The 523,450-nt window shown below is 46.9% G+C and overlaps 2 protein-coding genes, 4 long non-coding RNA genes and 1 pseudogene across 10 annotated transcripts; 5 read left to right on the top strand and 2 right to left on the bottom strand.

The window, feature by feature from the left end:
• Nucleotides 1-93,508: 93,508 nt before the first annotated feature.
• Nucleotides 93,509-96,289, top strand: LOC139051755 (uncharacterized). Its single transcript, XR_011509531.1, has 3 exons — nucleotides 93,509-93,759; nucleotides 94,969-95,022; nucleotides 96,084-96,289. It is a non-coding gene; the product is annotated as an uncharacterized lncRNA (long non-coding RNA).
• A 15,575-nt stretch (nucleotides 96,290-111,864) lies between these two features.
• Nucleotides 111,865-113,339, top strand: LOC139051791 (acetylcholinesterase-like; annotated as a pseudogene).
• A 900-nt stretch (nucleotides 113,340-114,239) lies between these two features.
• Nucleotides 114,240-117,623, top strand: LOC139051790 (uncharacterized). Its single transcript, XM_070528781.1, has 6 exons — nucleotides 114,240-114,520; nucleotides 114,589-114,697; nucleotides 114,898-114,976; nucleotides 115,123-115,272; nucleotides 116,488-116,606; nucleotides 117,420-117,623. Exons 1-6 carry the CDS (start codon nucleotides 114,240-114,242, stop codon nucleotides 117,621-117,623), a joined length of 942 nt encoding a protein of 313 aa, XP_070384882.1.
• Nucleotides 117,624-160,646: 43,023 nt separating this feature from the next.
• On the bottom strand, nucleotides 160,647-206,522 carry LOC139051746 (uncharacterized). Of its 2 annotated transcripts, none has more exons than XR_011509521.1 (4): nucleotides 206,377-206,522; nucleotides 196,167-196,210; nucleotides 179,408-179,560; nucleotides 160,647-160,791 (listed from the first exon to the last, which is right to left on the bottom strand). It is a non-coding gene; the product is annotated as an uncharacterized lncRNA (long non-coding RNA). The 2 variants fall into 2 exon arrangements; XR_011509520.1 differs by lacking the exon at nucleotides 206,377-206,522 and adding an exon at nucleotides 206,055-206,162.
• A 2,175-nt stretch (nucleotides 206,523-208,697) lies between these two features.
• LOC139051747 (uncharacterized) lies at nucleotides 208,698-402,014 on the bottom strand. The gene is made up of 3 exons (XR_011509522.1): nucleotides 401,840-402,014; nucleotides 262,783-262,953; nucleotides 208,698-208,995 (listed from the first exon to the last, which is right to left on the bottom strand). It is a non-coding gene; the product is annotated as an uncharacterized lncRNA (long non-coding RNA).
• On the top strand, nucleotides 212,644-398,555 carry LOC139051745 (uncharacterized). 4 transcript variants are annotated; one of them, XM_070528741.1, is made up of 6 exons: nucleotides 212,644-212,978; nucleotides 241,846-241,982; nucleotides 288,590-288,697; nucleotides 326,757-326,863; nucleotides 392,151-392,258; nucleotides 398,355-398,555. In XM_070528741.1, the coding sequence occupies exons 1-6, from the start codon at nucleotides 212,911-212,913 to the stop codon at nucleotides 398,502-398,504; spliced, it is 678 nt and encodes a 225-aa protein (XP_070384842.1). In that variant the 5' UTR covers nucleotides 212,644-212,910; the 3' UTR covers nucleotides 398,505-398,555. The 4 variants fall into 4 exon arrangements, with proteins under 4 accessions (XP_070384842.1, XP_070384845.1, XP_070384843.1 ...); XM_070528742.1 differs by having other exon boundaries at nucleotides 212,649-212,978; nucleotides 326,757-326,858; XM_070528744.1 differs by lacking the exon at nucleotides 288,590-288,697 and having other exon boundaries at nucleotides 326,757-326,858.
• Nucleotides 402,015-472,567: 70,553 nt separating the features above from the next.
• Nucleotides 472,568-473,112, top strand: LOC139051706 (uncharacterized). Its single transcript, XR_011509505.1, has 3 exons — nucleotides 472,568-472,744; nucleotides 472,827-472,912; nucleotides 473,029-473,112. It is a non-coding gene; the product is annotated as an uncharacterized lncRNA (long non-coding RNA).
• Nucleotides 473,113-523,450: the final 50,338 nt, after the last annotated feature.

Raw genomic sequence — 523,450 nt, 5'->3', positions numbered from 1 at the left:
GTACCTGAGCTGATGAGAAATTTCTGTAAAGGTACTCCAATAATCACAGATGAGCCAGCTGTAAGCTCTGCATTTTTGTTGAAGTATTGAGAAATCTATGTACTTCTGTACGATGAGTTAGATATATTGCCCTAAGCAAATAGCGCCTTATTTATTCAGCCAGAAATATTGCTAACAATAGCCTAGGCCTTATTCCAATTCATTTACAATCAGCTAGAACTGCCTACCATTTCCAGCTGGAACTGGTAGACATCCCGGCTGGAAATGAAAGATTCCAACTGGAAAGCTTTCCATTTCCAGCTGGAAATAATAGATTCTAACTGGAAAATTTCCAGCTGGAAATTAAAGATTCAACTGGAAACTTTCCCATTTCCAGCTGGAAATAAATGATTCCAACTGGAAAATTTTCCATTTCCAGCTGGAACTGGTAGACAGCCCAGCTGGAAATAAAAGATTCCAACTGGAAAGCTTTCCATTTCCGGCTGGAAATAAAATATTCTAACTGGAAAATTTTCCATTTCCAGCTGGAAATAAGAAATTCCGCCTGGAAAATTTCCCATTTCCAGCCGGAAATTAAAGATTCCAGCTGGAAACTTTCCCATTTCCAGCCGGAAATTAAAGATTCCAGCTGGAAACTTTCCCATTTCCAGCTGGAAATAAATGATTCCAACTGGAAAATTTTTCATTTCCGGCTGGAATTTGACTGGGAATGTAGCCTTTCTAGCTGGATATTTTCCAGCTGGGAGGAATTTCCGGTTTAATAATCCATCTGGGAATGGGAACATTTTCACCTGGGAAGTGTTGCCACTATGGGTGAAATGGCAGCAATCAAAGCGAAAATGACAGCCACTGTTGGCAGCTTGCATGCAAACACACATTCATGTGGTTGTATTGTTGGTTTTGGTTACCTGGCCCAGGCAAGCAATGCAAATAAGAGAACAATTATCAAACATCATTAGCTTAGTGAGGCCCAAAATACTCATTCGGGTAACTATTAATAGCACTAGTTGGGGGCACGCTTGAAAGGCACCATTAGCAGTCAGCACGTCAAAGTGCAATCAAAGTGTTGCCACTATGGGTGAAATGGCAGCAATCAACGTGAAATTGACAGCCACTGTTGGCAGCTTGCATGCAAACACACATTCATATGGTGGCATTGTTTATTTTGGCTACCTGGCCCAGGCAAGTAATGCGAATAAGAGAACAATTATCAAGCATCATTAGCTTAGTGAGGCCCAAAATACTCATTCGGGTAACTATTAATAGCACTAGTTGGGGGCACGCTGAAAAGGCACCATTAGCAATCAGCACGTCAAAGTGCAATCAAAGTGTTGCCACTATGGGTGAAATGGCGGCAATCAACGCGAAATTGACCGCCACTGTTGGCAGCTTGCATGCAACCACACATTCATATGGTTGTATTGTTGGTTTTGGTTACCTGGCCCAGACAAGTAATGCGAATAACAGAACAATTATCAAACATCATTAGCTTAGTGAGGCCCAAAATACTCATTCGGGTAACTATTAATAGCACTAGTTGGGGGCACGCTTGAAAGGCACCATTAGCAGTCAGCACGTCAAAGTGCAATCAAAGTGTTGCCACTATGGGTGAAATGGCAGCAATCAACGCGAAATTGACCGCCACTGTTGGCAGCTTGCATGCAAACACACATTCATGTGGTTGCATTGTTTATTTTGGTTACCTGGCCCACGCAAGTAATGCGAATAAGAGAACAATTATCAAACATCATTAGCTTAGTGAGGCCCAAAATACTCATTCGGGTAACTATTAATAGCACTAGTTGGGGGCACGCTTGAAAGGCACCATTAGCAGTCAGCACGTCAAAGTGCAATCAAAGTGTTGCCACTATGGGTGAAATGGTAGCAATCAACGCGAAAATGACAGCCACTGTTGGCAGCTTGCATGCAAACACACATTCATGTGGTTGCATTGTTTATTTTGGTTACCTGGCCCAGGCAAGCAATGCAAATAAGAGAACAATTATCAAACATCATTAGCTTAGTGAGGCCCAAGATACTCATTCGGGTAACTATTAATAGCAGCAGTTGAGGGCATACTTGAAAGGCACCATTAGCAGTCTGCACATCAAAGTGCAGTCAAAGCGTTGCCACTATTGGTGAAATGGCATCAATCAACGCGAAAATGAGAGCCACTGTTGGCAGCTTGCATGCAAACACACATTCATGTGGTGGCATTGTTTATTTTGGTTACCTGGCCCAGGCAAGCAATGCAAATAAGAGAACAATTATCAAACATCATTAGCTTAGTGAGGACCAAAATACTCATTCGGGTACCTATTAATAACAGTAGTTGGGGGCACGCTTGAAAGGCACCATTAGCAGTCTGCACATCACAGTGCAGTCAAAGCGTTGCCACTATTGGTGAAATGGCAGCAATCAACGCGAAAATGACAGCCACTGTTGGCAGCTTGCATGCAAACACACATTCATGTGGTGGCATTGTTTATTTTGGTTACCTGGCCCAGGCAAGCAATGCAAATAAGAGAACAATTATCAAACATCATTAGCTTAGTGAGGACCAAAATACTCATTCGGCTAACCATTAATAACAGTAGTTGACGGCACGCTTGAAAGGCACCGTTTGCAGTCAACACATCAAATCACAGTCATGCCGCAGCCATTGTTGTATTTGTTTATCTGACCGGGCAAGTAACACCAATGTAAGCACAATTATTCACCTTGAATAGCTCTGCTAGCATTGTTTGTACTAAAAAATGCTTAGTGAAGTTGAATGTGTTCTATTGAGGCAATTATTTAATTCACAAGCCATTGGCATAGCAGTCGACGGCCAGGTTCAGACAATGACATTGGTGAAATAATAAATGGTGAAAGTTGCAAAAGCTCTCAGTGCACTGCTTTGCTGGGCTCCATTCACTGAAAGATGCCTTTGGAACGACGAAAGCGTCAGACAGGAAATGACTCCCCACTGCACAATGTTATTCGTGTTAAAAACTTTTACCATCAAATGTGATGGGCAGCGAAACCGTCTGTTTACTAAGACTGAATGCATGAAAAATGCAACAGCATAGAAAGATGTTGCTTCGCAATATGCAGCCTTTCATGCGCACTTCTGGCGAGCTGCTACATGTACTGCTGCATAAACATGAATAAAGGTAAGAAGCAAAGTTGCTGTGCAACCCACATGACGCTCTTAAGAAAATGTATCTGTCAACATTTCTGTTTTCATAGGCGATCAAAATTTGTCTTGAGCAAGTTGGTTAATCACATTGCAGCAACAACACAAGAAACAAGAACAGAAAACACAGAAACTAGACAGATAGAGAAGACGATGTAGACCTGTGAGAAAGGCTTTAATGAGATGGAAGAGGCCAGCCCTGCAGTTTACAGGAGTTGGTGTTTTGCATGAGATGGGTGAATGAAGATGTGTAAAAAGTCTTTGCTGAAAGAAAACTAGCAGAAAACAAATGCCTATATAAAATAAAAGGACAGAAATAAGGGTAAGCGCAAACACGCATGGAAGCAGGCACACAAACGCGAAAACTAAGAAAAACTCAGATATAAAGAAATGTGGGAAATAAAAAAAAATTGACGAACGCAAGAAAACATACACACGTTTACAAACAGACCTGGGTAGTGGTATTATAGGAGCGGGTTCACAAGCTGCTGTGCCTAACTTCTCGCATGTTTTCTTTTTCTTTTTCATTTTTTTAACCGTTCTTTTAACACTGCATTAGGAATTTTTACTTGCAACATATCACGAGAATCGAAAAGCTGCGCGAAGCTGTGTTGTGGGAAACCCTATCGAGCGCTCGCAGCACAACTTATGCGTGACTGTGCCACAGCACGCATTCTGCAGCTTGCGCGTGCGGTGAGCACTCGTGAACTGCAATCAATCGACGGTGCTGCACAGCGCTCGAACACCGCCGTTAGACGCTCGGCCATCTCACTGCTGAAAACGATCGTTCACGCTAAGTTGACGGCGACAAACCTTTGCGTTGCAGGCTTCTTTTGCAAATATTTCATGTTGAGACGCTCGTAGGTTTGTTTCATGCGCGCAAGCTTTTTCTCATTTCTCCTGAGAATGGTTTTGTTCCATCACTTCACCCCGTCCAACGAGAAACGCAGCGACACAGTACACGAGCACACCCGCCGCTGACAGTAGGCACCAGACTTTCCTCGTCGTAACTTCACTCGGGAGCGAAATAAAACAGACTTGGAACAAACAGGCAGGATGAGTGTTTGCAACGCCGTGGGATCCTGTTTTCAGGCAAAGCGTAGCGCAGCGTCAGCGATGCTCGCTGCAATGTTTCTTCGCCGGATCACGGCTTAGAATAAACGCACGTGGCACAAATGCCGCATCGTAAGCTCGCAGTAATATTTCCGGCATGATAGACAATCACAAACAGTTTGTGAGTTCACTGTGACGAGGCGTTGACTTCGCCCAGTTCGAAGCGCGGGCGGACATCTCCGACGGCGGGGTCACCGGCCGTCTGGCGCATGACGTCGGTCCAGAGTGTGCGCCAATTGGTGGATGTTCGTGTGCATCCGCCTTGGAGGAGCAAACGCCCCCTTTTTTTCTAAATTTGTATCTGACTATAGAAAGCTGTCCGATACGGAAAACATATGGTGGTTCTCATTAAAAACAAATACACAATGTAGCACCAGGCCGGAAATTACCGCAAGAAAGGTCGTGCAACCATACACAAACAACGATTGTGGGAGTCAAATAAAATAAAATTTAAACATGGGTTTGCAACATGGTTGTTAGCCGAGCAAGTTGGTATGACGACGTAATACGGCAAACAGCGCAAAAAGTTACCGGACCGCAGGGGCGCTGGCTAGCTTCCAACTAAATGTTTCCAACAAAGTGTTACGAGGTGCTGCGGACCAGGGGTGCGATCGGAGATGGTTGTTCGGCGCGTTCGTTCGCTTACCGGCGCGCGCGATTGGCCTACTCCGCGCCGACGTCGCCAGCCGCGGGGCGCCACCCCGTTTTTGGTGACGTCAAAATGACGGCACGTTCCTGTCAATCATCCGCCCACCGAGCATTTCGTCCGAACGCGACGGGAGTTGAGAAGTTTGGAGCGATCATATGGCTTCGCAAGGCGCGTCTGGTGGATTGGATTGGATCCAACAGGCGGCCTTTTGGGCTGCAGAATGGCACGTTTGCGAAACGCGTTTGAAGAAATGACAGAAAGTGAATTCCGGCGTCATTTTTCTTTCTCGAAACAAATAATTCGTTGGTTGCACAGAGAAATCGACAACATCATCGGTGCCAGCGAGCCACTGGGATGTTGTCGCTGCCTCTTGAAAAGTGCGCCACTCTTCCCGTCATTTTTTTTTCTTTTTCCTTCTCGCTGTGCGCGACACCACCTAGGGACGACGCAAAGAACCTTATAGTTATAAATTGCAGTAGTCACACGTACTGCTATTTGAAAATGTGTTTGGGCTTGAGAAGAAAAAATACATTTTTTAGTCAAAGATTTCATTCAATTGGAAGACGAGAAACATTTGGCTTTGTAGTATACTGTTTGCAAGCAGACGACAAACGACGCAGGTAAACTTCCGGGGAGGTGACCGCTTCCTGATTGGCTGCTCTCTCCGCCCCGCTGTCACAAATTTTGCATACTGCAACTTTGTGACGTTGCAGCAACTGAACAGAACGCGTATCGAACAAAATATCTCCGATCGCGCCCCAAAACGACAGTCTGATGTGATTAATGTGCACAAATATCTGGGCACGCGAGCGTTTTTCCTCCCATCGTGGCATTCACTTTATTCATCATTTGCGGAGGCCGACCACTGGGAAGATACGGCCTTCCGGCAGAACGTACATTCCAGTGCCGTCAGCTGGAAGCAACTTCGTCAGTTTCACCGAGGAGGCTTTGGCCAGAGCGCTGTGAGGTGCTTACAAGTTCAGCCACGAATGACCTCCGAAAGTCACCTCTGGCCAGCAAAGGAGCGTGGTCAGCTCGGCTTCAATGCCCAGGGAAGTGGTGTCCGCCTGGGGCACTTGCGTTGCCGTCACCGGGACGGCCGCAGCTCCAGGCTCGGTGAGTGCGCCGTTATTGCTGGTGGAGGCTGTCTGCTGGCGACGGCTGCAGAAACGAAAGCCGGGTGATTCAGTATACGCACTGCTCCAAACTACTAGTCCGACGAACATCCACAGATGGTGAAGAGAGGCAGGACAGGCTGCAACTCCCGAAATTTGTTCGTAATGATGTTAACTGCGCATTTACATCATCATCATCATTAGCCTGGTTACACCCACTGCAGGGCAAAGGCCTCTCCCATACTTCTCCAACAACACCGGTCATATACTAATTGTGGCCATGTCGTCCCTGCAAACTTCTTAATCTATCTATTAAACTATCTAGAGAGAGAGAGAGAGGGCTCTTTATTAGAAAAACAGAGAATTTTGCCGGCGCGTATATAACCGCTGGCATGCTACTCTGTATAGGGATGGGGAATGGGATTAAGAGATTCCAGAAAAGAGTGGGAGAAAAAAAAGGATAAAAATAAATATGAAATGTCCGAGTGGACCTGATACTAATTTTTACACGTGACATGGCGGGTAAATTTAGGCTTTTGTATAGCAAGAATGTAATTTCTAAAGTTTTCCTATTTGACCAATTTCTGTTAGGTATTTGAACAATAAATCCAAAACCCGTCGCTGTTTTGAAGGGCCGGGCATTGGACCTAAGATGATCGGTAACGTTAACGGTTCGTGGCGAATCATGTCCATTTGGTGCTCAAAAAATTGTCTCTCGTCGCGGTACGCGGGGCATTCTAGTAATATGTGCTCAATTGTCTCTAAGTTGCGACAGTTATCACAGTATGGGTTAGTGGTAAGTCCTATGCGGTACAGATAATTGTTCGTATATGCCACGTTCAGTCGAAGACGATGGTACAATGTCTCTAAGTGTCGAGGAAGTGGTCGTGGAATTTTCGGTCTCATTTCTGGGTCAATGTAACGTAGGAAGTTATCTTGGTGAAGCGGCAGATTCAAGATGCGGTCTTTTTCTTGATAGGCATATTTTTTTGCCATGGTTGAAGCGTCGGCTTTTGTAAAATATGTTCTTCTGAACTTGCGGTATTGGAGTCCATTTCTGGCAGCTTCGTCCGCTCTTTCATTTCCCGAAATGCCGGCATGGCCAGGTATCCACTGGAACTTTATGCAATGCCCAGCAATCTTAGCCCTGTGGTGAAGATAAACAATGTAAAATGCTGCTGGTTGATTATTGCAACGCTTGTGCCTGTTCCACATACTTTGTAGGGCTGCTTTTGAGTCTGTGAATATCACCCATGTCTTTGGCGGCTGCTGTCTAAGTATATACACAAGGGCCTCCTTAATGCCATATAGCTCCGCTGAAGTCGATGATGTCGCTCGCTCAAGACGAAACGAGAATCGTTGTCCTGTAGAGGGAACAAAAAGTCCGCATGATGAACGATGTGGAGTTGTAGAGCCATCTGTGAAAATGTGCGTTGCGGCTGCGTATTCTTTGTGCATATATTGTAAGGCTATCTGATAAGTCGCTGCTTGAGGCATTTTCTTTTTCGCACTGATTCCAGGTATGTATGGCACGATTTCCAGTGGGGACAGTGTCCATGGTGAAATGTTTCGCGGCATAATTTGTGACGCCTGCGCAGGAATCGAAATAGATATGCTTCCGACGACCTGCCCAAAGCTAGATGTAGCACGGGTTCTGGAAATATCCTTTAAAAAGTGAGTCTTCGTATGAACGACGTGGCGGAGGTGTATCCGAAGTGTCTCCTGCGAACATAGCACTTCCAGAGGCAGGCATCCAGCTTCTGCTACAGTCCCTGAGCGGGACGACCCCTTCGGAAGGCCAAGACATGCGCGAAGGCAGTTGTTTCGTGCTGCCTCGAGTTTTCTCTTGCTTGTGGGAGATATTTTGTGCAGGATCGGGAGGTAGTATCGTAGCGTTCCATCGACGTAGGCCTTATGGAGGAGCACCATTGATCGACAGGTGCTGCCCCACTGTGATCCGACTAGAAATCGGAATACGTGCGACGCCGAGGAAATCATCCGACTCAGTTTTTTCACTTGGGGCGACCATGTGAGGTTCCTGTCACTCCAAGAAACCTTTGGGTCTTGACGTATGGAAGGGCGCGACCACCCAACACTAGTGGGTATTTTTCCATACACCTCCGCGTGAAAGCCATGGCAACGCTTTTTGCGGGGGACAATTTCAGACCCCTTGGATTTAGGTAGGCCGATATATTTGCTAGCGCTCTCTGGAGGCGTTGTTGGGTGGTACTGCGGGAACGCGCCGCACTCCAAATGCAGATGTCGTCGGCATACAGTGGGATTTTGACGCCAGGGGGCAGGTTTCTTTTCAGATGTATGAGGACTAAATTAAATAATACCGGGCTTAACACAGCTCCTTGTGGCAATCCCTTCTCGACTGCATAAAGCGCCGTGGGGCCATCCGGGCTACACATGAAAAGTTGGCGTCCTTGAAGATAGTCTGCAATCCATGCGTAGAGCCGTCCTCCAAGACCAAGGTTTCCAAAGCGCCAAGTATTGCTGTATGATAGACCGAATCATATGCTGCCTTAATGTCTAAAAATAATGCAGTAGGTATGTTCATCATCATCATCATCGGCCTGGTTACGCCCACTGCAGGGCAAAGGCCTCTCCCATATTTCGCCAACAGCCCCGGTCATGTACTAATTGTCGCCATGCCGTTCCTGCAAACTTCTTAATCTCATCCGCCCACCTAACTTTCTGCCGTCCCCTGCTACGCTTCCCTTCCCTTGGAATCCAGTCCGTAACCCTTAATGACCATCGGTTATCTTCCTCCTCATTACATGTCCTGCCCATGCCCATTTCTTTTTCTTGATTTCAACTAAGATGTCATTAACTCGCGTTTGTTCCCTGACCCAATCTGCTCTTTTCTTATCCCTTAACGTTACACCTATCATTCTTCTTTCCATAGCTCGTTGCGTCGTCCTCAATTTGAGTAGAACCCTTTTCGTAAGCCTCCAGGTTTCTGCCCCGTAGGTGAGTACTGGTAAGACACAGCTATTATACACTTTTCTCTTGAGGGATAATGGCAACCTGCTGTTCATGATCTGAGAATGCCTGCCAAACGCACCCCAGCCCATTCTTATTCTTCTGACTATTTCGGTGTCATGATCCGGATCCGCAGTCACTACCTGCCCTAAGTAGATGTATTCCCTTACGACTTCCAGTGCCTCGCTGCCTATTGTAAACTGCTGTTCTCTTCCGAGACTGTTAAACATTACTTTAGTTTTCTGCAGATTAATTTTTAGACCCACTCTTCTGCTTTGCCTCTCCAGGTCAGTGAGCATGCATTGCAGTTGGTCCCCTGAGTTACTAAGCAAGGCAATATCATCAGCGAATCGCAAGTTACTAAGATATTCTCCATTAACTTTTATCCCCTATTCGTCCCAATCCAGGTCTCTGAATACCTCCTGTAAACACGCTTTGAATAGCATTGGAGAGATCGTATCTCCCTGCCTGACGTCCTTCTTTATTGGGATTTTGTTGCTTTCTTTATGGAGGACTACGGTGGCTGTGGGGCCGCTATGGATACCTTTCAGTATTTTTATATACGGCTCGTCTACACCCTGTTTCCGTAATGCCTCCATGACTGCTGAGGTTTCAACAGATTACATATTTACATATACATTACACTTACTTATAATTATACAATGACAAAGATATCCTGCATTACTAGAGGACACATATACTAATGTGCTTCTGTAGATGAGTTTTCGCTGCCCCCTGCCTGTTTCTCCAGAGAGGAGGTGTCTTTCTTTTCTCCCCCCCCTTTTTTTTTCGACGAGTTCTTACTAACTGTCCGCAGCATGTTCAACTATGTACCCACCACTGGCTCATGGCTCTATTTATTGAACGTTTTCCTTCCTACATGCCTGCGGGCGGTCTCTATCCACACAACCGGTCCAGAACATCAAGGTGAGAACCAGAGGCTGCAGTGTACTACCATCATCTTTATAAAAGGGAACGCGCGAGCGCGTTCGCGCCGACGCGGCGAGATTCGAAGACAAAAGGAAAATGGAGGACACCGTTCTGAGGTTTGGTTGCACAGCGGTACCGAATGCATATCTGTCATCGTAATTATCGTTGTGCCACGTCGGAGAACAAAACGGTCTCGTTTGGATGTAGTATGGACGCGCTGCATATCCATCGCAGCTTCGGAAGCCATCGCATCAATGCCGCCCCTCGGTTAACCCCTTTTCTTCTAGTTCATTACATAACGAGGGTCTCGAATTCGGCAACATTTATACCGCCGGGTAGCACGTGTGGGTTCATTGACCAGTTGTCTTCACCCAGAAAGATCACGTACTCGTGACGCCTGCGGCAGAAAGTATGTTTCACATCCGCTGCCAAGGTTTGTGAGTGGTGGCGCTGGCTAACACTCCCAGGGTTAGTTCTAGTAGTAACACATAAATACTCCACAAAATGGATGGGAAGACGGCGCCGTGGTAGCTCAATTGGTAGAGCATCGCACGCGAAATGCGAAGGTTGTGGGTTCGGTTCCCACCTGCGGCAAGTTGTTTTTTCATCCACTTTAATTTCCATTACTTTATCGTTTCTTTATTTCATTTATTAAGCACAAGTAATTTCCCCGATGTTGTCCTTGGTGTAAGTGTTTGTTGGCTTCTTATGATATGACTAATAAAAATCGGGCCCCTCGGTTAACCCCCTTTCTCCTCGTTCATGTATAATTAGAACGTACATATATACGTTAATCTGTTTATTGGTGGGCACATTTCAAACTAACCTTTACTTGTGGATCAAGCGCTGTATCTCCGTTTTCTTCTCGTGTGCACTCACTTTCGCGCGCTTGCTGCAGTATGCGTTGTCGATAAAGCATGGGAAAGGGACACACAAGCGACTTTTCGCGTTGAGGCGAACTGTTCTGGAACATGGGTTGTAGCAATGCGTCCCCAACGCAATCTGGGACACCGCAGTTCAATACAAGAGTGAATAAAAGACGTTGACATCTCTTGAGGAGCGCATTTATTTGTGCTTGGCGTAGCGGTTGTTTAACCTAAAGAAACGTATATGCCCACGGGAAACCCTTGCCGAGGAGTAAAAGTTGCAAGACCGGTGAGTGGTGCATGGTCCTTACGGCTCATCGTGCCCTTTTTTAACACAGAAATCCAAAATGTGACAGTGACACACCTACTATGGACGTGCCCAGGACTTCATCTAAGCCGTCTGCGCCACTTCCGAGCAACAGGCCTTCGGCCTGGCCGCCCACCCGACCTTGAACGTTGGATTCATGGACCACATCATTGTTCACTCCTAGATTTCTTGCACGAGTCGAATGTGTTCGTGTATTTTTAACATCTTTTGCATTATGCCTAAGGGCATGCTTTCGAATTAAAAAAAAAAAGACCGGTGAGCACATATAGCATGAAAACCAAGGTCAGTATTCTTTCAGCACGGTGGCGGGCTGCAGCAGTTCGCAAGAGCCATCTATAGCGTTAACTTATCGAGGTTGAGAGCATATTAAGGAATGCGACCGGTAATTAAAAAAAGAAAACATCTTTCACGAACTAAAATCTTAGCGAGCCGAAATCCACGTTTCAAGACGACTTTCAGATTTCTCTGAAAGAGGCACATTTGGAAAGATGCGGCGTCTTATACTGCGTATACGAGGCGTCCAGCAGGCGACTGTTCCGAAAGTTGCAACCTATTTTAACCTCGTTGGTTCCAGCTGTTAGCGCAAATTGGTGCATCGAATCTCGCAGAGAGAATCGCGTCATGTGCTTTCTCCTTAAACAGACCGTGGTATGGAATGGAATGGAAAACTTTATTCACTCTTTAAAGGTTTTAGCGGGTCGAGGCCGAAGTCTTCATTCTTGAAGCTTGAGTCCTCTTCAGCCATGGATGGGCCCCTAGTCCAGGGCTCCACTGAGCCGGGCCGCCTCGCACGCGTGCGCTATTAGAGCACTTTGAGTCTCTAGCTCGCGGCTGGTGAGCCAGCTCTCCCATTGCTCCGCACTTGGTGTTTTGTGTTTGTGGAATGCCTGGTTTCTTGTACACTCCCATGTAATGTGGTATAATGTTGGCTTAGCTCCACACCACGGACAGGTTGCGCTATACTGCGTGGGGAACATCCTACTTAGTATGTGCAAGTTTGGAAAGGTGCCTGTCTGCAGTCTCCGCCATCCCGTGGCCTCCTCCTTTGTTAATGCTTTATGTGGTGGCGGATATTGATATCTTAGACCCTTATAGAGGTTTAATAGCTCTGAATAGCTGTTCCCGCAGTTTATCTGTGGCCCCTCTGGGGCGGTTGACGTTCCTGCTCGGCTGGTCATCCCTCGAGCTAGGCAGTCCGCCCCTTCGTTGCCCCTGATCCTTGCGTGGCTTGGTATCCAGATAATGTTATGTGTGGGTTGTCCCTCAGCGATTGGAACTCTGCTGAGGATCTTGAGCGCCGTGTTACTTATTCTGCCTCTTATATAGCTCCGGCATGCCTCTTGTGAATCTGTTAGAATATTGAGGGATATTCCTGTTCTATAACCTTCTTCCGCTGCCAGTGCGACAGCAATTTGCTCTGCCTCGGTTATGTTAGCAACCTCGGCCGTGAGTCCTGTGATTAATTCTCCTTGATTATTTACTACTACCGCTGCCGCGTTGTTTTTGTGTGCGTGTGAGTATAGGGACGCATCGGTATAGACTGTATTGTCCCGATGTCCCATCGTCTTTTCGTAAAACTCTGCCCTATCCTGTCTCCTACTCGCATGGAGGTTTGGGTCCATGTTGCGAGGGATAGGTTGTATGCGTAGTTTCTTTCTTAGTGGGTCTGGTATTGTGGCCCTGCTACTTTGTGGTTTTTCTACTTCCCGACCTAGCTTTGTCAGGAGCGCCCTTCCCGTCGTTGTATTGCTGAGTCTTCATACTTGTGCGTTGAGCTGGCATTCCCTTAGTTCTTCAAAAGTGTTGCTGATTCCAAGTTGCATGAGTTTGTCGTTGGATGTGTTCCTTGGGAGGTGGAGAGCTGTTTTATACGCTTTCCGGAGGATGGTTTCCACTTGCTCTTGTTCGGTTTTGGTGATTGCATGGTACGGCAGTGAGTATGTGACCCGGCTGACTATCAGGCTGTTGATCAACCTGAGTGTGTCCTCCTCTTTCATGCCATATCGCTTGTGTGCCACTCTGCTAATCATTCGGCCCACCTGTCCTGCTGCTTTGTTTAGCAGGCAGATTGTGTGGCTGCATTTCCGGCTTCCTTGCAACCACATGCCGAGGATTCTAATCATCTTTTGTTCCGGGATGTTCTGTCCTTCTAGCCTTACTTCGAGTGGGGCATCAGTGGGGTGTCTACCCACCCTGAGGAGTTCAGATTTCTCCGTGGAGCATCTGAGGCCTCTTTGCTTTGTGTATTCTTCGATGCAGGTGGCAGCTTCTTGTAGTGCCTCTTGTTTATCCCCTAGTGAGCCTTGAGTAGTCCAGATCGTTATGTCGTCCGCGTACATTGCGTGACTGATTCCTTGGATCTTGCTAAGTTTCTTGGTAAGGTTGACCAACGCTATGTTGAAGAGTACTGGCGAGATTACTGAGCCCTGCGGAGTGCCCTTGCATGGCGTTTGAAAGGCGTCACTCCGTAGGTCCCCTAGGCCTACTGTCGCTGTTCTGTCGGTTAGGAAGCTTCTGATATAGCAATGGACTTTCTTCCCGCAATTGCGCCCCTCCATAATGGCGGCGTGGGAGACGTTGTCAAAGGCTCCCTTAATGTCGATGGCCATGACCACGTTTTCCCCGTGTTTCGGCATTGTCTCGAGTACGTCTTCCTTTAGCTGTAGCAAGATATCTTGGGTAGACAAGTTTGCCCTGAAGCCGAACATGGTGTTGGGGTACCATCCTCCGTCTTCAAGATGCGTTTGGATTCTTCGGGTCACTATTCTTTCGTACAGCTTGCCTAGGCATGATGTAAGCGAAATTGGTCTGAGATTTTCAATTTGGAGTTTTTTGCCAGGTTTGGGAATCATCACCACGACGGCGTGTTTCCACTCCGCTGGTACTTAGCCATCCTCCCATAGTTTGTTGAGGTAGAGGGTGAGCTGATCAATTGCTTCGTCGCTGAGGTTTCGAATTAGCGAGTTTCGGATTTTGTCCGCCCCTGCTGCTGTGTTCTTTGTTGTAGCCCTTACAGCCTCGACGACCTCTTCTCTTGTGATGGGTCGGTCCGTAGTTGAGTTTTCGTCACCCTGGTAGTCACCTCGGTAGCCTTCTACCGAGATCTTTCCATTGCATTTTTCCCGTACTGCTTGGAGCAGTTGTTCTTCTGTTCCTTCATACTGGTGGATTAACCTCTGAATGGATTTGCTGCTTTCCGCCTTGCTCTTGCTCGGATCCATGAGTGTTCTGAGGATATGCCATGTTCTGGCTGTGCTTAGGGTGCCATTCAGTGAGGTACTAAACTGCTGCCACCCCTGCCTTGCCAGCTGCGTTGCATACTCCTCTGCTTGCTGAGTTATTTCGGCAATTTTCTTCTTAAGCTTTCTATTTAGCTTCTGCCGCTTCCGCCGCTTGGTTAGGCCTCGTCGTGCCTCCCATAACCTGAGGAGTCGTTTGTCCACTTCTGGTGCTTGTTCTGTTCGTTCCACTTCTTTTGTGTAGAGATCTCTTATTTGTCTGAGTTGATGGCTCCAATCCTCTGCCGAGGTTATGTCCCCTTTTAGCTGTTTACAGTGGACTCTAAAGGCATCCCAGTCTGTTAGACTTGCCTTGCCAATCTTCCTCCTGATGATTTCTGCCTCTGTGCTGACCCTGATGATGTAGTGGTCGCTGCCGAGGTTTTCTTGCAAGTTCTCCCATTCGACTTGCTTAGCGCCCCTGACAAAGGTTAGGTCGGGACACGTGTCCACGCTTACGCTATTGCCCTGTCTGGTGGGTTGGCTTTCATCTGTGAGTAGCTCGCAGCCTATGTTTTCCGCAGCTGTGCAGATACTGCGCCCTTTCTTGTCTTCGATTCTACTGCCCCACTGCGGACTCTTCGCATTGAAGTCTCCTGCTATTATTAGGGTGTTTTGCCCTGCAAGCTTCTTCGCTTCCGCAAAAAGCTTAATGAAGTTTCCTCTGTTTTTAGGTGGGCTATATAGATTGATTACGAAAGTGCTCTTCGCTTTCTTTTTCCGTTTTGGAATCACTTCGGTCACTATATGTTCTAGATGTGTGTCTTCTAGTTCCTTATGTGTTATGGTTGTTATTTTGTTGCTTATTAAAGTCGCTGTTCGTCCATTTTCCTGACACGTATATCCTTTTAGGGTTGGGATGCAATTTGTTTCGTGCAGTAGTATTAAATCTGGTGGATTTCCTCTAGTGTTAATGAACTGTTGCAGGAGCCCTTGCTTGCGCTTGTAGCTCCTGCAGTTCCACTGCCAAATCTCTAGTTGGTCTGGTCCTGCCATGTTGATGTATTGGTGTTGTTATTTGTTCCCTGGGATTCTGATCCAAACCTGCGTTCGTTGTAGAGGCGGTCTCTGGCGTCGTTTACTGTTCTCTGTGTAGTTTGATTCTTTACGTAGTTGCGGAAGCTCTGGTCTTGCAGGGCTATCTTTTGATTTAGCTGCTGCATTTGCTGCTGCATTTGCTGCATGAAAGCTTTGAAGTCTTCAATTGAGGTGTTCCCCTCGCTAGTTTGCGTGCTCTCTATATGTTGCTGCGGCGGTGGTGGCGCCCTAACTGGTGAGAAACCTGCCTTTCTCATCTCTTGCATTTCCTGAATTAGGTCGTCTATTCTTTTCCTGAGCTGCCGGGTTTCTTCGCGGCAGAGCTCAAGTTCGTTTTTAAGATTACTGTTTTAGTAATCTTAGTAGTTAATTTTAGTAGTTACCGCTGCTCCGTGGGCGAGGGTCTCCCCGGCGGCGTCGCTGAAATCTTCATCCATAATTTCGTGTGTTTCCGCCATGAAACTTGTCGAAACTTGGGGTGGTAGGTGTGCTAGGTTGGGGTTGATGACTCGGGAAATCGCTCCAGGCTCCTCTGCCGCTGGCCGAGGCTGGGAGGGCCGCGGAGCCCCGCTTCCGTGTTAGGCCTAATGGGCCTAGCTTCTGCCGGCCACGTAGGGAATCTTCAAGCTCGTGTAATTCCAAAAATAGTGGACCCACCGGCTCGAAAATGGTGCCCTCGTGGTCCGTTCCGCTTCCGGCGTCGGTTCCGACCAAAATTTGGACGGTCCGATTGGGTTAGACGGGTCAAAAATCTCGAAAACTATGGAGCGCATGTGAAGAAGCAGCCAGGGTCCCTCGATCTTCTTCTTCTTCCCGACCGTGGTATACTTTTTTTGACCATGCGGAGTATGCATATTTACACATTAGAAAATTCAGTCATGAATGTCTGAACAGAATAATACTCCTGCGCTCAAACAGGAAACAAAAAGGCGGCCGGTAAATAAAAAAAGAAAACATCTTTCACGAACTAAAATCTTAGCGAGCCGAAATCCACGTTTCAAGACGACTTTCAGATTTCTCCGAAAGAGGCACATTTGGAAAGATGCGGCGTCTTATACAGCGTATACGAGGCGTCCAGCAGGCGACTGTTCCGAAAGTTGCAACCTATTTTAACCTCGTTGGTTCCAGCTGTTAGCGCAAATAATTGGTGCATCGAATCTCGCAGAGGGAATCGCGTCATCTGCTTTCTTCTTAAACAGACCATGGTATACTTTTTTGACCATGCGGAGTATGCATATTTACACATTAGACAATTCAGTCATGAATGTCTGTACAGAATAATACTCCTGCGCTCAAACAGGAAACAAAAAGGCGGCCGGTAATTAAAAAAGAAAACATCTTTCAGGAACTAAAATCTTAGCGAGCCGAAATCCACGTTTGAAGACGACTTTCAGATTTCTCCGAAAGAGGCACATTTGGAAAGATGCGGCGTCTTATACAGCGTATACGAGGCGTCCAGCAGGCGACTGTTCCGAAAGTTGCAACCTATTTTAACCTCGTTGGTTCCAGCTGTTAGCGCAAATAATTGGTGCATCGAATCTCGCAGAGAGAATCACGTCATGTGCTTTCTTCTTAAACAGACCGTGGTATACTTTTTTGACCATGCGGAGTATGCATATTTACACATTAGACAATTCAGTCATGAATGTTTGAACAGAATAATACTCCTTCGCTCAAACAGGAAATGTTCAGGTCCGTTCAAAGGACCACCTACCCTTCCTTCAATGTTCCTCATACCCACCGCTGTTTTTCTTACACATTGCTTAATACGATTGACATTGGCCGTCACGACGAACTGGTGCTTCTAGCGGAAGCAAAAAATAAAAGAGAGCCAGCGAAATCGCATGATGATGATCATCTTTAATGACATCGCATTTGAAGCGGGATGGCGACATTGAGTCGCCTAACCTGCTTGAGCTAATCAGCAATAGAGTGTAAAACTGGGCGAGTTGTGTGACCTTCGTGGTAAAAGCAGCGCAAAAATAACGGCAGCACAAGACAGAGAAATACATGGGATACGCGCGAAACTAACGACTGAGTTCAGACTCGTAGCTCAGCGCCTGTCCCCCCGTGCTTTTCTCTGTCTCGTATTGCCGGTACTTCTGCGCTGCCGTTACCTTGGAGCTAATCTGGTTTTACTACATCTACTGCAGTCTGCATTCTGCCTCATCTCTACTTCATGGTCGCTCTCTTCATTCAAATTTTTATCTGTATATTGCACAGTTCTTAATGGCTTTAACGACGCAGACTCTCTCTCTTTCTTCCCTGTTCCCCCCCCCTTTCTTTGCAATACTCTATAATACCACTTAACACTCTCATAAGCTTTGAAACACAGAGCTCCTGGAAGGTGGTCGTTCCTCACTGTACTAACTCACTGATTATATTGGCATTCCATTAGAATGTGCTCAGTCGTCTCCAAACTTTTTTTGCCCGACAGAAGGGCGGCTACGTATCTTGTAGATAGAGAACGATACCACTAGGCCCGCCGACACTATGGCCTCAAAGATCCGGATACGTGACAGATGATAACATAGCACGATACCGAGGTCATGGCGGCATGCACCCAGGCTCTGTGTAATGTTCCTCTCTGTGCTCCCTGTAGGGGAACGTGTAAAGCTCTGCTGCGAGGAAGCTACAAAGAAAAGCTACCGATGGCTATGCAGAGCCATATAGTTCACCGTGGCGAAGTTTATACTCATTGTACAGGGACGTTACAAGCACATGCTCAACGCAGGGACCTTTTGTCGGTGTGATAATGGGCGAACCATGGCGGATATCGTTCGCGTGGGCACAGTGGCACATTAAGCGCAGTTAAGTGCGACTAAAAGGTGCGGAATGTTGCGAGGACGGGCCAGTATCTGATTGCCGATAACCAAGTTCAAACACAGAGCATACGAAACCTTGCGCTACAATCGTCCAGCCTCCATGGGAAACATGGGTATAGTGTATACAGATGTCTTTCTAGGATTTATATTGGATATGCAATAACACATATGCGCAGATACAGTTCATCATTGCTGCCCACGAACTCTAGGAATAACTTTGGAGTTTGCTCAAATTGGGCCACTCACGGTGTGTTTTAGGCGTCTGCTACCGGCCAGCATACATCCCTCCCGAGTTTACTGACTCATTTACCGAAGCAGTCGAGCTGATTAGTAACAGGTTTCCTAGTTGCTTCTAAATAATAGGCGGTGATTTCAACTACCCTGCCATAGGATGGTCAACGCCATCCGGTAATACACGAATTAACCGGGCATAAACCCTTTATGTTTGTGGATTCTCTACATTATCATGACCTCACTCAACTAGTGCACGACGCCGGGCGCGGCAATCACATTTTATATCTTTTATTCTCAAACACCTGATATTGCCGAAACACAGCTTCTAGAAGCCATCAGTGACCACAAGGTAGTGCAGCACTCCTCGCTTCCATGTGTTGACGAAACAAAAATCAAAGAATGCATTCTGAATTATGCACGAGCCGACACTAAAAACATGGACGGAATGCTGAAGACCTTTTCAAACGAATTTCAAGAGTGCTGAAACAGAATAATCACAACTGGCGCATATTTCGCGATAATTGAAAGGAGCTAGAGGCTCCCTGCGTGCCGAAATTTACGATAAAATCACGTGCTGACTCTCTATGGTCCACACGAGAAGTGAACAGGTGCTTTAATAGGATCGTACAAAAAGGCATCACGAACTTACATCTCTTCTGACTGGCAGAACTACATAAGCATGGCGAGATTGGCAGAAAAAATATATATGTTCTTGAAGCCAGAAATCAGTACTTTGAGTTTGCACTTCCTAACATGCTAAGAACGGATCCCAAAAAATCCTGGAAAGTAAAAAAAAATTGGAGGACGCTTAAGCTTCGCCTTCCAGAGTGGACCGCGATAGCGTTCCCGTCGACCCGCCAATGGGTGTAAGACAATGGGCTACAGGGCAGCCATCACTTACGAGGCGCCCCGCATCAGACGCGCTGAGCGTCGAACCATATGGTCGAGCAACGCGGCGTTCGGCGCAGCAACGAAACGTGCGCCTGAGCAAGCGGAGCGAACCAAAGAACTCGGTATCCCGGAGGGGGAAATGATGCACGCCAGCCAAACGCCGTGATCGGCACGGGCAGAGAGATAGAGAGATAGTGATCTAAAGAAAGGAAGGACGCTTGATTCTACAGAGGGAGCAAGGCGAAGCGTTGTCAGGGGAGAGAGTCCGAGCCGCGACAGCTCCAATGCGCGCGTGGCGCGCCATCTGTCGGGGCAGCGCCGTACATGGAGAGGAGGGGGTCTTCTGTGTTTGCCGCAAGATGGCTCACCGTGTGCGGAAAGCGCAGAAGAAATGCAGCGAAACGCACTTCGCTACTCGTGTAATTGCGACTTCTGTAAGTTACATGTTCATAATTACCGATATACACCACAGTATAACTTTCCACGGCTCGTTTCGAAGGCAACACCGCATTCACTAAAGGCGCGTTTGTACCTTTTGGAAGCATCGAAATCGTGGCTGAGTGGTAGCGTCTCCGTCTCACACTCCGGAGACCCTGGTTCGATTCCCACCCAGCCCATCTTGGAAGTTGCTTTTTATTTATGGAGTGCCTGCCGTGATTTATCGCTCACGGTCAACGCCGCAAAACGCCGACACCGACGCCGACGACACCGGCTTTTCTGCCACACGAGCTCCTTAACGCTATCGCGTTAAAAGATAAGCTCTCCGTAACAACACTGCACGGGTATGACGACAGTGCTTTGCCAGTAGGCGACTACACCGAAGAATTCAGCAATAATTTTGCCACGGTTTTTACAGATGAACTGCATCTTCATAGTTCACTTCATCTCTAACAATCTCGTATTACGTTTCCTTTTACACCCATCGTGGTTACAATACACGACATACAACGTGCAATAGATCGCCTCCCGCTTAAAACAAGTACAGGTCCCGACGACATGAGCGCTAAACCTCTAAAGCTAAGCAGTGAGTATTCAGCTCCCGGACTTTCATCAATATTTAAGCGATCCATCGAAACACGATTCGTGCCGGAAGATTGAAAGTCGGCGTTAATATATATATATATAAATATATATATATATATATATATATATATATATATATATATATATATATATATATATATATATATATATATATATATATACACATATCCGGTAACAGTTCCCTTCCAAGCCACTACAGGCCCATCTCATTAACCTCAGGTAGCTGTGAGTTACTGGAACGTATAATACACAAGCATATTAGACCATATCTAAACGAAAACGGCCTACTCCTTATCAACCAGCACGGCTTTCGAAAAAATCTTTCCTGCCATACTCAACCCTTTCAATTAATAACTGGTCTTCATCGTTCACTGCACTCATCACTGTACGTCGACGCAGGCTTTGTCGATTTTTCAAAGGCATTTCATCGCGTTCACCATAACCGTTTGATCATAACAATCCGTAATCTTACCACAAAACAAGCGATGGATCGAACAGTTTTAACAAACTGTCATCGGTCCGTCAAACCATAAAATCATATCACGAGCCGTGCACGCATCATATCAGGGGAACCACAGGAGTCCGTGTTGGGCCCACATCTGTATTTATTTATTATAATGATATATTAACTAACCTAAACGCGAAAGTTCAATTATTCGCAGACGACTGCATAATATATGAATATATAACAAGCCCTACCGACATTACTAATCTGCAGTCTGCCCTCATTAAACTAACAGAATCGTGTTTAGTATGGCAGGGGAAAATCAAAATAGACAAAACAAAACATCCCGACATCGAAAACACAGGTCAATGCATACGCAATTATAAATGTGCCAGTTGATGCAATCTCGAGATTTTAATACCTAGGGAAACAATCTAATTCTACTTTAACATGAAACGACGATATAGAACACAACTTCAAAAGCATTAAAGAAACTCGGCCTCCTCAAGCGGCCCCCTCACCTCGCCAACCGTGACACCTGACTATTAGCACATAACTCGATCAGTCGACCTTCGTTAGAATGCGCATCTATCATTTGGCATCCCTTCATATCACCTAGACTAACCACCTCGAGGCGGTCTCATTCGCGATTTCAAGGCGTCACCAAACTGAGAGACACCTTCACAATGCCATGACTCACCATGCGCACTGCATTTGTCCGCTTATATTTTTGTCACACGCTTCACCATAGTAACACGTCATTTTCCAGCTCACATGTTCTCAAGGCCATCACATCACGACTAGGTTAGATCATAGAGTTACATACAATAATTACTAGTGTCTACGGTAGCTGCAATGGTAGCGGCGGAGCCAGCACGGAATTGTGGGAAGTGCATAGATTTGCCTAAACTTTGTCCTTCTGGCTTCAAACGGCTTTGTAAGGTCGTAACTCTCAACATTGTGCTGCGTAATAAACAATTAATTGAACATCGTGTCCGAGGGCAGGATTCGAACCCAGGATCCCTGGTACAGACGGCCGATAATGAAACCATTACGCCACGGACGCATGCATCGACGAACAATATGGAACGCCCTTTCGAATTTATAGCGGGCAAGCCAGTGCCTTGAGAGGCTTGGCGCGTTTTGATTTGGCCGCATCGACAAGCTCAATCGTTGCAAATAGTGGCGATTGTGCGTGTTCGCAGCGTCTTCTGCACTTCGAAGAGTATACAGTTCTCTGAAATTTACGACAATGAAGGCACACAAAGCGTAATAAACGAATCCACAACATCGTCTCAATCCACGAGCACGAAGATCAGACAAATCCATGTACTACCCGTCATTCCCATGGTGGTACAATGACTGCAGCACCAGAGTTCCCTCTAGTAATTATTGTAGGAAACTCAATGGGTTAGACACGCGTGCAAATTGAAACCACTTTTTGCTCGCGCTGAAAAATACCGGAATTCACATCTCGTACTAGCAATATAGATCAACGGAATTGTTTGCTATCTAGCACTGCGACTAACAATGATGCTCAATCTTTTCAGTCATGCAGGCTTCACTCCTTTTTCGAACGGCAAGGCATTACAAAATTACAAAATTACGAACGAAGCAAAGTGCAAAAGTTATCCACCTGATGCTCTCATTGTTTTATGAAGTGTTGCTAGATTGCACTTAGAAAAAAGAAATTATATTGAACTGTCCCTGTTAGTACTGTACTTCTTGCTTTTAGTTTTTTTCTCCATGCTATACTTGCCGTTGCATTCGCATGTTTATTGAATTGTCGTGTTCGCCTGCACTGTGACTATTTTTTTATTCCCTATTCAATCCCCCCCTTCTATCTAATGCCGTTCCACGCCTTTAGCGTATCCAAAAAAATAAAGAAATAAATGAAAATGTTTCTTCTTTGTGGCTCAGTTCTGTTGCATGCTAGCTAGAATTATTTTTATAGTAATTCAGTAATTATGAGTTTACAATTAGTTTCATTACGAAATTTTCAATTCATGAGTGCCACAATTTATGAAACGTCACACGGCGCGCATACAACTAAATCTAGATAGCGTTTGTTGCATGCGTAGCGATAATAATTAACGGACCGGAGGGACTCGATTATTTGTAATTCACAACCACATGAAGTGAAAAACAATGAAGCCACCAAAAGTACAGATGAACTGTTACGTTAAATTGAAATGTAGAAATTATTAGCTAAAGGCAAATGAAAGTGGACGAATAGTTAACTTGCCGCAAGTGAAAGCATAATCCACATGTTCCGCATTATCCATGTGGGGCTCTTACAAATTCAGCTACCGCGGCGGCCATACCCCTGCCCACTTGCTTCGATTTTTTTTTTTTTGCTCATGCATGCCTATACAAGATGAGCCTGCGGTGTTAGCCCGCGCCGCTGGCTAACACTGCCAGATTTGGCTATGCGAAATCATTTTTATATCGTTAATGATTACATTGGTTGGCAGTATTTTGAAAAAAAAAACATAAAATGCTAGAAACTGGAAGCTAAAATCAGACTAATTATTGCTTTACAGTGAATTCGTACCGAAAAATTAGCTAAGTAGATTAAGAGCCTACAAGGTCTTTCGAAGTCGCAAAGTTATTGCGAATCAGCGTGTTGCTCGTCATGCAAGTTGAGCAGCAAAACTGGCGGCGCATGCGCACAGCGCCTTATCTTCATACCGCGAGTGTGAAACTCTATAGATGAGTGGCCTTTTACTATCAGACACCCTTCTCGCACAGTGCAGTCCAAGGGCCGTATTTTGGAGCAATTCTTTTCTTTGCGACTCTGTTCTTTTTACTGTTCCCGACGTGTGGCCGCTTCCGGTGATGGCGGGACCCTGCTTCGTACCAACTGACGAGGAAGGGCGAAAGTAATTTTTACAAATCCTGTCGTCTGGCCCTAGGGTGCCTTTAAGTAGCTTCTAGCTTCTATGGTGCCAGGTATTGTCCGGTTCTTTACCTAGGACGTCCGCGCTTCTTAGCGGGCGTGGGCCACAGGCTGCGTGCGTAGAGATTCCCACTCTTCAGGGTCGAAGCACTCTTGCAGCCAGCTGTGCTCCGCGAACGGGGCGCACTGAGCGGCGTGGCTGCGCAAGCAGCTCTCTATAGCAGCTTGGACAAAATACATGCGCGCTGTAAATGCGCATCACTTACACAGGTCAACGGCCAGTACATAAATGCAAAAGGAAAACTTTTTTCGCGGTGGAGGGACACTTTCACAAATACGCACATTACAGATATTTAGGATATTATGAGAAGATAAGCACATATCACTTAGAAGGCAAACTAAGCAACGAACGCATGACAGCCGCTAAGACAGCGCATCAAAGGCCGAGTTGAATGGCTCTGGCCAAAGAGCATGAGAGATATCAGTCTGGGAGCACGCAGATGGCGCCACAAGTTTCTACGGGGCAGTCTCGTAGGCTACGTTGGTGACTTGATTCAAAGCGCGATACGAACCGTTATAGCGTGCTAGTATAGCTTCGCTGCGAGCCTCTTCAAAATGGGGACCGAATGAGCACTAGGGAACCAGGAGATAGAGTAACAGGCATGCTTCTAACGTCGATGGTAACTGAACTTCTGTGACGCATGCGGCATCGTCAGCCGGCCACGGGCAATATGACGTGCAGCGCTTACCCGTGCGACTGCGTCTTGCGCGTACTCCGATGATTTAGGCTGAAGGCCTGAACAGACATAAAAGGGTGACAGCCGGCAGTGTCACGGTGTGATCAAATATATGGGAATATGAATATGCGAAAAGGCACAGAAGCGTCTCAGTCGCGTAGGTCGGCGGAAACGTGCTATCGCGCTCACTGTGAGCCACAGCTCGGAAGCGCGTGACAAAGCGGTGGCACGTTGCAGCTAATGCTGAGCGCGATAGCACATAGAGAATGAGCTGAACTAATTTCTAAAAGGTAAAGACAAGCAAGCAATATAAATCATTTGAGGCCGAAATGACTGACAGGCTCAGCACAAGATCCCTTGGTTCGCCGTCTGTTCGGTTATGGTGAAAAGAAGTTCCGCTCCTTCGGGCCAACTATAGATAGTTTTTAAAGTCGTGTCTCCCTGGCACGCGCATTTCCCGTGAAATCATGCACGTATATTTACTGTCCTCCTTCAAAAAACATTTGCTGAAAGCGCTTGTTTGTCTCCTCTGCTCTGCCTTTGTTTGTTTCTCTTTTTTTGCACTATTGCTCTTTCCTTATATTGTACCAACAAGCACATTTTCTTCTCAAGTTAGTATAAAGAATGTTGACATAGGGCATGTTCGTTGTAGCGCACTTGAGTGAGCCAGTTTGAGATTACAGTGAGCTTGTGTCTAGTAGAAAGCTTGAACCGAGCAGGTCGGAGAGCAGCTGACAAAGGGGACCATGATGCGTAAATTAATCGTGGAGAGGGAAGTAAGCAATAACGGTCACCTTTTGAGTTGGAACAGTTTGCAGCTGCCAGTACACTTCTGGAAGAGAAAAAAAAAGCCCAGGACAGTAGAAACGACGCCCCTCGCTATACTTATAAGTGCGCGTCACACTAGAAGTCCCTGCTGCGTGTTCAGCGTGAAGTCGTTTGAGGACCGTGGAGCGCTGCTAGACAGGTAAAACGAGCGAGTGCTTACGTACGCGGGGGAATACGCTGTGGCGTCATCAAGTTCCCCTGTGCACCATAAATGCCCGGAGGAATACGTCAGAGGCCCCGAAGCTGAAACGGTCCATTATGGGACGTAAGCCATGATTATGCCGCTCTTCGTCACTAAAATTAAGAAAGTCGTAGATAGAATAACTTTCATCCATCGGTGTAGGGGTCGCTCAAGTCGGGTTTGCCGATTCTATATGTAGACAGAGAGTCCTGGTACTGAAGCAATTGGCAATGAAATAGTCTGCTTTACAGGGAAACACGAAACGGGTAAAGCTATTTTGCAGACGGGCTGTAATAACATGAGAACTTGCTGCGATAAACGGCTCACAGATTTAAATCCTATCAAATGCCCGGCAACGCGAAAGCTTTTCAACGTATAAACTAGGTGACATGGAACTTGAGCGTGTTTCATCTATACCGATACTTGGCTGTAGCTGTTACCTTCAGTATAACATGAAAAGTCATGTTGACGCGATCAGCAACAGTGCTAACCGTACGTTAGGATACCTGCGACGTAATTTCAATAAAGCGCTACCTTTACTCAAACTGCTTCTCTATAAAACTCTTGCGAGCTCAGAATTAAAATAGCCGCTCAACTACCACGGTGGTCGCCCTAGCTAACACCGAAGGTCGTGGGTTCGACTCCCGTCAATTTTGGTGCCATAACGCTGGACGGGCAATTTTTCGATAACGCCGGTCATGGGATTTTTCGAGCCATCAGTCACTTAAGGCTTCCGCCTTAATAAATAAATGAATAAATTTTTCGGATTTGTGCGTAATAGAAAAATGAGCATTCATGCAAGCACAAAACCCATCGTCCAAGGCATTCTATAAAGTTACAGTGGGACACCGTCGAAATAATCAAATTGCCCAGGAACCTCGAGCGTTAAATCACAATGTTCAAACTTTTCGAAAATGTTTTCAAACGGATATTTTGAAATATGAAGCAAATCGTAATCGATAATTGCGTTTTCTCGCAGTTACCGCCGAGCGCACGTCCACCGAGCGAGTGTACTACGCGTCTCGCGCACCTCATGTCCCTCACTGATGGGCGTCGACTTCGATATTGCCTCGAATCGCAACCAAGGCTTTCACCCAAGCGGATACCACGGAGGGACCCATTTCAAAGAAGTTCTCTTGTTTCACTGGCGTCTGCCGCTGGCCATCGCTGCAGAGATTTAGTCATTAGGCTGGACTGCCATCACGAGTGGACAGCGCTCGAGCTCCAGTCAAAGAAGAAAGCTCTTACAATATACACGTTCTGCAATCTTCCAATCATGAAGGCTGGTTGAGCCTAAATCAGCAACGCAGACAATCCCACTCGTGCGCAGATTCAAGTATGTAGACAGCTACGCATACACGAGGCTCGTGTATTTACTACTCTGCGAGGCTTTCTCATAATACGAATTGTGTATGAAAGACTGCCTGCAAGTCGAGCTTTATACATTCGCACCTGACATAACTTATAACGCAGCAATGTGCGGACGCGTCACAAATGCCGTTGGCGGGCATTAATTACACTGACCCGTACCGCCGTTCCAAATGGAGCGAGGAGCGCCTAATCTGGTAGCACATTGTGGCCTACGTGAACACATTGCTTTCGCGAACTTTGTCCTGATCAGCCGCTTCGAGATAATGACAGCCTAGCTTTCCTCCTGCTCCTTAGCGGGGCTCCTCACCCAATGCCTTCTGTAGAGAGATGTAGTTTCAGCGAAACAAAAGTGAACCGGCATCTTCCACAGTATCGATCATCTGCTGGAAGCAGCCCTTGGATAAGAATGGCAACGTGCGCGAGATGGTGCAAGTTGATGGCGTGACTTTTACAACGCGAAGCACAGAACTGCGGATAAAAAAAATCTCAGTGTCCTTCCACTCTGTGCAAAAGGATGACCAGCGAAGCTGTGGATGTGGGCCCCTTAATGGCGAACTGCACCTCCACCGCGGGTCGGCCCGGCATTGCACTATCTTCGGGATTGGCCCACGTATGGAGTTCCTTAACACCTGCTTCAACTCCGTCACGGGTCGGGCCGGTATTGTACAATCTTCGGCATCGGCCCATGTATGGGGAGTTTTCGCTTACAACGACATGAAAATTTCCTTGGACGGTACAGGTATACAGCTTCGCTGCAAAAAGAACGAAGGGGTAGCGAAAGACGGGTGACATCGAGCGGTGTGATTGTCCTTCTTTCCGTTACCCTTCGTTCTTCCTTTTCATTACGCACTTCAGTGCTTCCCGCAGCAAAAATCGCGCCATAGAAAAGAACGGCACCGCGAGCGGCGCTGCTGCGCCGGCGTTGAGAGCGCCGCATGCGGGGAAAATTCAACTAGCGGATGGCATGCCTCTCCATGAGCACATCATAAATGGATTTCTCCGCTCTTTCTGCGCATGCGCGAGGAGCAGTGGTTGCGAGAGAGAAATATGGGGACTTTTGTTCCTTAAGATTTCTCTTCGGCTATAGGTACTACGGGGAAGGAAGTTGTTAGCTCCGTTCATCCCTAGCCGAGCTGGCAACACAATCGACAGAATGCGTGGCCGGCACGGCGAAGAAGCCGTGTCCAAGGTGAGTTTTTTGCTATTGTGTTGCGACGGTAGCATAATGAATTTTTATAGTCGCAGGGGGGTACGTCCGGAAGTGAGGTGTCTTCTCGGATGACTTTAGTGGCAAAGCATTACATCGTGCCGATGCATTGTTGATTGGTGTCGTTTAGCAAGATCGGCATACCGCACACTTCAGGAGATTCGCGGGAACGGAAACAGTTGATGAATTCGACTGCCGTGCCGATGCGAATTCGTTGCCATTTTTGTTTTTTGGCGGCGGTTTCATATTAAATTCTGATAGTCGCAGGGGCATACGTTTGGACGTGAGGCGTTTTCTCGGATGACTTTAATGGCAAAACATTACGTCATTGTTCATTAGTGTGTTCAAACATTGTTCAGTAGTGTCGTTGAGCATACCACACACTTCAGGGGAATCGCGGTAACGGAAACAATTTGTGCATTCAACTGCCGTGCCGATGAATTAGTTCTTAATGTAACTGAGCATACAACACACTTGGAAATTCGTGGGAATGGAACATTTTGTACTCTGTATGTGAAAGTACTAAAACTTGCGTCGCCATGCAATGTGAGCCGTAAATCGTTGTGAAAGCTGTACAGGCACATTAGCAAAACACGACGTCCTGCGGATGAATACGGCGCAAATGTATGCTAAAGAAAAATGGTCGTCAAGCAATTTCATAGCAGTATACCCTTGTGAAACCTGTACAGTAACACTGATATTGGCTATGTGGTGCAGATTCGTAGCGATTCTGAGGTGCTTGTGCGCAAGGGTAATTAATGAAGGAGCGCGTATTACAAATCCCGGCTGTTACGATGTCTAGCTCATATACGGGGAGCTCTATGTGGGCGAAACAAGGGCTCAGATCACTACAACCGCGTGCGAAATAGCTCTGAAGGCATGTAAGTACACTTATTCGGCGTCCCCGTGCTTGTACTGCGACAAGAGACGTGACGGCAGGTGCGCACGTATATCACACTATATCCTCTGACAGTGGCCGCTTTCACTCTTGCTATACTTCGCCGCAATACACTGCGCATGCTTGATTGTGCGACACTGGTATTCTACGGCGAAGCTGACTTTAGGCAAACAGCATTGTGCAACGCTCGAGCCATCTTGTCCGTCACTGCGAATAGAAAACGCATACACGTTCAAGCTATTTAAGCTGCATCATTTTGTTGATGTTTACCCCTCTTTACTAAATGAAGAGGATAACGTACGCCTGTGTGGGTGAAATAAAAGATTAATAAAAAGCCTGTTAACCTATGTGCAATCAGTCAAAAAACACTATTTATGCAGGTGTCCACGCTCCTGTAAAGAAAAAAATTAATTCAGTGATGACCCTCTGGAGGTGGATCCGTACCTATGTAAGCGCAGCCGGCTCATCAGTCGCAAAGTAGGAGCTGAAGAGAACTTTTTAATGCTCATTATACGACATTGATAGCGATTCATTTGTGGTCAGCCAGTGACAAACGCATTGCACTAAACAGTGAGGCTTCGCCTTAATCCGCAATGCTTATGTGGTGAACAGGAGAGCAAAAGGTTAAAACAATGTTTTCATACAAGGCGAGTCATCCATGCAGTGGAATTGCGTTTATCGTTGGTGTAATGTTGACGCACTTACTTTCTGATGTCCAACTTTTACTGCAACTTAGTTTCCGTTGGTGCAGATGCTTCTACTGAAAACATCCAAACTATGATTTATCAAATCAGGATGCCGTCTTGTAGTTTTAGAAATTTTCTTCCACTCTTAAGTCTTTTCTGAATCTGGAAGAGCTGGCTGATTGCACAAACGTACCAAGTGGTCAATATCAGTGTTACTACATGTAGAGCTTTCACAAGGATCCACTGCTATGAAATTGCATGACGACCATTTTTCTTTAGCATACATTTGTTCCGTATTCATCTGCAGGGCACAGTGCTTTTATTGCCAGTGTGGCTGTACAGCTCTCACAACGATCTACTGCTCAGATTGCATGGCGACGCAACTTTTAGTACTTTCACATACAGAGTACAAAATGTTCCATTGCCACGAATCTCCCAGTGTGTCGTATGCTCAGTTACAGTAAGAACAAATGCATCGGCACGGCAGTTAAATTCATAAACTGTTTCCGTTCCCACGATTCCCCTGAAGTGTGTGGTATATGCTAAACGACACTAATGAACAAGGTATTGGCGCGACGTAATGCTTTGCCATTATAGTCATCCGAGATAACGCCTCACGTCCAAACGTATCCCCTTGCGACTATCAGAATTTAATATGAAACCGCCGCAAAAAACAAACAAAAAAGCAACAAAATCGCATCGGCACGGCAGTCGAATTCATAAACCTTTTCCGTTCCCGCGAATCTCCTTAAGTGTGCGTTATGCTGACCTTGCTCAACGACACTAATAAACAATGCGTCGGCACGATGTAATGCTTTGCCATTAAAGTCATCCGAGAAGACGCCTCACTTCCAGATGTATCCCCCTGCGACTATAAAAATTTAATATGCTACCGTCCCAACAAAATAGCAACAAACTCACCTTGTACACGCCACGCATTCTGTCGATTGCGTTGCCAGCTCGGCTAGGGACGAACGCAGCTAACAACTTTGTTCTCCGTAGTACCTAGTCGAAAAGAAATCTCAAGGACCGAAAGTCACGACATTTCTCTCTCGCGACCACTGCTTCTGGCGCATGCGCAGAAAGAGCGGAGAAATCCAATTATGATGTGCTCGTGCCAATAGCAGCCGTCTGTAAGGGAATGGCGGAATTGTGCGTCCGATTACGAAATAGTGCGTCTACAAAAGCGCGGACAGGCCGTTCTGTTGAAAAAAGAGCGTTTGAGAGAAAGGCGACTTTGCAATCCACTTGCGAGCACCCCGCACCGGGTTCAATAGCAAAACTTGGCCGAGATGTTCACAGCAGCGTGTACGCTACCCGCGGGCTGTGTGTCATTTCACTAAGCCCGATGGGTGGTTCAGAGCCTCTTTAACATCGCATATCTCCAAAGTGGTGCTAGCCTTTATATTTGTGCTAAGCGCGCATGACTTTTAGGTCAGGTTAGGTTAGTTAATTTACACGATTAGGGCCTAAAGGGTGCAAGTCCGTCTTTACCACACCCGTAAAGGCGTTAGGGTGTAACTCAGGCAGAAAACACAGAAAACACCCTTAAAAGGGTAAATCGGTTTACACTACCTACTCCTGCCGATGGGCTTCCACTTCTCAATTACGACATGTGTCCTTAAGTTAGTATAAAAAGTATTAGCACATTTTAGCTAATTACCGTTTAAACTTGCTGCAGATTTCGGCCTAGCCACATAACCTATCAGTGGAAACTGCGATGACTGGGATCAGGGAAACTGCGAACAGTGGAAACGGCGGTGTTCTGCATAAAAAGGCACACCTGCAAGCATTGCGCGTTATGCAGGCAATGGGATATGATTTTTGCAGGGAAACGTACAGTACGCCTTCGACAACATGAAGACGTGGAGGACAGTGCATTTTGTGTACCTTCTAAACCTGGAAATCGGATTCGGAGCGTGTCGGAGCCCCCGGGAACTTTGTGCGTGACGACTTCAGGAGTGCGAGCCGTTCGCAGCCGTTCGGAAGCTGCACCGGTGTCCAGCTATCGTACATCAACACCTTCCTTAATCGCGGCGCAAATCCGGCGCGACGTTCGACGGGAAAGGACGCGGAGCATTCTTCTTCGATTCTATTCAGGACTTTCCTGAGGCACAGGATGGAAGATCGGGCGACCTGTCTATCAACGCCTTTGCAAAATAAATGTGGGGGACATTCCGATAAAATTCTCTCTGTGGACTGAATAGCCTAAAAATGGTATCTTTCAATCGAGTGAGAGACGGAAAGCTTGAAGCGCGGCTTTGCACTTATGTTGCATGCATTTCGAAAGCTCAGCTTTTGGAAACGCCGGTAGCAGTATTCACAATCTCGGGGCCTGGAAATATCTTTCCAGTAAACGCCGACCTATATCTCTCGGTCGCTGTGCGTATATCTTCTTTTTTATCGTCCCTGCCCATTGTAGCTAATCGGATTTGCGTCCGGTTGACCTATACACCAGATTTTCCATTGTCCTTGTCCTCCTCCTGCCCTAATTCTCATTCTTTCCAATGTACGCAGGCTGAAACAAAGAATCAAGAATTCTTAACAGGCAATATTTTGCTTTTTGATGACTATTCTCCGTATGTCGCTGTTAAGGAATACAATAAAGTGTACATACTACTATCCGACGTTACTTCGTGCTAGTAAACCGCTTCGGCAAAAACTGCCCAGTTTGACGGCCCTCCGTCGATACTGAACCGACATAGACGTTACCCTGCGGAGGACAGTACAAGCAAAATCATAATTAAGGGCATCTCTGGGAATTTTTTATGGACATCGGATGCTTTACGATTACGTATGCGATTCCCTTCGCGCCAGCGAACCGGCATGCTGCGGCGGTAACAGTATTTACAATTTTCATTATTTGTATACATTTAGGTATCTACAAGCCAAAAGTGTATGCTTAACTTTCTTTATTCGCAACCTTTGTGTCTGTTTATGCGTTTGCGCAAAGTAATGCGCATTTTTGTGCTATGCGAATGTGGATGCTTATGTGCGCGCTTTCGCCGTTCAAGCTGCCACGTGCAAACGGCACACGTAGAAAGCTGCACATACTCGACGGATTGTCTTGCGAAACATTGCGAAGTGGAAGGCGAAGTACGCTTCGCTTTAAAGAGAGAGAGAAAACATCTATTTGTAATTAGATTGGGTGGAGCCCTTAGTTCAGGGCCCCATTGGCTCGCACCACGCCGCATGCCCGCCGGATCGGTCGTCGCTGCACTTGCGGGTCAGAGCTGGTCAGCGCAGCCTCCCAGGAGGTAGGTGAAGTAATAGGGGAGTAACCCGGAGGGTGTGGGCTCTCCCAGGTGCAACGACATACTGTGGGCTTTGCTCCACAATAGGGAGAGTATTAGGGATATTGTGTAAGGTGGAAGAGGTGAAGATAAAAGAGGCAGGGAAATGAGTTAGTTTGTAGCTGTCGCCATGCGATGGCATCGTCTTGGTTAAGGGAATTATGCCGTGGGGGGAAGCGTGTCCTGGTATCTCTGTAATATTGTAGAGTTTCAGTGTAGTTCAGTGGTTCGGTCGCTGCGTCTTCTGGGTTGGACAGCTCTTGCAATGGTGTCGGTTTAGCGAGCTCTCGGGCTACGCATTAGCGCGCTCATTACCATAGAGAGAGGCGTGTACAGGTATCCAGACGATACGCACCCTTTGTAACGCTGTGGGGTGTAATGATGTAAGGATGCGGTGTGTGTAGGGTGTCACCCTCCCTTGTGCCAAAGTCCTGCAGGCGGTCTGTGATTCAGTAACCACTGTGACGTGCCCATCCGGTGCCGGCGTGATTGAAGCGTGTACGATGGCTACGGCGATAGCAGCCTCTTGCGCCGTGCCACTTTCCACAGTGTTGAGCGTGGCCGAAGCCCTCAGATTATCTGTAATATCTAGTGTGACTATATAATACAAATATAATTTAGCCGCTAATATCACCGCTCACATTTCCGCGCTATCTAAAACATTGAAAAGCAAGACACGCGTTTCCAAAATGCACTACTATGGTACCGCTCTATCCAAGTTCATGAAAACGTCACCAGCAAAATTTTGGCGTTACGTAACTGGTAAACATAGCGATAGCAAGGCTTCTCCTTCAATAGGAACAAAAGATAAGGCGAATCAATTCAATTGCTACTTCCAGTCAATTTTTACAATCGATAATGGACTAGTGCAACATTCCGAGATTATCCCATCTACCAAAAATAAATTACTAGAAGCCCCAGAAATAACCGACAATGGTATACTGTGTCTGCTATTAAACCTTGATTACAAAAAGAGCTGTGGCCCAGACGGGATACCGAACGCTTTTCTCAAACGGTATGCAGAACCAGTTAGTAAGTATCTACGCTTAATATTCACAAGATCTATCCAGGATTCACAGATTCCTTCTGAGTGGAAAGTCGCAAAAATAATCCCAGTGCATAAATCAGGCGACAAGACGATCCTATCAAATTACAGGCCCATTTCCTTGACGTGTACCAGCTGTAAAATACTCGAGCATATTATCCTCAAATTCATCACAAAGTTTGTCGAAGACATTGATCTGCTACACCCAAACCAGCACGGATTCCGGCGAGACCTATCGACCGTTACTCAACTCGTCGAGATTATACACGACTTGGCCCAAGGCATTAACGAACATTCCCAAATTGACATAATATTTATGGATTTCTCAAAGGCGTTTGATCGGGTTTCCCATGAAAAGCTAGTTATCCAGCTGGTCCGCAAACTTGGGGATAGGCCAATAACTCGATGGATGTCAAACTATTTGTCTGGCCGTCAACAATTTGTGCAATGCAATGAGCACGTTTCTGACACATTAAATGTCACATCCGGTGTGCCCCAGGGATCTGTCTTGGCACCAATTTTATTTTTGTTGTTTATAAATGACCTGGCAATCAACATTAACGCCAATATTAGGCTATTCGCTGACGACTGCGTACTGTATAAAGAGGTCAAAAGCTACAGTGACCAAAATGAGCTGGACATTGCCCTGAATGAAGTAGTAAGTTGGTGCTCTAACTGGCAAATGGTGATTAATACAGACAAAACAGTTGCAATGACAATAACAAAAAGAAAACAAGCCTAGCATTGTCTTATGGTTTTAATAATGACGCACTGCGAAATGTAACCCAGTACAAATATCTTGGTGTAATAATAACTTCTGATCCCAGCTGGGCCGCTCACACGGAAGCTATAACCGCGATAGCAATGAAAAAATTGTTTTAGAGCGCAGCTCTTTGGCGTCCGTTCCTGGGTTTCGCGTCGTCGTCGGCGTCGTCGGCGTCGTCGTCGTCGTCGGCGTCGGCGTTGTCGGCGTTCTCGTCGGCCTCGTAACCAGCTCGCCTCCGCCGCCGCGCATGCGCCGCTGCTCCGCCGCCGCGCATGCGCGCTGTCGGCTCTCCGGGCGAGGGAGGATGATGGAAGGGAGGAGGAGAGACTGTGGAGGAGGGCTGGCTACACAAATGGCTCTTTGGCGTCCGTTCCTGGGTTTCGCGTTGTCGTCGGCTTCGTAACCAGCTCCGCCCCCCTTTCATCCCCCCAGCGCTAGCAGCGACCGACTGATACCGCTTTCGTGAGTCCGCTACCGCACTCACGAAAGACGTCGTGCACTTCCTGCAACACGCATTAACCGTCCATCGATCCACACCGATGTTAGTAGTGGGGGACTTTAATGTTGACATAAAGACAAACAGCAATTTCCTAACACTTATGCGGGAGAACATCCCGTTCCTCTCGCTCGTAACGCGTCCCACGGCTGTGACAACCTCGCGAGGCACTTGTATAGATCTCGTCTTTGAGAATCAAGCATTGGTGTACCAAGTCGAACATATATCAGTCTATTTCTCCGACCACAAAGCTTCCTTCATGACTGTCAAGAACTGTTAATGGAGTCTTTGTTAAAGGAATACGTGTGAAAAATAAAAAAAAAATTCTGTGATAGCGCATACATGTGTTGCTCGATTTCTTTGCCTCAATCTATCGAAAAGGTGAAACAGCTTATTTGCTGCGCTCAAATTTCGCATTAGGAAGTAACGTAATCGTCGGTAATTTTTTCCTTAAGCGGACGCTGCGGCACGCTGATCGTGACACTAAGCTTTTAGCGTTCACCACACTTGTCCGACCGATTCCAGAATAGGCCAATATAATCTGGTTCTCTTTCACAAGTAGCGGTATCGGCATGTTTGAAGATGTGCGGCGAAAAGCGATTAGATTTATTTTTAACCGCTATCGATGCCTTGATTCTCCGACAGAATTGCTACGCAGCGCAGGTTTGCCCTCACTCCAAAGTCGTGCTAAAATCCACCGCCTGAAGTTCTTATATATGCTACTGCACAACTATTTTAAGATAAACCACACAAGATACGTTGAAACTAAACAATATTGGAATCTCAGCGCTGACGGCCGTTGTTGCATCTGGGTCGCAAGCCCCAAGGGTAGCGTTGGCCTGGCGGCCTGGGGCACAACTGGAAGCATCCGAAGGTCCTGGCAAAGCATGAGTCGACTGCTAACAGAACAACTTGTTTATTCTAGCATCGCAAAAGAGCGGCCGGTCAGGTCGACGGAAGTGGAGAGACGGGAGAGCACGCTTCTCGACGGAAGAATTCGGAGCCTCTCTCCTGGCGTCCGGGGGCAGCTGCTTTTATACTCTGGGAGTTGAGGGCAAGAGGGAACGTCACGGGACGAGGCCGCGTGACAGCAGGGCACGGACAAGCTGAGAGACATGTTGAGACGAGTGTAGTGACGCATCAGCCGGGCCGGCGCCGGTCAGACCTCCTCGCTTCACACTTGGGGAGCTCCTCTCCCCGGCTGCCGCGCTTTGACAAGCGTGGGCACACACACACACACGCACACACGAAGACACGTGGCACTGAAACATGCCTGGACGCGCCTGGCGGGGATGCGTTGAGGCAGCTCCGAACGGGCCAAAATGTCCGCCGCTTTGAACGAAGCCCTGGCGTCCGTTGCATCCGCGCCGGCTATACCGCGCGTCGTAGGCGAAACGTAACAGACCACACCGCCGGGGGAAGGAGATCCCGATGGTCAGGGGACTGCATCCGCTGTTCGGAGGGATGTCGCTCTATGATGCTCATAACCAAAGTCGGTCGTCCCTCGGCGTTTCTTGAGCGCAGCGCACCGAGAAGGCCTCGTTCTCACGTTCAGGTTCACACAGGACACTGGAAAGTGACTTCGGGAGAGTTGCCATTTTTCTCTCGTTCCCAGCGAGCGTTAGAACTACGCCGAAACTCAGCCGCTCAGTCAGCAAGCATGAAACAACCCTCACTAAGCCATGCCAGGCTCTTTCCCCTTTTATACTACTGCCTAGTTCCTTACAGTAGTCTAGCAGCACTCAGAACGCGTCCACAAATTGGAAAATTGCACTAGAAAGCACGTCATCACTTTGAAACACTAAACAAAAGCAATATGTTAAAAATCCTGCCTCAGGAAGAAAAACATCAGTAACAAACAACTCTGAGGCTGATTCCTACGTTAGGGGCTTCGACTTAAGCCATCGGCGTTACCGTTGAGACTCCCCTTTTTGTAACGCACCTCAAAGGAATATTGTTGCAATGCGAGGCTCCAGCGCAGGAGGCGGCCATTTGTGGAAGAGATGGTCTGCAGCCATTGGAGAGGGCAGTGATCCGTCTCGAAGCATGCGAAGCGGAGATCGCAGCGAGCGACCGTACACCAGCTCAGCTGGCGAAAACCCCGTAGCCGCATGCGGCGCGCTCCTCAATGCAAACATCACCCCAGCCAGACACAGCTACCAGTCAGTTTGTTGTTCAAACCACAATGCTCTCAACACGCGCTTCGTGACGGAGTGGAGCTTCTCAAGGGAATTCGAGTGTGGGTGGTACACTGAGCTGTGTAACAGCTTTATCCCGCACCTTTCGAGAAAAGTTGTCGTCAAAGCGCTAGTAAACACTGTGCCCTGATCTGATTGGATTTCCGCAGGAAAACAAACTCGCGCAAATATGGACAGTAGTGCATTGACTATCTCAACTGAGCTGAGTTCTTTAAGCGGCACTGCTTCAGGGAACTTTGTCGCTGGGCAGATCACAGTCAAAATGTGTCTGTACCCCGTGGCTGTTACCGGCAGAGGTCCCTCTGTATCAATAACGAGCCGTCTAAAAGGCTCCGTAATGATAGGTACCAACTTCAACGGCGCCTTTGATTTGTCCCCTGGTTTCCCTACCCGCTGACAGGTGCCACATGTCCTCACAAAGTGGTCTGCGTCCCGAAAACCTCGATGCCTTGATGCCTTGATTCTCCGACAGAATTGCTACGCAGCGCAGGTTTGCCCTCACTCCAAAGTCGTGCTAAAATCCACCGCCTGAAGTTCTTATATATGCTACTGCACAACTATTTTAAGATAAACCACACAAGATACGTTGAAACTAAACAATATTGGAATCTCAGCGCTGACGGCCGTTGTTGCATCTGGGTCGCAAGCCCCAAGGGTAGCGTTGGCCTGGCGGCCTGGGGCACAACTGGAAGCATCCGAAGGTCCTGGCAAAGCATGAGTCGACTGCTAACAGAACAACTTGTTTATTCTAGCATCGCAAAAGAGCACCTCAAAGGAATATTGTTGCAATGCGAGGCTCCAGCGCAGGAGGCGGCCATTTGTGGAAGAGATGGTCTGCAGCCATTGGAGAGGACACACGCTATGAGTTTCCACGGCTTGCTTGATCCATGCGCACTAGCCCGTGAACATATCGGGTTCTACGTAAGAGGGGTGAACTACATCCATCGTAGCTGCGGAATCGCGAAGCGCTCGGCACTCTTTCCCTTTCACGAGGAGGTCTCGCATGTAAGGCTCGAGAAGCTTCATGTTCTCGTCAGTGCTGCATAATGACAAAAACACGACTTTTGTTTCTGTTTCCGGACACTGTGCCGAAAAGTGACCCGGCTTTTGGCACGTATAACACACGCGCACTTGCCGCGTCTCGAACCGCTTTCTGCGTTCGGCTTCGGCTGCCGACGTCTCCTTACGTTCGGTTACCCTGGCCAATAGTACTCTTGCAAGAGACGATCCTTATTTTTCTTAACTCCTAGGTGACCGGACCACGAACCCCCATGCGACAAGCGCAACAGATCCTGACGGTAGCACTGAGGCACGATCAGCTGATCGAACTCCACTCCCCTGCGGTCTATAAACTTCCGGTACAGGACCCCACCTCTTTCCACAAAGCGAGCATTTTTCTTGGCGATACCTTCCTTGACAATGCAGCGTATGTTTTCTAGGCTGCCATCCTTCTTTTGCTCGGCTATCGAAGCCGCCCGGTTGACTTTTAGCAACCTATTAAGTCCGTCTGACGTAGGCGCGATGAGCAAATCTGCAGATCGCTCTTCTAACTTTCCCGCATCGGGCATTTCCTCTCCAGTATCTGGTGCCTTCAATGCTACAGGCTCAATTTTATTCAGTTTGGACGTGCTCTGAATATCAGCTTGCTGCGCCTCTGACCCTTTCTCATTGTTCGACAACGTCGGCCCCGCAACTACCGCCTTTGCAGCGAGCTCCCGAACCTTCGATCTGGTTGAGGCCTGAACGCTAGCCTCACCAAACAAAAGTCCCTTCTCGCGCAGGAGGTGATCGGACCTGTTCGAAAATAGGTACGGGTACTGGGGGGGCAGCATAGATGACACTGCGGCCTCCGTCTCAAGCGCTCCGAAAGGTCCTTCAATAAGCACTTTTGCTACGGGCAGACACACGCTATGAGCTTCCACGGCTTGCTTGATCCATGCGCACTAGCCCGTGAACATATCGGGTTCTACGTAAGAGGGGTGAACTACATCCATCGCAGCTGCGGAATCGCGAAGCGCTCGGCACTCTTTCCCGTTCACGAGGAGGTCTCGCATGTAAGGCTCGAGAAGCTTCATGTTCTCGTCAGTGCTGCATAATGACAAAAAAACGACTTTTGTTTCTGCTTCCGGACACTGTGCCGAAAAGTGACCCGGCTTTTGGCACGTATAACACACGCGCACTTGCCTCGTCTCGAACCGCTTTCTGCGTTCGGCTTCGGCTGCCGCCGTCTCCTTACGTTCGGTCGGACTGCTTTCACTCGCATCCGCACTACGTGTGTCCCCCTTTGCTCTCATGGGCGTGAACTTCGGCCTCTCAAACTTGGAGCCAAATTCACCCTTTTGACCATCCTCAGCTCCGCGAGCCCGACGCATCACAAACTCTTCGGCTAGCTCAGCGGCTCTAGCCACCGTACTAACGGCTGGCCTATCCAAGACCCAGTACCGCACGTTCTCAGGTAACCGACTATAAAACTGTACCAGCCCGAAACACTGCAGAACTTTCTCGTGGTCACCAAACGCTTTCTCTTCTTTGAGCCACTCCTGCATGTTTGACATTAGCCTGTAGGCAAACTCTGTATATGACTCTCTTTTGCCTTTCTCATTTTCTCGAAACTTCCGACGGAATGCCTCCGCTGACAGCCTGTACTTTTTTAGCAGACTCGATTTCTCTTGGTCGAAATCCTCTGCCTCCTCTCTATTCAAGCGAGCGACTACGTAGGCCGCCTCGCCGGGTAACAAAGTGAGCAAGCGCTGTGGCCACGTTTCCCGAGAGAACCCCTGCTTCTCGCACGTTCGCTCAAAGTTAACCAGGAACAAACCAATGTCCTCTCCAAGCTTAAACGGCCGCATCAGGTCAGTCATTTTGAACAATACTCGCTCTCCTGCACCGTGTGCCTGACTTCCATTACGAGCGCATTCCATCTCTACCTCGAGACGCTTCATTTCCAAAGCGTGGTCGCGCTGTTCTTTTTCTTTCTGCTCTTTTCGTTCACGCTCATATCTCTCTTTTTGTTCTTTTTGTTCACGCTCATCTTTCTTTTTTTGTTCTTTTCGTTCACGCTCATCTTTCTGTTTTTGTTCTTTTCGTTCACGCTCATCTTTCTCTTTCTGTTCTTTAAGTTCGCGCTCCTGTCTTTTTGCCGTCTCCCTTTCCTCAATGGTCTCAAGGCATTCCGACAGCTCGTCATCCTGAGCTTCTAACTCAAGAATAGCCCTTAGCAGTTCTGGTTTTCTGAGTTTGTCTGAGACATCCAGACCCAACTCTCCTTAAGCTCCAGTAATTTGGTTTGCGCAACGACTTCAAATCCATGGCTGCTCTGAATGCTGCTTTCTCTACTGCCTACTATTGTCTTGCCGCAAGCTAACCCGGCAGCAATGACAACCACAATTACCAGCTCTGTTTCTGACACTAACAAAAGCCTAGCAAAACTCAGAAGAAGAAAGTCCCGCACTCAACAAACCTCGCAGCCAAGAATTCAGCGCAGTCGTTCTGCTGCAGGCAACCAGTCATCACACAGGGCTCGTTGCACTGCTCCCGGATGGTCGTTGTGCTGCTCAGCATACAGTCAACCGCATATCTTCGCTGCTGGCCTCCGTTGTCGCGATCTCACCACTGGCAACCAGCTATTGCAATCTCAGCGCTGACGCCCGTTGTTGCATCTGGGTCGCAAGCCCCAAGGGTAGCGTTGGCCTGGCGGCCTGGGGCACAACTGGAAGCATCCGAAGGTCCTGGCAAAGCATGAGTCGACTGCTAACAGAACAACTTGTTTATTCTAGCATCGCAATAGAGCGGCCGGTCAGGTCGACGGAAGTGGAGAGACGGGAGAGCAGGCTTCTCGACGGAAGAATTCGGAGCCTCTCTCCTGGCATCCAGGGGCAGCTGCTTTTATACTCTCGGAGTTGAGGGCAGGAGGGGACGTCACGGGACGAGGCCGCGTGACAGCAGGGCACGGACAGGCTGAGAGACATGTTGAGACGAGTGTATTGACGCATCAGCCGGGCCGGCGCCGGTCAGACCTCCTCGCTTCACACTTGGGGAGCTCTTCTCCCCGGCTGCCGCGCTTTGACAAACGTGGGCACACACACACACACGCACACACGAAAACACGTGGCACTGAAACATGCCTGGACGCGCTTGGCGGGGATGCGTTGCGGCAGCTCCGAACGGGCCAAAATGTCCGCCGCTTTGAACGAAGCCCTGGCGTCCGTTGCATCCGCGCCGGCTATACCGCGCGTCGTAGGCGAAACGTATCAACAAACAAGGCAACTACGTCACACACATGATCTCACACTACAAAAATATGCGTGCAACAACAATACATTCTATTACTCCTTTCTCCCTAGATCCATTCGGTAATGGAATACCAATGACCTGCTTATAGTCGAACAGCAAAGAATTGATGATTTCCTCGAGATGTTACATAACTCGCCTTATACGTACTCATGAACCTGATGTCATTTATTTGTACTCTCTATATGATTAGCTGTTTTTTTTCTGTTAGCATGCTTGTCAATACTCGTATTCATACTTACTGTTGTATGTATATTTTTCATTCTTATTTGTGCTTGTTTAGCATACCTACCCTGACAATTACTATTATTACGGTTTCTTTCTGTACCCCACTCCTGTAATAACCCTGTCAAAGCGTTGACAGTATGTTGAAATAAATAAATAAATAAATATAATACGGCTATTAATAGTAGTACGACTATTTATTATACAAAACGGCGCGTTACTGTGGGTAGCGGGCCACGTCGGTGTATAGGACCGGTGTGTTCGACGTGTCATCGCCAAAGAGTCGAGCCAGGGCTTGTGCTCTTGCTTTCTTTCGGCCCTTATGAAGGTGAGGGTGCATATTCTGGGGAATTGGGACCACGTGAATTTTGTTGCGAATGCTAAGTGAAACAAGTGTGCGGTTCTCCTGGTGTGGTTTTCTTCGTGGTAGGTATCCTCGCCAGGATAGATTGTGGCACCCTTGTATTGTTCGTTGCAGACGTTGCAATTAGCTGTTAAGATGACCTTCAACTAGTTCGCGGATGGTGTTGTGCAGCCGCAGTTGTAGTAGGAGCTGCGTACACGCATGTAGGGGTGGTTCCAGCGCTGCTTTTAATGCCGTACGGAGTAGGGCGTCCATCAGGAGCTTCTCAGTCGGAGTCAGATTATGATAGGGTAGGTGGTTGGTTAATCGGCGTATTATGAGGGCTTGCACAGTTCGGATTACGCCTTTATCTTGGAGTCCTTGTGGGCGGTTTGTAGTCTGCGCTATCAAGTGCGTTACCTTGGTAAGTTGTTGGCGCTGCATTTGTAGGGTATGTGTGGCCTTCCCGTTGTGTTATATGTGAAGGTCTAGTACACGTAGTCTGTCTACCTTAGGTATAACGTTGCCATTGAGAGATGCAATGAAATAGGTGGTGGAATATCGGCGTAATTCGTTTTTTGAATATAAGCAGGAGCTCCGACTTCTCAGCTGCGCAGGTGAGTCCTCCGGCTGTTGCATACTCTTGTACTATATTTACTGCTTCTTGTAGTGCGTATTGAATGGCCCCGTCTCACCCTGTGGTCACCCACATTTTTACATCATCGGCGTACAGGGCGTGCTGCACGTTCGGAAGTTTGTCGCGGAAGGGTGGTAGCTTTGCCGTCGCCACCTTGAACAGTATGGGTGAAAGAAAAGAGCTGCCGTATTAAAAAGTTGGTTAGGCGGTTCGTACCGACTGGTACGTTTGGCGTCTTTACGTGCAAGAGCGCTGTTGGGCATTGTTGAAAAGTTCCCTACGTGCAGCTTTGCTAAGGGAATGCCTAAAGCTCCACGTGGCAGGTTTAAACTAAGTGAGTAAGTTGAGCTTGCCGGGCTGTTGATGCATGCTTCAAGTTGTGGCTAGGCTATGGCTACGCTGACGCTAGTAGAGCACTGCACCGACCGAATTTTACGGCCCGGGCCAAACGCAACCACTCGCACTGCGACGACCGCCAAATAACTAAAGACTATGTGCTTTTTTCTCCACTCTGCTGTCGCCCAAGACGACCCGCAAATCTGGTTGTGACGGTAGAGAGAACTACACAAGTTATCCACGGTGGTGAAGTGGATCCAAGCTGTCTTTTCTAAAGTGCATGGTGACATCGGTAAATAAGCGTTCAGAGTTTGCCGGCGAATACAACATAATATCGCGATGTCGAGGAGTTTCCGGCCACGCAACGAGAGGTGCTTGGTCACTACAGGAAGGAACTAACCAAATATCCACAACCCCATGGGCGACTGGACAGGTTCCAGGCTGTCGACCTGAGTCGGTTGCAAACGGGCACATTGAGCAACCCCTACCACCTGCACGGCCTGTGGCTCGCGCTGCACCCCGTCGTCCGGCTGTCCGTGGTGCGCGCACGAATGGGCCGATATGGCACATGTGCTTTGGGAATGCCAACGCCATGGGGAAGAAGGACCAAGAGAAAGGGGGAAGACAACAGCAGGGCCCAGCAGGACAACAGCGGGGCGCCTCGGTGAGAGATGACAAGACACCCTCCTCAGCCAGGCACCCGAAGACGAGGAGTGGGCCATCCAGTGGGCCAGGGCCATTGCCGAGGATCTCGGAAGATTTTCCTCAAGCGATGAACCTTTGGCAGCCTAGTCCCGGATACCAACTACAATAACCGTTGGACACGCTTATTCCTATCCTATCCTTAAAGAGCCGCTAACAGCTGGACACGTAAGAAGACTGACAAGGACGTGTGCAAGAAGGTTCGTGGTTGTGTGTAGTTATTTTTTGAGAGCGTCTAACCTCCTGGATTTACCACCAGGTAAGTCAAAAAGCGCCTTAAAATAGCAACATGCGTGTTCGATATAAAAATGGCCTGCATCCACCGTCATCTAGAAAAATGACAGTGTATTCTCCGAAGAATCTCTCTGGTTCCTAATGCTCCCTTTACAAAGCACGCTTTATGGAAAGCACAAAGGGAGCATGTTTTCTGTAATGACAGTACAAAGGTGCTCGTCTTGTGTGTCATTCTCTGTGGGTGTACCTGTACAATAAAAAAAAAATCTCCGCCCAAGCATTCCGTACAGATCAGGCATGTACCTAGCCCCGGCCCCCCTCCCGAAATTAAGCGGCATACCCCCCTCCCTCCTCCCTGAACACACCACCACTTTTTACACACAATCCTGATGCGCCGACAAATCAATCTATCCGGAGGTCAACATTTTGCTGCTTTTTACAGCGAAGGCTGTATTGGACTAACCTCCCGTAGCTTTTTTGGCGTCCGTCATCAGAAAAAGTCATCATGTGGGCCGATCCTAGCGACAGTGCAGAAAGGGTCCAAGCTCAATAGCACATACCTCTGTCGACCTGTAACCCGGGTTGCCAGATCGCTCCAACCAAAGGTAGCCAAATTGGCCTCCAAAGTAGCCCAAATGTAGCCAAAAGCGAAACCTTTGGGTAGCCCAAAAGTAGCTACAAAGCTTTGTCTTTTTGTGAATTCATTTCTTAAGCATAATATGAAATAATTTTCGGCAAGAATGATAGTTTTTCTATGCATGACCACGCATGACCTCCGCGCGCAACGTCACTGAGGCCATGAGGCACGGGAAACAGACGAGGCGTTCCTTTGAGGAATCGCCAGTTGTTTGTGCGAAGGCACGAGTAAGAGTGGGCGCGAGAGAGAAAATCTGGGAGCTTTTGCTTCTTGAATATAGTATGACTCTGCCTAGGCACTTAAGGGGGAGGTTTCTTAGCACGTATTGTACGCGTTTGTCCCCTAGACATGCCGGCATTGTGGAGTGCGGTGGAGTTTGTTTACGCTCCGCCGCTGGCTGCCCGCGCGGCAATGTTTTGACTGGTGCTGTATAAATCGCGGGTCACTTTTTTCGGGGCGGCGATAGTTTGGACGTTTGCAAGCACTGCCCCAGGAGGGCACATGTAAGTGGCAAACGGATGCCTCAGAAGAGCACCTGAGGGTATACTAAAGCAGGCAGCGCAGCATCTCCAAGGCACTCAAGGGGTAGCGGGGGATCGAAGCTGGAAGTAGGGCGGCCCATGGGTTGAGGCCGCGGTGGCCGAAGCGTTCCAGTGGGTGTTCGCATAAAAAACTGCCTGTTCGCGATAGCGTGCCGCCGATACACCGCTGGTAAGCGCAGGCGTCGGTGGCGTCCTGGAGGCGCCGTTTGGTGTCCCGGAGGCGCCGCCAATAACGCGAAGTAATGGCACGTTGTTACAATTAGTAGAAAAACACGACTGAATAAATATAAATACGTACAGCCGCCACCTTGTGATGCTAAGTTCAGCACCACCGCGCCCGTGAATTCTGCAACACCAGTCAGAACTTTATTTTTGCCCCTGAAGATACGTCGGACAGACTTTATCGCGCCTGCGACGCTAGTGCTGGGCCAGTCATCGTCAGCGGCGGCCGTTCAGCCACTTGCCTCCAACCGCGGTTGCTAAGGCGCTCTGTTCTGCCTTCTAGATTTTCAGTATATGCAATCCAAGCTCTACAACAGTCGCTACTGCTCCCACAGAAATATCTGTGAGGTTACTTACAAGGTGCATTGCCGTAAGGCGCGAGAAAGCTATGATCCGCCATGACTGACTTAGCACCGTAGCTGCGAGTCAGTCTAACCGACACAGCGGTCGCCTCATCGGGCGTCAGTGACCGCTTCTTCACGTATACTTTACCGCGCCGGCAGCCAGCGTCCGAGCGTAAACAAACTCGACTCCACTCCGCAATGCTGGGACGCCTGGGAACAAACGCATACAACACGCGTTAAGAAACGTCCTCCGTTGTGCCTAGACAGACTCACATATTGAAGGAGCAAAGGCCCCCAGATTTTCTCTCTTGCGCCCTCTCTTACTCGTGCCTGCGCACAAACGACTGGCGATCCCTCAAATGATCTTCTCGTGGAAAACGGATGCTGCACATGCGCAAGAAGTGCAGAAACGCAGACATGCAGGCAAATTCATGATAAGCCAAATGCGGTCTTCATTGCAAATGCACTGTTTTATTTTTCCCAGAGCACCGAAATATCACGAAAAGAATAACACAAGAGTAGCACCGCGCAATAAACACGCTAAGCAATAGCATGCGTTCAGGCGTTCAGTATTATTACTTACAGCTCATGATAATTTCGATTAACACCACACAACGCACTAAACGGAAAACTACAAAAAATTTCAGGACAAAGTCTAAAACAATAGATGGCGGTTGGTACAAAATCTAGTACGATATATAGACATAAAAAGTATGCTATTATTAAGCATCACGAGCTTATTGAGAATTGGAACTGATTGGTCCGTACAAAATGTCAGAGCTGAAACGGGACAAAAATTCTTGGCCCGGCAAATTTCGAGGGGCCGCGGTGGACCCGGCACTGCAACGATGCTGACCAGGCACCTGCTTTTCGTTGTGCAGGTTTTGCTGGGAGCCGCCACCGTATCAACCACTAGCCACGCGCACCCCGTGGATCACCGCATCAGCATCGATATGAGCGAGTGCGTGCAAAGCAACGAACATTTTGCACCATCAACTCTTGATGGCCCTGAGCTTCTAGCGACTCATTTTGGTCAGCGCAGCGTGACGTCATCGACAGCTGCTTATATAAAAGAACCGCTCTGCTGCTTGAACTTCAGTGGGCGCGGCGGACCCGGTACTGCAACGACGCTGACCAGGCACCTGCTCTTCGTTGGGCAGGTTGGTCCCTCTGTGACATTTAGAAGAAATAGCAGTACCTATCGTTGCATTGTGGTCCTACCGTGCCCACAACTATGTATTAGCCTTGCTTGTGAGTATTTACAGGTGTGCAAGTTACTTCTTTGTGGTGATGTAGAAACAAATCCTGGACCGGGACACAAAAGGAACTGTTTGACCCAACTGCTCGAAGGCCAAAAAGCTATCCTCATAGATGTAACTGAAATGAAAGTGCAGTTATGCAACATAAACAGTGTACTTGCCAGCTTATAATGTACTCTGGAGGATGTGCAAACTAAACTCCCTGATTCTTCTGCAACCGCAGTTCAGACCGGTCAAGTAGAAACCTCGCTGAAATGTTTAGAGAAAGTGATGACTTTTCAGACAAAAAAATTGACTACTTTGGAGGTCCATAGCAGGCATTCCTATGTGATTATTTACGGGATAAAGGAGTTAGCCGATGAAGCCGAGTCTATGATGAAGGAAAAGATTGCGAAGGAAGTATTCCAAGGCAAGCTGGGTGTGGAATGTGAGTCTATTGTTGGAATGCATAGGCTAGGAAAAGACAAAGGAAACCGACCGGTCATAAATTACCTTCAGGATTACAATGAATAGAAGGCAATTTTCCCAAACTGCAAGAAACTCAATGGGTCTGACATCTGCATTCAGAACGATTATTCCACTTCCACATTGAAAAAAAAAGAAAACTCCTCTGGGACAGCTATAAACAAGACCGGCTGCTTAAAGAAAGAGCTTCATTGATCCATGATAAGCTTAAGATTGCCAGGGATACTTTTTATTGGGATGAATGCCTAAAGAGACGCGTACAAATTCCCCAAAGCTCCCTTCGGAATACCACAACAAACGAACTAAACCATTCCTCAAACTCGCCAGATTGACGTGCTGCCCAAGGGCCACGTAAGCTACTCAGACTGAGTAATGTCAATGCCCGCAGTATTAAAAATAAAACTGATGCGTTGGAAATTTTATTACTGAACCATGATCCTCATATTACTGTCTTAACTGAGACTTGGCTACATGATGAAATCAGTGACGATATATTTCCTCCTTCCTATACAGTGTTCCGAAAAGACAGGTGCACCAGGGGTGGGGGTGTTGCCATCCTGATCAAAAATGGCATTTCTGCCCATCTATTGGAAGATATCCCTGATATTGAATGTTGGCGCATCAAGATAAGCTCCTGGGGTCACAGCTTTATTGTTTACGCCATATACGGACCACCGGATGCTACCCCCAAGTATTTGCAAAAATTAGATGATGCAATGAACAGGCACAGAAAGAATAAGATTATATTGGCAGGTGACCTTAATTTACCGAACATCGACTGGGAGCGCCTTAATACTGGAAACGCGTTCAGCAAGCACACCAACACTGTCTTCAACATTTATGCTACGTTATAACCTGAAGCAGGTGGTACGTGAGCCGACACGCGTACAGGGCATTTGCAGTTCCATTCTCGACTTGGTATTTCTTAGCCAGGTTGTTTCGGAATATTTTGTTTGTATTAAAGATGGACTTTCCGACCACCGCCTAGTGAGTATTACCTTACGAGTTCTACAGATGGTGCAAAACTATTCCTCAGTGCTTAGCTACAACGATTATTCTTCTGCCGATGATGTGTCCATCATAGAGCACATGGAAAACTGTCGGGTTGATTTGGTCAGCACTGATTCCTGTTCTCCGAGGAATCATTCAAAATTATCTGCCACTACTGCATGAACAAATTCATCGCTAGTAAAAATAACAAAGTTCGCAAACATAAACCTTGGATGAAACGCGATGTTATTTATATTAAACGCAAGGTAAAAAGGTTAAAAAGAAAGCAGGGTAATCTTGCTAAAAGAAAAGAGGCGCCAAATTCTCTGGAATACAAGGTGACTGCTGCAAAGAGTTACTATTATAACAACTCTCTGCCTAACTTTCATAAAAATGATCCTATAAATTTTGGAACCATATGAAGCAAAGAAAGAAACCGATTCCACAGATAATAATTAAGGGTACATCAATAACTAATGACGAAGACATAGCACAGCATTTTAATGAGTACTTTCAAAGTGTCTTTGCAGTGTCAGATGATTGTATTACTATGCTTCCAGTGAAACAGGTCTTTGATATGGATTCTATTTCTCATGCTGGAATCGTCAACATGTTGTTAAACCTGAAAACCAAAGCTTCTTGTGGCCCTAACGAAATCCCAAACATCTTTCTAAAACGTTATCCTGAACTTATTGCCAGCTTTCTTGTATGAATATTTTCTGCTTCTGTGCTGTAGGCATAACTGCCCAATGAATGGAGTTCCAATATTTAAAAAGGGAGATCGATTACGATTACAACATTATCGACCCATTTCTCTGACATCACAATGCTACAAGCTCTTGGAGCACATCGTGGCAAACTATATAAAAGAACTCTTGGCTGAAAACAATGTGCTCACGGAGTTTCACCATGGCTTCAAGAAGGGCTATTCGACTGTAACGCAATTGGTATCAGAGATTCATTCATTTGCTTTATCTGTAGACAACAATGACCAAATAGATGCAATATTTTTTTATTTCAGAAAAGCCTTCGATAAGGTTCCGCACGACAAATTAATCTTCAAACAGAATTATTGGCATACCTGACATTTTCATAAACTGGATTATTGCTTACCTGAGCAAACGCACTCAGTACGTCAAGATAGGTGAACATAGCTCGGCCACTCTCCCAATCACATCAGGGGTGCCCCAAGATAGTGTCTTGGGGCCTTTACTGTTTTTAATGTATATAAATGACATTGTTAAAACCATAACTCCTTGTGTGCAAACTAGACTGTTTGCCGATGACTGTATTTTGTGCAGTGATATAACTTGTCAGAATGATCAGACTGTCCTCGAAAAGAATTTTAATAACATTTTGATGTGGTGTAATGAATGGGGTATTACTAACGCTGATAAATCCGTATTTATTCGTATTACTCGTAAAAAAACCACTAACGTTTTCTTATATGCTACGTTCTTCAGCTCTGCGTGAAACTAACAATTACATATACTTAGGTGTTACTTTGACTTCCACATTGTCATGGAGCATGCACAGTAATGATATATGTTCTTCTCCTTTCCGCAAACTCTGTTTCCTAAGACACAAACTGAAAAATGGCCCTCCTAATGTGAAATTACTGTGTTATTTTACATTTATTAGAAAAAAGTTAGAGTATACATGTCTATCATAGGATCCTTACACTAAATCAAATATCGTGCGTCTTGAAATAATACAAAGAAAGGCAGTTTGGTTTATATGTAATAAATTCGGAAGACTGGACTCTCCCTCTAAAATTATGACAGAAAATTGCCTACCTACTCTTGAATCACCCCGAAAGGTGCTAAGGCTTGAATTCCTTTTCCTTCTCAACAACAGGCTTGAAATTAAACCATCGACTTATATAACACCTGCAATGATACGGCACACAAGACAGCATCATCCGGACTCACTAAAACCCTATTATGCTTGAACGGACACGTTTAAATTTTCTTTTTTTCCCAGAACAGTATCAGACTGGGACGACAGTTTACAGACATGGTGTGACTAAAATTGAATAAATTTGTATTTGCTTATTCCTAATTTGTTCTCTTTTGTTTGTATGCATTCTATTGCCCCTCTTCTTGCACCGAAAGGTCTGCATTATGTAATAAATAAAATAAATAAATAAATAAAATCCTTGCAGCAGCCTCCATTCCTGGCTAGGGAAAAGTTCACGTCGAGGAGCGCTACCAATGTCTCGTTCGACACTCTATTTCGAAGGTTGGTTTTAATGAGCGAGAGCTGGCTGAACACTCGTTCGACGGCGGCACTTGATAAAGGTAGCGATAGCAAAGACAGGAGGGGGCTCGGAGTTTTCTTGTTAACGGATAGCTGTGGGGCAGCGGAAGACGACGTGTTCAACGTTGGTGCTGGAGCAGGGGCAATTTGGGAAAGAAGTGTGCGAGCGAATTGCCACGTAAGCGCCATGCAGCATGTAGCAAATTCGGCAAATTTTGGTTAGGTTCAGCCTGGTGTTCTCCCTCCGTTCTGGCGCCGTCAACGGTAGCTAAAACACCTCATGCTTAAAACGTAGAACGCCGAAACCTAACATGTGGAGACAGCACTAGTATGTTCGCAGGCGCGCGCAGGTAGCGTTAGTTTGCGGATGGAGACGTGTTTCCTGAGGCCAGCTTTCTTAATTAAAATTATCAAAAGGCCGCGATCCTTGACCTTTTGACATGCATATGTGTCCTCTAACATATAATTTGCAAATTTTGATCTTGCAGTAGACGCGCTCAATTTGTTTAACCGGCTATCGTCTGCATTTTGATTCCAGCAAGCTTTTCATTTGTGGTTCCCTATATTACTTTTTTTTTCACACGGGAAAAAAAAAATGTAGCCCAAAAGGTAGCCATATAGCCAAAAGGAAAATTCTGACGCCAACTCAGACAAAAAGTAGCCCAATTTGGCTATTATAGCCCAATCTGGCAACCCTGCCTGCAACGCGCCCTTCGGGATTTTCGGGATGGACCCACGTATGGGGAGCACTTCACACCTGCTTCCTCTCCGCCGCGGCTCGGCCCGGCATTGCACTACCTTCGGGATGGACCCACTTATGGTGATTAGCGCTTAATGCCTGCTTCACCTCCGCCGTGGGTGGTTCCGGTGTTGCACTATCATCGGGATCGGCCCACGTATGGGCAGTGTTAACGCCTGCTTCACCTTTGCCGCGGGTCGGCCAGGCATTGCTTCGGGATCTGCCCACAGGATCCGCCAACATATCGGGGTTGCTAAACACTTGTTTCACGTCCGCCGCTGGTCTGCCCGATATTGCACTAACTTCGGGGCGACCCAAGGCGGAAGCACTTTGCTTTTCGCTTCGCAGCTTTGACTGTCGTCAGCTTTCGCTGCCTTTCCATCTTCACAGAATGCAGTGGTTGTCAATTTTTTTGCTCCTTTTGGATGGCGGTAATCGTCGGCATCTCCTGAAGTGTGAAGGAGAGTTTTCTCGTGCATTAGCTGGCCGCGCGATTAACTCGATATGAGTTCAGTTGTCATCATCTATTCAACTATCAATCGCATCGCTGTTGCTTCGTTAGTCCAACCTTCTTTGTTTAGACTGAGCCAGGGACCAGAGGCCCTGTAACATAAAACTGTTCCAATATGTTTTTATTCCAGTCTCCTGACGTTATATTTACGTAACCGCCGACGCGAACATCGAGCCGTAATCCGAAGCGTTGTTCAATAAGCCCAATGAAGCGCCCCCCTCGTTTATAGCAGGCAACTTTTTTTTTGCTTTCAAGGCGAATTGTGTTGCCTACATTGAGCAGATTTTCTTATCGAATTGGTTGACATGAGGCGCGGAGGACGCTCAGGCGAAGTGGGGTTCGATGGGGCCGAGCCAGAACAGTCAAAGTAGATAACCAGCAGAAGAGGGTATATGCCGGCGTCTGTGATTAACCCGCTTCCTCTTACTTATCTTGCGGTGGATGGTCGGAAATCACGGCGGCGTGCAATGTAACGTTAAAAATGCCGCCAGAACGGATCCCCGTCAAAGAAGAGTTGGCAATGTAACGTCGCATGCGTGCCGAAAGGGCTCCATAAGGTTATAGTGCCACGGAAAAATGTTTATTATAGGCAAATAAATCCATGCTCCATGGCCACTCCCAGTATAACTATGTATAGTAGTGCCGGAGCAATGGCTGTGCAGTCATCTTCTATTCCTTTGGGAAGGGGGCAGCCTCCGTTTGTTCAGAAAAAAAATGTCAGTTTCGTTGGGCATATTATTGCTTTCTTTACGCGTGCACGTCACTTTGCGCTATGTGTTTTCGCGGTTTATCCCTTACAAAAATGGTTGTTGAATTTCCATTGTTGATCTGTTGAACTATCATAGATTCAATAGAAACTCCACAAAATTACAACGTTCTTGAGCCAGTGCAATGATAGTTCACAAATTTTTTTATTGATAACTACACAATAATTTTTATTGATGAAATAATGTTGATTTTTCGTTGTGCGATGCCAGCAATTGGACCAAGTTAAACAGGTGACATACGATTTACACGAAAAAAAAACTGTAAATTTCCTAAGTTTAGGCTACAACCTGAAATGGCATTTAAGCTGGCCAGAGATTGAACCAATTATTTAAAAAAAATGTTGCACAGGCAGTTGTACGTTCAAGTGCAGAATAAAAGTCATTGCGAAATAATGCACTCTTTCAGTATTGACCCGCTGCAGCCACAAATGCAGAATCTCCAGAGTGATTCACCTTATGTTAATTTTTGTGAATATTGCAATGCGCGCTATAACTGCAATGGAAGACCTGAAAAGTCTGAGTGCAGGTGTTGCAGTGTAAAGTTTGAACATTGTACTACCAAGGAGAGAAGAGGTTCATCCCACTGTGCAAAGTACAGGGTGTTTTTTTTTTTTAGCCGCACCAAATTTTCAAATTCCGAATAGAAATCACGGTATACAAGTGTGCAGATTGGCGGCCTCTAGGTTCAGAGCAATTGCTGCACTTACGTGCGTAAATAGCAAAGTTACGGTAATTAACTTTCTAATTATCAACAATAGGTGGCTACAGCAAATGAGTACATTGGTATCCGTGCTCGATACTACCTATCCCAACAATCAAATTTTGAATATCGGATTTCATGTGGGAGCTTCGCGAACAATTAGTTCCCCTTGAGGCTTCGGCTGGTTGGTGAAACATAGTTACACTGGAGGCTTAGCGCGCAAAAGACCATCCACAAGGACTAGACAAGACAAGCGCTAAAAAACCTCAACCAAAACCTTGAAACCGAAACTGGCGGGAAAAAGAGTGGCTGTGTCATCGACGTAGCTTCACGTAGCCTTCCTCAATGCTGCAGAAGCATCCAAAATACTGACAGGTAACTGGTTTTTGAACTTTCATTTTTAGCCTATGGGAACGTCGATGTACGGATCCTACTGGTGCTTACCAAAACGGCTATTACGTGGCAACGGAAACTACCACACCGATACACAGCCTGCGGAATAGCGACCTCGCGTAAATTTACACTATTGCATTACGGAAAGATATGCAACAAAATGCAGTGTAAGCGCATTCACACCGCCAATCGGCAGAGGTCATGCGACCAACTACAATGATGATGACTATGAAAGTTATCGCCACCAAAAAACTTTGAAACAGGGCGAAGACAAATAGGCACCTTGTTTGCGTGATTTATTCAGGTTTTACATCTATACATCGCAACCGAGACGCGACTCATGCAGACTGATCGCATCAGCAAGGGCGACCTGCCCGTTGCCACAACAAAACAATTGTCGATTGATGCCGTTCACCTCCGCTATCGCACTCGTTGCCGCGTAAAATAACATTCACCACATTGCTTAAAGGGAAGCTGAAGAGTCTGTCGAATTCAATAAGACGCTCATATACGGATGCGGGAACCTTATAAACCATGTAGGTAAAATTTGGGGGGTTTTTTGCCATTAGGAGCGACGTAATCATCGGTTGAAATTGCGCTGTAGCTCCGTCCCCCGCCGAATGCCGCGCGCTGCTGCTGACACTGACGATGCGAGCGGAGACCGGAAACCGCGGTGTTGTGACGTCAACTCCAGTGTTTCGTTCCTTCGCAGCGTCCGCGACCGTGCCTGACCGCGCTTGTTTCTGCGTGCGTGCCATCGTAATCTGCTTCGATCGACCCTGCATTCCTTTGTTGGTGCGTCTGCGTGCATGTAGAGTGGTAGTCAACGTGCGTAGTAGTCAACGTGAGTGGTAATCAACGTGAGTGGTAGTCAACGTGGTATCAACAGATGAAGGTCACTACACGTACTGCAAGAACCGGGAAGCTTTTCACGTGTTTAAACCGCCTTTGTAGATTGCGGACAGCTTTGGACAGCGCAGAAATGCCGACGATCGCATCCCCGCTTACGCTCCACGAGGGTGCATGCAGGAACACAACACTACAGTTGTTTGACCGGAAACAAGCTCACTAGATCGGCGAAAGATCGGCGAGATCACTAGATCGCTTTGCAAAAAACATACTCGCCAAAGAGCATTTCCAACACGAGGAGATCCCAAGACTTTGCTTTCGTTCGCGTCGAAAGCACTGCTCGCACCAGCATCGTTTGCTTCTTCGAGAGGCCGGCTCTTCGCAATCGGCTCGTACATGCAGGGAGTAACGCCGAACTCCTCAGAAAAACGCAGCCTCTCTAAATTTTCCATTACCGTCTCAGAAAAACAGCACCAAACTACCTGGCACCGCGGTTCATGTGTAGCGGCAGCGGTCGGTTACTACAGTTGACCTCACGAGGCGCCCGACCAATCACAGGCGGAAACGAGACGCGCGAGCTGGGCGTGTCCGCTGCTGCATTTTTCGTCGAAATAAAATATATTTGCGCTTTCTTTCGCTCAATTTCGATACGATATTCGAATTCGGAGGGTTGAAAACCATTATGTGCAGATGTTCACTCATTTTTTCTGGGAAACCTTTCAGCTTCCCTTTAAGCAGCTTAGCTTTGCCATTACATTCGCGCAACTGAAACATCGAGCAACTTAGTGAATGAGCGAAACCAGTGGTGAATCGCGACCATTTGCGACCACTAGCTCGGTGACCAACTTGATGGAATTGTGGTTTTGGAGATCAGAACAATGTGACGTCACTGAGACGATCTAGAAGGCTATACCTCTACGTTGCTGTCGATATTAAAGCATTGTGTCAACGCAGACAATTGCCATTTGCGCAACAACGTACTTTATTCTATTACTCTTTGTGTATAGCTGACAGCTTTGCAAAAAAAATTACAGAAGTTTTTTCTGAACGATATATTTTTGAAAGTTTTTCACCATACCTAGCGAAATCTTAAAAAGTTAACAAGCAACACTGGTATTTTTTTTTTTGCTCGTTTGGCGTTTGCACGGAGGAAGGAAACTCAGGAGAGGCCCTGACGTCACTTTTTGTGAAGCTAAAGTGAAGCCGGAAGTTGGCGTTGCTCGTTGTGTTGCTCCGCCTATCGGGCCAACTCTCATCTCTTGTTTACATTTCTCGCGAAACGACGCCGCACTGCGCGCAACTGGGGTGCTCGAACGCGCGCGCTCCGCAGCAATACTAAACAGTCGCGATGTCTCATTGCATTACAGTTGCCGAAATCGTATTGAAAGAAGTTCATAAAGAACTTCGCAACTTTGGCCGCGAGGTCGAATCGGCTGCTTGAACCGGCTTTTATTAAAATAAACATGCCTATAAGGCTTGCCAACTGAACTGTTCTCATCAACCGCAGGTACTGGCCGCTAGTGTTTTTAAAAGAAGGTCACCTTTATCGCTTCCTTCTACTTGCTTTTCTCAGCTTAGGCTTCCTGGGGCTCTCAGGCGGACTTGCCAGCCAGACGTGTGGCGATACGCGGAATATGTACGCGTTCTCACTGCACTGCAAGAAGGCGCTGGAGGCACGTACGACACACCTACCCATTTCCGATCCACTTGGCGTTTATGAGCACAAACACATTCTCGCTTGAGGAATCGTCGTGCTTTATTGAACAAAATTCGGGTGGCCGCGGATCACTACGACAGCATGCCGGCGAGGAGGCAGAATGTCATTTCTTACTCCGCGTTTAGATTCATTGACTTCGGCCTCAGGTGCCTTCTTACCACGGTAAGTGAAGCATCACGGAACCAAAGTTTTGCGATAGCCGACGCACGGTGCAGAACAGTACGCGTGTAGAACCGGCTTATGTGCGACTATGGAACAGCCGCTTGATGTGTTCGCCGGCGTACGTTCTGTGGAGCCTTGCTCACTTTTGCAGCGCATCCGCTAACCTTCACTTCCCTGGGCTTCTCGCGCGCACATATAAGATATGCCTGCGGTAGGGAGGATTCGTTCCTTAAGTCAAAGCAGCCGCTTCTTTCCCATCTTCCACGATGAAGCGTCGGCTGGCAGGTGCACGGTGCCAAGGGCAGCCAATTCATATTCTGCGTAACGCTCTGTCAGCACATGTATTGAGGTCATATTCTGTAACGTTACATATATATATATATATATATATATATATATATATATATATATATATATATATATATATATATATATATAATAACTAGCCACAGCATCGCAGAGGGAACCGCACGGGTTGCGAATGGTGAGTTCGGCTAACTCGCTATTCTATCAGAAGCTCTCGGTTCTCCTTTCATTTTTCTTTCTTACTCCATTGGTAGCTGCTTACTCTCGGTGAATGTGGACTACTTCGAAAGCATTGCGGTCCTGAGTCGACCGAAATTAAGTGGAAATTGGGCGACCTCGTGCAACATATCTTTTGAGGGATGCAGCGCAAACAGAGACGCTGACTACAAAGAAGCGACGGGAGAAGCGCCGGACGTACAGATGAACAGGACAGTCATATGTACAGAGGACAGTCATATTCTGCGTAACGCTCTATCAGCACATGTACTGAGGTACACCTGTGCAGGTGTGCATGGACCTCGCATGCGCTCTTCTTAAAAGACTTCGTGCTGTCGCGAGTACTGCGAAGAACAAGCAACAGTCAAGCAAGGTGTTTTTTAATAAGCATAAAAGCAAGTTGTTACTGAACACAAACTATCAATTCATAACGCACGTTCTACGTGCTGCACATACACCGTATGCGCTGTCAAAAGCATAAATCACTGACCTGCAAGGCGTTTATTGTGCAGATCCTGAAACGCATCGGTTTCAGCCGGCGATGGCACGTTACGATGAATCCGCCAAAGAGGGCAAAGTTTCCCGCGGATATTCCTTCGTCCGTTGCAATTGCCTTGGCGAGGTACATTGCGTACAGCGTAGCATGGTTCATTTCACGAACTTTAGTTCGTCCTGTTCCACTTGGCCACAGCGACATCCGGGAGAGGACCGTCCAGATAACACACCGCAACAAAAATCGGAGACCCACGGAAACCTGCCCGCAAGGCGCCTCTGCCACGGTACGAAACCTACGGAACAACACGTGTGAGCGCCCATAACCACAACAAAGCCGCCATTGTTGACCGAAAGGTGTGGCCGCTCCAGAAAATAAATAAAAAAACAACAAAAAAAGAGAACCCACTACGTCATTTCCTCCACACTTTTCTCCTAGCGCGCGGAGGGGGTAGAGCCTCTCAGTTTCCTTCCCCCATGGGCGTTTGTTTTTGTCGCCATTTTGCTTTCTTTCGTAATCCTAGTGTGCGCGTTGTGTGTGTCGTGAGCTGTAAGCATGTGTGTGCGTTGTCATGTGTTGTTAATTGCGCGCCAAGAGACATTTTTGCCAAGAGCGTAGGAGACGAAAAGCAGAATGTGCTCGTCCGTCCATTGGCTGACGCGGAGGTATGCCAGCCTCCGACTGGGCTGCGTGGAAGCGTGCATGAAGAATGGAGCGCCGGCTGACCCGACGGTAAGCACGTTTCTTGTATTGTGTGTATAACTGACCGGCAACGTTCTGACTGGTGTTGTAGAAATCGTGGGGCGCTTTTTTCCTTGCTGGGTGTACGTCGGGCAGACTTGCGCCTGCGGCGCTCGCACGAGCTGAGTCAGTCACAACCACTCCGAGCTGAATGTCTGATTCATGCGTGGTGCACAGCCACGGTGTCAAAACATTTTGTGCCCGGCCGGTCCGAGGTGCATGTGTAGCGTGTTGCATGGGCATTCGGCCGATCGCTCGCCAAGTTGGGGTCATGTCGTCTGTGTATTTAGCATCCTGGCCTATTCATGTCTACTGCACGGTAGGCAAGATTTTCGCGGTCGAACGACTTAAGAACTGAAATGCATGAACCACTTAAAACAAGGGAACCTGTTCCTGTGTTCTCATGTTCTTCCCCACCCGTTGCGGTAGCTTAGTGTTGCGTTACTGTCCTTGAGGCCGCGGGTGCAACTCCGGTCGCGGCAGCCGGATTTCGATGGGGCGAAATGCAACAAAAGATCGTGCTTGGACATGGGTGCTTGTTAAACATCGGATGCGTGGTCAACTTTATTTCAATCATGCAATGCGGCGTGCCTTGTAATGAGATCGTGGCTTTGGCTAGTAAAATCACAGAATTTGAATGTTTAACTTGATGCTTTACCCTGTTTGAAGTGTTACCGTTGGGGCAGGGTCCATGCCACAGCCATTTATATGAACATCGAATTTGCGGATCGTCTTTTTCTTTTAGCGTCATAAAATAGTCATGCAAAAAGGTCGTGGCCGATATGGTGCCCTGTCTAATAAACGCTGATCGTCTTATAAAACAGTCTGATTGATCGTTCGCGAAACGAATGCCACCGTATTGTAAAAGAAGCTTAAAAAAATTACCAAAGCGCATGTGATCGACGCCACCAGTTTCTCTCCCAGCACTACATATCTTTTTCCTGTGGCAATTACTTCTACAAAATTATTTGTGTACTATGGATATTTTAAAGAACAAGATTTTACTCGGAAAGCTGTGGCGTATCACAGAAACAGACATGTTAATCTGGTGTTAATATAGGTATGTGCCTTCGCGCAAAAAAGAAAGAGAGAGAAAAGATGCGATCTTTTCACCAAACCTCGGTTATTTTTCCGTTCGGAGGACTGACCCAAATTCCTACTTTTATGCTCTCCACACAGAAAAGTGCCTTGTCATAGAGATGTCGTAATATCAGGCACTTTTTTTTGAAGTTTTCTCTTAAATGTTCTGTGAAATAGTGTTTGTAAAAGAATTTGGTTCTTGCTATTTCAATATACCTAAAACGTATGCAGGGAAGAGTAAAAATACTCAACTCATGCATTCAGTCACTCAGAAACATTGCTAATAGAGTAGCCGCTAGCAATAAACACTTGCTTACATAAGCATCAAGCGCTTATATACGTTTTTTATTCTTGATGGCATTTCATTGTGTAGCTGATATGTAATACTGCATTTATAAAATACTTTGAATAGTGGCATCCACAGCATCTGCAGAAGACGGCAGGGCACATTGTGCCTCATGCTGGTAAAACTTACATGACACATCAACAGGCAACATTCTTAGACAATCTGGTTAATGCTTTCTGTGAATATAAAAAAAGGATGTTTGAAGCCCTTCCCTGCATGTGCGAATCTACTTTGGCACACTGAATAAACAGTGGTAACATAACAAGAACTAGTTGAACATGCTCTTCCACATAAAAAGCTTCTGTGTACGTGCCCTGCAATATTCATGGGTGTGTAGGGGTCGAGGCCCTCTAGCCGGCTTATGTAAGGAACTGCATGACTCGGGACAAAAACGCACAATGCAGAAGTGCTTGGGCCTGTTAGTTTTCAATCCGTACTAGAATTTATGCGGAATATTGAATACTGTAGCATCGTTAAAAAAAAGCGAAAATGTATTGATCGTACCGATTTTTCTCTCCCTTTTGCTGCTTTTTACCCGTTATTTTTTTTAATTTTGTGACTAATCATGTCTATTCATAAATTCAAAACTATCTGTGCAGCATGTGTGAAGACCTGCAAAACTTCAACGGAAGGCTTCTCGGCTTCACTCGACTATCACGAAGTGTCATGCACCCGACTCATGTTAAATGCCAGGCTCACCAAATCACGCATCAATGAATGATGCACAAAAAGAACCTAAGGGTCGCAAAATTCATTATTATGTGGGAGATATTTCACTACATAAAGAATTAGCATTTGGCGCTTTTTCGCTGAACTGGTTAATTTACTCATAGACTTTTATTCAGTGGCTGTATTGCTTTCTCATTATGCAGAAGCTGGTAAGAGGGCGAAGAGGCTACGAAAAATCCTCAACAACGTTGAGAGCAAGACAGAAGAACCAGTAATTTCTTGCACAGAGGTATGCTTATTGTGTGCTGCCAGTTATTCTCCTTCTTTTTTTTCTTCTTTTTTGGCAATATAGTCCATTTGAAAGGATTCCGTGAGCAAAGCAAAGTTGTATCAGTGTTTTCCAAATTCCTGGCCCTTGGAATTGCTTGAGATACTGAAAGGGTTCTGTGTGAATCACTTTATGATTTACAGTTTATCTTCTGATGTGTGACTATGACTAAAGTTGATATTTGACCGGCATGGTGGCAGGTAGCAAGCCGTCGCAGGAAAGTTGCTAGTACTTTGTGCTATTTAGCAGTCATTAACAATGATCGTGTACGACATCACCCTCACTGACAACAGCTTCTGTATCGGTAGGCAATGACGAAGTCCACCTCTGAACAACTTATATTTGTTCACACACGTGCACATGCGCTGCAGTGTCAGTAACGGCAAGTAAATGTCAAAGAAATGCCTCTGCAATGCAAACCATGCAACGATGCTGCTAGACACTTATGTTTCTTCTCCTGTCATTTATGGCTATTCCATTTGATGATAAATTGTTCACCTTTATGCTCTGTGTAATCAAAAGTGAGCTAAAGTGTCACTTATTTTCTGTGTACAGGTTGACATTGGCAGCGTGACGCTGATTCATAAAAGCCTCCTTGATCAGCTGAGCCAGGCCTGTGAAAGTAGAAGTGGTAATGAAAAATTTGCCAGGGCACTTTTGCACCACGTCTTTACTGATGCTGAGTTCCACGGCAAGTCGCTGGGGCAATAGCTGTCTTCGGGGCGAGACAGTTCAAAAGGAAGCCCTCAACACCGTACGTGTGGAGACTGATAGGTGTGTAAACTATTGTATTACAGTAATTTAGTCTTAAATAATGAAATCAGAACGTGCATATAAGTTGAAGAAAGGCTGTTTATACTAACTGCATTTTAGCAACTAGTTTAAGTATAGTAAGTGTTGCTAATAGTTAGTGTAAAAAACAAATAGTTCACTTCTTTTATTATTTACATTATGGCTACAATATTATGCACAAATTGTAGAGGCCTGATAAAACAAGTGATTGGTTGAACTATGGATTGATCACAGTTGCTTAAATGATGCTGATGGGCTAGTTTGTGAGCCATGATACTTATGTAACACACTTACATCTGACATCTACAGCGTACACATAGAGAGGACATCCACAGGCGCTGGACTGCGTCTACTGCTTTATTGCTCAAAGACTTTTGTAGTGCCCCTTGAGAAGCGCACGTGCTGTAATGACAGTGAGGTGTGACGAGAGCCACAGTAAAACACTAACAAAAAACACAAATATAGATGACATGTCAGGATTCCCACTCTGTGAATAATCAAAGTCCAAGATAGCGGCGCTTTTTTTCAGAGCATGATAGCGAGGGTCAACTGATACACCTACCTTTTCATTTGTCAATTTACGTTGCTTCGAGAATTTGCCATTTTTGTTTTTCATGTTCCCTGTGCGAAACTTCCGCATCTTTCGGGACGGGTTTGCAGCCACAATCCTTGCAATGAAAGGCTAAATGACTTGTATCTTTAGCCGTCCAGTGATAATTGTGCTCAATCAGCCTCATATATTCAAGCACCTGCTTCTCTGCCCAGTGTATACCTTGTTACAGGACAGAATGATCTTATAGGCCGCTCTCTCTGCACAAATGACGTTGGGCTTTCGATCATTGATTTCACAGGGACTCGTTCCTTTTTTTTACGCCATTCACCTTTTTGCACAGGCTCTACAACCGCACAGGTGTGGAAAACACTACATCAATGCCGGCCCTTTGACCTATCTTTCGCAGATTGTGGGAAATTGTGTGTACATAAAGTATAACTGCGTTGTCTTGACAGTCCTTGTGAATGCGAGTGGATCTGCTCACTTTTTTTGTCTTTAGTAACATTCCGAAACATATCAAGAGCTTCGATGAATATCCGGAGCTCCTGAGGTGAGTTACCTGGTTTGGGAAGCTGGTTTCACATTCTGATCGCATGATTTTTGCAGTGCATTAAGAAAGCAAGAGCGGACAATCGTCCTCTTCACAAGCTTGGAATGGGTCGATTGGTAGGGAAGGACAGATTTGTTGCTACATTGTTCATAAAACCAGCAGATATTAACAGAGGATACATACAAACCAAGGCAACATTCTCTAAAGGCCTCGCGCCGTTCTTACTAACACATAAGCTACCTATCAGCGGTTTTATTGGTTTTTAGACCTTGGTGTGTATGTATCCTCTGATCATATATGTTTATCTTATGAGTCAAGGAGCAACAAAGCTGTCCTTTCTTACCACTCGGTCCGTTCAATGCTTGAAAGAGGGCAATTGTACCATCTTGCTTTCTTAACGCTCTGCAATAATCATGCCACCACAAATGTGAAACAAGCTTCAGAAACCAGGTAAGCTGCCTCAGGAGTCCCGGGTATCCATCAGAGCTCTTGATATCAGTTGCAGAATGCTTACAAAGGAAGACAAAAAGGCAAGTGGATCCACTCACAGTCACAGGGAATGTCAAGACAAGGTGATCGTGCCTTATGTACACACAATTTCCCACAATCTGCCAAAGATAGGTGAAAGGGCCGGCGTTGATGTGGTGTTTTCCGCACCTGTGTGATTGTCGACCCTGTGCAAAAAGAAGAACGACGCAACAAAAGGTACAAGTCCTTGTGCAATCAACCACCGAAAGCCCTACGTCAGTTGTACAGAGAGAGTGCTTTATAAGATCCCTCTGTCCTGTAACAAAGTATGCATTGGGCAGACGGGCAGGTTTTTGAATACGAGGTTTACTAAGCACAATTATAACTACATGGCTAAAAGTTCAGATCATTTAGCGTTTCTTAATTTTAGCGTTTCATTGCAAGCATTGTGGCTGCAAACCCATCCTGAAAGATACGGAAGTTGGGTGCAGATAATACAAAAAACAAACAAGGAACATTTTTGAAGCAATAGGAATTGACAAATATAAAGATAGGCGTATCAGTTCCCCTCGGTATCATTCTCTGAAAAAGCACGCCGGTATCTTAGACTTTGATTATTCATAGACTGGAAATCCAAACATGTCATCTTTATATGTGCTTTATTTGTGAGTGCTTTACCATAGCTTTTATCACGCTTAACTGCCATCAGAGGATGTGCGCTTCTCAAGAGACGCTACAAAAGATGGGTCTTTGAGCAATAAAGCAGTAGTGGCCCTACGGCGCCTGTGTATGTCTTTTCTATGTGTACGTGCCAGATCTAAGTGTGCTTCTTCCATGATCATAGCTTGCCAGATAGCAAACATATTTTCCGTGGTCCACTTCCGCACCAGCTGTTTCTTATGGCACACTTTAAAACATGCTCAGCGAATTGCTATGTGCTAGCTATTTTATAGTTTTCTTTTTTCCTAAGAGAAGCCTGCAATATTTTTCAAGACTTCTTGGATTAACTTAGCGCTTATTGCGATTACAAAGTGTCATATACGTATATGTTGCATAAAATACCTACTCTAGCATGACCTTAGTGAATGCACAGAGAGGAAGAGCCCCATCACATTTGTGTACCAGTCACGTTGAGCATGGGGCTGATTTAGTTCATTTGCCGCACGTCTGACCAGCACTGCTGTGATGTGTAAGCAGCAGGCTGCATCTACTTTAAAAATGCTGAATGTTTTCTCCTAAACCAATTAAAGAGTGACAGAAAGTAGTGCGTTGCAGATACAATGATCTCATATGCAATTTTTAAGCATTGCATTGTGACCATCAGATAATTAAAAAAGTAATGCTCTTTGTATTAATCATTTATTCAAAGATAACACAAATTATTACAGAATTTTTCAGGTGGATAATTCGAGCATGAAGCGAGTTTAATCTACATAGAAGCTCATTTAGTTCTATACTTTCTGTCTAGCAGCTGCTACAAAGCTTTTGCCACATTTACCATGACTCATTATAGTGTCGGTACGCTCCTTATACAGAACATCAGTAGTACCTGATTAAACATGAAAGCTTCTAGTAGATATTTATTGTGGCTTAAATAAGCATTATTGCCTGCTAATTTTTTTGCTAAAGCTGCACATTGTTTGATTTACTCACGTTTTTCAGGATACACCTGCTCAGTCTCCGGGAGTCAGTGTTCTGTACATCAACAGCCTATCCTTGCTTCTTTCGTGATAAATAAGATGAAGTTAGACCATGCCCTTTCATATGCCTTCTTGTTTGTTACTGTTGGCTGCATTGTGCCTCAGTAAGCAATATCTGACATGAAGTCATTGCATTGAGGACTAAATGCAATGCCAATTTTATGAAGGTGCAATACAATAAGTGCAATACAATAACAACCCAGTGCAAGAACAGTACAATGAAAATCCTACGAAGATCTCATGAAAAAACAACGCAATGAAAATACAGCAAAGACTCCTTGGAAAAACAACACAATTATACTCCAATGGATATACAATGGATTCACGGTAGGCACTTTTTCATGACTTCTCAACAAATCCTCCATAAAATACCAATGGAGGAGGAGGAGGAGGAAATAACTTTATTGGGTCCTGAGGAACCCCTCCCCACCCATTTAGTTTAGTGGTCGGCAGGGGTCGCGGGCCGTACCCACGTTGGGACGGGACGGGAAATTCCATTCTCTGCAATGAAATTTCCACAATTTTTCTGTTGATGGTACAATGAAATAGCGATAGAAAACCAATGGATTTCCAGCAACTCTTTTTGTAAGGTTTGTGACGTCGTGTGACAGACAGGCGAAGTGGACGCAGCCAGAAAACGTTTGACCAATAGAAGAGTTATGGCGAAAACGGCATCGAATGAGAAATAATTATATTTATTTCATTCGGACTGACCAGGCATAATCAGTCTGCACGCATCATATCAGACATCATGTGAGAGACAGGCGAAATGGGGCTGGCCCGAAAATTTTTTGGCCAATCACGGAGGGCTGATTGCAGAATTGGAATAGAAAAGTTTGGAATAGCTTTAAGTTATAGCGCCCCAGGAGCGGGATTCGGTTCGTAGGCAGCTGGTCTGCATGCTCGTGCGACGAGTCGCGGCTGGAGAAAACGCCAGTTGCGTACAACGTTTCCTTTTGCTTCAATATTTCCTCGAGTGACGGCTCGCCGCGATGTTGGCTGATTTTCGTAACCATGTGTCCGCCGTACAGGTTAGATAAGGTGGAAAATAAAATCATGCGAAACAGCGTCCATCATCATACCCTGCAATAGGCTTTAAACAATTAAGCGATATGACTGTCAGCCGTTACCACGTCTGGCTTTTCCCTAATTGTACAGCCCTTTTCATGCAAAATTGGCAACTGGAATCAAGAGTCGCAAGGAATTGAGAAATTAAGTGATCTACTAATGGAGAGAGCCAAGGCAACAGCCAAACAGAAAGAAAAAGCGAAAATAAAAAATTTAACCGTTGTTTGCGAAAATATTTATGGATGAACATCTTTTTATGTAAAAAGGAACTACAGAGAACGCCCCCGGAAGTGTAGAATTTTTCTGTGTGTTTTGAATGACGAATCTAAAATTATCAGTCCAGCGGCCTGACGCAGCGACTTCTCTGCTGTGCCAATGTGGTTGTTTTTCTGAAACGGAAGAAAGCTGAGCTGGTTGGTAAGGATTCATTATCCAAAAAAGGTGAGGCGCAGTACGTGTAGTTTTTTTTTCTAACCTTCAGCGGTGGGCGCGGTACGTGTAGAAGCGCAGCGTCTTGCACTCTACGCTGTTGTTAGGGACTGGTGAACGCGCATCGTTACACAACTTCCCAAATAACAGCACGAGTCGCTTTTGGCACTTGGTAGAGCAGTAAACGAGGGATCCAAAAGAACGTGTGATTGTTAGGCAAATATATATTTCTTTATAATTCTTCCAGAGCTAATTCAAGAAACGCCATTAGAAATCTTTATTTTACACTTTCGTTTGTTTACTTGTTTTTGGCAGTGTTTTCCCTGCGCTCCGTGTTTGCCAAGTAAAGAAGTGTATCTCACAGGCGTACCTGTAAAATACACGTTATTTCAGTTCTCTATTGAGGGTTTACGCGTCTTTATGGCGAATGGTGGGCATTATTCGCGTTTGTACTAGTAAAGGTACCTCCTTTTCTGATTTGCGTAGAAACGTTACCTTGGGATGGGCCCCCCTGAAAAAAAAAAACGGGTACGTGCCTAGTACAGCTGCTTAACCAAAGCTGAAACGTGTGGCCTGGTGTGCATTCATGCGCACAAGATTTAATCTCGACGGTTCATTAAAAGACAGCTTGGTAGGCTAGAAGATCCTCGACGCACAGTTGCCGCTTGCGCTCGGCTGCAGGAGCGTTTTAGTATAGCGTATGCTATAAAATACCGAGTGGTCACTGCGCATGCGCAGAACGGTAAATGAACCATAACGTATAGCCTGTGTTAGAGACTTTTAGCGTGTCCGGTATTCGGGCAAGCGCGGGCGGTTTTCCGGTTTAGCGAGGGCGTCATCGTGAGCAGCCAGATTGGTGGCGCAAAGCTCAACCACACAAAAACAGCTAATTACTATATTCTGCTTAGCTGCTGGCGTAAATTTTCGACAGTGGCGTAATCGTGTTCACAATTACGCCGCTGCCAAAAATTTGCACGAGTGGCGAAGCAGGATATGGTGAGTTACTGCAGTTTTAGCTATGCGTTTGTCTGGCTGAGCTCTACAACACCAGGCGGCTTCACCGCTCCGGCCGCTCAAGTTTACGCCCCGACCATCCGGTAATCCGCCCAAACCACTCCCGTTTACCGGAATATCGTACAAGCTAAATGTCTCTATTTTTCGGATTTAGCGTTAGCGTCTTTGCATGGTTTGCGGAGTTTGCGTGAAACATGGCGGTGGTCCCGGCTGCCCGCTTCGAATTGAATCTGGCGTTGCGTTTGTAATATAAACTTCGTTCGTAGCAAATGATTGTGTAAATGGCTTTCGTTTAGTCTCAGGCCGCTTTGGCGATAGGATATTATGGATAACCTTGCGGTGTTTTCGAGATTGCTTCCTGTTTCGAATGAGTCGAAGCCTAACGAAAGAAATGGGTGGATGGATTTTAAGAGCGTCCCCTTTGGAACGCGACGGTGGTTTGCGCCACCAACCTCTTGCTACTATGTTGCTTAAGCTCCTAACTTGGTTAAAAATGAAAAAAAAAGAAACCTTATGAACTCCCACAACCAAATTTTCTGAACGTTCGAGATGTCAGCGCCTCCTATCGCTACAGTCGGGAAATAGCCGCAACGACGGCATATGGCCTCCGAGATCCGAAGATCTCGCTGGCCAACTAAAACTAAAAAATGTGCGCTGCTTAGCGTACGTTACACTATAGCGTTTAGCGTACGCTCAACTGTATCCGCAGTGTCCGCGCTGCAGAATTGCCACGGCGTAGACTGGCTCGTTCCTGGTTTCATTCGCGGCGTTGCTGATCGAAAGCTTCCTGCTCCTCAGGAGTACGTATGATTCGTTGCCAACCCATTTCGGAGCCGGAGAGTTATCATAGGAATTATGCCGGAGAGAAACAGCTGCGCGCTCACTCATCTGCAACGGAGAGCACCGATGTCACTACTGGCATAGCCAATCGCGCCTCTCTCTCTCTCTCTCTCCCACATGCGCATGGGGTTGCGCCGGAGTTTTTGACGTACAGCGATAGGCGGACGGAGGAATCGGGGAATTGGCTAGCCGTGCACAACTTTGCTGTTAAAGATAGTCCATATTCGTTTCACTGCACTGACAATAAAACACTGCGAAAAAATTGCGGTGTGGCAGTCTGCTCTCCGTTTGGTGACGATGTAGTCACCGGCGTTCTCGAGTGACGGCTTCGGGTAAAGTTTTTAAAGCTATAAAGCGGAAACATGGAATTGAGGTTAGTGACAATAGCATGCGCGGAGTGGCACCAGTGATGAGAGAGGGCATGTGCAGGCGAGCGAGTACAGGCTAGCGCGGAAGCAATTCAGGGAAGTGACCGTGAAATCCAAGCAACACGTGCGTGACCCAATGAAGGAAAAGCGCCCAGTGTCGATAATAGCATGAGTTAATTTCCTTTCCCTTTGTCCTCTCGTAGCTTCAACGGTAGTCAAGGAGGGGAGGTGTTGAAAGTCCGAAGTCGGCGCCCCTCGATGATTCGAGTGCACGGTGGCAGGGCGAAGGAAGAGCCGTTGTCCGACGAAGTGACGTTTTATTCAAACGCCGAAGCGCCTGTCGGAGTCCAAGCCCGAAGCTCCGCTCTCCTTGCACACAACCAAACATGACTTTTTAAGCCTTCAGTTATACAAAGGATTCGCAAACCAGCCAATCACACATGCGAGTTCATATCATTGTAACCAATAGCACAACCACCTTCGTGCCGCACACAGCATTGGTGGAAACAGTGGCGCTCTTTAGAACACGCCAGGGGATAGGATTTCTCAAACACACGTGCCACCTCCCTCTCCCCTACGTGGGGCTGCGAGTATCGTCCCCTAACCTCTTCCCTCTTTTCACCTGCAAACGGCCGCCATGCAAGCTGCCGAGAATGTTCCGTGAAATCGCGGATTAATAACTGCATATCCGCCAAACAGTGGGCTACCCTGCCAGTACTGAGAAATCTGTCTCCCGTGCAGCTGTGTGCCGGTTCGCTTGAAATACAAACACCATAATTGGGGCCCGATGGCAATCGCATACAAAAGCATTCCTCGGCCGTAGCCGGCTAAGTGGTAAAGCTACCGCCATTTTCACAGGAATCCTTAGCATCAAACATCAAACCGGCTGGGCAGCGTCGCGCCGCCCAATTTCCGTGATCGAGACGGTCGACGGGACATTTAGGGAGCGCATGGGCATTAGTGGTGGCGGTGACCTCAAGCACCCCCCTTCCAAAAGGACTTCTTCTTGGGCAAGTTGGTAGTATACCTAGGAAACACTCCCCTTCTTTCATCTTCACGCTCGTCTCCCCGAACTCTCCCCTTCAGGTCGGGCCTTCTACCCTTTTGTTCAGAGCGGGGGTGCAGTTTTAGTGCCTTTTCTACGGTGCAGCCGCTAATCCGCTTTCTCTTCACGCGTGAGTGTTGCCCGCATCCCCTGTTCGTGGAACCCATATGCGTGCCTCATTTCCGGTTATTGGCCGATACAGCAGGTGTGGGCTCGTCCTACGCTTTGATGTAGTCACCTCAACTGGGCCATAAAATAACAGCGACGTCAAGTCCCTAATCTCAAACTGACTGCATGGATCGACGTGCTCTAGCGAGGGGGGCGCAGGGATGGCGAAGCAAATACTTAGAGGGGTTAGCGAACTCAGAACGTTGCCAAGGAAGTGCAGATTCCCAGTGTGCACGGTGGGTATTGTTTGAAAGACAGGGGCGTGAAATTGAAAGGGCAGTGTTCGCCGTGAGTGTGGATATTCGGACGCCTAGCTAAAGCTATGAATATTGCATTCATTAGCACCAATCAGGAAGTGCACCGAGCTGGCCGACGGAGTACACTTTAACAAGCACGTAGCTACACGTCAGCTGGACGTCGATTCGCGGCATGGGAGGAGGAGGAGGAATGAACTTTTATTGTAGAACCAGCACTTTATGATGGCCGGGCCTAAGCCTCCCACGAAGGGACGTCGAGGGCTTGCCTCACCGCCGCCTCGCGGGCGTGCTGGGTCGCCCAGGTTTGGTCGTCGAGGGCGGAGCTCAGCAGAGCATCATGCAACCTCGACGAGAGAGTCGTGGTGTTAGTCTGGGTATACTGTGCTGGGCACTCCCATAGCATATGCTGTAGCGTAGCCGGGTGAATTCCACAGCACCGGCAGTTGGGGGTAGTGTAGACGTCCGGAAATATAAGGTGGAGGCGGGCGGGTGAAGGGTACGTGTTTGTAGTAGACGCAGGGTGGTAGCCTGCGCCCGGCTGCACTTTGGGTGAGGCGGGGGGAAGATTCGGCGACTAAGGTAAAATGCCTTAACGAGATCGTTATAAGTTGTCAGACTGTCCCTGGTGTCCAACTCATCTCCAGTGACTCCGGCGCGGTTGACTAGGCCTCGCACAATGGAGTAGGTGACCTCGTTGAGATTGGGGAGGTGTGGGTGGAAAGGGCCCGCATGGGCCGCGATCCATGTTAGGGAGGTTATGCTGTCTTTAGAGTGTGGTGCCTGGCAGAGGATGCGAAGAGCTTGCGGAGAAATGCGGCCTTTGATGAAGTTAGTACCGGCTGAGCGAGAGTCACACACTATGGTGTGACAGGTGGGATCTAAAGTGGCCAGGGCGATGGTCACTTCTTCAGCCGTCTCGGCAGTGGGGGTAGTGACGCTGCAGGCATGGTGTAGGGCTCCATCGCTTGTGGCGATGGCCACAAATCGTGTGCCATGGGAGCATTGGGCTGCATCAACAAATGTGACGCCAGGTACGTTGGCAAGGGCTTTTATGATAGCTCCGGCCCGAGCTTGGCGCCGGGCCTTGTTATATTCAGGGTGCATATTTCTAGGAATAGGGTCTATGTAGATCCAGCTACGGATGTCGGCCGGGATCGGTTGTTTGGGGCCCTGTTGGTGATGGTAGGTGAAGCCAAGCGTGGACAGAATAAAGAGCCCCGTTTCAGTAAGGGTGAGCCGTTCAAGCTGAGAGCGTTGTTGGGCTTCAATGAGTTCGGAAAGGTTGTTGTGAACTCCCAGTTGGTTGAAGAGTTCAGTGCTGGTGCAATGCGGGAGCCCAAGTGCTTGCTTGTAGAGCCCTCGTATGAGGGTGTCGAGCTTGTTTTGCTCAGCCCGGTACCAGTTGAGGTACGCAGCAACGTAGGTAACGTGGCATATAACAAAGGATCGGACGAGTCGGAGAAGGCTTTCTTCTTTGAGTTCTTTGAGATTGGGCACAGATCTTGTTGAGAGCCAAGGCGTTGGAGCCGTTGGTAGAGATGGTGAGACCGAGAACCCGGATACTAGGGACGTGTGGGATAGGACTGCCATCTTGAAGGCATAGGGTGATGGCGTCACAGGGTCGGTGATCAGATTGGTGTTTGGGAGGGCGACCCCGCTGAATGAGCTTGTATAGCAGAAGCTCCGATTTAGCCGGCGAACAGCGCAGTCCGGTCCCTTGGAGATAGGCTTCAACCGTGTCAATCGCCGTTTGGAGGGCTGATTCCACTTGACCATCACTGCCTCGGTACGACCAGATGGTGATGTCGTCGGCGTAGATGGTATGGTTGATATGGTCAACTTGCTGTAGTTGCTTGGCAAGGCCAATCATGACTAAGTTAAAGAGCATGGGAGAGATAACTGAACCTTGCGGGGTGCCTTTGCTGCCAAGGTGTCTGGTGAAGGTGAAGGTGAAGCTGGTCTGATCGTAAATCCCCGGCCGAGAGGGTAGCCGTGCGATTGGAGAGAAAGTCACGGATGTAATTGTAGGCTCGCTCTCCCAGGTTGAGGTTGGAGACCTGGTCAAGGATAGCTGCATTGCAAATGCTATCAAAGGCTTGAGTGAGGTCTAGTCCGAGGATGGCTTTCATGTTACGGGAACGATCGTTTAGCACTTGATGTTTGAGCTGCAACATAGCGTCTTAAGTAGAAAGGTGAGGGCAAAATCCAATGATGGTGTTGGGATAGAGAGAGCTGTCCTCGAGGTGACTGTTGATGCGTGCTAAGAAGGCGTGTTCCATCACCTTGCCTACGCATGAAGTGAGGGAGATGGGCCTTAAGTTATTGAGGCAGGATGGTTTGCCAGGCGTTGGGATTAGGATAACGTTGGCAGTCTTCCAGGTGGCTGGAAGGACACCACTGCGCCAGCAATCGTTGATGTAGTCAGTCAGATGGGACACGGACTCGTCATCGAGATTGCGAAGGCTTTTGTTAGTGACCCCGTCTGGCCCTGGAGCAGAACGACCGTTAAGCTTGCGTAGAGCGGCATGTATTTCAGATACGCTGATATTCGGCGTCTAGTGTAGGGTTGGGGCAACCAATGTAATTGCTGTGTGGACTGACTTGTCCCCTGGAGATATATCTGGTGCAGAGGTAGTCAAGCACCTGTAGGGGACCTTGCTTAAGGGTCTCCGTATAAAGAAGCTTCTGCAGCCGATCCTGTTGGGTGATGCGGGTGGTGGTATTATCAAGCAGATATTTGAGGAGTTTCCACGAGGAAGGGCGATGAAGTTGTCCATCCACCGTGTTACACAGCTCAGTCCATTGTTGCCGGCTGAGGGTTTGACAATGCTCCTCGATGGCTGCGTTCAGTTTGGAGATTTTACTTCTGAGGCGACGGTTTAGGCACTGCCCCTTCCATCGAGCTAGGATGGAGGCTTTAGCCTCAAGAAGATGGGCGAGGCGGCTATCCATGCGTTCAACTGAGGCATCTGTAGTTACCACCCGAGTGGCCGTTTGAACATCAGTGCGTAGCGCTTGCATCCAGGTGTTAATGTCGGTAATGCCTTCTGCTGAGGTAGAACCTATGCGTATTTTTCGAAAAACATCCCAGTCGGTAATGGTGAATTCTTTAGTGGGGGCAGGGGCGGCAGCGAGTTGGGGTAAAGAGAGAGCAACCATTTAATAGTCGCTGCCCAGGTCTTCCTGGGTATTGGTCCAGTGTGCATTGTTGATATGTTTGATGAAGGTGAGGTCGGGGGTAGAGTCCCGGGTAGTGGAAGTACGGAGGCGTGTAGGAAAGGAGGGATCCGTGATGAGCGTAAGACCTAAGTCGTGGTAATCTTGCCACAGGTTGCGAGCTGCAGCTTCCGTGCGAACGTAGCCCCAGCCTGTATGGGCGAGGTTGAAATCACCGCCGATGAGTAGGGGGTGCGTTCCAGCTACGTGAAGAGCCTTCTTAAAGAAGGTGAGGAAGCGACACCATGCTTTATCCTTGGGGCGATTGTAAATGTTCAGAAGGAAGATGCATTCTTTCCGTTTACGATTGGGAATTAATTCGAGGAATAGATGTTCGATGTGAGGACTATTGAGATCATGTTCAATAACAGGAATACGACGCCGTACTAGGGTGGAGACCTGGCGAAGAGGGTGGGTGGTATGGAAGGTTTGATAACCGCGGAGCGTGGTCGGGGCGTTGTTCGTTTCTTGAAGTAGGGTAGCATCCGGGCGGCGGGTATGTTGGCGTAGGTATTGATTGAGTACTGGTTGTTTATGGTGAAAGGCTCGGCAGTTCCACTCCCAAATGAGGGCGTCTTGATTAGTGTGAGCCATGATGGGAGATGGTGGATGTCGCCATCGGTGTCCCGGAAGGGTCGCAGACGGGGCCGGCGGCATGGCTAGGAGGCGCGAGAATATGAGTTTCCAGGTTGGTCACGCGTTGGACGATACCAATGAAGGCTTGCTGGATGGAGTCCAGTGCATGTTGGAAAGTGCTAATAGTTGTTTGAAGTGAGATGAGCATGTCTTTAACATCAGAGCGGACTTGGCCCGTGGCTCCATCTTGCAGGGCTCTCTTATTGGGGGCGGGAGTCGGGGGGGCCTTCTGACTAGGGGCAGGGACGTTCTGTGCGATAGGTGTAGGGGCTGGTGTTTGGGACTGTTTGAGGTCTCTAACCTCCTGCGAGAGTTTAATTAGGAGATCGCGTAGGATGGCGTTCTCGCGCTTAAGCTGAGCTATTTCTGAGTTTTCTGGTGAAAGAGGAGGGTAGGTGACTTGTGTGTTGGCGATCTTACGACCCTCTCGCGAGGTGCCCATGAGAGCGTCTGCGAAGCTCATCTTGCTTTTGTTGGTAGATGTGATGCGTGAAGCCGATGCAGACCGAGATCTTGAGCGTTGTTGCCTGGATCGAGATGGAGTTCTGGTGCGGGAACGGCTCCCCCTTGACGGTGTGCGGGAGCGTGGCCTAGTTCTGGTGCTGAGGGTGGAGGGGCCGGCTTGTTTATAGATGGCTTGGCTGGTTGTTCGTCGTTCTCCGATACGCTTGCGTATGACGTACGGGGTTTTATATCGAGCGGCACAGCTTTAGTCCGCGGTGAGATGGGGACCACCACAGAACGAGCACTTAGGGTTACAGTTATGGTCGGCGGGGGGGTTGTGGACACCGCAGCTCCGGCATATCTTGTTATTTGGGTAGGGACAAACGTCCATACGGTGTCCGAGGCGACCACACTGGTAACAAATGTCAATTTGCTTCCGATATAGCGAACATGGGAGTAACGTGGAACCGTAGCGGACCTGATAAAGCACATCAAGTCCGTCAAAAGCGATGATCATTGTTGTAGTAGAAGCGATGCGCTTGGCTGCCAAGGCTGTCGGGTTTCGGGCAGTGACAATTTTGTTGTGGATCTGCTAGGGAGTCTCCGTGATTGGGTTTCAAAGTGTTGTTTACACTGGCTTTACTCAACAACAAAGTATAACAAAAACATAGACGTTTCGCCACCTATGCGGGTGGCATCGTCAGTACACAATGGCAACAAATGAGAAATACATCCTATTTATCTATGAAAGTGCCGTAATCATCTGGCAGGGGGCCACGGTTAGAGTTACATGAAGATTGATTACGACGGATGAACCATGATTCTACGAACTTTCTTGGGCCCCATCGGTGTTCCCGTGCTAGTGTGGTTACATTGTTAAAATCAAACATGTGTCCCTTTGATAAACAATGATCAACCAATTCTGTCTTGGCACGTGTAGCATGGGTGGCTTTCGTAGCATCTCTTAGATGTTCCTTGATACGGGTGCGACGTCGCCGCCCTGTCTCGCCAATGTAGCTGGCATCACAGTCCGAGCAGTTGACCTTGTAGACGACACCACTTTGTTCGTCCGGAGGTGTGCGGTCCTTTGGCTTAGGGAACACGTTTGCCAACGTGTACGAGGGTTTAAACACAGTTCGAACACCTAAAGGCCGTAAAGCCCTGCGCACTGCTTCTGATACACCGCGGACATGCGGAATGCACACAAAGGAAGCTGGCCTTTCGGCCTTGCTCTCACGAGGTTTGCTCTCATAGGATGTATTTCTCATTTGTTGCCATTGTGTACTGACGATGCCACCCGCATAGGTGGCGAAACGTCTATGTTTTTGTTATACTTTGTTGTTGAGTAAAGCCAGTGTAAACAACACTTTGAAGCATGAGTTCCCCTGGCTTTTGGAACATTTTCTCACGTATCCGTGATTGGGATCCCACGGATGACCCCCTTCGTCGTGTGCTCAGCTGCGGTTTCGTATGCATTGACCTCGTGGGTAGTAGCTTTTTTTTAGGCAGGCCGCAGGTGCTCGGTAACGTATATAAGAGTACTGAACGTAGCGACACACCAGAATGACACAAATGGCACAAATGAGAAGTATCGAGACAAAATTTGTTACATAACGATGCAGGGTGATCGCAAGCAGGATGATTGGCTGGAAATTAAAACTGAGCTATTTGAAGAAACTCTTAGCGTGTACGCCTCGACCGAAACGCATATGTGAAATTTCGAGAAGCCGCTTGCTATTGAAGCGAAAGCATTATGCGTCCGATGAGGCAGAAAAACCAGCGTTGTAGGCAATGAGTGGTACCAAAAGTCAACATCATCAGTGACATCATCAGCGTGTTGTATGACATCAGTATTAATACAGAACATATTAATGGTGTTACAACAGCAATAAGACTTAATTACGCGTAACTCAAGTGAAATAAGTTGAATTGCAATGAAAGAAATGTAATTAATGTTACAACAAGTGTGAGCAAGGTCACAAGGTCGAGTAAAGTGAATTCAGGTGAAGTAAAGATAATCAAGGTGAATTCAAGTGAATTAAGGGCGTTACAAATAATAGCAATGTGAAAGAAGGTTTTTTAACGTGGGATAAGGTGGACTAAGGTTGGTACAAATCAGATCAAGGTGGATCTAAGTGATTTGAGGTGGATTCACTTTGGCAGAATTCCGCAGCGATGGCGTAGAGGTACAGCATCTGCCTCGCGTGCAAGGGGACCGTGGTTAGCGATGATGAGCGACTGATGGGTGATACTGATGGGCGACTTCAATGCCAAGGTATGCAAGAAGCAGGCTGAAGAGAAGTCACTGCGGGAATATGGCATACGCTCTAGGAATAGCAGGGGAAACTTATTACTAGAATTTGCAGAACCGAATAACTTGCGGATAATGAATACCTTCTTCCGCAAGTGGGATAACCGAAAGCGGACGTGGAGGAGCCCGAAAGGCGAGACTAGAAATGAAATAGACTTCATACTCTGCGCTATAACCTTGGCATCATAGAAGATGTAGACGTGCTCATCAAGGTGCGTTGCAGTGACCATCGGATGGTAAGAACTCGAATTAGCCTAGACTTGAGGAGGGAACGGAAGAAAATGGTACATAAGAAGCCAATCAATGAGTTATCGGTAAGAGGGAAACTAGAGGAATTCCGGATCAAGCTACAGAACAGATATTCGGCATTAACTCAGGAAGAGGACCTTAGTGTTGAAGCAATGAACGACAGTCTTATGGGCATCATTAAGGAGGGTGCAATGGAAGTCGGTGGAAACTCCGTTAGACAGGATACCGTTTCTCTATCGCAGGAGACGAAAGATCTAATCAAGAAACGCCAATGTATGAAAGCCTCTAACCCTGCAGCTAGAATATGACTGGCAGAACTTTCTAAGTTAGTCAACAAGCGTAAGACAGCTGACATAAGGAACTATAATATGGATAGAATTGAACGTGCTCTCAGGAACGGAGGAAGCCGAAAAGCAGTGCAGAAGAAACTAGGAATAGGCAAGAATCATATGTATGCGTTAATAAAAAGAGCCGCTAATATCATTACTAATATGGACGAGATAGTTCAAGTGGCTGAGGAGTTCTATAGAGATTTGTACAGTACCAGTAGCACACACGAAGATAATGTGAGAGAGAATAGTCTAGAGGAATTTGAAATTCCACAAGTAACGCCGGAAGAAGTAAAGAAGCTTTGGGAGCTATGCAAACGGGGAAGGCAGCTGGGGATGATCTGGTAACAGCAGATTTGTTGGAAGATGGTGTTCAGATTGTTCTAGAAAAACTGGCCACCCTGTAAACACCATGCCCCATGACCTCGAGCGTACCACAATCTTGGAAGAACGCTAACATTACCCTAATCCATAAGAAAGGGGACACCAAAGGCTTGAAAAATTATAGACCGATCAGCTTACTGTCCGGCCACGGCGGCCGCATTTCGGTGGGGGCGAAATGCGAAAACACCCGTGTACTTAGATTTAGGTGCACGTGAAAGAACCCCAGGTGGTCAAAATTTCCGGAGTCCCCCACTACGGCGTGCCTCATAATCAGAAAGTGGTTTTGGCACGTAAAACCCCATATATTATTATTAGCTTACTGTCCGTTGCCTACAAAGTATTTGCTAACGTAATCGCAAATAGAATCAGGAACACCTTAGACTTCTGTCAACCAAAGGACCAGGCAGGATTCCGTATAAAGGCTATACTCTACAATAGACCATATTCACGCTATCAATCAGGTGATAGAGAAATGTGCGGAATGTAACCAACCCTTATATATAGCTTTCATTGATTACGAAAATCGTTTGATTCGGTCGAAACCTCAGCAGTCATGAAAGCATTACGGAATCAGGGTGTAGACGAGCCATACGTAAAAATACTGAAAGATATCTATAGTGGCTCCACAGCCACCGTAGTTCTCCATAAAGAAACCAACAAAATCCCAATAAAGAAAGGCGTCAGGCAGGGAGATACGATTCTCCAATGCTATTCGCAGCGTGTTTACAGGAGGTATTGAGACCTGGAGTAGGAAGAATTGGGGATAAGTATTATTGGACAATACCTTAGCAACTTGAGATTCGCTCATGAAATTGCCTTGCCTAATAACTCCGGGGGCCAATTGGAATGCATGCTCACTGACCTGGCGAGGCAAAGCAGAAGGGTGGGTCTAAAAATTAATCTGCAGAAAACTAAAGTAATGTTTAACAGTCTCGGAAGAGAACAGCTGTTTACGATAGGTAGCAAGGCACTGCAAGTGGTAAGGGAATAGATCTACTTAGGACAGGTAGTGACTGCGGATCCGGACCATGAGACTAAAATAATCAAAAGAATAAGAATGGGCTAGGGTGCGTTTGGCAGGCGTTCTCAAATCATGAACAGCAGGTTGCCTCTATCCCTCAAGAGAAAAGTGTATAACATCTGTGTCTTACCACTACTAATTTATGTGGCAGAAATCTGGATGCTTACGAAAAGGGTTCTGCTTAAGTTGGGGATGACGCAATGAGCTATGGAAAGAAGGATGGGTGTAACGTTAAGGGATAAGAAGAGAGCAGATTGGGTGAGGGAACAAACGCGAGTTAGTGACATCTTAGTAGATATCAAGAAAAAGAAATGGGCATCAGCAGCGCTTGTAATGAGGAGGGAAGATAACCGATGGTCATTAGGGCTTTCGCCCTGGATTCCAAGAGAAGGGAAGCGTAGCAGGGGGCGGCAGAAAGTTAGGTGGGTGGATGACATTCAGAAGTTTGCAGGGACAACATGGCCACAATTAGTACATGACAGGGGTAGTTGGAGGAGTATGGGAGAGGCCTTTGCCATGCAGTGGGCGTAACCAGGCTGATGATGATTATGAAGTGCATTTAGACTAAGGGAGAACTACACGTGACAATGTATGATGTCACGGGATAATTAGAAGTGAAATTGATTCAGAAATGCTCATGCATGACTTAACGTGGCATGTCATCTCATTAAACGTGATACGCCATAATGCTTTCATATTCAGATCACTTAAGGATACTTATGCGACTGTCATTTTTTTTACAATCTTGTATAGGAGGGATCCAACGTACAGAATGACTTGGTCAAGGATAGGTGTGAATATGCTAATTAGTCTAGGTATGAAGGGGCAAATGGTAAAATATATATGGAAGGAGCATTTATGCATTAGCTGCACATAGGAAGGAAATGCAGTGGGCTGGGAGTAGCTTGCCTATGGACAAATAGTGATAGCAGAGACCAAAATATAGAAATCATTGAGTGTATTGGAAACTATGTTAGAGCGTACAAATAACCAGGATAGGTGATAATAGCAGGACATTTGAAAATACAAGTTAAGTTCTTTCTTTTCTCCTTGAAGTCGACCAAAGTCGCTTCAAGGGGATTATCGGCGTTGATGAAGCAGGAGGCAAGTTGGAGGTAACAAAACTGGACGATATATTGCAACGAAAATATTTACACAGTCAAATACAGAGTTAGCAAAAGACCACTGATGCACAACAGACAAGTAAACAGCACCTTACTCTTCTACTTTTTCTGATGCTAGAACCTAGCACAACTTTCACTACATACGAGCAACCGAGTCTCACTCTTCTACCATTAAATGGTTACGGCCCAGACTAGCATTGCATCATACGGAGTCTTACTGTTCTATCAGGTTTTGTGATTACAGCCTAGACTGAGGAACAAGCACCTCTTATCGATTGTTATAGGTGAATGAGACAAAGAAAAAGGGCGGTAGGGCCGTTAGCCCATCCCACGGAAGCAGTTGCCAATGAGAGTTGAAAGTCTGCTTAAGCCACAACCCAAAGGGATAGCCTTACTCTCAAAAGTAAATGCATTGGAAAACAACCCTGTTTTCCTTCTTCCCACAGCTTCGTTTCCCTCTATTATTTCCACGTGGTCAATGACGGCCTCGGCAAACACGCCAGGCACGCACGATTTATTGAGGCCATCTCGCACCTCAGCGGCATTTCTAGCCAGCAGCGGGCTCGGGCGCTGGTGTCCCTACACCGCGTACCGCAGTCCCCCTCAAGGTTTTTCTTCGTGGAAAAATAATAACCACTGGCGGCATCCGGATTCGGTGTTCTTGAAACGACGTTCTCCGAACGCGGCCTCGGCATCCGCACCGCGCCTCTCTCTACGGCGCGCACGGCAAGTTGTAACTCGACACCAAGCGGGCTCTCCTCAGCGCTCAAAACAAGATGCACGTGGTTGCCACCCGGATACGTAGGGGCGTGGACCCCCACTCCGTACGCGCAACACGTGGTCAACATTGCTAGGTGCCCCTAAATCTCAGCTGCGTCTCTAACCAGCAGGGTACTCAGGAGCCGGCGCCACAACGTCGCGTATACCGTCGTCCCACTCGAGGTTTGTCCGCGTGGACCTATTATGACCATCGGTGAAGCCAACACAGCGCGCGTAAGAGCACGTTCTCCGAATCCGTTTTCCGCATCCGCACCGCCCCCTCCCCCCCCCCCCCCCTAGAGTCACTGGAAAAAATTTCAGAGTACCGCAAAGGTCGGGATTTGACTGGCAACACTGAGCGGCCACCGCCATATACCTTCCAAGCCGACTGCGTCCCGCGAAGGCCGCCGTGTTGGAAGAGCTTGATATTCGGTGATACATCTGGTTGAGTGTTTACTGAAGTACAAATACTTTGTGCCCGGAGATAATGGTTGCTAAGAACGAAAATAAAATGTTATGTTGTGCGAAGTAATGCAGCCGGTGGTTGTTTTGCACGCCGATCGTGTTTACTGCTGGAACTGTGCTACGATTGTGGGCAGCAGCTTAGCGCTGCTATTGGGAGCTTATGCACGCGTTTTTTTCCCTTCCGCGGAGCGAGCTACGAAGGAAACATTTCGTCACTTCGAGCCGGAAGGAGGCAAGCTTGTGCTTTTGGGCATGAACATCGTGGACCGCCGTCGGCTTCTATTGAATGTTTCCAAGCAGGACGAAACTAACCTCTGACAGTGTCACAGGCACATACGTTCATTGTATAATTTCACAAGCTAAATGGGATACATCTAATTTAGTTTGTGAACGGATACCGCTGGTTCTCGATTCTGCAGGGCGACTTTGCCCGCCGTATACGCACGACACACTGCGACTGCCGTGTGTGCACCGGTGTTTGGCCGTGATCGTAAGACGATCTGTGCACAGCAGGTGTAAAAACCAACTTTGATGACCATTTTGCGTACTAAATCTTTTGGAAGGCCAATATGAGCCGTTTGCGTGATTACAGCAACGTATATGTACTTCTGTACACTGAAAATGAGCGAGAGTTTGCTACATTGCGATTTATGAACGCGGCTGTCTAGTGCGTTCATGAGCGGCTACTCTTCTCAACTTATTTGTGACTGTTTTCTTAGACTGCCAAGATTTGCTGCCTGTGTAAAAAAAAGCACGAACGCCCGCTGGTGACGCAGCACTTTTTTTTCTAAGTTACATATGCGATGTATAAAATTCTTGTGCTTTTAGAGCGGCTTATGTAACATGCATAGTGACAGAGTGAAACCGAAGCTACTGGGTATTCTGTTGTTTTGTATTTCCTGTTATGCCTCAAGCACAACATTATTTGGTTATGCACCGTAGCATTTCAACATAAAACATAATATGTATGCTGACTTCAGTTCATTGCATGTGCTCGGCTTACAAGCTTAAAATTTGAAGCATATGTGTTGTGAATATCACCTGGCCATTGGTTTCAAGCTCGAAATGCGTATGTATAAATGAGCAAAGGATAAGTGGAAAAAAGGAAGTATCATGGGCCTCGTATTGAACATGTTTTTATTGACTGCAATCGTCACGATCTGCGAAAAACAAGTGCCATATATGGGTCGAGTGATTCGAGGCGAGAGCGCGCTCACGTGCGCGGAGAAATCATGCGAGTACCTGGTGCGCGTGAGGGCGCGGAATTCTCGCGCGACAAGTGTGCCTTCGCGTGCCACGAGCACGGAATAACCACGTGTGTTGAGCAACGAACGCGTGCACTTGTACCCGCGTCAAGCGTGCAAGACGCGAGCGATCCCTGCAATGAACTCCTATTTTCGTAGCACCGCTAACTTCGCTTAAATATCTTCTAAAACAGTGCCGAAAAGCACAAGCAAGGTGTGGGTGTTTTTTGTAGGCTTGAAGTTCTCCCGGCCGATTCTGTGTAACCACGCCGAACGACGCTCTCGGTCATTTTTCCCGGTCATAGTCTAGAAAAAAGTATTTCCAGACTCAGTTCGGTTGCTGCATCCGTAGGCGCAGTAGCTAGGCATGATTTCCTTGCAGTCAAATGCGAGCGTGAAAAAATACGTAGGGAACCTGCGCTGCCTGCACTCTAATGCCATCTTCGACTGGTCGTTCCTGAGCGCTCTGCAGCGCTCTCGCGAGCGGCGTTGTCTTCGGCTGGTTGAAAGAGGGTGCCCGCTCTGCGTTCGGCTGGTTCTTCTCGATTGCTCTCCTCCATCTTCGAACGCTCTGAGGCGCTCCGAGCCCTGTCGTCGGAGCAGTCGTCGAAATTGAAACGTCATCGCAGAGCCGCGTCGCTGCTGTTGGCGACGGCCCACCGTAACCTAGGTCACTGCGACGAACGCTCGTCCCGCCGGCGCGTCCGCCGGTTTTCGCGGCAGCGCCGGGAGCTTTCGATAAGCGAAACATCGGACGTCGGTAGTAGTCGCGTGGTTTAGCATCTGCCATTGCCTCCTGCGAGAGCGAGTCGCACGTTCGGCTTGCGCTCTCGTCCTCTACCTCTGAGCTCGGGGGAACGCCGGATCTGCCCGACTCTGCTTTGGGGGATGGAAGCGACCAGTCGAAGATACCATCACTCAGCCGGCCCGCCCGGCACTTGGAAGGTGTATGGCACCTCAGAGGTCACGTGGTACGGTTGGGCCAATGAACGCGTCGGCGGCGCGGGGAGAACGAATGCGGTACTCTGAAATTTTTTCCAGTGACTCTACCCCCCCCCCCCCCCCCCCCCGGCGCGCACCGCGGCTCGTCACCCGACGCCATGCGGGCCGTCCGACCCCTCAGAAACAGAAACGGTTGCTGCCCCACGTGCTGGGGGGTGGACGCCTCCCTATTCACAAAACCCATGGGCAAATCGCGGCACTGCAAAAGTATATAAAAAACAATCATGCAGACCTACACCATCCATTCTGTATGCTCGAGAGATGAGCGGCCTAACAGTGCACATGGACGATCTAGACGCATATACTCATTACAATGGTCCATTATTCTGAATATGTTCGAGAAACAGAACTTTGTATAGTAGTTAGCAGGGAAAATAAATGTAATGGATAGGTAACGTGGCAACACAGAAATAAGCTATCATGTATCGACTACGCATTAGCCTCAGAAGCGAATTGCAAACGACTAGACCAAATGACGATATATTAACAAGGAGCTGATAGCATGGGTGTGGCGCTCATAAGCTTATAACGTCACATTTTAGTAGAGATACCGACGGAAGCCAGGGAGCAACAGCAACGGAAACGGCAGCGCCGATGGGGTCGCCAGACTTCGTCGGCGCATGGGACCTTTGTTTCTACGTGTACCGGGTGTTTCTACGAAATCGCAGTTTCACCCGAAAGGCAAAGATCGATTGAAATAAGTATAGCAGGCTCTATGAAGCTTAAAAATATCTAATCAGTGCGGGCGATCTTGAAAAGAATGACAAAGAGCGCTGATCGCAATGGACACGCGTTTAAAAGTTAAACCCCGTGAGAGCGATTTTGTGCGCGACGGCAACGAGCGAAAGTTTCGAGCGACGAAACGCCGAAAAAAATGTTTGGGCTGCACGTCATCTTGGGTAGCATTGGGCTTATGGACGTAGTTAATTTCTGATCGCTTGGCTTTAACCAAATTACACTGTTGCGTGGTCTCCAATTGTTTAATTATTTTTCAGCTCCCTAAGAACAAAAGAAAAGTCTGCGAAATAAAAAGAACAACACAATTTATTGGCAATTAACTTGTGAATATAATTAAGCTACGCTAGTAAGTGAATACTTTTTCAAAGTTTCACTTCAATGTAGGAAGCAAGCTGTCTTCCTCCCTTAGGGTGCTGTTCAGGCACCTTGAAGCACACACACAGTTGAAGCACAAACACAATTGTAATTACATGCGATAAGTAAAACTTTCTTTCAGCAGGACCCTCTCTTCGTTAGCAAGATGGAAGATGGAAAACTGGAACTTGTATTTCTTCCCTGAAACGAGAATAAAGAAATACATGGATATTATGTGCTACCGAGAAATATGTCAAGCGAACAAAAAGCGAACAGTATGCAGTGCTGACTGAAGTCACAAAACCAACTTAGAGAGTGCCGTTTCTTTTTAACTTCTTTGAGCTTTTTGCTAGGCAGCTGGTGCTGACATCTAACAAAAACTCTTATTTCACAGTGTGTCATACCCTAACACATCGGTGACATGGATGACAATAAATGAAATAAGGAAACGATAAATGATTGGAAATGAAAGTGGATGAAAAAAGTACTTGCCGCAGGTGGGGAACGATCCCACAACCCTCGCATTTCGCGTGCGATGCTCCACCAATTTAGCTACCGCGGCGCCGTTTCCGCGTTTCTCTATTTCATTTATGAAGCACAAGTAATTCCCCTTGGGTTGTCCTTGGTCTCAGTGTTTGTTAGCTTCTTATGATATGACTAATAAAAAAATCGTGCCACTGCGTTAACCCCCTTTCTTCTCGTTTATTACATAACAAGGGTCTCGAATCCCGCCACATTGATGCCTTCAGGTAGCATGTGTAGGTTTCTTGACCGGTTGCCTTAACCCAAAAAGATCACGTTCTCGCAACGCCTGCGGCCGAAAGGATGTTCTACATCCGCCGCCAAGGTCTGTGAGTGGTGGCGCTGGCTAACACTTCCGGGGTTCTACTAGGAAACATAAAAACCCAGGAAAGTGAACGGGGAAACGGCGCGCGGTAGCTCATTTGGTAAGGCGTAGCACGCGAAACGCGAAGGTTGTGGGTTCGGTTCTCACCTCCGGGAAGTTGTTTTTTCCTCCACTTTCATTTCTATTAATTTATCGTTTCTAAATTTCATTTATTAAGCAAAAGCAATTTCCCCTATGTTGTCCTTGGTGTCAGTGTTTCTTGGCTGCTTTTGAAACATAGCAGTCGTAGAGACGGATTTCAGTATAAAGGTTTTTCTACGGGCGGCCATAGGTACGATTGTAATATTTATTCGTATTATTAATATTACCGTTTTCCTCACTATTGAAGAAGTGGTTATTTTTAATACCTTCAGTAAGGACTTCTAATTGAATATACCTTGAAGGTTACAATACAATGCTATATATCAATAAATGTACTTTCCAAAAATTGGTTTTAGAAAGTCGTGTTAGGGCGTTATATGTAACATAGTTTGCAAAAAACATTTTTTATGGAATTCCAGAGGAAAGATTGAAAATATTTATCTTGAGAGCAGGAAGAAGCATAAAAGAAATATGTTCTGAAAATTTCAAATATATTTATCTCCGTTTAGTACAGGCCATGACGATTTTTAATGTTATAGCAAGAACCGACGAAGGAAAGAAAGGTTTTCTGCCTAGGAGAAACTCTTCCTTTCGGGCAGGTGTCATAAATATTGGACAAGCGTCCTATACTCTAATGGTCTGTGGGCAGCAAAACACTCTGCGCTCTACAGACCCTGTAAATACCAGATATTCTTAACGTTCCTAGGACATCTCGAGTGGCCTAAGAAATCAGTCAACCGTCAAAAGGCTTAATGCCAAATTTGTTGCCGAACAGTTGCTGACTGTCTGTGCTCGTTTTGCGGCTCTCCTTCATCTGAAATGAAATCCCATGATCTTATGCCATCTTCAGAGACATCGATATTATAATGTAGTTTCCGAAGCATCATTTCCAGCTGCAACAGAATCGCGATACCAATGCTGTTCACGTGAAAGTACACTGCAGAAGTACCCGCCATCTCTACGATTACAAGGTGCGCACCTTCACGCCATCATTAAAGATTACTGCCTCAGGGCAAAAAAGATTAACTATTTAGAAAAAAAAGAAGTTTGTTCCTTTTAACTACGTACTAGATTGCGCAGCAACTCCCCGAGGACGCCAGAAGCCAACAAATCGGGCATGGAACTTGTATCTTGTGACCATGATAAATGTTGTCGTTTAAGAAAGTCACACTTCCGCCTGAAAGATGATGCATCGACTGTGATAACAAATTAGTTGAAAGCTATCGCAAAGTAATAATGACAACAGATGGCTAAAAAGTACTTTAATTAAATTTTAAAATCCAGAAATGAAGCGTGACTCCCTTCTCCAGGCTCATGGGGACAGCCACTACGAAAGCATAATTCTTGCGAGCAAAATAGTTTTATGTTAAAGGCGCTGACGGCGACAGTATTTTCACGAGTACTCAGGCGTTTGTCGAAACCGGAGCCTGAGACGCAAGCGCGGCTCCGACCTAGCTGGGCTGTCGACAAACTGAGCGCAGGTGTGAAATCGAACAGACGGCCGATGAATTTGTGTCGTCAACACATTGGTGGTTCGCGTCAACTCCGTGGCTTCAGAGTTTCGTGATTTACGTCCCTCTATACGTATCCACCGCTTCTGGTGGGAATCTTGAAAACTAAAATTAAATTATGCGGTTTTACGTGCAAGAACCACGATCTGATTATGAGGCACGCCATGGCACTACGGAATAATTTGTACTCCTAGGGTTTCCTTAACGGGCCAATACGCACACGGTTGTTTCGCATTTCGCCCCTATTGAAATGCGGCCTCCGTGGCCCTAATTTGATCCCGTGACCTCGTGCTTAGCAGCCCAACACCGCAGCCACTCAGCAACCACCCACGGCTGGTGATATTGAAAACAGGAACTGTGTGGCGGGAATCATGTGATACTTATTCACTACGGACAAAATCGTGCACAAACAGGCCGCTAGTATCCCAGGTAGCACAAAAGAGATACGTAACGTTTTCGTAGCGTTTATTCAAGACGATAAAAACGGGTTAAAGAAGACACGAATGAGAGAACTTCGGCGGGAAAACGTCGTATATCTCTGCTAATGTCCGGCTTAATTACTTTCTTGAGACGGTCTAGAACAGGTCTGCAAGACGTATTCGAAAAGCTGGTCTAGAAATAGTATTGGGAAAGACACAAGTAATCCCTTTGGGAAAACTATTCGTAACCAATTTCTAAACGTTTTTAGGACGTTATCAAAAAGGTGGTCTAGAAGCGGTCTTGAAAGGTTTACGATCATCTGAAGCTAATTTTCGCGGGTGACGGGCGCGATCAGACATCGTTGTTCAAAACACGCGTTTAGTTTCGCCTCACGCGACTGGCCTATGCCGCGCAGACGTCGTCAGCCGCACCCGTCGGCATGGCCTAGGCCAATCGCGTGAGGTGAAACTGATCGGGCGTTTCGAACAACGATTTCCAATCGCGCCCCAGATGAGTAGAAGCGTCGGTGCTGACTGTAAGAGCCATGGCGCAGTGCCAAGCGCTGTTCCCCGCATGGATGGCGCATCCTCTACCAAGTCACACGAAAATGAGCCTGTTAGGAATAATAAATCCTTAATACCGCCTTTAGTAAGCTACGATGCTTACAACCACAATGGGAATGACATCCTGCAAAGAACAAATGGCCACGTCTTGGCAGGTGGCCAGACCAAGCCCTTCATGCCAAGAGTGCATGAAATGAAAACATTGTGACAATGCAAAAACACTTTTTTGAAATGTAATGCTTATGCAAGGTTCGAACAAACTGTGTGAGAAATGAAAATAGAAGTAAAGGTACATCAACAATGACAAAAGTCGCAGAAAGGATTCGTAATGAACTCGAAAGTGAACATTCACTAGCACATAAACAAAATTCCAAGTACACATACAAAAATGAACAGAAAAACCTGGAGTGTACTAAAGTGTCTAATTTATCATAGTAAAGTACACGTGCTATTAGATGGACTAGAGTTATGCAGAAGTGACATCGGAGCCAAAGGAAGAAGTAGACTGAAAAATGCAAGAGTATGAATCGGATGGTAACTACCTCCAAGCAATGTTACTAATCAGCTAGAAGCTTGAAAAGAGCACAAAAAGAAATACCACCGCATACCATCATAAAACAATCCTGTGACAGAAATAAAAAAAAATAGGAACAATGCAAAATTGGAAATATTGCCTTTAGGATATATCAAAGAAGGTAATGGCGAGAAAAAAATAACCATACAAGAAAAAAGCAATAAAGTGAACTTAGTACAGAATACTTAAACGGGGGATTCAGTGTAACAAGTGAACACTACTGTAGTACAGCGAACGATGAGACAGTAATGCTGCATCTTGCCACTCCAGAACGTGAGAAATGAATATGCAAGCCTCATATTAGAAAGTTACATAAACTTGGAAATAAACTGGAATGCTCTGGAAGCTGCACTTGTGTAACAAAGGAAGCAATGGTCATAATAAATAGTAAGTGTTTTATCTAAAAAGCCCTTTACAAGAGGCAAAGTTGTACCTCTCTGGCAAAAACAAAGTTGCAACGAATTATTTAGAAACCAGCAGATACATTAATTAGCACACTGACATGTCACACTTTGCGCACGTATCCAGTCTCCTAAAGTAAAAAAAAAGCACTCTGAATGAGAAAAACGTTTAACACATGTAGCCCAGAGCAAATTCTTTGCCAGTTCACTCACACTTTCACATCCGAAAACATTTGCCACAAAGCCCAGGCACAGTTCCACTCATGTTTACCAATTCACCCCCACTTTCACGTCCAAAAATATTTGGCACACAGTCCAGGCAGAGCTTCATAGATAAACAGCTTGAGAGCACCCTACTGATTGTTGTGCAGTCCCGCTGCTGGAAATAGAACTGCCGCACATGCTGGTAGTGGTTTCAATGTAGACACACTTGCTGTCCTGGACAGGTACGCTCAGATATCTGCACTGGTGCTCCATTTTGTCGAAGTAAACACATTGATGCACTACGCTGGTAATTGGAATGTTTTGAACGCACAAGTATTGGCTTCACCAGAAAGACTTGCCCACATACCACCACTGGCATATATATGCACTTGCTCTTCACTCAGTAGCACTGAACTTAAAGTGTTCCCTATGTGGGAGCCATGTGTAAAACCGGTGTCACACGACCACTCTCGATCGCGATCACGCCCGATCCGGATCGAAATTATCGATGCGACTGGCTCACTCTCGTAGCTTGCGCAGAAGAGCCAATCACGACCGAGAAATTCGATTTGTAACGGACTGGATAGTGGCTAAAGGAGCCCCGTGTGAAACCGGTATCAAATAATGCACAGACGTACACTAGGAAAATGTGTTGCACAAGGACAGAGAACTGCGGCATGCCCTGTTGTGCGAAGTGCGCGAACAGAACACATGTATATACATATATATATATATATATATATATATATATATATATATATATATATATATATATATATATATATATATATATATATATATATATATATATTTATATATATATATAACTTTTGTTTTAAAAATCAAAGGCGATTTCGATTGTGACACAAAAAACGTAATATATATGCTTGAATGTACGCTCTGCAAAAAACGGTACATCGGACAAACAGAAGGGCCTTTCAGATTCCGCTTTAACAATCATAAATCCCACGCTAACACGTTGCCCAACCTGCCCATCTCAAAGCACGTACATCTTCCTGACCACTCATTTGATAAACTGAAAGTCACGTTGCTTGAATCTGGATTTCGCTCAAATTATGATAGAGAAGCCCGCGAATCCTTCCTTATCTATAAGTTTGATACTGTCGCGTGTGGTATGAATGAATGTGTAGGAAAATTGAGTTGCCTGTCTTTGTAGCCCGTCACTTGTCCCTTCTTCTACTAGTACGTCGCTATTCCCCTTTTTCTGTGTCTGTGTTTGCTTGATAACATAGCACATATTGAGCGCATATCGACGTTTTGTTGTCACGTGACGATTGGTTCTTACAATTCATTTCGGTACGTTTGTATACTTTGTATCTTAGATTATATGTTTGCAATCGCCATCGGTCTATACACGTGTCAGCTATCCTTTGAACGATTCGGATGTATTTTGTTCGCCCATTTTATTCGTTTTTCATGTTAACGTATCTTCATTTGGTTGATAAGCGCATGTATATTAACTGTACTGACACCATGCAATGCATTCTGATGAAGGCCGGACCCCGGCCGAAACGTCAATAAACCGCTTCATACGCGCGTCTACTTCACTGGGAATATTTACCCGGACCCAGAACTGCTTTTTTTCTGGTATATATATATATATATATATATATATATATATATATATATATATATATATATATATATATATATATATATATAAATATATATATATAAAACTGCGAGAGCGCTTCGCGAACTCCATGCGCACACATGGCACCCGCACGAACTCGGTAGGCCGCCGTAAAGCGCGAAGGGCGCACAGCGTACATTCCGACACATGTCCCAAACTGCAAACAATCGTACTACCTAAAGCATACAAGTTATTTTATACCAAGGGCATACCCGACTCACGTATGCAGTATCCACCAGCGAGTTACGCAGCGTACATGCTGTATGAATTCGCCAAATAGTAAAATTGATAACAAGCACAAAGCTACAAGGGACTCAATACATTACTACCATTTGAGGCGTCAAATAAAATCGAATTTGGCAGTTTCATATATTGAACACAATATATGGACACATGTGGTACCCGGTAATACCATGAAATACCCATCACGTGGGTAAAGGGGGCGAAAACACAATCGAGAACCTGAAGCGCAAACGATAAAAGCACGGTGTGGTGCACGCAAAATTCTGTCAGTGCGCTGTACACTCTAAGAAAAAAGAGAGTAAAAAGTGAGTCACGGCAACTTGACTCTCTTTTTTCTTCCGAAGACCCACTTTTGCGCGAGTAGAGTCAAAAAGAAGAGTCAACATTCCCGCATGGGTCGTTTGACTCTCAATAGCACGCTAAGAGTCGTGGAAGATCGCCATTCCTCTGATATTCGAGATGAGTCTGGCGAGAGAAAGATTTTAATGCAGGAGAAGAAATACCAGATAAATTCTTCTGTTTTAGGCAGGCCCTCGGGTTCCTGTCCTGGTTGTAATGCCGTGTATCATTCTTTCATCCTTGTCATGTTCTGCAATTACTTCGAACTCTATATATTGATTTTCCTTGACCATGTTTGTTGATACCTCACACGCTTAAGCGATAGCTGGATTCCCATGATAAGGAAAACTTGGATTTGTCGCACTGGATTCTGACCATAAGTAAATCTAAAAAAAAGTATTGGCTACTAAAGAGAGCACAGCAAAGAGATAAGTTCAGTAGGTGCAGTCAACAGTGTCGATTGTAAATGTAATTCCGCGACTTAAACTAAATTTTGAAGATTTAAGTTCCAAAATGAATATCTTCTTATGAGGCGCACGGTAATGGAAAGCTGCAGATTTATTTAACGTGTACGGAATGCACGGTTACGCGCGTTTTCGCATTCTGCCCCCGTTGGAATGTGACTGCCGCGGTTGTGGTTGGACCCGTCGCATCGAGCTCAGGAGCGCAACACCAAAGCCACTGGGCTACCGCAGTGCGTTGCGTTCCGCGGCCAGAAACAAATCTTAGCGTACGCAACACTGCTTTGGAACCCCCTAGAAATATAAAAACAAAAATACGGCAGTTTCGCCCCAATGCTGCATGAACCACTGCACGAACTATTGCTCGAACCAATGTTCGTTGTTTCATCGGCTGAATAAACTGCAGTAAACATTCGCTTACTCCTTAAATTAGGAAGCACTGGGTCACGCGCGTACGTGCATACAACAACAGATCTGACTCAATGACGGCGAACACTCGCTGTCACAGCGTTGGCGTGACGAAGGGCGCGAACAGAGCGGACCGAACGCTTCTGCTGCCTCTTCCGTCAAAGCGTCTCCGCAAAATTGCGTTATCTGAGCGCCCCCCCCCCTCCCCCCAGCTGTGCGTCCATCGGAAATTATCACCAAAACAGAGCGAGGGTGGCGCAAGACCGGGCTAGAGAAACGGCTAGAGGAGGAGAAGCGCGCTAAACTAGCGCATCCCTCTCCCGGCTTGCGCGCGTTTTATCACGTGACCTCCTATAGATACTTGGGGCGCCCATCGAGCCCGGCTCAGCCTCAAAAACTTCCTTTAACGCGCACAACCAACGGCGCGGGATAGGATCTTATCGCACTTGACTTTATACGAAAGCTCACGGTAACACCGACAGATATATTTCGACGGTTGTGTTCATATAATTGCTATCGCAAAATTCGCAATAAATAGAAATTTTCACTAAGGACCAACCACGCTGCTTCTCCATGCCGTGAGAGAGCGGTGAACGATAGTTCTAGAAAATGTGTTGCTAAATCTCCGCCAAATGACTACGCTCGCATTTGGTGACAACGGCACACAGTCGCAAGAACTTGTGGAGGAAATACCGGAGTTCTTGCAGCTTCAGGTGCACTAGATCATTCAGTAACATGGGCGGCTTCGTAGTTCTACCTCACATCAGAGCAAACTGCACTCGACAGAAATAAAGGGCAGCCGCACCGTTATAGCTAAGCAAATTAAGGACAATTACGCCGCGTCTTCACACTTCGAGCATGCTCCGACAGCCCCCCGATAGATATTTCAAACGTAACCACGCTTGGACGGGCAAATTTTGCTTCTGCCAAGGGAACGTAGCGGGCATTTCAACACGCGTGTTAAATTCAAGGCTGTTTCATTCGTGAACATTACTTAAGTGACGTAAAATTATCAGTGAGCAAAACAGTTTTTATTTCAACGCGAGGAAACAAAACCGAAACTAGCGCAACTGTTTTGCTCAGTTGTGCAGATACAAAATGATCCAAAGCCGAAGCCGTCAATAGCATGACGCCATTTTAAAGTTGCGCTGTATCACGCGCAAGTGCGTTGTCGTTGAGTGGTTCTGAAATCGCTGCGCTAGGGGCGACTGCAACCAAGCGTTGCGGCAAGTTACGGTGGGAGCTTCTGTCCGTGCTGTGTGATTGCGACGAGGGGACCGCCGCCAGCAGCAGCGTATCGCCGATTTCGTCTTTCGGTTTGCACTGCATCTTTCATTGTGATATGGGAGATCGCAACGGACAGAGACGACCAGATGCATACGAACCACTACCAGCGGGGACCTGTGACCTGTGCCATATTTCTCTTAACGTCTCAGGTAAGCATATCAGCTTTTGTTCCGAGTTTACAAACGGCGCGGACTCGGCCCTTCCGGTATGGCTACATTTTGCGCCACGTTTCTCTTGACAGTTCACAGACGTTTCTTGGGCATGCTTGCGCGTATGTATGCGAAAATACTACTGGCAGACGGAAGCCTCAGGAGAGCATCTGAAATTATTGCAAAGCTGTACTGCCAGGAGAAACACCGTTCTTAACGACTCCGGTGACGAGTGGCCTGTCGCATCGAAAAATCCGTATAATATCAAGTACTGCGTAACTTGAAGTGTAGATACAATACTAGCACCAGTGTGACTTTCGCTGGCGAAGACAGGTAGTCGAAAAGACAGCTTGTGTATTCTGAAGATTTACTAGCGCTTTAGGTATATTACCGCGAATAATAAAAGCGCTACAACGCTGTATGGCAGTGTCAGGCGATGTGGTAGCACAGATATCTTAAGAGCGGTAAAGCGGCTGCATGCACAAGCGAACAGACACAGCGCTTTAAAAGCGCTGAAATAGAAAAAAATTTATGTGCATTTGGCTGTAAGTAGAAAACACAAAACACGTTAGCTGACAATCTAAGCCGATGTATAATGTTATTATTTTTTATGTAATCTTTATTTTCATGGTGGTAAATATTTAAAAGCATGAATTTGCTGCAACCTTTATATAGTAAAACCTACAAGGCGTACAAAACCTGGCTGTGTTATGCACAGAAGTTGTGGTATTCCTACTGGATTTTTTATTTTGAGTCCGGTGTTTTATGAAAAAGAGGGTCTTTTTATTTGTAGTCTTATGTTAGTGCAGATATTTGGCAAGCAGAAATGAATTGATTGCAAAGTGGTACCTCCTGGTGATCTGCATATAAACCCAAGTTTATCCTGTCTTGGCTATTGTAATGTGCATATAACAATTTTAAGTATATACTGCTGTAGTTGGCTTAGTCACTGTCGCATATTTTGTAAAAGTAGAAGGCTATGATTATTTTACTGTTTTCATGCAGAAATACCTTTCTTTCTTGTACCAAGAAACGCTCACAGCATTGAATGAAATGAAGTGTGGTGTATTATTCTGCTAATTTAATAAAGGAAATTTCGTCTGCACTGCATCAGAGATTAGTTTACTTTCTTTTACTAAACAATGCGTTATCTCCTCTGCTACTGCTGTTCTGTGTATTTTTGTAATTTTGAAATGTACTTTATTTTAGGTATTCAAGAAATGCCAACATCCAGAAGACGCCATCTTATCCAGCACGTTATGGGTGAGACAGATCGTAGCAGGCACTTTCGCATATCTCATTAGCATATGATGCTATTTGTTGTAATTTTTGTGTCCACTTCCCTGGCCTTTATTCATTTCAGCATTATTGTGCAAAGGGTAATACTTTTACATCGAGATAGAGTATTCGTCCAAAGGAGAAACATGGCTGGAGGTGATGGCACACATAAGCCTGCTTTGTTCGTATCTCTATGTTGCGCAGTTACTCTGTCATTGTCTACCAACAAGCCCAAGTTCTTCATCAGCTTTATTTACTAATTCTCCGTTATTACAATTTCATTGATACAACATTGAAAGTACAGAGGTGCACAGGAAGACAGAGACTTGAAATGATGAAGAGGCGTAGAACAAGTAGCATCGCTGGAGCCAATGTTTCGACAAAGAGAAGGAGATAAGTTTTCTTGTCAAAACATTAGCTCCAGTAAAATTTCTTGTTCTATCACTATTTATGATTAAAAGACAGCATTATTGCTCTTGCTGAAGTATTATGCATTATGGAATAACAATTAGCAGGGTTAAATGTCAGGAATGTGAAATTTCTTGTGTATTTTAATGCTACGGCGAAAGCCAGAAAAACAAGATGTAGAGAACCACATTGTTATTTGTCACTACCCAGTTTGGCCAGCTTCATCAGAGCATGCACTTTGTTGCATTATCGACCACTGGAATTCATTAATTGAATTGCTTCGTGATTACTTATATTTAGAGATGCTGAACTTGTTTTAATGCAGCTTAACATAGTGCGTGTAAAAAATATACAATGACATTTTAAGAGGCTTGCAGTTGACTAGCAGATCATTTGATGGTATGAGCTCGGGTTTCCACTGAGCTTCCATGCACAAATCGGATGCACATTCTTTTTTTTCATTGCTTGGATTTTCATAAGCATAAGTACCATTTCTTCTTTGTCGATGTTCTAGTTGTGTTGTAGGACCTAACTGTTTACATTTATTTGTATTGGTATCCATGTTACACAGACAGCTGAATTTTTCTTGTAAATTGTGACATGTTAGGACTAAGAGCATTTGTGCAAATTTGCTGCAGGTACACTCTGGTGGCTCCCGCCCTTGCATCCTACCACCACTGTGTCCTGACTACGTCCACTAGAGAGTTCGAAGCCTTTGGCGGCTCCTGCCACTGCGTCCTGCCACCACCGTGTCCTGACTACGTCCACTAGAGAGTTCGAAGCCTGTGGCGGCTCCTGCCACTGCGTCCTGCCACCACCGTGTCTTGACTACGTCCACTAGGGAGTTGGCAGCCTTCGTGACGATGCCAAGCAGGCTGGAAGCCGACAGAAAGATTAAGGTAAATACATGTGATTAAGTGGCAACTTTTTGAGTGAAGTGGCTTGTAGCCACTCAGCAATGAAAGAGTTAACTTCAAAGCAGTTTAGACTCCCTGCTATCTGTGCAGGGATGCTCAAGTCCACGCAGTTTGCCTTAGCCGCCAAAAGGCTATGTGGATTACACGAAATGCGCTGCAAATTTTGAAACCAGTAGGAGACCACTTGTACAATTTTTTTTCTTGCTTAACAAAAAACTGCTCTGATAAAGCTTTAGCAATCTAAAAACAATACAGTGTACACTCATACATGGTAGTGGGCATAAATTTACTAGGACTGCCTCAATAGTAAGTATGCCGATAAACACGCCAAAACTGACTTTTTTTGCTAGTTCATCCTCATCTCTGTGCACTGCTGCATAATTTATGTTCCTGAAACCAGTTTTTGCATGCAGCACAACTCCTAAATATGTGGAATACATAAATTTGCAGCTTTTGCTGTAAGCCAGATTCATGAAAATAAAGTTAATAGGCCATTTTGTCCATTTTTAATGACCCATAATAAACTGAGCAGTGGCTAATAAGCAGTTCAATTTTTGGTGTAAGGCCTCTCTTTATTATCCTGAAAAATTTGGCCCCCTTAATGAAGGAACCAATTTTTCTGCTATGCCTTTTATGATGCATAGATTGGTGCATTACACAAAATCTCACTTAGTGCTTGCGCCAGTAAAAAAACTTTTTAAGTTAAGTGTTTCTTGAAATTAACATTTGCGCTATATTGTAGGGCCTCCAGTTTTTCAAAAAAAAATTTCAAGTGGTCGTGTGCCAGGTTGGTACAGCTCGCATGGAATAGCCTACTTACACAAATAGGGAGGGCCATGCCCTCCGTGGTTGCTCAGTGGCTATGTTGGGCTGCTGAGCACGAGGTCGTGTGATCGAACCCCGGCCACGGCGGCCGCATTTCGATATGGTTGAAATGTGAAAACACCCGTGTACTTAGATTTAGGTGCACATTAAAGAACCCCAGGCGGTCGAACTTTCCGGATTCCTCCACTACGGCGTGCCTCATGATCAGAAAGTGGTTTTAGCAAGTAAAACCCCATAATTTTAAGTTTTTTTAGGGAGGGCAAAGTAAACTTGACTTTATGTTAAGATACTATTATTGATCTACAAAAGACAAAATGAAACATTCCATCCTATAAGCAGCTCTTCACACTCATTTACACTTTTGCACATTTTTATACCTGAAGTCTGGTGGCTTGTGTCTGTTTTCATTATCTGCTATGTGCCGATGGTAAACTTCAGGTTTGCCCTATGGTGAAGAATATTGTGGTGCTTATAGATATCGATCTATGTTTTTCAGGTTGCCTCGAAATTTTACCAAAGCCGTACCACACACTCGGGCAAGGCCTTTTTTGCAAATGGCGTATAACCAGGCTCAACGCATGAGTGTCGAGTGAGTCTGGAGATCAAGGCAACCTACTGTGCAACCAGCATGCAACCTTTGGTGGCCCCTCTACATGTTCCACCTATTTCACAGCTGCACCTCAGCTGCAACTTATCCAAACAGCATCACCAACTGTGGTCACTCATCGAACCATGGATGAATGTTGGGGTGGAGTGATTTGAAGAGACATTCTATTTGTCTCTTCAAATTCTTAGCAAATACTTGTGTTATTATAATTAATATGTGTCTTTAGTGCCGAGTTTTTAATGGTTCCTTTCTATTAGAATTCTCACCATCGATTCCTGGTATTATAATGTATGTCTTTATGCCCAGTTTTTCGTAGTTGTTTCGTACTTGTGTATGTAATTGATAGGTTCATACTTGTTATACAGAAGGCTAAAATGCAAACTTACAGCATTTTTTTTCTTTCTTTTGATAATCTACAGCACTGCAAAGGGTTCAAGAAATCTAACCTAACGTGGGCTCTTGTGCAGGAAAAATTTAAGAGCAATATAGAGTACTTATTTCAAACACCCATTATTCTGGGAAAAGTCAAGAATATAGGAGCACAAAAAAGAAAATATTAAACTAGAGAAACATGAGTTCCCCTCATAAGTCTGATAATAATGCGACTTCCTTTCACTGCAAAGATACCAGTAATGTACTCGCATACAAGGTTTCAAACAAGAAAGCTATGATGCCCTTGGCATTTCTCAGTGCCTATTTGCCACACTGACGAATGTCAAAGGCATCGTAGGTTTCATGCACACATTGGTTGTGTTACACTTTTGAGTATTGCATTTCTCAAACACAAAGGTTTACAGCAGTGCTTTAAATAGCAAGTGCATTTCCTAATTTATTAGTACAAGAGTAACAGTACAGATCATGTAAAAATTATTTTACAGACTATATGTCCATGGATGCACGCTTCTGATGACATAGCAGTGACGTGTTCGTGGGATGAATGTCTTTATTTCAGATTTAAATATTGGCTTCCAGGTCTGGGTTAGTCTCCTACACTGAGTAGTCTAGGTCAGAGCCCATTTACTAGAGAAAGTGAATTAAACTAGGAATTATAAACATGAAAAGATCTTGTTTAGGACACCAATAAGACAATCAGCAAGGTTCTTTGGTTACTCATTTCCAAATTTGTGAGGATACATTTTATGACTGGTTTCAATATTGTGAAAACAAATATTTGTTTATTGTCACACTAGAGTTGGCTGCCCCCATTCGTATACAACCCCTTTACAGGCTAAAAATTCAGTGTGTTACCCTATTTACTCGCGTAATGATCGCACTTTTTTGTAAAAAAAATTGACTCAAATTCAGGGGTGCGATCATTATGCTGGTTAAATTTCCCGCAAAAAGAAAAAAATATATTATCTGGCATTTACTACGGGATGACAACAGGTCAACAAATAGGCGGCTGCTGCTGTATGTAGTGCAGGACACGAAAAAAAATGGTGGCCGGCAGAGAAGCCGATTGCGTTTTTCTTCTCGTGAGTACATTACAGTGCATTCAAACAGTTTCTTCCATATTAGTAATGAATAACATCGGCGAGTTTGCGGCAATAGCATAGCCATGCCCACTTTGAGGGGACAGAGATGGGCGCGCTTAACTCTGCCAGTGACATAGGAACACATGGTGGGCATGCTGCGGAAACTGCGGCATTTGTCTTCACCACTATCCTAATGTGGCACGTTTCCGCTAAGGGTGGGCGAATATCTTAGCTGCGTTACAAACGTCGGCGAATGAATATCGTACACTTCTAACGTATCAGTGTAAACGTGGCTGCTATCATTGCCGCTCGCGATTTGTTGCGTGCCCACAAGTGCAGATGAGAAGAATCGAAAGACGCCTTTTTTGTTGTTTTTGTTGACCACAACCATTATAAAGCCTACACATAATAAAGGAAAGTTTGGTTGTAGCTTTTTTTTGTCGTAGAAGTGCAGAAAGTGATGAAAGGAATGAAATGGGGCATCTGCTTAAGAAAGTTTTTTGCATGTAGTCTGCTTGGTTTGTCTTGAAGAGTCGTTCGCATAGCAGTCGACAGATGGTAAGCGCGATCATTATTAGCTAGATTTGGCACATGACACATCGCTGCGGCAAGTTCGGGGTGAAATCGTTACATGGGAAATTAAAAAAATCGAATTTTGACGGCAAAATTTAGGAGTGCGATCATTACGCGAGTGCAATCATTATGCGAGTAAATACGGTAATAGGCTGTTTATGGTTTCGTGCACTCTATGTTAAGGGATGCAAATGGTGACATACAATAGAATGCAAAAATGTCTAATGAATTCAAGCAGGGCATGGGGCTTTTTAGGCAGATGCGTGCGTGTGCTATTTATAAAGCTCCCCATGGTATGCCTGAAGGCATTTTCTAACACTTTGGTAGAATACACTGACACCCCCTTATTAACTCTTCGAAACAACTCTTTTATATATTTGTACTAGAGATTTGAATATACTGTCATTCATAAAGTGTTTTATTAGATTTGAATTGTCATTTATTTTTGTGTAGCTGCTGTTTTTCAGTTATGTCCTACACAGTGGCAAAATATTTTTGTGGGCACTTTCCTGTGTATAAAATTTTCAGAAATAGCTTCATGCTGTATCTTATTTAGCTACTCGTATACTGCAAAGTGGTGATACCTATCCAAATGGCTTGTACAATTACTGGAACTATGCAAAAATATATTAGGCCACATTAAATAATTTTACAGATTGCAATTTCAAGTAGATATCAGCATTCTGCATATCTTGAAGAGTACGTATGCCAAATTTCGAAGTATAGGACAACTATAAGTGCATAAGGTTATTCTCATGCTATTGTGAGAAAATGTTTTTGAAGTATATTCAATAGTTTTTTTTCACAATAGCATGAGAAGTATGCAATATTAGTAGGCAGGCCTCTCTGCCTGCCTACTAATTTTGCATACTTCTAGTAACTTTACATGCTCTTTGAATAGATATCGACACTTTGCAGTCTACAAAGAGCTGAGGTAGCTATAGCACACTGCTGTTTGTGAAAATTTACACAAGAAAGTGCCCGCAAAGATCAGTGTATTTTCCCATTGTGTAGGACATAACTCAAGAAGCAGCTAAAGAAATACTGACATATATGACATCTGCATGAAGAACTCTACAATTTGCTCTCTTTTCAAGCCTCTAGCACGAATAATAAGACTGTTTCGAGTAATATTCAATCAGCAAAACATGCCCCTTGCTATAGTGACCTACAACCTAGAAACGCAAATTGAACTCAAGTCTTTTTGTTGAAGCGACTCTGGGCTGTCTTCCCAAGGGCTTCTGTTAAACAGTGAAATTTCCTGCATTTACCAGAAGTGCAATACTCAAATGTTTGTGTATGTGCAATTGGTATTGGCAAACTAACAGAAAAAAAGACAGTTCTGTGAAATGAAGAATTGACTATAACTTTGTTCGACATTTACATTTTGACTCCATATCTTTGTTTTGTGCTTTGTACTGAGTGTTTCAGCAGTGACTGCCGCTAAAAATCGAACATAACTGCTTCATGACAATGCGACAATTTTCGCTAACAGAAATTTAAAGCACTGGCAGGCATTTTAATTACCGTACTCAATAACGTCTAGTTTGTAAGAACTAAGACTAGCACCAGTTCCGAGATACACAACCCAAAAAGACATGATCAGAAAGGTTTATCTTCCACACAGAATTGTCCCATAAAGCTTACAAAATGTTTTGTGGCTAAGTAATATCTGCAACAGCAAAGCATGTTCCACCAAGTATGGCGATAAATATTTCAGAGCTGTCAGTCTGAGGACTCATACAAACTAACAATACCTTCAGCACTGAATAGCCTCAATAATAGGAGGTCAGCCATTTTGCTGAAATTAATAAAACTTCAATTATTGTGATCTTGTTTACGAAAACATTTGCAATTGTAATTCAGTTCTAGTATCTGTCACTTTTGTAAATATTTTCCAATTAGTTTTTCAGACTACAATTTTTGGTAATAGAGGTATTCATTGCAGAAAGATCTAGTACATGGCACCTAATAATAAAGGTACTGGTCATCGTAGACTTTCTGTTGCACAGCTGCTTTTTGAAATCTGAAAGGATGTACCCGCCTCCTTATGTTAGCTAGAAACGGAAATCTGTCAGTATGTTTTGTTTAAAATACAGCTGATCAACCCGATAGTTAGGCTGCTTGCCAAATATAAATTATAACGATAATAGTGAAGGACCATAATAACAGAGTGATGCTGACTCATAACTATGCCCAGCTACATCCACGCAGCTGTGCCATACAATGTGCATGTGTTCGGAAGAGCCAAATGCCCCAGAGAGAAAGCAACAGTAACTCATTGTTTGTCATCTTGTTCAAGCAGATTATGTGCTAGCTGTAATTTATGCTCAGTAAATACATAAATCAGTCATGTCAGGTGTCTTACTTTAGGTTGCAAGTTCGAAGTTCTTGTAATCTTGCTTGTTTTTATTTTGTTTTCTTTGTGAGAATGAGTCACTTGGTTGCCTTCGCACATATTCTCAAAACTGTTTCATCACTGGGAATCAGGAAATTTAATTTGCATATGAAATTCCCAGTTACTAATTTGGTAGGCTTTGAGCTTAATTCTCTTATCTTTTATATGTTTATCTATCAAGTAGTCTTATCGTTCATTGAAACATATCCATGTAATGCAGAGAGGGCACCCAAATTATAAATATCTCTTCTTGCTTTCTACCCTGCTCTGGTGTTTTCAAAACCTAGCATTGGTGCAATGGCCTGTCTGCAGAAAAGTAGTAAAGTGGCTAAATTTAAAGGTCAACAACATAATTAAGATACAAAGCAAAAATATAAGTTCGCAATTGTCCCCCATAACGAGAGTTCTGCTTAGAATTAAAAAAAAATTGACATCCTGCTGTGGTGGGAGAATTGCTTTGGGTTCCAAGGGGACTACGTAGCACCTGTACTAGTGTATACAAAGCAAAAAAAAAGATCACTCCAGATGGGAGCGGCAGTGGGAAGTCAAGCACAGATGCTTTATTTCACAAACCACATTAATGTGGTTTATCATCTGCTCCTGTTGTATGGGAATGCATACAGTGGGAAGACAATCCTTTGCGCCATTGTTACCTTAGCGGGACACCAGAGAAAGGTAGAAATCGAGAACAGGTATTCACACTTGGTTGCCCACAGTGTGTTATTTGGATGTGTTTCACTCTACAAAAGACTACTGTGGTAGGTAATCATAATGACAAAGACAAAAGAATTAAAAGAGGTATGTGTCTGTCATCCGTCCGTGACCTCCAGTGTTTATAGAAACACTTCTTTGTGTGTATGTGCCAAGCCGTAGGGAGGCTTTACGTAACTCAGTCATGCTTGCTAAGCTAAAGATTGGAATAAGGAAAATCACAAGAACATTGTATGAGTGATTTATAAATGTGGCACCTAAAGTAACTTATTCATGTATGTCCTGAGGATAGATTACAGCCAGTGCATAATGTGCTCTTACAGGATGACTTGTGATGAGTAAAAGTAGCCTTCCTCACATCTTCCTCTTTGTTTCTTTTGGATCTTTGTGCACTATGTGTATTGTTACAGCGGCGTGCATGCAGCTGGGTATAGTTTGTTTATGTGTTCTGCTTCCCCTCTTGTACTCGTCATTCATGCGCTATCTTTGCCGTAACGAAATACAGCTGCCTGTGCTACTTATTTTGTCAACGTGTTTGGATTATGGAAAGTTTTGTATTAGCGGTTATTTCCACCTGTGAAATTGTCTGTGTCAGCTATTTTACTTAGCCTTGCAAAAGTATGCTTCTCAACATAAATAAATGATCAGTGTAAGTGTTGCTGTATTTATTTTTGTAATTTTGTCAGTTATGAGGTTTTTATACACTGTTGCATGTTGTATGACAGAATAAAATTGATGCACAACTTTTTAATGTGGTGTTTTTCAGATCAATTTTCATCACGCTAACATGCACAAATTGTGTGGGAAAAAGTGCCAACAAGAGTACCATAAGGTAAGACAGCTGTTTTTACTATTAGACTGGATTATCAATTGCCAACCAGTTGTTTTCAGCAAGCATAGCATAATGCATAGATAATGTAATCTAAGTTGGAATATTGTTTTTATTGCACTTCATTATATGGGTCTCCTTTGTACATAAGTGCAGCCTCTCTTATTTGTTATGTGTAGCTTACTTGCTTAGAATGTTAAGTCGTAAGTTAAGTCTTTTAGAACAGGGAAATAGGTTGAACTTATGAATATTTTGACATATTATAAGAGACTTGTGCGGTGGAGAATTAACCTTCTACATGAGTTACATAATATTTTGGGGTCTCATTATGGTTCTGAGTGGCATTGCAGTGTCATGCATATGCAGCTGCAGGCTACATATTGGATATTTATTTAAGACTGTTTTGCTTAGTTGGCTATTGATTCCAGTTTAATGGTAAAGAGAACTGTTTTGCTTTCATAGTGATTCTATGCTGACTTATACATTTGAATTTTCCAGAAGCCAGTAACAAAGATTGATGAACTATTAACTTTTTCTTGCTAACCTGCCATGTGCTTTTTGTCAAGTTTACTGTGGATTCTTTGTTATCCTATGTTGTCTTTTCATAGTAGTCTTCTTGAGAACTAGCCGTAGTCGTGTGTACTTACAGCAAGGGTTGTTGACACATTTTGAAAAGCGGCTAGACACTGCCATCCAAGAGTGAAACGACTTGCAAGAGGCAGCATTTGCCGCTAGCATTTGCAAGAGGCCGGCACCACGCACTAAGGGTAACTTGACACACATGGTGGAGTCATCGGACTCGTCTAGAATAGTTACCTGAATCATTCTTGCAGTGTTCACGAGACACTTTATCTTGAGTCGTTCGACTCATTTAGAATTGTTAACGGACTCCCTCAGCACTAGTCTTGTAACCCTTTTGAGAGGGTATAGGCGACTATTACAACAGAGTATGCATGACTATTGTGTGCAGAGTCACGCGAACACCTTGTATTGAGCACAGATAGTCTCGGGACTCTCTGCCAAAAGAGAGTTCGGGTGTCTCCCACAAAGTGAGTCGTATACGTGACGAGTCCAGACTCTTCGAAAAGAGTAAGGGATACTCTTTTTTTTTCTTAGTGTGTAGCGCGAGCGAAGAAAATAGGGCGAGCACTTGACCTCAACTTTTGGGATACCGCACTATAGTCGGATACAACTTTAGAAAAAAGCGGAGGCCCCGCCCAGATGACCGAAGCGGCGAAGTCACCGGCCGTCCGGCGCATGACGTCGGTCCAGAGTGCACGCCCATTGGTGGATGTCGTGTGCATCCGCCTAGGAGGAGTAAACGCCCCCTTTTTTCTAAAGTTGTATCCGACTATAGTACTGAATCATTAAAAAAAAAGCCTGTTTGAACCAGTTCCGTTGTTTGCAACACTCTTGCTAAACGGGAGACTAAAATACCACGATGACGGCTCTATTGCGGAGGTTGGCAAGGTGCGCACAGAGAGAAATTTTGCCGCCTTTCTTCACATTCTGCAAAATGCTTTCTTGTTAGGTTCACGCATAGCGGCCGATCCCGACGCTAGGGACACACAGGCACGATTTCGTCCCTCTAACTTTCGTCCTTATACTGCCTTTAACGCCTTAATTACAGCGTTAGTGAAAAGGCGCCTCACATAACATGACAATGAACTTGAAGAGCTGATTAGTGCCCTCCACTCCGCGCCCTCCTATTGAAAACACTACTGATTTCCAAATTAAACTACACAAACAGATCGCACAACCCATACTAATCACAGAACGCCGTTTTCTTGACGGCAAAACCCTGCAACACTTACATGACAAAGGGCAGCGGAGCACATTCAGAACAGCCGCTTTCATACCACAGCGCAATGCAAGTGCGATAACGCTATTATGGCCGGCTCAAACAGATCGCACAACCCAAACTAATCCCAGAGTGTCGTTTTTTTGACAGCAAAGCACTGCAACACTTACATGACAAAGGGCAGCGGCAACACATTCAGAACAGTCGCAAACAGACCATAGTGCCATGCGAGTGCGATAACGCAACTATGCCCGGCTTCACGAATAACATGGCCGCCTTGGTCACATAACAGTTGAAAACACTACTGATTTCCAAATTAAAACCACACAAACACATCGCACAACCCAAACTGATCACAGAATATCGTTTTCGTGACAGCAAAACATTGCAACACTTACACAGCAAAGGGCAGCGGTAGCACATTCAGAACAGCCGCAAACACACCACAGCGCAATGCGAGTGCGGTGACGCGACGACGCCATGACGACGCGACTATGCCCGGCTCGCCCGGCTGCCCAGCATCACGAATCACGTGGCCACCTTGGTCACATGATTTGGTGACGGTATCGCAGCCTTTCGCAAGGTTGGATCGCGCTGATGGGTTGTTGAATATTGTAGAAGCCGCTAAAGAGGTTGACGCGCCGTGGCGTGGCGGTGGCGCCTTGAGTCGTTTTCAAAACGTATTCACCCCTCGTTTTTAAGCTGCCTGGCTTTCAACGTTATCAAAACGTATTCACCCCTCGTTTTTAAGCTATCTTGTTTGGAACGTCTTTGATGCGTCGATTTTGGTCAAAAATCCGTTTCAGACGTTGAATCCCTTAATACGACGTTTTCAAGACTTTGTGTGCTACCTGGGATGGTCCTCTAGGTGCTGTGCATTGCCCCAGAGAAAAAAATTATCACCCTAGAATTTTGTGCCTCCTCGCCGAATTATTTTCACCACCTGGAGTTCTCAAACCTGCACAGAATGTGTGCATGGTGTACGGGTATAATGACCCACACCTCCCGTGTCCATATCGGAACCTGAGAGCAGCTTGAAATATAATGCAATGCGAACCGACATGACTACGCAGTGCTGGCCCATCAAGAGTATACAAGGAAGAAACACTAGAAGAACGTCTTCTAGCTTTTACCGGCACAATACCATTATGCTGGAAAGACTAGAAGAAACAAAACGTACAGGTAAAATGATATATTTCACCATACTGTACCGAATAAAAGCGTATCTGATATTGCGTATGCATCTTATAGGCTAAACAATCAGGTTTACTGCTAGCAAACAATTGATCTTTTTGCTGATGTGACGTATGTAGAAAGACGGAGAGACGAAATCGCACCAGGGAGCTCCCACCCAAAAGGCCTCAAAAATCTTCTATTCTGGAAAGCAGCGTCACTCTCCTCCACTCGCGCTTTCATCCTTTATTCTCCCCGATTTCGCCCTCCCACAGGCCGGTGCGCTGCGCAAGGCACACTTTTCCTGCCTGCGGCCGCCGGACGGCGCGGAAGAATCAATGCGCGCGCTTGTTGTTTCATCCGTTTGAAACGTTATTTTGGAATACAACGCCTAGTAGCACTGGTGCGACTACGGCAACTTCCTGTAGGCCACGGTGACAAATATTTTCGAAACCACTGCGAGGTAAACTATCGGAAGCACTCTAATGAATGGCTATCGAGCAGCAGTTCACAGCGGCTTGCTCTCCGTGGCCGTTCCACTTTGGCCATCCGTGGCGCGGTGAGGTAAGGCATGAATTTAATTTAAGCAGTGCAGACAATTTATGTGTTCATTCAAGATGCGTGGTTTAAAAAAACATAGGATAAGAAAAAATACACGTGATGTTTTTTTACCGTAAATCCACCTTCAACAAGTGCACTAAAGGCCATTGGGCCAATGTCACTACGCGAGACGCATTCTGGGCTTGCGTGAACATGAATAAAGGAAGCAATGCACGCGCTTGAACGTCGCTTACGTCGCTTCACATTAAGCTAACAGGGTGGAACATCTGCATTTTACTAGAATTAAGGTGCCAAATGCGATGCGCATAGCTTGTATTCTGTGACATTCCGCGAATAAATCCGGCCGTAATCATCACAATAATTATTATCCGCAGCAGCCTATTTTATGTCCACTGCAGGATTAAGGCCACGCCCTGCAATCTCCAATCACTCCTGTCCTGCTCCAACGGATTCCAACTGGCGCCCGCAAATTTCGTAATTTCATCACCCCATGCACCTACTTTTCTGCCGTCCTTGACAGCGCTTCCCTTCTCGTGGCACACATTCTGTAACACTAATGGTCCACCGGTTACCTAGTCTGCGCATTACATGACCTGCCCAGCTTCGTTTCTTTCTCTTAATGGCAAGTAGAATATCGGCAATACCCATTTGATCTCTCATCCAAACCACTCTCTTTCTGTCTCTTATGGTAATGCCTAGCATTCTTCCTTCCATATCCCTTTGCGCGGTACTAAACTTGTTCTCAAGCTTCCTTGTCAGTTTCCAAGTTCCTGCCCCATATGTCAGCACTGGCGGAATGCTCTGATTGTACACCTTTCTATTCAATGATAATGGTAAGCTTCCAGTGGGGAGTTGACAATGTCTGTTGTATGCGCTTGAACGCATTTTTATTCATATGTGAATTGCGTTCTCATGATTAGGGTTCTTTGCGGGTAATTGACCTAGGTGAAGGTACTCGTTCATAAACTCTGGAGGCTGACTCGCAATCCTAAACTCTTGTTCCCTTGCCTGGCTATTGATCATTATCTTTATCTTCTGCATATTAATCTTAAACCCCACTCTTACACTCTCTTTGGAAAGGCCCTCAATGATTTGTTGTAACTCTTCCCCAGTGTTGCTGAACAGGACAATGTCATTTTAAAACCGAGAGTTGCTGAGATATTCGCCGTCGATCCTCACTCCTACGCCTTCCAAGTTTAATAGCTTAAATACTACTTCCAAGCACGCAGTGAATAGGATTGGAGAGATCGTGTCTCGTTATCTAGCCCCTTTCTTTATAGGCATCTTTCTACTTTTTTGTGTAGAATTATGGTATCTGTGGAATATCTGTAGATATTTTGCAAGATATTTACCTAAGTAGCCTGTACTCCTTCATTAGGTAATGCATACATGACTGCTGGTATCTCTACTGAATAAAATTACTTTTCGTAATCTATGAAAGCCAAATAGAGAGGCCTATTGTATTCTGCGGATTTTACGATTACCTGATTAATGACGTGGATGTGATCCATTGCAGAGTATCCCTTCCTGAAGCCAGCCTTTTCATTTGTTTGACTAAAGTCGAGTATTGCCGTCATTCTGTTGCAGGTTATCTTGGTGAATATGTTATATAATACTGTGAGCAAGCTAATCGGACTATAATTTTTCAATTCTTTAACGTCTCCATTTTTGTGTAATAATATGTTTGCATCTTCCAGTTTTCTGGGGCCCTTGACGTCGATAGACATATAGTATAGAGAGAAAAAAAAAGCCTGTCAGTTACACGATTTTCTTTCGTGTTGTTGGCTGATTACTGCTAGATGGAGGCCGATATAACTAAGTAGCTTTTTAGTGCACTATCGTTTTTCATTCGGAAAGTCACAGACTGAAGGGTGGACGCCTACAGCATGCGTTTGAAAAATCAGGCCACATTGTCAAGTTAGTTAATAAGAACTTAGCATTATTTGGTTTGACAAAAAACCATTTCCTGGGCGCAATCTTCTTTAAAGCCGTTCGCCACACGTGTCCCACTATTCCTGACAGTTAATTCCACAGAACTGCTGAACTTCTAGGGAGGCGAGTCTAATTAATGAAACAAAAGGTAGTTCAGAGTTTTGTAGGCGCGATTAAGCGTTCGCGACTGGCAATCGATTCGCGAAAAAAAATTATATTGGACATTAGCCTCGGAGTACTCATCGAGACCTGAATGTTCTTGTTCTGTTCTTATTGGCCAACATAATTTTTTAATATATATGCAGCCTCCAAGCGCACGTCAGTACGATTGTTGTGAAGAGGAAATTTAACCCGCACTAAATATTTCCGCGCAGAAACACATGTAAACATACAAAAAGGAAGAAGTATCAAGCTTCCATGGCTTCCCACACATAACTGTATAGGTGAGCGCCTTGTCGCAGGCACAACATTGTACGGCATATATGGCTTAAAGGGGCCCTGAACCACCCCTCGGACTTGGTTAAATAACGTAGTCCACACGTAGGATACGCCACTGTGAATATCTCGGCAAAGTTTCACTGTCATACGCAGTGCGTGGAGCTCGCAAGCGTATCTCGAAGTCACTTTTGTCTCAAAGCTGTCTTTTAAACAGAAGACTCGGTTCTTACTCTCTTCTAGATGCTTTATTTGGTCGTCGGATGCTTTATTTCATCATTCCCTTAGACGGCCGCTATTGGCCAGTAGCTTTCATCAAGTTGCGGTCGGCTACATGACGTAGATTCCGCGGCCTCCGCGGGGTGCCGCGCACGACTCCACTGGCTAAACGCACCGGGGCTCGCTGAGGAGAACGGCGTTTGGCTTATGTTTAGGGCGTCGTAGGCACCAAAGCCGGAAGTCGTGGCGTCCACGTTAACATCCAAATGAAATTTTAACTGCGCGCAACGGTAACATTTAGAAGAAGGAGCGTTGTGAGCATGTTGCACTGAGCCGTAGCCTTCGCAAAACAAGAAATTGAAGTAGGAACGGAAGCACAGTGGAGGCCGTGTTTGATTGTCAATAACATCGCTTCGGCTGAACGTGTTGAAGTATTTTGTTGTGGCAAAGCATTTCTGAAATAGCCTATATTTAGTGCAAATGCAACTTCGATAAGAAGTCTACAGGGCCCCTTTCAAAATAAGGGGAATACGAAAAGAAATTAACACATTGTATCATAACGCAAAGTATTAGAAAAAAATGTTTGCGACATGTTTTACATGTGCTCTTTTACAGGTGAACTATCTTCGTGCACGTTTGCCTCAAATATTAAGAGAAGGGTACTTCTCTCGCAAAAAACGGCGTGTATCGAAGGGGCGAAGTCTTTTTGTTGCGATGTTGCGCAGTCATTGTTTTCTCCCACGACGTCCCGTTTTCCTCGTTGGATCCTATATAAACAACGCTGCTGCTTTTCTCCAGCCTGATGCTCCATTGAAAAGCGCAGCGCCCAGGCATTATTCCGGCAAACGAATATCATTTTACTTCTAAAACTCACGTGATCAACACGTGGCAGGCGAATCACGGGCGGAAAAATAGTAAAAAAATTGCTAAAACGAGTTTCATGACGCCTCCTTGACGTGAGGGTTAGCTCATAGGGTGATTGCGCGCGTCGCATCCCATCATCGCGTAGGAAGCGCCGGTGCGCCGACAGTGAGGAGGAAAGAGAGGAGGGCAGCGGCGCAGGTGAGGGTACGACGCCACAAAGATCTAAGAGTGTCGCTACTTATAGAGAGGCTTCAAAGGCCTGGGTCGTTGATGAAGCACACGATGAGCCTTAGTTGCCCTGCGCGCTTTCTTGTCCAGGTCGAGATCGTCCCCCCGAGTCGACGCTGTACAGCAAAGCTTCCCAGCGTTGAGCGTTCGGGTGCTGATTACGCGGTATTGATTTTGTTAACTGGCATGCCCATGTGACGTGGTAAAGCTTCGTTGGTGCTTTGCAATCGGGACCATTGTATGGATATTGTGTCGAATACATCGCGTGATATATAGTGTGCGATGTGGGAAGGTGTTTGTAATTTCCCGCTCGACCCCGCGTCGTCGCGCGTGAGTGAGGTGTGGGGCGGGGGCATTCCCGTCTTCGAAGTCTGAAGTGTTGGTAGGATGATATGAAGCTGTTTGGGGAAGGGGTTTTAGTCTATCCCCTTCATGATCATCTCACTGAGTACCTCGGTGGACGTGCGCTCGAGCCGAGGCATAGGCATTCAGATTCCGACCGAGAGATTCGTGACCTGGGTCATGAGGATCGCGGCTGTTTTCAACAGGATCAGCTTTCACAGGATAGAAAGCACTACTTGCTAGATTGTACCTGTAGCGTACTTTCTGCAAGGTGCTTGATGGTTGGTAAGCAGAAGGAACTTATCTCTGCCACAGTTTTTGTCAGTGGCCAACGCAATCGCCGCTACTTCAGCGCCGCACTATAGTGTTTCTGACTTATGGAGTTTATGGAGTGTTTATGACTTATGACTTACTAGGGTTGTGACTTATGGAGGACAGCAGCACTTTGAGTTTCAGAAGTACAACCAAGAAGGTTATCTATGGCTGCGGCTCACTTGAGGTTCCTGCGTTTATCAGCTCTTTGGCAGCCATGAATGTTGAGCTTATTCCTTTGGCAACATATGACACGGTAACTTCAGGTGATGTAATTCGACTGGTGACTTGTTAATAATTCTGGTATTTATTCCAATAAATACTGCTAAATATTATGTGCTGCACTTCCTTGGAGGAGACGCAATTTCGAAATTTCGTTGATTGCTTCTTACGACAAAGAAGGTGCAGTAAATATGCTTGAACACTTCATTTTACAACCGGTCAAACATTGGTGGGCAAACAATCAGGAAAGTAGCAACCACCAATGTCGACCAGATGGGAAGGTTTTTGCATAACATCAAGATTATGTCATAAGTATTAGCGCTATGGAGCTTATTCTTGCCACAGAATTCAAATCGCCACTTGATGAAATACCAAGATGAAGTTTATACCATATCTAACACCCAGCGGAGCGGGATGCGGTTCACACCCGTACAACCACGCCCATTTATTTTTGGTATTCAAGCGAAAAGTGTTCGAATTATTTTGCTTAAACGATTTTTTTCTCATACATAGGCAGCACAGCTATGGTAGCTTTTAACTTACGCACATTCAAGCTGGCGCGAAAAAAGCATCTCCTGGGTCAGTTCATTTTTTTTTCTTGCTTTTCTATTCTTTTTACCGGAACGGTTCCAAAGGCCAGGTACACAAATACGCCAGTGTATTCTGCTTCTCCTTTGGTGCACGAGCGCGCATGGTGGCGGTGTAGGACGAGCGACATCTCTCGGCACCGTATCGGCAAGGAAGTTGAGCTTGCTGAACACCATTGTCGATGAGTACATCGGAATTCCTTATGCGGAGCCTCCATTAGGGGACCAGCGTCTTCGCCCTCCGCTTCCTTCGAGGCAATGGACGGACACATTCGACACCACCACGAAACGGACAGCTTGTCCGCAGGGACCCCTTCCTGGCTTCATGGCGGGCGACGTTGCTTACACCGAGGAATGCCTCCACCTCAATGTCTGGGCGTCACTTCCGCAGCGATGCCTTGACACAGGCCTGTCACCCGTCCTAGTGTGGATCTACGTAGGCGACTTCTCGTACGGCAGTGCCACTTACTATAATTACACGGGTTCAATCTTGGCCGCAAAATCGGGCCTCGTGGTGATCTCTATGGACTACCGCCTGGGAGCGCTGGCTTCCTTCACGCGAACTCACCAGAATCTCCAGGTAACGGGGGGCTCATGGACCAGAACCTGGTTCTTCGCTGGATCAGGGACAATGCTGCATTTTTCGGATTCCTCTAGAGTCACAATTTTCGGTTAGAACGCAGGAGCGCTGAGCGTTCACGGTCACATTCTGTCTCCCGTGAGCAACGGTCTCTTCATGAGAACCTTCATGCTCAGTGGCGCATTGTATACCATCGACTCTTATAACTCTCCGTCGTACAGCCTACGCACGGGACAGCGACTCGCCATGATGACAGGTTGCGCGGATGACGAAACCTTACTTCGCACTCAAACACAGTTGTGAAGTATCTCAGAGAAATTGCAGTCGATAAGCTCGTCTTGGCCACTCAAGAAGCTGGCGCGTCGAACGCTTTTACGTTCCTCCCAAATTATCACAACGATTTCCTGCCTAAGGTACCCAGAAAAGCCGTCGACGCTAGTTTTGCCAACCAAGTTGACCTCATCATCGGGACCACGGCAGATAAGTCGTCATCTGTCCTCCTTTATCCCCCTGTCAAAGAATTCCTACAAGAGAGACTGAATGGCATCCAGCGCGACGAAATTAAGGGGTTTTTGAAGCTGCCATCGGCGCCTGCTTGAAGTACCAGATGCCGGGAGATGAGAAACATTACGTTGCCAAGACTAAAGGTGCGAACAATGTTGTACTGACGAGGACATACATACAGTACATATCAGGCAGGATGCTTAACTGTCCTATCCCATATGTGGCGTGTAAGCACGACGCTGTGGGCAACAATGTGTTCTCTTACCTGGGGCCGAATCTTATAACGGTTCGGAATACGAACCGTTCGCTTCGCCGCTTACGTCACTAAATTGGCGACGCCCAAGGCGGAGGTGGAAGAAGGGGAGGACGCGACCAATAGACGGGAAGGTGCCGCCTCTGAAGTGTGCGTCATCACATGACGAACTAATCGAGGAACTGCAGAATGTTTCTGCTTGCTCAATAAATGTGAGCTATTATTTAAATATCTTGTTAAAAGTTTTCAGGAATCATCGCGCGTTTACATATTTTTTATTGCACATTTGGAAATATAATATTACTGTTTGTTTAAATGTTCGTCGCCAGGTGGCAACCCACACGCTAAAAATCGTAACGACTCGATTAAAAAAATGTAGCCACACCATCATCACTATCAGTCGCGCTAATTTTGAATATTTGTTGGTACGGCCATTAAGTTCGAAGATGTCTTCGCACCGAGACGTCGTCCTCGGGCCACACGTCTCTCACCGACAAAGGGAGCTGCTCGTCTCCTTCATGGAGGAGCACCCCTACTTGGCGAAGGCGTCATGCGTGCTGGGGCCAATGCTTACCGTGGCGCGGAGAAGCGAGCTCTGGAACGAGCTGGCCGCCTTGCTCAACATGGAAGGCCCGGCTGTGAAGACAGCGGCCCAGTGGCGGCAGTACTGGAAGAAAGAGACCTACAGTTCCCGTCACGACGCCGCTGTCTTATCAGCCGAGCAACAGTAAGTACTGGAGTTCCGCTCATTGAGATGAAACACTGATATGCACTTCATGTACGCGCTCATTGCAGGGGAACTGGTGGAGGGCGCCTGCAAGGGCTTCGCGGCCGCATTCTTACATTGGTGGGCCGCAGCAGCGCGACCGGCGTCTGTGCGCCATTTTTCGTTCCACCAGAGCAGGTGAGAATCAAAATCACAGCCTACGTATTGCCATCGAGCACGCAGGTTCGTGTTAAGCTAGGCGTCCATTGTTTTCGCGCGATTTGTAGCTATAACTTCCGCCTGCACCTATTCAACAAAATGAGCCACCGCGCCCGTTCGTGCGACACAACAGTCGCTATTTTGGGGACAGCATGTATTTTGAAACGTCTTCTACGCAGGCGCCGCATTCTACTATAGGTGTGCCCCGCGTAGTGCGCATGGCCGTCGGCACGAGACCTGGAACGAGTGGTGTCGCACGTAAGCAACATTTGCTGATTCTGGCAGCCCCCTTTGTTCATTCGCATTGCGCACTATACATATGTTATCCCTTCCCTGTAGGATGTACCTTTGCTAAATGAAGCTGCGCTGTACATGTAGTAATCGTTTCTACAAACACATCTCAGGTGGTGAGCCGCAACAGCAGCAGCAGCAACAGCATCGGGAGCCGCAGCAGCGCCAGGAGCCGCAGCAGCTTCAGCCGCATGAGGGACCAGCACCACCTGCAGCCAGCCTGCTGGACCATGAATATTGTGCGGAGCCACCGACTAGGCCAGGTAACACTGAAGAGGGTTTTGTCGAGTATACTTACTGAATTGGAGCACTGTGTGACTTTCAGTGGTGAAATGGAGTACTGTGTTATTATCACAGTTATTACTAGTCATTGCTCACGAAATGTAATTGTTATTTTGCTCATGAATTTTGCACCTTTGCACGTAAAGGTGAACTGCACAGTGTGATGTTGCATAGTGGCACATCTGTGGAATGCACCTTGTGTGATCCTTAGTATCGTGCCACTTTTTTCTTAGCTTGTAGGTACAGCCACTATCACCCTGCCACTATGCAGAAAATGTGGGTGTGAAATAAAACGACAGGAAAACCTTTTTGCCTGTTGGGTTATCCATTTATTAGTACTAAAAATGCGGTTAATAACTTTTCCTTCAACAGATATAACTGTTAAAATACAAGGCAGTCGTACAACGTTCCGTGAAGCACACACTGCTATGCAAAGTAAGGATGGAAAAATCATACTTGAAGAAAATATTGCAGACAAACCTTGAATGTGTGCTATTACTATGTATCAGTAGCTGTTTATTGTTGCTTAACAGTTGCTATTTTGTTCTAATGTGTGCTCATGCATTTATAAAGGAGTCCTGGATGCATGTCATACATGGAGTTACCATCCATGCTGTTTTGACCAAAAAGCTTGTTTTACAAAAATGTGCACTAAAGCAGTGTCCCTTCTCCCTTCTTTTAGTGCCTTCTGTCTACATTGCTCACACCAAAGATATCTTACATGTTGATGTAAAGCCTTACATGGAGTGTTCATCAGTAGAACAGTGAAGCATCATGAATGGCAGCATAAGTCACTGTGCCACAATAAATTGGTTGAGGTTGCTCCATTTTTATCTGGCATTTGCAAGCTCATAAGAAATCTGTTCAGCTTAAGCCAGACTAGTCACAGGTGTGTAAGTGAGGTATGTGTTCAGGAGCAGGAATTACGACAAATCAAAAAGGACAAAATGGTGGTAGTTGTCTGCTTCTACACTGCATTGTTACCTGCATTGCTAAATACATAAAATGTTCCTCGTTTACGATGATTTGTGAGACGTTTTCTGAATAGCACATTGTTTGGTTTACAGTAGTGCAATGAATATCCATCCACAATTTCCTATGCTGCCAGGTTTTTCCTAATTGTGCTTGCTGTAAGTCAGTGTATTTGCTTAAAGGTTTGTGCAGTGTTCTAGAAAGTACCATTTCCATGTTCACAGCACCTACACGCCAGGCACGTCGTCCAAATCGCGGACCTCGTGTAATTGTCGAGGAGGTGATGGGCGAGGTCGCGGCGAACTACCTGCAGTCGGTGAGGCTGCATGAGGAGAATAACCAGGTATGTCTATTGTGCACTGTCACATAGATATCTGCAAGTAATGAAATGTTGGAATCGATGTACAGTTCTAAAATTTTGTGCGCACTATGCCATCTTACTTTGTGTGCTGCTAAACAATCCATGGAAATTAAAAGTGCACAACTTCTCGTGGTTGATTACCACCACATGTGTCAAGTATCACTGCAGTTATTGTGTTAACTGTTTGCTACAATACAAAATTGTGCATTTCTATGTCAACGCTGTTCCTGTCGCAGTTATAGCTGTAGGAACAATCAAGAAATTTTGGAAAGGCTGGCAAGAAGCTGGTATCAACGGCAAGCTGTCTCTGGCAATGTCAGATGCAAGAGTGTAAAATACTGTCAATGTAGTATAATATGTTTTCAAGTTACATTTCGTGAATTTTGTTTCACAAAAATGGATTCTAGGAGCAAGAACACATTTTATTTTTCAGCTTGTCGCCATCAAGTGCAGCTATGCCTTAGTGCCTTTTAAGTACTCTTAATATAGGAGGGGAAGCAATTCTCTCTAGCCCATGGAATTGCGACACTACTTTGGCAGTGCGTTCACTGGCTTTATGAAATGAGTGTAATATTTTCGTCAAAGTCAAGGCAATGAAAACCTTGTTGGTGGCAAGATTCAGGAAATAGCATTACTCATAGGAATGTTTGTGCCTCATTTCTGTGCAGCGCTTACCATGTGTAGGTCTCACATTAGTTTTATAAATGTTGCAATCGATTCATCACAAGTGGACACCTAAATTTGGCAACACGGCATAGCAAATTGTGCTCTGGCACGTTACGTATGTATCTGCAGATGTTACGTCAGCTAGGCCCAACAGTGCAGCAGATGGCCGCTGCTGTGGAAAGAAACGCTGCGGCTGCCGAGCGGACTGCTGCAGCTGCCGAGCGGAGTGCTGCAGCTGCCGAGCGGAGTGCTGCAGCTGCCGAGCGGGCTGCTGCTGCTGCTGAACGGACTGCTGCCGCTGCCGAGCAGCAAGGACGAGAAAATTCAGTTTAATTTATTTCCCATTTATGCTTCAGTTTGCCATCAAGTGTAGTGCAGCTTTTTTTTTTCTTTTTTCTGTTTCTGTTTTATGTTTGTGGTCGGCGTCCATTTTGCCCTTGACTGTTGTGCAAAGTCCCTTTCGCAAAGAACTGCTAAAGCATGGAGTTTTTTTTTATATTTTGTAAAGTCGAGCAACTCTACGATAAAGTGACCTTTGTAACGAAAGAATTAATCTGTCCCACTCCTATTGTGAGCTGTGTGACTTTTACAACGAAGTGATCTGTATAATCAATTGTTTTGGAGGCCCCAAACATTTTATTATAAACATGTTCGAGTGTAGTTAGTTCACCTAACAAAACTGCTTTGTCTGAATATATGGAAAACTAGATGCACCTGGAGTATCCACATACTTGCTATCGCAGTAAAATGAACAGGCCATCGATGTTTTGCCAAAGTTTTTTTTCTAGAGGGCGTCTACTCGTACGCATGCTGCCAATACAATCCAGAGGAGATGTTCAGTGGTTCTACAACAGAAAAGCTGTCCTGATGGATGAACATGACGCAAAATGTTGCAATGCACATTTTTATTTCATGCCATGGAAAGCCATAACAATACCTCTCACTACTATGACAGCTCAATTATTTTGTATAATTTGTTGCCATGTGACCACCTGGCGGTCATTACTAGTCAGATGATGAAAAATTTCATATTTTTAGAGTCCCAGAGTGTGTTCATTTTGATAGATGAATTTACCTTGAAATGCTGCATCAAATAGTCATATTTCATGTGATATGAATTGTTATGTGATATGTTGAATTATGAATGTGGCATGATATGTTATTTTATGAACAGTGCATTATTTCTGTTATGGGTACTTCGAATGTTTACTTATTCTTTGTAATTTGGTTTGATCTTAGCACCTGTTGGTTGCTCTAGTCATGTGATGAAAGTTTATTTTGAAAGTTTGTTTTTAACTTCTTGTGTGAGCCTGATATTTGTAGCTTAATGTAACGTATATTGTCACACGCACCAATGTTATACAAATTCGTAAGAGGCATCATGATGTGTGGTTCTTTTATGAATGCGTATGTTCACGTTATGGCAGCTCTAAAAGTTCTTTCATTTTTTTTTGTTATCTGAGCATGTAGTGGTAGCTCCTAGTCGGTTGAGAAGTACATTTTTTCTTTACATTTCTTCCTCGTTTATGCGTTCACGAGGGTATAATAGGTGAGGACATTTTCTTTGTCAACCACGACCAGTGTGCCTATGCAATTACCATGACCACTCATTTACAAGACACTGCCATGTCTTATAGTGGTGTAATGTGATCACTTGAGCCTCTAATGTATCACTGAAAATGAGTGCTATAGTTTGTTTTTGGGTACCTAGCTAGCAACAGCTAATAAGCCACCACTTCATTCTGCACACTGAAAATGTAGTTTCATAAGAGCTTTTACATCTTCAGAACCATGAAAATCATACTGCTTTTTAAAGAACTTCCAACATTTCAGGGAGTTTTCTCAAGTTTACACAGCACCCCACACAGGAACTGCCTGCTGGAAAGACATGCGCTAGAGCATCAACTGCATCATGTCTTCAATGTTTGCAAAGCGACCATCCATTCACATGGAATGTTTGTACCTAGGGCAAACACTGCTACCTACTGTCAATATGCTCTGCTACAACGCTGTGCTGCGCAACTGTTTTCATTGCTCAGCAACACGTCTGCACTTTTCGCAGCTCTTCCCCCTTGCCTGTATTATCTGCCTTGCACTGTTTTGTATGTACTATTCCGGCTGTCTGCATCTTATTTGTTCGCTGTATAATGATTACCACATTTCATTGCTTTCTCCAGTTTTATTTTGTTTCTGACCCACTCCTGTATGAGCCTGTAGAGGCTTACAGTATTGCTAAAAAAATCGCATTACTAAAGCAAATGGCACATTTTATTCAAACCTGCAGCACACGTATAATCACAATTGTTTCAAAGCGTTTGTGGTGTTCTAAATACAGTTATAGCCTTTGGTATTGTCTTGGCATGCGCAAATGAGCACACAGTGTCACAAGAGATGTGAATTACATACTACTGACGCAATTTCAAGCTGAAAGATATACAGCCCGATATACAAAAAAGATATACAGTTCGATATACAAAAAAAGAAACGACAAGGTGTTGCGACATACTCATAAATGCTAACACATTCCTTGAAAGTTGCAATATGACACTGCAGATTGCTTCACTTAAACCATTAATGTCACATACATTTACGCAGTAGTACTTCGGTACGATACCTACTCAAGCCAGCCACTGCCAAGTTATTTATGCAAATGTCCACATATACATTTAAAAAATTAAATTATGGGGTTTTACGTGCAAAAACCCAGTGGAGTGGAGGGCTCCGGAAATTTCGGCCACCTGGGGTTCTTAAACGTGCACCTAAATGTAAGTACAAAGATGCTTTTGCATTTCGCCCCCATCGAAATGCGGCCGCTATGGCAGGGATTCGATCCCTCGACCTCTACCCCCCCATGCTCAGCAGCCCAACACCATAACCACTGAGCAACCGTGGCGGGTATATATACATTGTAAGAGTGCTCTATGTGACAGCTCTTTACATGTACATTTTGTTGTTCACAGAAAGCCGCACATAAAAGCTCAAAAGAAAGAAGTTTTGAAATGCTATGTAACACGAAATTACTTTGCAATCAAAACAAAACACACATTAAAATGAATGTACATATGTAATTATATATATCTTTACGCCACCTGTACAGCCATCTTACATGTGTTTGTTGTACCACATTGTTGCCACATTCGTACGACAGAGGACAATATCTGGTGGGCACCTGCACACATCTCGCAATCTCATGTACACTCCTATTTACAGGATGCATTTGTCAGTTCTGTACGATATGAATATTATTGCGAACATGTGAAGAATATAGTCATGAAGGACAAACGACATTTTTCAACATTGAACATGCGAATGCAGCTGGAAGGTACGTGAATCAGGTATTGGGTGTGGAGCATGTAAACTGTTTACAATGCAGATACAAAGCCCTTTTCCGTGGGGCACAGACTTGTGGTATCTGTCACTGTATGCGCCTTGGTGAGTCAGCACAAACGTCATACCTCTTTTTGGCCTTTGTCATTGCTGTAGTGTATGTTCGGTTGCAAAGTTTTCGCTGTATTGTGGCTTTATGCAAGGCAATGCATTTACCCCAGCCAAATGTTCAACATCAAGTGCTTGCTTGGAGCACAGTATTACACAGCAAAGCAAATGCAACTACAATAGTTGCTTTCTTCTGCACGTACAGTACTACATCCATCCCTAGCATTTACTATCTTAGCATGCAAAATGCTTCATTGGACAAGACAGGCTAACGTTATTTCTATAGATGCCAGTGCATTGCTATATCACTGACATATGAAATGTCTGACATGACTTTTGAAAAGAAGCACACTATTTTTGCCTGTATTCACTGCAAAAACAAACATGAACTTCTGTATACGTCATAAAGCACACATCTGTGAAGACTTTAAGCATTTCTATTCACATTGTGCAATTTCCTTTTACCGCACCATGATTGACTGACAACAAAAAATTTGTGGAAGAGCACAATTGGAGCCTTTGCAAATTAAGCACATACGCAAAAGGGATGAATATTCACAAGAGGTATTTGCAGGCGAAATACATAGAACAACACAAGACTGCAACAAGGATGATATCAGTCCAAGTAATGTGTTTGCATCCTGGCACAAAGCACTGTTGAATAATACAAATGTTTCTGCGCGAATTACATATCATCCACACATTACCGGTAAGGCCTCAGTGCTTCACAATTGCTCGCTACTTGCAAGCACAAAAACATATAAAATAGGCAACTGTGCACGCGCCTTACGCAGCACTGCACGTGAAGTTTGATTGCAACTATGTACAGGTGTCACACATCCACAGAGTGCTAGGCCGGGCCGTTGAGGTGCTGTGAGAGCTCTGCAGCACGAGTGCACTTGCTGGCTTCGCTTGTGCAGGAAGGAATAACTGCATGATGGCAAAGGAAGCACCAGCTGTCACTAAGTGCACCTTTGCAATGCGCCATGTTTCATTTTTCTATCGACTCATTTCAATACCTTCTGTTTGGGAAAGAAAGACCACTTGCTGCTTTACATATTGTTAAAACATGAGCCTCATTGGCTTTGCTTTTGTCATACTTTACTAGTGAGGTTGCCTCAGCTAGCTTGTTGTTGCCACTAAGTTGTTGTGATGCAACAGCAAGCATACGTAGCACTTCACTACACAGCAGTTGCTAAGAGGCAAACTGAAATGCTGTAAATGACATAGAGGTAGAGTGCATAACAATTCCAACGGATACACAACACTCCAATTGCACTCCACTATCACATAAAGGTTGATTTCCTGTTTCAGCTTCCAAAGCTGTGTAGATAGGATGTAACTTTGCCACAAGCTATTCATCGCTGCGCTGCAAACTTATTTGAAACAAGCACTTAGCATTCATCATGCCCTTCTCTGTTTTTCCTTCAATGCTAGCGTTTAAAACTGTAGTGATTTTCTGCATTGCACATTGTCCGCTTTATAAGTGACAGTATATTTGCTAAACGTTATGCAGTTGGGGCCATTATGATTTTAACAGTATCAGTAAAATTATTACTTAAATCACTTTTGGCTGCATTGGTCCTGCCAAATTTGCTGTTCATTGTCTGCTTGCTGTGCAAGAATGCTGAATGTTATAAAGGCCGCCAAAATATCAGTACACTTTTTCAGGGTATAAATGATTCTGTAGTGCAAATCAGCCGTTATGACCACATGAAATCTACTAATGGACATGTTAACCGCAATGTGGGCCTTATGCATTTTTAGTGCAGTCTTGTCACCAATCAGGCAAAACTTTAGGGAGGGGCTGTTTTCACACTTGTTACAATGAATAAATTGAGCAAGACAGTTCGCCTGGCAAGCACATGGGATGTGTGCCTCATGGAAGAGTGTCTCCAGCTCCTAGTGGTGACCACTGGATTGGCGCAGGCGACGCCGCACCATTAGCAGGTAGGCAGTGTGTGGTGCGTGTCGTCCTCTGAAAAGGTTGACCACAAGGTTCCGTTGCAGTCTTCCTCTCAAGAGCAAGTCGCGTGGTGGTGGTGGGCGCCTTGATTCTGGTGGCAACTCTCCACTCGTGCTCTGGTGGGGCTGCAGTACGACTTGTACGGCAACGTCGTCGTCGTCGTCGTCGTCGTCGTCGTCGTCATCATCAACACATGGCTCGCCTGCCTCCAACGCAATGTTGTGCAGAGCTGCACAGGCTGCCACTATCACCGCTGCTTTCTCAGGGCTGTAGAGTAGGGTCCGGTACCGTTGAAGGCATCGAAACCTGCTCTTGAGGAGCCCAATACACCTTTCCACAACATTCCGCATGGAGGCATGCGCCCTGTTGTACCGCCCCTCTGGTGTGTCTGTAGCTGGGTGTCCTGGGACAGGTGTTAGAATCCAGGGCTCCAGGGGATAGCCCGAGTCTCCTGCAAGATGAAAATGTGACAGGTGCTAATGTCATTTAGTACCAGAGACTAATACCTTATAAGCATACTGTGTGTGGCACAAATAGAATCGTTGGGCACAAATGTTTGGATATCATGCCATGGTCACACCAAGAATATTTCATGTAGACTTTGTAGTGCTGACACATCACTGGTCCTCCAAGAGAGTTCATTTTCCAGTTTCTTTTTGAGAGAAGTAACTGTCCCAGTATGTTTAAATTATATTGTGAACCTATCATGAGCACAGCTATGTACAGCATGCATTGTATACATACTGACACAACCTGCCTCAAAACTTCAACTTACTTCAATGTGTCACTTGTGCCTGGCAGAGGGCATAGGGAAAGGAGAAACACACTGCACTTCCACGCGTACACTAAGTGTGAACACAATCTATATGATCTATGTGAGACATTGCATCTACCATGCAGTGTCTACTGGGAACATAATATTCATTTTTGGAAACTGCAAAAGGCACCGATACGTGCATATGAGGAATGCATCCAACATGTGCCCTTAATGTCCTCACACACATATGTCCGTTTTGTTTCCTACCTGACCCCATGTACATAGACTTTCCAAGACAAAATCAGCACTGCAAGCCATACATTCTCTCTCAAGACACCAGTATTAAATTTACATGCTAGCATTAGACATCCTACAAATATTTCATCTTGTTCAAAGGAAACGTCACTCAATTACCTTCAAATAAGTACCTTGTCACTGTGGCTTGGCCGGCAATAAGCTATATGATGTGCAAGCAAGAACTCTAAAGCTGTCGACATAAAGATTTCATACTGTCAAAGCAATGCAAGTCATCGTTGGCTGTGCTCCATAAGATTGTACAGCACATCAATGCTTGTAAATGGGTCCAAATAAAAATGCAATTAAATGAAATGAAATAGGCTCGACCACATTATTGGCCGGTACAGGCACTTGCGGGAAATAGACTCTGGCAGGACTTTTCGTTTGGGCGTCGCCTTCACTCAGTGCTGCGCACAGTTGATCGGCGGTGTGGAAAGCCCAACTGTGAATGCAGCCAAGCGTCTCAGACGACATCTGTCTTGCGACTATGTGCTCTATGCATCACAGCTGATGACACTGGCAGGCAAACATTGTCTGAAAGTACTAACTTGTCCGCAATGTGAGATCATACCGAAGCATCAACAGCTGCAAGGGCTGCGCTGGACTGATTGAAGATCACTGGATTATACGCAAGGCATTAAGAAAGCCACTGTGTTAGTGCATGTATGCACTCCTTCTTCCTGCACTCATCATCTTTCATCACTGTTTTCTGTCCGCTTTCCTTTTCCCACTGTGTACAGCAGCAGGCTAGAGCATGCTAGCTCAGGCCGACCTCAATGCCTTCCTAATAAATTACATCTCTCTCATACACATGCAAGACAAGCCTGCAGGATCGACTACAGTTGCATGTTGCGTTGTTGTTGTCAAAATATCTGAGTCTCTGGATTGGCAGTACTCACCAAGCACGATTTCCCCAGGTCTCAGGATAGTTTCGAGGCGGCTGCGCAGCGGGGTGTGCCGCCAGACAAAGGAGTCATGGCATGACCCCGGGAAGCGGGGGTCGATGTCCAAGATCTTCATTTGGCCATCACACACCTTCAGTGCCATATGTGAAGCAAAGTGGTGAAAAAGAAAGAACTCTGAGTAAGTATAGCAAATCACACAATGAATCTACCTGCGCCGCGATACTAACTGAAAAACCTAAGTGAAATAAATTGTTGCGGCAGTTCGTTACAATATAACTTGCCCATCTAGAGTATGCAATCAGCAGCCTCAATCAAAGCTACTCACACCGGAAGGCAAACTTGAACTTAGCCTTACCAAAAAACAAACAGAAAACATGCATTTTGAAACGTAGCGCTCATCACGTGACGCGTTCAATAAAAATTGCACTGAGAACACAAATGGACACTGGCAAAAAACAGCACATTTCGCTAGGCTACACACTGCATGTTCGTAGCTGTCTGCATACATTAATAGCCGTGCTAGATGCCAAGGCTGGCCGGTTTGAGAAATTAAACGAGTAAGAAATGGTAAACACAATGAGTACTTACGACCATGGTGTTGAGCGCATAGTACCCTTTCCGGGTCATGAAGCTCTGGGTCTCCCCTGGGTTGAGCCCTCTCGGTTGTTGGATGGCGATCAGCGTGCCATCCACGCAGGCGACAACACCCGGAATTCGCCCTCTGCTAGCGAACGTCGCCTTGGCGCTGGCTTTGGCAGCCGAGGTCGTAGGAAAGCTGACCCATCCTTTCTGCTGGCCAACGACAGTGATAGCACGAGCAACTTCGTGAATCGTGTCGCTTACAGAGGACTGGGCCATCCCGATGAACACTTCGGCACCCACACACTTCTGGAAGCTGCCGGTGGCAAGAAAACGGAGCGCACAAAGGACTTTCCTCTCTGTAGAGAAGCCGCTAGATCGGTGGCACCCTACAGTCTCATCCAGTTCGTCGCACAGCCATCGGACGGTCCGCTTCGAAAGACGATAGTGACGCCGAAACTCCTCCTCTGTGAGCTCTGAAAACGCGTCTCGCACCTCCAGTCGTTGGCGGGAGCGGGAGAGCAACCCGAGGCAAAGGACGAGAGGCGCCGCCATGTTTGACGTACGTTAGAGATCAACGCGCGCGCGCGCACCGCCCGCGCGTCCCCGAGGAGGCATGGCCGGCGCGCGCGGCCAGAGTCGCAAGCCAACAGCCAAGCCACACAAAGCGGACCCCAAAGCGGACTACCTCTTCGCCGGTTCCTACGACCGGTTCGCTTTGAAAATGATTGACAGATGCTTGAGGTTGTCCTAAATTGCGGCACCGCCCCGCTGCCTCTGACGACCTGTGACGTAATCAAAATTTTGGCCAATCAGGTGAGGCCAAAGGAACGGTTCCCCAAGCGAACCGTTATAAGATTCGGCCCCTGTACAACTGCAGTTACGTTTCATCTGACTTGCCCTCCTGGATCGGCGAGCCCCATGGTGCCGAACAGCCCTTCTTTTTCGGCTTCCCTCTTATAGACATTCACGGCGTCACCGACAAACAGAGTGCTATGAGCGAAGTACCTATCAAGATTCTTGCATTTATTGCCGTATCTGGGTGAGCAAAATTGTCTGCTGACTATTTTTTCGAAGGTGGCCTGCGGGAGTCACGGAGAAATATTCTCTAGAATAAAATCTTGAGTTCTCGAAACGTGCATACAACAATAAAAAAAGAAGATATGCACATCCTACGCGCTGGGGAACCGATGTTATGCGAAGCATATGGCAGGGAGGCTATCCAAAATCGTGTGGGTTTCCCAAAGCATTATCTGATGTCATTCATTTCATTAATGCACGTCGCTCTTGTGACTGCATGTATGCCGGCATGTCATGTGACACACATGTGACATTGACGTCATGCGTATAATTTTATGTCATTATTAATGTGAAGGCAAATATAATGTCATGCATTTTATATATATGTATATACATTTAAATAAGCGGCCATGGTGGCCTCATGACCATGAGCATGTCATGTCTTGCATATACTGACATATATCCAGTTAAACAGCTGAGCCCGGCGACATCACGATCCCAAGCATATACCTATAGCGGCCCAAATATCATGGCATGTCATGCATATGGTGACACCATCACTTGACTACAGGGTGAAGTCCACTCCCAGCGATCTACAATTACCCTTGTCTTGAACTAGCTCATTCCAGCTTCCGTCTGGAATTTTCCTAATTTCATCACCCCATCTAATTTTCTACCGTTCTCAACGGCGCTTGCCTTCCCTTCACACCAATTCTATGACTCTAATAACCACCGACATATATCCAGTTAAAGAAATAGCCACGAGCATATCAGGACCACGAAGGCATACGTAGTGGGGCAAGCTACTTTGGATGCTAGATCCACTGGATCAGCATAAGAGACTGCATAGGTACATTTAAAGTGTCACACAATAAAAGGCGATATGCCTTCTCCACATTATAGGAGCTGAGCCAATGCGTTTAAATTTCCTTCAAATTAGGCGCACCAAAGAGATGCGTAAGTGTTTTTTTTATGTTCTTTCTGGTTGAAACGTTATCCAAGCTTCGGAATGGCTGTTCGTAACCATACGGAAAGGAAATCATTCGCTGGTACGCACTAGGAAGAGGAAATAACTTTATTGGGTCCTGAGGAACCCCTTCCCACCCACTCTTGGTTTAGTGGTCGGCAGGGTTCGCGGGCCGCACCCACGTTGGGACGGGAAGCCCGTGAGCCTCCGCCCTTTCGTGAGCCCTCTGGACGGCCCGGATCTGGGTCTGGTGGTCGTCGCTTTGCAGGGCGTCCACCCAGTCTTCTTCTGCTGAACACTGTGCCGCTTAACGCGGAGCATTGCCAGAGCATGTGCGCTATCGAGCAGTACGATTCGCCACAATCTGGACATTGCGGCTCTACTTCTGGTGAATAAAGGCTCAGCCTGCCTCTCGAGGGGAACGACCTTGTTTGAAGCATTCTGAATATAGATGACGGTGGTCTAGTGAGTTTAGCGTGGGGGAGCGGGAAGGTCCTCCTTGACAGCTGATAGTGCGTTGTTGTTTCATTGAAGGTGAGCAGCGGGTCTCGGTGCTCCCCTCCCTCCCCGCCACTTCGCTCTCCATGATCGCCGCGGTGCGTAAGTCTTCGCGTGCGTCCATGCGCCAGCTCGTTGGCGTTGGGAAAGTCGGAGTGCACGTCGGCCCCCATGTGGGCTGGAAACCATTTCGCGATGTGATGACCCGCGGCTCCCTCGCTGCCGAGGACGGCTGCCGCTTGCCGCAGTATTGAGCCCGAGGTGAATGCTCTGGCCGCCGATCGCGAATCTGTGTATACATAAGGACGTTCGGGGTCCCTCATTGCCATGGCTATCGCCACCTGTTCGGCCACCTCGGACGTTACCCCCTTGACCGATGCTGCGTTAATGATCGTACCATCCCAGCGTATCGAGACGGCCGCGTACCTGTCGCTGCGCGCGTACTGTGTCGCGTCTACAAATGCCGCCTGTCCCGGGAGGTTGGCGGTCGATTTCAGCAGTGCTCGGGCTCTCGCCTTTCGGCGCCCCTCGTTGAATTACCAGTGGACGTTTCTCGGAAGTGGTTCTACCTTGAAAGTGCCCCTGACCACCGCGCTGAGCGCGACCTTGCCTGCGTTGCACTCTGCCTCTGCATTTATACCTGCTTCTTCTAGGATGCATGCGTCTGCCGGCCCTGGTGGTCGACAGCCGCACGACCTGTGCCTTGGTCTGTGCTTCGATGATTTCTGCTAGTGAATTGTGGACCCCTAACCGATCGAGCCGCTTCGTGCTTGTTGTGATCGGAAGACCTAGCACCCTCTTCATGCTCTTGCACATCAGTGTCTCTATCATGGCCGCGTCTCTCTTCGTCCATTTTAGCGCCGAGGCTACGTAATTTACGTGACCCATGAGGAAGGCGTGGTAAAGTCTGATGAGATTGCTCTCGCTGAGCCCTCCCCTGCGGTTCGTCACCCCGAGGATCAGCCGGAGCATGTTGTCTGTTTTTGACGTGAGTCTCATGACTGTTTGTGTGTTACCGCCTTTAGCCTCAATTAGCACCCCCAGGATTCTTATAGTTTCCACTCTGGGGATCGGCTGGCCGGCACTCGCGTGTAATTTCATTGGCATTTGATCGATCGGCGTCAAATTCCTCATGCCTTGTTTCGAGGGCCTGTACAGCAACAGTTCCGATTTGCTGGGTGACAGACGGAGTCCCGTTTCCTTCAGGTACTCTTCCGTTGTGTCTAACGCCTCTTGAAGAGCCCGCTCGACTTCTGCGATGGACCCTCCTGGGCCCCACACCGTAATGTCGTCTGCGTACAGCGTGTAATTGATGTTGGTCACTCTCGTCAGCCGGTCCGAGAGCCCTTTCATTGCTAGATTGAATAATAATGGGGAGAGCACCGCCCCATGTGGGGTGCCCCTCGCGCTCAGCGTGTACCAATCGGACGTGGCCTGTCCTATTTTGATCGTGGCTTTCCTGTCTCTGAGGAAGGAGCCTATGTAACAGTGGAATTTCCGGCCGAGCCCCATCGCCGAGATCGTTTCCATTAGAAATCTGTGTCTGACCGTGTCGAACGCTTTCGTTAGGTCCAGGGCGAGTATGCCCCTGGTGTCTGTGGTCATGCCGTCGATTATATGCTTTTTGAGTTGTAACATTACGTCCTGTGTGGAGAGGCCCAGTCTGAAGCCCACTATGTTATGTGGGAAGAGGCCCTCTCACTCTATGTACCGCGATACTCGGTTATGTATGGCATGTTCCGCTGTCTTGCCTACGCACGAGGTTAGCGATATTGGCCACATGTTCTCCGCTGCAAGTGGTTTACCGGGTTTCGGCATTAGTATGACCGAGGCCTCTTTCCAGACCTCTGGCACTCGTCCCGTTTCCCACGCTCTGTTGATTTCTTCGGTGAGCTTCTCGACCGACTTTCCTTTTAGGTTTCTCAACAGTTCGAGACCCCGTCAGGGCCCGTCGCGGAGCGTCCGTTGAGGCCTTGTAAGGCATCCCAAATTTCCGATTCCGTGAAGGGCGCGTCGAGTTCTTCGACCTCTGTGCCGGCGTATTTTGAGTAGTCGCCATCGCCTGACGGGCCCAGTGGCAGATACGTATCCGCCAGCTCCTCTAGGAACTCGCTCTCCGTTTTGCCCTGCTCCTTTTGCTTGTGTAAAATCCTATCGATTGCGAATCTCTGATTGCCTTTGGATTGCCTGTCGTCTAACAGTTTCTTTAGGAGGTTCCATTTGCGCCCTGTTCTCATTTGTCCGTCTACCGACGCGCACACCTCGTTCCACTGTTGCTTAGAAAGCTCGATCGAGTGCGCTTCCATTTCCCGGTTTAGTGCCACTACTTTCTTTCGCAATCTGCGATTTAGTCTTTGCGTTTTCCACCTGGCCGTGATCGAATTCTTTGCCTATAATAGGTGTGCCAATCTCGCGTCCATCCTTTCCACGTTCAGTTCAGTTTTGACCACCCTCGTCGCAGTGCTAACGTCCTCTTTCCGACTTCTAAAAAGGCTGTCTAGGTCGGCATCTTCGCTTGTGTCTTCCTTCCTTATTTTGCGGAACGCGTCCCAGTCAGTGACCTTAAATTCTCTCGCTGGTGCCGCCTTGAAGGGGATCGTCACCGCCAGTATGCAGTGGTCGCTGCCGAGGTTCTCGTGCAGGTTGCGCCACTCGGCCCCTCGCAGTTCTTGACGAAGGTCAGGTCGGGCGTCGTGTCCCGCGCCACCGACGTACCTAGTCGAGTCGGATAGCGGGGGTCCATCACAAGCTCTAGCAAGCACATAGTGACTGCCTCCGATAGCCGCTCTCACTTAGGCATTGGCCTTGCGTAACCCCAGGCTCCGTGGGGTGCGTTAAAATCTCCTGCCACGATTAGCGGGCCCCCCCTGGCCATTGAGGCCGCCTTCGTTATTATCGACGTGAACGACTGTTTGTGGTCAGATGGCGGGTTGTACACGTTCACTACGAATACGCTGTTTTTCAGTCAACTGTGCGGTATAATTTCGATCGCGGTTACCTCCGCTTTCGCGTTGCCTAATTTCAAATCTCGTTCCTGGAAAGAGCATTTGTTCGCGACGAGCGTCGCCACTCCGCGCTTACTTTGTTCGAATTTCGACGAGGCGACTCGGTAGCCGGGCAGGGTCGCCTCGCTACCCAAAGTTTCTTGTAAGATTATGACGTGCGGTCTGACCGCCTGTGAGGCAACGAACTGTAGCAGCGGAGCCTTGCGCTTTTTGAAGCTAGCGCAATTCCACTGCCACACTACCAGTTCTCTAGTTGAGTTGTTCGCCATGATTGATGCCTTGGATTTGTTTAGCACCTGCAGGCGCCATGTGTGCTTCCATGTGCGTCACTCTTGCCGCGAGCGCTACCATGCTTTCCGCTAGTTGCTGGACCATTAGCTGCAAAGAGCTAATCGACTGCTTAATTCCCAGTAGGATGCTACTGGACTCGTGTTCCGCCAGGTTTCCGTCCTCCATCAGGGGCGGGGCCCTGCGTTTGACCGAGCGAACCGACTGCTTCCCTTGCGGGGTTGGTGTACTTTGCGGCACCTGCTGCTGTTCGACTAGCTGAGGAGTGGAACCTTGCTTCCGAAACGATTCGAAATCCGCCCTCATTTGCTGAATCTCCGCTTTGAGGCGCGCGCTTGCTTCCGCAAGCTGAGCTATTCTAGGGTCTCCATTGTTATGCTATATAATGTTATGGTACGCACTATATTTCAGGTTCTTGAATGTGGTAATCTGGCTGTGTTTACCACATTTACAGCGTAAGCCGGGCGCCGCACGCTCCCTGCTCGTCCGTGGCCGTGGCTGCACACCGCACCTTGCGCTCCGAGTTTATAACTCGATTGCTACTTCGCGAGCGCTCTACGCGCTCCCGCTCACCAACGCCAGTGCAGCCAACTGGAGGGCCGTTGACGTCGAACACCACACTGCAGTTCGCCAGATGTACGCGCTTCCCCGCTTCTCGCAAGTGGGGACAACTCTCGCCGAAGCGGGAAGCTGGCCGCCCTCACTTCGTGCGAGGAAGCAGGCGCTTCACCACATCGAGCGCCTGCAACGGTCGCCACAGTGCCAGTCTCTCGTGTGCCGCCTCCACACCCTCGAGGGCTCGGGCATGGGTCAGCATGCCACCGACTTCAGCACCCGCATCGCGTCTCTGCCACACCTCCTTCCCTTGCCGCCATCGCCGCACGCTTCCCCACTGCGTGACGTTAACATCAACGTCCCGGGCGTCACGAGCAATCGCCGAACAGCACTGTGTGCCATGCAGCAGGAGACGGCTGCACTGCTTCACGAGCACCTACGCGACCGCCTCCTTGTCTACACTGACGGCTCTGTCTCCAGTGATGGTTCCGCTGCTGCTGTGTGCACGGCACCAGACATTTCTGCGTCCCGGCAGTGCCGTCTCCGTTTCCCTGCATCATCGACAGTCGCCGAACTCGCGGCCATCGACCTCGCGGCTGACCCTCTTCACCAGGGCGGTGTTTCGTCTGCTGCGATCCTGAGTGATTCGCGCGCGGCTCTCTGCATGCTGCGGAAAGACTATGCCGGTTTCCCACTTGTGCAGCGCGTGGGATCGAAACTGCGCCACGTCGTAAATCAGGGCTGCGACTTGGTTTTGCAGTGGGTCCCCGCGCACATTGGCCTGCCTGGAAACGAAGCAGCCGACGCTTGCGTTAAGTTAACCTTGCGAAGGAAGCTCTCGCGGCTCGCATCCCCCTCGCCGCCTCTGTCACTCGCTTCGACGTGGCCAAGACGACCATACTGCGCACCCTCCGCGCGCATCATACTGACTCACGTGTTGCTGCGGGGATGCCACCTCGCCTCCTCCCCCGCGCCGGCCTCTCCCGCTGGGACCGCTCTTTCCTCCTGCGGCTGCGCGTCGGCTGCTACAGCACGGCCGCCCGATTGCACAGACTGCACGGAACTGGCAGCCCCGCATGTGCGGAATGTGGCAAAGAAGAGACTCTCGAGCACCTCCTGCTGCGCTGCCCATCCTTCCATGTTCAGCGCACTGCGCTTTGTGCGTCGTATCGTCGCGTGGGACTGCCTTGCGACTCGGAGGGAGCTCTTCTCTTTCCCGCAGCGCATGCCTCTATCGTCAAAAGAGTGTTTGCTGCCCTCCTTGACTTTTGCTGCGAAACACAGCTGAGAGCGCGGCTGTAAGCCCCGCATTGCTTCTTCTTTAAACTTCTAGTTTTTTTTTTTACCGCTCTCTTTCATTCTCTCTCTAATCTTTTTCTCCCCACTCTCTTACCCTGTGCAGTGCTGTTGAGGTGCCCTCCCTTGAGAGACAGTTACGGCACTGCACTTTTCTCTTCATTTCATCTTCAAAATCACTACACACAGCGTAAGCTGATACGGGCTCATTCGAATAGCCATTGCCGTTGGCGATGTTCTCCGCCGCCGTCGCCGCTGTCACCTTTTTTCGTCGCAGCTATCGCCGGGAATGAGGCAAAAAAGTAATCTCAATTCTCGCCGGGATCGAACACGCGCCCGCTGCGCGTGAGTCCACCACTCTACTACTGAGCCATGCCAGCGGCTCGCGAGGTTTTAGTGAAACATACCCTTTAAACGTGTCCTAGCGCGCGAGAAGACATGCGGTGTGACATGCGCGCCGCGTAGCCTCGATACGCGCAGATTTGACATTGCAGTTGCATTTTATTGCAGCAGGTGGCACACCATTGAGCAGTCGCATGCCCCGCCAAGTTAAGCAGAAAATAAAGGCGAAGCGCAGTGCAGCAATAAAGAAAGTTAGAACACTTTGGGGCCACAATAAATGGGACGTGGTGCTTGCAATCTGAAAAGCAGTAATAGTGCAAGCGCTAATGTTGATGTATCGTTGAGGTTGGATGTTGGATGTGTATCGTTAGGGTTGGAAATCGGATGTATTGTTGGGGTTGGAAGTTAACCAAAGGTCAGTGTGATGATTGGCTTTGGGAGCCCACGGCAAAACCATAGATGAGGTAGGGCCGGGTCATATGGGTTGGCCTCGTTTGAAGTCAGAGAAGGGCAGAACAAAATTAGATTTTAAAAGAAACTCAAGAACACGGATGAAAATAAATAGGTGGCTTAAGTGCACTAGTATCTCTACCAATAAAGCCTGTAGACTGAATGCAGGAAGAAGTCAAGAAAGTTGGCAATAAAGTACAGTGTAATTGAAAATGCAAATAGACGACCAGGAATCATCAAAAAGGAATTCAACGGAAACAGCGAATTGGATGTGAAGAATGGAAACAAAAAAGGTCATGGAGATTAATTTACAAGAAATTTACAAGGACGGGAAGAAATAAATTAGAACGGAAAATGTGTACGATAACACAAAGGGCCGTGCCTTGCTATTTGAGGCTCCAGCTGGTTGCCTAAGGATTAAACCGGACCGGAGCTAAAAGCTAAAATTTGCAACTAGACGAGGCATGTGTAGGCTGTAACAAAAATCCGGAGGCCACTCACCGCATCCTTATGGAATGCGAAGGGATTCCCCCGGCGAGACTCTTAGGTAACGTGCACCTTTCAGAAGAGCTTCGATTTACAGTGGATGGAAGCATCAAGCGGTCAGCAGTCTAGATGAGCAACAGACGTTTAGAGTACTGGTGAAAAAAAAAGCAGGGAAGAGATTGATACGACCGGATCCGTTACAGGAATGGGTAGCCGGCCGCACTAGGTACATAGGGAAGTTTTGAGGAAATGAAACAACTATAAAGAGCTGTATACAAGAAACTATAGTAACTCGAGCAGGCTAGGTGATTATTTGTTACCGCCCCGTTTCAAAGGGGATGCCAATAAGTCATCATCATCAGCAGCAGCATAGGTAGCGGTACAAGGCATAGAGAAGGCTCGAGGAAGAAAAAGATTATGGTCATGTGTAAAAATTGCCAAAATAAAAAAATATATGGCATATCTGAATAAATCAAGCAGGCTCGGCGATTGCTTGCCACGGCCCAATTTCAAAGGGGTGCTAATTAATCATCGTCTTTCTGATCATCATCATTAGTATCTTCATTAGGATCGCATTGTGCCACTTGTCAGATGCGCGCCGTGTAGTGTCGATACGTGCACACTTTGTATTGCTGTTGCATATTATTACGCCAGGTGGAACACCATGTAGCAGTCGCATTGGTAGTGGTACAAGGTAGATAACGAAGGTTTGAGGAAGGAAAAAAAATTAAGGAGATGTATACAAAAATGTTAGAATGAAAAAAAAATCACCGCCCAAGCACTCCGTACAGATGGTTAATCAGCGAAGCTGAAACGTGCGGCCCTGGTGTTTATCACTCGGTTAATCTCGACGTTTCATTAAACGAGGGCTTGATGGGCTGCCGGCTCCTTGGAACGCAGTTGCTGCTTTCGCTCGGCTGCAGGAGCCTGTTCATGGACCCGTGCTTCAGCATCGGCACGGCGTAGACGAGCTTGTTCCCGGTTCTGCTCGCAACGTTGCTGATCGAAAGCTACATTCTCTTCAGAAGTACGTATGACGCATGGCCTGACCATTTCGGAGCCGCAGAGATAGAGCTACGTGCGCGCTCGGCTGTGACGGTGAACGCCGTCACTACTGGTACAGCCAATCTCGTGCCTTTCTTAGTTTTCTTTTTTGGCGCATGCGCATAGGGTTGAGCCGGAGGAGTTTTCGCCGTACAGGCTCCAGGCGGGCGGACAAATCGGCTAGCTATGTATAGCTTCACCGTAAAACATGTATAGCATACCGGATTAAAAAAAAAAAAAAACGCTAGGTGACTGTTAGCCACCGTCTTTGTTGAAAGGGAATTCAAATAAATCATAATCATCATCATTACTATCGTATCATGCCATTTGTCACGCGAAGTGGCAGGCATGCTGCGTAGCGTCGATACATGCAAACTTTGTATTGCAGTTGCGTCGTTTTCCCCCAGGTGTCCCGACATGCGACAGTTGCATGTAGCAGATGCATGCAGCATATAGCCAGACCTGGTTAACTGAAGCAGGCTAGGTGACTATTTGTCACCGCCGCGTTTCAAATGGGATGCTAATAAATCACCATCATGATCATCAATAACATGGTATCGTGCCACGGGTCAAGGGACATGACATCTGCGCCGCGTAGTCTGGATACCTGCGTTAGAATAAATTACTCTTAATTAATAATTAACTTCCCAAATAATAAAGCTACAAGTGCCATCAAAATTTTCCCGCTCTGTGGTGACATTGTCGTGCCGCCCCTGACACAGGGTGGCATTTACAAAGACTTATTCATTCCACTTTGGAACGGAGATACGCCCATGTACGACTCTTGTAAGTAAATTTGGAGGGTGGACCACCCAAATTTTTGGTGTGGGCAGAGTGAATTTCGGGGACGGACGCCGGATTTTTCGCTTCACGGGGCATATAATGCTTGTGCATTCAAATAAAGAAATGCACATCTTACGCGCATGTTGAAATCAAGAAGAATCGAAACTTCAAATAGGTGGTTCATGTTTATGTACTGCCCCGTTGAAACGCTATACAGTAATGCAAACCCCTAAATCAGACGGACGTTCAGTATGCGACGTCTACGCAGTGATTCCAAAGTTACAAAGACTATGAATGACGCTTGTCGAGGGAACAATGGTGATGTCAGGTGCTTGCACAGTTAAGGGACCCTATAACGTAGATTCCAATATGTTTTTATTCCAATCTCCTGACGTCAAATTTCCGTAACGGTCGACGCAAGCATCGGGCGGTCACCCGCAGGGTTGTCTGAACAGACCAATCAAACCGTCTCCTCATTAATTGGAGGTCACTTTTGTTTGCTTGAAAAAACGAATAACATTGCCTACACTGAACGGCTTGTTTTATCTAATTGACTGACAAGAGGCGAGAAGCACGCTCAAGTGGAGAGGGATTCGATGGGGCCGAGCCACTGCACTGAATATAGATAACCGGATGAAGAGGGTGGTGCCGGCGTCTGCGATTGGTCCGCTTTCCTTTACTTAGCTAGCGGTGGCTGGTCAGAATTCGCGGCGGAATGCAACGGAAGTTTAAGAATGCACTAAAATGTATCCTTACCATAAAAGAGTTGGCAGAACGCGGTCGTAAACATTTCGAAAGTGCTCGAAGACGTTACACTGCCTTGCAAAAAGTTTTCTTATAGCCAGATATACCTATGCTCTCCGACAGGTGCGAGTAGCCAGCGCATCAGCGATCGGCGGCAGCCATCTTTTATTGCTTTCAGAACGAGGCAGCCTGCGGCTATTCAGAAGAAAATTCAGTTTTGTTCGGCATATTAATGCACCTTTAACGCGCACACGTCACTTTGACGCGGTGAGATTTTGCGGTTTTGTGACGTCGTGTGACAGGCAGGTGAAGTGGTTGCAGCCCGAAAACTTTTGACCAATTGCCGAGGGCTCATGACGAAAAGGCGTCGAATCAGAAATATCAGAAATGGCATTTTTTATTTATTCGGTCAAATCATGCATAATCATTGTGTACACGTCATATCAGATGGTGATCTATTGTGGTTTTCGTGACGTCGCATGACAGACATTTGAAGTGGGGCTGGCCCAAAAGAGTTTTTACCAATCGCGGAGGGCTGATTTCAGAATTGAAACAGAAATGTTTGGAATAATTTTTCATTATACCGCCCAAGTTCTTCACATATCTTGCTGCATTTAGGTATTGTATACCTCGTCTGCATAGTGGCATACACTAATTCTGGAAAACTGGCTTGGAATGGTGGTAGGTACCACGAAGATGTTTGTTTAGATAAGAAAGAGACGATAAGAGTATTAGTGGATGAAAAGCGGTTGAGAGGTTGATAAGACCAGAGTTATTTCAATTGTAGGTAATGATACAGCACAGTTATAGAGGGTTCAAATAAGACTAAAGTTAAGGTCGTGATCGGAGAGGCGAAACGCATGATAGCGATACATATTGTAAAAGCTGATGAATTCAAGCAGGGGAAAATTTGTTCTCGCCCGTTTCAAACTGGATGTTAGTGAACACATTCGACATAATCATCGCCATCATCATCATCATTGCGCCAACTGAAGGGCTAAATAAAAAATATTCGATAAAAGAATTCATCGAATATAATGCGCTATAAAAAGTCGGTGTGTTTTAAAGATACCTACCAGCCGACAATACATGGAGGTTTGAAGAGGGAATTTGTTTCCGTAGCAGAATAGAGGTGCGCTTACTGGTTCTATGTTGTTGATCTCGGTGCACGCGTTGTATAAGCCCGTTTGCTGGTACTAGTACTCAGCGCTGATATAAACTTCGCATCATTATCAGCAGCAGCCTGGCTACGCCCACTGCAGGGCAAAAGCATCTCCCATAGTTTTACAACTACCCCGGTCATGTGCTAGTTGTGGCCATATTGTCCCTGCAAACTTCTTAATTTCATCCGCCCACCCAACTTTCTGCGCCCCTCACCCTGCTACGCTTTCCTTCTCTTGGCATCCAGCCCGTAACTCTTAATGACCATCGGTTATCTTCCCTCCTCATTTCATGCCCTGCCCATGCCCATTTCTTTTTCTTGATTTCATCTCAGATGTCACTAACTCGCGTTTATTCCCTCACCCAATCTGATGTCTTTTTATCCCCCCGCCTTAACGTAAGACCCATCATTCTTCTTTCCATAGCTCGTTGTGTCGTCCTCAATTTAATTAGAACCCTTTTCGTAAGCCTCCAGGTTTCTGCCCCGTAGGTGAGCACTGGTAAGACACAGCTGTTATATACTTTTCTCTTGAGGGATAATGGCAACCCAGCTGCTGTACATTATCTGAGAACGCCGGCCAAACGCACCCCAGCCCATTCTTATTCCTCTGATTATTTCAGCCTCATGATCTGGATCCGTGGTCACTACCTGTCCTAAGCATATGTATTCCCCTACCACTTCTCGTGCCTCCCTACCTATCGAAAACTGCTGTTCTCTTCTGAGACTGTTAAACATTAGTTTTCTGTAGATTAATTTTTATACCCACCCTTCTGCTTACCCTGTCCAGGTCAGTGAGCATGCATTGCAATTGGTCCCCTGAGTTACTAAGCAAGGCAATATCATCAGCGAACCGCATGTCGCTAAGGTATTCTCCATTAATTCTTATCCCCAATTCTTCCCACTCCAGGTCTCAATACCTCCTGTAAACTCGCTGTGAATAACACCGGAGAGATCGTATCTCCCTGCCTGACGCCCTTCTTTATTGGGATTTTTTTGCTTTCTTTATGGAGGACTACGGTGGCTGTGGAGCCGCTATAGATATTGCTACACGCGTGTGGTATTTGATTCTTCGAACGAGGAGCGTACGCGCCATCACTATAGAAAAGAGGAGGAAGAACGAACTGGGCTCGCGCTGTAACTCTAACCGGTGAGCGCTGCAACCGCTGTTTTAAATATAACCTCTAAATAGTTGCTCGTGTTACTGACTTGTCCTTCGCGTAACATTGTGGTGGAGGTGGAACGTTCCCCGTCCTCTCCACGGAGCTCCGAAGCAGCCGCACCGTCGTCTTTTCAGCCATAGCTTCCGATGGAACCACCCCATCGCCACTTACACCTGTGGCGCCATCCACAACGTACGTTGCGGTTCCTAGTCTCCATGATCCTGGGACATTCTCCGCCAAAAATGATGTTGACGTCGACGACTGGCTCAGCATGTATGAGCGTGTTAGCCACAGCCACCACTGGGACCCTACCATCATGCTTGCCAATGTGCCTTTTATTTGGACTGGACACCGCGTGTCTGGTTTGGCACCCATGAGATCGAGCTCTCCAGCCGGGACATTTTCGAAGAGCGGCTTCGCGACCTATTTGGCAACCCGTCAGGACGCCAACAGGCCGAGATAAAAGAGCTTGCCACCCGTGTTCAGTCGTCGGCCGAATCGTATGTCTTCTACATACGGGAAGTGCTCACATTTTGCCGGAAAGTCGACGAGCACATGACCGAGGTTGACAAGGTGAGCCATATCCTAAAAGGCATCGCGGATGCCTCCTTCAATTTGCTCGTCTATAACGACATTTCTACTGTCGACGCCATCGCCAAAGAATGCCGCCGCTTCGAAGTCGCCAAAAGCTGCCGCGTCGTCACACAGTTTTCCCGGCTCCCAAACACCCCTGCCACATCCTCTTGCTCCACTCTTACCCTCACACGAGCATTACAACAGAACGTCACACGTATCGTTCGCCGTGAGATTGAAGCGGAGAGTCCGGCCCCCTTGATCCACGACCCCCTGGCGGTAGCTTTGACCAAACAGCCGCCAGTATTTCCGTTATTCAAGCAGTTGTGTGGCAAGAAATTAAAAACCTTGGCATTCCTACCGCCTGCTCTGTCTCCCGACCTGATTCGGCACCCGTTCCCATGTCCACAGCCGGTAATGACCAGTATTTCGCTCCCAGACCACGCAATCCTGCTGAATGGCGAACCACAGATGACAAACCGATCTGCTTCCGCAGCCACCGCGTTAGTCATGTATCCCGCCCCTGACGCACCGCCTGGATACCGCCGTACTCGAGCTCATTCCCTGCTCCTTACCCATACGCCGACGCTCGCCGTTATTCACCTCGCCGTCTGTGCCCTACTTCTGATTCCCCTGACAGCCGCTAATCTGTGGGATCGCCGTCGCCTCATCAGCGTCACTCCCCGTCACCCCAGCCTCGCGGCTCTTCCCCGCAAACCCAACGGACGGAAAACTAGGCCATGCAGCTCTTGGAGGTACTGCTGCAGCACGTTCGTACTGTCCAAACCAACCGTTGACGCTCCTCATAAACACAAACCTAATTGAAATAGATATAGATGGTGTTCCGTTGACGGACTTAATTGATACTAGAGCCCAAGTGTCCATAATAAGCGCTAACCTATGTCATCGCCTTAAAAAAGTTCTTACGACTGCCATCACTCGAGCCGTACGCGTCGCCAATGGCGCTACTGTTGCTGTCAGGGGTATGTGCACTGCTCGCACAGGAATTGCTGGCTGCCAAGTTCCAGTCCTGTTCACCGTCCTGACCAGTTGCCCTCATGACCTAATCTTCGGTCTGGACTTTTTGACGAAGCATTCTGCCCTCATCGACTGTGCCACCGGTACGCTGAGCCTCGAGCTTCCTCTTCTTTCAGACGTTCGCCCCGAACAACCGAACACCCTCTGCACTACCGCGTTTGTTAGCTTACCTCGAAAAGTCATAACCTTCGTCGAATTGGCATCAACGGCAACGGTGCCTGATGGCGACTATATCCTCCTGGATCGCGACATGTTCTATGTCCTCCTGGTGCGCGACATCTCTGTGCCACACTCCGTCGTAACCCTTGCCGCTAATCAGATGTGTCATCCCGTTAACAATTTTGGCATGGCGAAGCAACTGGTACCTCAAGCCATAGCGGTGGCCACGCTCCGGTCAGTGTCAGACGACCACGTCACTGCTTTTGCAGCCGATGCGTCTCCAGATCATCATAATTTCCCGCAGGATGCCTTGAACCTCGACGGCCCATTACGTCCCAAGGTCGCTCCGGACTTCGCACCTGACCAAGCAGCCACCCTATATCGCCTTTTGCTTTCCTACCGCGACATATTTGACACTGACAATCGACCACTTGGTCCGACGTCCGTTCTTATGCGTCGGATAAACACTGGCGAGGCTGCTTCCATTCACCGCCGAACGTATCGTGTGTCCACGGCAGGGCGGCAAGTTATTCAGCAGGAAGGAAACAAGATGCTCGCCAGATGCATTGTTGAGCCATCGTCGAGTCCTTGGGCGTAGCCGGTCATGCTCGTCGAAAGAGAGATGGCACGTGCCGCTTCTGCGTTGATTATCGCCACCTAAACCGAATTACTAAAAAGGACGTTTACCCTTTACCACGAATCGACGACGCTCTTGAATGTCTTCACGGTGCCAAATGCTTTTCGTCCCTCGACCCTAGATCTCTGTATTCGCAGATTTGCATCGATGCGCAAGCCCAAGAAAAGACAGCTTTCATCACTCCAGATGGCCTCTAGCAGTTCAAGGTTATGCCGTTCGGTTTATGCAATGCTCCCCACGTTCGAACGAATGATCGACTATCTTCTTCAAGGTTTCAAATGGTCAACTTGCCTGTGTTACTTCGACGACGTCCTCATGTTCTCTCCTACATTTGAGACGCATCTTGAGCGCGTCGCAGCTATCATTGACGTCTTCCGCAAGGCTCGGCTCCAATTAAACTCATCGAAGTGTCACTTCGGGTGCCGACAGATTACAGTGCTAGGCCATCTCGTCGATGCTTCCGGAGTACAACCCGACCCGGAGAAGGTTCGGGCAGTAACGACTTTTCCTGTACGTCAGTCTTTCAAAGATGTGCGAAGTTTTGCGGGGCTCTGTTCTCATTTCCGACGGTTCATGAAAGATTTCGCAGCAATCGCTTGATCACTCACTCAACTTCTGAAGAAAGCGTGCCTTTTACGTGGAGTTCCCCTCAGGCTGCCTCATTTTCACGCCTTATCACGATTCTCACCAATCCACCGGTCTTGGCCCACTTTGACCCGTCCGCACCTACAGAGGTACGAAGCAATGCCAGTGGTTATGGGATCGGCGCCGTCTTATCGCAAAGTCTACATAGACACGACCGCGTTATAGCCTACGCTAACCGGCTCCTGACAACTGCAGAGCGCAACTATTCCATTACCGAGCACGAATGTCTTGCTCTCGTCTGGGCTGTTTCAAAGTTCCGCCCATATTTATATGGCAAGCCCATTTCAGTCATCACAGACCACCATGCGCTCTGTTGGCTTTCGTCGCTCAAGGATTCTATTTGCCGGCTCGATTGTTCGGCCCTCCGACTACAAGAATATCCCTACACAGTGACTTACAAGTCGGGACGCCAACACCAGGACGCAGATTGCCTCTCTCGCTACCCAGTCCAAGACACGACCGCTACGTCTGATACTGACACCAGCGCCTGTGTTCTCTCTGTTTTTCCACTGCTCCATGTCGCCGACAAGCAGCGCAGTGACCCGTTCTTGCGTGTTATCATTGACCGTCTGGAATGGGCACTTGCCGACAGTTCCCTTCGCTGATTCACATTTCAAGATGGTGTACTCTACCACCACAACATTCACCCCGCCGGCCCTGTATTACTCCCGGTTATCCTTAAACACCTTCGCTCGACTATTCTCCACAAACTTCATGACCTCCCCACTGCCGGTCACCTGGGTGTGTCAGGTAACTACGACCGGATCCGCCGACGCTTCTTTTGGCCAGGGCTTGCTCGCTCCGTTCGAAGATACGTAGCTGCGTGTGAGAAAGGCCAGCGACGCAAGACACCATCGATGGTCCCTGCTGTGTACCTCCAGCCACTCGACATTCCCCCGGAATCATTCTTTCGGGTTGGTTTGTACTTACTTGGCCCTTTTCCTTTTTCTACCTCAGGGAACAGGTGGATTGCTGTCGCCACAGATTACACGACGTGCTACACCATCACCCGAGCGCTTGCTACAAGCTGCGCCACAGATATCGACAATTTTTTTCTGCGCGACGTGATTTTATTACAAGGAGCTCCGCGACAACTTCTCACAGACCGTCGCAGGAAATTCTTGTCAAAAGTTATCGCAGACATCCTGCAGTCCTATGCGACTGGCGTTTGTGCGACTGGCAACACTGAGACAAGCACTTCCCTCCTGGTTACTTGGTGCTTCTATGGTCTCCGTCGCGTCAGGTTGGCCTGTCAGAAATACTACTGTCTCTTTACACAGGCCCATACCGAGTGCTTCGCTGCCTTGACTCCCGTCACTTACTAGATCGCCCCTGATGCCCCATCTGCTTCCCAGCTCAGTGATATCTTGCACGTTACATGACTGAAGCGGTATCACCCTCGAAGTGATGACATTTAGACGCTCCGGGACGTCGCTTCTGCCACCGGGGGATTATGCTACACGCGTCTAGTATTTGGTTGGTCGAACGAGGCGCGTGGGCGCAATCACTCGAGAAAAGATGAAGAAGAACAAACTGGGCTCGCGCTGTGAATTTAACCGGTCAGCGCTGCAACCGCTGTTGTACATATAACCTGTAAATAGTCGCTCGCCTTACTGACTCGTCCTTCGTGCAACAATATATTTCAGTATTTTACATACGGCACGTCTACAACCTGATTCCGTAATGCCCGCATGAGTGCTGCGATTTCGACTGAATCAAACGCTTTGCCGTAATCAGTGAAAGCTATATATAAGCTTGATTATATTGGTTACATTTCTCTATCACCTGAGTGATAGTACGAATATGGTCTATTGTTGAGTAGCCTTTACGAAATCGTGCCTGGTCCTTTGGTTGACAGAAGACTAAGGTGTTCCTGGTTCTATTTGCGATAACCTCAGTAAATACTTTGTAGGCAACGGACAGTAAGCTGATCGGTCCATAATTTTTCAACTCTTTGCCATGCCATTTCTTATGGATTAAGATTATGTTGGCGTTCTTCCAAGATTCCGGTACGCTTTCGGTCATAAGGCATTGCGTATACAGGGCCATTTCTTTAGAACAATCTGCCCACCATCCTTCAACAAATCGCCTGTTACCGGATCCTCCCCAGCTGCCTTCCCCTTTGCATAGCTCCCCAGTCTGTCTTTACTTTTTCTGGCGTTACTTGTGGGATGCCAAATTCCTCTAGGCTATTCCCTCTTCCGTTATCGTTGCGGTTGTCACTAGTACTGTATAAATCTCGACAGAACTCCTGAGCCACTTGAACTATCTTATCCATATTAGTAAAGCTATTACTGGTTTTGTCTCTTAACGCATACATCTGATTCTTTGCTTAATCCTGGTTTGTAACGTTTGTTCGCCGGAGTGCAAAAAAAAACAGCAACAAAAATAAAAGGAAATACCAGCCATCATGGCATCCCCGACATAACCCCGTCGCCTATCTTCTGTCGTGGAGAGCGAACTCACGTGGCACCCAAACACATAATCGTACATTAACATTGGTCCACCTGGTAACGCATTGCAGAACCCTAAGGGGTGCTGCATAGCTTCCCATAACATTTATTCCCCCTGTGCGGGAGAGCTGCATAGCTTTATTCATTTATTTGCTTATTGACTCATTTATTTGTTTATTTTTACTTTCTGATCCTCACCACTGGCTCTCGCCCCTGCTCAAAGTGCGTTCTCTCTCTTCTTACCGCTGACTTCGTTTAAATTATTTCACCTAGACGCTGCCTTATGAAGAAGCTGTACAGCGCGGCATCAAGCAATAATTTTAGCGAGCACTCAAGAGGCTAGGAGCAGTGTTCTCCAGTGCGTATCAGTACTTTTCTTTGCTTCAGCGTTGGCGAAATGAATGGGTCATGTCTGGGCAGGTGAACTGGAAATCTGGGTCCCGAGTCTGGCTTCTCTCGAGGCACTGAGAATTTATTTCGTTATGAATTTCTCGGAAAGCATATTGGGATTACTGCATGGTACGTGGAAGGACATCCAAACGAGAGTATATTGTTGTCCCATTTATCGAATGTCTAATTGTCCCATTTGTAAGAAAAGGTATTTCATTTATACATGTTTCATAAGTTATACTCTTATCATTTCTTACCCACGGAACTCTTTACTGTGCCTACATACCTTTCACCTCGAGTTGACCACTATAAAAAAAGATTGGTGTGGGTCCTCTCGGACAAATGCTTTTTTGCATTCTTTCATTCAGCACACACCATGAGGGTGGAAACACCCGCCAACTAACATTGCTTTTATCAAGGGTTGCCGCTTCTTCAGACAATCAATCTTTGTTTCCATTTCGACGTTGTAATGCCCGTTTTTATGTCTGTTTGAATTTCTTCCTTATTCCATTTCACCTTTCGATAGGTTCTTATGAATTGGCTTGCTCTCACTTATGTTTCTATTGCATAAATTGCGATATTTTTACCTTTGTTGTTCAATAACCTGTGACACACTTCCCTCTATAATGCGTTTCCCTTTATAGGTATTCGGAACAAACAATCAAATAGACTAGATAAGTGAGCCCACAACAGTTATCGGTGTAAAACGGTTCTTAAAGGGCCCCCTGAAACGGTTCGGACAAATTTTGTAGGCGCGTAGGGTACAGCTTAAGTAGAACATTCGCACCACAATTTAAGTGAAGCGTTACGTATTAATGGAGCTGCAAGCGATTAGAAGTTACCCTCCTCCCTAGCTATGCTTTTCCTCCTCAACTCGCTCGCCGAGCGAGCGGCGCTAAGCTCCGCCTTCACTGGTTCAGCGTCACGATGCGACGTCACATCGCTCACTTCCGGTTGTTTAGGAGCACGCCCCCTCCCGCTCGAGACCTCTCCGCTAGCCGCTTGGCCGTCGACCGAGAGCTATCGAAGCAGCGTACGTTGCGACCATTCTGTCGTAGCGCCGAACGTGTCCGGTACTCCGCTAAAAACAGGCAAGCTGGTCATTTCGGCAAATGACTGGAGGCATAAACTCAAGCTGATGAAGGAACTTTAGCGTAGACGTAAGTGAGCAGCCTGATCGGTCTGCACGGTCCAGACACTTGCTGGCGCAGCGCTTAACCAGTCAAACAAAGCGCTAATATTGCTCTAACCAAGTGTAAAGCATTTTAAACATTTATAAATCAACGTGTTGATGATTACACTCCTGCGAAAAATACACACCAGCAGCAAAGAATACACTTCGTTGCTGCTACTGTGTATGGTTGAGCTCTGTGCCACCAGGTGGCTGCACCGTGCAGACCGTTCACATTTGCCCTTCTGCTCATCTCGTGGCTCATCCCGGCACAGTCAAGCGGCCAGACCCTGTCCCCTTGCGCTTGCGTTTGCCCTAATACTGGACTCGCGGTTTGCAGGTCGCTAGGTTTGCAGTCCACAAGGCAACAAAGTCGAATCATAGTGCTCGCGAAAAGACTCAGACCGACTCTGACCGCGGAGCTCTCGTCAAAATGGAGTACGTTGTAACACAAGCAGACGACACTTGCTGTGTACCGGAAGTGCTGAAGTGTACTAAAAAACTATTCTTGTGTATTCTCTTTAAGTTATTTTCTTTTTATAAAAACAAAGTAACTCACATTCCAACTATTACGAGCATCATTTGTTCACCATAAAGTTGGAAAAATTATCGACCACGCGCCCTGGTCAGCCAATGAGATAGCTCGCCCATGTGACGTAATATGGGTTATTTGCATCATATGGGTAGGGGCGGCTTAAAATTCCGCCGAGCAGTGCGCTGCGATCGGCAGCGATGTGTATTTTTAAAACCTTATAATAAATTACAGGCTTTACGCAGAGCACTTAGATGCATCAATTAATGATCAGAAGAACCTACTCTAACGACTCAGTACGTTTGTAGAAAATCGCCAAAATCGTTTCAGGGTCCCTTTAAGAAGAAGCTTTGAGATTTCGGCCCTCGAAGAGCAAACGAAAATCTCTTCATTATTTATCGCAATGTAGCGTTTAAATAATTGATTGTCAGCAGTTTTTGCAGAATAATTTTTCAAACCAAATTTTGCCATAATCTAATTGTGCTGTTGAATTAACTTTAACGATGAAAACTTTAAAGCGCTATTTATATGAAGCGTTCACTTTGTTTCGGACATTTATTTCGACGTTACGCCACTCTTTGTGGCTCATTATAAAACTGTAATTCGATTGTTGGCCAAGATTAATTTTCTCGTCACCTAATAATGACGCTATTGGATCGGAGCACTGGTACTGACCAATCACGAGCTGTTGTTACTCGCCTTGTCAAAATGGCCGCCGTGATTGGCGAAGCTTTCACAATACATGGCTCACATGCGACACGAGGAAATTCACAAAGTGACTTTTGTGAGCGAGTTGCGGTAGGCGAGGGCGTGGTCCTCATGTAAATCGTGGTGTCCTTTACTCAATCGTCGCTCGTGTTCCGGGGTTGTTTGTCGAGCAAGACTACTAAATATGTTCGCTGTATGGAGACTACCTGACAAACTACTGAAGGGCGCAAGAACAGCTGTTCACTATATTGCTGTCTCGGCTTCCTACTGGCGGTATTTTCCCGAGAAACATCAACCTGTCCTCCCGCCCTTGCGCGGCTTGGTTAAAACAACGAATCAAAAGGGTACGCATTCCTAGCATAGTGCCTTCCAGGTCGAGTTGTGGGAAGCCGCATTTCCGCCTCACAAAAGGATTAGGCGATCCAAAGGTATCAAAAGCGACTTCGCTGTTGTCTTTTCTCTCTCTCTTTGTCTTTCTCAAGCAGGATCTGTGGTGCAGCAACATGCTCCTTGCCCGGCCAGGTTATTTACCACCTACCAGACAACACTTAATTGAATTCTGACGTTCTACTTGCCAAAACCACGATTTGATTATGAGGCACGCCGTCGTGGGGAACTCCGGAGTAATTTTGACTACCGGGGGATCTTTAACGCGCCCCCAATGCACGGGACCCGGGTCTTTTTGTATTTCGCCCCCATCCAAATGCGGCCGGAATTTGCTCCCGTGACCTCGTCCTTAGCAACGCAACACCATAGCCGCTAAGCCACCGCGGCGGGTAGCTACCAAATAAGGCTGAAACCACTTAAAGTACAGAACACAGCGCTGCGTGCTATTATTTTCACTCAAAAAACCGACCCAGTTTCATGTGCTTATGGATTACTAAACATACAACCCATAACCGTTTGTATCAGTTATTGTGTTTTACTACTTGCTTACAAACTTTTACATAATGCTGTTAACGTTAACATATCAAAAACCCACGTATTCACTACGTTCTACCTCAACTATACCATTATGCATACCCTACATAACGACTAACTATGGATTACATTTATTTTGTTTTATTGCCGGGAAACTGTGGCTTACCGTATAGCATCACATTATCCACACCACTTTTGATACACCTGTATAAGTAACTTGTTCGCGTTCATCTACTCAACTTACAACTTAAAAGTTACTCTGGTTGCAATAGTAACCACCCTAACGGGAAAAAAGAACGTTTTCTGCGCATTCGTAATAAAGCTACTGCAACATATCTATTTTTTGCCTTGTTATTCACTGGAAATCACTCATGTTACAAATCTGACCCCTGCCACAACCCTAAAAGGGTTCAGGGGTTCTACCTATATAAAAATAACTTGTCATTATATGTATAAGAAACAATAAAAAATTATTGATTGATTAACTGATTAATTGACTGCTTTATATCATGTGCACAAAGTTGTCCATGAGGCGTAACGTTGTACACATCTCTGCGACGGTATCCAGGTCATGTTTAGGTGCGAGTAGCAGGTTATACCTAAATCCAGAAATATTTTGTTTGAGTTTATTTTTCACACAATTCGAACATGAGATGCACCAGGTATGATACGATATAGACGGAGTAAACATTCGGAGTTTCGCCCAAAAGGCGGAGCATTCATTGCGATAGCAAATTAGCACACAGCTCTACGAAGTAAGCGTAGCACCTTTAGCAGCTTGTAAACATTCGCTTACTAACTAAATTAACAAGCAAATTGGCACCCGCGCACATGCAAACATGAACACATCTCCATCGATCACCGCGGAAATTCGCTGTGAAAAGACTGGAGTGAGGAAGCGAGGCAGCAGCAGTGAACGAATTGACCTCCGTGCTGCGTCTCGCTTCAACGCGGAGACGTTCCCGGACAGCCGAAGCAAGCGGTCGCATCGCCCCTCGCTCCGACGACTACGGCTCACCCGCCACTTCTCGCGCGCGCACGTCTCCGCATTCGACCGCGCTTACGAGCGCAGCCCTTTTCAGGGCTCGCACGACAGACGGAGGCCCCATCTGATGGGTGACCCTCCGAAGGAACCGCAGAGGAAGAGGCCGACGAAGCAAACTCCTGACTGCACCGATGGCCCGGCGTCCAGACGAGCCCTACAGCTGCCCCCACGTGGCCGGCAGTCACGCTCCCGCAGATCGCCTCCTGCCTTACGTTGGAAGCGCGGGCTGAAAGCTCGTACGCTACGCGCCCTCTCGGCATGCCACAGAAGGCTGCCCCACAGAGAAGCCCCGCTGCATTAATTGCGGCGGCCGTCACCCATCGACCGAACCGAGCTGTCCCGAGTGGCAGCGCGAGGGAAAGGCGGCCGTGTTGCTGTCATCGTCTCAGCGGCCCCTTTCGCGCAAAAAAGCGCTTGTGCTAGCCGGCGCCGCACCAACCGAGCCGCGTACAGCCGCCCCTCCACGTGTGCTCGCTCCCCGTAGGGCCGATCTTTACAGTGACGCCCTGCGCGGCTGCAGCACCCTGACAGCCGCAGCTGAGCCGTCACGCGGCCCTCCAACCGCTGCGAAGAGCGACTCCAGAGACGCGCTAATTGGCCTCGATCTCCACCACTGGAAAAGCTGGCGCCACCGTCGGCGTGACGTGTAGGAGGGATCACGTGGACATAGCGGCCGCGTCGGCTGCTTCGGGCGCGCCGAAGCGAGCTGAAAACGAGTTTAAATTCCCTCGTACGCTGCGGTCCTCATTTAGTGGCAAAATTTGCCTGCTTCGAGTGTCTCCTTTACAACGCTTGAAAGCACTACAATAGGTAATGGCTGCCTTTGAAGGCGCGCAACATGGTAGGCTACTGCTCGGTGCCGCAGGGCCGGACGCACGTAACGAAAGCCGGTGTCAGGCTTATTCACACGTGGCCGCAGGACAAGAACCTGCGTGAAGCTTAGCTCGCGAAACATAAAACCGGCAAACAGCCATCGGCTACAACTCGGGTATGCAGCAAGCACAGGCGCGAGGAAGATTTCTGCTACGGCGCCCGGTCTGCGATGTTCTGAAAACGCGCACTGAGACGCTCGCCCGAGTCCACTGCACGACTAATGTCATGACGGTTTGGTCTATGAACTTGTCGATGCTATAGATACTGGCAAGTTCAGTGGAGTGAAAAGGCAGCGGTAAGAAGCACATTAAAAAAAAAGCATGGCATATGGTCATGTTTGTGTTATGAATTAATGCACTGGATTACAAAAAAGGAGCAGCGGGAAATGGCACGCTAACACTGATGACCATACAGTGCGACGCAACTCGAGAAATAGTATTGAAAGGTCGAATAATTTAGAAGAAAAAAAAAGATTGAATCGTCGCGACGGCACATCACAGTCCTCGTAGGCGTCGAAGTCTCTACAATGAAATTATTTTTGAACAGCTCTGATAGCGCCCACGCAACAATGGTTGCTTGTATACTGTCAAATGCTCATATTCTGCGGCCTAAAGCTCAAGGCACGGTGCGAAAACGCGCGCGCGGAGAAAGCGACACAGTGCGCGGACTAGCATGCAGACGCGCAGTCGGTCGCTGCGAATCTGCGCGATCGCTGCGTTAAGGCTTCGTTCTATTACACTCCATTTAGTTATACAAACAGTATAAGAACATAATTCACATAGTTTGCTCCCAGCGTTTACCTACCTTTCACGCAAGAAGCCGGTTCGGGAGACTCCATCGCGGCGACCGCGCGCAGTGGCGTTCGCTGTACGTATTCGGTAAAGAGATAGCGTCTGTAAACGATTGTGTGCTTTCAGTTTGCCCAAGATTATTGTTTAGACAGTAAGAAACTTCTCTTGTTTCGAAAGTACTTACAGAAATGTCCGGGAGAGCTGGCGCGTGGTGTTTTCAGTGAGCGCTGACAGCAAAACCTATGAGGAGCGTGCCACGTGATCCCTCATACTACGCCAGCGAGGTGCTTCCGATAGATGGCGACTCCGGAACTCCTCGCCGCCAATAGCCGCTCTCGCTTCTGCACTCCGTGCCCTGCTCGTCCAGTTCTCAGCCATCGACGGCAACGTTCGTCAAATGTGTGACGCGGCTCTCGCCGCGCAAGAAGCACTGCTTCATCACGACTAGGCGCAATGCCGCGCCACATAAACGAAGGCCACCAACTTGCCCGCGCTCGCCGTTTTGGCCGCCGCCGCCGCGTCTTTTATGCGTTGCATATTGCAATCACTCAGTTCAGCCCTTGGGCGCGGCCGGGCAGCCACCAACCACGTGACGTGACGTCACGACAGCCGGAGGAAAAGCTGGGCCAAAACTAGCGCGGTCGCGCGCGGCCCCAGCCACCACCTAACTCCCGCTCCTCCCGCTAGGGGTGCTGCGCCGGCGCGTGACGCGAAAATCGAGTGCCGCCAAGCAATACATCGCCCTCAAAAAAAAAAAAAAGACCGCGCAATATGCAACGCATTCTTGGCTTAACCAAGCTAAGCCTGGCCATTTTTTTCACCATTCTTTCAATTCCCTCTCCCTCTTGTGCAGCGCGGTTGAGGTGTCCTCATCTGAGAGACAGTTACTGCGCTGCACTTTACCCCATTTTTCATTCCCAAACCAAGAATCTCTATCTCTCGCTTCAACGCGAACTGAGCGTCGAAAGTCCGGCGCGTATGAAGTTACCAGCACTAGGTGTACTTTGTACATATCGCAGATCGCTTTCTAGTATGGGCGCCCACGTAGCATACGCAGCAGCCGCCGGCAGTGGCAAGCTGTCGCAGTTTGACGGTGGCTGAAACTGAAGGTCAGTCTGACGGAACGGGGCGTTTTCCGGGTTTGTACCTGGAGCAGTACAGCTATTACTTTAAAAGCTCGTGCGCACGCACACAAAAAAACGACAACAACAAGAAGGAAAAAGGAAGGCCTAGACGCTCTAGAAAGCAACCAAAATAAAATCTGCTGGAATGCAAGTGCAACAAAAAAATGCTGCTTTAAATGTATCATCCAAGCTGGTTATTGTAGTAAACAGACTATATGCGCAAGCGGGCAACGAAATAAAAAAAGCGCGCAAGCGAAAAGTCATGATATTGCAGTTAGTCAACGTTGAAGTCCTAGCGCAGAAGCGAAAATGGTAGAAAAAAAAAACTTTCACTGTTCAACAACAATTGGGGCCGTATAACGTAAAACTATTGTAATATGTTTTTATTCCAACCTCCTCACATCAAATTTGCGTAACCGCCGATGCAAGCATCGGGCGGTCACCCGCAGGGTTGTCTGAACAGACCAATCAAACGCTCCCCTCGTTCGTAGGTGGTCACTTTTGTTTGCTTGAAAACCGAATAACATTGCCTACACTGAGCGGCTTGTCTTATCTAATTGGCTCACAAAAGGCGAGGAGCACGCTCAAGTGGAGAGGGATTCCATGGTGTCGAACCACTGCACTGAAATTCGATAACCAGATGAAGAGGGTGGTGCCAGCGTCTGCGATTGGTCCGCTTTCTCTTACTTAGCTTGCGGTGGCTCGTCGACAATCGCAGGGGCATGCAACGGAATCTTCAAAAAATAATGGGGTTTTACGTGCCAAAACAACTTTCTAATTATGAGGCACGCCGTAGTGGAGGACTCCGGAAATTTCGACCACCTGGGGTTCTTTAACGTGCATCTAAATCTAAGTACACGGGTGTTTTCACCCCCACCGAAATGCGGCCGCCGTGGCCGGGATTCGATCCCGTGACCTCGTGCTCAGCAGTCCAACAACATAGCCACTGAGCAACCACGGCGGGTAACGGAATCTTAAGAATGACGCCTAAACGGATCCTCAGCGAAGAAGAGTTGGCAAAACGAGGTCGTAAACGTGCCGAAAAGGCTCAAAAACCTTACACGGCCGCGCAAAAAGATTTGTTACACGCAAATTAACACATGCTCTCCGACAGGTGTGAGTAGCCAGTGCGTGAGCGATCGGCAGCAGCCATATTTTATTCCTCTCGAAACGGGGCAGCCTGCGGCTATTCAGAAGAAAATGAAGTTTTTTTTTCGGCATATTAATGGCTCTTTAACGCGTACACATCACTCTCACGCGGTGAGTTCTTGCGGTTTTGTCACGTCGCGTGAGAGGCAGGTGAAGTGGGTGCAGCCCGAAAACTTTGGACCAATAGCCAAAGGCTAATGGCAAGAAGGCGTTGAATCAGAAATAACCATTTTGCTTTTTTCGGTCAATTTCACACATAATCAGTGTGCACACGTCATATTATATGGGGAGCTATCGTGGGTTTCGTGACGTCGCATGACAGACAGGTGAAGTGGGAGTGGTCCAAAAAAGTTTTTGACTAATCACGGAGGGCTGATTGCAGAATTGGAATAGAAAAGTTGGGAATAGTTTTACGTTATAGCGCCCTTGAAAGCAAAAACTACGGTTTGTTTTACTGCATCAAGAGTTCTCGCAATCTATTTTTTGGTGGGGCATGTAATCCTTCTGTCAACTTCTGCTGACAAAGGAAGGATTGGAGCGGAGAGTAGGAACATACATTCTTCGTAAAGGATAGAGTAAATTACGGCTCTTACCTCGGAGCCTGCAAGGGCATGTAATGTTAGCCTATGTTCGCGAAATTATGATGCCAGTGTTACGAGAGGTTGGTATTGGTAAAGAGAAAAAAGTGAGAATTATGAGCACTGTACGACAGGTTTGCGATCATTGAAGTAACGCTGACGGTGTCACGAACGAATACTTGCATAAAAATAATACGCGCATGTGGTGAATTATTGGACGAGTTATGAAGGCAAATAAATCACAACTCTTAGGATAGTCAATGTAAATAATGCAGAACTCCGTTGTTGATTGGTACTGCGATCTGGACTAGTGTAATAACAAATTCAATCAATCTAAGGGATCGCCTCGCTATCATAGTACTAAAACTTTCTGTAAAAAGAAATCAAAACGGTCACATGGGTGCGATGGTAAAACGGGAAACACTTATCTTCATTCCTCCAACCAGTCGCACCTTTCCTTCCCTTCTTCCAAACGTCGATGAACTTCAAACACTGTCTTCCAAGCTGTCTTAATAGTTTCTTGAGTGAACCTTGGCAAAAAACCTTCGAGGGCTTCTTTGAGATAATTACCGTCAACAAATCGCTGTCATAGAGTGTGTTTCCTCAAATTCCAAAACGCACAGGTCTCACATAGGGCGTCTAGCGGAGAATAGGCCTATTGTTGGCGTTTCTAACCGCATTCTTGTAGAGCCAGGATGTTGTGTGGCGTAGCCACGAGTACAGCGGCATTTTTTTTCTCTTGCCATATATTATTAGGCGCTAATAGACATTGAAGGAGGACTTGGGGATGAGCAGGACTTGTCATTGTAGTTTCGGGGGGGAGGGGGGGTAGTAGACAAATGAAACTAACACCATATCAGAAATTATGACTATGATCTTTACCGCACAGGCCGCGCGCACATTAAAGGGCGGAGGAAAATTTGAGTGTTGCAAGTAGGGATGCGAAACTATGAATATTACTATAGATGCCATCGATAGACGAATCACTATCGAAATATCTATGGCGAACAAATAATTTCAATGGTACCATGCCTAGTATAAAACAACGCAACGTACTGCACGTAGTGTCCGCAGAATAAACTTGCCGACGCTTTACGGCATATCGCGTGGCACGTGCCAGGCAGACTGCGGTGATGGTCATAGCGCTCTCTGTTGTGGCAATGCACGCGTGAAAAAGTGCTGCAGGAGGACACCTCTCTCTACCAAGACACATGGCATAGCTCTCCATGCTCACAGCATAAGGTCACGCGATCTGGTTCACCAATAAAGGAAATTGCAACCGCAGGCGGGGAATAGTAACTGCTTTGAATTCTGAAGGCCAAGACAAAGTTAAAAAAACCCTCTCTGCAGTGGCTATAAAATATGCTTTGGCGTTTCATGCAACGTCAGTACCAGCAGAACGCATATTCTCAGCAGCTGAATATGCGTAAATTCAAACGTCGGCAGCGCTCTCAATGAAGAGCACTAAATCCCACATTATCGATAGTTTCTTTTTGAAACTATCGTGACACTAACGATAATATTATCGATTGTTAAGAAGCTATTGACAGTATCGCTAGCTAATTTGTCGATAGTTTTGCACCGCTAGTTGCTAGGGAAGAACGTACTGTTACGGGCGAGTTCGCTAGATATACGGCTATTTTCCAGCACAAATATGGAAGCCGCAAGGCTGCTTGCTCTCTGTATGGTCTAGTATGTTCGGTTGTACTATATTTGTGGTAAATAGCACCATGCTGTGAGGTCACACTCACACGCTTGTAGTTGGGTTCCCAGAAATAGAGCCACGTTTCATCGACAGTCACCAGATGCCAGTAAAAGCTCCTCTTCTCTGAACTCATTATGGCTAACAATTCACGACAACGTTTCAAAAAACTATCTTTTCTCGTTTCAGGCTTCAAACACTTCAGGCTCCCATCAGGAGTAAATTTTTTTTAAATACATACATGTTTCTGGAGGATATATATAGTTTCTACGCACCCAGTGCTGACGTCTCGCTCTGTAGTAACCTGAAGAACGTCTCACACTAATTATTAGTAGCTAAATTTGTTGCTTGCCAGCCCATTTCTTCAGTGATTAGTTCAAATTGGTGACAGGTTGACGTGTCGTTTTCCAAGGGCTCTCTGACATGCCTGAATGAAGCTTCCTATCTATTTGAGGTCTCATGTGACCGAGCAAAGACTCCGTAGACATTATTCATGTGCTCATGAGTATTTGTAGGTGCTGCTCGCGTTTTTGCAAAAAATTCGACCCTAGCCCTATGCTTCGTGCTGTTGTTTACGTAGCCAGAGCCAATTAGCGATCACTAACAGAGCCTCAAGTAAACATTTCTCCCTGTGTCCTGTGTACTATGCAGAGAAATAGCAGCGGTGCAAACAAGGTAACGTTTAACATCAACACACCACTCTCGTATTGGACTAAACGCTGAAGAAATTAGTACACATTCGCCCGTCAATATCACCGCTAATTATCATCAACCAAAGCAAACAGCATAGAAAGCTTCGCTGACATAGATTCCCACAGTGCGTGGGATCCGCATATTTTTTCGCTAAGCATTTTACTACCTGAATTTCGGCCATCTACTTAGCTATCTAGGTGATGATTGTTAGCGACAGCGGAGTGCTTGTGGAAGAGCACCCTTTCAATATTACACGTCTGGCAGAGCGCAGTTGTGGCAATATGCGAAGGTTTTAATATATAAGCCAAATTACGTTCTCCGAGTTAATACCTTGATGTGATTCGATTTCAGTGTAGCAGGCAAAAATGCTAAAGAGGGAGAAGCAATTTTATTTGCTCTTGATTGTGCTAGCAAATCAACCAAGCTGTTACACATGAAATGGCTTCTTTTGTTGTGTTCTGCAGCACTATAGCCCTAAATATCTTTATAGTTAAGTGCTATCGCTATAATTTCTCTGTAAGACATGTAGAAAGGTTCAGCTTTGTAGGAGGCTGGCATCGACAGAGATCTATCTTATGCCAAGTTAAAGTGTAAAGATGAGATGTTCCTATTAGGGCGACTGTATAAACTTATGCTTTAGTTCCAGTTTTGTATGAGGCGAAACATCGATTGCGATAGCAAATAAGTGGACAGCTATACGAAGTAAGGACACTAGTTTTATTGGCTGTAGAAATGTGTAAACATGTAGGCATACTGACGTAATAGTTGTGCGGAATCCCGTAAGGTGGACAGAAGTAATATATAAAGGGATATTGACACATCCACCCAAACGTCGCTTAGTGCTACAAAGGAAACCCGTACGGGTTCCTCGAAGGAAAAGCTTCGAGTAGAAGAAAAATTCGTCCTGATCCTTAGCTATGTTTGGGTAAATATATCATTATCCCTTTAATAATTATTTCTTTCCACCTTGCGGGATTCCGCAGAACTAATACGTCAAACTCTTGCCTATCCTTCTGAGTTGTTGATAAATTTGACTTCACCTGCCATCTGCTAGCCGCTTAGTTAGCTCAGATGGTAGAGTGGCTGCCCCGGAAAGGTGGTGGCTCAGGTTGCAGTTCCAGACCAGGACGAATTTTTATTAAACTGCGAAGCTTTTCTTTGGAGGAACCCGTATGGGTTTTCTTTGTAGCCTTTAACTACGTTTGGGTGGATGTCTCATTTTTCATTTATTAATATAGGCATACTAACTAAATTAACAAGCATGGTGTCACGCACGCACAAGCAAATATGAGCATATCTTAATCGATGATAGCGGAAATTCGCTGTCAAAACGTTGCAGTGAGGAAGTCCGGCAGCAGCAGTGAGCGACTTGACCTTCGTGACGCGAACTAAGCCGCGGAAACCCACTGCGCGGCGGACTCTGTACGCGTCAAAGATGGTTGTCAAGGTGCAGCGGCCCGGTCTGGTGCGCGGCCGCCCGGGCCACTTGTAGTATAACAAGCCCCCCTACTTCCCTACACTTACCCCAGAGCTTCGCGCGTGACGCAAAATGTCGCGCTTCCGCTTCCCTCGCTTGAGTGCACGAGATTAAGCTGCAATAGGTGGCTGACCCTCGCACGCTTTCGCTTGCATATATAGCATACATTGTGCGGCGGTGATTTTATCACCCTTATGCCGCGTTCACACTGAGACATTCGGCGTCCGGAGCGGCGCCCAGTTCGGCGGCGGCGAGATCCGCCGGAATAGCCCCTTCCGCGCCGATCGCTCCCGTACCGATTTTTGCGGCAGCTGCCGCCGTATTGCCTCGCCGCCGCGCGGCGCTGACTAATCGGGGAGCGCCAAACAGAACTTCCAAAGATGGCGGCCGAGTCTCGCGTCATGTCGCAGTCGTCGCAGTCATCAAAGTCCGCCGCGACATCCACATCCGAAATGCTGATCGAACTGGTGCGCAACCACCCAGTCCTCTACGATAAGCGCCACTTGAAACACAAAGACAACGTGCAGAAGGACGACTTGTGGCACAACATCGGTCGCGAGATTGGTGGGTGAACCCACCAACGCCGCTGCCGCCGTCTCATCGGCGAATGCTTCTGCGCGTCATGCATCGCCAGAAAGGTGCTTGCCAACAGGCCGAGCAGTACTGTCTCTTCTTGCTCGGGGTTCATCACTGTCTTTCCAAGCAATGGTGGAGACGCGCAACATAAACACACGAACTCGACGCGAGCGGAGACAACTGCTGCGCAATTTCGAGCCGCGCGAACATCCGGGACATACCGCACTTGATTGGAGGTTAGCATTTTATGGGGCAGATGGCGCTGTATGTCTTTCCGGCGGCGCGGTCCGCAAGCAGTGTGAACTACGCGATTTTCGGCGGCAGGAGAATTCCATTCGCTGTAGACGCCGGATTCCTCAGTGTGAACGTGCCATTAGACTCCATACGGAACCTCAAGCCGACGGCAGAAGTGCACCTAGAGTGTCCATATAATCGGTATCAGAATAAAAAAAGTGCCTCTATAGGTTGGTCCGAAAATGCGGACGTGAAGAGCTCGTGTATTTTCGAGGAATAAGCTTAACTAAGGCACAGTTTCCTGTGAACAAACATTTATTTTTTCGCAAAACAATTAATCGAAACAAATTACTGAAAATCAGACGAGGAAGAACTTATATATTACGCGTCTAGATGGGCACTTTACACATTCAGCAGGACTACTTTCTGGGGCCTAATTTCATAGGATGCTGACACACGCAACGTTGAAACTAGGCGAAATACTTGGAAGATCTTCAAGGTTCTTAGATTTACACCATAGACGAGCTTACTGAAGCGCAGCGTATTAGCTACGGGCAGGTACATTCTAGGCACCCTAGGCATAACCTACACCACCAAATTTGGGCCAACAGTACCCGTCCCACCAAACATTCGCGCTCAGCTAGTTCTCCCGCCCATACCTCGCAACATGCACCCTGAACACAATCCGGAGCGACGTGCAGAAAGAGCTAAACGACTACAAAAGCGCTATGGCCAAGCCGCTGACGTAGCTTACGTGGACCCAGCGAAATACCCCAACCAAAACACCATGGCAGAGGTCGCAGTCGCGGGTTCACAGTACCGCCTCGCCGCGGCCGCATCAATACTCACCACGCAACCCGAAGAAGGAGAAGAAACGGCCATCGCTTTGGCCTACGGGGCTACCAATACACACTGCATCGTCATCTATTCAAAAACGGCCATTCGTAACTACACAAAAGGACTGATAGCGCCTCAAGCGTAGAAGATACTCTCTGGCACTCTTCCCTCAAGGCAACACCACGTCCAGATCATCTGGGCCCTTGGTCACTCGGGTCTGGCTGAAAACGAAGCCGCCCATGATGCCGCCTGAGCTCTCGCACACCGGGTGCATCATCATTCTCCTGATTCTTCCGATTCTGACCAGTCCTCTGTTCTGCATCGCGGTCACGCGCGGGACCGAATGATCACGTTCACAGAAATCCTCCTCCACTACCGCAGAGAGCGGTTACGCTACCGTCGAGCACACAAAACACTGAATAAATCTCAATTCACCACTTGGTGACTACTTCAGATGCGAACTTTCCGGAACCCCATGCTATACAATCGCATTTGCCCCGATGCATACTCCCCATTCTGCAAAGCGTGCTAGGCCCGCGCTGACCTCGATCACATTATCTGGCAATGCCTCAAAGCATCATCCACCAACACCTACCACATGAACATTAGACGCATCATAACTAGCAGTGGGAGATTTTGCTGCTCAGCTTGGACCCACAGGAGCTCTGAGCAGTCCGGATGGCCGAAGACGCCACCAGGAATCAAGGACTGGCCACCCTCTTAGGAAATGGGGGGAGGGGGGAGTGGGAGTTAGTCTCCCAACCCCTGCCACCCCCGGACCACATCAAGGACATAATAAAGTTTTATCTCTTTTGGATCTACATCCTTGCACGCAAACCCGTTTTGCAGAAATAGCCACGAAACAATAAATGTGGTAGTGGTGGTCGTATATCTCGAAATTCTAGGAAATTGGTTATATATGATCTCACTGTTAATCTTTAAAATTCATAGAAATTCATTCAAAGTAGCTTTTTTCGCAAACAAGAAAAAAGCCAGAAAATAGATCCCTGAAGTGTAACTCTGCTCTGAGAACTGCCCCTCGAAATGGTTTCCCAGCTCTAGGCTATCGCAGCAATGTGTGATATGATGAGCGGAAGCTCCTTGATTCGGCCGTGGCACAGTTGTTGGTTTTCACCTACTCGGTGATAAGTTTACCCCCAGTTTATCCATAATAATGAGTTGCTGCGGGAGTTTCGAATTTAGGTCTTAGCCGATATGTCGAAGGACGCGGTATTTTGTATCCATGACACGGCGAGCAACGTGCGCAAAGCGGCGAAAAATCGCCATTGTAGTGATGATTCAATGAAGCACTTGCGAGTGGCTCGTTTTTATTTCATGTAATCGCCTTCACAGACGCACTTCAACCATAAGATTCCTCCACAGTGCCCTCTGAGGGGCTTTGTCTTGTTTTTGTTGTAGCACTCCACGATGCATAGGTCTGTCTCGAAAGGGCAACCTGACAGAAGACAAAGAAGAAAAAAAGAGGAGGACAGGAGAGAGGCCCCTCCTGTGCTCGGTAAATGGATCACTTAATACTTTTGTGAACACTGCAAATACACGCGCATAGTCGCTTTACAAATGTTGCATGAACGCCTGACACGACTATCATTCCTGTACGTGCAGCGATTCCTAACCTAATTAGTGCTAACAAAAAAAAACATGTGCTTTTACACTTTATGAAGATGGACGAGCCACGAATCTGTGGCGTATTTTACCTCAATCGACGCCTCTCTCTATATTATTATTATTATTATTATTATTATTATTATTGAGGAAATTATTGATGAAATGTTGAAATTTAGTCCTGATCTTTACTTAAGTTGTTTATGTGCTTCTTTTTATTTACTCTCTCATTGTCTGTTAGTGGGTAATACTACCAAACATTCTTCTCAAAGTTAAAAAAGAAACGTGTTATTATGTAAATGTCTACCTTTTCACTTTTTATGTAAATATGTAACCACATCGCTGTACCGACTCTGCCGAGCCTAGTCGCACAAGTCCTCGTGGACTTAGACAGACCCGTTTCTTTGTTTTGCTTTTGGATGTGTGTCAATAATAATAATAATAATAATAATAATAATAATAATAATAATAATAATAATAATAATAATAATAATAATAATATTATTATTATTATTATTATTATTATTATTATTATTATTATTATTATTATTATTATTATTATTATTATTATTATTATTATTATTATTATTGAAGGACACAGACAACCAATACATCTTTTGGTTTTGGAGCAGTGGCGTAGCCAGAAATTTCGTTCCAGGGAGCTCACTTTGCATCTCGGCCTGCTCCTTATAGAAATCGTCGAGGGATGAAATACATTAAACATTGATAATACCTGCGTTGCCATTGCGAAAGATGCTGCAAACGAATTTTAAACGCTGCGCACTCTCAAGACAAGTGAAATATGTATTTTTTAATAAAAGAGTATGCTCGCATGTCTCAAAAATTGTGCCCGAAAAAACTAATATCAATAATTCCATGTTCTCCGTATATTTGACAATAAAGCAAATATTACACGAACTTATGAACTATAGCAGTTTGAAACAAGCAAAGCAGTGCATGCCGCTGCTACGAAAAATGTAAAGGCCATAAAATGAACAAGTTGAGGACAAATATTTTAATAAACTTGGTTAGCCTCCCTGCCTTTCTCTCATTTGCAGCTCTCTCTCTCTCTGTCATTCAAGAACCTTGTTTACATTTTTCTACGTATGCAACAACCAGGGAAATACCTCAATGACGCTGTCCTTAGTTGGAATGTATTGCGCAGGGGCAGCTGTGACCGGTCGTGTATTGTGATCACTCCGAAATTATAGTCGCAACAGAGAGCACATATAAAAAGCAGGAGTCCTGCAAAATATACGAGGGCGAATGAAATGAAATTGAGCCAATGCGAATATATGACAAATGGGGCACTTTATTTGAAAGTAGTCTCCATGAGCATTTAGACATTTGTCACACCGAAAAAACGAATCGCGTGATTCCCGTCTCATAGAACTCCTTGGGTTACTGCTTCAAAAAGTCTGTAACTGACTCTTTGACGTCACGGTCCGACACGAATCTGGTTTCCTTAAGCTGTTTATTGAAGTGCTTCAAAATGTGGAAGTCACAAGGCGACAGGTATGGGCTGTATGGCAGATGTTGCTGCGTTTCCCTCTTGAACTTTTCCAGTTTTGTATCAACGACATCAGCGACGTGGGGACGGGCATTTTCGTGGAGCAAGACGACCCCATTCCTCAATTTTCCACCTCGTTTGTTCTTGATTGCGACACGCAGCCAATACGACGTTTCACAATATCGTAAATGATTGATAGTCTCCCCAGGTTCAACAAATTCGATCAATAGTGGCCCCTGATGATCGAAAAGTCAACATCTTTCCAGCAGAAATGGCGGCCTTTGCTTTTCTTGAGGGTGGTCAATTCAAATGTTTCCACTGTAAGCTTTGACGTCGTGTTTCAGGTTCGCAGTAGTGGTACAGTAATTCGTCCCCGGTCCCAATTGCAGACAAAAATATCTCACCCTCATCGTGGTACCGGATCAGATGAGTTAAGGCAGCGCTGAACTTCTCCGTCGTCTCACGGTCATTGCGCACACAAGAGCCAATAAACGAGATGTTTTATTTATACGTCTTTATTTCTGCGTTTAATAGGTCAAGCCTTGCGGTAAAAAAGGGGTGCTCTATGGGGGAGGGGGAGGGGGACCAGTGCTCTCTTCTTCCTCGAGGTGGAGTGGTCCCGAGGTCGGCTCTGCAAAGAGGCGGCGAGGCACTTCCTTGTCCCTGAAAAAGTCCAAAAAAGCACTCCAAAGCTGAACTGAGTCCTTGAGACCGAGATTATCATGAATTATGGCGTGAACCGAACCGCTACTGACGTTCACACGCCCTGCCAATTCATCGATGCTTATCCTCCGTTCATGTCTAACCAGCTTTTGCAGTTGTGTTGGGGTGATTGCGCGATAGCTTTGGCCCGGTCTTGGATCGTCTTTGTAACTTTCACGTCCTTCTTTGAACCATTTGCTCTAACATTACACAGTGGTCAATGAAATACAATGTTCAACGTACACGGCAGCCATATGGTGACTGATTTCTTTTTTGGGAAACATCTTCATCTGTCAAAAACCTCTCGACACCACGCTGTTCTACTTTTGGAGTGTCCACTATGTCACACGACCATGTTCAACCCAGTGTATAAGAGCATTAAAGAGCCTTGATCCTCGCACCTGCGTGCCACTTTTGTATATAAGCGATGCCTCTGTGCCACGTGCATACCTCGCAGATAACGAACCGAACTATTATTGCATGGGGTGGGTTGGCTCACTTTCATTTGACTTGCTCTCGTACATTAGAAATGCGAAGGTACAATGGAATATACAAATGCGAAGGCAGAGCTTGATAAAGGGCACAGTGTCACTGGAAAGAAAGTTAACTGCACATATACACAAAACCTCGCAACAAGATATTTAAGTATACGTGTAAGTAATATATCTACGCATTTCATAAAAAGTCACGATATATGATGCGCCAAACAAGGCAATAAACATGTTGCGCAACCCTCCCCCTCCCCTCCATCACCCCCCCCCCCCTCCACTCCCCCTGATAATCGCGCGCCACGGAAGGCGGCGCGCTTCCACCCCGGTTTTCTCCCTTGCGCACACAAGACTCAGCCACCATCGTCGACTCAGCCATACCCCCTCCCCCCCTCACGCTTTCACTCGCAAATACAGCAAGCGGTACGCAGTCACGATGTTACCGCCCCTGGACTTTACACGCAACATGAGGGCGATGTCGACAGTAAGAATGCGCCTGGAGTGTACATATAACTGCTATCGCAATAATATTATAAGAGTATCCGGCTTCTGAAGCTTCCCATGACCCATTACTTTCCGCAATAGAAGGAATAAAATCGAACTTTCACCATGCGACAATTCGCTGTGCCACGAGAGCCTTTTTTTTCCCTTGTGGGGCGGGGGGCGCCGAAATGAAATAACGTAAAGGAAAGCATGTTGGCTAAAATCAAATGCCTACTTTGGGCACCTAGGGCGCTATAACGTAAAACTATTCTAAACTTTTCTATTCCAATTCTGCTATCAGCCCTCCACGATTGGTCAAAAACTTTTTTTGACCACCCCTGTCTGTCACGCGGCGTCACGAAAACCGCGATACTTCCCCATCTGATACGATGTGTACACACTGATTATGCTTGATTTGACAGAAAAAAGAAAAACAGTTACTTCTGATTCGACCCCTTTTCGCCATTAGCCCTCGGCTATTGGTAAAACGTTTTCGGGCTGCACCCACTTCACCTGCCTGTCACGCAAAGTCACAAAACCGCAAGAACTCACCGCGTCAACGTGACGTGTACGCGATGAAGATGCATTAATATGCCGAACAAAACTGAATTTTCTTCGGAATAGCCGCAGGCTGCCCCGTTCCAAAAGGAATAGAAGATGGCTGCCGCCGATCCCTCAGACGCTGGCTACTCGCACCTGTCGAAGAGCATGGGTGTATTTGCGTATAATAAAGCTTCCTGCGTGGCCGTGTAACGTTTTCGAGCACTTTCGGCACGTTTACCTCCTAATTCTGCGAACTCTTCTTTGCTGAGGGTCCGTTTTAGCGTGATTATTGAGCTTCCGTTGCATGCCGCCGCGATTTTCGACCAGCCACCGCAAGCTAAGTAAGGGAAAGCCGGCCAACCGTAGACGCCGGCACCACCCTCTTCATCCGGTTGTCGACTTTCAGTGCAGTGGCTCGGCCCCATCGAATCCCTCTCCACTTGAGCGTTCTCCTCGCCTCTTGTCAGCCAATTAGATACGACAAGCCGCTCAGTGTAGGCAATGTTATTCGTTTTTCAAGCAAACAAAAGTGACCTCCTATGAACGAGGAGAGCGTTTGATTGGTCTGTTCAGACAACCCTGCGGGTGACCGCCTGGTACTTGAGTTGGTGGTTACGCAAATTTGACGTCAGGAGATTGGAATAGAAATATATTGGAATAGTTTTACGATAGGGCCCCTAGTGTGGCTACCAAAGGAACATAGAAGAAAACGTGAGATGCATTGTCCACAGAGAAAATTACGCATACTGCTCGGTATCCTACACCGGTGAGACAAAATTTCCTGGAGAGGTTGCGCTCAAGTGATCGTGTTGCAATCCGCCGAGTCCCCACAGTGATGGCGGCGAGCGACCATGCACTGTTTCTTTTTCTCGTCTGCTAGCCAGAAAGCGTCCAAAACTCTGCCAGGCGAAAATCCACTCAGCCAGAGAAAAACGAAAGCGCATGGAAGTGCGCCGCGCGGTGATCGATGCAGCACGAGAAAAGCGCATGCACTCTGGCTGGTTGGGCAGCCCGCGGGTAGCGAGAACAAAAAATAAAAAGAGAAGAGGCTCAATGAGTCCTCCCGAATAGAGGTCGAAGTAGAAAAATAAATAAGGACGTAGTTACCTTTGCTAGCTTTAGTGTCTTGACATGGATGCTTTGGTGCGGGTGAAAAAAGTTGATATTCTTTTGTGTGACATGACGGCACAAATGAACTACCGCAACGCTTCATTTCGTCGGACCTTGCTGCGTGCTTTGTCAACTTGTCTGATGGTGTGTTGATTTGGCTTTTCTCGTTGTATGGTTCCATTTGCGACTTTGGAAAAGTCAGTAGACCTTTGTCGTCAAATGCTTATAACAACCTTAGACCCATGTAGTTACGGCATTGAAAATCTAAAGCACGATTTTAAAAATGTCAATGCACTTTTAGCATTAAAAGTTTATGAGATATTTATACCCATAAAGTTTCAGAATTGAAATCCAAGCGGTCCTTAGTTTCCGCGGCCTCCGCGAGATGCTGCGACGAGCCCGCTCGCCATCCAAAGGCCTTTGAAACTTCGTGCTCGGATGGAGGTTCTTGCGTTACAATATGTGACTCCAGGTGCATGGGCGTTGCCGCTAAATCCAGCCCGATGTCGCAATGTTCACGCTAAAATGTCTTTTCGAGCGTGAAAAAGACATTCTAGACAAAATGGAGCATGATTTCCGGCGCCGGGGTTGTTTGCGTCGGCGGTCCATGACTGCACGAAAAAATTTCGGGGGGGGGGGGTATTAAACCTCATAAGCCACCCCCCCCTTCCCTGGCTGCGCCCCTGCTGTGGAGTGATTTATTCTTATTCTTTTATGTAGTGACGTGTGCTAGTACCGCTGCATGCAGACAGGAATTCCACAATATTTACTACTTCATTGTGAGCTACGCATTATGATACGTAGGTAAAACTTGGCGTAAAGTTGGAGCCATCTTAGCGGATAATTCTCATATATTTTCTTTCAGAATAGTTTAGATAAAACAAGAGTTACAGCCTTTTTGTATAAACATACTCCTTCCGTAGAGGGCCATGTATTGACAACAGACGGGAATTCTGTAAAGTTTACAACTTCACTGTGAACTAACTAATTGCGATGAGTAAATGAAACTCGGCATAGTGATATAGTCGTCATATCGGTGAATCCCTGTTTAATTGGTTTCGAAATAATTTTTATAAAAAAAGAGTTAGAGCCGTTTTCTGTAACCATACTCCCTCCGTAAACGACCATGTATTGAGAGCAGACGGGAACTCTGTAGCGTTTACAACCTCACTGTGAACTAATTATGGCAAATAAATGAAACTAGACTTAATGATAAAGTCGTCCTAGCAGTCTATTTCAGTATGATTTTTTTTCCGAGATACCTACATCAGATTGAGAACTGCAGAGCGTTCGCGAGAAACTGGAGACGAAAATTGCTTCGTGTCGACGTGACGCATATACGGACGGACATCGACTACCCCCGGAGGGAAGCCATACACAGCTACGCTGTAAAAAAATACGAACCATTTGCTTCGACCTGAATGCATAAAATCGCTCTCACTTTTCGTGCTTATTTCGGAGCACCAATAAACACGGTAGTTATATCGCTCAGATTTTGTTAGGCCGCTCGGTTAAGCTGTGTTGCAGTTCCGGCAGGAGTCAAATAACAGCAAAATTTTCGACCAGGTTGCATGATTAATAAAGCCGTGTTGTGCGGTGACATAGAACAACGCGGTCTCGATAACGTTGCCTTTGAGATATTGACGCATGAGAACTCATCGAGGCGACGAGGCCGATATTGAAGCACACGACGCAAGGATCCCTACACAAGGTTGATTAAGACTGTGGTCTTTGATGAAAGGATGAACCCGTACGGTACTTCCCTGTCGTTTTAATTCGGGGTTAAGCGTAAGGTGCTGAATATAACGGCATTACTGTTAACACGTTAATTTTTAAGCGCGCCTGTTAAGGGTAGTTTCAGAGCGTTTTCGTACGGTGAAGGCCCGATTGCGGCGGCGTGCTCCGTATCATAACCTCATATCTTGTATTCGATCAAATAAGATATATTGCTATAATATAATTCAGTCAAATCAAAGAGCGTTCATTATTTACAAGGGTTGTACATATTGCATTGAATATACACACGGGTCCCATAGCACAAGGCTGCAAGGTGACCTCCTGTTTATAGATGCATAAAGACAAGTGAGTAAGCAACAGTGGTTATACATTAGCAACGACTAGTAAGCACAAGTATTAAACATAATTTGCCTACAGAAAACAGTACTAGTAAGCAGAAACACCGTGAACTCAACATTCTATTAGAAACATGATCAGTTTGTTACTAAATGTAACAAACGATACACATTGTTTTAAATCATTAGGCAGGTTATTCGAATATGCTACAGCTGCAAATTGGGCTGTGTGTTTTCAACAGTTACTGCGTACTTTTGGTAGCAGAAAGTTGGTATTCAAAGCAAACTTGATGTTATTGTAAATGTTAAGCCATACTTTGTCAAATACATTATTTGGAATGACATTGTTTACTGTCTTGAATAGTGTTATGATTAGGGGATATTTCCCCATAAGTGCTAACGGACAGATATTATATTCCCGAAGGAGTACAATGGCATTGACGTGGAAAGGACTGAAGGTGATTACGCGGACGGCTTGGTTCTGTAAGTGGTGTAAGGGGAGCAAATGTGTAGGATACGTATTACCCCAGGATGATACACAGTATGCAATATGGCTGTAAATGACGTTGTATAACGACAGTAAAGTAGGACAGCTAAAGTATTGTCCGCAATTAGAATTTTTATCCCACATGCCATATTTTGTTTTAGGGGGAATATATGTTCAGAATATTTTGAGTCTAAAATGACGAATAGGAAGGAGCATTGCTTAACACCATATAATTTAAGTGATTGAAATGTAATAGCTGGAGAGTACATTGAAGCTTTAGAGGTAAAGTTGAAGAATATAAACGTAATTTTAGATGGAGTATTCTGGAGAAAGTTGAGTTCGCACCCTTCTGTGGAGTTCTTGAGGTCATTACGAAGCTTTGTAATTAGGGGAATAATTTATGAATCTATTGCTATTATTGTCGTGTCATCTGCATGAAGCAAAGGTGTGGAGTAATAAAGATAGTTTGCGATATCGGTAATATAGATCACAAATAGAAGCGGTACAATTATAAAGCCTTGAGGTACACCTTTTTTCGTAACTTTGCGGTTAGACAGTACTCCAGAAATGTAAACAGTTTGTCGTCTGTCCGATAAGTAGCTTATTATGAGGGCTAGTTCTGGTCCAACAATTCCTAAAGTGGTTAGTTTAGTCGCAAGAATTTTATGACTGATGGAATCAAAAACTTCAGTGAGGTCAATGAACAGTGCGCCGGCATATATGCCTAAGTCGATAGCCAATTTATTGTGATACCGATTTAATCTGAGTTAATATTACATTAACCGGCGACGCAACATGCGTCAGAGTTCCGAATTTCTTTTTGTGAGAAGGCATTATCAATGACAATCAAATAAGTTTCCTTGCATACATATTACACGATGGCGATGGCACCTTTTCCTAGGTCCTTTTTTTTTTTGCGCAAAACTTCTTGCCTTTCAGTCAGCAGTATCGTTCGATCAGGGAACCCCTTGCTAAAATCACATGAATGAAAGCAAGCCATCATATAGGCGCTTATACAATTACAAATGCAGTAGCCACCTGCCGCGTACTTTCTTATCGTTGTTTAGAGGAAAGAAGCCATTACTCCATGATGCATGGGTCGCATGCAGAGATGGCGTCGCGGGCACGCGTGACGCAGTTGGAGTGAGATTTGGCTACATTTCGCCTGCAATTTATGTAGACGGCGAGACGAGCTCGTCAGCGTCCACCAGGAGCATGCAGAGTGCACCCAACAGCCCGAGTGTGGGACCAATGCCAGAGCGGAATGCACATGCACCCCAATACCGCAGGCACTGGAAGTTCGCTACAGGGCAAATCCTTGTTCATCAACAAAAAGTAGTGTACTTGGTTACGTCATTTTGTACACCAGTGCACTCATGTAGCCTCTGCATCATGCGCAAGACATTTCACGTACCCCACTGCGGCTGCGTCCCCGCGATACAGCCTACCCGATTTTAATGCGCAGCATTATATGGGTGGCTCTTCGAAAAACTTCATGTGAAGCCAGAAAACCCCTTTTTCAATACACGGCGAGAATTCCCAGGCTAAGCCCATTGCTTGTGCGGTCGATAGATTGTCATCCGGAGTACAGTGACAAACAACCTATTGTTCGCGATAGCAATAGGCGCGCCGGTGCCAAACATTCTACGAGCCCATCCACACTCGCCGTTCCCAGTACGCGAGACGGAGAAAGAAGGTGTTGAACCTAGGCCATAAATGCCTAAGCATACACTAAAAGTGCGATAGCAAACAGTTTGGAAGGCCCTGTAAACTCTCGTCAGTGACGATGGAAGGAGACTAAAGGGAACCCAGAACGAGAGGATGCGCCACTTTTGCATTAATTACACATGCACGCGCAGCCGTCCTTCTCCGCTGCTTACGAAGCCTTTGACGCGTTGGTTATGTCACGTCGGGCATCGCACAAACAAAAAAAATTCGGGCTGACCCATTCATATGGTGGCGGAATTGACAGCGAAGCTTTCGATCGCAGACCGAGCCATTATGGCCAAAGTCCGCGTCCAGAATCACGGCCTTGGATTTAGAATTCGCCCCGGTGATACTCGGACGCGGCCACTCATGCTTTCACCGCTTGGAGGCAGACTCGAATGACATTCGCGCACACTCGAAGAACAATGCACAAACCGCGGTGCACGTCCCTGTGTTTTACCGCCACAACTTCCGCGCTGTTGCATTCAGGGCAGACAACAGCAGACTAAGCCGGCAGCAACAGTGGCCAACGCGGGTGCTTTTCCCCACTGCGGAGGTGCGGCGCGCGATGAAATCACGTGTCCTTTATGTATTCAGCACGGTACTATCCTTCGTTACTATTTTTTGTTCACTTTATGCACGTTAGCCAGCCCAGATACCCCCATCTCCTCGCGAGACTATGCATACGGCTCATTCATATAGGTCCGTCAGGTATACAGCTTAGCTGCAAAAAAATCATATTAGGCATTGCACTCGGTGAAGGTCGATGACCAGCGAAGCTGTGTAGCACACGACAAAGAGGTGACACAGAATTTGGAACAAAGGCACGAATACATTTATTGTCTTGACCGGTGGTCATCGTGGCGAAAGGTACGCTCACACATTTATTTTTGAAGATCTGCGTTCATTCGTGTTATACATTCGTTATATGTACATTGGTACTTTCATTTCGCGATATGTTGAGGCAAGGAATTTGCGACCGAATCACCGCAGCGCGTGGCAGTGGATCAGGGCCGTCAGCGCCTTCGCAGAGGGAAGAGCAGAATGGGAACGCTTACATGGTGAGCGGCAACGGAGGCTGCTGTGGAAGAAGACGACGACGATGAACGCGCGAGCAGAGGCACGAGCCATTGATCATGACGCTGGCTTTTGCTGTCACAGATTTGTTGACGGACACGAAAGATGCACAGAATCCTAGCCATACACCGCTTCTCTGTAATTAAGCGGAACATCCCTGAATGGGAACTGTCGAAGATAGGCGCGGCATTATATAGTGGTTGGCATGGTGCAGAATGTATCTGTACGACAATGGAAATATGTGCATCTCTCTGCTGGTACTCCTCACGCATCTATAAATTAACGCAAACTGCCTTCAGCATAACCCCCACATACATCATTCCCACACATATTACATTCCCCAACACGCCGACCACCATATAATGCTGTACATATCTTGGACACTTCCTGTTCAGGGAGGTTCGGCTTCATTTCTATCACACTAATTCGTAATTACTAGCTCCACGTTAAGGCTCAGCTAAGAGTTTGCACGGCTGCCGTGCTACAGAGCAGCCAACGAGGCAGTCTGCCCTGGAGGTCTGAAGCGGCCGTATGACCGCGGTGTCGAACCGAACCCGAACTATCTGAACCGAAACCTGGATCGTAACTGTTACTTTTGGTTGAAGTATAGTATTTAGCTATTTTACGCCATCTTGGAAATGAACACGAATCGGAATTGATTGAAGGAACCATTGCAAACGCGGTTCGAGATGCTGTTCGGAGGGCCCTGTGGACACTCTGCTAAGGCAGGTCAGAGGAGAAACGTTGGATAATGGCTCAAAGGATCCCGTTGAGGGCTAACGGTCCTAACGGCACAGGCAGACTCAAGCAACTTCAACTTAGTTTCGACATCCATTATGTTAATGTTCAGTGCAACCAAGGCTGTCCTAACGGGATGAAAAATGGTGGTGTTTTATTCGTGCTTGCACCTATTTCTATAGAGCAGAGGAAGCGGAACAATTCTGTTCAACTTCGTGCTCAATTCTGTTCAACTTCACCCTCTGTTGCAACATACTGCTGTACGCTGTCGTCTCAGCTGCAACGGCAAGTCAACTACCCATGAGGCATATTTAGCGTTGAAGCTCCTGACGTTCTTCATGGTCCTACTTCGTGTAGCGTGTGGCGTGAAAATACTTCATTTGACAATGACGGAAAAGAGAGAGGTCGTAGCGTACGTGTGGTCTGGGCTTAGGTTTCACGTAGTTTCAGGCTAGTTCATTGCTCAAAACTAACCGAAATCTGCGGCACCGTACGGCTGCGACACGCCGATAAGCAGTGTGGCCAAAGTTTCATTCCTACGTGGGAGGGCGCAACCGAGCGCTAGCAGACGATAGTCGGCTTCTTCCTGAAGTGCGTAATTCTTACCGCAATTCGAAGCGTAGATTTGCGCTTGCTTTCGCATATTTAGTAAACGACGTCAATAAATATACACAGTAAATGTGTATCAGAAGTGAACTGATCCAACCACCCTTCTTGATTGAAGTCAGCTATAGGCCAATAGCAGCCGTCTATGAGCAGCTCGCATATGACGAAATGTGCAAGTCTCCGACTGCTTCAAAACAGGTGAGGAGAACGCCTCTTTTTGGAAAGAGAGATTGTTTGAGAAAAAGGTGACTTTGCTCTCCGACTGCGAGCTCCACGCGCCTCACGCGACTGCAAAATTTGACTTAGATATTCACAGCAGCGTAGGCTATTCGCGAACTCTGTTTTTTTCACCAAGCTCAAGGAGTGGTCTAGGAGCAATTTTTGCGATCATAGAAAGTAAAGTAAAACACACCATCATTGCATTTTTTTACGGGTAATGCAGCGCGGAGGTAGTATATGACAGCCGTGCTTGTATTTATTGGAACTTAACTAATATGAAATGAGAAACGAAGAACAATATTTAGCGTTGCTTAGATAAACACTCCTTGGGTTGTTTAGCTGTGGTTGCTAGGTCATGCTAGGTCATGCGGAGCTCCTTAGCGCAGTCTCTGACTTGAGATTGCTCAGGTTGGAAATCTAAATGAGGAATGGGCCGCACAGCCGGCGATTAATGGCAGTTGGGCAAGTAAGGGTTTAAAAAAGAGTGATCGAAAAATACTAAGCGGTGCCAATAATGGCACAACAGGTTAATTTAATAAGACTAATATTTGTGACGATAGCGTATAGTTTACACGAGAAAAGGAAATTTGAAGATATAAATGATTTTGACTGCAGTGAGTAATTTCGGAATCACCAAGTTTCATGCGTTCCACGCAATTATTAATCTGCCTTTCTGACCTGGAAGTCATGTAATCTTGAGCCAGGAATGACTGGACGTGAGAAGACGACAAGGCGCATTGTCCACAGTTTAAGCTGCTGTTGGGCACTTTTAAGGTATGATGAAAATCAATAAAGAAGGAGCCTCAATTGAGAACGTATTTGGTATCGAATGCATTAAATTCGGTTGCAATATGACGATTCAAGACATCTGCGGTTTGGCCAAACAAGCACACGTATCTAAAATTGAACCATCCGTTTGTACAGCACTGGTTTAGAAGGAGCAGTTCTGTGCCCGAGTCAAGGAAGACTAGAGTATCAATAGGGGCTTTAGGTTTTAAGCAAGCTGTCGTATTTATAACCCTTATCGCTGAAAAGAACAGCAATCAATCAACCGCAGGGCTCTGTGCTGGGACCCCTGCTATTCCTAATATATATCAATGATCTGATAGCAGACCCATCGATACAAGTCAAATTATTTGCAGATGATTGCGCTATTTTCACTGAAGTAACCTCTGCACATGACCAACTTAAACTTAATTCTTACTTAGATCAAATACATGAATGGTGTAGAAAATGGCAAATGTCACTGAATTTGGATAAAACTGTATGCATGACAATATCGCACAAACACGCCCCTTTACAGTTCAACTACTCCCTATCGGGTACCCCACTAACTCGAGTGACAGAATACAAGTACTTGGGTGTAACTTTGACTGCAAATATGAGTTGGACTACCCACATTGACAACATAGTAGGCAAGGCAAATCAAAGTTTAGGATTTATTCGACGGACTTTCAAACAAGCATCCGCAGAATCCAAGCTTATTGTATACAAAATGTTAGTGCGTCCTATAATGGAATATGCATGTGAAGTCGTGGATCCTTACGACCAAAAGAACACACTGAAATTAGAAGGTGTGCAGCGGCGTGCCTTGCGCTTCATTTTTTCCAAATATCGAAGACGAGACTCGGTGTCACCGCTTTATGAAAAGGCAAACCTTCCTTTGCTTAAAATGCGAAGGAAACACAAAAGGCTGAGCCTTTTTTACAGCATTATGAATCAGATGGTGCTGGTAAACAAGAAACGCTACATAACCGAGACAACGTCACGGGTAGTAAGGAATAAACATTCAAAGCACGTGAAAGAAGGTAGATTTTCTAAGAATTGGTTTAAATATTCTTTCTTTTTGCAAACTGCGAGAGAATGGAATAAACTGCCGGAGAGAATGATAAGCGCGAGAGACTGCGAGCAGTTTCGGTCCCAACTTCAAGAATACTCTTCCTAGTTTGCTGGTGATTTCAGTTTTTGTTACCCTATAGTGCTGTACTAAGTACCACAAGCTGCTGCACTAAGGGTCACGAATTGTTCTTAATATTGTTTGTGTGTAGCTGATCATATGCACTGCTGTGTGTTTAGTGTTTGTTGTTGTACAGTATGTAATACGTTATTGTACTCATTCCTATCTTGGCCCTGTAAAGGGCTGATAGTATGTTCAAATAAAAAAAGAAATCTTGCACCGTGTATTTTTTTAATTATGGGGTTTTACGTGCCAAAACCACTTTCTGATTATGAGGCACGCCGTAGTGGAGGGCTCCGGAAATTTCGGCCACCTGGGGTTCCTTAACGTGCACCTAAATCTAAGTACACGGGTGTTTTCGCCCCCATCGAAATGCGGCCGCCGTGGCCGGGATTCGATCCCGCGACCTCGTGCTCAGCAGCCCAACACCTTAGCCACTGAGCAACCACGGCGGGTTACACCGCGTATTGCAAGGCCGCGTGTGCTTCCAAAAAAAGTTCAATGTGCTCCATTTTGAAACACATTAAGCACAATTTTACCAGCTTGAGAGGCGAGAGCACACTTATGTATAAGTTACAGCAATCGGTCATGTACTTTCTCTAAGAACGTTCTTCAGTTTAAAAACTACTCAGGGGACGCCTTAACAATATGTCTCATCTCACATCATTTGCATGTCAGCGTTATAACGGTGTGCTGTCAGAGGTGAAATTTGACAAAGAGTAAGGCTTTGGAAAATAATATAAATTATACGTTTTACCTCGCAAAGCTAAGTCAGAAATACAAGAGACACCGTAATGTGGAGTTACACATCAATTTTCACCCCTTGGAGCTCTTCAACATTTCTGAATATATAAGCATGCGGTGTTCTTTCTTAGTTTTCTTTCCCGCCCCATAGAAAAATGGCTCCCACAACTAAGAGTCGAAAAGCATACGTTTTGCGCAAAACAGAAGCGAACTCGCCACGCTGCCATGCAGTGGCTGTGTCAGTGCGGCGAGCTTGCTTTTGCGCACGTGCCACGCACTAAAGGTGAAAATCCACGTTAGTTTGCTGCCCGGCTCTACTTCCTAATTTCGAAAGTTAACAGACCCAGAGGGGCGCAGAATACCGCAGCATCGAAATGTACAGATGTGCATACAATGCGCATAGTTCTATAAGGTCCGTGCGTGCATGTTTGTGCGTTGATGTGTGCGGCGAGCCTTTGTAAAGAACACCAGCAATAGCCATTTAAATGAGTTAAATCTGGGCTTAATTGTTTACAAATACATTGCATGAGCGCTATTCTTCCTTCAGCGTATATGTACATTTCCAATTAACCATTACTTCAGTGTTGTCCTTAATAAGTGTTATTACATGCCGGATGACCCGCCGTGGTTGCTCAGTGGCTTAGTGTTTGGCTGCTGAGCACGAGGTCGTGGGTTCGAATCCCGGCCACGGCGGCCACAATCCGATGGGGGCGAAATGCGAAAACACCCGTGTGCTTAGATATAGGTGCACGTTAAAGAACCCCAGGTAGTCGAAATTTCCGTGGTCCTCCACTACGGCGTGCCTCATAATCAGAAAGTGGTTTTGGCACGTTAAACCCCATAATTTAATTTAATTCCGGATTATCGCAGCCGACATTTTCATTATCTATCTCTAAATGTTTTTACTTTATATGTGCCTATTTATACCTCATGTGCATCTGGCTGCTACAGAAGCAAAGCCGAAATGATTCTAAGCTTACTCAAGTGTATGCGCAGTGAGCACCTTAAATAACGCAAATATTTCTAGAAAAAGTAGTCAGCAACTGTCTGTTTTCTTATTCCGCATTTTCCCTAAATGGACCTATAGTGTCGGCCACGGCTGCACAAATAAGTGTATAAAATATATAACGTTTATGCATATAGGTAATGTGCCAGGGTCATCTAGAGTTCATGACGAACTTGTCTTACGTGTAATCAGACCTGTGTGCAACGAGTTACATGTAGTAACTTGTAATCCACCACATATTTTGGTAATTTTGTAATTTAAGATTAACTTTGTTTACTCGATAGCACTCACTGTAATTCAAAAACTGTTTTAGATTACATGTTATCAGTTAAATCATTGACGAGATAAGCTGTAACAGGAGACACAGCTCTGAGAAGAAGAATTTGGTGAGAAGTGTAGTAAAATGCCCGAGACCCTGCCATGCAGCAGCCTAGCGAATGCGCATTTTCAGACAGGAAATCCTGGGGGCTAAGCAGTTATTTTCTCATTGAGCCGGTGCTGGCATGTCTGGATAGTGAAGGCCACTAAGAATGTTAATGGTAGGAAGTCGCATATTTAAGAGTTTTTCAACTTTTCAACCGAGATTGTCAATGAAACGCTGCGCTTCATAGAGGATCCAGGTGCTGAGTAACCACAATATTGTGCGTAAAATCCATATAAGTTATACAACACGACGCTATCCTCGAGCGAAGCGGCAAACCTGCCTGCCCTTTCGCTCTAGTTATGCTGTTCTGTCAAGTTTTCAGTGTTGCTGCTGATGTCTTCACAACAGAAACGAAGAATGATGACGAACAATTTTTAAAGCAATTATTAGTGCAGATAATAAATGTATAAAGTGCCTGTCAAGTCTTTCTCTTTACTGTATGTATGCGATGCATAAAAAAGTTATAATAGAAGGAAGCTATAAAGTAGAAGCTATCCGTTGTAAATTTTTTAGCGCACAAAAAGGACACTGAACTGAAAGGAACGAGGCAGGACTGAAAGGAACGACGGACTGTGCCCGCGTCATTCCTTTCAGCCCTGTGCACTTTCTATGCGCTAAAAAAGTTTGCCAAGGTTTACCAGGATGCCGAAGCATACGTGCTTAGAAGTAATAGATTACGTATGAGTAATTTCTCATTTATATTTCTGGGACAGTAAATGGTGATTTTAATCAATTACGTTTCTGAGTGAATTCCAATTATAATCGGTTACTTTTCTTTCTGTAACGTGTACAAGTCTGCGTGTAATAGAAGGTGGTAACGTACAGTATACGCAGGGTGTCTACCAAGTTGACATTTCCAAATTCCCTGAGTTTTCCAGGTTTTCCCTGAGTGCCATTGCAAATGTCCCTGAGTGATGCAGAACTATGTTTTATATCAACACGGGCTGAAACCATATCGCCTGATGCTGTCACTCTCTAGTAAGCACATGAAAAAAAGCAACTTAATCCCATTTGAATACTAAGGAGCAGTGTTGATGTTATTCAAAAAGAGAATAGAAGGCAGGGGTTAGTAAAATGCACAGCAAATAAGGTGTCTTCGAAAACAATTGCAAATAGGGTCCGACATTATCAAATACGAACAAAAAGGAGATGCATACAAAGGCAAATATTTTCTAATATGAGCTATTTCTATCAACTGATAGCAACCTCAGTGGGATGAGGCCTGAACTCTGTCACAATTGAGATTCTCTCTCAAGAGCTCGTAAGTCAACCTCAACAGTCCTGACATACTCTCAGCCCGCGCACGACGCCCGAGTGTTGTGTTGCACTGCTTCAAAGAGTGTATTTTGGTTTGGATGAGGGACACCTGCATCTCGGCATCAGCCAAAACTTTATTTTTTGAGCTCAAGCTCTTTCAAAACGGCGGCAACAAGCTTCCTTTCTCGTTTATTCCTCAATGCGTAGGTCACTTCTCTTCTTGTCCGCCTTCCACCACTCGTTCGCCCCAAGGACCATTTGAAGCATCTTGATCAGTTGCACAGTCCACGACCGATTTTTCGAGCTCCCTAGGGGCCGCAAAAACGTCCGAAAAATCGGCCAGTGGGAAAAAAATAAATGCGTGTCATTTACTGCCCTTAGGGGCTCAAACCGCCACAGGCACGTTCGAAAACGCTCTGAAGGCCTGTCGGTACACGTATTAGGCATACCTGTGCTCGTACTGTGACAGGAAATGCCGGGTGCCCGCGTGCATAATTAAGATATACATACTGTGTTCCGTGGCAATAGCCCCTTCCCACGCTTGTTATGCTTCACTGCAATACTTTTCCGTAAGCTTTACCGAGTAACATTTCTGTACAGAGGCGAAGCTGACTTTCACGAACCGGCATTATGCAACGCATCGTGTTTTCCAGGTTTCTAAGCCAATCGCGAGGACCACAAGGGTGGAGTCCGTGCCATTGCTGACAGCAGCGAATTCTTTCAATAAAAAGTTCGGCACCCACTGGCAAGAAGCTTCATAGCGAACGTCGAAGCAGCTAGGCCTAGCGTCGCCGCAGTGGTGGCAACGGGTGCCAGCGGATCTGCGTGCGAGAGTGCCGGTTCGAGGCGGCGAAGTAATCAAGACGGCAGCGGTGGTGCCTTTGATTATTGCCGTTTCGGACCTGCGGTCGCGGCAAAAGGTCCGGAAAATCGGACGGCAAAGAGTTCTTGCGTCAGAAATTTCACACGTTCTGATACGTTGACACTATGGGGTACGAGGTGGCGCCGCGAATATTATTGGGAATCCGGAAAGTCGCTCGTTGACTGTACACTGGCAACTCCTCCTGCCAACGACAGGGCGTCAAAGACGATTCATTACGATTCCTGTCTGCTACTCGAGCCAGCATTACCGCGACTTTCGACCCTTTCAATAAAATTGCCGCTAATTTTCCCTGATAGAGGCCCAAATTCCCTGAGTTTTCCCTGACTTTTTCCAGACTACGCGAAATCCCTGAGAATTCCTGGTTTTCCCGGTTTTCCCGGTTGGTAGACACCCTGATACGTGCTGGCTAGCACTCCCAGCTAAGCGCTGTACTCACGTGAGAAATTGACGGCGAGAGGACTGTTGGCGTCGATGTAGACGTCAACGTCGATTTTGGGCAGCGGCAGCACCTTTCTTCCTATTTCCATCTCCCTCAATCTGTCTAAGGTTTTTTTGATGTCCTCGATGATTGTCCCGGTGGCCAGACATCCTGGGCAGCAGCATTGCGCCGGTCGCGGTACATGAGAAACTGCTTCGCTCAAGAGACCTTGCACACGCAGCAAAACGTAACATGAGCAAAATTTCTGCAAATATAATTTCTATCTAAATAGCGCCTTTAATAAAACGATCAGCTGCCCAACGGCCTGGCAACAGAGAACGGGTGCTCAAAAACGATCTGCAGAATGCGGGACACCTGTACACAATGGTTAATTCCCTAAGCGCTGTAACAACCAGGTGTGTAGAATACCGTCCCAAAAAATTTGTTTCCTTTTACTTCGTGAACGCGGGTAACGCGCAAGCGTATGGGTGCCATTCCTATATAATTGCGTTACCAATTATATGGACACTCCAGGCGCATTTCTGCCATCGTTTCGATGTTCCGTATGAAGTCCAAGGGCGATGAAATCGTCGGCGCGCGCCTTATGCTGTATGCGCGAGTTAAAGCGTGCGACGGTGAGCCGACGATCGCGGCTCAATCTCGCGTGCGCAAGAACAAATCAGCTATGAAAGCAGCTTTTTCGTGCTCACTAGGGTTTCGAAGGGAATTTCGGGCGCGGATTCCATTCCCAAGTGTGTCACCCCTGAAGAATGCCGAACGCCAGGCCGGAGCACACTTTCACAAGAGGAGTCAGCGCGCTGTCTTCCGTTGCGCGCATGGTCACGGGGAGAGTAGAGAGAACGGGGTGAAGGGGGGGGGGGGGGCGTTCGACTACGCCAGCAACTGCGCATTCCGCGGCCACGCGCGCATTATCTTGAAAGCGATCTGCAGTCTAGGTGAACCGACGGCGCCGATGGCTCAGCTGCATGGGCGCTGTGTTCTCGCCGCTGAGTTTGCGTTGAATCCTGAGACAGCACGAAGGTCACTTCGCTCGCTGTTGCGGCCACGCTTCCGTATGGCAGTATCAGTTTCCACGGGCACGTTCCTCACCGTCCTCCCAATGCCACGTTGGTCGCCATTGTAGAGAAACCACCGAATTTTCATAACGGTATCCGGGGGGGGTATCAGCCGCTCCGCAACCGAGTCGATCTTGGGCAAGTGAGATGGCTTGGGTGGTGGAGAAACACGACACCTGGCCTTCGCGGAGCGAGCCTTGTCAGGTGTTGCAAACGTTGAAGGTTGTTACGACAGCCTCAGGAAACTCTTGTTCCAGCACGAGGACCCACGCCTTTTGGATGAAACGATGTCTCGCAGATGCCAGAGACGATCACACAGGGTGCATACGTAGCCAAACACGTTATCTCTGAAATTACTGTGAAACACATTGGCGGCGTTCGCGTGAAGCCTGGCGTTGTGCTCGTTGTTGCGCTTCCGGGCTTCGCGCAAGACACTGCGCTGGGCTTCAAAACGGGTTTCACGCAGTTGAGGAGTTTCTGAGCTACGGCGTCTTGCCTGATACTCCGGCATTAATTGTTGTAAACCGCCTAGCACGTTCTTCGGGAGTATCCTGGGCCCAACAAACCTGCGCCTTGTGCCGGATTAGTTCAGCTTGTGTCCAGCACTGGGCGACGACTTTGGGGGCAGTCGACTCGCGGTCGGCCTGCCGCCGCTTGCGTTGCTGCTCTGTCCTTCTCACTCTGAGCTGGGCCACTCGATCACTAGACGAACCCGAAACCTCCATAGCGCCCATACAACCCATAGCACAGTATTGCCAGGTCGGACAACGTGGAGTAGCCCAAAGCTAGAGAAACTGTAGCCCAAATGTAGCCAAACACAAAAAAGAGCAAAACAAATTTGTAGCCAAATATAGCCATTGTTATTTTCAGTTTTATCTGTACATACATTTTCGCATTCGACTACGGTAATCGCTTTTTGTACAACCCATCGTAAAAAAATGTCCGTGATGCCGTGACGGTCGACCCTTGACATCTACAACAGCTAAACATCTTGAAGGGGCAGCGCAATATGATGAAGACAGAAGGCAGGAACACACAGGACAGCGCTGATCTCACAACTAACTTCATTCGAAGGCATACACAAACTTATGTACACAACCCATAGCCACGTGCTCTCCCATCAATGGCGTCATTAACAGTGCACAGGGAAAAAACGTAAAACCCTGTAATCTAATGTTGCACTATGAGGCGGCTTAAAAATTCAAATTCACTGTCATGCAAAGTTAACGATGGCTTGCTTACGCAACGCGACCCTTTTTTCCTGATATAGTAGACCTCCATAATCTCCCTCGAGGTCTCCCTCGATGCTGAATGGAAGCACGAACAAAAAACTTGGAGGACGCTTGGAGGACAACTGGTCAGAAAGTGTTGTGGGACGTTGATGGAAATTAAGTGATCATGATTTATGGCGATAGAAACAGGCACGCTGTTCGGGATTGAAGTAGGGATTATAATTTAAAATTGGCAAAGTATATCTTAAAGACCAGTGAGTGGCGAGGCCTGGCAATGAAATGTTGGTACTTCGAATGTAGTCTATGCGATTACTGTAAGTAAGTCGGCTGTTATTTAATACAACATAATTATTGCTTAAAATTGCAATTGCTATAGTATTAGGGACTTGCGCTTTATTCTATGCTTTTTTTCGGAAATCAAAAGCGGACGCATGGCTACGGCAACACGCTGAACTGCGTATCACGCGTAAAATAGTCGTTTTGTTTTCAATCCGATTGGTTTCGCTTTGACTGTTTGAATGCCAAAGCAGTTGAGCAGGAAGCAATGAAAACACGTAGCTATTACCGCAAAAGTACTTAAGACTTCGGAAAACATGAATCGCAGGAACGTCGAATTGTTAGGCAAAGTACTTTGTCGCACTTACGGCCGCACTTGTCGTCTGCCTCCCCTTAATGCCGGCGTATAATCACTATCGCGCTCACCTACCACCGCTGCCAACTAGCTGCCAGTGAAAGACTACATCCTCACTGCAGACAAAAAAATTGTGATAAAAAAAATGTTCCACGGCGTTTTCCGCGTTACCACTTCATGATTACACACTCTGACTAGCAAACTTTTCATTGCATTAAAAAATAGGTACCATGAAAATTGGCTCTCAGCTCTTTAATATTCACATTTAAGAGTGGAATGTGATAGCATTCAAAGGTCCCTGACTGCTTCTCACCCTTCCCAGCAACTTCAGCGTATGCAACCATAATGTTTACCTGCAAACGCTGGAGGCGAGCAATATGCATGAAGGCGAGCTTTCTGGTTCTTTTTTTTTTCATTCCACTCGCATGGCAGGCGCCGCTGATGCTGCGGAGGCGAGTGCCATCTGTATGGTGTCGCATGGAACCGAGCGGGGCGCGCCGGTCCTACTTGGCAGTAACCGCTTGTCTTCGTTTTTTTTTCCTGTGTCCCACGTCATGATTCGCGCTGCACCACTCAGTCTCATGGAAAACCAACTAGCCCAAACCATCGCCCCCCTACTAAGATGTCGAACAGCAGCTAGAAAAGGGGTTTGTGTTCGAGGTTCCGCGTAACAAACATAGTTTTCTCGTATAATCAAATTACAATTCAACGCTACCATGTCTATAGAGTGAGTGTAAGTCGTATTTCACGAATTTTCTGCCGCGTTTTACTTTGAGAAAGTCAGTTACTTTAGTAATGCATATGCGCCAGCCAAAGGGCCTACGTGGTTCGGGATAATTTTTTCACACAGCAACGGCGTCGACGCCGGATCTTCTGCGACACGGGGCCCTTAACGCCTGTTGCATTAAAGTTCATTTCACACGCAAAGGAAAATGGCAGTAAAAAGCTTACCGTGTTAAACGCGGACTAGGTCAGAAACTGAGCCTAGCGCCATACTTCAACCAGACACCTTCGCCTTGGACACACTGGAGCTTATCATTTACCCAGGCTTCCCTTCTTTCCTGTCGGCGCCACGATGGCACAACCATAGTGCTCTCTGTTTCTCAGCATAGCCATGTTAGTACAGTGCACTGTGAAACACCCTCCACTCCCAGGCTCATCCCGATGCCCGGTGATTGGGTGTCGGCATAAGGCGAAGATGAGACAACATTGCTGGAGTAAATGCTAGCACGGTGAAGCGCGGTGTAAATTTAAGTTCGCTAAGGATAAAATCATCGGCTCAAAGAATGATGCACTGAGTGAGAGGGGGCTTTTCGCGCACACACGCACAGCCACGCTGCTGGCTCAGCCAGCTAAAACATAGCCTTCAAGTTTTGTTTCTACTCTATGAGAGTTACCTCTGGAGCGTGGATTAAGGATCCACTCACAGCCTAAACAAAGCCAAGTCGCAGATTTTCAGTAGCCCAAATATAGCCACGTAGCCAAGTCACCGAAGTCGACGCCAAAATTTCTTTTTCTGTAGCCCAATTTGGCTCTATATAGCCAAACCTGGCAACACTGCCATAGCAACTGCCAGAGAAGGTCGGCCCAGCGCGCCTCCGCCTACCTTCCTCCTCGGCGACTCTTCGCCTCGTTTCTCCATCCCCCTTCGCTCAACGTTAGCTACTTTTACCTCTAGGTGGCGTTACTTCGCCGCGCGCCCTTCGCTCAGCGCGCTCCTGGGTACTTATCCCAGCACGCGATTCTCTTCACCTCCAGGCGCCTTCCTCTTTCGCTTCCTTCACGGCTTCCAACATACAATTGCCGATTTCACTAGCTGGCCAGTTACGCTTGCACGTAAAAAAAATTTATACAATGTGCAGAAAGAGCGTGTTTTTATGATGCACATGCATATGTAACAACTATCATGCAGCGATGGTTTGAAAAACAGGCATCATCTTATGCGAGGAAAATCAAGTAGTACGTATTGTTTAGAGTTGAGCAGTCGCGAGTAGGCTATTGCGGAAGCAATTACATGGACTCTCCAAGCGAATTTCCGCCGCAGTCATCGGCGTCGCCGTAATGTTTCGTATAAGGTGCAAGTGCGATAACATCGCGGCTGCGCGCCAGTAGTAGGGGCGAGATAAAGCTTGCGAGCGTGAGCCAAGAAGTATGGTGGCTTGATGTGGCGATGTCTTCTCGCGCTCCCAAGGGAGGAAGACGAAGAGGGAGTGCGCCGTTGAGATGTCGCGCGCTGGGAGGGGGTGGGGAGCGGGCAGGTTAGTGCGCATTTATTCTAATCCAGCTGCGGCGACTGAGCGCTGCCGCGTGCGTGCTATTTTGGAGGCAACCTGCACTGAATTCGAAGGTTAGCAGACGTGAGATAGCTGATGCCTTCGTGTGCGCCGTTATCGCGCCCCTATTGGCGCTAAAGCGAGAAGCAGCAGGAAGGGGAATTCGCTCGCAGCTTCTGCCGCTCTTCATCATGCTAGCGTTCGACAGCGAGTGTCCGCGCACATCGAGTGAGATGTGTTCGTATTTGCCAGTGCGCGCCTGACAACGCGCTTCTTAATTTAGTTACCTGCATAATGTTTACAGCAGTTTATTCAGCTGATAAACCGACTAATCTTACTTCGTAAAGCTCTCTAATAATTTACTAACGCAATCAATGCTTCGCCTGTCACGCGAAAATGTCACTATTTTATTATTCAATCAGGCAAATAATATAAATTGTCGAATTCCCTGAGTAATGTTCCGCTGTCAAGGTGTCGATTAAGGAGTTGCAGATAATCAAACAACCGGATTGCTTTCAGCAGAATATTATTTGCGTATCTTTTTTTTTTGCTTTAACAAGGGAGCCTGGAAGACCCGAAAATTGCCACGTGACTGTGCTCCTGCCCGCATTAGTGGGCCTTGACGCGCGCGCTATCGGCGCGCATCGCAAGTCGCTTTAATTTCGCAAGAACGAGCAGCAGTGGTTGCCAGGGGTGCCGCTGAGTGGATAACATGTCTTCATTTGCAACAACAGTCGTCCGTCATCCAAGGCATTATCCAGGCGCGTATTTAAAATGTGGTGGCGAGCGCCCTGTGCTGTGTCCTGCGTAATCCAGAACGTGACACGTTTTGTCGTTCAAGTAGTATTGCTATTGCCCAGAGCTTGTCGCTGCACATTTCGCGCTCCAGTCAGTGAACCGTGAATATTGTAGAAGTTGGAAAATCGTGGTGGAAGTCAAGAATGGTGCAATTAAGAACATCCCTAGGCCAATTTCACTTCGGAAATGCCGAGTGCAGCGAATAGCTTTTATTGGCTCTTTCGGCCGCTTTCATGGTAGGTCGATCGTACTGCAGCGGTTGGATTTGAGCCAGGGAAGGCGATTAAACGCGCCCAGAGAAAGGGCACGTGCTCTCGGGCAACAGAGTTGAGAAGAGGGAAAGGGGCAAAAGTGGAAGGGTGAGGAGGAGCGTCGCGCGTAAGCTCTAGCGCGCACGAGAGGCTCTCCGACTGTAAAACCACCGCCCCGACTGCTGAAATGGCCCCCGGAGATTCGCCCAATGGTCCGGGCCCTTCCAACAGCCACCAAAGTACACCATCCATAGTAAACCTCCATGACGAAGACTCCGATATGGACTCTCGTGATTACTTTACGCAAGACCCCGGCCTCCTGACATCGTCGTCCGATTCAGCTGCGAGCTTCCCTACCCACGGTCCCGCATGGGAGTACGCTCTCAGCAAGCATCGGGCGAAGAAGCTCCGCAGGGCCGTCCGGGCAACACAGACCTCCTCATCATCGGAATCAGCCATATCCGTGAGTGGCACTCCGTCCAATTGCAACCTCCTGTCCCCAGGCATAACCCGAAAGCCCGGTTCTCGTCGCTCCAGACTGCCACCCCTACCAAAGGGAGATCTGAAGGTAGTCATCCGGCCGACGAGAGGCCTAGCCCTCAAGAAATACCCCAACCACGCTATCGTGGCAGCAATTGTCAAGTTCTGCCAGAACCCCACCCGTGCGGAGGGGAAATACGTCGTGCGCCCCCACATGGGCTCAAACATCCTGATAGTCAGCACCTCGCACGAGGAGGCCGCTGACGAGATCTGCCAACTCACCCACCTTAAGCAGGACAACCAAGCCCACCCGGTGAGAGCATACGTCCCGTTCTCACCGCAGACCATCAGAGGGATCATTCACGGACTCGACCCCAACAACACAAGGGAAACCCACATGGAAGGACTGTGGGTGCGGGACACCCGCATCAAGATCCTGGACGCCCACATCTTGGGTGCATCTACAACGGCACTGCTCACCATAGAAGGATCCCACCTACCCAAGCTGGTCTACCACGGAGGGTGTGAATACCCATGCTACCAGTATAGGCCGGCCCGGCAGTTCTGCCGGATGTGTATGCAGCCGGGACATCGCCCGGATGTGTGTCCAAACCCCAATACGCCGGTTTGCCGCCGGTGCGTCATGCCGAACCCATCCCCACCCACGTTTGTGAGCCTAAATGCGGACTCTGCGGTGGTCAGCACGAAACCGGCACCAAAGAATGCCTCAAGAGATTGAAGCCAACAAGGGCGCTTCAGCAGCTGCCACCCGCCCGCAACAACGAAGAGAAGAGGTAGTCTCGACGGGTCAGCCTCCCCAAGATCTACAATAACCACTGGTTCCACTCCGAGGACTGGGACTCAGCCGACCGCAGCCGCAGCCAATCCAGGAGCCGATCCAGGTCCGGAACCCGAAGCCCGCAGCAGCCACACCCACAAGAAATGTGGACACCGCCCACACCGATGCCGAGAAAGAAGCAGCAACCCGTCCAAGACACAACCAAGCAAGTGAGCTGGGAAGGCAGGGGCAAGGACTCCTCTGCTCTTCCAACAAACACCCGAATCCCCAAACTACAAGCTATTATAACAGCGAAAAATGCTAAGATAGCAGAAGAAGACGCCAAGATCGCAGCGCTTATGGCCAAACTAGACAAAGTAATCAAACAAAACACTGCGCCACCACCCACCACAACCCCACAGCGACCCGATGAAGTAGTGACACACGAAACGCTACAGCAAACACTACAGGACATGGAGAAGAGAGTAGTCAGCTCCCTACCGAAAATGTCACCCAACTATTCAGCGTCCTTCAAGCCAAAATTGAAACCATAGCGGCCAACTTCGCGCAGGTAACTGCTGCACAAAACTCACACTCAATACCAATTCAGTCGCTCCAGACTCAAAGCCGCAAATGCGCCTCGTCACGCGATCAAGGTCCCTCCCACAATCGCAGCTGTGCCAGTTCTATTGGGAGCGATGCCGGCTCGCCAGCCCACCTAGCCGCCCGATATGGCCCCAAACCATAAGCCAAACAACACCGAACACATAGCAATATGGTAGTGGAACTGCAGAGGTTTGAGACGAAAACAAGGACTCCTTAAGCAATACCTCTGCACCACACCCATAAGACCTTACATTATCTGGCTGCAAGAGAGAGGAACCGAAAGAACCCCAACGCTAGACGGCTACTACACAATCCACCAGCGCCACATGGCGATGGTTGCAATCCTCATCGCAAAAGACATCACTTTCATCGAGCACTCTTTATCGGAACCGGACATTGAATACTTAGCCATAGAGATAGTGCCCAATAAATGGGGCCGAAAGAGCACGTTCGTGGTTAACACGTACAAGCCACCAAAACCAGCAAAGGCCGATTTCACCAACCGATAGAAACCCTCGGACTGGAACTCTTCACCGACACTTTATATCCGACCAGGGAAGGCAACAGTGTGACCCGTGATTCCTGCCCCGACCTCACCCTGACGAAGAACGTCGCCGACGCCACGTGGAAAAACCTAGGTGAAATGCTGGGCAGCAACCACTGCATACTCAGCACGTCCATATCATCATCCAAAATTAGACGGGGTCTTGGTACCGCCCATATCATAGACTCGCCGAAATTCCGCAATGCACCCTTCCCGTCAGGACCCATTCAATCTATTCACGTCTGGAGCGGAGACATCAGACAAGCATACAGGACACCAACAGAAACAATACACCGCACACCGGAAGCCCCAGAAGGTGACCACCACCCACTCAAGCTATGGGAGAAACGCGGCCGACTCGTGGGAAGATAGAAAAGGAAACTCCTAAACAGACCCCTCCGCCTGCGGATTGCACAGCTGACGGAGGAAGCTCACACATACGCCACCAACCTAGCACAGCAAAATTGGCAACAGTTCTGCTAGTCACTGCGGGGAACGCTGGGGTCCTCCCGTACCTGGGCAATTCTGCGGAACCTCATCGACCCCTTTAAATCAAAGTCACAATCTACACGCCCCCTGAAGCGCATTGCTCACCTCTTCCCGGGAGACGACGCAGCTTTGCTTCAGGCTCTAAGGGACAAATACATCGGTACTAGTACCTCCCCACCGTGCTCTGCGACCTACCAGGGCAAAGAAAATCTTGCACTCGACGCTCCCATCTCTGAGGCCGAGGTGCATGCCGCCGTCCGATCGTGCACCTGGAAGAAGGCGACGCGAGTAGACAGAATTAACAACACCATGATCCACAACCTCAGCAAGGCACAAATCAGAGACCTCACCATGTACCTCAATGGCTCGCTCTGGGAGACTAATGAAATTCCCTCCGAGTGGAAACACTCGGAGATCATAGTAATTCCGAAACCGGGCAAGAAGCCGGTGATCGAAGCACTACGACCTATATCTCTCACATCGTGCCTGGGCAAGCTCTACGAGCGAGTCGTCAAGACGCACCTCCAACACTACATAGAAGACAACAATATTTTTCATCCCTCCATGATTGGCTTCCGGTCGGGCTTGTCGACGCAAGACATCTTCCTACTGCTGAAGGAAGAGGTTCTCTCCAACATCCCGAGCGGTGGCAAAGAAATCATTATGGTGCTGGATCTCAAAAGTGCGTTTGATAACGTGTCTCACGAGGCCATTCTTTCGGAGCTCAGCAATCTCAACTGCGGCGAGCACACCTTCCAATATATCAAGACCTTTCTGTCCAGCCGAACGGCAACAATAGGGATCGGTTACACGAGATCGGGCCCTCAAGACATGCCCATCAAGGGCACGCCACAAGGATCGATCATCTCCCCGCTCCTATTCAACATCACCATGATCGGAGTCGCAAGGGCTCTGTAACAGGTTCCGAACATTGGATACACCCTGTATGCAGACGACATTACGATCTGGACAAACACTGGCTCCCTAGCCGAGAAGGAAGACTCACTCAAAGCGGCAGCAAACTGCGTCTAAACTGAGGCCATTCTATGCGGGCTCTGCTGCTCACCCGACAAATCCGAAGTTATCCGCATACAGGGACACAACTACAAATCTCCAGGCGACCTGAGCATCCCCCTACACGGGGCTCCAATCCGGCAAGTGCCAGTCATCCGGATCCTGGGTCTCTGGTTGCAGAGCGACGGAAAGACCAACCACACAATCCAACTGCTCAAAACAACAACACAGCAGATCTCTAAGATGATCCGCCGGGTGGCCAAAAACAGAAAAGGCATGCAGGAGGAGGACACGATCCGTCTGGTGCAGGCGCTGGTCATCAGCCGCCTCTCCTACGGGCTCCCCTACCTGACACTGCTCCGAGCAGACCTAAACAAAATCAATGCGTTGATACGCGTAGCCTACAAGAATGCCCTTGGTCTCCCATCGTATACACCCAATGTGAGCTTGGAAGCTTTGGGACTACACAACACGTTCGAGGAAATTCAAGAGGCGGTCCTCCTGTCCCAGAGAGAACGCCTCCTTTCCACAGCGACAGGCCGACACTTCCTCAAGCGCATCGGCTACCCGGCGGACATTGACACCATCCTGTCGACCACGAACATTCCTACACCGTACCGGGCCAGAGTACATGTGGCCCCGCTCCCAAAAAACATGTCTCAAACTCACAATGAAGGCAGAAGAAGTGCCCGAGTAGACTACCTCAAACGCACAGTGGGACGGAGCCCGAAGACGGTCTACGTCGACGCTTACCTATATCAGGGTGCATCGAACGCAGCAGCAGTCGTGGTGGTGGACTCTTCTTACACAGAAGTCTCCAGCATCTCTATTCCGCACTGTACGGTCACGGAAGCGGAAACGGCGGCGATCGTGCTGGCTGTTCAATACGGGGACGCCACCAACCGAGAACTGCAAGTAGTAACCGACCCCGAAGCGGCATGTCGGCTCCTTCTAGCAGACAGAATACCTCAAAAATTAGCTAGATTCACGGCTAATCCAATGGCTACGAATTCAGCACTCAAACACCAGATTACGTGGGCCCCGGGGCACACGGGGGTGGAGGGTAACGAGGTCGCGGACAGGCTAGCTCGAGGTCACACAAACCGAGCGGCCACAATTCTCGATTCCACAACCACCCTCCCCATCCCCGCGGCTTACGGCGCGAGACTTCAATACCTGCGCAAACAACGACAGCTTTAACCCCCCCCCCCCCACACACACACACAAGGGGCTAAACGCACAGGAAGCGCGGGACTGGAGACAGCTTCAGACCAAGACTTTCCCCAACTTACACAAATGCAGCATCTTCTCAGAACACTACAAAGATGCCTGCCCCTGGTGTAACGAACAGCCCACTACCTACCACGTCACGTGGGGGTGTACGGGCCCCAAACCGCCAGAAATACTAACACAACAGCCGTAGGAGCAGTGGGAGACCACCCTGTCCAGCTCAGACCTAGAAACCCAGCGCGGACTGGTAATCCAGGCGAGAGCAGCAGCCAAGACCACTGGAGTTTTGAAATGAAAACTCCACTCACTGTACCTTTTTTTCCCCCGTATTTCTTTCCTCTTTTGCGAATAAATCTTTTCTACTACTAGCGCACACGAGCGCTGGGAAGGGGCTGGAAGGAGGGGGGGGGGGCTCTTTAACTGTCACTCGTTCGTCGCGGCAAGGCGAGGGGTAAGGAGCGTGCTCGAGGGCAAGAGAGTGGCGGGGAGCAAGCGGATAGAGGAGGAGGGGAGGCTGCCGCTCTCTCGTTCGTCGTGCGCCTGGCTGACCGCCCGGCGGTGGCTAGCCCATCGTGGACGATGCGGCTGACGAGAATCCATAGCAGATTCTCGCCCACGAAGTAAACAACGCAGACGCAGGCGAGAGTTCTATTGAACGGTGACGGCGTAAACGCCTGCACGCCATTTAGAGCATGAAGTGGACGCGTTCGTTTTCCATAGCTGCCGCGAAGGAACTCCAGGAAAGCAAGGGAAGGCGACGAGGAAAAATGTGCGCGCTCTCAGGCGACCTAGTAGCGGTAATGGGTAACATAGAGTCAATGGGGGGGGGGGGGCGCACTACTGCTCGCTCGCTCGTTGGTTCGTCCGGTCCGTTCGCTTACGTTGACAATCACTGTCGATGGTTTCTGCATAATTTTTTATTTATCCTCAAATCAGCCCTGTTTCATTTATCACAGTATGGCGCTTCAAGACGGGACACAAAGGAGGAACAACACACACACTGCGCTAACAACTACGTGTTTATTATCACGATGAGTCTTTTATACAGAGCAATAAAGGTAATGCCAACAAGACCATGAAAACAAAGCACACCTTGGTCAAACGGGAGAGAAGAAAAAAGGAGACACACCTCCCACCCAGCGCATAGGCACCCTGATGAATGCACCAGGGAAATCATGCTTTTGAATTTAACCGCCTAAATGTTGATTCCGTCAGCATCCCGTCTCTTAAGGTGTCTAAGAACGAAACGATTTTCTTAAGGCTGCATTCTAACTAGAATGCGCTCGGCGCAAGGTCTTTCTCTTTTTTCCTTCTTTCTCTTTTGACCAAGGTGCGCTTTGTTTTCATGGTCTTATTCGCACTACCTTTATTGCTCTGTATAAAAGGCTTAGCAAGATAATAAACCCGCAGTTGTTAGCCAGCGCAATGTGTGTGTGGTTCCTCCTTTCTGTCCCGTTTGAAAAGCTATTGTTTCTGTGATAATGAACCAACAAGCCTGTCAGTGAATCCTAATTTATTTAGCCTCAACCCTGACGATAACTCCACATTCACCATCCCAAGAAATTTCGGCCAGCAGCACTCATTTTGAAGATGTCTCTGGGTGGGTCCAGTCAGCGTCAACCACCTTGCGCGCTCGAAAGCTGCAGTGATGAAGCAGCAGGGGCCAGTCAACGGTCAGTAGCTGCCACGGGCGACTGTGTCGCGGTTCCTTTCAGTGTAAAAGTGCGTGCTTTGAATACAAGGTTTTCTTTGGCGACTTCAAACGACTTCGGTGTACGTAGGATCTTAGTATCTATCTTGCTCCTTGGTCAAAAAACGGCCTTTTCACGCCTCCAGAGCGTGGCAGCGAGTCACTATAGATATCAACATGTTGGTATCAACAAGACAAGAAGCGGGAATAAGTCGCAGAGTCGGTAAGGTAACTGTACGGGCATACTTAGCGCCAATGTAGTCGAAAATTAACCGCATTGCCCTATAGACATCATTATTTCCGGGATCGGCACACCTGGCTTCTTGACTAAAAAAAAAATACAATTCAAAAAGCAAAACAAAGGCGTGGCAACCAAAGTCGAGGCGAAAGAAGGCAACGAGGATGTACATACTCAAAAGGAAAGCGAATGAAAAAAACTGGGCATGACTAAAAGAAATAGAGAGGTCGGAAAAAAGGTGTGAGGTCTGACAATGGAACGCCGAACATAGTGCAAATAATGCAGATGTATCGTGCAATTACGCAACATTAAATGATCTTTATTGGTCCCCAATTTCAGTACATATATAATACGCCCTACGAGTATACGTATGTCGACCTTGGTTGATGCGCCTTTTTCTTCATTCGGTTTTTTTTTCTTGCTTTATTTTCCTACTTCCTTTTATCATTGCTAAGTTGTAACGTTTACGTCTGCCCGCTGCAAAGGGAAAGCATCACGCCATCATATCTGTGAGCAGAGCTGCGAACGATGGTTGCACTCTCCACTACGGCATTCGCCGTAGTGGAGAGTGCCTAAACTATTTTGACATTGCAAGCAAAACCAAAGTGATGCGGCACCTTGGGTGGAGCGCAACAGGTTAGGTAGTAGCTCTTTTCATATTTTGTGCGCTAGCTTTTATGTTTACCCGGAACAGCTTACCAGGAAAATTGCGTGCCGCTGAAAATATCCTCATTTAGTGTTTCTTCTAAATATGTAAAGTCACTAATTAACACCTTGACAATCAGAACAAGTAACGAGGTATAAAGCCTTTTTGATTAAATGTGTGTCATCAATAGAAAAATACTGCCGTCTGCTCAACTTGAGTGTGCTGGATTTGCCGGTGCGCGCGCTTTTGCTTTTTTCTGTTTCTTTTTTAAGTCTCCTTGTGTTTGCACCCCCCCCCCCTCGCCCGCGCTAGCTTCCGCGCTTAAAACAAAATCCTGCAGGATGAACATTGACCAACTTGCTCCAAGTTGTCACGATATTCAATATATATATGTCACGATGTCCTAGATGTCACGTGGTAGTGACTGTGAAGAAAGCAGCTAAACTGAGAAAGACGAAACAAGCGTTTTAATGGGCGATCTTGTGCCCTAAATACAGGCTACACTCAAAGAACGGTGACAGCGGCGAACACAGTCGGCGACCGTCGAAAATCTCATCAACGGGTCAAGCGCGTCGGCTTTTATACGTCAATCGTCGAATGTTCCAGACTAATCGCTGGGACCCGCGTGTCTTCCACAAAGTTCTACATTATACGCGTCGCCCACATATGCAATCAGATTACACAAGTTTCAGTCACAGACAGTGGATGGAACCATCGATAACATTCCAGAAACTTCCCTGCACTGTGCGATAACATTTGTTAGGCGGTGAAACGTGTCGCCCGATGAAGACAAGTACACGTGTCAATATGTGACAGTTACTTATTGATTTATTTCATTTTACCTTTATGGCCTGTTGACATTAGAGAGGGGAAGTTAAAAACAAATCGAACATACGTGTGGCACGACAGGTTTCAAATATTGGCTAACTAAACATGCAACTTCTGAAGCGCAGCAAAAAGACAGTGAAAGACCGCAAGGTCATATGGATAATACTTAATACATGGACCCACTTTTTTTTAGTGATTTACGTTATTTTGTACTTTTCGTTTATAGGTTTTCTACCATGCACCGAAAGAACGGCCTACTACAAGCGTTTTCACATTCTGCTTCCATCGGAATACGGCCGGGAATCGATCGACCAGCGGCCTCGTTCTTAGCAACAGAACACCGTAGCGACTGGTTCATCGTGGCAAATGGTGCTTTGTCTAGTATACGTTTAGTCGGAAGTTGATGAAATCACAAGAACCATTCCACCTCGAAGTAAAACTCCTTGCAATATTTCACTCTGAAGGTTGCCGCTGCCATTACAAGATGACATGACGCACAGCTACCGCAATATATGAGTCCCTGTGGAGATGTTGAGCAAAACGAGAACAAGGTGAAAGCCGGAGCCAACGTTTCGACAAGTGGTCTTGTCTTCTTCAAGGCGGCATATGCTTTCCTCACCACAGCATATATAGGTTGGGCTCTTTTAAAGGGGAGAGGCTGTAGGGTGGCTGGGTGCGGCAACGAGCGAAGGCGTGTCTGCGTGTCGAATTGAGAATAAAGGAGCGCTGTGCACAAACAAGGCCAGTGACCCGGCCGTCAATCAAGCACGTGTCAACGCCCGCGTGTTAGCCGGCGTGTCAACGGCGTCTGACACGCCGGTTCGAAAAAAAAGGAAGAAAAAAAAGATAATAATAATAATAATAATAATAATAATAATAATAATAATAATAATAATAATAATAATAATAATAAAACTAAGAAACCAAACTAAGTGTTGCTGTGTATAGCTTGAAATTTAGCATACCGAATAGATTCTAAAGCTCCCTTTGAAACCTTTATGCCTATTGGTTGCAGTGTCTTGAACTTATGGATAAGGTATGATCCTCTGTACTTTGTTTCTCATTCAGAGAAGAAATTTGACATTAAGATGTAGAGTTTAAGTTCATTAAAGTTATGACCAGCATGGTTAGTTCAAATGCTCGGCGACGGCTTTCGGAAGGTTTTTAGCTGGGTCCGCGCGATGTCCGTTTAATTAGACGCTCATTGATTGTCCCACTTCACCGATATATTATTTCTTAGAGAAGGAACACTCAAGCATGTAAATCAGATCTGAACTTGTACAAGTAAAGCTTAATTTGACTTCGTGCGTATAACTATTTGCGGTGCTCTTAATTTTAATGTCACTTTGAAGGTGCCTGCAGGTTTTGCACGTGGGGCGACAACATGCTTTTATTACGTGGGGAACGCTGTTGGCAACTTTAGCGTGCACTAACATGTCTTTAAAGTTCCTGTTGCGGCGATAGGTAACCCTAGGTACATCCGGGAACGCTTTTCTCTGATGCTGGTTACTTGATAATATTGGGTGGTATTTTCGTAGAGTGTTGTTTATTTTAGGGAGTGTATTAGAATATTTTGTTATAAAGACCGGTGGCCTGTCACATTCTGGTGTGGGCTCTTTCTTCACCAATTCCGACTGTCTCTCCAATCTTCACGCGGCATCATAAGCTCTATCGAGAGGAACTTAGGAATAGTTCCTTCCTGCTAGCGTTGTTTGAAGGTCATTTAGGTGGTGTATGTAATAGTGGTCTTCGTTGCAGATTCTTCTTATTCGTTTCGCTTGTCCGACAAAACTTCCTTGCTTGCAGTGTCGCGAGTGATGACTTTTGTAGTCTAAATATTGCTGGGTATCCGTAGGCTTCCGGTAAAGTGTCGTCCTCAGTGTCACGTGTATTGTTTAAGCATAATAAAATACAATCTAATACTGGCAGGGTGAAGAAAAATCGAATGCACGAAAGCATGCTCATATACATACCAAGGACGAGCATCACAGCTATACTGGAGTTTCTCATAGTTAATCTGAAAAGATATAATACAAGCGATATAGTTTTTGCTGTTGTTTAAGGCCCGTAAGACGAAGCCAATTAAGCTAACTTCTTTTTTTATTGATTAACTTTTTTCCGATGTTCCTATTGTTGACGGGCTCCCTGCGTGCGACGGAACTTTAAGTTGTGCATTGTGTGGGTTCAAGCCTCAAGAACACTCTCTTTAAGAGACCCTATGATTATTGAAGCTCGTTAATTCTTGGTCGTGTTTGCCGCGCTTTCAAGGGAACCCAATAAAACCAATAAGCTTGATATTTGAAGTATCTGCAGTTACACGGAAGTCACATGATGGTTCGAGGGAGCAATAGCTGAAGACATAAGGCCTCGTGATATTGAAAAAACTATCGTCACGGTAGTTGATGCCCCAAAGCGGCGATAACAGTCACTCTTAGCCTCGAGTTAAAAAGGGAAAACAAACTCACAAGAGCTGAAAAATTATAAACATTGATGTTAAAAGTCCAAGTCCGAGCAGTAATTGTGGTGATGTACAAAAAAGATATAAAAAGAGAGAAAAAGAGAAAAAGAAAAGAATTGCTGGTAGTGTCTTAGAGGCTATTGATAAACATACAACCTATAGGTACATCACGACCATCTTGTGTCGTTTGTTTAAGAGCCTTCGGGCGCATGATTGGCTATCGGATATTGCAAATGTATAGAGCTGTACATGCAATGTGTGTGTTATTACTTGCCAGGTAATAAGCTATACTAGCAATATAAAAAGATGCAAAACGCCAACACCTCTTGGACAACCACTCAGAATTGCGTGCAGAATTTTGACGTCCCTTCCGACTGACCGATAACCTGATCAATAGAAGCCGTACATTGCTTCGAGTTTGTCATGCTTGCGATGTGTGTAACTTCAAAATAACGTTTGTCTCTTTTCTAGCGCGTTATTGATGCATGGTTAATACAAGTTTCGGGATGATAGACCGAATAGCTGCTGCTTTTCAGGTATGGTATGAAGAACTTTATTGGGTCCTGAAGGTCAACCCTAGGTTGACGCGGGCCGCTCCCACGTCGGGACTGTCAGGCCGAGCCCTTCAGACACATCGCTGGCCTTCCGGACTGCCCGTAATTGGTCAGAGAATGATTCACTGTGTAGCATTAGCCGCCACCATTCTTATTCTTTGTCACAGTCTGTGAAGACCGCGGGGCACTGCCAAACCATGTGGTCAAGAGTAATGATGCCATTGCACTTATTACACTTCACCCGGGGAACATAGGGATCGATTATTAACATATAACGAAATCACGAAGAATCATTATTTAGGCAGAAGGGAATATCCATTGCCACACGGTAAGCTTTGCAGAGCCCACGCGGTCACATGACGATTGCTACAGACAAGAACATACCCAAGTCTCGATTTTATTAACAGGATCTATCCGGAGAGGTAAACTCAAACCAACTGCTTTTCAGGGATCTCCTAGAAAATACTTGACAACGAAGAATATACAGGTGTTTCAATTTCTGAAAAGCTGCAAAGCTTGGACTATCGGTGCTTGTTGAAATCTCCAAAATTTAAGTATAAAAAGAACTATTCGCGAAGAGACCACTGCTTGAAGTGGAGTTTGGAAGTAGCCACATTTTCAATGTCTAAAGGACTGGGCGTCATTTCCTTCAAGCAGTTCGTCTCCAACGAGCACAGTATCTTTTTCCGCTGCCCCAGTTTTGAAAAAAAATTCATAATACGTGAAACGCAAAGTAAGCTTTTATAATCAGAACTGCTTGAGGGGTAAAGGAGTCACTAAACAGTTCAGCAGCTAGCGTCAGGCGTAAGCTGACTGTCAAGTGACTCGGAGCAGGCACAGCTGGAAGCCCGAGAAGCCCACACTCACGCCAAACACTGGCGATCCGGCTGGCTCAGAGGCTGCACTGTAGGCATAGAATAGACGATTTGGCTGGCCTTGTCTGTGCGCTCTTCTTAATTAAAATTAACCCCACTACAAAAATGTAGCTCATTCTGGTGACCTACGACGTGGCGACGAGCGGGTCCTATTGTTTCAGGAAGTGAACGTGGACAACATCCCCACCACGACGGCGCAAGTCGGATGGCGGTGTAAGTGGCTCTATGACATAGTTTACCGGAGAGGTGCTGTCGACGATGCCGTATGGTCCGTCATAGATTGAGAAAAGTTTTGTCGGAAGTCCAGGCGTCGTACAAGGCACGAACAACCAGACAAGTGTGCCGGGAGCGATGTTTGGGTTGGTATTGCCGCCATCGCGACTGCATTTTTGTCGTTGGTGGTCCTCGGAGATAAAATATCGGGCTATCTTACGACATTCCTCGACATATGCGGCGATGGCCGAGACGGGAGCCCATTCTGACGGGTCTGGTTGATAAGGTAAAACGGTATCAGTGGTTGCCACTGTAGATGAAAAATCATCGGGAAAATCCTATAACACTTTGTGTAACCGTATTATGTGCGTACGTGAGAAACTGGAGAATGATATCCAAATTTGTATTATCCATTGAAACGCACATGGCAAGCATGTCCCTAAGGTTTCGACTGAAGCACTCCGTAAGCCCATTAGTTTGAGTATGGTTTGCCTTGGTGGTTGGGTGAACAACTCGGCATTAAGCGAGCAGGGCTTCAACCACCTGCGACAAAAACACAAGGCCTCTGCAGTTCAGCAGTTGCCGATATAGATCATGACGAAGAGTGAGACGACGGAACAGAAAGGATGCAACGTGACTGGCGGTGGCTGCAGGTGAAACGGCGGGTTCAGCATACCCTATAAGGTGATCAACTGCGAGAATGATCCATCGTTTTCCACTGGGCGTTAGCGGTAGCGGCGCGTAGAGGTAAATGCTGACATGGTTGGAGGCAAGAGCAGGGTACAGAGGCGGCTCTAATAAACCGTGGACCGGATGAGGCGGATATTTGAGGCGTTCGAATTGCGGGCACGAGCGAACAATTTTTTTGACAAATCTAAACGTTCCTCAACAGTAGAAACGCTGCCGCAGGCGCTCATACGCCCTGAAGACGCCTGCGTGTGCACATTGTGGGTCGGTGTTGAAAAATGCGCACGTATCGGAATGCAAAGTCCTAAGGATAACAGAGAGCCACTTGCCACCATCGGGCTTGTAGTTTCCTCGATACAAGAGGCTATCCCGGGTGGCGAGATGAGCAGCTTGGCTACGCAGGGAACGGGGGATGGGAGATGCAGGCGAGCCGGAAAGGAGATCTAAAAGAGAGGCGCCCCAGGGATCCCTTCGCTGTTCTGACGCGAAGGTGTACGTGTCGATGTCGACCAACGAGCCCACCTCGAAGGTGGAAAGGGAGGCAGTGTCGCCTGGCAGCGGTGAGCGGGGCAGAGCATCTGCGTCAGCGGGCTTACAACCGGAGCGGTAGACTATGTGTATGTAGTAGTCTTGAATGCGAATAACCAAGAGGTCACGACGTCCAAATGGGTGTTCTAAAGAAGATAACCAACAGATGGCGCAATGGTCAGTTACCACATTGAAAGACCGTCTGTATAAATAAGGCCGAAACTTTCCGAGTGCCCAAATGATGGAGAAGCATTCTTTTTCTGTAACGCTATAGTTGAGCTCTGCTTTCGTCAGTGCACGAACGGCATAAGCAACGACGTACTCGGAGTAGCCAGGTTTGCGCTGCACGAGGACAGTGCCAAGGGCAATACCACTGGCATTGGCATACACTTCAGTTGGGGCGGTGGTATCGCAGGGTGGCATTGCAGGCGGAGACGTGAGAAGACGGCGTAAGGTCAGAAATGCTGTATCGCATGCAGGAGACCAGTAGGATAGGTCGTTGGCGGCATTTAGGAGAGGTGTCAGAGGTGATATAACCGAGGCAAAATAGTGAACAAAGCGACTGAAGTAAGAACAGCAGACGCTGAAGGCGCTGAGTTCTTTGTGTGTCGTAGGTTTTGGAAACTCTGTGACAGCGCGAAGTTTTGATAGGTCGTGAAGGATTCCATCTTGGGGAATACGACATGACCTAGAATCATAACTTTGCGTGCGGCGATTGACACCTCTTTAGGTTCATTTGCAGGCCTTCGTTCCTCAAGCACGTCAACATTTGGTTAAGACGAAGAAAATGGTTGTTGAAATTGAGGGCGAACACAGCGATGTAGTCGGGATAGCATAAACACGTGCTTCATTGTAGGCCGAGCAAGATATTATCCATGATTCGTTTAAACGTTGCATGCACATTGCATAGTCCAAAGGGCATCACGTTATATTCGTATAAACCTTTTGTAGTAAAGAATGCAGTTTTAGGGCGTTCAGCTGCTGAAATCGGAACCTGCCAGTAGCCCACGCGCAAATTCAGCGAGGAGAAGGAATGCGGCGCTTTGAATGCTGTCCAGAGCGTCGTCAATGCGCGCTAGAGGGTACACGTCTTTTATGTTAGCTTATTAAGACGGCGATAATCAACGTAGAACCGAATAGAATGATTTTTTTTTTGTAACAACGACTACCCGTAATGCCAGGGACTATTGGAAGGTTGAATGACGCCGCGCTAAACATGTCGTCGACGTGCACACTGATTACGCTCTTTGGCTGAAGCATGGTGCGGGCGCTGCCGCAGTGGTGCGTTGGAGCCAGTATTGTTGGGGTGGCTATTCGATGTGCGGCCCAGAGTAAGCTGAGCGATGTCAAAAGAAAAACGAAACTGGACAAGCAGGTGAAGAAGCTGTTAGCATTGCTCGGAATTAATGTCATCCGCAATGAACGGCGTGAATGCGTCAGATGATGACGGAGCAGAAGCTGAAAGCGCGCTAAAGTCAGTGAGCTCTGAGTGGGACGAAGCATATGAAGCAAGTGGCACGTCAATAACAACCATGTCTTCAAGGGGCTGAACACGGCCAAGTCCTTCGCCGCAGAGAGCCTTCGACGCTGTAGGACGCAGATCGCAGACATCTATGGAACTGAAGCTGGATGAAATGTCTAGCGTAGCCAAAGAGGGGAGAATATCTTTGCGGGTTATAAATACCGTCTTCGCGTGTTGTAAGGTACCAGCTTAGCAGGAAGAAAAATGGCGCCAGCGAGAGGCACATCACACAGAGACGATAGATCGACTTCAGCACAGGCACAGTTGATGAAGGCGTTATTTGGCGTGAGAGCGTGCCAGCCAAGTATAACGTAGTTAGAGCACGCAGGACGACGGAACCACAAACTTGACAATGTAGAGAACGTCCAGTTGAACAACTGTTGCCGTGCATGCTGCTGAAGGCTGAACTGGCTGGAAGCTTGCTGCGTGGAGAGAAAATCGAGAAAGTGGCGCCGTAACTTTTCGCAGAGCGTGGGAGAGGCGTTCGTTCAGTACAGACACAGCTGATCCAGTATGAATTAGCGCAGCGGTAGGGACGCCGTCAGCAGCAAGATCGACAACGTTCGAAGGCCAGAATGGATATGACTTGTACAGATGGATGGCGACGCAGTTCCTTCATCTTGAACTGCGGCGCATAGCTTTCCTCTTGTGTTGAATGGCACCGACGCATGGGTTACAATATATATGCGTCGTGGAAAGGTTGCATGTCGGCGTAGCATGGTGTATGCTCAAAGCCATTAGAGTGCAGCTTGCGGCGGTGGCAGGATCGTGTAAATGTCCGTGTATACACAGGCAAAACATGTGGGCCTGTTGTCTTGCGCGCGCCAAGTATTTACAAATGCGGGAGCTGGTCCATTAACGGAATGATGTACGGGCGGCAGCTGCCATGGATGTTCCGCAACGAGTGGTTGGCGAGCAGACTGCGCGACATTGGCTGCGTGAGTGGGGCCCCGACAGGGTAATGCAGATGCGGCATTGGTAGGGCCTCAGCGTCTTGCTCTTCAATAATTCACCGGAGCGTCGGGGCGAGCTGTGTAGGAGACGGTTGCTGTAGCAGCTGCTGTTGGGGAAACCCAGATAAGGGTAGTAGGGAAAGTTGACGTGCAACTTCCTGCTGCGCGAATGCTTGGATTTGTGTGAGCAGGGGGTAGTGATAAGAGAAGACGGTCATGGCAGAGAAGGCCACGTCAGCCGCTCACTGGCGCCTAGTCAAATTTCGCTACCTCTTCAACTCGTTGAAGCTTTGGTACAAGCTTATCAGCTCTGATAAGGTACATTGTCTCTCGGTGATCACAACCTAAAAAATGGGATTGGCAATGTCTTGAATATGTGTTCCACCTTGTCATTTCCATGCATAGAAGCATCCACACGTTTGCGGAGGTCTATAACGCCTTCAATATAAGTGGTGATTGTTTCACCTGGTTGTTGCGCTCGCTTCTCAATACCTGCTAGACTTCGTGATTTTAATACCACATGTGAGCCACGCCCGCACTGCAGAAGATTATGTTCTTTAACTGGGAGGTATCGTCCATCGAGGAGAGAGAGAAGTTTGTATTGGGAAAGGGGACAGGTTGACGCTATCTTCTGCAGCACTTGCAGGAGCACGGCTCAGCCATAAGTCCATGAAAGAAAGAAAATACTAGGGGGAGCGTCACGTGATTCCGCTAGCCTGGCAAGCCAACCTTCCTTGACGTCACCCCTCCCGATCTCTGGGCCTTGTGCGCGGTGCAAAGTTGGGTAAGTATAGCCCACATGATTGCCGAACCATTCGAGATTGTGTGGTACGTGGTAACATTTAGTGGCGCCTGCGGTCACAGGCATGAACGCAGGTAGGAAATGGTGGTTTTCTGCTATCGCGCACGTCGTTGTTTACTTCCAATGCGTCGCCTTGAAACGTCGAGAAAGACTGGGGTACCTGACCCATGACGGCAGAATTTTCAGAGGCACTTTCGCCTACCAGCGTGGTTGGTGGGGTTGCCAGCGCACTCGCGTGGAAAACCGTCCAGAATGTCCGAGCATGGTGTATAATTATTTGGTCAAATCAGTGGTTGTGCACCTTAAACTGCGGTACCTATTTATTTGGAAATTTGGTGCCCTTCTCTTGCATCTCGGAAGAGGCGGGATGTTTCGCAGGATGTTTTTTGTGGCATTTTTGCTTAGTAAGAGGTTCTGCTGTGCGTTCTTCGTTGTGAGATAAATAAATAGCACTAGCCTGCTGTCTGAACGCCGCCATCATTGCCTTTTCTTCCGATTTACATGCACTATTTTGAAAGCTATTGTGGTGCGGTGTCGTTGAGTTGTTGAGAGGCGCCTGTTGAGTTCTCGCTAGTCTGCTGAGAGGCCGAATACTTTGAGTCGAACGGCAGCATCGACTGATACAACCTGCCTTAGAAATGGGCCAATACGACCTCGAATATGTTCGGAGTCCTCGGCTCGCCAGTGCGTCCATGGGCACAAGGAAGGACGAAATTTTTTCTCACGAGCGAACAGTCGCTGCAGACCCTGAACGCTCGCTTGATCTGCTGCACATGTTTGCGGAGGCGAACTTTGTCATTGTTTCCCACAAGACGTGCCCAGACGCAACGAATCGCCGTCGGAAGGGTGTCTTGGTTAATTGCACAGGTTTGCAGGGCGAAAGATTGCCTCGTGTCCATGAAACCCCCCAGAAACATGAAAAGTCGTCCTTGAGGTGGTCCTTGTGGGTCGTTGGGCACAATGCCGGTTATCCGAAGCCTTCGTTCGCTACAGTCTTGGCGCCTGTATGCGGCAAGCCGCGTCAAGGTAAAGTGTGGCGGTTCGGTACTTTAGCTGTCTAATATCACACAGACTCGACTGCTTCACACGCTTAAATTCCTTCACTAACTTCGGTGTGCCTTTGCCATGCCTACTATGTGCGCATATTCCTAAACCCCCGCAGCAGACGCAACCAAAGGAACCCAACTAAATCTACCGTTTGGCCATAAGGTAAGGGCCGATTTCCCATCATCCCACTCCTCTAAATTTTTTATGGCTCGGAGACTGCCACGTGAAGCTCTCTCCTGGTCTTTTCCTTCCTCCGTGGTATCGTCCCATCGATTGCGCAAGCTCAGCCGTTCGTATGAAGACAGCCAGTCGTTGATATCATGCTCATCTGTACCGCTATACACAACAGGATCTATGCGGCGAAGAGCGCCAGAGCACGCCATGTACGATGTTGGCGACATCTGCTGTCAGGCATGGCTGAAGGCCGAGTCCGAGACCGGAGTTGCAGGGTGGAAATGTTCTTGAAGTATCGTGCACCCCCGCCAGTTGTAAACGGGTATATTCAACAGTTCAGCACGTAGTGTCAAGCGTAAGCTGGCATTAAAGAGACGCAGAGCAGAAACAGCCCGAGCGGCCCACACTCGCGCAAAGCACTGACGATCCGGCTGGCTCAGTCACTGCACTGTAGGCATCGAATAGTTTATGGGACAGGCCTTGTGTGTGCACTCTTCATGTTTATTACAGAAGCCACAAAATCGTTATTTCACAGTTTATTTTTTTAATTTTTCCTATAAAAACTCTACAACATCCTCAAAAGATACAGGTGTGTTTTCCGATAAGATGAAAGAGGGATAAAATGGTGTTAGCGATTTGAATAGCTCGGGAAGACATTTGCGCAACCCATCATGGTTGCTAAGTGACCAGGGCGCTTTGCTGCTAAGCACCACGTCATGGGGTCAAATTCGCGGCCCCGGTGGCCGCATTTCCGTGGAGGTGAAATACAATAATGCCCGTGCATTCCCAATGGAACACGCTACAGAGCCCCAGGTGGCCCAAATTTTACTGGACTTCCCCCACTGCGGCATGCCTCATAATCAGATCGTGGTTTTGACACGTGAAACTCCAGAATATAAATTTTAAGTGTTCTTTTCCTGCAATGCCAGGCACGTCATTAAAATATGGTACAGGCTAAGAATATCCACACTTATGTGAACTTAGTGATTTGATTCGTTTAGCCGTTATTTTTTCTTTATCCTAGTTACTGCTACCATATTGTATAGCGCGCGGCAATTTTCGAAGAAACAATGCTTTGCTTCTCTTCTTCTGCATTTTACTTATCTCTATACATTCATGCACCAGGGCATTTGTTTCTTCTCAGGGCGGTTTCTTTTCCCTATAATAGAGTGTTTTAGCTTGTACGGCGTTCCGGTGAACGCCAGAGGACTGGGCGTATTACCGTATGGGCAGGAAGCGTAAACGTGAGCGGTTCACAGGTGCTGCCACCTCGCGAGGCAGAGCTGAACCACACAAGCACAGAGATAATATTGCGCCAACAAAGTATATTCTACTTCACTGCTAATGTAATTTTTCGGCAAGGGCGAATCGTGACACAATTATGCCTTCGCGAAAATTTAGACCAGTAACGAAAAAGATTACACTTAGTTATTGAAATATTAGCTCCGTACTTGTATAGTTGAGTTCTGCGTCACAAGGTGGCTGCACCGCTCCGGCAGCTCACGTTTAAGGCTACGCACCGCCGGTAAAACACCTAGTCCACCTGCGTTAACCGGAGTATACCGGGCAAGCTAAAACTCTTTAACGTCTCGTGCATTTTCTTTTCTCGGGGTGCTTAATCTAATACTCTCTTGCTTTGAAGGCTTTGCGCTCATTTGGCCATGCTAAATTGTCACGGTGGAACGCGCGCATGCATGTGTTGTGGAGGCTCAATAATAAGCGAAGACCTCGCGAACTACAGAAATTTCTTTGCAGGCTGTTAAAGATCTATGCGGATATGTATTTAAGAACCACTGCACTGCATTATTTCGAGGATGTCAATGAATTTATAGCGGTGGCTCATCTAATGCGTTACAAGCTGCCGTGGCCATGGCACGCGGCTCAGTTTTAGCGCACGCTGAGGGTCCGCCGCCGACTCGCTTCGTATGCAGTGAATGATGTGTGACAATCTGAGCGGCACACTAACCACATGTTTTCTTTTATTTATACGATTGCGCTTCATAAAACACGATTGCGGACATCAACCCGTGGAGCAGCAATTTTCTTACCGTTCTGGTGCCAATTCTTTCGCAATCTCTTCGAAACAGTTACGGCGCTTCAAGCAGCCCAGAATCAAATAGTCAAGAGAATTATCCAGCTGGCATTGTGCGCACACGGCGGACCATTTTTATGGACGATTGCTTTGTATGAAGTGTTCCGAGAACAAAACGTGCTTGCAGAAGGGAAGGGCCACGACGACTCACGCTTGATCTGCGTAATTATGTGCAGTGCTGCGGAATCTGGAAGAACCTGGAAGCATCTGATGGCGCCAGACCGCCACCATCACGTGAATCGTAACACTGGAATATTAGCACATAAACGTTCACCTACCTCTCCCACGAACTCAGTGATTTTTTGTTGCCACACATTTGTCACCAAACATACAGCTGGAGATCGTTTGTTCCGATATGGTGATACGAATGGAGTGAGGCTTTGTGGCACCGCATCGAAGAGAGAGTGCATCATACAGTGGTTTCTTGCCCTCATATCGCTGCACTGATTAATTATGGCAATGAGCGTAAGCTGAGAAACTCGTTTTGTTGCAGGCCCAGTGCTTATTCGTCGAGCGCATCTGCAAGCTACAATGGATGTGTTAAGCAGTTTACTAGAGCGAACTATTCGCGCTGTTGTTTTGGTGATGAAAGGAGTCATCGCTATCACAATTTTCGTATGGTACTAAAAAATAACATTCGTGATGATGCCAGCATGGCAGAAGAACAATGCCGGCGATGTCGACAGCTGGTTAGAATGACACAATCCATGTGCTATGTATTCAATATATCTAAAACTGGGTTATAATTTCAATGCATAGTGTAGCGCTTTCGTGATGCATCGGCAACTTTTTACGCTGTCCGCCTCGTATATATGGAATGGTCATTTTTATGTTTTATAGACTTTTCAAATATTGCCTGTTGCGGATCACATAATTCTAGTTCTTTAACTGGGTTATTCGTAGAGGCGGACATTACTTACATAAGAAATCGAAATGCATTGTCAGATAATTAGCAAAATTTACTAAGTAACTTTTTAATCATTTGCTTTACTGTTCATGTTGCAATATACGAATAGCAGTGTGTTTTCAAGGCGTACTCACTTAGAATTAATTTAGAGAACAACACCAGTTTGGAGATATGCGTCATCAAACTCACTATGAAAATGCACTGTTGTTCCACCTACTCTTTAACAAAACGGATCTTTTATGCCTTGGAGCACAAAAGTAACTGGAACACCCATGTATTTCGTCCCACGCTTTGAAAAATAATATATTGAAACTGGCGTAACCCTAGAAATTCATTTAAAGCGCATATGTCTTGCACACTCTCTGGCTCCAATTCGTAAATTGGATATCTACTTAAAGCAATTAAGAAGCTAAACAAGAAATTTTCGTAATTAATTTAATATATGTTTTGATTTCTTGCACTATAGTAATGTCTGCCTCTTCTAACAATCCAGCTCAATCCACAGGTGATCTTTTTTTTAATTCCGTGTAACTCAAAACTGATCGCCCTGTATAAGGACATACCATGAGTTTCTCTAACAGCATGCAACAATGGGGAGCTAGAGCTCAAGGTCAAAATTTTGGTTGGTGACATTGTTGTGCAGTCTTTCTCACCCGCGCTCCAACATGCATGTCCACCCTGGAATCCTGATTGTACCATTGAACACTGTACAAACAAGACTCGCATTAATTCACAGCCGACGAGCTCGATCCTACCTATATGTATATCTACAGCATGTGTTGCGTGATAGCATCGTCTTAAAAGATAAACTCGTTTCCATGCGCCGCGTAACGTGCGCATTTACTTTGCGTAACAATGACGTTTTAATTACGTCAGAACTGGCCTCGTGTCACGATTACGCCAGATGATTTACTTTGCGTCCACTAACCTCATTCTACAACAAACTCACTCGTTTCGTACATTCTTCGTTCCTCGAATACCAATCACTGGTTCAAAATACGGCTGCAACTCTGTGTTTCCGTTGTGAAAAAACTAGCCATGGTCGCTCAGTGGTTATGGTGTTGTGCTGCTGAACACCAGGTCGCGGACTCGACTCCGGGTCGCAACAGTAGCATGGCGATCGGGCAAAGCTGAAATGGCAGAAAGCTCCTGTACCGTACTTTCGGGTGCAAGCTAAAGAGCCCGAGGCTGTCAAAATAAAATCAAAGCACACCACTACTGTGTCCCTTATAACATACTGCGCAGTTTCGAGGCGTTAAATCCCATAATTTATGCATTTAATACCTTGGGGTATTTGCCCGATATCCGCTAAAAAAAACTGTCGCTCATGCACCCCGTACAACCAGCGAAGTTGATATTTGTGGCCCCGGTGTATATCGTGGGTTAATATCAAACTCTTTTTCAATTATTTGTTACATCTTTGCGTTTCTTAATGAGCTTACGCACACGTTTGGGCTGGGTTTATCACAGCGCTTACTTAAAATGCTGCACATTGGGCTTCGCATAATAACCACCGTGGAGGGGTGCAATGACAGGTTCATTGTGGTAATCCGGCGGCTTCATCAAAGTCTTTCTGAATTATGTTGCGCATTTGTGTTTGGTAATGCGTTAATCATAGTGTTTGCGCTGTAGTTACCAAGTTACACAATGGGACCGCACATTTCTTTTAATGAAAGACAGGGACGCATTTTTGAATCCTGGATCCTTGGCCCGACGTCGCCGGTGGTGATCTAGCTCGGCCGCAGTGTCGGCGGCGTAACGTTGTCGCTTTAGCGCCGCTTCGCGATTTAGCTCGGTCGCACGAGCCGCCGGATCGGCCCGACATTGCCACTTGCACTATAGGCATCGCGGGCCCGATCTTCTGCAGAGGCGTTGGCGCGCCGCCTAGGAGATCTCTCTCGCTCCTGCTCTCAGCCTGGTTGCTCGTAGGCCAGCTGCTCCTCGGGAGAACGAACGATGCGTCGAGAGAGACTTCTGCGAGCGCGCTCTGCTGTAAGAGAGAACCGACGTCACTATCGGGATCAATGGCGCGCCACACCTTCCACCGGAAGGTATGTATGGGCGGACCACAAGCGTTGTGCGTAGGCATATACAGCTTGGCTGCAAAAGTATTTCTTTAATTACGTCATCATGATATTGTCTTAACCCTATTTCCCTGTGTGTTCCTTCCCTGCAATAATGCGTAGATAAATGTGTATGTTCTAAAGGCAAAAGCATTTCTATGCCTACCCAAAGAGAAATTTGTCCGTTCTTCACGTAAGACGAATGCAGTGGCTCATGACCTCCTAAACAATGGCCCATATCCCCGCAGGGGGATTAGTGTGGTCGGACCACGAGCCTGTCGCCTAGGCATATACAGCTTCGCTGTAAAAAGTGAACCCACCGCCCGTTCTACTACTGGCAGTTCCGACGCGCGAACCGTCAACAAAGTTACAGGCTGACTTATCTAGAGTCTCACTTCTTACTGAACTGCTTCCGCAGGTCCTGACATAGTTCCAATAAACTCAGAGCTAAATAACTTAATTAGCTATTAGTGTTTCTACTAGTTGGATATAGTCTCATTAGTTCCATTGCTATGCTTCTTCATGGTGTCACAGACCACTGGCTCGCGTGAAGAAAAAAATTAGGAAGTCGAAATATGTCTAATTCGAAGGTGCTTCTTGAAAGGTTTTATAACAATCGTATGCTTGGCGCAACGGCATTTCCATGTGTTGCCAGCGTCAACTGTGTCCCGTGCAATTACATGCCGATCCAAGAGTACCTTGTTTAACATGAATGCTAACTTCACCTTTAACATCTTCAGTGATGTACTTACAACTGCTCACATGGTCTTGTTGCGTTATGTTACGATATTCTGCCTCTTCCAGTTTTCTTCCTCTAACACTGTCTCGCTATGCGACCCAAAGTCTCGCCAAACATACTTGCTACTCTCAATATACAGACACATTAAATAATGAAATTAGTAGCCTTTATGAAAGAAATTAATAGTGCTGATGTCGTTAAAGCAAAAATTTAGTGTAGCTTGTTGTTCAAGATGGGCAAGAACAGCTCCGAAAGAAGGGATATAAGGAAAGCATGGCCTGTATTTACAAAATGTTGTTATGCTAGTGAAGTTGATAAAAACAAAACTATGCATTAGTGACAGCACACATGTAATCAAAAAGAAAGAAGTTCCATAGTTACGCAAGAAAATATTTTTTTGAAAATTCGGGAGGACCAATCTCGCGAGGACTGTCGACAGTAACGCGCTAGCATAGAATAAATATAGCCACACAACGTATTGCCACCATCGAAACGAGTTTTCTACGAGGCGTGTTCTGCAGTGGGACTCCTCCTTCACGCCTCCCTAAGGACACTCGGTGTCATCAATAGTCGGATACAACTTTAGAAAAAAGGGGGCGTTTACTCCTCCGAGGCGGATGCACACGACATCCACCAATGGGCGTGCACTCTGGACCGACGTCATGCGCCGGACGGCCGGTGACTTCGCCGCTTCGGTCATCTGGGCGGGGCCTCCCCTTTTTTCTAAAGTTGTATCCGACTATAGCGCCGCCGCCGCGTATCCTGGGATGGCATGCGAAATGCATGGCGAACCGGTGCGTGCGAACACTGAGGGCGCATTTACACCGAAGGCGGGGCGGGCAAAGCGGGCAGGCGGAAAGCGGTAAGCGGCGAAAACCTCCTCGCCGAGCGGGCAATGCTGGCGTAAAGCGAGGCGGGCAGCCAGATCGCTATCGGACCGATTTTTTCCGCCCCGCCGGAGCTTCGCGCTTTCCCGCAGCCAATCAGGGCTCGAGGAGACAAGCCGGCTCAAAATGGCATCCATCGAAACAGCTGGATTTTGCGCTGCACTTTTGATTGACACAATCATATGTTACCCGATGCTATATGACAAGAGACACGACAGACTCAAGGACACTGAATACAGGAATCAAAGCAATGGCATGACCCATTCTCTCTCGTTCTTGCAAGGCGGGGCGAACCCACCATTGCCATTGGCGGGCTGTCTTCCTTCGAGCTTTCTGCTGCTCGTCTTGAAAAGCTGCTAAAGAAGCGGCGAGTAGAATGCCAACTATTTCGTCTTCTTTGCCCGAGCTGATCATTCTTCACAAGTGGTTAGCAAGCAAAAGCACCGAAAGCGCGCGAACGGCTGGTTTGTCGAAAGTGCTGCATACGGCGCAAGCTCTCGGGCCGTTCAGGAAGCGCGAGGCTCCGTGAGTGGCGGCGCGGGGCCCGGACAGCTAGGCCAGGCGGGTGGTCTGAACAACTCCGCTTGCTTTCTGCCCTTCCCCGCTTTCCCGCTTGGCTGGTGTGAATGCGCCCTGAGAAAGGTGTCATGCGACAACCAGGCTCCTCCTCTCCCGCGCTTTTTCCTGGGCAGGCTGCTCCATCTAGCGGCGCCACCAAGAAGTCCGAGAAGCGTGGCGCGCCGGTGTCCCTGAACGCACGCTCAGTGGCCGTTCATTGAAGAGCGGCACATGCCCAGTGCACTCGTGGCGCAGAAGTATTGGCGCGAAAGGCGCTCATTGAAAAACTGCACATACCCAATGCACGCATGGCGTAGTCTGCAAATGTGTCGGGTTGCTGTCCCCGAGGAACCTTTGCCACGTGGTTTCAGTTCCTCTCAGCATGGGTCAAATTTAAGAGATCTTTTTCGTCATTGTAGGATGGCACATTCCCCGTGACAAGTCCCTGGTTACCCAAGCTGTCGTCAGATACGTTCACTGAGGAGAGGCACATGCCATCTGGAAGTTGCCCATTGTTATCCAAGTTTTCATCAGAGGTAGGTTCATTGAAGACCAGCACAGACCGAGTGGCACATACTGAGTACTCCATGTCGTCGTCAGACTTTCTTCTGACAGCGGTACCTCCCCAGTCCCGCACCTACAGTGACCCCTGTCGGCGTGAAAGAGGTTCGTGGAAGATCGTAATGTATGTACAAATTACCGCATGCTCGGTGACCCTAGTTATTCCAGTGGATGGCTTCGAACACTATTACCTCAGCACAGCAGCCCGATCGCTAAGTATACCCAGTGACCCAGGTTGGCGGAAAAATGATTAGGTAGATATATGGCGCTGTACTTCACTGGTGCAACGCTGTGCACGATGAAAGGTTAAGCTTTTGTATGAAACGCAACTTTGTATATGCTTTCTGGGATGGATTGTAAGGTTCTGTTTCAAAAGTGCGATGGCTAGGACTACAAGAGACGCACATTCCTTTTGCCAAAAAGTCATTTGACATGATCGGTGCAGGCGTCACATCGCATAGAAACAAATTATAATGGCGAAAATATGACACATGGCCTGCAAACAACCTGAAACGCTGCATGTTACGAAATTACCGCTCCTGTTGCATTTTCATCGCGCTTGTCTCTTCGATTATTTCGGCAACATTACACATGTGAATTTGTTATCTGTTCTAAGAGGTGTGAGGAGGATCAGAAAAGAAAAAAAAATGCTGAGTTAGGGCAGTATGCGTCTTCATAAACGCAGTAAATTGGGGCAGCTGGTTATGATCGCACCTCCCGACCATCTGCGTTTACAGAATGTCTGTGTGAACATAGCACGAAAGACATCAGTTGAAACTAGCCAACCACCAGCTGGCCAGCCTTTCTATCTTCTGTTTTCCTTTTTCTTGCTTTTTCCTAGTCGCAAAACTAAGTACGTTCTATCGTTGAGTGCATATTATACGCGATTTCCCGAGAAGGCAATTGTAGCTTCTTCTAGACTCCCTTTATTCGGTAAACACTGAAGGCCGCACGTTTTTATTTGCACGCTGTTCCAAAAACAAACGATCCTGACTACGGGACGTGCCACAAGGAGAAAGCTGTATCTCTCGCACTTTCTATTTAGCGATCGATCGCTGGCATGACTGACTTTTCTTAAGTCAGAGAGCCTTCGGAAAATGATTTACCCAGTGGTGATACTCGCCGTTCTCCTAGCGTTACCGTGTTCACAGACAGACCAGCTAAGGTGAGCAATATCTTTCATTAGTTCTTGGTAAGGTAGTACTTTTAATTTTGTTTATAGCACGCTTGTACAATCAGGACCAATTCTGTTCCTTTGCTGGTGCGATGAGTCGTTGTCCAACGCTAAATATTGAAAACGATGAATAGGCATCTGACAAGAAGGTGGCCGAGGGCAAGAAAGGTTTGGGCACTGCCACGTGGAAGAACTAAGTTAATAAAATATCGATTGCGCAGCATCTCAGAACTTGGAACCCATGCACTTGCGCTTGTGCCACCAAAGTGAACATATGCGGTGCTAAACAAACTTAGCGCTGCGCGTTTCACACATATCTACCTTCTCTTTCTTTTCGAAGCATAATTGGTACGAAATCGGTTTGGGACGCGCCTACTCCTAGAGATAAAGATAAGCTGGAGCGGGTGCAGAACATTGCCGCTCGTTTCGTATCTGGCATACGCCGGGCTCGGTACAGTGCATCGCGTACGAAGAAAGCACTCATCTGGGAATCGTTTGACATGCGCCGTAAGAAGTTGAGTCTGAAGTTTTTCCATGCTATTTATTATTCAGCTGTTCGGGTTGATCGCGAAAAGTTTGTGCAAGAGCCTTTTTGTAGATCCAACCGTGTTGACCACGATATTAAGGTCCGTGAATTTGCGTCAAAAAACTGAATTGTTTAAAATGTCTTTCTTTCCGAAAACCATTAGGAAATGGCATAGACTACAGAGTGATGTTGTGAGGGTTGAATCAAATGATACTGTCTTTTTGATGGTGTAGACTGTAGATGTGCGTTGCTAAGGGCTTTCCCTTTATTTTTTTTTTCGTTTTGCCTCTTTTGTTATCAATTTTAACACTGTCAGGAGCAGAGGCATCGTATGTATTTCTTTTTGTACCCCTCCCCCCCCCCCACTGTAATGCCTGGGCGCTGCGGGTTCCTTAATAAATAAATAAAATAAATAAATAAACAAATAAATGAAGAGTGGAACGGCAGCACTCTGTATCGAGCCGCAGAAAAGTTGCATGTATCAAATGTGAAAAATAAATTCAGCTAGAATTACGATACTCCTTATTGCGCAGTTTGAGCGCAATTGTATATGTGTTTTCATTTCACAATTTATTGGGTGGCGCGGACAACCTATCTCGTGCGGTACGTTGCAAATGGAGCGAAGTGTTGCGTGATTCCCTCGCTTAGCGGGAGATCGCGAGAGGCAGCGTATTGGTGACGCATGGATGCGGTTCACAGTAGCCACCGCACACAGACCTTTGCTCATGCATTGCTTTGTTTCCATAATTATCATCGGTGGCGTCATCGGTGAACAGACGACGCGCACTGCTTTGGCGCTATCTTGAAGGCATCGTCGCCGCAAAGCCCTTCTTGCGCGGCACTACGCTTCACACATTTTCATACACTGCTTCTCCGCTTTCCGCCTCATGGTTCCATGGCACTCTCCTCCTCCGCTTTCCTCCTCGCGATCTCGTCGCTATCGCCGTCTTTTATCGGCGCTCCGCTTTCGGTCTTTCACCGTTCGCTGTGCTCGTTCGCTGGGTTACGAGACGCCGACGCTGGCCGCATGAACGGGTGCCTGAAGCTGCGCTCTAAAAAAAAAAAAAGAAGTCGGCTTGGCTGTCCTGTGAATGACAAAAATGAAAAAGAAATGTATGCTATGCGCTGCAAGATAGCGGCAATCACGAATCGCATTCACATTGGCGCTAGACGTTATGACGTTTATGATACACTCTTATGCTATCTTCGGCTGGTCGTTTCAGAGCGCTCTGTAGCGCTCTCGCGAGCGGCGGTGTGTTCGGCTGGTTGAAAGAGGGTGCGCGCCCTGCGTTCGGCTGGTTCTTCTCGATTGCTCTGCTCCATCTTGGAGCGCTCTGAGGCGCTCCGAGCCCTGCCGTCAGAACAGTTATCGAAATTGAAGCGTCATCGCAGCGACGCGTCGCTGCTGTTGGCGACGGCCCACTGTAACCTTGGCAACCTAGGCCACTGCATGCTGGCGTTTCGACGAACGTTCGTCCCGCCGGCACGTACGCCGGTTTTTCCGGCAGCGCCGGGAGCTTTGGATAGGCGAAACATCGGACGTTGGCAGTAGTCACGTGGTATCGCATCGGCAATTTCCTCCTCCGAGAGCGAGTCACACTTTCGGCTTGCGCGCTTGTCCTCTACCCTTGAGCTCGGTAAACGCCCGATCTACCCGACTCTGCTTCGGGGCATACAGGCGACCAGTCGAAGATACCATTAAAAAGCTTGCTTGTGGCACAACAATAATCGCCATCTGCCTTGCTTGCGTTTCCTTTCTTGAAAAACTTTGCGCTCACGATTTTCATGTGAGAATCTTATGGCACGCTGATAACGAGCATGCCGTTCCTGATCTGGAAATACCGGGCTCGGAGCATTAAAGAATAGAAAAGCGCGCACGACAGATGACGACTGTTGCTGCGTGACAACATAAACCCCAAAGGATGCAAACTTTTTTTAAGAGTATAGACATAGCCAAGAATGGCATCAAAAGTCCCATTCCGTGAACAAAAATAGCATTTGACTTATTTTTGAGTAATGGCAGCTAGTTCCGTGTCATGAATCCGTAGGTTTTTCTCATGAGGCGTATTACATACTGCTGTCCGTAGCAATATTGTGAGTAATACAGCAACGTTTTGTCAATAGCTTTGCGCTTCAGACAGAGGTGACATCCTGGTTGCAGCTACTAGCGACCAATTCCTAGCGCAGGATCGTATCATCATCATCATCATCATCATCATCAGCAGCAGCAGCAGCAGCAGCAGCCTGGCTACGCCCACCGCAGGGCAAAGGCCTCTCCCATATTTCTCCAAAAACCCCGGTCATGTACTAAATATGGCCATGCCGTCCCTGCAAACTTCTTAATCTCATCCGCCCACCTAACTTTCTGCCGCCCCCTGCTACGCTTCCCTTCCCTTAAAATCCAGTCCCTAACCCTTAATGACCATCGGTTATCTTCCCTCTTCATTACATGTCCTGCCCATGCCCATTTGGTTTTCTTGAATAAAACTAAGATGTCATTAACTCGCGTTTGTTCCCTCACCCAATCTGCCCTTTTCTTATCTCTTAACGTTACACCTATCCTTCTTCTTTCCATAGCTCGTTGCGTCGTCCTCAATTTGAGTAGAACCCTTTTCGTAAGCCTCCAGGTTTCTGCCCCGTAGGTGAGTACTGGTAAGACACAGCTATTATACACTTTTCTCTTGAGGGATAATGGCAACCTGCTGTTCATGATCTGAGAATACCGGCCAAACGCACCCCAGCCCATTCTTATTCTTCTGATTATTTCCGTCTCATGATCCGGATCCGCAGTGACTACCTGCCCTAAGTAGATGTATTCCCTTACGACTTCCAGTGCCTCGCTGCCTATTGTAAATTGCTGTTCTCTTCCGAGACTGTTAAACCTTACTTTAGTTTTCTGTAGATTAATTTTTAGACCCACTCTTCTGCTTTGCCTCTCCAGGTCACTGAGCATGCATTGCAGTTGGTCCCCTGAGTTACTAAGCAAGGCAATATCATCAGCGAATCGCAAGTTACTAAGGTATTCTCCATTAACTTTTATCCCCATTTCTTCCCAATTCAGGTCTCTGAATACCTCCTGTAAACACGCTGTGAATAGCATTGGAGAGATCGTATCTCCCTGCCTGACGCCTTTCTTTATTGGGATTTTGTTGCTTTCTTTAAGGAGGACTACGGTGGCTGTGGAGCCGCTATAGGTATCTTTCAGTATATTTACATACGGCTCGTCTACACCCTGATTCCGTAATGCCTCCATGACTGCTGAGGTTTCGACAGAGTCAAATGCTTTCTCGTAATCAATGAAAGCTATATATAAGGGTTGGTTATGTTCCGCACATTTCTCTATCACCTGATTGATAATGTGAATATGATCTATTGTTAAGTAGCCTTTACGGAATCCTGCCTGGTCCTTTGCTTGACAGAAGTCTAAGGTGTTCCTGATTCTATTTGCGATTACCTTAGTAAATAGTTTGTAGGCAACGGACAGTAAGCTGATCGGTCTATAATTTTTCAAGTCTTTGGCATCCCCTTTCTTATGGATTAGGATTATGTCAGCGTTTTTCCAAGATTCCGGTACGCTCGACGTTATGAGGCATTGCGTATACAGGGTGGCCAGTTTCTCTAGACAAATTTGCCCACCATCCTTCAACAAATCTGCTGTTACCTGATCCTCCCCAGCTGCCTTCCCCCTTTGCATATCTCCCAAGGCTTTCTTTACTTCTTAAGGCGTTACCTGTGGGATTTCGAATTCCTCTAGACTATTTTCTCTTCCATTGTCGTCGTGGGTGCCACTGGTACTGTATAAATCTCTATAGAACTCCTCAGCCACTTGAACTCTCTCATCCATATTAGTAATGATATTACCGGCTTTGTCTCTTAACGCATACATCTGATTCTTGCCAATTCCTAGTTTCTTCACTGGTTTTAGGCTTCCTCCGTTCCTGAGAGCATGTTCAATTCTATCCGTATTATACTTCCTTATGTCAGCTGTCTTACGCTTGTTGATTAACTTCGAAAGTTTTGCCAGTTCTATTCTAGCTGTAGGGTTAGAGGCTTTCATACATTGGTGTTTCTTGATCAGATATTTTGTCTCCTGCGATAATTTACTGGTATCTTCCCTAACGGAGTTACCACCGACTTCCATTGCACACTCCTTAATGATCCCCACAAGATTGTCGTTCATTGCTTCAACACTAAGGTCCTCTTCCTGAGTTAAAGCCGAATAGCTGTTCTGTAGCTTGATCTGGAATTCCTCTATTTTCCCTCTTACCGCTAACTCATTGATCGGCTTCTTATGTACCAGTTTGTTCCGTTCCCTTCTCAGGTCTAGGCTAATTCGAGTTCTTACCATCCTGTGGTCACTGCAGCGCACCTTGCCGAGCACGTCCACATCTTGTATGATGCCAGGGTTAGCGCACAGTATGAAGTCTATTTCATTTCTAGTCTCGCCGTTCGGGCTCCTCCACGTCCACTTTCGGCTATCCTACTTGCGGAAGAAGGTATTCATTATCCTCATATTATTCTGTTCCGCAAACTCTGCTAATAACTCTCCCCTGATATTCCTATTGCCTATGCCATATTCTCCCACTGCCTTGTCTCCAGCCTGCTTCTTGCCAACCTTGGCATTAAAGTCGCCCATTAGTATAGTGTATTTAGTTTTCACTCTACCCATCGCCGATTCCACGTCTTCATAGAAGCTTTCGACTTCCTGGTCATCATGACTGGATGTAGGGGCGTACACCTGTACAATCTTCATTTTGTACCTCTTATTAAGATTCACAACAAGACCTGCCACCCTCTCGTTAATGCTGTAGAATTCCTGTATGTTACCAGCTATATTCTTATTAATCAGGAATCCGACGCCTAGTTCTCTTCTCTCCGCTAAGCCCCGGTAGCACAGGAGGTGCCCGCTTTTTAGCACTGTATATGCTTCTTTTGGCCTCCTAACTTAACTGAGCCCTATTATATCCCATTTACTGCCCTCTAATTCCTCCAATAGCACTGCTAGACTCGCCTCACTAGATAACGTTCTAGCGTTAAACGTTGCCAGGCTCATATTCCTATGGTGGCCTGTCCGATGGCGGCCATCGTCTACAACTGAAGAAATAAACAATGCATCACCGTATTAGACAATATATGCTTCGTTTACATATGGTCTTGGCGCATTTAGACATTTCTCGGAACTTACTTTGTGGACGTTCATCGTAATAATGTCACTTCTTTCAGTGTTCAAATGTTTATGCCAGGTGCCAGTCATTTGAAAGATTCGTTAACATCTGTGCTTGAATCTTACGTCTTCGTTGCAGCTTTTTGCGATGCACGCAATATTCGCGGCCATTCTGCGCTGCACGCAAAATTGCCGCGTGTCTGACCCCTCGAGGCACTTTTGGTGTATTCGCGGTTTTCTTTCACGCTCGGAAAAACGCTTTTATGTAGCCCGCATTGAGCGACAGAAAGCTGTATCGGGAGCTTTTCATGTTGCTCTACAATTTTCTCATTGGCACTTTTCATCTAACTATAATGTTTGAGAACTTGAATAATTATTTAGGACTAATTATCGAATTAGGAGGAACGCAATAAATAATCGGAGTATCTCTAAACGACGGCGCCCTTTCGCTCTCTAAACTTATCACTAAGACTTGATTCCAGGCACTATAAAACTTGTCGCTGGACCTGATCTTCTCACGATGTAGTCATGATGAATAATAGAAAACACTAGCAGAAATTGCAAACAATCAAGCAAGTGCTTTATTGGGTGAACTTGTACACAGTAAGCAAAAGAACGCTTAAGTGACTATAATGGCGGAATATTCGGCGGCCGTTGAAACTGATCTGGCGGTTCAGGTCAATCCATTATTTACACATGTGTCACTAATACATTTCGCATGAAGCACGTGCTTCTTGTTCTGAGCGGTAACATTACAACAGAGACGATTCTGTCAAAAGCATCATCGTCATCATCATCATCATCATCATCATCACAATCATTATCATCCTGGTTACGCCCACTGGAGGGCAAAGGCCTCTCCCATATTTCTCCAACTACCCCACTCATGTAAAAATTGTGGCCATGTCGTCCCTGCAAACTTCTCAATCTCATCCGCCCACTTAACTTTCTGCCGCCCCCTGCTACGCTTCCCTTCCCTTAGAATCCTGTAAGTAACACTTAATGACCAACAGTTCATCATTACATGTCCTGCCCATGCCAATTTCTTTTTCTTAAATACAACTAAGATGTTATTAACTCGCGTTTGTTCCCTTACCCAATCTGCTCTTTTCTTATCCCTTAACATTACACCCATCGCTCTTCTTTCCTTAGCTTGTTGCGCCGCCCTCAATTTAAGTAGAACCCTTTTCGAAAGCCTCCAGGTTTCTGCCCGTACGTCAGTACTGGTAAGACACAGCTCTTACAAACTTTTCTCTTGAGGGATAATGGCAACCTGCTGTTCATGATCTCAGAATGTTTGCCAAACGCACCCCAGCCCATTCTTATTCTTCTGATTATTTCAGTCTCATGATGCGGATCCGCAGTCACTATCTGTCCCAAGTAGATGTATTCCCTTACCACTTCCAGTGCCTAAATAGCTATTGAAAACTGCTGCTCTCTTCCGAGACTGTTAAACATTACTTTAGTTTTCAGCAGATTAATTTTTAGACCCACCCTTCGGGTTGCCTCTCCAGGTCAGTGAGCATGCATTGCAGTTGGTCCCCTGAGTTACTAAGCAAGGCAATATCATCCGAGAATCGCATGTTACTAAGGTATTCTCCATTAACTCGTATCCCCAATTCTTCCCAATCCAGGTCTCTGAATACCTCCTGTAAACACGCTGTGAATAGCATTGGAGAGATGGTATCTCCCTGCCTGACGCCTTTCTTTCTTGGCATTTTGTTGCTTTCCTTATGGAGGACTACGGTGGCTGTGGAGCCGCTATAGATATCTTTCAGTATTTTTACATACGGCTCGTCTACACCATGATTCCTCAATGCCTCCAGGACTGCTAAGGTTTCGACTGAATCAAACGCTTTCTCGTAATCAACGAAAGCTATATATAAAGGTTGGTTGTATTCCGCAGATTTCTCTATCATCTGATTGATAATGTGAATATGATCTATTGTTGAGTAGCCTTTACGGAATCCTGCCTGGTCCTTTGGTTGACGGAAGTCTAAGGTGTTCCTGATTCTATTTGCAATTACCTTAGTAAATACTTTGCAGGCAACGGACAGTAAGCTGATTGGTCTATAGCTTTTCAAGTCTTTGGCGTCCCCTTTCTTATGGATTAGGATTATCTTAGCGTTTTTCCAGGATTCCGGTGCGCTCGAAGTCATGAGGCATTGCGTATACAGCGTGGCCAGTTTCTCTAGAGCAATCTGCCCACCATCCTTCAACAAATCTGCTGTTACCTGATCCTCCCCAGCTGCCTTACCCCTTTGCATAGCTCCCAAGGCTTTCTTTACTTCTACCGGCGTTACCTGTGGAATTTCGAATTCCCCAAGACTATTCTATCTTCCATTATCGTCGTGGGTTCCACTGGTACTGTATAAATTTCTATAAAACTCCACAGCCACTTGAACTATCTCATCCATATTAGTAATGATATTGCCGGCTTTGTCTCGTAACGCATACATCTGATTCTTGCCAATTCCTAGTTTCTTCTTGACTGCTTTTAGGCTTCCTCCGTTCCTGAGAGCATGTTCAATTCTATCCATATTATACTTCCTTATGTCAGCTGTCTCACGCTTGTTGATTAACTTCGAAAGTTCTGCCAGTTCTATTCTAGCTGTAGGGTTAGAGGCTTTCATACATTGGCGTTTTTTTATCAGGTCTTTCGTCCCCTGCGATAGCTTACTGGTATTCTGTCTTACGCAGTTACCACCAACTTCTATTGCCCACTCCTGAATGATGCCTACAATATTCTCATTCATTGCTTCAACACTAAGGTCCTCTTCCTGAGTTAAAGCCGAATACCTGTTCTGTAGCTTGATCTGGAATTCCTCTATTTTCCCTCTTACCACTAACTCACTTATCGTCATCTTATGTACCAGTTTCTTCCGTTTCCTCCTCAAGTCTAGGCTAATTCGAGTTCTTACCATCCTATGGTCACTGCAGCGCACCTTGCTGAGCATGTCCACATCTTGTATGATGCCAGGGTTAGCGCAGAGTATGAAGTCTATATCATTTCTAGTCTCGCCTTTCGGGCTCCTCCGCGCCCACTTTCGGCTATCGCGCTTGCGGAAGAAGGTATTCATTATCCGCATATTATTCTGTTCCGCAAACTCTACTAATAACTCTCCCCTGCTATTCCTAGTGCCTATGCCATATTCCCTCACTGCCTTGTCTCCAGCCTGCTTCTTGCCTACCTTGTCATTGAAGTCGCCCATCTGCACAGTGTATTTTGTTTTGGCTTTACCCATCCCCGATTTCACGTCTTCATAGAAGCTTTCGACTTCCTGGTCACCATGACTGGATGTAGGGGCATAGACCTGTACAACCTTCATTTTGTACCTCTTATTAAGTTTCACAATAACACCTGCCACCCTCTCGTTAATAATATCGAGTTCCTGTATGTTACCATCTATATTCTCATTAATCAGGAATCTGACTTGTAGTTCTCGTCTCTCCGCTAAGCCCCGGTGGCACAGGACGTGCCCGCTTTTTGGCACTGTATATGCTTCTTTTGGCCTCCTAACGTTACTGAGCCCTATTATATCCCATTAACTGCCCTCTAATTCCTCCAATAGCAATGCTGAACTCGCCTCACTAGATAACATTCTAGCGTTAAACGTTGCCAGTTTCATATTCCAATGGCGGCCTGTCCGGAGCCAGGAGTGTGCAGGAGTGTCCGGAGTGTGCAGTGGTGGCGTATAGGTAGAACACCCGCCTCGCGTGCAAGACGTCCGTGGTTCGAATCTCGGTGCCGCGCAATTTTCCACCCGATTAAAAAAAAACGCGTGTTGATAAAATTGCGTAAACAGGCCTGGAGTTTGGCCTGATCCCTGTGACCAGAACCGGTAACGCACTCCCTCACCAGAGCAGGATTGGCCACCCTGGTGCAGTACTAGGCCACAACCTCCTATATGAACCTCCCGTAAAAAGCGGCAGTGGACAAAGATTAAAACAACCCATGCATGGCAATATTTTAAGATGACCCTTCCTTTTTTCTTTTTTCAGTCACAACCTTTTCCTTCCATAAGTACTCGCTACCAAGTTCATCGTTACGTTGGCTGACGAATCAAAATACTCATACTGCAAAATTAAGTATTTCTTGATCATGATCACTGTCAATTATTTATGACAGCTGTGGATGCTTATAATTGTTATTTACAGACACAGAAGTGGTTTAATTGATATTGTGCTCTGCTGCTGAGCACGAGGTCATGGTTTCAATTCCTGGTCGTCTCAGTGGAGGTGGAAAACGAGGAACATCGACTGAGCTCTGGCGGTGCGTCAAGAAACCGACATCGTCAAAATTATTTGTGTAGCCTCCAACTACAGTGTCAGTCACAGTGTTGGAGTTCCCTCTGCAGCGCTCGCCCCGAGCTTATGCGCTACTAGAGTTCCGCTGAACCACGAGAGCCCCGTGTCATCGAAGGATGGACTTTGGTCCGAGAGATGCCCTATTAGGGCATCTCTCGCGCTACACATGCAACAGCATCCCTTACTTCACGTCTTCTTGGAGTGGGTGCCGGGTCAACAGGGGCTACGTGGAAATGTGCCTGCTCACTCCCTCGCTCGCCAGCTTTAAATACCGTACGCTGCTATTCCATGGCTCGACACCTAATGCGCCAGAAAGAACCGCGTTGAAAACCGCAAGCAAGGTCACGCTAGGCGCCGCGAACTACGCTCACCTGCGTGTAACCCTCCGGCCACTTATAGCTCCTTCAGCCGTCAGGACGCCTTCTTCATTCGTCAGGCTGAAACTCTAACACTGGCGAATGACGTCATACAGCATATTATTGAACATCACTCCGGCCACACGGCATGCCCGGTATGCGGCCGCTATCTCAACGCTCTCCACACCCACTGGGCTTGGCCCCGTGCTCTACTCGAAATACTCTCCCTCCCCCTCATTCCTGAAACTGTCTATTGCCTTCTGTTGGGAGAGCTGCACCACTCCGCCTGAACCCCTCTGAGCCGCTTTTTGGCAGCTCTTAGTGTACCACATAAGGCACGCCAACTGCACCAGCACCCCTCCCCCGCTCGCTCCGGGATATGTGACATAATCACATGGCCCCGAAGCGGCTGACGGCCCGGAGAAAGAGTCGATTCAAATAAAGTCATTCATTCATTCATTCATTCATTCATAGAGTTGCTTGAGGACGTTAAGGCTTATCGATCAATCACTATATGACCAATTTTTTGGGTTTTATTTCTTTCGCCTATTTTCTGTTTTTCCTTGTTTCAATAGACAGGGTGTTTCATGTAACTTTATCCAAATATTTCGAAAAAGTCGCAGTTTCGCCCGAAAGGCGAAGCATCGAAAGGCGAAGCATCGATTGCGATGGCAAATTAGTGGACAGCTATACGAAGTAAGGATATCAGTCTTATCGGTCATATTAGGTTGAAAACATAATCATTCTAACTAAATTAACAAGCCTGGTGTCACGTGCGCACATGCAAGTATGAACACCTCTTACTCGATGACCGCGGAAACCCGCTGTAAGAAGGTTGGAGTGAGGAAGTGCGGCAGCAGCAGCGAGCGAACTGACATTCGCGCTGCTTCTCACATCAACACGAACTAAGCCACGAAAACACAGCGCCTGGCGGACTCTGTCCCCGTCGCAGATGGTTTTCAAGGTACAGCGACCCGGGAAGGCACTGGTAGAACGCCGCCCTTCTCCCCCCTCCCTACCCATGGCGGAGCTTGTCCCCATCGCAGATTGCCTTGAAGGTGCAGTGTACTGAACTCACGGCCACTCACGGCCAGTCACGCGCCGCTTGACTCAACACAAAAGACGCTTGTCCGCGTGCCGAAAATGTCGGACTATAAGCGCCTTAACGTGCGGCAGCATGGCGTCGAAAATCATCGTCAGGTGCCCTCCCTAAACCAGATTCAACGGGGTGATCTGCGTTGTTTCTTACATTGCCAGTTTGTGAGCGACCGTTACATAAGGAAGGACTGCATCCCAGGTTTTGTTCGACGTCGACAAGCTATCCACGTACGTACGTAGATAGCTTGTCAGCGAGGGTCTTATTGCAGCGCTCTGTAAGGTCATTTGTCGGCGGGTGGTAGGCGGTTGTCCTGCGGTGTCTTGACTGGCTGTATTGCAGAATTGCTTGAGTATGCTCCGGCGTAAAGCAATTCCTCTATCCGTGATCAGAACTTTTGGGACACCATGTCGTAACACGATGTTCTCGATGTTCTCCCACTTCATACGCGGTGTCTTTGTTATAGGGCTTCCGTTTCGTCGTAGCGGGTAACGTAGTCTGCAGCCACGACGGTCCACTTATTCCGGGATGTTGACGTAGGAAATGGCCCTGATCTGCAGGGATGTTCTGCAAAGTGACTCGACTTGCCGCAGCAATCCCGCTGGCCTTGTTTGCGGTGTTTTCCGTCGCTGGCAGTCTTGGCGTATCCTGACGTAGTGGGCAACCTCGGCGGTCAGGCGGGGCCACTAATAATTCTCCTGTATCATCGATAGCGTAGGGTAGAATCCGAGATGCCCAGTGGTCGGATCATCATGTAGGATGTGCAGAACCTCTGAGCGCAGTGCTGAGGGCATAGCTAGAGGGTAGTTTAAGGGGGCTGTCGAGAAGTTATTTACCAGGGGTGCTATGCAGGATGCGCCGAGTTTTGGCGAAACTCGGGATCTTCGCGAGCTCTGGCGACACTCCAAGATGAAAGCACAAATGGTACCGAGACACAGTTTATCTTTCGACAAGCCTCCAGTTTCATTGGTTTATCTAGATTCACTCTGGGTGGCTATCATTGCTTGGGCATTGCCTTCTGGGCGGTCGACAAACTGGGGCTCACGTGATCCTACCGTCGGTGCATAGTCGTGCCTTCTTTCACTTGTTTGTCGTTCCACCAAGTGCATTACACGCAAAAGCGAGTTATAAAACAAATGCATTTAGTACAATATTATTAGTTACTTTAACGTTGTTTAAGAGCATTTTAACGCTTACAAGATGTACACTGAATGTGCATTCGACTAATTTGTAATTTAGCACGCTTCGCATTATACCACGAGGGAACGCTGTGGTGGCGTCATCACATACATTCATCGGGCGAGCATGGCGGCTAAACATCGAAGAGGCCCAGTGTAAACAAACTCGTACAGTGCGCGAAGTAGTGATCAGGCTCGACGATGACCACTATTTCTTGGATAGTTCTGTTCCTGCAATCTTTCCGTGCACCCCGAAAGACTGCCAATAGCTTCGGCGATTTTACAGATCGCAACGCGCACCTACTGTTCACGGCACAATCCTGAAGAAAACCCGTATCCGGTGCTGCTTCTGTCAGTGCGCTGAGTTCCTCCACTCTGCGTGACATGCGAGCGTTACGAATATTGCATAGTGTGTGCAAAAGGAAGACAGCCGATATAGCTACGATGCGACAAGGAGGTGCTGCCGACGATGGATCTTGCAACCAACACAGTGAAGGAGACATCGACGAGCTGAAGATAAGTATACTTCTACTGTTTCATATTTAGCATAATAATAGTGCACGGATTAAGTCACTTTCATAGCAACGAACTAAATGTCCAGCAGTTTAAAAAAGGCATTGAGAACCAATGAGTGTTCATGCTTTTACATGTACGTGGGCCCGCGAGAATATGGTAAAGATAAAGGTAACTTCACCAACTTGGTGAGATAACAGAAATTCATCAGTGACATTCAGCCCGTAGAATCTATGGAAGAGTATCTTTATAAAGGTGAAATATCAATAGCAGGTACTGATATAAAGCAGGAAACTTATACAAAAATTTCATGGGTTGAACAGCACATGGGAGGCATTCCCAAATCGTGATCGCCACATTACCAATATCCTTGGAAAATGTTTAGAAACATTGCATTCTACCGGTTATGCAATATGGGACATAAGCCTGTAGGTTAACAAAGAAACTTGATAAGTCGAGGACTGTGCAGAAAGCGAAGTAACAAAAATTGTTGGAGATAGCATTAAAGCAAAAAGACAGTGGCGTAGTAAACCGTGGCAACTGATATGCTAGTTGAGATTAAGAAAAAAAAAATGGATTCGGCGGGCAGGCCATGCACGTCTTCAATCACTTGTTGCCAATTTATAACAAGTGATTACATAAGCGTGACAGAATGGATGTCAAGGAGAGAGAACTGCAGCTGAGGATGGTAGAAAATTGCGTAATGGGACAAAAATATGATGTTTGTAGGCATAGGATGCAATCAGCTCGAATAAGATGGGAATGTAGGGAGTGGCATTGGTTTTGCAGTGAACAAAAATAGGTTTGTGTTACTGACAGTAGAGACTCGTGAAGGTGCGAGGACACCTCAGCTGTTGGCACACTAATAAACATAACAATTGGCTCTGAAAAAGAAAACCCCAGTTATGAAAAATAAAGCAGCGTTGTCCCGACAAATTGTTTTGTTATGCTTACACTAAAGGCTTCCACAGTTAAGGGCATTCAGTACCAATAGTGCAACGAGCATTTTTATTTGTAAATAATGGTTTATATGCGGTTGATTCATTCCAACAATCCACTTTTTTTGCAGCAAAACATTCTGCTGCTGGAGGCACTCAACCGCCTCGTGGCAGTAGGTGAGCGCCAGGCACGAGCTCTTGAGAGTGTGGCAAGGCCCAGAGGGCTGCTCTGCAGCAGTGGTATCAGTGCCCTCACTGCTCTCCAGTCGAGCCCCGAGAACACACCTTATATAGGAGCTTTCAGTGTATTATTTTGTTTATTATTGAAAAGCATGAAGAAAATTATTGCAGTAAACATTGTGCTGTGCATATTGGGACACTTCTAACATGCAGTTGATGTCTCTTCAAAATGGGCAAAAACGTAATACAACCTGTGCCACTCTTGGACCATGTAAATGAAAAAGACACTAATGCAGCATATACGTCATTGTGCTGTTTGTTCTTTCTATGTGCAAGAATACAGTGGGTGTTGATTAGCCACAAGATGAATGATGTGTGTATTTCACAACGAAAAGACAGGAAACGGTATGAGCTTAATAATGCTATCACCTATAGACTGTGCATATGAATGCAACACACTCCGATTTAAACATGCTATTACATGCATGTTCGATACCACATATTCTTTAACAATGTCATATATTTGCATGTACTAATTTTTACACTACTTAAGCCCATATATAGCTCACTTGTGATGTATCCATTTCATAGGCCAAGTAATTGTACACTTTTTCCTTTTGTGTTGTATGAAAAGCGGCATCCTCTAGTCGGATACAACTTCACAAGACAGGAGAGGCCCCGCCCAGATGACCAAAGTGCAGCAGCCGATTGCCTCCACGTCTAAATAGTCCCTCTCGAATGAGCGGGTATTAGTGCGTCCAGCGGCATGACGTCAGTGTAGACTGTGTGCCCATTGGTGCAGGCTTGTGTTCACCTGCCGTTGAAGTGCAGATTCTGCGGCCTCCTAAAGATGTATCCGACTATAGAATCACGTAATGCCTTGCACTGGTTGTATAGACTTTATCAACTTGATAGCACACAATGATCAGGAACAGAAACCTATAAAGGCACCCAAGCAAAGCTGGCTGGCCACACTTCCATTATGAGGGGCTGTAAAAAGGTCTCGCCCAAACATTCCCATGACATCCTTGAAAAAGAGGTGGTGTTTGGCACTTCTTTAGAATCAAAAACAGATTACAGTGAATGTTGTGTACCACGTATAAACAAACTGAGCTTGGTTATCTGCACAGCATGTAATGGAAGCTTGTGCTTCACATAGGAAACAAAGTGCTCTGTCCAGTACAATTGTCGAGTCCGGTGTGGCACCTATTATGTCATTAGTGTCAACATAAAAATTTTCAAAGGCCATTCATTTCACCATTATTTTTGCATGATGGCTCCTTCAATCAGTGCTTGTATTACATGAGCAGGTGGATTTGAAAGCAAAGCTTTGTTTGCAAACATTCACACTTCCATAATTGTGTGGCAAGGCACTGGCATGGTGTCGAATAGCTCACAATGCTCCTCAGTCCTGCACCAAAGAAGCCCAATGCTCTATTTGAAGTTGGATCGCGCAACAATTCGACGGCACACAAAGAAGAGTAACACACACAGCAGAGCGTTCCGTTGTGTGTATTTCTCTTCTTTGTGTCCCGTCGAATTGTTGTGCAATTCAACTTCAAGCTTCTATACCAATAAAACCGTTCTTCAACCTCACCAATGCTCTAGGTATTAAGCCACAATGGCGCACATCTTTGAAATGTCCCAACACGAATTAGCTCTCCAACAAATCACCACAAGCGTAAAAGTTTGCTGCACAGGTGTATGCACGTGCCATATTCTGTGCCACTAAACTCGCAGGAATCAAAGGGGCAAGCATTAACCAGCCTTACTGCTGCCGTTACCATCATCATCATGACACCAATAAAAAGACAGTGCTGCGTTTCAGGAAAGGGAGTGCCGGAGGGAAAGGAGTGACAGCGAGGCTTACAAGAAAAATAGCAGTTACAAGACATATTCAATGCCAAAATATGCTGCATATCGCTCATCCTACTTTGGCATTGTGGCAAGCTTTTACACGTTTGAGCATGTCACAGTTTGTGTAATTATTGCTCTAAAGCTGTACAAAAGGTCTATTCGCTCTGCAATCTTTATTTTTATCATGGCGGGTTAAAGACCCACTTTTCAATGGCATCTCCACCACATTTCTCCCGATATGTAATTTTGCCTTGGTTGTTCACGACATCTTCACGCACACCGAGTTCTGCAGAGCATTGGATCTGCATTGTTCTACTGCTGAAGAACTGGAGTCCCATTATGAGACGAAAATATGCTATTTGTCCATACAGAATAACGCTGCCCCCCCTCCCCCCCCAAAAAAAAATATACACTGAACCACTGGCACATGCACCAACTGTGAACACAGCAAACACTCTGAAGTATTATTTCTTCATGCAAGCCAGCACACTAACATTCTCAATGCATTTTCATTTCGCCATAAATGCATAGGCACAACCGGCTTGGCGCGACATCCGCATCTCGCACTGCAATGAATTGTGCAATGCCTTGCTGTTTGATAGTGCGGCCAATAGATGACGCATGACCAAAATTCAGCATTATGCATACTAAGTAACTTGCACGAAGTAATCTCATAAAAAACGCAAAGTTCTTTGTGAGATTAGCATTCACAGGGTACTTCACACAATTTGTGACATCTATTTATTATTTATACTTCGTTAACCTCTTTCCCCAAAAAGTGAGCCACTTGGAAGGCACTCTGATAGACAAGTAGAATAATCGGTAAAAAGTCAGCAACCAGCGAGAACGTCTCTACATAGGCTGCCGCATGTGTGATGACGGTAACACAAAATTTAAGTCGGCTACACAGAAGTGACAAATTTGGCAATATGGTGCGTCTAGACATTGCTTCAATGCCAATCACAGTAACGCTGACATTGAAGGCACCTTAATTCCTACGTACGTTCCGTCGACACACCCGACTACGTTCGTAATGTTTCCGCGAAGTAAGAAGCGTTCTTTTATAAATGCCCGCTCAGCCGCAGTCTTCGGGAGCGATCGCCACAATCTCTATTACCACAGCTAAGCTCTCTCACCGGACATCCGCCACTACAAACACAACTGCTCCCCTCCCCCCAAACAACACAGCCAAAGCAGCCTCAGGCGCACTCACCGTCTGAGAGCAACCTGGTAACCCAGGACCAATTGCAACAATCACAACAAGAAATAATACAACAAATACAGCAACAATTTCAACAGTTCTTTAAGGAATTCCAAGAATTAAAGAAATACGTTAACGAATCCCTAACCAAGGAACCCAAGCGTAAACGAAAAAGTAGTAAAATACCCTTTCAGACAGATGACGGTAGCATGGTAACTTCCGACACAGACATCACAATACCCTCTAAGTCCCATCATGGCCCGTAAACCTCAAATGGAAACCGAAAGCATCACGATCTGGTCTTGGAACTGTAGGTACATTAAAAGAAAGCACGCATCCCTCTCGCTATACGTACAGGCGGCGCTGGTACCCCCGGATATTATCTGCTTGCAAGAGGCGGGAGAGCAACCGAAGCCAATTATGGGGTATAAAATACAGTACGACCCCGGCTACCGTAGGGTAGCCACGCTCGTCCGCAAAGATTTGGCAACAACCCTCACAGTGCTCCCCGGTGAGGAAATCCCACATCTCATCACCACGATATGGCCTGTCAAGAAGAGAAGACCTAAACAAGTCGTATGCAACGTATACAGTCCCCCCCCGCGACAGAAAGGCTGACTTCGCGTCATCGTTCCGGCACCTACAGGGAATGCTGGAGCACCGCGATCGCCTAATTATAACCGGAGATTTCAATGCAAAGAACAACACGTGGGGCTACTCGAAAGCAGACACCAAGGGCGCCAAGCTCATAGAAGCCATAGAGCGCCACGAATACACACTAATTACAGTACCAGGTACGCCTACTCGAATAGGAAACAGTGTCAGCAGGGACACGACTCCTGATCTCACCATCACCAACGATACCGTGGGAACAAGCTGGAGGGTCCTAGACGACTCACTGGGTAGTGATCACTACATTATCGAAATCACCAGCGCCTCGGCCAAGCTACGCCGACCCCTATAGAGAAGGCCAAAATTACAAATTGGCCTAAGTTTAGGGAAAGGCAACAGCTCGATTTAGATACAAGTCTGCCCTTCCCGGAACATCAAGGCCGCTTAACCACGATCAAGGAGTGGGCCCAACGCATCCAAGTACTATATGACGCCAACACTAAAGTGTACCAAACCGATACCGACACGCCGGCAATCGACAACCATCTAATACACTTATGGGAAGCATGCAGAGGCCTAACAAGAAGATGGCGCAAACAGAAGCTAAATCGCAAACTTAGACTTAGGATTTCAAACGGCACTAAACAGGCCAACGATTATGCCCTGAAGGTTCACAGGGACAATTGGCGCACGTTCTGCGATTTGCTTAAAGGCACGCTAAGCTCCAAAAAGACATGTAACATACTCCGCAGCATCATCGATCCTTCAAATACCAAAACAGATACAAACACAACCCTACAAAAACTTGTTGGCGAATATCCGGGAACCGAGGATGAACTCATACAGGAACTCCAGCAAACGTAGACGGGAATCCGGACCGGGCATCCGAAACCATACCCTCAATATCCGTAAGCTCCGAACGATATACTTGATGCACCCATCACGTATGCGGAGATATACGTGGCAGCACAGAGCTTCAAGAAAAACACGGCACCGGGTCCCGACGGGATCACCAATGCCATCTTGAGAAACCTAAGCGATGAAACCCTGCGAGCCTTTACAAAGCAGCTGAACGAAGAAATTCGTTCAGCTGCTTCCGCCGGGCGGAACATTACCCGAGGAATGGACTACAGCTCACATAGTCCTTATGCCCAAACCAGGAAAACCGCGCAGGCTCGATCAATTACGACCGATCTCGCTTACGTCTTGCCTAGGCAAGCTTCTTGAACGAATTGTACTCACTCGAATGGAACAACACATGGCAGAACATGGACTACACCCCAATTGCATGTACGAATTTCGGAAAGGCATGTCAGCACAGGATGTCTTCCTCCTCCTCAAGGAAGAGGTCCTCAACCCACAACTGGGCAGCAACAACAACATACTCCTAGCCCTCGACGTAGAAAAAGCATTTGATAATATAGCACACGAAACCATCCTAGATGGCCTCGCCGCCATAGGATGCGGAGAGCGAGTATACCATTATGTCGTGGCTTTTCTCAGCCACCGCAAAGCTCGCATCGGCATAGCAGGCGTATAATCGGACATATATGATCTACCGCAGAAGGATACTCCGCAAGGGTCAATATTATCTCCTTTCCTCTTCAACATCGGACTTAGAAAACTTGCTTTACAACTGGAAAACATCCCAAAACTCGGATGTGCCTTATATGCCGGCGATATCACTCTATGGACAACCAAGGGTTCATACGGCGACAGAGAAAACACGTTACTCACAGCTATCGGATACATCGAGTCATACCTAACCACAGCAGGAATGAGGTGTGCCCCACACAAGTCGGAGTACCTTCAAGTCCGGCCTAAGCAAACTAAGGAACATCGAGCCCCGCCAATACATATCGAGATTGCCGGGCAACCTATAGCCGCGTTTACATGAATGCGACAGTGTCGCATCGCATCGCATTTCTAGCGCATCACATTCATGTAAACAGCAGTAATGCGCTAGAAAGGCGTATCGCATTAATGCGCCAGGCGAGGGTAGATTTACGGGCGCGAGTCGACTCTCGCGGAGCATGTAAACGCAGGATCGTCGCATTAGGAATGATGGGAAGGAATTGCCAAACAACATGGTGGCGGTCCCGGCTGCCCGCTTCGAAATGAATTTGGCGTTGCTTTTGTAAAATGCACTTCGTTCGCAGCAAATGAATGTGTAAACGGCTTTCGCTTAGTCTCAGGCCGCTTCGACGACAGGGTATTATGGATAACCTTGTGGTGTTTTCGAGATCGCTTCTCGTTTCGAACGAGGCGAAGCCTAATGAAAGAAACATTCTAGATGTCAGCGCTACCTATCGCTATAGTCGGAAAGTAGCCGCAACGACGACTAATGGCCTCCGAGATCCGAAGATCTCGCTGGCCGGCTAAAGCTGCAAAAAACGTGCGCTGCTTCGCGTCCGCTACACTATAGCGTGTAGCGTACGCTATAAGTTGCGTACGCTAAACTAAAACTGTCTATTTCTCGGCACTCAACCACCAACGTGCACTCGGCCCACAACCGGAAACCAGTTGCACCGGAAGTCGGTTGCACTTCACTTATACGACACCATGTGCGCTACGTTTTTGCGAGAGTTAAGGCGCTACATGTAAGCGGCGTCGCATCACCTTTCCCAAATGCGCTTGGAAATGCGATGCGCCACTGTCGCATTCATGTAAACGGGGCTTATAAAGCGCGTCCCGACCGCACGCATACTAGGTATGCACATCCAGGAGAACAACGGCATAAAGCTAGCCTCAGAGAAATTAAATCACGTTATAAGAAGCACCGCATCACTCATCGCCAGAGTAGCGCGCAGCAAAGATGGTTTCACAGAGGACGAAACCTTAAGACTGGTACAAGCCCTCGTCATCAGCCGTGTCACGTACGCGCTACCGTATCAAGTCAAGCGCAAAAGCGAGACAGAACGCATGGACACTCTTATAACAACGGCGTACAAAATGGCCTTACAGCTACCGTCAAGCACAAGCACAAAGAAATTACTAGCGCTAGGCGTATACAACACCTTTGAGGAGCTAACAAGTGCCACGCTCATAGCGCCGAGGGAGCGCCTCAACAAGACTCCACAGGGAAGACACCTTCTTCAACGGCTAGGGTACCCGCTCACACCTCAGCACTGCAAAGAAGAAACACAACTCTTGCCTTAGCACATTAGAGAGAACATTGTAGTAGACCCCATCCCCAAGAACATGCAACCCACTCACAATCAGGAGAGAAGAGCAGTGCGTGCCCGCATGCTGCACAAACGTTGTTTAAGAGACCCGGATACGTACTACACGGACGCTAGCCCGTACCCCTCGTCGCCAAGTTGCGGGCTCAAATACACACTCACCGTTGTCAATCAGGGGAACCTGGTAGCCTCAGCCTCCATCCGCGCCACATGCAGCGCAGCAGCAGAAGCAGCAGCAATCGCTCTCGCACTTCGCGACGCTGAGAGTAAGGGAAGGTCCGCCCGTGTCCTTACTGACTCACAAGCGGCTTGTCGTTTATAGCTGAATGGAACACTCCCTATACAAGCCATTCGAATCCTGGGTCGCACACTACAATGGACCCACGGTATCGTCTGGTGTCCCGGGCACGAAGGCCTGCGGGGCAACGAAGAGGCGGACTGCCAAGCTCGAGGTCTCACTAGCCGAGTGGCAGACCACACCGTTCTTCAGCCCCCGACGGACCGACGAGCGATCCACGAGTTATTAACGACAGGTCAACAAATACTACAGGACCAATGGCTCGGAAGAACGCAATACGCTCCCCCACACAAAGCTCTCAATAAACTCTAGGCAAGGGACTGGCGCCACCTGCAAACTAACACATACCCACACTTGTCTCGTCTAAACGCAATGTACCCAGACAGTTATACGTCCCGAACATGTCCCTGGTGTAGCAACCACACAGCGACACTCGCGCACATAACACACGAATGCACCGACCATCCGGGCAACGCAATTTCACCCCGAGTCACAACACACACACTCACTACGTGGTCTTGGGAGGCGAGACTCTCCGAACTGGACCTGGGAAGCCAACTGGAGACCCTCGACAAGGCCCGGCGAGCCGCGATCGCCACTGGAGCCCTGTCAGAGGGAACCACCCAGGAATAAACCGCTCAACGGTTTCTCCAATAATAAAGTTCTTCCTCCTCCTCCTCCTCGGGAAAGCCAGCCACCGCTTCCGTACTGCCGCATCAATAAGCGCATCAGACATCTCTGACACAGAGGCTCACAGTAGTTTGATGACGTCCAATGTAACGCTTGGCGCCGACGCTTCCCTGAAAACTACCAGTCCCGTAGAAACAGAGGGCGCAGAGGACTTGCTCTTCAATGGTAAATGAAGCCCGCCACGCTGTCTCCACAGACGAGAGTCGTCGCCTAGCTCGTCACACAGCCAGCGCAATGATGTCTTGGACAGGCGAAAACGACGCTGAAACTCCACGCGTTCACGTCCAGACCGTCATACCGACGCTTGCTGCTGCTGGATGCAATAACACAGGCTGCTGGTGCCGCCGCCATGTTCCCGAGTTGAACTCGGAGAGGGTTTCGCGATGTACGAGTTAAGCACGAGTTCGCCTGTCAATCAGAGCCAGAGGTCACGCCCCGCGCGAGACATGTAACTCTTGTGCGTGCGCCCACCACGGTTGGGCCACGCCCAACTTATCTTTCGGCAACAGCGACGCGGTGCCGAGCTGAGAGGCATCAACAATATTCACCACCGACATAAAACACGCACAACGCACTGTCATCGGTGATGTACAGTACTGCGCACTACTATAAAAAACAAAGCGTTGACTGTCGCAGGCCTATGTTTATACCTTCTCGGGCTGAGATGGCCATACAGCATGGTTTCATTTCCTGCATTGTGGCGACGTAGCGCACAGTAAATAATTATCGGCACGTCACTGTAGCTGCTTGCAAGGCGTCGATGCGCCGAGGGTGACGACGATGCTGAGGAGTGCGTATCGCAGCAGTCATTTGAGTTGGCTGCTCTGCATCGGTGATGTATCGGAGCCACAACGTCGTAAACACGATCAGCGTCCAAGAATCGCTCGCTCTTCTAGACCCATGCAATGGCATTTCTTCATCACAAGCACTGAGCACTCAACAGTTCTAATACCTTCCTCAGTTCGAAGTCTTATTTTATAACCGCACACAAGAGCACGCACCTGCCAAAATGCGATTGCTGCGGTGTCGTTACGATATACTTCTGCGATCACTGCTGGCTCCAGCATTAGTAATCCGCAAACACCTTGGTGCGCACAAAACACTCAAATACTGCGTAGATACGCTCAGAGGCACTTCCACTGGGCAAGCGATGACAAGCGATGAATTGTGTCGGTGGGAAGCACGCACTTCTTCGCAGTGCATCGCCGAGGCTTCGCGCACAAGGCTTAACTGGTACATTTTCACTGAACTGCGTCAGTAAGGGCGCTACGGATCGCCATTTTGCAGCGACAGCCGTTGCTCCCGTATTTATGACTAGTATATCGTTTTTAGTTGCTAGAGCGGGGGGCCTCAAAGCGCCTGCGATGAACAGCCGTACCGCGGGGCTGCGTTTCTATTCTCCAAATAGAGAAAGAGTGGCAATCACTGACATTATTGAGAATAGCACTGTAGCGCCCCTAGGCGACTTCTCACTGTATGAACTGCCTCGTGCGTGCAACTTGCTTCAATGTATCCGTTTCTAAGCTTTCGCCTCACTGTCGCCACTCGTGGCAAGAAGTGCAAAATTTAATAATTTGCTCGATCTCCGTTTGTCATCAGAAATTTCTAGCATTCGAAACAAAAAACAGATACTTAAAGAAATAAAAATGTTTGTTATTTTATTTGTTGTATTTTAACGTATTCGTTTGAGCGAAAGCGTAGGTGCAAGAATGCGCCGCATGCACCCTGTTCGCATTCGGTGGAGGATAGGAAGATAGGGCCCGAAAGAGGAGGCACGCCCTTGACGCGCCCGGGAAAGGCGTGGCAAGCGGCTCACGGCAAGTGTGCAGACAGACAGCAGGACAGTCACGGTATTGCTAAGTTGCGATAATTCGTTGAAAACAATACGCGGCGCTGGCGCGTTTCGTTGTGCAGCCGTCTGCGCTTGAAACGTGGAAGCAGCGTGCCGCGCAAGGCGCGCTCATGTTGTCATACGTGGCTTTTTGTCTACATATTTTTTTGCCTGCAGCCTTCGCGCGTTTCACGCTATCTCCGTTCACTGACTGCCGTCGAGCGAACTCGGGTAAAACTCGGGTGAACGAGAAACTCGGCGCATCCTTCATAGCACCTCAGGACGTATAGTTTCGCCGGGAAAATGAAGACAATCCTCGCCTAATTTCCCCAGGGACAACGTGATGGCTAGCCCGAGATAGGCCCATCTTAAAAAAAATTGACAGTCACTTCGGCATACACGAAAGCAGGTGAAGTCAAAAACCTGCGCGCTCAAGAAACAGTCATTAAATTACTTCATATTCTCATTCGAATGCGTTACTTCTTATTACTTCTTTCCTCCCCCCAAAGGTCGTGGGCTCGAGTGGCTTACTTGACACTACCTTCATTAACTGTACTTTAAATACCTTCTGCCCTATTCAACACCGAAGGTCGTGGGTTCAATTATTTTTATTATCTCGATAATAATTAGCAGTGCCTTAATTAACTGCGCCTTAACACCAAAGGTCGCGGTTTATGCTTCCACATTAGCACGAGGGTTCGACTCCCACCGTAGGTCGTGGTTTGAGTGCTTAAACTAACACTGTCTTAATTATCTTTCCTTTGTTTTTTGACATTATGAGCGGCATCGGAGCCAGCTTGGAAAGACGACCAACTCGCGAGCTGTGGCACGAGCGAGTTTCGGCGGGAGGGGAGATCGCATGACTTTCTCTACCGTACGCTGCGTTTTCTAGCGCGCATTTTGAGCCACTTAAGGCTTTCGCCTAGTAGATTTTAGCGGAACCCACCTCATGATGGCGGTCGACGTTAGTGCGATTAGCATTGAATCAGTGTAGCGACATATCGTGTTGCCGCCGCAGAGACGCGTCTGTGCCATTTAGTTGCATCGCTGCGAAGTCCGTGCGTGGCACGTCTTTAAAAATATATTAAGAGAAGATTGTCAGAATATATATGACGCGGGTTTGATTCCGCTCAGCACCGGAGAGATTCTGAATTATTATTTTTTTTCAATTGAAGAGTTGCGCATGACCAGTGGCACATATCAGTGATCCAAGTTGGCGTCAAAGAGGTTCGTTAAAGAGCCGCACATGCCACGTGGGACACACCCAGCAACCCAAGTTGGCGTGTAAGGGCCCAGTCACGTAGGTGCCTCAGCTTCAACCCACAACGGCGCGCGGCCGTGATTTTACCAAACTTTCACTTAATACGGAACATAGTGGTGATGGCGACGCTGTCACATACGACGATGGTGGGGAAATGTGCCTGGAGTGTCCAAAAATTCATATCGCAATAACATATGATCGACACGTTCGACTCCACATAGGGTAAAATCGCCCACAATCGAAAACCCCTAGTACTACACACGCAGGCGATAAATGCTTCTTCTTCCCCATTTTGTCCAGTTCGTCTTGACGTTGAGCATGGCGTTTTCCAGTTCGCCCATTTTAAGCTCGATCTACTTCATGTCTTTGCTCTGGGCGCCCGCCTTTTTTGAGGCCCAAGAAGTCCAGCGCTGTAAAATCTTCCGTTTTCATGCCCAAATGAAGAAATGCGCAGTTCAACGAGCGCGAGTGCTCCTTGACTGGGTCGTCGCTCGGCTCCCAGTAGCCCATCTCCTTGAAGCTCACGTAGCAGCGAGCAAAGTCTGGCTCGTTCTCCGAAGCGCAGTGGTAGAAACCAGCCTCAGCCATCCGCGTTGACGTGCACATGTAGTTGCCGGTTGGTAGCTAGTCCTTGAAACTAGCCAGGCGGTTTTGGACCAGGCAGATGTCTCTGTCCATTCGCGCCAGCAGCACCAAATTCAGGGACAGCTCAGCAGATGGCTTTTAGTCACGGCCACATTAGTGTTGTTATTTGATATTGTATTGTTATTTGTTAAGGTTGCATTTCGGGTGGGTACAGTTAAGCTTTCATTATTCCCTGATAAGTTTCCTATGCTTGCTGCATAATAATACAGCTATTGCCTTGAGCATGCCCTTGCGGCTGTATAACGTAAAACTATTCCAATATGTTTTATTCTAATCTCCTGACGTCAAATTTGCGTAACCGCCGACGCAAGCATCGGGCGGTCACCCGCAGGGTTGTCTGAACACACCAATCAAATGCTCCCCACGTTCATAGGAGGTCACTTTTGTTTGCCTGAAAAAATGAATAACATTGCCTGCACTGAGCGGCTTGTCTCCTCTAACTAGCTCACAAGAGGCGAGGAGCATGCTCAAGTGGCGGGTAGCCAGTGCCGGAGTGATCGGCGGCAGCCATCTTTTATTCCTTTCGGAATGAGGCAGCCTGTGGCTATTCAGAAGAAAATTCAGTTTTGTTCGGCATGTTAATGCATCTTCATCGCGTACACGTCACTTTTACGCGGTAAGTTTTTGCGTAGAACGACAGAAGGCTGAGCTAGTTGGTAAGGATTCATTATGCGAAATAAAATGTGCGATAGTGAATGCGCGATATTGTACAGGCATAAGAATGAAGATACGCGTCTTATGGTAGAGGCATGGCATATCTATCATGGTGGAAGTGCGTGCGTGAGTCAGCCTTCGATTACTTTACATAAGGAAGAGATTAAGTGCCCTAACAGTTATCTCTCACGTAGACCAGCACGTGTACCCGATCGACACGTGGTGTTACCATTCCTGAGCGTGCGCAGATGAGTTTTGTGTCTTCTTTCATTTTTCGCCTCAGTGCTCCCTTCAGTTGATAGTCGGCGTTCGTGTTGTCCACTTTTTTACTCTTCTGTCCTGTCTGCACGCCTCACTTCTATTTTGAAAATGAAGTTTTTGTGGTTTTATGACGTCGCGTGAGAGACAGGTGAAGTGGGTGCAGCCCGAAAACTTTTGACCATTAGCCGAGGGCTAATGGCGCAAATGCATCGAATGAGAAATAAATATTTCTTTTTCTTCGGTCAAATTGTGCATAATCAGTGCGCACACGTGATATCAGATGGGGAGCTAACGCGGTTTTCGTGACGTCGCGTGAGAGACAAGTGAAGTGGGGTTGGTCCAGAAAAGTATTTGACTAATCGTGTAGGGCTGATTGCAGAATTGTAATATAAATGTTTGCAGTAGTTTTACGTTATAGCGCCCTTGGTCTGCCTGAAGACGTGTACCATGTCGTAGTCGTACTTGTCTGGGGCGTTGGTTCGAAGGATATGGGCCTTTGTTCATTGATGTGCCAGGCATAAAAGAGAGGAGCGCGCCGGCTGGGAAGAAATTGGGGGGGGGGGCTGAAGCCTGGTGAGCCCCCCCCCCAGGCTACGCCAGTGATACCTAGTCATACCATATTGTCTGAACATATACTGACACGTGCGCGGGAGTCGCGGCGGCACCGCTAGTAGGCGCGGCGTGTCTAGAGAGAAGCTCGGGAATGGAACCAGGCTGCATGCACGCTTCATACATGACGCGTCTCTGTGGAGGCGATATGCTGTGTCGCTGCAGTGCTTCAATGCCACTTGTATTAACGTCGACCTTTATCGTGCGATGGTTCCTGTTGGATTTTTTAAAGAGTGTGGCCCATACCCATTCGGCGGGATTGACCAATAATGGGCACAACCCAATGGCACATACCCAATTGCACATACCCGGTGCTCCAAGTTTTTGTCTATTCGTCCACAGACTGAGTGGCGCTTACCAGTAGCCCATGTGGTATATTCGGGCACAGACCCAGTGGTGAATAACCTATGGCCCAAGATGTGGCGCGAAAAAAGGTTAGATACACTCATAGTGCAAAGCAAGTTCCCAAAGAATGCTAATCGCATTAATAAGACCGGACGCATGTTGCGATCATTGCAGCATACCACGCCCGCTGGATCAAAGTACGCTTTGGTCTCGAGGCTGTGATAGCACATCCTTGTACCGGAGCCATCACCATCAACTGCTCTGTAATGTACATTGACATTTCTATAAATAGCCGACAGAGAAAGCGAGTAGAGTGATTCCATTCGACAACCGCTTACTCTGCTGCTATCGTGCTCCTGCCAATTAACTGCGTATTTTGTTTGTTTCAGTACAAGGTCGCCCAATAAAAGCTTAATTCTCAAAGTCATTTCTTGCGCTAGTGTTTTCGCACCCCCCACTGAACCATGATAATTCGAACTATATGGTCAGGGCCTTTCCTTGTCGGTTGTATAACATGACGTCCTCCTGTATATCTAAGCACCTTGAGTGCTACGCGAATGAATGAATGTTTCTTTGGGCTCGTCCTGTTGAAAAATGTATCGAACCAATTCTTCATCTGCGAATTATTGTTTTCTTCCGTACGTTTTCCGTTTACAGCTTATTGCTAGTAGTAGTGTACTTGGGAAGATGTAGCGCTTCAAGGATATCCGTTACAACCTCTCCTTCTAGCCGCCAACAAGGCACTACAGTGTTTGGAAGCGAGACGTAAAACGTGCCATAAGCACAATTATATGCTGACACCGTATTTCGCCAGAACTAATCCATCTAACTATTCATGTTTCCCACGAACACTTGAGAACTGAGCGTTGAGGATTTTCCAAAAAGCACTGCAGGACTTGTTATGCTGTTAATAAATGTTGCTGTATGAATTAGTAATACGAAAGTATTTGTACAGCCTTTCCACCTTTCATCTTTCTATCCTTGTAATCATTGCATTTAAAGTTACCTTTGGTTTGCCTTCCTGCTTGGAATTTGTAAAGCCTGGAGTATTCTGCAAATAAAAAAAAAGTTTGCTGCAGGTGGTCGTTATTTTGGTTTTTGTTAGAAAGCACGTTACTGTACTCTTACCATGCTTCTTTCGCCTTTTAAACAGACCACCGGAGCCGTGTGTGGATGAGGCCTGCGTGGAGTACTGCATGATAGGGCTAGGAGGGCCCGAATTCAATGTCACTGGCAAATGCGTGAAGAACGAGACGGGTGCGCAGTTCTGCAGCTGCAGGCGCCGCACATGTGAGTGCTACGCTTTGTCCTTGTTGCGTTCGATATTATGCCTTTCTAGATCCCGTATGGCATGCTTCTGAGCGTATCGTACACGCAAAATTGTATACTCGACGAATTATAAGGAATGCTCAGTCTAGTGCGTGTATACTGGATGTGAGAATACGGCAACAATAAAAGACAAAAAAGAAAGGTCAACATATCGCTGCTTTTCCCAGTTGTTTATCCCCTGACAGCGTCAACAAATATAGAGCATGTACGCATATACATGGAGATGACGCAGTTGCTTCTTTTTTCTTTAGGCGTATATAACCATGGCATGGCGCAGCCGCTTGTTGTTGTTGTTGTTGTGGTTGTCGTTTAATTTCTGTCTGGTGTGTAGCAACGAAGGGCTTCTTGTGAATTCGCCTTCAAGGCTGTTGCTTATTCAAACGGCCACCGTTCAACCAATGAGCCGTATTCATTTTTTTTTGCTGTTTCCCTCCAAAATTCGTTATTTCGCAAGAAACGTACGAAGGCACGGGATGACACGTTCTCGAAAATAAGCTGAACTTGAGCGATGGTTTGGTGCCGTACGGTCGTCGTTCGCTGTTTCCCGTGAATGATGCTACCGCTATGGATGATGCGGAGGAACTGGAGGAAGCTGCGTCCGAAGCCGCGTCCGAAGCCAATTTACTCATTCTGTGACTGCTACAACGGCTACTTATTTTAGTTTTTGCTTATGATCGCTCTATATAATTTTATCGCTATCGTTATCGCTATCTGCGATAACGCGCTTCTTTTATCCGAATCTCGGTGAAAGTTGTCGCAAGCAGAGGTGGGCAAATGCCCTCATTTTCGGTTTTATTCCCTTGCCATCAAATTTGCCTGCCCTCCATCGCCCTCATCCTCACGTTGAAAAGGCTACCACCTTTCTCTTACCTTCGGTTTGGCACAATTTCAAATCAACTACTTCCTCGTCCAGTGAACTCAGTTTTAAAATATGATTTCCTCCCATGCAATTTCAATTCAGGAAGCGTTCCGGTTTGCTTTAATTATAGGGGCAATTGGCAAAGCTAGTGATTTAGCCGTCAGCAACGCTCACGAAGCAGCCGCCGCATTGCCGCATTTTTCTTCTTTCATGGCTAGCATAAAGTGCACTTTTTAATGCAGAAGCGAAACAGTAAAACAAGAAAAGCCATAAACGTTGTTATCATCAACACGCGCTAAAAATTTGAATCGAGCACTCGTCCAGTCCTAAGTGTGCTTGTTAAAAACATGAAGCTTCACAATACATTTTGCATGATGTATCCAAAAAAATTGCTGGAGCGTAAATGTATTCTATGCGGAGTTGCCCACATATTCCTAATTAATCGTTAGTGACCGACAGACAGACAACGAACTTTATTTAATCCCGAGGAGCTACTGTCAGGACCTCCTAATGGGAGGCCATTGTAGCCGCTGGCCGCGCCCACGTAAAGGACAGAACGCCGTGACGCTCCGCTCTTTCCTGGGCCCTCTGGATAGCCTGGGCTTGCTTACGGAGTACCGTGCTTCTGATGGCCTCCTCCCATTCGGCTTCGCTGGAGAGGAAGTCGTTAGGCAACGCGGGACATCGCCAGAGCATGTGAGCCATTGAGCAAAAGGTTTCAGTGCAGTTGGGACAACTAGGGTCCACATCCGAGTACACCCTACTGAGGAATCCCCGCGACGGGAAAGATACCGTCTGCAGCATTCGAAGTGTAGCTGACTGACCTCTACTGAGCTTCGGGTGACGCAGAGTATAAATTCTCCGACCAAGTTGGTAATGTTTAGTAATTTCATTAAATGTGAGGAGTGGATCGTTCAGCTGAGTCCCTTCCTGCCCCTCCGGAGCCTCCAGACCGTCGCGGCGTGTGAGTTCTCGCGCACGGTCGTGGGCAAGCTCGTTGAGGTTTGGGAAGCCCTCGAGAACGTTCGTCCCCATGTCTGCGTGGAACCACGGGATATAATGAAAACCGGGGCAAGCCCTTTTCTCTAACATAGAGGCCGCTTCTCGTGCGAGGTTACCCGACTCGAAAGCTCTGATTGCGTCTCTCGAGTCGGAGTAAATGTAGGAACGCTCTGGGTCACACAAGGCCAGCGCAACCGCCATTTGCTCTGCTATACTCGCGGTGGCCGCTCTGACCGAGGCCGAGGAAATCGTTAGTGACGTGTTCTTTTATACGAAACGTTTCCTCCTAATTACTGCGATTTAAAAAAGGAGAGCTATTCGACTTCTTAATTAACTACTAAATCAACTATCCCTTAATAAAATCAGCTGCACTGTTGTGCGTATTCGAGAGAATCCCAAAACAGCACGACGTTTTAGAGGCTAAGATGAAACACTTAAGTGTCATGTTTACTGCAATTAAAGTCTCTCGACCACCTTTTCTATGCACCAGCCGATGCAGGCTGTATAGGCTCGTGTAAGGGCCGCATTTTTTTCCCACAATTTTGACAAAATGCGACCCTTCCACGGGACCGAACCTATTGGTCAAAATGTTGTCGGTGCAGCAGCTGATTCCTGCACACCCTGGATCTTATGCATGCCCAGGCTCTAGCCATTGTTACGCCTCAATGCGGCGATGACAATTGCTTGTACGTTTTTCACGAGACAGTTCTTTCATCAGCGAGCCCTCAGATGATGCAGGGGCCCGACATAGGCTGTGACGCGCAAACAAAAAAGCTCACTTCGAGATGACAACTACAGCGAAGATACCGCCAGGTGACAACTACCTGAAGCTGACCATGACAAGCTGAACTAATTGATGAAAGGGGTCAACATCGAAGGCTACCTAGGGAACAGCATCGACCACAGATTCTCAATTACCACGAAGTTGCGCCATATACGGGCGCGAAGGTGTGACATAGGAGGCGGAGCCGGCGGAGGGTGAAACGTCCTGGGACGTCCTGGTGCAGTGCTACTTTGCTACTTTGCATCGGGTCCTAATATAAAGAAGTGTGTTGTCTATGGCATTGACCCAGAAGACACCCGTGGGATAATATGTCGTGAATTGACCTCCACGACACACAGGGTGCTCGCAGCTAGATTCATGGGCAAAAGTCGGACATGCTTAGTGACGGTACAGGGCCCTCAATGTATCCCAGAACGGTTTTATTACTATGGTTGCATATTGCGACCTAAACCCTACCTCCCTCGAGCAATATTCTGCTACCGCTGCTTTCAACGTGGACACATGCAGGCATTTTGCCCACAGCGTACTATTGATCCAGAAAAGCTCACACCAGAAGGCCAACCACGATATCGATGTGGCTTATGTAAATCTGATGAGCATGATATGACAAGCACAAATTGTCCGACTAAACAGAAGGCCAGAATACGGATACGAAAGGCTATACCAAAAACGACCATAGTAACAATACACAATCGTTATGAGGTTCTTGCAGAAGAGCCAGAGATGCTCTTGGCAGAAGAAAAAGCCCCAGAAACACAACTGTATTCTTTTGTTCTTAAACGTGGCAAGCAGTCGCAGACAAAGAAACAGAAATTACCGGAACCTCTGCATCAGTCAGATGATGACCATGATGACATTGACGCTCGTATAGACGCACTGGCCAGAGAGATTGAGCGACTACGCAAACACAAAGAATTGGTGATTCTGCGTCGTCAGAAAATAGGACCGACACGTGACGCACCAACCACTGCGAATGCCACCGTTACGCCTGGATCCCGTCCGGCACCACAGGTCAACCAAGCTGTTTGGACAGCAGTTTTAGATCAACTTGCTCAACTAACGTTGCTCATTCAGAATTGCCTGCATCATGGCTAATTCTCTGCAGCAGCTGTCACAGGATGGAATTCTACAGTGGAATTGTCGGGGCCTAAGCTCCAAGTTAGGAGAAATTAAAACCAAGCTTCAATACAATAAGCTACATGTATGGGCACTGCTTATTCAAGAGCATAATAAGCTATGCTCCCTATCCAATTTTAATGGGTATCACAACCCATCTATTAGAGATAGACGTGCTACTACAATGGCTTCAGCTCCGGGAAAAGGTGCAGTTTATATATCATCGCATATTGCTCACACAGTGATTGACCTGGAGCCATGGTGCAGTGGTAATCAAGAAGTTGTCGGGGTCCTGACACGACCAGTGAAGACTACTGTCATTCTAGTGTCATTCTATGCCAGACCGCAGCGCACACGTTTGAACTTAGGGTGGATAGCCCATCTCCGGTCTACGTACCCGGGAATTCCTATTCTCGTGGGTGGAGACTTCATTGCCCCACATACAGAATGGGGGTACAAGTACAACACCCGAAGAGGATACCAAGTTAAAAACATCATGAGCGATGCCACTTTTACACTGCTGAACCATCACGCTGTCGCTACCTGTGCTGTACTCGCAGTATCTAGAACAAACGCTCCAGACCTCACGTGGTGGTTGGGTCCTGGAATGCCGCAGTGGCGGGTGGAACCAGATACATGGGGCAGTGATCATATGCCAATAATGATTGGTTTGCACAGAACGTGCATAAAGAAAATTCGACGACGAGTAACAGTAACGCATTGGGATAAGTTTCCGGAATCATCGATTGATAAAGTGCCCTCAGAGCCCTCAGAAATTCTTCCCGCTTTGCAAGAACTGCTACGGAGGAACACCAGTGTAACCACAGTTGACGAGGAGCAACCCACCCCAACCGGACCTCACCCTTTTGCAACTTTGGGCAAATCGACGTCAGGCAGAATTGTATGCGTCGAGGAATCCCGATGCACCAGGTAGCCGTGCACGTGCTAACCATATAGCGGCGAAGGCGCGTCAGCACGAAAAGCAACTTTCTCGACGACGATGGTATGAGTGGTGCGAGAATCTTGGATCGGGAATTGGAAACAGAGCACTTTGGCGTACGTTCCGGTCAATGGAACGCGGTCATAAGCAACCTGACCCTGCAGCGAGCGTTAGGTTAGCGATGCAGAGTTCGCCACATCAATTTGCAGAACACGCTGCTAGAGCGTTTTTACCGAAATACGATCAAGCGTCACCTATAAGCTGCCCCGAAATTGATCAGTCTGACACAACCTCCAAATCCGAAATATCCAGCCCTTTCAGCATGGCCGAACTAATAGCGGCGATTGAAACTTCGAAGCAACGAACAACACTTGGACCCAATGGTATTCCTTTTGAGGTTTTCAAGAACATGGAAGGAACAGCTCCCGACGCACTTCTTCAGGCTATTAATAAAGTATGGGAGACTGGAAACGTTCCACCTGATTGGAAGCATTCAATTGTTGTCGCGATTCCGAAACCAGGAAAGTCTCCAAATAGCCTGCAGTCTTTACGCCCAATTTCACTAACCTCAACTGTCTGCAAACTCGCTGAAAAGATGCTGGCCACACGAGTTTCCTGGTGGCTTGAACGGCACGATAAATATCATCCTGCTCAAATTGGATTCCGTTCTTACATGGGAACTGAAGACGGACTTCCTATGTTATCAAACGATGTTTTACAGGTTTCTCCACACAGTCACGCTGTGCGCACGGTAGTAGCAACAGACATAACGAAAGCTTATGACAATATAGACCATGAAATCATTATATCCAACCTCCTCGACATGGGACTTCCACCGCGGGTGATAAGATTCATCTACTCATTCCTTGAGAATCGCACATTTGCGATTAGAGTAGATGGAAGGCAAGAAAGATACTTCACATCGAACAGAGGAGTCCCACAAGGTTCGGTTCTGGCTCCTCTTCTCTTCAACGTTGCTCTAATACCTCTAGCCTGGCAACTACATCGGATTCCAGATGTGAGGTTCTTAATCTATGCGGATGACGTCACTTTGTGGTCTGTGCATAAAGATATATCTAGACAAACTCAACAGCTTCAAGAAGCCCTTGATGTGCTGAACAACTGCGCTCGGAAAGCAGGATTGGACATTTCCGCCCAAAAATCAAGCCATGTTGTGGTGGCCAACAAGAAAGGACGCACAAGAATCACGCAGCACCCCTTTACATTTAGACTCGGCGCAGTTGCAATCCCTGAGGCTTCTGAGGTCCGCATGCTGGGTCTCGATATTCACCGATCCGGCAGTGGTGCACACTGGCTCCGTAAAACCAGACAGAGTTCGACAAAAACACTTCATCTTATTCGTCGCATTGCAGCAAAAGCAGCTGGAGCTCGTACTGACGTAGCTCGACGGTTGCTGTGTGCAGTCTTGCAGCCACAAATTTTATATCAAGCACAATTTCAACGGCTGACTCTGGAACAGCTGGCACAGTTGGAGACTATTAATCGCGATGCTATGCGCACAATCACAGCACTGCCCCGCATCACTCCGATACCAACCTTACAGGAACATGCCCAGCTCAACAGAATGGCAGAGCTAATTTTGCAATGTGAGAAAGCACGTGAAATAAAAAAGCAACTTATTCCGGCTGTCGCTGCGTTGCATGCTCATTTTCACCGCGGCTCTCGGATTGACAATCAGCCCTATCCAATGCCTCCCTGGGAATTCACCAGCATCACAACTAATAAGCCAACGAAGTTACGGCGCAGCGATACAACAGGTATTATTGACGAACACAACATCGTCGATGCATCATGCGTTAGCACCTGCAAAGTGTATACGGATGCTGCCATTCTCCCAGACGGCGGAAGGACATCATTCCTGAGTACTACGCATAATTTCATCCGCGGCCACCAGCGCTATTTATCTACGGAAGCCAGCGCTCTAGTAATGGAACTTCAAGCCATCCACGACGCTGTGCAAGATGCGACATCTAAGCTGCCTACCATCAAGCAACTAGATATCTTCACTGATTCTTTTGCGGCTATTCAGCAACTCAAGAAGGTTGATAAGGCGATGCAAATCTGCGAGAGAATACACACTATGAATAGTAAGACAGCTACTTGCGTCAAGGTACACTGGATTCAAGGCCATTCAGCGAACCCTCACAACATTGCTGCTGACCAGCAGGCACACTGCCCTCCTAATCCTGATCCTCCACCCATTCCCCTCCCACCCCAACCCCGTAACTCGTTGCGAGCCCGTAAAAATGTTCTCCGGTAGGACACACGCGCTCTTATCCCACCGTGTGTCTGCTCCCTCCCCCTTCACCTTACTAGGGCGGAGGAAGTTGTGCTTAGGAGGCTTCGGGCCGGGGTGGCCCTTACACCGGCTGTTGTCTCAAGGTGGAACTGGTCGCATTTACCACTGGGTGCTACGTGTCCATACTGCTCCGTTCCTGTGGTGGAATCAGATGCATACCACCTAATATGGACATGTACGGGTTTACAATCGGAACGCTCGCGTCTCCTACTGCAAGCCGGCCTCCGCTACAGTGTGACAACCAGCTATGACCGCTGGATACATGACAACAGATTCCACAAAACACTGCTTCAATTCATACACAACACAGGCCTCACAGCACACATATAATACACATACACGCTCCAAGAATTATGCCTTAAGGGCAAGCCTTTATCGCAATAAAAAAATTTAAAAAAACGTCCTGGGAGGGATATATATTGCGAGCGGTTCAACGATTATAGTTGGTCGAGATGGTCTTCAGGTTTCATAGCCTAGTCTCCTAGGGAATACGACTGATTTAAAAGCGGAGATCTTTGGTGCAGTGTAAGGTACGCTGACGTGTCCTGATGTGAGCTCAGACGATTAATATGCTGTAATATGGAGTGGGCTTCCGAATCTGGACCCAGTGGAATATGCGAAAATTCACCGCCCAAGCAACTCCGTACAGATGGTTAACTAGCGAAGCTCAGACTTGCGGCCCCGGTGTTTATCACTGGGTTAATCACGACGGTTCAATAAACGATGGCTTGGTAGGCTGCCGGATCCTCGGTACGCAGTTACTGTTGCGCTCAGCAGCACGACCCTGCTCCTATGCCCTGGCTGCAGCGTAGCCACGGCGTAGATAAGCTCGTTCCCTGCTCTGCTCGCAGCGTTGCTAATGCAAAGCTGCCTGTTCCTCAGGAGTACGTATAATGCGTGGCCTACCCATTTCGGAGCCGGAGAGAAACAGCTGTGCGCGCATGGCTGCGACGTCGAGCAACGACGTCACTGCAGGCGCAGCAAATGACGCAGGAAATCGCACCGGAGGAGTCTCCAGCGTGCAGGCGATAGATGGACGGACGGACGGAGGAATCGGCCAGCCATATGCAGCTTCGCTGTAATAAACACTTGTTTTCCTTCATTCCTACCACCGGTTGTACTCGTCAATGTCCATGAGGTATTCCTGGCCTAAACGCTATCCCGAGTCGCGAAAAACTGGTTGGAAGTGGTGAGGTCAAGAAGGCAGCCCTCACCATCTAAGATCGGCGGACCTGACAACGTGGCTCCGGGAGACACGACCTTCGCAAGCTCGAGGTAAACTGCGGACGGAAGAGCGACATCTGTGGATCCGAGATAGCAGAGCTCCTCTTCGTGGCTCAGAGAGGCATAACCGTCGCAGTAACAGTGTGAAGGCTTGGATGAGTAGATGAAACTTGAAGGAAAAGCAGCAGAAGGCAGTCGTCGCGATCTGGGATAGGTGGACCGTTGAACGCGGTTCCGGGAGATATGACCTGCGCAACCTCGAGCTTGGATGAGTGCTACAGTGACTACGTTTTGCCGGATGATAAGGGCAGGGTTTTATCGGGCAATTAGCACTGATTGGTCGCCGCCGCGTGTGCGGTTAATAGAGTGGAAGTTGTAGTCAGGTCTCGGAAAAGCATGTATATCAGTGTTGAAAAAGAGGAGCTTCTGTTGTTGACAGCAGAGCTCGGTATGTATACATTAAGGATAAGTTGAGGAAAAGCACAACTCGTACTAGCATTGACGAAGTCGGTTTCGAGGACGACGAGCTCACGGATGCTTGGGAAAAGATATGTCACGAGAGGAAAGAAAGGGAGGAAGAGAAGGAGCGCGAGAGAAAGGAGTGCGAGAAGGAGTGGTAGGAAGATATGGAACAAATTCAGGGAGAAATGAGCTCGCGAAAAAAAAAAACGAGATTAGGGCGTGGTGCGCATGCGGCCCAGCCACAAAGAGAAAGTGGGAAAATGACAAGTTAGCTTTAGCCGTACAAAACAGGCGATGACATCGGTCTCTACCCAATCAATTTTGAACGGATTGGTGAGAAGCAATCATTTCACCAAGACACATAGCCGGAGCGGTTACTTGCGTTGTTGCCGGGACACGACTTGCAAATCAGGGTCCGATTGAGTGTAGCCGAGGTAGCGCGTACAGTTCAATGAAGTCGAGTTTGCTCGCAAAATACAACCTTTCCACAGAGGAATTTCGGAGGAGATTTCGGCAGGAAAGCAAGAAGTCTAATGAAAGCTTTGTTGAGTTTGTGTGTAGCCTGAAGGATGATTTTTCTGAGTTGGTGAATGGAGCAGGGGCGGATAACGTCAGTAAGCTGTCCGATTTAATCTGCTTAGAGCAGTTTTACGCGACCATGATGAATTAATGAGCGCCTTTGGGTTAAAGACAGGAAGGAAGGTGTCTATGTAAGAGTGCAGCACAGCTAGCCGGTGAGTATGTGGCAAGCCACAGAGCAGTAGCGTACATTACTATCAAAAGCCTTCGTCACGACCAAGATCTTACCCTCAAGTGCAGCAAGCCACCCACACACGCACACACACAAAAAAACGAGACGACACTAGTCGTAGATCGGCGTGCACCGAAAGCATACTTTCCCCCAAACTGCACAAATAAGATGCCACTATTCCATTGCATAAGCAATCATCCGAATAACATCGATCTGCTAAAGTAATACATGACGGACTTAATGGTAAATGACAAAGAGTGTAGGGAACTCAGGAACTCTGTGGCCACCACGGACGTCGTCCATCTGAAATATGTGAAAAGTGATTACTACGTGTCCGAATGCGCGCTGATAAGGCAGGCCGTCAGCGAAGGCTCGGTGTGCCTACCTGTGGCAAAGGTACAGATTGAGGTACCTTCCGGAGATATCGAGACATTAGCAGTAGTCTCCAATGGGCGACCGGAAGGCTACCCTTACCTTTTCTATACAGCTAAATCACTGTTGAATAAAAATGAGAGAACATTTGCTGACGCCCATGTCATGGCTTTGACGCCGCCAAAGCACGCGAACTCGATGAGCACCTGAAGCACCGATGAGCACCTGAAACAGCTAGCTCTGGAGATATAGTTAGGCTAGAGGAGGAAAATTCAGGAAGAGAGTGAGCCTGAGGAGCCGCCAACGGGAAGAAAAAAAGGCACTCAGAAACGAGTACAAGAAAGCGTGCTCAGAAGGCCTCGCAGAGTCAGGAATGCGGCAGAGATGGCAACGCAGCCGAATAAAGCGAAAGGTGCTGAACCCTATAGGGAGTGCCGCGAAACAGTTAGAAAAGCACATTTCTTGTTTGGAATGTTTCCAGTGAGAGGGCGTCTGAGTCGCCAAACAAGGAAGACAAGACGCTGGATTATTGCTAATAAGCTTCCTAGTTCTTTACCTCCACTGTGAATCAGTTTTTCCTGTACAAATATCTTACCATTCTCCCATCCTATTTACTTTCTTCTGTATTCCTCAGTCTTTCTTCATAATCAATTTCACTCCAGAGTTTCCCTCAATTCAAAATTTCACCAAGCCCTAATACCCTGCACAACTTCATTTGTAGTCTTCTCGTCAACTCCCAATGCGTGGCGTCCCACTGAGTTTTCGTTGCTATCGAGTCGTGATTGAACCCCTGACTTCAAGCAAACCACCACACTTCCAAACGTAAGACCTAGAACGATTACACAGTTCCACATAGCCCGGAGCACCTCATTCATATTGTATCCCCATAGTGCTCTGTGTTTCATTATGGCCTCATTTCTCTTCCCCATTGCTGTTATTGTTTTTTCCTGTGTTTCCATATACGTATCTACTGCCTTCGTTTATCCGTATACAAAGGTATTTATGCTCTTTTACGCGAGGTATTTCCTGGACCTGTATTGTCAGTCTGCTCACAGTTTTCATTGAATACGATAATACCAGATTTTTAACGCTAAATTTCATGCCTAAATTGTCGCCTTCCTGTCCACAGATATTAGCCAGACGTTGCATATCACTACGGTTGTTAGCTAGCAACACAATGTCGTCCGCATAAAACAAACCTGGAAGCTGCTGCTAAACTATTGTTCCCACTCGTTTGTATGAAAGTGTAAACCCGTTATTGCTTCCCTGTGGTGCCCTCTCCATCCTCACCATGTATATCATAAACAGCAGCGGAGATAGAAGGCACACCTGTCTCAGTCACTTTTTAATATCAACTTGCTCTCCGCTCCTCATCCTTTCGCATTCAACGCAAACTCATTTTCTAGGTAAAAATCTCCCAAAAGCTGTATAAAGTCGTTGCAGATGCCTTCCCTTCCAGACTGGGTAACTATGCAGCACACATCATCTGCTTCAGAAATTCTGTTTGACCTAATGTTATCATTTAACCTTCACCAAATAATCCTAGAACCGACGCGTAAGCAAGGTTCAGCAAACAATATCCTTGACCTTATACTAATCAGTGATAATTTTTCTGGGCACCAAGCACCGACAGAAATTATTGAAGGCATTTCAGATCACAACATACCGCTATGCTTGTTGCCTCTGGACTGCTCTATAAGAACGCGTTGTAGTACGTCTATAGTAACCAACTTCGAGAAGGCGGATGACGCCAGCATACTAACCCACGTTGCGCACGAATTTCAAGCGTTCACTGAAATAACCTTCGACCCGTCAGTCGGTGTGAACACAGCCTGGCTTCATTTTAAGAATATGGTTTGCTACTGTGTAACTATGTTCCGTTAAAAAACAAGCGACCACAAAGAACAAGCCCATGGATAACTCGGGAAGTTATCCACGCGAAATGTCATGTAAAAAGGATACGTAACTCTATTAAAAATCATGGATCATGCCCATCCAAAACTAGCAAACTAGCCCGCGCAGTAGCACATTTTCGACAGACAGCCAAAGAAGCTAAGGAACATTATTTTCATGTAACGCTGCCTAACATTCTGACAAACAGCCCTCAGCGATTCTGGAACCACTTCCGCCCTACTAAAGACACGTTATCGGACTTGTCTCCTGAGGAAAAAACTTACAACGCTAATGCGTACAATAACTATTTTCACTCGAACTTCACAAAAGATGACAGTAACCTGTCAGACTTGAGTAGCAGTTCAACATCGCGCATCGATCCTTTAATCATATCTGACGCGGGTATCCTTAACATGTTGCTCACCCTTGACCCTAAAAAATCATGCGGACCAGATGACATTCCAAACCATTTTCTAAAGAGATACGCAGAGTGGTGCAGCCGATACTTGGGCCTCATATTTCGAAAATCCCTATCACAGTCATCCTTACCCGACGATTGGAAAAATGCGAAAATCATCCCAATACGAAAAACAGAAGACACCTCATTGCCCTCTAATTATCGACCAATATATCTTACTAGCACCGCTTGCAAGATGCTCGAGCATATCATCCTTAAACACCTAACAAACTTTCTTCACACTCACAACTTATTAACGCCACACCAGCACGGATTCCGCCATGGATTGTCAACCGTCACGCAGCTTACGGAAGTTGTGCATGACCTCGCATTTAACATCAATAACTGTAGCCAGACTGATATAATATTATTAGACCTTTCCAAAGCATTTGATCGCGTATGTCACAGTACATTATTAACAAAATTGCGAGGTTTTATTGGGGATGGGGAAATTTTAGACTGGTTAACAGATTTCTTAACAAACCGGACACAATTCCTACTATTTCAGCATGTGGAATCTGCGACAGTGCCTGTCACATCAGGCGTCCCCCAAGGAGCCGTGTTGGGGCCACTGTTATTTTTAATTCTCATTAATGACATAACCAGAAATATTGACTGTAACATCAAACTGTTTGCTGATGACTGAATCCTCTACCAAACAATTAACCCCTACGAAGATCATGTTTCGCTTAGCAACTCACTAGACCAGCTAAATGAATGGTGCAAAAAATGGCAAATGACGATAAACACAACTAAATCAGTTTGCATGACGGTAACAAAAAAAAACAACCTTACGACTTTCCATACTTTATTAACGGCACAATGCTAATGAAAGTTCACCAGCATAAATACTTAGGCATCACACTAACTTCTGACCTGAGATGGGACGCGCACACTGCCAACGTGACCTCGAAGGCATTACGCAAGCTATTTTATCTTCGAAGATGTCTCCGCCTCGCACCAACGTCGACTAAGCTTCTCGCGTATACTACTTTCGTTAGACCGGTTTTGGAGTACGTTAACACAGTTCGGTTTCCCCACTCAGTAACTAACATAACAAAACTGGAAAAAGTACAGCGAAAAGCGCTGTGGTTTATTCACAACAAGTACAAACGTACAGATTCACCCACTAACCTTGCGGCTATATCGGGTTTAGGGACGCTCTCATCAAGGGCGAAGCAAGCACGGCTAAAATTTTTATTTAACTTGATTCACAATTATTATAAGATTGACCTAACAAAATACATATGCTTTTCGCAGTCACGATCATCGAGACATAAACATGCACACGCTTTAACAGAATATTCATGCCATAATGACACATTCATGTACTCTTATTTCCCCCTCGTGATAAGGGAATGGAATCGCCTCGATCCGTCAGTCATTTCTGCAGACTCATTATCTCAGTTCACATCACGGCTGGAATCCATATCTAGTAATCAGTAACGCAGTCTCATTCACATAATATGCTTTGCAATTCTTGTAAGCCATGCTTATTATCTTGAGGGTGTTTACTGTTATTTTTGTTCCCGTTTGCTGTTTTTTTCATGATGTGTTATCGGTATTGCTGCGCATGTCTCCTAGAAATGTGTTATCTATATTTGTTTCTTTTATGTATTCTTACCTTGTTCCTTTACGTTCCTTGTTTGGCTTATTGACACGCAATTTGTATGTGCACGTTTATTACCATGTCTTTCATTTCTGTATGTCCACCTGCTATGGCCCCTGATGGGACTGGCAGTATTGAAAATAAATAAATAAATGAATAAATCCCGCAATATGTTGGTGTTTACGTTATCATGCGCTCCAGTATTGTATAAAAATGCCCCATATGGTGGTCTCCTTTCTTTTCCGGGTCTTTAAATACACTAAGTAAGGACAAATAAGTTATCATCCAGACGCTTACCGATGCTGAAGCCATTCTTAAGTTCTCCCAATATGTAATTATTCTCTGCCCATGTTTGCAGCTTCAATTTAATTACCTGCATTGTTAACCTGTATGTATAACGGTCTATATGAATGAATTCTACCCTTTTCCTTCTTACCGTTATAAATAAATGTATTCTACTTTGTCACCCAGTGTCTAGTATTCGTTTATCTTTTAAGGTCTTTTCTACTGCTTTCAACAGAGCTTCCTTACTTTTTTGGTCCTAGTTCATTTATCAGCGTAATGGTGACCTTGTCTGCGCTGTAGCTGTGCGCTTAGGAATTTTCTCTGCGGCTTTCTTCCAGTTGAAATTTGTCAGCACCGGCTCTTTTCCCCCCGCTAGTTCTCTCTCAGGCTCGTTTTTTTTCCTCAAATAGAACCTCGTCCCTGCCTTGGAAAGATTCCGCTGTCATTTTTCGCATGTAATTTAATGCCGCATCCCCTTCCACATTGTTTACATCTTCGTCTAGGATATGTTGTTGCATTGTTCCAGACTTCCTTCCTAATAATTTTATGTGGTTCTTGAATATTCTTTGTTTGGCCTTCTTTTTTGCACGTATTTCTGACAACCAATATTCACTTCCACCGTTTATCTTTGCTTGAATCAGTATTTGAACCATACATATATTTCTCCCGGTATATTTCCTATTTCCTGGATAATTCTTCCCGTGGCAACTGCGTCTTCTTTGCCTGCCTGCGCTCTCATGATGCTTTCTCTAGTTCGGCGATGACTTGTACGCTCTAAGAAAAAAACGGGTCAAAAGGGAGTCAAAGCAACCTAACCCTTCTTTTTTTTTTGATAAGACTCCTTTTTGCGTGAGGAGAGTCCCAGAATAATGACTAACCCTCCTGCATGAGTCAGTTGACTCCAATGGCTTGTGAAGGGTCCTCCTGAAAGATCGTGACTCAGTAACTCGAGATTAGTGTGGACGAGAGAAAGATTATAATGCAGAAGAATTACCAGATAATTTCTTTTGGCTTTATGCTTTCTTCTGGCTTTAGGCCGCCCCTTAGGGTTTGTGCCCTGATTTTAATGCAGTGTCTCACTCTTTCGTTCTTGTCATGTTCTGCAATGTCTTCTAACTCTAAATGTTGATTTTCCTTGACCATGTCAGTTGAAATCGCATAATTGGGTGTTTGTGGTAAGGAAGACCTGAACTCGCCACACTGGATTCTGACCAAAAGTAAATCTAAGAAAAAGTATTGGCTACTAAACTGAGCCCAGCATCGAGATAAATTAAGTTCAGCAGATGCACTCAACAGCGTCGATTGTAAATGTAGATTCGCGACGTAAAATTATATTTTCAACATTTAAATTCCAAAACCAATATATTATTCTAAAGCACGCGGCAATGGGGAAATGCAGATTCATTTTCAGCAGTTCGGAATATTTAACGTGCACGGAATGCACGGTATACGAACGTTCTTGCATTCTGCACCCATTGGAATGCGGCCGTCGCGGTTGTGATTGGACCCGTGACCTCGAACTCAGCAGCGCAACGCCAAAGCCACTACGCTACCGCTGTGCCTTGCGTTCTACGACCAGGGAGAAACATTAGCGCACACAACACTCCTTTTAAGCCCCTTTGGAAATTAAAAAACAATAATGATGTAGTTTCGCTCGAAAGGCGAAGCCTTGATAGCCATAGCAATGTATTAGACAACTACGAGAAGCAAGGTTCGTAGTTTCATCGGATGCATCAATTGCAGTAAACATTCGATTTCTAATTAATTTAGCAAACACGGGGTCACGCGCGCACTTGTAAACATGAACAGATCTCACTCAAAGACCGCGAACACTCGCAGTCACAGTGTTGGCGTGAACGGCGCGAACTTGGGGGACCACACGCTTCTGCTGCCTCTTTCTTCAACGCGTCTCCAAAACTTGAAATTGCGCAACCTCGGCGCCCCCCACTTTTGCATCCATCGGAGATTTACCCTTCCCCGTCAACGACATTTTCTCTCACCTTATCATATATTCCTTCTGTCATCCGACAGTAATCAATGACCGATTGCCAGTTTCCCACTTCGCACGTGGTCTGCCCATCACACGTAGGCCCTGTATTCACGATGACGAGATTGTGTTGCTCACAACGATCTACTCGTTGTTGTCGGAATAACCACCTAGATCCTGTACGTGGGCGTTCATGTAATCTAATAGAATAAATTCCGCAACTCCTAATATGAGCCCTTAGGCATTCGACTAAATCTTAATTCTTCTCTCTGCAATTATTCCCGGTCCACAAATACGTTACGCGCAGCAAAGTTTTCTTTTCACTCACTGTGCCTGATAACCAAAGATACTCTAGACACTCTGAATTTACTCTTTCTCATTTGGCTCCTTGATCTACGAGCATTCCTATGCCTTACTTTCGTCCAGATTTAGTTCTGTTGTGCCCTTTCCAAACATAATTCTTAATCATTTGTGGCTCTTCTAAGTAGTTAAAGTGCGTTTATGTAACCGCATACACACCTATCTGTTCTTTGTTTAACTGCTCCTCAATCTCTAACCACATTTTCTTTCTTCTGCTGCCCAGCATGTTTATGTAGCATATTGCATGGCAAGCTCTCTTTCTTGTTTTCCTCCTGTTGCTGTTATTTACGGCGATACTATTCTGATTTTCCGGACCTTCATTACTACCTTCCCTGACCTCCTGAGTGCCTGTGGGCCTCCCCAAAAAGCAACTGCGCTACCAACTAGTCGCCAGCCCACATCTCGTGCAAGCCTGTGATTGAAGTAGATCCCATCTCAATGAAAACCACCATACCTTCTCACTACCCTATTTTCTTCTACAACCTCGAAACGTTTCTCTCTGCTCGGTCACCATATAGCCTCATTTGCAGACACAACAGCTCTTTGTACGTTGCTGTAACGTAAAGGCACGTCCAGCACAGCGCACACCACAGTCTGCACCTGAGCGGACACCTCGTGCAAGTCGTCTACCCCCTTCGCCAGGCGCTGTGCTAGTCCTGCCCCTTTTCTCTTTAACACGGCATTTAGCGCACCTGCTGCTACTATAAAGTTGCGCCCGCGGGCATTTTCCGCGAGCTTTTCTTTTGCTCGCTCCATGACAGCGTCTAATGTCCGCCTGGAAATGACCATACTGCCACTCTTTTGACGCCTTTCACCCTCTCCACAATGGCCTAAGAGCACCTAGCCAAGTTTGATTCACCGGCAATAATCCCCGTTTCACTCTATATTACTGCCGAGGCTTCGTTCTCCTTCCGTTTGCCATCCTTTTCTGCGGAATTCACACTAGACAAGTCACATTGACCCCTTTGTTTCTGCTTTTCCTTTGCGGCTGTTCCAAGGTAGACGAAGCTCTTGCCAGCAGCCCCAACCCACGTTGCACGCATTCCACGTGCTCTGTTGATACTCCCTGTCCAGTCACGTCGGGAGATGACGTTCTATCATCACGACCACTCTCGTTCATGATGGCGGCCCTGTTCAGGCTTTCCTCGGCTACTCGAAATCTTTTTTTTCCATCGCCTTCCGTGCATCACGATCTATATTTAGCTTATTTTTAAGCTCTTCGACCTGTTTCACAAGCTCATCCTGGAAATCCTCGATTTTCTTTAGTCTAGCATCGACATCACAGTGTCTGCGGATTGACTCGATTTCCTATCCATTCTCATCCTTCCCCTCGTCTACCTTGAGGGACCCCCCACACACTGCACACTTTATCGCCTTTCTTTCCACGTGTTGCACGAGGCTGTTTCTAATACAAACGCCGAAGCTTTCTAGCACGTGCCTACTAGCAAAGGATCATACGCTTAGAAGCTAAATCCTTAAAATGCCACAAAGTAATTATCACCAATCTTTTAAAAGCAATGAATGCTGTACACACTTAAGGCATGACACGCGTTCGCACGTATTCAAACATGCGGCCACGCTCTCACTGTCCTAGCAAAGCAATATTCCTGATACCAATGCACGCATACTAAAACAACAGCTAATAGTCATGCCACTTCCAAACCACTATTTCAAGACTTAGCGACCCACACCATTGCACGTGTTGAAACACGTTGAACGAACGGACGCTTTGACTATGCTACAAAACCAAATTTCCACGAAACACACGCACGCACACGAAAAAAGAACGCAAAGAAAGATAACTAGCAAATTACTTTTTAAGGGCTCAGAACATCTGCAAATAAAAAAGAAAAACAGAAGCAAGCTCAATGCATGCACAAAAAAACTTACCCCGAGCCGCAACATCATCTCATCGTGGCACGGCGAAGTACGCAGTGCGCGAAAATTCGACGATGCGCGTGCACTGCATCAGAGCACCGAACGCGATTGCTTAATTCTCCGTTAGGAATTTTCCGTCCCAAATCTAGAACTGCCTATTTGTGGGCGCGGCCCTTACACGGGTGCGGCCCTTACAGGATTCTATACGGCAAAACAAATCTGTTTTGACTGCACTAGCTTTAGCTTTAGCTATACCAACGTAATGTTTTTCTTTCTTCCTTTTGATGTTGGCTTAACTAGGTCAACAAACGCTATGAACGCCTGAAAAGCCTCAAACATCAGGTTTTTGTTTCTCTATAATCAGAGAAAGAAATGGGGAATTCCGCAATGTTTATTTCTGGTAAAGTAGTGTGCTTAGGTGAGGTAATCATGGAAAAAACAAGAAACGTTGGAGTTACACCAAAAAGTCACAGTCGCTGTTCCCATTTTTGTCGCATGCTACAGCTCCCAGTCACTAAATTTAACTACAGCTGATACCAACAGCCATTTATGACAGAGGTCAGTTATAAGTGGGCTTCGACGTACATCTGAGCACTAGAGGCTTTCTGCCAGTGCGCTTCAAAACTTCACATCGCAAATGCATCACGCGTACGATCTAATACCTGTGTCACACGGGCACATTTGGAAGGCCTTCCAGTCAACGGCCTTTGAAACACCACAACTCTATCGACTCAAAGGAGTTATCACGCTGCTACACGGTACTTTTGAAAGGCCGTTGAGTGGTTCAGGCGTTTCTCGAAAAATTGTGTGGCGCTGCGGATCTTTAGTTTCGTTTTCATGTCACGAAAAGTTCAACATTAAAACCATTTACAAGCACTATAATTTCTTTTATATTTGTTTACACATTTAAAAAATTTGTTTATACATTGCCATACATATATGTTTAGTTTTTAAGTTGTTGAGTAGCGAAACTGCGGCAACGTTTGCGCCGCTCGATGAGGCTGCCGTTCTGGTGTGTGTTGGCACATGTTAAGTGGCAAAACAGTTTATTGAATAATGAATAACACTCATATATAAAATTTTAAGAGCATTTGGTTTGATTTGTTCTTTCTAACCGTGAGTACGAGCACAATATGAACGGGAAGGCATGTTCGCGCTGTTTCCGCTTCCGTTGCTCAAAGGCCATCGAGATTTCGATAGAGTTGTAAGGTGCTCCGTTGACTCGAGATTGACTCGGCGGCCTTCGAAACGGCCCGTGTGGCAGCTCGAACTTGACCTTTGAGTCAACTGACTATCGGTTGGAAGGCCTTCCAAACGCCCGTGTGACACGGGTATAAGGGACTTCTCTGCACTTCAGCAATATGAATCGCATCTCCCTCATTTAGCCTCGCATCGTCACTGTCAACCTCCCTCACCTTCATAGCTTGAGGATGTAGGGCCGATAAGGGTGAGGACGCCTTCAGTGAGGGTGCCCATGTGTGGTCGCGAGCGTGTGGGAGTGTACTATCGTGAGCAATATGAGCAGACAATATGAGCAATTTGTACACAGGAGCGCGTGTCAGATAGCCTCGAACCCTTCTATGGGCGATACCTGGCGGCCGCCGTCGGACACAAAGTGGAAAGGAGGGCGCTGTTGTAATAACTGCTGGCACACCTGCTATGCGTCTCTTTATAAAGTATAAAGTGCGAAACTTCACATCGCCAGCGCACATTCATAAAGCTGTTTGATACTGCAGTCTTAGCGGCTATGGGCGGCCAGTGAAAACCGTGAGCTGCCGTTTTCGACAAACGCAGGCGCGGTGGGAGTGCCAAGAGTTAGCGGAAGAGCGTCCGCCTTACGCCTGTGTTTTTGACAGCGTCATCGGCGTATCGCTCTAACTCTGCATCGAGGCTATTTGCCACGCGTTCGCGTCTACCCGCCCATATTGCTCATGATAGTGCGTACTACTTGCCGCAGAAGTTACATAATTTCCTTTTTCCGGCGTTCCGCAATTTCTGTCACACTGCCACGAGAATGTCCGTGACACAAGCTGCCATTATTTTCAATTTCATCGAATAAACACACAAAAAAACTGACATTATAGTGTTGTCATGCTCTCGCCATAAGTAGCGCTAAGGTATTCGCACCTGTTACCCGCTTCGGGGGGCGCAGTGGCTATGGCGTTCTGCTGAAGAAGACAAAATAGGTTCAATTCCTGAGCGACTGTTGCATTCCTTTGGAAGAGTAGGAACACAAACATGGCAGCTAGTGTACTCAGAAGTGGGTGCCCGTTAAAGATCAGGAGGAGGGCAAGCTTAATCGCGAGTCATCTACCAGGATCTCCTTTACAGGTCATTACTACGCAATTTCTGACATGAACCGCCCCAGCTTTTGCTATAACATGTCAGCTAGGAGTGGCTTTTTTATAGTGCAATACACACACACAAACTTGGAAACGCCAATCTATAGCAATGCGACTTACCATTGGGCAAATTCGCCATACCAAATTACGCTGCATGTCCATGTTGTCTGACCGTGCCCGTTTCAGAATATGTAGCGCCATGATCCGTTTCTCAAGAACATCCGTCCGGTAGAGAGGGATATGATCAGACAGAGACAGGAAGGGCAACCAGGCTGGGCACGGTTGGCGATCCTGCACTAGGAAATTTGTGAAAGGAGACAAGAAAAATGAGAGCACGGGCACAACAGAAGTTGAACTTTAAAGCAAAACTTTTTAAGCTCTCAAGTCTTGAAGCAAGGATTCGAAAAGATCCTTAAGAACATCACACCGACAAGAATCCTGCCGAAGTCCCAATAGAACTTTTTTTAGATAAAGGTTGATTGGTAAACTTTAACAAATGTTGTACAAATTATTGTTGTTGCACAGCATATAGCGAGCAATTGCACAAGACGTGTTGAATTGTCTAAGTTATCTCGCACTCCTCGGAGTCCAGTCTGTCTTCACGTCAGTCTGGTTCAGTCTGGCTTGTGGTTGCTTCAATGCTAAGCGCATCACCATCGACAAACGCCGTGAGATGGGTTCTACCAAATGTTTTCCAATATAGGTCGCGTAACTCCGGCCCTCTGATGTGACCAGCTTAGAGTAAGCGACGGAGGTACTCTTTCTGTAAGGAAAAAATAAATACATAACTAAACAGAGATAAGGAGCAAGTACATTTGCTGCGCAAGAATTACAATTTAACAATCCCTGAGAGTTCCCCTTCCGTACGACAGCCACAGGCGTTATTCGTGCTATTCCGAGCTTTGAACGAAAACACCTGCACAATTTTTTCGAAACAGGACGCACATACCGGGCTTCACAAGTGGTACGGTCAAAGACTTCTAGCGCTTTACGTGTAATCGTCAACAAATGAAAATTCATCAGAATAGCATAATCAGGACGCCAAGATTGCAAGATCGCGCTTGACGCCAATGATCGAATAAAGGGCTCACTGTTATTTCTAAGCCAAGATCAGCCAAACAATTATTGAAAATTTATCAACGAGCCCACTGCACTTTGTTGTTCTGTTTGAACTGTCCACTTTGCGTGTCATACAGTGCGTTGTAAATGCGCAGAAGACGCCATGTTCCTCGTTGCAGCGCGCCATTGGTCCTGCAGGTTGAAGGTATAAGCAAAAATGATTCACAGTCGCTTAAGTCACAGTCGCTTAAGTATCCTTACTTGATTTTATTGCGAAAGTATTATGACTTCTCTTATTTATTGGTTACATACATGATACGTGACGTTGTACATTGTCACGTCTCCTTCCCAACTCTACCTCTTCACCTTAATCCATCTTCCTCTAATTTGTACCAACCTTAGTTCACCTTAATACACTTTAAGCCAGCCTAATTCACTTTACTCCACCTTAAGTGTACTGGTGAGCTAGCCACAGCACACCATCTGCTGTGGACATGTCCTGGCCTTTCCTCACTGTGAAGAATCTGCCTTGCTGGGCTGCAGAGCTCAGTGTTTACGCTAAACGACTGGATTCTTCCAAGAGAGACCCCTGAATACCGCAAAGCTATCTACGACAGCTCGTTGCTCTATCTGGTAACGAGTGAAACAATTCGCCTAATTTAGACACCTCGCCAGAAAAACCACTTGGGCTGCCTTTTAACATATGCGCTTTTTTTTTCAATTACTAAACGTCTCTCTCTCTCTCCAGCTTACGTCACCTTACTAAAACTTGTTCTTGTTTTAATTCCGTATTACTGCTGGCGTCATAAAAGGCGCTCATAACGTCACTGATGATGATGTTTATTAGCACTCGTTGCGTACAAAAACGCCGGTTTTCCTGCCTGATTGGGCAAATAATGCTTTTGCTATAATATTATAGACGCAAGCAAGTGCCGGTTAATGAAGTGCGAACAAATGCAGGCACGCTGCATTGACGAAAACCTTGACTTTCGCACTTTTGTGTATGACTACGCATGACTGTGCCATCACAGCGCATCTTTAAGCGCAGGCTTCCTGCCGCGGTGTGCCTGACCGTGACCGGCAGCAGAAGTGATGACTCGCATCTGCTGCCGCTGATATTGCTATCGGCTAACACAACAATGCTATATGTGATCGCAAATCTACGCGGGCGCTGTCGGTCTTCTTGTGCCGCGAGAGAAAAGAAAAAAAATTACTCACAAACCGTTGGCTGGTCGTTACCGACACTTTACACGTCAGTTTGCTGGTTACAAACAGAGATCCGGCCGGGGAAGCTTGTACGATATTTCTCACAGCGGGTAAGAAAAACAAAAGTGAGCCGTGGTAGCGCGGCGGAACAGAATCAGATGTTTTCCGTCTGCCACAAATGGCAAATTTACAAATATATTGTAGCGTATATATTACTCAAAAATTTAAGAATATTTGCTTGAGGCATAAAACGCATTTGTTCAATTGGAAGAACATGAGACGAGGAGTCTCGTACATTGTGCCAACATTAAAACACGTTTTTATTTGCAGATATTTGTCTGCTGATAGGAGGCGAAAAGATATGCGAATGGCCCGGCGAGAAATGAACGGCAGAGGTGGTTTTTTGGGGGGAATCTTTTAGGAAGCTGAAAACTTGCCCTAAAAGAATAACAATGTAAAATTTAAACGAAATCTTGAGTAGAAGAGGGAACAAGATAGAAAAACAAAGCGCAAGGAGTCCCTAAGGAAAAGTAGTGATACTGACACAGGATAGGGAGTGCGCTAGTTCTCTTTTTTTTTTCTTTTACATGTTTGTGTTTGTAAACATATACAGCGTGCTGGCACAAAATTTTGTTTTGGTGTTACACTGACGGTGGCAAATCCGCCTAATTTTCTGCTTTTGATCAAGAGATAAAGTGTAGTAAAAGTCTGTCCGTAACTTTTATCTGTATAGCGTAGTACATAATCGCTCTGCTACAAATACTTGCAGTGGGTAGTGCGCAAGCTAGTTTACTTCCCACTTGTCCTTCAAAAAAATATAAAGCCGGGCTGGGCTTTCCACAAAATTTATCCCGGCGCCTATGCCACTAGTTCTTGCAGGCACTGCAATGACATCGCTAGCCTAGACCATATGCTCTGGCGTTGCCCCTCGTTACGAGGCACAGAAGAAATCAATGAGGACAAATGGCTCTCCGCTATCAAGAGCCCCGATGCCGGGGCGCAACTATGGGCTGTCCAGAGGGCCCACGATGCGGCGGTCTGGCATGGCCTGACTGTCCCAACGTGGGAGCGGCCCTCAGCGCGCTGAGTCGCGTACTTCAGGACCTTATTAAAGTTTTGCATCCATCCATCCATTCAAAAAAATATAAAAAATTTAGGGCGTGCAAAACTACCGCACACTTTGCGTCTCTAGACCGGAACTTTCTTGCGCTCGCAGGTTCACTGCTGGCAAGGCACGGGACCAAATTAGTTTGTACGGTAGCAAACGGTGCGATTCTGATGGAAACACGAGCTCCGCGCGCATCGCCAGCAAAATATGCGTCCGTCTGCTATTCACTTCGCGCGAAAAATTACAGTCAGGGAGCCTGTTTTACCCTTCTCCGTTTGACATTCCGCCTCAGCATGCAGAGTCGCTGCTGAGTGTGCGCGCACTCGGTACCCTGCCAGAATGTGTGGCAAAACACGGCAGGTCAAAACGTTGCAGCAGATGCAGTGAGCATGCAGACCTCTAATGACCTCACTTAGGTCGACCTTTCGCTTAGAAGAAACCAGCTTTTCATCGCGAAAAAATGGAAAAAGCTGAAGTATCGCCAGTCACTCACAACGACCTGCTCAACCCCACCAGCTCGGTTTATATTTATTTATTTGTTTATTTATTTATTTATTTGTACATACTGCAGCCCGAGCGGGCTATTGCAGGAGTGGGTGTGAAAGGCAGAGAAAATGAAAATAGTAAACAATACAGGCCCAATACGAACAATACAAACAAACACAAACCAAAACTATTCAATGGGCGCCAAGAATAAGTTTAAAGGTAGAGAACGAGTAGCACCAGGCAAGGAATTCCAGTACTCGATTGCACGGGGAAATAAACTGTATTTAAATGTGTCCGTACGGGCGAAATAAGGTGAGATGTTTAGGTGATGGTGACTTCTAGTATTAGATGGTTTCGCAGGAGTTAGGTAGTTATGCGAAGATATACGGCAAGAAGAGTTAATAACGCAATACAAAAACTTTAGTGATTCCGTGCGTCGGCGATCTGAGAGCTGTTCTAAGCCTAGGGATGAAAGCGCGGTATACGGCGAAAAATCCCTATCGTACCTACGACATATGAAGCGGATCGCTTTCTTTTGGATGGCCTCAATTTGATCAATGTGGCACTGTTTGTGTGGATTCCAGACGGGAGAAGCATAATCGAGTATAGGCCGGATTAGTGATTTATACATGAGTAGTTTAGTATCTCTTGGGGCTGTGGTCAATGTGCGGCGCAGATAGCCTAACTTTTTCAGGGCTTTTGAGGTTATTAAATCTATGTGCTTCGACCAAGACATACTGGGTGTGAAAACAACACCAAGGTATTTGTATTCACTAACGCTCTGAATTGGAGTATTATTAACTTTGTAAGTAAAAGCGGAAGGGGTCGTTTTATTAGTGAAAGTCATAACAACGGTTTTACGGACGTTAATTGTCATTTGCCAGGTATCGCACCAAGAGCTAAAATTAGAAAATGATTTTTGAAGCTGTAAATGGTCATCAAAGGAGGAAATTTTATGATACAATACACAGTCATCAGCATACAAACGTATATTTGAGGTTATGTGATGAGGCAAATCGTTTATGAAGATCAAAAAAAGCAACGGACCCAGCACGGAACCTTGTGGTACTCCTGAAGGCACCTCTGTCACCCTGGAATTAGCTCTGTTAAAGGACACAAATTGAGATCGATCGGAAAGAAAACTAGAAATCCAGCTGAGAATGTGGGGATTATTAAGGATGGCGTCAAGTTTATACATTAATTTCGTATGAATCACTGTATCAAATGCCTTTGAAAAGTCAATGAAGATTGCGTCAATTTGGTTGCCGGTGTCGAGGTTAATACAAATGTCATGTGTAAATTCACTTAGCTGTGTTAATGTGCTGAACCCACGTCTGAAGCCGTGCTGGAAATTAGTTAGTAATTTATGTGACTCAAGGTATTCCATAATGTGTTTGTAAATAATATGCTCTAACATTTTACAAGAATGAGAGGTTATAGAAATTGGTCGATAATTAGATAAGACGTGTTTGTCACCGGCCTTGAATAAAGGAAGAACTTGAGCCATTTTCCAGGATGAGGGTGCTGTAGAGGATGCCAGCGACTTGCGAAATATGACGGTGAGGTAGCGACAGGTCCATAATGAGTACCGCACCAAAAACAAGTTCGGAATGCCATCTGGCCCAGCAGACTTCTTAATATCGAGTTTCAATATTAAGTTCAACACACCTTCTTCGGTAATGTTAATGTCATTGATGGGTACGTCACTACGAGCAATGATGTCTGGTTGGATGACGTTGTTGTCGCGAGTGAAAACGGACTTGAAATATTCATTAAATGCGTTTGAAATATGAAATGGATCATTGGTAGAATCATTGTTAATCACCATAGAAGTAGCCGTCGAGTCGCGTGGCAAAACAGATGACCAAAATTTACGCGGGTTGGTTTTTAGTAGGCCCTGCAGCTGCACACCGAAGAAGAAATCTTTAGCGCAATTAATTTTCAGCCTAAGCTCCTCTTTTGCTTTAATGAAAGCCGTCATGGCTGTCTGATTGGTAAAGCGCCTCTTACACCTTAGTCTATTTACACGACGTGTCAGATGTAGTATATCTCGCGTCATCCAGGGAATTTTCACGTTTTTCTTCTTTGTTTTGAAAGGAATAAAACGCTCAATACTTTTTTTAACCAAGCACTCGAAATAAGTTACCAATGCATTAACAACACAAGTAGTACTTAGTGCAGCAAATTCTTCAAAACTATCAGACAGAGCGTCTATTATTGAAACATCATCAGCGCGATTAAAATCAGGAAATGTAGAGAAAACAAAATTTTGCTTAGTGACCAAGAAATTTAGAGAGACAAGAACGGCCTGGTGATCAGAAATTCCCTCGATGACATCACTTCTGTAACCCTTTGCAACTATGTTAGAACTAACGAAAACCAAGTCGAGCAGAGCACCGCATCGTGTAGGTTTATTGGTAATCTGAACAAGGTCGAATAAAAGAGAAAAAGCAACTAGTTCTCTATTTATGGCAGTCTCTTTCACAAGTGTTGAAGTAGGCCAATGAATGCCGGGGGCATTAAAATCACCCATGCAAATGAGGTTACCCGTATTTAGTTGCTGCTCGTTAATATAGCGACTAAGAGTTAGAATGTGGTCGACAGAGGAACTTGGTGGACGGTAAACGACACCTATCACGACATGTGCTTTGTCTAGATAAAGTTTACACCAGACGGATTCTATGTCACCTGGTGGTAACAATCGTGAAAATTTGAGATCCGACCGAAAAAGCAGCGCAACGCCGCCACCTTTAGAGTGTCGCCGATCTGTGCGAACCGCAACGTAGCCAGGAGGAGTGAACTCGGAGTCTAGTATGTCATCATGCAGCCAAGTTTCTGTGATACCAACCACATGAGGCGAGTGTGCAAAAGTTAAAGACAAAAAGTCTGCGAACTTGGTAGTTATGCTACTAGCATTGAGGTTTAAAATTGAAAGGTTACAATTGGAATTACGAGGCAGTCAGTCAGAAGTGGAACGTAGCGACTCGGAAGGTTTAACCGCAGCCGACGAATCGGGCGGTGTGGAACGAGATGTTCTGTTAATGAAGGATTTCGGGTCTCTGATAAGGGCATTAGACACGCCATCCCAACTGTACCGCACTTTGTCGATAAAAACGTAGTCATAACGTAGCTTGACAACAGATCCCTGTCTTCGAAAAGGTTCTGAGGCATCCCAAATTTTTTTGCGGACTGCACGAACGCCGGATGAAAAATCCTCAGTGATGTAATATTGCGATCCTTTAAGCTTCGAGACGTTTTTCATCACCGCAGACGTTTCCCGAAAATCCAGCAGCTTAAGAATAACTGGGCGTGGACGCTCTCTGCGCTTTCCGCCAATCCTGTGGCAACGCTCAATGTGTGGGGGCGTAACTTGTAGTATATCAGAAAATATCTGTGCAACCCCATCTAGCAACGTATTCTCATTTTCATCCGGTTTTTCGTCCAAGCCATGTATAATAATGTTGTTGCGACGGGATCGGTTATCAAGGTCGTCATTTTTGGCAACCAACTGAGCCACAGTTCCAGTTAGTGCTTTAACCTATGAATGAAAGGAACCGTATGAACCATATGAATGAAAGGAACCGCGCCACTGTATATTCGTAGCATTTATGCAGATTAAACGTGCGTAGAGCACATGAGCAGGCTTGGGAACCGTGATAGTTTGATCACCGCCATATATCCTAAAGGTATATTCATACACCAGAATGAATATAAATGGTATCTAAATCCACGCTCCTTCGACGACTCTCTCTAAGTAGCAGAAGATTGTTTTCGCCAGCTGCATGCCCCGTAAGCGATTGCAAAATTCCAGCAACACGTCACGACCGCCATGTTTTGAGCATCACCTATTGTGCGGGCGAGCATGGCACCGCTTAAGGCCCAACGACAAGGAAGAAAACTTCGACAGATTTCCGGCGTCGGCGCCAACCGGCACCAACTTGCTCGAAGGGAAGAGAAGCGGGGACGCAATGCCTAAGCTTTAGCTGCATCGGAAACAGTCTTTTTTTGTCGTTCTTGTAATTTTTACTGCAGTTATCAAGTACCCATGGAGATAGTACAGTTATCGAAGGCAGTAAGCTGGTGTACCCTTCCAGGCCTCGTCAGTGCGGGCAATCACCGACAGGAACGGACGGATGGCAGGAAATGTGTGTAGTGTTTATGAGAGCGTCGGAAGAAACATTTTATGCCGTAGACTTCGTAATTTTCTATGCCATGCTTCGCGTATGCTTTGTAAACGAGAAGTCCATCACATACGCGAGCATCCTGAACTCGGCACATCTTCAGGGCGTGGCGCAATGAAAAGTGTCTGAACCGCGCACTCAGCGTACGCGACTTGTATGTGTTCCGGGTTCTGCTGGTTTGTTGCCGCGGAGTAGTGAAATCTAGTGATTTACAACTTTCAGAAGTGATGACGCGATTAGTAGCGATAAACTTTAATTTGCCGGCTGCGATGCGCCGTGGTGAACGCGACGTTCGAGCTTTGTGTTTTCTGTTCCGAAGTGCGTTCGCAAGATACAAATCATGATATATATATACATATATATATATATATATATATATATATATATATATATATATATATATATATATATATATATATATATATATACAGTGTGACTTTCTCTCTTCGGCGTCTGCTTCCATCTCGTGTCATCAACGCCTCGTTAACTTGACAAAAACCGCCAATTCTGACTGCGTGTATGAACCGCGCCTTCGTTTACGAACTGCTGACAACGGTATAGTGCCACCTGGCCGCGAACAACTCCTTGTAGTTAACATTGACATCACCGATGGTGATGTTTTAGTTGTACCGTCAGCCCGCTGCCTACCCAAAGGGATTCCTCTGGCACAGCCTTGTTCGCTTCACCAATGGCACGGCCACTTTGGCTGTACTCAACACAACCACTGAGCCAGTACTGCTTCCTAAAGGCGCTGTTGTCATCTGCGTCTTGGGCACTCAGCCTGTTTCTGTGCTTAGCTCGACAACTGCTGTTTCACAACTAAACACATATGTAGATCCAGCATCTGCTTCTGTTCTCGCTAGTGCCATCAGTCCCGATGTAGCGCCACAGCAGACGGGGGAGTTACTGGCGTTGTTATCCAAGCATAAATACTCCTTCGACGTCCACTCTCCTCTTCCGGGACAGATGTCTGCGACGGCTCATCGCATACACACAGATGGCACTTCCATCGTGTGCTGGCAGCCTCATCGCGTTTCTTCCGCCGAACGCCACATCATCGATACCCACGTTGACGACATGCTGAAACGTAGTAAAATCCGCCCTTCCTCAAGCCCTTGGTCGCCACCTGTCGTTGTGGTGCATAAGGAAGACCGCTCAATGCAATTTTGCGTAGACTACCGTGTCTTGAACAAAATATCCCGGAAAGATGTATATCCACTGCCCCGAATGGTTGGTGCTTTAGATTCATTACAAGGCGCTAAGTATTTCTCCAGCCTTGATCTACGCTCCGGATACTGGCAGATACCCATGCACGAAGCAGACAAGGAAATAACTGCCTTTGCCACATCCGATGGACTTTACGAATTTAACGCAATGCCTTTCGGCCTGTGTAATGCTCCCGCCACATTTCAGCGGAATATTGACACCGTACTATGGGGCCTAAAGTAGAAGACTTGCTTATGCTACCTTGACGACATCATCATATCTTTGTCGACCTTCCATCAGCACTTGCAGCGCCTCGACGAAGTCCTGACATGCCTCTCAGCTGCTGGCCTTCAGCTAAATACAAAAAAGTGGCACTTCGCCAGCAAAACCATTAAAGTACTCTGACATCTTGTCAGCTAAGATGACCTTCAACCCAACCCCCATAAGATTACCGCTGTCCTTCGCTTCCCCAGACCTCAACGCGCCAAAGACTTGTGTAGGTTCCTTGGCCTAGCTTGGTATTTCCTGCGCTTCATACGTAACTTTGCCACCATTGCGGCGCCACTCCATCAATTCCTTCCTTCTGGATCTCCCTACGTATGGTCGGAAGAATGCCAAACTGCTTTTGACGCCCTCAAGCGCGCCCTGACGTCCGAACCTGTACTTTGTCGTTTTGACAACACCGCACCCACTGTTCGCCATACTGACGCCAGCGGCCACGGTATCGACGCTGTTCTTCTGCAAAGTCAGAAAATTCTGAAGAACGTGTGGTTGCGTACGCAAGTCGCACGCATCCGGCTGCAGAGAAAAAATTATACGATTACCAAACAAGAGTGTCTCGCCGTTGTTTGGTCCGTCCAAAAATCTCGGCCTTATCTGCACGGCCGCCACATTACGGTCGTTACTGATCACCACGCCTTGTGCTGGCTGGCGACGCCAAAGAATTTAACGGGACGTCTCGGCCGTTGGATACTTCGTTTACAAGGATATGACTTCGAGGTTACCTACAAGTCTGAAAAGAAACACCAGGATGCCGATGTACTCTCTCGTTGTCCCCCACCACCATCTTCAAACGCTGCTTGCTTACAACCTTCCGTGAGTACACCGCAGGACGCGTCGTCTGCATCCCCTTCACTCGCAGTTCTCGACCGGCTGCCATTCAGCCATTCTCATACGTTTGCATCTTGCCAACGTAATGACTCCTACTACCACTCCGTTATGGAACGTATTCGCGGATCATCTCGCTCACCTATACTCGGCTCCATCCACAGTTGAAGAACTGCAAGATCAAAAATTCTATGTTATGCCGATACGTGTTTCATCCCGAAGGAGACCGTTGGGTTCCTGTCGTTCCCCGACCAATTCGGGCCCAGATAATGAACACCTTTAAAAACGTACCCACTACCGGTCACTTTGGTTTCCATAAAAGCTATGAGCGAATTCGCAGCCGCTTCTCTTGGCCTGGACTGGCAACCAGCGTAGTGAAATAAGTGGCTTCCTGTTCGCTCTGTGAACACCGCAAACGACTGACCTCACCTCTGGCTGGAGTGCTCCAACCTGTCCGGGGTCCGGAAGCGGCTTTCGCAGTCACTGGCATCGACCTCTGTCCAATGGTGGTAAACTATGGATCGTCACAGCTGTCGACCACTTGACACGGTACGCTGAAACAGTTACACTATCTTCGGGATCCGCAGTGGAGGTTGCAGACTTTTTCTTGGGAGCCATATTTTTACGGCACGGAGCCCCACGTGTCCTTTTTAGTGACTGCGAGTGGATCTTGCTGTCTAAACTTCTCGGCAATGTTCTCCGTGCGTCGAATACCATCCATAAAGTGACTTCCAGCTACCCACCTCAAATAGATGGTCTCACAGAGCACTTTCATCGCATGCTGTACGACATGATATCAATGTACATCAACCCTGACCACACCAATTGGGAAGTCATTCTACCATTCGTCACTTTCCCATACAACACGGCCCTTTTTCCGTGTGTAAGCTCGCCAACCGATCACTATCCTAGACATTTATTTCTTCGGTGTCCCCGTGCCCTCGTCCACATCAATGTGTGAGCAGTTCGATTCACGCATTACCCTGTGTCGCCATCGTGCCTGCCTCTATACCGACGCCAGTCAAGAAGACCGCGAAACTCGCTATGATGCATCCCACCGTGTCGTTTCCTTCTACCCTGGAGACAAAGTGTTGCTGTGGACCCCAGTTCGCGCTCCTGCCTTATGCGAGAAATTTCATTCCCGTTTTATCGGACCCTATACTGTTCCGGAACAGACTTCACCAGTTAACTATCGTGTCACTTGAGTTGTTACGCCTTCGGACGGCCGCTGCCATGCCACAGATATTGTGCATGTTTCGCGTTTAAAGCCTTTAATACGGCGTTTGCCGCCATAACCAGCGGCCAGGTTGGCCGCTTCCAAGCGCGGGGGAAATTGTGTAAGCATTATATTAGTCCTTAATCTTCGTTACCTGTATATATTCATCACAACACCGGGGGCACAACACCGTTTCGGACATGGAGTGCTCACCCGTGCTCACGTTCCAGGTGTCCCTTCTTCTGGCGTTGCCGGCTGCCCTGTGCGCAACTTGCCCGTTTATCTGGAAACAGCCACCGGACCACTTCAAGAATCGCACGCAACTGCCAGCCTTGGATGGAACTCAGTTCATCTGCTGGCAACCGGGATCTTCAAAGCCAACTGCTTCGACAGACAGCATAGGCTGCACCGTATTTAAACGACCATCCGCATCCGCCGAGCTGGGGCACAACACCGTTTCGGACATGGAGTGCTCACCCGTGCTCACGTTTCAGGTTGGTTACTTGAACCGCTGTTCTTGTCTGAAAAGTAGCAACCGGTGTCTTTTTGCGGTGTCGCGCCCCAGTGAGCTAATGTCGTTACTGAAGCGTGGCAAAAACTTGTTTTCTTTATGCATATGTCGGTTGCGCCTACTTCTATCCGGTGATATAGAATCGAACCCCGGGCCGGATGTGCTGGATAACGTGCTCGCAACATTGCAACGCATTGAATCCGGCCAGGACGAGATTCGTAATGACCTGCGAGCACTAAAGAATTTGCAGGCGTCAGTTGATGTCGAGCTGAAGCAGTTATCGACTAGGCTCCGGGCTGTAGAAGTCTATATTGTTTAAATGAAAAGTTCGGTAAACGATACATCGCCCGAATCACTGAATATAGCTAAAGGCATTTCCACACAGCTAAAAACAGTACAATCGCGCTGTGAAGACACAGAAAATAGACTTCGCCGCTGCAACTTGCTATTTTTTGGAATCGCAGATGACAAAAGAGAATCATGGTCATCATCAGAATCAAAAATCATTGACATATGTAACCAACACCTTGATATCACTATCGATCCAGCTCACATAGACCGCGCGCATCGCCTCGGTCAATACAACGATGAGAAGAATAGACCGGTCATAGTCAAGTTCGCCTTTTTTAAGGATAAGCAGCGCGTAATAGAAAAAGGCCACAAGTTCAAAAACACTAATTATGCTTGCTGTTCGGGAGGATTTTTCTTTGCAAACCCGTATCGCTCACCGCAAACTGATTGACTTCACAAAAACCAAAAACGCGCAATTTAAGCTAACCCTCGATAAACTAAGAATCGATAACAATGTGTACACATACGAAGCAGCGTCCGCCGCTGTAATCCCCCTACCGAGATAGCAAAGACCTAGGCTGGGAACACGTGCTTTTAAAAAAAAACCGAATTCACTACACGAGCCTATCATGCCCTTGCATTTATCTATAACATTAACTAACATTCGTAGCATTTTTCCTAAACGCAATGAATTTTTGTCATACTTAGACGACTGCGAATGTGATGTATTAGCACTTACGGAAACTTGGCTCAGCTCTGAAATTACGGATGGCGAAGTTCTACCCGATTCTAATGTTTACACTATCTTTCGCAGAGATAGGGACGACAGAAGAGGTGGTGGGGTATTGCTCGCCATAAAAAAAACGTATCCCGTCATTTCTTGTGCCGATGTCATCCAGTCTCGAAATTCTGTGGGTCAGCGTAACATCTCCCCAATCGAATACAATTTATGGTGTATGCTACAGACCACCCGATAGCTCCTACAATTTCCTTTCCGAATTACACGATAACATTATGTCTATTCGATCCAAATATAACAAAGCTGCTATTTTTCTTCTTGCTGACTTTAACTTTCCAGACATTGACTGGCAAAACTTGCGAGGCCAATCACGTGCATCTTGTGAGTTCGTTGAACTAACACTTGATTTTTCACTTGTGCAATTAATAAACCAGCCTACTCGTATCAATAATATTTTAGATCTTGTTCTATCATCCGCGCCCGAGAGGGTTAACGCTATCACTTTTACGGATGGGTTCAGTGACCACCGGTTGTTACAATTCACAGTTCATACACCTTCACGCTCACGTCACCTGAAAACTAAACAAGTATTTGATTACAAAAGAGCGAACGTCAGCGCTATAAACATTGGTATGGAAAGCTTCACGTCCTCATTCTTAGCAACTTTTTCTGAGCGGACAGTGAACGAGAATTGGTGCCTGTACAAAGAAAAGTTAATGGAATTAGCACATGCGCGTATACCAAAGGTTTCATGTCGCGTTAACTCATTGAAACCATGGTTCACTAATGTTCTTCTTACTCTAAAGAATAAAAAGAAGCGTCTTTACAGGACGGCCAAACGTGTCGACACACCTGCGTCTTGGAGCAAACACAAGTCTTGTGATGCAGCCTACTGTAATGCCCTGCGTCAAGCCAAGCAAAAGTATTTCTCTTGCGATCTGCAATCACTGCTTCAAAACAACCCCAACAAATTTTGGAAAACGATCTCTCCCGTTAAAGATTCCGACATTTCACAACTACTTGATGGCTATGGCTTGCCGATTGCACTAGAGCTTTCAGCATCAATCTTTAACAATTACTTCACGTCCGTATTTACAAAGGAAGACCATTCAAATATACCCACACCCATCGAACTCGATTGTACATACTTGGCCCCCATCAATATAACAACCACTAGTGTTGCTGAGCTGATCGACAACCTCAAGATGTCAACTTCTTCCGGCATGGACGGTATAAACTCAAAAACCTTAAAATATACTGTAGTTTCCTCTAGCACAGTCCTTTCCTGCTTGTTTCAACAGTCCCTCTCAACAGGGGAAGTTCCGTATGACTGGAAGGTCGGTAAAGTTATACCTTTCTTTAAATCTGGCGATAAAAGCGCTGTTAACAATTACCGCCCAATATCACCAACAAGCGTTCCCGGTAAGTTACTAGAACACATAATCTTTTCAAACGTAGCAAATCACTTGGAAACTAACAAGTTCTTCTTTAAACATCAGCATGGTTTTAGAAAAGGACTATCATGTGAAACGCAACTATTCGAATTGACTACGGATATCTTCCTAAACATGGATAAGGGCATACAAACAGATTCCATTTTCATAGACTTCGCTAAGGCTTTCGATCGCGTTGCTCATTGCCGTCTCATAGTTAAATTCTCATGCTTAAATATCGATTCCCTAACAATAGCTTGGATAAGAAATTTCTTGTCATTCCTTAAGCAATTCGCCGTTGTCGATAACTTTATTTCCAGTATGAGCGATGTAACATCTGGTGTCCCACAAGGAAGCGTACTCGGACCATTACTTTTTCTGATCTATATTAACGACCTGCCATCCGAAATAACGTCATCCATTCGCTTGTTCGCAGACGATTGTGTGATCTATCGTGAAATCTGCTCACCTTCCGATCACGTCGCTCTCCAACGAGATCTTGACCGTATTATTAACTGGTGCTCTTCTTGGCAAATGACTCTAAACACTGATGAATGCAAACTGATAACATTCACCCGCAAAAAGACATTTTCCGCTTTCGATTACTCACTTGATAACAACCCCGTCACACACACCAACTCATACAAGTACCTCGGCATTCTCCTCACACCTAACCTGTCATGGTCTGCGCACATCGAAAAAATAACTGCTAAAGCTTCACGTACGCTCGGCTATCTTAAACGCAACCTTCGTGATGCTCCTGTCCTCACCAGACAAATCGCGCATCAGACATTTGTAAGGCCACAACTGGAATTCGCAGCCCCTATCTGGTCACTTCGCCAAGCTTACTTAATCGCATCTCTCGAATCGGTCTAAAACAGCGGCGCCCGCTTAATTGTCAGAGATTGCTAGCGTGACTAGCATTAAGTCATCTTTATCTCTCTCATCTTTTGAATCACTAAGAACCATAGGATTGCTTTGTCTATTTCACAAGATAATCAATAGCACGCGCCCGTCCACTATGCCACTCACTCGTCCATCTCGTACATCTCGGCGTTTACATAATCATCTCAGTTTCCAGCGTATCTTTGGCCGAACAAATGCTTTCATGTTTCAAATCTTTCAACAAATGTTTCAATTCTTCCGCGTTACCACTTGCCATTCAACATTGGAATAACCTACCAAACGACATAGTTGACATTCTTGACCCAGTATCCTTCAAAGCACGCTTATGCATACTATTTCCATAATTCGTCACAACTAAACCATACTGCGCACCTAAGGAAATACTTGTAGCGAAGTTGTATAGGTTTTTCTTTTTGTTTTGTTTGAATGTTTGTTTTGAATTGCTTTAACACTATTACAGACTTGTCCTTTCACCTTCACCTGCTACCATTTGTATAATTTCTTGGTACTTCTTTTTGTTACCTCACACAGTCGTTTGTTTCATTTCTCCCGTGATTTATATTGTTAGATATGTGTTCTTTCATGTTTACTCGCTAACCATGTATAATTTCTTTTTACTCCTTTTTTCGGTAATTCCCTGTAGTCTCCCCTCACGCAATACTCCTTCGGGAGCCTGTGAGGTAAATGAATAAGAATAAATAGATCATGGCCAGGGTCATCGGCTTCAGCGCCGGACCCACGAAATAAACCGTCGCGGTTTAACAGCTGACTCGTAATATATATATATATATATATATATATATATATATATATATATATATATATACACTGTGTGTCAAAGCGGTACTAGGCGTAAGAAGTGCTCGTTTTATGCGACTGCGTGTGCTCAGAAGTGAACTGCGCAGCGCGTAAGTGTTGGCGATCGCGCTAAAGGACAGCTTGCCGTTACTTTGAAGATCCGTCCTATTTCATTCTGTAGTGATCGTGTCATCAATTTTGGCATGAGCCTTCAGTTTGATGCGAACACAATTTTTTACTAGTACCAGCATAATCTGCCTCGGAATATTTTAGGTTCTATCCTCTTGCTGATTCTGTCGATAGCCAGTGCCGAATAATGCGCCTTAAACTGACATGCACCTGTAAAGTATGGCCATTAAGTGTTTTTCCAGTACTTTTTCATCTAGCTGTAAGCGTATGCTACGGATAATTTGTGGGTGCAGGATAATGAGCACTTCAAGTGGCCATGTCGCTGATCTTTATTTTGCACAGGTTGCGGTTCTGCTCATTAAACGAAACGTTTTCAGCTGCACTGCGAGATTATGGAAGTGGGCGCCTCACCTTTTGTCAGTCTTTAGCATGTTCGTGGCTGCGGTGCATTACGCCTGAGAATTTAGCCTATATTACATACAAAAGGTGCCTATTGGCTGTCATAAGAATATCCTGAACACAAATTCCAACAAATATGTCAGTATTAGTTATCTGATTGAAGCCAGCCATTGAGAACGAAGTGCTGACAAAATTTTCAGTTGACACTGCCGACAGATATCCGCTCCCAGTATTATATTAGCCACGCGCTTTTAGTCTTTGTGCTACACTTCTCTCTTGACATAAATATATTACTTTGTCAGATAAGATATCAGACAAGCAATTCTAAAACCATACATATGGACACTTGCTTGTTGTATCCTATTCTGCAAATGATACCCAAGCCCAGCTTAGATTAACGTCATCTTCACTTATCAATGCATGAGAAAAAAAATCATTTCGCAAACAATAAGAATTAGTCTTGTAGAACACCTAACACACACTTATGTCTTGATTGTATAAGTTGTGCTGTTCATATCAACGACACAGTAGCATGTAAATACAAAATGTATGCAGACCTTGCGTTCTCGTGCATATTTGTGTAAATAAAACAGCGCAACTTCTCCTATCAAGACATGTCGCACCAGCTAGACCACATCAAAGATGTTCTATAGAGCATTCAGCTGGTCTTATAATAAATTTATCACGTGTTGTAGTTACTTCATTTCATACTTGTTTGCAAAGCAATTTATGGACTTCATCCGCCGCATTTGAGAATGCATATTTTATACCAAGAACAGTACCTGAGGCAACAGCTAGTCATTTCGCCTTTGCCATCGCTTACTAGAGTAGTCTTGGTGATTCTGCCACCTAAGCAACTCAAAGTTTTTTGTTTAGTACGCCAGCATTGAAATACTGAACACAGCTACACTATTTTGCATACTAGTGCTGTCATGTGTTCTTCAGTCATACATGGTCACAGCATTTGGAGTCATGAGTTCTAGGCCCACTTTGACTTGGGCCTTTTGATCAAGTGAAATCTCCCTCTTCAACAGTCAATTTAATAGACTACCACACAAATGGTAGTTCCAAGACCAATTCCTGTATGCTGTTGGCCAATCAGGTTATGTGTTGGAACTGCATATGATAAATTACTTTACCTACTCCAATAATCACACAGCTCAACCTGCTACATGTCCTTAAGCCGATGACAAAAGCAGAGGAGGATGTCGCCCTTATGGAACCGTCACTCATCACTTGAAATGTGAATGTGAATTTGCTACTCAAACCTTCGTGAGCATATTGGTCACAACCATGAGGCAGTACAAGGGGGAACTAAGCTTTAGAATAGTGTCACCATCTCAGCTGGCTTGTGATGATGTTCTTGCCTGTAGGTTTGGTGTTTACATTTAATGGGCTTTTTATTTTAAGAAGTCACAGCTTTCGGAACACTTACTGCACTAATGAAGGCACAGCACACATACCACTACCGAAAAAGGTATCTGCATATGTGGAGCAGAGATAACTTATGGGTAAGTTAAGAAATATACAGGTTAAAATAAGTAGTTCAATGTATTTTTGCATTAGAAGATATACCACTGGCAATACATGCACATTCGGAACATGCAATAAGTACCATGGGTGAAAAATGGAGGCGTGTGATGCCGAAAACCTGCTTGCTTTTTCAATATTGATGTGCGAAATGCGAAAATGCCCGTGTACTTAGATTTAGGTGCACGTTAAAGAACCCCAGGTGGTCTAAATTTCCAGAGTCCTCCACTGCGGCGTGCCCCATAATCAGAAAGTGGTTTTGGCACGTAAAACCCCATAATTTATTAAATATTGATGTAAAGAAATTTCTCAGTCTAGGCTTTTGTTTTCCGCATCGGAAGTTAGAATAACAAAGGCCAGCTGAAAAATGGATGTACTGTGTAGCCGTCCATTATGAATGTGCTACTCAAGTTACACCAAACATAGCTATTAGTGTGCAAACATTGCACCAGCAACAATTGGGCCAGTATCCCTGTATGTATGTGTGACACAGAAATATTTTGCACTGGTCAATTTGAGCTCTAGTTGGTAAATTCCCGCTGTTCTATGTATATATATATATATATTTCACCCCTGCAGCACAAAGAGCCGACGTAAAAAAAATGTGTACACCTGAGTGTTATGTTGCTTTTCATGGTGTCTCAGAGCAGCCTTGAATGTACAGGTTTCTTCATATTTTCCTAGCTAAATACCACAAGGAAACCAAAGAAAACTACCTGGATTGTGACTGGGAGGTCACAACACAAGTATTCGTGTTGTGTCCTACCTATACATTAAATATGATCTTGCACTATAAATGTAAAATGTCACATCGGCAAAGCTGACCATCAACCCCCTACATTTAAAAGGTTCATCTGAAAGCTAGGCAGGTGTGCTTATAAGCATATTGTGACAGAAAATGTGTACAACCTTCCTTTCAGAATGGTCAAAAGAAATGTTCGTGTGTGTGTGTGAAAACTTTTATTGTACAGAGGTCCGGAGGCTCGACTTCTCAAGCCAAGGCTGGCCGCTCCCACGTTGGCACTGTCAGGCCAAGCCTTTCAGCGACATCATGGGCCCTCTGGACTGCCCTTAGTTGGTCCTGAAAGAATGGGCTTTGAATCCTTTTCTCCCACTGTGTCCATTCTTCAACGAGGTTGGGGAGAGTCGCGGGACACCCCGCCAGCATATGTCTGATTCCAATGATGCCATTACAATCATTGCATTCCATCTTAATCTCCCTCTCTGGATATATTTTATTAATGGTGTACGGTGTGGGATATGTACCCGTTTGCAATAAGCGCAGTGAGACTGCCTGAGCCCTGTTCAGTTTTGAATGTGGCAATGGGAATTGTCGGCGTCCTAAATAGTAATGTTTGGTAACATCATTGTATGTTAGTAAATGATCTCTGGATTCCGTCGCTTGATGGTGAACGGCTCGGTTGTGACTGTCACGGTTAGCAAGTCCTCGTGCCAAGTCATGAGCAACCTCATTGAGGTTTACCCGAGTCTCGTCCACTTTCCCCATATGCGCAGGAAACCATCGGATTTCAGTTGTCATAATCACAATGTTTTCAAAAAGTTTAGCTGCAACTCCAGCTACGTAGCCTTTGTCAAAACACTTTACAGCGGTTTTCGAATCACTGTAAATGAAGGCCCACTTATTACTCCTGATGGCTAGAGCAATTGCCGCTTGTTCCGCCACCGTGGGGTCCTTGGTAAAAATTGTGAGAGCGTCTTGCACCTTCCCTTGATAATTTGATACAATGGCCGTATAGGCTTCTTTACCGTTCACCCAGGCGGCATCAACTATAGCTGCCAGTTGGTTCTGCTGCTCTATTTCCTTCAAGAGTGCTTTAGCTCTTGCCTTTCTCCTTTCGACGCATAGCCGAGCTTTTATAGCGTGCCTACAGAAAACCAAACGGGCCTAGTGGCACCGTTTAGTTCAAGCGTAACAGTGAACAAGTAATAACGAAAGCAGCTGATTCTCAGGTGGCCCATATTATACGTGGATTATATTATCTAAGGTGCATACAAAGTTGTTTTCAATATTCTGAATTACCACAGCTTTGATTCGTCAGCTTGTTTTGTTGTGTGTGTGTGTGTGTGTGTTGTGTACCCACACATACAGCGCTGCAAGTCCACAATGGTGAGCAATACGGGAAGAAATGAAATTTTATTTGTGATGTGCAGATTTCAATGGTACATGTGTATGCATTCCCAATTTGCCACAATACATATTTTCTTGTGAGGCAATTTGACGTTTGGCACAGAGGCTGAACCACTGTGGCTTCTTGACTGCAGATTTTTGTGCTTTCACATGGTCCTGGGGGCAACATTTATTTGGCTACTCGAGTAGTGGCTAGGTAATAGAGCACATCACTCTTGCCACTTTACGCACGACACATTGTGCATTAGTCACCAGCAAGTGTCAGTTCGTCTCCTTCACACATAAACGCAAATAATACCTGTTTGATTATACGTTAAATACTGTATAGTTATCACGAGTGAGTGTGTCTTAATATCTTGATGTTTATTTTTCATCCAACTTGGACTAAGCAAATTTCATATGTAACGGTGAGAACTTGCAAAATTCTGAATTTTGTCAAACCTGATTGCAAGGACAGCGGTTCCCAAAGTTAGAGGAGTACTTTAATAATGTAGGATCCAGGTTAGAGTATGCCTGTTTGGTCTGAGACCTGGAAACTAAAATCCTTTATAGTGTGCTTGAACTTTCAGAAAGCGGCGCTGCTCGATTTGTTTCTTGCAATTAAATCTTTACTTCTAGTGTTAGTACAATAAAGGATAGGCTGGGATGGAAATTATTAAGCTGGCGCTCCAAAAAAAGCTAGCGATAAGATCTGCTTTTCAAAAGTTATTGTAGCGTGGTTAAATTAGACAGGGAAACATACATTTTCCCTCCTCGTTTTACATCTAAAAGATGTGATCATCAATGGAAAATAGGAAAAATTAATTGTGGAACAAATCCCTTTCGTGGCACATTTTTTTCTGTACACCGTGAATCAATGGAATCAGCTGCCACAACAAATTACTGAATGCCGAACTGAAGTGTCGTTTTGATCTTTTTTGTTGGATGTATAATGGCGTGCGCGGTAGTTTGTTGTTTGCTCCACGTTGGCCTCAAACATTGTGTTCTCACCCCTGCAATAGTGCCTTCGGGCGCTGTAGGTACTTCAAAAAAAGCCACTCCCAAAAAAGTATCCGTCGGTTTGTTATGGAAAAGAAGGCAAAAAATTGTTTCCTCAACTTTTTGGCGGCCCTGTCTTGTGCTATCTAAGCCGTCATTTTATTGTCATGTGCATGTTAGTGCAGCTACTAATGAAGACAGGCCTAAAAAACCACTTACATCAACCTTTTCACACAACGTGAGATCACTGAACTGGCTTTGAAGCTTAGTCACTTGATAATTTTAGTTTCGTTTTGGGTACTGGTGTACGCATTTTCTTCACTTTAAAATGTGTCTGTGCATTGGCTAGCTGGGTTGTTAATACATAACACGCAGCCCATGCGCAACTCGCTAAAATAACCTGAGTAGAGCGCACAATAGTTCACTCAGTATGTGCATCCTGTGAAAGCTTATATTATAATAGGGAAAAAGAATAAAATATAACAAGCATGTATGATGCTGACAGCCTCATACGGTGTCAAGTCGATGGCCCTTGTTTGCTGTCATGGCTGAAAGGGGGAGCTGGCCTGTCATGGTACTGATTAATCTTTTGTGGACTTCGGTAATGTGTTGTGCATTGTTCAAGTGCTGAATAAGGTATATCTAATTAGTAAAGGTGCAAAAGATTGGCCACCCAGCCCATCTAGAAAGAATGTAATTATTTGGTTTCAATCTAAATAAGGTGTCTTACCAGCAATATAAACTATTATTTGATTTCATATAAATATTCTCATCTAAAAATCTGGTGAGTATATATCTGCATAAAGTGAACAATATACATACATATTGCTTTTAATAAATTGTGTGCTCACTCCTTAACCTTCACTTCCCTTCGGCTTTTACACACGGTAAGAACTTCACTCATGGCTGAGCATATCTTTCATTTTTCTTCTTCAGTTAAGGCTTTATTTTGTTTGGAAAGTTTACAAGCAGCAAGCATTTAATTTATAAAAGGCGTGCTGCATGCAGTTTTCGTCTGTGATTTTATATATGTAAAAAGAGGAAAAGACATTTCATGCATCAAAGTGTTTTCAGCACATTCTTGAAATTTGCAGAGTAAAAAAAAAGCATGAACAAGCAAACGCAAAGACATCTGAAGGATGCACTTGAGGTCCCACACACGTGCTCAGTGGTTAAGAGGAGTGACTTGTCGGCGTACGTAGCTGTATTCTGCGACCATTGTGAGTGTGATGCGTGTTCTCGCAAGCTGTCACTAGCACAACTAGAAATGGCGCCATTGCGTCGAACACAACCGAGTGTGGATAGCGATATATGGGTATTCTCGGACGAATCACTTTTGCGTGACGTAGAACACGGCGCGTTGAATGATTGCGCAAACAGCCAGTGCAGCACGCTCTGAAAGCGATCGTCCGAGAATACGGCCCATGTTTCGACCTGATACGAATGCAATATGTTTTTAAAAGGTGGCTCAGACTTTTGCGACATGGTCCAACCTGAGGGTGTCCACCCCGGCATATAGGCACACAGGCTAACGCGGTCGAAACGGAGGAGCGGATTGAGCATGCCTCGGCCATAAGAGGCGATTGGAGGTTTGGTGGCAGAAAAGTAGGGAGACCACAAACGACGGAGAGGTACAAAGACAAAGTTCCCAGTAGAGGTTCAGAAAGTTTGATGCTGGAATTATTTGCGCTTTTATTCTCCTCTTTTTCTCTATCCAACAAGAAATCTCCGTCGTAACTGCAGTGTAGGAAAAAAAAACGTTCCATGCCAAAATTCGCAGACAGGGAGATGCCACAGAGTGCACACAAGCGAGCGCGGCTGCTGCTGGTGATGCTATGTCACTGCTGCTAAGCGTATCAGTGCAGACAACAAGCAAAGTACTGTACATATTTTTGTTAAAGCTAAAGACAATTCTTATGAAGTTTTAAAATTACACGAAGTCTTTATGAAGTGAAAGCAAGTGTTCTGTTGGCGCAACATTTTGCAAAACTAGCTGGCTAAATTCGGGCATTTTAATAAAGGAGCACCTGGCCACATTGCGCCACGCTTGAAATACGTCGAAGCCGAGAGTATGTTGTGGTTGAGAGCCGTCAATAAACCTCGTTGAGCGTTGACGCCACGTGCCGTCGAACGGCGTCGACGCCGAAAATCCGTTGAAAATCGGTTCCTTGTGGTTGGGCCTTTAGTTGCGCGCGGTGTGATTGGGCTGCACGGAGCTATGTTATGCTATGTTCACCGAAATTCTGTACGTCGTGCAGCGTCAATCACACGTTTCTGGGAGACAATAGCCGCTTGTGATTTTTGAAGTTTCGTATAGCGCAAAAAATAAGCGTGGGTTTGGGGTGGTTGGTAACTCATGGTGAGAAATAAACCGCCTGCCTACAAGGCGATGGACGAAAGAAACACTGCAACGTCTGTACTGTCGATTTCATGTCTATCGTATTCTGCTCCCGCTGGTAATTAATTTGCTGCACTATATCGCTTTCCATTACTGGGCCGACCGCCACTTTGCCTGGCTTCGCTTATCTTAGCCAATTCGCGCCGGTTGTGCACCTGGAAGAGGTTTCGTAAGAGCTATAGCACGTGCGAACTGTGGCACATGCATGGCTTAGGCTCTGAGGTTACACCGGAAATAATCAGGGCCCGTATTCACGATAACGCTCTCACGCTAAAAAATTGATTGTAAGGCCAAATTCCACCCAATCCCGATGCTGCGCATATCATTAGTGAAGGCGGCCAGCCAATGGCAAAGTGCACTCAGGAAGGAAAAGCTTTGTGAATTCAGTGCCAGATATATACCTAAAAGATCATATTTTCGCTTAAAAAACACTGATCACGGAACTTGTTGAATCACTCAAACATTATTCTATAGGCACGAGTATAGTTACAGTGAACCTATGGAATGATATGATGGTGCGATGACCTCTCCACTTATGCGTAAATAGGTTCATTATTCAATAAAAAAAACACCGAATAAAAATGTAATAATTGGAAAATGGAAAGTGAGCGAGGCTTCTATGTGGAAGTCGAAACGTTCTAAGCCGAATTCACAAATCTTTTCATTTGTTAGTGCTGTTATAACATTGGCAGGCCGCCTTTGCCAGTAATATGTCCAGCACCACTGCGCTATTGGCTGATACCTGCTCTTACCACTAGATTCAACATAGGAAATTTGTTCCTAAATAGTGCCCCCCCCCCACTATATTCATTGAAGCACACCATTTAGGTCGTCCCTATGTTTATTTCATCACATAATACTTAACTGCGCTATAGCGAGCAGTTTTGCCGTTATCAAAACGTTTGGTTGCAAGCAGGTTTGGCCTGTACACATACCTAAACAAAGTTATCTAGGGCCGTATGCACACAAAGCTTGTACTCTTCTGCTTTTCGTAGAAGCAAATTCCAGCCAATCCTGATGTTGGACGTATTATTATCGAAGGCAGCCGGGAAATGGCAAACAACCCTTACAAACGCAAAATTTTGTGAACGCCGCACCTGATGTGATGCTACCATCGACTGCCGTGCAAATGGAAGGAATCGCACAGATGCTGATTGCGTGTAATATTGTTCCGGTATAGGGCTCCTGCAGGTACAGCCTTCTTTGACAGCAGCCAAACAATCTCTCTCTCTCTCTCTCTCTCTCTCTCTCTCTCTCTCTCTCTCTCTCTATATATATATATATATATATATATATATATATATATATATATATATATATATATATATATATATATATGTAGCACTATAGAGACACATTGCGCTCGGAAAATTGGTACATTCGACCGCGATTTCACCCTAACATTTCTGTAGTTTTATTACGCATACTCACGGCAATGTTCACGTAATTTCAGAGTAAAATTGACCTGTTATTAGCCTGGAATGATCAGGATACTCCAGTTTTCTCGGTTACTGCGTATGTGCGTGACTGCATCAGTGTCACTCCCAAGGGATGACGAGTACTTAGTTTTCCGAGACCCCAGAAGGCTTTCTGTTTTACTCAATAGCGACTGCAAAAACGCTTCCAAATGGGGCCGATAGGGGCAGAAATAGCCGTGCCTCCATGGCGGCGGCGCGCTATTGATGTTTACCACTGTCGTGGTCGACATGAGCAATGTGGGCTATAGTTCGCACTACATGACTTTCGCGCTTTGCATTGGTTCGAAATGGCTGATACTGTGCTGTTATAGTTAGGGTGACATGAACGACGTGGCTGTAACTAGCGAAAAATCGAGCTCTCCGTTCCCTTAGTCTTGTCGTCCATAATTTCTGGTGCCGCAGGTTGTCATAACCGTTTCGCTGGAATTAAGCGCTTTCACTATTTAGAATTCCTCTCTGTGCTTCCTTGCGGTGGCAGGTGAGACCAAATTAGCTGCTGCAGTTCTTGAAGCTTAGCTTCGTCTTTTAAATATATATTGTGTTGTGTGGTGTCTTCGCTTGTGTCTTGACTATGAGTATTCTGGGCAGCTTTCGACAGACCGACGACGCTTGTGCGCAGATTGCACTGTGGAAGCATGCTCAAGGTCCTGCTACTCGTACCACGTCGGCAAGCCTAACCTGCGGTCAGAGTGCGAGAAGTACTTGTGCCGATGCATCTGGGATGATCGTGAGCAAACCACTTCTCCATTTTACTAGTTCTTTGCTTTCATGCCAGAAAGCAACATGCAAAGTACTGGCTGTGCTTCTCGAAAGCCACGTCCAATGACCCGCTTATTCCCTACATATTTCCCGCATTTGAACCCTTCGCAATCTTTCGTCTATTCTGCTGCGTCAGGATGCCTTCTCTTGTCAATCGCTGGTTCCCACTTTCAAAAGGAATGTCTCACCATCTACGGGGAAGCGATATGCATTCATGCTAACAATATTAGAAGTTAATCTGGAGCAAACATCTGCCAGCGCTGATATACTACACCTCTTCGTACAGTGTAAGAACGATTGATATTGCACGGATTTTATTTAACCTTTCCCTTGTGGATTCGACTAACATTTGTGCTCCCTTGGTTTTCACTTATTCGGGCATTGCAAAGTCATTGCGTGGTAGAGTTGAGCTTCATTTGCCCTCTAACTTCTACTATCCTATTGCTATAAGCAGACAGCAAGTACAAATGGGCCAGCCACTCGCCGGGTAAATACCAGTGAAGTTGCGGTAATGCGGTGCAGCAAAGTCAGAGGCTCCACCAAGGCGCGTAGTGTCTGCGCCTTGCCAGCGCAAATTCGTCAACATGCACCTACAGGTGCAATCGGTGAGCAAGGAGAGCTCGTGTATGGCACCACTTGCAAGTAGGACCTGAATTTGGTCCCACGAGTCCTTTCAGCTGTAGTATTGCTTGACGTTTTGACATTTTTCTTTGTATAATGCATGGATATACACTGTACAAGAAAACAATGAAAAAAGCTAAAAGCAGCTTCAAGAGGCCGTCGGGCCGAATTCACGAAGATTTTCTCCGTAAGACCTATTTGCGACCGGCCGGCCGTCTTCGCTAGTAATATGTCTAGTGATAAAATTTCTGAAAATTTTGAAGCCGTGAAAAAATAAAACGTAAAAAATGCATTTTTTGACAAAAATTTTGGAAACACTGGAAAAATATCCTAACCGTTATATCATGTGGAAGTAAAAATGACAGCAGACGGGGATGCATGCAAACATATGTTTATAAATGCTTTGGCAAGATATTGACACGTGTACTTATCTCTATCGGGCAACCACGTTTCGCCGCCTAACAAATGTAATCGCACAGCGTGGGACGCGCCTGCATGTATCCGAAGTTTCTGGAAAGTTATCGATGCTTCTATCCGACGTCTGTTGTCGCCGAACCTTACGTTATCTGATTTCGTCACCTGGCGCGAATGGTGTAGAACTTTGTGGAAGGCACGCGGGTGCGAACGATTAGTCTGGAACATTCGACGACTGCTCTATAAAAGCCGACGCGCTTGACCCGCAGATCAGATTTTCACGATCGCCGAGCGTGTTCGCCGCTATCGTTGTGCTATAAGTGTAGCCTGTTTTGTGGGCACAGGTTCGCCCAATAAAAGTTAGTTTTGTCGTTCACAGTATTGCTACTGTGTTCCTTGACGTCACAACCACGTGACAATATGGATATACTATTTGACAAATCACCCACTGTTTTATTGCTTCAGATATTCTTGGCAGCTTTCGGAATTTTCGTCTACCGACCATGAAAGCATCGCACTTTTATTTTATTAGGGAAGCGAGGGTGCTCTACTGTCTGCACACTTCAGGAACGTTAGTTTCTGAAATTTCCAGATTGCGGACGGTGTTTGTTTGCCATGCGGAGAGTTACATAACTGGAAATGGTGAAAACTATGTGAAACGTATGGGTACGTTTAGACGCCCGGAAGGCGCTCGAATATGCTGCACATATTGCAAACCTCTCAGCTCACGTGCACTTTACGCCAGCTTAAAGAGTGCTGGAGCCCTATAACGTAAAATGATTCCAATCTGTTTTAGTCCAGCTTCCTGACGTCACATTTACGTAACCACCGACGCAAGCATCGGGCGGTAACCCGTAGTGTTGTTTGAAAGACCCAATCAAACGCTCTCCTCGTTTGTAGGCAGTCACCATTATTTGCTTTAAAAATCAATAACATTGCCTACAATGAGCGGCTTGTTCTATCTAATTGGCTGACAAAAGGGGAGGAGCACGCTCAAGTGGACAGGGTTTCGATGGGGCTGAGCCAGCACACTGAAAATACATAACCGGTGAGGAGGGTGGCGCCGGCGTCTGCGATTGGTACGCTTTCCCTTACTTAGCTTGCGGCGACCGGTGTAAAATCGCGGCAGCGTGCACGGAAGGTTAACAAGGCCGCTAAAACTGATTCGCAGGAAAGAAGAGTTCGCAGAGCGATTTTAAGGCGGAAGCCTTTAATGGCTCATTGTCAAGGTCACAGCTTTCCGGCCTCCCGATTAGTCTCCTCTGTGTCATGACGTCACTGTCGCTAGGCGCAGGTGTGCGCCTACTGATTTGCTCGCGTGCGTGACGTCAATTTCTTCAAGCGCGGGTGTCGGGGTGGTTCGGCACCGCGCGGGATGATTCATCACATCGGCACGCGTGGCGGCGTGTGTTCGATGGTGCGCCCTGGCGTCACTGTCGTCAGGCGCTTGAGGTCGCCTCCCGATTGGGCGCTGTGTGGCCTGGCGTCACTGTCGCGAGGCGGGCGTGGCGACCGTCTGCTTTGGTGTGGTAGGGCGGCGGCGGTGGCGGCAGCTTACTCTGCCGTATCGTGTGGGAAGGATGCCTCGTCTCGCCAAACCAGTGTCTCCCAACATGCGACGTGCGGTAGCTGCTGAACGCAAGCGGCGCTCAAGAGAGGCTGAGTTTATACGTCGCATGCATCAGGGCGGCGAGGCGCATCCGACACCACAGAGTCCAGGGGCGCGACGGGCCAACGCAAGAGAGGCAATGGGTTTGAAGCGACTCGCTGCATGTCCCGTTACCAAGGCAAATGAAGCTCGAAAGCGCTGTGACCGCCATCTTGCCACGGCAAGCCGAGCAAGTACAAATCAATCGAGCGAAGTGGATGATGAGGATGGCCAACTACACCCCGACACCGCCAAGGAAGACGCGTCTCATCCTGATCCACAAACGGCGCTGCAACAGTTCCAGGCGGCCACAAACTACTTTAACAGACTTTTCGTCCAGAACGACGTTGCAGGCATTTAATAAACAAACAAACATTCACTTAACAGTGTGCGAATTGAGTGCCTCCGTGGTGTTTCCGACGCAACAAACGCCATTGGCAATGCTGTCAGGCTTCCGCCGTTTCACACGTTAGTCTCGACAAAGTGTCTTCCGTTTTTGTGCATACGTGCCGAAAGAGCTCGATAACGTTATACTGCCACGCAAACACGTTTATTGCCCGCAAATAAATCCATTCTCTCAGGCAGCTTAATTTGCTTCAATGTACTGTATTTTATGGGGCAAAATTGGACCTTTTTTCGCTTTTTATGACCTAATAAAAAAGAAAAGAAAGTAGTTTCTCCCAAAAATTATTTTTTTCCAAGCTCTCACATCTCTAAAAGTTCAACTTCCACGATTGACCGACACCTGCCCTTACGAACAGTTCTAGAGTAAGAACATTTTTTGTATGAATGCCAATCCTGCTCTAGATTTGAAGCAAATGACGATAAGTGGCAATTGTGACAAGAAATAAAAAAACACATATTACACGTACGATACAGCTTACCGCACTACGTAAGAAAACTTCTAATATAATGAAAAACGGTAAGTAACGCGGCAGAATACAGAACTGTAGAGAAAGCAATGTGAATATAGATGGGCTGTTAAATTTACAGAAAAGCCGGGCCAAGAAAAGTATCGGCGGATCCCACGCGTATGTGTGAATTGGTGACAAGCAAAGCTTAGATGATGATGAGGATTATTATGATGATGATGATGTGATGAAGAAGAAGCTGTCGAAGAAGATGAAGAAGGAGAAGAAGAAGCCGCAGAGAATGGCATAAACCCACTATGGGGGATAGGCCACGAATCGGGTGGTAATATGATTGAAAAATAAAATTAATTAACAAAGAAATAATAGAAAAAAATGAAAATAAATGAATAATCCAAGATGAGAAATAAACTGTTAATATATGCGATAAAGCACTGTTGAATACGATAGTCAGCCTTGCCGTGATAGGAGTAGTAACAAAAACTAATTACTGAAATACATGAAGTAAAGAATATACTTAAACATGAGCAAGTTAAATTTTGAGTAATATTATTAATAAAATTCTAACTGTGAATTTGTGTTTCTACTTTTTAAATTTTCTGAAATGATGTAGAAGCAAATCAATTATGGAAACTACAAAATATTAATAACGCACACTTTTTATTGTCACAAAAAAAATCATAAATGGCTGGGCAAACGTTTTTATTGCTGTATCCTAATACCATTGCTCCAAGGTAGAGTTAACAGTACTGCTTAAAGGCAGTACTAGATATCGAAGCGTAATTTCTAGACATTGTTTTCGATGAGCAGAAAACCAAGTAAAGCTTTCCTTGTTGCACACTGTAATGCCCGCGCTTCTCCTTCGTCACTACTATATAGCTCAACGCATCGGTCCCTCAATGCATGCTTTGGTCACATTTTGTTCCCAGCACTTCTTTCGCCACACTCGGTCTGCTGCTGCTTCATCACTTGCCGACTTCACTCATTCTTTCTTCATGTTCTGCTTGTCTATTCGGACACACTGTCCAGTGGCACATACCCATTGTGTGTCACACGCCCTCTTGCACATAACCAGTGTTGGTTGCACGACAGCGGCCAGCCGCCATAAACCCAGCACCCGAAAAGTGAGAGGAAGAAGCAAACTGCATGAAAAGGTAAAAGAACTGGCAACAATGCACAATGACTGTAAGGACTTTTTCCAGCATAACTTCCGATGTAAACGGCAATTTATTTCTACATTCCGTTTTTTTTTTGCACCGTGCATTCATTATTGTGCACCAAATATGACCGGTATTGCACCCTAATCAACAATTCAATACGCTATGCGTATTCGGGACACCGAAGACGCAATATATTTGCCGCAACTGCAAGTGGCTCTGGGGCTGTGAAAGCAGCGGCGCGCAATGCACTCAGCATGGCATTAGAAATTAGCCATGCTCAATCTTGGTGTGTATACGCAGCCCATAGCTGACGGAAAGCTCTGCTGGTGCTGTGAAGGGCCCATCACATGCTGCGGCTGTAAAACGTTAGGACGGAAACATGGGCACGTTGCTTTTGCATCTTCAGCAAGTGAAACTGCACTCCGAACTTTGGCCCACGCTTCGTTGTTGCAAGCACTCGCGATAAGTGAAGGAGATTTATAATTGAAGCAAATGTTGAAGCAGGTGACCGTTGCGTCTTATCCTATAGCATTCACCTCATTATCATCCAATGAAATGCAGTATCTGGAATACACACTGATGCGCTTTAACATCACTTTTTGTTTAAATAATGCCCCGATTTCCGCTCAATAAATTTGTTGCAAATGTTGCTTTGTTTGTGTTAGCCTATATGTTTATCTCTTTTGTCGTCGTCGTTATCGCGCCTTTTGCCTGAAACAGCTCTAATATTCGCCACTGATAAACATTTGATCATTTAATTCTATCGTCATATCGGCAAGCAAGGCAGGAACTTCGGAGATTGTGCGAGCTTATAGAGGTTTTAAGTCGCACAAAGCACACAGACAGGAGGAATCACTGCACAATTATTTCATAATAATTGGCCTAGATAAAAAAATTAAAAAACACTGAGTACATGTCGCCGGAACGATTGATGCGGTGTGATAAAAAAAAATTATCCCGGTAGAAACGCTGTGCGCCCACTCCGTAAAGGGCCTGTCTGGCGCAGACGTTCAATGAAGAGCGAATGTACTCGCGTTACAGGTGCTGCATTAGGTCAATAGGGTAGCCATCAGAACTCCTAACTGCAAGTTTTAGTGGCCACGTAATCTTTCTACTACGTGCCTATTATTTAAAGGACAAGGTCATAATAACATAACCGATGTGAGTGCACACAGACTTATTACGCTAGCGCAGTTATAATTACACCATTTGTAGACACGCGCCAAAGCCTCGGAAGGCCGGCCAGCACCGCTAGCGCGGGGTTTTCTAGTCCTTAATTGTTGACAATCGGCGCAGTCGCTAAGGTGTTTACGGTGTTTGGTGGAGAACATGTCACTGAATACTACACGGGGTGATCGTTTTAACTTTTACGGAATTTCTCAACATTTTATGTTGAGATGACACGATTCTAGTCCTTGAGCTGGATTATTCTGAGAGTCGGACATTTCGTGCAACAGAAATTAAAACACACGGTCAGTTATTTAACAAAAATCTACTAATTATCTTCTGAATCGATTACATTACTGCACATATTGCAATTTACGAACTGTAGCCGTTGAGTTCGCAAGGCGTTTCCACTTGGAATGAATTTCCAGAATGACTTCAGTTTACAGATATGCGGCATCAAACTTGCCCTAATAATGCACTGTTCGTCCACTTGATTTCCTTTCTTTCTATTAAGAAAACGCTCGTTTATGCATTGAAGCACAAAAGTAACGGGAACGCCCATGTATTTCTTCTTAAATTTAGGAAATTATATCTCGAAACTGATGTGCTCACGCAAAATCATTTCGAATGGATAGGTATCTGCAAACAGACCGGCTACGGTTCCTAAATTTCAATATATGCCGCAAAGCAATTAATGTAGAAGAAGCGAATTTCTGGTAATTACTTAAATTAGCTTTTCAGTTTCTCGTGCTGGTTATGTCTGCCTCTTCTAATAATCCAGCTCAAGGACAAGAATTATGCAACCTGCCCCAGGCATCTTTTTTTTCAATTCTGTAAAACTTAAGAATAGCCACCCCGTATAGACGCCGTCTCAGCAGGGGCAAGGGCCATAGCTGCAGGTGGCTGGCAGCCAGTGTGCGGTTTTAGCAAATTCACAAAAGAACTGGCTGGTTTTCGCTCCCCGCCTGACTTCCTTTCTTATTCCCATTCGTAGACAGCCTGTCATCCTGCGGTTTTCTTTGCAGATTATCGTCTGGAAGTATTTGTAATCCCTGTTGACGTACTGGGGTAGCGAAATTTCCACAGATGATTGATTGATTACATTTTAAGTCTGCAAATTTCAGGGAGGGGGAGAAAGTCCGAGATAATTTTGAAAGTTCGGTCTTTTAATGCGGTTAGCATTCTTTGGGATCTTCACCTACTTTCCCATTTGTCCACTTGTACCTATAACCTCTTTTACCCAGTGACGTTGTCTACTAGCTTGACGACTAGGTGTGTGCTGGCTGCTGCCTCGCCGAGCACACAACATTGGCCACTGGGTATGCGACTATGTCGGGAAAGTGGTCGTTTTAGATTTCTACGAGACTCCAGTCACGCGTGAAGTATCTTAGCCTATAAAGGAACACAAAATAAAAATTATTTCAAGTAAGCGGAGAAGCTCTGCGCCGAAACTGGATCGGGAAGCCAAAAGACCGGCTTCTCGCGGCATCAAAGGTGACGTCAGAGAGCGTCGTCTTCAGAGCGCCAACTGGAGATATTTTGTTCAACCATACTACGGGCCAAACAATGAAATGTTCCTTACCTCAGTAAGGAAGCCTTCACTGCGGTGAGGCTACCTTATGTCACTCTGAAAGCTTCCTTACTGAGGGACCCTCGGTGAAGGCTTCCAAGATGCTTCCTCAGCGTAAGGAAGCGGCGAAGCTACCTTCATGCGTCCTCACGCCGTTCCTGGCCCTGAACGAGCGCTTCACCTCGCTGCTTAGCTACGTGATGCTTACTTGCGCATGTGCGCTGTCGCCCACCTGCGGAGAAGCGCGAGCACGGTACGTCTTGCCAGGCATCTTCATTTCAGTTACGCATGTGGCATGGGGTGCTATTCTGGACACGCATGGCGGCTACACGGCCGCCATTATCCGCCACGTTTACTCTCTGATTGGCTGTCGAGAGGTCACGTGCTTTAAAATTTGTACCGGGAAGCGGTAGTATTGCAAAATGCAAATTTGCGTTTTCATCAAGATGACGAAACGTGACGCGGAGCTGCAAATTTTATGGACTAATACATTTTTTTGGTCCTTGGCAGCTATATTGCGATGTTAGCGCTTCAAAAAGAATGTGAGCGGTAGCATGCACAACCAGTGCAATGCATGTGCAATTGCGCAAATATGTGGTGGTGATTCAAGATATGCGCCATGCCAGCTTGCTGATTGGCTGAAGGAATATGTCGCGATGTGCGTCACAGGGAGGGCTGTTTCGTAAGCATCATTTTGACGATGCGTGACGTTGCGCTAAGCCGCCATTGCTGAGATTTTCCGCCATCATTTGTGCTACGACGAGCCGCGCGAATTATGCTAATGAGCAGTCATATGCAATGGAAGCCGAGAGGAATGCGTATCGCCACAGTTTCCCCGTTGTTTGGTGCCACGAAAATATTTTGTTCATAACGCGTGCTCATATTATTTGCATCGCTCTCGGGTGGTGTTGGTATTTGTGTTTGGGGCCATCATATTTTTAAAGAACGCGTTTATACGAAATAACATTGGCTGAACATAGCAAACTTTCGTCAATGTTGTCCACTTTTCACTGCTGCATTTGTATTGTAATCAAGATTAATGCCTTTTTGCACAATCAAAAGTTATGACAACGGGCTCTTTCTAATTTATAAAAAGAAACGTACGCTGTTAGATATGGAGCTGTTTCCTGCGATTACTTCGAGTTCCCCAGACCACATCGGATTGCAGCACAGCTAATTGAGGAATGCCGAAGCAGGAAAGCACATTCCAGAGGAGCGGCCGAGCAAACAAGTTTAAGGCAACAAGTTCACGTGCCAACAAGTTCGTGCGCCGCCGGGATTAGCAGGTGGGCCTCCGACAATGGAGCATGAGCAGCCCTCCCCTTCTCCTCGTTAGAAGTGCATTGCCAGTCTGCGAGGCAAGACCGCAGAGAGCCGCCAGGTGTGACACCGCGACACGGGCGCCTACCATTGGCTGAAAGTGGCGTCATCGGAGCGGACTCTCCCATTGGTCAAACATGACGTGACTTACAGTGCTCGAAGGGTTTATAAGAAGCCTTCCAGAGAGACCTGAGCATTCTGGGACATTCCCTGATTCCCTGATTCACCTCTCTCGAACTTCTTGCCGCGGGCCGCAGCGTCCGAGTTGCTGCCGGCCTGTAATGACTGTACGACTGGTACTTGTCGCTCACCTCCTTGTACATAATGTAGAATAAATACTCCCAAGTTTTGGGTTTTCATCCCGAAGTCCGTCCCCCAACCCCTACATCTGGTTGGCAGTGGTAGGATCGCCTCCGAATGCATTAGCTGGTGGCAGCGCTACGGATAAACCTTCGTCGAGAGAGATCCTAAGGAACCGGGAAGAGCGAAGAAGAGAGAGCCTTCGTCGAAAGAGGTCCGAAGAAACTGGGAGTAGCGAAGAAGGAGCGAGCCTTCGACCCAGGGAGTCCGGAGGAACCGGGAACAGCGGACGAATGAGCCGGATGGCAGGGTGCTGCAACCGTAAGTGAGCGCGTGGTTTTTTTCCTTATGATTCGCCAGACTCAAAGGTTGTGTGTTCAATTTTGATAGTTCTGGGAATCGGGAGTTTGATGCATTGTGTGTTTGCACAAATTAATTAAGGAAAACAGTTTTAACCACATGTCGGGGCAGCTGCCGTGGATCTTAGAAGGTTGACGAGGTTAGACTTGTTGTTGGTGTGCGACGATTTGGGAGTTGCGGCGGACGAACGGATGGAAACGCCAGCTATCATAAAGGCGATTAACGATAGTGGCAATGATGAGAAAAGCATTGAGCTTGCGTGGGAGGTGATACAGGAGCCACGGGAGCGCGAGCGTCGTCTACGTGTGCGAGAGCGTCGTCAACTTAAGAGTGTGAGTAAGCGTGAAGAACGCGAGAATGAATGGAAGCATGAGCTTCAAGAACTAACTCTTAGGTGTGAGCTTCACGACCGTGAGAATCAACGTAAGCTTGAGCGTGAGCAAAAGTATGAGAGAGAGAAGGCAGCACTGATCAAAGAGATACAGTATTGTGATCAGTTATTGGCACAGAGACAACGGCTGTCTGAGAATTCTGCAGGTAGTACAGAGCGAAAGAATGAGGAAGCATCGAGCGGACTTTCGCCAGAAGCCGACGAGAAGAGTAGTGCCTGTGAGATTGGCTGCAAATTCATAAGTGAAGGGAAAAGGCTAGCTGCTAACGATGCCTTAGTGGCAAGAGAGGCCGTTAAAGGCCGCAAGGAGAGCGACGAGGTGCTGTGCCAACAGATGACTGTAGAGACAGCTAGGCCAGCTGCGAACAAATTGGCACAGTTACCGCGTGTGTGCGTCGCTGGTAAGGTTAGCGAGGTTGCTAGCGAGGAAAAGGGTACTGTTGACGCGACAGACGCGAGCACCCATGTAGAGCCAGATCTGCGTGCAGAAGTGAAGTGCGAGCTGGACGATGTAGTTGAGAATAGCTCTCGGGGTGGCGAGCTCCGTAGCTCACGAGAGAACAACTGCATTGTTCAGGGATCGGTGCGGCTCTCCGCCAGTCTAGATGGCCTAGATAGGGATGATTCAGTTAATAATCATTCGGACTGTGCGCGTGAGACAGCGATCGATACCGACGGGCTGTGTGCCGATGCACAGCGTGAGCTGGGCAATGTAGTAGAGGGCAGTTCGCAAGAGTGCGAGTTGTCTAACTCGAGTAAAGCCTGCTGCATTGTGCCAGAGTCGGTTGGGCTGTCCGCCAGTCGAGGCAAAGTGAGAGTAGATTTAAATGTAAATCACTCAGACTGTGCGGGTAAGAGACCGATCCGGGCCGACGAAATGTGTACCGGCCAGCACGAGGCACGAGAAGGCGACAGGAAAGCGAGTGCGAAGAGAAAGCGCCGTAAAAAGAAGCGCAGTAAAGACCGAAAGACGGTAATTAATGTAGCGCCGCCAAAAATGGCGAGAAACCCAAATGGGCAGGGCGCGAGGAAAAAGATGCGGTCGTCTCGGACGATGTTGACGCATCGAAAACGTTCAAGCCACCGGTCAAAGGGGGACCGCGAAGAATGTTCTGCACGGACGCGGACAAAGGGCACGAGGCAGTTAAACTCCTCGTCGTTCCGTAGTTCTTTTCATAGCTCAGCGTGCAGTTCGAAGAAACGCAAGGTGGCAGGACGAGACCAGGTGGGGAGTAGCGACGCGGTCAATCGAGTTTGTGTTGAAAGCGGGGCGCGAGGACGCAAATTGGCAGGAGACCGTAACGTCTTGGGGGAGCTGATAGTTAGTCAGCCCTTTTGTTGTCTCTCGGCAGCCAGAGTAGCTTTCAAGCCGCGACCACCGCGAGGACGGCTCAGAGTATGAGTCAGACATAAGCGTTTGGAAAGGGAGGCGAAGAGCCCTTCCGTAGAAATGAAGTGTGTTGTTTTTTATTTTGAGCATCGGAAAGGTTTCGCGATTTGAGACTGAGATTTCTTTCAATATGTAAAGGTATGAGCTTTGTTTATGTTTTGGTTTGAGAAAGCTCCGAGATTTGAAAGACGCGTTTGTGTAAACATGTAGTCTCGCGAGATGCTCATTAATAAGTAGATAGGCTTTTTTGTGTGTGTGTGTGTGTGTGAGTAACCTGAGGGTCAAGGTTATTGTTGAGAGGCCTATCGTAACGCGCGTGTGTTTTATTTAACCTTGTTTCTTTTTAAGCGTTTTTGAATTTTGTAAGGTTAAGCGCGTACATTTTCAGTGAGTGCATGATTTGCACTGAGAAGCGTTTTCAGTTCCTTTAGCGCGTGTCCTGTGTGGACGGAAGGAAGCAGATTTATGACTGGGTTGCTAGTGTGTGTTGAGGGCAGCCGTATTCTGACTTCTTTAGTGAGCGTGCCTGGAACGAGTTATTAAAAGACGCATTATTTTAAGGGTTCTGCGGAGTGTTTAAGTCCCGCAAGTGTAAATGTTCATTTACGTCACGTGTCCTGTAGGACTTTCAGAGAAGAAACGTGAGTAATCGTAAATGAAAAGTTTGCCTACAACGCAAGTACGCGTTTTGTTTAGTGACCACAAGGCTAGTGCGCTTGTGATTTCGTACTTGTGAGGTTGACCAGATTGTTCAGTGGCACCAATACGGGCGATAAGTACGCCACTGCGATAGATTGGAAACAGGTTGTTCGTGTAGTTAGGCCACTTAAGTAATGTTCGGCTGTTTTCATTTGTTGTTTGCATCGCCAACGACCCTTTTGTTTTGCAACAACAATAGTACTCTGGTCTTGTCGGCATTCGAGGAGAAATGGATGGCTGTTTGGAGGGGTGGTTACAACTGTTTTGTCAAAATTGGGGAACTAAAAGATCAGGGTTGATTTTGACTCAGTAATAGCCTGGCGAGTCAGGGGTGAAGAGCCTGCGCTTACGCGTGGTGCAGCGCTGTGTTGTTTGGTTTGTTTGACGTATGTTCTCCAAGGCCCAGGATCCCGAGGGTTGTCAAACGAGGCTTGACCCCAGTACCCTGCAGCTTCTTTCAGCGTTCCTCATGGCCAGCGAATTGAGTTCACCGGCCATTCAGAACAACCGGGGCGAGGATGAGCTGTTAGATATGGAGCTGTTTCCTGCGATTACTTCGAGTTCCCCAGACCACATCGGATTGCAGCACAGCTAATTGAGGAATGCCGAAGCAGGAAAGCACATTCCAGAGGAGCGGCCGAGCAAACAAGTTTAAGGCAACAAGTTCACGTGCCAACAAGTTCGTGCGCCGCCGGGATTAGCAGGTGGGCCTCCGACAATGGAGCATGAGCAGCCCTCCCCTTCTCCTCGTTAGAAGTGCATTGCCAGTCTGCGAGGCAAGACCGCAGAGAGCCGCCAGGTGTGACACCGCGACACGGGCGCCTACCATTGGCTGAAAGTGGCGTCATCGGAGCGGACTCTCCCATTGGTCAAACATGACGTGACTTACAGTGCTCGAAGGGTTTATAAGAAGCCTTCCAGAGAGACCTGAGCATTCTGGGACATTCCCTGATTCCCTGATTCACCTCTCTCGAACTTCTTGCCGCGGGCCGCAGCGTCCGAGTTGCTGCCGGCCCGTAATGACTGTACGACTGGTACTTGTCGCTCACCTCCTTGTACATAATGTAGAATAAATACTCCCAAGTTTGGTTTTTCATCCCGAAGTCCGTCCCTCCAACCCCTACAACGCAAGGCAGCGCCTTGAAGTTTCCTCCCGCAGTGCGAGTAACCAACGAAGTGAACAAGAGATGGCAGCGCCGGCGCTTGCGTCGCGCTAGTGGATATCTCTGGCGCGCGCAACGCTATCAGTGAAATTCGGCCGTTTCTGAGCCAGCCGAGTCGGGCTGAGTCACTAGCGTTTCACAAGACAGCGATAACGTGGCCTAGAATGTGCGCGCATCACCACTGGAAGGTCGCGTATGTTGTCTCAAGCAAGAAAACAAGCGAGTTGGCGCCAACATGCGATGACTCATCCCATTTTCCGGGGACACGCATCCTAGCTATTGAAGCAGACGACGTCTTGTACGCAGCAGACGACGGAAGCGAGAAGCGTTTTCGACCGAATAATCATATGCGTTGAGATAGCTGCTTTATTTTTACTGCGGAGGAAAACTGTTTTGCTTTACTGATAACGCTACATTCAGTGCCTTCATTTCAGTTTCTTAGGCGAAACGTCAAGTTAGCGTCACGTTACATAAGCAAAACTGGGCCACCAGTGCCATTTTGTTTGCGTCGCGCCTACGTCACGCACCGAAGAAAACGGCGGAATGTCCAGAATAGCGCCCATGCTACACTCTAAGAACAGTTTACACCCTTTGGCTTGCCCCTTCTGCCACACAAAAATAATCGTCATCTGCCTTGATGCGTTTCCTTTCTTTATCGCTGCGAGCCCGGAACTTTCCAGTAACGAACGGCACGCGCGTTATCAGCATAGAACAGTTTACACCCTTTGGAGTGCCTCTTCTGATAACGCGCGTGCCGTTCGTCACTGGAAAGTTCCGGGCTTGCGGCGATAAAGAAAGGAAACGCATCAAGGCAGATGACGATTACTTTTGTGTGGCAGAAGGGGCAACCAAAGGGTGTAAACTGTTCTTAGAGTGTAGCGCTGCTAGGCGTTGCTAGGCGTTGCACAACGCCGGCGTGCCAGCGTTGCTGGAGCACATCAAGTTTTGCACTGTGATTTGGTACTTTTTTGCGTTTAGTGAACAAAACTAGAACAGTGCGTCCACGCATCTCTATATTAGCTCTTCAATTTAAACATTTTGTGACGATGCAACATTTCTTTATTAGATAATGGTGTTAGGTAAAGCTTTTAAGTGAAAATCTCGAACCCAGGCATGCGGAAACCACTGCTTACGTGAGGACGGGCGAAGGAAGCTTTCAGAGTACGCTTGCTTCCTCAATCGGTCCTTCGCTGTAAGGAGGCCTCACGTAAGGTTAGGAAGCGCTCGAAGGAAAAGAACGTTTCATTGTTTGGGCCTACGACAGAAAAATATGAAACAAAAATCAGCAGACATCAGAAATTCCTCCTGCTCTTGAACTCAATTACGGTGACAGCAGCCCATTCCCACAGCAGACAGCGCCACCCTGTCAAACGCAACATCCTCTTCGCAATTAGTCCAATATCGCCTCTGTCCCCTTGCCTGTTGCGGTCTCCAAGATACGCGCACAGACGCCAGCACTCACAGGGTCTGCGTGGCACCTAAATCTTCGCACAAAGCATACCAAGTGCTGCGCAATACCTCAGCCGTTACTGCATGTAACTCCCAACCATGCAGTTCCGAGTGGCCTTGGTATTCGCAGTGACTGGCAGGAGAATTGTCATTCTTCGATGTCATAAGGTGCGAGTGAATTTCAGTAGGTGGCTTGGTGACGACGGCCAAAAGGAAAGGGTGAACGGACACCCCATTTGGAAGCTGTCTGAACTGCTATCGCGGAAAAAGGTTGCGCTGTGAACGGCTACGTTCTTGCCGAAGGATTCGCTCCAACAAATGAGTTGAAGGCAGTTGCTCATGGTTAATAAGGAGCCCTGCCAACGTTCTTTAGAGACCAATTCTTTTGGAGTCGGAGAAAATAATTAATTGTCGTATTAAAAACTGAGTGCGAAAATCTTGCTAATAAATAAAAGAAATTGTGCGTTGTGAATTTGGGACACTGGCCATTTGGTACTTCGACCAAAGCTGAAGTTTTCTGCAGATTTGGCCCGTAATTACGAAATGCTGTTGTCTTTCTTTCAGACGCTCTTTTTTGTTTAAAAGACAACTCATGAATTCGATGAATTCATTAACTTTAGCTCAACTGCTGATGGAAATTGATGAAGTAGTTCTCTTTATTGAGGCAAAGGTACACGTTGCACTTGGAGCGCGTGTGTTTTTTAGTTAGGCTGCCTGCATCTTTCCCGTTTGTTCTTTACAAGTGGCCAGTGCCCCGCGCTGTCATTACTGACGCCGGTATGGCTGGATGCGGCCTGATGGGCCCCACGTTCTTTCCGACTTGGAGGATTTCCATGGATGATGACTGCCCGCCGTTCCAAAATTAAACCGTGCCCTTTCCTTGTTTGAACATGCTACCTTATCAAAAAGAAAGAAAGAAAACTGGAAATGACAAAGACAACCAAAAGGTAACTGCCGAAGTTAAGCGATAGCTTCATTGAAGAAACCTGCTCAGATGTCCAATTGGATGTGATGCGAGCGTGTGTGTGATGCTATTGCTACCGCGCAGGGGCGTATGCGTCAGCAGGCGTTTGGCGTGTTGCGACACCACGTACCCGAGCACACGAGGGTTGGATCCTACTAGCCATGCGCGGCTTAGCCGTGCCTGGGGAAAAGGGGAACCTGGGGGTTGAGCTGATGCTGGGTGTTTGGACCTCAACGGTACCCCGGCGGAGGCAACGGACCTCTTCGGCCTCTGCTTGACATAGACGGGACCTCCATACTCACCCACCTGGAGGAAATCGGCAGTCGCCTTTTCTTGTCCTCCTTCCAATATTCGTCCTTCTCTCGCCTTTTCATCTTTCCCGTCTTCTCTTGGCTTCTTATTACTTTCGAATTTCCTGGCGCCAAGAGTTAACAATGTGTAATATATCTAGGGCCAAACAATGAAATCTTCCTTACCTCAGTAAGGAAGCCTTCATTGCGGTGAGGCTACCTTACGTCACTCTGAAAGCTTCCTTACTGAGGGGCCCTCGGTGAAAGCTTCCTTGGTGCTTCCACAGCATAAGGTAGCTCCAAAGCTACCTTCATGCGTCCTTACGCCGCTCCTGGCCCTGAACGAGCGCTTCACCTCACTGCTTAACCACGTGACATTTGCTTGCACATGCGCGCTATCTTCCACCTGCGGACAAGCGCGAGCACGGTACGTCTTGCCAGGCATGTTCGTTTCAGTCACGCGTGAGGCACGAAAGCGTTGCTAGGCGTTGCTAGGTGTTGCACGACGCCGGCAGACGCCGGCGTGCCAGCGTTGCTGGAGCACATCAAGTTTTGCGCTGTAACGCGCTACATTGTTTAAGTTTAGTAAACAAAACTAGAAGAAAGCGTCCACGTGTCTCTATATTAGCTCTTCAATTGAAAGATTGTGCGACGATAGACCATTTTTTTATTGAATAATGGTGTTCGCGTAAAGCTTTTAAGAGATAATCTCGAACCCAGGCATGCGGCAACCGCTCCTTACGTGAGGACGGGTGAAGAGAGCTTTAAGAGTACGCTTGCTTCCTCCATCGATCCTTCGCTGTAAGGAGGCCTCACGTAAGGTTAGGAAGCGCTCGAAGGAAAGAAACGTTGCATTGTTTGGGCCCTAGTCTTGGGTACATCTATATTAGGTTATAGCGGCGATGCATTGCTGGCGTGTGCAGGTATTATGCCTAAACTAGCAGCGTCCCCTTGTTGGGCTCGATGATGGGTGGCTACCATCACCGCCGAATGTTCCAGGGTTTACGTGGTAAACGCTTTCCCCTCCCTCCAAGATCGCCCTCAAAAATGAGGGCGCACCAAAGCAACATTCCAGTTCCTGTTGAAATCTAATCAAGACACCTTTCCAAAGTACTATGTCCTTCACAGTGAAGGCAACACAACCGTCAGAAAGCGATCATCCTTCCTAGTGTCAATATGCCTATCAAACACGATCGGACCAGGCTACAAAGCATTGAAGATGGGAAGTGGAGACCTCCTGGTCAAACTGACAAAAAAAGAAAACAAGTCGAAAAGATAGCTGAACTAACAAGTATCGGTTAAGTCAATGTCAGTACCCCTCCTGTCGCTCACTCAACACAAAGAGAGGAGTAATATCGGAAGAGGATTTCTTGAACCTCGGTGATGAAGAGCTCTTTGAGAGATTCTAGGAGCTAAACGTAATCAAGGTACAAAGAATAGCACTTCGACGAAACGACCGACAGATACCCACAAAACATGTAAAATTGACATTTGGAACCAGAACTGTACCCTGTTCACTTTATGCAAGTTACTTGAAAATCAGCGTCATACCGTACGTACCGAACCTGACGCGCTGCTTCAAATGCCAGAGGTTCTTGCTTGCATCACAATCATACAGAGGCAATGAAACGTGCGCGAAATGTAGTGCCAACGACCATCCATCTGACAACTGCAATGCTTCTGCACAATGTGTCAATTGCAAGGGCGATCATCCAGCTTACTCATGGAGCTGCCCTTGCTGGAAAAGAGAAAAATAAATCATTGCCATCAGTGTAAAGGAAAAGACCTGATCTTGTGAAGTGACGAAAAGGCTAGGGCACTTACCTCAAGTAAGCTATGCCCGTGTGACGCGGCAGGGGCCAGCGCCACACCGGTTTCAGGAGTCTACAGGCTCCACGCCCGGCATGCTCCTGTAGAAACTACATCTGCCCTCTTGGTGGCTGCAGCCAGTGCCGCTCCATTATCATCGAAGACGGGCCGGCAGACCACAGTGCCGCAGGGCCCTAAGTTCAACCGAACACTACTACCTGGACGCACGTCTCGGCACGTGGCTCTCGATCATCCAGAGCCTCGAAGAAAGCGATGGAAGTCGACCCCAAAACCCCGCCGTCATTGACGCCAAAAGATCAGCGCTCCTTGGAGGGCGCCAAGAAGTAGAAACTTCTAGTAACTGAGCCGAAAAAAGGGCAGGTAACCTGAATGGTTACCAGCCTTATTAAAAGTAATCAGCTTTGCAATACATCTAACCTACAACTTCTAAGCGCACACACGCAAGTAAATATTTTCCAATTGCATTAAAATGGCTTTCATCATTCATTGGAATTGCAGAGGCCTCATTCACGATATAGCTGACATCAAAGGCATTATAAGTAAGTTATTACCAGTAGCATTCTGCCTTCAAGAAACAAACTTAGGCCCCCAAAATACACATTTTCTGATAGGTTTTACTGTCGTAAGAAAGGACCGCGAGCACTCCAGCTGTCTATCCGGAGGTGTCGCTATTGTAGTCGCAGTCGACATCCCGACACGGAACGTTCTATTAAATACTCCGTACGAAGCTGTAGCTGCCACCGTTTTATCATCAAGACTGTCGCCATCTGTTCATTATACATTCCTCCCCATACCCATATCACTACTCGAGACCTGGAAAAATTAATTGACCAGTTGCCAGAGCCTTGTGTTTCAGTTAGAGATTTTAATGCTCACTGCACTTTTTGGGGCAGCGATAAAACTCACCAAAAAGGGCGACTTATCAAAGATTTCATTTTATCCAATAACATTTGATTCTAAACTCAGGTGCCAACCTATTTCTCGCCTACATCACGGCATTTTAGTTGTCTAGATTTAGCCTTAAGCTCACCATGTGTTTATACTTATTTTAAATGGGAAATCCTGAACACCTTATATGGCAGCGATCATCTGCCTACAGCAATTAACCTCACATCAACGCTGCCCCTTATATCCCATAAACCGTGCCGTTGGCAATTACAAAAGGCAGAGTGGTGTGTTTTCACGTCAAGTGCCAGGCTGGAGGAGCTCAATTTGAGAGATCTCAGCATTGATGACATTAATGAAAAATTTACTACTTGTATAATTTACCCAGCTGAAAAGGCCATTCTTCAATCTTCTGACATAGTTCGGAAAAAGCTGAATCCTTGATGAACAAATGAATGCACCGAAGCAAAAAAGCAGCAAAATAAGGCCTGGAGAATCTTACGCAGATACCCAACACATAACATCCTGAAATTTAAACAAGCCAAAGTGAAAGCTCAATATATTCGGAGACAGGCGGAAAAATTATCTTGGCGGAAATACACATCTACAATTATTAGCACCACACATCCAAAAGGAAGTGGGAACAGGTCAGGAAGTTTAGGGGGACTGCTCATCATACACAATGCGCTTATTTGCATCTTCAGGCATAGGCGGAGTGTTATCATGTTTCTGGAAGGGGGGGGGGGAGACCAGCTTTCCGCACCCCAAACACACACACACACATATATATGTGTATTGAAAGGCCACGGTCGAGACGACGCTTCATTCGACAAGAAGGAAAAATGGCCCTGGTGGAAAAACGAACACGAGCCGATGATTGATGATGACTTTGTAGAGATGACGATGAAGTCGGCATTAATGCTTGCACTAATTTCCCCGTGGACGGAAGCGACCGACCTGGCCGCACATTAGACAGTGGAACGGAGATGAAGGGCTTCAGGCGGGAAATGTACACGATCTCAGTTCCGCAGCAGCGTCGGTCAGTTGGGGCATCAACAGGTGCAACGCGATAGTTGACCAGCGAGGTCTGTTCTATGACTTTGTAGGGGCCAGTATATGGAGAGCCAAGCTTCTCAGATAAGCCGGCCGTTCGTGCCGGTGTGCATAGGAGCACCTGGTCACCAAGGCGGTAGGAAACGACGCGGTGAGAGGCATCGCACCGATGTTTGCGATAGTCTTGGCTTGCTTCTGTGTTAATACGGGCGCGACCACTACATTGGGCAAGACGAGACACAAACTGGTAGCAAATGAATGTGAAGCGTTGACGGGGCGAGAGAAGAAAGAAACGTCGAGTGATGATGTGGGGGGGGGGGGGCGGCCGCATACTAAGAAAAATGGAGAGTATCCGGTGGTGCGTTGAACAGAAGTATTGTATGCAGAGGTTACAAATGGGAGACCCGCATCCCAGTCACAATTGTCAGGTTGAATGTACATGGATAGCGTGTCGCAAAGCGTGGAATGAAATCGCTCTGTTAGGCCATTGGTTTGAGGGTGGTAGCTAGACGTTGTCTTGTGCACGGTGTTGGACGCTTGCAGAGCTTGATTAAGAGTGCTTGAAAGAAATGCCTTGCCTCGGTCGCTCAAAAGAACGTGAGGCGCCCCGTGACGTAAGTAGATAGCCTGCAAGAAGAAGGCCGCTACTTCTGAGGCAGCTCCTAAACATTCTGAGGCTGTTTCAGTGTACCGGGTCAAATGGTCAACAGCAATGACGATCCATCTGTTGCCGTCTGGAGTAGTTGGAAGTGATCCGAAAAGGTCAATGCCAATGACAGAGAAGGGTTCTGTTGGACGAGGAAGTGGTTGTAGAATCCCGGCCGGAGCTGTAGTAGGTCGCTAACGGTGTTGGCAGAGCGTGCATGAGGCAACATATCTAGCTATGCTCGTGGAAAGACCTGGCCAAAAAATCGGCTGCGTATGCGCTCGTGTGTATTGTGGTAACCTATGTGGCCTGATGTAGGGTCATTAGGTGTGGCCTGCAGAACTGCAGCGCGAAGAGAGTGCGGTAGAACATGAACCCATTGATGGTCTTCCAGGTGAAAAATGTTACGGTAGAGCACGTCGTCTTCGAACTTAAACAGTTGGAGCTGTTTCCGTAGCCTCGCATTGGGCGGAGATGAAACACCGCTAAGGCAATTGGTGATACGATGGCAATAAGAATCGGCGCGCTGGGGAGTGGCAAGCACTGAAGGACGGTCTGATGGAGTCAAGGAGGAAATCGATGTAATATACGATGCGTCTTCCGTGCGGCCAATTTGACAAGGTGATGCGATGTGATCCGATGACGGTGGTAATGGGCATCGTGAAAGAGCATGGGCATCTTGGTGCTTCCTTCCGGGCTTGCATACGGCATCGAAATTATATGCTTGCAATCGGAGTACCCAGCGGCCAAGGCGTCCAAGCAAGTTTTTGATTCTCGAGAACCAACATAGGGCATGGTGGTCGGTCACAACTGTAAGATGTCGACCGTGCAGGTGCGGACGAAATTTCTGAATGAACCATACAACAGCCAAACACTCTCATTCCGTTATCGAGTACTTCTCTTCCGCGGAAGTCAGAACACGGCTTGCATATGCAACAACCTTTTCGCAAAATTCGTCGTCGCGCTGCAGCAGTACGGCATCAATTCCTTGACCACTAGCGTCAGTATGCAGTAATGTGGGCGCCTTGTCATCAAAATGACAAAGAACATGTTCTCACTGATCGTTCCAATTGAAGGAACTAGAACTATCAAGGAGCTCGTGGAGGGGCGAGGTAATGCTGGCGAAGTTCTGGCTAAAACGTCGAAAGTATGAGTCGAGTCCAAGGAAGCTGCGCAGTTCTTTTGCATGGAGTCGGCGTGGAATGTTGAGCACCGTGGAAATATTGTCCGGATCGGGCTGGATGCAGTCCTTGCTAACGATATGACCCATGGCTTTAATCGTTGTGCTAGCGAAACGGCACTTCTTGGTGTTTAGTTGAAGTCCGGCATTAGAAATGCATGCGAGCACTTTACCTAAGCGTTGCAGATGTCAGTGAAAGTAGAGGAAAACACGATGATGGGGTCGAGCTAACATAGACAAGTTTTCCACTTGAGGCAGTGAAGAACAGCGCCGATCATTCTTTCAAATGTGGCGGGAGCATTGCATAGGCCGAAAGGCATTGCGTTAAACTTGTAAAGCCCGTCCGGAGCAGAAAAGGCGGTCTTTTCTTTGTCCGCTTCGTGCATAGCAATTTGCCAATATCCGGAGCAAAGATCAAGGCTGGCAAAGTATTGCGCGCCTTGCGAATAATCAAGGACGTCATCGATACGGGGCATCGGATAGACATACTTGAGGGTGATCTTGTTTAGCGCGCGATAGTCAACACAAAATCATGCCGATCCATCCTTCTGCACTAAAACGACGGATGATGACAAACAACTGGTGGAGGGACGTATGACGTTTCTTTTCAGCATATCGGCGACGTTCTCCTCGATGATTTTACATTCGGCCAAAGAGACTCGGTAGGGACGTCGGCGTACAATAGTCTGGCCATGGACGTCAATAAGATGGGAGGAAACAGAAGTTTGTCCGAGTGATGAAGCATTCATATCAAAGGAGGCCAGATGCATCGTGAGCAATTGTAGCAACGCTTCACTCTGAGAAGCAGTAAGGTAAGGACTTATCATGGAAGCAAGGGCAGATGAAGCAGATTTACCCTGTTGTGTAAGAGCTTGCGAGGCGGCAAGAGGGAGCAAGGAGGCTAGTTGGGTGTCCGCATAACAGGTTGCTGCAGAGCCTTGATGTAAGAGGATTAGCTCAGTGGTCGTTTTTAAAGCGATGATTAATGCATAGCTTTCTTTGAACTGCACCAGGCTGGAAGTGAAGACAATCCCACGGGCAAGACAGCGGCCGTAAGGAGGGATGAACACGTCGCCATTGGTGGTGTCCGTAGAAGAGAGAGTTATGATTTGCTCGTGGCAGGGAGGCAGTACAGAATCGGCAGCAGCGCGAAAACGCAGTCGAGGTTCATCGGCGTTCCCGCTCGGTCTCGGTCATATGGACTACACGTTGACGGCAAGAGATCAAAGCGGACGCTGACGAGAGGAAGTCCCAACCTAAAATTAGTTCATGAGCGCAGGGGAATGAAATCGCGAACTTAATGCGATGACGGACACCATCAATGAAGACATGTCCTGTACATTGGGCTGATGGCCGAATGATTGCTCCATTAGCCCCAATCAAGGATGATCCAATATAAAGCGTCTTCACTTTCCGCAGACGAGAGCCCAGTTCGCACGCGTAACAGATAGTGTAACTCACGTGTCAATCAGAGCTAACAAACGCACAGCCGCCACAGACACCAATAACATGTTCGAATGACGTTCAGAATGATTTGTAGCACTTCGCGGCGATGCAGTATTCCCTTCAAAAACAGCACTATTTAGTTTTCCGGTCGCTGGACGTGGAGTTGGGAGACAGGCCGAAGTGGTGAAACAGAACGTCGGAGCGGCGATGGGGAGCGGCGTCTCGAGACACATGTGTTGTGGGCGGTGTTGGAGAAGTCGACCGGAAATGCAAATCGGCGAACGGGAGGATTATCGTCATAAGTGCGGTAGACGCGAGGAGGTGGCTTATCACGTTCAAAAGCAGCGTTACCACGACGTTCGTCTTGCTGGCGGCGTCGGCAAAACCGGGAGATATGTCCTCGAAAGCCGCAGTATTAGCAGATAGGCCTCGACAAACGCCAGGCAGAATAGTAAGGCGGGTTTGGAGCTCGGGCGACTGAAGGTGCCAGGTGATCGTGAACAGACGCAGACGGTGTGATTGTATACGGCGCGGCTGGCATTGCAGCAACCTGGGCGTAAGAAGCCGGTTGTGGGCAAGGATAGCTGGCAAGGTGAGGTTCTGCAGGGAGGCCAATTCCTCATTATTAATGGCGCGCAGGTCAGGAGAAGGAGGTTGGACGTGAGCGCTGCTGCAAGTGGGTGAGCCATGCGCTTGCAATTCGTCACGAATTATGGCTCGAATGATAGACAGGAGATCAATACTCTTTCCGAAAAGGTTGTGGGAAAGGTCCTGTTGCAAGCGGATTGATTGCAGGGCGTCGAGGCGCTGACAGACGAAGACGACGTCCGACACCGTCGAAGGGTTTTGAGCCGCGAGTGCGGCTCAAAATCCTATAATAGCTAGATAGCTCAATAGATCCTATAACCTTAAGAAGGTGTCGCACGCGGTCAGTTTCTGGCATGGCACTGTCGACACGGCGGCAAAGCGTGAGGATGTCCTCAATGTACTACGTATACAATTCGCCATAAAGCTGGCCGCGCTCAGACAGCGTCTTTTTCGCTACTTCGGAACTGTATGTGGGTGTACGAAAAATCCGCCGTAGCTGCTCCTTGAAAGACAGCCAATCACGGAATTCTCTCTTGTGATTCAGGAACCATGTCTGGAACCAGGGACGTAAAATGGTACGCTTTTTACCTTCGATGTCTTGTTCCGGTTGTTGTACTCGCTGACACGTTCGTAGTTGTCGAGACAGTCTTCAACGTCCTCACCAGCCAAGCCAGAGAAAATTTCAGGATTGCGATACCGGTTGTTGGCAGGGCTGGGAGTGGGGGTGGCTGGCACTTGAACTGAGCTGATGGACGCTGTGGGCTGGTCTTGCAACATGGTGGCCTCTTGGCGTAAGCGGCGTCCCGAACGTAGCTCCAGGAGAGATCATGAAGGGGAGTCAGGTCGAAGGGATCTTAAAGCGCCCCCACTACTTGCAAGACCACGGTCGAGACGACGACGCTTTATTCCAAGGAAAAATGGCGCCGACACAAAAACGAACACGAGCCGATGAGTAATCCTGACTTTGTACAGGTGCAGACCGCATAAATGCATAAAATATATATATATATATATGATAAGAAACCAACAAACACTGACACCAAGGACAACATAGGGGAAATTACTGGTGCTTAAGAAATGAAATAAAGAAACCGCCCCACCGGCGACAAGTTGTTTTTCCATCCACTTTCTTTTCCATTAATTTATCGTTTAGTTATTTTATTTCTTAAGCACAAGTAATTTCCCCTATGTTGTCCTTCGTGTCAGTGTTTGTTGGCTTCTTACGATATGACTAATAAGAAAAATCGGGCCCCTCGGTTAATCCCCTCCCTTCGCGTTTATATATATATATATATATATAATTTCTTGCACTTCAAGGAACTTCATGTGACCTCGACACCTCGAAGAACTGATCGCTGAAGTGATGGCGTTATCAGAGTACATGTATACACAAGACCTCATAGTAGGAGTCAGTTCAATTTCACAGCCTGAGTGTGCTCTCGGTGGTGTAATATTCCTTCTTGTAATTATCGCATACTTTAATATCACTAATACTGCTTCGCCTTTCCAGGTGAATTGCAGCCTCTATCTTGCTCTCTCTCTTCTGTGAGTCCGAGTATGAGCGCTGCTCCGCATAAGTGCTGTTATTTTGATTTTGATTGAATTCCGCTTGGCCTCATTGCGGTTACTGAGTGAATTACACAGTGCTCCCCAACTATCATTAACCAGGACTTAAAGAAAGAACAGTTGCGTCACTCGAAGAAAACCTAGTGCACATTGTTTCCCATACGGTGGACTAGCCGCCAGTAATCTTTTCGTTACTGAGATTTAATTCAGTAATTGAAATTATTTATTTAACTCGAGAAGTACTGTCCTAATCTTTAAAGTGTCAATGGGGCATCTGTAGGCAACCGAAAATGACATATCTAACGGTGGTGTTTTTAGCGATGTACTAATTGCGTTAAATTTTTTCCGACTGGCAAGGAAACTTCACGAAGTATGAACAATACTACGTGAGTGCGCTCCCACCCGCATCACAAAGCAGCGTCCTAAAATAAGCTGATTCATAGCAACTGCAGTGCCTGTCGTAAGCCCAAAGGGACAGCGCATCACCTTGATAATGGTATGGAAGGAGCGCCAACAGCAGGTTTCGCGGCTTCGCAGCTATTCCTTCCTCTCATTTCTACGTCACACTTATGCATCTCTCAAGGCCGACTGATCGCGTTGATAACAAAAGCCTCTTGATAACGCGGCCTAAGTGCCTCTCTGACCACGCACAAATTCGCAAAAGCAATGTAATAGTTACAGAATGTTTCAAAATCCCAGCTTTGCTTGCGCCGCATAGAAAGAGCGCGCGCGAAGCTGTATTTCGCGCCAGGAACTTGCTTCGGACCAAAGCCAAATTAAGGTGACCGTTTTATTTTTTATGAAAGTGTATACATACTGCAAATTACAACAGGTTCATGTCAAAAAACGAAAGTGAAACAAACAGATCGGAAGGGACCAACGTGTAGAGAAAAGACAAAACCGACGTGTTCAAGAAAATAAATACAGGTATACCACTTCTAAATGAGCCGAACCAATTAGGATGTCTGCACAAAAACAGAAAAGCCCGTCAGATCAACCCCAAAGAAATAAATCGAGTGGCGAGAAGTCATGCGACCTAGCCGTTCAATTTACTGGCCCGTGCTTTCCAATCTAGTGCGCATGATATGTCACATCCAGCCAGTTTCTTGCTCGGCTGCTGTGGTGTGCGGGTGCCCCATCTTGCTGATACCATCGAAGTGGAACACATGACAGCGAGACTTCGCTGAGAAACTCATCCACCACTGCTTCCAAGATTTCGTTCCTGTAATACTGGCCAGACAGTGTGTGATCGAAGTAGATGGTGCAGATTATAGCACCGGCGTAAATTCCGAACCACACATTGAGGGACCACTGGTACTGGTGCCGATTGCGCTTTATCCAGTGTTGATTGTAGTGCCTCCAATAGTGTGCAATATGCAAATTTACCTAGGCGTTTCTGGAAAAATTGGCCTCTTCTGTGCACATGATGTTGCTCAAAATGTCGGGTGACTCACCGGTTTTTGTGAGCACACATTTCAAGGAATCCTGACGATTCTACTGGCCCATGTCTTTTAACAATGGTGCTGGTTAAGGTGGCACGGGTGAAACGCCGTCATTTAGAATCCTTCAAACTGGTGTCTCGGAAATTGGTACCTGGGCGGCCATATCCCGCATGCTAGCATGATGGTTTGAGGTCGTAATTGCTAGAACATCCGTGCATAGGCTAGGACTCAAAGATGGAGTCCTCCGCCGCTGTTTCTTGAAGCTGCCTGTTTGCCTCAGGTTTTCGTTTCTGATGATAATCGATGTGTTTGGTCTGCCGCCACACTTCAATGACTGATATATATATTTGCGGCCTTCCTCTTATTGCCATTTGCATATCTCAAGGCAAGAATCATGTTTACCTCCTGAGCATTAGAGAAAGACATGGTGAATGGGACGAAACAAAACGCACCTTTACACCTTTCCACTGACATTGTCGATTTGATTTTTTGTTGATAGGTTTTGTGGCAAAAAAAAAAGCATCCGTGCACTTTATCTACGCTAGGACAACAGCTGTCACAGCTTATTTCCAACTAACACCAAACGCGACGTGTCACTTCGGCCGGGGCGCGGCAGATAAGGCCTATGCGTTCCTAGGCTCGATCGTGCTGTTTTTTCGTTATTTCCTCTATTTCGTTCTGGATAACTCGGAGGGAGCGTGTTTTGAGGGTGCTGCTTTATGATCCAGGTGGGAGCGCAGTCACGTGGTATTGTCCATATTACGCGGGGTTTATCAGTCGGAAGAAATTGCACGCAATTAGGACGAATACCGCAGTTAGATGTTTCTTGGCTGCGCCTTCAAATGCCTTATTCACACTTTGATAATTAGAATAGTATGTGTTGAGTTAGACAATTAATTACAATTACAAAATCAAATCTCAGTAACAAAAAAGTTACTGGCAGCTACTAACTACACTGTACTGGAAACCATATGCACTAAGTTTTCTTCGAGTAACGCATTGCTCTTTTTTTTAAATCTTGGTGCATGATAAATAAGTGGGACACCCTGCATATATTTAGAACCTTCATATGCTACTGACGATGTTTCCGTCCCTAATAAATGTTGGAAATTATTAGAAATATTTTTTTCCATGAGTCGTTATCATTGCTTACTGGAAAGAGAAGCAATACTGAGACACCCAACATTCACGTGCATTTCACATGCCATCGATAAAAGACTCTGCTGAAGGGGTCACTGAAGTCTATAGGTTTTTTTATGGTCAAAAAGCACGCAAATCAATTTGAAGCATTAGGAACATACAGCAACATGTTCATTCTCTAGACATAGGCTATCGATACCTTTAGAAGTAATCCTTTATTTGGCTACCTCTATCTCTTTGAAAAAAGTAATAAGCATTGTCCCGTGTGTCTATTTAAAAATATTGGCTATGTGCGTCATGTTTAAAGTGGAAATTCGAAACAATGTTGAAGTGAGAAAATACGGATAACGCAGCTGCCGCTAGAGCTTCTAAGGCATGTGTCCTCCCATTGTCAGGAGTTGCAGAAATAAAGTGAGCGTATTAAAATCCGTGCACGTCCGCGCCAACAATGATGCAGTAAGCTATTAGCCCCATTAAAATTTTGAGTGAAAAAGTCGAGGAAAGTCAAAAGAAGCCTCAAATCATGTGGGTGACAAAGCTCTTTTAATGGCACCTTAGGAGTGTGTGTGGGGGGAGGGGCTTCGGCCACGCCTGGGGAGGGGGGGGAGGCTCAGCCCCCCTCCATGGAAAACTGGAGGGAGCTCGGACCCCAAAGCCCCCCCCCCCCCCCCCCCCAGTGGTCGGCGCCTATGCCTTCAGGCACTCAGACAACATTACAAGAACAAGCGAATGTACTTGGGGAGCATTGCTATAACGCCTCTAGCTCGGCTAATTATACAAACTGTCAGCAGAAAACGAGAAATTACCAACTGCTTGTACGTCAAAGGAAGAATACAACGCTTCATTCACTTTAGAGGAATTTAACAGGGTATTCTGTGTTGGCAAAAGAACTGAAGTAGGCCCTGACCGGATCCCTTATTCCATGTTTGCAAAGCTGTTCCAACCATCCGTAGATGCTCTCCTTAAGTTTTTCAACAAAGTATTTGAACCTGGAATCATGCCAAAAGATTGGAAAAAACACAGTGGTCGTGCTTTTTAAAAAACAGGTAAATCCCCCCATCCCCAAGCAGCTTTCGACTCATTGACCTGACAAGCAGTTTGGCTGAATCGTACGAAAATGTCTTAAATGCGAGATTAACATTCACTCTTGCCATACGGAACCTAATTGATTTTCATCGGTGCGGCTATAAAAAGGGCGTTCAACGACTGACCACCTCGTCCGACTTGAACACGCAATACGTGAAGCATTCTTACACAAGCAGCACTGCCTGACAATGCTCTTCGATCTAGAAAAAGCGTATGGCACCACTAGGAGATTTGGAATCTTACGTGACCTCGCTGCTTTAGGAATCCGTGGAAAAATGCGAAACTGTCTCGCTGATTTCATGTCCAACAGAACCTTCGAAATCCATCTAGGCACTGTGCTCTCGCGCAAATGTATCCAGGAAAACGTCGTGCCACAAGGATGCATACTTAGCACTTGAATTAGTAAACGCAAGGCGCAGAAGACCAGGGCTCAAGAACACAAACGACAGGACCGGCTCCTCCTGGCACCAGTCCTGTCGTTTGCGTTCTTCTTGAGTCCGGGTCTTCTGCGCCTTGCCTTTACTATTTCAAGCATGAACCAACTAGCCCAAGCAAGAGTTTTACTTGAGCATACTTAGCTCAACACTCTTATTAGTAAAAGTGAATTCAATTAACAAAGTCATTCCCGCCTCTGTTATCGACTCTATATACATCGATGATCTGCAAACAGCGTGCCGCGCCTCAAACTTACCAACATCTGAAATGCAGGCAGCTCCAGATAACAATAAATAAACTAATAGAATGGGCTGAGAAAAATGGCTTCCGCTTGTCCACTAAAAAGCTGTTACAGTGCTATCCTCGCAAAAACAATGATTGTACTTACACTCCGTTTTAAAATTGAATGATTTCGCGCTGCCAGTAAAACAAGAACATAAATTCTTGGGAATAATATTTGACAAGAAATTAAACTCCACAGCCCACATTAAAACACTAAAGATTAAAGTATATAAAGCGCTGAATATCCTAAAAGGTTTATCTCATAAATACTGGGATTCCGACAGAATGGGCGCTATTCTGGACATTCCGCCATTTTCTTCGATGCGTGACGTAGGTGCGACGCAAACAAAATGGCGCTGGTGGCCCGGTTTTGCTTACGTAACGTGAAGCCAACTTGACGTTTTGCCTAAGAAACTGAAATGAAGGCACTGAATGTAGCGTTATCGGTAAAGTAGAACAGTTTTCCTCCGCAGTAAAAATAAAGCAGCTATCTCAACGCATATGATTATTCGGTCGAAAACGCTTCTCGCTTCCGTCGTCTGCTGCGTACAAGACGTCGTCTGCTTCAATAGCTAGGATGCGTGTCCCCGGAAAATGGAATGAGTCATCGCATGTTGGCGCCAACTCGCTTGTTTTCTTGCTTGAGACAACATACGCGACCTTCCAGTGGTGATGCGCGCACATTCTAGGCCACGTTATCGCTATCTTGTGAAACGCTAGTGACTCAGCCCGACTCGGCTGGCTGAGAAACGGCCGAATATCACCGATAGCGTTGCGCGCGCCAGAGATATCCACTAGAGCGACGCAAGCGCCGGCGCTGCCATCTCTTGTTCATTTCGCTGGTTTCTCGCACCGTGGGAGGAAACTTCAAGGCGCCGCCTTGCGTACATTTCTTTTTATAAATTAGAAAGAGGCCGTTGTCATAACGTCTGATTGTGCGAAAAGGCATTAATCTCGATTGCAATACAGATGCAGCAGTGAAAAGTGGACAACATTGCTGAAAGTTTGCTATATTCAACCAATATTATTTCGTATAAACGCGTTCTTTTAAAAAACGATGGCCCCAAACACAAATGCCAACACCACCCGAGAGCGATGCAAATACTATGAGCACGCGTTATGAACAAAAGATTTTCGTGGCGCCAAACGACGGGGAAAATGTGGCGATACGCATTCCTCTCGGCTGCCATTGCATATGGCTGCCCATTAGCATAATTCGCGCGGCTCGTCGCAGTAAAAATTATGGCGGAAAATCTCAGCAATGGCGGCCCAGCGCAAGGTCACGCATCGTCAAAATGACGATTACGAAACAGCCCTTCCTGTGACGCTACTCACGAGATATTCCTTCAGCCAATCAGCAAGCTGGCATGGCGCATATCTTGGATCGCCACCACATATTCGCGCAATTGTAGATGCATTGCACTGGCTTCTGCACGCTACCGCTCACATTCTTTTTGAAGCGCTAACATCACAATATATCTGCCAAGGACCACAAAAATGTATTATTCCATAACATTTGCAGCTCCACGTCACGTTTCGTCATCTTGATGAAAACGCAAAATTGCATTTTGCAATACTTCCGCTTCCCGGCACAAATTTCAAAACACGTGACCTCTCGACAGCCAATCAGAGAGTAAACATGGCGGATAATGGCGGCCGTGCAGCCGCCATGCGTGTCCAGAATAGAGCCCAATGTGTCTTTTACGTATTTACCGGTCTCCTGTGCGTAGCCTTTTAGACTACGGCTGTGGTCTATGGCTTCATCATAAACTACGGACGAATTGATCCACTACATAACTTTGGACTGTGATTGGCAAGTGGTGCCTACAGAACATCACCTTTTCCATGTTTATACGTTGAACGTAATGAGCCCTCCTTACAGCAGTGCAGAACGTTACCGACTTTTTCCTACGTACTTAGAATTCTGTCATCACCGCAACACATATGCTACTACATCCTCACACAATGCAACTCACGCTTACACTATAGAAATAAACCGAACATGATTAAGCCACTTGTCCTGCGATATGAGGAATATTGTCGGGATTATGACATTCCTCATGAAGTCCAGCAGATTGCCGAAAAACCACAACGGTTGCCCCCCGTGGTATGATTTCACAAAGTTATGTGACTGGACATTAACACATCTAAAGAAAAGAGACTCCCTGCAAGAACGCATTATACAAGAATTCCTTGCTCTTCAGGACAAATATCCAAATACCATGTAATTTACATTGATGGCGAAAAAACAAAAGTAGACCTGGGTGTCGGGGCGGAACTGAAATTTGAGAGACAAGTATTCAATTATCCACAGCGTGCCTCTGTTTTCACCACTGAAGTTTACGCTATATGAGTTGTTAAAAACTTCATAACTGACATACACCCCCCTCCAAAAATGAAGTCATATACACTGATCCGTCAAGCACACTAAAGGCTCTACATCTGAAATCTGAGTGCGAACCCACGAAAACGGATATTTTAAACATGGTGGCGCTTAACAAATATGGGAGGTCAATTCGTTTCTGCTGAGTCCCAAGACATGTTGGGGTACCAGGTAACAAAGCAGCTGATAGATGTGCATCGATGGCAGCATTCAAAGACATAACAAACATAACGCTTCCATATAAAGATAGTATCCGTACGATTAGGAAAGCTCTAACGTCAAAATGGCAAAATGAATGGGACCGTTGTGCAGAGAAGCCACATCTTACTAAACCCATACTTGGTGAGTGGAAATCATGGTATCACCAGGAGCGGTTTTTCAAAGTAGTTTTATACCGACTACGCATTGGGCACACACACCTCACACACAATAATTTACTTATAAAAGAAGACACACCAACATGTGAGAAATGCCAAGAATCACTAACAGTTGTGAATGTATTACCGACATGTACACATATTGAAATACACAGACGGAACCTCTTGCACAACTTATACCAACTACACATACCTTTACACCCAGCTTTAATTTTAGGAGATGATCCGCTAGTCCTATTACCTGAGGTGCGTAAATTTCTAGACGACACTGGCTTTTTACATAAAATATAGATTGTTAAGACAGCCTTTTGCTTCCTAAATTGGATTTTAAAACAGCTCGTGTTTTGCGCAGCATAGCTTTAGCCGCTTTTGCGCCACTAAACCACATTTAACAAACTCACTATTGCTAAACGACGTTGCTTCTTGCTTCTTGGATTCTCTCATTCGTTCACGCCTCTTTTCCTACGCAGCTTCGGTTTTGGTGGCGTCATCCTCATTCCACCTGCGAGTCTAGCACATACGACGAGAGAGCTCCATTCGTTATTTGACGTCATTCTTCTTGGTCTCGATATCAAAATTTATATTCCTTATTGACTCGTGTTTTTTTTTTAATTTTGTTGCACGCTGGTATTATGTTACCGTTGTTGCTCGAGAGTAGTCAGGTGCAGACAAGCACCTGTAGTCTCATGGTTTCCCTTTATTTCTTTTGCCATTGTCCTATGTTTGTGTGGGTTCCAAATGCGCACGAAACAAATATTTGTGACGAAAAGGGAAGATGAAACTGAAATAAACTGAAAGTGATATCAACAAGCTCGGGCAGCGCCTACCATGGCAACCGGGGAGTAGGCAAAGAAAACTATAAAACTTTTAAAAATTTATGAAACACTAATTTTGAGTCTCCACGCTCCCAATCTAGGGTAACATACCCTGCCACTGCGGTATCTCACATTGTTCAATGTGGGATGTCTTCGCTGCTAAACCCACATCTTGATATGTTTATGATGAACAATATAATGTTGCAGTGCAAAAGAAACTAATTTTGTTTCGTAAAGGCGGGAAGTTGCACGTGGTTGGCTCAAGTGTCGTTAGCCAGATGTGCATTCGTTTCTTATTGAGCTTAATGCACTGAGGTGGGCTAGAAGACATTCATCAAAGAAAAAATAAATGAAAGTGGGAGAATGAGGGCATGGGTTCACGGCAGCTCCCCTGCAGGCGTCACAAATGGCAGGTACAGGGTGGTTAGTAGAACTCAGCTGTTCGAGAGCGCGGATCGGGTGTATGCGCGTCAATTTTTAATATTGTATCATACGTATTCCTATATCATTTACATTGTAAATATTACACTTACCCTTGACCTTTTCCATCCCCCCTATTTAATGCCCTAACGGGCCCTTAGGGTACTCAAATAAAAAAGTCGCAGTTTCGCCCGTAAGGCGAAGCAACGATTGTGATAGAAAATTAGTAGCCAGCTATACGAAGTAAGGATAGTAGTCTTATATGCCGTAAATACTTGTAAACATTCACTTAATTACTAAATAACAAGCATGGTGTAACACGCGCACAAGCAAGTGTGAACACATCTCATTTAATGACTGCGGAAACTCGTTGTCAAAGCGCTGGAGTGAGGAAGCGTGGCCGCAGCAGCGAGCGAATTGACCTTCGTGCTGCCTCTCCCTTCAACGTGAACGAAGCGGCCAGAACATAGCGCCCACGATGCTGCGAGCCAGCGGCGCACCTAGACTCTACTCATCGCAGATCGCTTTCAAGATAAGGCCCGCGCCGCCGGGCCTTACGCAGCGTCCGCCGAAGTAGAACGCCCCCTCCGTCTCCCTGACGCCTAGCTCGTGACGGAAGAGTGAGAGAAGACGGCGTGCTTCCTCCCCGCCTTCCTCCTTTGCGCGTGCGAGATTGAGCCGCCATCGTCGGTTCACTCTCGCACGCTTTCACTCGCAAATACAGCAAATGGCGCGCGGTGATGATCTTATCGCCCTTGCACTTTATACGGAACACCATGGTGACGGCGACGGCAGAAGTGGCCTGCGGCGTTCATGTATTTGATATCGCATTAATAAATATTACTTTGCAGAGAAAGTAACATAATTCTCATTCACGCCTTTGGTGCGCGAGCCCACTAGGTCCAGCAGAGTTTTCAATACTAATTTGGCCGTGATGCGTACAGGACAAAAAATCGCCAGAGTTGCTATTTAACGTGTATTTTAATGAAACTACCCAGGCGTTTTTGGACTGCGTATTCATGATCATCCGCGGATCGGGATCGAATCCGCGGCTTCGTTTTCCGCAGTTCAATGCAACTTAGCCACTAATAATCATTCAACCGTCGTCATGCCATGATCTTGCATTGTCGTTGTCCCCATCCTGATGCGGTCATCGGTGTCTCCATATAGGTGTCATTGTCGCTATGTCCTCGAATTCATGTCGTTGCTGTCAGTACTCTGTCATCTTTCTCACGCGATCACCATCATGTCATAATCCCGAATTATTCCGTCGCGTTGGTCACGCCCTCCTAGGTCGTCATGTTATTGCCGTCATGCCATCACTGTAATGCCGTCATGTCATCGTGTTGCCCCCGTCAAGGTTCGTAGCCGTCGTCCGTTGTTGCTGTATCACCGACTTTGTCATGCTGTCGTAGAGGTCTTGTTATCGTCCTCCCGCCGTTGACATCACCATCACGTCAGCTTCGTCATGGCACCGCAGTCACTGTCGTCGTCATAACGCTTCATCGTCACTGACATTGTCTTTGCTGTCGTTCCGTCTTTATCGTCAACATGCCACCGTCACTGTTCGGTCATCTGGCCTATGGTGTGGCCCACACATAATTTGCCTCCTTGAAAAGTTGTGTCAGTAGCACTTTGCGCAACTCCAAACGAGGCTAGATACCAAGGTAAATTCACGCAATAAGGGAGGCGGAAGCCAAACAGAAAGTACCTCCAGTTATTAACACTAAAGGAGCCACATTCAAACAAACTTCACACTCGGAGAGGGCTCCTCACATCGTGCGAGACAACGCTCGTTGGAAGTCTGAATTAGAGCACTGCACGGGCCCACTTTATGAAGCCTCAGCACAGCGCGGGCCCGTGATACCAAGTCCAGGCCTGGCCTGGCCCCGTGGTTCCAAGCCCGGGCCCGGCCCAGGCCAGAGGGTCAATACTAAGCTTAGCCAGGGCTCGCATGTGCTTGAAAAGGCAGGGCCTGTAAGTAAAAAAAAATAATTTTTTACCCTCAGATTGTACCTCGCGCGTCAGCCTCACCTTCTTGGGGTCTAATCAGGTGCATTGTATAAGCATTAAAACACCGAAACCTTTCTTTCTCCCACGGCAACGTGAGCGATATGGCCCATTGCCTGTGGTGTTATTTTTCTGCTGGCGTGCATGCATTTGCTCCTATGAAGACCTGCAGCATGCGAATATATATATATATATATATATATATATATATATATATATATATATATATATATATATATATATATATATATATATATATATATATATATATATATAATGTATTCAGGAGCATACAGTGCAACATCAACCCAGAAGTAGAAAGAGACACCCCTTGCCGCAGGTGGGGAACGATCCCACAAGGTTCTGGGATCGTTCCCCACGGACGGGAAGTTGTTTTTTCATCCACTTTCATTTGCATTAATTTATCATTTCTTTATTTTCCTTTATAATGTACAAGTAATTTCACGTATGTTGTTCTTGGTGTCAGCCTTTGTTGGCTTCTTATGAGATAACTCTTTGCAAGTGTCACTTCAGTTTGCCACAGAATGCCTTGGATCATGAATTGCAAAATGTTCACGTGCGGTCGAAGGCACGACTTCGGCTCTTTAATGAGCGGGCCCGAGTCTGGCCCGGATCCGCGGCCTCATGCCCGAGCCCGTCCTGGGCCCTCTGAAGAACACTTCGGACTGCCCGTCCCAGCCCGCGGGCCAGGGTTTCTGGTGGCCCCGGCACTGTGCATTGCTCAACTCTGAATGTTTATTTTCATAGTACATTCATTATCTAATACGCGCGTCTTTATCTCGGAAACCCGCGAGGACTTATGCCGGGTACAGCTTTTTAAATGGTTATAGTTCACAAAATCACCTATGAACGGTAAAGGTTTTTACGTCAACTGCAAAACCACGACGATCGCGCCTTGCCCCTTGCATTTCCACTACAGAAGGTCTTCTGATTTGCATGCCAAGGACGGAGTCTCGTCCACAAAGTGACGCTGTTCGCTAAAGCGCTGGTCTTCTTTAGTTAATAGACAAGTAATGACATTGTATCAATTCAACAGCAATTCATACCAATAGTATAGCTGGGCGTATACATAAAAGGAAAAATGTGCTCAAACATCCATCATGATAATCTGAGGTTGAAGCGGAAGTGGAAAGCAGCTATAATGATACACAGAGCACTTTAGGACTACAATAAATATAAAGAGGGGCGAGAAATTCGGTAAAGAGTAATGGTGCCAGTGCTGATGTTCGCAAATACCATTCTGTCTCTAAAATCAGTGAGATTCTCAGGCTTGGAAGTTAACCATAGGTCGATTGGCCCAATGGCATTGGGGCGGACGGTGAGATCACAAATATGGTAGCGCAGGATGGCACGGCTTGGGTCTCATTTGAAGTCACAAAAGCGCAGAGCAACATTAATTTTTAAGAAAGACTCAGAAACACGGATCAAGAAAATGAACGGCTGAAATGCACAAAAATCTGTGCCTCAAAAGTGTGGGCAGGGAATCGTGGAAAAGGTCAAAAAGTTGGCAAACAAGTACAATGTGTTTGGAAGGTCAAATGGACAGCATGGAGTCATCATAAAAAAGTGAGAGAAACAGAGACATAAACTGAATGCACAGGAAGAAAACAAAAAAGAACATGGACATTTACAAATACGGCAAGAAAGAAATCATAAAGGTAATTTGTCCGATAACACAAAGGACAGTGCTTTGTTACTTGAGGCTCGAGGTGGTTGCCTAAGGACAAAAACATGCCGGAGCAAATATTCGCAACAAGATGAGGCATATGTCGACGACAGCAAAAGTCGGGAAACAACAAAGCGCATCGTAATGGAATGCCAAGACATTTACCCAGCAATTAAGACCCGTAAGAAACGTCCGCCGTCCAGAAGCGCAGAGATTAAAAGCATATGGAAGCATTAATTACTGGCAGCAGTCGAGATAAGCAAGGAACGTTTAGCCTATTTGTGGAAAAAGTGCGAAGGGATCAATAAAGGCGTGGTCGTTGCAGGCATAAGTAACTGAACAATATAAATTATGGAGGTTTTAATCAACACAGAAACGATCAAAGAGAGATATACGAAATGCTAGACTGCAATAGATGTAGTAAAACCTGATTAATTGAAGCACGCTAAGTGAATATTTTTCGCCACCGCGTTTCGAAGTGGATGAGTTTAAAAATAATCATTCTTAGCCTAATCATCATCGTCTCATCATCTTGCAGGCGTCGTGGTGTCACAAAACGGGCGTTTGGTCTCTATAGTTTGCTCGTTAGTTTTGCCTAAAGAAAATAATATAATCAACGTTTATATTATAGGTTATTTATGAGCAGTTTTCTTATCAGCTGTTTTTGCTTCAAATTCCGTGTGCCGGTTACGTGCACTCATTAACGTTGCAAAGCTCTGTGGTTTCAGAACAATTCCTGGCAATACTTAGTTACATAAATCATGGACGGTAGGCTTAGGAAAAATCTGGGCCCTTAAATGCCGCATGTAAAAATAATTCACATCCTTCAGGCGAGGGCAGTTTTTTAGCACAGTTCAAGACCCTCTTACATTACCACTGAACGACGGAGTATATTTTGGCCTGAATTAAAATTTATCGGCTTCCTATGTGTTCATTGCATGCTTCGCACCGTGTACAGAAAATAAATTCTGCTCCTTTCAGATACCACCGGATCGAAACGTAGACGCCTGCTCCGGCACTCAGTTCAAGCTAGGAGTATGAGAAAGAAAAGACAAGCTGAGCCTGTGAAAAAGAAGAGACCCAGTACGGTTGTGTGGCCCTGCTTAACTTCGGTCCAGATCTTTCCTTCTTCCTGATCACTCAGCTGTTTTCTTTTCGGGCGCTGCTCCGTTGCGCAGCGTCGCCCGTTATTCGATATCAAATGGGCGAACACCAGCACATTCAAGAACTCGGAAGTTCGTCAAGCGAAAGCTCATGCCAGCCTAGGAGAAATATATACAAGTTAAATGAAAAAAAAATTTAAAAAGAAGCTGGAGAGCTGAACCAAAACAATCTCCCGTTTCCTGCTGAACAATTCAGTATCGGAGAGGCAGCCGGAATACGTGGGATTCTACCAGAGATCACTTTTTTTTTCTTTTTGGCACTTGAAAGTGTTCCTGTTCGCTGAAAGGAACTCATTATCTGACGCTCAATGTGACCCCACAGCCTTGCACTGATAGCTTTGAGGGTAACTGAGATACAAGGAGGAATCAGGAATAGACGGAAAGGCAGAGAGACTAGGCAGGTCATAACTAAGATAGAGCGACACACGAATCGAAGTTGTGATCGCTATCATCATTATCATCATAATCCTCATCCCGAATTCACGCCTGAAAGAAGATACTGAATGACGCCACGACGGCGTACGACTTTCATAGTATCGGCAGTTACGGCATTACCTCTGGCCGAATCGACTTACCGGCATGATCCGACGTCAGCATGTCTTAAATTGTTATTAACTAGTCGAGCATTCTTACAATACTAAACGGACTAAAAACTTCATCTTGATCGGATCTCAATAGATTGAATGACAAGCTACTCAAGATTGCGTAATGGGATCTCTCTCAAATACTGTCCGCAATATTCACACTATCACTTTTAACTGATTCCATCTCTCGAGACTGGTGAGTAGCTAAAGTCATCCCATTTTTTTAAATCCGGCGAACTTTCCTCACAACTTAACTACAGACCATTATCATGACCCAGCGCAATTTGAAAACTTGTAGAACTCATTACTCATTCGCAAGTCATCAACTATCTCGAATAGTTTAATATTTAAATACCAGTGCGGCTTTAGAAAAAGCTACTCTGGTGGCACACAGCTTGCCGGATTTCTTCGCGACTTGTATTCACGCAGGATTCGCTCTAGTCCAAGACTTCTCCAAAGCTATCGATCGTGTGCTTATTGCAGACTCTTTCCAAGTTTTCAAAACTTGATATTCATCCCCATATTCCGGAGTGGACAACTGTTTTCTTAGCATTTAGATTAGAGTAGTCCTCTTCTAAGAACTGCTACGCAGCCTTTAGTCCCGTCACGTCCGGAGTGCCTCAGGTTAGTGTGCTTGGGCCGTTGTTGTTCCTTGTGTATATTAATGACTTGCCTAACTGTGTTTCGTGCCACGTCAGACTTTCTGCTGATAATTGTGCCCTTTATCGCAAGATTTCTTGTGATAGCTACAATGTAACTCCCCAAAATGATTTAGACACATTCAACACATGATGTAAGTTCTGTTTAATGACCCTAAATCTTAATAAAACTAAATTGTGGCTATTACCAACCGAGCCACCAAGTACCCACTTTGGCTCATTTAGAAGGTAGCGGCGTGGGACTCGTCTCAACCTATAATTATCTTGGGGTTAATTTACGAGAAGAAAGGGGTTAAACGAGGGACTCGCTTTTCATTACTCTTATCATGAGAAGTCAGCAAACACTGACATCAAGGACAACATAGGGGAAATTGTGCTTAATAAATGAAATAAACAAACGAAAATTTATTGGAAATGAAAGTGGATGAAAAAAAAACCATGTCGCAGGTGGGTAACGATACCACAACCTTCGCATTACGCGTGCGATGCTCTACCAATCGAGCTACCGCGGCGCCGTTTCCCCTTCCACTTTCTTTTTCCGAGTAGAGCCGTGGAAGTATTAGCCAGTGTCACCATTCACAAACCTTGGCGGCGGAGATAATAGACTCTTGGCGTTAATTTGCATTACGACTTAACGTAGAACTACTCCACCCTTGCAGCTACTAATCACTACCTTGGCATCATCAAACGCAACTTAAAGTATGTTCCTGTTAACGTACGTAAACTTGCTAACGCTACACAAGTCCATCCAAAGTTCGAATACGCATCTGCAATATGAGATACGGGTTACACATAGATCGCCAACGACATTGAATTTGTGCGAAAATGGGTGGCTTCCTTTATCTTTTCCGATTATTTATTTGATATTATTGTTGCAGCATTAAAAGCACGTGCTGATTTGCAAGAGCTACCCCTTCACCGTATATCACCGCGTATTTGCCTGCTTTACAAACTGTATCACCATACATCTCTTCAAGATTTCTTTCCGTCACCGTCTGTCGTCTTTCCACGCAGTGATCAGCATATCAAAATTGAGGGCATACCGTGCCATATGTTAACATATTCACAATCTTCATACCCTTGACCATCACTGAATGGAACAGTTTGCCTTCTGACATTGCCAGCGACCTTGTAAAATTTTACGACCTGTTACACACCGTTAATTAGTTGTCTCTTTATTAGTTTCTTGTTATGAGTTGCTACAACATACATTAAAAAGTGAGATTGCATATTTTCATTATATGATTGTGCGCTGCGCATTACCCACTTTTTCTTTAACTTCATCATATTATCTTTTGCACTCGTTTCCTTATAGATGAATTGTGTTAGCAGACCTTTATGTTTTACTTCGACCGATTGTTGATTACGACTACTACTTTGCCATAGTTTTTACGCTTGTACAGCCCCACCCTCCCCCATACAATACCCTTAAGTGGGGCCCCCATTAAGGAGACTGTGAATAAATAAAAAATAAACATACAAAACGCAGGGGAGGGGGCATACTCATTAATTCTAAGAATATTTTACGAAATCCGGCGCTTGTGCTGCCGTGCACCTGCAGTATGGCGGTTCACTCATCGTGGGTGCGGTGGACCAGGAACTACATGACACTGACAGGAGCCTTGTTCTTCATTGTGCAGGGCTTCCTTGGATTCACCGTGGTATCAACCTCTGTTGATGAACGTGTCGGCGAACATCGTTTCTGCGATGTACGCATACGCACCATCGGCGGTGATATGGCGCCTCAAATCTCATCGTCATCTCCAGACGCAACCCTGCTCCTAGTGACCCTTTTTAAGCGCAGCGCTTTGACCTCATCCGTGATCGCCCGTATAAGAGAAGGGCCACAAGAATTTCCCTGCTTTGGGCGCGGCGGACCAGGAACTGCCATGACACTGACAGGAGCCTTATTCTTCATTCTGCAGGGCTTTCTTGGATTCACCGTGGTATCAACCTCTGTTCATGAACATCTCGGCGAACATCGTTTCTGCGATGTACGCATATGCACCATCGGCGGTGATATGGCGCTTCAAATCTTATCGTCATCTCCGGACGCAACCCTGCTCCTAGTGTCCCTTTTAAGCGCAGCGCTGTGACCTCATGGGTGATCGCCCGTATAGAAAGAAGGGCCACAGGAATTTCCCTACTGTGGAGGCGGCGGAGCAGGAACTGCCATGACACTGACAGGAGCCTTATTCTTCATTGTGCAGGCTGGTTTTGATACAAGCTACTTCCGTAGCGATTATCATGGCGTTATGGTCCTGACGGTGCCCACGGCGATGCCTTACTATGGCTTATGAGTGTCTTGTGTGCAATTTGGTACTTTGCGGGGATGTTGAAGTAAATCCCAGCCCTACACAGACCGAGATGCTGAAACAGTTATTAGAGGGGCAGGATACTCTTCGTAACAATATACAAGAACTGCGAACGCATTTCATGAAAACCGAGAAGCTGGTTTTGGAACCTTACTGCACGTTTAACAAAAGGCAGACACAAATCACGCAAACAATGGATATCGAACAATATTGAACAACAATATTGAACATTTGATCAGCTTCCAGGCTAAAAAGGAAACCGAAGATCTAATTTCATCATTCATGGGATACCTGAAATTCTAAATGAGATAGAACATGCACCCAAAGATAAAGCTGTTAAGGATGTATTTCATGAAAAATTGAATGTACAGTTTGATTCTGTCGGTCGGATTCACAGATTAGGAAAGCAAGGTGACAAGCGACCAGTAATTCTGAATCTTCAGAATTTTAATGAAAAGAAAGAAATACTGCGAAATGCAAAAAAAAAAACTGAAGGTAACTAGTATTTTCATGCAGAGCGACCACTCGCAATCTACCTTAAAGAAGCGCAAACTTGTCTTTGAAAGTGAAAGAAACAATAAACTTCAAGGAAAGAAGGTGTCACTCATACACGACAAGCTCAAAGTAGACAGGCATGTTTTCTTTTGGGACGAATCTCAAATCAAACGGGTACAGGTTGCAGATAGTCGCTCTGGGCAAACACAGTCGTGAAACAATGAACCTTCAAAGAATAAGCAACTGCGATTATTAAATAATAATGCTAGAAGTATTGTAAATAAAGAAGATTCCTTAGAAGTACTGTTGGTTAAACACGACCCTCACATTACTGTTATTACCGAAACTTGGCTTCGCGAGAATATTAACGACCAAGACATCTTTCCTCCCACCTGTAGTGTTGATCGCGTGGATAGGTCTTGTAGGGGAGGAGGTGTGGCGGTCATAATTAAAGAACCGATAGAGGCTGCCGTTCTCGACATAATATCTACGTTGGAATGTTTATGCATTAACTTATCTCTTTGGGATTACACTCTCGTTGTATTCGCAATCAATGGACCTCCTGACTCCCCTCCTGAAGTTTTGCATCAATTACGGTCTTCTATGAATAAGTATTTACACAGTAAGATTATTCTACTAAGTGATTTTAATTTGCTCGGTGTAGACTGGATGCGCCTTCAGCCTGGGCCACATCACAGTCAGGATATTGATGTACTCTTTGATATCATGTTAACACATGATCTCAGACAAGTTGTTCTTGAGCCGACACGTGTGCAAGGGTCTTGATCTTCAGTTTTGGACCTTGTTTTCCTAGCTCAGAAATTCGCTGCATTCACGGTGGGGATGGAGTAGGGGCCATCTGACCACTATTTTGTTTGTGTTTGCTTGCAGCTTGTTTCCTGTGCTAAAACTGAAAAATCATCGGTCCATTTTCTCAAAGATTATTCTCGTGCGAGCTACGCATGCGTGATTGATTACTTGGAAAATTGTCTAACTGATTTTGAAGAAAATAATGTTAATTACTTTGGACACGCTTTAAGGAAATGTCATTTTTACCGTGATAAATTTGTACCAAATAAAAAAAAAGAAGTTCACGAGCAAACACCATGGATAAATCGCATCATCATTCATATGAAACGTAAAATTAAGCGATTAAAAAAGGCCCGTAGGCAGCCAAACTTAATATCTGAAGTACAAGACAAGCTTGCACTTACCACGCGTAGGTGAAAGGATTAATATTTTAACTCATCTCTGGCTAATTTTATTACAAACGATCCAAGTAAATTTTGGAATTACATTGCCGAGAATAAGAAGCCAATATCCCAAATGACAATAAATGGACAGATGGTTACGGAGAAGGCTGAACTTGCTCATAACTTCAATATGTTGTTTCAGTGTCTTCTCGAATCCCAGTGATACTTCACGTAAATGCCCAGTGTACCAGTCGTATGATGTGAATTTTATATCGTATGCTATTGTACTCTCTATGGTGTTGAAACTAAAATAGAAATGCTCAAGTGGGCCTGATTATATCCCTAATTTGTTTCTCCGTATATATGCTGTACCGTTATCAAAGTTTCGTGTTATAACATTCCATGCTTCAATATTGTCTGAATTACCGAGTGATTGGAGAACAGGGCGAATAGCCCCATTTTATAAAAAGGAGACCATCTACTTGTAGAAAATTACAATCCTATTTCGTTAACGTCATCATGCTGCAAACTGATTGAACATATCATAGCAAAAAGCATAACCACAATCTAGAAAAGCATTCAATTTTAACTAAATTTCAGCACTGGTTCAGAAGAGGCTATTCGACTGTCACATAGCTGGTCACTGTAGTTAATCCCTATGCATCAACCCTTGACAAGAATGAACAAATAGACATAATTTTCCTTGACTTCCGTAAGGCATTCGATACGGTCCCTCATGATAAATTACTTCTAAAACTTGAAAATGCAGGAATACCTCAAATGTTTATCTCTTTGGTTTCTGCTTATTTGTTTAATCGGAAACAATTTGTTGAGATAAATGGAGAGAAATTGGGCTGCCTTCCGGTCACATCAGGTGTTCCCCAGGGCAGTGTGCTCGGTCCTCTTCTTTTTGTTCTATATATTAATGATGTTCTTAACACGGTAGTAGATTGTGTACACATTCGTGTATTTGCAGATGATTGTGCGCTCTTTAAAGATATTGTTTCACTCCATGATAAAACTAGTTTATGTTTTAGCTTACATAATATTATTGCATGTTGCAGATGCTGGGGAATGACACAAACGCAGGTAAAGCGTACTACTGTGGATGACACATAAGAAATCACCCTTGCTTTATACATATATGTTATGTCCGTCACCTCTTCATGAAGTCACTAGCTGCAAATACCTAGGAGTAACCCTTAACAATACACTGTCATGGAATGATCACAAAACTAACACTTGCGCTTCAGCCTTCAGAAAACTGTGTGTGTTGAGACACAAACTTAAAGCCCCATCTAACGTTAAAATGCTATGCCACATTTCCCTAATTAGACCTAAGCTCGAATATGCTGCATAGTTTGGGATCCATACACAAGAACTAATATCAGTAGCCTTGAGAGAATTCAGGGAAAAGCGGTCAGATTTATATTTACCAAATTTTCCAGGTGTGATTCCCCAACCGAACTTATAGAAATTACCAACATTGAACCACTCGAAGTTAGAAGAACGAATTACAGACTTGAATTCCTTGAACTACTTCACACCAACAATTTGTCCCTTGACCCATCGGAACATTCATCGCAGTTATCGACCAGAACTACAGGCCACCGCAGGCATGATGCATTAACCCCTTCATTGCAAGAACAAACACATATAAGTTTTCTTTTTTTCCTCAAACTGTAACCGAATGGATTCGTATAATTGATTCCACTTCGTAATTTTGAAATTTTATAGTTCTGTTTGTTTTGTGACTCTGATTTTCATTGCATGTTCCACATGTCGCCCTCCCTGCTTGGACCACGTGTCCGCAGTATTTAATAAATAAATAAATAAAAATAATGTGAACGATCGGGAGTACATGAATTTATATAAAGCTCCTTGTGATTCCGACCGACCTCCGTGGAGCTTACTCTTCATCACAAATTTACATCGTCGCAAGTGTTAGCCTTCTTTAGCTTCCAATTCCTGCCATTTTAGAATGTCTTCAGGATATTGTCACGTGGTCGTGACGTCAAAGAACACAGTAGCAATACTGTGAAAAGGCCCGTTTGTAGTCCGACGTTATCGGCGCGCGGGCGAGCGTCGTTCGCGGTCAGTCACGCTACGTCGGTTGCGCTGCGCCAGCCAAGATGCCATCCCCTTTATACTTCAACGCGCGCGCCGTAGGCTGCTATCTTCGGAGCATGCGCAGAAGGTTCGCCAAGTCGCGCGCCGTCCGCAAAAGCCGTCTGCGGAGTTTTGTTGGCGCCTTTTTCTTCGCGCGCAATGCATTGTGGTGCGAGAGTTCCGCCGACTTCGACGCGCGAATGGCTCCGGAGCCAAATCGGCGCCGGGCCCGTCGGGGCGCGTTGGAAGCCGCCGGTTAAGGCCCGTTTATAGTCCGACGTTATCGGCGCGCGGGCGAGCGTCGTTCGCGGTCAGTCACGCTACGTCGGTTGCGCTGCGCCAGCCGAGATGCCATCCCCTCTATACTTCAACGCGCGCGCCGTAGGCTGCTATCTTCGGAGCATGCGCAGAAGGTTCGCCAAGTCGCGCGCCGTCCGCAAAAGCCGTCTGCGGAGTTGTGTTGGCGCCTTTTTCTTCGCGCGCAATGCATTGTGGTACGAGAGTTCCGCCGACTTCGACGCGGGAATGGCTCCGGAGCCATATCGGCGCCGGGCCCGTCGGGGCGCGTTGGAAGCCGCCGGTTACGTTAGCTGCGCCGGTGCGCCCGACTATAGAGGGGTCGTTTTCGCCGACGTCACGTAGCGTGCGCGCGCGCGCGCGGCCGTTACGTCGGACTATAAACGGCCCCTTACGTTAGCTGCGCCGGCGCGCCCGACTATAGAGGTGTCGTTTTCGCCGACGTGACGTAGCGTGCGCGCGCGTGCGTTACGTCGGACTATAAACAGCCCTAAAGACAAAACTAGCTGTTATTGGGCGAACCTGTGCCCACAAAGACAGGCTACACTTAAGAGGAAGCTTTAGCTCGGGTGCTCCTATCTAAATACATGTAAAAGGAGAATTCGTTTTTCTCGGCAACCATTGTACCAAATTTGACGGGGTTTGACGCATTTAAAAGACAAACTTAAAATGTAGTGACTGTTGGTTTCGAATTTTCGATTTAGGTTGTCAATTTTTTTATTAAAAATTGGCAAAAATCGCAAATTTTTAGAAAACGAAACTATCAAGTTTACAACTCCGTAACTCAGCAAGAAAAAACGATATCGCAATTATGTGAATTGTATCTGATAGCACATCTAAAGCGGACAAATTCGACATCTTACGCATGAATCTCAAAAAATTTATTATTATATAATTACAACTTTTGCAGAACCCTCGTAAACAACGTAACAAATTCACGTAAGATGCAAAATGACATATCAAATTTGTCCGCTTTGAATGATCTAACGGATGCGGTTTACAGAACCGCGATATCTGTTTTTGATGCAGAGCTATGAATTTGTAAACTTTGTGCTTCTATTTTTTTCAAACTTCTGAATTTTTGAAAATCTTTTGAACAAAATTCAAGCCCTAAATCAATATTCTGCTTCCAACAGTCACTAGAATTTAACTTTCTCTCTCAATTGCAACAAATTTCATTGAAATTGGTCCAGGGGTTATCTCAGAAAAACGTTTTTGCTTTTTTACATGTATTTGAATAGGCCGCGTCGGAGTTGGGCCCGAGCTAAAGCTTCCTCTTAAAGCACAACGATAGCGGCGAACACAGTCGGCCATCGTCGAAAATCTGATCAGCGGGTCAAGCGCGTCGGCTTTTATAGATCAGTCGTGGAATGTTCCAGATTAACCGATGGGACCCGCGTGCCTTCCACAAAGTTCTGCACTATTCGCGTCGCGCATACATGCAATCAGATTACACAAGTTGCGGTGAAAGACAGTGGAGGGAACCATCGATAACATTCCAGAAACTTCTTTTAAATGCAGGCGCGTCCTGCGCTGCACGATAACATTTGTTAAGCGGCCAAACGTGGTCGCCCGATAAAGATAAGTACACGTGTCTTTACCCCCCTCTTAAAAAGCATCGACCCGATGCTGCAAACAAACGAAAGTAATAAATAAGCACTCGTAGCGAAGAAAACAACAAAATAAGGGAAGCTCGTTAGCGTCCGTAAAATGGTTTAAGACGCACCACGTGGACCACTTCAGGTCGTGCGCGGCACCGCTGTGAATGCGAAATGCCGTCTGGCCCGACCTCATAGTCCAGTGTGCCAATACGTCGGATGACCTTGTAGGGTCCGAAATAGCGTCGCAGTAGTTTCTCACTCAGTCCTCGTCGGCGTATCGGGGTCCATACCCAAACACGGTCGCCGGGCTGGTACTCGACGAAACGTCGTCGGAGGTCGTAGTGGCGGCTGTCGGTACGCTGCTGGTTTTTGATCCGTAGGCGGGCGAGTTGTCGGGCTTCTTCGGCGCACTGGAGATAGGTAGCGACGTCAAGATTCTCTTCGTCAGTGACGTTCGGCAGCATGGTGTCGAGCGTCGTCATCGAGTTCCTGCCGTAAACCAACTTGAACGGAGTGATCTGTGTTGTTTCTTGCACCGCCGTGTTGTAAGCGAATGTTACGTACGGCAGGACGGCATCCCACGTCTTGTGTTCGACGTCGACGTACATCGCTAGCATGTCGGCGAGGGTCTTATTCAGCCGCTCCGTAAGACCATTCGTCTGCGGGTGGTAGGCCGTTGTCCTCCTGTGCCTTGTCTTACTGTAGTTCAGAATGGCTTGAGTGAGCTCCGCTGTAAAGGCCGTTCCTCTGTCGGTGATGAGGACTTCTGGGGCGCCTTGTCGCAGCAGGATGTTTTCGACAAAGAATTTCGCCACTTCGGCTGCGCTACCTTTCGGCAGTGCTTTAGTTTCAGCGAAGCGGGTGAGGTAGTCCGTCGCCACGACGATCCACTTATTTCCGGTTGTTGACGTCGGAAAGGGTCCCAGCATGTCCATCCCGATCTGCTGGAATGGTCGGCAAGGAGGCTCGATTGGCTGTAGTAATCCGGCTGGCCTTGTCGGCGGTGTCTTGCGTCGCTGACAGTATCGCATGTTCTGACATAATGGGCGACGTCGGCGGTCAGGTGCGGCCAATAATACCTTTCTTGTATCCTCGATAGTGTCCGGGAAAATCGTAGGTGTCCAGTGGTCGGATCGTCATGTAGGGCGTGCAATACTTCTGGACGAAGTCCTGACGGGACAACAAGAAGGTAGTTGGCGCGGACTGGTGAAAAGTTCTTCTTCACGAGTAGATTGTTTTGAAGCGTTAAGGAAGATAATCCGCGCTTAAATGCCCTGGGGACAACGTCGGTGTGCCCTTCCAAATATTCGACGAGGCCTTTTAGCTCCGCGTCTGCCCGTTGCTGTGCAGCGAAGTCTTCCGCGCTTATCATTCCAAGGAAGGCGTCGTCATTCTCGTCATCTTGCGGCGGCGGGTCAATGGGAGCGCGTGATAAGCAATCGGCATCGGAATGTTTTCGTCCGGACTTGTAGGTGACAGTGATGTCGTATTCTTGTAGTCTGAGGCTCCACCGCGCTAGTCGTCCTGAAGGATCCTTTATATTCGCTAGCCAACACAACGCGTGATGGTCACTGAGGACTTTGAATGGCCTGCCATAAAGATAAGGGCGAAATTTAGCTGTAGCCCAAACGATGAGGAGGCATTCCTTTTCGGTCGTAGAATAGTTGCCTTCCGCTTTTGACAGCGACCGGCTAGCGTAAGCTATCGCCTGTTCGACTCCGTTTCTCCTCTGGACTAGAATGGCACCGAGGCCTAGGCTACTGGCGTCAGTATGGATTTCGGTATCGGGGTACTCGTCGAAGTGCGCAAATACCGGCGGCGACTGCATGCGTCGTTTGAGTTCTTCAAATGCGTCGGACTGCGGCGTTTCCCACTTGAACTCAACACCACATTTAGTTAGACGTGTCAACGGCTCAGCGATGCATGAAAAGTCCTTGACAAAGCGCCTGTAGTAGGCACACATGCCAAGGTATCTACGCACTGCCTTCTTGTCGATGGGTTGCGGGAACTGTGCGCTGGCAGCTGTCTTTTCCGGGTCTGGACGGACACCCGATTTGCTGATTACGTGGCCTAGGAACCGAAGCTCGTCGTAAGCAAAGCGGCACTTTTCCGGCTTCAGAGTGAGCCCTGATGACTTGATGGCTTCTAGCACTGTCGCAAGCCGCTTGAGGTAATCGTCGAAATTTCCGGCGAAGACGACGACGTCATCCAAGCAAACGAGACAGGTCTGCCACTTCAATCCTGCTAATACCGTGTCCATGACGTGCTGGAACGTTGCAGGCGCCGAGCACAGTCCAAATGGCATAACCTTGAACTCGTAGAGGCCGTCTGGCGTGATTAGGGCGGTCTTTTCGCGATCCCTTTCGTAGACTTCTATTTGCCAGTAGCCAGACTTGAGGTCCATGGATGAGAAGTATTTAGCATTGCAGAGCCGATCCAATGCGTCGTCTATCCGTGGGAGGGGGTATACGTCTTTCTTCGCGATTTTGTTCAATCGACGATAATCGACGCAGAAACGTAGGGTTGCGTCCTTTTTCGTAACCAAAACTACTGGAGAGGCCCACGGGCTTTTCGACGGCTGGATGATGTCGTCGCGCAGCATTTCGTCGACTTGGTGTCTTATAGCTTCGCGTTCTCGCGTCGAAACTCTGTAAGGGCTCTGGCGGAGTGGTCGAGTGCACTCTTCGGTTATTATGCGATGCTTTGCGACTGGGGTTTGTCGAATCCTCGATGACGTCGAAAAGCAGTCTTTGTATCATCGAAGCAGACTTCTGAGCTGTTGCTTCTTAATCACGGGGAGACTTGGATTTATGTCGAAGTCTGGCTCGGGAACTACGGTCGTCGGGGTAGATGCGACAAGATCCGAGAGGACAAACGTATCACTGGTTTCCTGAATTTCCTCGATGTATGCGATCGTCGTGCCCTTGTTGATGTGCTTGAACTCCTGGCTAAGTTTGTCAGCAACACCTTCGTGTTTCCTCCGTGCAGTCGAGCGATCCCTCTTTCGAGGCAAATTTCATGGTCGAGCAGTAGACGTTGGTCGCCTTCGATGACGCCTTCTACCTCAGCGGGTGTTTCGGTGCCGACCGAAATGACAATGCTGGAGCGAGGCGGGTTGCTTACTTGATCTTCGAGCACCCTCAAGGCGTGGTGACTACGAGGGCTCTCCGGCGGTATCGCTTGATCTTCCGACAGCGTTATTGACTTCGACTGCAGGTCGATGATTGCGCCGTGTTGGTTCAGGAAATCCATGCCGAGAATGACGTCTCGTGAACACTGTTGGAGGATAACGAAGGTGGCAGTGTAAGTCCGGTCATGAACGGTAATTCTTGCCGTGCAGACTCCAGTCGGCGTAATGAGGTGTCCTCCAGCGGTTCGAATTTGAGGGCCTTCCCATGCATTCTTAACCTTCTTCAACTGGGCGGCGATGTGTCCGCTCATGACGGAGTAATCAGCCCCTGTGTCGACTAAGGCGGCGACTGCGTGGCTGTCGAGAAGCACGTCGAGGTCGGTGGTTCTTTGTCTTGCATTGCAGTTCGGTCTTGGCTTCGGATCACGACTGCGTCGCGTTGACCTGTGGCTGGTATGTGACGTCGTCAGGTCGTCTTTCGTCGTCGCATTCTTTCCTTCCAGACTTCGTCGGGACGGCGGCGTGTCGTTATGTCGTCGAGGTAGTTTCTTCGGCGTCTTCGTCGGCGGCGGAGGATCTTCGTCAGTTCGACGGACAGCAACCGCACCTCCATCGGTTGCTGCTTTTAGTTTTCCGGATATGGGCTCGCTGACCGGCCTCGGGCTGGGCCAGTGTATGGTCGGCGCTGTGGCGACAGGTAGCGGCCGGGTGATGGCGAGCGCGACGGTCGTCGAGAGCTCCACTGAGTAGCTGCGAGGTAGTCAGCGATATCGCAAGGGCGTTCACCTTGCTGTGGGCGCGGAGCGTTGACGGCGAAACCTCGCAGTCCCATTTCCCGATATGGACATCGTCGGTAGACGTGACCCGCTTCCCCGCAGAGGTAGCAGAGCGGGCGGTGGTCAGGAGCACGCCAAACGTCGGTCTTCCTCGGGTAGGTGCGCTGGGCGCCGGGAAGCGTGTTGGCGGCAGCGGCGGCGGCGGACGACGGAATTGCGTCGTTGCAGGGCCCTGGCGTGGTCGCGGAGGGGGACCTTGATGGCGTACGACAGCGGCGTAGGTCATCGCTTCGGGCTGGGGTTGCGGTAATTGGGGCTGCACCTCCGGGACTCCAAGCGACCGCTGAACCTCATCTTTGACGATGTCAGCGATCGAACGGGAAGATCTTCTGAAGCTCCTCTCGTACGACTGCCCTGATAGCCTCGCGTAGGTCGTTGGAGGCTAGTGATTGAAGTCTGGCATAGTTTGTAGCGTTGGTGCGGCGGTCGAATTGCCGGTTTCGCATCTCGAGTGTCTTCTCGATGCTAGTGGCCTCGCGAAGAAACTCGTCGACGCCCTTCGGTGGGTTTCGTACCATACCGGCGAAAAGTTCTTCCTTTACACAACGCATTAGTAGCCGGACTTTCTCTTCCTCCGACATTTCCGGGTCGGCGTGGTGGAATAGGCGGCTCATTTCTTCTGTAAAAATCGCGGTGGTGTCTTTAGGCAGCTGCACTCGGGTTTCTAGTAGCGCTTGGGCTCGTTCTCGGCGTACGACGCTTGTGAATGTGTGCAGGAAGCCGCTTCGGAAAACGTCCCAGGTCGTTAAGGTGGCTTCTCTGTTCTCGAACCACGTCCTGGCAGCGTCTTCCAATGCGAAGAAGACATGTCGCAGTTTGTCGTCGCTGTTCCAGCTGTTAAATGCAGCGACCCTCTCGTACGTCTCGAGCCAGGTTTCCGGGTCCTCGAATGTTGAACCGCGGAACGTGGGGGGCTCCCTGGGCTGCTGCAGCACGACGGGGGATGCTGGGGCTGCCATTGGGGTGGACTTGGCGGCAATCTTCCTGCTCGTCTCAGGTAGCAGTCCGTGCTCTGGGGGCAGTCCTTGCAGTCGGTGGCTAGCACGCTGGTCTTGGGCGATGTTGGTTTTGTCCTCGGGCTTTGGGCTTGGATCGCGGCTTTGCGGGGGCGTTCGGTACATGAACGCACAAGCACCTCCACCAGATGTCACGTGGTCGTGACGTCAAAGAGCACAGTAGCAATACTGTGAAAGACAAAACTAGCTTTTATTGGGCGAACCTGTGCCCAGAAAGACAGGCTACACTTAAAGCACAACGATAGCGGCGAACACAGTCGGCGATCGTCGAAAATCTGATCAGCGGGACAAGCGCGCCGGCTTTTATAGATCAGTCGTGGAACGTTCCAGATTAACCGATGGGACCCGCGTGCCTTCCACAAAGTTCTGCACTATTCGCGTCGCGCATACATGCAATCAGTTTACACAAGTTGCGGTGAAAGACAGTGGAGGGAACCATCGATAACATTCCAGAAACTTGTTTTACATGCAGGCACGTCTTGCGCTGCACGATAACATTTGTCAGGCGGCCAAACGTGGTCGCCCGATAAAGATAAGTACACGTGTCAATATAAACGAATCGAACTCTTCAGAATATCGAAAATAATGAGTGACGGGGAATGTAGCTGCTCAGATCATTTTTATAGAGATAGCGGCGCACGTACTTGTAAACATTGAACGTGGTCTACATATCACACCCCAATCCTTCTTGCTGTCAGTGACGGCTCCATCAGAGCAATGAACACCAATGTGGCTTGGCACCGAGAGGAGGGAAAATAACTGTAATAACGACTTAGCACTGGTGGCATGGCTTGCTCGCAGTAGGTAAACCTCCCAGAAAGTGGAATACGAGCATTTTATTTTTGCAAAGTGCTGTCGAACTTCGAATACCATCAGATGAGCAAAGTCTTGCATCTGCACCAGTTTCAGATAACCTCTGAAATTGTGTCATTCCGTTGCTGCAACTGCACGATTGCTGGTAATGTCGAAGGTTTTACATTTAGCGCGCTGCAATGCCGCCGCTTTTGCTTCCACAACGGGAGCCTGAATGCATGGAAAATGCCTTCTTTTTTTACCCAGTTGAGTTCCGAGTGTCAAGTGCGTGCCAAGTCAACTGCGATCTCCAAGGCAGCCGTTGGCATCGCTTAGCAGGGCAGTGGATACCGTACACCGGAAGAGTCAAGAAGCCACCATATCTTGAACGCCTCGTATCCATGCTCTTAAGATTACATGATGAAATGCCTTAATTGTGAACTGTATAGGTCTAACTGCTCTAAACACTGTGATGCCAGAACGCAACATATGCGAACCCAAACACCATTTAAAAAGAAACGTTCCAACGTGCTCTTTTAATGAATCCATGTCATATCGCAGCGAAATCCATGTTGCATACACACGATTCCTACGGTTCACATTGTTTTGTTACTGAGGTCCCTAATTTTTCAGTTTGCTCTCGGTCTGATATCCTTTAAAACTTTTCATGTGTTCTGTACTTGCCATGGGATGACCGCCCACCCAAGAAAGCACATCAAGCGACCCTCTAGGCGCTGTGCGCCGTAATCGCCACGACATGGAATACCACCGCCAGATGCACTCCGCGCTGCATTGATGGCAGCGGTGGCAACTACTAGTCCTGCAGCCCCTGCAGTACCAGCTACAGATCAGGGTCCTGCGAAGGGTACGTGAAGACGATCCTTCAGGCGAAAATGCAGAGGAGAGACCAGGCATCCTTCACGGTCATACCTTACAAGAAAAACGGTGTTTGTGTTCCTGTTATCTTCAGGCCGACACAAAAATGTGGAAACCTGTGAAAGGTTAACCCTAATATCATGGCATCGGCGGTTGTAACGTCGGCTCAAGAGAAAGTTCTCAGCCATCGCCTTAACCAGGACGGCAGCCTGATGGTCACAGTGTCAACGCTACCCACCGCCAACTATTTGCTCACGGTAACTGAGCTAGCTGACATGGCTGTAGAAGCCCGTGTTCCATATTCATACACGGCCAGCTACGGCAAAATACACAATGTACCACTCAGCTACTCAAATGACGACTTACAATACTATCTACACGATTAAGGTGTCCAAACAGCAAGGAGGCTCACCACATAGACACTGAATATGGCGGCAAGAATATGTCGTCGATCTGTTATATTGGAATATGTCAAGTATTCACCTTTACCTCAACGAGTTACGCTTGGTTTCTGCACTTACTCTGTGAGCGAATACGTCGGGGCAGCAACGCAGTGTTACAAGTGCCAGAGGCATTGCCATATATTGAGACATTGTACCGTCCCAGTGCACTGCAAAGCACTGCGCTGGCCCCCATCCGAACCAGGAATGCAGCTAGAGTGCGAAACCTAAATGCGACAACTGTGGTGGCCCGTACCCCTGCTTGATATGGAGGGTGCATTAAAAAGAAGGCTGCTACACTTGATCTCCCGGTTGGACAAGTAGAAGGGAACCACCCAAGGGTCATGAACCAGCGCCTAACCCTGACGTGGCTTTCACGAATACGACAAACCACTCCCAGGAACAATCACCACAAAGGCAAAGGACACCTGGCAACACATACGCTGATACGGTCAGAAAGGAACATGCGAAGCCCGCGGCCTAATCGCCTCCTTCGAAGCTACCACAACGTGTCGTCACACAAGACCAACCAAAAGACCACTGCCACCGTCAGCCTCAGGCGCCACATGACAGGGTGAACTGGGAAAGGCAGCAACACGGGAGCACTGAGCAAGACATTACACACTTACTGATTCCGATGTTGTTTACAACCCTCAAAGCTCTTGTCCGCGCCAACCCCTCGTTAAGATGTCTCCCACAGGTAAAAGCCATCCTACCAATGGAGCCGTTGGAGTCGGCATCTTATGCTCCGCAGGTGCGTACTACCTCACAATAATAATCATGGCTTCTGCAACGATAGCCTCACCTGAGCTGACCATCCACAATATTTTTCGTACATGCACCATATTTCAGTGGAACGCTCGCAGTCTTCGCTCGAAACTTTCAGATTTCCGGCAGCTGGTGCAGGCGTACCACTTCCCTTTCGTAGCCATCTGTGAATCGCGCGTCGAGGAACTTCTCAGAATGCAAGGGTACTATTTACAGCGACTGGATGACATCAGCAGATTGCTCACAGGCTTTCGCAAGGATATTCCCACCTTCGTGGTTGATATTCCACCCCACAGTGATAATGAATATGTTGTGCCATAACATTATTGGAGCAGCGGTGGCGCAGAGGTAGAACACCCGCCTCGCGTGCAAGAGGTCCGTGGTTCGAATCCCGGTGCCACGCAATTTTCCACCGGATTCCACAAATAGGCCTGGAGTGTGACCTGATCCCGGTGACCAGAACGGCTGACGCACAGCCTCACCAGAGCAGGATTGGCCACCCTGGTGTAGTACTTGGCCACAACCTCCTATATGAACAGAATGTTGTGAAACTTAATAAGAGGTACAAAATGAAGGTTGTACCTTCATTTGTACGCGCCTTCATCCACTCATGATGAACAGGAAGTCGGAAGCCTCTATGAAGACGTGGCGTGGAATCGGCGATGGGTAGAGTGAAAACAAAATACACTATACTGATGGGCGACTTCAATGCCAAGGTAGGCAAGAAGCAGGCTGGAGACAAGGCAGTGGGGGAATATGGTATAGGCACTAAGAATAGCAGGGGAGAGTTATTAGTAGAGTTTGCGGAACAGAATAATATGCGGATAATTAATACCTTCTTCCTCAAGCGGGATAGCCGAAAGTGGACGTGGAGGAGCCCGAACGGCGAGACTAGAAATGAAATAGACCTCATACTCTGCGCTTACCCGGGTATCATACAAGGTGTGGACGTGCTCAGCAAGGTGCGCTGCAGTGACCATAGGATGGTAAGAACTCAAATTAGCCTAGACTTGAGGAAGAAACGGAACAAGCTGGTACAAATGAAGCCGATAAATGAGTTAGTGCTCAGAGGGAAAATAGAGGAATTCCACATCAATCTACAGAACAGGTATTCGGCTTTAACTCAGGAAGAGGACCTTGGTGTTGAAGCAATGAAAGACAATTTCGTGGGCATCATTAAGGAGTGCGCAGTAAAAGTCGGTGGTAACTCCGTTAGACAGGATACCAGTAAGCTATCGCAGGAGACGAAAGATCTGACCAAGAAACGCCACTGTATGAAATCCTCTAGCCCTACAGCTAGAATAGAACTGGCGCAACTATCGAAGTTAGTCAACAAGCGTCAGACAGCTGACATAAGGAAGTACAATATGGATAGAATTGAACATGCTCTCGGGAACGGAGGAAGCCTAAAAGCCGTGAAGAAGAAACTAGGCATTGGCAAGAATCAGATGTAAGCGTTAAGAGACAAAGCCGGCAATATCATTACTAACATGGATGAGATAGTTCAAGTGGCTGAGGAATTCTATAGAGATTTATACAGTGTCAGTGGCACTCACGACGATAGTCGAAGAGAGAATAGTCTAGAGAAATTCGAAATCCCACAGGTAATGCCGGAAGAAGTAAAGAAAGCCTTGGGAGCTATGCAAAGGCGGAAGGCAGCGGGGCAGGATCAGGTAACAGCAGATTTGTTGAAGGATGGTGGGCAGATTGTTCTAGAGAAACTGGCCACCCTGTATACGCAATGCCTCATGACTTCGAGCGTACCGAAATCCTGGAAAAATGATAACATAATCCTAATCCATAAGAAAGGGGACGCCAAAGACTTGAAAAGTTATAGACCGATGAGCTTGCTGTCCGTTGCCTGCAAAGTATTCACTAAGGTAATCGCAAATAAAACAGGAACACCTTGGACTTCTGTCAAGCAAAGGACGAGGCAGGATTCTGTAAAGGCTACTCAACAATAGACCATATTCACACTATCAATCAGGTGTAACGAAATGTGCGGAATATAACCAACCTTTATATATAGCTTTCATTGATTACGAGAAAGCGTTTGATTCTGTCGAAACCTCAGCAGTCATGGAGGCGTAACGGAATCAGGGTGTAGACGAGCCGTATGTAAAAATACTGAAAGATATCTGTAGTGGCTCCACAGCCACTGTAGTCCTCCATAAAGAAAGCAACACAATCCCAATAAAGAAAGGCGTCAGGCAGGGAGATAGGATCTCTCCAATGCTATTCACAGCGTGTTTACAGGAGGTATTCAGAGACCTGGATTGGGAAGAATTGGGTATAAAAGTTAATTTAGAATACCTTAGTAGCATGCGATTCGCTGATGATGTTGCCTTGCTTAGTAACTCAGGGGAGCAATTGCAATGCATGCTCACTGACCTGGAGAGGCAAAGCAGAAGAGTGGGTCTAAAAATTAATCTGCAGAAAAGTAAAGTAATGTTTAAGAGTCTCGGAAGAGAACAGCAATTTACAATAGGTAGCGAGGCACTGGAAGTGGTAAGAGAATATATCTAATTAGGGCAGGTAGTGATGGCGGATCCATATCATGAGACGGAAATATTCAGAATAAGAATCGGCTGGGGTGCGTTTGGAAGGCATTCTCACATCATGAACAGCAGGTTGCCATTATCCCTCAAGAGAAAAGTGTATAATAGCTGTGTCTTACGAGTACTCACCTACGGGGCAGAAACCTGGAGGCTTACGAAAAGGGTCCTACTTAAATTGAGGACGACGCAGCGAGCTATGGAAAGAAGAATGATGGGTGTAACATTAAGGGATAAGAAAAGAGCAGATTGGGTGAGGGAACAAACTTGAGGTAATGACATCTTAGTTGAAATCAAGAAAAAGAAATGGGCATGGGCAGGACACGTAATGAGGAGGGAAGATAACCGATGGTCAGTAAGAGTTACGGACTGGATTCCAAGGGAAGGGAAGCGTAGCAGGGGGCGGCAGAAAGTTAGGTGGGCGGATGAGATTAAGAAGTTTGCAGGGACGACATTAACACAATTAGTACATGACTGGGGTTGTTGGAGAAGTATGGGAGAGGCCTTTGCCCTGCAGCGGGCGTAACCAGGCTGATGATGATGATAATGTTAACATTAATAGGCCAGCAAGAATACACTCTGATTGGAGTATACCTGGAGCCAGGCAGGCCAGTCGACGCTTTCAGACTTGAAAACTTGATTGCAACGACACCTTCTCCACATATTATTTGTGGAGACTTTATTGCTCACAATAAAATTTGGGGCAGCTCAAACACATGTGCACGAGGTGCCAAGCTCGCAGAGCTTCTTTAAAACTATTCAATTGAACCTTTAAATGACGGTGGTATAACCTACCTCCGAGGCTCGATGACTACCAGCAGCATTGACGTGACCTTCGTAATAAGTTCATTTATCCGAACCTTTGCCTGGTGTACCGACTTGGAAACACGCGGAAGTGAACATTACACAATTCTTATATCAGCGGTCTATATGCAGATGTCACCAATAAAATTCCTTACACAATCTACAGATTAGGATGCATACAACGATTAGGATGCATACATCTGATGGAAGTGATTTGCGTTCATGTACCGGACAACCCCGCAATGCCGTGACCCAAGCCCGAACGCGGAAGGCATAACGCGCGTTAACAAGAACCTGCGTGGTAGCCGCAGGCTGCCAGGACTGCCCCCGGAGCACGGACTTGTGCCTGAGACGAGCTGGAAGATTGTGCCCATGTCTACCCCAATGCCGGCCCAGCGTCCCCCATCATGCTGCAGCAGCCCAGGGAGCATCCGACGTTCCTTGGTTGAGAGTTCGAGGACCCGAAAAGCTGGTTTGAGACGTATGAGAGAGTCGCTACGTTTAACGGCTGTAGCAGCGACAACAAACTGCGACATGTCTTCTTCGCGCTGGAAGACGCTGCGAGAACGTGGTTCGAGAACCGAGAAGACAGCTTAACGACCTGGGACCTGTTCCGAAGCGGCTTTTTGCAGACATTCGGAAGCGTCCTATGCCGAGAACAAGCCGAAGCGCTATTAGAAACCCGGGTGCAGCTACCTAATAAGACAACCGCGATCTTCACGGAGGAAATAAGCTGTCTATACCGTCACGTCGGCCCTGGAATGCTCGAGGAGAAGAAAGTCCACCTACTCATAAGTGTTGTGGAGGAGGAATATTTTGCCGGAATGCTACGAAGCCCACCGAAGACCATCAACAAGTTTCTTCGCAAAGCCACCAGCATGGAGAAGACACTCGAGATGCGAAACCGGCAATTCGACCACCGCACGAACTCTACAAACTACGCCGGACTTCAATCACTGGCCACGGATGATTTGCGCGAGACTATCAGACCGGTCGTACGGGAGGAGCTGCAGAAGTTCTAACCAAGGTCGCAGTCCCAAGTGGATTCAATCACGGAAATTGTCAAAGAAGTTGGTTCAGCGATTGTTTGGATTCCCTGAGGTGCAACCACGATCACCGCAACCTCAGCCGGAAGCGATGACCTGCGCCGCCGTCGCCCGCCATCAAGGTCACCCTCCGCGACAACGCTAGGGCCCTGTAACGCCGCAATTCCGTCGTCCACCGCCACCGCCGCCAGCACACCCACCCATCGTCCAGCGCAGCTACGCCAGGAAGATGGACATTTGGCGAGCCCCCGACCACCGGCCGCTTTGCTACCACTGTGGCGAAGCCGGCCATGTGTACCGCCGATGCCCATACCGTGACCTGGGATTGCGAGGGTTTGGCGTCAACGCACCGCGCCCTCGGGAAGGTGAACACCCTCGTGACACCGCCGACTACCTCGCCGAAACTGAGTGGAGCCCTCAACGACCATCCCGTTCACCGTCACCAGGCCGCTACCTGTCGCCGCACCGGCGTCCATACACAGGCCACGCCTGGGGCCTTTCCGTGAGCCCATATCCGAAAAACTAAAAGCAACAACCGATGGAGGTGTGGTTGCTGTTCGTCGAACTGACGAAGATCCTCCGCCGCCGACAAATACACTGAAAATCCTGTCTAGACATGTCAACCAGACGCCGCCATCTCGACGTAGTCTAGAAACAAAGAATACGCCGACGAAAGACGACCTGACGATGGCACGTAGCAACCACAGTTCAACGCGACGCAGCCGCGATCCGACGCCATGGCCTAACTGTAACGCAAGACAAAGAACCACCGACCTGGACGTGCTTCTCGACGGCCACGCAGTCACTGCCCTAGTAGACACAGGAGCCGGTTACTCCGTCATCAGTGGACCCATCGCCGCCCAATTGAAGAAAGTTAAGAGTGCATGGGAAGGCCCCCAAATTCGGACCGATGGAGGACACCTCATAAGACCGACTGGAATGTGCGCAGCAAGAATTACCATTCATGACCGGACTTATCCTGCCACTTTCGTTATCCTCCAACAGTGTTCACGAGACGTCATTCTCGGTATGGACTTCCTGAACCAACACTGCGCAATCATTAACCTGAAGTCGAAGTCAATAATGCTGTCGGAAGATCGAGTGATACTGCCTGAGCGCCCTCGCAGTCACCATGCCTTAAGTGTGCTCGAAGATCAAGTGAGCATCCCACCTTGCTCCAGCATTGTTATTTAGGTCGGCACCGAAACACCCGCTGACGTAGAAGGCGTCATCGCAGGTGACCAACGTATACTGCTCGACCGCGAAATTTGCGTCGCAAGTGGGATCGCTCGACTCCACGGAGGAGACACGAAAGTGTTGCTGACAAACTTCAGCCAGGAGTTCAAGCACATCAACAAAGGCACGACGATCGCATACATCGAGGAAATTATGGAAAACAGCAATGCCTTTGTCCTCTCGGATTCTGCCGCATCTACCCCGACGTCCGTAGTCCTTGAACCAGACTTCGACATTAATCCAAGTCTCCCCACGATTAAGCAACAACACCTCAGAAGCCTTTTTCGAAGATACAAAGAGGGCTTTTCGGCGTCATCAAGGATTCGACAAACAGCAGTCCCAAAGCATCGCATCATAACCGATGAGTGCGCTCGAGCACTCCTCCAGAGCTCTTGTCGACTTTCTACGCGAGAGCGTGAAGCTATAAGGCACCAAGTCGTCGAAATGCTGCCCGACGACATCATCCAGCCGTCAAAAAGCCCGTGGGCATCTCCTGTAGTCTTGGTGAAGAAAAAGGACAGAACCCTACGTTTCTGCGTCGATTATTTTTTAAATTTTTTTATTTACAAATACTGCAGGCCCTATTCGGGCCCAACAAGGAGTGGTTACATCAATAGTAATAAACAAGGCTGGAAATAAAAAAATTGTATACAGAACAATAATAGAAATAAATAAAATATGATATACAGGAACATCAGCCTTTGAAATTTATACTTACCAACAATAAATACGATATAGGAACAACAGTTGTAGTTTGCAACTCAACAACAAAGTACTGACAAACCATGTATACACAACAGATCACTCAATTCAGCATTTTCACCTAATTTTATTACAAAACACAGACGATGATTAATTATTTTTTTCCCCATGTGCATGCTATAAATCAAAAGAAAAACCATTCACAAGATGAACGAACGATTGTGTGGTATTAGCGCTAACTATTTCTTGTGGTAATTTATTCCACAATGGAATAGCATGAGGAAACAGGGAATATTGATGCATGCTAAGGTGACTGAATGGTTGCCTAACTGTTTTGTTGTGTTGTGTACGGGCAAAGCGTATTGACGGCTCGGTTATGGGATGTTCACGCTGTATGTTAAAGTGACCATGGTAAAGCTGATAGATAAATTTTAATCTGGATACCATTCTGCGATGATCGAGTTTTTTCACCTTCGCTTTATTGCGAAGAACTGATACGCTCGAGAAGCGCGAATAGGTAGAATAGATGAACCTCAAGGCCATGCTCTGCACCCTTTCTATTTCTTTAATTAAATATTGCTGATACAGGCTCCAGATTACGTCCGCATATTCTAATTTTGGCCTAATGAGAGCTTTGTATGCTGTTAACTTTACAGCAGGTGACGCAAGACGTAGTTTTCGCTTTAAAAATGCAAGCTTTTTCAGTGCGTTACTGCTAACATTATCTATATGAGGTTCCCAACTCCAATTACTTGTGAGTGTAACACCGAAATACTTCACCTGGCTAGTTTTTTTAATATAAGCATTTTTAATGGTGTAAGCAAATTGTAAAGGTTCTTTTTTGTTACTAAATGTTATGCTTGCCGTCTAGAAGAATAGAAGAATACGACATCACAGTACCCTACAAATCCTGACGCAAACACTCAGATTCCGATTGCCTATCACGCGCCCCCATTGACCCGCCGCCGCAAGGTGACGAGGGTGACGACGCCTTCCTTGGAATAATAAGCGCGGAAGACTTCGCTGAACAGCAACGAGCAGACCCGGAGCTAAAAGGTCTCGTCGAGTATTTGGAAGGGCACACCAATGTTGTCCCTAGGGCTTTAAACATGGATTGTCTTCGTTCCCGCTTCAAAACAACCTACTCGTGAACAAGAACTTCTCACCAGTCCGCGCCAACTACGTTCTTGTTCCGTCGGCGGTGCGTCCAGAAGTACGGCACGCCCTACATGATGATCCGACCACTGGGCACCTCGGATTCTCCCGGACGCTATCGAGGATACGAGAAAGGTATTACTGGCCTCACCTAACCGCCGATGTCGCCCGTTACGTCAAGACATGCCGAGACTGTCAGCGACGCAAGACACAACCGACAAGGCGAGTGGGATTATTACAACCGGTCAAGTCGTTTTGCCGACCTTTTCCGCAGATCGGGATGGACTTGTTGGGACCGTTTCCGACATCAACTTCCAGAAATAAGTGAATCGTCATGGCGACGGACTATCTCACCCGCTTCGCTGAAAGTACAGCTCTACCGAAAGGCAGCGCAGCTGAAGTGGTGAAACTTTTCTTCGAGAACATCCTGCTGCGACATGATGCTCCAGAAGTCATCACCCACAGAAGAACGAATTTTGCAGCAGAGCTCACCTAAGCCATTCTGCAATACAGGAAGACAAACCGTAGAAGGACAACTGCCTATCACCCGCAGACGAATGGTCTCACGGAGCGCCTGAACAAGACCCTCGCCGACATGCTAACAATCTAGGTCGACGTTGAGCACAAGACGTGGGATGCTATCCTGCCATACGTAACCTACGCTTACAACACGGTGGTGCAAGAAACAACACAGATCATGCCGTTCAAGCTGGTTTACGGCAGGAACCCGACGACGACTCTCGACGCCATGCTGCTGCACGTGACCGACGAAGAGAATCTTGACATCGCTACCTATTTCCAGCGCGCCGAAGAAGCCCGACAGCTCACCCGCCTATGGATCAAGAACCAGCGGCGTAATGACAGCCGACACTACAACCACCGACGACGCTACGTCCAGTACCAGCCTGGTGACCGTATTTGGGTTTGGACCCCAATACGTTGAAGAGGACTCAGTGAGAAATTTGAGACGCTATTTCGGACCCTACAAGGTCATCCCACGAGTTCGCGAACTGGACCATGAGGTCGTGCCAGACGGCATTTCACATTCACTACGGCGCCGCTCACGACATGAAGTAGTTCATGTTGTGTGTTCCTAAACGTTTCACAAGTGCTAATTAACTTTGGGGATGACGGAACTTTCGATTTTATTCGACTGTGTCACCTTGGACTGTGTTTCACTGTTGTTAGTTTCTTTAACAAGTGTCCTTTTGTGTTTTACTCACCTGTTATGTTTGGAGCATCGGGACGATGCCTTTTGAGAGCTGGTAATTGACACGTGAACCCGTTTATCTTTTACGGGTGAGCGCATTTACCGTCCACGAAATCTTGTCGTTTAGCGCAGGACGCGTCTACATGTACCGGAAGTTTCTAGAATGTCATCGATGCTTCTATCCGCTGTCTGTTGTCGCCGAACCTTGTGTAATCTGATTGCACGTATGGGCGACGCGAATGGCGTAGAACTTTGTGTAAGGTATGCGTATCCCAGCGATTACTCTGGAACATTCGACGACCGATCTATAAAAGCCGACGCGCTTGACCCGCTGGTCAGATTTTCGACGATCACCGACTGTGTTCGCCACTGTCGCCGTTCTTTGAGTGTATCCTGTTTTTGAGTGCACAAGTTCACCCAATAAAACGCTAGTTTTGTCTTTCCCAGTTTGGCTGCCTTCTTCACCGTCACTACCACGTGACATCTGGTGGAGGTGCAGGCAGGGGAATTACTGCTGCAACGCAGGCCGAGGAATTACGACAATGGCTCATTGTCTGAAAATATGCACAATAATTTCAACTAAAAAAGTCATCTGACTGCAAAATGCCGAGGAATTTGAAAGACTATGTGTCATTCGCAGGAGAGCTGAAAGGAAGTTTTTACGCACGAAATGCCTTGAAGACATTCGTGTCTGGCGACGGACACAGCGTGCTAACCGGTGATATCTGGATAAACGTCGTCGGCAAAGATGGCACGACTTCTGTTCTACGTTGGATGTGCGTCAACCTGTAGCCAAAGTTTGGCCGATCATTAGAGGTACGCGAATGCCACCCCAACAGACAGACAGACAGACAGACAGACAGACAGACAGACAGACAGACAGACAGACAGACAGACAGACAGACAGACAGACAGACAGACAGACAGACAGACAGACAGACAGACAGACAGAAAGACAGACAGACAGACAGACAGACAGACAGACAGACAGACAGACAGACAGACAGACAGACAGACAGACAGACAGGCAGACAGGCAGGCAGGCAGGCAGGCAGGCAGACAGGCAGGCAGGCAGGCAGGCAGGCAGGCAGGCATGCAGACAGACAGACAGACAGACAGACAGACAGACAGACAGACAGACAGACAGACAGACAGACAGACAGACAGACAGACAGACAGACAGACAGACAGACAGACAGACAGGCAGGCAGGCAGGCAGGCAGACAGACAGACAGACAGACAGACAGACAGACAGACAGACAGACAGACAGACAGACAGAGAACTTTGCTAATGGTGCTGACGAACCGCGTTAGGGTACCTCCCTTTTCAGGGAGTCCCCGTAGCCGTCGCGTGCAGCACCCACGTCCGGGTGGGAAGATCGTGGTACTCTGCCTTGTCGCAGGCCCCCTGGACAGCCCGTAGTTGCTCTGAAAGGTCGCCGCTCTTAGGGGCTGCCTCCCACTCGGTTGGAGTGGTTAGCGATGAGCTGCGTAACTCAGGGCAACGCCAGAGCATATGGGATAAGGACCAGTATGCCTCCCCACAGTCTGGACAGTGGGGCTCTACATTAGGCGCGAAGTGACTGAATAGGCCCCTGGAGGGGAATGACCCCGTTTGGAGCATGCGAAAGGCCGACGATTGTGGTCTATTAAGTTTAGGATGTGGTAGCGGAAAGGCCTGCCGAGCAAGTTGATAATGTGCCGAGATTTCATGGAAGGCGATGAGCGAATACCTGTACAGTCCTAAGTCGCCGCCCGTAAGTGCACTTGAATCGCCGCGGTGTGTAAGACCTCCCGCACAGTCATGGGCGAGCTCATTGACGTTAACAACGTCGAGTGCACAATGATTCCCATATGGGCCGGGAACGTGATGATATAAAAACCAGCAGCCCCCTCACTGCCGATGATGGCCGCCGCCTCCTTTGAGTTCGAGCCGGAAGCGAACGCTCGGGCTGCAGACCTGGAGCCTCTAAAGATATTGGGACGCAGAGGGTCTTTCAGTGCTATAGCTGTAGCAAGCTGCTCGGCTACTGTTGAAGAAACCTTCCGCACGGATGCTGAGTTAATGAGAGTGCCATTGGAGTCAACCGAAACTACGGCATAGTGATCAGAGCGCTTGTACTGGGCGGCGTCAATGCAACATGCCAGATTCGAAGTGGCCGCATCCACTTTTAAAAGGGAACGAGCCCTGGCAACCCGGTGTCCTACATTGTATTGAGGGTGGGCATTACCTGGCATGGGATCTACCTTGAACGTATCTCGGACCATTGGCGATAGGGTCACGTTGCGCTCTGTGATTTCCTGGTGACCCCATCCAACGGACTCGAGGATGCGTCTCTCCGCTTGCGATGATGAGAGTCGTATTATTTGGGCCACTCGTTGGGCCTCGATCACCTCTGACAGGGTGTTGTGCATGTCTAGTAGCATAAGACGCGCGGTGGTTGTAGTGAGTGGTAAACCCAGCACGCACTTGATGCTCTTGTGTATGAGGGCGTCGATTTTGGCCACATCTCGTTTAGACCAGCGCAGTGCGGAGGCTACATGGTTAATGTGGCTCATCAGAAACACGTGGTAGAGTCTGAGGAGATCGCTGTCGCTTAACCCCCCCCCCCCCCTGCGGTTCGAGACCCTAAGGATAAGCCGAAGCATATTCTGCGTCTTGGAGGTAATGCGAGCTATAGTCTGAGTTGCCCCCGCGAGATTCCAGCAAGAGTCCGACGACCCTGATGGTATCAACTCTGTTGATTTGTTGTCCATCCCTCGTATAGAGGGCTATGGGAACTTGATCTAAGGGTGTGGAACACCTAACCCCTGGTCGGGTGGGCCTATACAATATAAGTTCGGACTTGGTTGGTGATAGACTCAGGCGCGTGTCTAGTAGGAAGTGTTCTGTGATTTCTAGCGCCTCCTGGAGCGCGCTCACAAGTGAAACGTCAGACCCTCCCATGCACCACTCGGTAATATCATCCGCGAAGAGGGCATGACCCGTTCCTCTTACGGCGGCCAGTCTGTCCGAGAGGCCCTCCATGACGATGTTAAATAGTAGGGAAGAGATGACTGCCCCTTGCGGGGTGCATCTTGCTCCCATTGTATATTCCTTGGATTTTATTTGCGCTAGTTTGACAGTGGCCTTGCGATCCCTGAGGAAGGAGCTAACGTACGCATGGAATCGCGGCCCCTGGCCCAGGTCCGAGATTGCGTCTAGCACGACCCGGTACGAGATGTTATCAAAAGCCTTGGACAAGTCTAGAGCAAGGATGTCCCGAGTGTCTTTAGTGACGTCATCAATCATTTGCCTTTTTATAAGTAGCAAGACGTCCTGCGTGGAGAGTGCCAGTCGAAAGCCGACCATGTTGTGAGGGAATAACTCATTATTTTCTATGTGCCTAGATATACTGTTGTGAATGGCATGTTCGGCCACCTTGCCCACGCAGGACGTGAGCGAGATGGGCCACATGTCTCCGGCGCAAGAGGTTTTCCTGGTTTCGGGATGAGAACCGCTGAAGCTGTCTTCCAGGAGTCGGGGACGAGGCCCATTTCCCAGATTTTATTGACATCCTCGGTGAGCAGCGCAACTGATTGTTCGTCCAAGTTGCGGAGGAGCTTATTGGAGATGCCATCCGGGCCCGGTGCAGAGCGACCGTTGAGCGTTTGTAGCACCTCCCAGATTTCGGATTTTGTCAATGGGGCGTCGAGCTCCCCCACGGCTCCCCCCCGGAAACGAGGATAACCCCGTCACCGGAGGGGCCCAGCGGGAGATACTTTTCGGCCAACTCTTGCAGGAGGACGTGTTCAAACACACCCGCCGCCTTTTGATTATGAACTATGCAGTCGATGGCTAGTCTCTGATTGCTTTTTGCGAATCATCGAGTAAGTGTTTGAGCTCGTTCCATTTGCCCCCCGTTCTCATCCGCTCATCAACCAAGGAACACACTTCATTCATTGTTGTTTTGCACAGTTCCATGGAATGAGTTTCTATTGTACGATTGAGCTCCGCAATTTTCTTGCGAAGTCGGCGGTGGAGTCTGTGCGTTCTCCAGTGGCTCCGGATGGAGTTTCTGGCTTCTAGGAGGTGCGCAAGGCGCGCGTCCATACCATCTACCTTTAGGTCGGTCTTAACCACCTTGGTCGCAGCTTGTACGTCCTTTTGTAGTCTTGTGAACAGACTATTGAGATTATCGTAGTCGTTCTGGTCCGCCTTCCACATTTTCAGGAAGGCATCCCTGTCCATCACTTTGAATTCCCTAGTAGGGGCTGTGCTAATTGTTAGGGTAATCTCTACAATGAAGTGGTCGCTACCCAGGTTCTCTTTCAAATTTTGCCAGCCTGCTCCGGGGGTGTTCTTGACGAATGCCAGGTTCGGAGTGGTGTCTCGGACTACCGACGTGCTGGCTCGCGTCGGGTATCGAGGATCGGTAATCAATTCCAGTGAGCAGTCAGCAACTGCCTGGACAAGGATATTGCCCTTGGTGGATTGGTGGGTGTATCCCCAGGCGTCGTGGGGTGCATTGAAGTCACCCGCTATCACTATGGGGGCCCCCTCGCTCAAGACCACAGCCTTTGTTATGATCGTGGCGAGTGCCTGCCGTTGATCCGACGGTGAGCTGTATATGTTCAAAAGGAAGACATTGCTCTTAAGCCCCTTGTTAGTGATAATTTCGACCACAATGATTTCCGCCCTAGTTTTGCCAAGTGGTAATTTGTGTACTTGAAAGGAGCACTTCAGTGCGACCAAGGTTGCTAAACTCCGCTTTCCTTCCTCCCGTATCCATACAACCCGTTATCCCGGGAAGGTGGGTGTGTCATCAAGAGTTTCTTGTAACAGAATTACGTGCGGTTTGACCGCCTGTGCCGAAACGAATTGCTGCAGCGGAGCTTTGCGCCGTTGGAAACTGGCACAGTTCCACTGCCACACAACCAACTTATTGGGATTGACCGCCATTGTGATTGCCTTGGATTGGCCGTTCCACCGTCTTCTTGACGGGGACGGCACTTGCGGTTAAAGGTGCCAGACGGGGCTCCCTCGAAGGCTGTCTAGCCGTAGCTAACGCGGCATGTGCACTTTCCAGGGGCGCCATCCTTTTAAGGAGGGCAGTCACGCTTTCAGCGAGCTGCTGAATTGCCCGCTGCATGCTTTCTAAATCTTTGTTATTGGACTCGATCTCTATAGAGTTAGCGTCCCCCTCTGGGGGCGCTGTCCTACGTTTATTCGAGTGCGCCTGTGGCTCCCCTGAGGGGGGCATCTGTTTCTTCTCGACTTGCGAGGTGTAAGATTTACGGAGCGACTGAAAATCGGGCCTCATCTGCTGCGTTTCTGCTTTGAGACGAGCATTCTTTTGCATTATTTGAGCGACTCTGGGATCAACTTTATGCTCTGGCAATGCTGTAGCTGCGTCACCTTTGAAGCCGGTGTCGTCTGCTTCGGCTTGACATGATCAGCCCAGGTTGGGTTTCCTGGATCCGAACCCGGGAGGTAGTGCGCCCTCGGGAACGAGAGTGCCCTCTGGAGAGGCTCCGTTGTCGACCAGCTGGCGTGACCGAGCGCTCCCTCCTGGGGGCTCCCGCCGCGCTGGAGTCACGCGGCCGGATCTCCTTGGCCAGCTGCTGCTGCTGGTGCTTGTTCTTGGCGCGCTTACGACACCGTCGATGTCTGCGTGCAATGTATGGGACTTGATAGTGCTGCTTACGCGTTTTGTCCGCTGTAAGATGCGCGCCTCCGCAAAGGGCGCACTTCGGCGAACACTGCTGGTCATCGGGTGGGGAGGTTAGTCCGCAGTCCTGGCAATCCTCATTGGTGAAGCTGGGGCAGAGCGTACACACGATGTCTCAAGTCGCCACACGCGTAGCGCACCTCGGTTTGGCGTTTGTAGAGCGTGCAGAGACCACTGTAGTGGTGTTCATAATTCGTTTGACTTCCAGAGCCTTCGGGTTACCCTGGTTGACGATCATGCGCTGGAGTTGGGACTCGCTGATGTCTGCGCCGACCCCTTGTATGACCCCTTTGCAGGTGCTTTCTGGGGCCGCGATGTATGCGGCCACTTTGTATAGTCCTTCGCTTATGCGGATTTGCTGGATCCCTGCATAAGCGGAGGCGTTCTTCGTCTCCAGGGTGGAGACGACGAGAACGTTATGAGTAAATTAGGGCAGATTATGTCGCCCTCAGTTTCAAGGGGGGTAGTGCAGCCGCCATGGCCAAGGCTTGAGCCAGCTTGATTTGGCTTATCTTCTTGACGTCCAGCCCGCCCCTTGGGCGGATAATAATTCGTATGTGCTCCCTTAGTAAACTGGGGAGCCTCGACGAAGCTACGAGACGTTTCAGCACGCCTTGCGGGGCAGCCGTGCGGCAGCCACCCTTCAAGCACACGTGGGATTTCTTGCTCGTTGAAACTAGTGTTTCTTGCCGAGCTTTCTTGTTCTGGCTCAACACTGTCGTCCAGCCTGGGTTGTTGGCTTCTTCGGAGGAGATTTCCTCTCCTACCACCATTTCTACTTCAGGCATAATCGCCCTCTTCGTCGGGTTAGGCCTTAGCCTACCCGCGCCTGGCGTCGCCGCGGCGTGGTCGGCACAAAAAGCTCCACAATTTCCGCACAAGGGCCACTCACCGAAGGAAGTCCTCCGAAGAAACCGTGTCGAATGGCGTGCATTTCAGCAATAGCTGAGTCAAAAAGAAGACCGAAAATATTTACGAAAGCGGAAGCCGATCTTTCCACGTCAGCACTAGTCGGCGCCTTCCCCACACCAACACCTTCACCCCTTTGCTGCACTCCCTTTGCGTGAACAAAATTTCCTCAAAGAAATCTCAGATGAATACTGCAGACTACTATGAGCGAGTTCAAGGCCTTCGATTTCGTCCACAGGTAGTCAGTCTGGCATCCCACAGGCGGTAGTGCCAGCGTTGTATCTGAATTTCACGATTGAAGAGCTCACCACCGCTATCGCTGAATCAAACAGGCACATGTATCTCGGCCATGGCGAAATAAGCTATGAAGCCATCGCATACCTGCCCGCGGCTGCCGCCTACGACTCCTGGAATATTACATTTCTTCGTGGATGTCTGTGAGGTCCCAACGGAATGGAAGCTATCGAAAATCATGCCGATTCTGAAGCCTTTTAAGCAGCCAACAAGCTGCGCATCTTTCCGGCCCATCGCCCTACTGAGCACTGTAGGCGAGCTTATGGTGCGGATAATCTACAAATGTTCCTTGAAAGCCACAATAAATTTCCCCAAGAAATGAACGGCTTCCGCCAAAGCAGATCTGCTATTAATAATGTGATCGCCCTCATTTCTTCACTTGAAGAGGACATTCACGCTCGGCGCATCCCGACGGCCCTTTTTCTTGAAGTCAAGGCAGCTTTTGACTCTGTTTTTCACCACGCCATTCTCGCAGCTTTGGCTAGTCTTGGTCTCGGACGAAAGCTGTACAAGCAGACAGAAAACTGTTTAAAAGAGCGGAAAATATTTATGAGTACTTCGAAAGGGCCCTACGCAGTGTTACGCAGTGGAGAAGGACGTACTCCAGGGTGCTGTGCTCAGCTTGCTCTTATTCAATCTCAGCCTGATACACAAAACAAGGAACCTGCCGCGAGGAGTGCTCATCACAATCTATGCCCATGATATGTGCATCTGGGGCGCATTGAGTTCGTGCTACAACTCCGACATCAAAAAGCATTACTGAACCTCTCCATGTATTTGACTCTCCGAGGCCTTCACTTCTCTGCAGAAGAAATCAGAGCCATGGCTTTCACAAGAAATAAAATGACCAAATATCCGCTCCTACTCGGTAGACGACCACTGCCACATGTATGGTCTCAGCGATTCCTTGTAATTGTGATAGACAGAAATCTCTCTTGGCCACCTCAGGTAAAAAAAAAAAAACCTGCGGGCAAGGATTGCTGGAGCATCACAAGTTTTCAAATTCACGGCGGGAACACGATGGGGCTGCAACTGTCGCTCAATGGTACTACTTTAAAAAGCCTATATTGACGGCACATTGCGCTATTGCCTACCTGTGCCTTAGCGATTATCTCCAGCAAACAAGACAGCTCTGGAAGCCGCTCAGAACAACAGCCTGCGTATTCCTCTGGGCCTCTCGAAGGGCTCTTCCGCCTCCGGAAAAGTACCGGCAGCAGGATGCCTACGGCTAGATGTCATAGCTTCCCAAGAAAAAATGACTACCCATCTTCGGCATGTGCTCCAAGGGAAGAAGCACTTCATGTACCACGTCCACGTAACCCACAGTAAGTCTGGCTTTGGCCAAGCTGTGCAAATCTTGCACCTTCCTCCGTTTATTCAGCCACGGAAATTACTGCCTCCGACTTTCCCTCCCTAGACACTTTCGTCTCTACATATAAACCAGTTTGTACCCACTGTAAATGGGACGAATAGAATAGCGTGCCACAGCCCGCCCTGCTGCAGACCACTCTCCTCTACTGAGCCAAGAAATATGCTCAGCCCACCCACATCTACACTGATGCCTCAACCACTCGGGAGGCTTCCTCCTGTGGCCTTTCTGTGCCCTCAACAATACAAATGCTTTCTTATCGGCTGTAGCGGAGGACATCCTCCATCTACAACTACATCTGATACTTCCAACCAGCCAAAATATTTGCTTCTGAAGAAAACGATCGGCTGTACAGCTTGCCGACCCAACATTACCCTTTCCTTTATTCAATCGACCGATGTCTCAGATCCACACTCTTACCCAGCGTTCCTTGCCATTTGGAAACTCTATATCATCGTCTTCTTCTAAACACCGCATACGAAAACGGACTACGATAACGCTTCGTTCAAGTGACAAGTGCACACTGCAACAGTGGCTCAATTGAAACCATGGAGCATATCCTGTTTTAGTGTCGAGCGTATGCCTACGAGCGTGCGTTCTATAAAATTTGCGTGCATTTGCTTGCATAGAGACCTTTGTCATTTGACTGTGTCTTAGGCCCTTAGCCTGCGTCACACAACTAAGCCGTGCGATTAACTTTTTATTACCATACTTAGAAAACACTGGTCAACTCGACAAACTTAAGTTCTACTCCGTCACCAGCATGCACCTTTCACGCAGCGTATTCTGCCACCTCCTTGTGGGACGGCGCATAGACTGAAGGACTTTATTATTGGACGACGTTGCCCATGAATCAGACAACTCAGTACCGATTTTTTTAAACTTATACTTTTTTGCACCAACCTCCATCTCTCTTTTTCTACCGCAATTCCCTTCCCTACGCAGAGTAGCATGTCAGCGATGTCTATACGGCGGCCAATATATCTGCCTTTCATTAAAGTGTTTTCTCTCTCTTTCGCACGCTTAGACGGCCTTTCTTCTCAGGCGTGCATCTTTTAATAAACCCTAACAATGGTGGATGAAACAACTGCAACGCAAGACCCTAGCAAGAACAAGTCCGAAAGTGGCAAGTCGATCCAAAGACTGGTCCACCAGTACGAAGGTTCCGAAGAGTAACTCCTGAAAGAAGTTCGAGAAAAATGCTACGGGAAAGACCAAATCGAAGGTTACAAAGGAGACTATCTCGGTGAGGAAAAGCCGAACATGGACAGACCCATCACGAGAGAGGAGGTCACCGAAGCCGTGAGAGCGGCCACAAAGAATACAGTGGCGGGAGCGGACAAGATTCGAAACCCGCTCATAAGAAACCTAAGCGACGAGGCAATGGATCAGCTGACGTCGTACTTCAACACGCTCTGGCAAGAGGGGAAGGTAGCGGCGGAATGGAAACACGCCGTCGTGGTCATGATACCCAAGCCGGGCAAGAAACTACAGATCGAGAATCCCAGGCCGATCTCGCTCACGTCGTACCTGGGAAAACTGTATGAGAGAATAGTCACCAGAAGGATCCAGCAGCCCCTGGAGAACGGGAGGTGGTACCCTGACAGCATGTATGGCTTCAGGGCCAACCTATCGACGCAGGACGTCTTCCTACAGCTCAAAGAGGAGGTACTCGACACAATGCACAAGGCGGGTGAAAACGTTGTGATGGCGCTCGACATCAAAGGCGCCTTCGACAACGTCAGCCACGCGGCCATAATGGAGGGCCTCAACAACACCAACTGCGGAAGGAAAGTGCACGACTACGTCAAGGACTTCCTAACCGACAGAACGACAACGGTAGGGCTGGGGGAGTTGAGAAGCGACACCTTCTCCAAACCGTGTAAAGTCACACCCCAAGGCTCCGTGATATCGCTGTGCTATTTAATGTGGTGATGATCGGCCTGACAAAACGACTCGGCGAGATCCAGGGCATCCAACACGCGATGTACGCGGACGACGTCACGGTTTGGGTTACGCAAGGTTCACTTGGAGAAAAACAACAGAAGCTACAAGAGCCTGCGCGCTGTGTCAAAAAGTACACCATAGAGAGAGGACTGGTATGCTCCACAGAAAAATCCGAACTGCTGAGAGTAGGTAGACGCCCCACCCTAGCAACACTGGAAGTAACGCTTGACGGTCAAAACATCCCGGAAAAGAACATGATCAGAATCCTGGGCATGTGACTACAGGGCAGCAGAAAAAGCAGCCACACCATCAGCCTGCTGAGCAAAGTGACGGAGCAGGTGGGCTGGATGATCAGCAGGGTCTCCCAAAAAAGATACGGCATGAAAGAGGAAGAAACACTCAAACTCGTGGGCAGGCTGGTCATCAGCCGAGTCATCTACTCGCTACCGTACCACGCGATGACCAAAGGAGAGAGGGAACAGGTGGACACGATACTCAGGAAAGCATATAAGACGGTTCTCCATCTGCCAAAAAACACGTCAAACGAGGAACTGCTCCAACTGGGCATCAGCAACACTTTCAGCGAACTGGCGGAAACCCTGCTCGAAACGCGAAAAGCCAGACTCAAAAGCACCCCCTGCAGGGAGAGCGCTCCTGACTAGGCTGGGACGGGACGCGAGCGGACACGTAGATAGATATGCAGACGTGCCCGACTGCTTAAGAAAAACAATAAGCGTTAGGCCAGTACCTAAGAACATGGACCCCAACCTCCACGAGAGCAGAAGGCAGGCGCGAGCCGAATACGTGGAAAAGACACTAGCGCTACTAGACAACACGGTATACACGGATGCTGCCACGTACCCGCGAGAAAGGAAGCGCACGGCCACGGCGGTGGTGGTGGACGGCGACGGGAATCTGATCACATGTGCGACAGCAAAGGCAGCCGGCACAGCGGAGGCCGAAGAAATTGCCGTGGCGCTGGTGGCAGTAGAAGGATATAGGACAGGCAGACCTCTAAAGATCTTAACAGACTCGAAGGAAGCGTGCAGAAATTACACGAGGGGCAGGATTAGCAAGCCACCCTCAGAATTCTTGGCGGAGCCAACTTCACCGAGAGGAACGTTACGCACAAGTTAATCTAGGTTCCAGCCCACGCAGGCATAGAAGGTAACGAAAGGGCAGACAGCCTGGCTCGAGAGACCACGTTCCGAGCAGAGCAGTCGCACGCCCCGGAGTATCACCCACACGCTTGTGAAGGTAGATACACAGAGGGTCTTATACAGAGGAACTTATACACAGAGGAACTTATACAGAGGGACGAGAGCCAAATATCCCCCACCGCACATAGCTTTAACGGAGGAAGCAACGAGTTGGCGCAGATTACAGACAAACTCCTTCCCAAATTTATACATCCTGAACACAATGTACCCAACACAATACAGAGACACCTGCCCATGGTGCGGGGCCACACCCACACTATATCATGTCACTTGGGAATGTAAACACAATCAAACATTCCACCAACCCAATAACCCGAGTGCGGAGCAATGGGAGAGTCGGCTTACCAGCTGCGAGCTCACGGCCCAAAGGGCCTTAGTGCAGCACGCTAGTGAGGTAGCTAGGCTCAGTGGACCCCTGGAATAGTAACCCACCCTTGCCGGAAGAGGCTCCAAGTCACCGGCGCCCAAGAAGACGACGGAGACCTCGAGACGCTAAATCCTTCAAGGAAACAAATAAAGTTTCTCTCTCTCTCTCTCTCCAGTAGTTTCAGCAGAAACTCTGTATGGCTCAGAAGAACCCTGCGCTGCGTTGATTGTGTCGAATACCACTGCATTAGCTTTCATCACCACCGCCACCACCACAAGTCGACGTAAAGAGCCCTGCACAGGCGTCTTTAAACTCTCCTGTCGTAATTAGAAAACTTGCTCTCCTTAGTAAGCTGTTCATGATTTTTTGTGTCATAGTGCATGGTGGACAGATGCATGACAAGCTATCTGCGTTAAAGCTGCTCTCGATAAATATACGTGGCAAACTGCAAAACATGTTGATTGACTATGTTGACGGAGTTTGAACATTCGGTGCGTACTTTCAGAAAAATTTGTCATCGGACGCGCAAGTAAATCATGTAGTTTTCGAAGTATTTAAAGCAGTGGGCACTCTAGCTCAACTCCATTTGTTTTTCTTTCAGCCAGTGTCAAGCTACAAATATTATATTGTAATGGGCTTTCATTTGGATTGCTGTTTTTGGTCTTGGAGTACTACCACAAATACACATTTAAATGACTTTCATGTCCTTGACTATTCGTGACGTAGCCGGAAAGCACTACACTATGTCACGCACATATTCTATATTCAGAAATTTTCACTTAATTCCTGTAAACAATCTAATATGGCGAAGCTGTATATTTTCACGTGGTAGTGACGTTAAAGAACACAGTCGCAATACTGTTAAAGACAAAAGTAGCTTTTATTGGGCGAAGCTATGCCCACGAAGGCAGGCTACACTTAAAGCACAATGATAGCGGCTAGCACAGTCGGTGATCGTTGAAAATCTGATCAGCGGGTCAAGCGCGTCGGCTTTTATACATCAGTCGTCGAATGTTCCAGAGTGATCGCTGGGACCCGCATGCCTTCCACAAAGTTGTACATTATTGAGTGCGGACGTGCGTCGAATAGGCTCTGACCATTCTGACCCCCCAGACTTTGCGTCGAATGGGCTCTGACCAATCTGACCCCCCGACTTTCTCAATCCGCTGGGCCCCCAAATTTCGTTTGGAGCTTAGAGGAAACACAAGCTGGACCACCTGGATACCGAATTCAAGATGGTAGGACCAATTCTTGGCTTTTTACCGGACGTGGAAGATTCGGCATGGCCGAGCGGGCACCAGGCCTAACCGTGCTTAGCTCGACTACGGGTGCTCTCGGGTACCCCGGCTCACTCCTAGCCAACGGTGCAGCCCGGTACGGACCCCACCCTACGAATTACCCAAGCTTTGAACCAACAGCGAGCAGACTACCCCAGAACTTGTTGGAAGCCCAGGGGATGGACGAGGACTACCTCGGCACCACCGACTCCGAGAACTCAGTAGACGGGGGGATCGAGGATGCCGCCATGCAAGAGCAGCAGCACGAAGCCCAGAGAGAAGACGAATCGAACTGGGAATCGGCCCTGTCCAAACGCCAGAAGAAGCGACAAAGGAAGACGGAACTCAACGCTCCCGGGAATTTTGCGCACACCACTCAAGGTGACCCCAGCGGAAAAACTCCGGCCATTGCACCGCCGGCAGCTGGCGTGCCAGCCGCCGCCGCCGCCTCGAATAGCGTCAAGACAGGAGCGATGCGGCGGCCCAGGCCAAGGCTGCCCCCGCTCCCCAAGGACGATTTCAAAATCATTTTGCGGCTGAAAGGACTCGAAATTAGATCGCTCCAGACCCACCAAGTAGCCCGCGACATTGTGGCAGCGTGCAACCACCAATGTAAAGGAGACCTGATCATCAGACTTCGCACGGGATCAAACATCATAATAGTAAGCACGGCAAGCGAGATGGCCGCCCAACACGTTAGACGCATTTCCAATCTCACGTTCGGGGAACGCTCGTACGATGTTAATGCTTACGTGGCAGCTCCAGAAGACACCCGCCGCGGCGTGATTCACGGAGTGGACCCCGGGACTTCACCGGAAAAACTGAAAGCCAACCTGCCGGTGCGGAATCAAGCAGTCAGGATTCACAGCGCACGAATGCTAGGAAAATCCAAGTCGGCTGTCATCACCTTCGACGGCCCCATAGTCCCGAAACAAGTCATTTATTACGGAGGCGAGATGTGGTGCTACCCGTATCGTCCCACGAGGCAGGTATGTTATATCTGCTGTCAACAAGGTCATCGGTCGGACGTGTGCCGCAATCCGGAAGCCAGGGTGTGCAAGCAGTGTGGTATGCAAAACTCGGCGGAGGGCCAGCAATGCACACTCAAATGCCTGATCTGCCGTGGTAGCCACGTCACCGGATTCACAGAATGCCAAGACAAGTTGAAGAAAGCCAGGGAGCTGCACAACAACCATGGCGGCAGGGGAGGCGGTGGCGGCAGCCACGACAGCAGACGTTGCAGCCGGGATGACCGCGGCAAGAAGCTGCAGTGGTTCAGCTCTGAAGGGGAGACCTCGCGGAGCCTTTAGAGATCCTGGGCGCCACGGAGCCGGTCGAGGAGCCGTTCATAGTCCTTCCCGCCCCTGGTGCCCCTGGTTGGCCAGCAGCAGCATCAGCAAAAGTAGAAGACACTCGCACGGATGACCGGAGTCAAGGTGAGCTGGGGAGCAGGAAATCCCTGGTTTGCTCGGCACTCGAGAGCAGATGTTAAACAGGACACAAACACAAATAACAAAACGCGCCTAAGCAGTAGGAGGATGCGAACAAAGTAATCACAGCCCTAAGACGCGAACTAGAACTCGCCCGCGTCAGACAGGGAGAGCTAGAACGCCAGGTAGCCGAGCTCACGAAGGCAGTTAGGGACCAGAGACCGAGCAGCCCTCCGCAGCCGCAACCCGGCCTAACCCAACCGCCACACTCGTCGCAGGCAAGCAACGAGAACTTTAACAAATTTAAAGCCGAAATGCGGCAGATGATGCAACAGATGCAACAGATGATTAAAAAAAGAACACAACAAACGCAATCGCAAATAACTGAATTACGCAGCTCGATCCGCAAGCAAAAATTCACCGAAAACATCAGAGAGAAGGCATTCCACCATCCCGCACTGGCAGCCCTTGCCAACGCGACCACGACTAACACAGAAGCTTAACATGGCCAGAAAATCCTTAAGCAAACAAGAAAATCTAGACATATGGCAATGGAGCTGCAGAGGCTACCGAAGGAAGCAGGGCCTACTTCAACAATATATTCACACACAACAAACGGCACCCGACATTATTGCGCTTCAGGAAACGGGCACGACACGAGTCCTAGGAGGAGGCACGTGCTACGAAACCCAGGAAAAAGAAGGACGGCAATGTTAGTCAACAAAGGGATCATAGCCATGAGCCACAATAGGATAGCCGTAACAGACACAGAACACGTGATCGTAGAAATTATCCCAAAGAAAAAGAAGAAAGGGGGCAGCATCTTCATCGTAAATACCTACAGCCCGCCGAAACAAAAGAAAGCCGAATTCCAAGAGCTCTTCCAAGGCGCCAGCAAACTGGCAAAGGGCAACACGCTAGTCGTCTTAGGCGATTTTAATGCCACGGACAAGAGCTGGGGATACAAGAATTTTAGCGTTAAAGGAAAGTCACTAGCAGAAGCGCCAGAGAATGCAGGCTACATCCTCCTCACAGACCCGGAAACTCCGACCCGAATAGGCAACAGCGCCAGTACCGACACTTGTCCGGACGTCACCTTAATGAAAGGACCATGGCAGGCGCAATGGGAAAACCTGATGAAAACTCTGGGGAGCAACCACTACATACTCAAAACCCACGTGATTTCAGACAGACTTAAACGGCAGCTAGGAACAGTCAAAATCACTGATTGTAACGCATTTAGAGAAGCATGTCACGGACACCTCAGCGAGGGAGCGATCCAATCGATTGAAGAACGGGGAAACACACTGAAGCAGACAGAAGGCGAGCACACCAAAGAGGTCAAAAGAACAACTCAGACACCCGAGGTGGATGCCAGGCTTCTTAGGCTATGGGAAGCCAGACGCGGCTTAACCATGAGGTGGGAAAGGCAGAAACACAACAAGAAGCTCAGACTTAAAATAGCCGAAATTACAACGAAAGCAGAGGAGTACGCGGCACAATTGGCAAGAACGAACTGGCAACACTTCAGCGACTCCCTGAACGGAACCCTGAGCACAGCTAGGACGCGGCATATCCTGACAGCGCTCATCGATCCGACTAAAACCAAGGCAGAGAACAACAAAGCAATATACCGGCTAATCCACCAATTCGAGGGAACCGACGAGGAACTCTTGGACAAAGTGCGTGTCAAATGCTTCGGGGACACGAACCCGGCGGCATATACAGGGGATTACCGGGGAAAAGAAAATCCAAGCTTGGACAGACCCATCACTCGTGAAGAGGTCTATGCAGCAATCAGAAGCACAACTAGAAATACGGCAACGGGTGCGGACAAAATTGACAACGCACTCATCCGCAATCTTAGGGACCAGCTAGTCGCAGAACTAACCGACTTCCTTAATAAGCACTGGGCAGTGGAGACCGTCCCCGAGGATTGGAAACATGCAGAGGTAGTTATGATACCAAAACCGGGCAAAAAGCTACAAATCGAAAACCTAAGACCGATCTCCCTCACATCATGCTTCGGCAAGTTGTACGAGAGAGTGGTCATGATAAGGCTACAACAATACATAGAGGATCACGAATTATACCCACACAGTATTTTCGGATTCAGGGCGAAGCTGTCGACCCAAGACGTACTATTACAGATCAAGGAAGAAGTCTTAAGAAATGTTCCCAGGAGCGGAGACAGCGTGATAATGACATTCGACATTAAAGGAGCTTTTGACAACGTGAGCCACGAAGCTATCCTAGCGGGCCTGGACGACCTAAACTGCGACAGGAAGGTTTTTGGCTACGTCAAAGCTTTCGTCTCCAACAGAACAGCTACGATAGGGCTAGGAGAACTCCGCTCGGAGAAGGTCCATACCCCCAACAAAGGAACCCCCCAGGGATCGGTCATTTCACCAACGCTATTTACCATAGCAATGATTGGCCTTGAGAAACAACACAAATAGATCGAGGGCATACACCATGCCATGTACGCCGACGACATAACCATTTGGGCCAACACGGGATCACTTAAAGAAAAAGAAGACTACAAGAGGCTGCGACCTGCGTAGAGAACTACGTAAGGGCAAGAGGGCTAGCCTGCTCCACCGAGAAATCTGAGCTGCTCAGAGTCTCGAGAGGCAAACAGAATCGCACGGTCCCGACTAGCGACGAGCTCAAGCTTGGCGTCTACCTCGAGGAAAAACTAATACCGCAGAAAACGCTCATAAGAATTTTGGGCATGTGGATACAGTCGAATCAACGCTGCCCATACATTCTCGCTCTACTCAAGACATCAACTCTACAAGTCACTCGCATGATAACGCGCATCTCCCACAGACGCTAAGGCATGCGAGAGGAAGACACGCTAAAGCTGGTTAGGAGTCTGGTGATCAGCCGCGTTACCTACAGTCTCCCGTACTACAACCGAATTAAGAGCGAGGTTCAGCAGATAGACGCGATCATACGCAAGGCACACAAAGCCGCGCTCCACCTACCACAATGCACATCCATGGAGAAGCTCTTGGCACTAGGACTTCATAACCCTTTCGAAGAACTGAGAGGCACTACATGTTGCTCAGCTGCGCAGACTACAACAGACTCCTTCTGGCAGAGAGCTCCTGCAGAAGTTGGGATGCAGCGAACAGATGCAAGGAACCCAAAGAACCGCGACTATACCGGACAAAATACGAAACACAAACAAGGTGGCTCCCATTCTCAAGAACATGGACACCAACCTAAACGAAGAAAGCAGGAAGGCGAGAGCCGAATACATCCAAAAGCCCCAGGCAACAACGGTATACGTGGACGCAGCCACATACACCAGAAGGGTGAGACAGACCAACCCCACGCAGTAGCCGCAGGGATAAACTCGGATATGCGAGAAATCGTCAGCGCATCTCTACGGGACTGCACGGTAGTCGAGGCTGAAGAAGCGGCCGTTGCTCTAGCGGCAGCGGAGGGCTATCGGACTAGGCGGTCCTTAGCAATACTAACCGACTCCCAAACAGCATGCCGAAACTAAATGTTAGGCAGAATAGGTCACAGAGCGCTCCGCATACTCCGCTTTGAAGATCCCCACACACAAAACCCAGAAAAAGAACAACCGATTAGACACGATAATGTGGCCGCCGCGTCACACGGACGTGGAAGGCAACCGTGAGGTCGACAGAGTAGCTCGAGGATACACTGCATACCGAGCACCCTCCGCCAATGATCTCGAGGAAACCGAGCCAGTCTCCAGAGAATACTCGGCTATCCTGAACCACTACAAGGGCAGCAGGAAGCGGTACTCCTCGCCGCATAGCTCTATCACTAGAGAGGACTCCGTAGCTTGGAGGCTGCTACAGACGGGTGCATATCCGAACTTAAACACCTTCTGTAAAATACCACCCACACAGTACGCTGACAAATGCCCATGGTGCCAGGAAACACCCACGCTCTACCATATAACGTGGGCCTGCTAGAAAACAAATGCGGCACCAATAATACCAAACCCGAGGGCGGAGCAATGGGAAGGAATGCTCTCCAGCGACCGTCAGGACGTCCAACTAGGGCTGATCCGACGGGCCCAGCTGGCAGCGGCCTCCAGTGGAGCCCTGGACTAGGGGCAGATGGCCATTGCTAAGAAGATGGAAGACACCATCTGACTCCGCGAAATTCATAAACTTTTCTAGAGCTCAATAAACGTTTTTCCTCCTCCTCCTCGACATTATTCGCGTCGCGCACACATGCGATCACATTACACAACGTTCGGTCACAGACAGCGGATGGAAGCAACGATAACATTCCAGAAACTTCCGATACATGCAGACGCGTCCTGCGCTGTGCGACAACATTTGTTAGGCGGTGAAAGGTGTCGCCCGGTAAAGACACGTACACTTGCTCTCCATCAACAAAAGCTATCATCATCAATGGCTCATACCCCCTAAACCCCCTAAGCAAGCAAAAAATGCGACGGCTCATGCCCCCGTAAAGTAGAGGCTACAAGCACTGGGCACAGAGCAGTGAACACTGCATACATTTTTGGAATCACGCATATAATATGCAGAACAGCATACGTTTCAATAAAGAACGCGCTAAAAAAGGCATATGAGCCACATAACTGATGACAAGGCGCTAGTGATAGCAATGCGGAGCACATATTCTATCCGCCAATGTTTCCCGGTGAACGGGCGCTATAACGTAGAGCTATTCCAGACTTTTCTATTCCAGTTCTGCAATCAGCCATCCATGATTGGTGAAAAAAAATTTCGAGCCACCACCTAGTGCGCCTGTCTGTCACACCACGCCATGAAAACCGCGAAAACACCCCATCTGATATGGCACGAGTACACGGATTGTGCATGATTAGACCAAATGAAAGAAAAATAATTTCTCATTCGACGCATTTTTCGCCATCAGCGAAAAGGTTTCGTTTGACCACTTGCCGCTGTTACGTCAACCTTCCCGCTGCGCCCACTTTGCCTGTCTGTTACGCGACGCCACAAAACCGCGTGAATTCACCGCATCAAAGTGACCTGTACGCGTTAAAGAAACGTTATCATGCCGAACAAAACTGCGAAATGTTCTGAATAGACGGAGACTGCCCCGCGTTGCGAAAGGAATAGAAGATGGCTGCCTACCGACTGCTGTGGCAGAGCCTACTGGGAGCTGCCGGGGTGCATGGATTTATTCGCGTAAAATAAAAGATTTTGCGTGGCAGTATAACGTCATCGAGGCCTTTCGGCGTGTATACGACATTGCTCTGGCAACGCTACTTTGGTAAGAATCAGTTTTAGCGGCATTTTAAACCTTCTATTGCACGTCGCCGCCATTTTCGACCAGCCACCGCAACCTTAGGCGAAGGAGATGAATCGCAGACGCGGGCACCACCCTCCTCATCCGGTTATCTACTTTCACTGTGCTGGCTCAGTCTTATCGAAAGTCTCTCTACTTGCGCGTGCTCCTCGCCTCTTCTCAGCCAATTAAATGAGAAAAATTGCACAATGTAGGTGATGCTAGTCGCTTTGAAAGCTAAAGAATACGACATACTGTAAACGAGAAGCGCGTTTGATTGCGCTTTGCAAACAAGGCTGCGGATTACCACCCAACGCTTGGCGTCAGCGTATACCTAATTTGGCGTCAGGAGATTGGCATAAAAACAGATCGGAATAGTTTTCGCTATAGGGCCCAAGATTACCGTTGCGCACACTGCCGCAGCGACACCAGCTTTCGACGTGGGGTGTGACGTCCCTAGTCTTTCATGCATAAAATAACCAGCCTAGCAATTGATTTAAATAATGTTGCAGCACCACTTTGGACGGCGGCGTGCTCTCGAAATTGCGATTACTCCAATTCCTACCATTACGCCAACATAGTGCTGCTACCACTTCTCTAAAGCCATAAAGCGTTGCATACCACACTCAGCAGCTGTGGTGGTTTTCAACAGTTTTGTTGGTCTTCCGCCTTCACAGAGTGGAACGGCTCATTGACTTTTTTTACGTTTTTTATAACTTAGCTCTTGGCTATAAAGAAAGTCTTTAGTGTGTCGAGGCATCACCTTTTTTGCCTGCTGAATTGAAGGGCAAGAATTGAAGGGAATACGCGTCACGAAAATCTGAAGTTCGAATAATACGTTATACCAGAACAAAAAGTCGCAGTTTCGCTTGAAAAGCGAAACATCGATTGCGAGTGCAAATTAGTAGACCGGTGTGCGAAGTAAGAATAGTAGTTTTATCGGCCGTGTAAACTTGGAAACATTCGCTTCCTAACTGAAATAAGCATGGTTGTCAGCGCGCACAAGTAGACATGAACACATCACACTCGATGAGCGCGGACACTCGTTGTCAAAACGCTGGTGCGAGCAAGCGTGGCAGTAGCCGCAAGCAAAGTGACCTTCGTGCTGTCTATCGCTTCAACGGAAAGCAACAAGAAGACTGAGCACACAAAGGTATGTGCCGTCTGCAGATCCTTTTCAATATATGGCGCGCGCGACCATGTAAAATGCGCACTTGATGGCGGAGTGGAAGTCGCCGCTCCCCCTCCCCTACTATCCCGCACTGCTCACCCGCTTTCTTCCCAATCACCCGAGAGATTGAGCTGCGATCGTCGGCTTCCCTTGTTTTCTTCCACTCCCATGTACAGCCCACTACACTTGGCGACAATGTTATCGCCCTTGGACTCTATACGGAACATCACGGCGACAGCGAAAAATGCCGGAAATGTCCATATAATTGCTACCGCAATAAAAATTCGCAGTTTCGCCCGAAAGGCGAAGCTTCGATTGCGATAGGAAATTAGTGTGCTGCTATACTAAATAAGTATAGTAGTTTTATTGGCAGTATAAAGTTGTAAGCATAGGCATACTAACTAAACTAACAAGCATCATGTCACGCGCGCCTTAACAAACATGAACACACCTCACTCGATGACCGCGGAAAATCGCTGTCAAAACTCTGGGGTGAGTAAGCGTGGCAGCATCAGTGAGCCAATTCACCTTCGCGCTGCTGCTCGCATCAACACTAACTGAGCGAAAACACAGCGCGTGGCGGGCTCTGCACACCTCACAGATGGCTTTCAAGACACAGCGGCCCAGGCGGGCGAGGTGTTGAAACCCCCCTTCACTACCCATGGCGGACCTTGTCCCCGTTGCAGGTGGCTCTTGCATACAGTGGCTCGGGCGGGAGAGCGTAGGTGCGCGGGCGTACGGGCCGCCTGGAGGAGAACGCTCACCCCGTTTCTCCCCACTTTCCGGCCGGAGCCTGGTGCGTGCCAGAAGACGGCGCGCTTCTGCCCTTTCGTGCGCAGTAACCACCTATTTCTTGAGTGGAAAGGGGGGGGGGGGCTCAGATCGTGCGTGGTTTATATATATAATATATGGGGTTTTACGTGCCAAAACCACTTTCTGATTATGAGGCACGCCGTAGGGGAGGGCTTCGGAAATTTCGACCACCTGGGGTTCTTTAACGTGCACCGAAATCTAAGTACACGGGTGTTTTCACATGTCGCCCCCATCGAAATGCGGCCGCCATGGCCGGGATTCGATCCCGCGACCTCGTGCTCAGCAGCCCAACATCATAGCCACTGAGCAACCATGGCGGGTAGTTTATATATATATATATATATATATATATATATATATATATATATATATATATATATATATATATATATATATTGCGAATTACTATTACAATGAGTGAAAGGGCCTGGAAAGGCTTCTGTCATATCAATATTGAACAGACATAGACCTATTCATCAATCACTCATGGTGTGCCATGGGGGCCCGATCAGTTATACGAACTTGCATTTGTTTTTGCAACTATACAAAAAAGGTAATGAGTGCCTCACAGAGGTTCCAATTCCTGCCCAGTAGAAGCAGTACAGCGCACATAAAAAGTGCACATTTGCTACAAACAACTTTAGTAACAAAACAAAGAATTCTACTTGGCGTTTTAGTCGACAGTACAAATGTATCGCTAGTTTAAGTAATAGCATTCTTTAGGTTATACACAACGAAGTACTATGAACATAACTTACTCGCAATATTCAGAAGAAGAAAAGACTGAAGATGTGTGCGGCCTTGCAGATTTTCAACCCGATTTTCAGCGAAGCTTTTTCTTTCACACATTTGAAATAAAAGTTTCAGTTTCTTGCAGTTATATCGCATACTTTAAGAAGTTGCCCGTATATATATGACTGTTTCGTTTGAAAATTTGCCCGATTTGGAGCGCTTCTTGTTGAGAATTTTTAAAAATCCCGTAGTTCATCAACACACATGTTACTGCACCATAAAATTTACCATGGTGTCCTCCCTCGCCCCGCTCCCCAGTCAATTTCCGCAAGATTTCATATCGGTTGAGTTCACAGTTGTCCCTGAGCAACGGGGTAAATTATTTTGCTCGTAAAAACGCCTTGATAAAGCTCCGGGTCACTTCAATGCGCAATTTACTGCAAATGCAACATTTTGTCCCCTGTCTTGAAGTTTATCTACATATTGCCCATAATGTGCCCTTTATTTTTGCCAAATATAAGCACAATGGCTTGTTCAGTTCACCAAGGACATCGATTAAACCAAGTCGGAACATGTTATGACAACTTAATATAGGGAAAAGAAAACGACGGCTCAGTAATTAGTTGCAACACTTCTAACCGGACCAGGGCTGGTATGCAGGATGCGCCGAGTTTCTCGTTCACCCGAGTTTTACCTGAGTTTTCTCGACGGCAGTCAGTGAACGGAGATAGCGCAGAACGCGCCGAAGGTGCAAGCAAAAAAATATGTAGACAAAAAGACACGTATGACAACATGAGCGCGCCTTGCGCGGCACGCTGCTTCCACGTTTCAAGCGCAGAAGGCTGCACAACGAAACGCGCCAGCGCCGCGCATTGTTATCAGCGGATTATCGCAACTTAGCAATACCGGGACTGTCCCGCTGTCTGTCTGCGCACTTGCCGTGAGCCGCTTGCCACGCCTTTCCCGGGCGCGTCGAGGGCGTGCCTCCTCTTTCGGGCACTATCTTGCTTTCCTCCCTCGAATGCGAACAGGGTACATGCGGCGCATTCTCGCACCTACATTTTCACTCAAACGAATACCTTAAAATACAACAAATAAGATAGCGAACATTTTTATTTCTTTAAGTATCTGTTTTTCGTTTTCAACGCTAGAAATTTGTGATGAGAAACGGAGATCGAGCAAATTATTAAATTTGTCACTTCTTGCCGCCAGTGGCGACAGTGAGGCGAAAGCTTAGAAGCGGTACATTGAAGTAGATCGCACTCACGAGGATGTTCATACGGTGATAAGTCGCCTAGGGGCGCTGCAGTGCTATTCTCAATAAAGGCGGTCATGACCCATGGAGGGTCATGGCCACTTTTTCTCTATTAGGGGAATAGAAACGCAGCGCCGTGGTACGGCTGTTCATCGCAGGCGCTTCAGTAGGCTATTAAGGCCCCCGCTTTACCAACTAAAAACGACACAACGGCTATGTTATTTTAGAGGGCGTAGTGACGCAGTTCAGTTAAAATCTACCAGTTTATCTTTCTGCGCGAAGCCTCTCCGATACATTGCGAAAAGTGCGTGCTTCTCCAACGACACAATTCATCGCTTCTCATCGCTTACCCGGTGAAGGTGCCTCTGAGCTCATGTACGCAGTATATGAGTGTGTTGTGCAGTCGAAGGTGCTTGCGGATTGCCTCTGCTGGAGCCAGCAGCGACCGCAGATGGATATCGTAACGACACCGCAGCACTCGCATTTTGGCAGGTGAGGGTTCTTGTGTGCCGTTATGAAATCAGATTTCGAACGGAGAGAGGTGTTGGAACTGTTGAGTGCGCAGTGCTTATGATGAAGAAATGCCATTGCACTGGGTCTGGAAGAGCGAACGATTCTCGGACACTGATCGTGTTTACTATACTGTGGCTCCGTTTCATCACCGATGACAGAGCAGCCGTCTCAAACGACTGCTACAATACGCACTCCTCAGCATCGTCATCCCCCTGGGCGCATCGACGCCTTGCAAGCAGCAACAGTGACGTGCCGATAATTATTTACTGTGCGCTATGCGCCACAATGCAGGCAATGAAACCGTGTTGTGCGGCCATCTCAGCCCGAGAAGATGTATCCATAAGCCAGCGACAGTCAACGCTTTGTTTTTGATAGTGGTGCTCAGTACATCACCGACGACAGTGCGTTGTGCGTGTTTTATGTCGGCGGTCAAGATTGTTGATGCCTCTCAGCTCGACACCACGTCGCTGTCGCCGGAAGTTAAGTTGGGCGTGGCCCAACTGTAGTGGGTGCGCGCACAAGAGTTACATGCCTCGCGCGGGGCGTGACCTCGGGTTTTGATTGACAGGCGAACTCGTGCCAAACTCGTACCTCGCGAAACCCCCTCCGAGTTCAACTCGGGAACATGACGGCGGCAGCAGCAGCCTGTTTCATTGCATCCAGCGGCAGCAAGCGTCAGTATGACCGTCCGGACCCATTCACCTGCATGACCGACGGGGAGTTTCAGCGTCATTTTCGCCTGTCGAAGACATCAGTGCGCTGGCTGTGTGACGAGCTAGGCGAAGACTCTCGTCTGTGGAGACAGCGTGGCGGGCTTCATTCGCTCACCGTCGTAGAGCAAGTCATCTGTGCCCTCCGTTTCTACGGGACTGGGAGTTTTCAGGGAAGCGTCGGCGCGGAGCGTTACAATATTGGACGCCATCAAACTACTGTTAGCCACTGTGTCAGAGATGTGTCTGATGCGCTTATTGATACGGCAGTGCGTAAGCGGTGGCCAGCTTTCCAGAATAATGTGGTTGAGCGGGCATATGTCAAAGAATGCTTCCTACTTCGTGGGAACATTACGAACGTACTCGGGTGTGTCGACGGAACGTACGTAGGAATTAAGGCGCCTTCAATGTCAGCGTTACTGTGATTAACATTGATGCAATGTTTAGACACGCCATATTGCCAAATTTGTCACTTCTGTGTAGCCGACTTAAATTTTGTGTTAGCGACATGTGACATGCGGCTGCTTATGACACTGACTTTTTCGCTGGTTGATGACTTTTTGCCGATTGTTCTACTTGTTTGTCAGGGTGTCTTCCAAATGGCTCCCTTTCTTGGGAAAGATGTTAATTAAGTATAAATAGATAAATGGATATCACAAATTGTGTGAAATAACCTATGAATCTTAATCTCATAAAGAACTTGGAGTTCTTCATTGGTGAAGTTACTTAGTATGCACAATGCTGAATTTTGGTCATGCATAATCTATCGACCGCACTATGAAACAGCGAGGCATTGCACAATTTGTTGCAGCTCGAGATGTGGATGTTGCGCCAAGCCGGTTGTGCCTATGCATTTGTGGCGAAATGAAAATGCATTGAGAATCTTAGTGTGTTGGCTTGCATGAAGAAAATACTTCAGATTGTTTGTTCTGTTCACTGTCGATGCATGTGCCAAAGGTTCAGTGTATCTTCTTTTTTTGGGGGGTGGCGTTATTCTGGATGGATAAATTGTATATTTTCGTCTCATAATGGGGCTCTAATTCTCAAGCAGTAGAACAATGCACATCCAGTGCTCTGAAGAACTCTCTGTACGTGAAGAAGTCATAAACCACCAAGGTAAAGTTACATATCGGGAGAAATGCGGTGCAGATGCCAATGAAAAGTGGGTCTTAAACCCACCATGATAAAAATAAAAATTGCGGAGCAAATAGACCATTTGTACAGCTTTAGAGCAATTATTACACAAAACGTGATATTCTCAAACGAGTAAACTGCTTGCCGCAATGCCAATGTAGGCTGAGCGACATGCAGCATATATTGGCATTGAACATGTCTCATAAGGATCAAGACTCCGCCAGGCTACAAGAAGCATTACGCAGCACGGACCTGGCGGAGCAGCTCTGGGCCGTCCAGTGAACCCACGATGCGGCCAGGGAGTTACAACTCCCGGTCCCAACGTGGGAGTAGCCCGCTCTATGGGACCTTGCGTCCCGTAGCTCGCAGTACCTCTCATTAAAGTTATTCAATCCAATCCAAAAATAACCGTTATTTTTATTGTAAGCCCTCGCTGTCACACCTTTCTCTCCGGCTCTCCCTTTACTGAAACGTGGCACTGTCTTTCCATTGGTGCAATGATGATAATGGTAACGGCAGCAGCAAGGCTGGTAAATGCTTGCCCCTTTGATTCCTGTGAGTTTAGTGGTAAAGAATATGGCACGTGCATACATACACCTGTGCTGCAAAATTTAACATTTGTGATTGTTGGAGAGCTAATTTCTGTTGGGAAATTTCAAAGATGTGCACCATTGTGGCCTAATAACTAGAGCACTGGTGAGGTTGCAGACGGTGTATTGGTATAGAAGCTTGCAGTTTAATTGCACAACAATTCGATGGGACACAAAGAAGAGAAATACACGCAGCAGAATGCTTTGCTGTGTGTGTTACTCTTTTTTGTGTGCCGTTGAATTGTTGTACGATCCAACTTCAAATAGAGCATTGGGCTTCTTTGGTGCAGGACCGAGGAAGTGTGAGCTATTCGTCAACATGCCAGTGCCTTGCCACACACTTATGGAAGTCGGAAAGTTTGCAAACAAAGCTTTGCTTTCAGATCCACCTGCTCATGTAATACAAGCACTGACTGAAAGAACCATCATACAAAAATAATGGTGAAATCAATAACCTGTGAAAAGTGTAATTTGTGTGTAGACACTGTTGACATAATAGGTGCCATACCGGCCTCAAAATTGTACTGGACAGAGCAGTTTGTTTCTTATGTGAAGCACAACCTCCCATAACATGCTGTGCAGATAACCAAGCTCAGTTTGTTTTGACGTGCTACTCAACATTCAGTGTAATCTGTTTTTGATTTTAAAGAAGTGCCAAACACCACTTCTTTTTCAAGGCCGTCATGGGAATATTTGGCGAGACCTTTTTACAGCCCCTCACAATGGAAGTGTGGCCAGCCAGCTTTGCTTGGATGCCTTTATAGATTTCTGCTCCTGATCATTGTGTGCTATCAAGTTGCAGAAGTCTATGCAACTGGTGCAAGGCATTACGTGTTTCTATAGTCGGATACAACTTTAGGAGGCTGCGGAATCTGCACTTTAAGGCAGGTGAACACAAGCCTGCACTAATGGGCATGCACTCTAGACTGACATCGTGCCGCCGGACAGACTAATACCTGCTCCTTGGAGAGGAACTATTTCTTTAGACGTGGAGGCGATCGACTACTGCGCTTTGGTCATTTGGGCGGGGCCTCTCCTGTCTTCTGAAGTTTTATGCGACTGTTAAAGATGCTGCTTTTCATATAACACAAAAGGACAAAGTGTACAATTATTTGGCCTATGAAATGGATACATCAGAAGTGTGCTATGCAAGGGCTTAAGATGTGTGAATTATAGTACATGCAATTGTAAGACAATGTTAAAGAATATGTGGTACCGAACATGCATGTAATGGCACATTTGAATCAGGGAGTGTTGCAGTCATATGCACAGTCTATAGGTGATAGCATTATTAAGCTCCTCCTGTTTCCTGTCATCATAGTGAATTACACACACCGTTCATCTTGTGGCTAATCAACACGCACTATATTCTTGCACATAGAAAGAACAAACAGCACAATGACGTGTACGCGGCATTAGTGTATTTTTTATTTACATGGTCCAAGAGTGGCACAGGTTGTCTTACGTTTTTGCCTATTTTGAAGGGACACCAAGTGCATGTTACAAGTCTCCTAATATGCATAGCACAATGTTTACTGCAATAATTTTTTCATGTTCTTGAATAATAAACAAAATATTAAACTGAAAGCTCCTGTATAAGGTGCCCTCTTTGGGCTCGACAGGAGAGCAGTGAAGGCACCGATACTACTGTTGCAGAGCAGCCCTCTGGACCTCTGCCACACTCTCAAGAGCACGTGCCTGGCGCTCGCCTACTGCACCAGGCGGTTTAGTGCCTCCAGCAGCAGAATGTTTTGCTGCAAAAAAGTGTATTGAGATGAATCAGCCGCATACAAACCACTATTTACAAAGAAAAATGCTCATTGCACTGTTACTACTAAGTGCCCTTAACTGTGGAAGCCTCTAGTGTAGTATGCATAATAAAACAATGCGTTGGGACAACGTTGCTTTATTTTTCATAACTAGGGTTTTCTTTTTCAGAGCCAATTGTCATGTTGGTTAGTTAGCCTGCACCTGAGGCGGCGGCACTCGCCCCCTGACCTGCGTGTCGGGGGGTGGGTAGATCACCTTATCCGTTGGACAATAAAGTTCATTCTATCTATCTAAGTTAGCGTTCTATTGGTATTGAAATGGCTCTGCACATTCAACCAAGGTCATTTTCACGAGAATATCTACGATAAGGCGTGATTACACAATGAAATTCGACAGTTACACATGTACGAGGTTTGATTTGATTTTTGATGGTGATAAGATACTGATACTGCAGCGTTTTCCATTTTTCTATTTATTCTCTCTGGAGAGAGAATAAATAGTTCGAGCAACTGATAATCCGACTATTTCATGCCGCAAGGCTGTTGTGGTTGTGGCAAGTAGTTGGGCACCGCAGGTTATAATATTTCATCCTGACATCTCACTCGAGTGTAGGTTAACTGTAGGAACCTGATTGTTTTTTGAATAAGGACATAGCGGTCCCCAATAACTGGGCATTATGGAAGTTTAGCAGGATGCGTTGTTGGGCAAGTTGGTTCATTGTAATAGGAAACATTGGTTGTGCTTTCTAGACAATCACATGTAAGAAGACAGGACAGGCGCAAACTAACAACTGAGGTTTATTCCAGAAAAAACACTTATATATCAGACCATACCAGCGCAGGCGCATCAGGGTATCAGCAGCATTACAGAAGAACAACGCAAAATCAGAAAAACCAAAGGCGTGGCTCACCTAAACATACTATCAAGAAAACGTCCCTCCCTGTTGTAAAGTATGACTGATGTGTCACTGATGCATGCTTGTCCCTTCTTTTTTATATAATATGACTCAAGAAGTTCACGTGCTTTTTCAATACTGCACTTGCGCAGGATCTTAACTTGGTTGATTTATTATTATATTTGGGGTTTTACGTGCCAAAACCACTTTCTGATTATGAGGCACGCCGTAGTGGAGGACTCCGGAAATTTTGACCACCTGGGGTTCTTTAACGTGCACCTAAATCTAAGTACACGGGTGTTTTCGCATTTCGCCCCCATCGAAATGCGGCCGCCGTGTAACTTGGTTGAGCAGAGGCCTGCATTTATGTTCTAAGCAGTGCATGGGTAAATGACGTTGCTCCCGGTTTATAATTGATCTTTCGTGTTCTCGGATTCGCACGTTCAAACATTGGCCCGTCAACAATGCCAACAACGCCAGCTTGGCAATCTAAATAGGGGTTCTTGTGTTTCACGCCGCAGCCACCTTGCTTCTTTCTGGCGTCAAGTCTCACAATGCGTGCGCAAAGGCGACTCAGCTTGCAGGGAGCCGAGAAAACGAGTGGGACGCCATGCTTGGTTGCTATCTTCTTCAGATTATGTGCAGTTCTGTGAACATATGGAACTACAACTGGCTTTGAAGCTTTGTTGGAAACATCAGAGTTTACTTTTTGGGGTGCTTTTAGCCTCTTTTCGAGCGTTTCAACCACTGCCAGCACAACCATATCAGGGAAGCCAGCCTCTTTCTGTCTGGAAATTTGCATGTCGAAGCTAGCCTGCATGGCATGCGTACATGACTTCTTCAAAGATTGCTCAATAATCTGTTTAGCAATGGCCCTTTTGGTGATTTTAGAGTGAGCTGAATCATATGGTAATAATTGTTTTTGTGTGCGAGGGCAGAAACTGCTACAAACGGGCTCTTTTCCAAAGGTAAGTTTGAGGTCAAGGAACTGCAGAGTGTTATTGACAGGGAGCTCATGTGTAAAGGTTAGACCTAAGGCATTATTCTCAAATAGATTAAAAAGTCTGCAATGGCATCGTCATACAAACAATCATTTCGTACATTCAGCAGCACAAGAAAATCGTCAACATACCTGAAAACATGTGCTACTTTGTCTTTGTCAAGTACACCATACATGGTGCGGTCAATACTCGATAAAAAGATATTGCATAAAACGTGCTACGCTCGACCCAATACACACTCCCTGTCACTGCAAAAAGGTTTGGTTGTCAAAGGTGATAAAAGTGGCACTGAGATAGAATTCTAAAAGGGCCAGGGAACTGTCTACCGAAATGCCTGCTGAGTTTTGGAAACCAATGACATCGTTAGCTTCAATGCAGCTACGCACTGATTCAAGAAGTGGCTGGGGAGGTATGTAGTAGAATAAATCTTCTACATCAACTGAGAACCCAAACCCGATCGAGTCACCTGTCTGCAGAAGCGAAAAAACATCTTCTGAATTCTTCGTGGCAAAAGGATCATCAATATGTAACACGTTCAAATGCTTCTGCAGAAAGATACTAATTTCGTGTTGCCATGTGTCTTTCTCGCTAACAATGGCTCTGAAGGGTACATCAGCCTTGTTCGTTTTAGCGGAAAAGACACAGACAGGCTATCGTTCTTGCTGTTGTTAACAACATGAGACAGTTTGGCTAGCTCTTTATGCGATAACATAGGAGAGATTGGATAGGAGAGATTGTGTCTCCTTGCCTGACCCCTTTCTGTATAGGCATCTTTCTAGTTTTCTTGTGGAGAATTATAGTATCTGTAGAATCTTGTACATATTTTCCAAAAGATTTACTTAAGCCTCCTTTACTCCTTGATTACTTAATGCTTTCATGACTCTGGTATTTTTACTGAACTAAAGCCTTTTCGTAATCTATGAAAACCGTATAGAGAGGGTGATTGTACTCTGCAGATTTTTCGATTACCTGATTGACCACATGGATGTGATCTATTGTAGAGTATTCCTTATTGAAGCCGGTCTGTTCTTTTGGTTGACTGAAGCCAAGTGTCGCCCTTATTATATTGGAAATTATCGTAAATATTTTATACAACACTTGAAGTAACCCATTGGACCTGTAATTTTCCAACTCTTTAACGTCCCCCTTATTGTGTATTTGTATAATGTTGGCATTCTTGCAGTACTCTGGGACCCTTAAAGTCGTGAGACATTTCGTAGAAAGGCCGCAAGATTTTGAAGCATAATATCGCCTCCTCATTTGATTAAATCAACCGTTATTTCCTCTTCGCCTGCCGCTCTTGCCCATTTCGTATCTTACAAGGCCCTTCTAACTTCATCGCTAGATACAGAAGGAGCCTCTGTAACCTGTTCATCACTACTTCGATTTGAGGTTGGCTCTTCCACAGGCGAGCTATCAAGACGTATAGTGTTCCCTGAAGGCCTGAAGTAATCAGGAAAGAAAGTTATCTGTCCGTTGATTGTTTTCTTAGAGACACTGGGTGGTCAGCATTTAGTGACACAGCCGTGTTTAAAGCGCTTACTAGATGCACAGACGGAACAGCTCTCGGTCAGGCATACTGGGCTAAACCCGTCTGATGCAACACCACTACCTTCACCATGCATTCCGCCTCGATAAGAATGTGGCTTTTGTGGTTGTAGATTGAATTTCAGAATAGAGACAAACTTCACTAGACGTATATACAGATGAGAATGAGAGATACACAGGACATTCGTTCTCATGCTACATCTTTTTTGCCGCGATTCAAATGCGTCGCAATTCTGAAATAAGCACCAACTAATCCAACTTTAAGTTCTCCAATCCTATTCACTGCATGCTTAGAAGTATTTAAGCTATTAGATTGAGAATGCTTAGAAGTGAGGATCAAGGGCGAGTATACCCACGACCTTCGGTTCGCATATGACATTGTCCTATTCAGGGAAACGGGAGAGGAATTATACCAAGCGATTGCGGACCTTAACCGAGAAAGTCTAAGAGTAGGGTTGAAAATCAATATGCAGAGGACAATTATGTCCTATAGCCAGGAGAGGGAACAAAGATTCAACATCACCAGTCAGCATTTAGAATATGTGCAGGAGTACGTTAAACTAGATCAATTGCTCATAGGGGACCCTGATCATGAGAAGGACATTTACAGAATAATAGAAATGGGTTCGAGTGCCGACTTCAGGCATTACTAAATCCTTACTGAGACTTTACCGCTGTTGTTCAAAAGTGCACAATCACTGTATTATAGCGGTGCTCACAAATGGGGCAGAGACTTGTTTGTTAACAGAAGCTCAAAAGCAATTGACGGACCGCGCAAAGAGCGATGGAACGATTAGGCGTAACGTTAATTGACAGGAAGAGAGCAGTTCGCATCAGAACGCAAACGGCAATAGCCAATATTCTATAGTTCACATTATGTTAAAATCTTCCTGTCCTACCATGGTCGCACGCACGGCGAACGTCTCGTCGGGCGCCAGGGCCAGGACGTTTGGGGAGAGGGAGGGAGGCCTTCTTCTCGCGGATTACGCACGGGAATGACAAGTGTTATAAACAACACCAGCAATTATATGGCAACTACATGAACTCATCATAGCAATTATATCGACACTCCAGGCGCATTTATACCACAGCGGTCACCGTCGCCGTGATCTTCCGTAGAAGCTCCAAGGGCAATAACGTCGTCTCCGCGCGCCGTATGCTGTATGGGCGAGGAAAGCCTGCGACGGTGAGCTGCGGTGGTGGCTCAATCTCGCGCGCGCAAGGGAGGAAAGCAGGGAGGAAACGCGCAGTCTTCCGTCACCTGCAAGGCACCAGGGGAGGGGGGGGTAGGAGAGGGAGGTCGTTCTACTCTGGCGGCTGCTGCGTATGGCGGGGCCCTATCTTGAAACTATATCTGATGAAGACAGAGCCTAGGCACGTCAATGGCTCATAGCTTCGTGTGCACTTTGTTCTCGTCGCTCTGTTTGCGTTGAAGCGATAGGCAACACAAAGGTCACTTTACTCGCTGCTGCTGCCGCGCTTTCTCACTCCAGCGTTTTGACAGCGAGGGTACGAGGTCATCGAGCAAGATGTGTACTATTTGCTTGTGCGCGCGTGACGCTATGCTTGTAAATTTTTGCAAGCGTTGTCTGGGATTGGGGGTTCAATCCCATCGCTCGTGATCCGTTGTCAAGATTGGAGTCCGGCATGAATTCGAAGGTAGCTGGCCCATGCCGTCGTCCAACTTATCCACGTTGAGGACGTTGATGAAGGGAAGAACTGCTTCTCATCGAGAACGAGGAATATGGGTTTATTTACAATATTTATATCAGTGTAACATGACTGCTTGAGAGAGAGTGTCAGTCCAACATGGCTGCTCAAGAGAAGTGTCCCGAGCATTCGCACCGTCGTCGTCATCATCATCGTCGTCATCATCATCATCATCATCATCATCATCAACCTAGTTACGCCCGCTGCAGGGCAAAGGCCTCTCCCATACTTCTCCAACTACTCCAGTCATGTACTAATTGTGGCCATGTTGTCCCTGCAAACGTCTTAATGTCATCCGCCCACCTAACTTTCTGCCACCCCCTGCTACGCTACCCTTCCCTTCGAATCCAGTCCGTAACCCTTCGTGACCATCGGTTATCTTCCCTCCTGATTACATGTCCGGCCCATGCCCATTTCTTTTTCTTGATTTCAACTAAGATGTCGTTTACCCGCGTTTGTTGCCTCACCCAATCTGCTCTTTTCTTATCCCTTAACGTTACACCCATCATTGTTCTTTCCATAGCTCGCTGCGTCGTCCTCAATTTCAGCAGAACCCTTTTCGTAAGCCTCCAGGTTTCTGCCCCATATGTGAGTACTGGTAACACACAGCTGTTATACACTTCCCTTTTGAGGGATAGTGGCAACCTGCTGTTCATGATTTGAGAATGCATGCCAAACGTACCCCAGCCCATTCTTATTCTTCTGGTTATTTCAGTCTCATGATCCGGATCCGTGGTCACTACCTGCCCTAAGTAGATGTATTCCCTTACCACTTCCAGTGCTTCGCAACCTATCGTAAACTGCTGTTTTCTTCCGAGACTGTTAAACAATACTTTAGTTTTCTGCAGAATAATTTTCAGACCCACCCTTCTGCTTTGCCTCTCCAGGTCAGTGAGCATGCATTGGAATGGGTCTCCTGAGTTACTAAGCAAGGCAATATCATCAGCGAATCGCAAGTTGCTAAGGTATTCTCCATCAACTTTTATCCCCAATTCTTTCCACTCCAGGCCTCTGAATACCTCCTGTAAACATGCTGTGAATAGCATTGGAAAGATCGTATCTCCCTGTCTGACGCCTTTCTTTATAGGGATTTTGTTGCTTTCTTTGTGGAGGACTACGGTGGCTGTGGAACCGCGATAGATATCTTCCAGTATTTTTACATATGGCTCATCTACACCCTGATTTCGTAATGCCGCCATGACTGCTGAGGTTTCGACTGAATCAAACGCTTTCTCGTAATCAATGAATGCTATATATAAGGGTTGGTTATATTCTGCACATTTCTCTATCACTTGTTTGATAGTGTGAATATGGTCTATTGTTGAGTAGCCTTTACGCAATACTGCTTGGTCCTTTGGTTGACAGAAGTCTAAAGTGTTCCTGATTCTATTTGCGATTACCTTAGTAAATACTTTGTAGGCCACGGAGTGAGCTGATCGGTCTATAATTTTTCAAGTCTTTGGCGTCCCCTTTCTTATGGATTAGGATTATGTTAGCGTTCTTCCAAGATTCCGGTACGCTCGAGGTTATGAGGCATTGCGTATACAGGGTGGCCAGTTTCTCTAGAACAATCTCACCACCATCCTTCAACAAATCTGCTGTTACCTGGTCCTCCCCAGCTGCCTTACCCCTTTGCATAGCTCCTAAGGCTTTCTTTACTTCTGGCGTTACCTGTGGGATTTCGAATTCCTCTAGGCTATTCTCTCTTCCACTATCGTCGTGGGTGCCACTGGTACTGTATAAATCTCTATAGAACTCCTCAGCCACTTGAACTATCTCATCCATATTAGTAACGATATTGGCGGCTTTGTCTCTTAACGCACACATCTGATTCTTGCCTATTCCTAGTTTCTTCTTCACTGTTTTTAGGCTTCATCTGCTCCTAAGAGCCTGTTCAATTCTATCCATATTATAGTTCCTGATGTCCGCTGTCTTACGCTTGTTGATTAACTTAGAAAGTTCTGCCAGTTCTATTCTAGCTGTAGGGTTAGAGGCTTTCATACATTGCCGTTTCTTGATCAGATCTTTCGTCTCCTGCGATAGCTTCCTGGTTTCCTGTCTAACGGCGTTACCACCGACTTCTATTGCGCACTCCTTAATGATGCCCATGAGATTGTCGTTCATTGTTTCAACACTAAGGTCCTCTTCCTGAGTTAAAGCCGAATACCTGTTCTGTAGCTTGATCCGGAATTCCTCTAGTTTCCGTCTTATCGCTAACTCATTGATTGGCTTCTTGTGTACCAGATTCTTCCGTTCCCTCCTCAAGTCTAGGCTAATTCTAGTTCTTACCATCCTATGGTCACTGCAGCGTACCTTGGCGAGCCCGTCTACATCTTGTATGATGCCAGGGTTCGCGCAGAGTATGAAGTCGATTTCATTTCTAGTCTCACCATTCGGGCTCCTCCACGTCCACTTTCGACTAACCCGCTTGCGGAAAAAGGTATTCATTATCCGTATATTATTCTGTTCTGCAAACTCTACTAATAATTCTCCTCTGCTATTCCTAGAGCCTATGCCATATTTCCCCACTGCCTTGTCTCCAGCCTGCTTCTTGCCTACCCTGGCATTGAAGTCGCCCATCAGTATAGTGTATTTTGTTTTGACTTTACCCATCGTCCATTCCACGTCTTCATAAAAGCTTTCGACTTCCTAGTCATCATGACTGCATGTAGGGGCATAGACTTGTACCACCTTCAATTTGTACCTCTTATTAAGTTTCACAAGAAGACCTGCCACCCTCTCGTTAATGCTATAGAATTCCTGTATATTACCAGCTATTTCCTTATTAATCAGGAATCCGACTCTTAGTTCTCGTCTCTCCGCTAAGCCCCGGTAACATAGTACATGCCCGCTTTTTAGCACTGTATATGCTTCTTTTGTCCTCGTAGCCTCACTGAGCCCTATTATATCCCATTTACTACCCTCTAATTCCTCTAATAATACTGCTAGACTCGCCTCATTAGATAGCGTTCTAACGTTAAACGTTGCCAGGTTCAGATTCCAATGGTGGCCTGTCCGGAGCAGCAGTTTTCGCACCACAGCAGTTTTTAAACACTCGGTCCTACCGCGATACAAGGTGACGGGAACGTTCGTTTACTCATTGTAAACTCGCCGCCGCCCCGCCGGACAGATTACGCACACAAAGGCACCCACGAGCGAATGTCCGGAGCCGACGTCAGAGGCAAGCCGTTCCGGGTAGCTCGGAGCCATTCTGGGTAGCTCGTTCTCCTCTGTCCTGGTCGGCGCGTGGGAAGCAACAAAAAACGGCTTTCCCGCGGCAGCTCGCGCATGCGTAGCAGATCAGGTCCGCGCTGGGGAGTTCGGGCACAATAGTTCGCCCGGCGAGCTCATTCCGTCACAACGGCGATGGGGCTAGAGGGTGGCGGTGGTTTCAGCACAAAGCCCTCTTCATCGAACGCATCCTAGCTGAAGCGACGGAGAGTTGGGATGCGCGTCTTGTTCCCCAGTCGTAATTGGGTGGCAATCCTACATTGCAGCTCGCCATTCTTAACAGCGTGATGTCAGCGAATGTTTACAAGTTTATACGGCCGATATAACTATATTCTTAATTCGTATAGCTGTCTATTAATTTGCTGTCGCAATCTGTGCTTCGCGTTTCGGGCGAAACTGCGCCATTTTTGGTCAGCAGCAAGTGGCGAGTGCGAAAGGCTCCGTCTCCGCTCCCGTTTTCCCACGCATGGTTGGTCAACCATGTTTTGCCGTGGCAGTCGCCGCGGCCACCCGTAGCCCAGCTGGAAGTCGGGAGCCCCTTTTTACCTAGCGTGTTATTCTCTTCGAGGGAATACTCAGTGATGTCATATATAGCTAGTCGGCTTGTTCGAAGTTACAATCGTAATATATGCTTTCCGAGTGTACTCGTGGTTGTCGTCCATCGTTTCTTCGACCACGTACCGAACCGCGGTTCATGGGTAGCCGTGGGCTAACCGTGTGCGGAGGCGTAACGCCGTTGGCGCCAGCCTTCTTCCTACAATCAAGAGAGAAAAATCTATGCGGGCGGGTCATGTAATTGCAGTGCAGATAACTGGTGAGGCATTAGAGTTGCAGAATGGAAGCCGAGGGAAGGGAAGCGCAGTCAAGCATGCCAGAAAATGAGGTGGGGTGATGAAATTAGGAAATTTGCGGGCGCAAGTTCAAATCAGCTAGCACAAGACACAGGTACTTGGAGATCGCTGGGAAAGGCCTTCTTCAGTGGACATAAGAATAGGCTGATGATGAGAATAAATCCAACCTACTTCTTTAACCGGAAATTGAATCCATGACCTCCTGCTCTAGATTAGAACGCCCAGCTACAGAGTGAGCGGCGGTTATAGTTACTAATATTTATTTTATTTATTTGTACACACTGCAGCCCGACCGGGCTATTGCAGGAGTGGGTGTGAAAGGCATAGAAATGAGAATAGTAAGTAATACAGGCCCAATATGAACAATACAAACAAACACAAACCAAAACTATTCAATGGCCGCCAAGAATAAGTTTAAAGGAAGAGAACGAGTAGCACCAGGCAAAGAATTCCAGTACTCGATTACACGGGGAAATAAACCGTATTTAAATGTGTCCCTACGGGCGAAGTAAGGTGTGATGTTTAGGTGATGGTGACTTCTAGTATTAGATGGTTTCGCAGGTGTTAGGTAGTTATCCGAAGATATACGGCAAGAAGAGTTAATAACGCAATGCTAAAACTTCAATGTTTCCGTGCGTCGGCGATCTGAGAGCGGTTCTAAGCCTAGGGATGAAAGCGCTGTATACGGCGAAAAATCCCTATCGGACCTACGGCATATGAAGCGGATCGCTTTCTTTTGGATGGCCTCAATTTGATTAATGTGGCACTGTGTGTGTGGATTCCAGACGGGAGAAGCATAATCGAGTATAGGCCGGATGAGTGATTTTATACATGTATCTCTTGGGGCTGTGGTCAATGTGCGGCGCAGATAGCCTAACGTTTTCAGTGCTTTTGAGGTTATTAAATCAATGTGCTTCGACCAAGACATACTAGGTGTGAAAACAAGACCAAGGTATTTCTATTCACTAACGCTCTGAATAGGAGTATTATTAACTTTGTAAGTAAAAGCGGAAGGGGTCGTTTTATTAGTGAAAGTCATAACAACGGTTTTACGGACGTTAATTGTCATTTGCCAGGTATCGCACCAAGAGCTAAAATTAGAAAATGATTCTTGAAGCTGTAAATGGTCATCAAAGGAGGAACTCTTATGATACAATACACAGTCGTCAGCATACAAATGTATATTTGAAGTTATGTGATGAGGCAAATCGTTTATAAAGATCAAGAAAAGCAACGGACCCAGCACGGAACCTTGTTCCGTGCTGGGTCCGTATATAATTTATATATAATATAATTTTCAGGGTGGCTCTAGGATTTCCCTTCTGTGAGCGCCAGTCTCTTACGCATTTCGCACACGTTATTCCACGTAATAGCACACGTGCCTGATAGCACGTGTGCTATATGCATATGTATATAGTATAGTATAGTATAGTACGTGCTATATGTATAGCTAGCATTCCCTATATGTGACGCAAATAAGAGGCGCCGCGGCTTCGTGCAGATCTATTCCGCATGAGAAAATCGGGTTATTTCCAATATGAGGCACTGTTACGATACTAACTGCGAGTAAAATGGCCGTGTAGTTAGTGTTCCGAGCACGTGAGCGTCAGCAGCAAAGGTGCGCGGTAGTGAAACCCTCGTGCAGTGACTTTCTCATTTGTCTCTCCATCACAGGATGCAGCGAAACGGAATGTTCAAAGTACTGTGGCCGAAAATACTATCACCAAAGACCCGTTTCAGGAATATGCGAAGGCTTCGATTGCATCTGTTCATGGTTTATCGGTAATGTGCTTCTTGCATCCCATTGTATATATATATATGGCATAGAGAAAGAAATTTCAACAAGAGCGGACACTCCCATAGAGCCCAGCGGCCGAATTGACTGTAGCGCACCAAGCGGATGTTGTTGACTTCTTCCGGTTTCGGTTTTGGGTGCGTGCGTTTTGAACGCCAGTTGGTACACGCCGCGCCGGCTCCGCTGCTCGGCACGGCATTCTTTTTTTTTCCCCACTTCTGCTGAACCTCGCGTTGCCTTGGCGTGGAATCGTTTCATTATTAAGGAGAAATGATTGCGATTGACCTTTACAAGACTGCGCCGAATCTGTCAGCTGCAATTTCATAAAGAAAATGAAAGAAGTCTTCTGAAATGATGAAATGTTTATTTTGCTCTATATAAATGCTCGTTCCGGGCTTCTTCTGCATTCATCCAAAGTTGTGGCACCAGGTAAGCAGCAGTCGTTGCCGTACGATGCTCCACCGGATTCCATCAGCTGAAAGAAAGTAAATTACAAGCATGTATCATTTCGGTATATTGACCTAACAGGAGTATAGCGTGTAGAGGCGAAACGTTCGTAAGTGGTGAATGAGCGGCATTACAGATAAATTCACTTTTAGGTACATTTCGCAGCAAAGACTCCTCCCAAACAATGCCATAAAATCAGAACATCCGATTTTCAGGCACCCCTCCTTTCCCGGGCATTATTTACTGCACTTTAAGTGCACAAATACACGGGTGACTGCGCGTTTCCAAAACAACTTGGCCTCAGTCGACACGATGGTACGCCAAGTACACAAAGGTGGCTACAACACAGGCTCAGCCGACCATGTTACACGCTCGCGGAATGCCTTGTAATCGCACTCAAGTCAGACTCGTGGGTGCAAAGCCTGTTTTCAGTAGCTCAGAATACATAAATGTCATGTTCTTTAGCTCCTCCGTGTTATATTTTACGCGTCCTGCCGGCGCATGCAACACTCCCGTGTTATCACTCTCGGCAATCGCTTGTCGCGTTTTCGAGAAGCGTGAGTACCGAAATAAGGTATATGTTGTTGCAGGGCTATAAAATGCGTCACAAACTTGTCCCACTAAAATTCAGTACACGCAAAAATAACTCGCTATGGCCAGCTTGCGTTTTTGCTAACAGCTTCAGAACCCCAGGCGCGGCGAGCAAGCCTCAAGATATCCCAAAAAGTTACCAAATAAATTACAATACTTCTTCGGGTCAGAGAATGCTTCACGAACTTCTACTAGTAAGATTCAGTACACGCGAAACTAACTGCGGCACACAGCCGAGCTGCTTTTCGCTAACTGCGTCAATAAGCCGGGCGCGGCAACCGTGCTTCTAAACTACCCCAAATATAACGACGTTAGTTACAATAATGTTGGGGGCCACAGAATGCGCGAAAACTTGTCTTAGGCGCTAAGACGTAGTACACGCATGCACACGCGCAAATGCGTCACACGGCCGAGCCGGTTTTCGCTTACTGCGTCAATAAGCCGGGAGTGGCAAGCGTGCCCAAAAACTACCGAAATAAGTTACAGTAATGTTGGGGCTCATAAAAAGAGTCGCAAACATATCCCAGGACGAGGCATTAACTCAAATTTACTGCGCCAGGACGGCGGTGCTGTTTTTCGCTAACTGCGCCACTCGAACTAAGCCTAATTGTCATTAAAATGAGCCGCACACTGTCAAACACAATTTCTCACCTTGCCGTAGTCCAGTATTGCAGTGGTGCCATGTCGAAATGCAGACGACACGCAAGAGAAGCATAGAGAAGGCCGAGAGCCCAATAAAATTGGCTATATCCAAAACAGACGGGTCGCCGAGCACGCGAGCTTCGCACGTACGACCATCCACGTTCACTCCTGCGGCTTGTCTGGCGAATGGCATATGCACGTGCGTCTGGCGTGCCGCTAGCTTGTTGCTAGGCAACGCAACAAAAAGTTGCAAAGTATAAGGTCATTCACACGCAAAACTTTTTCACTTTTAGTGGGAAAGAAAAAAAAAAATTAAACGTTGTCTGGAAGTTTATTTCACATTCTTTTTTTCTGATGCTCACGTCAACTAACGGTTGTTGTTGAAACTAGGCGTGACGTGTTTCCTGTTGCCAGTTTTTGAAGAGTGTCCCCTCTTGTTGAATTTCTTTCTCTATGTATAGGGTGTTTTGTTATAGCTGCGCCATATTTTTTAAATATTGCTTATGGCACATGGCACAATTGACCTACATTACTCAATGCGGCCGTTGCTTCTACGAGAAATCAAAATGTTCAATTGGGCAATTACTGCAATTAAGCTAGTTACTTTTTATTTGGTTGCTTTACGCCGCATATTTCAATCCGCGAATTATAGCCGCTAAGTTCGCGCGACGTATCCAGTTGGTACAAATTCTGTGGACAGCACCAGTTGCGAGATGATTATTTTCAAAGTGTACGTCGAAATGTCTTGGTGTTCCAGTTACTTTTGTGATTCAATGCATAAAACAGCAGTTTCTTAAAAATGCAACTTAAATATTGAGGCCGAAACATAACCAAAAAAAAATGTGTTCCTTTCGGGCGCCCTATCATCCAAACATTCAAGTACCTGAAATCACTGGATCCAAGGACAGATCTGTCTTCATATATATTTCTTATTATTATTTTATTTAAAGATACCTTACAGGCCCTTGGGGGCTTTGTGTAAGCGGGAGAGTATACTCAAAGATTATACAATAATTACAGTACGAATTATAGAAATAGAATTAGAATTATACAATAATTACAAGCTACCTAATAACTGACTTAAAAGCCCTGCAGAACCGTGCTGTACGCTTCATCTTTTCAGATTATTCACGAGAAACCAGTGTAACAGCATTAAAAAATCGTGCCGAGCTTGAAGCCTTGTCACTTCGCCGTAATATATCTCGTTTAACACTATTCCATAAGGTCTACTACCACGTATCTCTTCATAACGAGTTCATGTGTGAACCCTCAGCCATTTTTCCGCGTCGGGATCATTCTTGTAAAGTCAAATGCATAATGTGTCATTCTCTGGCATTTGGTCAGTCATTTATACCTCGCACCGCGAAAGAATTGAATAATCTGCCATCGCACATTGTCACTAAAACAAATGCCTCGAAATTTACAGAAGCTCTACACAGTTTCATGCATACCTAATATATCACGTTTCACTCTCTGATTTGTAAACGGATTTTTTAAAATTATTAATGCGCCGATAACCAAAGCTTCCACGACAGTGTCATAGTTTATACAAATAATTTAGAGTTGCTGTACTGATAACTATCCTTATTTTTTTGTGTTTGTACGTTGATGCACTGTAAATAATTTTGTCCCAGTTTTGTTTTTCCATTGTATTTACATTTACGCACTGTTCACCTCACCGATGTAACCTTTACCTTATGTAATACCCTCCCTAGAGGGCTTTTAGGGCTATTGTGAAATATATAAATAAATAAATAAACATATGTGAATACATATACAAAATATAAAGGGTAAGAAATGCGCTAACATGCTGCAATGTGGTGTTCAAAATTGTACAATACAAAAACGTTATGCTTTTGAACGCAAGAAATTAGTGAAGAAGAAATTTAGACAAAGTAAAATTTAACCAATAGAATTACAGAGCGAGCGGAACAATATTTGGCTATAATAAAACAGTATTTAAGGGATAGTAGCACAATAATAACGGGCAACTCAAGAAAAAAAAAACACGTCAGGTTACGTAGTGTTTGAAAAATGCGTTCCTAGAAGATGCCGGAATTTTTCCTGGTCCCTCTCATAAGCGATGGCGTTAGGCAGATTGTTCCAAAGGCGAATGGCTCTTGGAAGAACGGAGTAGGTAAATGAATTAGTCTTTCCATAGATACGCATGAAATTTAACTGATTATACAGCCGGTGTGACCTGTAATGAGGAGTTCCAAGAGGCAGGACTGGTGGTGCTGTATTATGGACATACTTATGAAATAATGATAGGAGGGCTACATCACGACGATGGTGCAAGGGCTGTAGTGAGAGGTCGAGTTTAATTTCTGTTATGCTTTTGTTATAGTCATAACATTGTGAAATAAAACGCGCAGCCCTGTTCTGGATAGATTCGAGTGTTTTGATCAAGTATTTCTGATGAGTAGACCAGACGGATGCGGCGTATTCAAGCTGAGGTCGAACGAATGTTGGATAAGCTAGTTTACGAATGTCTTTAGTGGAATTATGCAACTTGCGTCCTATGTACCCTAATGGTCTTGAAGCACTGGCACATATGTATTCAATATGCGTTTACGACAAAAGAGTCGAAGTTAGGTTAACACCAAGATATTTATATTGAGTACCATCCAAAATAGTGATGTTATTTATGTTCAGTTCAGTTCAGTTTATTACGTTAAAGGTCCCCCGTAGGGGCATTACATAAGGGGTGGGTTTAATAAGATAGCAAAACATCGTCATAAATAATTATTTAACAAAATGGTCGGTTACAAGTTCTGTGAACGAAGATGGACAAGTCGTATTAGTGATATTGGCGGGAAGGCCATTCCAGTCTGTGGCGGTACGGAAGAAAAAGGAGGCTGCGAAGGTGGTTGTCCGTGCACGTGGGCGTGCCACTTGAAGTGGATGGCTCGTGCGATGAGATATGCGTGCTGCTGCTGTTACGTAAGGCTCTTGATTAAGGGAAGAAAAAAAGAACTTGTGGTACAGGGAAAGACTGGAAATGCGACGTCGACATGAAAGTATTGACAAGCCCGATTCTGATTTCAGTGATGAAACGCTGACGTCGTATGAATATGAGGTATGAATGAATCTAACAGCACGATTTTGAACTGATTCTAATGCGTCGGTGAGATATGCTTGATGCGGGTTCCAGATAGCTGACGCGTATTGCAGTTTCGGCCTGACAAGGGACTTATATGCTAGTAATTTTAAATCTGGTGGGACCTGCCGTAGGTTCCGTTTTAGAAAACCTAAGGTTTTGTTAGCTGCAGAGATAATACTAGTGACATGTGCGCACCAAGACAAATCGTGAGACAGGGTTACACCTAGATATTTATAGGATTGTACTGATTCTAATGGTATGGCATTTATTTCATATGGGAAGAAGGAAGGGTTGCGACGGCGGGAGAAGGACACGAATTTACATTTCTTGGCGTTAAGGGTCATCAGCGAATTGCTGCACCATTCTAAAACACTGTTAAGATAATTTTGGAGTGTAGTATGGTCAGATGAGTTATTGATAGAGCGGTAGATGACGCAGTCGTCTGCAAACATGCGTATATTACAGGAGACACACTGAGGTAAATCATTAATATATATTAAAAATAACAGGGGACCAAGAACAGATCCTTGGGGCACACCAGAGGTTACTGGGAGGAGACTTGATAGGTTACCGTTGATAAAAACCATTTGTGTGCGATTAGACAAAAATTCATTTAGAGTAATAAGTAAAGTAGTGTAAAGTAGTAAAGTAAAGTAGTAAAATAGTGATAAGTAAACGTAGATTTAGTATGCTTGCGACTAAAAGAGATAATTTTACATTTAGAAATGTTAACCTTCATTAGCCGAGTCTTACACCGAAGAGAAATAAGTTCAAGATCTTTTTGGAGGATTGCATGATCATCGGCATATATATATATGTATGTATGTATGTATGTATGTATGTATGTATGTATGTATGTATGTATGTATGTATGTATGTATGTATGTATGTATGTATGTATGTATGTATGTATGTATGTATGTATGTATGTATGTGTGTGTATGTATGTATGCATGAATGTATGTGTGTATGTATGTATGTGTACGTGTGTGCATGTGTGTGTGTGTGTGTGTGTGTGTGTGTGTGTGTGTGTGTGTGTGTGTGTGCGTGTGCGGGTGGGTGGGTGGGTGCGCACGCGCTCGCAACATTAAGTCCCCGGGGTGATATAGAGGAGGACATTACATAGTGCTACTGCTGGACAATGCAAGAAATTTAGAGACTTGCGTATATATGTAGCACTGCAGCGATAAATCTAGGCCTTAAGCTTTCTAACACTTTCTATATAGACACGCTTGCTGATACTTACACAGTTACCCACCAGTGCAACTAATCTTTTCTTCTTGTTATTCTTGTTTTACAGGCTATAGTATGCACAAGCATCCCTTGCCGCCTTACGCCTGAAATCGGCACCACTTTGTATCGCTTGAAGCCTGCTGAAGTTGTGATCGTTCTAGTGAATATCACAGCGCACCTAGGCATACAAGAACTGACCCTTGTGTGTTCTGGTTAATAAATTACGAAGCAATACGGTCGCGACCATCAAGAAAGCTAGCTCAAGTTATTCGCATTGTCCGATCATATTATTCAAGAATTACGGTAAGGCGTTCCAAAAATAGCAGCGCTTTTGTAATGCACACTCGGTGCAGTTTTTTCTCGAGTTTCCCCTCTCTCTAAAAGCCGCCGCGGTAGCTCAGTGGTTATGACATTGCTCTGCTGAGCAAGAGATCGCGGGTTCATGCCGGCCGCATTTCGATGGGGGCGAAACGCGCCAGCGCTCGTGTATTTGTATTTATGTGCACGAACGCTAGGAACCCCAGGCGGCCAAAATAATCCAGAGCTTCCCACTACGGCGTGTCTCCTAATCATATCATGTTGGTTGCAATTATAATCTCAGACTTTAATTTTTAATTTTCTGTTTCTTCTAGCGCAATCATCTTCGTCTCTCACACAAACCGTTTCTGTGTAGCTGCGGGCACAAAAGACGTGCCTCTAAAGCAGTGCTTGCAGCAGCAGAGCGATGATGCCGTACTCTTAAAGAAGAAAAAAAATAATACCCGTAGCATTTACTAACGGAAGGTCAGTAACCGCGACACATGTTGCTAGGTAGGCAGGGAATGGGCACGACCGTATCTCATACCGCCGCAATCAGGAAACAGGTGATTAACCTTACCCCTCTCCGCTAGTGGCAGTTCACCTAGCAGAACAGAAAGTTTTACTTACATCGATTTCCACAGGTCGCGGGATCTGGATATTTTTTCTTCGTAAGGTTTACTGATACCGCGTCTTTGAACTAACCAACCAGTCAGTGTCGCCTTTCGCGGTGCATCATCTGCCTATAGGAATATTAGAGAGATGCTATAGCCCAAGTTCGCTAAGGAACCAATATACTTTTTTTTTCATTTTCTAGGAATGGTCAATGACTTCGGTTAATTCGCTAACATTTTATTATCCTAGTTTCTAAGGCGCGAATTAATGCAAACGTTATATAGATATGCAGAGAAATCACCGATAACCTGCTGCGGTGGCTTCGGGGCTACGGTGTTTCGCTGCTAAGCACTAGGTCACGGGATCAAATCCCGACCGCGGCGGCCGCATTTTGATGAGGGCGAAATCAATAAATGCCCGTGTCCCGCGCATTGGCGGCACGTTAAAGATCTGCGGGTGATCAAAATTAATCTAGAGTCCCCCACTACGGCATGGCTCATGATCAAATCGCGGTTTAGGTACGTAAAAGCCCAGAATTCATTCAAGTCACCGATAACGTCCTTTAAAGCAATCAAAATTTTGTTGTTCTAGCTGCCATGCCGGAGACGGTGCAGGTACACCCGTATGACGCGGCCGCCTTACAAGATACAACAACCTTGTGAAGTAATTTTACCTCCAAAGAAGAATCTTCCCCACCCCTCAACGCAAGTTAAACAGAGCACAGGCAACCACCCTTCCCCTTTTACAGACCAATACATACCACCCCCCCCCTTCACACGCGATCACATCATCTACCCCGACATCTATCCAAGCCACACGTGCAAGATCTGTAAAACTCAATAAGCAACACCCCCCCACACGCTATGGGAAAGCAAACATCAATACCCCAGACCAAAATCCCGTGACCCTCTCATCGAGATGGCACGCTGCCGTGCGCAGCTCCCATCTCGACGACCAACTCTGGGCTACCCAGCAGGGCTACAAAGCGGCGAAGAGGCATACCTCGACGTCCCATCGTGGGAAGCCTAGGTTGAGCCGATTAAACTGCTGGTTCTCATTAAAATTCACTCTCTTTCTCTGTTTTTGCGACAACAAAGAAAGCTCGTGAACTTCATGAAAAAAGTCAACGTCACAATGTGTGCGCGCGCTAGGATTTCCAACGTGCTTTAACGTAAACCACGCAAGCATAGCTCGTCAAATGCGAGTTATCGCACTGAGAACGAGCGGTCACGCTTTTTCCTCGACGCGCCTTAGCTTTCTGCGCCCATCCAGGTGCACCCTCGTTTCTTATAAATACGAAGCCTTGGTTCCCTAGCTTACAACGGTCTAAGATGCATATAGCGTACTATATATGACGAGGTTTAGGTTCGAGACCCCTGCTTTATTCCTACGGCCCGGACGCACTTTCGCGTAGTGCTTTTTTTTCACTCGCTTCTGTTTTTCGACGGAAGAAAAATGCGGCCCAAGCAAGCTTTTAGTTTCATGTGCCACGTTGAGCCCTCACGAGCAAAAGCAACGATTCGTTTCTTTATGAGCAAGCGCCGTGATTTCCAGCGAACGTTCGTACCCTCTCCGATTGCTATAAGCAGACGGCACGGACGGAACCGTTATGACCAGGGGTGCACTCGCGCGTTGCTGTGAATAAGCAGAGTTTTGCACCGTGGAACTGCACCGCTAGTACGTACAGCAATGTGAACGCACTCTTAGACTCTGTATAAGACCCTGGCTTCAACGAGATTCTCTTAGTTTTGCATGTGCCAGAATGCATAGCGCCTGAATATACCATTTGTGATATTGCAGGTGAAATAGCGTGCTAGGCACGCAGACACACCCACACTAAAACACACCACATGGGAGTGCCTCAAGTGGCCTCAGCATATAGACATCCCCGTAATACACAAACATCCACTAATGAGGAATATGCAGTGGGAGGCATGGCTTGCGGACGAGAGCCGGGAGAGCCATTTGGGTCTTCTGGACCAAGGCCGGTGAGCGGTTCGTGCCAGTGGGGCCTAACCATCGTACCGTATTTTATTTTCAATAAAGTTTTTACTCCGCCTGCAGGGCATACAGCCAACCATATATCTACAGTTGTTATTGGGCTTTCACGTGAGAGCGACGACCAACATGTCTCTAGCAGAATTTTTTATTCATGGCACATGAACGGAAACGTAGCTTTTGTCTCTTTATCTCCCAAAGCTATCACTACATTACAGCGCAAGCGTGGAAGTGTTGAAGCAGAAAACTGCTCCTAAAGAAAAATGCGCCGAAAGAAGCTATGAAGCCCTCTTTCGCACATCGGCCGTTCCATTTCTGAAAATTTCTCAGCCGAATCAACTCTTATCTGTCCTTATCAACCATACAGGACATGATTCGACCCTTATCAACTCTTATCAGTGACTAGCAGTCTTATGGGACTTGATCCGCCCCTTATCATCCCTTATCGGTTGCTATTAACCTAATCCAACGTGCTCCAGCCATTATAAGCCCTTATCGAGTTGAGTCTTACGCGTGCTCTTAAAACAAAGGAACAACAACACAGTAGTGCAAACAATAACAAGGGCATTCATTGCACGTTTTGTACACTAATGCCTGCTGGCCGAACAAGGACGCAAGACAAACCGAAGAAGTCCGACTCACCGCGACTGGATAGCGAGCGAATACGTTCGCCCCCATGCTGGACAGCAACGCGCGAACGATGGCGCGTTCGAACGGTCGTGTTCGTCCATTCCGGTTTCCCGCTCCCAAGCCTTTTCCGAGACGGTCCTGCGAAGCTGGTTGACGCACGCGCGGAAGATCCGCGTCGCTCACCGAACCCAAGCCAAAGAGTAAGAGCCTGCTACCTGTCGCGCCAACCTAACCTCGCCGTTAGGTGGCGTTAGCAGCGCAACGTTCGCACTCTCTCTCGTGATATGCTCGCCGGTGCTTAGCTAAGAGGAAAAGTAGGATTACAGGAGAGGTGAGAGCCATGCGGGGAAAACAACATCAAGGGAAGCCCTGATGTTTGTTGTGTGTGATTTTGTCAGAGACCGAGCATCTCCGCCATCTCTATTTAGCACCTGAGCCATCCGCATCGAACCATTATAAACCGTGATGAGACCCATATAACCCCTTATCATCTTCAACAACTCATTGACTGTTTATCTGTCTACGTTGCGCGACATGAAGCAGATTCGCCCTCAGCGATTGGTGGCATTCTGTCGGTGAAGGAAAGTCCCAAAAGAAGTCACATCACGCCACCACCGAAAAGCATCGAGGATATGGCGTGTTTGGTATTAAATTTTGGCAAAACAGTAATTTTCCTTATGTTTACAAAGCTCCAAGTGGGGTTAACATTTAGTCTTAAAGATGGCTGTTATTCCACCACAAAATCTTCCAGAGGAGCCTACATAAAAACTGTTCTCCTTTGATATTTGTTTTGTACCGCCGGTACAACAGTCATATTATTCAGATATACTCATTTCCTGCAAGCGTGGGTGTCTAGCGCAGTGGGTAAGATACTCAGTTTCCGAGCATGAGGTCCTAGGGTCGAAACGCACCACCGCAAACGTTTTCAACTTCGAATTTATCTGAAATGCGTAAGCATCTCTATGCGTACCCAACAAGGAAACCCACCCGTTACGTAAGAAGAAAAATCCGGCGGCAGCAGCGAGTGAATTAACCTTCGTGCTGCCTCTCGCTTCAGCGCGAACTAAGCGGTGGCGAGAACACAGTGCACACTAAGCCACTAGAACCAGGCGCATTCTGCCCCAATCGCAGATCGCCTTCCAGATAGGGCTCGCGCGGCCGCCATTCACAGCAGTTCGTTTTGCCGCAGCACTGTCGTTTAAACTGGTGGAATCAGATTTCGTAACATTGATGATGACACCAGCCTGCGGCGAGATCAGCAAGTGGCACAATGCTTATGTATACTGTTTAATCAGGCTCGTAGCGGTCGTCCATGCTACACAACGGCAGGTGCAACTCCCGTTGTGACCAGAGATGTGCAGCGGTAGACGTCCAAGTAATCAGTGACGGCGACGCGAATGTCGCTCCGCTCATATACTGCCATCTGCACAACAGGCCTCAGAACTCTGTTGAACCTTTCGAGAAGATCGTTTGCTTGGGCGTAGGAGACAGACGAGAAACAATGGCGTATACCACACCACGTTCCTGAAGGAACTCTTCAAATTCAGCCAAGTCGAACTGCGATCCATCGCCGGAAACTATCTCATTGGGATAGCCTTCACGAGCAAGCAGTTGTACCAGAAAATCGTTGACCGTCCTTGTAGGAAGTTGTCTTCAAAAACTAGCTTCCGGCCATTAACTGGGATAATGATTAAGTTACACTGCATAACGGCAATCGATGGGAGCTTGTTCATCATCATCATCAGCAGCAGCAGCAGCCTGGTTACGCCCACTGTAGGGCAAAGGCCTCGCACATATTTCTCCAACAACCCCGGTCATGTACTAATTGTTGCCATGCCGTCCCTGCAAACTTCCTAATCTCATCCGTCCACCTAACTTTCTGCCGCCCCCTGCTACGCTTCCCTTCCCTTGGAATCCAGTCCGTAACCCTTAATGACCATCGGTTATCTTCCCTCCTCACTACATGTCCTGCCCATGCCCATTTCTTTTTCTTGATTTCAACTAAGATGTCATTAACTCGCGTTTGTTCCCTCACCCAATCTGCTCTCTTCTTATCCCCCCTTAACGTTACGCCCATCATTCTTCTTTCCATAGCTCGTTGCGCCGTCCTATATTTGAGTAGAACTCTTTTCGTAAGCCTCCAGGTTTCTGCCCCGTAGGTGAGTACTGGTTACACACAGCTATTATACACTTTTCTGTTGAGGGATAATGGCAACCTGCTGTTCATGATCTGAGAATGCCGGCGAAACGCACCCCAGCCCATTCTTATTCTTCTGATTATTTCAGTCTCATGGTCGGGATCCGCAGTGACTACCTACCCTAAGTAGATGTATTCCCTTACGACTTCCAGTGCCTCACTGCCTATTGTAAATTACTGTTCTCTTCCGAGGCTGTTAAACATTACTTTAGTTTTCTGTAGATTAATTTTTAGACCCACTCTTCTGCTTTGCCTCTCCAGGTCAGTGAGCATGCATTGCAGTTGGTCCCCTGAGTTACTAAGCAAGGCAATATCATCAGCGAATCGCAAGTTACTAAGGTATTCTCCATTAACTTTTATCCCCATTTCTTCCCAATCCAGGTCTCTGAATACCTCTTGTAAACACGCTGTGAATAGCATTGGAGAGATCTTATCTCCCTGCCTGACACCTTTCTTTATTGGGATTGTGTTACTTTCTTTATGGAGGACTACGGTGGCTGTGGAGCCGCTATAGATATCTTCCAATATTTTTACATGCGGCTCGTCTACACCCTGATTCCGTAATGCCTCCATGACTGCTGAGGTTTCGACAGAATCAAATGCTTTCTCGTAATCAATGAAAGCTATTATAAGGGTTGGTTGTATTCGGCACATTTCTCTATCACCTGATTCATAGTGTGAATATGATCTATTGTTGAGTAGCCTTTACGGAATCCTGCCTGGTCCCTTTCTTGACAGAAGTCTAAGGTGTTCCTGATTTTATTTGCGATTACCTTAGGAAATAGTTTGTAGGCAACGGACCGTAAGCTGATCGGTTTATAGTGTTTCAAGTCTTTGGCGTCCTCTTTCTTATGGATTAGAATTATGTTAGCGTTTTTCCAAGATTCCGGTGCGCTCGACGTTATGAGGCCTTGCGTATACAGGGTGGCCAGTTTCTCTAGAACAATTTGCCCACCATCCTTCAACAAATCTGCTGTTACCTGATCCTGCCCAGCTGCCTTCCCCCTTTGCATATCTCCCAAGGCTTTCTTTACTTCTTCCGGTGTTACCTGTGGGATTTCGAATTCCTCTAGACTATTTTCTCTTCCATTGTCGTCGTGGGTGCCAAAAAAAGAGTTGTTAAAACAGTACAATAAAATCAATACCAATCTTCTCGAGCTTTCTGTAGTGGGGCGCCGACTAGTGCGGACAAGCAAACATCGGCTCTCGATATGACCAATAATTTCAGGAGGTTATTGACACAATGTTAAATGTTTCTTAAAGGCAGCGCACCCTGGCAGCCCTGTTTTTTTTGTGTTGCTGCTGCGCCATGCCTAGCAGGCAATATATAAGGGGCCACAGTAGTCGCGTTTTGGCAAAAAAGATGTGAGTTCGTCACTACTACGCGTGCTGGCCTGTTTCTTCGGTGGCTGCGTTTCGCGGGCCATACTCAATTGTATCTACTGGCGACGAGGTGAAAAGGAATTCTACTGCTACGCGCACTACGTCCGAGCCTTACTGCTGCCACGGTACTGCTACTTCGGATTCTACTTCTCTGATGTATGCCAGGGACTTCGCCGCTGCTGAGACGCATCCTTTGTTGACCGGTACTGCTGCTACCACGACGAGTCTCAAATCGAATCTGGCCTCAAAGTGAAACTCCAAAAGTGTCATTTCTTCGTGTCACAAGTGGAGTATCTTGGGCACATCATCAGCAAGGAAGGCCTTTCCCCGAACGTCGACATGGTGGCTGCCATTCTGCATGCCCCTGTGCCAAAAGACGTCGAAGAACTTCAGAGTTTCTTGGGACTTGTCAATTTTTACCGACGTTTTTTGCCTAATCTTTCTGCACTTCTTTCTCCCCTACACTCTCTTTTTTTGTTATGGAAAGAAATGGGGGTGGGGGCAGGACCAGCAAGATGCATTCACAGCCTGCAAACACCTGGTGGCCTCAGCTCCAGTTCTCGTACATTTCCGCCCTGACACGCCTGTGTGCCTCAGCTGTGGCGCATCACCTTATGGCATAGGTGCTGTTCTGGCCCACAAAGATGCTGATGGCCGGGAACATCCCATTGCTTTTGCCTCACGGAACTTGTCAAAAGCAGAACGAAATTACAGTCAACTTGACAGGGAGGCCCTGGCACTCGTGTTTGGTGTAGAGCGGTTCCACCAGTACTTGTGGGGCATACCGTTTGAAGCATACCATGACCACAACCCACTTCTCGGACTGCTGGGTGCCAACAAGCCTGTCCCTGTGCAAGCATCACCAAGGTTAGTCCGGTGGGCTCTCAAGCTATCTGCGTACAAGTACGCGCTTGTATACAAGCCTGAAAGAGAGCTTGGCCTTGCTGATGCTCTTAGCAGACTGCCACTACCTAACGACAGCACCACACTGCCTGCCCCTGCCGAGATTTTTATGTTGGAGGAGGCCTATCCTCGACTTCTTTCACCTGCTGTGGTGGCACGAACCACCAGGAACGATCCAGTTCTGGATCATGTGCATTCTGTATTGAAAGGAGAGAGCCTTCCAGCTGGGCCAGACTGGAACTCTTTCAGCACAAGAAGCTCAGAACTCAGTCTCCATGAAGGCTGCCTACTATGGGGGTCACGAGTAGTAATTCCCAAATCACTGCAGGCCCAAGTTCTTGGAGTACTTCACGCGAGTCACCCTGGTATTGAAGAAAGCAAAATGATTGCCAGGAGCCATGTCTGGTGGCCAGGCATAGACAATGACATTGCAAACAGTGTGAAAAGCTGCGCTACGTGCCAGGCTCAACAACGGTCTGCGCAGCCGGTCCCACAGATGCCATGGCCATTTCCGCACCGACCCTGGTCACGGCTCCACATTGATTCCGGGGGACCATTTCTAGGACACACGTTCTTAGTCATCGTGGATGCTTTCTCGAAGTGGATAGAAGTTTTCCCTGTGTCATGCACATCTGCAGAAGCTACCATTTCTGCCCTGAGAATTGCATTGCTCAGCATGGCCTCCCTGATGTAATAGTTTCTGACAATGGCCCTGTGTTTACCAGCTAGTGCACAGTACCTTGAGTTCTTAACTCGAAACGGAATACGCCGCATGCATGTACCACCGTATCACCCCGCTTCCAACGGTGCAGCAGAATTAGCGGTACAAACTGTAAAAAACAAACTCAAGAAGTCTGGCTCTGGCGATTTCAAGACACAGATTTCCAGGTTTTTATTTCATTATCGGACAACCCCACATCAAGTAACTGGTCGGCCACCATGTGAGCTCCTAATGGGGACAATGTTAAAGACTCCTCTGGATGTCCTGCGGCCTAGCCTACAAGCATCGGCGCTATTTAAACAACTGAAACAGAAGTTGAATGCTGACAGAGGGTCACGGCAGGCTCCATTGCTCCAACCAGGAGATAAAGTGTATGCGAGAAACTTTCACACAGATGCACCATGGGTACCTGCCAGTGTTTCAGACGTCAATTCGCCGTCGGCCCAGGTTCTTTGTCAAGATGGTTTGACATGGTCCCGAAACAATGACTACTTGCGCCTTGCGCAGACAGCGCCACTTCGTCCTGCTGGAGCAGAAGTTTCTCCTCAACTGGGGCAAACGCCCACCCATTCTCCAGCTGTCCCGGATGTGCTTCAAGAGAGAGAACCAGCCATACATCTCCCAGCTGCACCCGACGTGCTACATGAGGAACAGTCGCCGGGAAGCGTATCCCGAAGTAACTGTGCCGTGGACAACCCTGTCATGGCTGCACCTTGCACTCCACAGTTGCGCCATAGCACAAGAACTCGAAAACCAGTGGCCAAGTACTCACCGTAGTATGTATCTTAAGAGGGGAGGAGTGACACAATGTTAAGTGTTTCTTAAATGCGCGCCCCCTGGTAGCCCTGTTTTTTTGTGTTGCTGCTGCGCCATGCCTAGCAGGCAATATATAAGGGGCCACAGTAGTCGCGTTTTGGCAAAAAATATGTGAGTTCGTCACTACTAGGCGTGCTGGCCTGTTTCTTCGGTGGCTGCGTTTCGCGGGCCATACTCAATTGTATCAGTTATTCACCCCAAATCGAAGTGAATTGCACACTAAGAAAAGCAGCAAGTTATACGGATACCATGGAAACCGGATTTATTTCGGTGAGTGGACTCTTTCTCAACATTTTCAGCGTTCGAATTTTCAACCTCAGCGTGCAAAGGCAGGTAAGCCTAGGGCGACCACCGCAAGTCAATCACTACTGCCATGGAAATCGTCACCGGTGAGACGATATCGCCGGAAGACGCGAATGACCCGGGCTGGATCGCGGCATATAACCGCAAACCGCGCAAGGGCAAGGCCAGTCAACTCCAAGGAGCAAGTTCGTCATGTACACGTGGCAGACGAAGGGAAGGCGATCGCACCGCCGGACCAAACAGCGCATACCAGCGCCTCGTCGCTACCTCGAGATTCCCTCAGCTACCGAGGGACACGTTCCGTATCATCGTGAGACCCCGAGACGGTCTCAACGTAGCTAAATCCACACCAGTGCAGGTTGAGCAAGCCTTGGCAATGGCGGCAGTCCTGGCTCCTCTAGACCTCACGGAAGACTCCAAATGGCCCAACGTAACTCAAGATATCTTCATCATCTGCACCCCCAGCGAACGTAACGCTAGAGCTGCGCCACTGTGCAACAGATTCGCAGGAAAGACACTACGTATCTGGTCACAGTATACCCGGCCCCACCCATTAATACCTGCAAAGGCGTAGTCCGAGGCATTGACCTCGAGCTCAATGACTAATCTGATCGTCACGAAACGCAACCCTAACGCCTTGGAGGTGAAGAGAATCAAGAACACCACAGCCGTGACAATTTTTTTCCAAGGAATGCAAGTACCAAGTTACATCTACTGCGGAGCAAGCATTGCTGATGCACGCTCTTTCGCAGACACACGGAAATTTGCTACAACTGTGGCAACATCGGTCACCGCGCGTATGTCTGTCGTAACCCCAGCACCACGTGGTGCCGGAAGTGTGGCCTCAAAACACCGCCAGAAGATTACCAGTGTACTCCTCACTGCACCCTGTGCGGCGGACCACTCCCCGTCACCGACAAGGACTGCAAACGCAAGTTTCAAGTCCCTTGCATCGTGCGACAGAGACGCCGCCGCAGACGCAACCAACACGGCCGCAACCGCTCCCGAGGACCGAGCGGCGCCAGTCACCGCGATTCGAGTGCCACCTCGCGAATTTCCGTAGCGACCACAAGGAGTCGCTCAGTCATGCCGACACCCGAGCGCCGAAGCGCCCTCCGCAGCAGCCGCTCCCTCTTGAGGGGATGACGCAACAGCCGCTCCCGCTCCAGGGGGGAGCCCTACATCCGCCCACACCGAACTGACGTGGGCCGACCGAGTGCGAGGGAAACACCATCAGCAGCAGCAACAGGACGCCTCATCTACCAAACAGGTAACTCGGTCCTCATTGTCCGAGCATGAGAGCGAGATATATATAGCCCTACGACAGGAACTAGCGGGTCTCCGAGGCACCATACAAGTGCTTACAGTGCACCTTAAGGACGCGAAACAGGAGATTAAAAAGCCTAAAGCTCCCAAACAAGCACCATCCCAAGAGACAAGCGTAAAAGTAAGCACAGCGAAACGCAAACCCCCTCCGCTCCCAGAGACGGGAGAAGAGTGTAATGCACCGCAACACACCCTAGGCGAAATTCTGCGCCTCACGCGAGAGAATCTACAAAGTATTCATGCCCTAGCGAATCGTGTAGAGGTTGTCGAAATCAAAGTCGCCCTAAAAATTAAAAACAAAGCTAGTCAGCCACAACATATGGACACGACTACGCACCCTTCGGCGCCAATAGATTCCTCCCAAAACCATCATGGCTAACACGACACGAGATACTTTAGAAATTTGGCAGTGGAATTGCGCTAGATACGCGAAACGCAAATCCTCGCGGCAACAGCACCTCAAAATTCAACCCAAAAGGCCGCACGTAATACTATTACAGGAAACCCTATGCGAAACCCTTACGCTCTCAGGGTACTGCACCGTCTCAAAAAGAGGAGGGGGCGCCAGGAGAGGCATCGCCACGCTCGTTAGTAGAACATTCGCGCACATCGTTCACGACGTCCTACCGAAAAACAATCACATCGAGGCGATCCTAATCGAGCTCGTACCTAACCGACTCTTAAAACAAAGTGTTTTTGTACTAAACGGCTACAGTTCCCCCGCGCACTACAACCAATGCTTCCACGCAATCCTTACTAAAGCCACGTCATTGGCACGAAACTCACCGCTCATTATCGAAGGTGACTTCAACGCCCCCCACCCGTCATGGGGTTACCCCACAATCAAGCCTAGCAGCAAGAACCTCTCGCGCACAATAGACGACCTGTCCTTCACCCTGGTGACGGACCACAGGTGCCCCACAAGATTGGGTACGTCGACGCAGCGCGATACTACACCGGACCTCACGTTACTCCGACATGATGCAAACTACACATGGACGAACACGCAAGAGAACCTGGGCCGCGATCACTTCGTCATAAGCACAGAAATACCAAACACGACGGCCCCACCCCGATCTTTCACCCTCACAGACTGGGATCCCTTCCGTAAGTTACGGAAGAAAGATACGAATACGTATGACTCCTTCGCGGAACTCCTCTCTGCGATGAAAGGCGACGTAATTAGAGCCACGAAAACCATACAAAGGGAACTGGAAGTCCCAAGGTTTGACACTCACCTCGCACACTTGCCCAAGGCCAAGGCTTCGATACTTGCGCGATGGCGAAAGCAACGTCTCACCAGACGCCTGCCCAAACGCATCGCGATCCTCAACCGAGACATGGACAAATACTGTACGGAGCTCACAAGACTCCAATGGCACGAACCCTGTTCGGCTGTCGACGGCCGCATGTGGACAGGACGTAAGTGGAACCTCCTGAAACGCATGTTAGACGACAGCCAAACGAAGGATAAACAAAGCCACGCGCTAGACCGACTCCTACACTTAAATAAAGAGAAAGTGGGAACAGAAGAGTCCTTCCTGGAAGAATTTGACAAATGGTACCTTCCGCTAGGCGACGCTCACCCCAACGATTACCCGATCACAAAGTGCGAAACCACTCCCGAACTAGACGCTGCATTCACGGAAGCAGAAGTCCGGGAGGCGCTACACAACCTAAACAGCAGGTCGGCTTCAGGACCCGACGGGGTAACCAACTGACTGTTGCGTAACTTAGACGACCAAGCCATTACATTACTCACGAAAGACTTCAACCACGCGTGGGAAACAGGAGAAGTACCAACGCAATGGCGCACTGCCACGGTGGTCCTCCTCCCAAAACCCGGCAAACCACTTAACCTCTACAATTTACGCCCCATCTCTCTTCCTTCATGCGTGGGTAAAGTAGTCGAGCACGTAATTCAAAACTGAGTGTCACGCTACATTGAGGAACACGAACTCCTCCCACACAACATGGTAGGGTTTCGACCCCACCTATTCACCCAAGACGTCTTGTTACTCCTAAATAGACAGATCTTCGACGTTAAAACAAGAGCTGTTCGAGGCATCCTCGCCTTCGATCTCACGAAAGCATTCGACACCGTCTTGCACCGCTTCATATTGGAGTCTGTGGCAGGCCTCGGCCTCGGCCAGAGATTTCGTGAGTACGTACGCTCCTTCCTAAAAGACAGAGAAGCCCGACTGCGTGTCTCACAACTTAAGTCGGACCCCTACACGCTGGGCTCCGTCGGAACACCGCAAGGCTCAGTAATATCTCCATTACTATTTAACATAGTGATGAAGGGACTCGCAAACAAACTACGAGACATCCCGAACGTAAACTGCGCTCTATAGGCAGATGACATCACCATCTGGAGCCCGGGAGGCTCCCTGGCGGACATGGAGCCGGCATTACAGTCTGCCCTAGATGCCACGGAGGAGTACCGACTAGACACAGGAATGAAACTGTCCTCTAAGAAATCGGAACTCTTACTATTTCGCAAGTCTTGCCAAGGAGTCCGCTACCTAACAACTATAGACGAACTTCCGATCGCACTACACACAAGAGACGGACAACACATTCCGCGAGTCAACCACATACGCATTCTTGGGCTCCTAATCGAAGCCACCGGAAGCCACGGACACACGATCAAACACTTAACCGCCAAAATCGAAAACATGATCAGACACATTCACAGAGTCTCGGGGCGCAGAAAGGGTCTCTGCGAAGATAGCCTTCAGCGCGTATACCACGCGTTCCTTATGAGTCACAATAATTACGTCGCCTCTGCCCACAACTGGACGAAAATAGAAAATAAGCTAAACACACTCATGCGCAAGAGCATCAAACAGGCCTTGGGCATTACACAAAGAGCTAGTACAGCAAAGGTTGACCAGCTAGGCATGCACAACAACATCGACGAAGTGATCGAGGCTCAGACTATGGCGCAAATACTCCACCTATCCTCGGCCAAAGCCGGTGGGCTAATCATAAATGAGGCCAATGTCTCCCCTTCTCCCTATCTCGAGCACACGGTTACCCTACCGAGCGAAATTAGAAAAAAATACAAAGTCTCACCGCTTCCCAGAAACCTCCACCCACAACACAACGTGGGTAGGCGCCGCGCCCGCGCCCACGCGATTCTCGACCGCATCGACGCGGATCGTGAAGCCACCGCATTTGTGGACGCGGCCCAGTACGGCAGCACATCCACTTTCGCAATAGCAGTCGTGGACGGCAACGGAACGCTACAATCATCCGCATCGGTTAAAATCTAAAGCAGAACAAATAGCCGTAACCATTGCCATGGCAGACCCCACATTTACTTATGTCTTCACGGACTCGCGTGCCGCAATTCGGGCCTACGAATGCGGCAACGTATCTAAAGAAGCAGCACGTATACTACTAGCGAGCTCAAAAGTGGGCAAACGGTGCCTCCCCTGGTTCCCCGCTCACATGGGGAAAGACATTCACCCACAAAACGCTAACCTAAATGAAACGGCCCACGACCGTGCGCGAGAACTTGCCCACCGCGACGGTCCCACGGCCTCCGAGGGGCTGGAGATTCAGTTTAATGACCCGCTGCTGAGTTATCGAGAAATCACCTCTCACTATCGGAAAGGCAGAACCAAATTCCCGCTCCCACACGCCAAACTCGAACGCGTGCAGGCAGCCGCGTTTTGAATGCTACAAACGGACTCGTATCCGTCACGAGGCCTACTAAGCCACTACTACTCAGAAATCCCGGCTAATTGCCCAGACTGCCCAGAACTTTATTGGTCACTCTCGCACATGCTATGGCAATGTACCGCGTTACCAAAGGGCTCTCTCTCCAGTGAGCCCGAATGGGAAAAAGCCCTCAAAAGCCCGGATCTCAAGTACCAACTCAAGGCCGTCCAGAGGGCCCAAAAACTGGTGGAGCGTCACCACGTTCCCGTCCCGACTTGGGCGTCAGCTACGGTTTCGGCCGGACGAGTTCGCCGCGTGGGATCTTCAACGGCTTGAAACTCCTCAGGACTTCAATAAAGTTCTTGACTGACTGACTAACCAATCTTCTCCCGAGGTTTGTCAGGGAAAGATACTGGCTTCATGGGTGCTGTAGCTGGCTGCGTGGACTGGACGCACTGGACGCGCACTGGACTGACAAACAACATGGGTTTGAACTAGTTGTTCAACGTGTTCCTCCATTTGAGGCCACCGGTACAATTCTCGCAGTCTACTGTTCGTACGACTGATCCTCGGATGGGATTCGTGTGTAACTTACAATAAACAACTAAATTGTTTAGTCGCTGCCGTGTGAGCTAGAGTCGTCGTCGCTGACTTGTCGAACTTTCGCTGAATGACCAGACGACTTACACATAAAATCTAGATGTCCAATCTTCCCGCAGCGCTTACATTTGCACTTCCGCCTTATATGCAGTTTTGCAAGATGGTCAGTAGCTCTACAACGATTGCATGCTCGAAGGCTCATGACACCTTGTATTGCAAGCCCGTACGCTTTGGCTGTGGACTTGTCACAACGTACATGCTCATTTCTCTGTTGGGATGATTGAGGAAAACTTGATTGAGGAAACTTGATTGAGGAAACGTGATGAACTGAGGCATCATCGCAAAATTCCTTAGCTTGACTCACGGCCTGTTAATACGGATTTGCGATCGTGAGAGCTTGTAAGAGATTTAGTGGGGAACCTTTAAAAAGTAACCGCTCACGTAAATGATGGTTCCTCGTTTTCGAGACAAGCTGCTCACGCCGCCACTCATGCATTAGGCTTGCGAAATTACAGCCGGCAATGAGAGTTTGTAAAGCAGCAATGTATTCTTTCACTATCTCGCCTGCCTGTTGAGCTCGGTGACCGAAGTTCTGTCGAGCCACGATGACATTCACTGAACGCTTGAAATGGTCAGAAAGCAAGGATACTTTTTATGGGCCCTTGGATCTTCACATTACAGAAGACTTCCCAAAACTTGCATGGTCCCATAGCCTGGCTGGCTAGTAACGCGACCAACTGTTCGACGTACCTACCAAGGTCAATTCAAATAGGTCGCGAAGCTTCGGGCGAAAAGCGGTTCAATACAAATTGTCACCGACATCAGCATGGGGGGTTATGGGAGCAGCGATTGAAGCGCGACTATGTTTGGAGGGAACAAACATTGGGAAAGAAAAACGCGTTTTTAATTCAAACGAGACGCAGTTAGATTCATTCAATGAAAATAAAATTCCGAGACAATTTTATACATTCTTGACGAGTTAAGAAAGTACAAGTCTAATTTTATTATTATTAAATGCATTTCTTTTAAGCGCCCATCGCTACAGGGGGCGTTGACGTCACTATCACTCGCAATGCAATGCACGTCTTGAAATGGGCAGAAAGACGCACTCGTATCACCTGTTGAAATACGCCCCCCTCACAGTTTGTGCTTTCTTGCTAGTCAAAGTTTGTCTGAATTAGTTGACGCGGGTAGCTTCATTGCTTCTTAACCTGTTCAGTCAAATGTAGTGAGTTACGGCCGCCAGATAATTGTGTAGTTGTTTTCGTGCGACCGCGCTGGCCGACGGGCTTGACATCCAACAATAGGATCAGCACTCTACACCTAAAGCTTTCGTCGGCCTCCAAAGAAAGTATGTTCTGTGCAGGGATGCGATTTCGACAACCATACGGCTGGCCTTTTTCTGCACCGCTTTCCACGCTGAAAGCTCGAAACGCCCATCAAGTCGAATGGCAGGGCATTTGAATATATAGCTCCAAAGGAAGAACAACAAAACAAATTTCGCGCCTTCGAAAACAAAATAACGTCACTTCTGCTTTTAACGGACATGGCGTCACATTATTTTTTCTTCCGCCGGAAGTGTTCCCACCACATACAGATGGCGCTAAGCCCCATGGACCGCCGATGGACCGCCATGTTTTGAACGTATGGGCTCCTATGGAAGCTTCGCTACCAGGTACATTTACCTTGTACCTACCTTATTCGTAAACCGGTTCCTATTGTGACAAAATAAAATCAAAACTGAATACAAATATTAGAAAACAAATAATTCAATTGTACTGAGGATAGCAGCAAACAAATTGACCATTTCTCCTACTATACCAGTTCTCCACTGGACATGAAAAGCTTCATGGGCGCGGAAAGATTGTGTGCTGCTTTCACAATGGTCGGTATACCATTCCAAATGAGGGTGCCGGGAAACACTATTTGTCTTCGACCGCAGGCATTTCTGACAACCGGTAAATTAAAGGAGTTGTTCGCTTCAGCCCTTGTACAGCACGCAGGTAACGTAAAGGTGCTTAGTGGGAGAGGGCCATGTTTTATTATTCTGTGTATTCTTTCGTTAATCATGCAGCCCCTTCACCTCGGGCTCCATCACCACCGGGCTCCTACGCCGCTACAGTGAAAGGGCCAACGGTGGCAGCGTTCTTTTCTTCCGCTACTATACCCTGCCCATCCCTGATTGACGAGAACCGCTCCTTCGAACTCCGGCTCACAATGCTGGAGCGTAACCAGCGCGAACAGCAGCGCATCTCCCAAGATTTACAACATCAAATCCATGCATTAACACGAACCCCCCAGACAACCCCCTCCTCTCATACATCCCAGCTTACGAAGCTAAATGAGCAACTTGCCGAGTTCATTACCCCGTCCTCTAACGCCCAGGTCGCCGCATTGGCTGACGTGGTAGAAACCACCACCATCACCGCACACCAAACTCACTTGGTTCAGCTCAAAACTTCGATTGTCCAGATCCTTACCACCCTCCAAGCTCAATCCAAGCATTTGGGAACCTTCCCTCCTATACTCGGCTCCCAGCAGGAGTCACTCCCCCGGTCAAAAAGAAGGAACGTGTCCCCAAAACTCTTCTACCTCTACCCTATCGTAGATGGCGTCGAGATTGTGCGTCGTAGGTCGTCGAGATTGTGCAGTGGAACTGCCGAAACCTTCTCTACAATAAGACCTCCCCCCCCCCCAACCAGTGTCTCCTCACTCCCCCTTCCCTGCCCCATTTTCTCCATCTCCAGGAGACGCGGACGGCCCGCACCGTCCCAGGCTACCGCGCTTACCATGGCACGACGGGCACGCCGCTTACGCCCACTTATGTATGCAGTGACGTCCTTATCAAGCCACTTCATATCCCCTCCAGCCTCCTTGAATGTTTAGTTGGTGTGGTGTACTGCCAACCTTGTTCTCGCATCTCACTCGCCCTTATGACTTTCTACAATTTCCCTGTCACATCCTCTTTATTCACTTCCTTGGCAAAGTTCCTTTATTATCTTCCCTTCCCCACCCATCTGCTCCTTGAGGGCGACTTTAACGCCCCTCACACGCTCTGGGGCTACCCCCAGACCCTGAAGCTCGGCTGCCTTCTCCACTGCCTTGCCCAGGAACGCCACCTTGCCCTTCTTAGTACTTCTGGCTCCTCTACTCGAACGGCCACTGTCTCAAAGCACTCCACAACAGCCGACCTCTCTTTCTCTCGGAGCTCCCTTTCCTTTCACTGGTAAGTCACAGCTAAAACCCCTCTCAGTGACCACTTTCTCATTCATATTAGTGCCTCTCCCAGATCTCTCGATCGCACTCAGTCACTCACACTGACTGGCACGCATCTTGCGCTAATCTCCTTTCCGCCTTCTTTGAATCTTACGACGACTGGACGGCGCACATCTCTGCTGAGCTTTCGACCAGTAGCCGTCGTGTTCACTCACGTCACCCTATCCCATACCCGCATCCTCACTTCCTCCGTTTATGGCGTCGGCAAAAACATCTCCACCGCTTTTTGCGCTCCCAACCCCAAAATATCCGACTTATCATCCCGAACTGCTGCTCTGCGGGTTGATAGTTGCCCATGGCGAGTCCCTCGGCCATTCTCGTTGGAGTGGGCTTTGTGCCGACGTCGACTCTGCATTGCACTCGCGATCCACATGGTCGCTTTTTAAATCTCTATTAGATACGAAGCCTGCCCTTGCTCCCACTCTAGCAAAAGCCCTTACTCGGGGGACACCGTCGGATTTCTTTGAAAAGCTCACTTCTTTGTATCTTTGCACCCCCTTTCATACCTCCGAACCCAGCCTACTCTGGCGATCCTAACCCAGTCCTGGACCGCCTTTTCTCTCTCCGGGAGCTCGAGGCTGCCCTGGCTGCTAATGCTACTCGCTTGGCTCCGGGTGAGGACGCCATCGCATACACCACACTCCGCAACCTTCCAGACCACGCCAAGAAATTCCTTCTCCAGACTTTCAACAATGCCTGGGGCAGCGGCTGGCTGCCGAGCTCTTGGACATCCTCCCTTATTTCTATGATGCCGAAACCGGGAAAACCTCATTTCCTTTCTAACCTTAGCTCTGTCTCCTTGACGTCATGTGTTGTCAAGAACCTTGAGCGAATGGCTTTGACTCACCTCTCTGATTTTCTTCAGCGGGAGAGTTCTTTCCCCATACCCTTATGGGCTTCCGATGCCGTGTCTGTGCACAGGACATGTTCCTGATCCTCCAGCGCGCCTTTCACTCGCCCAGCCCCAGCCAGATCCACGCTCTTGTGACTGTTGATGTCCGCAAGGCCTTCGACAGTGTGTGCCACGACCACATCTTCTCGCAACTCTCCTCCCTGGACTTCGGCGACCGAATGTACTCTTATATCCATTCCTTCCTCTCTAACCGAGTGGCTCGCTTTCGAGTAGACACCACATCTGTCCGACCCCCACCCGCTCACCCATGGCACACCTCAAGGTCCTGTTCTCTCTCCTACCCTTTTTAATATTGCTATGACCACTCGCCTACCTAATAGCCCAAATTCCTGACCTCCACCACATCTGTTATGCCGACGACGTCACCCTGTGCTGTTCGTCGGATTCTCCTGGTCACGTACAGGACTTTCTGCATGGTGGCGTCGATCTGATCAACTCTTTTCACTCCACTGCTGGCCTGTCTCCTGCTGCGGAGAAATCTGAACTTCTCCTTCTTAACTGCTCCTTATACCAGTGCTCCTCGAACGCCCTATTCTCCCTCCATTTTTCCGGCTCTACCATTCCTATTGTCCTCCAATGCAAAGTTTTTGGCTTCCCGTTGCATTCAGCCAAAAATATACAAGCCCTCTACCATGCTGTCAGGGCCGGTCACTCGGTAAGCCACCTCCTGCGGCGCGTGGTCACTCGAAGCCCGGGCCTCCACGAGGCTCATGCGTGCCGAGTTGCCCATGCGCTCTGCCTCAACAAATTCCTGTACTTTGTACGTTACGTTTCCTGCACCCACACTCAAATAAACACCCTCGAAACCGCGCTTGTGGGCCTCTACAAGGCAGCTCTCAACCTCCCTATCACCACCTCTACTGCTAAGCTCTTTGCCACAGGCCTCTTCCATTCTCTCCGTTCTCCTTTGTCTCTCTTTCCAGCGTGACTCCCAGCTTGCGCGGCTTTCTCTTACACGTCAGGCTCAATGGTGACCGCCCAGGCGGGTATTTCTCCCATTCTCGTTTCCACCTTTACCTTTCCAAAATCTGCCTCGGCTCCCACTCTTCACATCCTCCCCCTCCGGCCCAATATGTCACCGGTCCTGCGTGGCAGCCGTCGTCCCGCGGTGGCGCAGCACCATTCCCCCCTCTTTACTACCCAGGGTGTAGCCTTCTCGGATGCCTCTTTCGTAGCTCCTCGAGGTTCCGCGGCTATGCTATCTACCTTCCCCGCCTCCCAGCAACTGAAACCCACACTACTGGGCCGCTCCTACACCCTCCGGATGCACTCGCTCTCCAGGTCCTTGCCATTGTAGATACACTACAAACATTTCTTTCCCTTCCCTCGCTCCCAGAGAACACGATATACACCGATTTCCAAGCCGCCATTCACCACATACAGAACGGAACCCAATTCCATTCACTCCAACAGAAGGTCGAACGAGCGGTTTCCGCACTGGAACCTTCCACCGTTTTCCTCTGCTGGGTCCCTGGGCATTCGGGAATTGACGGCAATGAGCTGCCCATCAGCTCACCCACGACGCTTTTAACCGGGCACCGTTGATCCTCTCATGCAGGCCCTCTGAGGATTGTGGGGAACAAGGCAGAAAGCTGGGCTAGTTGGTGTATCATCATTATTCAAAAGACTAGCGCAAAATAGCAGGGACAAAGACAGAGAAGACGACAGGACGTCCTGTCGTCTTCTCTGTCTTTGTCCCTGCTATTTTGCGCTAGTCTTTTGAATAATGATTGTGGGGAACTCTCCCTGCGCCGCACCATCAAGGAAGTTTACCTTCAGCTCCGTCTCGACAAGCGCCTCTACCCTCCCCCTTCTCCATCACTCACTGTGCCGGAGGCTCGCGTTCGGCTGCACCATCAAATGAATGCACTGGTTACCCCTTCCCGCCTCTTTCTCTATCATTATCGCTCCGACCCTTTCTGTCCCAACTGCCCCTCTACCTATGCAGACCTATCTCATTGCATATTCTATTGTCCGGCTGCTCAGCAATCAGGTTCCTAACCTCCCCCTTCCCTTTCCATCACCACCTGGTTCGACTGGCTTGGCGCCGAAGGAGAAGAACAACAGCGTCGACTGACCGCCCAGGCGGTCGATATGCTCGGTCTGTAATTTTGGTTTGATTAAAGGTCTTATACTACTATGTATTATTTTACCCGCCGTGGTTGCTCAGTGGCTATGGTGTTAGGCTGCTGGGCACGAGGTCGCGGGATTGAATCCCGGCCGCGGCGGCCGCATTTCGATGGGGGCTAAATGCGAAAACACCCGTGTACTTAGATTTAGGTGCACGTTAAAGAACCCCAGGTGGTCAAAATTTCCGGAGTCCTCCACTACGGCGTGCCTCATAATAAGAAAGTGGTTTTGGCACGTAAAACCCCATAATCTAATCTAATCTACTATGTATTATTACAGCAACGCAATATGGGAACAGAGTCCTGTGGAAGTACACGCGTCAGTTGGAACAGTTGTTTTGTGGTATCCATTCTATATGAAAATGTAATAATTCTTATTGCTCTCTTTTGTAAGTAGCTAATAGATTTTAAATACGTTTTATATGTTCTGCCCACTCTAGTATGGAGTAGCTCAGATAACCATGCACAAATGCAAAATATAGGATACGCAACATCGTTGTGCAAGAGCATTCACGGGCTTGTAGCAACGTCTGGCAACCATACGCGAACTTCAAACATGTTTTACTTATATCAGATTGCCACTTCATATCTGTATCAAACATGACCCCTCAATATTTGAAGGAGGCTACTCGCTGCAGCAGTACAGTCTCTAAAAGCAAATTAAACCTATGAAAATAGAGCTGTTCTTAGAGCTGTTCTTAGAGTGATAAACCACGTATTTAGTTTTGTCTATTAATAATTAGGTGGTTTCGTTTAAACTATGAAGGAATTCTCCATAGTACCTCGATGATTTCAAATTAAAAAATTAAAGGGGTTTTACTTGCCAAAACCACTTTCTGATTATGAGGCACGCCGTAGTGTGGGACTCCGGAAATTTCGACCACCTGGGGTTCTTTAACCTGCACCTAAATCTAAGTACACGGGTGCTTTCTCCCCCATCGAAATGCGGCCACCGTGGCCGGGATTCGATCCCGCGACCTCGTACTCAGCAGCCCAACACCATGGCCACTGAGCAACCACGGCGGGTACTTCGTTGATTTCATCTTCGATCTCATTTAAACTGTCGCAAACAAAGACTAGTGCAGTATCGTCTGCGTACATTAAAGCTTCGGAGTACAATAATATGGAGGGAAAATCGTTAACATCAGGTGAAAAAAAGACTGGTTCCAATTACGCAGGCTTGTGGCGCCCCAGAGACCACTGTCTGAGTAGTGCACACAACACCATTCAACACTAGTTGTTGCTGTCGGTCTTAAAGGCAGCACTTGAGAAGTTGGCGAATTTCGCCTCAGTAACCATAGTCATGAAGCTTAGTTAATATGTTTTGGGTAATTGAATCGAAAGCTTTCCTTATGTCTAGGAAAACAACAACTACATTGTTGTTCAGGGCTTTTTTAACTTATCGGGTTAGTACCATAACTGCAGTAGACGTGGGTTAGTATGACCGGAAACCATGCTGGTTTGGGCAAATTATACTGGGTTTGGATGCAAACGATGTAATTTCTACTGAGAGCATTTGTTAATGTTGTGTTAATCACACCTACCACAGATATCAGTCTGTAAGTTCTGGGGTTTTCAACCGTGCTCTTGCGACAAAGGAACGACAACACAGTAGTGCAAACAATCACAAGGGCATTGATTGCACCTTTCATACATCAATGCCTGCTAGCCGAGTCGCTATCCCCAAAACATGCCGATGGGCGCGCGACAAATCGCAGAAGTCCGACTCACCGCGACCGAATAGCGAGCGAATATGTTCGGCCCATGCTGGAACCCAACGCTTGGTCGTTCGCGTGTATGGTCACGCGAATGGTGGCGCGTTCGAAGCAGGCCTCACGAGACGGCATCGCAGACCATGGATCGGCGCACGCGCGGAGCGTCCGCTCCGCTTGATGATCTCGAACTAAAGAGGAACAGCTTTCTCCTTTTCGCGGCCAAGTAACTCCGCCGGTAGGCGGCGATAGCAGCGTAACACTGACGCCATCTCTCGCACTGTGCTTCAACCACAACCACCGCCACGGGCCACACGGCGAAGCCGCATTGCAGGAGACGGGAGCTATGCGGGAAAACACGATATCAGGGGACGCGTGAGAGGCGCGCATCCCCACATCCCACCAACCTTAAATCACTACATATTCTGGCGAAACATGTCACATGGTCTAACATCAACGCATCCTTCGCGAACAAGGTACTACATGCAACATTGGCCGCGCCTAGGAAATGTCCACGCGCTGTCCATAATATGCGAGCCGACTGTCCTTGGGTACACCGCCAGCGTCTCCTGGTCACAGCAGCAGCTCTGCAGATTCGACGGCACGATTCCAGGCCAGGACGGGAAACGGCGACGCAATAGTCGGCATGAGCAAGCGTCACTCGCGCCCTGCTGGCGAGAGCCGCCGTAGCTGTCGGTGACCGCCGGCTCTTTTCTCCGCCGCCGAGGGTTGCGAGCTGGATACAGGCGTCCGCCGAAGTCGCTGTGCCGAACCGGCCACATCATCATCATTGTCCGGGTTGGCTCGATCGTAGTCCGGGGCAACTGCGCAGAGGATGTGCAGGTGACAGCAAACCAGGGGTGACTCAGCTCACGCTGCGTACACTCAAAGCACTCGGCAAACACTAAAGTAGAGCAATGAAAAGGAATTCTGCAAGCGCATCGCCCACGTGGTACGATGTTCAATACGGCTAGCGAAAGATCGGGCGGCTACTCAGATGCTAAGTTCACGTGAACGAAGCTCGCTTCCTTGAGTCGAACGAGTAATTTCAATTCGTGCGAGGCTAACTAGAATGAGGGGAGCAAAGTGCAACACCTCAATGCCATGGTACACAAGGTTGTGTCCCTCCACGTGCGACAGGCAGCTTCGTAAAGCCTTAGGCCTAAAGCGTCGCTACCCTGACAACAACCGGCATCCAAAAAACAACACCCAAAATTGGCGCAAAACAGGCAGCCGCGAGGAGACGTCAGCTCTGTTAGGTGGTCCTACCCTGCTCGGTGCACACAGCATCGCAATTGACGGCGCCCACCGTCCCAGACGGTGTGGGAGCGCCCGGTGCGAGGCCACAATATCAGTCAGCCCGCAGTGGCACCCATGGCGCGCGGCCACCCGGCTCCCAGAACCACGACTTCGTCAGAGTCAGAGATAGAAGAAGCTATTTACATAAGAAATTCGGACCACCCACAAGGCTTCTGTACTCACTCGCTTCAGGCTTGCCAATGCTCCGCTGGAGCTAAGCCTCGCTCTGCCAGGATGCAGACCACGTGGCTCTCGTACCGACGAATGCCATTAAAAATAACAATTGCGAAATGGCTTAGCATGTTGACACCTTCAAACACACTACAGGCACCGTCGCCTCGATCAAAATCCACGCTGGCGATCAAAATACACGCTTGCCCTACTCTTCGGTTCAAACAAAGGTCTCCAATGAAGCAAAACTGTTTTAAAACTATCCTCCGTTGCCCCAAGAGGTCCACGTTCGACAACCAGATGTGGGCGATTCTCATCCCTGCTCTTGGGACAAAGGAACGACAACACAGTAGCGCAAATAATCACAAGGGCATTTATTGCACCATTCATAGATCAATGCCTGCTAGCCGAGTCGCTATCCCCAAAACATGCCGATGGGCGCGCGACAAATCGCGGAAGTCCGACTCACCGCGACCGGATAGCGAGCGAATATGTACGCCCCATGCTGGATCCGAACGCCTGGTCGTTCGCGTGTACGGTCACGCGAGCGGTGGCGCGTTCCAAGGAGGCCTCACGAGACGGTTTCGCAGACCATGGATCCGCGCACGCGCGGAACATCCGCGCCGCTTGCTAACCTCGAACAAAAGAGGAAGAGCTTTCTCCTTTTCGCGGCCAACTAACCCCGCCGATAGGCGCCGATAGCAGCGCAACACCCGTGTCATCTCTCGCAATGCGCTTCAACCACAGCGACCGCCACGGGCCCCATGCCACGCGGCAAAGCCGCATTGCAGGAGGCGGGAGCTATGCGGGAAAACAAGATATCAGGGGACGCGTTAGAGCCGCGCATCCCCACAAAGTAGACGCCCGGATTGAGCTGCTCCCCAACCTAATCGGAGCTTTTGCTCCTTCGGCCAGGGCCGATGGTCCACCTGCTGCCTTCTCCACTCACCATCTCCCTTGACGGCACACCCCTTCTTCTCGTCTCTACCTTCCGCATGCATCCTCGGACTCTTTCTTCAGTCCAATGGCAAGCACACCACCCTCATCTATCGACTCACAAACACTGTACACCACACTGTCCGCCTCATATGCTGCATTGCAAACAGTCACCATGGCATGCGCGAACACGACTTCCGTCGCCTGGTCCAGGCCTTTGTTTTCAGTCGCTTCATTTATTCTCTTCCGTATATCTACCTTTCTCGCACCGAGGACGACAAAGTCAACAGCCTCATTCGCCAGGCGTATGTCAGCCCTGTCCCTTCCCACATCTACGTCGACGGCTCCGTCCCTGTCGATGGGCATCCATAACTCCCTTACGGAGCTGAACGAGGCCCATCGCACGGCCCAGCTCCTCCACCTCTCCCGCACCCGCCCTGGTCGCGCACTTCTCTCCATCCTCAACCTCTCCCCTCTTATTCCTCTTCCCACATCACTGCCCATCGCTTACCATGTCTCCACCATGCCAACCGTTAATCCCCTCTTTAAATTTATGCAGCGAGAGCACCACCCCTCCCATACAACAGCGCGAGCCACCGCGCGCTGGCGTCAGTACGAATGGCAGGACGCCGTGGCTTACGTGGATCCTGCCCCGTACCGCCGCTACCCAGCACATGCCCTTGCCGTCACTGACAATTCTCTTTGTCCAATTCAAGTTCCCCTAGGTACATACCACACTCCTGCAAGTGATGGAGCATGTGCAACAGGTGGACTGCCCGAGTGTCTATAATATTTTTTTTACTAATTTTATTGGAATAGTGTCAAGCCCGGCCGCTCTACTGTCGTCTAGATTTTTTACTATTGATAGAATATGTTACATTTCTATTTCGAACATGGCAAATCTCTCAGAAACGGGTCTTGAGGGGCGCGTAAGATCCTTAGTGTTGGGAAACTGCGCATCGAAAGAGTGCCGTACGTCTGCAAAATAATCGTTAAAGCGATCCAGCATGTCTTGAGGTATAACATCAGGCAGTACACATCTATCAGAGGCAAGGTCAACTCCAGCTTTTACTATCTCCCAAACTGTTTTGGTGTTGCCCTCAGCCTCTTCGATTAGTATTGTGTAGCATTTTTTTTCGTTTCCTAATCAAGGAAACGGACCTATTCATATAACGTTTGTATTGGTTTATGTAATACTGATTGTTTATACGCTGCTTCCATTTGTTTCATTGCATTTCATTTATTTTTCCCTTAAAGGCCCGAAGGCATTACATAAGGGGGGAGCAAAATCAAGGTCAAAGAGAAAGAATAAATTGACAAAAGAGAACAATAACAAAAAAAGAGTATGTAACAGTTAAATGCTCTTGTCACGCGTAAACAATGCAAAGTAAAATTCAAGGGATTTAAACACGAGAAAAAAAGAAAAAAATACAGATATATATACGAAACACTCAATTAAAATACAGTCAAAAAAGCATCGCACGGGAAAGAAGTAAAAATTAAATATAATCAGCTGTTCAGAGTGCCGAATTGAATATAACAGGATCCTTTTGACCTCATGAAAAATGGTCATTTAGTTTATCCCGGAATGATTTGCGGTTAGTGCATGATGCGATGGTATTTGACAGGCCATTCCATAGTGCTATCGCGTTCGGATAAAATGATGACTTTAGGGCTAAGGTGCGACAGTTGATGCGTGCGATGCTATGGTCATGGCTTAGGCGGCTAGACGTCCTGTGCGGAGGTTGCAGCTTTTCGTGTCTCGTGCGTGGGTGATAGTAGACAGAGGTGAAGAAGACAGAGGCGAGATATAATGTGGCGTCACTCGAGTGATTGGATGGCCAGGGAGTGTTTCAGCGCGGTAATACTGGTTTTTCTTGAATAGCATGATGATGTAAATCGGACGGCGCGGTTCTGCACGGCTTCAAGGTCAGTGGCGAGGTACGCTTGTGATGGGTGCCAAATGGATGAGGCATATGAATGAATGTTATATATGCTAGTTTTTATGTCGGGTGATGCGGCCTTCAAGTTACGGCGCAGGTATCCGAGTGTGCGAGAGGCTGTAGCGCAGATGTTTTGAACGTGAGTCACCCATGATAGCAATGGTGTTAGATGGAGGCCAACGTATCTGTAGGATAATGCGGAATCAATGGAAAATGAGCCGATACTGTATTGGTGCAGATTCACAGTGCATTTTCTGGTGAAAGACATGGATTTGCATTTGTCAATGTTTAAGGAGAGGAGGGATTTATCGCACCAAGAGGAGGCAGAAGAACCAAGATCGGACCAAGATCGCACCAAGATCGGACAGAAGAAAAGATGAATCGCTGGTTGCCCTAATCACTCCGTATATGGCGCAATCATCGGCAAAAAGCCGTAATTGCGATGTTATATTGCAAGGGAGGTCATTAATGTAAATTAGGAATAGTAGTGGTGACAGGCCGGCGCCCTGAGGGACTCCCGATGTTACATTAGAAAGAGGAGAGTGGCTATCATTTGTAGAGGTGAACTGCTTGCGCCCTGAAATAAAATTTTCGATCCAACGGATTAGGTTGACGGGTATTCCTACTGATGAAAGTTTTTGTAGTAAATGATTGCGTGGGACCCGATCAAATGCTTTGGAGTAATCGAGGAATATAGCATCTATTTGGAGGTTGGCATCCATGGATTCGAGCAAATCATGTATGAACTCTGAAAGCTGGGTTTCACATGAAAGCTGTTTCCTAAAACGATGCTGGTGCGAATAAAAAAAGTTGTTAGATTCAAGATGCGTCATTAGGTTTGTGGATATAATGTGTTCGAGTAATTTTGATGGCACACTGGTTAGGGAAATAGGACGGTAATTAGAAGCTAATTTGCGGCACCGGATTTAAAAACTAGGATGACTTCGGCAATTTTCCAATCATCCGGAACATCCTCGGATTGTAAAACTGGGTAAAGATCAATTGTAGTATCTGAGCCGAAGTCGTTGATGTGTTTTTTAGTAGTTTACTATTGATATGATCACAGCCTGCTGACGACGACAGTTTTAGAGAAGCAATAAGGTTGCCGATACCGTTAGTATCAACCTGGATCATAGGCGTCGCCACTGATGAGGATTGTGGTGAAGTTATGGCGGTAGAGTTGCTTGCAGGAGAGAACACCGAGACGAAATAGCGGTTCATAACGCTGGCACACTGATCTGGTTCGACTGGTTCTCCATTAGTTCCCATAAGTGCTATTTGGTTCGGGTGAGACCTAGGGGATAGAATGCGCCAGAATATATTGGGATTCGACTGTAGGATTCTATGTAGGTCGATGGAAAAGAATTTTTTTTTGCAGCAGCTAAGTTTTCAATGTACGTTTTTGTACATTGATGATATTGGTCCCATGTAGTAGGGGAGTTAGATTTCTTTGCTGATCGATAAAGGCGTTTTTTCTTGTTTAGGAGACGTTTCAGGCTTACGGTAAACCCCTCACTGCTATGACCAGACCTAATATTTATTTTTGGAATGTATTTGTTTCTGAGGTTTATCATTGCTGTTTTGTATAATTCCCAGTTATGGTTAACTGTTCTGGATAGATAAGACTCGCGGAAATGCTCATAAAACCGTGTAAGTTCCGCGTTGATGGCATCGAAGTTCGCTTTATAGTAATTGAAGATTATCTTTTCAGCGGTTGATCTAACTTTCAGCAGTAATGATATTGAAATGTGTAGAAGTGCATGGTCACTTAGTCCAGGAAGAGCCATTACACCTTTAATGTCTTCAGGACTGCACGTCAGCAAGAGATCAGGGGTGTTATTCCCTCTCGTCGAAAGTGTTATGGCTTGATCGAGACTGAAATCAAGGGTTAAATCGAGGAATTGCTTGGGCTCACGGGACTGTGATTTACCAGGTACGCTAAGTAGAGGCCAGTTAATCTGGGGGAAATCAAATCGCCAAATAGAAAAAGAGGTGATTTGGGGAAGTTATCCCTGATATACGCTAAACTACGGTAGAGTGAGTTGATGAAAAATGTCCCACAATCGGGTGGCCGGTAACAAATGTCAATTAGAGCTTTCACAGATGAGGTATGAACACAAGCCCATGATAATTTGAGTACGTCGTCGTGGTATACTAAGGATGATGACAATGTATTTCTTACAGCTATTAGAACACCGCCCCCTCTACGGTTGCTGCGATCGCGACGGCACATGGTGAAGTTAGGATTAGCGCGAAGGACTTCGTTATCGAGGATATCTTCAGTTAGCCAGGTCTCAGTTAGAATGATAATGTACGCCTCAATGTCGTCGATGAAGCTAAGAAGCTGGTCACGCTTTGGAATTACGCTCGTTATGTTGGTAAATGCGATATGGATGTCGAGGTAAGATGGAGGACGTCTCTTGTGAACATGATTCGTTGCGCGTCATTCACTGCTGTCAGCGTTGGGAACACGTGCCGTACATTCCGTCACCGTGTCAGTAGTGGGGTTGTACGTAAAGCACTGTTTTCCAACATGCAGCTTAGCAAGTCGTAGTTTGAAGGCACATTTTTGGGGGCGGAGTTAGGCACATTTTTGGGCGGAAGTTTGGAACGAGCAAGGCGAGTTTCAGGGGCAAAATCTTCTCTGATTGCGTAGACCGAGTTTTTAAGTTTGGGCGAATGTTTTCTTTTGTTTTACAATGAGCTAATTTAATATTGATTGGGCGCTGTTTATCCGTACAGTATTTTCCGAGTCGATGTGCACGTTCTATACTACCTGTGCCTAGTGCCACACCGAGCTCGGTAGAGCAAAGGGCTCGTACCTGTTTTTCAGACTCTTCCCAACTTTCTTTTTCGCAGTCCTTAAGGCCAAAAAAAAGTCAGTTGTTTCTTCGCAGACGATTGTTTGCGTCAATATTGGCGGCCTGAAGGACTGCAAGCTCTCGTTTTATTTCGTTAGTTTCTTCTATTTTCGAATCTGCTGATTCTTTCTTATGAGCAAATTCCAACAAAGAAATGCGGTTGTTCAGTTCAGATATTAGCTTTTCGCGGTCGTCTTGCGTAGCCTTAAATTCTTTTAGCTCATTTGATATGCTGACCTGTGTGTCCTCAAGGCGTTTGAGGGCTTCTAGAACGGATGAATTATCAAATAATGTCGGTGTTCCTGGGTTGAGCTCTACGTCACCTGATAGGTATAACATCAGTTGGGATAACAGGTGGGATAATATACAGTCACAACACATTTGCACAGCGCTACGCCACTTGATCACATAGGGCCAAGACACCGCTACAAGGCAGCGGTTGCTACTTTTGCATTCAATGGAATTGTTCAGGTAACCAACCTGTAATGTCAGCAGCGGGTTGAGCATGGTGCAGCGTGCGGTGTCGTGCCCCCGGTGATCTGTGGCAGGTCGCGGTATATATGCTGGGTGTCCGGGTCCCGTGATTGATGACGTCGATGAAGGAATGGGTTGCCAGGCGAGCAGTGTTTTCCGGGCAAGGTTCGGAGCGCCGTTGAGTACCGTGCCGAGCACACGGTCGTTGACTGCGTACTCCGCACTGTGAACGGTTGACGGGACTTGAGGGAAGGGGCATTCAGCAGCAGGCAGCCAGAACAGCAGAACCTGTAATGTCAGCAGCGGGTTGAGCATGGTGCAGCGTGCGGTGTCGTGGTACCAGCAGTCGCAATATTTCCAGAATACTGAGTGTCATCTAAGGGCACGGTGGGTTGGAATATTTACTGATGGTTGTGGTGGTGCTTAGTGGTACAGCATATTTATGAGAGCCTAAGAAATTGATACATTCTGTATTAAGATCTTCATCATACATAACACATAAATCAGTGTAACTTATCTTGTCTCGTAGTACCTTGTAATCAACCTTTGTAGTAACTGTTCCTCTGTAAGGTTTAGTATTGAGAGGTTAAATTCTGATGGCAACAAAAATGGGCAAGTGGTCTGCTACCGGAACAGGAAGCAGACCAGCATACACACCATTGTCGACGTTGCCAAAGGCATGATCAATAAGGTTACTTGACGTGTTAGAGATGCGTGCAGACTCAGCTATTACGTTATGCAAGTTAGATTTCAAGAGGCGCGTACATTCATTCCAGGTATCGCAGGACAAGCCAATATCGAAGTCCCCGACAACTACAATATGATTGCAGTGCACACGGGAAACTCTCATAAGCACAGACCCCCTCTAATATATTGTAGGAAACTCTATGATTTGTACAACTTTGTTAGGCAACGATGTCTTCGGAATCGGCCCTCAAAAACGGCTAGCGGGGTTGGTTTCCAAAGACTGCCAAGCACATTAAGACACTTCCGGTTAGGAAAACTTCTACGGCTCTCATATGTTCATTTCCATGCATGCCAAATTGCAGGTTCGACAGAAAATTAGTAAAGGAGAAAAGCTTGTAGCAACATTAGTCATTTATTTTTTCCTCTGGCACGGGTCGACGACAGGTTCTATAACGCTTGTCTCTAAGACCGGCTTCCGCCATGCTCTTCGAAACATTCCGGGCCGTTTTTCTGCGACTTGACCCGTTCCTGCTTAATGATGGGCCAAGCGCCGCCCTCCTCCATGGTAACGCCGTGAAAAAGCTTTCTGAGGTCATCGTCGCCACGGACAGCCTCCTGCAGTCGGCGTGGTGTGATGCATGTCCTCCCCGTGCGGTCGGCTTCAAACACGGCCGGCTTTAGCACCTGTGCTGTTAACGTTTCCAGAACCGCGGCCAAGTAGACCGAGGCGTCGGTCCGGATGCGTTTTCCTATAATGTGATGCTGCATAAGGCCGTGGATACGATCCACAGGGAAAATGACACCCGCTCTTTGGGCTCGAGAGTCGCTCGGAGTCCTCGGAGCCTTTTCGGCTTGAGCCCGGTCAGCCATGTCGGGAACAAAAGAGCTCACCAGTACAGCCTGAAATGATCGGAAAGCAGCAGAGCTGTCAGAGAAGGCATGCCGAATACGCGGGCTTTGTGTAAACTTGTCATGCATTCGTTACTCGGTGATGACCATATATGAGCTTATTAAAGGACAATTTCACGATATCCATTGTTAACATCCGTGCTTAGCATGCAGGAAATGTGGTGCCAGAGGAAAGCTTTCATGTAACGATGATCGTTGTGATCAGCCTAAGCCTTTTCAGTTGCAAAGTCTGGTACATTCTACGTATTTCGATTTCAGAAAAGAAAGGATGTATATACTCATTCACAAGAACGTTAGAACTAATAACAGTACGATTAGTTGTCGGCCGCTCGCGTTCGAAAGGTTTGAAACGCCAAATGCCGTTTAATGCCTTTGCGACGTGCCGCGAATTGATACGGAGTGCAGTGCGTGGTGTTGTCTGTTGTTCCGTGATCGATGCATGATTCAACTCCACGTTACGGGGACGAGCTATATTTGACCCCTTGTCAGAGGAAGAAGAATTAACATTTTCCTTACTCCCCACTGGCAAAGTGTACGCGTTGAGCTCACGTACAGCATTAGGTTTTGACATTGTAAGAGGTACAGAAGTTGCCTGCAGCAGCTGCTATAATTGTGCGGGAAAAAATTGGCGATATACAATCAATCACACTTTCAACGAGCCATTCCATGACCTTAGCCATTCTACAGCAGCTGCAATTCCTTCTGAAATGGTTGAATCCATGTGTGAAGTGATCTTAAAGGGAGTCGGAAGAGATAAGTGCAGCGCCATAACTGTCTCTCACAAGAGGACACCTCAACGGCATTGCACGGGGAAAGAGGAGAAAAGGATGAAGGAGAGCAAGACAGGACGAAAGTGGCAAGGGCAAAAAAAGAAAGAAAAGAAGAAGCGCGTGCGGGGCTCAGAACCTCGCTCTCAAGTGCGTCGCATTGCAGAAGTCAAACAGTGCCGAGAGAGTCGGCTTTACGATGGACGAGTGGGCTGCAGGAAATAGCAGCGCGGTCGTCGTATCGAAAGGCAGTCCCAGTCGCCGATAGGATGTACACAAGTCCGTGCGCTCCACACCGAAAGCAGGGCAGTGAAGTAGCAGGTACTCCAGTGTCTCCAGATCGGCGCAGTTGCTGCACAAGGCCGCCACTTCCCTGCAGCCTGTGTGTTCTAGCGGCTTTCATGAGTGGACCTCTCGGGAGAAGCCCACGCGGGGGAGGAGGCGAAGTGACGTACCTGCGGCGACGCCCTGGTCCGGCTGCTGCGCGCGGAGAGTGCGCAGAATGGTTGTTTTGGCCACGTCTAAGCCGCTGGCATGAGGTGGCGAGGGGGAAGCGCAGGGAGTGAGCCTACTTTGCGAGGGCGTCGGCGGCTTCGTTCCCTGGCAAGCCGATGTGCACTGGAACCGCTGTAACCCACTGCAAGGCCGAGGCGCTGGCCTTGTGGCGCGGGCCCATGGCAGCAGGCTGCCGCGCTACACCACCAGTGTAACCATCTGATCTTTCCATTACGCGACAGTAACCTCTCTAGAGGATCAACACCTCTTATCTATTACTTCAAGAATTTGAACTTCATGTGCTCGAGAGGGACAGTCAGAATAATTACCTTGATGGGATACTCCATACAGGCAACACTTCAGTGTTTGAGTGACGCACTCATTGCCCGGATGTCCCTCATCATAGATGTAGCAACGAGGCCTAGACTTGCAGCCACCCGCGCTGCGCCGACAACAAGGGCATCGAAACGAGCGCGATACCAGAGGATCTACACAAAAAACTAGTGTCCAGATTTTTATTTCTGAGAGACATGATGTTCCTGCCAACGTGGAACTAACAGATTCTGTAGGTACACGTGCATCATCCTATATACTGTTGCACCGACAGATGGCGATAACACTATGGTGTTATCGCAATCTAGTGTTATGGCCATACTGTTTCTGACGGACTCAGTCGAGAGTTCACACCACGCACTATTCCCTTAGTGCAAGCCAGATGAGGCGGAATGGATGCGTTGACCTTGACAAAGCCAAACGAGGAACATTTTAGTAGATCTGCTACACACACCTCGTCTGGAGATCTGCAGGCGATGCCTTGCCTCCTCGGCCAAATTGGCGAACGCTTGTGATATGCGGACAGTGACGAGTCACAGTTGCAAGACCCGTATGAATTGCTTGGGTATTGTTGCTTGGAATGGAGCCATCATTAAAATGTACAAGCACCACCGGAATGCTGCTCACTATACTAGGAAAGGTTTCATTTGATCAGGAGGGAGAGAAGCTGACGAGGCGAGGTGTTCCTCATGAGGACGGGCTGCTTATCTCAGTCAAAGGAGTACAGCCTACTGTAGCTCACGGCCAAGAATCAAGACTAAACCATCCAACACCTACTCGAACACCCCAGAGCGCTTACTTGTGGCTTACTTGAAACCCCTTGAAGGTGGCTTGCTTGCTTGCTCCTCACTTGTGGCGTTTACCCTCTACGGGTGATTGGCCAATAATCCGGCGGTTAAAGGGTAGAGGAGAGAGAAAAACCTAAATGGAAGAGTAAATCAGGGGGAAGTATAACATTTATCAGAATTAGGAAATATATTTACCTGGCACATACAAAAATAAAAACATTTTCAATTATAAATCAACAGCAAATATTATGCTTTATTTTCTGCGCTTTTAGAATAAATTCGAACACACAATCAACGAGTTAATGAGCTATACGATTATTTATTAACATGGTAGCCATCTGTGTCGCAAAGGTTGTCTCAAATAGCTATGCAGATGTTTATGTGATTAAAACCCATTGAAGACCCAAATGAAAGGATATTTTGGGTTGTTAAAGAAATACCCAATTTTCGGAATGAGAATAGAATTTCTTCCCCTGATTTAGGAATCGGCGGCGTGCCAGCAGAAAGTGATTAATGTTTTCGGGTTCCAGGCAGGTAGGACAAAGAGAGGACGGCAGACCAGACTGGACCGGATCAGACTGGACCTGTATAGGAAAATTTAATGGTGGGATGTGGCATCGTAGATTTTTTTATGAAGATTTCTCATTTACATATGGGACACACCTTTTTGTCCTAGGAAAAGGAGATATGATTAAATTTCAACGTTTGGATTTTCTATTTTGTAGAATCTTGGAAAATAGGAAATTTTCTAAGCCCAGCCGCAGTGACATAAGCCAAAGTAGGCATAACTGGTCTATCAAGAGACATCCATGCAAGTGTGTCAGCCATTTCCTTTAAGAATATGCCACGATGCCTTGGAACCCATGGCAACAACACTAGACTTAGGTTTGGAGAGGTTAATGAATTAAATGTATTGGCTACAGTAGCGTCTGAAGATGAAGTGAGTGATGTGCATACTGACAGTAAGTCATTCACTATAACTGCTGTTGAATAATTTGAAGGAAGTTTTCGAAGACCTAAGATAACGGCTGACAGTTCAGACAGAAATATGGGTAAGAAATCCGGAAGGCGTAATGCATATTACCAGGATAAGGACTCGGAAAAAATACCACACCTGCTCTCGCCTCATTCATTGACGCTTCAGTCGCGATCACATTATCTACTCCAGTTGCGTTAAATGATCTTGTAGCAAGCCATTTAAATATTTAGTGGGCCGGAGTTTGGCATTGACGGAAATATATCATCAAATTGAATCTTTATATTAGGCAAGGGTTTGTCTATGCAAATGATCTCGCGCATATTAGCGTTTAGTGGATTTAGCTCAGCTTGCACAAACAAAACCTGAGGTCTACGTAAGTGGGACAAGTGCTCTTGAAAAATGCCTTCGTTTCAATAATAAATACAAATTATGATCATCTCAAAGAAGACTCATAAATATTTAAAAAAGTCTTTACTCGCCCGCGGGTGCAGAACGAGACTTCTGTTTCTTCCTTGCACTTATGGCGCGTACCCACGAACGAAGGATTGGCCGTGGTTCGCAATGGAAACATAATATGTGATTTTGGCTTCCTATATTTAGTTAATGATGATAATAAATATCACTTGTAGCTCTAGCTTCTTTCTTCGTCTCGACCACACATAACATTATTAGCCTGCTGCTTTCAAAAACGAAGTGTTTCTTTTATTTCTAACAATAAATAAATAAAATCAAGACTTATGATCCCCAACTAGCTTCCTTCTCCGGTAGTGAAAAAGCTATTTCCACATGGTGTGCCGGAAACACAGTTCTAGATGCGCTACACCAGAAGTAGAATGTTTTAATTCGAGATTCTTTCTTTCTGCCTCCTAAGACTATTTTGTGTCACCATTTGCACAGTGAAACAATGTACGCTGTAAAAAAAGCTGTACATTCAAGGAAATTTACAGAAACGTTCTTTACGGCAAAAGAAATTTTCTGTCAATGCTGCGTGACAGAACCCTGTTAAAAACAGAAATGCGCACTTCATCGTGATCTCCATCCTATGTGGAGCGCAAAAACTAAAATATAACCGTTCTAAATTATTGCAACTGCGTAAAAAACTATAACATTTTAGAAGTAGGAGGTGTACTTTCTCACCGCATCAACGGCACAGATTATCCTAGTGGATTCCCCTCCAGGAATCTAATAGGATAATCTGTGCTGTTCCAGCTGTATTTAAGCAAGAAGGCTGAGCTCACTTACACTGTAAACGGAAATAACTCCCAGGTGGGAGTATATCGCTTGTCCTCTAGCGACCTCCCGGTTGGGAGTTTATTATGCTCCGTATGAACGGAGTAGAATTGTTATTCAGTGCGAGCGTAATTTTTGCGTGAAACCATGGGAGTTGTTCTTCTGTCTTTTTATTTTAGTTTTTGACTTTGCACTGGGCGCAGCTTTTTCGAGGTGCAACGGGAGCATAAAAAAAGGCATCATGTTAGTTTGCGGTAATTTTTCATATGCAGAGGCTATTGATCAGATTTCCAAATATACACACAAGACCGCGCCAAGTTCAACGAAACGAGTCAATGAAAGCACATATATCACGACATACATAAACATTTGAGAAACGCCACTGCAGAACTCTGAAAGACATCCAACACACACGCGACACACAAGATGCAACGGTGGCGGTTATATAGCCGGGATACTGTGTGCCTCAAACCGCCTAGTGAGCAGCTGTGCTGTTTTCATAATTACAACTCACATGCTCTCACATACGAGATCTGCCTCTCTGAAATTAGCAAGAGACCTTAATCAACACAAAACTGTTAATTCAAAACAGTGAGAAAAAAGTTAATGGCGTAATTTTTCACAATTAGCGTGTCATTCTGTGAGTGCTAGAGCGACTGCGCACACCACCAGCGTTCGCGGCCGGAAACTAGTGCGCTACTTACAGTGAGCAAGAAAAATGTAAGCGCGTGTGCTTCATGGCAAAATTAACTTTGTGCAAAATAGTGGTAGCGTAGCAACAATTTATTAAATGTGAGCATGACCCGCAGCTGCCGACGTAACACCAAAAAGTGCGAAGTCATACATTTTCTAGTCCGCACTACTTGTTCAGCGTCCATGTAATTTTTCTAGGTTGTAAAAAGGAGCTACATCGCTGATCTGTTCTAGCGAATCTTCAAAACGTGGAGCCAGCAGGCATGCTTCTAAATCAGAGTCTGGGATTTGGCCTACCCCGCACACTTGTGACTAATAATGGACCTCGGTTCACAGGTTTCCACTTCCGTAATTTCCTGGCTCAGAACCAAGTACAACACTTGGCTACAGCACCCTATCGTCCCCAATCACATAGTTTAGCGTAGAGGGCCTTAAGAACGCTGAAAGAAGCGTTAAATAACGATGGAATCCACCTGCAAACACGGACTGCAAAATTTTTGTTCCATTATCGGCGCATGCCAGTGAAGGAAAGAAAGTCAACGACAAAGCTCTTGCTGGGATATCAAATAAGGACAAAGCTTGACTGCATCATGCCGACCACCGAGGCAGCAAACGCAGAGCCGTGCACTGAACACAAGGAGTGATGTCAAGTTGCACAGCATGTGTGGATCAAACGCTCCGGCCACGGAAAAAAAATGGATACCTCATATCGTTCTTGATATAAAAACAAAGCGCATGTAACGGCGGCATCTTGACCAAGTATGACGTCGGGACGACTCGGCCACGGAATCGTGCGACACCGACAGGGTAACGCTCCATCAGGGACTTTTGTACGGAAGTACCGAACACTATCTGACTCCGTCAACTGAATCTTTGCGTCGCTTAACGAGACAGCGGCGTCCTACAGGGTGCTTCAACTTATAGAGGGGCAAGAATATGTGGTATCATCATCACTAGCAAGAAGCGGGCCTCAGGCTCGTGACGCTCGTGCTTTGGGCGACCTTGGTGTTTCTTTTTTGTTTCCTTTCCCTAGTTCCGCGCTGACGTGGAACAAAGCAACGCTGCACAAATGTACGAGTGAAGGCGGTTTCACACGGCGCGATTGGGACCACCAAAAAAAGGAAAGCGTTCTGCCGCGCCCGTCGAAGAGCGGTTTTCGCTGGCAGCTTTGACTGGTTTTCATGCGTCGCAGAAACCAATTTGAGAGGTGACTGGCTTTCTTTTCTATTACATTAGAAAAAGTGCATGACGTATTGTTATTACGTGATGACACAGAACGAGACTACAATGAAAGCAAAGCAAATTGAGGCGGACAGTGACAAAATTTACGTTGCTCTTTGTCAGACAACTTGAGATTTGGGCCTTAAATTTACCTTTAGTTTTTTGTTATAGCACACGTAAGGGCTAGCCGTGCGCTTGACAAATGTCTTACCTTTTGAGAATGTATTTACTTTTGCTGTGCCTGCGAAAAAGAAAACGAAAGCGTGCATGAGTTCTTAACAAAACTCACTCAGCGAGGTTAGTCTTAGCTACAATCAAGTGTTTAGTTTCGTGAAGTGACTGAAAAGTAAGACATTTCTTCTGTTGCGTATTTTTTATTGTTTGGAAGTTGGCAGATCAACGCGCTGGATATGAGAGCACATGGCATCCAGTATTGATTCGTTGCTTCGTTAGCAGAGATCCGGGTGTTTTAGTGCGTTAACGTGGGTAAACGATTTTGTCTGGCCATTCGTTTCATTTGGAAATACGTCCTTTCATACGTCGTTTCATATTGGAAACAGTTAGCGGCAACACTGAAGTACGTGGCTTTGTGTATTATTTGGGCATTTTAAAAGCACAGCGTAGAAGGTGCTGGTACCCGATCCGCGAAGATGCGCTGTCATCACGCTCGTGGCAACAAAGAATTGCTTGCATGTCGCCTGCTAGCCTCAATTCCCGACTTTGACAAAGAATAATTGAATGTATGAATGAAGGACAGCAAATATGAGAAATAAATGAAGAAATTTGAGAAAACGTGAAAAACTGCAGCAAATCTTTTAGTAAAAGAAGGTGAAAAAGAAGCCGGTATCCTTTCTTCACGTAATTAATATTATACAGTTAACGTAATGTGTCCACCGCTTTACATTATCAGAAGCATTTTCTACCTTGTGCAATTTTGCTTGATGTTGTTACAAAAAAAATTTTACCGACGATTACCATACTCCCTAACGTGGAATTTGAGTACAGCTCTATGAGTGTTTTCATTTCGCGATATATTGGCTCGTGCGAACAGTCTGTCTCGTGCGGCACGTTGCAAATGAAACAAATTGTGGCGCCATTGCCTCGCTAATCGACAGGTCGCGAAAGGCAGCGCGTGGATGACGCGTGGGCACTACAGACCTCCGCTCATGCAGCGCTTTGTTTCCATACAAACGACGCGCACTAATGTGGCCCGATCTCGTAGCCATCGTCGCCGCAGAGCCAGTATTGCGCGGCACTACGCTTTTCTCCTCACGCTTTCACTATACCCTCCTCCTCTGCTTTCCTCCTCGCGCTCTCTTCGCTATCGCCGTCTTTCATCTCCCGCTGCGCTCCGCGTTCGCTTTCATCATTGGCTGTGCTCGTTCGCCCTGTTACGATGGACGCCGAAGAACGACGCCTGACGCTTGCCGTTGGAACGGGCGAGTTGCACTCTAAAACGCGCTGTTAACAGAGGAGCTCATAGAGTAACAAATTTTGTGGTACTTCCTAAGGGCTCCTGCATCCAAAGGGTGAAAAATGTTAACATGTCAACGCTCTTTGCGGAACGTGTGTGCATCCACCGTGGCCGCGAGTCGCATAGACGCCTTGACGCTGCGAAGACTGTCATACCTGCCTTCTTCTCGATCAACTGCTACATGCTTTAAACGTACCTAACCTTTGCCCGTCACGTGTCTTAGAGGCTATGGTGTTCGCTGCTAAGCGTGAGGTCGTGGGATCATATCCAAGCTGCAGCGACCGCATTTAAATGGGGGCGAAATGTAAAAACGCCCGCAGTATATGTTGAAGAAGCCCAGGTGGTAAAAATTAATACGAAGTCATCTACTATATGACCTGCCTCATAATCAGATCATGGTTACGGCGCGCAAGATATCCAGGATTCAGTTCAATCTTTAATGCGAATCATTCTTGTCAAGTGTAGCACGGTTTTTCCTGCCACCTGCCATCGATCTATTATCGTCGGAGAACCAGACGGTAGTGAAGCCTCACCTTTATTGCTTCCCTGCGCTCTCCGCTTCCCTGAAATGCGCGCAGAGGTTCTTCCACAAGTGCAATTGTTCCTACTGTCCCTGCCTCACCGCTTTCATCTAACATCTTTCATGGCGCTATTTCAATGAATAAAACACCCTTTTAAATTTCTACGGTGCGGGCGAAATCGAACCTGCGTCACTTCCTCAAGCATAGAAGCCCAACTCTTCAGCGAGCTGCGACTCGCCCAAATAACGTTCTCTCCCCATGCCAAGTTCGAGGATTGTAAGCGTAAAGCGCTATAAAGGCACTCGTCGTTATGCGGCTCACATGCCTGAGGCCCACTCTGCCCTATACTGGAACGAAACCGGAACGCCGAACGTGAACGCTATGCCGTCCAAATGGAGCAAACAAAGTTACTTCAATGTAATAAAATGTTTATTCTTCAGCAATCACTCTATTATTCCAGCTGCACATACCACCATTTCGTACGCACATTACAACTGCGATCGTTATTTCGCGTATAGCGGTATTATTCAAGTTCGCGCATGCGCACTTCACCCTTCTCTGGATCGCACTGCGCAGCCGCTCGCTAGCGCTTTCGCAACAGCCCAAACAGTCAACAGCTGTGACCCCTAGCCCGCGGTTCTCCGTCACTGCAAAAACGCATCGCCTGAACTGCATTCCTCCAGAGCGGTGCAGAGGGAGTCTCCACAGGTTCGAAGAAAGGGCCATGTAAAAGGGGTGCCTTGGCTGCGGCGCAGCGGCAAGGCAGGAAAAGTCGCGGGAGAAGCTAAAGTCCCATCTCGATTCAACTTTTCTGCGAGCTCGCGCTTACTTATCTCGTGATAACCACGCGCGGCCGTTCTGCAGATATCGGAATGCGCGTGCATTCCCATACGCTCCAGAATCTTAACCCCATACGTGCGTACATTTTTTCTCACCGAACAATTGCGATGCTTCGCATCACGTATGCTCAACTGGGCTGACATGACATGACAAGAACTTTATTTGAGCCCTGAGGGACTGAGATCTTGGGGAGCCAAAACCGAAGGCTTCCGAAGATCAAGTCGCTAGCTCTGCCCACGATGGGACCGGGAGATGAAGTCGCGCCGCAATGTCGTGGGCCCTCTGGACAGCCTGGAGTTGAATGTGGAGATTGCTCCTGTTGATGAATTCCTGCCATTGTTTTTTCGTAATGGGTGGAGAGGCGTTAAGGGCTGGGCACAGCCAGAACATGTGGTCAAAAGAGCATGAGTCATGACCACATTTGGGGTACGACTGTGAGTGGTCAGGATCTATCTTGCTAGGGCACTGAGGAGTGGGATACGAACGGGTTTGCGGAAGTATGAGTGTGGATGCCTGGGGCTTGTTCAATTTGGGGTGAGGGGGTGGAAATGTCCTCCTGCCCAGTCAATAATGCGAAGTAGTTTCGTGGAATTTACATAATGGATCTTTGTGGATGTTGACCCCGTTGCAAGCCTGGCTACCCGCGACAGCACGGTGCGTGAAATCGCGCGCTCTCCGTTCAACCCACTCGTTGAGATTACATCCAAGCGGGTTAATTGAGCTATATAGATGGGCTTTGAACCATGAGATGTTGTATCCTCCTTGGATGATATCTATAGTCCTTTGAAGTGCTTTAATCGCAATACTGCTCGCCTGTTCAGACACTAGGGCGGACGAGAAGGATCTAACCGCCGTGCGTGAGTCCGAGAAGGCGATAGCGGCAACTTTTGAGCTGTGAAAAGCCAGATCGGTCGCCGCTTCCTCCGCCACATGGGCAAACTTCATATAAACAGAGGCTCCATTGACTAGCTTGCCCTCGCGTCTACCACCGCGACAGCAAACTTATCCCCACTGTCATATCTGGCAGCATCGACAAAGAGGACATCTAGTTTCTGCTGATTGATCTTTTTAAGGATGGACTTGGCTCTCGCAAATCTCCTACCCTCATCACGCACTGGGTGGATGTTTCGTGGCATGGCGTCCACCATGATTCGAGTTCTGGTTTCCCGGGTCAAGCTAACTTTGGTCGCCGGTCCATGTCTGAGTTGGATTCACGCTTCTAAAATCTCAATCCCTGGCTTAGTGGATGAAATTCTCATTATTTGAGCCGCTGTGTGAGCTTCTATTAGCTCATTGATGGTGTTATGGAGTCCTAGCTCCCGCAGCTTCTCAGTGCTTGTGGACTGCGGAAGGCCGAGCACGCGCTTGAGGCCGGTTCTGATTAGGGAGTCGAGCTTGGTCTTTTCCGCTTTACCCCAATTAAGGTACGGCGTAATGTAAATAACATGACTCAGGAAGAATGCCTGATAAGCTCTGAGCAAATTTTCCTCATGGAGACCGCCTCTTCGATTTCAGACGAGGGCTACAAGTCTTAGGACATTACTAGCGTGTCCAGGGAGCCTGTTGAGGCGAAGATAGTGCAATGCCGGGGTGACCCGCGGTGGAGGTGAAGAGCAGCCCTTAAGCAGCTAGTCCCCATACGTAGGCTGACCCCGAAGCAACTGGAATACCTCGCCAACCCGCGGCGGAGGTGCAGTTCACCATTAAAGGGCCCACATAATCCTTCTTCACGGAGTAGATTGGCACTGAGTTTTTTAGAAAGATATCGTACATTTAATCGCGCGCTGTACATTGTCACCACAGCATGGATACCTCACTGAACTTGCGCGCCCTCCTAGACTCGCCCTCGCACGAGTGCTAAGAAATGTTTTCCGCTCCTTTTCCCAGAGCAGCAAAGAATTGAACAACCTTTCCTGGCAACGTCGCCGTTAGCACCTAGCTTCACGCACAGCGTAGCAAGTCACGTGTCACGTTGGATTGTTTTTTGACAATTGCATTTCACTGTAGACCTACATATCCAGCTTTTCTGGACACGTACCAACTAGCGCCCCAAGTGGCCCCGGCAAAAAGCTGGCGCGTTTTCAATGGAACGAGTGGGTTTTACGCGAATAACAAAAGCTGCAGGTCGATTACTGAAAAAGGCAGGTGACAGGCAGGTTCTGGAAGAAAATCGACACGATCCAAATGCAGTGATCCCGTTGTGGCAGGCAAGAATTCTTTTCCCAGAGCAGTTAAAAATTCAGGAATGAAAGTCTATGGAAACGACAAAATTTGTGCTCAATTTTACAGACAAAAACGGCGCCTGTGATAAAACTTCATCGTCTATCGTAAAAGCCGCTGCAGCGCACATAGTCAGGATAAACAGCTTTTGGTTGATGCCTATCTCGACACTCTACAGATAGCGTAACACTGTTCCAAAAAGCAATTTTTGAAACACAGTCGTACAAGTTTACGTGGTATCTGTAAAAACCCGAGCGTATCACGTACTCCAACGTTGGCAGCTGTGGCTGACTCGTTTAATCGCTCGCACCTATCGTTCCCCGTCATGCTGGCAGTGGTTCGATGCCGTGCTGAGCGATGCCTCTTTCAAACGCCACGTAGGACTCAGATCGACAGTCTCCCACCAGGTCACTGAAACTCGAGATTTCGTTTCAGTTTTTTTTTTTTCAGGACTGCTATTCAAAAATTATGTTGCCTGTGTTTGCTTCCTAAAACGTACTAATAGGTTGCTTATTAGTTAAGTCATCGATGTTATTATCAGATTTTATTCCTCGGACAGCGTAATAACAAGCATGCGCATGTCTTTGTGTTATGTTAAAAAAGATACTATCGTGCCTTGTAGCATGGACATACCAGAACTCCTGGACATTGCACCTTCATCATCCTCTGGAACTTCACGGCAATGCACATGCGTAACTGAATGAGCAAAATTTTAAACAATTTTATTTCTATATATAATAGCCGAGCATCAGCAATCTTCAGCTCTCTGCGCCAATGGGTTGTCCTTTGTAACAATATATTCATTTATGGCACTTAGTCTGAACAGTGGTGGTGCGTTAAAGCAGTGTTTTGGTCAGGGATGGGCGGTTATGTCATACGACAGGAGTAAAAGGTTTCGCACCCTCTCAGCAGATGGCACAATGACTTGAAGAAGCGCGAAATTTAAACCGTAAAGCGATTTATAACAGCTGGAGTTTTGAACGATGATTGCAGAGCGAGTGTCATTCAGTCGTTCGCTCGTGCATGTTTTTGTGAAGCAACATTGAAGAGGGAGTACATATGGCTTTGCACACCTTGAGTGTGCGTTCATGTGCTGTTGCATTTGTGTGAGCGCGCGCATTTGTCTCTCAGTATTTGAATATGTGCGCGCACGGGCGCGTGTATGCGTGCGAGAGCACACGTGTGTTTGTATGTGCATGCAGTTATGTGTGCGCGCGTGCGTGCATTTTTGTGCGTGTGTGCATGCGTGGGCGTGTGTAAATGGGTATGCGGGCGAGCATTTGTCGTATCATTGTGTGTTTGCGTTTGTGTGAGTGTATGCAAACGTGCGCGCGCCCGTGCGTGCGCGCGTGCGTGTGATCTAGCGAGCATTTCCCTGCTTACACCTACTCTTCCGCATGAATAAGATATAGAGTGTATTTAAAACCATATTTACATCTACGAGACAAGAACGAATGACACTGAATTTATAGCATTATCTCTTTCAAAAAGCAAAATAAAAGCAACAAAAACAAATCGCAGTTCCCTTCTACTCTGTGAAGAAGTATGTCCAGCGAAGCTGTGTATGTGAGCCCCTTAAGGGCGAACTTCAACTCCGCGTCGGGAGGCCCTGCATTCCATATCTTCAGTGTCGGCCAGCGTATGAGGTGTTATCGGTGCCTGCGTCACTTCCGCCGCGTGTCCGCCCGGCTTTGCACTAACTTCGCGATTTTGATCTACATGGGGACACGATAATGGGGAAGTAGCCCTTTAGAGTGAGCTTTATCTCGGGTGCTCCTATCTAAATACATGTTCATGTACATGTACATGATCATGTGCAGTGTCAGTGACGTGCTCATGCGGCTCAGTGCATTGATTGGGCTTAATTTCTTCGATGCTATCCGTGATTGCGTTGTAAGTGTAGGGTTTCTTATTAACAATGAGGCTGTTCTAGCGGAGTAGGAAGGGTGGGAAAACGGGATGGCTTTTGGCGAATTCGGTTAGTTTTCTCCGGGTGACAAGGGTGGCGGGATAGAAATCTTCGGATACTATTAATTTTTTTTATTTCAACAGCGTGCCTGCGGAAAGCCGCTGCTCTTTTGTTTGAAGGTTCTCAAATTTCACAATAACGGGACGGCATATGATTGGCAATAGAGTGCCCAGACGATGCGCACGTCCAATTGAACCAGCTGGAAATGAATCTACGATTTAGCTAAGTAGTCCAATTAATTTTGTTTCCGTTTCTTGCCATGTTTACTTGGCTTCAGGCAAACCATAAAATATTAGAATATTTCTTCGTGACCGATCTTCCAGTTCATCTACACGTGACTTCAAGAGATTTGTGCACCAGGGTTTTCTATTGTACAGAAGTTCTTTTCCAAGGAGTCGAGTCTGATTTAGATACCAGATACCGTGGCTTCAAAGTTGTTTTGACCAGATTTAATGCTTTTTTATGTCGGCTGCTACTCGGCTTGGAATTTTTACTCGTAATGAGCGTGCGTGGACGTGGAGCAGCCCGAATGACGAGACCAGAAATGAAATAGATGATATATTCTGCGCTAGCCCTGGCATCATACAAGATATGGACGTGCTCGGCAAGGTGCGTGGCAGTGACCATAGTATCGTAAAAACTCAAATTAGGATAGACCTGAGGAGGGAACGGAAGAAACTGGTACATAAGAAGCCGATCAATGAGTTAGCCGTAAGAGGGAAAATAGAGGAATTCCGCATCAAGCTACAGAACAGGTATTCGGCTTTTACATAGGAAGAGGACCTTAGTGTTGAAGCAATGAACGTCAATGTTAGGGGCATCGTTAAGGAGTGTGCCACAGAAGTCGCTTGTAACTTGGTTAGACAGGATACCATTAAGCTATAGCAGGAGACGAAAGGTCAAATCAAGGAGCGCCAATGTATGAAAGCGTCTAACCCTACAGCTAGAATAGAACTGGCAGAACTTTCGAAGTTAATCAAGAAGTGTAAGACAGCTGACATAAGGAACTATAATATGGATCGAATTGAACATGCTCTCAGAAACGGAGGAAGCCTAAAAGCAGTGAATAAGAAACTAGGAATTGGCAAGAATCAGATATATGCGTTAAGAGACAAAGCCGGCAATATCATTACCAATAGGGATGAGATAATTCAAGTGGCCGAGGAGTTCTATAGAGATTTATACAGTACCAGTGGCACTCACGACGATAATAGAAGAGAATAGTCTAGAGGAATTTGAAATTCCACAAGTAACGCCGGAAGAAGTAAAGAAACCTTGAGAGCTATGCAAACTGGGAAGGCAGATGGGGAGGATCTGGTAACAGTAGATTTGTTGAAAGATAGTGGGCAGATTGTTCTAGAAAAACTGGCCAGCCTGTAACAATGCTTCATCACCTCGAGCGTATCGGAATCTTGGAAGAACGCTAACATAATCCTAATAATAATTATGGGGTTTTACGTGCCAAAACCACTTTCTGATTATGAGGCACGCCGTAGTGGAGGACTCCGGAAATTTTGACCACCTGGGGTTCTTTAACGTGCACCTAAATCTAAGTACACGGGTGTTTTCGCATTTCGCCCCCATCGAAATGCGGCCGTCGTGGCCGGGATTCGATCCCGCGACCTCGTGCTTAGCAGCCCAACACCATAGCCACTAAGCAACCACGGCGGGTAACATAATCCTAATCCATAAGAAAGGGGACGCCAAAGACTTGAAGAATTGTAGACCGATCAGCTTACTATCCGTTGCCTAGAAAGTATTTACTAAGGTAATCGCAAATAGAATCAGGAACACCTTAGACTTCTGTCAAGCAAAAGACCAGGCAGGATTCCGTAAAGGCTACGCAACATTTTACCATATTCACACTATCAATCAGGTGATAGAGAAATGTGCGGTATATAACCAACCCTTATATATAGCTTTCATTGATTACGAGAAAGCGTTTGATTCAGTCGAAACCTCAGCAGTCATGGAGACATTACGGAATCAGGGTGTAGACGAGCCGTAAGTAAAAATACTGAAATATATCTATTGCGGCTCCACAGCCACCGTAGTCCTCCATAAAAAAAGCAACAAAATCCCAATAAGGAAAAGCGTCAGGAAGGGAGATACGATCTCTCCAATGCTATTCACAGGGTGTCTACAGTAAGTATTCAGAGACCCGGATTGGGAAGAATTGGGGATAAAATTTAATGGAGAATACGTTAGTAACTTGCGATTCGCTGACGATATTGCCTTGCTTAGTAACTCAGGGGAACAATGCTCACTGACCTGGAGAGCCAAGGCAGAAGAGTGGGTTTAAAAATTAGTCTGCAGAAAACTAAAGTAATATTTGACAGTCTCGGAAGATAACAGCAATTTACAATAGGTAGCGGGGCACTGGTAGTGGTAAGGGAATACATCTACTTAGGGCGTGTAGTGACGGCGGATCCGGATCTTGCGACGGAAATGATTAGAAGAATCAGAATCTGCTGGGGTGCGTTTGGCAGGCATTCTCAGATCATGAACAGCAGGTTGCCATTATCCCTCAGGAAAAAAGTGTATAATAGCTGTGTCTTACCAGTACTCCCCTACGGGGCAGAAACCTGGGGGCTTACGAAAAGGGTTCTATGCAAATTGAGGACGACGCAACGAGCTATGGGAAGAAGAATGATGGGTGTAACGTTAAGGGATAAGAAAAGAGCAGATTGGGTGAGGGAACAAACGCGAGTGGATGACATCTTTGTTGAAATGAAGAAAAAGAAATGGGCATGGGCAGGACATGTAATGAGGAGGGAAGATAACCGATAGTCATTAAGGGTTATGGACTGTATTCCAAGGGAAGATAAGCATAGCAGGGGTGGCGGAAAGTTAGGTTGGCGGATGAGATTAGGAAGTTTGCAGGGACGACATTAGTACATGACCGGGGTTGTTGGAGAAGTATGGGAGAGGCTTTTGCCCTGCAGTGGGCGTAACTAGGCTGATGATGATGATGATGATGATGATGATGATGATGATGATGATGATGATGATGATGATGAAGGGGTGTATCACACATAGTGTCCGCATACTACGCGATTGGCAAAAGCATGCAAGAATTGGTCTTTGAACTATTTTTTGAGTTGTGGCTTTCCACTAAACTGACTGTTGCAGAGGCAGATTTTACTTCATCGAAAGGCCCATGTGAAAATTAGCCTAGAACTCATGACGTCAAATACAGTCACCATGTGTGACTGAAAAACAGCACATGACAGAACAATGAGCAGTGGAATTAATCTCACTAGTCTACAAACAATTGCAGCAGCATTCAGTATTTTACCGCTGGTATACTAAACACATACCTTTATATGAGCTTTTTGGATGACGTAATCAACAAGATCCCTCTAATAAGGTATGGCAAAAGCTAAATAAGAAGCTGCTACCCCAGGTACTGCATTGGCCTAAAATATGCATTCTCACATGCAGTGAATACAGTTCCTAAATTTGTTTAGATACAGGTATGAAATGTTGTAACGGCGCCATGTGATAAAATTTCAGTAAGATCAGCTGAATACCACATAGAACATCTTTAAGGGTATAGTTGGTGCAACGTGCCTTGAGATTAGAAGTTTGTGCTGTTTTATACACACACACATGCACGTAAATGCAAGGTACACATACATTTGTGTTTACGTGTTACTGTGTGCATCAAATGAACAGCACCACTTAAACAACAAGCCATACAGACAAATAATTTTTTCGTACCTGTCTAATTCCTATTAGCTACACAGTGTTTTTTTTTCTCACATGCAGCAACTCAACTCTGTGCATAAGTTAAGCTGATGTTGCTAATCTAAGCTAGACATGGGTGTCATGTCCACAATATTGACACGTATACTTATCTTTATCGGGCAACCACGTTTCGCAGCCTAACAAAAGTAATCGCACAGCGTGGGATGCGCCTGTATGTATCCGAAGTTTCTGGAACGTTATCGATGCTTCTATCTGCTGTCTGTTGTCGCTGAACGTTATGTTATCTGATTTCATCACCTGACGCGAATGGTGTAGAACTTTGTGGAAGGCACGCGGGTCCGAACGATTAGTCTGGAACATTCGATGACTGCTCTATAAAAGCCGACGCGCTTGACCCGCTGATCAGATTTTCGACGATCGCCGACTGTGTTCGCCGCTATCGTTGTGCTATAAGTGTAGCCTGTTTTGTGGGCACAGGTTCGCCCAATAAACGTTAGTTTTGTTGTTCACAGTGTTGCTACTGTGTTATTCAACGTCACCACCACGTGACATCTGGTGGAGGTGCTTTACGTTCATGTACAGGACGCCCCCGACAAGCCGTAATTCAAGCCCGGACCGCAAAGACAACACCAGCGCCGTCCCGGAACATCGAGCAAGCCGCCGGCTACAGCAGCTGCCCCCGGAACACGGAATTCTACCAGAGACGACCAAGAAGAGCGTCAGAGAAGTTCGTCCAGAGACGACCAAGAAGACAGCCCCAATGGCAGCCGGAGCAGCCCCAATAGTTCTGCAGCAGCCCAGGGAGCCACCGACGTTCCGCGGTTCCACATTTGAGGACCCGGAAAGCTGGCTGGAGACGTATGAGAGGGTCGCTAAGTTTAACAGTTGGGACAGCGACGACAAGCTGCGGCATGTCTATTTCGCATTGCAAGACGCCGCCAGGACATGGTTCGAGAATCGGGAAGCCACCTAAACGACGTGGGACCTGTTCCGAAGCGGCTTCTTGCAAACGTTTACAAGCGTCGTGCGAAAAGAGCGAGCCCAAGCTCTACTAGAAACCAGAGTGCAGCTGCCAAACGAGACGATCGCGATCTTCACGGAGAAGATGGCCCGTCTTTTCCGGCACGCCGACCCGGAAATGTCGGAGGAGAAAAAAGTTCGCTTCCTGATGCGGGGCGTCAAGCAAGAACTTTTCGCCGGACTTATTCGTAACCCACCGAAGACTGTGGCTGAGTTTTCTGCAGAGGCATCGATGATCGAGAAAACTTTGGAGAGGCGCACCCGGCAATATAACCGCCAGGGGCACACGCCGCAGTATGCCATCCAAGGACTGGGTTCGGGCAACGTTCAAGAGACCATCAGGGCCATTGTGCGCGAAGAACTGCGCAAGGTCCTGCCTTCATCGCAGCCTCAAGTAGCTTCCATCGCTGACATCGTGAAAGATGAGGTTCAGCGATCGCTTGGGGTTCCTGAGGTGCAACCTCAATTACCGCAGCGCCAGCCAGAAGCGATGACCTACGCCGCCGTCGCACGCCGTCAAGGTCCCCCTCCGCGACCACGCCAGGGCCCTGCAACGACGCAATTCCGTCGTCCGCCGCCGCCACCGCCAGCACGCCCACCCGTCTCCCAGCGCACCTACGCGAGGAAGACGGACATTTGGCGAGCCCCCGACCACCGCCCGCTCTGCTATCACTGCGGAGAAGCCGGCCATGTGCATCGCCGATGCCCATACCGGGAGATGGGACTGCGAGGTTTCGCCGTCAACGCTCCGCGCCCACAGCAAGGTGAACGCCCTCGCGATATCGCCGACTACCTCGCCGCTACTCAGTGGAGCCCTCGACGACCGTCCCGTTCGCCGTCACCAGGCCGCTACCTGTCGCCGCAGCGCCGACCATACACCGGCCCAGCCCGGGGCCGCTCTGCGAGCCCATATCCGGAAAACTAAAAGCAGCAACCGATGGAGGATGGAGGTGCGGTTGCTGTTCGTCGAACTGACGAAGATCCTCCGCCGCCGACGAAAATGACGAAGAAACTATCTCGACGACCTAATGAAGACACTCCGCAGTCCCGAGGAAGTCAGCAAACCAAGACTACACCGATGAAAGATGACTTGACGACGCGACGTTCCAGTTTCAGTTCAACACGACGCAGCCGTGATCCGACGCCAAGACCTAACTGCAACGCCAGACAAAGAACCACCGACCTCGACGTGCTTCTCGACGGCCACGCAGTTACCGCCTTAGTGGACACCGGTGCTGATTACTCCGTCATGAGTGGACACATCGCCGCCCAGTTGAAGAAGGTTAAGACTGCATGGGAAGGCCCTCAAATTGGCACCGCTGGAGGACACCTGATTACGCCGACTGGAATCTGCACGGCAAGAATAACCATTCATGACCGGACTTACCCTGCCACCTTCATTATCCTCCAACAGTGTTCACGAGACGTTATTCTCGGTATGGACTTCCTGAACCAACACGGCGCAATCATCGATCTGAAGTCGAAGTCAATAACGCTGTCGGAAGATAAAGCGATACCGCTGGAGAGCCTTCGTAGTCACCACGCCTTGAGTGTGCTCGAAGATCAAGTAAGCATCCCGCCTCGCTCCAGCATTATTATTTCGGTCGGCACCGAAATACCCGCTGACGTAGAAGGCGTCATCGAAGGCGACCAACGTCTACTGCTCGACCGTGAAATATGCGTCGCAAGAGGGATCGCTCGACTGCACGGAGGAAACACGAGAGTGTTACTGACAAACTTCAGCCAGGAGTTCAAGCACATCAACAAGGGCACGACGATCGCATACATCGAGGAAATTCTGGAAACGAGCAATGCGTTTGTCCTCTCGGATTCTGTCGCATCCACCCCGACGACCGTAGTTCCCGAGCCAGACTTCGACATAAGTCCAAGTCTCCCCGTGATTAAGCAGCAACAGCTCAGAAGTCTGCTTCGACGATACAAAGGCTGCTTTTCGACGTCATCGAGGATTCGACAAACACCAGTCGCAAAGCATCGCATAATAACCGAAGAATGCGCTCGACCACAACGCCAGAGCCCTTACCGAGTTTCGACGCGGGAACGTGAAGCTATAAGAGAACAAGTCGACGAAATGCTGCGCGACGACATCATCCAGCCGTCGAAAAGCCCGTGGGCATCCCCTGTTGTCCTGGTAAAGAAAAAGGACGGAACCCTACGTTTCTGTGTCGATTATCGTCGACTGAACAGGATCACGAAGAAGGATGTATACCCCCTCCCACGGATCGACGACGCATTGGATCGGCTCTGCAACGCTAAATACTTCTCGTCGATGGACCTCAAGTCTGGCTATTGGCAAATAGAAGTCGACGAAAGAGATCGCGAAAAGACCGCCTTCATCACCCCAGACGGCCTCTACGAGTTCAAGGTTATGCCATTTGGACTGTGCTCGGCGCCTGCAACGTTCCAGCGCGTCATGGACACGGTTTTAGCAGAATTGAAGTGGCAGACCTGTCTCGTTTACTTGGATGACGTCGTTGTCTTCGCCGAAAATTTCAACGATCACCTTAGGCGGCTTGCAACAGTACTCGAGGCCATCAAGTCATCAGGGCTCACTCTGAAGCCAGAAAAGTGCCGCTTCGCCTACGATGAGCTTCTGTTCCTAGGCCACGTCATCAGCAAGTCTGGAGTCCGCCCCAACCCACAGAAGACAGCTGCCATCGCAAAGTTCCCGCAGCCCACCGACAAGAAGGCAGTGCGTAGATTTCTTGGCATGTGTGCCTACTACAGGCGATTTGTCAAGGACTTTTCACGCATCGCTGAGCCGCTGACAAAGCTAACTAAATGTGACATTGAGTTCAAGTGGGAAATGCCGCAGGCCGACGCATTTGAAGAACTCAAACGACGCATGCAGTCGCCGCCCGTACTTGCGCACTTCGACGAGCACGCCGATACCGAAATTCACACTGACGCCAGTAGCCTAGGCCTCGGTGCCGTCCTAGTCCAGAGAAAAGATGGACATGAACACGTGATAGCTTACGCTAGCCGGTCGTTGTCAAAAGCTGAAGGCAATTATTCCACAACGGAAAAGGAATGCCTCGCCATCGTTTGGGCTACAGCGAAATTTCGCCCCTACCTATATGGCAGGCCATTCAGAGTGGTCAGCGACCATCACGCGTTGTGTTGGCTAGCTAACTTAAAGGACCCTTCAGGACGGCTGGCACGGTGGAGCCTCAGACTACAAGAATACGACATTACTGTAACATACAAGTCCGGACGAAAACACTCAGATGCCGATTGCCTATCACGCGCACCCATTGACCCGCCGCCGCAAGATAACGAGGATGACGACACCTTCCTTGGAATAATAAGCGCGGAAGACTTCGCTGATCAACAACGAGGGGACCCGGAGCTAAAAGCCCTTGTCGAGTATTTGGAAGGGCACACCGACGTTGTCCCTAGGGCATTTAAGCGTGGACTATCTTCGTTCACGCTTCAAAACAACCTACTCGTGCAGAAAAACTTTTCACCAGTCCGCGCCAACTACCTTCTTGTTGTTCCGTCGGCGCTGCGTCCAGAAGTACTGCACGCCTTACACGACGATCCAACTGCTGGGCACCTCGGATTCTCCCAGACGCTGTCGAGAATACAGGAAAGGTATTACTGGCCGCGTCTGACCGCCGACGTCGCCCGTTACGTCAAGACATGCCGAGACTGTCAACGACGCAAGACACCACCGACAAGGCCAGCAGGGTTACTACAACCGATCGAACCTCATCGTCGACCATTCGAGCAGATTGGGATGGATTTGTTGGGGCCGTTTCCGACGTCAACATCCGGGAATAAGTGGATCGTCGTTGCGACGGACTATCTCACCCGCTTCGCTGAAACAAAAGCTCTACCGACAGGCAGCGCAGCCGAGGTGGCGAAATTTTTCGTCGAGAACATCCTGCTGCGACATGGCGCCCAAAAAGTCCTCATCACCGACAGAGGAACGGCTTTTACAGCAGAGCTCACCCAAGCCATACTGCAATGTAGCCAGACAAGCCACAGGAGGACAACTGCCTACCATCCGCAAACGAATGGTCTCACGGAGCGCCTGAATAAGACCCTCGCCGACATGCTAGCGATGTACGTCGACGTTGAGCACAAGACGTGGGACGCGGTCTTGCCGTATGTAACCTTCGCTTACAACACGGCGGTGCAAGAAACAACACAGATCACGCCGTTTAAGCTGGTTTACGGCAGGAACCCGACGACGACGCTCGACGCCATGCTGCCCCACGTCATTGACGAAGAGAATGTTGACGTCGCTAGCTATCTCCAGCGCGCCGAAGAAGCCCGACAGCTCGCCCGCCTGCGGATCAAGGACCAACAGAGGACCGACAGCCGATACTATAACCTCCGACGACGCTTCATCGAGTACCAGCCCGGCTACCGTGTTTGGGTATGGACCCCGATACGCCGATGAGGACTCAGTGAGAAACTACTCCGACGCTATTGCGGACCCTGCAAGGTCATCCGACGCATTGGCGCTCTGGACTATGAGGTCGTGCCAGACGGCATTTCGCATTCACAGCGGCGCCGCGCACGATCTGAAGTGGTCCACGTGGTGCGCCTTAAACGCTTTTACGGACGCTGACAAACTTCGCCATTTTTGTTCTTTTCTTTGCTACCAGTGCTTTTGTTTATTACCTTCGTTTCTTTGCAGCATCGGGTCGATGCTTTTTAAGAGGGGGGTATTGACACGTATACTTATCTTTATCGGGCAACCACGTTTCGCAGCCTAACAAAAGTAATCGCACAGCGTAGGACGCGCCTGTATGTATCCGAAGTTTTTGGAACGTTATCGATGCTTCTATCTGCTGTCTGTTGTCGCTGAACGTTATGTTATCTGATTTCGTCACCTGACGCGAATGGTGTAGAACTTTGTGGAAGGCACGCGGGTCCGAACGATTAGACTGGAACATTCGATGACTGCTCTATAAAAGCCGACGCGCTTGACCCGCTGATCAGATTTTCGACGATTGCAGACTGTGTTCGCCGCTATCGTTGTGCTATAAGTGTAGCCTGTTTTGTGGGCACAGGTTTGCCCAATAAAAGTTAGTTTTGTTGTTCACAGTGTTGCTACTGTGTTATTCAACGTCACCACCACGTGACAATATCATAAAATAAAGTGACCATGCGTATGGGCCTAAAATTGATGGTTTCGCAATATCTTATCTGGCTGGGTAGCAAATTTCTGTCAAAAAAGAACAATTCAGCGCACTGACAAAGCAGCGTGGCTAAGATAATATAGGGAGCAGACACTCTGCTGGCAGAGTCACTTGAAAATTTTGCCAGCAGTTCGTCCTCATTGGCTGGCTTCGATCACATAACTAATGCTGATATAACTGGGAAAATTTGTGTTCAGGATAAACTCATAGCAGCCAACAGGCATGTTTTATGTTGTGATAGCAGCTGACTTCTCAGGGGCAATGCACTGGGGCCATGAACATGCTAAAGAATGACGAGAGGCGAGGCACCTCTTTCCATAGTTTGGCAGCGGAGCTGAAAACGGTTCAGTTAATGAGTGGAACAGTGGACTACGCAAAATAAAGACCAGTCAGATAGCCACTTATAGCACCCAACATCCTACACCGACGAATGATAGGTAGCAGTAAGCTTACTGGCAGATGAAAGTGCACCGGAAAAACATTTAATGGACATACTTTGCAGGCCCAAGTCCGTTTAATGCACATTATTTCATAACGACTGTTGGCAAAATAAACATGAGGAAAAAGAATTAAGCACTTATCAGACATATAATGCTGGTACTTATGCTATTGTGCTTTAAACTGAAGGCTCGTGGCAATACAGGCGACACGAACCAGATAATCAGATAGGGTGGATATACAAAGTAACGGCAAACTTTCGCTTATCCAATTCTGCCTGCATTAGTAACGTGACCAAGGCTAGCCAGTGAGGAAGAACTCTGGGCAAAATTTCTTTCACGCAGTTCTGCTAGCTGCTAGCAGAATCCTATATAACACCATACCTGTGACACTTACTTGCTTGTTACTGCTCCTCCTACGTGTTCATTCTTAAATTTGTATTGCTTTTTTTCAGCAAACGTAAAATGTTTACTTAATAAGATGGAAGTATCCAGTTGTTACCTATTACATATTCATCTACCATGCCACTGGTGTCTTCACAAACGAACTCTGTGCTTAGTCACTAGTGAAAAACAAGCAGCTCAGATTTTTGACTACGTAAGTCGCTTGCATCACAAAATATAAAGCAATTTACTTCGTGAAATACAGAAATTCTTCCTCTTCACACTAATGTCCACACTATGAAAATCAAGGCTGCCAGAAATTTGCGTTAATGACATTAGTGCTATCGGGCGCGTCCACATTTCACGACAGCGCTGAACGTCTTGAAGTATGCAATTATTATAATGTTGTCTAATTTCCCCCCACCGATAGAAGCATCTTCAACCGTGCAGTAACAACTTATGAAACAAATGATAGATGTACGAAGCAGAAAAGGCCGGTATGATAGGGCTTATCTGTTATGGTACTAAATATGAAAACGAGATCGGCAACTCTTCTGCACAGTTCACTTCTGATCACACGCGCATCACGAAGTATGACCACTTCTACAATCAGTAACGCTGCAAGACATCGCACATATATATCACGACTTGGTAGCTTCCAAACGCACTTCATAACAGCTAGAACACAGCTCGAACACACCTCGGCGCGTCGCAGCCGGCAAAACGACTCACACGAAGTATAGCACACGAGGAATGGCAGCGATAACGAGGCGATAAAAACTTATCGCTACTGATCGTATCATTACTTCTGAAAGTTGCGAATGGCTGGCGTTCACCACTTCGCGGCAACGATCCGCATACACAGAACAGAAGCCAAATAGTGTTCGCTGGGTGCGCCCATCAGACGCTACTTATTTCGTCACGCCTTGAACATGGGTGCTGCTCAAAATGTGCTTGTATGTGATGGAGTTCTCGTCTGCGACGCACACGCAAAGCATGGCACAAGAAATCACGAAGTCGACGGCTTTACATGTATTTCTTCCGACGCTCTCGTAAACATAACACACACTTCCTGCGCTCCCTCTGTTTCTGTTGGCGATCGCACGCACTGATGGGGTCTGGAAGGCTACACCGGCTTGCTGCTTTCGATGACTATCTCCGTTGGTGCCAGATAACTCTAGTAAAAATCACAAAAAAGAGAAAAAAAAACTATTTCTGACGCGCCTGTAGCTTAGGCCTTGGGTCTCCACTTCGCTGCGCTTCGAGGACGCGCCATGTTTGCTGTGATTACAGCTGAACCGTCCGCCTCGGACCAGCCAATGAGAGACGAGCAGGTGTGCGGACGGGAAAGTTGCGACCGCTCCTCGCTCTGCACTAGAGAGCCATCAGCACGCGTGCGGACGAGGGCGGAGCGGACGGGCCGATTGACCATGTACGGTGCCCATACGTGGGCCGACCCCAAAGTGCTATACCGAGCCGACCAGCGGCAGCGGTGAAGCACGCGTTAAGCACTCCCCATGCGTGGGCCGATCCCGAAGATAGTGCAATGGCGGGCCGACCCACGGCGGAGGTGCAGTTCGTAATTAAGGGGCCCACATACACAGCTTTGCTGGTCATCCTCCTTCACAGAGTGGAAGGCCACTGAGATTTCTTTCTTATCCGCGTTTGTCCTGCATGCGTCTGCGATGAAACCAAGAAGCAGGTGTGAATGGAACATCTAAGGTGGCGGCGGCAGGTGGTAACGCAGAAGTCAGCATGCCCAGCCCCTGCACGTACTTGCATTGACATGGGTTCGTGGGAGTGATAGCGACCAAAGCTCTCCTTTTTCTGCGCGCTCTAGCGATTGTCAAACTAAGGATGTGGTTGGCATGGCCAGCAACTGAATGCAAATTGCAGCAGTTACGAGTGGTGGAATCCCGCTGGGCCTTATTGTGAAGAAAGCTTTCTTTCTACGCCCGCTCTCGCGATGGTGAAGCTAAAAATGAAGAGGAGGCCTGACGGACACAGCATTGACCGTCGCCATAACATAATGGATAGACGACCTGCGGAAAGGGCAAGGCACGTCAAGTTTTTAGCACTTCACTTGTCCTACAGTAAAGCGCCACAATGGCTAGTATGCCCTCATGGGTATAGACGACCGAACTGCTTCTCACTGCTAACACTGGACTGATACTAAGAAAATGCTGCGTTCGCAGACACCTCGCTACACTTAAATTAGCAAAAGAATATCAGTTTATAAACGTGCGTCTGCCAGTTATCTGATGTCCTCCTTGTGTGTGTGGAGAGCGTAAAGGTCCTGGCAATGAAACGGTAGTATCGACGTTTTTGCTGCGGTTGCGCACAAACAAAATTCGTTGAAGTGATCGGACAGCGATCTACTAGCCGAGAAGACCAACATGCAAATTGAAAAAAAAACATCGCGCGTTTCAAATATTCCAATGTCCTTTTCGCTTAGCTACCATCTGTAATATTTTTCTTTCTGTGCTCTTATCAAGAGGAAAACTCCACATTACAACAATATAAACAAAAGTACACAATATAGACTGGCTTTGAAGCTGTGACCACACACCGCACTTTTGTACATTTAGCCCATGTAGTATTGGGGCGACACGTTTGAGCAAAATGATTAAGTTTTCGTCCAAAGCACTGGACAGGCGGGAAGAAATCGTTGTAATGCCCGGTTGAACCAATACAATCTGAAATCTTATTTACTTGTATATACTTTTTTGAAAAATTACCATAACCGTTTATACATTTGCTTCGTACGAGTTATATACTAGCTTGCCTCGTCAATCTCAAAGATGTATTCTTTTTGCGGGAGAAGGCCTTCGTGAAAAACGACGCAACGTAATAGTAAAACGTCCAGCAAGGTTCCTATCCAGATGACTTGCGAAATTGTGCACTGAGGGCGTGTCGACTAGCGTGCGATTGAAAGTTGAATTGTGATCGTTGTAAGCGAGTAGTGGGATGTATTGTTACTGATGATGAGTGAAAATGGTCAGCTTGGTCTGCGATAAGTTCATGTGGATCTCCACATTGAACGTCGCAGTCATCACGATGAGAACACGCCTGTGATATTATTATCCCAGTGGGCTGGGAAGGCTCGAGCGGTAGCTCGCCTTGAGGGGTATTGGCTAACAATTATTAATATATGTACTTTGCGATGATGAAAATGATGCAGAAACACCACTGGTGTTGTCTAACCAATCGTAAACAGGCCCCCAAATTTCAATTAGCCCACCCCCAAACATTAATTAGGCCCACCCCCAAAGTTCAAGTTGGCACACCCTCAAATTTAAGTTAGCCCACCCCCAAATTTAAAGTCAGCCACGCCCAATTTTCATTTCGCCCAGCCTAAAACTTCAAGTTAGCCCACTCCAAAATTTCAATTAGGCCACCCCTAATTTTGAAGTTGGTCCACCCACTAATTTCAATAAATCGCCCCCAAACTTCGAGTCGACGCACCCCACAATTTAAGTTGGCCCACCCCCATTCCAAAGTCCCAAATTCAGATTGGCCGACCCCGAGATTGCCCCCCATTTAGGTAGGACCAACACCATATCACCCCCAAATACAGATTGGCCCGCCTCCACAAACCACCCCATTTAGATTGGCCCACTCCAATACCACTTGCAAATCTTGGTTGGCCCACCCCCGAATCAGCCCCAAACTAACGCTGGCCCACCGCTCGATCCAGTCAAATTTACGATGGCCCACCGCAAATCACCCCTCAATTAAGTTTAGTCCACACATATATCACCCCCCTATTCAGCTTGGCCCAGCCACACAACACCACCATGATTACGTTAGCTCGTCCCCATGTCCCTCCCAAATTTAGGTTGGCCCACCCCCATATCATCCCCAAATCCTGGTTGGCCCACCCCCTTATCAGCCCCAAACTTAGCCTGGCCCACCCCTGCATCACCTCAAATTTAGGATGGCCCACCGCAAATCACTCCCAAATTTAGGTTAGCCCACCCCCGATATCACCCCCGATTAAGCTTGGCCCAGCCCCATATCACCCCCATGGTTAGGGTGGCCCACCCCCCATATCACCCCCAAATTTAGGCTTGGCTCACTACCATTTCTCCCCACATTTAGGTTGGGCCACTCCTATATCACTATCAAATTCAGCTTGGCCAATCCCTGTATCACGCCCAAATTTATGCTGATGCCACTTCCAATTTCAAGTTGGCCACCCCAACCCTTTTTATGAAGACCTATGTATTTATATGGGAAATGCGTCAAGTTTTTTGGCGTTACAGACACGATTTTGCACGATTTTGCTACCAAAGTGCTGTTGTACTCGCCAAAGAATGCTGCGCATAAAAAGCAAATGCACCGAACGAGGGATGCCATATGTTGATTCTAAATGCTAACGGCTGGCCAAGCTAGCTTCTCTGTAGAGCTACCGGGGCAGACACAGCACGGCACATTTATTCAAATAGTTTTTTTTAGGCCACACCTACAGATTCATACCACTTGGCTGTAGGGAACACATTAACAGTAGCTATTAATCTAGACGCTGCACATCTCCTAGGTGGTACATTTCTTATTTGGATGAATCTTTACGAATAATTTACGTTCGCGCAGCGACTCAGCATAGCAGACCCTTTGTTCCGCATGAATGTTGCATGGGAATGGCATTGGCCACCGGGTGGCATTGTGGCCCATGTGGACTTTATTCGCTCGGAGTGTGTGCCATTAAGGATAGCCGAAAGTTGAAGAAAACGGATCTTTCAGAAGAATGCAATAAGAATAGCCATTTCGTTCTCCAAGGTTCCACGTTACAAAGCACGAAAGTGTTTTTTTTTTTGCATAACACAAAGCCATGCGCAAGCTTCTAGTTATGATGTCCAATTAATAACATCTCCATAAAAGCGATGACTTAACAATTGAACACGACACTGCTGCGTTTTAGGAAGGAAAAATAGAAAACATAATATTTCATGAGCACCACTGGAAAACCAGAACCGAAAGCAAATGTTGAGTTTTGTGTTTCTGCATCTGGTAGGAGACTATAAAACTAAGTCCTATGTGGCTTTTAAAAAACTGCGCTGCTGAAAAACCAGAACCGAAAGCTAATCTTGGGTTTCGTGTTTCTGCCATCTAGTGACAGACCTCAAAACTAGGTCCTATCCCAGGTAGCACACAAAGTCTTGAAAACGTCGTATTAAGGGATTCAACGTCTGAAACGGATTTTTGACCAAAATCGACGCATCAAAGACGTTCCAAACAAGATAGCTTAAAAACGAGGGGTGAATACGTTTGGATAACGTTGGAAGCCAGGCAGCTTAAAAACGAGGGGTGAATACGTTTTGAAAACGACTTCATATGACTCGCTCTATCTCTTTAGTTATCATGTGACCAAGGTGGCCACGTGATTCGTGATGCCGGGCGAGCCGGGCATAGTCGCGTCGTCATGGCGTCGTCGCGTCACCGCACTCGCATTGCGCTGTGGTGTGTTTGCGGCTGTTCTGAATGTGCTGCCGCTGCCCTTTGCTATGTACGTGTTGCAGTGTTTTGCTGTCACGAAAGCGATATTCTGTGATTAGTTTGGGTTGTGCGAAATTGTTTGTGTGGTTTTAATTCGGAAATCAGTAGTGTTTTCAATTGTTATCTGACCAAGGCGGCCACGTTATTCGTGAAGCCTGGCATAGTTGCGTTATCGCACTCGCATGGCACTCTAGTCTGTTTGCGACTCTTCTGAATGTGCTGCCGCTCCCTTTTGTCATGTAAGTGTTGCAGTGTTTTGCTGTCAAGAAAACGACATTCTGTGATTAGTTTGGGTTGTGCGATCTGTTTGAGCCGGGCATAATAGCGTTATCGCACTTGCACTGCGCTGTGGTATGTTTCCGGCTGTTCTGAATGTGTTGCCGCTGCCCTTTGTCATGTAAGTGTTGCAGATTTTTGCCGTCAAGAAAACGACATTCTGTGATTAGTTTGGGTTGTGCGATCTGTTTGTGTAGTTTTAATTTGGAAATCAGTAGTGTATTCCATTGCAGGGCGCCGAGTGGAGGGCACTAATCAGCTCTTCAAGTTAATTGTCATGTTATTTGAGGCGCCTTTTCGCTGACGCTGTAATTCAGGGGTTAAGGGTAGTATAAGGACGAAAGTTAGAGGGAAGAAATCGTGCCTGTGTGTCCCTAGCGTCGGGATCGGCCGCTATGCGTGATCCTAACAAGAAAGCATTTTGCAGAATGCGAAGAAAGATGGCAAAATTGCTGTCTGTGCGCACCTTGCCAATATCCGCAATAGAGCCGTCATCGTGGTATTTTAGTCTCCCGTTTAGCAAGAGTGTTGCAGACAAGATAACCGGTTCAAACAGGCTTTTTTTTTAATGATTCAGTACTAGTACGGTATCCCAAAAGGTGAGGTCAAGTGCTCGCCCTATTTTCTTCCCTCGCGCTACAGCGCACTGACAGAATTTTGCGTGCACCATATATACCGTGCTTTTATCTTTTACGCTTCAGGTTCTCGATTGTGTTTTCGCCCCCTTTACCCACGTGAGCGGTATTTCATGGTCTTACGGGGTACCATGTGTGTCCATATATTGTGTCCAATATATGAAACGGCCCAATTCTATTTTATTTGACGCCCCAAATGGTATTAATGTATTGAATCCCTTGTAGCTTTGTGCTTGTTATCAATTTTACTACTTGGCGAATGGATACAGCATGTACGCTGCATCACTCGCTTGTGGATACTGCGTACGTGAGTCGAGTATGTTTCAGGTAGTACGATTGTTTGCCGTTTGGGACATGTGCCGGAATGTACGCTGTACGCCCTTCGCGCTTTAATTAGTCGGCGCCCTGCCGAGTTCGTGCGGGTGCAATGTGTGCGCATGGAGTTTGCGAACCGCTCACGCGTTTTTTTTTTTATGTGTTCTGTTCGCGCGCTTCGCACAGCAGGGCATGCCGCTGTTCTTTGTCCTTGTGCAACACATTTTCCTAGCGTACGCCTGTGCATTATTTGATACCGGATTCACACGGGGCTCTTTTAGCCGCTATCCAGTCCGTTACAAATCGAATTTCTCGGTCGTGATTGGCTCCTTTGCGCAAGCTACGAGAGTGAGCCAGTCACATCGATAATTTTGATCCGGATCGGGCTTGATCGCGATCGAGAGTGGTCGTGTGACACCGGTTTTACACATGGCTCCCACATAGGGAACACTTTAAGTTCAATGCTACTGAGTGAAGAGCAAGTGCATATATATATGCCAGTGGTGGTATGTGGGCAAGTCTTTCTGGTGAAGCCAATACTTGTGCATTCAAAACATTTCAACTACCAGCGTAGTACATCAATGTGTCTACTTCACAAAGCGGAGCACCAGTGCAGATATCTGAGCATACCTGTCCAGGGCAGCAAGTGTGTCTACATTTAAACCACTACCAGCTTGTGCGGCAGTTCTATTTCCAGCGGGACTGCAGAATGATCAGTAGGGTGCGCTCAAGCTGTTTATCTATGAAGCTCTGCCTCGACTGTGTGCCAAATATTTTTGGACGTGAAAGTGGGGGTGAATTGGTAAACATCAGTGGAACTGTGCCTGGACTTTGTGGCAAATGTTTTTGGATGTGAAAGTGTGGGTGAACTGGCAAAAAATTTGTTCTGGGATACATGTGTTAAACGTTTTTCTCATTCAGAGTGCTTTTTTTTTACTTTAGGAGACTGAAGATGTGCGCAAAGTGTGACATGTCAGTGTGCTAATTAATGTATTTGCTGGTTTGCAAATTATTCGTTGCAACTTTGTTTTCGCCAGAGAGGTACACCTTTGCCTCTTGTACAGGGTTTTTTAGATAAAACACTTACTATTTATTACGACCATTGCTTCCTTTGTTACACAAATGCAGCTTCCAGAGCATTCCAGTTTATTTCCATGTTTATGTAAGCTACTAATATGAGGCTTGCATATTCATTTCTCACGTTCTGGAGTGGCAAGATGCAGCATTACTGTCTCATCGTTCGCTGTACTGCAGTAGTGTTCACTTGTTACACTGAATCCCCCGTTTAAGTATTCTGTACTAATTTCACTTTTTGCTTTTTTGTTGCATGGTTATTTTTTCTCGCCATTACCTTCTTTGATATATCCTAAAGGCGATATTTCCAATTTTGCATTGTTCCTATTTTTTTTATTTCTGTCACAGGATTGTTTTATGATGGTATGCGGTAGTATTTCTTTTTGTGCTCTTTTCAAGCTTCTAGCTGATTGGTAACATTGCTTGGAGGCAGTTACCATCCGATTCATACTCTTGCATTTTTCAGTCTACTTCCATTCGCTCCGATGTCACTTCTGCATAACTCTAGTCCATATAATAGCACGTGCTCTTTAAAAGACTATGATAAATGAGAAACTTTAGTACACTCCAGGTTCTTCTGTTCATTTTTGTATGTTTACTTGGAATTTTGTTTATGTGCTAGTGAATGTTCACTTTCGAGTTCATTACGAATCCTTTCTGCGACTTTTGTCATTGTTGATGTACTTTTACTTCTATTTGCATTTCTCACACGGTTTGTTCGAAGCTTGCATAAGCATTACATTTTAATAAAGTGTTTTTTCTTGGTCACAATGTTCTCATTTCATGCACGCTTGGCATGAAGGGCTTGGTCTTGCCGCCTGCCAAGTCGTTACCATTTGTTCTTTGCAGGATGTCAATCCCATTTTGGTTGTAAGCATCGTAGCTTACTAAAGGTGGTATTAAGGATTCATTATTCCTAACAGGCGTATTTTCGTGGGACTTAGTAGAGGATGCGCCGGCCATGCGGGGAACATTGGTTGGCACTGCGCCATGGCTCTTACAGTGAACACCGACGCTTCTACTCATCTGCGGCGCGATTGGAGATCGTTGTTCGAAACGCCCGATTAGTTTCACCTCACGCGATTGGCCTAGGCCGTGCCGACGGGTGCGGCTGACGAGGTCTGCGCGGCATAGGCCAGTCGCGTGAGGCGAAACTAAACGCGTGTTTTGAACAACGATGTCTGATCACACCCGCTACTCACAACGAGATTAATAAATTCTTCTACATGTCTAGAAGGGTCTTTCCACCCCCTCACCCCAGGTTGAATAGGGCGTAAGCCATTTCTCTTAGGCTTCTGCAGACCAGTACGTATCCGTGTCTGTCCATTCTCCACGAGGTTTACCCGGACGTGCGGACGTGTATCGCGACGACGCCTGCCCCTCCTGCGGGCCGACCTCCACTCTAGCGGACATGCTGTGGGAGTGCGGGTCGACATACCCGAAGTTCATCAAGGAGGAGTGGGACTCGCTTCTGCGTAGCCCCGCTCTAGAAAAGCAAATCCTGGCTGTCCGGCGTGCCCGCGACCGGGGCCGGTGGGCTAGACCTGCCGGTCCCGACGTGGGACTAGCCGGGTGTGCGACGAGTTCACGTCCTCACCGGACCTACAATAAAAGTTTCTTCACTCACTCACCCGTCACTCGCGAAAATTAGCTTCAGATGATCGTAAACCTTTCAAGACCACTTCTAGACCAGCTTTTTGATAACCTCCTAAAAACGTTTAGAAATTGGTTACGAATAGTTTTGGCGAAGGGATTACTTGTGTCTTTCCCAATCCTATTTCTAGACCAGCTTTTCGAATACGTCTTGCAGACATGTTCTAGATCGTCTCAAGAAAGTAATTAAGCCGGACATTAGCAGATATATACGACGTTTTCCCGCCGAAGTTCTCTCATTCGTGTCTTCTTTAACCCGTTTTTATCGTCTTGGATAAACGCTACGAAAACGTTACGTATCTCTTTTGTGCTACCTGGGATGCGGCTTAAAAAAAGGTGCGAAACGGTAATGGAACCGCGGTCAGCGTGACGCGGAACTATAGGTGGCGCGATTCTATTACTCCGCCACGGCTTCCCAGTCTTGTCGTGCGGTACGCTCCTGTTTTTATAGATACCACGTAAATTGTCACCACAGTGTTACAAAAATCACTTTTGGGAACACTGTTATGCCATGTGTGGGGAGTCGAGATAGGCATCAATCGAATGGTGAGTCTCCATACTACATACGCTGCACTGGGTATTACGATAGACGCCGTATTTTTATCACACGCATCGTTCCTGCGTCGAAAATCGTATACAAATTTTCGTCGTTTCCTTAGGCTTCCATTGCTAAATTTGTGGGAACTAAATTCTTATGTGCCATAGCGGGATCACTGCATTTGGCTCGTGTGGATTGTCTTCCAGAACCCGTCTGTCACCTGCCTTTTTCAACAATTGACCTGCAGATTTTGTTATTCGCAAAAAAAAACCGCTCGTTGCGTTTGGGGCGCTAGTTGGTACGTGTCCAGAAAAGCTGGATATGTTCGTGCTAGGAATTTCGCTGTGCGCATCAGCCGTCAACGCCTGAAAGCCTCGTCCGTATCGTTTGCCGGATGATCATAGCCCTGGCATCGGTTGGCTTCCAAATCTCTTCGAACTATTCTCTACCGACGATTTCCCTTGTGCAGTGTGTTGTGAGCGACGAGTTAGCGAACCTTGGAATTCAGTCTCTCTATTCCGTCAATCGAGCGGACACGTACATTTTCCCACGATCTCTTCTTCGCGAGGCCAGTACTCCTGTCGGCCTTTTCGCAACCCAGCGGAAAGGTGAACATCCGATGACCGGCCGATATGCATCAAGTGCCACATTTCCCGCCACTGCCGCAATACCTGGACGCCATGCCAATATCAGTGTGCGCTCCAACCTTACCGCCACTCGCCAGGTACTTGTCTATCACGGCAAGATTCCACAGAGCCATACAACTCTACGCAGGCGTCCTGATCTACACGGCAAAGTCATTCACCTTCGCCACGACGACCCCTGTCTCGCTCACCCAGTATATGCTGTTCTGCGTCCCCCATCTACCTGCACTCAACGGGAAACTGACGGGTGCAGCTTCGAGAGGTGACGCTGCTAGAACGACTGGGATTGCATTTCCCCTAATGGCCTTACCTACGGAAAGGAATTTACTTGATGTGACGTAGATGGTGTCTTTGTCACTGATCTGCTTCTTACAGGCGCGCACATATAGATTATGAGCGACCAGCTTCGTAGACAGCTAACTTACGTCCTGACCCCTGCGGCATCCTGTCTTGTGCGCGTTGCTAGCGCAAGCACACTGGCAAAAGTAGGATAGTGTGCCACTCGTGTTGGTGTCTCTGGCCGCCAAACATCTGTTTTATTTGCTGTTCTTTAAGAGTGTCCCCGTGACGTTATTCTAGGCCTTGATTTCCTATCCGCTCACTCCGCCCTCCGCTAGACTACCTCCCCTTGATTTACTTTGTCCTGACCCTCCTGAGGAAGTCCCCAGCAGGCTCTTCTCCGCTGAGCACATTCGACTCGGCCCACAAGCCATGACCAGAGTCTTGCTTTATACAGCTCCACCTGTGCCTGATAGTGACTGTGTTGTGTCTCCTCTCGCGAAAGTTCTCCTTGCTCATTACGTTGCCCTTCCGTAAACCGTCGTCAGTATCACCAACTCTTCCAGCCTTCATCACGTCAACTTCGGAATCAGTGACCACGTCCTACCACAAGGCATATCGTTAAGCACGGTGTTTTATTCCTCCCAAGTTTGCCTGTTTTCAGCCTCGGCTGCTTATATTACGTCGTCTCCTGCTGACTCTTCTTCTTTTCCGGCTGTCCTTCCGAAGCTCGCAAACGTTATTGCTCCCGAACTTCTGCCTCATCACGCCAATTACTTATGCCAGCTTCTCTCCGCGTTCAGCGACATTTTAGACCAGGGTCGCCCTTTAGGCCAGACCTCCCTCACGACACACTATACAGACATGGGTGAAGCACACCCTGTTCACAGGTGACCATACCGTCGGTTCTTGCACGAACGACAAGTCATTCAATCGATGGTCGAGAAGGTTCTCTCTCGATGAATTGTTGAACCATCATCCAGTCATTGGACGTCCCTACTCGTTCTAGTTAACAAGGACGCCAGCTGGTGCTTCTGCGTGAATTACCGGCACCTCAACAAGATCACCAGGAAAGACGTTTATCCACTACCACGCGTTGATGACGCCCTCGACTGCCTCCACGGTGCGAAGTACTTTTCTTCCATCGACCTTGGTTCCGGTTACTGGCAGACTGCGTCGACGACATGGACCGAGAGAAAACCGCCTTTATAACACCCGATGGCTTATACAAGTTCAAATTTATGCCACTCGGCTTATGTAATGCTCCGTCTACTTTGAATGCATGATGGACACACTCCTTCATGACCTCAAGTGGTCCATCTGTATTTGTTACTTAGATGACGCCGTCGTTTTTGCTCCTACATTTTCCGCGCACCCTGAATGCCTCTCGCTCGTTCTTTCTGCTTTTCCCCAATGCTGGCCAACTTAATTCGTTTAAATTTCACTTCGGACGCCGCTAAGTTCCTATCTTCGGTCATCTTGTTGATTCATCTGGTGTGTGCCCAGACCCGGGCAAAACTCATGCCGTACAGACGGTTCCCGTGCCAACGTGTGCTAAAAATGTCCGGAGCTTCGTGGGCCTGTTCTCGTACTTCCGCGGCTTCATGCCCAATTTTGTGGAGGTCACCCGCCTTTGCTCTTCTGAAGGCAGACGCTTCATTTTCATGGGGACCTGAACAAGCAAATGCCTTCTCGAAGCTTATCTCTCTCCTAACATCTCCATTCGTTCTTGCGCACGTCGACCACACTGCTCCAAGAGAAGTCCGCACTGGTGCCAGTGGTGATGGAATCGGAGCCATTTTTTGCCAACGTCAACAATGCCACGACCTCGTCATTACATACGCCAGCTGTCTGCTTTCTCCAGCTCTGCGGAATAATTTCATTACTGAACGTGAGTGCCTTTCACTTCTCTAGGCAGTGGCAAAATCTCGCCCTTACCTGCGTGGTTGGTCCTTTACATTCACCACAGACCACCATGCGCTCTGCTGGCTTTCGTCCCCCAAAGACCTGATCGATCGCCTAAGTCACTGGGCGCTACGCCTACAGGAATATTCGTACACAGTTCCTTGCAACTCCGACCGTTTATACCAAGATACCGACTGCCTGTACCACAACCCAGACCAAGTTCCTGCGGCCTTATCTTCTGCTCTGTATTATCGCTACCTGATTAGCTGACCTCGCTACTGAACAGACTGAATTCCGTATTATTATTATGCGAACATCCGTATTTTCGCGACGAAAACTATATACACGCATGCTGTCTAAATGAGCATGCAGTTGTACTCACAGAGTTCCATCCAAGAACATCTTATTGAATAGGCGAACTGTACGCATTATGAAGAGACGTACAGACTCAGCCTTCTACCGAAAGCTTCAATAACAGATCGTATCGATATATATTGACGCTCTATCTCTCTCTCTCTCTCTCTCTCTCCCTATATATATATATATATATATATATATATATACGCATATATATATATATATATATATATATATATATATATATACGCATATATATATATACGTATATATATATATATATATACGCAGGAAAGAGACGACGAACTTTTTGGAAGACTTCTTTTTCTTAACGTTTTCGGCGTGGACCAGCCTTCGTCAGAGTACAGTAACGCATGTACAACACATACACAGCTTTAAAGGCACCGTATCACGAGCAGAGGGCGCGCTATCTACACTGACTAGACCATACACTGCGCATCATAAATCATTATCATTGCACATTATAAATGATTATCGATGACACGCATTTTGGATTATACAAAAAATGAAATGCAGATGTGTTCACGATACAATACATACAAACATGACTCTCAAATAAGTGCCAGCGGTTACAATGGTTATGTGTAGTGAAAACAAAATGACTTACACATGCAGATACAAAGGCGTGATGTTTAGCACATGGCATCTCTAAGTGAAACCTCGAATTATCTAAAAATTGATATGTTAACGTACAACTTCGAGCCACAGCGACATACATCAAAAAGCCACCTGTAAAATAGGAGACAGAAAAAAGCGCTGAAATCATGTGTGTACACTGTGTGGGAAGTGTATATTTGTGCTCAATCTAAAGTTAGACAGGTTAGTTTTCCTTTGTTTTCATTTATTCCAGACGAGACAGTGTTAAATTTGTGAATCAGGTAAGATTCGCGAAGCTCGCGGTCATGGTTGGTGCGGAATCCAGATTCGAGTAGTGTTACTTTGAGATTATTAAATGAGTGGCCCGGCATGTTAACATGTTTCGAGAGTGGTAGATTTGGTTGGGATTTGGCATGTGACCTGTGGTTGTTAAAACGGATCCTGAAAGGTGTTTCAGTCTGGCCTATGTATTGCATGTGGCAAGTGCCGCACTCGAGCAAGTAAACTACGTTATATGAATCACAGTTGAAACTGCCTTTAATAGTGAACATGAATTGGCTGGCTGTACTGGTGGCAGTCAATGTAGGCGTTATATGAGCGCAGACTTTGCAACGTGGTTTATTGCAGCGGCTGCAACCGGTCGGGTTAGAAGTGGCGATTTTTGAGGACGTTAGTATGTCACCTATGTTTTTAGAACGTCTATACACGACACGAGGTGGCTTAGGAAAAATGGCTTTTAACCTGTCGCTTTGGGTAAGAATGTTATAGTGTTTGCGGAGTATGCCTGTGACCTTAGGGTTAGATGCGGAATGTGTGAGTATCAAATTAGCCGACTGGGAGCCACTGGGCTTGTTTCTGCCTTTAAGAAAGTCCATCCGGTCATATCCTGCCGCTCGGTGTATCGCGTCATCGATCATCTTCTCTGGATATTTACGGTTGAGAAGTTTCTTTTTGAGTTCCTGGCAACAAGAATTAAAATCGCCTTCTTCGGAACATATGCGCTTAAAGCGCTGTACCTGGCTATATGGAATCGCAGTCTTACAATGACGCACGTGGCTGCTTTCAAAATGAAGAAATTGATTATTATCAGTTGGCTTTTTGTAGAGTTTTCTGATTAGGCGTCCATCGGCAATGGTAATCGTGACGTCAAGGAAGTATACAGATGACGGTGAGTAATGATGTGTGAATTTGATAGCGGGGTGTGCCTGGTTGAATGACGCAATGAAGTTTAGGAGTTCCGTTTCGCTATGCGTCTAAATACAAAATATATCGTCGATGTAGCGCTTAAAGTAGATCGGTTTTAGTCGTACACTATTAAGGAACGCGTCTTCGAGCACTCCCATAAAAACGTTCGCATAGTTGGGGCCTGTTTTAGTTCCCATCGATGTTCCGCTAATTTGTACATAATGAGAATTATCAAATTCGAAGTTGTTAAACTCGAGAACTAACTTAAGCAGAACCTCGACGGTTGAGCTATCAATCGGGCTATTACATTGGAGGTGTTCATAGGATTTCAAGACAGCCTGAATGCCATCCCTATGGGGAATATTCGTGTAGAGGGAAGTGACATCCATCGTTACCAGAAGTGCGCCTTCGGGAACGGTTAGATCTATTATGTCATTAAGAAAAGCATTAGTATCCTTAATGAAAGAAGAAAATGTGGCTGGAATAAATTTGATTAGACTGTCGACGTAACGGGAGATGTATTCTGTGACTGTTCTGATGCCGGATACAATGGGACGGCCTGGATTACCTGGTTTATGTATCTTGGGCAGCAGGTAAAAGCGCCCGGCAATTGGACTAAGTGGGATCAAGGAGCGTGCTGTTTTATCGTCAATCTTCTGCTTCTTCACCAATGCTTTTATGGTCTCCTTAATGATAGAAAGGAATTCGTCGGTAGGATCACAGGGAAGTTCTTTATAAAATGTGCCGTCAGATAACTGTCTTACGGCTTCTTTTTTGTAATTTTCTTTTGTCATTATCACGACCGAGCCACCCTTGTCCGCCGGTTTAATGACAATATCGTCGCGTGTGCGTAGGCTTCCAAGAGCATTGCTTAGGCTTCCAAGAGATTCGCTAGTGGAAAGATTTCTCTGGAATGGGGCGCGTGTCTTGTAGGTGTCGAGCACGTCGCGAGAAACAGCTTTGATATATAGGTCTAGGCATTTGTCCCGTTGTGAGGCAGGCGTCCAGTGTGTCGCGGACGGTATAGCTGGGTGGTCCTGTTTGCTGCTAGCGCGGCCATGAAAATATTCTTTGAGTCTTAAGTTTCGGGAGAAGTTTTCAATGTCTTTCATTAACTGGAATTCATCGAAGCCCCCGGTGGCTGGGACCGGTATATATATATATATATATATATATATATATATATATATATATATATATATATATTATTCGGTGTAAACGCTGTGCAGATTATAATACAACGTATATGTGTAAGTGCACGAAGTGTGGTGGATACACGTTCCAATCTCCAATGAAAACAAACTTGCACTGCTCAGCGGATCGGGCGGCCAAAATTAATTATTTGAACGTCTCGATTCAAAGCGATGGTCCAACATTGAAGGCTCGATCTCACTGTTTTCACCAATGGAACATCCGTGGTCCTTCACGATCATCAATAGCGCGGCCACAACTCGTTTTTCGGTTTGTCGCTCGTCGTCTTTTCTGTACACCTGTATTTTTCTTTCGGGCATTTTTCTTTCTTTTGCCATGCGGCAGTATAAGTACTCAAAAATAATTTTGCTTTGGGAGAGCTCACTGGCTGGGGAATTGTGTCGCAAGTCACGTAGCTGATTCTCAGCGATGGACAGTATAGAGACGAAGACTCGGATAACACCGACATGTCATTCACAGGCGGAACGGTGAGTGTACATCTTTCTTTAACTGCAAGTGAAAGAACAGGTTGCAACTATTTTAATCCGTCTAAGTTCACCATATCCACTTCCCATGGCAGTGCTTTATTGCAAATTCGTTTCAGCTTTCAACTATTTTTGGTTCTTTACCAAGCCTTTGAAACACAAATAATAGTACCGCTGTCACGCGAGGGCTTTCAACGACGATGGAGCCCCATCGCTATCGAATTTTTCTAATCCCGATTGGCTCCTTTGTGCAAGCTGCGGAATGGAGACAATCGCAAACGAGGAATTCGATCCGGATTAGGATCTATCGCGATCGAAAACGCACGGTGGGACTCTGATAAAAAACAGCAAATATGCGACTAATATAACCGCCATGAAACTATAACTGCAACTTTGCTCATTCTTCGCCAAGTTTCTCAGAGGCAAATAAAAACAGCAAATATGCGGCTAAATGTGATGTGCAATAGCGCCCCCTGTCACACTCCTTCGAGAACATCTGCGTAAGCGAGTCGCTCCAGTTAGAATAGGTACTTCTCACATCTCTCCATAAGTACCGATCACTCTCGCCCACAACATTGGCCAACGCGCGTACCTTAACTCACGCCAGACTTTCGTTTCGCCGCAATTCGTTGGTTTCGCGCCAAGGGGCATTAGAAAAGGAACAATGCCATTAGCGCTTTTTGCAGTTGTCATGTTGTCATGTTGATTGTGCTGTAGTGCCCTGTCCGTGTTGCTTCTGCGTGCGATTTGGCATCACCACGTTGACACATCGTAATACTAATCAGGTATGTTTTGTGACCTGCGTCTTTTATTGAGCGCAAGTTTTTTTAAGTGTTGGCTTCATGTATGCCGTCTTTCCTTGTGCAGCTGATGGTCAACTTAGCTCGCCGTAGATCTGCAGTTCAAGCAGCTTCAACGATTCTTGCGTCGTGTGACGTGCTACTTTCTCCCAGGTAATTTTGTGTGTTCCATCGTGTCCAAATCGTCGCTTGAAAACGCGGAGGATCTAATCGAGTAGGCAATACGCACGTGGCGCATTGTAGAGCGCTTATCGTTTTCTTTTCTGCAGGTCGGCGCTTGTTCCTGACGTCCTCACTTGATTTTCACTGTACATAAGAACGCGCATCGCATCTTTTCCTCCAGTAACCTGTGCGACGCTTCAGGTATGATGGACGCAATTGTGCAGTCACGTCTTTTAATGGGCGAAGTTCTGACAGGTGTAGAAGTCGCTGGGCGCCGCAGTGCGAACTAAGGGTCACAAGCTATAGCGGCTGGGTGTAATTATGTTTCTGCAGTCGTGTTTTTTACTAGTTGTAAGAACGTGTCATTATTTCGTGTTATTGGCGGCTCCGCCAGGACACCAAAGCGGCAACGGGAACACCGAAGCTAGAACCCGACCGGCCTACAATGTGGCCTCTGTTTGCAGGTTACATATGTCCTTCTGGGGCAGTACTTGTTAAAAATCCAATCTGCCACCGCGACGAGAAAAAGTATTTAGCAACGAAAAAGGCGCCCCGCGGCTTCTACAGCACCACTCACTACCATGCCTTTGAATGTGTGGCGTGTAGGACACATAAGTTTCTGCACATTTTTCAGCAGACTGGTTTGTTCCTGTTGTACATAATATGTAAGGCTATAAATTTGGCTTTAGCTGACAAGTGATGAATGTACCACAGCAGCTGTGGCTCCACTCAAATGTAGGCATTTATGTTGTGCTTTCCTCAGCAATCATCATTGTCAATTGCACACAGCGTCGCTTGTTGCCCGCAGCAATGCTCCAACCGTGCCTTCAAGCCACCATAGCACAGTTTTGCACTCTCTGACCTTTGTTGTGCAAAGAACAGTGACATAGTATCAAGGTACCACTGTGTTCTGCCAAGCAACAGAACTCTCAGTGTATTAATAAATGAAAATAGGGGCACTGTACAGCTTTCATCTTCCAAGAGCTTTTGCAACAGGAACTGTTCATTGAGTATGACAACAAAGAATGCACATATAAGAATCACCATAGACCGCTGTGGGAGCAGTACCATGTGCACGAAAACATAAGTATCAAGGCATACATGCTGCTCTAGTCGTTACAAGTTGTCCCCTGGCAAACAGATAAGGTTGCATAATTGGCTGAAGTGACAACCTGCAGTTTTCACCTCTTGAGTACTCTGAAGGCAAGTCGGCATGCTGCCGTTGCTTTCATAGATTATGATGTTGATCTGCTACAGTTCATTTGTGTGACAAAAGACACCAATTACACAACTGTGTTTGAATGAGCAGCAGCAAGCATTGGAACTATTTCCAATAATATAACACCGAACTAGAAGCAAGACATTCTATGTGAAAGAAAGCAGTATAGAATGTAGAATAATCAAATAAATGCAATGTGCATCAGATGTGCTAACCAGCTCTGCTGCAGTCACTCTTTGAAACATCATTTCAGATGTGATGGAGCACAGGAAGCATCACTGTGTTGATGTTTAGCCAATGAGCAGTGTACCTTGTAAGGAAAAGCAACATCACACAGCAGCAGATGATGCGTGAATGCAGCTTGGCGTACACTCCTGCAGTTTGCATACTTTTGCTCACGGGTGCACATTTGGTATAGCATGTGCATCTATATAAAGCATGATACTTATTCTTACCTAGGCCAACACTACCTGTCTTCTGTTCTTTGTTAGAGAAATGACTGCTTATTTGAGAATGCCGATAAAATTAGTCGCCAGATTATGGCGGCTCCCCACATCCATCAGATGCCCAAACTTTGAGTCGGCCTTCAATTACATTTACGGAGAAAAAAGCTTCCACATCTAAGCTAATGTTACCCAGATCACACTAGTAGATTTAATGTCATGTGTGTCTAATGATATCTGCATGTAATGTCACAAGTCGGTTGCTACATGAGGATGTTGTGGTATCCTGTGTTGGATTACGGCTAGGTTTTGGGTCGTTTACGTCAGGGCGCCACTCAGCGCCAAACACTGTAAGTTGCCTGCTGCATTTCCCCTCGCTGTAATAAAATCATTCTTGGTCTGGTCCCCAACTAAAGCAGTCCGGCTTTATCTTGAGGCGCTGCGCGCCCCAGCCGTTTAGGCCTCATGCCGTAGGTGCTTCGTCCGGCCGCCCCGTCGAAGCCACAACAGATGTACCATTAAAGAAAATTGAATTTGGGAACAACTCATTTTGCTGTATCAGTTAGAATACGCTTGTGTACCGGATGAGTTTTCTCACTGAAGAGAGGCTGCAAACAAACAAAATAATAAAAAGTAAGCAGATAATTATAGCAATTAATGCTTTCAATTTTCACTGTTTTGTTTCTTGTTCTTTCATTTTTTTAAGGGTAACAAAACACTAAAGTTAATTGTTCCCAAAATTTTTAGTATTCTCATTTCCAGCAACATTGCCAAGCGCATTTTAGACTGTGTTTAGCACCATGTCATAAGTGCAATCTGCACGAGGACAGAAATGTATTAAAAGATTTGCAGATAAAAATTGCCATGTAGTGGTGGAATAGCTGTGCCAATTGATCGAAATTATGCCAAGGGCGGACTTCTGTGCTATTCTGCTCCGAAAAATAATTTTGGTGTAAAATTGTGCCATGCCTGTACCTAAAGAAGTATAAGAACAAGAGCTCCCTACTGTTGATGCTGCCGTCATAATAAAACTGAAACCAGTACATAAAGCATGAAGTTAATGGAGCAGCCACAACCACAGATATAGCCGAAGCAATAGGTTCTCAATTCACTGTTTCCATGCTGTTTGCATTGCCTATATTTCTGGCTGATGTTCCATTGTGCTACATTCCAAAAACACTGGTTACAATGTGCGGCTGTACTGCTCGTTTTTTTTCGTTCCCTTCGTGCAGCACTGCAGTATTCCTCGTACTAGTGTTGCACGGAGCTCATTCAAGGATGATGTCGGTTCGAGAAGGATTCTCGGATAATGTCCAGTCGCACAGTATTTAGTATTGTTATTGGGGGTGCGACGTCGAGATGACTCATCTATGTTACGTATTTTGTTACTTTTACCACCTGTGCTCTGCTGTATCAAGTTTTTGTCACATGTTCACTTTTCTTCAATTTGTCCCCCCCCTGCAATAATGCCCTTGTGGCGCTGCAGGTACTTGTATAAATAAATATAAATAAATAAATACATCTACTCAACTGCTGACATGTATTTGCTTATGAATAAAGACCTTCTTAGCGACCCTGCATGATTAGGGAAGCAGATGTTGTGGTTGCAATATCATCAGCTTTGGTGTGTTGCACTGCACGGTTATGGAGAAAGAAATTGTGCACATTAGAAGACATCTGTGAACATCTTCCCTTTAGCTTTGGTTTAAGCGGGCATGTCTTAGGATGTGGTCTTTCTGAAGTGCTCTAGTCCGGCATATTTTTTTGCGCTTATTTGCCTAATGCATGCCATATGTGCAGCGCCTATTGCAAGCCTAAATTGCAGAAGCGCCTCTACAATGCAATATGCATGTAGGGAACACATTATAATAAGCATAAATTATACTACTATGGTAATTTCTAGTCGAAATGTCTTATTGGTGGACATAAAACCAACTTCTATATTTATTGACTAGTTCAGTTAAAATTGACACAGTATGTGGCATATAGATATGTTTGACACTGTACCAAAAGTGCTTGTTACTGCGCCAGGACCTGTGCCAAAATTTTAAATGGCTGTTCTGCTGCTGTGTCATGCTAAAAAATAATTTTTTGTTAAGGAGACGTATATTTTAAAACATTTTGCACATACACAAACTTTTCTGTACCTCCTAGTCTTTGACAAATTGTGATTGCCATCATCTGCAAATGACACATTCATATTCAGTGTCAATATTCTGCCATGTAGCAGCACACAGTATTTAGTGTCATTTGATGGATAGAAGGTCATTAGATAAAAATGGCATGAAGTCTCCCCTTATGACAGGGGTATAATTGTGTGGGGAGTTGTAGCACTGTTTGGTTTTCCTTTAATGTTTTCCTTATGTTGATCGTTATGAGAGGTGTGAGTACGTGCCTTGTATGATCTTTCTTGAGTATATGACTTTACATTTCCTGAGGCAGCAATGCACCATGACGAAGCATGCTGCACTAAGGGCTTAGGGCATCACGTAGCTCAGTGGGCCAGTGTATTTTCACTGTAAAGAAGCTGATGATTGAAAGCACAGAAGGTATGTGTATGAAATGGCCAAACCCGCTTCTTGAGAGTTTCACGTTAGTGCTCTGGCCATGGATTGTGCATTGCAGCTCATACTGAACATGATAGTAAATCATAGGAACCTTTGAGAAAGTAGTATTTAAGGAGAAGAATCTGCTAGGCAGTGACATTGCATTCGGATGGCCCTATAAAGTCACGGTCAGGTGAGGAGGAAAAGACAGTTTTTGCCACAGCACGACAGATGAGGCATCGGGCATGTTGTGATCATTTACGTGTTCTTCTACGTATGGGACACACAAAAACTGTGGTATCACATCATATATTGTAAATTTTCCGAGATTTCATTTTGTAACATCAGTAAATAGAAGTACCGGACATTTTAGCAGCGGCTATTAAGGAATACTGTCGTAATTACATGCCGTATTGCAGTTGGAACCGGCTACTAGCAGTAGTCCCGGAGCAGACGACGTCTGCCAACGATGCCACAGTTCACTCGCTCTCATTCACTTGCCCACAGGACACAGAAGTAGGCATAGTGCTGTCCTTCAGTGATTGAGATAGTTCATCTTTTTGCCAGTTAAGTGTGGTTGAACATATGTATTTCAGCCCTTCGCAGTGCATAGTGAGTCTTGTGGATTTCGCAAGCCCTCACAGGTGTGTTGGATCATAATGTTAAACTACCTTCATGCTAACAGAAGGGTATCTAAACATTCTCATTAGAGAACATTACATTGTTTTATGTTATGTCTGCAGTGCACTTGCGTGTAATCTGACTGCAAAGCCTAATAATAATCAGTATCTGTTGCAAACAATGTATATTCGTCAGTCTGCTTTCATGTGACGAAGATGGAAATGAGTGCAGAAAATAGAAACTTAGTCAGGCTTATTAGATCTGGAGTATTTAATGGGTGCAATAGTTTTACAAAAGAATTTGCTTTTTCTATTGTAGCACCATCATCAGTGATGCAAGATGAACACTTGCCGCCTCTGTACAAAAAATTTACAACCTTCAAGTCCTACTTTGAACATTTCGCCTTCCACAGTAGCTTGGTGGACGGTGCCTTATGCCACGTCAAGGAGTGCCATGCTGTTTTGAAAGCCTACGGGAGCTTCAGGCAACATATCTCAAGGCATCACAGGAACCAAATCAGCGAGCGCCAGCGACACTCCAATACTTAGCAGTGTACTGTGTCGCAATGTGGGACACTACAGACCACTCGCACCGACTTTATTTCGCACATTGCTGACCACTTTAACAGTGGTTTGAATTGCCTTTCTTGTCCGTTTAAAGGTTCTACAAGTGTACTGCGTTCTGGTGCATCATTTCGGACGCATGTGTGTAGAAGCCACAATGCAAAGAGTGCTTTAGAGCACACGCAGGCAACAAACCTAAGCCCTGAACTGGAAGACCAAATGGTTTTAGGTAATCAAGTAATGGATCTTTCAGATGAAAGTTCAAAGGATGGTTCTTGTGGGGAACCCACTGCACATAGTTCTGAACATGACCTTTACACATAGAATTTTGCTTTGTTACTTCTCAAACTTGAGTGCAAGCACCATGTGCCAGCCAGAACTGTGCAATATATAGCAGAAGGCATAAAAAATCTTCAAAGGTTGAGCCAGGATGTATCACTGAAAGAGGTAGCCGCAATAGTTCCACAAGAGACGTTTGCTGCAGTGCAGTCTCATCTTGCTAATGACAACCTCAACACAGCATCGCGAACACTGGCTTCATGTTATCAACGGTACAAGTACTACAAAAATAAGTTTTGTTATGTGAGCCCATCTGAGATTCATTTAGGCCTCAATAGGCAAAACAGTGCTTCCATTTGCCACTATGTGCCAGTAGCAGACCTTATACAATTCTTGTGGCACTTTTCACCTGCAAGCAAGCAGTTACCTACATCTCGGACTATGTCTGATGACTGTTTCAGTGACTTTACTTTGTGCCAACCTTTCAGAGAACAAGAAAATGTGATACAAATCATACTGTACCAAGATGAATTTGAAATTGTAAAACCGTTGGGATCAGCAAAAGGAAATTTCAAGTTACTTGGTGTGTACATGACACTAGGCAATTTGCCTCTGCATTGTAGATCAAATGTGGAAAGCTTGCAGCTGGTGATGCTTTGTCGCAACAAGGATATAAGAGAGCTTAGGCTAAACATAGTTTTGCAGCCTTTGGTAAAGGATTTGGTCAGTCGTGAAAGATCGCTCACGGGGTCCGCGAGCCGCTACCAGCACGACAGAAGACCAGTGGCGCAAAGAACAAAAACCGCTTTAATTTACGATATGAAACACTCAAACAATTACCGCCGCCTCGCGGCCAAAGAAGCAAGAAAGCAAACAGCAAAGAAGCAAAGCAGCAAAAAGCAGCAAAAGCAAAGAAGCAAGCAGCAAAAGAGCGAGGCAACAAATTATAGAAGCCAAAGAGAGCGACGAAAGAACGGCCGTTACAAACCATCAACCAACACAATCTTTCGGTCGATACCAGAATGCATAAAGCGCAGAAAGCAAGCAAGCACCGAACCAGGCGTGCAAACACAGTTCCAAAAGCGAACAACAAGAGCACTCTTTCCGCGGACACAATGCAAAAACGCTTTTCCGCCTGCTCTGCAGCACGCTCGGAAAGAAACCTAGACGGGCCACGCCCCACCAGCGCCTCCCCAGGCCCGCGCCCCGGAAAAAAGCCACGAGTGCCGTCTCAGCTGCCTTCTTATCGGGCAGCCGCCTTCCCGGCATTCACCGCGCGAGTTCTCACGATACGCGATCGGTGCGCATGCTCCATGCGACGAGTGCCGTTGTGGCGGGCTTTTCAAAGGCTTCCCCCGTGCGCGCTGCAGAGAGGGCCCAAGGGCCCGACAGTCTTAATACTTAAGCACATGATTTGCAGCTTACGTGCTTCAAACTGCTTGGACGCCCAAGCATAACAGTTTATTTCTAAAAATACCGAAGGCGCATCGCAAGTCAGACGGACAATAGACGTGGTAGATTGGAGGTAGTTTTCCATGCTCCATGGAAAACACGGGGAAGGCGGAGGATGGAAATTGAAGACGAGGAGCAAAACAAGGACAAGGTGAAAGCAGGAGCCAACGTTTCGACAAATGGACTTGTCCTTGGTCTTAAAGAAGACAAGTCCACTTGTCGAAACGTTGGCTCCTGCTTTCACCTTGTTACCGTTTCGCTCATCGTCTTCCTTGCCCCATGAAAGAGGGCAACGGGACTGAGAAGTTCACAACTCAGGATGGTACCTGAACATCGCTCTGGCACTCTACCGACCTTGCACGAAGCATCAGAAAATGACGCTGCTTATCAGATGGATAACTTGAGGAGGGGTCATGACACCTTGCTCCTCAAATTGAACAGAATTCGTGGGGTTTTACACGCCAAAACCACGATTTGATTATGAGGCACGCTGTACTCTCCGGATTACTTTTGGCCGCCAGAGGATCATTCACGTGCCTTCAATGAACGGGACACGGGCGTTCTTGCATTTCGTCCTCATCGAAATGAGGCGGCCATGCTCGTGATTCAATCTCATGACCTCATGCTCAGCATCGAAACACCACAGGAGCTAAGCCACCGCGGCGAGTGCTCCTCAAATCATGGCTCTCAAACATAGGAAGGGATGCTCTAAGGGATGTTACCATTCTATCACCTGAATTGATGCTTGAATCCGCTGCGCATATTACATTCAGTATTTTAAAAAATGGCCGGTCATAATGACATGGAATTTTTTGCTTTGTTTAGAAATATATTACGGCTTGGTAGACGATTAAGAGCCCAACTTCTCAGAGATGGTGTTATTATGCCATTTCGAATCGCAGAACGCTGACCATGGGCTTGCCATCTATTTCATTCAACTGTCGGCGTCGTTTCGGGCAACCATGCAACTTAAAGGAAAACAGTTTTTTGGCCTTCTTACCTACTGCGCAGGTTAATGAGCTGAGCGGCCATTTCATTTAGCACATAGCCTGCGCCTTTTATTTTAAATGGGCACTAAAAAGAAGAAAATATTTCTTGCGTAGCAGTAAATTGTTCTTCTATGGTATAAAAAACACCAGTCTTAACGGGATAAGACATTTGGTAAGCCAGAAACAAAAGACGGGTGACGACGCCTCCTTGAAGTTCCCGTGTTACCTCGCTTTGATGTATTGTATTTTGACAGCGTCTTCTAGAGCCTTGTTGATTCTTTAGCGGCACAGGTAGATTCCATTGTGTGCTAAAGGCGCCGTGGATTGAACATGGCGAGCTTCAGGAACTTTTGCTGAGCCAACACGGCCTAAATAGGGAACAATATATATATATATATATATATATATATATATATATATATATATATATATATATATATATATATATATATATATAAACACACACATACATGTGTGTGTGTGTGTGCGTGTGTGTGTGTGTGACGATGACATGGAACACACAGTTGATTATTACGCTTGTGTCTTCTCCGTATTTTTTTGTACACGTGGTGTGCGTTCGTCTGTGTCCGTCTGTGTGTCCACTCGTGCGTTCGTGATCCCTCGCTCGCGCTCGTGTGTGTGTGACAACATGTGCGCGCGCCTGTGGTTGTGTGTTTATGTTGTAATGCGCACTTTATACGATGTCATGTATGAAGTAAGCGGGCCCTTCGCGTGTCTTTTATAGTGTGTTGGTAGTTCTAGAATTCATAGATTAAAACTCTAGTTCAAAATAATGGTCGGAGATCAAAATTTTCTCGTGCTTGGCTAGTTTCTAGCTTACCTCAGCGAAGTTGAAATAAAGTTAAACGACTTTACCTTGTTGCTGTGCGCCGAGGATATTTGAATTAAAGCTGTGAACCCTTGTAATTAAACTAAACTGGGGGTATTTGTCCAATATTAAGGGTGATTAGGTATCTCATACTGAGGAATGACGCAATTATTGGCAAGAGCAGACAGGACCATCGGGGTACACTGAAAAAGGGGCACAAGCGCTGACTCCTCAAGGCCATTTGAAGCACGTTTACCAGTTTCACACAATGGCGGAACCGTTCATCAGGTTGTAATTATTCTGGAATGTGCACTATTCAACGAACTATTCTGTAGTGCCATCGGCATCGTTGAAAATGAGAAATTGAAACAAATATATAATAAATAAATTGAAAATAAAACGCATCAAGCTCTGATTTTATCAAAGTGGCTTTGCTTCTTTCTTCTGCGGGATACTTTATATTGCGAGAGCAATTATATGTACAGTCGACCAAAAAAGTTTACGGACCACGGGATCTAAGAAAATGCAAAATATACGAGCAGCTTTTAAAAGCAGCCAGTGAAATTGTGCATCACAATGTTGTTCGCATATGCCACAAAAGGCTGGAAATGGGAATAACACGCTGTGTTTTGAGACTGAGGAGATGTTCAGCATTTTGTCAGATCTCTTGGTCCGTAAACTTTTTTGGTCGACTGTACATCTCCGTCGAAATTACGCCGTCGTTGTCGCCGTGAGGTTTCGTATGAAGTCCAAGTGCGACAACATCGTGCCTTGCATGCCATTTAATGTGGGAGCGAGAGAAAGCGTGCGAGCGTTACACATTAAGGATCTTGGCTCGATGCCGTGCCGTCCTACCGCGCGCTCGATAAGCGCGCGCAGTAAGGAAGGGGGGGGGGGGGGGGGGAGGGTTGCAGGCGAGCCGCTTCTCCTCTACTAGCCCGACCATCGCTGTGCATGGCTGTGAGCGCAGCTGAGCGCATACTTGGCCCCAACGCCCTGTCTTCTATGTTTTCTGCGGTGGGTGCAAATACAAGCGAGCTGAAGTGGCTGATCACTTCAGGCAAGATGCCTTCCCGGGCGTCTAATGTTGGAGGTCGCATAAGCTCAAGTTTCGTGCAGGCGTTGAAGCGAGAGGCAGCCCGAAGCGTTCTCTCCGCAATGACAACGTTCTTCTTCACGCCACATAGAAACAGCGAATGTTCGCGTTCTTATTCTGAAATATGTTCAAGTATGCCTGCGTGCGTGACACCCCGCTCGCTAATTTAATTGTTAAGCTAACATTTACTTCAATTTATGTGGCTCATAAAGCTAAAAACATTACTTCGTGTAGTTGTGTATTACATTACTGTCAATATCAGTGCTTTCCCTTTCGGATGAAACTGCAACCTTAATGAGAGCACACACCGCAAGGGCCCTATTTCAAGGGACCCTGAACCGCAGCTCAGGTTCTCTTAAAAAAGATCGCGATCGTCATCTTCGCTCGGTACTTTCTTCACTCGCACATACAGCAAAGGACGCGCGGCGAGGGTGTTGTCGCCTTTGGACTTTATGCGGAACACCACGGCGACAGTAAAATTGCGCTTGGAGTGCCCATATAATTGCTATCGCAATAATAAAAAATATTAAAGTTATCCGGCGGCAGTATTCGAGCACAGGACCCTCAGCGCAGAATAACGATATTGAAACCATTACGCTACGGTCAAACGCACCGAGAGGCGACATAGAACGCCCTTACGAATTTCTTGCGGGCAAGCCAGCGTGTTGAGACGCTTGGCGTGTTTCAAGTTAGCCACCTCGACAGGGTGAGCCGCTTCTCTCAGAAGCGATTGTGAGCATTCGCGCAGTATTCTGCACTTAGAAAAGTATAGCATGCGCTGAAATTTACTACAGTGAAGGCATATAAAGCGTAATAAAAGAATGCACAAGCACCGAGATCAGAAACATGCATTTACGGGGGAAAGCAAGAAAGTAACGGGACTTTTGCAATTTCACGCACTAGGGTTTTTGCAGACTACACAATTAGTGTCGTCTGCAAGACCTCTATGGAACGTGTCACTCTTATTCCCGCGTTAGTCGTTAGTGTGTAGTAGACCGTTAAACATGGCAGCTCTATTGTCGATCTGCACAAACGATGAAATGAGGACAGTGATTCAATTTTTGTTTGCGGAGAGTGTTAAACCTGCGGAAATTATTCGTCGAAATCAAGCGCAGCATTGTGACAACTCTTTATCGTGAAGCAAGTTCTACAAATGGATATAGAGCGTTTCAAACAGGGGATGGCTTATTTGTGTGACGAGGAAAGACAGATCAGGCAATCGACGTCAACGAATGAGGAGAATTTGAAAGTCCTTGAGGGTATGCTGATAAAAAACAGACGAAACACAGTGGACGAAATCGACAATACTTTACATATCAATCATGGTTCAGCGTATTCCATTTTATACGGCAGGCTAAATTTTCGGAAAGTGTGTGCAAGCTGGGTCCCGAAAGAACTGTCAGCGTAGCATGAGGCACAGACTTGGGACATCTCTTGTAAACGTTTGGCCCGTTATGATCGCGAGGGAGATGGGTTTTTACAGCAAATTGTTATTGTTATTGAAACTTGGGTAGATCATGGTTTGGCAACGCTCATCATGACCAGAAGTTTAGAAATCTAAACGTCAGCCATCAGTGGCTAAAATTTTGCTAACACAGTTCTATGTGGTAGCCGTTCATTTCACCCCAAGAGACGAAACTGCGAACAGTGAGAACTATTAGGATGTGTTGCGAACTAATCTCAAACCTGCAATCAGATCCAAACGTCGTGGAAAACTGCGAAATGGTGTCATCCTGCAGCGAGATAACGCTCGGGCACATTCTGCCAAACGGACGGCCGCAACAATAAAGGACTTCGTATTCGAATTGCTGGAACACCCGCCATACAGTCCGGACCTGGCTCCATACGATTTTCGAATTTTTGGACACTTGAAGGAAGCGCTCTGGGGAAGAACATTTGCAACCGATGCAGAAGTCATTGATGCGGTGCAAAATTGGTTACAGGTGCAACCAAAAAATTTTTTCCGGAAGGATCAAAACAGTTGTGAGATGTTGGGCAAACTGCGTTGAAGTGCAGGAAGGTTATGTAGAAAAATAATGCATGTTTCAGGTTTCAATGAATAGAGAAAATGTGCTTTTCTCAAAAGTCTCTCTACTTTTTGACTTCCTCTTCTACTTTCCATCATTCAAATGGTGGCTGAACGATCGCAACGTCAGACTTCCCACTAGTAATTGTTGTATGAAACTATAGGCCAACTGCAGTGCACAGTGCACAGCGATTTCCTGGAGCAACGAGTGAGGAAGCAGGTGGTGCTTGCGCTGTTATCGGGTGCGTGAGTCAGCGACAGAAAAGGCAGGATCACCACTCTTCGTCTTCATGGCAACAGCGCATCACATTTCTTTCATCACACAGGCGGAATAACACACTTATTAACGGTGGACATTTTGCACGCCAAGCCTGTCATTATGATCCGGAACTTCAAGGCACGTGTCTGTCTGTTGTACAAATCTCTGTTGTAAAGCATTTGAAGACCGGCAAGTAAGCGCAAATTGTAAATTTCGTCATTCTACTTCTACAAACTACAATAGCAATGGAAAATATGTTTCCTTATTATTCGCAATGTAAATAGCGTTTCGGCAGTAGGTATATATTGACGTACGGCAACTGTAGCCTGTATTCAGACCTTTTAGAAGGCCTGTATCTCAGGTGGGCTAATATGCAATACAATATCAAGTCCATTCAATATATTTTGCTACTGCTATTCCCGCCACTATGTTGATACTACTTCTTGTAACAATGCTGGTGTTCCTCCTTTTCTGTATGCGCGCAAAGTTTTTAAACAGCGGGTGGAACGATTGTACCTTACATATTTCCAGACATGAGGACTATTTGCATCGAAATCACAATGTTCAACATGCCACTGAATAAAATTTGTTGAACTCAATCAAGACATCTTTCCAACGACAAAATGAAGCAGGCGAGTACTTTTTGCAAGCCAAAATCACATAACCTTAGCACTAGTCATAGAATTTCCACGCTGCAATTGCTTATGGGGCGATAAGTCAGTTAGGGGTTTCAACAAGATTTGCAATGTAACGAGTATAATATTGATGAGGGAAGTTTGTTAATTATTTCGTTCAAATACGATTTGTCGCGCATGTAAATTCAGCTTAGAAAAACCTACGGAACTACACAGGTGGAACTTCGCTATGCACCCCCGCCGGCCCCAAAATACGAACGAAAAATAAAACAGAAATTCGGGCAGGTAATAAACGCCTTCTGCAAGGGAGAAGAGTTTCAAGTACGTTGGCAACTTGAGGGCATAATTCATCGGCATCTACTTAACGTGAAAAGGCCCTCTTAAAGGAATAAAAGATCCCTAAGTAAATGCACAACACCGTAGGCGTCACTCGTCGAACACTGCCTCAGCAGACAACGATTGTCTCACAAACAATTGAAGGAAAATAATTAACAGCGCCACGGGCGGTTAATTTACGTGCGAAGCTGACGTGGCCTTCTCCCTCGGCGCCGCTTGTCTGTCAGCGCGTATCTCGCTAATTTAATGCTGTCAAATACTTCTGATCTTGAGAGGAACATTTCAAGGTTCCAGTAAGGACATGCCACTGCAAATTAGCCACGAGCACGTCAGCACTCAATGCCTTCATTTCTCTTTATGCAGTGAAACTGTCCTAATGGGAAACACTTTTTTATGCTCTACCGTGCCACCCGCAAGTCATTTAGGTGAATTTTAGGGATTGTTATTGTTGTTTATCAGGTCTGAGCTGCTTTCAAAAACCAGTGTCTGTACACTTCAAATCTTGAAAAGGCCGCATTTTCTGACACACAGCCGGGGCTATGCTCGAGTGATCAGCCTTTTTTTGGTATTAATTACGGTGGGTTTTGTGTCCCGGCGCGAGTGCAATGCCGGGACTACCCGCGGCGGAGCTGGACAGCAGCCGCCACACGTCAAAAAAATGCTGCCCAGGCCCGCCTGGTCACAAGCGGGCTCTGTTGCAGATTGCGGAAACGTGCCAGAAGCCGATCCCACCCGAAACAGCCAGAGGCTCTTCGGAAAGCAGCGGGGGATTCCGAAGAGCCTCTGGCTGTTTCGGGATCATATCGAAGGCGATTAGCGATGCCATCAGAGACGAGAAAGCGACACCTCGGGCCTCCCTATATGCAGATGCTCAAGCGCTGTATTTGATGGTGTCCACGACTTCTTCTTTCTCGAAACAAAAACAAAAATAAAATGAAGAGCGCGAACTCACGCAGCAGAAAGGAAAACACTGCGGACGCTCGAACACTCTTCCCGAGCTCACGCACTGCGAACGGGACATATTCCATCCGCGCTTTGCCTACGGAAGTGCACGCGAAGGCGTAATAACGGAGTTTTACGAACTGCGCCAAAGCTTCGCCCACTGTAATTACAGGGGTGTATATTTGTCCGAGTTCATATTTAGTTAAAATAGGGCGAAGGATGAATGGGTGTGCGTGAAAAGTTCAATTTCTGTCGGTTAGCTATTGATCCTAATGAATTACCTAGCAATGCACGCCTACTACACTCGTTGCACCCGTTGTTACCCAGTGTCGCGAGAGTAGCGGCGCTGCGATGGAGCTGCGCACCACCACAGCAGCCACCAACAAATCCGCGGGGCGGGCCTCCCGTGAACCTTCGCTGAGTGCTGCCCACTGCAGGCACATCACCCGACTTGCTCTGCCGAAGGTCGTTCAGTGCGCGAGCTCCCTTTTCTCGTTACTCCATTCGCTGCTTTCCTCTCGCACTAGGTCCGCCCCCCGCACTGCCTCTCTGCTCCTTTTCCCGCTTTTCTTTTCTCTCCCTCTAAAGCTCTCGCCACATCGATTCTCTCGCGTCTCGAACCGAAATGAACTAGACCTGGTTACTGAAAATGCATGTGTCCGTCTCGTTCACCACGGCTCTCTATTTGTGAACCTCATTTAGCCACCATTTCATATTTCGTAAAGAGGGGCGAGTGTCATCAGTATTCTGTGGTCACAGGTTGAAGTTCTAGATGCAATAAAGGGCTCTGCGAATTTTTAGCGAACATTTGCTTCCTCCGTATTTGCAGGCGGTATACGAAACGCGTACAAAGTTTTCCCGCTGTCCTTGGTGAACTGGGGGTGGTACCTTGTTCGTATTTGTAATATTGAGGGTTATACGCAGGCAAAAATTAAGGTGTGTAAGTTGATTACCTGTGAAGCAGCGAATAAACATGCGTTCTGTTCCCTTATGTGCGTGTTCGCCAACGTAGAATGTTTGCCCGCTGTTTTAGGAGAGTTAGCTTACTGGCACCGATTTGAAATGTGGTAATACTGGGGACTCAAAACAGGGTGGGCGGTTGGGGGGGGGGGGGGTTGGAGGAGGAGTAAATGCGAACGTTGGGGCGCAGGCAATGCTTTAAGATGTGTGAAATAATTAGGGCGTAAACGGAGTTTGAAAAGAAGCATGCAGCCGAGTGTGGAAGAAATGAGAGCAAAGCGTGCATCATGTTTGGAAGAGACGAACGCCCGAAACTAGCGTCGCGGTCAACATTAACATTTTACCGATTCAAAACGTGCGCCGCATCTACTAAATTCAATGGGCATTTGTGTCACGTTACTACGGAGGCCGTCCCTACCAACCGAAATACTTGCGTCACTCTGTTACATGTGCGTGATCGTGTTACACTTGCATAAAGATTTTCAGGAAGTTTGCCTCAATAGCATTAAATTTGCGTCATTCGCAATAATATTGCATAAATTGTTTAATCCTTTCTCTAAGCGTGGCATAAGACACTGCACTAATTTTGACGTACGCACACATGGGTTCTGCCGATTTTTTAAGGCGAAATCCGTAGGTGTGTATGTTGGCGGTGGCTTTGGCGAAACTGCGCCGCGACAAAAAAATAGCCGACGCAGCAAAGAGTAAAAACATGTCAAAGAATGCTTGGATCGACGTCATATTTCTCAGGAAGGTTCTGGTATAAGCAAAGTGAATTAGCGGCTTTCAAAATCAAATTTGATACTTGTAGTCTTGGTTGGAATCGAGCCCAAGCCTCCGGGTTGCGACACGAGCACGCTTCCCTGTAGCCATGGCTGGTTTTCTTTTTTTTTTTTGTCCCTTTCATAGGATTTATTACAGCAGCATGCGACGAGATAAAACAGTCACCAGTTTGGGCGTAGTCATAAAAATATCGGACACAGTAGCAATCACACACAGATGAGGCGGCGTTTATACTCTGGGTGGAAATGTTGGCTCCAGGTTGGAAAGGTGGTATAAGGATAGGCACCTCGCCAGAATGGGGCACCTGTCCGGTTGAATTTCAAGTCCAACATAAACGTGTTTTAAGTGCACAGTCATCTGGATGAAATGCACCCTTGTAGGTAGAACCGGTTCGGCGTTGTGGTCCATCATTCGCGTTTTGCACAAACTGTGGATACCCATGAAAAGAAAACATGTCGACAGGTGCATTATCATCAGGTCGTAAGATGTCATCAGGTGGGCAGAAGGTATCGCACATTGTGAGTATTGATTTCAAAGTCTTCCTTTAAAGTACGTTGGAGGAAATCCCAGAATAGGATGGTGTCTTTGGAGCTAATGAAATAACGTTCAATGGTCTCTGGCATGTTACCAGAGACGATAGTTAACAGAAGAGACAAAAATACCTTTTTTTCTGTAACCATGTCTTACCGGTATGGTTTTACTATGAAGTTTAAAAAAGAATGTTTTGCAGCAAGGGGATATATACACCTTGCGAACTCGCTTTAGTACATCATGGTCTGGCCATTCAGTGTATAGTGATCGGTAAAATGAAAGCGGCAATAACATGCATGACAGTAAATCTTTGTATAACATTTTACGCGACACATAGTACAATTATTCACTGAAAAACAGAACTGTCAGCAAAGGAACCGCCACGTGAACTTTTTGCAGTCGCTTTTTTATGTTCTTTGCCTCAAAGGCATTATCGGCCCCTGGCCTAGGTACTGCTAGCTCAGGCTTCAGCCAGCAGCAATGACTACCGTATTGAGCTACCTCGTCTTGCTGCCGGTAAGCGGGTCGTGAACTCCGTTTTCCTGCTTGCTGGTAGGCGGTGCAGAGGCCAAGACTTCAGAGACGCCCTTGGGAATGTTATTGACCTGAAGGGAATACGTTCCATGGATCAATTTCAGATGTCGCGTGTGTGGACGGTGACGTGCGAATCTACAATGACAAAATTAAAGCTAGTCACGTGCGGGGAGTTATCGATGAAAGGCAGGCGCTGCGTCGTTATCGGCTCTTATCCCACGGAAGTTAGAATGAAGCTTTTATGGCTTCCTGAACGTTTGGAAGTCGCCTAGATTCGAAATGCACTCCAGGATTACGAGAAAGTGAATTCTACATCAGCAGAAACCTGGAGGAGAGTATCGGAGATTGAACAAATGCGTACCCTCAGTCGTGATGTGGCGCTGACTCCTGTCGATGGAGTAGGCATGGGTGACCGTCCACATCTCCCGCCTGTCTGTCGAGTGCAGAGCCTTGTATTGATATCAGGCAGGCCACCAATTTGTCTCCGCTGTATCAAGGTTGGGCACATTCGTTGCAACTGCGAAACCGCGCGTTGTGAAGCGTGCCGGCCCTTTGGTCAGACAGCTGAAGAATGCGTCCACATACGCCGATAAGTTACGAAGCAGAACACGGCTTCCAGACGAATGCTTGCAGGATCACATAATGGATGCCATGGAGGTTCTCGACGACATTGGAGACGTTCCATCTGCCGCGGAGACCAGTTACGCACTACAAGTTCCCTGTCGATGTTAAACACAATAACATCGCAGAACTTCCAGAGGAAAAGGAAGGTAGCGAAGAGCTAGACAGATCATCAATCCAAGCAAAAACGCAACGAAGCGCCCGTAACCACGCAGCCAGTTCCTGCCCAGCAAGCGAATAAGGAAGCCGCTGATGACTCATCTGCTACGCCCAAGCATGTCAACACGTGCCTTATGCTATCAGAGGACAGACTAAGTAGCGCGGATAACGTGCAGCAGCTAGTGAGAGTGGGCTGGGCTTAGTACATCTTTATGTGTGGCAAATAGTCTCTCGTTTCCTCATTTTTCGCCATAGTTCGCATCCTATAATTCCGTTATTCATGCAAATCGCACTTGTTCATTCCTTGACATAATAGTTATGCGGAAACCCGCAAGGTGGAGAGAAATAATTAATAAAGGAGGGGGTGGGGTAAATGCCTGGCATTTCGCATTCCATCTCATAAAGGCTACGTAGGCACTTAATCTGTATTTTTCTTTCCTTCTTTTTATAGAATGCTTTCACAGATCCAATTTCTATAGCCACAGTGTTGGTTGCTTAAGCTCTTGCTTTAATAGATCTCAAGCAGAAAATAACGGCAATTCAGTGGAAAAAGAAGCTGTTAGGGCCTTGCGCACGCGATTAATAAATTGCTGATCATTTAGGCGCTCGGAGTTAAGCTTCCAGAGTGCCCGCTGTGGTCAGAAATTAGTCGCAGATTTCTCACTAATTCTTGCGACAATGATTAAGTCATCAGAGAACAAAACTGCGATAGTAATACAGGACAGTCAAGGGAGAGGAGTGGCGAGACATAAGTCAGATCAAGGCGGGTTTGAGAGCGACCTTGAATTCGCGTATAATAGCAAGTGCATTGATTCCATTACGACTAAAGCTCTACAAAAACTCGGTTATTTACGTCGTACGCTGTTTAATTCTCCGCGCGTCACTAAATTACTGTTATATAAAACTATTGTTCGCTCTACAGTTGAGTATGGTTGTATCGTTTGGAATCCCTACAAGCAGTACTAAATTGACAAAGTTGAGGCCGTCCAAAGGAAAGCCATTAGATTTGTCTACCGACGTTATGACCACCAGTTCTCGCCATCGTCAGCCATGTCCTCACTCAACTTAACATCTCTCGCCGAACAGCGACACGTTAATCCTCTAAATTTTTTCCCGGCATTATTCATTCCTCTTGTCACCTCTTCAGTAATGAAGCTATCACCTTTGCAAAAATATCTTATAGTAGGAGACATCATGCGGTTAACATTGCACCCTTTTTTTTTGCGCGCACTAATGCTTTTAAGTATAGCTTTTTCCCTCAAACAATTGAAACTTGCAATTCGCTACCAGGAACCAACCTTTCTCTCCCATTACACCAATTCTTGTCTGTGCTCCCTCAACATTGCGCTTAACTTTCTTTCTTTCTTGCCTGTTGTATTTCTTTTCTTGTATTATATTGTATTATCCACTCCTCCTATAGCACAACCAGGGGCTGCAGTTGGTGAAAATAAAATAAAATAAATCCCTGTGCAAAGACTCCTAGATCATTGAGCGGTGGATTTTTATTACGTTGAACAAAATTTCCCAATTCCTGTCCCGCTGAGTGTTAATGCAGCTTCCATCCCTCGAATTGCATACACAATTGAAATCTTCCGTCAACGTAACGCACCGATCGCCGTCCATTAGGCTAGGCACAATATCAAATAAAAGAAACCATTTAGCAGCGTCATAAAATGCATAGGCGTTGACTATTCGCCATGGTACACCCTGCAGCACAATATCGCAACATATGTGTCGACCTCCAGTGCCTACGTGGTAATTAAATACTGAACAAAGTAGGTTCTTTTGCAGGAAGAAGAATCAGCCCGCGGATAAACCAACAGCGTGTGAAACGCAGACATAGTCAGACAGAAAAGATCGCGAAGCCCTTTCTATCTCGTCAGCACTTGGTCTCCTGCCCGAAGACGAAGTCAAGGTGCTTCCCAGATAAAAGCCGGCGAAGCTGTGCCTGTTTATGCAAAGACCTAACACCTTCACGTTCAAAGTTGTGAAGAGAACTTGCTGAGATAGCGTCATGGGGACTACCCACTATTTGGGCTTAATGATTTATGTGGTCGCTCATTGTGGGCAACTGTGAGTCACCTTCCGAACCCCCACCAGGCCTTCTGGACGGAGATCGTCGGAACTTTCCTGAGTGTTCCAATGTTTTGCGGTGACCTGCTTTTCTTGTGCTACTGGTCGTATCAGTGTTTATGCTTGATTCCGATTTGGTAGTCGCACAGGGTTTCAGAATCGATGTACCCGCGCTACTTAGTCGGTCCTCTGACAGCATAGGGCGCGTGTTGAGATGCTTGGGTGTAGCAGATGAGTCATCAGCGGCTGCCTCATTTACTTTGCTGGGCAGGAAATGGCTGCGTAGTTACGGGCGCTGCATTGCGTTGTTTTCCTCAGGAAGTTCTGCGATTCCATTATCTTTATAATCTATGGGGACTTGCAGGGATAACTTGTCTCCGTGACAGATGGAACGTCTCCGGTCTCGTCGAGAACCTCTATATCATTCATTATGTGATCCTGCAAGCATGAGTCTGGAAACCGTGTTCTGCTTCGTAAATTATCGGCGTATGTTGCGACGTATCCTTCAGCTGTCTCGCCAAAGAACCGGCACGCTTCACAACGTGCGGTTTTGCAGTTGCAACAAATGTGCCCAACATTGATACAGCGGAGACAAATTGGTGGTCTGCCTGGAATGAATGCAAGGGTCTGCACTCCGCAGACAGGTGGGAGATGTGGAACATCGCCCACGCCGACTCCATGGACAAGAGTCAACACCACATCACGATTTAAAGGGAAGCTGAAACGGTTTTCAATTTTGATGGATTGCTGGGGTTGGGAAGAACAGACCTATTAATTTACGGTTCTGAATTTTTTTTCTTTGTATTGCCAATATAAGGGGCAGAAATCGCGTTCTAAATCCCCCCCTCCCCACGCGAACATGCCCCCGTCGCTTCCCGGAGCGCCGGGTAAGGAGGAAACCGGAGGAGAGAACCGGCGAGAGTGACGTCTTTCCCGCGAACCCTACTGCTGGACCGGCGTGCTGGCAGGTTTCTTTCCCTCCTGTGCTTTACTTAACGACGCTACGAGGGATCTGCCGCCGCTCGCGTTTGTTTTCTTTTGCGATTTTCGTGAACTGTGCTTGCTTTCTGTGCTGCGTGAGGGCCTACAGCCAAGGGCGCCCAACATGCCCTCGTTCTGTGCAGCATTCAGCTGTGCGAGAACAGGCGGGCGACACGATGTGGTGTTTCACATGTTCCCGAAGGACAAGAAACTTGCAGCGCAGTGGGTCCGTGCGGTGCGAAGAGAGAATTTCTTGCCGACGAAATCAACTGTGCTGTGTTCGGAACCTTTCCGCGACAGTGATTATCATCGGAGCTTGACAACGAGGCGGGCAATCGGTATTCCAATTAAATCGGCGCGACTGAAGGCCGGCGTTGTTCCGTCTATATTGTCACGCTCCAACACAAGAATAAGTGACAGTAGGATCAGCCAGAGATGAAAAATGCCAAGCACTGAGCGACGGTTCTCCAGCTGGCGCGGGACTTTCGACTTTGTCGTCTTCTTCGCCGTATTGCTGGGCACGCAATGCTGAATGTTCGCTGGCTCAAAACACCAGGTGGCATTATTCTCCCACAATAGAAAAACATCGCCACTTCCAAGAGCGGCCTACGCCAAGGGGAGAATGGTGAGGCAAGGGTTTTAATGTGCACACGGGCAATTTTTTTAAACGGGGTGATCACCTGAGTGTCGAACAAACAGCCTTACAGCGGCCTATGACGAAGCGAGGTGGAGGCACAGACGGGCATAGGCACATGCCTGCAAAGTACTTGCCGTTTTCATCCTGTTTTTCCACTCCGCTTTGTTACGGAACGCTTGACTACGGCTGTTTGTTCGGCGCTGTTTCGGTACGGTGAAATAACTGGTCAGGGGTACGCTTGCGCATTCAGTGATATTTGCTATTCGTCCTGCCACGCGGTGCCCGCAGGTTTAGCTGTTCAGCATTCGTGTTCAAATCGCACGACATAAGGCGTTACGGTAATATTTTCATGCTCGCGTTAGAGTAGTTGAACTCGTCGTGTAAAAACCTCGTTCTGTAGATTTCGCACTCACAGCTTGCTACCAGCAGCGAAATGCCGCAAAAACGAGCGTCGGCGCAGTCACGCCCGTGGCAAGGTGAATGGGCTCAAATGATGAAGTAACGTTGTGAGGTATTGAACTTGTCAACGTTCGACGTGGTTAGCCCACTACAGGCATCGCTGCTGGACAAAAAATGTTTTCTAGCCTTTAACTAGCTATGCATCACGCATGGCAAAATTATTATTTGAAAGTCAATATAAAACATTACTCATTACTTTCTTATTACGCTCACTGACTTGAATTACATTACCAATTAGCGCTTTCAAAAAAGTAAGGGTGTTAGTTTACGATTGCTTCCAAAAAGTTATCAAGCATACAAGAAGCAAAAAGCAAAGTATAAAGGGACGCCAACCTTTCTTCAAGGTAACATACACTTGGCAACATTTCATGCCCTCCCCCTCATGTGCCTCCACGACACCTCACGACACTACCAAAGTTCTGGCGCCGTACACAGTTTACTGGTGCATATTTAACGCAATAAATAAATTACTTTAGCCATGAAATTACAGACACCAAATAATTCACATTACTAAATCACTAGACAACTAATCCATCACATAAATTACTGAAAAAAGTATTTCAAATACTGTAAGTAATCCAACGGTTGTGATGTTTGCTGATATGCATGATATGCTGAAATTTATGGCATCCATGCCTTGCACTCTTTCAGGTTCTAGCAGAGCACCTTGAGAACCGAGCCCCTGATGAACCTGTTCCACTACCATCACGAATCGAAGAGTTTGAAGCAGCCCGTGTGACAAAGGCAGATAATGCTGAAGAGTTTGAAGTAGCCAAACGCGGCACTTATGCTCGCGATCGTGTATCAACGCGCAAAAAACCATGGAACTGTAGACAAGCGGCGGCAAGGTGCATGACATCGCGGAATTGCACCCGTGTTTACAATCAAAGGAGATGTTAGTGCTTCGGCATTCTTCCAGCCGCAAGTTCCCAGTGACACTTTAGCGCGTTTTCTCTCCCTTCATAGGAACGTGCAGCTACATGAAAAGACATATGTACCAGCTAAGATTTCCAACACGCGAGAAGGTGCACACATCGCTCCCGCTGGTGGCACATTCAACATCGTCGTTGCCCCCGTTGCCGCCATCCCGTGCTGTATCGGCTTTCGGTTCGAACATTTACGGCGAAAATACAAGCTCTCCGAGAGAGCGAGAACGTTCCATAATGCTTACAACTCAGCTATGAAGCCAGAACAGAACAGCGTGCTCCACTTTGAAACGGCGGCGCCAACCGGCGATGCCCGTGAATGACGTCAAGCGGTCCCGACCAATCACGGGCAACAGCGGCGTTCGCGCGATGCCCTGAGGCACTGCTGCGTGTTTTCTTGCAAAAAACAGCCGCTTGCGTTTGTTTCCGCCCTTTTTAAACGAGATATTCGTGTTCAGTGGACTCCAAACTGTAGAATGCCGCAGGGAACTAATTTCTTTCGATAAGTGTTTCAGCTTTCCTTTAGGGTGCGCATTTGTTCATTCTTCGATACTCTCCATCTTTCTGCTGATGTAGATTCCACTTTCCCGTAAGCCTGGAGTTCATCTTGAATCTAGGCGACTTCCAAACATTCAGGCAGCCATAAAAGCTTCATTCTAACTTCCCTGGGCTCAGAGCCAATAACGACGCAGCGCCTGCCTTTCATCGCTAATTCCCCGCACGTGACTAGCTTTACTTTTGTCATTGTAGATTCGCACGTCAGCGTCCACACATGCGACATCTGAAATTGATCCATGGAACGTATTCCCTTCAGGTCAATAACATTCCCAAGGGCGCCTCTGAAGTCTTGGCCTCTGCACCGCCTACTAGCATGCAGTAAAACAGAGTCCACGACCCGCTTACCGGCAGCAAGACGAGGTAGCTCAATACGGTAGTCATTGCTGCTGGCTGAAGCCTGAGCAGCACCTCGGCCGGGCGCCGATAAATCTTTTCAGGCGGATAACGTGAAAAAGCGAGTGGAAGACGCTTACGTGTGGTTCCTTTGCTGACAGTTCGATTTTCCGCTGACTACTTGTTTTTCGTGCCGCGTAAAATGTCATACGAAGATTCACCATTCATGCTATTCCCGCCTTCATGTCACCGATCACTGTACACTGAACGGCCAGATCACGATGTACTAAAGTGAGTTCGTAAGGGGTATATATCCCCTTGCTGCAAAACATTCTTTTTTAAAGTTCATAGTAACACAATAATGGTATAACATGGCTACAGAAAAAGGGTATCTTTGTCTCTTATGTTAAAGGACCCCTGAAATGGTTAGAACAAATTTTGTAGACGCGTAGGGTACAGCTTAAGTAAAACACTCGCACCACAATTTAGGTGAAGCGTTACGTATTAATGTAGCTACAAGCGATTACAAGTTACCCTCCTCCCTAGCCATGCTTTTCCTCCTCAAATCGTTCGCCGAGTGATCGGGGCTAAGCTCCGCCTTCACTGGTTCTGCGTCCCGATGCGACGTCACATCGTCCACTTCCGGTTGTTTTGGAGCCCACCACCGCCCGCGCGAAACCTCTCCGCTATCCGCTTGGCCGTCGACCCCAAGCGAGAGCTATCGAAGCAGCGTGCGTTGCGAGCATTCTATCGCAGCGCCGAACGTGTCTGGTATTCCGTTAACCACACACTAGCGGTAAGTTTCGACGGAACGGTGAAAGCATAAACTCAAGCTGATGAAGGAACATTAGCGTAGACGTACGTGAGCTGGGGCCCTATAACGTAAAACTATTTCAATATGTTTTTATTCCAAGGTCCTGACGTGAGATTAGCGTAACCGCCGACGCAATCATCGGGCGGTCACCTGGAGGGTTGTCTCAACAGACCAATCAACCGCTCTCCTCGTTCATAGGAGATCACTCTTGTTTGCTTGAAAAACGAATAACATTGCCTACACTGAGCGGCTTTTCTCTTCTAATTGGCTCACAAGAAGCGAGGAGCACGTTCAGGCAGAGAGGGATTCGATGGGGCCGAGCCACTGCACTGAAAATCGATAACCGAATGAAGAAGGTGGTGCCGGCGTCTGTGATCGGTCCGCTTTCCCTTACTTAGCTCGTCGATAATCACGGCGGCATGCAGCGGAAGCTTAAGAATGACGCTAAAACAGATCCTCAGCAAAGAAGAGTTGTCAGAACGAGGTTGTAAACGTGCCGAAAGGGCTCGAAAACGTTACGCGGCAGCGCAAAAAGTTTTATTACATGCAAATAAACTCATGCTCTACTGACTTGCAGAGGGACACGATGTCGCAGCTTGACATATTGCCAGTCGCTACGTTTGCAGTCCACAACGCAACAAAGTCGAATCATAGCGCTCGCGAAAAGACAGACGGACACTGACGGCGGAACTCTCGTCAAAGACGGAGCACGTTGTAACACAAGTGGGCGACACTTGCTGTGTGCCGGAAGTTTTTAAGTGTACTGAAAAATTGTTCTTGTGCATTCTCGTTATGTTACTTTCTTTTTATAAAAATAAATTAACTAACATTCCAGATATTACGACCATCATTTGTTTAAATAAAGTTGGAAAAATTATCGATCACGCGCCCTAGTCAGCCAATCGGATAACTTGCCCCACTGACGTCACATGGGTGATTTGCGTCATATGGGTAGGGGCGACTTAAAATTCCGCCTCGCAGTGCGCAACGATCGGCAGCGATGTGCATTTTTAGAACCTTATAATAAATTACATGCTTTACGCGGAGCACTTAGTTACGTCAATTAATGATCAGAAGGACCTACTCGATCGAACGACCCAGTACATTTGTAGAAAATCATCAAAATCGTTTCAGGGTCCCTTTACCTATCGTCTTTGTGACGTGCCACGTTCCATTGAACATTATTTCGTTAGCTCCAAGGACGCCATCCTGTTTTGGGATTTCTTCCAACGTACTTTAAAGAAATACTTTGAAATAAACGCTCACACTGTGCGGTACCTTCTGCCGGTCTGATGACATCTTATGACCTGGTGATAATGCATTTGTCACATGTTTTCTTTTCATGGGAATTCACAGTTTGTGCAAAACGCGAATGATGGACAGCAACGCCGAACCAGTTGTACCTACAAGGGTGCATTTCATCCAGATGACTGCGCACCTAAAAAGCGTTTATGTTGGACCTGAAATTCAACCGGACTGGTACACAACTCTAGTAAGGTGCCTATCCTTATACCGCCTTTCTAATGTGGAGCCAACGTTTCCGCCCGAAGTATAGACGCCGCCTCTTCTGTGTGTGATTGTTATTGTGCCCGAAATGTTTATGACTATAGGCAACTGGTGAATGTTTTATCGCGTCGCAAGCTACTATAATAAATACTATGAAAGAAACAAAAACCGCCGTGGCTTGCTTTATACTTTGTCGTGACACATTTCATTTTTGGGACATTTTACAAAGAACTATCGAAAAAGACCTTTCTCTCGCATCTTATGGTATCCGGTTCCTTCCTTTCAAAAAGATAGCCAGTAATACAGCATATGATTTGTTTATGTTATTAGGACTTCATTGATTATGGAAAAGCCGAATGATCGACAAACATGGCGAGCCACCTCGCTCGACAAGGTCTATCTTTCGAGAAAAGTCTGCTCATGTGCGTAGTGTGGTTGCTACCTTTGATCCCGCACCTGAATGTATTTCGCGTCTGGACGCTTGTGTTCGTTTGTCCGAAATTTGAAGTTTGTTTGAACTGCTCATATATGTGTGCATTTGTTTCTCACGTATGTGCACATGTAATGCAACAATTCTGGACTGACGCTACTCATAGTTGCATGCGATAAAGAAAAAAATCCAGCCGTGGCTTCAGGGAAGCTTGCTCGTGTCGCACCCTGGTGACCCGGGTTCGATTCCCACCCAGACCAAATGTAGGAAATTTTATTACCAGAGGCACTAATTTCTTTGCTTACAGGAACCTCACTGATAAATATTGCTTCAATCCGAGCATTCTTTGACGTGTTTTTACACTTTATGGGGTAGGCGATTTTTCGTAGTGGTGCAATTTGCCAAAGGCACCACCAAACAAGCACACCTAAAGATTTCGCTTCAAAAAATCATGAAAACCTATGTATGCGTATGTAGAAATTAGAGCAGTGCTTTAGCGACGGTTCAGAAAACGATAAAACATTTTACGCAGAATTAATGCTGATGACGCAAATTTAATGCTACAAAGGCAAACTTCGTCCAAATGTTTTGCAATGGTAACGTGATCACGCGCACGTAACGCAGTGACGGAAGTATTTCGGTCTGTGGGGCGGCCTCCGTAATAACGTGACGCCAATCCGCATTGAATTTTGTACATGTGACGCACGTTTTGAATCAATAAAACGGTATTCTTGAGCTCGACGTTTCTTTCGGGCCTTCCTTTCTTCCAAACTTATAGCAGGCTTTGGTTCCATTTCCTCCACTCTCGGCTGCATGCTCCTGTTCCATCTTCGATTACGCCGTAATTATTCCGCACATATAAAAGTACTGCACGTGCCCAACCTTCGCATGCACGCCCCCTCGGCACCGCCCCCCCCCCCCACCCACCTAGTTTTGTGTTCCTCAGTATTACCAAATTTGAACCTGGGGCCAGTTAGCCAGCTGTCCCAAAAGAGCGGGCAAACATTCTACGTTGGCAAACATGCATAAACATGTATAAGTTATTTGCTGCATCAAAGGTGATTAACCTACGAACCTTAATTTTTGCCTGCGTATAACCCTAAACCTGGCCGCTACATTACATAGACAACAAGGTGCCTTACCCAGTTCACCGGAGACAAGGGGAAAACATTGTACACGTTTCGTATACCGCCTGCAAATATCGAGGAAGCGAATGTTCACTGAAAATCTGCAGAGCCTTGTATTGCACCTAGAACTTCAATCTTTGACCCCAGATTACTCACGACACTCGCCCCTCTTTACGAAATATGAAATGGTGGCTAAATGAGGTTCACAAATAGAGAGCCGTGGTGAACGAGACGGACACACGCATTTTCAGTGACAAGGTCTGGTTTATTTCGGTTCGAGACGCGAGAGAATCGATGTGGCGAGAGCTTTAGAGGGAGAGAAAAGAAAAGCGGGAAAAGGAGCAGAGAGGCAGTGCGGGGGGCGGACCTAGTGCGAGAGGAAAGCAGCGAATGGAGTAACGAGAAAAGGGAGCTCGCGCACTGAACGACCATCGGCACAGCGAGTCGGGTGGTGTGCCTGCAGTGGGCAGCACTCAGCGAAGGTTCACGGGAGGCCCGCCCCGCGGATTTGTTGGTGGCTGCTGTGGTGGTGCGCAGCTCCATCGCAGCGCCGCTACTCTCGCGACACTGGGTAACAACGGGTGCAATGAGTGTAGTAGGCGTGCATTGCTAGGTAATTCATTAGGATCAATAGCTAACCGACAGAAATTGAACTTTTCACGCACACCCATTCATCCTTCGCCCTATTTTAACTAAATATGAACTCGGACAAATATACACCCCTGTAATTACAGTGGGCGAAGCTTTGGCGCAGTTCGTAAAACTCCGTTATTACGCCTTCGCGTGCACTTCCGTAGGCAAAGCGTGGATGGAATATGTCCCGTTCGCAGTGCGTGAGCTCGGGAAGAGTGTTCGAGCGTCCGCAGTGTTTTCCTTTCTTCTGCGTGAGTTCGCGCTCTTCATTTTATTTTTGTTTTTGTTTCGAGAAAGAAGAAGTCGTGGACACCATCAAATGCAGCGCTTGAGCATCTGCATATAGGGAGGCCCGAGGTGTCGCTTTCTCGTCTCAGATGGCATCGCTAATCGCCTTCGATATGATCCCGAAACAGCCAGAGGTTCTTCGGAATCCCCCGCTGCCTTCCGAAGAGCCTCTGGCTGTTTCGGGTGGGATCGGCTTCTGGCACGTTTCCGCAATCTGCAACAGAGCCCGCTTGTGACCAGGCGGGCCTGGGCAGCATTTTTTTGACGTGTGGCGGCTGCTGTCCAGCTCCGCCGCGGGTAGTCCCGGCATTGCACTCCCGCCGGGACACAAAACCCACCGTAATTAATACCAAAAAAAGGCTGATCACTCGAGCATAGCCCCGGCTGTGTGTCAGAAAATGCGGCCTTTTCAAGATTTGAAGTGTACAGACACTGGTTTTTGAAAGCAGCTCAGACCTGATAAACAACAATAACAATCCCTAAAATTTGCCTAGTTGACTTGCGGGTGGCATGGTAGAGCATAATATGTGTGTCCTATTAGGACAGTTTCGCTGCATAAAGAGAAATGAAGGCATTGAACGCTGACGTGCTCGTGGCTAATTTGCCGTGGCATGTCCTTACTGGAACCTTGAAATGTTCCTCCCCAGATCAGAAATATTTAATAGCATTAAATTAGTGTGATATGCGCAGACAGCCAAGTGGCGCCGAGGGAGGAGGCGACGTCAGCGGCGCACGTAAATTAACCGCGCGTGGCACTGCTAAATATTTTCCTTCAATTGTTTGTGAGACAATCATCTGCTGAGGCAGTGCTTCATGAGTGACGCCTACGGGATTGCGCATTTACGTAGGGATCTTTTATTCCTTTAAGAGGGCCTTGTCGCGTTGAAATAGATGCCGATGAAGTAAGCCCTCAAGTTTCTAATGTACTTGAAACTTGTCGTCTTGCAGAAGGGGTTTATTACGTGCACCAATTTCTGTTTTTTTTTTTTCTGATGCACTGTTGCCATGCAGACAGCGAGTAGTGATTCTGCCTTTCGTGTCGCTGAGTCACAGCGCAAGTACCACGTGCTTCCTGACTCGTTCGTCGAGGAAATCACTGGGTAGTGTGCACTGCAGTGTCCATAGAGTTTCATACAATAATTACTAGAGGGAACTCTGGCGCTTCGATCGTTCAGTCACCATGGGAATGACGGGAAGTACATGAATTTGTCTGATCTTCATGCTTGTGCATTCGTTTATTACACTTTATATGCCTTCACTGTAGTGAATTTCAGCGTATTCAATACTTTTCCAAGTGCAGAATACTCCGTGAGCACTCACAATCGCTTCTAAGAGCAGCGGCTCAACCTGTCGATGTGGCCAACTTGAAACGTGCCAAAGGCCTCATCAATTTGGTTTGGCTGCAATCAATTCATAAGGGCGTTCTTTGTCGCCTATCGATGCATGTGTCCGTAGCGTAATGGCTTCAATATCGGGATCCTGTGTTCAAGTTCTTTCCCCTGACAATTTTAATACTGTTTACTATTGCTACAATAATTATATGGGCACTCCAAGGACACTTTTGCCGTTGCTGTGATGTTCCGCATAAAGTCCAAGGGCAACAACACCGTCGCCGCGCGTCGTTCGCTGTATTTGCGAGTGAAGAAAGCACCGAGCGAAGATGACGATCGCGATCTTTTTAAGAGAAACTGAGATGCGGTTCAGGGTCCCTGGCAATACGCCCTTAAGGTGTGTGCTCTCATTAAAGTAGCAGTTTCGTCCGAAAGGCAGGCCACTAATAGTGATAGTAAAGTAATACACAACTACACGAAGTAATGTTTTTAGTTTTATCAACCATATAAATTGAAGTAAACGTTAGCCTAACAATTAAATTAGAAAGTAGGATGCCAAGCGCGCACTGGCAAAGTTGAGCATATTTCAGTAGAAGACCGCGAACATTCGCTATATCTACCTGGCGTGATGGAGAGCGCCGGCATTTGTGGGAGAATGCTTCGGGCTTCCTCTCGCTTCAACGCTTATACGAAACTTGAGATTCTGCGACCTCCAACATTAGACGCCCGGGAAGGCATCTTGCGTGAAGTAACCAGCCACTTCAGCTCGCTTGTATTTACACCCGCCGCAGAAAACCTCGAAGACGGGGCGTGCATGCCGCTTTTCTGTTCAGCCGCGCTCACAGCCATGTACAGCGACGGTCGGGCTAGTAGAGGAGAAGGCGCTCACCTGCACCCCACCCCCCTTCGCCCCCCTCCCTGTTGCGCGCGCCTACTGAGCGCTCCGAAGGACGGCGCCGCACCAAGCCAACATCCTTAATGCGTAACCTTCGCAAGTTTCTCTCGCACCCAGAGTAAATGCCCTGCAAGGCACGATCTTATCAGACTTGCACTTCATACGAAACCTAACGGCGACAACGACGCTCAACTTTCGTCAAAGAATTACATATAATTGCTTTCGCAAGAAAAAGTGTCCAACCGAAAAAAGAAACAAAAGCGTTTTGATAAAATCAGAGCTGGATGTGGTTCTTCCCGCGACAAATGTTCATCTAAACTTATTTCAAGGACGCCGATGGCACTTAACACATCCCAGAACAGTTATAACCGGATGAACGGCTCCTGCAGATTAATTTTTAGACCCGCCCTTCGGCTTTGGCTCCTTAGGTCAGTGAGCATGCATTGCAGTTGGCCCCCTGAGTTACTAAGCAAGGCAATGTCATCAGTGAATCGCAAATTACTAAGGTATTCTCCATTACCTCTTATCCTCAATTGTTCCCAATCCAGGTCTCTGAATACCTCCTGTAAACACGCTGTGAATAGCATTGGAGAGATCGTATCTCCCTGCCTAATGCCTTTCTTTAATGGGATTTTGTATCTTTCTTTATGCAGGACTACGGTTGCTGTGGAGCAGCAACTGTAGTCCTGCATCTTTATATAGTAGTAGTATATAGACGTACGGCTCGTCTACACCCTGATTCCGTAATGCCTGTATGACTGCTGAGGCTTTGAATGAATCAAACGCTTTCTGGTAATCAATGAAAGCTATATATAAGAGTTCGTTATAATCCGCACATTTCTGTATCGTCTGATTGATAGTGTGAATATGGTCTATTGTTGAGTAGCCTTTACGGAATCTTGCCTGGTCCTTTGGTTGACGGAAGTCTAATGTGTTCCTGATTCTATTTGCAATTACCTTAGTAAATACTTTGTAGGCAACGGACAGTAAGCTGATAGGTCTATAATATTTCAAGTCTATAATTTTTCAAGTAACGTAATGTTTAACAGTCTCTGAAGAGAACAGCTTTTACGATAGGTAGCGATGGACTGGAAGTGGTAAGGGAATACATCTACTTAGGACAGGTAGTGACTGTGGATCCAGATCATGAGACTGAAATAATCAGAAGAATAAGAATGGGCTGGGGTGCGTTTGGTATACGCATTCTCAGATCATGAACAGCAGGTTGCCATTATCCCTCAGGAGAAAATATAACAGCTGTGTCTTACCAGTACTCACGTACGGGGCAGAAACCTGGAGGCTCACGAAAAGGGTTCTACTTAAATTGAGTTCGACGCAAGTAGGTGTGGAAAGAGGAATGATAGGTGTAACGTTAAGGGATAAGAAAAGAGCAGATTGGGTGACGGAACAAACGCGATGTAATGATATCTTAGTTGAAATCAAGAAAAAGAAATGGGCATGGGCAGGAGATGTATTGAGGAGGGTAGATAACCGATGGTCATTAAGGGTTACGGACTGGATTCCCAGGGAAGGGAAGCGTAGCAGGTGGCGGCAGCAAGTTAGGTGGGCGGATGACATTAAGACGTTTGCAGGGACAACATGGCCACAATTAGTACATGACCGGGGTAGTTGGAGAAGTATGGGAGAGGCCTTTGCCCTGCAGTGGGCATAACCAGGCTGATGATGATGATAGTTATGATGAACGGTTCCTTCATTGTGTGAAATCAGTAAACGGGTTTCAAATGACCTTGAGGAATGGGCGCTTGTGCCCCTTTTAAATTGTACCTCGATGGTTTCTTCTGGTCTTGCCAATAATTGCGTCATTCCTCAATATGGGAAACTTAATCACCCTTAATATTGGACAAATACCCCCAGTTTAGTTTACTTACAATGTTCACAGCATCATCGGCGTCGTTTCAGGCAACCTGGCAACTTAACGGAAAACTGTTTTTCGGCATTCGTACATACGGCGCAGTTTATTGAGCTCAGCGGCGATTTAATCTAGCACATAGCCTGCGCCTTTTATTCTAAAGGGAGACTAAAAAAATGATATCATCTATATCAGTAAATTACTATTCTGAGGTATAAAAAACACCAATCTTATCGAGATAAGACGCTTGGTAAGCCAGAAAAAGCGCAATACCAAAAGACCGGTGATGACGCCTCCTTGAAGTTCCCGCGTCAGCTCGCTGTGACGTCATTAATTTCGACAGCGTCTACTGTAGGGCCTAGTTAATTTTTTAGCGTTATAGATAGCTTGAATTGTGTTCTAAAGGAGCCATGCATTGAACATGGCGAGTTTCGGGAACTTTTGCTGAGCCAAGGTGGCCTAAATAGGGAAAAATTCTTCGATAGCTGTGACGTCACGTTGATGTATAGGCTTTGGCGATTCGGCGCGGAATTCAAGAACTGAAACATTCAACTCTTTATCTGCTAATCATAAACCTAAGAACACTTTATCCGTCTAAAGTGATTTAGCGTTTTGTTTTAACGTTCGTTTAAAGTTTCTATTCCTAGAAACAGATTGATTTATAAAGGACACCCACCGAGCTCTAAAAAATCCTAACTAGCCATTTCCAATGCGGAACTCTAACCGGCACGCGACCTCCGCTGTTACCGGTTAATTGACTAAAGATGGTTGAGCGCATGGAAACACAATGATAACAGAAGGTAGATTGGACGCACAGGCGCCTGCGTCCAATGTGCCTTCTTTTATCCTCGTGTTTTCCTGCGCTCAACCACCTTTAGTCAAAATGCAACACTAAGCCCACATCGCCACCCTTGTGGACGCAAATGCGCGCGAAATACGATACGAATTATTTGCGATATGAATGAACGACAAACACGAAAAATAGACAGAAAGAGACAGAATGGAGATGCACAGTTTATTCAGCATTATTTCATCTTATCATTTGAAGCACCTTATAGGCCGACCTTGTCTTTTTTTTAAGCATCGACACTTGGATAGTGTCGATTTTATTAAATCCCTCCAGACGCGGCTAGTGAATTCGCGGTAAGCGCTGAAAGTTTTCACATTTTCTAATCTTTTTTTTTTCACACTACTATTACGTGCTGCCAATTCCGCCGAAAATACATCGTGTATCTAGACGCGTTCATGGCCGCTTGCGTACGGGAGACTCCGAAACGACGATGTTAGAATCATTCGGAAATACTAATCCGTGCCACCTGCCACGATCATCAAAACCCGAATACCGCGGATAATTCAAGCATGTTTTCAGGCGTTTAAGATATGCTAAATGACTTAAACTGACTATAGCTACATGCCTAGCGCTGACTTTCTGAGAGCTCCCCCCCCCCCTCTCTCTCCAAAAGAAAAACAAAAATTGCAGTGGTAAAAGAAGAGAAAAAGTGAGGAGAAGGTTTGCTGTAGCACACAAACAATAAGAAATAAAAAACGTAACGTCAACAGTTGCGAAGTGCACATACAGATTTTCATCAAGTAAAAAGAAAGTCGTAGTTTGCCTCCAGCTGTTTCTTCTACATTTGCCTTTATATTCGTTCTCGCGGGTTTCGTTTGTAGCCCTGTAGATCACGAACATGTATTCTCAACTGTGAATGGTCGTCGGTGCGCCTGTAGGGTTTGCCTAGCCTAGTTCACGGCCGTCTGCGCACGTGCGATTCCGGAACTGCGAGACCAGAATTGTTTTGAAATCGTTCCATATTTAGTTACCCGTCGCGATCAGGAAAATACATCTATCGCGGATAAATCGAAGTTTTTAGGTATGTAGGACCCTCTGGGCTGTACTTGTCGGTGATAAGGTAGCCTCGGCGCCTATGGGATTATCTGCCTGAGCTATGTCGAATGCTCGGCTGCCATGGTCGGAAGTTCATATCCCTCTAAAAGGTGTTTTTCTTTCTTTTTTGACGATGGTGAGCATGAAGTTCACCTCCTCCAGTGCACAACATCTGCAGGCCTGGAGTGACGCATGTCACTGGCAAAAGATACCGAGAGCGAGTGGGGCTGTACTAATCTAGGTACAACTAATTTAGGAAGGCCCACTAAGCTTACGCAAGACACTCCCTCACCAAAACAGGAAAGTGCCTCCCTGTTGCAGTATTCAGCCACTCCATCCGAAATGACTCGCTCAATTACCCAATAGCCCTAAGTCTCCAGCAGCTGCGGAACACCTGACCAAGGCGGCGGTCAGACTGCAGCAGAGAGTGCTAAGAATCTCTGTGTCCGGAAAGACTGCCAATAGAAACTGACCCTTGCAACGCTTAACGCACGAACCCTATCGAGTAAGGCTAGCTTACCACTGGACTCTTCGAGGAGGAGGAGGAGAGGAGGAGAAACATTTCTTAAAAAAAAAAAGAGAGGACAAGCAGGTGTCTTTCTGCTTGTGCGGGAGGCGCCCTTAGTCCAGGGCTCCTGCTGCTCTTGCTGTCTCCCGGGCCCGCCGCACCAGTTGCTGCTGGTTACGAGGGTCCGAACTAGTCAGCACGGCCTCCCACTGCTCGGGTGTGGGATTGGGTATTTGCGGGGCCGCCTTCACGTTGGGACACGCCCATGTGGTGGGATATAGGGAGGCGTAATCATTACATAGGGGACATTTGTATGAATATAGTGTAGGGTGGATTGCGTGTAGTCTGCTTAAATGTGGGTATGTATTGGTTTGTAGGTGTCTCCATGTTACGGCGTCTTCACGTGAGAGGGTCTTGTATGGAGGTGGATATTGTCGTCTGTTCAATCTGTGGTGTTGTAGTATGGCGTTGTATTATGAAGGTACGGGCTCCATGGATGCGTCCGTATCCCTCTCTTGTGGCACCCGGGAGGCATGAGCTTGGGCTACAGCGTGCGCACGCTGATTTCCCCGGAGGGACTCGTGTCCTGGAGTCCACACTATTTCAACGTCCGGGAATGCGGAGGCCTGTTTTAGGAGTCGGTAGGCGATTGAAGATATTCGACCTCTCGCGTAGCTACGGCAAGCTGCCTCGGAGTCGGTAATAATTGTGATGTACTCGTTGGTCAGACTAGAGGTGATGGCCAAGGCGCTGGCTGTCTCCCCCACTACGAGGGCGCTGGCAGTGCGGACAGTCATCGAGACCACCTCTTGTAGGTTATAGTCTACAACGCTCGCCGTCATGGCTGCTTTTTGGGGGTACTGCGTGGCATCTGTGTATAGTGTGGTGGGGAGACTGCCATATCTTGTCTGTAGAGCTTTTGCGCGAGCTTGGCGATGATCGGCATGATGTTCCGGGTGCATGCTTCTGGGGATAGGGGCTACCTTGATGTGCTCTCGGAAGTTGGGGGCCAGATGGATTGCTTGTTCGTGGCCTTTGCTGTGTGTGGGGTAGTCTAGGCGCGCTAGGACTGTTCTTTCTGTTGGTGTGAGGGCGAGTCGTTCTCGTTGGCTTGTGAGGTGGGCGTCTATAATTTCTCCTATAATATTATGTACTCCTAGGGCTTCAAGCTTGAGTGTCGCTGTTCCCGAGGGTAGGCCGAGCGCTTGCTTGTAAGCTTTCCGAAGAAGTACGTGTAATTGATCTATCTCTTTGGGAGTGAGGGGAAAGTACGGGGCAGCGTAGGCAATGCGGCTGATTATCAGGGCCTGGACGAGCTGTATTATGTCGTCTTCTTTCACTATGTATTGTTTGGTGGTGATACGGCTGACCATTCGCATGATCAGGAAGGTGGTCTGGTTGAGATGTTGAATGGTGTATGCGCCTCCGCCGTCCTGTTGTATGTGGAGTCCGAGAATGCGGACGCGGTTTACTGTGGGTATTTCTTTGTCGTCGAGGGTGAGTGTGATGTTTGGTAGTTCATTGAGTTTTCTTGGGAATTTCTGTCGAACGACCAATAGTTCTGACTTCTCGGGGGAGCACCGGATACCACTTGTTTTTGCATATTGCTGGACGACGTCGGTCGCTTGTTGAAAGGCGTCTTGTTTCTCTCCTTCGGAACCAGCGGTGGTCCAGATAGTGATGTCATCGGCGTATATTGCATGCCTGATTCCTGGTATTGCGTTGAGTTTGTCAGGTAATTTTATCATAGCAATATTGAAGAGGGTGGGTGATAGAACAGCACCTTGTGGGGTTCCTGTGTTGCGGGTAGGTAACGTCGGGGTTGTGAGTGAGCCAATGCCTATTGTGGCCGTGCGGTTGCTTAGAAAGGCGCGTATATAATTGTAAGTATTACGACCACAGTTCGTGAGGCTTAGGGTCCAAACAATAAAACATTCCTTTCCTTCGAGCGCTTCCTAACCTTACGTGAGGCCTCCTTACAGCGAAGGACCGATGGAGGAAGCACGCGTACTCTGAAAGCTCCCTTCACCCGTCCTCACGTAAGGAGCGCTTGCCGCCATGCCTGGGTTCGAGATTATCTCTTAAAAGCTTTAGGCGAACACCAGAACACCACTATTCAGTAAAAAAGGTTGTATCGTCGCACAATCTTTAAGTTGATGAGCTAATATAGAGAAGCGTGGACGCTTTTTTCTAGTTTTGTTTAATAAACTCTAATAAGTAGCGCATTACAGTGCGAAACTTGATGTGCTCCAGCAACGCTGGCACGCCGGCGTCGTGGAACGCCTAGCAACGCCTAGCAACGCTTCCATGCCGCACGCGTGACTGAAACGAACGTGCCTGGCAAAACGTACCGTGCTCGCGCTTCTCCGAAGGTGGGCGACAGCGCGCATGCGCAAGCAAACGTCACGTGGTTAAGCAGTGAGGCGAAGCGCTCGTTCAGGGCCAGGAGCGGCGTAACGACGCATGAAGGTAGCTTGGCCCAAACAATAAAACGTTCCTTTCCTTCGAGCGCTTCCTAACCTTACGTGAGGCCTCCTTACAGCGAAGGACCGATGGAGGAAGCACGCGTACTCTGAAAGCTCCATTCACCCGTCCTCGCCTAAGGAGCGGTTGCCACGTGCCTAGGTTCGAGACTATTTCTTCAAATCCTTCCGCGAACACCATTATTCTATTAAAAAATGTTGTATCATCGCTGTTCCGGTATGCAGCCCCTCCCCCCCCCCCCTCTTGCGTTCGACACGTGTGATGCAGAAATGGCGCCAAGAGACTTCAGCAGACAGACAAAGCGGCATCCAACCTTTTTGAGCACGGCGGAACGTGTCCCTCTCCGTAGGGAGAGCTTGAGTCAATTGTAGGAGCGCGAACCAGCTTAAGGCCCTGGCTTAGTGCTCAGACACCTTCTGGAAAACAAACGGAACCGCTGATTGTGTACAGCACTGAAATCCCGCATCATAGTCCCCAGCTTTGAACTCGAGCTTTCCGTGTGACAAACTGACCGGTGCTACGAGAAATCCTCGTACCGCATGACGACAAGTTGGCCTTCTCGACGAGTCTACTATCGACGAGGTGGCCTATGACGAATGTCCCTGTGACGAGTGGCCCTAGACCCGTTCAAATATAGCCAACAAAATTGATTTCATATGATTCGAAGAAATTAGCAAGCCATACTTCGCGGGTGCCGTCCACTGCATCTAACTATACTGCGCGGCAAGCAAGCACGTCATCGTGTATTAATAACGCCGCGATACGCTGTTGCTCCGTGAGCAGGGCGGGCTTGAAAACATATTTCCGGACGGGGCACGTAAGACGAGGACAAGTGAAAGAACGATAACACGAGCACTGACTAACAACGATGTCTTTTTTGCAACAAGGAAATATAGAGAAAACCAGGCACAGCTGCAGCGGCATGCGCCGAGCATATCTTGGATACCGCGCATTGATTAATGTTTTTGTCTAGAAAGAATGAATCATCAACTCATCATGAAGGTATTTAGCCGCATTGTTTATTCATCGTTCAGCACACCATCGCTTAACTCAACCCCCCCTTTCTTTTGGCCGCCTTTATAGGTACCCATGAATTTGAAACGTAGGTCGAAAACAGGCCTTGGCTTTGGTTGGACGGAGTGGGGTGTCTCAGAATAATTTTTTTAAGGGCAGGAGTTTACGAGAATAAAATGAACTGTACGTTGTTAGCAGTCACCTGAGGAAGCGTCTAGTTCTTGCTGTGTTGTTCCTAATGTTCATAATCCAGATTGTTCAGAATCTTGTGTTGTTCATATTGAACTAAATCGTTTTCTTGTTTTACTTTCGCAGATGTTTCGAGATGGTGTTTTAGAACACTTGATTGCTTTTCGTTGCTTTCTTTTCTTTCTTCACAGCGGCGCAACGAGTTCTAAATTAATTTCACAGTTGTGACTGCGTAGTTGGGCTTTGTGCTCCATTAGTTTAATTACGTGTTTGGCATGCACGTAATATGATCTTCTTACGTGCTTTTATTGGGACAGCAGAAGCTTATTGCGCATGCAGAAGCTTATTGCGCATGCGTATTTGTTTTCATTGTCATTTATATTTACTACCTGTGATGAAAGGGTCATATAAGCTGCAAGTTATATGTCACATCATGATTCTGTGTGCCCTGCTTGTCGCCTATCGTTACCCTCTCCCGCTGCCTCTTTTGTAAAGGGGGAGGGAACTTCGTCAAGCTTTTATTTCTGCCCCCACTGTCGATACGTATGAGTTGACGGGAATAAACATCACTATTATTCTGCGCGCTATACCTTCCGTGATTATTTTCTACGTGTTTATAAAAAAAGGCCACGATATGTGACAGAACCGACCCGAAAAAAAATTAAATTCTGGGGTTTCACGTGTCAGGACCATGACATGATTATGCGGTACGCTGTAGCTGGGGGACTCCGGATATATTTCCACCACCTGGGGTTCTTTAACGTGCACCCAAGGCACGGGTGAGTTTCTGCGTGTCTCCCCCATCGAAGTGCGGCCGCCGTGGCCGGGATTTCATCCCGCGACCTCGTGCTACGTATGAGCAAAAGGATTAGTTTTTCGGTCAAAGCACTGTGACAGGCGGGAAGAAATGCCCGGTCGAAACAATACCATCTGAAATCTTATTTACTTATACATATTTTTTGAAAAATCACTATGACCCTTTATACATATGCTTCGTATGAGTTATATACTAGCTTGCCTCGTCAATCTCAAAAGTCTATTCTCTTTGCGGGAGAAGGCTTTCGTGAAAAACTACGCAACATAACAGTAAAACATCCAGCAAGGTTCCTATCCAGATGATTGATGAAATCGTGCACTGAGAACGTGTCGACTAGCGTGCGATTGAAAGTTGAATTATGATCGTTGTAAGCTTGTGCTGCGTCTAGCACGAGCGAGTAGTGTTAGCGATGACATTGGTGTGAAAACGGTCAGCTCGGTCTGCGATTTGTTCTTGTCGATCTCGACATTTAACATCGCAGTCATCACGATGAGAGCACTCCTGTGACATTATTAGCTCAGTGGGCTGGGAAGGCTCGAGGGGTAGCTCACCTTGAGGGGTATTGGGTGACAATTATTAATATATGCACTTTGCATTGATGGAAAATATGCAGAAGCACCACTGGTGTTGTCTAACTATTCGTAAACAGGCCCCGAAATTGCAATTGGCCCAACCCAAGCATTAAGTAGGCCCACCCCCAAATTTCAAGTTACCACACCCTCAAATTTAAATGGGTCCACCCTCAAATTTAGAGTTGGTCACGCCCGATTTTCCTTTGGCCCAGCCTTAAACTTCAAGATGGCCCAATCCCAAATTTCAATTGGGCCACCCCTAATTTTCAAGTTAGTCCACGCACGAATTTCCATAAATCGTCCTCCAAATTTCTAGACGCACCCCGAAATTTACGTTGTCCCACCCCCATATCGATCCCAAATTCAGATTGGCCGACCCCGAGATTGCCCCCACATTTAGGTAGCACCAACCCCATATCATCCCCAAATACAGATTGGCCCGCCTCCACAACACCACCAAATTTAGGTTGGCCCACTCCAATACAACCCGCAAATCGAGGTTGGCCCACCCCCATATCCGCCCCAAACTAACGCTGGCCCACACCTCGATCACCTCAAATTTAGCATGGCCCACTGCAAATCAGCCACCAATTAGGGTTAGTTCACCCATATATCACCTCCAGTTTAGTTTGGCCCAGCCGCACCCCCCCCCCCCATGGTTAAGTTAGCCCGTCCCCATGTTACCCCCAAATTTTGGTTGGCCCACCTTCATATCATCCCAAATCCAGGTTGGCCCATCCCCATATCAGTCCCAAACTTAGCCTGGCCCACCCCTCTATCACCTCAAACTTAGGATGGCCCACCGCAAATCACTCCCACATTTAGGTTAGCTCATCCCCATATCACCCCCGATTCTGCTTCGCCCAGCCCCATATCACCCCCGTGGTTAGGATGGCCCATCCCCCCATGTCCCCCCCCCCCTCAAATTTATTTTCTCCCACCCCCGTATCATCCCCAAATCCAGGCTAGCCCAACCCCCCTTATTCCCCCAAACTTAGATTACCCACCCCTATATCACCTCAACTTTAGGTTGGACCACCCCCATATCAGCCTAAAATTCAGCTTGGCTCATTACCATTTCACCCGAAATTTAAGTTGGGCCACTCCCATATCACTACCAAATTCACCTTCGCCAATCCCTGTATCACGCCCAAATTTATGCTTATGCTACTTCCAATTTCATGTTGGCCACCCCAACCCTTTCTATAAAGACCTATGTATTCATGTGGGAAATGCGTAAAGTTTTTTGGCGTTAGAGACGCGATTTTGCACGATTTTGCTACCAAATTGCTGGGGTACTCGCCAAAGAACGCTGCGCATTAAAAGCAACTGCACCGAACGAGTGACGCCATATGTTGATCCTAAATACTGACGGCTAGCCAAGCTAGCTTCTCTGTGGAGCGACCGGGGCAGACACAGCACGGGACATTTATTCAAATGGTTTTTTTACGGCCACACCTACGGATTCATACCACTTGGGTGTAGGGAATACATTATCAGTAGCTATCAATCCACACACTGCACATCTTCTCCAAGTTGGTGCTTTTCCTATTTGGATGAATCTTTAGAAATAATTAACGTTCGGGTAGCAACTCAGCTTAGCAGACCCTTTGTTCTGCACGAGTGTTGCATAGGAATGGCACTGGCCACCGGGTTGCATTGTGGCCCAGGTAGACCTGATTCGCTCGGAGTATGTGCCATTAAGGACAGGCGAAAGCCGAAGAAAACGGACCTTCCAGAAGGACGCAATAAGAATAGCCATTTCGTTCTCCCAGGTTCCACGCAGCAAAGCACAAAAGTGTTTTTTTTTTTTGCGTAGCACAAAGCTATGCGCAAGCTTCTAGTTATGATGTCCAGTGAATAAAATCTTCATAAATGTGATGACTTAACAAATGAACACGACACTGCTATGTTTTAGGACGGTAAAATAGAAAACATAATATTTCAATAGAACCACTGGAAAACCAGAACTGAAAGCAAATCATGAGTTTTGTGTTTCTGCCATGTGGTGGGAGACTATAAAACTAAGTACCATGCGGCTTTTAAAAAAAAACTGCACCGTTGAAAAACCAGAACCGAAAGCAAATGCTGGGTTTTGTGTTTCTGCCATCTAGTGAAAGACTACAAAACAAGGTCCTATGCTGCTTTAAAAAAACGGCGAAGCGGGAATCGAACCGCGGCCACCGCGAACCGGGACTAAAGGTGCATGCGATGCTAGAGCTCAGCCACGGCTTCCGAGGCTTCGGCCACTGGTACGCTCATCCTGTTATAGATACCACGTGAATTTTCACGACAGTGTTACAAAAAACGCTTTTGGGAACAGTGTTAGCCATGTGTGGAGAGTCGAGACAGGCATCAATCGAAAGCTGAGTCTCCGGACTACATACGCTGCACGGGGTATTACGATAGACGCAGTAGTTTAATCACAGGCACCGTTCTCGCCTCGAAAATCGAGTACAAATTTTAGTCGTTTCCATAGGCTTCCATTGCTAAATCTTTAATCGCTGTGGGAACAAAATTCTTACGTGCCATAGAGTGATCACTGCATTTGGCTCGTGTGGATTGTCTTCCAAAACACGTCTGTCACCTGCCTTTTTCGATAACCGACCTGCAGCTTATGTTATTCGCGAAAAACCCGCTCGTTCCATTGGAAACGTGCTAGTTCGTGCTGGGGCCGCTTGGGGCGCTAGTTGGTACGTGTCCACTAAAGCTGGATATGCACTTTAGGATAGCATCCACAAGCGAAATGATTAACTGAGAGATACAACCAGACCCTAGAGGCTCGACTCATCCCTTAATACAAGAACAAGGAACCAAATGAAACGGACTGGGACGACCACCTCGAAGCAGCAACTGCATAGGCAATTAATGCGGCGTTTGAATCTTATATTGGAATTTCACCTTATGAAGCTCTCTATGGGCACATTCCAAGACTGACCACCGACAAAAACTTGGTCACACATGTAACAGATGGACGTACCCTTTCAAGACAAACCATCTGCCTAAACGTTCGCGCTGAGCTACGCTGAAAGGCTACTGATGCGCAAAGGCCCACAAACGGTACTATGGCCTTTGTCACCGACCAGCGCCACAATAGCAGGTCTGGGACGATGCTTGGGTAAAGCGATATGCACAGACACCAGACAAAACTTTGTACGCGCAGCTCGCGTGCCCTTTCGTGATCGCTGTGAGACTGGGTGAGAGCACGTGGCCTGTGCGGTACACGGCTAGTGATGCGGCGTGGACCAAGGCAGGAGAAACAATTTTTTGTGCATCTGTCCCGCCTTCGGAAAAAGAGACTTCCGGCAGAGCTGAGGAGGTACGTTGCTTGCTTATTTTACTCCCTTTCTCTCTCTCTCTCTCCCGATATATATATATATATATATATATATATATATATATATATATATATATATATATATATATATATATATATATATATATGCCAATGTCAGCCGGGATCCGCTGGTCTAATAGGAACGAAGAGGCTGGTCTGCAGGTTGAGGACGCACGTTCGAAAAAAAAAGCGATACTTTATTCCCTACATTTCGATATGTACACTCAATAATATGTAGCTAGGGGGCCGTTTTTTCCCTATGTCGCAGTGAGATCGGGTGCACTGAGCGTGCGAATCAAGGCCAAATGAGGAGTATAATAAACCGTGACGTGTTCCAGTGATCTCTCTTCCATGCTTTTGCTCACATTTTGTTTTGACCACACGCAGTTTTGGACAGAGGTAGACGCTGTACTTCGAACACAGCCACGAACAAATCGCTTGCCGACTTCGTAAAATATTTGGAGTGATTATAGCTTTATGTAACCGTAGCGGCAAACGGAAATGGGGAGAACGTCACCTGCCCTTCGTGTCCCGTGTGGCTACAGGCTTGAGTGGCAACCTTCCGCAACATTGCAAGCGGTACGGATGCACTCCCGTCTTCAGCAACATGTATGTCGGTGGAAATGCCAGGACGCAGCAGAAAAGGTAGTTGACGGGAGCATATCGCATTTCTCCACTTGGACACAAAAAGTGCCTAAGCGCGACATCGGTAGCCCTAACCAAGAAAGAACTTTAATATCTTGAACAGTGTTGCAGTGCATAGATAATGTGATTACCGTTAATATGATATATTGTGACTCGCGCATGTTCAGTGCGTGTAGGGGAAATTGCTTTCAAGAATACAGATCAGTTGCTTGTCCAGGTACCATCCTCTCGCTTTGTCTATCTTCACCACACCACTTTCTCCTTTTTCAAGTCTGCTGGCATTCTGCGACTATAACTATGCACCAACTAGCCCAACAAGCGACGTTGACGGTTAACTATCACTCAAGTGTAGCAGGCAAATATACGTTATTTGTATAGCACGGAAATACACTGTTGACCCTGTTATTCGAAAGCACGCTGACAGTGGAATCACTTACCCCTCTCAAGTGCTATTCGGGCTTTTGTTCCTAGAATTATACAAGAATTATACTGTCTGCCACCAGCGATATTCAAAAGATCCTTAAACTTAAAAACTATCACTCCGCATTTAAATATCTAATCCAACTTAGGGATAACGAGGAGAGTGGTCTACTTTCAACGCCACAAACGATATGTCTCACAGATGCGCCGGGTACTGTAATTTATTTTTAATTTTTTTTCAAGTTTCGACAGTTGGTGAAATATTATAGGATCACTTTGTCGTCATTCTTCAACGTGAGTATTGATGTAACATATTTTAACGACTCAACATTGACTGTGGTGGCGCACGCTCTAATAAACCGCAATGTTCAATTCAATTGTGAAAACCGCAACCTGCAATGCACTCTGACACCGGTGCCGTTTTCCGTATATCTTGTCCTTTCGTTTGTCGTACACTGTGTGCCAAGTACGACAACACAGAATGGTTTTGCCTTTCGAAGCCACCAGACTCCATGTCAACCTGCCTATTTCCTACAAGAAATTGACTTAGTTTTCCTGTCTGTAAAGCATCTTTTTCTTTCGGAGGGGCGAAATCTTACCATTCTTGTTTTCGTGTGATTTATTAAGTTACTCTAATCGGTGCCACAAGCCCGTTTTCTTGTTTTGTTTTTTTGATCTGCCGCTTCATGGCTGTTCTCTTTCTACGGGGACACTCGATAATTTGCCGTTGTTTTATTTTAGTCCATGCGGTCTATCATCTTCCTCCGCGTTTTCCTTCACTTATCGCTCCCTTATCGATCCCTTCGAAGGATCGACCAAGATGCGGATGGTGTTAAGGGAATTTGAAATTTCTCCTAAAACACGTAAAGATTCACATGATGAAATGAATAAAATATCCCATGGAGAATCCAATATATTCCCTGAAACAAGTACAATTTTACCGTAAACTTGTTTTTTTTTTCTTAATTCTTGTTAGATGCCCACTTCCTAAAGAGTAGGCAGGCGGACGGCGCCTCTAGGCGGCTGTGGCCAGCCTGCTTCAGCAAGCTTTCCATCTGTGTCAAAGTATATGTGTTCCCACACTGAATAATAATAATAATAATAATAATAATAATAATAATAATAATAATAATAATAATAATAATAACTACAATAATCCTCTGTAGTCTTCAGAAGATATTTCCTCAAATGCGTTCTATTAGCGTGAGTGGAAGAAAAAGAAGAACGCAGCCTGCCTCGTGCATTGCGCACGTGCATTCTTTGGCAGCAGCTAGACGCCATCGTCCCACCGTGCTTCATCTGAATAATCCGGCGACGTTTCTAGGATGCGACCAGTGGGAACTCCTTTTCCGTCGAGGTATACTCTCGCGACGCCTCCTGCCAATCATGATGCAACGGCCGCAATCCGATGCCACTACTTTGCACCAGGATGCAAAGACGACTGGCCACGGATTTCGCACCGCCGCTCAACAAGACCACGGCTGTGGCCGAGCTCAGGGATCGGCGACAGTGTCCGCGCACGGCAGCCCTCGGTCTCAACGTTCTCGTGGGTGGACGAAACGCGGCATGAATCTCGGGGTATTTCCTTCTGGCGGCTGCCACGTGTCGCCGTTCCATTGTTCCCGAGACCCTTACCCGCACGTCTTTGTCAACGGAACATCAAACAGGTGAATATTGGTACGTTTTCTATCAGCGAAAGCCTAACATTTTTGAGAGAGATAGTCTAAAAGTATCCTTCATGCAATGCTTTCGAGAGAGGTCGCCCTCATCTCGGTGGCACCGTACACCAAGGCCCGCGGCAATCGTGGCGCGAAGCAATTTTAGGGCTATATCGAATACTCCTTCGCGTGTAGCGCTAATCCCAATAGATACGTGCATGCCCTTTGTACAGTGGGTGCGCATGCTCCTTTAACGTGTTCAGCGGGCATGTCGAAACTTGCTCAAATGCTTTTCATGCACGGCAGAAGGCCGAACAAAAAGAGAACAGAAGTGAAACTGCGCTCACGTCGTGTGGACGTGTTCTCAGTACACAAGACGTCATGCTCAGACTTAAGCATGATATCTTAGACCGATACGACTCAACTGACACCAGGCCGATCCTAGGTCTCGACCTCACCAAGGCATTTGACAACGTTAGCCATAAGGCTATCTTGGTAGGCCTAGAAGAGGTAGGTGTGGGACACAGGGTATATGCATACGCCAAAGACTTTCTGTCACAGAGGGAGGCGAATATAACATTTCTGGATGTAAAATCCCCTCCCATCACACTTGGGAGCAAGGGAACCCCGCAAGGGTCAGTGCTCTCGCCCTTCCTATTCAACATAGCGATGAGGGGTCTCCCAGCGGAACTCAATAAGATTAAATCGATTAAATTTAGCATGTACGCGGATGATATCAACATCTGGGTTAACAGTGGGAGTGACGCAGCCATCGAACTTAAACTACAGATAGCGGCGAATATGGTGGAAGAGTACGCGGCCAGCAGAGGCTTGGCATGCTCGCCACAGAAATCGGAGCTGTTAATCATTGAGCCAAAACATCAAAGGAGACACGCTGGAAGCAGCAGACCCATCACTGTTTTCGTAAACGGAAATGAGGTTCCCAAGGTGGAGGAAATAAGAATTCTGGGCATGTATATCCAGAGAAATGGATGCAACCTCACGACAATCAAAAAGCTAGAAGGATACGCGGCGCAGGTAACGGGGATCTTTAGGAGAATTTCACTCAAAGGCAGGGGCCTCAAAGAGAACAGCCTCCTCAGACTCATGCAAGCCTTCATTACCAGCCGTATAGCGTATGCCACACCGTATCTTGTGTTTAGACGAGAAGAAAAGGATAAAATAGATGCGATCATTAAGAAGAGCGTTAAGAGAGCCCTAGGGCTCCCAGACTCGACCTCGACAGACCTCATCCTCAAAATGGGGGTACACAACACGCTAGTTGAACTCACTGAGGCAGTACGAGTGTCTCAGTTGGAAAGATTAGGCCAGTCTAAAACAGGGAGAAAAATCATGGAATGGGTAGGAATTCAATGTGACAGGGGTGCCCCGACTGACAAGAAAGACATTCCGTTGGACGTGCGTAAGCGCTTCCGAATCGCGCCCCTACCTAAAAATATGCATCCTATCTACAACAAAGAGAGGAGAGCTCACAGGGCTAAGGCTCTAGTAAATAAACTTAAAGACACACCGGCTCATAACGTAGCGTACGTGGACGCCGCTTGCGGCAGAGACGGGGCTGCGGTATCGACGGTGGTTGATGGCGACGGGTGCGTTAAAATAGCGTGCTCCACGTGCACGAGGGACGCCTGTACAGCCGAGGAGGTTGCAGTAGCGCTCGCTTGTGCGGGAACAAAAGCGGGAGTAATATTATGCGATAACAAATTAGCTATCCGAAATTTTAACAAAGGGAGAATCTCGGAAGAAGCCCTCCACATTCTACTCAAGAACCCTCCCAGGAGGGACATAACTTTTATTTGGGTACCAGCCCATGAAGTCCCAGGCAACGAAGCCGCTCATGAGCTCGCCCGAGCACTCTACCACCGGGCAACTCTAGAGCAGCCAGTTCCAGGGATAAAAGATAGCCTGATCACGTACAGGCAAATTGTCGATCACTACAAAGCTGAAAGAAGAATCTTTCCACCTCCGCATCGGTCTCTCTCTCTGGAGGACGCTCGCATTTGGCGACGCCTCCAGGGAAACAATTACACATCACCACATTGGATCTACTTAACACAGACTAGGGACTATAACGACGCCCTCTGCAAAATTTGTAAGCAAAAAGGTACGCTAGACCATATAATATGGGAGTGTGCTGGCTCCCCAGGGGCCAAGGAAAATATTGTCAGTAGAGAAGCCTGGGAGGCCTTGCTCCAGAGCGAGGCTGAAGACGACCAGCGTCGAGCAATCCGCCTGGCCTTTGAGGCCGTGAAGACTCACCGTCCTCAACGCGCGGGGACTGCTTCGTCCTCCTCCCCTACCTACGTGTAGGTTAAGAGGCGGGCACCCCAGCTCGGTGGAACAATAAAGTTTTCATTCATTCATTCATTCTCATTGTGGCAGCCTTGCTTTATTGAGTGTAATTAGCAGCGGAAGCAAGCAGAGACCTTTTGTTTGTAACTGGTTGTTTGGCACTGGCAGGTTTCTTCTGCTTCGTAAAACGTGGACAATCCCGGTTCGGTGACATTTGCTCTTGTCAACACTTGTAGTTTAAGGACAATTTTTTGTATAAGTGCCTCGGGACAAATCAATCTTAGTCGATTAGCCTTTAAATAAAATATTGATTAATAGAAGAGAAATTGTTCGATGTTTTGTTACGTCTTATTTCAGCGTTCGGTATTAATTATGGGAAAGAGAAATATTATACAAAAGAACGAACAAACTGCGACGAACTATCCAGCAACAGTGACGCAGATGTTCTGATTCAGTGCAAAATCCTAATGTTTCAGCGGAATTCGAACGGGAAGAGGCCTGCCAAGTCATGTTGGTCGTGGATCGGGAGACGCAGCGACGGCGTCGCTTCTCGCTCCAGCTTCAGCTACCACGACGATGACCCACAGGAGCGAACTCGCAGCTGGCACGGCGTGTCATCCGAGGTGATTTACAAAACAGCCCCGTGTTGTCGAAGCCTCCGCCCACCGCCTGACCATCGCAGGAGCACCGCGCAGTCCCAGCCCCTGTTCCACCAGTGGGGTTCGGCGCAAGGCCGACGTGTCTCGCTTCGAGTGCACCCACAGCTTTTGCGCGGCTGCCATCGCAAGTGGCTTCGAGAATTCCGCCGTCATCGCCTTCGAAGGCGACGCGCTGCCCTGTCCCACGGCGAGCCCAACCAGAGCCTCAACATGCGTACGGACAGTTCTAGTTCCGCAAGGACAAGCACTGCAACGCTATTCTGTCCTTGGCGGAGCAATTTTCGAAGATATTCTCCCGCTTTTCAAGCAGTACCAGGGCGTCTGGGCTGTTCGTTCCGATGTTATAGGCTTCCATAAAATCGGCTGTGCAATCGCTGATCTGGAATCCTGGCGCCCCTGGGGCAATTTTTCCAGTGACTTGCCTCGAGAAATTTCGACGGATGAGGCAAGTCACCGTTCAAGCGGACATTTCTGAGCAGAATTTTACCGTAGGGATTTGCTGGAACTCGTGGGGACCTTTTACCTAATTACTGCGAGATTTTTCGTTTTTTTGTGTTTTGTAAAAAATATATTGTCACCTATGCGATGTTTGTAGTTGGCCTGAATATTTACTTTTTGGGGGGGAATCCTCATTGCATTGTCGGAATTTGCGGATTCCTTGTTATGATAACAGGCATGCGCTGGCATATCTCGACTTCATATATGCCTAGCTCACAATGAAAAAAGCAATTAAAAGGACAAGACGGGACACATGAACCGCTGTGAACTTTGTCTCCTCTTCACTCCGTATTGTCGTCCTTGTTTATCATCCCTTACGTACGAGAATTGTCAAGATGTAATAACTCGCTGATATTGCTATACCCTTGAGTTTGTTTACTCTTTACCTGATTGAAGGTATACTATGCGACTTAATAGTTTCTGCCTTTATCTATTGTTTAGTTTCAGTTAGGACGTCTCACATCTAGCTCACGTCAGTAAATAGCGCAGGCTGTACCCTTTTATGATGATCAGTCAGATGGTCATTCAGCCTGCAATGTCTTCTGAAGTGATACTGACTACACTTCCGAACCAAAAACTAAAAACGCAACTGCACTGCAGAAGATTAAGAAAATGAATTTATGCATGTCCTCACACCCTAGGCGAATTGTGTGTATTTACTTGTATAGTCGCTCTTTATAAACCCAAGGAGTTTCGAGTCGACGGGTATGCTTTTCAACATGCAGCATTCTTTACGGGCATCGTCCTCTGCGTCACGAAGAGAGGTCGTAGAAGCCGTTGAACGCTTGTCATTCGCATAAAATGTCCCGGTCCTCCACGTAGACTGACCGGCTATGGTTTTGCGCT

This window comes from Dermacentor albipictus, unplaced genomic scaffold (genome assembly GCF_038994185.2).
Source record: "Dermacentor albipictus isolate Rhodes 1998 colony unplaced genomic scaffold, USDA_Dalb.pri_finalv2 scaffold_14, whole genome shotgun sequence".
Classification (NCBI taxonomy): Eukaryota; Metazoa; Arthropoda; class Arachnida; order Ixodida; family Ixodidae; genus Dermacentor; species Dermacentor albipictus.
The sequence above is the reverse complement of the archived record's forward strand: the minus strand, read 5'-3'. Positions and strand labels throughout refer to the sequence as shown.

Excerpts from the sequence above, each read along its gene's own strand:
- LOC139051745 (XM_070528741.1), top strand. The coding sequence starts at position 212,911 with ATGATTTACCCAGTGGTGATACTCGCCGTTCTCCTAGCGTTACCGTGT. Across the intron at positions 326,864-392,150 it reads AAAAGAAGAGACCCAGTACG|GATGCAGCGAAACGGAATGT; the intron begins GTTGTGTGGCCC and ends TCTCCATCACAG. Across the intron at positions 392,259-398,354 it reads CATCTGTTCATGGTTTATCG|GCTATAGTATGCACAAGCAT; the intron begins GTAATGTGCTTC and ends CTTGTTTTACAG.
- LOC139051790 (XM_070528781.1), top strand. The coding sequence starts at position 114,240 with ATGTCTTCGCACCGAGACGTCGTCCTCGGGCCACACGTCTCTCACCGA. Across the intron at positions 114,521-114,588 it reads GTCTTATCAGCCGAGCAACA|GGGAACTGGTGGAGGGCGCC; the intron begins GTAAGTACTGGA and ends CGCTCATTGCAG. Across the intron at positions 114,977-115,122 it reads TGGAACGAGTGGTGTCGCAC|GTGGTGAGCCGCAACAGCAG; the intron begins GTAAGCAACATT and ends AACACATCTCAG.